Here is a 478718-nt window from a genome sequence, read left to right on the forward strand (position 1 = left end):
GGCTCTATATCAAAAACTTGTACTGCCAGTTAACTTCATCGATCACATGATTACTTCAGTTAGGTCCACTGGTATGTAATTTCAGTGTCTCATGATATTAGCATATATACATGTTGAGAAAAGGCCTCTGAATGAAAAGTAAGTGGCACCAGAATGAACACCAACGAGCTCTCCACACAAGTCGGGGACAAAGTTTTAGAAACATACAGATAGGAATATTATACAATAAAATCCAAGATCCACCAGAGCAATATTAAATCCAATATTTGATAATGGAATGAATGCGACTTCAAAACAAAACTGCCAAGAAAGTGCAGACCTTCAAAGGCAAGGGCATTCAAAGAGGTAACTAAGAGGTCGAAGGTAACAAAGCTTCAAAGCACCACACCATACATGAGTGTCTGTCCATATAACCACTTTCATTCATTCCACAAAGATCATCTTCATCAAAACGTCGATATTGTCGGAAGAGAACATAAAAGCATGTTTGGACTTCACAAAAAGGCATTTGAGGAATGATGGGTCTTGCTAAATGCAGGCAAATTCTTGAGGAAAAACCATTTCAGAGTTTCTGAGAACTGAAACTTGGACAGAGGTCCACCACTCAGTGATTCTAACCATAATGCTAACCAACATTTAGGTGGTTTAAGGGGAAAAACTTGAATGTTTTGGAAAGGCCTATGCAAAGCCAAGACCTCAATTTGACTGTGAATCTTTGGCATGACTTGAAGATTGCTGAGTTCTTCCAGCTTGAATGAGCTGGAAGAGTCATTAGGAATGATCAAAAATCTCATTGGCTGGATGTGCCAAACTTCTCTGCAAAATATTGACTTTGCAGGCATTCCTTTTCATGCACAGCATTATTTTTTTCCCTCATTTAATTCTATTTCACCAAGAAGACTAATTTGTTTAATACATAAATTCCCCAAATATATAAAGGATACAGTCAATACTGTCACAAGGTGCTTTATCTATGCTCATAGTTTTTCCTGCCATTTTTCTCACAAATCCTTCCATTTCTATAACTCCTGTTTTTGTCCATATGAAGCAGTAGGGATGCATTTCAGGGCCACTGCTTTTGCTTGAACTGCAGTTCAAGAGTTCAGAACAACTGCCAGGTTGTCAAAACAGCCCAGATTAAAGGTGAGAGCTACACTGCATGTGAGTATGTGTAATCATCCATGTGTCCTTAGGCTTTTGTGACTGAATATAACTCAAACCACATAGTTTGGCTTTTATTCACATGTTCCTAACCTTTGGAACTTTTGTATATTTACACAAGAAACTGCAGCCACCACGAAATTGCATTAGAGCAATAAAGGGGGTGCAAAACCAACTAGCCATCTTCCATAATCATATCAGGGCTTTCAGTGTCTCAGTCTGATACATCAAAAGCTGAGCTAGACAGAGCACACAGATCTGTGTCGCTCCCTCCACCCTCCAGATGTGCCCTGCAGTGACTTCACCACCTGTCATTCAAAAGGCTGAGGCCAGGTGTCTGCTCTAACATCACAGCCACCTGTTCTGAGATGCAATACACACACACACACACACACGCACACACACACACACACAGCTTTTCCACAGAGCATCAGCACTGGCTATAACTTAATCATACCCAGTGTTATTTGTTCTGTGCGCACCCAAAAATAATCCCCAACCCATTTGTTAGATAATACCTGTGGCATGAATCAATGATAAAGCATGTAATCTGCCTTAGAAATGAAGTCACACAACTGAGAAAAGCAGTATAAGTTCAGGGCCAAATGTCATAGAATCAGGGCTAACAGCAGTTGAAAGACATTATTTGTCCTGGTGTTTTGACTGTGTGTCATGACTGCTGCACTTTCATAATGCAGCACCAAGTAGGACAAAAGCAGCGCTCGTCATCTTGTTGTTGCAAATCATCATTCAAACGCTGAAGTCTAATCACATTGGAAATAAAAAAAAAAGTTTTTTGTGTGTGTATTTGTGCAAGCATGTGTGCATGTGTATTTAAATACGTGCATATAGGTGTCTGCTTATGCCGCATGTGCCTATTTGCAGCAGTCATAAGGTGTTATCAGTCTCAGGGGTGACAGTATGATTATGAGGGAGTGGGTGAAATCAGAACTGGGGACGAGGAGGGATATGCTGAATGTGTATCATCATCTGGCCAGGTTTCCTTTTCCACCCCCTCACTACAGCTGTCCTCCCTGTCTGATGAAAGCCTTGTGCTACTATATTTGTCCCTCAGTGATGAGGTGGAACTAATGGCTACTTTCACACCAGCTGATGTCATCATTGTGCAGCGGGGAGCATGATGGCAGGATACCTGCTGGGAGCTTCTGTTGTCCACCAGTACAAGCACGCGGATGAGCACATGCACATGTTTAAATGGTTTAAATTGAGTCAAGAACTCATTTGGCACACACCTGTTCTCACTGAAATCCATTCAAAGTTTCTGTCAAAAAATAAATCTAAGATATAGATGAGGAAGCTATGTGTTATCAAATAGTTAAATGAGGTTTCATTTTTTTTAACATAGAACTTCAAACTGCATTTCACCACATTGGATAGATGAAATAATTAAAAGATTTAGAAAATGTGAGGAAATCTCTGTACGCTGAGGACAAGGCTGAAAGTCATGCTAAATAGCTATTATGTTCATGTGGCACCTCGATAAAGATAAAAATTATTTGCTGGTTGAAATCGCTGTTGGCTAGAAAACAGAAAACTAAACGCAGTTTGTTGCCGCATCCACAAATGCAAGATGAAACTATCATGAAAACAAAACACATTTTATTGGCTTGAGTTCACTTAGGGAAAATTGTGAAATGACAAGTCTTTTTTTAAAATAATCTATACTACCTCCTCTATGCACATGAGGACACAGATAATCTGATTTGTCATCAGCACACAGTACAAAAGGCAACTATTGTGATGGTCTGGCGGTGCATCAGTTCACAAGGCATGGATTGCCTTGATTGCATTGCAAGGCATGGAAATATCTGTGAAGGCACCACAAATGAATGCTAACATATATGGGTTCTGAAACTGCATTTGCTGCCATTAAGACATTATTTTGAGGGGTAGCTTTCCTTGTTTTAGAAAGACAATGTCAAACCCCATTCTGTATGTATTACAAAAGCATGTCTCCAACATGTCAGAGTCTGAATGGCAAACTAGTCTGCAGTCCGGACTGTTGAACAGATGCAATCCTGTAACAGGCAAGATTAGGAGACATTTTGCTATCAAAACATCAGCAACTGGAATGCTACCTTCCCAAATGCTTACAGAGTGTTTTTAAAAGAAGAACTGATGCAACACAGGCGTAAACATGCTGGTGTTTTTTTTCAAAGTGCTTACAGTTTATTCATGTTAACCTTTACTTCTCTTTTCAACTGTTTCCATTTTCATTCCAATTTCTAGAAATAAAAATAATATCTCCTCCTCTTTCACCTCCTCTGCCTCACAAAGAGCTATCTAACAGTTAACACAGTGTGCTGTGGAAGCCAAACACAGCCACATATCTGTCACATTCACATTGTTAGGTCCTCATTTAGGGCCTGTGACTGCATGTGGTGGCTTGTCAGCATCTGTCAACTTTGTCAAGTGTGTATGTAGACTTTTACTTTTCCTAATGTGAAACAGTTGACAGGTTATTACTGCCACAGTGAAGTCATGAGCCTTGACCCATTCTATAACCCCATTTTAACTTGGAGATTTTTGGCTCAGCACTCAAGTGCTTTGACAAGGTGATAGAAAAGCAGTTTCTGTATTGTAGGTGTATCAGACACCTATGCTGGTTTAAGCTGTACATTTCTGCTCCTTGGCTATCGTGTTTCCATTAGAATACATCAATGATCAGATCATGAACTCTTTCAAAGCTTCAATCGTTTGGCTATAAATACCTCGGATGCCCCCTCAGTGAAATTATCCCTTCAGCAGCCCTATCTCCTGCCTTCCATCATTTTCATCCTCTAATGTACGTGAAGCTGGCAGTAATGGTGCTAGATTACAAAGAGTGCGCATACCTTGTGCGTTTTTTTAAAGCTTGGAAATATCCCTGCAGTTAAGTGTAATTCACGCAAAAAGCGCCACACATTTCACCCTTTCACACATGCACACACACACGTACACACTTTGCTGTGCTCTCTTTACACCACAGGGTGTAAGTGCGTGCGCTTATACGCGTGTGAATTTAGCTCTGTACACTGCTGCTTAATAGAGTCCTTCATTGTGAGTAATGACCCCAGTGTTTTTCTGTTATTTTATCCAGACCAGAGGGCTGGAATCTGCTGTGAGGATGAGGGTGTCTCTATTTCTCTAAAGCAGGAAAATTAAAGGAGTACGACTTAAATGAACGGCTGTTTACTTTTTGCGTTGTCCCCAAACACATTTAATTCATCTTTCTTTTACATTCCACTGTTTGACTTTTATATTTCACATAAATTATTGCTGATATTTGATTCCTTTTAGTTGTGATATTTAGGTGTAAAACACATTTTTCTTTACATCCACACATTTCACAATGTTCTATTCTACGACTCTGGGTTTGCTCACGAGGCTTGAATTTGCTGAACACACGACGCGCGCTCACACATTTTCCCTGGCAGGCACCACCATCACCTCTCCATCTAGGCCAGTGTTGCTATGAGGCAGCAGAGATGTGTGCCTCTCTGCTGCACATTATGAAGTAATTGCCCAGAATAACGTGAAAGCAGGAAAACCCTGAGTTTGTGTTGAGGTATAGATGACTTGACTGTGAAAGTGTTAGTTCTTCTGCTTATTTGTTGGTGTTTTTTCCTGAGACTGTCTCCTGTCCATCCTCTGTCTGTTGTTTTTCCTTTGTGTATTTGCATGTGTGTGTGTGTGTGTGTCTGCGTGAGCAGGTGCAGGACTTAACTTAACTTAATTTACAAAAACATGTCTGTTTGGATAACTCACTATTTACCAGGAAACACGTGTCTGAGTATCTGTCTCTTTGTCTGGTTGCAAGTGAAGCTTCTTGTTAAAACTAATGCTCAGATGGCTGATCAGTAGGTACTGAAGCGTAATCCCACAAAATGGTTTCAGCCACTGAGTAAAGTGTCTGGGTTTGAGTTTTTGCACCCATTTTCACAACTTCAAAAAAGGCAGAGTGGGTAAGGTCACTAACATCAGTGCAGGCAAATTAACTGAGAGGAGCTCATGTACAACATGCAGATGTCAATCTGGATCAAAACAAAAAAGTAAATCAAAATAGAATCCATTATGAATGTCAGAGCTTAAAGTGTAATTAATTTGCAAGAATTAATAAAGGAAGGAATTAACAAGATCTTACCCAGTTTTTTCTCTTGGAATAATAGTATTATTACTAAATCCAGCAGTATTCATATGAGTCATTTACCAAAAGGAGACTGGGGAGATGTTCCAACCACTTTTTAAAATGTCTGTCACTCTGTAAAAAGCATGATTGGTTCATACATTATAAGTTAAGTGGCAAAACTTGAAAATGCCTGTATAAGGCAAAAAAAAAAGACCTCTTTCAAAATGCTTTTAATTATGTATGACATCTAAACAAGCTTTATACAGTGTTATGACTGGTGGACATAATGTGTCCTTGGTTTAGGAGTCACATTAGCATCACATAGAGGTTGGGGACAGTGCCCCTGGATTGGTTGTTCCCCTTTTTAAAAAAGGAGTACCAGGGGCTGTGTTCCAACTAAAGCAAGGTCACACTTGTCAACCCGGCACAGATTTTCTTTGCCGGGTTGAGAAGTGTGACCTTGTTTTAGTGGAGAGAAGAGTCTGGCAGATCGTAAAATCCTGGATTCAAGAGGAGAAATGTGGTTTTCGTCCTGGTTGTGGAACATTTGATGGTGCATGGGAGTTTGCTCAGGCAGTCTTCATGTGTTTTATGGACTTTGAGAATGTCCCTCGTGGTGTACTGCAGAAGGTGCTTCAGAAGTAAGGGATATTCAAATCTTTGCTGCTGCCCATTCTGTCACTGTACAAACGCAGTGAAAGCTCAGCTGACATTGGCGGCAATAAGTCACACTTGTTTTCTGTCCATGTAAGACTCCAACTCTGTGACAATGGGTAGTCCCTTCTAACAAATTCTGTTCATAACCTTTATGGGCATAATTTTTTGGTGTAGCCCGGGAGCAGAAGGTTTCAGTCAGTTAGCTTTTTTTGTTTTCTACAAATTCTAGCATCGTGTTGACTTTATCATGAGGAGACTTCTTCTGAGGTGGTTTGCAGTGAAGTGTAAAGCAGCAGGGATGAAAATCAGCACCTCCAAGTCTGAAACTATGGTCTTCAGTCGTAAAAAGAGTGGATTGCCCACTATGTGTTAAGTGAGTTGCAGCCTCAGGTGGAGGAGTTTAAGATTATAGAAGCAGAGGTTCACAAGAGGATGTTCAACAGAACAGGAGATTGACAAATGGATTGGAGCAGCATCTGCAATGATGCAAATGATGGGCAGACTGTCATGGTGAAGAGAGAGCTAAAGCTGGATCTACATTCCAGTCTTCACCTATGGTCATGAGATATGGCTAATGACTAAAATAATGAGGTCATGAATATAAGTGACCAACATTTGCTTTCTCTGAAAGGGTGGCTGGACTTACCCTGGATAGAGGGAGTCGCTGTTCCTCCACATTGAAAAGAGCCACCTGAGGTAGATGACAGCCACACACATATTGTGAGTTTCACAACTAGTCAGTTACAAAGACACACAAAGTACTGCTCTGATTTACAGCATCATGGCAAATAAAGAAATACATTAAATGTATAAAAAATCCACGATGATTCCTGAGCATTGTTTGCTACATTAAACAGTAAAGTGGAAGAAGAAAAAATTACTTAAAGTTTTGCGAAACTTCACACTTAAATTGAAACAGACGATGGCTACGTTACATCGAAAAAATTGGCTAGTGGTACCAGAATGTGGTTGTATAGGTGTTTCAAAAAAACGTATAAATGCAATTCTTTGTCTTATGAGATTACAGTATGATCATTTCTCTCTTTTGATGGCACTGCTCTGCTGCTGAGCTGGCCCCTCGTTGTCATGACCACAGAGGGGGGGTTCTGATTAGTCTATTTTTGAGAATATAATCAAATTTTGGATGGTTCAGAAACATTTCTGTGCCTTCAAAATCCAATATAACTCCTTATTTCCAGGTGTTAAGAACCATCATTGGTGAGAAGATTTCAATCTTAATTTTAACCAGAATTTAAAATGAATTTTAATCTAAATTCCAGCAGGATGGAGCAGTAGCACTTCCATCACCCAGCAACAGGAAATAAACCTGTTGATTGGCTTTCTGTATCGAGTTTGCTTGCCTTAGGGTTGTTTGGGTGCACTGGCTTCATGGGACAGTTTAGAGATGTGCTTGTTAAGATAATGGGTAATGAGTGTTTACTGATAAACTGTAGGAGTATGTGAGGGCTTTAGATGAACTTAATGGACTAGAGACCTTCCAGAATGAGATCTTTCACCAAACATCAGCGAGAGTAAGCTCCAGTTGTCTGTAAACCTCTACAATATAAGGTGTGGTGTAGCTAAAGGATACATGGATGAACTTGACAATAGTGCTCCTAAAAAAATTGTCTCTAAACCATAAATATCTGTATCAAATTTCCCAAACATCCACTGAGTGGTCACTGAACCAAAGTGCCACAAGACCGATAGTTAGTACAGACTGGTTGGAACAGCTGTCATAGTTATACATGTAATTTTATGCAGATGCTATCCACATATTCTCTTTGTTGTCTTTTTCTCCTGATGAGTTTTTCTTGGCAGATGCTTTACCCTGCTAATAGAGTGACATGTTATATTCCTGAATGCTCTGTGGTATACTGTTATGAGTACCTACAATGAAAGCTGACCCACGAAGTGTCTGCTACAGCAATAAGCCACTAGCTGCAGGCTGTGCACAGAGCACAGCAGAGACAGTGAATGAAGGAGCGCCGGAGTTGAAACCAGAGAGCAAGCCTGGCCCTTCCCAGCTGGCGGCCCACCACCCCTGCAGCCTCCCTCAAGCCTTCATGTGATCCCATCTCCAGAAGCCAAGCAGTAGAGGAAATGTCAGTCTTCTAGCCAGCCAGGAAACCTCCATGCCCAAACAAGGCGTTTCCTGTCCTGACACAGCTCTTCCTGTGGGCTATGTAAGGACTTTCCTGCTCTCTCCTTCTGTCTGTGTTTCTGTCTCTCTCTCTCCCACTCTTTTGGCCGGCTGCCCTTCGGCAAGCTGCCTGAGTGCAAGCCTTTTTTTCCTTTGCCTTCTTGCTAGGTGTATTTTTGTGTGGGTGTGTGCTTACATTTTACATTGGTCCTCCGACTTGCAAAATAGTTCAACGTGTTCCATCATAATCACAATATTTAACCAGGCTACATAATATTGTATGTTATTGAGTTTAATTTATCTTATTTAGTGTTCTGTGTATCTTTGGATCATAACTGTTGTGCTTTTGTCCAGATGGAGCATCCTGCCCTCTCAAGTCTTTTTATCAGGGAATGTGTTAGGAGACAACAGGTGAGCGTAAAACATTCATGCAAACTGCCTATAACATGATTATTTAAGGGAATAGCTGTTTTGGCTGAGCTGAGGCACATCTGCAGATGTGTGGTAGGGCAACTCTGAAAAGTGCCTTGAACTTGAAGATAAAAAAAGAAATTCAAAATGTTTTTTTTGTTTTTTTTTTAAGGTGATTGGGTGCATTTCTTGGATTTGAACATAAACTTTCAAACTACTTTTCCATCCTCCAAATCATCAGTTTCTCATTCTTTAAACAAATTGCACAAGCTCTTGTTTGGATTATACCACACAATTGTTTAATGCTGAAGACATTATCAGTTACTTATGTCATAATGATCCCTCCCTACTCCCACCCCAGCCCCAAAAGGACCTATCCATAAACATGTTGAAAAATGACCAGTTCCTTACATTATCATTCCAATCAATTTATGGATTTTAGACAGATTAAGATTTCTGACAGTGGAAGAACAACTAAATTAGCATTTGTCAACAAGTAGAAAGGAAAGCAATAAAGCTGAAAGGTGGGTGGACAGGGAGAGAAAACAGACAATCTATTCCCAAGCTATTAAATACTGATGCATTTTTAAAAAACAGGAACATACCTTAGATAAAGGCATACTTTGGCTTTAGTGCAGACAAACCAGCTGTTGCAAAATTTGAAGCCAGGAGCAAACACTGCCTTTTGAATTGGTGATATAAACTACATTAGGATATAGGAGAGGTGGTAATGGAAAATCTCAGAGTCTAAAATACATACAGTCGTATTGGCAGATAGCCACATGCAAGCCGGGAAGATCTTAACAAGGCATTAGTTTAGCTATTTTAGATCTTCAGCTGAACAACAAGCAGTGTTCAAACTTTTCTAATCAAACGCTGAAGTGTTTTTTCACAGCAGTTGAACCCAATGAACAGAAAAACAAATGTTTAAAAATGTTTTAGTCTCATTTGGTTTCATTACAAAATTGGTTAGGTGTAATGATTAAGATTACTTGATTTAGTTGGAATCAAGGTTAGGAAAATATCATCATTTTACTTCAAATGTGCTCCTTCCTGCTCATTGAAAAAAAGACTTCTAAAGGTAGTCAGACAGCAAGGGGCCCTTAGTATATCAGACATGGAATAACCAGTTATGACACCCAGGTGTTCATATTATGAATATTTGGCCAGGTCTGCTGTCTTCTGTCTTCCCTCTTTATTCAGAGCTGATACCACTCCCAAAATGACATCAACAAGCTTTACTAATATGCTCATAAACGTCAAAGATTGTTGTAGGAAACAATCTTATTTACCATGCCAGTGATCTGACTGCATGAATGTTCATATCAGCATCTTGGTCTGGACAGAAATATTTGAATTCAAATGCATTAATGCTCTGCAGTGAATTGATCATACTGACGTCCACTGGCTTTTTTTTTTTAATTCAAACCCATAACAAGGCATACTTTTTGTAGTTCTTTGCGAGACGTGTTGCTGCCATATGGCTGTAAAATCATTGTCTTGCTTATTCTAATACATATACCTGATTTTCTGTCAAGGCATGAGGCTTTGTAAATAGTTTCTGATGCTACAAAGGAGAAAAATGGCATTTGGATATCATACGCTTACTACTCAGCTAACTGTTTAAGAAGACATTTGCATAAGCATGCCCGTTTATGTGTGCATTTTCACACATCAGAAAAAGACAAATCCACGTCTGCTCAGCAGCAATATGTGACACAGTATTTATCTTACAGTTGAAGTTAGCCCCGAGTGGCGCATTTAATCTGTACCACTTGCAATTGCATTCAGACGTGGGTGTGGGAGCACAGGGTTGCCTTGCTGTATCTGTATCTTTCTCAAAGCAAGGCGGCGTGCTGCTGGTACATTATCTGATTTATGGCAAGAGGGAACGTGTGAGAGGCTTTGCAGCTCAGAGCAGGTTGACAGTGTATTTCAACTGCTTCTGCTGTACAGAGAAGTACTTGACTGTATTACTGTATTTTGTATTTTGTTTGTATAATTGTACTGTAATGTGTGTATTTCTATTGTAGCAAAATAATCCATTCTTGGGGATTAATAAAGTACATCTGAAACTGAATCTGAGTTGGCTTTCTTTCAAAAATGTATATAGATAGATAGATAGATAGATAGATAGATAGATAGATAGATAGATAGATAGATAGATAGATAGATAGATAGATAGATAGATAGATAGATAGATAGATAGATAGATAGATAGATAGATAGATAGATAGATAGATAGATAGATAGATAGATAGATAGATAGATAGATAGATAGATAGTAAGTATATTATTTGGCCCACTGCAGGTAATTTATTTTTTGTCCCTCTCTCTGCCTGTGGCTGCCTTATCAGATGAGATATGGGCAGAGGGACAGTCGAGTAAACAGACAAGTGTTATAAAATCCAGAGTGCAGGAAACAGAAAGTCTGTGATGACAGAGGGAGGAATTTTATTTGGCCTTGATTTGATTGTGAACGAATGGAAGGCAATCCATCCACTTCTCATCTGTGCTCAAGCACTAAACTGTCTATAGTACCATCGTAATAATCAGCCTGTTTAAAGTTAAGTGCTTCTATGCCATTAGCAAGGTTGCTTTTCAGATTGAGATCTTGGTCACAGCTATTATGTAACGTTCTGAACTCCTTTCTTGCCTAAAAGAAAAGAAACAAACAAAACAACAACAACAACAACAAAACCACTTGTAGAGGCACTAGTGCATAAAGGCCCCCCGAGCCTAAACATTGCCTGGATAGCTTGTTGGAAGATGATGGCATTACAGAAGAAAACTGCAGCAACATGGTGTGTTTCAGACGACAAAGGCAAGGAATAACAAAGGGACTTTACATAGCCTTTCAGGGGACACAAGGAGTAACACAAAGCTCTACTGACCTCAAAACATATTAGAAGAAGTGGAGGATGTAAACAGGCCATAGACATCCTCTTAAAACCACAGTTATGACACTTAGTGGGGAAAAAAACAACAGACTAATTGAACTCCTAAGAGGGGAGAATTCTTTTTGATGGGTGCAAATTGATTTTAACAAAGTAGTGAGTAGTTATTTTGCAAAACGCTGCTGTCTGTAGCATCAAAGCTGTTAGGATTTTGTTCTGAAGGTGTTTTGGTTTGACAGGACGTCAGATATGCTGTTACAACACCTTGGACAGCATCACCATCATCTTTCTTTCACGCACACACATGCAGAGCACACACACTGCCAAGATGTACTCACACACCCTGACGCACCCATACAGTAACATGAATTCTCTCATATGGCTGCCTGTCTTGCAGCAATTACATGATGTGCGGTAATTGCCAGTCTCTGAAGCGGGCTCTTCAGACACACTTCAAAGGGAGCGGAGCGCGTCCACGGACGCAATTAACAAGATCAACGGAGCCCAGATGAGCTGGCGGGCCCCGCGCTCCTCTCCCCATTGTTCTCATTTTCACTCTCATTAGCGAGTACGCGGTGGGTGGGGGTGGAGGGGAGGTGGGATGGGTTGGACACCTGCGGAAACGCGGGGTGCGCGGTATGCGGCTCGGAGAGGGAGAACGACACGGAGGAGCCAACACCAGCACAGCACAGGGACACTGTGTGTTAATGATGGTTGTCTAAGTTACTGGAGGGAAGGGCACAAACAGCCAGCTGTGGGTGTCGAGGCATGTGAGGAAGCGGAGGTGTGTGTCCCTTTGCGTTTGAGAGAACGGGGGCGTGTGTGTGTGCATGTGTGCGTGATTGTGTATGTGAATGTGACTGATGCACCTGAGTGAGGATATCACCACGGCAACTGGATTGAGGCTGTCAGTGCACCAGAGAGGCTGCAGCTTATTTTTTCCCTATGCACGCGCAGACTCACAGGTGGACGCACACTTCTAACACACACTCACAATAAGTCAGGCTTGGCCCATGAACATCTCTAGTGACACCTAGAGGACAGCTGGCTGCAGCAGACAGACAGACATGCACCAAGAGAGAACGAGAGACAGACCTGGATGCCGTTGTTTTACTCACCAACACTTATATCACACAGAAAAGAATTTCATAGTTGTCCACATTTCCCTTGTGAAATTTGTCATTGCGCCTGTTTGTGATAACCGGAGGTGATCCTAACTATTGAAGACAGTTAATGTACGTGATGATGCATCACTGTTCATCAAAATCTCCACAAGATCTCCATCCCTCACTTATTTGTCTTTATGGTCGACCAGTCACTCCTTCAACCCCCCTAAGATCTGAATATTGCATCTCTGTGGCACCAATTCAATTTCTTCAAGCAATAAACCAAATGAGTATATATATGTGGTACACTGCAATACATTCACCACCACCAAAGGGGAAAGCATTTAACTTAAGTTGTATTCTTTCAAACTTGGATTTCCTGCTGTCTAGACCACTTTAGTCTTTGTTTTTATTCAAATGCAGCCAGTAGGCTTGTAAAAGCCTATTGGTTAGAGCTTTTAAGAGAGCCTTTCATTTGTTTCTCCTTAATGTTTAATGCTACGAGGCACAGCAGTGCATAAGACTTAGAAATGTGGGGGGATGAATACTCAAGCGTGGCACATGTAGCAGCAGCCGGTCAACTTTTATCATGTAGAGGTGCATTAAAATACATTACTGCCTTCCTGCTCCACGGTATCTCTGAGGAAAATGGACCAGAAAGATGAGAAGAAAGTAATCATACTAATCTAACAGTTCTCAGCTATTTCCATCCATCTTCTCCCAAACTTTCAGTGTGCAAGACTTTTAAAGTGAAGGCAACGGTGTGACTTGTAATGTGTGCCACTTTTACGCAGTAGCATACTGGGCTGAGTTTTTTATATGCGTTGTAGGGCAGGCAAACAAAATTAAAACTTCAAACTGTGACTGTGACTGTTCTATCCAGTCTGCTCAGTCTGCATGTTTCCAATGCCAAACCACAAGAGGACAAAGAGGGACCACTGGCTGGCTGCAACACCACTTTCAAGAAGACTTTAGTTTACACCAACAAGAGGCTGGTTTCCTTGTACATGCTATTGTTATTGTCATTTGGCTTTTATAAGCTGGAATGAAAAACTGCTTGTGTGAAAACAAGGTATTAAAATTGTTGGATGTATTTCTTTTTGGCAGTTGGCCTGTGGACAGTAATAGACTGATCTAGCTGTAGTTGGCTGCCTTGCTGTGATTTGTACAGCGAGGAAAGTGCTTTGGAACAAATTGTACCATGAGGCAGAGAGTATAGAATTTACACTGTTATTCTGGCTGCTGAAAGAAAATCTTGGCTGGTGTAAGTACACGGTTGTGCATTTAGATATATTCACACACATGCAGGTGCATGTTCACACACACACACCATCAAACCACTTTTGGCTGGTACGGATACGCGACATACAGCACAGTTTGGTAAATGTCTGTCTCTGCAGCTTAGCGAGAAAGAGAACACTGTGTGAATGTGTGTTTACATCTCAACTCCAATGCTGTGAACTTTATTTCACAGCGGCCAGATGGAGATTTAGCATGTGAACATGCACACCACAGAGATGAAAATACACATAGTGAAAAGTGACTAAAAACAGTCACTCTAATCAGGACTGACTGACAGCGGCTTTTGCAATAGGGCAAAAATGTCATTCAATTACAAGGTTTTGGAAACTCTGCAATCATTGAGCAGCAAGACCAACCTGTCCACCCAAGGCTTAAAAACTCAATTTCTCTAACCTGTAGATTACTGTTGAATGTTCTCTTATTCCACATTGACGAACATTATAGAAAACAAGTAAGACTATGACACATGTAAGTCAGAAGTGGCCCCATTTCGTTGTAAAACCTCTGCAAAGTAAAAACTATCAAAATGTTGTTTGTTCAAATGTTTAAATTATGTAATAGACTGTGAAAATCACAAACCCTTAAAAGTCCAGACAGATTTAAGAAAAACAAAACTTTTGACCCACATCCCATCTGAAAATGTTTGTGTATTGTGTGTGTGCCTGTGAATGTGTTTGTATGTCGATGGGAGTAGCCACGACTGCTAACGGGACCAGGAGACAGACAGACAGAGAGCGCGCCCCAGCTTTAACAAGGCCTGTGTAATTATGGTCAACCACACTCCCCAACGCCACCTTTATTTATAGGGCTGCAAACACACTGGGGCTCAGAGTGCTTTTCCCTGCGCATTCCAGCACATTGGGACTTTTTGGAGGGGGATGTAAACATATGCTATTTTAAGTTTGCTGTATAGGTGCCAATTTCATGTTTGTGTGTGTGTGTGCGTTGAAAGATGTAAAGACAGACTTAAATTGTGAAATCAAACCAAGAGCGTAAATTCCTTTGGCAGTTTCATGGTATGTCATGGAAATGTTTTCCAGCCGTGTCACCATAAGGTCCATTCAGTGGTTCTCATAAGAGTTTGTCTCCCTGTTCCCTGGCACTGAAAATAACACTGATTGAGATAGATTCTAACTCATGCTAACTTATTCAGACAGAGCTCATCAAAGAAACATGATGCTGAGGTTTGGTCAGAATCAATAGGGACAGATGCCCTCTGGTCACAAACCTCCAAGGACAGCAGGCCCATTCTCTCAGTAGCCGTTAGGCATGAGCCACGGTAGCAGAAGCCAGCCGTCACCTTGGGGATGCAGCAGAGTGGAAGTGAACAGACGTGAGCTAACATGAAGAGAAAAGAAGAAACACTGGAATGTGAACTGGTAGAAGGCTGTTTTTCATTGGCTCCCTGAGAGAAGTTCCAGCTCTGCCTCTGTTTTTCTTTTGAGCTTTGAGCCACTTGAGCACATCTGCTGCACAACTGAGGGTAACGTAAAATGTTCAGGATATCCTGTTGCAATGAAACTCCAGGTTGAATGAAAGAGTGTGGTGTGAGTTGTGGTGGGGTGGGGGGGACTCATGCCTGTCAGTGGACATATGACACAGAGTTGTGATGAGGCTGGGGGGCAGTCAGGAACACATGAGCAGGTACTATGTGCAATGTGTGAATGCATGTGTGTGATATGGTGGGGACAGGGGACTCATATTGAGTGCAGGTGTGCTGTGAGAGACTGAGATGGGGGCGAGGTTATTAGATGTGAACAAAGAAAATTAGGGTCTTTGATAAATACCAAAGACATCTGTGATTATGGTGTGTGTTCATGCATGCGTGACTATTGCTCCAGCAACCTCAAATGTTTTACCCGTTTATCTTCAAATCCCAAATCTGAGAAAAGGTTTGGGTGGTGTGGGAAATTACAAATTGAGAAATCCCAATGATTCTTGTTGTATTAGTATGTATACAACATTATACTTAGATTTCCATTCAACTGCAAATAAGATTTAATGTTTTACCATGTTGGTTGTTTGTCTCATTTGTCTTTAGGTTGGTCCTGCATTAGACTGGCGACCTGTCCATGGTGTACCCTGCCTTTTGTAGCTGATAGCAGGGATAGGCTTAGGCTACCACAGTGCAAATCACAGGAAAAGTAACAAAAGGTATGGAAATAACAACACTCCTTTTGTGTATCAAGACACATTTGCTGTTTAAAAATGCAAACAATCAAACAAGAATTTAGTTCCCTGCAGCTTTTGTCAGGGCTCCTTAGTTTCCGAAAATCAATGCACTGAAAAGCCTTTACCAAAAGCTTCCAACTCTATCAAAGTATGTTAATGCAGTGAAACTTTTCTTTTCATTATCCAGTGCACCTGATCAACATTGTAAAAACCAAACCGCAGTATTTTTTACAAACCTCAGAAGTACCTAAATCTAACCATGAAATTGTGTTGCTTAAACCTGACCAAACAGTGAGTGGAACCAAATGTAGAAAAGAAAAGAGTGAAGAGGAAATGGAAATCAAGGATGTGAAATATGATTATCAAGCTGGTCCTGAACTCAGGTTTCAGAATTCAGTCATGTGATCTATGAGGTAAACTCTGTAGAATGATGTAGAGTGTTTACTGCTGGTGAGATTGCCAAAGAGCGTATCTCATACATGCCACAGGATCTAGACAAAATGGCCCTATTTGATACTAAATTGTCATCTTTGGGAAAGTTATGATAATCCACATTTATAACTTCTTATCTTTTTCAGCTGAAGGGATTGCTAGACATTGTCAAATAAACAGACAGTGAAAAAATGACATAACAGTTCGATGCAGCATATTATTGTCGACAGTACACTTTTTTTGTCTGCAGTATGTGGCAGGCAGTTAGACCACACCCCATGTATTTATCTGTGATTCACTTGTCTGAAAGCAATACAATGCTTTATAATCAGGAAAACCAAGCAATCACTCTTTTCCCGCAGGAAGCTCATATTCTGAGGGGAATAAAAGTGTTGCTCATGGGGTTTCATGAATAAATCCCTTGTATCGGTTTCTCCTCTCATTTAGAAGGCACCTTTCTATGGTCAGCTGGATAACTGATGGAACTTGAAATTATTTCGTGTAGTATCAAACTCTCACAATCACACACTTACAGTCCACTGAAGACCAAAGCTTTAATTTGTGCTTGTATATAATTTTCTCAGTAATAACCCTGCAGAGTCACTGACCCCGCTGTAATGACAAGATTTCGACCTTCTGCATATCTGCAACATAACGCTGCTTCCAAGAGTTCACTCACCTTTGCGTGGCAAAAGCGTAAAGAGCATACGCACAGTCTCTATTGAAGCCAGATGTCTGACAAACAGGGAATCACACAAGTCACAGATAAACGGAGGAGAAAAAGGCAGAGAAGGAAGCTTCTCACAATAACAAGCTGGGTGTTGTAAGCCTTTACACAATGGCTGTGTTTACCCTCACGCAGTCCTCCAGAGGTAATTTGGGGAGAGGAAGAGAGACAGAAAGTTAGACAGAGCACAGAGAGACAAAACTAGCAAATAACTGTCAGGAGGCACTGTGTCTCCCTCAATGTTAGGTGTTTGTTGCTGACAAACACACAAAGGCAAGTGCACACCAGGACATTGGCACATCAGTGAAAGCATATACAATTCTTTTCTACTTTCTCTGTCTCTTTCCAGACACACAAACTCTCAAAACTGAAGCTTTCATGCTGTACAAGGGTGTGATGATTTACTTTGTTGTTGGCTTTTGGCAAAGCGTAGTTAACAATGCACCTTCAAATTTAAGCATGAGTGACAATATCTCACTTCCATCTATCACTTACTGCTGGCTTGCCGAGGTGGGAACAGATTCACACCCTCACCTGGCCTGTTCTTAACCAGCAGAAGGATGAGAAAATACCCAGACAGGGGTCAGCCAGTGGGCCAAGCCTCTGCCGGCAACTTGGTCCTTTCTGTGTGTGTGCGAGTCAAGGTGACGTTCCACGTTTCCACAGAGAGACACTGAGACCAGGGTCAATATTGACTGTCAACCATCCGTGAGCTTGGCTGGACCCCACTTGACTTTTTAGACTTCAGGTCATTTTGGTTTATCAGAGGGGGGAAAAGGGGGTTGCGACTTTACAGCCTCCACAGACACACACACACACACACACACACACACACACACACACACACACACACACACATACCAGTCTCAATTTGCCATCTGGAAAGGCCGGTATGAAGAGACTTTCTGGTGAACTGAGTGGTAGTTTCAGCACTTTGTGCAGAGTGACAAGTACAGTGACAGAGGGAGGTAGAAAAGGTGAGAAGGAAAAGAAGGAAACATTGGATGGGGCTGCAAAAAAATACTAAATGGGCTTAAAATAGCCTTACTGAGGCCTCTATATATTTGTTTTAACACGCTTTGACTATCTTTGCTGCCCATTTTGTCTTTTGGAGTGCCGTTCAACCCTGACCTGGCAAGCCCCTCATCTACCTTTGCTTTATACACACAGACACACACTCAAACAGTATTGTCATCCAAACCCCTCCCGAGCTGAATACTCACACCACAGTGATGACACTTCTGAGATATGGCTCATAACACTCTCCTCTCACTGGCAGAAAGACAGGAGGAGCAGCTCTGGGCCAATAACAATACTACATGAAAACACTTCAGACACTACCACAAACCAACACCACTCAAGGGGAACTATGCTATGACTGTACTGGTTCATAACAGCCCAGATTAAGGCTTCACTTTAAACAAGAAGACTGTCTGAGCAGTCACGCTCCTCGGACATCCACCACTCTGCTCTGTGGGCTTTTCATTAAACTGTTCAAATCTCGGCCAACGAGGGAAACTCAGACTAAACAAGTGGTTTGCTCACAGCCTCACAGGAAGCTGCTGACACTTGGTGACTGAATGCAGAAGAAGCACTAAAGCTGAATCAGGTGTTTCCAGATTTTGCCATTCTAGAGCAGTTTGGAGATGTCAGGAGGGCTGGAAATATCCCATATCAAGCTTTGTATGATTGCAAATGTTCTTGTGTCCTGTTTACTAAATGTCTTCTTTTTCATGAAAGTTGAGAGATGAAGAGAAAAATGTAGACAAATGAGAAGGGATGGAGGAGTAAGAGGAACATAGAGAAAGAGGAGCTGTGATTATCTCGGAGGGACTTTTCCTTTGTTCTGTTGCATTAATCTGCTTTTTTTCTGGTTCCCTTGCTTGTTCTTTTGATCCGCTGTTGGATCATCCTCTTGATGATTCACTAACAGCAAGAGAAATTAAATACATCGGATTGACGACCCGCTCCCCCATCCCCTCTTCCACGTCTCTCTTCTCTCTTTGCCACCACTACCTCCCTCCTCATCTCCTTCCTCCCCTCTTCTCCCTGAGGCCTCCATTTCTTCAATAGATAAGCAGCGGATCTGTTCTTTATCGCTTCACTCTCCATCTCTATCCTTTTTCCCTTCTTCCCTCTTTTCTGTTTTTTCTTCTGCTCTGTGTTTAATCCCAGCCTTGCGGTGGATGCATGTCAGAGATGTAATTCTATTGTTGAACATGCTCCTCTGAGCTTCCCACCCCACCCTAGATTCAGTCACTCCCAGGGCCACATGCATATTCATCAGCTATCAAAAACAAAAGGCATATCACACTGTTTGTCTTGTACCGCAACCAGTGCTGTTCAGTTCTCTCCCTTCTTTGCTGCTTCTAGCAGATTAGTGCCTGTTAAACATATCTCAGATGCACAAATCTCTCATACTAACTGACAGACATTCAATCAGAAAAAGAGAGTTCTCTTAACATGCAAAAGCTCCTTATGCTACTGCCTCTCACATGAAGATACTGGGTAGTCTGGCGAGAGTGTGTAAGAAAATGATTAGTTGAGGGCAGAAAAAAACAACAAAAGCAGTTATGCACTATGACATGTTAGGCCCTTTGACACTGTAGGCCATTCTTCAGGCAGTCCTGCACAGTCTGAGCCTGAGTGAGAGTCAGTACTCAGGTCCTTCCACAGACCTTTGGGTGATGTCCAGGATGCAACGGCGCATGGCTCCAGGTTCCAGGCTCCAGGACCAGACAGATGTAAACATGGCCTGACCGCACTCTGAGGCGCAGCGCCAGCCTGTCCTCACCTTGCACATAAACAGCCAAGGAGGCCACACTGTGGGGCAGGGGACAGACAGCACTAAACTTGGCTGGGAGGAAGAGCGAAGGGAATGGAGATGGGAAGGGTGGGGGTGGAGCAGGGAACAGGCAAGAAAAAGAGGGCAAAAGAGCATAAGGCAATGGTTTTATGCTTGTTAGAGAAGCACACATTTCTGAAAAATCTGCGGCATCAAGGTTCACTCGCCTTAACATTATATACTTTCTATTCTTCTCATTATTTGCAGTTCCTAATTGCAGTTCGTGCCACCAGTGGAGTATGCATTCGGGTGGATCTGCTTAGATATTTTCTTCCACACCCTGTTGTGACAGATGCGCTGGGCTCCTCAGAGCCTGTTTGATTTATGCGTCAGGACAAATATGGGTCAAAATGAAACATCCAACACGGTGGCTTCTTCATGCTTGTTCTTCTTTCTTCTTTTTCATTCTCTTTGCACTTTCTTCTTTTCAAAGCTTAGCTCAGTGGGACTGCGTGTCTCTGGCGCACCACAGCCAGGTTGTGTGTATGTGTGTGTGTGTGTGTGTGTAGCTTTGCGTGATGAGACGTGACAAGCGCCTTCATCCTTCCCTCAGACACAGCATTCCACAACGCTCCGCGTGGCGCGCTTTTCATCTTTCATCCACCCGTTCTTTCCCCCTTTTTTTCTTCTCCTTCTCCTCCTCTTCCCTCTCCCTTTTCCTCGCTCTCACAGGTGGAAAAAAGGCGAACAGGAGAATGAAAGGGACGGGATTCTAATTAGAGGAGGAGGCTGAGACAAAAGCAGGTGGATAACGAAGGGAAGCAACAATAACACATGTAAAACACAAATCCTTAATCTTAGAGAGCGTTTCGGGGGGGTTGGGGGTCTATCATTTTTCTCCAGGTACAGTGAAGCGAGGCAGGGGGTTGTGTGTCTGGGAACACAATTGGATAGGATGTGATTATGAGCACAGTTCTGACAGACAGATAGATTGGCATGTATGTGTCTGTGGATATGTAAGGGTATCCCCCCAGGACCTTCAGCTTCTTCATAGGGACCAACTTAAAAAGCGACAACCGTGTAGAAACAAGCAGGCAGTTGTACTTTTTGTATTGTTTACTTATTTGGAGGCAAGAACAACAAAGTACCAATTTATTCAAGAAAGTACATCTTAATTCAACACCTGTGAGGAAGTTTCACACACAAGTTAAGTTGCTCTGCTTCATTTATTGTAAGGCTGTCAAAGGAAAATAAAGACAAAACATCAAGTGGTGAGTGTATTTTTATTGCTCAATCTCTGCTTGGCCACAGGAAACGGCTGACTGCCTCTCTCCATCCATCCGTCCAGTTCCTCTTGCTTTACATGGGGATTCGGTCTATTTACTTATTTGTCTCGCCTCTGAGCTTTCCTGACATGCTGCTCCCCCTATGGGGTCCTTGGGTGATATGATGGAGCTCAGGGACTTTGGTTTTCTTGCCTCTGCTGTGAAACTCCATTGAGGTGATGAAACTGCGGTGCACTGTGTCTGCAGCTCACGGTGGGATACTGGTGTCTTTGTGGCTCTCTGCGAGGCTGAGGCAAAATCTCCCTGATGAAAGAGTCTGTAAATGTGCCTCTTTAGCCCAGGTCCCAACATATTCTCACTGAAAAGCCATTGTTACTGTCATCTCCATGTGTGTATGTTGATGTGTATTTGGCTTTTCATACAAATGAGTCACTACCATTCTCTAATGATCTACATGCTAATGTCAGAGTCGTCATGCTTTTAAATACATCCATTGTTAATTGATGTGTGCAGGAATTGGAGGAAAAAAGAAAATTTGTCAGCCAAAAGATGTCAGTATACATTGCTCTCTACTCCATTGTAGTACTGACACTGTCAGTTGTTGTCCATCACCCCCACCCCCATGGAGGCTTATCATCGTCTTAGTGTTATGCTTGAGAAAATTGTTGTGTGATGTGGAATTTGTTTTGGAATTCTATCACTTCCTGAAACTTCTTTCCCAAAACAATACAGATAAATATCGCTATCTCATCAATTAAGCCATTTCTAAGAGCCTCTGAGGGACCTGACTGTGTCTAATCATGGCACAGGCAGTCAGACGATGTTGAACGTTTGATTTAGGCTCGCTTATGTGTTGAACCTGTGCTGCCTCAACTGGGTTTGATGCAAGCAGATGAGTCTACAGATCTGGTTTTGTAGAATAAGACATCTGCTTTGTACAATGCTGGCAAACAGCCATATCTTTGTTCATTACTAAACCGAAATGCTTTCAAACACCACTTCTCAATAATCATTGTGACTGTTTTCTTAGGACAGCTTTGCTCGCTGGTTTCCTCTAAGTTTGAAGGAATGTAATAAACATAACAAAATCTTGTTTTGCTCCAGACTAATCAATGAACATGTGCCTGATGTCTTTATTCAGACATTCAAAAGTATTTCTTCAAATTCTCCCTACTATTTGGTGTAAACTTATTTAATGAGTGACAACAATACTAGGTCATTTGTACTAAAATGTTAGGGTTATCTGAGATGGAAGCAAAAAAAGAGGCAACATTTCAATCCGGGTAACTAGGTTAAAGAGAATTGCTCTTTTTCCAAATGCTTGTAACACAAATGACAGGTGTCAATTTAAAAATTATTTTTCCCACAAATCTCGTCATGAAGCTTGAATCCTGGAAATCAGAGGGAGACTGAAAATAACAGCGAGTGATAACCTGGCAAAGCACATTTCCAGAGTCTTCCCTGAGGTGATGCAAGACTTTAGACAAATGTCTTGTTTGTTCACCACTGAATGGCCATCCTTCAAGGGGGTGACATGCCAGCACAAACGCACACAAACACTCGCACACAAACACACAGATATGCACATGGGAGCAGATCATTTTTCTCCCTCATGAAGTAGGTAGCGAGAATATTACAAACCAAAATCATAATGCATTGCCGTCGGCCAGAGGTTGCATGAGGAGAAGAGAGGCAGTGTAATTCAATTTCCTGACAAATAGATAGATAGATAGATAGATAGATAGATAGATAGATAGATAGATAGATAGATAGATAGATAGATAGATAGATAGATAGATAGATAGATAGATAGATAGATAGATAGATAGATAGATAGATAGATAGATAGATAGATAGATAGATAGATAGATAGATAGATAGATAGATAGATAGATAGATAGATAGATAGATAGATAGATAGATAGATAGATAGATGGATGGATGGATGAGGATCATAAAAGTGAATTTATGTGAGCCTGTGTGTGCATGTGTGTGAGAGTGACAGCAAAAAGCCTTATCCTCCATTAATAACAGCTACTAATCCCCTGATGTGATTACCTCTCCCTCTCTACTCTATATTTCTCATCCCCATCCTTCTACACTCTTTGCTCCCATTCAACAGCGCCAGCCACTTGTCTTCCATGGCAGAGCTCAGCTGGTCCAAACCCCTGAACAGATCCAAGTGTTCAGTTGCCAGGATGACTGAGGTCTTCCAATTTGACACCTCTCCTTACTATAACTTGCCTCTGGGCAGGTGTCTAAAAAAAGCAAAAGTCAGTGGTGTTAGCAAAGAAGAAGGCAGCAAATTAAAGCAGATTAAGACTCATGCATCTGTTCAAAGCTCTGACACTTAATGCTGCCTGAATGAGAGGTGACGTGTGATATGAATCGTACAAGATAGGGTTTTGGATGTTCAAACATTTATGGAAATATCTGCAAGCATTGAGGATTATGGGTGTGCAAAGAGAAGCAACAAGCATGTCAGTATAGCTATTTCTGTCCTCAATGACTGGCTGCCAAATGCAATCTTTTTTTCATCCTTTGATGAACTCGCTACATCAACCTAAAGTCTAGTGTGTTTCTATGGAAACTTAGACCTCCGAGAAGGTTCAAATTTGCAACTTAGCCAGGATCTGCTCAATAGTAACATGCTATGATAATTCTTTAAATTGTGTTCAGTTTATATGTGCAGCCAGTTCAAAAGAAAATAAGCATGCAGTAGTATCACAACTAAATTATGTTTTATATCTTTGCAAGTCATTCATGGAAGGATTATGAAACTGTAGCCTACAAAGAAACTCAGACTGAAAGAGACACAAAACTTCAGCAGCGTATCATATATATGTTTTTGGTGATTGTCTTTATGTCCCTTTTTTCTCTATTTTATTTTGTACTTGGGTAATTCTAGGAGTTTCAATTTTGATGCAATGAGCACGACACTCACACAATTCACACTTCTCACATCACATCCATTTCCTCACAGACTGAAAAATCATGTTCACAACTGATGATGTAAAAGACAAGTTTGACACCGCACATACAGGCGGGATTAGAGCAGCACTGCGATGCAACAATATTTTCAGAACAATCAGAGTAATGTGTGAAATATCCACTGTAAATGTCCACTAGTGCATTAATTTACTGTCTGTCACCAGCTTTATCAGAGCTGCGAGCCTCACATATTGCATAGTTAACTTATCAGAACTGGTCTTTCTTTTAACAAAAACTTTCAAGTGTGTTATGTTAATACTTTTCAGGTATTTAAAGGTGGACTTACATTTTTTCATGTAATCTTTAAAGAATTTGCCTGACTAACATGAACCTGAAACATGAAAGTTAATAATTAAAAAAACAATCCTCTTGTTCACTCTGTATATATGCAGGTACATATTGATGTGCTCAAACACACACATTCATACACACATGGGTTGCTAGGTTCCTTAAAGCACAGTGCTGTACAACATTGTACTTAGTCTACCTGGTGATGTCTCCATGGCAACTGTTATGCCTGACCTTCAAACATTTACTCCACCTTCCATCTGGCCCAGGTTGGCTCATCAGATCACGTATATATATATATACACGCACACAAATGTGCTGTCAGATGAATTTATAAGTTAAGTTATTTTTAGATCAATAATGGGCTGTGCAGTCGTGTGGTAGTGAGCAGTCGACTCATAGCATGAAAGTTCTTGGTTCAAATCCTAGCTGGGGTCTTTGTGTGTGGAGTTTGCATGCAGGAGTAAGTAGTAAGTATGAACATGCATGGCTGTTCATCTCTGTGTTGGCCCTGCAATAGTCCCGCGACCTCTAAGTGTACCCTGCCTTTTTGACCAACGTTTGCTGGGATAGGCTCTATGACCGTGAACAGGATGAAGCAGGAATGGAAAATGTCAATAATTACTCATCATTCTAAATTCAAGTCTGCAAACAGTTATTGTATTTCTATCAAATTTCATCCTGCTCACAGAAACCTTTGGTCCTGATTTCAGGAATTCTACTTTGCCTTGTTTTCATTTCCACACTGACAGGCATGTTATAGCTCTAACAAGATGAAAAGTTCCCTTTGAGCTGCTGTAGTTTGCAGGGAAATCGGATAAAGACTTGAATCAATTAGTGGCTCTTTCATCAGCAAACAGGTCGCACTTGGGTTCTCTTTTTCTTTTTTCTTCCACCTCAACTCACTTCCTCTTTTATTTCAGTCCTGTTCAATACTCTCATCTGCTCTGTTCTTCTCAACTTCATAAGGCGCTTCAGAAGGGCCAACATCTGGCTGCTCCTTAAGCCCAGGGCCATGCATCCGTTCAGGGACAACTAGGCCTGCAGATCAGCCCCTCCTGCGGAGCTCAGTCTTTGGTGTATGTGGTACCATTCACAGTCTCCATTTCCTGAATGTTAATGCCTTGATGTGGCCATAACCACAGTGCATGATTTATTATAGTACTCTGTCCCCACTGCTGGTACTGCCGTTATTATTACCATACACTTCTTCCTCAGACCATATCCCACCTGCAGTTTCATGCTCAAGCCCTCAGCAGACACAGCTGACACAGTTCTGCACAGTTTATGTAATACGCATTGTGCTGTTACCTTAATGGATGTTTGGTCATAGATGTTTAAAGAGGGCTGGTAGCCATGCTAAGAATGAGGTGATAAACTGTTGGGGCAATGGCACACATTGTTAATTCACTGCAGGTGATCAAGATGACCTATTGCCATTTGTGTGTCAATGCAGAGTCATTTGTATTGACTTCTGGTTTAATGCTTTGTGTGGCAGCCATGGCCTAAGGACAGTCAATGAGTGTGGGGGTTGAGGTGGCAGGGGGGTTAATTGGTTTTTGGCTGTGTGGCCAATCAAAGAGACCTCATCAAAGTCATGCAACCGGTGCTTCCCACAACCTTCCTTCCTGCTTTTCCTCTGTTTATGCAACTGTCACACAGTGTAATCAGCAGGAGAGAGGATGGATGAAGGAGAAGAGGAAGGAGAGGTTTGATATGGAGAAAAGTACCAGGACAGGAGCAGACATTTGTGTATATGTGACCAAAACCAGAGTGAGGAGGCAGAGAAAAGCAGGAAGACGGCAGTGGACTGCAGAGGCAAGGGGTCCAAAGATGAGAGGAAGCCCAGATAGGAGGGATGTGGTGGAGTTGTGTTTATAAGCAATGGTCACCCAGTGTACAGTGATTCTATGTGTTGGTGGCTCTAAGTTTGTGATGGGTTACCACAGCAAACCAACAATCAAGCAATATTTACATCACTGTGGACAATTAGTCTTTTTCTCAGGAAATGTAACACTTCAGTTTGTGAAGTTAGAAACAACAGTTCAATCAGTGGCTTTGCTTGAGGGCATTTTTGGGGAGTCAAACAAGCTGTGAAGGAAATGGGAGTTTTTTGTTTTTTTAAAAAAAACATCTATACATATGTATAGATGTTTATACATACATTCATACACATATAAACATTCCTTCTGTGCCTTGTGGTACCCATTGAAACAAGTAACTTATCTTTACAACTTGTGATCCGCCATTAGTGAGAGACTCCCTTACAGGCAGCTGGCTCGAAACTCTACAGAGGTATCAGATCTCCTCCTCTTTCTCCTCTCCTTAATTGGGACAATTAAGAGATTTACAGGACAGATGGATGGAAATTCAGCTGGCTGCAGTGAGTGCCCAGAGGACTGGAGAAGTATCAATGAACTGAAGAGAATCACGTCACCTGACTGGTGGGACTCTGGTGCCCTCAAGTGGTTATCAGAGGGTACTGTTGGATCATTACGATCACGAAGATGATGAGTTTGGAATGTTTTTGACCAAATGGAAATGAGAAAATAAAAGATAAAATAAATTAAACCATGCTGAGACACCTGAGTATAAATTCCTCTTCTTTTTGACAATAGACATGAATTTCTCATACATATATGCTTGTATTTTAACACGTGGTAAAGGGTAAGCATGATTTTTTACATTTTAAACAAATGGTTTGCCGGTCAAAACTGTTGGGTTGATTCTCAGTTATTCTTTATTCTTTATGTTTAATGGCTGCCAGATTCATGGACACTATTTTGCGGCAAATGTCCTGTTTGATCAAGATGATTTTACAGCAAAGTTCAGTAAATGTAATGTGCTGCTAAGCAAGTGCATTTACTCTTACAAACTCTTGTGGCCCCTGGTGTTTCCCGCCTCTCTTTCTCTGGACCTGGATCTCTAAGGCTGTGTTGTATTTCTCCATGTTGCGCCCTATAAATAAATATATTAAGGAAACCAGTACACTGTTCTCTCTTCCATTCATCCGCAGTATTTTATACTAACAATGCACAAACAGTTAATTTAAATCTTCAAAGTTAAAAAGTATTTAAATGATAATCTTCTAAATGCAACACAACTTGTCACATTAGACACATTAAAAACACCTTTGTGTCAATAAAATGTATACATGAACTGGACACCACATACATGAATAAAACAGTAACTTCATACTTTCAAAGCAAACTGTGGGAAGACAGCAAGGGCCACATGGTCTCCAGCAGCTAGATTGAATACCAAGCTGGCAAGCCAAGCATGGCATGAGTGATACAAAAGTATGAATAAGACATCTTCTTCTTCCATAGAGTTACTGAAACATGGCAAGGAAAGATACAAAAATGTTCACAATTTTTCAGTGACTTTGTTGGAATAAGTGTCTTGATGAGGGAGTCAGTAAGAAAAGATGGACAAAGAAAACCAGCACGCTGTTCTCTTGTTCACTTATTTGTAATGAGTGAAGAAAAAGAACATAACTCCCCCTGCTGGATTCCTGAGGTAAAATCAGTGAATTAACTCGGACGGACAAGGCTGTGTACCAGCTATCTGTTGTCTCTGGCACATGCAAAATACAACTAAACAAGTGAGTCAACCATTTTTGGAGCTATATTCATGTTCTTAACTGAAACTTCTTATAATCATTCATTATAAATGCACCACAAACTGTACACTACTTTGGGAGAAATAGAACATAGTGCATTACAGCCCAGCAGGGGCGTAGCAACACATTCTGGGCCATATGCACAAGCAGTGCTCAAGCATCATGTCTCAAGTCCACAGTATCAGAGGATGATGTTGTTGCATCACCTTTTGTGACAGTTTTGTGAAACTGACGTTTCACAAGCTAGCTTTGCTCCTTGTTTCACAGCCTATACCTATGAACCTTTGACCCTGATTATGTTATAATAATAAATATATTTTTAATTTTTGAATTAGTATACAATTGTAATGGTATGGTAGGCTATGCAAAAAAAAAAAATAGACTTTACAGATGATGCATTTTGTGTTATGCAGTTTTTAATAGGCTACTGACATTTGCAGTCGTATTGAAGTTCCTTTATGTGCTATTTGCTTTCACCTTTGGGCTCACCTTTCTTGTGAAAGAAGTTGGTTGCTATTCCCTCGTTTCCTTTTTTTCCTCTTTCCTGGTTCTGTTTCCTTATTTGAAAACCTGGTTTTGCTTTCTTGGGCATAATCTTCAACATGTTGCGCACTACTGCTTCAGCAAAATGAACGCTGACTGAGTTGAATGTGAGCACTTAAAATAACTGGTGAAGCTAAACCTTTTCTTGTAAGGGGTGAGGGTGCCTGTACTCAGACACTATATGGAGGATTAGATACTAATCAAATCCATCAATCAACAAATATATATACATTAGCTGTGACATATAACATTTTGAATTCATTATAAATGCACCACAAACCGTACACTACATCGGGAGAAATGGAAATTCTGGGCCCTATGCACAAGCATTGCTCACAGAGTATGACTTTAGTGTTGCTAAACACATTACAGTATAAATAAATAACAGTAAATATAATATTCACTGTTTCACCCCACCACGACACCCCTGCAGCGCCCCTATTATTGTGCCAATATGGTGATCAAATATTCAATCCATTTTCTATACCCGCTTAATCTGTCGGGGCCTATCCCAGCAGTCATTGGGTGAGAGGCAGGGTACACCCTTGACAGGTCACCAGTCCATCACAGGGCCACACAGAGACAAACAACCATGTGCACTCACACTCACTCCTAATGACAATTTTAGAGTCACCAATCAACTTCTAGGAGGAAGCCAGAGTACCCGGAGAGAACATACACAGGGAGAACATGCCAACTCCACACTCCCCAATTGAGCTTGGAACCCTCTCGCTGTGAGGCGATGGTGCTAACCACCACACCACTGTGCAGTCCTTCCTCAGACTTATAACCATAAAGAGGTTAGCCTCTCTTTCCACCTGAAATACGTGCAGTAATTCTATCTGAAACTTAAGTTGTTCAGTCTTGGCAGTAGACATGTTAGAAGCAAGTTGTAATGCAACATAATGTTGAAATATTTGCATGCGAGCTATGACCTTAAAACCATCTGTTTGCTGATAGTTATAAGACATACTTAAGTTATCTTTATGGTTAATATCTATTCATCCTTTGTCTGTCGTAAATTGTATAATTACAACTGCAGTCAATGCATGGTGTACCCGTATATTGTATACACTACAATGGCGTGGATAGTGTATCGGTATGATTGTCACCTTCCATGTGGGAGACCTGGGTTCAAATCCCCTGCATGAATGGTACTACCTCCAGTAGGGGTCCTTAGGTAATGCCCCCTTACCCTACATGCCTACCTGTAAGTCGCTTTGGATAAAAGCGTCTGCTAAATCCATAAACATAAACAATACAAAGAAAAAAAGTTTTAGGTCAATATATAACCACAAACAGCTCAACTCAAGTTGCAGTTTCGCCTTTGTTGTTATACACATTAATTTTATTACTACGTAATAGATTCCTCTTTCTTAAACCATTAATTTCTCCTTTTCCCTGGCAGAGCAGCTCATAACACATACAATAGGTACTGAGGTGTACTAAAGTGTGAATGAGCTGTTAAAGGAAATAAATGGAAAAACCTAAAGTGACAACATTCAGAACAGCAAAAGGACAAAGCATTTAAGTTGTATTGCACAGGTTAATTTACTGGCACAATAATTAGGTTTGGATTTACATTTTAGACAGCGTTAAGACTGTTGAAAAAGATTAGTCAAAAGATTAGTCAAATAGGTTGACTGATCTGAAATGGATAAAATAATTACAAAAGTAAAAACATTACCGAAACCATGAAGCCATTTCAGGGCCATGATATTTGTTAGCTGAAACAAATATTTGAAATTGGAAAAACTGAGCCCGATTTAAAATTAAATCAATTGAATGTGTGTCTGATTTAGCAAATAAGATTTCTTCAATCACAATCACAAAACAAACAGTTTTAAAATTTTAAGACATTTTAAAATTCAATAGCATTGCTTTTAACCAACTAGATGCTCAGAGTAACTCAGAGTTTTACAGCTCTTGTAATGACTCAGCACCTCCATCAGTCAGCCACCTGCAGACATGAGAGAGAGCATTTGCTCAGCATAGTTGAGGCCACTGCTGTGTCTCACTCATCAAATGAATGGAGCAAACACTTACGTGCTCAGACTGCCTCTTTTCTGTTTCATTCCTGTTAAGAGAGAGCAAAAAGATCATATGAAGGACAGGCTTTGGTTGTGTTTTAGGAGGCAACGCTGCAGAGAACACTCACGTTGAAGTTGCCAAGCAGTTACTGCTGCACCAATCAACACCACCAGCACCACTGGCACGATGATGGCTGCTAAGTTAGAACCACGGCTGTCCTCAGCAGTGATCTAGCAGAGAGAAAATACATGTAGGTCCAAGCTCACCTCAAAACCAGTGCCCTGAGAAAGTCTGAGGGCTACATGAATTTATGAAGTGCACACGTCAGCAAACATTACAATAAGTAAAATCCAAACTGTTGATAAGGACTAGTCCTAGGTTGATACTTACCACAGCCTGAGTATCAGTTGGTAAGGTGGCAATGGCACTCTTCCCGTGATGACCTGACACCCGTATGAGAAATCAAGTAGGAGGAAGTTTTTAAAGTGTTGTTTTCCACAGAACTGCTGAATAAACTGATACAAAACATTTCATAGAACTGAGAAGTGATTGCTCAAGGAACTGTGACTATATTTTGACCAAACTGTAGCTGATTTATGTTTTTTAGCTAAACTGCAAGTGCACTATTCCTGTTGCAGAAACTTAGATTTGATAACTTGCTACCTGTTAATGAACTGAGCCCTTTAACTTTAAAGTCCTGCTCTGTCTGATGAACAACGGTAACATGAAACCAGGACAGAGGACAACAAAAGCAACACCTGCTTTGGTGGTGATTGTGAGGACATTGCTGGCTTTACTGATGCCCAGATTGTTCTTGGCAAACATACGAAGGTTGTAGGTCGAAGGATTTATCTCTATTATGGTGGCATCTGTCTGGTTGGGGCTATAGTCTACAATATTTGTTGTGCGATCCCATGGGGCTGTGAGAAAAAAAAAAACACATTTTATTGTTACCAAATGTTAAAAGGATTAACAATATAATCACTCCACTGGAGCTTTCTTTTACCAGTGGCTGCTTTATACTCCAAGATGTAGCTCGTGATGGGGCTGTCTCCTTCGAACCCGGGAGTCCAGGACAGAGAAATTGTATTGTCTTTCACCTCCTTCAACTCAAGGACTGGTGGATCCGGAAGCACTAGGAAGCAAATAGCCAAATATTCAACAAATTATGTTTTGCTTTCAGCTTTCATTAGTTCTTGTGATTCTGACAATATTTCCAGTGACAAAAGTTTAATCACGACACATGAAGCTTTTTAGTGACTAATTAGAGATGGAATTGACTGGATGGAAATTATTACCATCATTTTGTCAGGATGGGACTGTTTTTCCTGTAAAAGAGTTTTACAGATTCATAAAGTGCTAAACACTGCTTATAAAACTAAAAGAGGACCTGATGTAATCCCTGTGCTGGTTTTTTCCCGGACTGTGGATGCAGAGGTGGTCTCAGCTGTTGCAGTTGAGAGAACTTGGGGCAGAGCAGAAAAGTAATTCCGGTCAAAATGAACTCTTCATTTATTTTACAGTTTGAAAGAATTGTTCTGAAAAAATATCAAAAACACAAACCGGAAGGGAAACTCGTGTGTTCTCCTGAAGGGAAACTCGTGTGTTCTCCTGAAGGGAAACTCGTGTGTTGTATCCACATTGTAACCACAGTGGAGGTAGGTACTGTTGTTCCTTGAACTTGAAATACAGTAGAAGTGTATTAAACTGGGATACAGTCATACATTGAATTGTTTTTTTTTAAATATTCTCTTGTGTTTTCAAACCTACCCTCATCCAGAGTGGAGCAGAGAGGTGCAGCTGAGCCAGGTCCTGTTCCTGCATTTGTATTGGCCTGTATAAGCACACGATATTTGGTGGAAGGCTTCAAGTTGTTCAGGATGAAGCTCTCAAGTTCTTGTGTGGCTGTCACAGTGAGGCGCTTCCACCCGTGAACCGGAACACCCACGGATTCATACTCTCTGTAGTTAATTGCGTAACTCCGAACAACTCCGTTTCTTAGATCCGCCCTTGGAGGCTAAGCAAGAGGTGACAGTCAATATAAACAATATCCTGACACAAATATCTCATATTGCTGAATGTTGAATGTGTCAGCCACTAAAGTTTCAAAATTCTGATCTCACCTTCCAGGTAACTCTGATACTGCAAGAACTCAGGGCCTCAACCTTTATATCCAGGGGGGAACCATCGGGTGCTGCGGAGAATTCAAGCTTTAAATTGGTCTCTCTTAAAAATTGTGATTTTCTGCTGCCTGAATCTACCTGCTTCTTTTGTCGTGAGGGTCAGAACGTTGCTGCCTTCACTAATTCCCACACTGTTGACAGCAAACATGCGAATGTTGTAGGTCATGGCTGGACGCAAATCCACCAAAGTCACCTGAGTCAGTTGAGGTTGTGACATTTCAGTTCTTATGGCGGAATCCCAGGATTCTGTGCAAAAACAACGCATAAATTAGATCCAATCGGAATCCTCTATTACGAATATTTGAAAATATAGGAAGCTGGTTAGTGTCCAAATTCTGTTAGGATTACCAGATTTGTTGACTTGTGCTTACCTTGTTTGTTTTTCAGAAGAACTATGTAGTCAGTAATGGGCTTGCCACCATCAAATGCAGGAGTCCAGCCAACAGTGATAGTTCTGTCCGTCACTTCTTTTGTCTCTACCTTCAGCGGAAAGGGGCGCCCTGACAAGACAGAAAAACTGGGCTATGAGTCGTCTCTTTATCAGTTTCCAGAAAGAGAGCAAAAACTGGAAAGAATTAATTTACTTTTTGAGCTGTATCTACAGGTCAAACGTTCAGATTCTTGAATGTGAGATTTTTAAGACATGACTTTAATCGTTTCACTATCATGTGCCACAAATATCAATAAAAGTACCTGCTTTTACTGTGAGAGTCATCTCATGTTTCTGATCATTGAACCAGCCCGGTATGTCCACACGACATCCATACGTGCCGCTGTCACTTTCCTGAGCCTGCCTGATGGTCAGCGACACATCACCATTGCCAAGATTACCCAAAAGCATGTAACGTTCTGACAACCTGCTGATCACTGATGTCCCATCTGTCTTGAGCACCTCATTGGCACAGCCACTGCTGGGTATAGCCCCTCGGCCCCAGCACACAGACAGCCTGCCGTGGTATTGAGCGTGATAGCTGCATCTTAAAGTGACATCTGTTCCCACTGTGGTTATTTGGTGGTCCGCAGACACAAAAACTGAACAGACAATGAAAGGATTTAGGCAAAATCCGTTTGCTCATTATTATCAAATGAAAATAGAAATCATCCGCATGGCTGTCTTACCTGTGAGTAGACAAAAGATAAGCATGCAGCACAAAGCAATGTGTCTGCTCTTTAAAATGATCATCTTACAACTCTCGTCCGTGACTCAGTGGAAGTAGTTCACGTCCTGACGACAATAAACTGACCACAGTGTGGTTTCAGCTTTGAAATCTTTCAAAATCACATGATGCTGTCCTTGATGTGCTCACACAAAAAACTTCTACCAGCAGAAGAGGAATGCAGAAAAGGGGCTGTTTCCTTTTCTATGGTTTTGGTTCCTTCTTTCAGAAAACTGTTTCATTTTAATGATAACGTAGAATCAGCACAACACAACAACTTTTGTGGCTCGTTCTCAGCCTCTGTGCCTTTTTCTCCTACAGTTGGGATTAAGAGACTGACATAACAGCCTAGCTTTTTAAGAAACTGGTGACCAAATGAAATATGAACTGTTCTTGTCGAAAATGTTAGAAATCTAGATGTCTTAAAGCTAACTTTAATCCTAGCTATCTGCACATGAGCACAAGGAGATATTAGGCACATAACACACTCGAATAAAGTTCTCAAATGCAACACTGCTGAAAACAGAAAGTCTGGTTCACTCAAAGGCCTTGAACTTTTGTGTGTTTCTGAGACTGCTGATTAAACATTTGGGTGTCCTGGATATTTAGTAACCCTGCAAAGAACTTCCTCTGTAGTTACGAGGAAGGTTCAACGTAATATTGAAAATGTTAAAAAAAAATGCTCAATTTGTTTAGGAAACTTCTTTCTTCTTTTTTTGTAAAAATGTAAGACAAAAAAATCATGATGTAACTTTGGTTTTCTTTCACCATCATTACTGTGTATTTAACCCCCACATGTAATATAAATTCAGATGTATTAGCTACTTCTCGATACTGAGAAATATATTTAAAGGCAGCTGGGTTTGCAAACACAGTTTCTGCGTACAAGTATAAAAACAATTAGTCCACACATCTAATGAGGGCATTTTTCTCACTGGTACCGAAAAGTACTTTGATTTTCTTGTTTCATGCTCACATTGTTTAATTTAAAGACTAAAATGCACTGTGGAGAACTGAAATGGACAAAATCATAAATTATAAATGAAAATACATAAATGACTCCATGAATAATGTAATTATAGAGCAATTTCGTGTCGGTAAAACTAGAAGAGAAAGAGAAAAAAAAGAAACTTGCAATGGAATGAAGGGAAATTCTGTGAAGCCGTATGGTCGTGGCTTCCATACAAGGTTAAGTTAGTTAGGACTCTGTTAGTTAGGACAGATTCATTAGAAATATGACTGATATTTTCTGTGTTTAACCCTCGTGGTTTGATTTGGGGCTTCAGGGCATTTCTTTGACTGCTGAGTAATCATTTGAGTCTCCCACAAGTTGCTCAGCCCAGAACTTCCCCTTTTAACTTCTCTCACAAATTTGTGATTATTCTAAAAAAAAAATAATTCAGAAACTGTATTGTCCTTTTGAAGTTTGGTAAGCTTTAGAACTGAAGCAATAAAATACATTTTGTTTTTCAAATTCTCACCCTAACCTTCAGCGATGCCGTTTGTTTATTGTCATAACGTTAAAAAAACAGATCAACAAATGTGTCCAAAATGTTTATTCATCATTTTTATCATTTGTTTATTTGGAGCCCAGTTTTTCAGTATACATCTGGGGAGGGTATGCACTCCAAAAATATGCTGACGTTTCACATCCTTTAATCTTATTCCATCAAAACATCGACGGTTGTCGGTTGTCGGTCGTCAGTAGGTCCAGTAGGTGGCATTGTGTCCACAAGTATAAACCTCCTCTTAGCTTTAGGCACACACAGTAAGAGAGAAGCTAAAAGCAATTCAGTTCATCTGAAGAATATTTTTGCATTTCCTGATGCACACTGATACTGAGTCACACAGTAAATAAGCTGCTTTAGTGAGAAAATGGGTAATATTGTTCTCTTATTGATTGGAAATTAAATAGCGGATGAAAAGACAAACACAGAGAGATTCAACTCATGACATGCAACCACTTGTTCCTTAAAGAAACCTCTGAACGTCTTTGTTGTCATAGAAGGGAGCGTCATTTCATCACTGGAATGCTTTCATAAATGTTCTCTGCAGTGTGGGTGCTGAAGTTCTGAGGTGTTCGTCTCGACAGAACCTTCTTCCCTGCTTTGGAGAAACGCAAAGAAAATTAATCTGGATGGCACTGATATGAGTGAAGGATTATGATCCTACACACTTACAAATGATAAAGATGATGATCATGATCACAGTGAGGAAGAAAACTGCTGTAATTCTGCCAATATTCTCCCCTCCCAGGGATGCTGTGAATATGCCCTACAATAAAACAAAGTAATCTTATCGTAACAGACTACAATTTTCATTAGCACGTATTTCTGATATTTGTCATATATACAAAGGTTGATTTTATATTGTTCAAATATATTTTCAACATTGCAACAATCTCATTTTTCTGTTTTTGTTCTCAAGATTATTATTTGTGTATTTTTTCTGAAAAACAGGGAGTGAAAACCATCAACTATATCATTTTGAGTCATTTTGAATAGATGTTTCAAGGAATGATGCAATTTATCAAGTCACTCTAAGGGCTAGTTGTTCCATAAAGTGTAAGTTGTGCCTCAATGATAATAACAGACAACATCAGAGCTGTATTGTTATGGTTGCTTCTAGGAAGCAAAAAAAAATTCCACAGTTGTGGAGGCCATCCATTTAAGTTAATCATAGTTTACACATGATAGATAAATGCATAAAGTTGCTCTAGAGTCCTGTTATTGCTACAATTGATACGATGGATACTTTTTAATACAGTTCCTTACCTCTTCTCTTACGCTTTGAAATTGCTCCATTATCATGTCGCTAACTTCCATCGTTTTAGGCTCAAATGTTGTCGGTATTTCTGTGAGGAGTTTTTTTAAAAAGAAAATGTGTTAAAATGTAAACTTTTGTTTTTATTTGAATACCTTAGGTCCTGTAAAATTGAAAGAGGTCATGTTTTAATAACATAAACTGTCTTTAGTTTATTTTGCTCACCTTTTCTCTCAGCAACAGAAAGCAAACAGTTCTCTGTAACAGGCTGCTCAGCTGGAGCTGAAAACCAAAATAACTGAATTGGCTTACATTAAAAAAGAAAATAACAAACTTGATTTGAGGGTTTCTTTGAGAATTACCTTCTTCCATTGTCAGTTGTGCATCGACTTTGTGGTCGTTAAGCCACCCAGGAATCTCAACCCTGCAGCCATAAACGCCAGCATCACCCCTCTGAGCATTCAGGATGGTGAGAGAAACATCTCCATCCGTCACCCGACCCAACAGCTGGTACCTGGGGGACTTTCTGGAAAGCACAGCTCCATCAGGGGAGGAGAGGATGGTGTTGGAGCATTTGGACATGGGCACCTTCCCTTGTCCCCAACAGAAACTCAGCACACTGTGAGTTTGGACGTCGTACATGCAGGGCAAAGTGACATTGTGCCCAATGTGACCAATGACTTTGATGGTGGTAGAGGAGGCTGTGAAGGGAGAGCAATAATGATTCTGACCCAACTCGACGATACAAATTACTTGTGTAATTCATATATGAAGCCTGCAACCGCGCGTAGAAATATTCACTCTCACTCATACCCTGCAGCCAACAAGCACAGTACAAATAGCACAAACCAAAAAAAGCAGAAACAATATTGACTTACCTTGGATCAGGATCAAGAGAAAAAAATAACAAAGACCACACATGTGTGTAGGATATTGTATAACCATGTCCCGAGGAGAAGATACAATGAGGTTTTCCCTCTACACACTCCAGGACAAGATTGCACAGTATCACACCAAAATTTTAACTTCCTTTTTAAAAATAAGGAAGGAAATCAATACAAGTTCTGCCGACATTTATACCTCGGTCTAAAAGAGACAGAAGATGTTCACTGAGCTCACTGGGACTATAATCTGTCACATGTGCTGTTAGGTATTAATTGTAGCCCCTTTCAGGTTCAGCTTTTTCTCTGAACGAAGGGCAAACATTCTACTCTTCAAAATATAAATGCAACATGCATTCTGGATTGGCTCAGTATGGCAAGTTAAATAGCAGAAGAAGATGACACACACTTTTTGAGGAAACATGTAGGCGTGATGCTGTTTTCAAGAAATCTGATTTCCTCATTTTCATTTTCAATGTCTTGGTTGGCGACTAAAAATAAACAATGGCGTAATGGGTATCTGAATTGTTTTGTAGTTTTTCACAGACAGAATTTGCAAGGGATCATTAAATCATCTTCAGCAGCAATAGTGGTTACATACGCCATTAGTCTTTGACCACCTAAATGGAACTAAATGGGTTCTCATGCTGCCAAAAGAGCTCTGGCCAGACATGGTGTGGGCAAACAAAATCTGAACATGTTCTGGAGTTTCTGACACTGGGACATTCTGTGGGCTCTGTGGGTTGTTTAGTAGGGTCTTTGTGGATTTAGCTTTCATCATATTGCTTTCTTGGGAGTCTGAAAGCCAGTTGAACACCTCTGACAAAGATATTTAGGTACAAGTGTCAAAGTCTCATTCAAGTGAATCAGGTTTTCCCAGCAGAACAACAGCAAGATCATTAGGGTTATTGGCTGTACTCCTCAGTGGTTTTAATTCTATGGCTGATCCGGGCCTGTAGCAGTCATAATAGCGGAAGCACTTTGAAGATTCCTACAGTGACTTGGCAGCATTGAGTTGTTCTTTGCCAGCACTGTTGTGACATTGTCAAAATACTCAGCTTGGCCCAATTTCTCAATAAAGGATTTATATCACATTATTATGGCCTTGTGATGGACTGGTGTCCTGTCCAGGGTGTACACCGCCTCTCGCCCAATGACCGCTGGGATAGACTATGTGTGATAATACATAAGCAGAAATTGACACATATTTAGATGGATTTAAACTGTCTGGATCTCTTATGATTGATTACTTGCGCAGTCCAGTTTTACCAGAATATTATTTGTCCGCACCTTAAAAATTCTACAGTATCACAATCCATGTTTAGATATTGGAGATGGCAATGTATCTCGAGTGTGAGATGTGCAGAGCCGTGTCTGTGTGTCACCATGGTGAACAGTAAAATCTGTGACACCCAATAAAGTAGTCTTTACTGTCTAAAGTGAAAAATGGAAATGAGTTCTAAGCCACATCATGTATTACGTATTCGTAACCGTAATCATTCATGAGTGAGATCAAAGTGGAAAAGCGTAATGACTGAGGAAATGTTGTGTGGGATGGGTCTTGAGCTGGGATCTCTTGAAGCTGGCAGACATATGCCTCTGTCCTTCCCCTTCAACGTCCTTTGAAGTACAGACAAAAAAACTTTTTTTTTTAAAAGTCAATTGTCTACACAGTCGCTAGACGTCAAACATGGATGTTGTAGCCAATGTGGCGATATGCCAAGCATCACCATCATCACATTGCAAGATGTGAGCTCCATGATCAGAAAGGGAAACAAGTCAGGAAAACAGAGTCATTGTGCTTTTTTTTTTTTAATAATTCATCATGACTCATCAACATTGTGTTCTGTGGAACAAAGAAGTCGTTTACACTTTTTTGGTGTGAGATGGCTCCAACTGGCCTAAAATTCAAAATTACTTTTATAAAAGGAAATCACAAAACAAAATCTGTGGATTTGCATCACTTTTAATACGCAAAAAAGTCTGAATTCAGATGTAGGAGTTGGTGATTGATGGTATTATCTACATAAGATCAAGTCCTGGCTCAACTTCTCTTGAAATCAAGAAACCTTTTTTAAAATATTGTTTTTGTTCTTTCCATTGCTGTTTCGATAAGGTTAGGTGTTTAAAACGAGGTGTATTAGGTTGAAAAACATCACGGGTCATATTAACACTGACCGCCCAGTGACATACAACGTTGAAATGTAATTTTTTTAACATAATTGCAGACATCCTATTGAAATACTTTGCTTTGAATGTGGTAGATGCTGGATGGCACGAAAAAAAATACTAATTTTATTTTCATCACCACAAAGCTTTTAGTTTCAGGAATATTTAACTTTTTTTTGTGAGACCAGAATGTTAATTCGCTTACTCCCATAGGAGAAATTTGAATGAAATACTTAAGATTTCAACAATATGCTCTATTTTGAGCCCTTACTTTGAACACTGTTTTCAAGTGCTTTTTTGTTGAGTTCACCAACACCATGTGAGGTGCAGCAATAATGTTGATCTCTAAAAAAGTAACAACAATAGAAGTTGGTGTACATTATCTTCATTACCTAAGCTGTTAGCGTTAGCAAGAGCTAAATCAAAGAATAAATACAGAAATTAACAACTAGCATTTCCCTCATCTGAAATTCAGGCACTGAGAGTTGGAACTGATCCCCTTTTGTGGTCACTTTCTTCAGTCCAGCGTTGAACTGGATCAAGTTGTCAAAACAGTCTGATGAAAATACACAGCCTATAGCTAACTCTTGCTGGAACGTTAGTACTAAAAGCACTCACTGGGAAAATGGACATGACGAGAAGCTACATATTCTTTGCTGTAAGTGCAAGATCACAATCACGAGCTATTCCATATTTGGAGGCTTTAATATGTTTTTGGTCAAGGTTCCTTCAAGACAGCAACCAATACTGACAACTTCAGTCCAAGATCTGATGTCAGTACCGGTCACTCGACTTTTTATTGATCAGATTGGTTTGCCCACGATGAGACGCGTCACCTGGCAATTGTATTTTCAATATGCCTCCTGTTTTAAAAAAGCTTTCCACAGAGGAATTCTTTGATGTTTCTGTGTGAAACATTTATCCCATCAGGACAGAAAAGTGGCACCTGTGACTCATATATTATCGTAAATACATTGTTCAGTATATCATGTAATCATGTGGAATCAGTATTTGAATGTTGTGATAGATATGGGTGAAGTCCTATTAACTATTGCATTTCAACTCATTATCATTTATTGTTTTAATTTTCACTTAAACTTTTGATCATTCTTTAAACAGATTTAATGGTTTACAAAAAGCCACGGTGTCAGAATTTAATGTTGCCCAATCACAGCCCAATGCTCTAAATAATCAGAATGATCAAAAATAAAAGCTACAAAAATCACACATTTTTCAGAACGTAACTTAGAAAATGATGATAGGTTGATATGAAAAGTACTGAAAGATTATTCTGAACATTTGTTTTCAGTTTTTAGTGAATTAACCAATGTTATTTAATTCCTAATAGAGCATCTTGCATCTCATAATTCATATATTTTGTGCTTCAAAATATGTATTTGTAGAGGTAAGATAAGATAAATATTGTCAAGATGGTAGAAGATTGTATGAAGTGTGAGTATCAAAAATTAGACATACTCGGGTAACAAACTAGTACTTCCGTCTTGTTATTGTCTACCATCAGTCCACCTCTGGAATTTGTCAGTTGTTTCCCCAAAAATCAACAGAAGTCTGCATTTGAGGGCTTATATTTCACATTTTTCTTGTGTGTTCCCCCAGGTCTCCGGCTTTCTCAGGTTCATGGAATGCAGTTTAAACTCCCATCTGCCACTGGTGTGTATGTACACTGTACAGTACGCGTGCATGTTAAAAGCTCATTGTTATGTGCATTAGTAATGGAAAGAAAATGTCAGTGTGTCTATATATGAGGACAGCAGTGTGAGAAAAATATTTTGTCTTTGCCAGTCTTTCTCTGCCCTTTGCTCGCCTCTGTCAGGCTTGCCTCCACCTCTGCTCGTCAAGCCTGTCAGCCCCCGCTGAGTTGTGCTCCTGAGATCAGACTCCTCCCACTTCTTGCTGCTGTGGATCAGATCTCTGATTCTGAGTTTCTCTGAGTGGAAACAAACATGATGAAACTGAAACCCATATAGACAAAAATTGAGATCAACTGTAAGCACAAGTTTACTCAGAACTTATAAAAGAAACATTGTTAGAGCACCTCATGTCGAACCTGAGCAAAAAAGAAATTTGATCAGTGATTTGAGTAATTTCCTTCTGTTTTTTGTTTTCTGATCTTGTGCAGTATCTACTTATAATGACAACAGCAATTTCCAACTCTTATGGTCATGTGTAACCCTTGTAGCATCTGGTTAAGGGGAAGAGCTTTCTTTTCTTTTAACAGAGTAATTTTACAGTGACAGTCATGCCGTCTGTTTACATTTGATAAAAAAAAAAAAAATTCTAACCTTATTCGAAATACTTTTATTCCCCAAAGCTGCATAAAGAATGAACATGGAGGCAAAGTCAAATCAAGAGTTAAAGTTTTTCTGTGCCTGTTTTAACCCAATCACCTCTTCCTGTGGCACTTTAGAGAATATATGCTGTCATAACATTTTAAGATGTATTCTCGGTAAACAACTTCTTAAATCAAATTATTCTCTGTGGTTGTGTTAATATAATGAAATCTGTTGTTGCTTGTTCATACTTTGCTCTGCTGGTTTAACGAGACTTAATATTGGGGTTCAAATTAGAGCCGCCTCAATCTGCTCTGAAGACAAAAGTTTGAAACTTGATTTGAGAAAAGAAAAACAGGTCTGAGGCCAAGGTGCAGGAACTCACAAATCTATGGCTGGGTGACTCTGCTGATGTCTGATAAAACTGGGAACAAACAGAATAGGAGAAGTGAGATTACTGAGGTCTGTCTGTGGAATTTTTAGAAGTCTCAAAAGAGGCTGCTGCAGTCAGCTCTATTTCTTCAAACTAAAGCACACAAACAATGATCTCTGGTTTGAAGAATCATGGCTACACATATATACAGATATATACATTTTCTACAACCTTGTGAATGTGAGGTCTCCTGAAGTGATTGATCTCAGCAGGCATTTGGGGGGATATGTTGATTTGTAAATTTAGTGGCATAGGAGGAAACATGCTGATCTGTCAAACAGCTTCATGGTCCATCGAATGACCTCCACTTCCTTTGTGTGTTTGACAAAGGAGAAGTGAACCAGCTGCTGGAGGCAATATGGCATGTCTTTATGATGTCATTGAATAATGTGTAGACATCCCCAAAAGGAGGGTAATTTTTAAATGAACAATACCAATGAGTAAGAATATATTGCATTTAAGAAAGTTCACAAAGTTGAATATTCTAACTCAAACAGTGGAAAGTGACAAGCTGATTAACAAGTGAGTTTAGATTTCTCTGTTCATTTATTCATTCAACATTCTAATGCTCTGATGACAGACCAAATGATGGCCTACTCTATTTTTTTCCTCACCTCAAAAATGTGTTTTCTTTTTACAGAAGCCTCCTTGTTCTGCAGTGAACTCCACTGAAGCCAGTGTCGCAAGATTTTGTGACTAAAACTCTGTCTTTGTCCCAACTCTGCAGCCTAACGCATGCACTGTGACAGCAACAGCATGCGCCACAAGATGCTGTGGATGTTTCACACAAGTACATCTAGTAGGGACATGCAAAAAAGTGTTTTCATGACAGCAGAGAAAATGAAAAAAGGATTACATTAGTCTGACCAAAATCTGACTTTTAGAATGCGTTTAAACATGTTAGTCCAGCCAAAACAACACGAAATTAAACTTCTCACAACAAGAGTATCGCATCCAGATAATTCGATTGTGGAAGGAATCATTTCTGCATTTATACGTTACACACAAGTGGGCCTACTTCCATCTTTTTGTATCTTTAAAAAGTAAAGTGTAAGTTAATGCCAAATTCCCAATTAATCTGTTTTCATTCACATATCCTTATGATTTTTAATTTTTTTTTGTCAGACAACTTATGCGTTAGAAATTAAGGTTGAATTAGGTTAAATTAGGTTAGGTTAAATTAAGGTTGAGGTTGTAAGAATGTCTTGAACGTTTCCTCACTCAGTCACCCATCTGATCTGATTAATCTCCTGTGTATGTATAGTTCGATAAAGATAGTGGTCTGATTAAATGGCCTGTGGCAGATCTTAACAGTGTATGTAACTGTGTTGAGTGTCTTATTCAGAGTATGGTATTAATGTAGCTACTATCAGAATGTTGCTGTGCATGTAAACATACAGTAACCAACGAGTGTTGAGTGGAAATTTTGGCTTGACAGCTCTGAAGTGGCCACTGCTGTTCTCTAATGACAGCGTGTTGTTTCTTTCACTTGTCAACGCTATCGGTAGAAAAGACCACCACTTATCATTTTCACCTCTTTGTCCTTCTTTAAAGCCAGATTTACAGCATTGCGAGCATTAAAGTAACAAAGCTCTGACTGCAATAAATATGTCGAGAGCAACGGAGATTAAATTGTAACAAAGTCACAAAGTCTGCTTTGGGAGGAGGACAGGTTTGACAGATGAGTCGATAAAACTCTGGAATTTAACAATGGAGACCTTTGTGCTGGTTAAAAATATTACCACAGTCATGCCAAGAATCCGACTATGTGTTTATTAAAGAAAAGCATGACAAGAAAAGATACTCTAACAAACTAGAGTTAAATCCAAGACTTACTGTTTCCCTGAAAGCTGTTTTTATGGTTGCCAAACAATTACTCATGGTGCTTCATCAAGCTCCATTAGCAACACTTTTTGGGGTACAATGTACAGGGTACATGTTTAGCATAACATGCAGTTCAGCCCATTAGACTTTAATTAAAGACCTTCTGTGTCTGAAGTTGCAGGACAAAAAGAAAGAATAAGAAAAAAAGATGTTGATTGTAACAAATAGTGTGCTATAATTCAAAGCATGAGGTTTTTTTTATTGTTTTTGTGCTTAAAACGAAAAGAAATTATTGAAACCAAGTCCGCTGGTTCAAAGTCCTGTATTCACTGTGTTTTTAAACGTCTTCACTCAGCAAAGTGTTCCTGTAAATTATAGCTCTTCACTCTGAAAAATATTAAAAAGGTGTTCCTGCAGTGTTAAAATGAGACACAAAGCATACTCATTTCTGAAGCAGAGTTCATCATCTCCCAGGTACAATACACATTCCACTATAATGTTACTCTTGGCCTTTTCACTCATAAAATTCAACGTAACGCAGGAACTGCTGCGAAGTAAACTCTGTCCTTTCTGCCAGCTCACTAGCTTTGTGGTGTGCACTGATGTGCTGCAGAACAGATTGCCAGTTGAGCAGCAGAAGATGAAGAGGATGTGTAATGGCCCTTTTTTTTATTTCTTTTAATTTTTTGGACAGATGGTCATGTCGTAATGTTTTTCCTGTGCATGTGCAGAGGGTTGTTGACCTTGTAGTACTAGAGAGTAGTTTGAAAAGTCAACAGAAGTGTGAAGCAATATAAGTTTTTGACTGTGCAATATAGTGGATATGATGTCTTAATATGATTATAAGATCAAATCTGCAACAGATCGGGCTCAGATGTAACCTTCTGAAGTAGAAGTCCCCTGCTGTGGTGCGGAAATTACTCTTTGATAAGTCTTCATTGAAGATTTCCTCCTCATGTGTAAGTACATTAAGTCTTTACATGAAAGTCAAAGTGTGACAAGATTACAGTGCCTTGTCTAAGAATTAATATAAAACACAACTTCATCATATTCAGTACACACACACATTCATTCATTTTGAACTTTTGACTGGCACTTTGGCCGTCTGATGTTGCTGTCAAATTATCAATCCAGCAATAAATTTACAAACCTACAAGGTAAATCTGAGGGCTTCAGTTTTAAACTAATTTATCTCTTCAGCTATCAGAGTCATTAGATTATAAGAGGACATTGGATTTTACATGGGCATTCCTTATTCTGTGAACTTGACAACAAAAGTGTTTGTCTATACTATTTTCAGTGGGATTTTACCCTTTTCTCACCCATGAATTCAGAGTTCGCCTCAAAGACATTATGAAATTTTCAGTGATTTTATGGAAAATGGGAGCATAAACAGCACTCAGACAATATAGAGTGGATTGCATATTCTTGTCAGTCTTTTTCCCTGCATTGATTTATTTCTGATTTCCACAACAAGAACAAACTCTAATCTCTCACTCTCTCAGTATGTGTGTGTGTGCGCGTGTGTGTCCAACTCATGCATGATGGATTTACAACTGCTGGTGAATATAGAGATTGGCCCTTTCCCCACTTCTTACTTCCCACCCTTGTCCCTCCTGGGAGTGCATCTCAGTGCTCCACTCCTCTCTCCTATTAATATCCCGCTGGGGAGACCAGAGCTCATGGTGAGTTTGGGAGCGGAAACGCTTCAAAACAGCCCTGGAAAAAGAGGAACTGAAAAGATTAGGGCGGATGAGGAGACAATTTCAGTTTGACTGTGTGAAATAGGATTAGGAAATGTGAGGAAGGAGAGGAAACAGGGCGGAAGTGAGAGAAAGAAGAGCTAAAGTAAGAACTGCAAGGATGGAGAAGTTGGCAAAGAGCAGAATTTGGAGATCTGGCATCGACAGCATTGCATCTTGTACTCAGCAGCACATTTGCTTGTACAAAGTGTTGAAAAGTAAGTAGTATTAATGTTGTCATCTTTTAAAATAAACACACTAGAGTTGCTCTGAATATACCCAGTGTTCATTTTCTTCTCTTGTTTCTCCCACATCCAGCATGTTGGGACGTTGCCATGAATCCCATCACTCTTGCCCACTGCAAGCATCATTATGGGAGATCCAGTTGCAACACTTTTTCCCACAAACAATCTTTTCAAGGGTCAGTGACTTATCATTTGTTGATGTTCATAGTCATCTGTGCTGGGTACTTTTAAGACTGATTATGGCATTTAAAAAAATCATTAAAAGGTGGAATGCTGAGGCAGAGTCTTTATTCTAGCAGAAAATGAGGAGGATTTGAAGATACTCAACCACAAGCATTCACATGAGTTCACTCTCCTTAAGCACAATCGAAGGGGGAAAATGAGCAAACATAAACATTCCCTTAAAGAAAGGATGATTAGGGATGTACAGACGAGAAGAAGCTCCCCTGACCCAGGACTGATCTAGATCCAACTCTTTCTCTCCACTGGGAAAAAAAGTCCTCTTTTCATTTCTCACATGGCCTAGCCACCCCTGATATTAACACAGGACGGAGAGATGCTGAGAAAACTATGCAAGGACATGAGCATGGGACAAGTATGAGGGGGTTGTAAAAATAAAAAAAAAAGACATAATTTTGTGCTTCACAAGTGGAACTGTTCACTCAAAACAAGGCTTGAAATAGAAGGAAAATGATAAAGCAAATGCGTGTCAGATGCCCTCTTGCTGGCGTAACGTTGTGGAGTTTCTATCAGTGTTTTTTCCTGTCAGAGCACTTCAGCACGACTCAAAGACAATGCTCCACTCACAATTGTGACTGGGAATCAACACAAGGCCACATGTCGCCCACACTAAACACTGCAAGTGTCAAAGTGCACGAGAACATTTGTGTAGCATATATTCACATGAACACGCAGCTTTGCCGTTGCAATGTTCATCACACAAAAAGCATCTCAGCATGGAGCCACACGTTTCTCACCTGCTGTATATTAAAACATTCAGTGTCAGTTACACATAAACAAGAAAAGAAACAGACTGTTTAATTAAAACTATTGTGTATAAAGTGGGTACAAAGCCATTAAAAATGTAAGCTTCATACAGTGACCCTTAGCTTCTCTGAATCTGTATTAAAATGAGTTCTATTGATAATATTCAAATAAAAACAACTCTATTCAAACAAATTCTAATAACATGAATGCATTAATGTTAATCAGTTCCTCCATTCAATTCAGACAAAGAAGTCTGTTATTCAAACTCAATAAAATGTAAAAAATACAAAAACTAAACAGAGATATCATGACCTCGTAGCATGAATACAGTGACAATTATAGCTTCCATTTAATAACATATTTTGAAAGCCATATCTAAGGAGCTTTTGTGTTTGTCCTTTTTTTTCTGCTGTTTCTATTTTATCAGCTTTTTAAACTTGTTTTCCCACTTGTTTTGTTCCACTGTTCAATAACATAAGTAAAATATCTGGTGCAGCCAGTAGAGGTCAGCCAGCAGAAAACATGTGAGCAATAACAGTGGAACACTGTTGCTTGAAGCAGAAGCTAATGGAGAGCAAAACCCAAGACAAACACAAGATTTCAGAAGAAAAAAAAAGAGTAACAGAGATAATATAATATTTCATAAAAACTAGCTAAAATAAGAGCACAACAGTAAAAACAACAATACTGGATGAGATATATCAGCAAAAAAAAGACCAGAACTGAGAACAACATTTTTACCAATAACACTTTTATAAAACATGACACATCAACAAAAGAAAGCCCACAAATGCCCTCTGAGGTCCTCTCATGTTGTCTCTTTTATAGTTGTGAGTTACCCTGCGTCGTATTTGCACCCTGTGGCCATTGAACCTTTCAAAACCTGAAACTCTAAAGAATAAAAATCAATAATTTTTTTCAAGATATTGATTGAGAGACATGGGACATCTAATAACTGTGCTTGGAGTTATTGTGGAAAAGTTAAGGATATAAAGGTCTATTAAAGGCTTTGATGTCTGCATGTGGCCTTTGATTGACAGTTAATTTAGCCGCTGCTCTGTCTGAGTCTTGGACACTGCCTGTGTCTGACTGTTGGAGATTTGTACTGCGTATGTGATTAATAAGATCTCCAAGGGATCTTGTCACACAATATGTTGCCCACTTTGATATTCATTAGAACACGTGCTCTGTGCTAACAGAGCAGTAAGGAATAAGTATAGCTCATGCATAAGTTGGTTGGTGTTACGAGTAAACTAGTGTGAACTACAATTATGTGCTTCATATGAGCTCCAGTGTGCACCAGTGAGGGGGGGTATCAGGCCTCACCATGTCTGCATAATGTTTAGAGCCATCAAAATTTTAACACAGAGTATTCAAAGTTAAATGAATTGATGAAAACAATTTGAGCCAAAAGTGGTGCTGGTTCAGCTACACCCCGAAGGCAAATGACCCAACGTCAGAGCTGGAAGCAGGTCTCTTGAGAGCTTCCTGTGATCCATTTTCAGCCCAGGGAAATAGCTTTATCCATTGTGCAAAAAGAGTGTCACAGGCTTCAGAATTGTGACAATGTATTTCTAACATTTCTAATCCCAACTATATGTTTTAAATATATATATGATACCGTAATCATGTCTTTCTACTTTTTTGGGGGGTCTACTTAACTACTATAGTGAAAATAGTTCATACACAGACAACCTATCACATACACCAATACACCATCTATTCATTCACTTTTAGCAGTCAGTATATAGCATAATTTCACATAAAAACCCTTTTACAACAGAAAATGCCATTAACTGAAAAAGTTAAAGTCGGTTCAATTGTATTTATATAGCACACTATCAAGGCCCTTCAAAGATACAGTCCAATTCAAGCCAATTACAATCCAATACATTGTAATACAATCATAATCCGATCAGATTCAGTGAATCAAATTCCAAATTAGTCTAATTCATACAGAGACAATTTAAAAAAAGCTGTCAAGCCAAGGAAACCAACAGATTGGCTCAAAACTTCTCTTCGATTTAATCCCCCATCCTGAGCTAATCTTTTAATTTTCTAAGCCTTATATGTTTTTGTAGTGTAATATGAATAAGACAAAAATTCCACTCTTGTACTGTTTGAAATACAATTGTAAACTGTGCAAATGCTTTTTTTGAGTAAAATTTAAGTAAAATTTTAGTAAAATTCTTCAGTGTCTTACTTTATTAATATTTATACCATCTAACCATATTTATTTCTACTAGAAAAGAGCTCAGATAAAAAAATAAATGAGCAGAGTCTTTGTTAACATACCATTTCCAAAGAACTCCACTTAAGAAATAAAGCAATGTACCCTTTGTTTTAAACTGACACAGAAGCTTTCATGCATTCGTGTAGTTCTCGTGAAGTGTGGAAAACTTAAAAGAGGCAATCAGAGACTGTGCTCATCCCTAAAACGTCTCCATGGGGAAGTGAAGTTTTATCATAACGTGTTGTGTTCACATGTAACCCTGGCTCCCATATAGGTGAGGGTCACCTTGTAAAATGTTTTTTTTTAGCTCTTATCATTCTCATTTTCTAATTGCACCAAAGTTATGTTTTTTGTTTTAACCCAACCAGGAAATGGCAAAGAATGTTTCAGTCAAGTGTTGTTGTTTCTATGGTTGAAACCACAGCATTAAGCTGGACCATCCAACCACCCTTCGGTCCTCCATATGCTAAACCAGTGACTTGACAGTGATGTCAGCTCTGATGTAGAAATGCTTTGATGAGGCGTTAATCCCTCATGCTGATTATCGGAGCATTAGTTTACAGGACGTAACGTGTCAAAATTTCAAATTTGGTGGACTTGAGCAAACATCACTTTTGTGACAGTTTCTCATAATCCAAAACATTCCCATTTTCTAAGGCAAACATAGGCCCATAACAATTTTGAAGCCTTCAAGCTCGAGTTATTTTTCAATAAAACTGCATTTTAACAACATTTGCTGTGTTGAAGGATTCATTCTGGAGTGAGACTGAGCTGACATTTTTGTTTTTGAGTTGTCAAGTTCAGTCCTGTTTAATACTCACTGTTAATATCCACCCAGCAACTATCCAAAGTAGAATTAGAAACAACAGTCCGGTCAATTTATGCCAGACTCAGAAAAATAGCCTCTGTCACCTTTATTCAGTTAGGTCTCATTGATTCAGACCAGACCAAGAGGAGTTACAGCCTTTTTAGACTGAGTCATTGTTAAAGGCAGAGAGTGGGCTGATTCATTATATTGCTGCTCAAGTTGGACATTTAAATAAAATGCCACTGTGAATGTCTTACTGTAAATCAAGAGAATAAACTTGCAGGCTCACAACTGCTGAGATATTTCTCTGATTATTTTCCAAAGAGCCTGTTAGGATATGACATCCTGGCAGTGATTTAAAATGCCACTCAAACGTTGTCCCATTAACGTTATGCCAGTTCTCCCACAGCAGCTGGTGTTCCTGGTGAGTTGGAGTCAGGGTCAAAGAAGGAATCTGGGCTTGATAAATTAACCTTCCCAGGGAATCTCAGGAATTTTCTAAACACACACGCTCACACACAAACATGTACATTTTCTGTACTTCCAGCCGTCCTGTCTGCGGAGTCTATCATTCATCTTCAGTCAGTGATCCCTGTTTATTAGATTCATATGGAAACCTAAACAAAGACAGGAAGGAAACACCATCTGCACGGGCGAACACAATTAGGAGCTGAAGAGAGGACAACGAGTCAAGTAGGGAAAAAAACAATAAAGTCACCTGAGAGGGCAAATGGGACATTCCAGTAATTATTAGTTTTATGTAATATTCAGTCTGTATGTGATGACATTTATTCTATTTCTCTAAAGTGCTAAAAAAAATTAATTACAAACCATATAATTTTTTCCTATAACTTTTTACTAAATTAAATGTTTTACGGAACTTTTTTGGGACAATGTAGTAAAAAAAAAAAATCTACTTTCTGTCAGTCTGAGAAATGTCATTTAAAGTTTTTTTTAAAAAAGGCTGAACATTTACAATGAGTAACATAGCTTCTAAATGTAACATCAATCTGATAACTTTTGATGTTAATGATTGAGTGTTAACCTTTTCAACCAAAGTGACCGAAACAACTCTGTCTAGTGTCTGTTATCATAACACATGATAATCAGCTGACAGTATTTACCCAACTGTCATGTTAAGTAAGTCTTACAAAGTTAAAATGACTATGTTGGTATCATGAACATGAGACCGTCTCTTCACGCTTGCACTCTTTATCAGTATTTACTAACGGAGGAGAAAGCTAGCACCTAGAGCCATGGACCTGATGATCCTGGGGCCTGACCCTGTTTTACATGTTTATCTGAGAGTTTCGCTTCCACAACACAAAATTTGGACAGGTTATTCAAACTAGTCATGCAGATATATTCATTTTCAGATATAAACATTAAGTTTTGCACTTGATGTGGCTGTGATTACTACTGCAAGGAGGAGGTTATGTGCAAAGAGAAAGTATTATCAGAACATACTGATTGCCAACCCATGTTGTTCTTAATTTAGGAGAGTAAATCTAAGACAACCCTTAAATCTCTCAAAAGACGTCAGGTAATAGCTGCTGCACCGAAACTTGCTGCTTTTCATGCTTTTGTTTATGTTGTTTTTATTTACAAACCATTACTTGTGTCGGTGGGATGTCATTGTCCATATTTTCACCTGCAATATATGTGATTTCATTGGAATATACCATTACAAAATTGCCAGGAGCCTGTGACACACAGGCAGGTTTAATTTCACCTATTTCTGGAATAACATTTGTAACATCTCCAGGGTGGACAATAGGCTGTGGTAAAAGTGAGGCCAAAAGCTTTTCTTTATTTGGCTACGTGTTAAATTATTATTTTCATCAGTCTTGTGTTGTCTAATTTTTAACCATCAAAAAACAATAACACAGGAATGTAGTCCATCTGAAGAGTGACATCGTAAATCACACATGGACAAACATTATTCTAAGTAGACCCAATAAAAAATTGTTTTTGGACAATGACAGAGAACTCACTGGGAAACAGAACAACATGCAACGATTAGTCAAGGAACCATGGAACAGCAGGAGCAAATAAACTAAGGAGTAAATTACAAATGAACAGCAGGTGAGGCAATCTGCAAGGACACCAGGTGTGACACAGGAGGTAACCAAATCAGTATACATATGGGGGTAAATAGTACAAAATAAAACAGGAAGCAGGGCAATAATGTGCAAACGTAAACCAAATAACCAAAAACAAAGCCAACACATAAAACTCAGACCATGACAGTAATAGGCTTCATATCATCAACAGAACTGGCTGTTTGCGACTGTACACCAATTTGCGCTCCTTCTGGTAAAAGGTTTTGGTCATTACTGAAATGACCTAGTTGCCCCTGTGTTTGTAGAACAGCACAGTTTTTGGACAGATCTGCACATTCCCATCAGCGTTGTTTATGATTTGCTACCTCATACTAACTAGTCTTGTTTACTAAATCCGGGCCCACGTCTGTAAAGTGTTCAGAAAAATTTTCTCAGTGAGTGTTAAAAGTCCATCTGTTAATCAAAGTCATGACATATGATGATAGCAGGCAGATTTGAGGCAGTTTATCTTTTTGTCCCAAATTCTTTAGATAAAATAGGTAATGAGTAAATTTGAGACTGATCTCTTGCTCACAAACAGCACCTTGTTTTCATTTGCTGGAACATCTCAGTGTGTATTTTGCATTTTTTGTGTGTATGCACATTGCTTGTACACGAAAGAACCAATCAAACATTGAGCCACTCGATCAAACTTTGCTCCACAGAGTCACTAATGGTCACAAACTGCAGCAGCACGTACTGATTGTTTGCTCTGATGGACTTCACTTCTCCAGTTGCCTTATTTCTCAGCGCTGAAAAACAAAATAGACTATGATAGATGAATAAGACAATTTTAGAGAATTGCTTTATATGGTTATACTTTTTGTTTACATACCATACGGCAGACATGTTTGTATCTTTCTATCTTTGTACAGAACTTAAAATAGTACTGAAATATATTTTGTGATACAGAATGATTTAATGCTTTCCATCTGGCCAAGAACGGCTTTACTCTGATGGGACTTTGCACCAGACCAGCTGTACATCATAATTCCCCCACCATCACCTCTCCCCCACTACTTTAGGCTTCATAGGTTTATAGCAAAGTCTATCAGCCCAGACCGAGGTGGGGACGACCAATCAGTGAAACTACTCCCAGGTTACGTATTTAACCTCTCATCTCCGCTGCATTGTGCTGCACGCTGCAGATAGATTAAAAACATGAGGGTACTTCTTTATAATCACACTTCTATCTCCCTGGATACCTTTTAGCTGCAACTGTGCAGCTCACTTGGCTCTGACTCTGGTTGGAGTGTCAGAGTTTCACACAGATGCCTGTAGCATTTCAATTAGGCAAAGAGAACTACTTCCACTCAAGACATATTGGCTACTCAAACTAAGCTTCCTGTTTGAGGCAGGAAACTACAAGGTTTTCTTTTTAAGCAACAGAAATGAATATAAGTTTTTCCATTTCTGAACTAGAAGTAAAATCACCCAACAGTATAACTTGAATTATATATCCCTGTCAAGTGTAGCATGCATATTTACTCCTTACTCTTGGTTTCTAGTCTGAGATATTGAAAAGCTATTAGAATAGAGGAGTATTGGACGAATTGCTGGTTGTTCGCCTTTAAACAATTTCATAATCATACAAGAGTGCAGTCTCTGGAGATACATGTATGCTCATCTTCTGCTCGCTTTGCTATTTTTTCCCATCTCCTCACCCAACAGCAGTGTAAAAGCAGAGAGGGAGTGACCATGAAAGAGGGTCAGCTTTGTACAAGCTTCTATTGTATTGCTGTTTATTCTGGCTGTGGTCTGTGGATTTCAAAAGAACAGCATCTGTAAAGCTTGTGATATTCCTGTCTGTAATTTGAATCAAAAGGAATTATAGACCTGTATCTCGGGGTGTTTTTCCTCACAACATTTTGGATCAGAGAGCTAGCTATTGAAAGGAAGATCACATAATGTTGCTATGAATAAAATAGGATAAAATATCTTTTCAGATTGTGTGGTATTGTCAGCATTGTGATGGCAGAATTATTATTTTAAAGGTTAAGAGGTAATTACTTTTAAATCAGCCTTCTGTTATGTTTTCCTTTTATATATTTTCATGTTCTTTTTCTGTAACCCATTTCCCATTTGCTTACGTACTGTCCAGTGAGGCTGAACATTGACAAAATGACAATAATAATGATAATTGTAAACATTTTAATTGCCTTTTGAAAAAAAATGATAATCATGTCAAAAAGAAATTACTAGTTTGATGTAAATGAACCCACCTTCATCATCATCAGCATAACGTAGACTGTGACCGTGCAATTGAGTAAAATTTACATTCATGCGAGAAGACCTTTCCATTCTTTTCTTGTGTTATTGATGTAGTATCTTTCTTTTATTTAACCCTAACACATCTGAAGTTGTATTCAACTGATTTTAAGACCTGGTAAGGTGTTTATTTCCAGATACATAAAACCTTAGAACTGAAAAAGGGTGCTCCGTTTCCTTTTTTTTCCCACCAAACATGTAAGAGGCTATAAATATGTTGAATCTGTGAGTAATAAAGAATGCTTATGCTTCAGTCTGGCACATGACAAAATACTAAAATGTTCAACTAATTTTTCATGCTGACAAGCCTTCATTCATAAAAGCAGATACAGTCTGACTGTGATAAAGTAATGGAGCAAATCTGTAACACTCTTTCTGTCAAAGCCATACACAACCGAGCTGAATATGACTGATGAAGTGAGGCGCCTGGGCCTGGGAATGGCTCTGCCAAACGCTGTGTGAAAGTGACAATGAACCACAAATGTTTGTCTGCACCATTTCCTGTAATGACAGTAATTAAAACAGAGAGAAGGTAGTAGCTCTGCTCCATAATGGTATAACCCTAACCCTACATTTGAATGTCTTTTAATGTGCGAGGAAGAAGTTAACTGAAGCACCTAGTTGTAGTTATAGTAAGTTACTGCAACAGAGAAATCTCAAATAAAAATAGTTTCTTGGACAATCATTCTCTCTTTCCCACACACAAACACACACCAGCAACAAAAAAAGTCTAAATGTTCAGTTCTGGAAGATTATTTCCCTCTGTGATGATTTTTTTGTTGCTGAATAAACAACTAAAGCACACAGATAAAACTGGGCCAGTTGGCTGTCTGTGTAGCTTCCTTTGTGCTAAGAGGACACAAAAGTATAAAAGCACAGCACATGAGATCTAAGTGGCTCCTGGTGGAATTTAGATTTCTTGGCTTCTGACTTTATTTGGGGTTTCTACAAGTTTTCAATTAGTACAATGTTGTATGATCAGTTGTATGATTGCAACCTGTCCAAGGTGTACCTTATTTCTTGTCCAGTGGCAGCTGGCTCCAGCCCCCCAACATCATAACTTATCATTGGATTAACGTCTAAGAGCAACGTGGTTTCCCAGGTGATGAATATAGTATAAAATAATGTAACTTATAGAATGTGTACAGTTACAGAGGAAAAAGTAGGGACATCCCCGTTCAGTCCGTGATACAGAAAGTGCATAAAGAGGTTTATTGCTTATACTGCAGCCATTAGAAAACCAATTGGAACACTGACAGATCAATCAAAGGGGATGATACTATACGTTTCAAAAGTGACAGAAAATATAATGAAATTGAAGCATTTGGATTTGATAGAACTGGATCTGATAGCTGCTTCACAAAAATGTTTAAAACCTTTTTTTTTCCTTTTCTTTTTTTTTTCAAAAAACAAACTCGTGGACACTCACAACAACGACACGTGAGGACAAAGAACAACTCGATTTCATGACATGATGTGAGCAAATTCTTACGTATGATCTCTTCTTGCGTGTTGAGCAGAAGTGGTGAAAACCTGCTGATTCTTGTAGAAAGAGCTGCTAGTTCAAGACGCATCCTGCAAACTGTTTTCAACTGTTTTCAATGACTCCTCACTTTTCTACTTTCCCTTCCACTCACAATTCCTTCCTTCTTTCCCTCCATTCTCAACCACAAATTTTTAAGGACATAGTTTGAAAATTATAGGTTTATAATTTGACTTTATGCGCATGGTTAGTTTCTGATGTTAAAAATACACGGTTGGGATTAGAAAAGTACACATTATAGGTTACATATTTTTACATTCATACGATATGGTTACCATGAATAGTGGAACCTTCCATCCCGCAATTTTTGACCACATACTGCGACACCTCTTTATTTCTGGAGACGTGAACAAACAAACTTATTATGCACCTGTGGCACAATTTCCGGTGAGACTGTCAACCAACAAGGTTGAGTATATCTAACAGGATTTTACACAAAAACATACAGGATATAATAGAGGCAAAGATTGAATTTGAAGATTATAAATTGAACGCAGGTTTTCCATTGACGTGCATTTGAATATGAAGTTGATAAAGTTTTTAATATTATCTCATGTTGAAATGCTTCCACATCGAAATAAAGTCATTATTGACTAAAACTGTTAAAAACGGTACAATCGGTGTTGAATATCAACCATCACCTCGCACCTGGATTGATACCGTGGAGAACAATTTACCATTATATGTTGATAAATAAATATCTGATTGATCAGATTTTAACTCTATTGATTGTTTTTCCAGGAAAAATAAATATTAATTCACATAATCTAAAATAAATTTGTCTACCTGTTCACTGAAGACGTCTGAGAAATGGGACGATAATTTCTCCCCAAACCAGAACTTTGTGAAGTAAATCTGTGAGGCCTTAAAAAAAGAGATAAAAGATAGCAGTCAGGCCGACAGACATGGTGCTGGAAAAATTTACAATCAGTGATTTAGAAAAAAAAGAAGAAGAATCCGTATACTGATCTTTAAAAAATGTATGACACAGATGAATGAACACTCATTTCTCATGCTATGATCGGTCACTCTGATGAACCATTCCTGTCATAGTTTGCGGATCATGTCGGCGAAAGCCCTAAAATCTCAGAACTAGAAACCTTTAATAAAAGGAATCTGCTGAAAACCTCATGATTCTTAAATGCTACATAAAAGATGTTTACAAGCAAGTTATACTCATCGGTGTTATTCTTATTGCTGTGAGTGATGACCAGAAAGGCTGTCAAAACTTTTGCTTTTGAGCTTTTTGCCTTTTTATCTGGAAAGATGGAAGAGTGATCTTGCTTAGGGGATGGAAGTCATTTTAAAATGAAGGCCTTTTTGCAAATGAGGCCATATTTCACTTGCAAGTGATACAGTAACAGACATTTTGGCCAAACGTTTCCATCCATTTCATGTGTAAAAATCAAAGGTGTCACACCTCAGGACTCCAGCTGGATTGTTTTTCATGCAATAGGAGACATTCAAGTAGAGTTAATAATGAGTTTTACACTGAATAAAATGTGGCTTTCTCCACTATTGTATGCTTGAACATTTGTAGCTCCACAGAATTAAAATAGAGATCATGAGACCATGCTCCTTATTTACCTGTTGCAGTGGTGAGTTACAGTATCAATTCAATTCAATTCAATTCAATTTTATTTATATAGCGCCAGATTACAACAATTGTCATCTCAAGGCACTTAAGTAATATAGTCCAATTCAAGCCAATTGGAATTCAATTCATTGTAATCATAATCCAATTAATTCATATAGAGCTAATTCAAAAAATTAATATCCTAGCTAAGGAAACCAACAGATTGCACCGAAATGTGTCTTCAGTCCAATCTCCCGTCCTGAGCGTGCCTGTGGCAACTGTGGAAAGGAACGACTCCCTTTTAACAGGAAGAAACCTCTGGCAGAACCAGACTCAGGAAGGGTGGCCATCCGCCTCGACCAGCTGGGGTTTGAGAAGACAGAAAAGAGGGAAAAGAGGGGGGAAAAACACCATAACGCCATTCAAAGGATATCTGTTGGAACAGGGAAACACAAGTTAATAACCACAATAATGTCACATGTACATAAAATCAATTTTGAAATTAAACAGGGGAAAAAGAGAGCAAAGTGAGGAAAAGTGTGACAGATGAGGTCCCCCAGCAGTCTAAGCCTATAGCAGCTTAACTATGGGATGTTTCAGGATTACCTGAGCCATCCCTAACTATAAGCTTTATCGAAAAGAAAAGTTTTAAGCCTAATCTTAAAAGTGGAAAGGGTGTCTGCTTCCCGGACATTTACTGGCAGCTTATTCCACAAGAGAGGGGCCTGATAACTGAAGGCTCTACCTCCCATTCTACTTTTAGAAACTCTGGGAACAACAAGTAAACCTGCAGTTTGGGAGCGAAGTGCTCTGTTAGGAAAATATCTTACAATTAAATCTTTAAGATATGATGGAGCTCGGTCATTAAGAACTTTATATGTGAGAAGAAGAATCTTAAATTCTATTCTGAATTTAACAGGGAGCCAATGAAGAGAAGCTAAAACTGGAGAAACATGATCTCTCCTGTTAGTTCTCATCAGAACTCTGGCTGCAGCATTTTGGATCAGCTGGAGGCTTTTCAGAGAATATGTGGGACAGCCCAATAATAAGGAATTACAGTAGTCCAATCTTGAAGTAACAAATGCATGAACTAGTTTCTCTGCATCACCTTGAGACAGGATGTTCCTGATTTTGGCAATATTACGAAGGTGAAAGAAGGCAGTCCTAGAAACCAGTTTTATATGTGCGTCAAATGATAAATTCTGGTCAAAAATAACTCCAAGGTTCCTCACTGTAGAACTAGAAGCCAAGGAAATACCATCTAGAGTAACTATATAACTAGACAATTTCTCCCTGAAGCGCTCAGGTCCAAAGAGAACAACTTCAGTTTTGTCTGAATTTAAAAGCAGACAGTTCTGAGTCATCCAGGTCTTTATGTCTTTAAGACAGGCTTGTAGCCTGACCAACCTGTAGGTTTCATCTGGTTTCATAGATAAGTACAGCTGAGTATCATCAGCATAACAATGGAAATTTATGCCATGCTGTCTGATAATGTTACCTAATGGAAGCATGTATAAAGTAAAAAGAATCGGTCCAAGCACAGAACCCTGAGGAACTCCATGACTTACTCCAACGTGTGAGGAAGCTTCCTCATTTACAAGAACAAACTGGAATCTATCAGATAAATATGACTTAAACCAGCCTAATGCAGTTCCTTTAATCCCAATGACATGTTCAAGTCTCTGTAACAGAATGCTGTGATCGATCGTATCAAATGCAGCACTGAGATCCAACAGGACAAGCACAGAAACAAGTCCGCTATCAGAAGCTAACAGGAGATCATTGGTAACTTTCACCAGTGCCGTTTCTGTGCTATGATGCACTCTGAATCCTGACTGAAACTCTTCAAACAGATTATTTCTATGTAAATGATCACAAAGTTGAACTGCAACTATTTTTTCAAGAACTTTGGACAAAAAAGGGAGATTGGATATAGGTCGATAATTAGCCAACACTTCTGAATCAAGAGTAGGTTTTTTAAGTAAAGGTTTAATTACAGCAACCTTAAAAGTCTGAGGTACATATCCTATCAACAAAGACCGATTGATCAAATCCAATATGGAAGTGTCAATTAAGGGGAAAACCTCCTTGATGGTTTAGAAGAGACTATTGCTGTTGTTAGCTCAGAAAGATCAACTGGACAGAAGCTGTCTAAATACAATTCAGGTTCGAAAGATACTTCTAAAGCTCCTCTACTTGATGATACATCAGTGATAATAATGGGAAGGATTCCATTAATCTTCTCTCTGATAGAAACAATTTTATTGATGAAGAATCTCATGAAATCATCACTGCTGAGAGTTAAAGGAATACATGGCTCAACAGAGCTCGGACTCTTTGTCAGCCTGGCAACAGTGCTGAAAAGAAACCTGGGATTATTCTTATTCTCTTCTATCAATAATGAATAATATGCAGTTCTAGCTTTACGAAGTGCTTTCTTATACGTTATTAAACTATCTTTCACTAATGATATCTTAACTGAGATCAACTGTTATGCAGCTGAAGGCTCTGAGTTTATGTCCATTCATCCATTTTCTACTTTGGCCTCATCCTGTTCACTGGGGCGCCGTAACCTTTCCCAGCCGTCATCAAGCGGGAGACAGGATACACCCTGGACAGGGCGCTAGTCCATCACAAGTTTATGTTTCATAATGTCACACTCTGTTGAGTTTTAGTTTGCTGCTTTGATGTCCAGTCATTTCCCTCAGGCCCCTTGGAAGTCAGAAAAAGTCAAATCAAACACAGAAAACAGCAGATAACTCATTGTGTGATGCTTATTGGGTGGCCAGAAACAACGTAATGATTGTGTTGCAACTTGGTGACAGCCTGTTTGTCTGCCACATCAGCTGTAAAGGTGAAATGTCAGGGCTGTGCTCACAGTCTCTGCTCATCCAATGTGAGAAAACAAATCAGTTAATGCTAGTTTAAAGATTGTGAACACACTTACTCTTAGATGTGCAGAAACAGTTACATACCTCAAATCTCTGGAAAAAAGGCTGATAATCTTTTCAGACCTTTACAGGAAATAACAAGGATATATAATTAACAAACGGATGAATGGAGCTTTCACTGTACCATCATAAATATATAGTTTTTACAGCTTCCCCTCTAAAACAACTTAGTCAGCACAATAATCACTAATCACTGACACAAGCTGCTTGTGGTAGGGAGCAAAGTGCACATCAGCCCATTGTTTTCTTAACTACGTGCAAATAAATGTGGTAGCCGCACTCCAGCTGGACAAACCAAAGATTCTCACTATGATGACCATGATGAAGTCATGGCACCTTCCTCCTTTTCCCCAGCTGTTTTTTTGCTCTAGGTGATGTTTTGCGTGATCTTCTCCTGCTCCACAAATGATGGTTTTGCCTGGAAGACTACTTTAATCACAACAGGAGCAGAGTTGAAGCAGCTAATGAAACACTGTCAAAATAAATAAATGTAATCCAGATTCTGCACTAGCATGTCATTGTGACAGTAATCTAATAAAAGATGCGTCTTCATCACTTTTATGGCTTTATTTGATCGTAACAGGCTTTGTCATGATGTCATAGTGGAGGAAAACAAAACCTCCTGCATCCAGGGAACTTTCATCATTTCGACACTAGTCTTTTTAACATTTTATTGTATTTATTTTATTGTCTTTCAGTTACTTTCCACAGTGTGGTTTGCGCGTCCCCCTAATTTCCCTCAAATCCATTGAAGGACATAATGTTTTGTCTTTTTTTTTTCTTTGAAACAAAAATTCCCAGGCAGAGAAACAAGTTGGAAAAGGGAAGATCCAGTTTAAAAAAGTTGAATTGTTGCATCAGTAAACAAAAACATTTGCAAAAATATTAACAGGACCTGTTTACTATTATGTTCAAATGCTTCAAACCTTATAGCAAGTTAAGTAGATTAAGAAAAAAACATTTAAAATGTTGAAAATGAGAAATATCATTCTAAAGAAAAAAAGTCTTTATGTTGACTTTGATGCCCAAATAAAAAGTTGGGTCAGGGGCATGTTTTTCATTGGGTTTAGTCATCCCTCTTTTAATGACGCTCCATATTTGTTTGGAAAATAAGGGGAAATAAATTGCTTTAGTTTTAAGTGAAGCATTTTTTGGCATTGCTTGACATCAGATTTCAGTTGTTCAACAGTTCAGGACCTCGTTCATCATAGTTCTCATTTAAGAATGTGAGAAATGCTGTCGCAGCACTGCAGACAGGACAGTTTGTCATCTTTATTCTTTACTCGGAACTATGATGTAACATGAGCTGATTGTGGTTTGACATTGTCTCACCCAAATAAGCAACTTTCTCTGAAATGACGTTGCCTGAAATGGCAGCATATGTTGCTTCAAACCTTATGTTTAACCTTATGAGTTCACAGATATTTGACAGCTTTCTAACTCCTTCGCTTGAGTGGCAGTTGCAGTTGATTTGTTTACTGAAGTTTTTCATTTTAGTTCATTTTCTGTTGCTACTGGATCAATTTCAACAAAATGATGCTGTGGAGAAAGTGTATTTGGGTGTACTGTATAGAATGGCAGCCTCTCATGAGAGCAATAGATGACACTTTTGTCATTTGCAGAGAGCTAAGAGGAGTATTGTTGACAAGTAAAGTACAGCTGTAACCTCTCTCGAGCGAAAAAGAGACAAACAACAGTGTTTCTGTAAATGCCATAAATCTTTCTCAGCTACGTTAATGCATTTTTGTATTTAAAAGCAGCTGTGTTGACAGAGGAGCATTTGTCCATTAAAATTCAATCATGTGTAGCTTTCCATCATTGCATTAATGCAGCTCACTTCATTGTGTTTTGTGGAATTTCCTTTTTGGTTCAACATTACAGTCTATGAGGTATACATATTTTTGAAATGTTTCACTGCATGCCAAGTCAAACTTGGCCTCTGGTGGTCTTCAATGACCCCCTCACTGCAACAAAATCTAATAAAAGTGAAACATGAGTCCTCTTTTCTTGAGTGTACCCTTCAACCCTCTAAGTTGTTGTTTATGTTTTCAGCTACCGATAAAGTGGTTGGAGCAAGAGATAAAATGTGTAATTGTAACCTTTTCATGGCTTCTCATGTTAACTTCTCTGCAAAACAAAATCCAATATTGAAAAGTTTTATTTTTCCAAATACAAAAAGTGGCAGTTTAGTTCACAGCAAACTTGAAAGACAGCGAAATGTCTGTCTCACCAAATGGTCTTTATTCTAGCTTCAGCCTACTCATAAAACTGCACCAGTCTACAAGAGAAATGAACATGTAGCATTAGAGACTGACTCAAGGGAACAAATTTACCTCTTTAGGAATGGCACTTCAAGAAGTACATAAGATACATTGTGAGAATTTCTATCAATTCAGGCCAACAGCTCCAACCCAATGGTCTTTGTTCACCATCAAAGCACTAAGACTCATTTACTGAAGAGTGAATCAAAGTCAAAGTAACTTATTTAAACTACCAAGTCAAAGTAAACTGAAAGACTTATTAAGAGATAAAGACTTATGCTGGATTGAAAATTCAATTTGAAGATTAGATGAGGGTGCAAAAATAATTTTCTGACCTACTTTATCAATCAAAGTCTTTGTCAAAGCAATGTTTATTTAAAGCTATATTTCCTGTGAATTCTAAATAAGAAATCAGCACGCACATGATGCTTGTAAACAGAATGACAGGGTGCGTTAAGTCCTGTTTGAGAGTGTGGACAGTACATAGTGAGCAGTGGAATGAGCCACTCTCATCAAACAATAAAAGGAGTTCACTCGAAATGAACAGCCAACGCTAACCTAAAGTCTTGGTCGCATTAAGATAAATAAAAGCAAGACGACTCCACACAAGATTTGTGAGTTTAGCGGTGCCCCCAGCTGATTAAATCTACACCTGTGTAGACACTAACTGTACTGGCAGTGCTGTCCATTCTTCATTTATCAGTTGTTCTACCTGTAGTACAATTATCAAAGTCTGCACAAGGCTAAAATGAACCCCTAATGAAATAAAAGCAACACAATGTAGCATGAAACAGTCAACTTAAAGATCCATTGTGGCAGATGTTGTAACATCTAGTGAACTAATGACAAAAAAGATTTTTGTTCATTTGCATACGGAATACACGTTCTGAAAAGTTTGTTAGGAGCCCTCTCACCACCAGAACGTTACACAAAAGAAGAGTGAGTCAGTTGTTCGGCAGAAGACCAAATATAGACCCCTTCCACAGTCAGAAGAAAACAAAGCCAGCCATTGTTTCAGATTCAAAGACACATGTTGTGCCACCACGACTGATGGTAGAGGCACACACGAGGCATATATGCTGCATACGCTTTATATATATTGTTATATTGTTTTCCCCACAAAAATACCCATTTCTTGCAGTTACATCAATACTCCTTTGCAATGTAGCATTTAATGTATGAGGTAAAGGTTAAAGAAAAACTGTAGGCTGTTTTAGAGCAGAGAAAGTTCAGGATGACTTGACACACGACGTTTACATTTTTTTTCTTACCTTAGCCAACATGTACTTTATGAATCTTTTTTTTTTTTTTTTTAAATGCCTGTGAACATAATAGAGCAAGTGATTGCTTTGCACCTAAGCATAAACATAATTAAGAAAGCAATTTAGCTGTTGCAGTTGGAGATTCATTTCCAGATGAGAAGGCTGGCTTTTTTCCAAAGCTTTCAAACTCATGATACTGTCATCAGAGAAGGATGGAGCTCCACAGTAAAGTCCTGGGAGTGCTGTGGATGAAACAGCTCAGCATCTCCAGGACAACAAGCTATCTCCTTAGAGTCGTGATGATGGTGACATGGCATGGTTGAAAGCTCCAGAAAGCCCTGTAAGTGGGCCATTTGGGACTCGCTTAGGAAACTGCCTAATTATCATGTTCATATCCCTGAAAAAAACCCTCCTTTCTTCATGAAATCAAAGGCGTCTGCGATGCCAGTATAGTCTGTTTATATAAATGGTTATGACTAAAGATCGTGGCAGCTAAACAAGATGTTCGACACAAATTAACAGAGACAGCAGTGGAAAACATTCTGTTCTCTGATTGCCAAAATTTAGAGGCACATTCTTGTTCCGTATATTTGGGGAGATAAACTCTAAATATAAACCTCTCTTGGGGGGAGTGCATGTTACATATGCACGTGGAATCATCAATTTCCTCTTTCGTGTACAACACGACAACCACAACACATGATCCAGCTGAAGCAGTGTGACTACTACTTAGCTGTGGGGCATCACAAACTGCACACATAAAATAAAGCATTCCAGAGTTGTAAACGGAAAAATAAATAGACCAAGAACGTTGTTTGTCTGTAAAGAATGTACACTGTCTGGACACCACTTTCTAATCAGGGATATTTTGACTTTTTGATACATTACAATCTATTCTGGACCGCGAGTGAACATACCAGACTAGAGTCATTTTCTTTGAAAGTGTTACCATGTTACACACACACAAAAGACTGAGCAGGGCAAATTAAATGATCGGTTAGTCATGCTTCATTAGACATAATGTTGAAAATGAATACTGTATACCTCATGGTGCTTATAGATAATGGTTATAAAACACAAAAACAACTTATTCAAACACCCAGTGGTGTTGGGTGTTGTGATGCTATCTCATCTTGGCTTTTCTCTTGATATTTGTTCACTCGTGTGCGAACTCATTATTTTTGTCTGTCAAGCAAATTTTTCTGTTTGTTTTTCCATGATCTTCAAAGAAGAGCATGTGAGCACCCATTCTGTTCCTGAAATAAAAGCATCCCCCTCCTGACCACTAAGGTAAAATTGCATCACTATACTAGATATTACATACACTAAGGAACTAATTCTTCTCAAGTAAGTGTTAGAAATTAAGGGTCAAGCTCTAGCCGAGGATGATGTCTGCTGACTCAACATCTGACGCAACATTTAAGGGCTTTTCCCGCTTAAATCTACAAAGCCAACTTCACCCACTGCCAAACTTATGGTGTCCGTCTAACATTTTCTTAGATATCCAGCCATGAGCCTAATTTAATTCAGTTACTAAAAGTTTTTCGCAGCAATCTCTTGAATAAAAATGTTAATTGTTTATAAAAACAGAAAATCTTTCTTTTTAATAAGTCATAGAAGTGGTTCGTCTCCACTAAATCAGCAACCTTGCTGTGAGCATATTTACCTTCTTTCAAAGAGCTAGTTCTTTTTCCTGTCTTTTCCCATGTGCTGGTTTGGAACAAGAGGAACAATTAACTGAATATGAAAAATAAGAAAAGCATTTCCCTGAATCAAGGACGCATCTTGGTGAAATTCTGAGATTCTGGACTGGCCTTAAGTACTACCTTTGTTTGCTTGGGTGTGTGTGTTGTGCTTGTGCAGACATCACTATTGACTTAATTCATTGTGCACAATGCCCCATTCTGTGACCCCAAACTATTAAATTAGTCAAAATATCCTCATGATTTGCATCAACCGAATTTTAGTCATTTACTAAGGATGAGATATAAGATATAAGATATAAAATATATGAGAATAAGAGCTCCTAAATTGTGAATCACTCTGGATGACAGCTTCTGCCGGTTCAGATGTTAATGAAAAGTTTTATGTGTTTCTATGCATGTAGAATCATGTGATAATGGCATAGTTTGTGTTTTCATTACCTTGGAAGGATGAATTTATTACTCAACGGAAGTCACCCACCTCTGCCAAGTGTTACCACATTACTACAGTATCCCAAAAACTGAAGAAACTAAACACCGGCTGAAGCAGGCTTTTAAATGTTAGAAGGCTTTTTGTGACAGGGAGGGTAAGGTTGGAGGACGGACATTTGGTTGCAATCTGCCATTTGGCGTCAAAAGTTACTACATCGGACACGGTGAAGCTTTGACTGAACACAAAGATTTTACTACAAAGGTACTTGCGGCATGTGGTGTCTGCTCAGTTGCTGGGTGAAGTGGTAGTGATCGCTGAGGGAAAAGTTGAGGTGGATTAGCACAGTTGTGGGGAATTGTTAAATCAATCTCTCTCTTTACATGCAGTGGTGAGGTTGGACCTGCTCAGACACAAGCTACTCCAGAAAACACAGGCCGTCTCCATGTGAGCTCTTATTATTAATGTTTTTGTATATAATGTATTATATTCCATATCTACATATTTGTATTTGTTTTTTAATACTTCTGTTGTTTTCTTATGCTCTGATATTTATTTTTCAATGACTATTTTCCCAGTACTGTGTGCTATTCTTTACTTTTTTGCTGCTGCTTCTGCTGCTCTTTTGCCCTTGTGGTACAAATATAGGTCTTATCTAATCTTATTGTGTGTGTTGTAAAGAAGTTTCCCTTCACAAGCCAGACACTACAAGACGCAGACAGGGTTTTGCGTATTCAGTAATGTGGTTGGTGGCCACTGCAGTCAGACTCATCCTTGGTGTTAAGACTTAAAAGCCATGATGGCTAACAAGTGGACGGATAAAGAGCAGCAAAATCCCTAATGCTGGAGCATTATAAATAAGCCAACAACAATGCATTAGCCTCAGACTAGCAACTGGCAAGCTAAATATCCCACCTTCATCAAAGAAATGTGTGTTCCCTGGATGACAGAATTTACAGAACTTGGGCTGTCTAGTTAAATAGCTGTGGAAAAATGAGAACAAGAAAAACTGTATTTGTTTTGTGAAGAGTGCTCAAAGGTCTGTGGCACTAATGCAATTACAGCAACACGCCAGCTCAGAGAATCAGATTTATGCTCAGTAGATTAAAGGACCACGTTAGCAATCTCCTACCATGGTTGTTAGAGGACGGTACTGGTATGTACTCACAGGAGTTATATATTATATATTAATTTTGTGAAGAGCCAGCACTGTACTTGATGGTCTGCATGTGGGATTCTCAGCAGACATGCCCCCAGCATCTGAAAGGAGAGAGCACTGTTGATTTTTTAATTGGTGAATTTATTTTTTTCATTCAAGTTTGGCTACATCGTTGATAAAACATTTTCTGGTGATGTGACATGCTCAGATCACAGATTTATTTTTGCTTTACTCTGACTTCAACATTGCTCTGTATAGATCCAATGAAAGGTAAATGAAAAGTGTGTTGTCATCCCGGATTCCTGTTACTGCTGATAATTCACAGACCTCACTGTGAACAGAGGAACCTCTAATGAAAACCTTATCATTATCATTATTGATCATTAAAGCAACTGGGAGTAAAAGCCTGTCGATTAATTTGAATGTCATTTTGTGAATACTTTGAGCACCTCAATTGCAGTTTTACTCGCTACTGTAATGGAGTAAAATATTAGAAAATACTATAATACTTATACAGTCTGTGCAAATAAAACCAACCACAAAGCTTAAGATATCTGCATGGCAAGATAAATGTAAAATATTATGAAGGTCAAGCCTATGGCAGCATATGATTTATTATGCTCTCAAAAGAAGGTATGCAAATCATTTGGCTTAAATAGCTACATCATGTAATGATCTATGAACAGATATGTTAAGATAGATTGCACCAACAGTGGAGCCATACAGAGACACCTCTATAGCTGCATTCATAATGATGAGATTAGTTTGGTTAATATACAAAACCCAGTCCTGAGAAACACAGGGATAAAGTGGGCTATTGTTACACTACAGTCGATGAGTCTCATCAGAGAAATTGTTTATATGCAACAAATGTGAAACTCCGCCACTAACAAACCTGGCTCCACATTTCTAATGGCTGACTAAGTTCCACGAAATACAGGCCTATCTGCAAAAGATCAACAAAATCATAACAACAAAATCAACAAAATCATAACAAATTCTAACACAGCGAGGTTAGGAAACTCAACAAGTCAGATTTTGTATTAAATTTAATTCAATTCAGTTTTATTTATATAGCGCCAAATTACAACAAATGTCATCTCAAGGCACTTAAATAATATAGTCCAATTCAAGCCAATTGGAATTCAATTCATTATAATCATAATCCAATGAAATCCAATTAATTATTTTTTAAATAATCCAATTAATTCGTATAGAGCCAATTCAAAAACAATTTCCTAGCTAAGGAAACCAACAGATTGCACCAAAACTTGTCTTCGGTCCAATCTCCCGTCCTGAGCGTGCCTGGAAAGGAACGACTCCCTTTTAACAGGAAGAAACCTCTGGCAGAACCAGACTCAGGAAGGGTGGCCATCCGCCTCGACCAGCTGGGATTTGAGAAGACAGAAAAGAGGGGGAAAAAACACCATAACACCATGCAAAGGATACCTGTTGGAACAGGGAAACACCAGTTAATAACCACAATAATGTCACATGTACATAATATCATTTGAGAAATTAAACAGGGGGGGAAAAGAGAGCAAAGTGAGGAAAGGCGGTTGTAGCTTTAAACATAAAGCTGTCATCCCACAAGTTACAAATTAAGACTCTTTATGGGAGAGTACAGTCTGATGTAAATTCCATTTCAGCTTTATAAAGGTTCTAGTTGTCTCCTATGGGTAATAAACTGTGAGAAAATATTTTCTAGGGATATGAGAGGTTTAAAAAAGTTATTTAAAACTGTACTGCCCAACAAAAGCCATTCATACCTACCACAATGATATGAATCTGTGAAATTGTCATTATCGTGTGTCTAATATAACTGAATGATTCTAAGAAGCTCTGCTTTGTATCACAAAGCATTTGACTCTCTGCTCAATTTCAACTGTAATACTTTAATGCTGTGCACAGAAAGTTAGAGAAATGTGTGATGAATGGCACATTTTCTGTTCCAAAATAAAGTTTTCCTTCCTGACTGCTGCAACATGGATCTGATGGGTAAATAGTGCATTCTACATGCCCAGATTGTTGACACAGGCAGCATGTTACTGTGGCTTTAAGGCACACATTAATCACTTCATATGTCCGTTCTGGGCCTTGAGTGACCTTACATTGTGGGACAAAATGAGGAGAGCACAGGGAAAAAAACAAAGTCTCCTGGTGTACTTTGTCCTGATTTAGCATATTAGTGCCTAGGCTTAAAGGGTAAATCCTGATAGGAGTCAAAGATGGTCAACTCTGAATGTCCAAATTCCTGATGTTCAGCTATTTTTCTTTCCTGGTCCTCAGTGACATAGACTTTGATTACGTTTTCTACTAGGTGGTTATTACTAAATAATCATTTCTCATATCGAATGTATAATTTGCAACAATCTACATTTGTTGTTGAAATGCTCACTTAAGCTGTTTATTTAGGGTATATACTTTAAACACTTGCGTAAAATGCAGTCTTTGTGTTTTTTGCATCAGTAATTTCCTAAAAATCTATAAAGATTAATTATAATAAAATTACTAAACATGATCACAAGCAGAGGCAGAGACTGGCAGGCTTTTGTCAGCTTTATCCAAAGTAATTATCCAAAGACAACCTCTTACTTATCTAAACTCATTAGAAATAAGGACTGACTGATTTTTTTTATTGGACTTAATTAAATATTCATCAAGGAAAATAGCTGGCAGACAAATGCTGACTTTTAATCTTAATTATGTGGCATCCTCAGGCGGCAGTATGATTGGGGCCAAGCCACGGCCTTCTTGGCTGGCCTGGTCACTGTTCACGTGGGAAGCTGGTCACAGCAGCCTCTGGTTGGGACTCATGAGGAAGCCCGGGAGAGACAGGAAGCCACAAATGAGAACAGAAGCTGTTCATATGGCCTTGTGCATACCAGACTGTCCATGATCATGCTTGGATTACCCTCAGAGCAAGTGGTCTGATGCCCCTGGGTCATGGAGCATGGTTATAAATGTACAGAAATGTCCAAATTATGTGACATCTGTGCCTCTGCGAATACAAGCTTTCTGCAGGTGAAATCAAACATTAGAGCCTCACGGTACATTTATAACCGCTAACATTTGAGTTTAATGTGCCTTTGGAGTTGTGAAATACTCACGAGTGACTTTGCTGCTAAGATAAACATGTTTGTGGGCTGAGGCTTGAACAGACTTGTGCAGTAGTAAACCTGCTTCCTCCAGCATCAAGGACAGAGTTAGAGCCTTCCGCTCAAAAGCAGCATTCTTCTAGATCAGACTGATACTAGGAAATCACAAGAAGGATCTCGTACAGTCTGATGTATTATTCCTTTTCAATTTGAAGTTGTGTAGCAACAATTTTAAAGCGTGCATTGTTTGCTGGTTTGAACAAAAGGAAGATATTCTTGACGACGAGTCATCCCAATCTCCTTTAGCTGTTAAAAAATCAATTTCATGTCATGAACACAGATGCTTAACAAGCCTAAGAATTTCCGTAGTTTGGGGCCGGATGCTATTTCAGTATCTTTTGCTCCTAAGGGAAACTGAGCTCATATGTCCCTGGGGGTTGTAGTTTTTTTTTCAGCAGAAACCAGAGAGGTTTAAAGCATACAGTACAATAGGTAATAGGTTGTAAAATACACCTTCTGGTGTGGAGAGCACCAAAAATACATATTTCAGATCTTTCAAGATGACAGTTATGATTGCTGAAAAACTGTTGAAAGATGAGAGTGATAAGAGCTTCTTTTGAAGAATCAAGGCCAAATAGATAGCTGATTACAATCAAGCTGGCCAACATTTATCAAACGTCACAAAGAGAAGCAGGAGGAGGAAAAACCTAAACAACCAGCTGCAGTGTAGCAGCTGACATGAGTCTGGTGAGTTCAGTCCACCACAGGGGCTGTGAGCTGGGAGCAATTACTGCTGGCTCGCAAAGACTCTGAAATTACAACAATTACCATGCTTTGGTCTACAACAGAGGAAAGTTCCAGGTTAACCATGATTATGAATCAACTTATTTTATTCTTAATAAGTTTCAAATAAGTTTACAAGGCTTCATGTTTTAAAGATTATCCAAATTACACCTAACTGATCATCAGTAGAAAATAATCCACTGAAACCAGTTTTATATGCTCCAGCCTTTTACAGACAACAACAACACATTACATGGTGGTGGCACATAATATGCTGAATTGACATGCCGACATCATGAATCCCAAAAAAGGCATTTTTTTTAGGTTGTGGTGAGCACAAAGATTGATTTGTTAAGGCATCAAGACCCACAGCACAGTTTCCAGTCGCTGCTTAGTTAAGTTTAGGCAGAAGCTGCTCATGGATGAGAGGGTTCCCGAAGATTCTTTTGCTGTGTTTATGTTATATGATTCTCTCCCATCCATTTATATTAGCTCTCCCAGCTAATATAAACCATAACTAACAGCTAAAATGAAGAAAACAAGGTTACAGTGGGCCAAGGAGAAGCAGTCGTGATCTATGGATGATTGGGTGAAAATGATGAGTCACCAATCTGCATTTGACAAGGAGATAATGCCGAAACTCCAAAGACTCTTATAACTGCCTGAGGGCACCATTATCTTTACAGTAAATGCACCAATGGACTTTTTGGGATATCTTGGACATTTTTCTCATTCCATTAATCGAAAAGGAAGTTTGGTGATGCTGAGATAATTATTTAGGATGATAATGCATTTTGCAACAGAGGACAGAGTGTTCAAACTTCTCTTTAAAACAATAAAATTAAAAAAACATATTACCTCAGTGACATGGCCAGCAAACAGTCTGGATCTGAGTCAAATTGAACATTTATGTTGGAAACTGTAAAAATAAATGTTCCATTTTAAAGGCTGCATGCTGCAAAGCTGATCTGTCAACTGCAGTGCAAGAAAGTTGGAACCTGACTAACGAAGACTAAGTGAAGCCCTTAAAGAATTCAAGCTATCATGAGAGCCATGGGAGGTGAAACATAATACTGGCTGTGATACATTTTGTTCATCATTCCTTTTTATTTTTTGCCATTTTCCAATTTTTTTCCTTCATTTGAAAAACAGATAAACACACAATTACAACTTTGTAATCTAAACATTTATGGGCATGTTGTACAAAAGCAGAATTTTCAATTAATAAACACAATTATTTTGTATTATGTCTGTGTTTTGTTTATCATTTATTTTAAAAGATGTCGAATGTAGCAGCATATGCAAATTTTGCCCCATGCTACCTTTGGTCATAAGATCATGACAATGGGGGTCTTTTCCCCTGTCTCACTGTCTGAAGCTGGACTGTCATTGTTTGTCGCATTCAAAGATATATTCTCAAGTCTTTCAGTTTGGTCATCTTTCATCAAGCGTAGCCGAGAATCACACACAGTATATCATAGCATCAGGTCTTCTGTCTATTTATTTAAATGGGAGAAATAAATCTTAGCACAGATTTCAACAAATTCCTTCACCCCCACAGTTATCTCACAGGAAATACTATTCCCACAAGTCATCCTGACATTCTGACAGTAAAATAGTATTTATCAAATTAATAAATCGGGAAAAATGTATGATGTGATCATATTTACACCATGTTGTAGCAAGATCTTAAAACACACGTAAAAGCAAAACCTAAATATATAATAAAATATATAATAAATAGAACCTGTATACACAAACATTTCTATATAAATTCATGCTTACCACCACTAAAAAATAAAATTTTGTCCATCAACACTTCCAGAGACTGAAAGCTCATGCAGCTCAAGATTACACATAAAGTGACAATAAAAGTCAAATTCAGATTTTTTTTTCTGGTTTAACCAATCACTAAATCTTTCACAGAAGTTTTGTCACTGTCATTACCACCCAGGACGAGACTCGTTACTTTGGTGACCAGGTAGACCGGTCTGACACTCATGATTTCACATGTTCGAGCAATAAAGGGCACATCATATTAATACATGACATATCTCCGAGGTGTTACTAATCTGACTCGTTTCATGGATTTCAGTGATAGCCTCAGTTGTTTCAGTTGTCGAGAGACACAGTCACACAGGTATAAATGCTCACAGTGGTAGGTAATTTAACTAAAGTCCAAGCATATGATTCACATCAAGCTCATAACTGTTTAAATGTTTAGTTACGTCATGTGTATGGAGGGCTCCACTCTGTTTTTTCAAAAGAAAAAACTATTAATTCAATTTATTGCATATATACAGTAGGAGAGTAACTCGTGCTGTTGTATGATAGTCAATACCCTTGAAAACAAGTGGATTTTATTGTTAAGTGAAACATTTCAGTGGATCCAATGTGGAGTTGCTATAGGGGTAGTTCTTTTTCACAGCAGACACTTGACTGGTCACAGTAAGAAAAGAACAGGTGTTGCCAATAAAATGTTATTCGACTGTCAGAACCTTGTCCGACGGCATGACAGTGCCTAATACCAGGCTCCTGAAAGTGAAGCACTTACTATTTACATTTCTGCTATGACCTGTCAACATGTGTTACATTGAAAAGGGCTTAAAGTCTTTTAGACCGTGACCCCATTTTAAGAATGATAGTATAAGAGGCTGTGGACTAGAAAACAAAAAACTGGAATGTAGAATGGGGGGTTTTAGGAACAGAAAAGGAAAAAATAAGGGGCAAAGCAGGCAGGTAAAAAGCCCAAAATGTTGGAGACGGGAAAAAGAGAGGAAAAAACAAACTGATAACTCTGCGGTTTGTTCCTGCTCACATTTAAATATTTCGAACAAACATTTATTACTTATATTAACACTTCTATTAGTAAAAATCAAACTATGAAAAGATTTATGTATCTTTATAAAGGATGCCTTTTACTTCATACATAAAAGTGTAGTGTATCAAATTTGCTCAATTTAATCAACTGTGGTCTGTACATTCACATTCATATCAACATAAATCTTAAAGTGTTGATAGTGTGCTGTAAGTGTTAAAATCATGGACAACTAAAACTCTCTTGTTTAGCATTTTAGAGACTGGATTATAGAAAATAACAAGGACATTCTCAGCTAGAATTATAGATTGTGATTGATCACTTGATGCTAACTCCTCCTCTTTTACATAAGCATGCATTTCAAGAGTCAGAAAACCAGGGTTGAGTTAGTTGCCAGCGTCATAGTACCACTTAGGTCTCTGTTGTTGGGTTGGTAAAACTAAGGCTGAAACTTGTCAGATGGGATGGAATGGGGAATAATTGGGGAAATGAAGATTGTTGACCAACAACAGCAAAATGGAATTTTAAAATGCATCTTTATAAAAAAAAACTACCATGGGCACATAAAAATGCAATTTCTTTTAAACGCTCAGAATAACAGTTTTTTCATTCAGTAGCAACTGAGAGCTCAGAGATAAGGATCAGCTTTAAAACTGTAACATTACTGCTTGCAGATCAGTATGTTGCATTACATAATTCAATGGACTTGTTGAAACAAGGTCTGGTTTATTTCAGTGGGTATTAATCATTCACGCAGTCTTGCCAATATATATTTCAAGGGTTTTGTTTAGTTCAAGGAAAGGACCATTTGATGAATCCCTTTCCGCTCAAACAGTCATCAGTAAGGTGCTCCTAATGAAAATGAATTTTCAGCTATTCACATTCACACCTCCAACTCAATGTTCCTTGAAATGAGCTGTTTCTCATTCGCTATCATGCAAGGCATGGATCCATTACCTGAGCTCAAATTGAAGGCACCTTTTCACTGTCATTATGAAACAAGCTTTGTAAGCAACACATGGCGAAGGGTGGAAACAGAACAGTGGAGCAAGGTATACAATGAGCAGCTGAATAAAAAGGGTGGAAACAATTCAACTAAAAGTGTCTGAGTGTTCTCTTCATTAGATACCAGTCAAGCAGATCACTTCTTTTGGTTCTTTGCATAAATAGCCTAAAGGGACTTTTGAGCATATAAAGAATGTAATGTGAGAATTCTGCATGGCCTGAAGATAGAAGTCTAGATACATGAGTGTTTTTCTAATCAAAAAGGATTTTTTTTTGTTCCTCACACTGAAATAATTGAATCCCAATGTTGTAAGAATCAAACGTTTCATAAGAAATTAGCTAAATAAAACAGATTCTGGTTGCATGACAAACTGCTAACGGTCATTCATAAAGAGAAAGGTGTGAAAGCTTGGAAACTACTCTCGGAAAGTAGATATGATATTACAGCCAGAAAATCATCAGCTTATCTAAGTGGAAAGAGTGGAAACAGGAAAAGAGTGAGCTGTCCAAACTCAACAAAATCTCCCTATGAGCACCTCTGCAGCTCAGTAATTACCACTTGTCTCTGTTTTGTTTAATGCATACAAAATCAGAATGTGAAAACAGACTGTGTTTGCAGCGACTTGTGCTCTGGACTGTTTCTTGGCTGTATCCAGTAACTTTCAGTCTTTCAGTGTCCACTCATGCACACTGACACATACCACACACACATACAATGGATGCACTCAAACTCAAATAAATAAAACATACATATACAAACACATTTGTCTTTGTGCATGTTTAGTATCTGTCCCAGCATAACTGCAACCATGTGTTGCCAACATGGAACAATCTGTGCTTTTCCTAAATATTTACGAACTCCAAGCAGTTACATTCATGGTTTAACGACTTAAAAAAACAAGCCAAGACTTGTTTTCATTGGGTTACACTACTGATAATGTCCTCAAAGGGAAAACACATTGACTTGTGTGAGCACATAATGATGTCCGAGCAACTCCTGAATTGGTGATGAAGGGTAATTTCATGGGGCCCAAGTATTTTTCTTCTTCCCTCTTTCCTAAAATGAGGCTTAATTCACGAAGTGATGAATGACACTAAACAGAAGTGGATTTGATATCACTGTTTGATCACTGGCGAGGACAAGCACCTGAAATTAGTTTTCAGAATGAACTGAACTTGGAAGTGTCCCTGCACGTCTCGTTTGGATTTCAGCGAGTGGTGATAATCCATCTTCTTCAGTGGCTTTGAATGGGTCCAGGCCTATTTTTCGAACATCTACAGAAAGTCCCTGGTTCTCTTCACAGCCTGAGGATCTCATGGTGCTCAACAATTCTCAGGATGAAAATATCTCCCTCCTCACAGAGGTTTGGCCATGGTCAGTGTCAAGAGAGCTATCTGTTTGGCATTATTTTGGGAGTTATTTACAAACTTCCATGTGAAGTTTATTTAGACTCATGTTCTTTTTTCCTCTTGGCAAGTCCTCCTAAAAGACTCAGATTATCACAATGCCCCAAACAAACTGTTTCAAGGTTCATGTTGCATGTCCACATGTCTACATATTGTGTAAAAAACCAGAACATATGAGAAGGATTTATTACCAGGTTCCAGGAGCCGCTTCTAATTACTCTCCGTGGCAAATTCACTTTATCAGCTGACGTCTGACTTATAATTCTGTCTGGCAAGAAGAAACATTTCTCGTCTCAGACTTTACGTGATCGAGTCTTCCTCCTGACGCTTAGGGACCGCCAGAACAGCGCAGCTTCTTTTCTTTCCTCTAACTTTAATCAAGTTTTTTTTTTTTCTAAATCAATCCAGGAAGTGACAAAAGTGTTTGACGTCTTATTATCTGAATATAGCAAAAAAAAAAACACATCTTATCTTGAAAGCCTAACTACCCATCCACAGTGAGAACATGCAAACTCAACACAGAAGGGCTCCAGCTGGGATTCGAGCTAAGAACCCTCCAGCTATCAGGCGAGAATGCTAACCACAACACACACAGTAACTGAAACTGTTAGGCGTAACTGTACCATCCAACTCACCCTTCATCCCTCTAGGAATTTCATATCTTTTTAAGGGAATGGCTTAAGAATGACATTTGCTCTGATATAGAAAAGTTCATAGGGGTGGTATTACCCTCCTCCTTGAACAAATTGAACAAGAGTAATTAACCAACCATGAATGTTTTATTGAACGTGTTTTTTGAAAATGTTAATTGTAATGTCAAAATTCAAAGAAAACGTTGTTAGTACAGATTGAACAGCATGATGCTAATTGGCTCTCATGTAGTTAAAATACTCATGACGGGTCACAAGAACAAGCTTGTTTCTGCTTCAGAATAAACTGCTGACATGAAAGAATAAACATCTGTAGCTTTGCTCTAGCAACTGCTGCCAGCTAGCTGACCACACACATCCCGATAAACAAACATTATTTGTGGTTTACTATAATGAAATCCTGCCGGTTTGCACGCAGCACCCTGTAGCCCGGTTTCTCATTGTTTGACTGCTGCAAAATGTGCTTTGTAACTTGGTGGAAACCCAGAGAATTTAAGACAGCTATTTGAGCGATGAAGGATGGCATGTTAAAGAAAAAAAATTAGACCCAATGCTGCACTGTAGAGAGGAGAATAGCAATTAAACTATAGCATGATATACGGTAGTAGTGCAAGCCTGCTACAGCTTTACTCATGGCTCCAAGCTACCAGCTCAGTACCCAGTGACAGACAGGTACAGTCAGGAAAAAGGTGAACAAAGTAGAGCATTGTTGAGCTAAAGAGCCAATTATTACTTCAGGGTCTGGTGGAGAGTAAATCAGAGCTAGAGGGATTGAATCCTTGACTTATATTCAAAACACCACTCCAATTCACTGCTAATGTTGCTTGCACGACTTGTGTAATATACAGACGATGAAGATATGTCAGTGTTGTGCCCACATCTTATTTCTGCTGCCCTCAGGTGGCCAAAACAAACATTTCCAGTCAATTAATTCTTAATCTTGAGTACCTATAGATTATCTTTGCACACTTCGTAACTTCCAAATAATCTGTAATTACCTGAGAAGAAGGGAGAACGAGAGGATTGTCGTCCGATTTGTCCAGTTCTTTAGGTTTTGCTGATGGGACGGGGGAGGGCACACCACTCGTGTTGCCAGTCAGGAAGCTATCCGAAGTCATAAACAACAGAAAAACTTTGACAAATATACCAGGAATTCGAGCATGCCAACACCGCAAATCCATCTGTACATGTTGGAGCCAGAATCTGATCCAGCTGCGTGATGAACCCCAACAACAACAATTACAGCCAGACGTCTTCGTTTGGCAAATATGCTCATTACCTGCAACTGTGCAACATTACTGATTATGTTCTCTTTCTGTTTCTCATCATATATATATTTCAGTATACATCTGTGTTAATGAGTACGGATGTGGGAAATGTGGTAAAATGCCAGCTGTGACAGAAAATATCTGCTCCAAGAACTTAAGAAAGGTAGTGATGCCTAAAAACTTCCCCACTGTTCACTGAGGGCAAGTTGCTGTTTGCTTTTCCTTGTACATAATACATGAAGTGCCAGGAAGGTTGGTAAATGCAAACAATGGCTGCTTGTGTGAGTAACTCCATGTTTCTGAGAGGTTGTAGAGGCAACAAATGGATACTTTTAGTTGCTCCATGTACAAATGTATAAACATGAAATACTACTTAATGTAATTATGTTTGTACTAAAAGCCATTCATACGCCTAATGCCAACACAACATAGACATATAGAAGTAGCACTCACTGTTTGATGTTCAGACTGGCATCCTTTTAGTGTTGTGACAACCTCTACCTGTTGCTTCAGTCCAGCCTCAAAGCCAGCATTGTACTGAGCGTCATTATTAAAACCATATTCAGGGAACTGTTGTGAACAAATTCAGACATTTCCACAGCTGTGTTGCTGGCCAGGAAAAACTAACTACATCCATCGATCCAAGACTGCTAGGTCTTTAGGGAAGCTGAGAGGAGTAAACTTGCCCTTGCAACTAAAAACACATTTTATTGGAGATTAAAAAAAAAGAACAAGGAGCAGTAGTGGAGGATCACTTGTTTCTTGTGGCACAAAAACCTTTTTAAATGGTTTGGGTGGATAACATACACACTTTAGCTTGGGCACACTGCCTGGAGAATTGGACAATACAAGGAAATCTGGGAACTATGGCTTGATAGAGGTCAGACTGGTGAGAAAAAAAGAGACTCGCGAGCAAGAGTTTGAGCTGATTTATAAACAAGTTCCTCCTGCATGAAAATACTAAAACAAGCGTAAACCTCTTTTTTGAGCTTTGCGAGACATGTAAGATGATGATCATTTTAACATTACAGCTAAGCCAGAAAACATAGAAAAACATGCCATGAGCCCTTTAAAGATTTTGTACAAATACTTTCAAAAGATTGTCCAAACATAAAATTCTTTGTTTTGTTAGTAACAGGGGTCACATTTTTAGTTGCAAGGCTTAAAAGTCTGCTACTGAACTTATACAATATGATCCGAGCTCATGTTGTTCAGATGCGATGGAAAATTGCTGCAAAGGTAATGACCTTCAATTCAAGCATATACCAGCTAAACCCCAGCTGTGTTAGGCCTGGATATTTTTGAATACACTCAAGGCAGCAGGGAATATGAGGCACATCACGTTGTCATGAGAGGACACCAGTTTTATACACTGACAGCTTTCCTTTCCCTACAGGAGACCGGGTGAGACTACAGTGGGTCCACGGCCGAGGTCAGATCATCAGTAATGTCTTGCTGTTTTCAAAGACCCATTTCAGAGTCGCATGCTCCGATGAACCAAACACATCCAGAAAAAGTGTCTCTTCCCATATGAAAATATAATTCTTATCCTTGCGACTTCTTTTCAAAAAAAGGCATTCTGCAGATTTCAGAGTGTCTTGTTTTTGCTTCGAGATGCATGTGCATACACAGAGCAGGACGCCTATGATGGGATTTATGAGCTCAAACAGATTGTGGTGAGATGAGAAAAATGAGTGGGATGAGCAGACTGCGGTTGGACCTGAAGGAGGACAGCATGGCCCTTATCTTTATCCAAGGAAATCGATTTTATCAGACATCTCCTGTGGGTCATTCCTTATCTGTCTTAACCTTTTCACTTGCGTCCAGAGGACTACTTGTTACATTTGTCAGTTATGTTTGTTTAGCTGCGTATTACACCACACTCCAGGCAAAAGGATGTCTTCACTAAAGCTTTCAGGAGATATTCTGAGAAACTGGGGCCATTGATGCAGGCTGACTCATCGTCACTTGACACAAACTCAATAGCTTTTATTTAAGGCTTCAGAGCTGAGTTGATGTGACCCATCATGGTACTGTGTCCCTTTGGAACAAAAATGTGTCTGTTTTCTTGATTTGGCAAAACAAGCAAACTCTCCAGCTAATGTAATGTTGCTAATGTAAAGTGGTGTTTTTTTTCCTGACAATTTACATTTTTGTGTCCACTTTTGTGCATTCTATGTAAGAGAGGGTTAAGGGGAAAGTAGTGTCATTTCCATTTGATGAAACAAGATTATGTGTATTGTTAACATGGATAACACGCATTATCGTAAGCTCGGGTTCTACCTAGTTCCTGGAGCTAGCAGTCCCAGGAAGTTCAGGAACTGTTTAAATTGACTAAAATGTTCATAAAAGGCTGTTTCTTTTCCGTGATCTTAAGATCTGAGATTAGACCAAATTACTCAGTTTGAGTCCAGAGGTAAAGGTAATTCAGACTAATAGCAGCATTATCTAAAATGCTGGATGGGCAACAATGGTAAGCATGTGGGAGACTTAAGTCGTACTGCTGTTGACAGTATTTACTGTTTTGCAAATGAGGTTGCTGAGCCAATGCTGAAAAAGAGTAGAAAAGCAGTTTCAAAATGCCTGCCTTGAAATAAGCTGATTTGAAAGAGCTATTCTGGTGGTTACAGGTGATAGAACTGAGACAGACTTGCTGACAGACTATTCCACCACTGTGAAATACTTGGCACCGCAAGCCCCACCCCCAACATTCTCGAACATTAAATGATGAGAAGAGAGATGAACAGCAGCAAGACCATGGGTGACCTTTGGCTCATAACCTCTATGCAGTCTGCAGTGGGTCTTTGACTGGTAGTGTTCATCAATGATCTGTAATATGCAGTGTAAAGACAGGAGTGTTTATATCTATATGTCGCACAACTAACCACAACTTGAAGCTGTCCACGTCCTTATCTTTAATTGTGGCTTGACATTTTATCACCACAGTTTGGACACAGATGATGAAATTTCCAACTGCATATCATCTACTCTTCCCAAGGCAGTTCTCTGCTCTCACTCACATTTACACTGCTGTCTTCCTTCTGCAGCTTAAGTCCCATGAGATCTTAGAGTTAGATATCCATAAAGCTCTTGTCAGACATAACAATCTGAGGCCAGCAATTGCAAATAAAAGCACTTTTACTTTGTTGAAAGCCCCATGTTATTACATTAGTGCTATTCAGTGGCTGTCAGTTCTAGTTATTGTTCAACGTGATTTCCAACAGTTTTGTGCCTGACAATATCTCCACCCAAATTTAAGAGAAACATGTGACTTTGGTTTAAAAAAAATGGATTTGTTGTTAATAGGTCATTAACTAATCTTACCTGTGACTTAAGTCAACAAAGACTAATAAGTGCTTAACATACAGCAGTTTGGAAAATAAAAACATTCAAAGACATAGCAGAGAGATGTTTTTTCTTTCTTTAATCCAAATTTAGTTAGACTTCAGCCAAATTCTAACAATTTTCATGGCAGGCATTAGAGAAGATTGAAGATTTTGGCTCCAGTGGCTGTACATCTAGTACATGCTGAACGATAACAAATGTTCTTAAATAGAAAAGCAAATCGTTCTGGTAGCAGGAAATACAGTTTTTTACTGTATAAAATCCAAATATTTTACTACAAGTCAGTATTAGATTTGTAATAAAATTCTGTGAGTGTTTAAACACTTATAGAGCATCCGAACAAGTGCTTCGCTTGCTGAAGCACTTGAAGAAATCATGTTTGACATTCATAGACTTGGAAAATGTGCCTATGGAATATATCACTAAAACCTTGTGGAAGCAAAGGCAGCTGCAGTCGAGACAGGATGTGAGCGGCAGTTGTTCTCCTCCCAATACAACAAGTTGGAAACCATCTCTGTGAAGATGCAACTGTACCTGGAGTGACTTCACTGAAAGCATGGCTTGAGACGTTTTTGTCCTCTCAGAACTTCAGTTCCCTTATATTTCATGGTTATTTCTGCCATAGACAGTGTAATACATCTGATTTCTCTTTACTACAGCTTAGGTTCCATATACATGGGCACTGTCTACTGTCCTGCAACTGTAGAAGAGGTAATGCCCTTGAAGGTCATAGTTTCATTCTTCGGATTGACTTTATTTTCACCTTCCTGGCAATGTGATTTGACTTTATTCTGAAGGAAAATATAAAGAATACGCAGTCTTTCAGTGTTGCTTAAGGTCAAGTACACAGAAATATTCTATTTTTTTTCCTTCAAACTTTCATCTGTACAAGGGGCTACACGGTTGTGTAGTATTAACACTTTAGCCTCACAGCATGAAGGTCCCTGATTCCAAAGTTCCATACAAACTCCACACACACAAAGGCTGTGCTTTGTGCCTCGTGTCCTATGTGGGATTGCCACTTTTACTTTGTTGTGAGGCCCAATACCATGAGGATTTACTCCACTGTTTGACTGGCAGAAGTCAATCATGGTATTTGAAAAAGAAAAGTAGCACATATTTGAGTAGGCTCACTTTTGTTAAATCAACCTCATATTTGAAGCTTTGAGATATACAGATAAAAAAAATGTTAAAGCTAGATTACATGAGCTCATCGCTGATGGCGGGAATAAACATGGCTACAGGTTTCTGTGGTGGTAACTACTGATCAATCTTTCTGAGGGGGCAAATATTCTAATTCAAATATTCTTCAAGTTAAGTAATGTAAATATTTACTCTGTCTGAACACACCTTTAGAGCCATGATTATTCACTACTTGATATTTCATACACTGTACATTGATTTATTCATTTTAAGCAACAACTATAGAAGTTTGTGAACCTCTAAACTATCTGCTTCTGGCTTGTTTTTAGTACATCCCTGGGCCTGAAACTGCCCTAAAACACCAAGGGGCTGAAATACTGCAGTTCACAACTTTAGTTTCCAACTCCGTGTTATACAGTTTTGCTTTACAGTCATTTGACATTTATGTGGTCTTTTGATGGTGTCTTTGTGGTCTCTTCAGTGTGACTAGAAATTCATGTGTGTGGCTGTACATGTACAGGGCTCCCATGGAGTTTTGTTCTAATGATAGCTTTGTTACATCCCACAACTGCAGGGAGAGCCAAAGCATTTAAAAAAAAAGAAACCTAATTTTAAAACCAGGAGTGTTGATATGACTTTTTTTTCCCTTTGACAATCTTAGATGTATTCATGCTACTTCATTCAATAAGACGAGCAGGACAACATAAACATTTGCTGCATATATTGTGAGTGCATAATTTAAATGAGTGGTTTTTACAGACCATAATTTATATGAGTCAGATGGCTCAGTGCCAAGTTTATATTTAGTTTGCAGCACAACACTGATTAACATACTGAGTTGTGCTTATCATTCAACAGCTGATTAACAAAGGTCTGTGTTTCCTGCTTGTCCCTTTAATGTCCTTCTTTAAAGCTTGAATCACATGCTGTGAGTCCATATAAGTACAAAGACTGAATGTGACTCCTATTGAATATCTAAATCTGTTGTAACGTTGAATCCAATCTCATCAGCTGCACATTTGTCAAAAGAAGCACGAACAAAGAAAGATGGAACACTATAATTTATCTGATCTGCTCTTATTCTCATGTCAATATTAGTTTGTCAGCTGCATTTGTTCCTCTAAATACCTCTGACAAAAATGTGCAGCAGACACACTCACATTCATAGTTTGACACTGACAGTCTGAGCACTTTTAAGTTACAGCTTGTGCCAACTTGACAGTCAGTCATAAATCACAATGACATGCAGTTTCTTTTTGAAAATAAGTGAGATGTTTTTGCAAGCACAGATTGCTTATTACTCCCAGGTGGAATAAGAGGCATACAAATAGATGCTGACATTTGAATGGAATGAGGAGGTGCAACTTGAGGGCTTGTTGTCGAGCAAATTTCAACAATGCACATTTTTCCATGATTGGGACCTTGATGCTCCCGGTAAAAGGGCTATTTGATGCAGGTAAAATGACATGCATCTTGACTGGAAACTGTCAGGATGGGGAAATACATTTCTTTTGCATTGCTAAACAGTCACCTCAGACCATAGTATACAACACACTTTGGTTAGACAGTATGCAGATTCATAGAATTCTGTGATATAGACCGGGCTGGATCAAAGAACATACTATTGTGTTCCTGCAGAAAAAACTTTGAAGACATACCAAGTCTCACCATTCCTCACAAAACCTCAGAGGCAATCATGTAATGGTTGGGGCTCACCGCACTGCCAAAGTGTCCACTCAGCAAATGTCTATGTACGTACAGCCACTCAGCAACTGTCTGTGTACGTATAGCCTTGGATCCTGCCAAGCCATTTCCAGCCTTAAGCATCATCAGCCAAGAATCCCGTCTGATGAACGAACCTCCCGGTAGAACAGTATGGCCCATCACCCTTTAACACACGCCCCTTTGGCCTCCTCCTGTTTTTGTCTTTGTCAAGCATCGGGCGCTAACACACTGATTTTGCAGGCATAAGCACTTATGATAGGCCCAGCCAGGAAGTCTACCAGGCCTTAATCAAATTGAAGTGATTCATTTCTACCTTCATGAGTAGTGATGCTTTTTTTTTTTCTTTTTTTCCCAACTTTCATATATAAATAGTACTTAATAAAACGCTGGACTTGCAGTTTTTCCACTCAAGGAGGACTCCACTTTTGCCAGCTGTTCATTTCCAGCAGAGCATATACCATATCGATGTGCAGTAATAAATGTCCAGTTGCATCCAGTATATAACTGTATGGGCAGTCACTGTGACTGTGTGGGCAGATATGATAACTTATCCTGAATGACCATTAATGTCGACAGTGACGTAGAAAGAGGTGGGAGCAGATCAAGTGAATTTAGCAAGAGATGGTGTTTCAAGATATCCTCTACCAGATTAATTCATTGATGCCCTGGGCTCTTTGCAGACAGGAGAAAGGGCTCTGCTGCCAAAGGAGTTTGGTCTCCACTGGCTGTGGTGTATTCTCTTTACTCTTCACTGAGTGATTCCTGCTGCTGAGGCGTCTCAAAGCAGGAGATGCAACCACCAAGCTCTTGTTGTCCTTAAATTAGTGGTAAATGGTAAATGGATTTGTACTTGTATAGCGCTTTTCTAGTCTAACTGACCACTCAAAGCGCAGCACTACATGCCGCATTCACCCCACTCACACACATTCATACAGCACGTCTTAACTACTTAACTACGTGCTTTTTTTTCTAATCATTCATACACAGTGATACACTGGGAGGCAACATGGGGTTCAGTGTCTTGCCCAAGGACTTTTCGACATGTAGCCCAGGGAAGCCAGAGCCGATTGGTGGGCGACTGCTCTTCCTCCTGAGCTACAGCCACATAGTGTGTGATACTCAGATACACATTGCATAGAAGCAAGTAAACAAATCTGATCAGACAGATAAAAGTTACCATGTCAACAATTTTGTTAACAGAGACTGAAATTCAGATGTATTGAGGATAAACATTAAATAATTATGAAAAAAAAAAACAATTGAGGAAAACCAATTGGTTGGACCTTGTGTGATCATAGTTAGAAAGAGTGTTCAGTTTGGTCAGTATCTGTAATGTGAAGTATTCAAAGTACATGTTCTGTAAATATACTTCAAAGACACCCGAAATCTCTGATTGATCAGTGCCCAGATAAGTAACACATTAAATATGGTGAACTTTTATTTTTCAAATTATCTAGCATTATCTAAGAATTTATATGTCCAATTTATAGTAAATATAATGTAGCTTAAAATGGTTGAACATTGAAAGCTGTTAGGAACTCTCACCAAAAAACCTGTTATTTCAAAAACCTTTCAAATATTACATGTTGCATAAGACTGTAAGAAATAAACGTTGATTTTTCATGATGACATTTCAAGCTGTACACAATTATTGATTTATTTATATAAATGGCATAGGCTGAGCTAGCGATGTAATCAATTCTAGCCAATTAGTTAGTAACACCGTTGAGACTATCATTGAGGGATAAGTTTTATTACGCGAGTCATTTTGAGACATAAAGTGAGCGCTACAGAGACTTTTCTGCCTTTGGAAGATGCAGGAACTCAGTCTGCTCTTTTACTGACCTGGATCCACAATCCTCTTCTGCTCTTGACAAAGGACTGTGATCCTGTTGGGCTTTTGTGTTTATGTGTTTATGTCTATGTTTATGTATTTAGCAGACGCTTTTATCCAAAGCGACTTACAAATGAAGATATAACAAGCTATACAAAAAGCTAACAATAAACTACATAGAAGAGACCCGCTAGTCCGACTCTGTCAGAGGTGACAGAGTAGAGATAGGGTGCAGGCATAGAGGGAAGTGCAGAAAGATAAAGTGCAGAGATAGAGGGGGTAGGGAAGTACAAGGTAAGTGCTAGGATAGGAGATGCTCTCTGAAGAGCTGGGTTTTCAAGAGCTTCTTGAAGATAGACAGGGACGCCCCTGTCCTGGTAGCGCTCGGTAGGTCATTCCACCATCGTGGGACGACACATGAAAAGAGTTTGGATTGTCTTAGGCGTGGTGTAGGCACTGCTAGACGACAATCCTGGGACGAACGGAGGGACCGAGTTGTGACATAAGCTTTTGAACATTGCCAACTATTTCTTTTTAGGTGATCAGCAGAGTTAACTCCTTGTCAACTCTTTTTACAAGCTTGGCTCTGCCAAACAAACCTGATTGTGTGCTTCCTCCAGTTGCCCCATTCTTCACAAACCTGATAATGTTGAACAGAAACAGTCTTTCTATACATTTTTATCCACATTTCCTTAATATATTAGTGTCACAATACATGGCTAGAAATCATGTGATGGTAGCTTATCCCTATTCTTTTATGTGGGGCACCACAATGGGACATAACAGGAACCCAGAGCCATATATAATCCCTATCTATAATCTATATTGTAACCCTAACCATGTATTTAGCAACGCCTAAATCTATACATGTACACTGAATGGTCAAAAAAAAAGTTGCACATTAATATTTTGTTGGACTACCTCTTACTTTGTTTGCAGCACCTAGTCTTTGGACAGTCTTATGCAGTCTTGTAATGTTTATTTCCATCTAGAGTTGCAAAAGTTTTTTTACCCACGACTGCTGATGGTGGAAGAGTCGAACCACTGTTCAAAGATTCTCAATAGGGTTAAGTTCTGAACTCTGTGTGGCAAACGCATGTGTCTCACGCTCCCTGAACCTCTCTTTCACAGTTTGAGCCAGATAAATCGTGGCACTGTGCCATCAGGGAAGAAAAATGTGTTAATGGAAAATCCTGGTCAGTCAGTATATTCAGGTAATCAGTTGATCTCCTTTTTGTTGGTAAATATCAATGCTGAACCTAGAAACTAATTAAATGAAGCAACTCCTGACCATTTGCTAAGTTCAATCCATGTTGTGACTCCTCCTTTGGCACAACAGTGTATGCAAATTCTAACCTCTAACCATGTATTTTTAAGTCCTTACCTGACGTGAAAATGGGATCGATTTAGAAAAATGAAAGAACTGAAAGAAGAAAAGGGATGTGTGGGATGGGTCTCACACTCAGCTCTGTAGGTTGTGATCAAGTTGCCAGCTAGTCCACAGGCAAACAAGCACAAACAAAGATTATCATGAAACAAGACAACACCTAGTCATTTGGATAATAATAACAGTGTTCAAAAGGTTGTTAATCTCAGCAGTCAAACAACTGCAACAAAGTGACAACAATTTGGGTGAATGCAATGTAAAATTTCAGAGTGACACACTCACACAGAGCGTCCCTGCAACCATAGTAGCTCTCTCCCACTGCAGAAGAAGGAGATGTGGGGCTGCAGTGGACTGACTGACAACAGCAGATCACTGTGAGCACCATGCAGTGCAACAGATTCACAGAAATTTGGTCTAAAAAAAACTTGCCTCTGCCTCACTGTGCTGATGTCTTTTACTGTCGTTCTCCTCTTTTCCCTCAGAGATATCACAAGATTATTGAAAGTTTATAAAAAAAAATTAAACATGTTAGTTTTATTTTCAATATATGGGAGCTGGCTGCCTTGCTGCCAACTATTACTCAAGTATAGACTGAGTGAAATTACAGCAGGTCAGTGTTCATCCGGGAATGCACCAGGAGCCTAGCACATGTGTGAGGTGTGCTTTGCTGAACTGCTGCATTGTGGCTAGATGTTTTTATTCACACGGACAACCTTTCTGCTGCGCCTCAGCTGTTGCAGCGCAGCAGTTGCCTGGACAACTGTTTTTAAACACAGCAATACCTCTTGTAATGACCATAGATGCAGAGTTTATTTGTAATTCATGGTTAATATGACTCGAGAAGTGAAGGCATGGAAGTTGCTCTGCTGAAACGTGAGAGCAGTAACATGTAATTGCCGAAATTATCTGAAAATCATTCATTATCATCATAAAAGGCAAGCTGTATTTTCAAAGTCTCTGGCTTGTAGCGTACACATCGAAACCACGGAAATGGGTGTTAGTGTTCATATGAGATCAGAATGGTGACATAAAATGTCTTTGCTGCGTGTTGTGCTGTTAACCGCTTCCCTGATGCTTACCTCACGCGTGAAAAATTGGCACTATGCGTAAACTCTCAATGGCTCTCTGCTGCAACGTGGCAAGATGCTCGTCTCACACAGCTGGTGTGGATGCTCCAATCTATCAACATGGGAGCCAAGATTAAAATCATCCAGTTCTGCACACACTCACACACACAATGCTCCTGGTGAAAACTCAACGTTAGACTGCAGTAGTAGAGACAGACAATGCAGCGGTGGTTTAGAGAATGAAGGGGAAGCAAGATTGCTACCTTAAAGTGGTGGTCTACACAACCAAAGTTGAATTTTCAGATTGTTTCAAAATGAGTACATTTGAAAGTACAACTCCACCTGCGAGAAGGTGTTTCATGCCCAAATTTCTCTGAAATTTGGCGGAGAAGCAGCTACATCCTCTCCTCACAGCTTGTTTATGTAGTGTAGTTCAGTCTCACTGGTCGCTGACACAGTGAACTCAAAGTGAACAGATAATTATTGCTGTATTTCATACATTAGTGGACAAATTGACTAATCCTCATGTGTATCTAAACAGCTGTGGAAATGCAGACGATAACTGTCTGTACGAAATTTAGTTCCTTGGACAAAATGACTGCACGATTGGGTGGAAATGCAGCTGAACTGCACTTCACCTTCTCGGCTCAGACAGACCGAGCTGAATTATTCTGAAACAGCAGCTAATGTCAGCATTTTATCTATAAATCAGTCAGACACTAAGGCCTGTGCTGCTTGCACTGAAGCCAAAAAGAGGCTAAATCCAAACAGATGAAACTCAGGAGTGAGGGGAATGGATACACCTCTAATCCTGATCCTTGATAAGGGGAGTAGAAGTAAGAAAACTGTCTGGTTGCCAGTTTCATATAAATTCCAATATTACACAGATATGGAAGTATGGCTGGAAATATGTAAGCCATTCATTGTAAAGTGTATTGAATTATTTGTATCTGGTCATGGCTGTCTACATAATATCCATCATCTCTGCAAGTATGCAGCCTAAAGTGTTTGCAAAGCACAGTAAGAAGAGCTGCATTCATAACATTTTAGGAGCTAACAGCTAAAACAGCAGTTTGACTCGTTGGGAGAGGAAGGAAATCGATTTGTTTCATCTCCTCCTCATTTCAGTCGACAAGCATCAGAGTTCTTCCACTCCAACTTAGCACACCAATTACTGATCCAATGCTTTGGAGCCTGGCCACATGAACAGGCTGTTAAACCTTTGGTTTAAAAGCAAAAGACACAAGAAATAAAGCAGGCTTGGTAAAGTTTTTTTGGGTTGCATTATTCCCTGCCTGTCACATTTTTACCCAAACAAAATCCCTAAAGGCAGTTTAACTCTGTTTCCCATTTTAAGTGGCAATGGTTGGAGACTTGGACAGATATGTGAACCTCTTGTCCAAAATATTTTATGTTATCTTAAATAAGAAACATTCACGAACGGGCCAGATGTGTGTTGCCAGGGTAACAAAAGTATTAGCACAGCTTCTGCTGGACTGGGTCTGGCTACTACATTGCGGTTCCTGGGAAAGTATGCAACCAGGTGGTTATGGCCGTCTCACCAGTAAGCTGAGGTGTGAATCCTTTTGAGGAAAGCCAGATGGGAACTTCCTTGTTTTTCCAAGGAAAAGCAATTTGTTAAAAAATAACTTTTTCACTCAAAGGACGATACGTATGGAAATATTTATGCAGTGAATGGAAAGTACCAACTGTGGGACTAAAATAATGAGCTGACAGGCGATTAAAAAAATGCCACAGACTGAGGGGAACTCCAAAAACTGTATTCAGTTTTGGTTCATCAAAATGATCAACCCTTTTGGAATTACATTTTGTAATACACTGCCATTTGTAGCTTATACGAACCGCAACAAAGCCTTTTAATTAAATCCAACCCAGCTCCCAGGTTGCCACAAACATTCACACAATGTCACGTTTCAGACACATCACTCCTGGGCTGAGCAGGGCAGCTAAACTCAGCCAGATCACTAGTCAGTCTCCCCAGCCACCAGCCCAGCCTGACGGATGACTGTGGCCTCCATCAGTTAAGGATGGAGACATGAGTGCGATGCTGACAGGATGAGTGGGCTAATGGATCTATGTTGTCTTTTCTTTTCTCTGCTTTTCCCATTTTCTATCCCTCACGCTCTCTCCATTTAGATACAACATGTAATACAAAACTGTCAAATCTCAGCACATGTGAGTGGATCAAAAGTACTCATACACTTCATATAGTCAGGATCTTAAGCAGCATTGAATAGTCTTATGTAGCACTGAGCTTCTTAAACCCTTGCTCATTCTTGTATGCCCAGGTTGAATTGTCGCTTTGTGCTCTTGTATACTCAGACATTGGTATAGCTTTGTCTACAAGATTGTTTCTTTTAACCATCCTTAATGCCTATAAAGCTGCTTTATTTAAATGAACTCAATGAAGTCTTAAATAATTTGATGGCATGCAGAGTTTGCTGCAAATGTTATGGTTGACTGTAATTGTCCCCCCCTTTGACCTGATATGTTATTCTCTTTTATTTGATTTTTATTCTAGGTCCATCAGTTTATGATAGTATGTGTGTGTGTGTGTGTGTGTGTGTGTGTGTGTGTGTGTGTGTGTGTGTGTGTGTGTGTGTGTGTGTGTGTGTGTGTGTGTGTGTGTGTGTGTGTGAGTGTGTGTATTGTGCTCATGTTGCCGTGTAAATCGTGCAGACCAAGCTGCTGCGCGTCTTGGCCAGGACACTCGGAAAAAAGATTTTCAGTGTCAAGAGTTTCATTTTCTTATTTTCCTGGTTGGATAAAGGCTACAAGCGCTTATGTAACCACCAAGTACAAGTTATATTATTTTCAGTGTCCTCACTGACCAAATTCTTGGTAAAATGTAAAAAAAAATTTTAATTTTATGTACAGAATACAAAAGTAACGCTGATCTAGAAGATTCTACAATCACAGCAGATTAACTGGTGAGGGTGTCAAGATTGGGTATAAAAGGAGAATCCACAAAAGATTTACTCTTTCCAAGCAAGGATGGTTTGTGGTTCACCACTTCATCCCAAGCTCTTGTCTGATTTCCTCAGACTCAGATTCAGGGAGTCTGAGGAAATCTTATTGTGCAAAGGCCAAGAGCTGAGGACTGCCACTGTGATCACACAGGCTTGGAAAACTCTTTCTACTCAACACAATCCACTTCTGCATCCAGCAAATTCAACCTGTAACTGTATTACACAAAGATGAAGCCATTTATTAACAAGAGAACATGACATTGGAAATTTGTTTTATGGTCAGATGAGTCCATGTTTCAACTTTTGGGGGAAATGGTTATTGACTTCAACATGCCAAAGATGGAAGAGATCATTGAAGGTTTGATCAACAAAAGGTGTAAAAAGACACCATCTGTGATGGTGTATGACTGCATCAATGTCCATGTCATGAGTAACTTGAATGTGTGTTAGGGTACCATTGATGCAAATGTGTATATTGAAATTTTAGAAAGATACATGCCATCGTGTCTTTTCCCTGTAGGTCCATGGTTATTTCAGCAGTGTGGCTTCGTAGACACAGAGTGGGGGTACTTGGTTGGCCTGCAGTCCAGATCAGTCTCCTGTTGAAAATGAATGGAGCATTAAAAATGACAGGATCAGACAGCAACGACCATGGACTGTTGGGCAGCCAAAATCTACAACAACTAGTATCCTCTGGAAAAAGTATATTTTGTACTTGTGTGTTAAATAACGGATCAAACTAAGCAGAAAATTGCAGATTTAAATTTTTGTTGCAGTTTAGAAAACGTCTCAACTTTTCTGGAAGTGGTATTGTAACAAATCTTCAAGGGATTTCTAGAAAAAAAGAAAAAAAAACTATCGCTGACCTTACTGATGAAAACCAGAAGCAGTTATACAACAAAAAGTATTTTCTCTGGATATTACACAACATCACCCATATATGGTGTGGGAGAGACAACACAATCAAACCATAGAAGCCCACTCATAAAAGGTGGGCTGCTATAGATTAGATTTATGTGTGGGCTTCTTCTCTGTCTTTCATCCAGTCGGTGGGATAAAAATGTCCACAGCAACTATGAGGAGTGTTGGCCTAAAAAGCTTTATGGTATAATCTTACATAAATACTATGGGTATATATGTTACCACCTGGTTCATAGCTTCAACCTAAAGCGGAATGTATGTGTGAGTGTACATACAGTTTATGATAAGTGTGTCTGCAGGTTTATACAGGTCCAACTCCTCTGATCCTGAATCAGTCCTGTGTGTTGAGCGTGACTCAGTCTTTATTTGTTTCTCTTACTGAACCACATAATACTAAACACATGTTGTCAGTGGGTACAGCTTTGCTGTGACAACATCAGACTGAGGTCAGGTTCTGGGCAGGAGCAGTAAAAGGTATAAGAAAAAACCCAACCTCTCACCTTTTAACTTTTCACAGTGGTAAAAACATCAAGCCGAGACAGCTGAGCCCATTATATACCAGGAGGGAGATATTTTGCAGATTTAAATTTGATTAACAGTAGACTGAAACAAAACTTCCTCCTATTGCTTTAGTTTGAAATATTACTCACAGAAACTGCTCAAGGAAGAAATATATATAACATTACAAAACAAAACCCCCTAAGTCTGAAAATGTCCCACAGAAAAAATAAAGCGATTCAAGAATTCTAAATTTATTTGATAAGTGATATACCGATTAGATTAATGATGAATTACTGCTGAACACAAGGAGTCATGTCTGGAAAAAGAATTCAAATAGCTCTGAGCCACAAATAATTTAAGATTTATATGGTTTGCCTTCCAAGAAGAAAAGTTGATCCTTTTGAACACACAGAAGCACACAGAGAGATGGAGGATACTCCTGTTAAAGTTGTATTTCTAGTAAAAGATTTGAAGGTTTTCTCCCACCTGAAGCACTTTGCCGCATGCTGAGCTGCAAAAAGTTTTATGTTTTTTGAAAAGCTCAGTGTATTCAATCAAGTGCAATGGGCAATGAAATGCACTTTATCCCCCCTCTAAAATCCAGTCACAGGCATGAAATTAGGTAATTTCTGGTGATTTGCCTTTAAAGGTGCTTGTAATACTTCAGAACTCTGGTGCCTGTTAAAGGGTTGAGAAACTGTTTGGGTGCTTGATTTCTAATCCGCTCTGAAGGAATGTTGCATTTCAGAGTTGAAAACTTGGGATTTCTCCCTTATTGATACCTGAAGAAGGAAAAAAGTACCTGTATGACTCCTGGTTTTTAAATAATTCAGGCTAGCTAATTATTTCTGTCAGAATGACGACAATCAGACATGTTGGTTTGTAAAAAAGTGCCGAGTTCACACTGCAGTACAACCGAACACAGACATCTGCTGAGAGCTCATTTAGGTTGGCTGATTTATGTTGCAGTTAGTAAATAAAAAGATGCAGTCATCATAAGAACCTTTACCGTGTCATAACAAGAGGCAATGTTACCCATACAGATATTTGTAAGGATTCGGGTCATATACAGTCCTATATTGTTTAGAACTCTCACTCACAATATGTCTAGCTTCTTCTATGCTCATGGTTTATTTTTTTTGAAGATATGGATGTTGTCAAGTCTGCTGAATATTCAAAAGGTGGACGCTTTCATTTCCAGCTGTGGAAAACCTGTTAAGGTTCAATTTTATGCTAATGCAATTTTTATTAGGTACACTATCTGTCATCATCTAGTGCATCTTACATAACAGTGCATTTAATTTTCACATAATATGTAGAGAGAGTTTTCCCCCAATGCATCACCAGAGCTGCCTTTATATGCCGCTATAGTTGAAGTGTAGTAATGTGAACAATACAAGAGGAATACAGAATAAACCTACTAAAAAAAAACCCTACTAAGCCAAGATTAATTTAGCCACGACTCCCAAAAAGTTGGGATGATGTATAAAATGATACATCAAATGTGTAAATTAAAACAGGATGCAAAGATTTGGAATGTGTGTGGCCATGTGTACCATCTTTGCTTCTGAGAGACTCTGCCTCTCTTTTTACAACCAATCATATGACAGACCATTTTCTAATCAGCTTGATTAGCTACAACATGTTCATCTTGATGTTTCTTCTTCGTATTATTAATTATAATTAATACTTTTCTTAATTACTTTTCTTTGTTGCACCCGTCTCAACCTTTTTGAGCTATGTTACTGACATAAGAGTGATGAAGATGAACAAATATTTTGTTTAATAAGATAGCAAAAGGTCTTGCTTTCAACATTTGAAAAGTTTTCTATGTCCTACTTTGGATAAAATAATGTAGAATGAGATTTGCAATTGACAGCATTTGTTTACATTTTACACAGTGTCTCAACCTTTTTAGAACTGGAAATTAATAGTTCATGTCATTCAACATCTTTAGTATGCAGAGTTTTAGTTGATAACATGACACTCCAAACATTCCTTGGGAAAATCATCATCTTTTAGCATATTAGATGTAAACGATGAATTGTTTTCAACAAATAATAAAGATTAAAAAAAATAAATAAAATGTAGAACTCGCCACTGAACAGTTAAATCGCTGAAGTGCAACCTGATCAGCAACATAAAAGCCACATTTGAAGAGCCTTAAGACTAACTGTTATAACTTAGTTTTGTGAACATGCAGCTGATTAACTCTGTGTGTAGGTTTGTAGAAAGACGAAAGAGAAATTTCCTGATATTTACTGAGGTTGTAGAGTATTTGATGACTCTTGTCACAAGGAATTATTGTACATGAGAAGGTAACTGAGAGAGAAAAAAATGAGTGAAATTACCCAGTCCAAATTAAAATTGTATTAAATTATTCTTGATCTCAGAAAATTTAACATAATTCAAATTACTGTACCTTTGTCTTTCTTTTGAGTTAATTTGTTTGCTCATTTAAAACTGAACTAAATGTGTTTCAATATGCATTTGTTGCTTCAACACACAACCAACATCCAGGTTGGTTGGATCAAACCTGAATGTTACGGTTCTCACTTTGTGCACCCTAAAGTTTGAAAATGGCATCATTTGTCTTCTTACTACCCACTTCCATGCTGAAAATCCATACCCCCGGGGTGACCTCCTTCCTTCCGTTTCTTACTTGTGTTTACAGCAAACGCCCAAAAAAGTTTGTCCATGCAAATGTGTCTTTTACTGTAGATATCAATCTACACCCAAAACAGTAAGGGTTCATCAGGAGCTCATCCGCAGACTAACAAGCCAGTTGCCACATTAATTTGAATGAAAACCTGCTTACCATTTCACTTTGTAAAATCATCCATCCATTCATCTATTTTCCATACCGAGTCCAGGCTTTGAGGGCGTCTGCTCTCCTCTCTAACTCTCTAATACCTGTGACTGATCTTCTCATCAACAGGCAGTATATCTTCACTGTGCTCCAGTCTGTTCCCTGTCAGATTGTTGTTGTACTAAACACTCATGTTTAGCCGCCTCTGCACATTTCCATGCTCACTTTCCAACCTGTTACTTACCTTTTTCCTCATTTGTCCCATCTGCCCAAAACTCTGCCACCATGAGCCTGTCAGCCCTTCCCAGCAAAATCCTGTGAACTCACACTTACTCTGGTTGGCTATAAAACTCCTCCTGCCTTTTTGTCTTCTCTTGGTTCTGATTCTTTGTAACAGAGATTGTGTGTATGTGTGTGTGTGCCTGTGTATGTATATATTTATATATATATATATGAGAGAGAGAGAGAAATTGAGTCTTGCATTTTCTTATTCAGAAATAAAGATCATTTAAAAAATGTTTTCATAACCTAAGAACTAAGAATTATTAATGTGAGAAAAAAAGAAAGATTCAAGTAATTGGCTTTGCTTTTATGAATGAATGAAAATTGTTTGAGCCAAATGTCAGTCGCTCATGCAGAAGAAAAAGAACAGAAATGGGGGGAAAATAGCGACAAAATGAATGTAGGTATTGTACATAAAGTTAAGACACTCAGAACACAACTTTTGAAAGTCACCATATTTGGTCATGAGATTGACATTGAAAACAAAAAAAACATCGGCAAGATGGTATCATAACATTCTACTCTTTCAGTAACCCATACAATGTCTGACATTGAGTATAGGATCATATGAGATGGTTATATTTTTGAGACCAAACCAAAGTCTTTGGAACTCAGCCCAGTCGTTCCTCACTAACTGAGCGCACATCCAAAATGAGATTACTCAGAGGAACTACCGCTTTTGCCCAAAATAGGAATGTTTCATGAAAAATACCTGAGGTTTTTTTCAAATTGATCTCAGTTTTCAATTTTAATCTTTTAAGCTTTCTGTTTGAATCTCCGGAATAAAACTGATTTAATCTTATCTAAAGGTTTATGTACAGAGACATATTTCAGAGCATACCTAAACATGCACTTAAGCGCATGTTATCTTCATTTAACTTCCATTAAAGCACGGTGTCAACATGCAAACAATGCAATAAAACACAATGAAACTATACAATTAGAACTGCAACAATGTGGTTAAAGTCGCTTACGTCCAGCATTTGAAATTGTTCTGTTAAGCATCCTCCCTTAGTGGCGAAAAGGCTGGTCTCGCACGTGCCACCACGAAATGTGGTTTTGAAGAGGTTGTGCTGATTTCACGCATTTCTGTTTGTGAGATCAAGCTGGATTAACAGATACAACACACTAACCAAATTATTTTCCCAAAAATGTACAATTCTCCACTCCAACTCCCAAATCTGCAAAAAAAATTATGTGAAAACACAGTGTGCCATTTCTGTGGAGTCACGTCTCTTCGTGCAGTGCGTCATGCGCACTTCATCGGCTTGTCTTTGGGGATGTCTGGTCAGTTTCTTGCATAGCTGTGTGTAAGAGAGGAGGCAGGAGATGACTGCTACCCCTTCACTTCCCCTCTAAGCCCTCAAGAGAGAGGAGAAAGGGACTGCTTGTGAACTGCACAGGCGCACAATGAACTGATAGACAAATAGATCAGCATTGAAAAGCAATCAGGTTAATCATGCGGATATAGGCAAGTTTGGCGATTTTTGCTCAGTTAAGCTCTTTTTGAGTTGCGGTTAAAAGTGATCGTGAGTCTGCTATGGAGGATGTCGTAAGTCAAAATGAGTCTGAGCATTGACAATGTTACAAACTTGTGGAAAAATGGTTCTTCGGAACTCGAGTCTATCCAGGTCAACTTCACCAACAGTTCTGGTGGAAACCACACGGAGCCCGGCGAGGTGGACCTCCGCCGAGCCATCCCGCTCGGCTTGGTACTGGGTGCCTTCATCGTTTTTGCCATCGTGGGCAACATCCTCGTTATTCTCGCCGTAGTATGCAACAGGCACCTGCGGACCCCTACCAATTACTTTATCATCAACCTGGCTATGGCCGACCTGCTGCTGGGCACCACTGTGTTGCCGGTGTCCGCCACTCTGGAGATCTTAGACTACTGGGTGTTCGGCAGAATCTTCTGTGACATTTGGGCTGCAGTGGATGTCTTATGCTGCACCGCGTCCATCATGAGCCTGTGCGTAATATCCATCGATCGCTACATTGGAGTGAGCCATCCGCTGCAATACCCTGGTATCGTGACAGAGAAGCGGGCTCTACTAGCCATGCTCGGGGTCTGGGTGTTATCGGTGGTCATCTCCATCGGACCTCTGTTAGGGTGGAAGCAGCCGCCGTCGTCGGACGACACGGTTTGTGCCATTACCGAGGAGCCGTTTTACGCGCTCTTCTCTTCCCTTGGCTCCTTCTATATCCCTCTCGCCGTTATACTGGCAATGTACTGCCGTGTGTACATTGTTGCCAAAAGGACCACAAAGAACCTTGAGGCAGGTGTGATGCGAGAGAGGATGAACACCAGCGAGCTGACCCTCAGGATCCACAAGGGATCTCAGGTGCAGGAGGATCCTGGCACCTCAGGAACCGGCAAGGGTCGCGCGCATCAGGCGAGAAGTTCCCTCACTGTGAAACTTCTTAAATTCTCCCGGGAGAAGAAAGCAGCTAAAACTTTGGGAGTCGTTGTCGGCATGTTTGTCCTTTGCTGGCTGCCCTTCTTTCTGTCCTTACCCATAGGTAGGTGCAGTAGGTCCCGTTTCACACTGCCACAGTCACACTTAAGTTAGACCATTTGACAAAAATACACCCACATCCATTTGTCATTTGCACCTCTAATTTAAAAACTTCACAATATTCAGGTGGTTAATGAGACTTGTAGAAAAGGATTTACAGTGAAAATGTCTGTGAGAAGTTTGCTGCTGCAGTCCCTGTAAATCATCTGTTGTTGACACTGGGAAATTCTCCTGGGCAGCATCAATTACAGTGAATTGTTACAAAATCTATGTGTGGGCTTTGATGGAGTAGCAGCCATTATAAAGTGTTGGACTGAATATATAAGCACAGTCTTAAATGCGACACAGTGGATCTATATTATCTCTTTGACCCCAGACTCTGTTTATATTGTGACATTAGTTAGCTGCATCCTATTTCCATTCTGTTTATATGTTTGATACTGACTAACTCTAAGACTGTCAGTTGTGTTATTTACTCCTTACGAAAGCATTTCTATGATTGAGATCTCCAAATTCAAGGCTGATAATAAGGTGATGAAACACTTTTAAGAATTTGAGGAGGAATTCCTTGCAAGCTTATCCAAACCATTACTGTTATCTTTGCAGTATTCCCTCGGTCTCATTTAATCTGTAGGTGGCCTCCCTCTGATCCGGTCAGTCTTATCCAAGGCCTGTTGATCCTGCTGAGGCTTCCTGATGCCACAGACCCTGTCATGTCTGACACAAAAGCTGCAGAGGAAATTAAACATTTTATTGCAGTGAAACACTAATGCCAGGGGGCTGTGTTGCAGTGAAGAGGTTAGCAAAACATCAAGTCTGTATAATTGAGGAAGAACAGAAGGATTCAATTAATTAGTATTTTAGATGATCACTTGCACGATTTTCTGTGCTTTTGGTTAACTTTGGAGTAGCACTGCATATGTATGTGTTTGTGTAAGTGCTTGTGTGCACTCATTTATTGTGATCATACGGGGAATGTGTTTATGCCCCTGGCTTCAGACTGCAGCTCATCACAGTCTCACATGGATACACATAAATTATTACCCGGGGCAGTGTCAAGAGCAAGGATTATTTAGCTTCAAGGCATTCTCAACGAGAGACCAAATGTAATTTTACATTGTGTCCCATTTGCAGATCCGAGAGGCTTCAAAAAGAGAGCAGATTTAAAGGGGTTGGGTGTGTGGGGCTTCAGGAGGGGCCTCTTTATGTAACAGAACAGAACAAACTGCCAAGAAACCCCCCAATGGTACATTTGTCTCTGCGATCTCCAGTGTCGCATACTAATACACTGAGACAAAGCACTTTACTAGTTTATTTTATGCGCATTTTAAATGATGTCGGGGCAGCTTCTAAAAGCAGGATATTAAAACTCATCCCTTCTCAATACAATTTATAAAAGAGGATTTGTTTGTGCCTTTGGTGGAAGTTTGGTCTGAACTCAAATTCTTTAAGTGTAATATGGCCACAACACTGCTTATGTTGCTCCCTCAGTATTCATTTGCCTCCACTCTGAGAGTGGGATTTCCTGTTTCACACTTGTTATTAACCAAGCTTCTTCCACTACGTGCGGTCACTGAGATGTAGTGTGTGTGAGGAGGGGTTCTGGCTGGCAGTGTGTGTGCGCTGGTTGCAATGCATGGCATGTGGGGTTTACATGTGTGCACAGGTATGTTCATTTGTTTCTTGAGTGATTTTGTCAGAGAGGCAACAGATGCTTCTCTCTCGTCAATCACTGCAGATTTTCAAACTGCTACGAGCCTGGAAAGATGAAAGTGAGGCTGCATGCTGCCAGCCAGAGCCTCTGTGACCTCAGATCCATGAGGTCTCAACCTCTGCATGCAACCTGACGAAATATGCGAACCCTCCCCCTCACAGCTGATCTCACCTATCAGGGTCAAATTCTGTAAATACCTTGTTTTTGCACATAAATGGCAAGCAGGCAACCATTGCCATAGTTTGAGTCATTCTTCCCAAGTTTTGAAATATTATGTTTCCTTTTACGCCTTTAACTTGGAGCAGAGTAAGGTATACAGAATTCAAGATAATAAACATCACATGTTAGTGTAACTGCAGGCAAGCTTCTTTGGACAAAAAGCTATCTAAGATTTTAGACTGTTTGTCAGAAAAGATGAAATATCTAAACTAAAAGTTGTTTTAAGCCTCATTACTGTATCATCGTAGGAAAAATATCATGCCATAAAAACTTAACTGCATTTTAATAATTAAACCAGTACAGAAACTGAGCAAAAACAGCTATTTTTAGAGACAACTGAAGCAGATCAGATATTTTTATGTTATTTTACCTTACCTTCAACTGAAACTTATTACACAGAATTATAAAGATTTTCACTTGTGTAAAAATCCAATCAAGTTGAAAACGACTTGTGTAAAATGTACTTTTGAGTATGTGTTACTTAGTTACCTTTTTTCTTCACTGTTTGGTTGGTGACTTGAAGATTTGAGAGCCTATTACCTTTTAGAAAAAGCATGAGCTTGTACAAAACATCCTAGTTTGCATTCACAAGTTTATATAAAACATGAAATAAACATTGTACAAATTTCCTTTTAAAACTAATATAAATGTTACTAATAAAGTGTGAAACGTAGTCATCTAAACCGATGTTACCACAGACAAATTTCAAATCCAGAGGCTACATTTCATTGACTTGCCTGCTCAGGCTTTGCAGGTTTGATGTGGTTATCTCCACATATTTTGATAACCAACTCAAACACTGCTCAATAAGGCTGTCACCTTTCCTCTACTTGAAGGCGATTGAGCCCTAAAATCTTTCCAAGAATTTTATATTTTCCTCATGTTCCTCCTTTCATCCTAATAAAAAGATCATTAATTTAGGGGACAGTTTGTTCATTCTTTATTTTATTATATTCTTTTATTCGTTCTTTATTTTGGCAACAGTGCCCAATAAGTAACAAGAATAGCTGCAGTGCTCTGCAACACACGGTTTGAAGAAAAATCCAATTGAAGTGCCTCTTTAAGCATTGTTTTAGTTTTTACAATGAGCCTAAATCCAATTTGTGATCTAGTTTGACTTCAAATTTACACATGAGGATGTTTTATTCTTAAACTGGCTGCATAATAGAATGCAATTATTATAGAAACTTTAGACAAGACACTCATGTATTTCAATTTAATGTCCCTGCTGAAATTACGTCTCAGAAAGGAGATGTTTCAGAAAAAAATGTCCTTTAGCTGAGCAGTAAGATTAGATCAGCTGCCAAACATGTCAGTGAATAAATTGCAGCTGCATACCCCAGTTTCTGGTAACCCTGACAATTCATCCCTTTTTTTAACCCTTGTTTAAATTTTCTTTAACCAGCTAGTTGAGCAACAAATTTTCTTTTGTTAATTGCAGCATATTAATTGAAACAGTTTCCCAGTTTCTGCCCGAAACCTTCTTTTCTCTTGACTGAGCTGTAGTCTTTTTTTATTTTTTTTATATTATTTGGCTATTTTCCTCAAATGATTTGGCCAACATGTTTTTCTCTCAAGGGAAGATCAATTTAAGCTTCTCTGTTGAGCCAACTTGGAAAGCAAACTATGTGTCAACTATTTTACATTTAATTGGTTCTATACATATAGATAGATAGATAGATAGATAGATAGATAGATAGATAGATAGATAGATAGATAGATAGATAGATAGATAGATAGATAGATAGATAGATAGATAGATAGATAGATAGATAGATAGATAGATAGATAGATAGATAGATAGATAGATAGATAGATAGATAGATAGATAGATAGATAGATAGATAGATAGATAGTAGACTTCACAAGCGTCACAGTTTTGCTTATTTAGAACTGTTTGATTTTAGACTTAATTAATGCTGCCTTTACTGCATTCCTAGAAGACTGAAAATACCAGTGAACCCTCAAAATTGTTCGCAATTAACTTGCTGTCCTTCAGCTAATTGATTAATCATTGAATTAAGATTAACTCAGCTGATTAATTCTACTGATTAAGTAGTAGACAAGAACAAAATTAGCTTGAATTTAAGCATTCGAATTTTTCATAAAACATGGAAAAATGTCTCATTTGTTTAACTGACAAGTATTTCTATTTCTATTTACATGTCAGAAAAAGAGAAAGAATGTTACCATAACTCTAACTGAGTGTCGTGTCAATGATACACTATTAACACATTAAGAATACATCATGATGCATTCTTCTGTGTTCGTAAAAGTAGCTCTAAGTGTTTATAATTATGTATGTTTATAGGCTGAAAAATAAAGCCACAAAAGGAAACGCACCCCTCAAATGGCCACTTGATGCTGGCTCAAGGAAAAAATGAAAGAATGGCAAGCCTCCAAGATGCACATGTTATATGCTCTAACGTGACAAATACAATAGATAAATAAATGAATAACGAATAAACAAATGTTATTGTAACATTATTTAAATGTTCATCTTGCTAATCTCGCTGTGACTAATGTCCTCCATTACAACTGGTTTACATTGTCTTTAAACATAAAGTCATATTTCTAAGGGCATGAGCGCTTGGTGAGTGTGTCATATCCAGACTTTAAGCATCACCCATTGCTCCAACAAACAGTAGTTCACCATCCAGCAAGTGATGTCACGGTGGGCTTTGTCTTTTTAAAGCAAGCTAGCAACTTGTAGCAAGGTAGATAGACATGCATTTTGTATTACTTATATTATTGATGTTCCTATAAAGCTTGCAAGCTGTCGTGAGTTGTTAAAAACTATTAGTAAGTGTTTTATACATCACGATTAAAGCGCTGTAAATGCATCACAGGCATGACCTTCATAGAAAGTGGGGGACAGTTGCGAATCAGTCATGGAGGGACTCATCTACATGTCGCACATGTCTCAGTGAGCTGTTTTGTCTTGTTCTTGTCTCACAGCTCAGACAAAGCGAAATCATTAGTGGGCTGCGCGTGTGGTTTCATTGCACAGATTTTCCCGCAGCTCTTTCCCACCCAGAGCCGGCAGTAATATCCTGTGAAGACTCTGTGAGCCAAGTCATACAAGCAGTTTGTCCAAATGGGAGAGAAACCAACGTTTTTAAGCGTTAGTAGTTGTATCCTTCTATATGTACTTTCAGGAATATTTTGTCCGTGCATTCTGTGTGAATCATTAAGATTTTCATGTTCCATTGAGCTGATGAGCCCCTGTGCTCCAGGGGTAATTGAAATGGTTTTTGAAAATAATGAAAGTGCTACATGTCAAAGCAATGGAGGAGAAAGGAGATGGCAGAGCTGAGCAGAAGGGGCTACAGGGCAGAGAGGAGGCTGAGGCCGAGGGGTCTCTCGGATGTCAATCCAATTTTCCAAAAATAACTTCACACTGTGGTTTCATTGAAAGCGGTGTGTGGGGGCAATAACACTCCTGTTCTTTCAGATCAAAGCATATTAATCATATTTATTGGTGTTATGAAACAGGATGTGTGAGTTTTAGGAGAGCAGATTGGGCATGTGTGCGTAAGTGTGTGTGTGTGCTCTACGTGGCACAGAATAAGCATTGCTTCTTCCAATTAGTGAGAATAACAGGATGCCTTGTTTTGTTAAGATGTTCCTGTGTTTCATAGTGAGATGTGTGCGTGCCTGTCCTCAGGAAGGAGGTGCAAGCAGTCGTATTAACAGAGGGGGCGAGACCACCACTAACAAAAACCTTTACAGTGTTATCTCTATATACAATAATATTACAGCCAAGCCCTTTGCATCCTCTTATACTATAGCCAACAATATAAACACTTCAGACTAAAATGGACCACACACAAACATGTACCAAATCTGGCTATAAGAAGGTGTGCCGTCGGCCGGTGTTTCCTAAACTTTAATCCTGTGCTTGTGTGGAAAGGAGACACATGACTACAATAGCCTAAACTGGATGTTTATTGCCCCCTCCTGGGAGGGGCACAGGACCACACGCCTGTGTTTGTCTGTGCATGTGCCATCGTCTCAGCCCATTTGAGATACTTTTGAATGTCACATTGACTGAAATATCTCGGTTCCTGACTAAACCACAGGAATTTAAGTGTGCCAGAGCCAGGGAGTTCTGCTCCACACAAATTTTCCTCACCGCCCAAGAAAACCAGTGTTCAAGCTGATTCCAGCTTTTCCTGAAAGTTAGAAATGATTAAAGGATTTATAAATGGAAATTCACATTCAAAGGAATACTTGCTGCACCAGTACAAAGAACAGAAGAATGTGTTGATACTTTGAATGAAACAGATGAGAAAACACTATTTGGATATTTGGAACCTTTGGATGGTATACTCTGTGATCAAGAGCAGCACCACTAGAGTTAGTATTAACCACTTTTAATCTCTATCAATGTGGTACTGAAAAAAACATTGTTTAGTCTTTTCTTAAGTGAAAATACAAAAAAAAAGAAGTTGTTGTTGCTGTTGTAGTTGTTGTTGTTTTTCTTTACCTGCAGTCACTTTATGAGAAAGAAGTCCAAAAAAATTCCGACATTGCATCAGAATAATCCCAAGAGCTTATAGCATAAGAAATATCTGTATCTCATCATTATTTTAAAGTAAATAACTGAAATACCCCCCTTAAAAATGTATGCTGACGCTTAACTTCGGTCTTGGGAAAACCATTGACAGCCTTAAGTTCTCTTTGGAAGTTTGGCACAGCTTCTCTTTGGAAGACTCTCAAATTCTTAGTTTAAATGTTCAACGTGCGCCAAACTGGAACAGGAGTATTGGTGTACAGTCATTTTAGGTATTGCTACCAGATGCATAGATGCATATCTAGACTCTGACTGGGCAACTCCAGTACTTTCACTGAGATTTCTTGAAGACACTCTTGTGGGTTTTTTTGTTTTCCAAATACTTGAGATTTTTTTCTTATTGAAATCTCAACTTTCCCGCCATTCTGACATCGTGAGTACACTGGACAATCTTTTCACTCATTATTGCTCCGTGTATATCTTGCGCCATCTTTTCTTCTTTCCTAACCAGTCCCTGTTGCTGAAAAACACCCCCACAGCATGATACCACCTTCCCCATGTTTGACTATAGAAATGGTACAAAAGAGATTATTCTTAAAGCCTGGTTTCCTTCACACATGTCTTTGGTCAAATATGCTGATCCTTTTAACATCTGATAAGAAGATCTTGTTTCTCATGAAATGAGAATCGTCCAGGTGCTCTTTGGCATATTTATAGGGGGTTCTCATGTGCCTTTTTGAAAGATTCTGTCTGGGCACTCCTCTTTCAAGGCCTGATTGGTAAAGAGCTGCACCAGTGGTTGTACTTCTTCAAGGTTCTCCCATTTCTGCTAAGAAAATCTGGGTCTCATTCATAGTGACCCTTGGGTTGTTTGTTACCCTTTTCTGTCAGGCTCTTTGTCTTAGATTACTTAGTTTGGCAGGACAGCCATATTCATAAAGACTAATGGTGGTTCATTACTTTTTCCATGACAGAATGACTGCGCTTTTGGGTACTGACAATGATGCAAAAATATTCTTATATCTTTTCCCAGATCTGCACCTTATGCAGTCTCATCTCACGGGACAATTCTGTGGACCCCCACAGCTTGGCTAGTGCTTGTTTTTTACTGTGAAATCTTGTGTAAAAATCTGAGTGTCTCTACATTTTGTCCATTGAATTCAACTAGGCACAGTAAATATTATTCAAGTTGTGGTACCTTACTCCAGAGGTCAGTTCATAAGTAAAAGGTCTCAATTCTAATCTGTTTCAGAGATTTTACTCCTTTCTTTTTAATAGTTTGTATACATTAAATCACTCTATCATTGCAGGAAATATGTGTAGAAATATGAGAATGTATCTACTGAGAGATAAGAAAATGTGGAGAATCAGAGAGGGTCTTAAATCTAACACTGTAGGAGCAGAATAAGGCAACTGGAATTTGTAAGTCAAACAAGCACTACAGTAAGGGGTTAAACGTTTTTGAAGATGTTTCACTCCTCATTCGAGAGACTCCCTTCAGCTCGAAGTGACTAGCAGGAGGTCCCAGATATTTGACCTTTTAAAGGGTCATTAGCAGCTTAGAAGTTGTAAAGATCACTTGGGTCTTAGTCTTACCATCATATGGGTCATTCGTATGGTTAAGGTCACCCATGGGGTGCTTTCCCACCCAAGAAGGCAGACAGGAGGTTAAATGGCTGTGCCCCCCCATCAGTCAGTTAAAACTATGGAAGTCTTTTAGTTTAGACATGAAACGATTTTTTTAAAATTATTCACAGAAAAAGGTCCACTTGCTTTCTATACTTAAGCTTTCAAGACTTGTGATGAAAGCAGTTATTATAGTCACAGTCAGTCATTATTTTCAAACCACTAACAGAAACAAACTGACAGATGGAGATGGATAGAGAGAGTGACTGCAAGAGAAGTCAGCTGTCCAAAATTTTACTCTACCCAGTCCTGCTCTGTAGCCAAATCATACTCAGAAGTTACAGCTATGTGGCCACATTTAAGTGGTTTTCCAGAAGGGAAAATATCATGTGAAAATACCAGCCGCTTAGAAGAAACCTATTCACTGGCAGCTCAGGAAGCCAGGACATATTCAGACAGACTCTAGTTTAATCTCTTAGTCTGGCAGCCACACACGTACAGATGCACACACACTAAAACAGAATTGCTGATATTACTGAGAGCTGAAAATTATATTGTTTTTAAAATGTGGCCCAATCAGTTTCATCCAGATTAGGCAATTACAAGGAGAATCATTTGTATGTTTTATTGCTTTAGTCACTGAAAGGCTGCATCATTTTACCCTTTGTCTCTGTAATGTACACTTTGTAACACTTTGAGGAATTGTTCAACCTGATGATCTGATTTTCATAAAGAATTTAAACTGACTGCCTGTTCTAAATTACCAGAGCTAATTTCACACATGAAAGCCTGAGATAACAGTGCGTCTTCTGTCTCCAGGAGAGTGACAATAATGTAAGAACGTGGGTCTGTTTAATTCAAGAACTGTTCTCATTTGCCCGCACACAAACACACAGTGTCTTTCTTCGTTTCACACTAATCCTAATCTTGCTGTGTGTATTAATGGCCTGTTTTTGTTTGCATGTCTCCTCCTCACACCCACTTGGCATATAAAATATCCTTCCTCTATGAAAGCTCTGCCACATCTGGGCAAAATGCATCACAAGTGTAGACCAATGCAAATAGGCTGGTTCATTTTTATAAATGATGAGCCTGCTCTTTAGGGTTCTTGCGTTTCCATCTCAAGGATTGTCTTTCATTTTGATTTAAATTAGGTTGTAATCTCTTGTCTGCATGTGTGAAAAAGAGATACCCTGTTGTATTTGTGTAAATTTCACAATGTTTCACGAAAGAAAGGTGGCATTTAATGGAAAATTCCTGCCTTTTGTTACTTAAAGCAATGCAACTTTCCAACTGTCTTTCTATTAAAAAAAAACAGGGTCACACCACTCTATTATTGTAAAAGTGCTCTAAATTAACTTCAGATTGTCTGTACTGGCTTTTTAAGGAAATACATCTTCTGTTTATGAAAGCTTTCCTAAAGACCAAGAGTTTCTTAAAATACAACTAATGTGTGGAACTGCCTACCCTTACATTGTGTCTGTGAAAAGAGCCACTGTTGATCCGTGTTATTTTGAATCAATACTGCCACCTTCTGGGTATTATATAACCTGCAATCCCAGAGAAGATAACCATAAGTAAAAGCAGAGTGACAGCAAGTCTGAGATACTGATCCAAGTCACTGCTGAATATCAGACAGAATCTAACATTTAGTTGAGTCCAGCATTCAAACAAGTGAACTTGTGAAGACCATTTACCAGCTGTTCCCAGTCTTTATGCAACTAGCAGCTAGCTATTATCTATTAAGAGTTTATCAAACGAAAGACCTCTTAATCTGGTTGATCTGTTCTTTTTGGGTGTGGTTTGATTAGATTTGATTGACAGTGCTCACAGTCATCGACTCCACATAGCCTCCCATTTCGATTTGACAGCAAAAATGAGATTGGTGCACAAAAGCACATCAATTGAGTCTTGACCACTTAAAATGTGCAAAGAAAACATTACAGAAAGAAGTTTGCATGTGAAATAACTATAGTGCCATTACTTAGACATCGTTTGAAAAAATAAAAATAAAAAGGCCTTTCAGGCGTGAAAGAAACTGAAATTTCTGCACAGAGTCACTTGCTAATTTCCCACTTATCTGTCTCCTCCTATCTGCTATCCATAGGGTCTTTTAATGAGAACCTGCGCCCACCTGAGGTCCTCTTCAAAGTAATCTTCTGGCTTGGCTACTTCAACAGCTGCCTGAACCCTATCATCTACCCCTGCTACAGCCGCGAGTTCAAGCTGGCCTTCATTCGGATCCTGAGATGTCAGTGTCACCAGCGAAAACGTCCTGGCTGGAGAGCATACAACTACCGCTCCTCTAACTGCAGGTCCTCTGGAAACTCACGTAAAAGCTCTGCAGATCACACTTCCAACTGGTTGAATGGAAGCCAGCGTACTCTGCCATCCTCAGCCAGTCCAAGCCCCAGCTATCTGAGCAAGGGCCTGCCTCCTTGCCCTGAGGGGGAAACATTATACATCTGGGGAGCCACCACCCCAACTCCATCCACACCCAACCTCCTGCCTGGCAGTCCTGCAGACTGCATGCAAGGACCTATAGGAGGGCAGGTAACAGGCATGAAAGCAGCTGAGGAACCCACTGGAGGGGTTTTCTCCTTCTCATTTGGGAACAATAAAAACAAGGGAGGGCTCAACAAAGACGATGACAAGATGTGACTGCTGTATTTTACTATGATGTAACTAATTCCCTGTGGTGATTCCAGGCACAGCATGGATGTAGAGTTTCACAGGTTTCACTGTACATGATTCATGATCGTTCATCAGTGGATTGTCATCTGTGATCAATGTGAGGTGAAGATAACTGTATAATTTATGCTGCTGTATCACAGGTATTTTGCTCTACATTTCTGTATCTGTGATAGACATAGACACAAGATTTCTCTCAGTGGAAAGTAACAGATTAAAGACAGGTAACCAAAATGAAAGCGTGTTGCCCTCTGTGGACTGGAAAGAAACCTGCATGCAATTTGTTTTGAATGCAAAGAAACCTGAAGGGAAGAAGACGTCGCTTCAACACAACCTTTCCTTAACAGCTTTCAGTTGAGAGTCCACATTTTCTCTATAAAAAGAATGAACATGACAAAGAATCTAATTCCTGTACAAAGTGTGACAAGACAAAGCATCACCTTTATTTTACTGTCACTCAATATCTTCATGGTGTATTGTGGAAAAAAAAAAGTATAACCTGTTTTTTTGAGCTGTGCGCACAATCATCAGATTTCATCTTGTTGGTATGTTTGTAGAAATGTGATGGATAAATAAACTGAATCTGCTCCAGAGGGCAGACTCTTAACCCTTCTTTTTTCCTTTGATCTCTGCTTTGAATTATTGTGAATGTGGACATTCATTTGACGACTGATCTAACGATAGAAGTTATTTGTTCTAAAGTAAAACTCATCCAAACAGTTACTTTCGATCACATCTAATTCATAAGACATCTGGCTGGGCATACCGTTTTAGTTAAGGCATGGCACATAATAATTTCCTCCTTACTTTCCATTCACATCCGAAATCAAGTTGATCATCCATCCCACAGATTCATTGAAATAATTATACTGATGTAGGCGAGGTTGAGGAGCAATTAGTTCATATTTTGAGTAAAAATTAAAAGCTCTGCTGCAGTTTCAGGTTCGAGCCAAGAAAGCCATGATCGGATCACAAGGGTACAATTATGCAGTTCTGCCAAAGGCCAAACACGTAAATCCCTTTTATCCACCTCTCACGTCTGGAAGCAGTACCTGTACGTTTAAGTATTGCTAACAGTGCCTGAAATGACAGTGGATGTCATTCATGTGTCCTGACTGAAGATTATACAGATTACATCGGTTCCATATGTTTACATTCATCCATTAAATCATTTCACATTCCACGACAAAGTTGTTAAAGGGGCAAATTAGCGCTAGTAAGGAGTTAAAAGAAAAAAAATGATTATTTTGTTTCAAGCAGGTGATGTCATCAGGTGATTGGAATTATGAAAGGGGGAGTCTTGGAAGGGGAGTCTCCTGGCGATGGGAAGAAAATCTCCAGTTTGTCAAGAAATGGGAGATAAAAATGATCCAATAGTTTTAAAACAAAGTTTATCAAAGAAAGCTTTCAGGGGATTAGTATATTTCTCCTTCCGCTGTGAACAATTTCTTTGATCAATTCAAACAATCTAGAGGAATTTCAGTGAGTAAAGGCAAGGGTGTGAGTCTAAGTTGGACAACCAAGACAGCACTGCATCGCAAATCATCATTTATCAATAAATTATATCATGACAAGGGCAAGGAATTACAGTTGGAAACATTTGACATAAATTATAAGGGTCAAGAGAAATCAGTATTTTTAAATGTAGCCGTCTCTGCACAAGTCAGTGACCCCAAAGGCGGAATGCAACACAGTAATATGTGTGACAAATCCCGCACAGCATTTTCCACAGTCATTGCACTTTTCTACTTCCCTCTACTTTTTTACTTCCTCTCACATGTTGTCCCATTATGTCATGTGAACACTTGAAAAAATAACAGTCTGGGCATATATCGCCATCTCACTATTCATGCCTATGGATCGTGACACTGCTAAGTGTGGTTTGAGCATGTGAATAAACGTACCTGTTGCATATTTTATCCTGAACCTGCATTTTAAATACAAGGTTGCAAAATGATGCTGGGAAACAAGAAAGATGAACAGGCAAAAGCTTTCCAAAAATTAAATGAGAGCAAAAGAGGAAGAACTTTACAGGCAGTGGACAACAACTGGGAAGCAAAGACATAAACTGGACAGTCTGACCACTGTTGGGAGAGCTTGAGGCGCTGCTGGTTAGCAGCATCGCCTCACAGCAAGAGGGTTGCTGGTTCAAATTCCAGCTGGGGCCTTTCTTTGTGGAGTTTACATGTTCCCCCTCTGTATGTGTAGGTTCTCTCCAGGTACTCCAGCTTCCTCCCACCATCCAAAAAACATGCATGTCAGGTTAACTGGTGAGGAGTGAGTGTAATCGCACATGCTTGTCTCGTTTGTCTCTGTGTGGGCCCTGTGATGGACTGTCCAGTGTGTATCCCGCCTTCTGCCCAGTGGCAGCTGGGATAGGGCTTCAGGCTCCCCCGGCAGCCCTGAATTGGATTGAGCAGGTGTAGAAAATGTATGAATGGATGGATGGATGGATGGGAGTGATTGGGAAAGTGAAGGTCAGGTGATAACATCGCAGGACAGCAAGGTAAGTTTGAGTGACCAGGTCTGAAAGCTGAGACCAACGGAAAAGAAATGGATTGTTGGCACAGTGGAAACCATGATAATAGCTATAAGGTTATTTGCATGTAACAATATAATAGTCACAATAATGAAAATATTGAATGAATGAAAATACATGGACTGGAATGTGAAATGGACCGTTACTCTAAATCATAATTCCACACATCATATGATACATGACAACATTTTTTAACCTTATCATTGCATGTTGACTGAAGAGTTAACCAGCTTTTCTACAGAGATACCAATATCCACCTGCAGGCACCCAAACAGATCACAAAGTCAAACATGATACCGATGATGAATATGTGAAATCCATACAAAACCAAAGCATACTACAAACAGTTCACCACCTGTTCCAAGTTTCATCAAAACACGTCTGCAGCTTTTAGCCACAGCAGCCTACATACACTAAACACACATTTGACAACACACATAGTAGTGTTGTATTTGTGTTCGTAACAGAGATATGCTGTTATCTGGTTAGTTCTCATCCAGCTCTCAGAGAGACAGAGGAGTCATTCCACGCTTTGTGACAGAAAGTGGATGAAAGGAGCAAAAGAGCAGCTTCTCTACTAAAAAAAAAAAAACAACCTTCAGCAAGTTAATTTGTGTGTTGATCTTTTTATCCTACAGCCTCTTAAGTGCCCCATTTTACATAAAGGATTATTCATCCTCTGAGGTAAAGGGTCAGGAAAGATGTCAGCAAGCTGTCTGCTGTTTGAAAATACTCTAGATTAAAGAGGTGTAATACCATTAGTCATAGAATATGTAAAAACTAGACTGTTTTCTTAATGAAACTGTTCATTCCGTCACTATTTCCTTGACAGTGTATGGTGTTCTAAACAGTAAATAATGGTTGTGTTCACTGTTTGCAAAAGTATGTTGTTGGTTTGTTTTTGTTTTTAATTCTAGGATTGCCTTCTGGCAGTTCTCAACAAGAAACATCAAAAGTCTAAACCGCACCTAAATTATACGATGCTATTTTCTCTTGTGAAAACCACTGTCAACACTGAACCCCACAGAAGGAGAGGGGAAAAAATGAAAAGCTTCCTGTCCTCTGCTGAAAGATGCTTACAAACAGACATACGAAGACACGTGGATTCCATGTTATTCGTGCTTTACGATACCACACATGCTCTAACTGGCATATCACTAAGGTACTTGAAAAACCTGATCCTGATGTGAGTCTGGCCATGCTTTGAAAGCTAAAGCAATGAGACAGCTGTGTCTTGGAAAAACACCACAAACCGTTTTCACACACTGGTGGGGGTGTCACATGGTGAAGTATGTGAGGGAGGAGAGGAACAGACCGGTTTGAGAGTTTCTGTAAGACGCCACTCCTCTCTTGACTCATAAAGTTCCTTCCTTTTTTCATCTCTTCTTTTCACCATCATGGCGTTCGCTGGGAAGTACCAGCTTGAGAGTCAAGAGAACTATGTGGAGTTTCTGGAAGCAGTTGGTACTAGAATCTTTTATTGATTTATTGGTAACTTGTGGATAAATGTTCGTCAACCATTTGAATATTGTTGAGTTTATTCAGAATCGCCTTGCTTTTTCTGTCAAAGGGCTTCTTAAGGCCAAGACTGACCACAAAGTGGTGACAGAGGTGGTTCGGGATGGGAACAACTTCACCTGGACCCAAACCATCCCAAACTGGACCTGGTCCAATAAGTTTACTGTTGGTCAGGAGTGTGAGATGGAGACAATGACAGGCTCCAAATTCAAGGTGAGTTGACAAAATGCACTGAAAAAAATTCCCTCATTGCTTCCCTCTGACACTTTTTGCTCCTCTGACCTGTAGGCCCCCGTAACTATGGAAGGCGGGAAGATTTCCATCGAGTTTCCTCAATACCATTTCACAGCAGAGGTCATTGATGATAAGCTTGTAATGGTAAGTGAAGTAATATTTTATCCAAATCAGCGTTGGCGCTCAAACTGTGGCCCATTAAGACAAACCCTTGGGATATATCTTTAATATGCTGAATGTGAGTCATATCATGTCCCAGATAATTCTGTCTTCTTTTTTCTGCAATGTATCATGTAGACTTGTATAACTCCAGGAGAGAAGGGTGTGACTTTCAAGAGAGTTAACAAGAGGATCTGATGCTGCGAGACTCAACATGCCTCGGTGGAAATGAACAACGGCGCTCGCTCCAGTGCTCACTGAAACGAGAAGAGAAATGTGACCATCTGAGGTGCAAGTAAAACGTCTCTTAGCATCAATTTATTAGTTGGTTTATTTAGTTGGTTTCACCACTGTGCAGAAGTGGTGAGACCACACTAAGTACTGTACTTCTACATAGACACACTCAGACATATCACTGCTAATGTTTGTTATCTGGTTAAAAAACATGTTTACATGTAGGCTGTCTGTCAAATGATGACAGTCAGGCTTTTATTTTCTGTGTAACACAGTCCATTGTGGTTTATGGGCTTGTTTTTCCCTGTTTTAGTCTGGCCCTTTCATTTGTATTCCCATGTTTCACTTTACTTCCTGTTTTATTTCAGAAGTGATTTTCCTTGTGCAGCTCATTTAGTCCCCTTCCCGCCTTTGGTTTACTTCAGAATAAGTGGCCCTCAATGTCTTGCACCTGGTTTTCATTAGTTGATGATTCTTGTCAGTATTTAGATTCCACAGTTAACTCGCTCTTTTGCAAGTTTGTCTTTAGTGTTTGTGGAGGGTATAGTCTGTGTTTACTCTGCTCACCGTCTTGTTCAGTGTTGCTTCACTTTGGTTAAGAGAATAAGAATAAAGTTGCATTTCCTCCTCATCTTCCTGCCTCCTCTTCTGAGCTGCATTTAGGTGCTCCCCTTCCTCAGATACACTCAACTATGACAATTCCCAACTTGTTTCTGTTAACTACTACGAGAACGTTTGTGTCACCATTCAGACAGTGAGTAGAAATGTTTGTTATGCCCTTATATGGGGTTTGGATTGCAGAGTTGTTTTGATTCACTCTGAATAGATAACAAAGTTATTCATGCTCAAACTGGTGTTTTTCAGTGTCAGGCTTTTGAAGGTGGTGAAATACTGTGAAATACAAGCAAAACATTTTAATCAGAAAAATCACAGAAAAATGAAAGTCTTTCAACTTCAAATTCATTCAACATGAAAGATACATTAGCAAAAACAATGGTAACATTTATACAAAATTGTGAGTCCTCTTTAGTTCTTTTATTTCTATAGCAGGAATGAAGGTTGTAAAGGGGTTACTGTTGATCTGGTTTTGTTTTTTGTTTTTCTAGATATTGTGCCATAAAGTGTCTTTTGAATGAAACCTACAGTTAAATTATTAATCCCCTGTTTACACACAAGGGAGTCGACAGAAATGGAGGAGCTGAATCTTGACATTAACCTCATACAGAGTAGCAGTACAACTCAGAAATGTTGACATGGTGCATAAAATCTAAATAAGGGAATGCAATGATTTGTAGAACCTATAAAACACCGAAGACTGAATATGTCAAGCAAAATTTGAACGATCTTAATACACTTATTTTGAAATTAATGTCAAATAAACACTTAAAAGGGGGGCAGCAAAAAGCATGTTATGCTGGTGTGAGATTAGATTAGATCTTTAGTTATATTTCAACACAAGTCTAGCAGTCGTAGGAACGATGTTGTGTTGAGGCTGTATGAGCCTCTCAAATTCACTCTCACTGTGGTGCAGTGAAAAGACAGCTGACATGTGTTGTCCTGGAAGGCTGAGGATAAAGAGTCTGATACCCAAGCTGCCACTGAGCAAAATTAGGAATTTTCATTAACAAAGAGTCAAGAAAAAAAGAAATGATTAACTAAGGTCTGGAAAACTAAAATTGTTTGATACCAGGGCACAGATTAAATCATCCATGATTTTTTTTTTCAAAGGAATAAAGTAAACGCTGACAAGAGCTGCGTTTCTCTCTTGTTGCCACTAGGGGGCGCCCTCACCCTTAATAAGAACTCCATTGAGGACTCCTCACACCGTTAACCTGATTAAAAGGTTAACGGTGTGAACCCACATGGTGGGTTTAATTTTTTTTACATATTCAGAGACCTGAACCCTAACCCTACCCTATAATTTATATAAAGCCATGTTTTTCGTAGATATTTGATTTGGATAGTTTTAGGTCATGTGTATTGTAATAAATTTTTCCTCTATTGTATCACCAGCACTGTTCAGACTCATGCTGTTTTAATGACTTAGTTATGAGGGAACTGCTGTGCGCATGTTCTCGTCTGATGAATATGCAAACATCACAACTCTTTGCTCCATCTGTAACACATCAGACATTCAGGCAACCATCTTGGACGTTTGAGGGGTTGCAGTGCACAGTGAAATAGAGAGAATGTGGAGCTTGCTCATCAGAGAATCTGGTGGTTTTTCAGTTGCAGCACGGAAAAAAAAAATCCATATAGAGTCATATTACAAGGTTCCTGTCATGCAGTCAGGCTTTTGATGAGCATGATATAACATAACACAAGGATAGTTGTTTTTCTGTCACATGTTCTGAATGGAAATAAACAACTTACAGACTGACTTTGAGAGAGACTGCTATTTTTTCCAACTTCGAGGTCCCCATATGTTTAAATCACTTAATTCAGGATATCCTTGATGAAAAATGTAAGAAAAAAAGTCTTTTTTTTTTTTTTAAACAATGATGTATTGGATTTGTCACATTAATGGCACTGTGGGGTACTGTTTAATGTCAGGTTGAGTAGTATTTCCAAATATCACAGGTTTTTTTCTCTCTTTCTAAACGTATATAATTGCAAAAAGTACAACATGGACTGATTCATTCTGTAGTTCTTTTGTGTTGGTTGAACTACTGTTGAACTATTTAATTTAATTTAATTTTGTCCAAATTTTTACCAAGACAATCTCTCACAAATTTTGAACCCTCTTCATCTTTACCTCTGAAAGACTCCCCAGGTCCTCATGTTGCTGGTCTGAAGCAAAGGACAAAACTTTAGACAGATGAAAATAATCTGATGCAGGGGAACAGACGGGACCTGAATCAGACAACCTCCTTGCCAAGACTAAAGAACCTGAGCAGGTCACTCAAACAATGTAAAAGTCAAGCATGTGGCTCTATGAAATGGACCTATATAGAATAATCCATTTTAATTTGTAAAGTAGAATTTCCAGAAGAAAAAAAAAAAGGTTTTAAAATGTCACTATGTAAAACAATACACTGAAAAGTAATGTATATATATATATATATATACATATATATATATATATATATATATATATATATATTCATCCCCACAAATTCTGTCATATGTAAACCTACCATTTTAAGCAATAACAGCTCCAAAGGTCTATAAGTGTGGCACGTTTAGCCTGTGGAATATTTGCCCATTCCTCAAGGTAAAACCATTCAATTTAAGCTGGAAATGTTTTCTGGTGTTCCACCCATTTAAAGTCAAACCACAGATTCTGGATAAGATTGCGTTTTGATTTAGCGACTCCGAGACGTTAAAATGTTTCTCCTCAAACATCTGAAGCGTGACCTCTGCAGTGCGGTTGGCATCATTGTCATCCTGAACAGTGAGCGTCAGGCCCCGTCTCTATTCACTGAAAGGACGAAGGTTTTCTTCAAGAATTTTATTGTGCTCAGCACCATCCATCATTCCTTCTTTTCTGACAGCCTTCCTTGTCCCTGCCGATGAAAAGCGGCCCCACAGCATGATGCTGCCATCACCATGCTCCACTGCAGGGAGGGTCTTCTCAGGATGATGAGAGTTGTTGGGTGTGTGCCACATGTGGTGTGTGATGGATGAAAAGTCCATTCTTAGTGTCAGAGTTTCCTCATTCACATGTCCAGGGAGTCTCAAATGCCTTTCGGTAGAACGCTCCAAAATGCCTTTTTTATTTTATTTTCATTTTCGAAGCAATGGTCACTTTTTCAAGAAGATCATCTCTGTGTGGGGAATAAAGTGCTGCTTTGGAGCTTTGAATCTTCTTTAGAGTTACAATTGACTTCTTTGTAGATATCTGGTTATTGCTCTTCCTGTCGGCTCTGTTAGTTTTGGTGGTCTGTCCTGTCTTGACAGGTTTGTTGTGGTGCCACATTCATTCCTTTATAAAATACTGGATTTAATGGTGCTCGAGGGATATTCAGAGTTGTGTTGATGTGCTGCTCTGGTTAACGGTGTGCCTTTTGTGTGTATGCTGGGATCAAGTGGCACCGAGATTACACACAGGTGAACTCAGCTGAGCCATTTATCCGACTTCTGATGCTCATTTGCAGCATCAGATCATAAATTTGCATTTACGAGCAAATTAGGTGAATTTAAAACATTTATTTTACCTTTATTAATTTGGACTATTTTGTAGCTCCTTAAATTAAAAAAAATATCCAAATATGTCTATAAAATGACAGGTTGTAGTCCAACCTGGAACAAACTGGGGGAATACAAAGGAGTGTGAATACTTTAATACGAGGCACTGCATGCACAATATTAAACCGTCCCAACAAGGAGGTCTGATCCATTTCTACAGGGAAAGTTTAAAGAACATGTCGTGAACCATCCACAGCAGACATAAGGTAAGCAGCCCTCCCTGCACCCCCATCTTATTCTTTTCCAAATTCTTCCTCCAAGCACATTCAAAGGAAACCGGCAGCCAGCCCTTTACCTCTGAATACAAAAGGTTACAGCAGGATGGCCTGGGGCACTACTGTTTCCCTCTGTCTCCACCTCCTCCCTTTTATAGATAACCAAATGCCCCTTAATCTCTTTAATATTTTGTGCCTTCGCTAGCTGATTAAATGTTGGCAAGTCAAAACACCGGATACGCGTGCATGATTATGTTCCAGAGAGAAACGTTTGGGCGTCCCTGGTCAAAAATTTATGTTACTGAATGGAAGAGCAAAAGGCAAGAAGTTAAAGATGAAGCAGTCTTTGCATTACTCCAAGCAAGGCTATCGTGTTATTTTTGTTTGGTATCAGCTACATGGGACATGAAAAAAAGCAGGAGAGAGCTATAGAACGACAGCACAGTGCAGAACTTCCACAAAAGAACACCTCTCCAACTACTGGAAACTTTTTCTGCACGTCACTGTAGAAATTCTACTGTGATGCAGGAGACAAAGCGGAGGCTCAGCAGCTTCTATGGGTTCATTCTGTGCTCAACATGAGCAGGGTGGTCTGTTTGTCAGCATTATATTGGAGCATAATGTCTCGTGTGTTTGAGCGCTGAATGGACCAAAACACTTTACAACACACAGCGCTCTAATTGGGCAGTGGCGGCGGAATTAAGAAGCAGATGAGAAGCAGAACGTCTTTCATAACTGTTGAATAACAACCCTGTCAGCAGGCTGGTGAGTGGTACGGCTCATGGATTTATTATTCCACCCCTGGTTGCAAGTGGAGGAGGGGGGGGGGGGGGGGGATTAAATTAGTTGTTTCAGATTTAACCTCAAATATAAAAAGGGGCTTTGATCATGGGTGGGAAAAGTACAAACATCCCTCTGAGATGCAATAACACATGTAATAACACAATGCTCTCCAGAGCTGAAGAAAAACATGTCACAGGTGGATAGTTTGGCCTTGGTCAGGAAAACAGCTTCTAAGCACAGCTATAAGAAAAATGTACTCGCTGAAATTTAATCAAGATCATACAGAAAGGGGAAAAATAAGCACTCAATCAGATAGATATATATATATATATATATATTTATAAAATACTTGAATAAAAGCATTTAATTAAACTCCAAAGAGTAATCTTAGTACAATAGGTTTAATGAATAGCGTGTTACCTTCATGGCATTTTATCAGAAGTAAAAACCTGCTGGAGATACTCCATTTCCCTCCCTTTAAATCACCTGGAGCAACACATCGGGTCTCCAGGAGCTGCAGGACCGCCGCTCGACCCTCCTCCGAGGAAAGAAAACACCTCCCAGAGATTGAGCTCAATTGTGTTTATTTTGTCATCACACTTTATGATAAAACACTATCATTCAGTGTCATAAAAACAAAGACTACAGGTTGTTACAAAAGAATAAAAAAATAAAATTAGAAGTTTTTGCGGTGTCATTTTATCACTATCACGCGGGACAAGTGTCGGTCGGTGCGAGTGGCATCGGCACCTTTCATGGTCAAGAAACGAAGTTAAACTCTACCTAAAAGACAAAAGCATTCAGTAATATCCGTTACTCAAAGCGTGTGGCTGCAATATGCAACATAATCATTGTGTTCAGAGCACACTGCCCTCGAGATGAGATCAAGTCAACACATACAATAGTCAAAAATAAGTTACAAAAGTTGAAATCAGTGGTATACACGAGACAGTGATGGCTGTGGTCAGTATAAACAGAAAAAACACCTTATTGCACCTTTGACACCTTTAAATGAGAAGTTGCTCATGAGTTGTGAGGAAAGAGCAAACTCTTTAAAACAAAGAGGAACTAAATCTAGTTCCGACTAACAGCATCCATTATTGGAGGAGAGGAGGGAAAACGAAAGTCACAAAGGTTTCAAATATAATGTGAACAAAAGGAATGTAGAAAATGTAACAAAATGGTACACAAAGTTATAAAAAATTAAAATAATAAAAAAAAAAAAAAAAAAACTCTAGGCATAGTATTATAATTCGTTTCACTGGAAAGCAATAACGTGTCCTTTTCAGTAGTGGAAACACGTTTGTGGCTGTAACAGCAACAACCAACATGCATTTATCACGGACGTGAATCGAGGACGGCTTCGTGGAGCGCTATCTGACAAATGTCCGCTTCTCGGGTAAGTCCATGAACTTAGGGTTCACATGTAAAGCCTGACAACTGCTGTGGGCAAGGCACAAACATGACAGCGCATCCACAAATCCAACCCCGAAGCCAGAAAAGTTCAACGACGGGCAATTTGAACATTTAAGAAACAGGAACCAGTTTATCGCCGTGTCTGTTTTCCCCAGATCAAGACAACACCGCTCCATCTGCATCTGCTGGGGAGATTGATAGACAAGCATCAAACGAGAAGGGCATCTATATCAATTTGGATCCAGAGAAATGGTTAATGGAGTTATAAGCCAACAGATTAACCGATAATGGCACATTTCCACACATTTAGAAGTACCAGTGGGCAGCTCGGGGAATCTGGATGCGTTTAAACTTTAACAGGAAGTAAAAGATTGGGGACTGCAGCTTTAGAAATCTGAGAAGCAATTACGGATGACTGGCTGCAGATGTTTATTTGTAAGGCCAGTGAGCGTAGGTCTGTTCCACTATTTAGCAAACAAGTTTCATGCATTCAATTACTGAGAAGTACACAGAGTCGAGTCCAGTGATGAAGAGGGGGATTACTATAGCCCCCACAGACGCTGGATTAGCATCCAGTTTAAAGCACAATAGCACAAAATAATGAGGGAAAGGCAGCTAGCTTCAGCCTTAAAACCTGAGCCTGAATATACAGTTTCAATGAACAGGTACAAAGAAAACTACACTTAATCAATGGTGGGTTTCTATGTTGGTATAAAAAGCTACACTATATCAAACAAAAATGAATCAAAAAATAAGAAACCGGAACAAAAAGTCATAAATAAAAGCTATGGCATGTTTCAATGGCATCGTATTCAAGTAATCTTGATAAAAGTCCCTGATAGTGGTTCATGTAAACATTGGAGTCATTAACACAGACACAGAACCAACAGTTCTTAAGAAGGCAGCAGCAATTCATATGTACAACACCACCAATGTGGAAGTCTCCTTCACCATGCTGGTCCAGACACATCAGTTTGTGTTAAACTCTTTGAGTGGTGCGGGAGAAATTAAAACTTTAGTCTGAAAAAAGCCTGTAGCTGCGAGAGAGACACATTTTCACCTGCATGTGTGAAGCTTGGCCACAAGGCTCGGCTTTGGAGATGGAAGAGAAAGAGGATGAGGGAGGAGAAAAAGAAAAACTTCGTACTGCAGGCCTGTTTGAGCTGCGGACTTCACCTGCTGTGCACTCAATGAACTCTTGCTCTCTCCTCTAAGGTCTTCTGTGGAAAGAGTTCCCAGAGGAGCCCTTCAGCTCATTACACCAAACGTTTGCCAATTTTCAAGAGACGACAAGAAATTCCAAAGACATACACAGCGTTTTGTGCCCTGCCAAGTCAGCACCAAACCTCCCTTTTCTCTTCTGTCTTTCTCAAATGATGGCTAAAAATTATTAGTAGCCACATTTTCAATTACATGCGTTTTTCATTTTTGGGATTAGAAATTAAAAAAGAAAAAAAAAAAGAAAGAAAAAAGCAGCAACAAATGTTCATCGCGGATACTTTGTCTTCGGTGCACTTCTAAAATTGGCTCAGCTGTGACACACAACTGAGAGCAGGCACTGAATGAGGTGGGTGTTGGATTACACTGCTGCTTTCATCTCATTCACAGTGATGACAGTCTCATAATAATGCAGATTTAATAAACCCAGTTCAGAATATAGCAGTAACATTTCCGCAGTGCCTCGGTGTTTCATATGAGGCAGTGGAGCATTTGTCACGTCAGTGTGATGACTTCCACTGGGTCTGTCTTGCTTTTTGGCCTCTGCTTGCGTTTGAGGCGTCTCTGTGAGAAGGACGGGCGAGCTGGACAAGCCGAAGGTGTTGCGGTGCCGACGGAGAGAGAGAGGAGGTCTGCAAGTAGATGTTTCGGGGGAGGGAGTTGAGAAGGAAGTATTGCAGTGGACTCCCGTTGGGGTTTGTGCTCCCTCTCCGTCACCTGGCGTCACCTATCAAAGCAGCCAGCTGTGAATGTGTGATGTGCCCCCAGGTAGCTCCCACTGTAGGCCATACTCAGACAATGTCGCGGTTCTCCAGCGAGGGCCATCTGCACAGAGATGGGGCCCTGAAGTGGCAGCGCCCGAGCCCCTGGCTGGAGCCCTGAGGTTAGGCTCGAGTAAGAAGGGAACGGTCCTCCAGGAGTAATGGAGGGAGCCCCTGTTAACAGACCCATCCTGTGGCTCTGAAGAAAGTCCTGAGACATGTTCACCACAGGGCCCAAAGCTTGGGAGTCAGCCAGCACCTGCAGCTGGGACAGGGACGGGGAATGCTGGGAAAGGTGTGGGTAGCTGTCCGGCTGAAAGAGCAGCTGTGGTGTGGAGGAGGTGGAGGAGGAGGAGGCCGGTCTCTGGATGGCCGACACCGGAGAGAGGTGAGAAGTCTGTGGCTGGGACTGAAGAGAAGAGGGCCGGCTAGGAGGGGTGGATTTGGCTTTATTGGCCTCCTTCACGTCGTTGTCATGAGCCCTGGAATTTCACAACAAAAAAGAAAATACGTTGTGTAAGTAAGCAATACGTTTGTGAAATACAACTAAAACCAGACAGAAAGAGGAGCTTTTAGAATTATTGAGTAAAGAATTAATACAGAAAACAATGGCTGCTCAGATTAAAACGCCACCTTTGACTTCCCACTATTAATCTGAACAGTGCTAACAACTAAATTAACACACATCGTCACTCACGGAGTAAGACGATGGCAACTTAATTATAGTTGTAACAATAAAGAACTCGTCGACCATCAGGTACAATCACCAGACGAACAGGCCTCGTCAGATGATACACGGTTAGAACAAACGGCATCTTAAAATTTCCCTTACAGCAGCATGAGTTCAATGCATTGTGTCAGGTGGTCCCAGGTGTAGCCTGTTAGCAGGTGCAGAGCGGTTGTCCAGCTTGGAGAAATCTGAAGGCAAATACGAGATGCTGCCACGCATGCAGCAGCAACTTGGGATGGTCTGAAGCTCAGGAAGGCGTGATCTACAAGAGGAAAACCATTCAATTATTCTGTGATCAAACGCACACTTCATGCTAGTCACTTAATCCCCAGCAGCTGCGGGATGGCAAAGTAAAAGCAGTTTAGCATCCTTCTTTTACACTCACCCTGCAGGGAGACCTCCAAGAAGTAGTGAGTGTATTTGTCCATGAAAGCCTTGGTCTTGGACAGAGAGGACAGGGGCCAGCCATTGTAAAGGTCACCCTCCTGCACTGCGGCATGGAGGTAGTAGTCAATAAAGTGGGCGGGTGTAGGCATGCACAGATTCCAGCCGAAAGTCTCCAGCAGCAGAAGCTCCATTTTAATCAGATCCCTCTTGTTGAGAACAAGGTTGAGACTGCACATGAAGCCAAGGGAATTCAGCTGCTCCAGTTTGGGAACCCGGTCTTCCTTCTCCTCAAACTTACCTGGAAAGAAACGAGGAGGTTAAACTAATACACACCATTGCTTCCAAATGGTCTAGATGATTCATTTGGGATATTACAAACAGCTGTTAGAAGTCAAATACCAAAACAAAATCTTGTAGAGCTGATACCATTGGTTGAAGAAACAAACCTAGACAGCAAAATTAAACAACGGTGATGATTAATGTATTGGCAAGATTGGTACCTTCTCTTAGTTTTATGTCTAGAAATAATAATGAAGGAATTGACTTTTTTTTTTGGGGGGGGGGGGTAAAGTTAAAGATTATCCCAACATTTTCCACCATTTACACACATTAACAGATTTATAAATACTGATACATTGATGATTGAAACGCTTTTCATTTTACATTTAATTCTCATATGACCCGTGTATATTATCAATATTCTGAGATTTTGATATGAAGTATTACTGATATTTGCTAAAGAATCTTGTTTTTTTTCCCCCAAACCGTGATAATCATCATGTGCAACAGGTCTATGATCAGCTTTAAGGCAGCTTACTCCAGTTTCTACAAAACATAAGAAGTGCCTTCTAAGCATTAGCAATTAAGTTGACTACTTCTGAACATCTGGCTATAAAGCGAAGCCATTACACTAATAAGCTGAGGGAGACATCACAACAGGCTAAGTGTGGGCCTCTTTCAGTGGATTACAAAAGCCCGGCGCTTTCTCTGAAAAAAAATCTGCCAGCTCGATCCCCAATGTTTCAGTGTCTCTGCTTCACCCCAGATCCTCACAGAACACAGAGCAATGTCATTATGGTGAGCCCCCCTCCTCATCCAAAGAAGTACTCTTTCCATAGCAACAGCCCTGAGGCCCCGGGGGTCCATGTGACCAATGAAGAGGGGCGTTTCCGTCTTTAATCCACGGGTCCAAGAGGCCGCCTCTCAAACATTAAGAATGAGGGCGAGGAAGGTGTCGGGTTACTCTGATACAGACTCCCCTGTAAAGCCTGTGCCTTGAGCCACACACAGCTTTTAGTCTTTTCATGAAACTGACCGGCTCCTAAAAACCATGCCTCTGCCAGCACTGGATTTTTGAGACTTATATTAAATCGGCAACAATCTAAAAAAATTATTTAAGAATGATTTACAACCATATGACATCTGTCATTTTTGATTCGGTCAAACCTAAAATTACTTTGAATTAGTCAGCACGATATAAAGATTTCCTGAATGTTAAGTTAAAACATAATGTAATGATATTTGTTTAGATATGTGTATTAGCATTTGTCAGAAACTTTAAGTAAAATATAAAAAATAACTGAAATCATAGCAAATATCAGTCCAGTTACACAAAAAAATATATAAATCTAGTAATAAAAATAGACTTGAACATGCCACACACACACACACACACACACACACACTGCAGCTGAGATGACACTCCATAGATATAAATGAATTACTTGCCACTATATCCCCTTGCAAGGATTAAAAAGTTATGCATCAAGCTGAGAACAACAAAAAACCCTCTGTTGGGTTAATCTTCTTATCTATAACCATAGCAACCAAACACTCAAAATAGGGGCTTTATTGACATAACTGAGCTACAGTTAGAAGTGAACACTCCCAGCAACAATTGTCTGACATGCAATTGCTTTTTCTATTGTCACTGCCATTGATGGACCTCATTTATCCCTTTATGCCTGCGTCTAGTGGAGCGCCTTCCTACAAAGTGCAAGTTTTATCACTGATGTTGCGACCTATCATTAAGCAAGGCAGCAGAGAGGAGGCGGGGATCTGCAGCCCAACATGCCGGGAGGTGGGGGTGAAGGAGTAATTAGCAAACAGGCAGTAATGGCGTCTCTCCAGCAGAACAGGAAGCACAATGAGAAACAGCGCTGTTTATAGCCACCGGCGCTCATTCTGTGACCCAGTCCACACTTGCCCTATTCTCTCCCCCTCATATCCTCTGGATCAGTGCCGTCTGCAGCTAGACTGCTATGTCCACACAGACACCACCATAAAAAGCCGTCAATGCCCCAATCACCACAAAACACCAGCGTCTTTGATCCTGAAAGATAGGACGAGTCAATCTCCTTATTGTAGCGATTATTCCTCCGCTTTACAACTCAGGGTGACCAGACACATGAAAAACACGGAAGCTAAAATGTTTTAAAAACATTTTAAAAAGCCACTTCGGGAACCTACAGAAGGGCAGACTTTCAGAGAACATTTATTTCAGTGAGGCAGAGGCGCAAACTATGCAGCAAAAACAAAAGATGGTGAATAAGTGGGGTAAACACTGCTTGAATTTGTGTTTTCATACAATGCAAATTCTTTCGTGTCACAGACAAAGTCTGACATTTTTGACTGCGCCACCCGATAAAGGCTCATCAGATTTAATATTAATAAATAAATCAGCACTCGACAGAATAGTCAACCTTGACTAAAACGTCTCAGCTTCTCAACAGACCTAAAGAAAAAAAAAAAAAAAAACACTTGAGAGTTTAAAAACTCAATGGTTGCCTTTGCCCTCGTGCTCTTATAAAAGAAAACTGAAAACAATGACATAAAACACGCCAATGTTGCATCAGGAATGAAAGGGACAATGCAGAATGTTGAATCTCGTCTTAAGAGGCTCAAATCAAAAGAAAGTCGTGGAAAATACCAACCGTGAGCACAAGCTAATGTTTTCAGATTATATTGACATTATTCCTCACAATGATTCATCTCATTGTTTGATAAGCTATTAAACTGGATTTGTTAACGCGCATTTAACCTTCTCACTTCTCCGCTGCAGCAACGTTCCAAAACCACCGTAGCGCCTATCGATTTACTGTTGTCACTCTGAATGCAGCCCCGGCAAGATGGTGCATTCCTCTCTTGTGAGTTGAGCCGACCTGGAATGCAGGCAGCTAACCGATCCTATCTCATGTCAGCAAGCAGGGAAGGGACGCAGGTGAGGGGTAAAAACAAAACTTCCTTTCCACAAAGCACTTCTACATACACAGCAACCACACACACACTCACACACACACCCTATCCTCTCTCACAGCGCCCACAGGTGATGAGATGAGGTCGAGTAAACAGACAGAAGTTAGAGGTCAGGGGTTAGGAAGAGGTAAGACCAGGATGCAGGGCGTCCTCCCAGGTGTGCTCTTTTGGGAATAGGTGGTGGTGGAGGTGAAGATGGGTTTAAAGTGATAGCGGTTGTTAGGAAACTGGAGAACTCTACTAAAAAGCTTTAAATTTCCAGCAAAAAAATAAATAAATCACACACACACAGACAGACAAATATGAAAAAAAATAAGCCGCAGCACATGTCCAGGTTTAAAATAATGGCTGAGTTATTGACTGTCAAAAAAAATAAGAGGGCTAGAATGATAGCACCACATCTGGCCCCTCTTCCACCTTTACACAGCTGGCACATCACAGCGTTAACTACGAGTAAATGTCCGATGGTCTGTTTTGGAAAGTGTCCACATAAAGACTCCCAATCAGATGTCAGAAGGATCCTCACACCATTTGTTTGATGTCTTCTACATCACTGGCTGTAACACTGCTATTCCAAAACTAATCTGGGGGAATCGGGGTAAAGAAGAACTACCGACAAACGCGGGAACAATGGAAGGCTACTGCTCGAGAAAAACATCTCTAAAACACATCTTCAACTGGAGGAAGCGCATATGGCAGAAAATAGGAAACTGATTTTACACATGTTCCAAACATGGAACATAGGAACACAGCTCGCATTCATCCATCAACAAAGCTGCACAAACGAGAAAGTTTTTTTTCCCAAAACAGGATATGTGACTTGACATCACTGAACACTCGAGCTACAGTTACAGCACGAAATGGCCATTAAACTGGATCGCCATCCTTGTCCGACTAAACACGCACAGGAGCGGAATGCAGCTGCCAGATACAGCAACGCTGTGGTTTGTCTGTGAAAACATTCAGAACATTAAACAAACATCATCAAGCGCTCTCTGTGGGAGACATTTTTTTACTTTGTTTGAGCGGTGATTTTTGTCAGATGCTGCTCATAAAAAAAAAAATTTAATCAGGATTTTATTGGCGCAGAGCAACAGCAGCCGGTAGTCACAAATAACCTTAATTGGCTGATTTTTAGTCACAATTTCAGACGCACCAAGTCAACAACATAAACATGTGAAGGAGAGCAGCTTTTTTTGGGGAATTCAGCTGTAGTTATATCAGCTTAAATAAAGCTACAATTTCATTATCTGTACAGGTCCAGTTTGAGGAAGATTGGTTTTGTATTTCAGTTGTACTGCTGTGTTTGTGTAATTCATTTTAAAAGTCTGGTTTTAGTCACACTAATAATTGTGTGTGTGTGGGTGTGTGTGTGTCATGTAAGCGTGCCCAAGGATCGTATCTTGCACGTAAAGACTTAAGAGAAACTAAAACACTTCAGTGCTTTCATCATTTCCTGCTTTTTCTCTGACCCGAAAGCCATGAAGGAATTTCCTCCTCTGCTTGAGCGTCTCTTATTTGTTGGTTCATCTTTCATTGCGAGAAATTGGTCACAACTGTCACAAAATCTCTGTGTTGCCACCCTCTGGCCCTGGTAGCTCTCACAATGTAGGCCCAAGCTGACCCCTGACCCCTGACGCTGAATGCTTGGGTGACCAGGGAGAATTCTTGAAACCCTTGCTCTGTTCATACGTGTGTGTGTCAGTGTGTGTGCGTGGGGGGGGGTTCACTGACAGAGGGTGTATAGCGCCTCGTGCTATGGGTGGTGACATGAGAGCATGCGGACAAACATGTCCTCGAGCATTACGCTGGAAAATGTTTAATTTCACTAAATGGTAGCATTTGTTCTGCAGTTTTGTGACCCTTCGTTACAAAAATCGATCTAAAACAAGTTCTAGTCATAAGTGCAGGTATTCACTTTGAATACAGAGTGTACCTCCCTGCATAATTTATTCAGTTGTGAGAACCCCACATGACCACTGCTCCATCAGAATTACCATCAAACCTCTGGGATTGGAATAAAGGGGGAAGTTGTTTCCCTCTTAATCTACATTTCAGGGCACCCTGCTGGGTGGTTCTCTTCTAGCATGTCCCATTTTGAAGGCCACCACCTCTTTCTCCTTCTCTACTCTGTTTAACATCAGCCGCCAACCTGCCTTTGAAGTACCGCTCCTCTCATTTCCCAACCCCCCAGGGATGAGGGGCTGCTTTTACGGGCCCCCCCTGTCCTAGGACTGGTTCACTCTGGCTGACTCTGACAAGGTGAGAGAACAAGGAGGAAATGGAGCCAGCAGCAAAAGGTAAAAGGACACCACCAGGACGCAGCCGGCAGGAAAGATATGTGGTCATAGCGGTAGCACGCGCTCCACTGGGAATTCTCCGGTGGATTAGACTTCAAGGTGGATCTTAATGAGGTGAGTGCGAGAAAAGAATCCATAGGTTTATCACACGGTTGTCATGGCAACATTGTCTTCTTATAGCAACGTTGGCTCACGGCGAATCTCTACCATTCACACACATACAAACACACGCCTGCTCACACAACAGCCTCTCCGCCTTAGAGTGCGCTCCCCTCCCCCTCTCTGAGTCTGGCTGGCTGGCTGTCCTGCTTGCATTGACTGGCTTTTGTTTGAGGCCTGACTCGGAGAGCATATGGCAGGTGCCCCTCAGCGCGCTGTTCTTCCCCACCCCCGGGCCTATGCATGTGCACTCGGTAGTCAAAATGACTAAATTTCTGGTGCTCAGTCGTTTCAGCAGGATGCTCCATTTTTGTTGTTATTGCTAGAGATCCTTCGCTGAATCAAGTTCTCTAGAGAAAATATCAGCGATAACTTGCTACAGAGACGTCAAAAGTTGAATAAAGACAGGGGCTTTCGCGCCGGCATAATCAGAGAAGCACAAAAACAAGGTTTACAAAGCATAAAAGCATTGCGATAACAAGTAATCCATAACATTTTTGTTCTGGCTGGCAGCAGAAATGCATTAATGATGTGATTTATGCTAACAAATAGCTGCAGTATGCAGACGCTTTCCTTTGTGGACTCATACCTGCCACAAAGACTGATGTTATCACTGCAGGACTTCATGAAATGTCACAATAGAAACTTTGTATTTGTGGGCTGACTTTTAAATGCCCCTGTAATACACATTTAACTTCCCCGGACACCATTTCTGTATTCAGTTGGGCTCAATGGATCAAAGTAACCTCTCTAAATAAGTGGCCAACAGTGAATAGCAATCAATTCATATGGGTTTTAAAAAACTAACTATAATCTCACTTCTGTAAAGGAAGAGGAGCTCATCCGTGAGCAAACACATGCACACACAAATGCCTACAAAAACATACATACAATGGAGTAACAGGATTAAGCAGTGACTGCTGAGAGGCACAAAAGGGGTACAGATTAATTAACCGAGTGCGGAAGCCAGGAAAGTTTAAAGAAAGACAATTGTCTGCGTCAAAGGAAAGCGGTGAGAAACAGAGAGGCTGTTCAATAACTAGGCTGGGTTCCAAAGCACCTCAAGACAGATGAAAACCCAAGTCAACTTTGAATCAAACACCCTTTCATGCCTTCATCAATCATGAGAGAGACTCCCCCGAGTCCTGGAGGAGTCAGACGCTGAAGAACAGAGAGGAGAGAGCTCCACTAGCTTAGAGCTGCAATCAAAAGATTCAATAAAAGAAATGCGATCAATCTATGAAAGATTCAAAGAAAAAGAAAAAAAAAAACCTGTGTCCAGGTTGGGATGATAATACTTAATGTATTACAAAGAGGGAGCAAACTCTAAAGGCTATTTTTGGACTCTCATGAGCTTGCTTTTAAACAAAACCTCTTAAGTCTCATAGCTCACCACAGACACTTCTGACTGATTGAAGAAGGCTTGTACGTGACTACACACACACACACACACACACAGAGCTCTCCCAATTGAACAGGCTCTGTTCCAGACTACTACTTTGACAGCATCATTAGTCTAATTATCCATGATGCCAAGGGCTGCGTTAATGTACGGAAAACCTCACAGTCTGTTAATCACCAGACAGACGTGGAGACGTTAATAACGACCACACAACCTGCACCGTGCATCAGCAGGGGAAGAATGATTTACTCACCTGCTTTGCACAAAACACAAAGAAACACTGAGATTTCACAGCAGACAAGCATCCTGGTTACTCAAACTACAGAACTCGTGTTCAGAATCATTTTTTTTTCTTATAGAAACAAATAGAAATAATAGAACAAAAGAACAACACCTGCATCTGTGCACACTGATATAATACTGGGTTTTGTACCAAAAATAAATAAATAAAGAGCACTGTCAGAGAAATAATAAGACATATCAGCAATGAAAGCTGTTTGGTGGCAGCTTTCATTACTCTGACGGGATACTGTGGATATTCTGCCCCCTGAATTTAATCATGTGTTCTTCATATTCACAAAGAAATGAAAATGATAACACCTTTGATCTAAGGACAGTCTGACTTTGAAAGGTGCCACAAGTTTATCTCCCAACTGACTAAACAGCAGAGGCAGCCAAAGTGATCATATTACAGCCAGCATGAAAAGCAGAGATAAAGTTCTGCAGACATGAGCAGAACTCAAATGTTTTTACCCATGCAAAAAAAAAACTAAAAAAAAAAAAAACTAAAAAAAAACCCACAAACATTCAAATTAGCTTTGTTGCAGGAAATGTTTCACCCCATGCCACCTGTGCATGAACCACAGTCTATTTCAGGCCAACAGATCTCCACAAGGGGCTTGTGCATGGTAAAAGTTAAGCAAGAGGCAAAACACAAACATATATATATATATATATATATATATATATATATATATATATAAAAAATTTAAAATGTAAGTATTATCAGATCAAAAGAAAGACATATGGATCAAGTCTTTATGTGAACATTCCTGTCAAGTAAAACAAGCATGCAGCTGTCTGTACAGAAGTTGAATGGCAGTTTCTAGACTTACTAGCAAGCAGCAAACAGGAGAGGGCAATGACATAGAGCTGTTTGACGGCCACATCGTAGTGGTCCATGAACAGGTCCAGCAGGTAGACGGCCAGATGACGTGCTGTAGGACATAGCTGGTAGCGATTACTCAGGATGGCCAACAAGTCTGCAAAGTACCGCCGCATGCCAATCTGTGGAGAGTGGGCCCGGTAGACTGGCAGCTTCAGCTCCTGGAGGTGGAGAGGAGAAGAGAGGTGAGGGGGGGGGCATGTAAACAGCAGGGGGCGAGATGATCAGGGTGGGCAGGAAGTAGTGATGAAGCGTGGGGGTTGTAATGAATATGCATAATAATAGTGAGGCACGTATTTCTCAAATTGACTGTTGCGAGGTGAGATGATGATGTGAGCCTAAAATACTCAGAACAAGAGTGAAACTTCAGTGAAAATTCCTTAGAATAGTTCAGCCTCATTTTAGTTTTATTGAATTCACTATTACTTTAAAAAAAAAAAAAAAGGGAGCTAATTTGGGTCATCGCAGGGGTCTCTGAACAATGGAGTAAGGGTTTGTGTGTGCCATGTTTGGAGAGGGGAGGAGGGGGGTGTCTCCTTCCAGTCTAGTTCAGCAGCAGATAGGATTAAGTTTCACCCCTCACACATCTTCTGTTCACGTTCAATTAGCTGCATGTGTTTCAAAGTGGAGAGAAGACACTCCGGGGCATTATCATGGAATCAGGCTTGGATGTCCTCCCAGATCAACTACGAAAAAAACCACAAAGTTCCAAACCTGAAACCTGCCTCAGAAGCAAAAAAGACTTCTAGAGATGTGTGTAAAAACTCACAGAAGAGGCATTTTCCCTGCTTTTAAGCTGCTTACACTGAAAAGTTCTTTTTTTTTTTTAAATTGTTCTCTATAAATCTGAGTCAAAACAAGAGATCCCAGATTTAATGAGAGATAGAGGATCGGTAGATTAATCTCTTTGGGGTTTGCGAAAATAAAGACATGACAATAAAGACTGTTGAGGAACATCCCATAACTCTGACTCGAAGAGTCCAAATCGGGCTCTAAATGCTGTGTGGTTTTAAACGGCAAGGATTAGTCCGAAAAGCATAACAGTTGCAGATTAATTTATCGGCCGTTTTATGACAGGAATGTCTAACGTGTGCTGTGTCGAGATTCTCAAAGGGTTCCTTTTTCTTGAAATTTGGGAAATTAAAGTTTGAACTTTTGCTTGGGCTGAATAAAAAGATGAAAAAAAAAAGGCAGATTTTTCTATAACAACATTTGTTGAAGGATAAGCTCTCAGAGAAACAGCTTGCAGTCATAACAACTTGCTGTGATGGACAAAACTAACAAAATTGTCAAGGCTACACAAGCTATCAAGTATTTATTTTGAGCGGATCTATAACAGGTGAGATGCTCTGACACTTCAATGGAATCCAAAAATAAACAGTACCCCCCCCGCCACATCAACATAGAGCAACTACCCCCAGTGCAACAACCTAAACTATCAACCAATGCTCCCCAAACTCTCCTCTCCTCCCACTGCCTCTGGTCCATCTGTCTGTCTGGGGGTGCAAGGCCGGCAAGAGGAGGGGGGAGTGGAAGGGAGGAGGCTGCTGGGGTCTGGAGGGGCTCATGGGTGGGGGTGGAGGGGTAGAGACGTGCCTTTGTGGGGGATCCGCACCATAATTAAGAATTCCACAGCTGCCTACTGATTTGCATGTCTGATAATTTGCCACATGCTCCACACCACCGCTATCTCCCACATCAGGGCATTATCACTGCAGCAAGCGTCATTAAGGCTGGATGAGACGTGGGGGGGGGGGGGGGGGGGGGGGGGGTGCAGGCGCCATGCAGGAGATCTGAGCGCCGTGTGAGGCTCCATTACTGATTTCACAATTCTTTTCTGCTGCAAATTTACTGTGTTTAAGAGATTACACCATTCTGAAAACATCCAACAATCGCCACTCGTCCAGAGTTTTTTTTTTTGTTTTGTTTTAATGAAATTTTCATCAACAGTTACTTTTATAAATAACTACTGGAATGAATATGAAGGAAAATGTCACGTCAAGCCAGAGTCAAAAAGCTTTCATTGTTGTCCCATGGAATAATCAAAAGGTAAATCAATTCATCATAGCAAAAAAGCCCAAAATGTCCAAATATTCATAAAATCAGGAACATTTCTACTGGCAATAGCTTAAATATAATTTGATTATGAAATCATCTTGTTTTTGGAGCAAATTCCCCAAAAACTGTACGTCTGCTGCAACTCAAATCACTCTCAACCAAGACCCGTCGTCATGAGTATGAGATCGTGGCAATGAAAATCTATTTATGACAATGTATGAAAAGACTGTCTTCTCCGACTCAAAAAAAAAAAAAAAAAAACCTCTTTCAGTACCTTAATGCATCATGAGTTACATTATATCATAAAAGGTATTTAGAAGCTGGGAAAAACCCTGTTCAGAGCAGCCTGGCTGTTGACTGACTGTGCTAAAAGAGAGGCTAGTTTCAGTCAGCTGTAAAGTCTCACGCAGTGCTCAGTTTACAATCAGGACATTGTATACAGTCGGCTGTAATGTAGGGAGACTGATGCTTGAGCTGTCAACAAAAATGCAGATATGAAGCCATCAGCCCCTGACTTTAGACTGACAGTGACACTTTGTCTCATTATAGCATGAGAGGGAAAACGTGGGTGTGTTGCTAGTTTCCAGCTCTGTGTACAGATTTTCAGTGTAATTGACAGTTAACTTGGAATCGGGCACCATGCGGCAGGAGAAAAGTGAATCAAACAGTGTCTGAGAAAATGACTCACAAACATCCGATTCACAGTCGACTCATACAAACTGTGGCAAGTCGAGACACCCAACAGCCACGGCCTGATCAGTCTTCTTCACCGTCACTCTGGAAATGCCAGGGGAGTGATGGCTTGAAATTGCCAGTCAAGTGACAGATGCCGCCATTAAAGTGACACATGGTAAGAAATATGATCATGCTTAGAGATTAATTAAGACATTCTTAATTAATGAGCCTTAACTCCTCCATGTAATCCAATTCAAATCAGGTTTAAATAGACACAGGGCCGTGTAATTAAATTCTTTCCCCCATCGTTACATTGCGTTGTAAATAGTATGTTAGACCCTCCAGCCGAGTATCAAGGCAGCTCTTATTTCAATTATAATTCATGATATCATTAATCCCGTTAGGGTAAGAAAATAAAGAAAAAGGCACGTCAGAAACTCTCCAAAAATACAACTACTAACACTTATTTTCATTGGAATTCCATTTAAAGTTTTCATGGGGTCTCCAACCTGTGATTAGGATTACATTGTGACCAAGACTTTTTTTTTTATCCCAGCTAACAATCCAACAGCAAAGGGATGTTACACTGTGAAAATACTCATGGATTAACATACTTATTGGAGCTTCAGAAACTGGCTCGTTTTTTTGTGATAATACACAGTGTTTGTTTCAAGCCTACATTTAATATGCTCCCGTGTGAATTTAAAGTTTTCTTAAACACATGGAGTCAGAACAGAGTCGGCTGAGATAGTCCATAAAATCGTGGCCTCCTACAAAGATAAAGCAGTCTTTATTGGAGTCAAACTCACCTTAATGCGTAAGGACTGATGGATATCTGAAGCTAGCTGTCCTTTCCACCACTGCAACTCCCTCTCCATCTTTCCCATTCAGAGGAGGCTCCTACGTTCAAGATTTACCTGCTGAGACAGATGTATTCAACAAGACAAACTTCAGACACTTCAAACAGCAGCGACAGAAAGTGAAGAGGACTACATTAAGGGTGTTAAAGCATTACAGGTACGGACTAAATCACGATAAAGAGAGGGACGAGGCTTACGTGTGTTTCTGTAAATGTTCAGAAAACAGAGCATCCTGTTTATTCAATTAAACATCTGTACACAAGATAAAACATGACTAGCCCGGGAATACGTATTCTTTTGAAAAATATATCGTTTTGGCAAAAGTTTTGGGTGATTTAACAACAGCAGAGGTACGTCTGCCTGCGCAGGCCATTTCCTCTCCTCGGGAATTTAAATGGCCCAGTTAAATACCTACACGACCACGCCGTAGGTCAAATTATCCGAACTGCCGTTCAGATATCTCACTTTTGACACGGATGTTTAATTAAACAATAACTCTATCAAAAACCCCGCATTCAAGTTGTCACTGAGGACGTGCCGACACCACGAGACAGCGACTAAACAGTGGGGCGACACAAGTTGACTGCCCACACAGGTCAGAAAGACTAGCCTCGTTTAAAAACCGTATCAGCAGACTGCCATAAAAGCGGACACTTCATCACAAACACGGCTCATCCCTCCTGAAGAGCAACAACCAGCTGAACTTCTCATGTCGGTGGTTATAACATGTGCCACTCACCGCTCCGACGGGAATGCCCCCCAGACCCCTTTGTCTCAGTCCGACATCCTGAATGAGAGAACTCCGCTTCGGCTCAACTTTGAGGCAGACCTCTTTAGAAGCGGAAAACACAAACTTCGAGCCCGCTGGCAAGACCATCAAACAGCTGCCACCGCCAAATCCCGTCCGCAGGCCTTCGGTCGCGCCGTTTCCCCAAAACTGTTCACACTTTTTTCCGAGAGAGTCTGCTCTGCCGTTTTCTCTCCGGTTGCTTCGATGTAACAAAGTAGCCTCTCCGGCTGCACCAGCTGCTGCTGCTGAGCTGCGAGGCTCGTGCGCCAGACGTGAAGGTCCCTCCTCCTTACTGGGAGTTGTAGTTTTTAAGGGGTCAGCGTGAGAACTACACGCAGCATCGGCGTTGAAGAGCAAATGGCCTACTTTGTCACTTTAATTAGACCACTTGTGATTTTCTATCACATTGTGTTATATTATACCGTTTATTCATTCATTCGTTCGTTTTTCCTCCAGTTTTTTTGCACATTTCCGCATTCTAAGCAACTACATATTCCTTGTTTAATTAATTGTTTTAATTAAGTCGTTTTAATAAAAACATTAAAATTTAAAAAATTGCCTAGATATAATGCATTGCAAGTGCAAGACCAGACCAGTGTTTTACATGCTTCTTGGCATGTGGATCTCCTTTATATTTCCGAAATCTCTTGGGAGTTTACAGTTCCACCAAAGAGATTTTTCTCTTCAAACTTCATGATTGTTTTAAGCTCTAATGCACCATTTGGAGGAACAGTAAATATGTCAATTTCAGAAGCAGACATACTTTTTAATTCAATTTATTTTAGTGTCATAGTAACTTTTCAGTCCTCACATTCTAAAATAAATGACAGGTTTATAAAAACACAGGGTGTAAAACAGCTCAAATCTGCTCCACCTCCACCACAAATAATCTTAAAATGCCATTTCCATTTCAGTACATTTTTAATCGAAGACTTTTTCTCGCAGATTTTACTTATTCTATTTATGTTAATGATCCGAATCAACCTCTACCACGAGTTCCTTATGTGAATGACCACTTGACACGCTTTGCAGAAGAAAATCATCCAATTTCTTAGAACAAGCAGTGAGGTGGTGCAAAACAAGGGATAAAAGTGGACAATAAACCCAATCAACATGAATAAACAGAAGAATACTTATGATCCTCCACCACATGTTTGCCCCATCTCCTTTTACCCAGAACCACTGACCTCACTGTTACTTGATACAATGTAAGTGAACTTGTTAAATGTATGGGAACCATCATCCGTATTGGCACTATTGTGGTAATACTTGGCATGAACAGAATCCAAAACGCTATTCCTGTCAAGAAAAGCTCAAATGAATCATGATTTTTTTTATAAAAAAATTTAAAAAACAAAAACGTGAGAAATGTTTTTGTATCTTAAGTGTATAACAATTGCACTTAAGATACAAAATTGTAAGTTGATATTTGGTTACTTTTTCTGTATCAACAGCAAATCATTGGTTTTACAGCATCTTACACAAACACACAGTTGTGAAAGAATAAAATCTTATTGCTTTGATCTTTAGTTCAAATTTAGAATGTCTTCATCAATAAAAAGACTCGTTCATGGAAGATGGCATCGTGGTGTTTTCTATGCCAGAGTTAAAGGGAAACGCATAACTAACACAGCTACTTATAAGGACAATGCTTAAAACACCAGGAGAATAGAAACAAGCTGCAGCTACAACACTCTTTTTATACTTTTCAATAGAAAAACATCAGTGAGTGGTTCCCATTTTTTTCTTCTCTTGTGCACCCCCTGGTGTCAAGCTTTGGATAGCAACTGGAATTCACTGATTTACATATTTTTCTATGAGGAATCCCTGAACTGGATTGAGCGGATATAGAAAATGGATGGATCGACATCTTTGTGGAGCTCTCATTTTGACATATAATGAAGTAAATTAAAAAGACAAGCTCTTTCAGGGAACAGGTCTTTTAGAATGTATTAACTGTCAGCCCGAACATTTGCTTTTCTATCCTCCTCATTGAGAAACTCCTGGTCGGCATAAATAAGAAAGCCGGTAAAGGTGCTGTCTGTCCAGAAAGGAAAGTCCATTCTGCTCAGAGTAGAAGATCTGCAGCCAGACCTGATCAGACTGCTTCAGGTGGAGAACAGTAGAACCAGAGGCCACATCGTGGTTCCCTGTGTTGGCGTCAAATGTCTTGATCTTGTATTGCCCATTGTGCACCAGGCCAATGGCCAGGTGCTTATTGGCCAGCGTGATATCATAGGTGAAGTAGTAGACTCCAGGGATCGCACAGACAAACTTCCCACTGCTGGCGTTGTAGTGATTCCCCTCGTTCAGGAGGATCCGGCTGAAGCGGATGGGCATTCGCTCTTTTGGATAACTCTTTGTCACAGCCACAGAGAAGGCTGATCGGGCTGTGCTGCCACAGTTACAGCCCCCAGGAGCCCCTTGCTGGCCAATGTCACCCAAATCTCCTTTTTTTCCCGGTTTTCCTGCCCAGCCTGGTGGTCCACGTGGGCCCTTAAGTCCTCGAGGTCCGGCCTTCCCAAAAAGGCCTGTCCGGCCTTTCACACCTGGCTTGCCTAGGTTCGCAGGTCGCCCTGGATCACCTGGAAAAAAACACAAAATGATGACAGGATGACAATAAAATATTCAAATAGACTTGATATTCACATAGATGTCGCGTCTTCTTTTAAAAAAAAATAAAACCCAACTGTGTGGGCACCCTTTTCACTTGTAAGATTTATTTATCTTGGCTTATTTAACACGTATGAAGTCAACTGATAATACCTGTATACACTAGCAACTTTTCCTACCCTTCAAACTTGTGGTTACACCCAACAGTCAGAGGCTGATTTGCATAGTTCACTGAGGATGTGGGACTGAAGTTAACTAATGCCAAGAGTGGGGAAATTATTAAAGGATATCAAAGCCCAACCAGTGTGCAAATCCCACCATCAGCAATGTAATTAAGAAATGCCCATGAGGGTTAACTATGGCTGTCAAGACAAACTTAAAAGTGCACTTTGATGAAAAAAGGAGTGTGAGATGAAAAATTAAAAATAATCAGCATACTAACTGGTAAGCACACAGGGAAGACCGGTCTCCTCTACATACTAGCAAAGTCTGCATATAGACAACTTGCAGTCAGTCAGGAAACTGAAACTGAAAATAGGCGGTTTTCAACAACAGCACAACTGTGACCCAAATCGTGAAATACTGCGACTTCACCAGACTTAAAGAAATGCGAGCTGCGGCCTTCAGAACGGGGGCTCACAGGCTGCACATTTCAACATTAAACATTTGAGCTAAAACTCTGTAGGGAAATCTTTTACTTGCAAAAAAGTATGCAAGAAAGTTTAAAAAGGTCTCTGAACTTGAAGTCATGTGAAGAGATGAATGGGTTAAAGTTCCAAACGCTCTGGCAGCAGACGGCCCTAGAAATCTGTGATTCTGCGGAACAATAAAGGGAAAACATTTTCACTTTGATTTGCGGGCAAATGAAATGTTCTGCTGGGAAATCTTTTGCCCCGGCATGTCACAAAAACTGCTCGGGAAAAGCTACTCATGACAGAGCCCGAAGCATCGATCCTGCCTCCAAAACCTCCAGATTTCAGCCTCGTCAAGCATCCATCGCGCACAAAACATAGAGAATCAAAAAGGATCAAATGCGTGTCCTGGTGGTACGCACAAGACACCCCAGAGATCCTTTGGGGCGGGAGTCAACGTATCTAAAAACCACAAAAAGCCATGAAATCTTCAAGCTTCTAAACTAGAATATTTTTGAGTTAGTCAGAAAGAAAAAAAACCCAACCCCAAACAGATCAATAAGACTAGAATAGAAAAGACCGACAGTAACAACCTCTTTCTCCCTTTTCCCCTTTTTCTCCATCTGTTCCATCTGGACCATCCAACCCCGGTGGCCCCATGGGTCCCTTGGCCCCTGGTGATCCAGGAGCTCCTGGGTTCCCAGCAGGTCCTGCTGGGCCTGGCAGACTGCAGACCAGCTGGGAGGAGTTGACAGTGAAGTCACGAGCTCTCTTGGATGAAGAATTTGTTGACCCGGAGACGACAGCTGAGAGCAAGCATACCACGACACACATCTGCAGCATGGTGGCCACTGCAGTGGCACGACAAAAAAAAAGAAAAAAGAAAGAATGCATCTGTTCATAACAGTAAATATGATTTGGGTTTTATTTGCTATTCATAATCAAATGTTGAATAAAAAGACGACACACCTAGAGTCTGCCAGAGGATGTTTCAGAAACAGAAAGCGGTGGCAGAGTACAGGCACGCATGCATCTAAGTAAGATGAGAAAGAAGTTACCTCGAAGGTCTGGTCAATAGTCATGTTTTAACTCGATGCTCCAAAGCAAGAGAGGTATTGTGCATCCATCATGTAAAGGTTGAATCAAAGTTTAAGAGATGTTTTACAAATGGAGTGAATCATCTACGTTTAAAACACAAAGGAGCAACTCACCAGTTGAGAAATATTGGCCCCCCGGGTGTTTTTCTGCACGAAGGTGCATAAACTTCCCTACATGTTTTTTCCAGTGAATGGGCGAGATAACATTCTTCAAGAGAAGCTCTGCTGAGAACTGCTCAGCTCAGAGGATTATTGTCTGAAACATCCGCCCCGTTTATGCAACTGCTGGGCCAAAAAAAATACTTTCACCATGATGTCATTAAACTCCAGTCAGCGCAACAGTACTGCACAGCGGAAGCAGTGACGCCACACATCACAAACCCTTACCGGGATCGTTTAGGATATTATATAAGAGATGTGTGAAAAAGGGCAATTGTCCCATTCTGAAGTTACATGTATGAAATCAACAAGTGTTCTGCAGCAGTTCTTAAAAAGCACCGTGAATATTTCCATACATGTTTGTTTATCACCGTCATGTAGAAACAAGAGGCCAACAAACATATTCCAGCTGTTGGGTGATGTGCTGTAATCGCCTTTAACTGGAACAGAAATGACGTCACTTGTCGATGTGTTGTTCACATTTGACCTCAAAGTACTGTTCATTCAAATTTACTACGACAGTTCAAACTTAAATCTGAGTCAAATATGTATTCAGTTCAATTCTGTAGAATAATACTTTGTAAAGTGTATCCCTGCAGCATCAATTATTATTATAGATAGATGGATAGCAAAATCAAAGTCCATCAGAGGGCCAACACACAGACAAACAATCAATTCAGACAAAGTTTATTAAAAAAAAGAAACATAATCACAAAAGTAGCAAGAGGAAGAGAGTTGGAAATTGAGTCTGCAAGCAACAAAAGGTCTGCAAATGAATGTGAAAAATACTGTACAGAGTTTCTCTAGCATTTGGAACCCCACAGCAGCACTGCTGGAACTTCACAAGCTCAAAACTGAGTTTTACGAGTCTGAAAATCCTTGCAGAGAGTTTAAAGGAATCAGCAGAGATTAAGACCAGTTCACTGTCCCAGGAAGGAAGCCATGGGATCATCTGCCCGCGCGCGTTTCATGCGGAAGGCCTCCATCTCCTCCTCGGTGGGGGCCTTCACTTCCTGCAAGCTGGCGTAGGGTCTCTTCCTCTCATCCAGCTGCATTATTGCCTCTATATGCTTCACCCGCTTGTCCTCTGCTTCAAGAGCCTGAGTGGAAACACGAGGTAGGAGGTCAGTCTCAGAGAAAGTGAACCTTCTTTTATCATTTAAGGAAAACAAGCAAACAAAATGTAGTTTTACCTTCCTCAGCTTCTCCTTCTTCTTCTCTTCATCCTCGGAGTCACTGCTATCTGATCCGTGCTTCTTGTTCTTTTTGCTCTTCTTTTTCTTCTTCTTCTCCTTTATCTTATCTCTATGCATCTGGAGATTAAAAACACAGATACCCTGAACTTCTACTCAACATCTGATAAACTTCTTTGCGTTAACCATCAATATTTGGGGCATTCTGTAATCTATCTGGTGCAACTTACTTCCAGCAGAGACTTTGGCTGTTCTTCTTCCTGCGGCTCCATTAGTCCCTCTTCAAATGGAGCACAGTCCGAGTTGTTCTGCAGGATGTTACGAGTTACAAAAACCAGATTAAGTAAAAATAACAATACAGATTCTGTCTACCAAAAAGGGGGCTTTCAGATAATCTCAGTACATGTACTTACTATTCCGATTCCAGCCTCTCCCGTGCAGTAACTCTGTTTGACCATGGAGTAGCAGCACTTGTATCCCCAGCAGCCGTCTTTCCAGTAGGAGCCCCATATACACTACAGAGCAGAAAGTGGAACCAAATGTGTACAAGATCCCACAGTAAATAAGTGAACATTCACAGAGGCCACTTCTCTGCTGTCCTCACAGTGTGGTTGTTGATGAGCACGTCCTCCTCATACTTGGAGCGGGCGACAGCCTTCTCAAGTCCTTTCAGCACGGCGCCATGACGAGAGTACTCCACGTAATCCTCCGTCTGGGCCAACAGCAACTCCCGTGGGGGTGCATCCAAGTGCTCCTGACCTCCATACTGATTGCCACACACGAGAACAAAATAAAAATAAAACCAGTAAATCATTCGGTCCGTATGACTATTTCAGGTCCTCAACTTGGGTTGTTTTCGGTCTGAAAAAAGACGGTGAAGTCTAATGCAGTTCTGTCAAATCAGTTCTGTGTGAATCACCACTGTGTGACTAACACAAACCACTTATCGAAAGCTCGTAACTAAAGATAGCTCACATTAAATGTCTACAAACTAGCCAACTGGAATGAGACGGAAAAAGCCATTTTAACAAAAAAAACAAAGACATGCAAAGTGTCTCATCCTCATATGCCAGCGGTGTACCTTCTCCAGGATGCTCTCCCTCTGCATTTCTTTAAAGTCCTCCTTCTTGACTTTGAAGGAGCAGTGAAGCAACTCCAGCTTGGTGGGGTCGGCCTGAAGATGGACCTCAGAGCCTCTCTCATAAGCCTCCCAGGCAAACACTGTCACAAGAAGATGGCAATCATTACAGGGAACAGTGCACATAAACCGCATTGAAAGTCAGGCTTAATGATCCCTGCTTCATGGGAGAAAACTGAGTGAAAAACTAAGTTTCTGCTCTTATATCCACATAAAAACTAATTTTCCACATTTTTCTAATTAAAAATGTTTAAGTTCAAATTAAACCATAATCGATTCATTTAAATTTCTCATATGTTTTTGTAATTATTGTTGGCCGGGGCTCTCCACCTGTTCATGTCAAACACATCCCCACATACTCAGTTAATGTCACACTGTCAGAGCTCATAAACACAAATCCCCTGTGGTTATGTGCTCTTATAGCATTAATTTGATACTTTTCAAGCAAAAAAATGCATCACTGCAGCAGAATAAGGATTACCCGTGGCCTAATTTTCAATAACTGCGAATTGACGTGCCTAAAACTCTGCTGAGGCGACAACATTCTGAACCGTCTTTGTGACTTACGCTGTGTTTGAGCCATGGTGATTGTGTCCCCACTATAGCGGACAAAGTTGTCTCCTGCGTATCCCACCCTGTCACACAAAGCAGTTCATTTCAGTGTAAGGCAACGAAAGAGGAGTTATTGTAGAAAATAAATAAACAATAAGAAACAGTTGCTCACTCATCAGGGTTCATGCCAGTGTTGGAGTACGGGTTCTCTCGCATGGCTCGGGTTTTTGGATCGTAGTACGCCGAATTTGGATCCAGATTTCTCAAGTACTGTAAAAACGGACACGTGAATTTCAGGCTGTTTAACATTTGAGCTTGTATCGATCCCCAACATCTCACTTCAGCGCTCAACTGCTTCAACGGTGGACATTAGAGACGAATAAACATCTCCTCCGCATTTGTTTTACTCATCAAACACAGACAACCACTATCAGCAGAGTTCAAAAACAAAGAATTATCAGTTCAAATTCTTACTTTAGCCGTGTCTTCTCTGATACGCAGATTCCTAACGGTGATTCGTCTCTTTGAGTCAAAGTTCTGACCGGGCATGTCAATGTCATCTGCATATTTGTCTTCATCCTCGTCCTCGCTGGCGTGTTCCCGCTCCTGCAAGGAAAAGATTCAGTGAATTCAATTTTGGTCATTCATTTGCAACAACAACTACACAACAGGACAACTCCATATTCACCGTGTAACCGAACACTCACAGTTTGGTCTAGTTTTCCTGAGGCCAACTCATCTTGAAGTTTCTGCGCTTTCAGTGTCCTTTTGGCCTAGAAAAATAAATAAATAATATAAGAATAATTATAAATCAGTCACAAAGTGCCTTGTTTTTACCAGGTATCTTTAAGCTAAGAGGAAAACAACATCAAAATCTGTTGAGTTTGTTACGCTTGACTTTTTAAGTCTCAGGAATTTTGCATTTCAACATTTGAAGTTTATTTCTGGAACTAAAGCAGATGTACAAGGCAGCCAAAGTGTATTTATTCTTCATCTCTAAAACAAATCTAAAAAATAAAAAAAAAACATTCCAGAGTCCAAACAAACTCAATTTGTCAAAGAACTTCTTACCAGATCTACTTTGGCATACTCCTCAACAATACGCTGGTGCTCCTCGGGGTCATACCCATTCCAGCGATCACGCTTTCCATCATAATCCAAAGAGAGCTGGATCTGAGAGTGTTCATCTGGAGCGATGCCTGTTCCGGTGAATTTCGCCCCAACTTTTCTGGGCCGCTGATGGAACAGATGGGAATGTGAAAGTTTAGAAATGCATCCCTTCAATGCAAGTCAGGAGAACAGTGAAAACTACTTCAAGCATTTTACCTCCAAACAGTCTTTCTTCTTGTGTGTCATGGCTCCACAGTTTTCACAGGCGCCCTTACGGAATTTAGTGGTAACTGAATTCTGCGTGGAGATAAAAGTTAAGCTTTTAACTTCTATATGCATTTGTTATGGCTGCATGAATTTAAGTATTGTATAAAAAAAGTATCCTTACCTCCTGCACTCCTCTCTTGTACCACTCTCCAATGGTTGAGAATGGCTCCTCTGTTTCCGCCTGTGGTCTCTGATGCTTAAGTGTTGGTCTTTTAGATGGATCTATGTACCATGGCACTGATGAAATGTACTGTGGGATGTGAGGGTTTATGTCTCTGAAGAAGAAGAGGAGAAGAAGCAGCTGCTGTAAACAGCATAGCAGCTGGTAACATTAATCTCAGAGAATATGTGTCAACTGGAGACACCTTTTTTAACCCGTACTTACTTTCCCTCCTCGTCCACTTCAGCTGGAGCGTTTCCCAGTTTCCTTTGCTCCTCGAGCTCCTTTTTCTTTCTCCAGTCCTCCCTGGTCATCTTCTTGGGCTCATCCAGGCCCACGATCCCCTCCGAGTTAACGTTGGGCTGCTCGGCTACGACTGAGTCGGTCATCTGGAAAACACAGCAATTAAACATCCATGCTACCACGGCACGTATTGACATGTTCATCAGGAGAATATCCCGAAGAGACGTTAACGAACCTGATCGCCATTTGAGACTTAAACGTGTAAGAAACATTTTCATTACTTATTATAGATGGAATTTACTGAATAATTACCTTGATAAGATAACAAAACCACCACGGCGACTGATGTTTTCTTCTTAAAACTGTAGTCTCCTTTTTAACTTGCTCGTTTTGAAGCTCTTCAGTCGTGTTTTGGTTAAAACGCAATCGTCTCCATTTTACTTCAACTGCAGCTACGTCATATCCTTTTCTTCCTTGGTGGTGTTTAATTCACCGCTGCGGAGTCACTGCCGGAAACAGCGACACCTTGTATGGTGCTTGTATGGTGCTCATTTCAACCGCGACGGCCAGGTCGTTCAGAATTTTTTTAATTTTTTTAACAGTATATCTGTGTTACTGTTACACAGATATACTGTTACTATCTGTGTTACTAACCAAGTATTATCTTTGTCATCTTTTTACTGGAACTGAAGAGAGAAGTTGTTTATTTAACATTGGCTTTTACCCACATTACTTTGGGCAACCAAGTTGAGAAGAAAAATAAAATCTCTGAAACACAAAAGTTCTATTCCTCCACTTACCATTTTCCCTCATTTGTCTTATTTTGCAATGGGAGAGATATCATCACTGGACTGACTGACACGTCCTGGTTTTTTATGATGTTCTTGTCATTTTTGGGGGTTAATAAACCGTGCAGCCTAAATAACCCTGACCATTGCTATTTGTGTCTGTATTTCTCAATCTTATCCAGGAGCCGATGTAGTGCAAGTTTGTGCCATGGGGTTTGTTCTGTGTACAGTCTGAAGTGACGGAAAGTTAAACTTTCGGCCACAATCTCTGAGGGATAACTCTCTGGAGGTGCAAGTTTCCCCGAGTTTAAATTAGATTTAAGGTGAAGGAATATCCACCACCAAATGTTCAATTCTATGCTTAAACTGTACATTGGAAATATGAGTTTCACGGGTTTTCCATAGTAAACCTGGAGTCTGTTGGCCTTCAACATCTGAGAACACTACATGGACCTTGTGAAAAAAATAAGAAACCAGCAGCTCATCTTTACTTATCAAACTTAGTTTGTCCCTCACCGATTGCTTACCGATGTCACCATAGAAACATAGAACAACCCTCCACACAGCTCATACAAATGTGAATCATACTTTACCCATCATATGCAAAAAAAAAAAACAGTGGACACTAACTGAATAATTTACAATTTTGTTGTAAATAAGCTGGTTGAACAGTAGCGATGGTCGTTAAATCAACTTTTAGAAAAACTAGGGATGTTCTTTTTAGGTTGTGGAATGACATGAGATTTATTGTGTTTCTATCTCAGATTTATCAATTCAGAGGGGGAAAAAAAACCAAAACAATTTCACAAAGTCAATAATGGAAATCCAGACTGTCTCTGTTGTGAGAAGAATCATCTATAGTCTCGATGACTCCAGTAGGTTTATTTTTACACTCCATTAAACCCCAAGTTGGTACTGTTGTGCCTAACTGTAACATGGACCAGTGAGGACACTATTTCAATGATTCTTGTAAATAGGAAGACAACATTAAGACGGGAACAACAACAAAAGATGCTGACGGTTTGGTTAGGCGAACCTTCTCACCCTTTTCTTATATTCCAAACATTAAAAAAAGGCCAAAAATGTAAACAGTGATAAGAGAAACAACAACAGAACAAAACAGCACCAGACACAAATAAACATGTTGACAGAAGTATAAAGAGACTGAGTGAAACAAGTGTTCAGCCTTAGCACCAGCACACATCCCCACTGTCAGTCTGGAGATGAGAAGGCATTGTTGCACCATAGTGAACGCAGTGCTGCATTCAAGTGGGTACCAAAATATTTAACTCCTTTAGTTCTGTCAGTGTCCACTGAGAGTTCCTGCTGACTATTAATGATGGCGTCACTTGCCATCATCCTCAACCCTCCCCCACTCCTCCAAATCCTCACCGTCCACCTCTCCATTGTCGACATCATCGTCCAAGCAATCACCCCAAGTGTCATACACATCCCCTCCCTCCTCCTCCTCCTCATCATCATCATCGTCATCATCTTCTTTCAGCAGGTCGTCTCCATACAGCGGTTCCTCCTCCTCCTCATCTTCCACTATCTCCATTTCCTCCATTTCATTCTCCTCCTCTGCTTCTTCCTCCTCATCGTCGTCGTCGTCCTCATCCTCATCTTCCACCTCGTCTACGTCTAACCCACACACCTCCCCGTCCTCCACCTCTCCGTCCTCCCTCTCGTCCTTGGAGAAGGTGGGAGTGGAGGCAGGTTTCCCTTCCCTTCTGCCAGAGGAGGAAGACCTGCTGGAGGGAATGAAGCTGGAGGTAGCAGTCTTTGTGTTGATGTAGAGACGAGGAGGAGGCTCTTGCCTTGGTGCTGCCTGGCTGCCAGGGGAAGAGATGGAAGCAGAAGAAGAAGAAGAAAAAGTGGCTCCTGTGGCGTCTGGAATGAGGGAGGGGCTGATGGGCACAGGCCTCATGGAGGCCATGTTGGGGACGTATTCACGTATCTCCCCTGGCTCCAGCGGGTTGGGCCCACAGGGGTCGTGTTCACTGCAGGACAACTTGCCGTCCAACTTGGAGATGAAGAGCATTCCTTCTCGATGCTCCTTACAGTATGAACTGGGACACATCTCGCAGAACGAAGCTGCCTCTTTACCGCAAACATCACACTGGTGCCACGGACACTCCCATCGCCCTGGAGACAAGATTAAGGTGATTACTCTGGACAGAGAATACCACTTTCAGAGGACTTTACAGAGACTTTTGACCAACAACAGCTTGATAGAAAATAGTTTCCTGGCAAACTTAAAACTGTCCACTAAAAACGTTTACATCTCTGCCATCTTCTGAAGAAACTGGTAAATAAAGAGAATGTTGTATCAGGCGGTGCTGATGTCACTCTACTTGCCTGCAGGCCTCTTGGCCAGGTTGAGGCAGTCAGCATGATAGACCTTTGGGCAGCCCGGCTTCTTACAGGACACTATCTGACCTCCGTCACCACAGCTGAAGCACTCATCTTCCCTCTCCTTCGTTACTTGTTGTTTGGTCTTCTTCTTCATGGGTACCTTCCTCTTTCCTTCCTTCAGTTTCATTTTCTCAGCTGGTGGTTGGTTCTAAACAATAAGTAAGAAGGTGGTAACAAGTTATTAAGTTATTAAGTTATTATTCAAGACTTGTCAGATGAACATGCGACTTTGCTCAGAGCTAAGACAGATGGAATATAAACCTTTACCTTTGGTCGAACTCCCAGGAAGCTGCTACAGTTGGGTGCTCCACATTTGCAGGCAGTCTTCCCATTACCACGGCACTCCAGGTTGTAGTTGAAAGTCAGCTCCACACCTAAATCGCAGATCGTATTAGATCAGACGTGAAAACTGTAAATCAATGCGAGCCAAATGTGATGCACCGCATCAGTCCAACCTTTCGGGATGTCTTGCAGAGCAAACAGGCCCACCCTGGTGTCCCCGTTCACAGTCCACTTCTGAGTCTCACAGTTTGGCTGACAACTGTGGTTCATGAAGCGAGCCTGGTTCCCTTTGGGCCCAGCGTCGATGATCCGGTCCTTGAGTCAGAAGAAGAACAAGTTAGGCTTGCCGAATTCATCTAATCTCCATTATTGATTGTGTGTAATGATAATCTGATAATTGTGTCATCTCTGGACTGCGTTTGTGAATATTAAGACTTGGAATCACCTTATCTAGCGTGAGCATGTAGAAGTTACAGATGTCATTCTCCTGCGCGTGTCTAATCCTGGCTCGGCACTCCTCCTCGTCTATCACCTCTCCCACGTATTCACTCACAAAAGCTCCCTGATGGTGACAGAGAATGATGAAAACAAAGGAATAAATTAAAGTGCCGTTCCGACTCAAGAATCTTTGGTCTTGGATTTGTGCCAACCTACCTTCTTTATGTCCGCCACGCCGCGTAAACCCCAGCCGCAAGACAGCGTCCTGAAAATCTCCACAGTTGTGTACTGGCGCTTCGTGAAAGCCTGGTTCTGACATCGCTCTCCTGCCGCACACACCTGAGGGTTGCACTCGTACAGCAGCATCCGATTAATGCACTCCGAGTCGATGCCGCATGGGTGTTCATCAGATGCCTTACAGTTGCAACGTGGGATCTCTGACAAGTCAGCGGTGATAATCTGTACCTTCCCAATGGGTCGGTTAACCTTAGAAACAGAAGCAGGGCAGGATTTTTACAAAACATCTCAGCCAGCTGGTATTACATCAAACTAGATAAGTACCGTTCTATATTTGGTGATGCGCGCGCACACACACACACACACCCACACCATACCTTAATGTGCTTGTATGGAGGTGGTTTCTTGTCATTCTTTCGGTCCTCCTGAAGCTGCTTCATTTCCTTCTCTGCCTGCAGTTCCCTGAACCGCTCCGCTGCTTCAGTGAGAGCTATAAAAAGACATAAATCAGCTTTACTGAAACCACTAAGCAAACATCTTGCATCAGGATTCAAATCAAATTGCACAAACCTTTCTTGTACACTGCATCTGCGCCTTTGCCCATTTTTTCTATGCTGTGAGTATCACCCTCCATGTAGGGGAAGACTCTGGCCTGGTACGTCCACACAAAATCTTTAGAGCCAAAAAACTGCACTGGGAACTCTCCCACCTCATGTTTCATTCTCAAGATGTTATTTGGGACATCTTTGGTCAGACAGACTTCAGCAGGCCACCACCTAAAGCGTTGAATCAGGAGACAGACATGGGTAGGTAATGTTAGCTGTTGGGTAGAAGCTGCGTCTGCAGAAAAGGAAATGTTGCGAACTCACCTGTAGCGACCCCATTTGACCCACAGTATGTCTTTGATACGAGGCTTCTTTCCAGCCTTGCAGTCGTTGCAGAACCAGCTGCCCTGAGGCATCTCCATATTCAAACATTCCCGGTGGAAAGCAGCAGGACAGGCTTCACAGCACAGCAGACTGCCGCCTAAAACAAAATCCCAGCACACAAGTTTATTCGTTGGTAATCTTCATTATGGCTACACGTCATTATTTCAAGGGGAAAAAAACAATCACATACATTTTTAAACAGGATTCAGCAGCACTGCCTCTCATATTGGTGTCGGGAGGACATTTGACTTGGAAACAAAAGGCAAACTTGGAAGAACATGAAGCAAACCTCCCAGAGCTTTTTTCCCCATTTTATTTCCCCCCAAGGAGGTAAAAGATTACTTCAACCCTGCAGTCAACTGTACTTCCACTGAGGTCACAGGGACAGAGGAGTTACGGCAAACGTAATCTGTTTAAGCGTGTAAGGTCCCATCTCATTGGTTTGTTTGGGCTGCTCAAACAGCAGCCTGCAGTGCCCTGGAATGTAACGTTTTGCCTCGATTCGCTTCTTTCTTATCATGATAGGTGCTCCCCCTTATTTTATTCCTTCTCAAGTTCGGATGATCAAAGCAGCTGTGGTGCAAATAATGGTCAGAGGTTTTTGGTTTCCTTTGGTTTTGGATTTTGAGAGATGAAAAAAATACCCATCATGTGCAGCCCAAAGTGACATCTTAAAATTGCTGCTTTAGTTCAACCTGGGCAAGGGTTTTGTTTGATTTACGACAATATGAAGCACAGATATGCATCAATTTTCAAGGTATGACAAACTAATGAATGCTGAACTATGAATTCAATTTCAAAATTGTCATAACTGGTTGGCTGCTCCACAGATTTAAAAAAAAAAAAAAAAAAAAAAAACATCATTACAACTGATACAAAGCAGTGAAAATGAAGACACCATGTGATGCATCAGTATATTCTATAGAGAACAAACGTGCGAGGCATAAACATGCCAAATGGGAGCGCCAACATGGAAAACATCATGCAGCATAAGAATTTTTAGAGTCTGATGTCTTATAGATAAAAAACGGGTCTTTAATCAAAGAAGCCACTTTTGTCATTTTAACAGCTTTTCAAACACTGAGCGAAAGGTGCAGTGTTCAATCACCTGTTTTTTAAAAAAGTGAAAGACCCAAACCTATTCTAAATTTTGCCCACACACAAGACCAGACTCACCTTCAGAGCAGACAAAGCACCAGCTAACGTTTATGTGTTCGTGGTTCTTGCATCCTTTGCGGGGAGTGAAGTGGTTTGGACAGAGGAAGCTATTGTTGGCCAGCACCAGGCTGCCTGCTGCCATGCAGTTGTCATTGGCATGATAGGCCACAGGACAGCGAACGCATCGAGCCAACCGACCTGAAAAACAAACACAGCAACAGAAGGCTTAATCCACGCCCAGCAAACAAAGACAATGTTCTCACATCCTTTATGGAGTACTTAAAATGCTTTTTTTTTTTAATTATTATTTCAAATGTTGTCCCCTTCACCCTAGACTGTCACAAAATACACCAAAATTGTACAGGATTAAATAAATCAATCATCCAAATGTGCCAGATTTCATTTAAAATTGCACCTAGCCAGTCCTTTACAGAGATGCATCAAAGAACAAGTGCAGATATAAAGATGGATGGATCTCAGATTAAAGACTTTTATGTTTCACCATACATGATGGAAGATTCCTGCGTTTTTACTTCTGGTTACTATATTAAGTACCCCTGTATGCTTACACAATGACAAAACAAAAACAGTTTTATCATCAAAACAAATCCTGATAGCTCCAAACATGTGACTGAAAGCCTTTTGCGAGTTCCAAATCGGCAGATTTAAACTAAACTTCACCATTCCAGAAGCTGAATCTTTGAAATTTCCATAAACACAAATCCTTGTTGTGGTGAATGACGGCCACACAGAGAAAGAGACCGTGACACAGTCCCGGTTTACACCTGGCATTCACGTTAATCCTGAGTGAGCAAGTCATAAGAGAACATCTCTTCCCAACAGTGTGAACGCACTCAGAATGCACCGAGGTTGCATTTCTCTGACCACATGCAGAGGGTGGTCTGGCATCATATGGCCACCTTCCTTTAAGCAGTGTTAACATAAAGCTACCCTGAGCCACACCCACTCAACTGAGCTCCCCTAGTGAAGCATTTGGTCTCTGGGGATTGTTCCAGCCGATAGGATTTGGTCCTGATCTTCAGAGTCCAAATGGAACTGCATGCATCATGTACAGAAAACCTGCTGCGCCTCAGTTGTCTACAGTTCTGCAGCGATTCTACAAACATCCGAGAGTGCAGTGCCAAAGCTGTGAATCCATGCTGCAGGTCCTACGCGACACCCTAAAATGCGTGGAGCCTAGTTGTGCTAATTTATGGTCCTTTAAGCTGTGGCGCTTTAATGCAAACCCAGTGAGAGGGAGAATTTGTTGTTCCAAAATGACACAAACAGCCCATACATGTACACATCCAGTGAGGTTACTTCATAATTGGTGGAGCAGGTTCCAACATTTCAATAAATTGACAGAAGAGTTTAAAAGCCTCTCTTTAAGTGTCTCTGGTCAGCAGATGTGTGCTTCCACACTGACCTCTCAAACTTTTCAAATCAACTTTCATGTAATGTGTTTATTTTACTTCTCTCTCTCCAACTACTATTGCGCCGCAGAGAATGATACAATCACTGACGCAACTCCAGCAGATGTGAAATCTGTTGATGTCTCAATCTATAATGTCGTTGTTCAGGACGCTACATGTATTCTAGGATTTTTCAACTGCATTGGTAGACCTACTGAGGTCCTGTTTGTTGCGTGTGTGTTGTGTACACTTTGTTTTTACTTCCATTAAAAGCTAGAAAGTGAGAAACAATCACAAGTTGTCAGTGGAAACAAAGATGGAGACACATCTTAAGGCCAGCTGTGAACTGAAATATGAGGAAATGACCACATGTGATTGGATCAACGAAGACACAATCAAAGCTAAGTGGGAAAAGGCTGTAAGCGCATTAAAAAAAAGAAAAAAGTTATGGCACAGTCTTTGCTGAGTGGATTCAGAAGTATACAGCTTAGTCACACATCATTTTAGTATGCAACAGTCCTGCAACAGTGGGTACTGCATGGCTGAAATCAACACAAAACAATGGAACCCACCTTTAGAGCTGCAGATGTTGAGGGGGTTGCTGATCTGGCATGACAGACACACATGCAGGGGGCAGCGGAAACCTTTGTTATGGGGCTGGGTGGCTGAATATGCCAGTATACAGTCAGTGTGGTAGAACTTCCCACAGAGTGGTATAATGCAGCGCTTCACCCCGTTACCAGACTTCTTACACACGAAGCATGTGTGAACACCTGAAAGGAAAATAAGAAATAACTTTCCCTCTGTATGTCAGGACATGCACTTCACAGACAGAAACAGCCACGTCGGACAAAAAGGACCCACCAGTGTCGCATTCCCGACAGACAAATTTTCCCTTGGGAGCTACTGACAGGCCAATGCACTGCAGGTGGAAGGCTCCATAACAGTGGCCATCGCACACCAGCAGGTCTCCTGTCCTCTCACACACCTGCAAAAAACATAAAAACGCTAGGGAATTTTCTGTCACAAATGCAGAATGTTTCACAAACAAAACCAAAAAAAAAAATCTCACCTGACAGACATTCTCCTTCAAGGACGTAGCCCCTATTTTGCCCTTTACATCCATTTGGAAGGAAAGACCGTCGCTTAAACCAACCGGCACCACCTAGAGGGGTGAACGTCATCTGTTGTTACTCGAGGAAAGCAGACACGGACGCAAAGGTGCACATTATTTTCTTCTCTGATGCAAACCTCAGATTTGGGAGTTAGTGTTCCAGTGTGAGCATTTTGTTTCTCTTCAGTGCTGCAGGGCTCAATCTCGGCCTCCTGCTTGGGTGTTTTACATCGCCGGGGGCTTGGAGATCTGCTCCCTGAGTGCCTGGAGGCAGCAGCGGGGACTGTGCTGGGTGCAGGCTTGTCTTTCTTCACAGATGCAAACTATCGAACATGAAATTATATTTAGTATGGTTAAAAAGAACCTTTGCATCTTACTATTTGATGGGCTATACATTTTACAGACAGGAATACTTTCATACCTGAGTTTTTTTGACCAACACCTTCACCTCTGACGTAATGCTAATGTGACGCTTTTGCTCCTAAACAAGAAATGATTAAAAAATACATTCAATGATTGATAATCCCAAAACAGAATGCCAACAGGTATATTTCTAGCTTTCCAGCTTTTGCCCATCACAATATAAATGCTATAGCTGTAGAAAATTCTACAAAACACCCTGCAATGTCGCTGGCACAGACAACGCTCTCTCCATGCATTACAGTGGCGTCCCAATCACCTGAGATATCCATTACTGTAGTAATTTTAGCATTGGAAGCTAACATTAACAGTTCTAAAGCTAAGCAAGCAAACCAATGTTAGTTTAGCTTGTGCAGTCCTTTACAGGAAGCTAGTGGGCAATCAGCACACACCAAAGACTTGTTACACTCCCTCATGGCCTTGTCAGCCTTTACTTACCCTCCTCTTTGCAGGAGCAGCGGATACTTCTTCTATCGTACATTCCAGCACCTTGTGTGACAGTTTCCTTGGCTTTTTTCTGTCTTGAGTTTTTAATCCTGCGTCTGATATTGGAAAAAATAAATAAATAAATTCAAAAAGACCAAAAAAAAAACCCACAAAAACTTTGTCATGCCAAAAAGAAAGTCATGACCAGGATTTAACTGGCAAATAAGTAAGAGTTTCCCACTGGACAAGCACTGCAGTGATTTACATGTTTCAGCTGGTTATTTGTCCCAAACCAGTGTAGCGAGTGGCTTCTCATTCATTAAATAACCATGTCAGAGGGCACGAAACGTGGTCATGAAACGTGTGTGAAGCTGTTTAAGAGGGTTCAAGTCATTGGTCTGCATCCAGCAAACAAAAAAACAAGGATACAGTCGAAAGTAGTACTAAAACTGGGCTCAGATCTGTCCAACTCATGATTAAAACCTGAAAGGTTAGCCACGAGTCACCGCCGAGGAAGAAATATGATCATGATCAGAGACCACTTGAATATTTAGTGAAATCAGTAGAGCTCAAAGCAATGTCTAATAGTGAAAGTAAGAGCAACACCACATGTACAATGCAAAGTAGGTAATAGAACTGAACACATGCAGCCTGAAGGAGATCACTTCTCAGTGAGGCTATTCGGAAAGAATAAGAAGTCTAGGGGAACAAAAGGGCTAAAGTCAAAAGTAATGTGGTCTGATTAGTCCAGATTGATCCCGTTTCACAGCGATGAGTGCATCGGGGTTAGAAGACTGGCAGATGAAGGGCTGCACCCATCATGCCTAGCGTTCACTGCACCAGCCTGTTGGGGCAGAGTTATGATCTGGGACTGCTTCAGTTGCTTAAGTCTTGGTTCGGCAACATTATCAGTCCAAAAACACGAGGTGAACATACTGAATGACTGGGATTGTCAATCACAAGATTTTTTTTCTTTCCTGATGGCACGGGCATATGTCAAGAGAAAAATGTCAGAAAATAGTGGGCTCAAATAGAGATTAAAGAAAAAAGAGACATCATTTACACACCATGAAGTCCAGACCTTAGCTCCAATGAAAATTTTTTGGGATGTGCTGGGGAAGACTTTTATGAAGCAGTCTGACTCTAGCATCATCAATACAAGATCTTAGTGAAACCTTAAAGCACCTCTGGATGGAAATAAAGGCTGTGACTCTGCATTAGCTTATTGAAACAAAACCACAGTGAACGTGTGCCATAATCTAAGCTAAAAGGTACGCCAACAAAATACTGACATTAGGTTTTTCCTTGGTCGGGCAGTGTATTCCTCAGGAAAAAAACACACCCTTAGACTTACTTACCAGGTTCAAGAGGTAGATCAGTTTCCTCTGCCGTTTCTGTGTCAAATGAGGGTTGCTTTGTGACAGGAGATACGGATGGAGCTTTAGGTGAAAGTTCACCCTGAGACGGACTCTGTTCCAGCTCTACCTGAGCCTCGGCGGGCTCCACTGATGATGAGGTTGAGGTATCAATCCCTGCTGAGGTGCTGAGTTCATGGAGTGCCGTTATCCCTGAAGTCTCCTGAACATCAACACAGCAATGACGTACATGAAAAAAATGTAACACTGCATGTACTCCACTCAGTTTTAAAAGCAGACTAAGCAGAAGATTCCTGAAAACAACATTCCACTCAATCATGACCCACTGGAAGTGTGTGGTGGTGTATTTATCTGCAGACACCACAAACCTATGCCTGCATTTCCTTTATTCGTCTGTATTGGGCTGTGTTCAGGGGGTTTTCGGGCTGTAAAGGGTAGGTAAAGCGCAGCCACGCACAGATTGCGGGCCGAGGACTAACGTTCAACTCGCCCTCTCCTAACTGTTCTCTACGCAGACGGAAGTTCAGACAACACGCCTTTCAGTGTGGTCAGGTCATTGTATTGGGTGACAGTGGGTCACACACAACATTTTTTTCCCCAACCATACAACTGGCCTGACTGATCTTTAAGCAGCAGTAGAGATGCGACCTTGAGACTTACGAATACCATCTTTGAACAGCACCTACCGATGACCACTGATCAAACACAGATTTGCCGATCTGTTTAAACATCCGTTTGTGTCACGAAAATCTGGCTTAGAATCATGAAGAGAGAACTTGGCCTTCGCCACCATTTGGTGCATTTGCAAAAGAAACACTCTTAATCTGCCTTTAATATCTTCATGTGACTAAAAGGTGATTTCTATCCGCGAGTCATTCCAAACCAACTCACTCGAAGGTCCTTGAATAAAACATATTGGGCTACGAAGAAAGAATTTATGCAGACTTGTGTTTACTGACAAATGTTCCTAATAACAGAGTAAAAACATAAAGTAGAATCTATTTCTTTTATGCTGGACCATATCACTGAGTCGGACGCATGTCATTACAACTCAAATCAGAGTTTAGTTGCTCAAAATCCAGTCGAGATGCTTCATCCAGGTAGAAAATGATCTCATGTTGCTGTTACACAGTCACAAATCATTTGAAAGGTTTTGTGGATGTTCAGGACAAGTTCTAACATTCATTGCTCTGTTCTTTTATTTGTACTGTACAGAAACTAAATCGTGAAACGTCTCACCGTTGAGGGAGATTCTGAGGCGTGTTTCTTTGATCTCTTTTTTGGGGAAAATATTTGTCCATACTCCCCAGTCGACTCCAGGAACCTTTTAGTTGGTTTCCGGAGACGTTTTCTCTCCGAGTTTCCTATATGAAAAGAAATAACAGAAATATTTTCTCTTTTTGTCCCCCCCTTTTCCTTTATTAACTTAGCAAAACACCTGCTTGAACCTTACCTGCTGTGCTGCTCGTGTCTGAGGAATGCGAGTCATTCTCTGTGTGCTTCTCAACATCCAGATCAAGATCCGGTGATGCTCTCGCACTGCGAGATGCCTTCATCTCAACAGATGCCTCCCTCACAACTTCACCCTTAATCTCAGCAGCCTCCTCGACCACCTGCCAGCGCTTCTTTGGAGCCACTGCAGATTCTGAGCTCTTATCGAGGTAGCTGGCAGAGGGATCGGCAGCGGCCAGAGAATCAGATCCAAGGTCAGCCAAGTCTGAGTGGCCACTGACAAACTCCCTGCCGTAAGCCATGTCAGCCAGGTCCAAAGATAGACCGGGTATTCTAACTTTCAGTTTGGCAGGAAGTCTTTGTTTTCTACGCGGTTTGTCTGAGCTCCCAGTCTGAGAGCGAACGGGAAGGTCTTCACAATGATAGGTGTCAGATGCAGTATTAGCTTTAGTTCTGATCTTGGTTGTCACCGGAGCGTTTGGGAGCATTTCCGATTTCCCCGACTGACCATTTTCTAATTTGATCCCAAGAGATGAATCATCACCAGAACCTTTCAGAGGGCCGCTCTGTGCTGTGGTGGGGATAACCTGGGGTTCCTCCTTTATTAGGACAGGCGATGGCGGGACTATCAGAGGTTTGCCTTCTTTTTCTCTGGTATCATGCATGTCTTTCAAGAGCATCAGGAAAGTACTGAACTTGTAATTGCAATCAGATCTGAATACAGTGGGCTCAGAGTCACTGCTGTCCTCCTTAACAAGAGATTTGAACATTAGTTCCTTACCACCCTGAAATGTATCACTCGGAGACAAAGATGGGGAGGAAGCTGATGGATCTGGGACAATGTTTTCTGATTTAATCTTAACTGGTGACAAAATGGATTCACTTAAGCCCTCACTCTTCAATTTAGTCAACGAGCCATTGCGAAGAAGTTTCTTGTCGAGCTTCCTTGCTCGCCTTTTTGGAGAGCAGTGATTTGCAGAGGACGACGAATCGCTAGGGAATTCCAAATTAGGTGGCAATTTAGATTTGATGGCAGCATTCATAAGTGTATTAACAGAACAGTCAGCGGAAGGAGCTTCTTTTGAGATTTGGCTTGTGGCCAGTGCGTCTTTGAGATCAGTCTCTTCCTCTGCTTTTAGAGCTCTCGTCATCAGACCGCTGCTGGCAAGAAGAGCCACAGAGTGCTTTTCACTAGAACTGAACGACAGTTCAAGACAGCTGCCCAAACTCTGTCCAGGGTTTTTATCCTTAGATGTCAACTTATTTATCAAAATGCTGGAGGAATCAGTGGAACGAGTATACTTGTTCACTTTTACTGTAGACTTTTTAGCTTTTACTGAACTATATTCCTTGGTAACTGATTTGTCTATATCCTGCACTGGAGAAACTGCTGTGCGTTTAGGACGATGCAGCATTGGAACTGAATCCAGATCAGCATACGGCGAGTCCTTCGGCTCTTCTTTCAGTGCACGTGTTGTTCTATGAAACTGCTCAGCCATGCTTGTGCCAGTAGAAGATTCCTTTGATCCACCAACTATATGTCCAAATATGTCTGACAAACATTTCTTTTTTTTCTTTAAAGCTTTGCTCTTATTGGCTTGACTTCTAGAGTGTTTGATGAGATGGTGCTCAGTTCCATTGTGGGCAAGACCAGGCGATAAGGGTTGAACTGGGTCAACCGAGACAGAGGGGGCCTCCGCTGCCTTTTCAGTGGGATCGGGGCTGGGTACACGTTCCTCTCCATTGATGGATACTGAAAGTGCTCTTTCACTATTCCTTTGTCGACTTGGGAGCAGATACTCAGCCTCTGCCACACTGACTTTCCATGCAGTCAGCAAACTTTTTGGAATCTGCCAAGAATGGAATCAAAATTCAAATAACTGCTGACAGCAGGAAAAAAAAAAAAAAAAAAAAAAAAGAGAGATTTTACCATTAATTTCCTACATTTACCGTGTACTTGTAGTCCTTCTCTTTCTGCTTCCCTCTCCGTCTAAGCACAGGAAGATCTTGAAACTGATGGCCTCCTTCAAAAGGAAGAATGACACTCCCCGGGACCCAGGCGAGTTCCACAACCTCCCCAATTGTCTCCAGGAAATACATCCGACAAGGACGGGGACTTGGAACTACAACAAATAAAAATTATACGTTACATGCATACACACACACACACACATATTATACATATACTATGGCTGGTAATTTTTGTCAGGTAAAGGGCCAAGTTGACAAAGATAATTTGATAACAAAATCAGAGACAATTTTGGGATGGGATGACATCGTCACAGCATCAACACATTCATGCTTCAACACATGAGTTCTCAGTTATTACTACGTCATTACATACGCCGTCATGGGTTAGAGCACAATGTCATTCAAACTCTTCCTTCATTTTGATCCCGACCACACGTCTGTAAAGTTTTTTGACCGAATGCGATGCTATAGTGCTGACACCTAGCAAAGCATCATGAGAACGCTTTGCCATCACGTCACACAATGAAAACAACGACAGCCGTGCTATCCCAGCTATGAAAAAGTATTCATATCATACTTCACCTTTCATCTTAGTATGAGTAGCCAGGTCTGGGTCACAGGTGACTTGGCAGGGCCACCAGGGCCGTCTGTTGAACTTCGCCCACACCAAGTCCCCTTCCAAATACTTCACTGCAGCCGGAAGCTTTTTCTTAGGACTGTTGGACTAAATCAGCACAATGAACCCACTTTAATATCTGATGTAGAAAACAATGCAACTGTGTGCTGCTGCTACTCACCTGAATACAGTAAATCTCAACTAAAAGCGTATGCAATTCTGAACTGACAACATATCGTGAAGTAATGCTGTTAAAATCTGCTGTGTCTGCTCTGCTGGGAGTCTGATTTGAGCGATTACCTGCATGTTCATGTATCCATTTAAAAACCTCCACACCCCAACATCTGAAGTGCCTTTGTCTTTGAAGAATCATTACAACTATGCTCAAGATGGCACACATTCATGTAACACAATTAATCACCAGATTATCAGGTGATGCATTAGACATTACCATAGAAATACATAACCAGGGCAAACGCGTGTGGCTTTGCTTATACAGAAGGCGCAAAGTAAACATTCCAGGTTTTTTTAAACTCACGTTAGAGTTGGTACCAGCTGGTGAGATAAGTCCAGGGTCAACAGGAGAGGTAAGTTCAACATCACTGTCTGATTCCTCACCCAAACTCCATCCGTCTCTCATGGTGATTTCGGGCAGTGCACTGGGGCTTAGTGTAGGGTTAAGTTCAGAAATAGTTTTGGACATTAGATTAAAGACTGTAGGTTTGTATGTTCTTTTGTCCACCGCTGACCTGCGTGCGGTTTTACTCTCTGTAAGAGTTCGGTCCTGGCTCGAGTTTGTGGGGTGGTGAATAGGCGCAAGGACCTCACTGCCGTCATGCTCGCCCTCTTCGTCCTCCTCCTTGATGTCACTGCTGTCAAACAGCGTGGATTCAAAATGCAGGTACCCATTCGGGATGGGAGAGCAGCGCTCAAAGCTGTCAGGACTGTGAGGGGAGAAGCCATTTCTGCTCCCATCCTGCGGTGTCTGGAAAGGCTCCATGTCCTCATTGCCTGGAGATGGAGGCAGCTGGACTGACGGAGCCTCAAACTCATCATCATCGTCACTGATTGGGCTCGCACAGCGCACGGTTTTCTGAGGATGGAGGTCCCTATCTAGGTCAGATCTGTTGAGGGCAGCGTTCGGGTGCCGTGGCCTCCTTTGCGGACTGTAGCAGTGGGGTCGCTCTGGCTGATTGTACCCCAGGAAAGATTGTTGTTTGAGGCTGGGGGGTGGCAATAACACAGTTGAAGACTGGCCTGCTCCTCGCTTCCCAATGCCACACTGGTTTCCATAGGAAGTGCTCACAGGGCCGTTGCGGTGCCTCAGCTCTGGCTGAGCTGAGCCAAACACTGAGCCTACCCTATGACCCGGTCTGTACGACTGATTCATGTTGTCATGCCTATATCCTGTCAAATAAATTAAAAAAGGCAGGGTGAGACACGGGATTTATGCCATTTAAAATTCATTACATATACTCTGCATGAGGTATAGAGACTTGCACACAGCACTAGGGACCATGCAGACAGATGAAACGATGCATTTCAATGGGAGGAAAAAGAGAGCGGCCGTCATATCCTGTCCGAAAGAAAGTTATGAAGAGGTATATAAGCTTTGGACTGAGCTCACACACATACCCACACACCATTAAGCCGACATTGCACGGCCTCCATTCTAAAGGCCAGCCGGAAGGTACAATACAAAACACTGAACAGAACCGCTGCTGCGCTCCGTTCACACGTTTCATTCACAAATTATTAGTAAATAGCGGCGCTTTGTCTGTCGATTGTGGGTCATGGCGATCGCTGACTCGTCTGGAGGAGCTCTGGAGCTGGTGAGGTGACACTGAGGTATCACAGAAGCAGTGAGCGGCTCACACAAACAGGCTACAGCCGCACACCGACATAGGAAGCTACTACTGACTCACAAAAAAAAAAAAAGGCTGATCGCCTCTAAGTTCACCACACTGTCAACACGTGGAAAAACGCGAACAAAACTCACCATTTGGAGGTCGGTTAGAGTAAAACCAACAGCGGATCTTTGATAGTTTGACACAGAGCGAGGGCTTTTCTCGATTTGTGAAGGCAGACCTGCACAATCCCAGCTGCAGCAGCACTAGTAGTAGGCCAAGGCACAGCTCTCATTCTCGTCACTTCATCGCCTCATCAGCGGCGGCCCTCTGTAAAACTGTCACCTCAAATACTAAATAACAAGTAAATCTCCATTACGCTGCAACATCTCGCAGCGGCGAAACTCAAAGTGCCACAACCGGTCCCCGAACAGCCACAGCGGCTTATTTACTACATGATTTGTGCCTGCTGTCGAAGTGCCCCCGGTTGTGTTAAAACAAGCCCAGACTGACTGTGTTGGTGAGCAGCAACCAATCGGCACTGCTACCCAACCCCCCGTCTGCAGAGGGCCGTGACACTCACCCTTCACATGCACGCACACTTGCGAGCACGCACGCAAACACGCGTTAAAGTGCACGCGCGCGGACATCCAGGTGAAGTTTCAAGCAGTCTTTTATATATATACATATATAACAGTAATAATAAGAAATGAGTGTCACGGCGTTTTATAGATGAGCCCAGGTTCCGCGCGTCTGCGCCATTGTTTAATATGAGTCGGAGGCCTGTGGCTTTGTGATAAGCAGAGGGGAGATCGACTGAACAAAACGCTTGTAGTGCGCTTGTAAGCACACGGCCTCTCCGGTCAAACCTAACTCGGTGCGCCATGTTGCTTTGCCACAGAGAGCTCTGACATGAGGAAACAGGCCGCTAGGCGCGTAGGAAAATAAGATAAAGACAGGGTGAGTCGGTGAGGAGATAAGTATATAGAAATCTGGGTTTTTTTTTACCACGATTATAAAACATCAGCGGCCGCTTTGCAGCGTGCGCACAATCTTATCTTGCAAATCGAAATGAAACCGATCCACAGACGCGCAAATGTGAAGGTTCGCACAATGGAAGTGGGCCAGTCCCCCGTGGATCAGACAAAGACCGTTCAGTCCAACACGCCGACTCGGCAGCACTTTCATTGTCTTGTTGGCTTAGATCTCTCTGCGGTTCATTTTTCAAACATTACTAATGTCTCTCCGGTCACACGGAGACACCAGATGGATTTGAGAAGTCATCCATGTTTACCTCCAAACATGGCCTTGTTTTTTTTTGTTAAAAAATCTTTTTAACCTGGTCTTCCGTCACATATCTTTGAAAGAGCACACCAAAAGAGTGCGTCCACAGCAGTCATAATTCAGTTCGAGGCGTAAATGAAGGCATTTTTACACGGTGATTACTATTGTGTGGAGATACGGGCCCTCTTGTGTCTACAGTGAGAACTACTTATTTCTGACCTGACAGGAAAACTGTGAAAAGGACGACTTCTTTCTTTTATTGAGGTTTCACATACAGCACAATTAGCATTCATTACAGTCCACAATGCATCTTTCTGTTTCATGAAGACATTTTTTTAAATCTAATAATCAGAATAACAACACAGAAATCTGAAAGTGCTCATCCACTGGGTTTTAAGGGCAAAAGAAAGACAATACATGATCAAGGCTATATTTACAATGTGTGAGATATACTGCTCGCAAAAGAATACTGAGTTGATCGGTTCAGGGTATTAAAAAACGGCTTGTTAAAAAAATAACAAAAAAAAACACTTAAGTATGGAGTTGGATTATATCACAAAGTAAAGCATATACTGGACCACACAAAAAGGACAGCTACACGTTTAGGTTATGCTCAGGAAAAAGTTGATTTGATTGATCTTTTCTTTTGAAATGTTTACGAGAGTGAAAAAATATATATAACAAGAGAAAAAACATGTAACAGTTCAGAGGAACTAAATGCTTCCAAGGAATGACGGGTAGCGCAAAGTAACATTTTAAAAACAAATATTGCTGATACTGATGATGGTGGTGGTCATACATATGCATGCATACGTGCCAAAATGGAGTAACATACGTTTAATTCAGTTCTCTGTTATGAGTGAATGGCGGGAATGTCAAACACTGTCAAATTAAAAGTCAGACAGTCATTCAAAAAAAAAAAAAAGAGAAGTTATTTCTCCCAGCATTTCAGAAATGTTTTCCGAGGCGTCCTCATGCTCATGCAGCCAAAGGTTGAAGACAGCTGCTGAACTATTTGCTTGTTTCGTCTACTTTGCTGCTGGGCTCACAAAGGTCTCCTTTCTCTATCATGGAGTATGGAAAAGGCGGAACGTCACAGCTAGTGAAGTCCAGTTTCTTGGGGACACTGCAGGTGCTAAAGTCAAGTTTTTTGGTGCCATCACAACCAAACTCTAGCTTCTTGAGACGAGTCAGACTCTTGATACTGCCGGGGGGCCTGCCAGGGCTGACCTTATATCCCGCTGCCTTGGTGGTGCCGAGGGGCCTCCCTGGGCTGGTTTTGAATCCAGCTGCTCTGGTCGTCCCAAGTGGTCGTCCTGTACTTGTACGGTACCCAGCCGACTTTGTGGTCCCAGACGGCCTCCCTCTCCGCCCTGATTTCACGATTCCCTTCTTTTTCTTTGAGCCATCGGGCACCAGAGCCTCACTGGCCCTGAATCTCATTGTCTGTGGCGTGAAGTCATTCTGGGTGTCTTGCAATTGGCACGTCACGACTTTGTGCATTCCCTGTGGCAAGGGGGTGAGACTGGCAAGGGACAGCTGCAAACCAGGGTTTGGAGTAGAGTAGAATTTGTTGGATTGTGTGCTACATAAATCAAAGTGGCTGGTTGGGTGACAGTCCTCTGCCAGTCCACTCATACAGAAGTCACTGCTGCTGCTGGTGTTCACTTGGTGCATCATTTTCTGTTGGGATGCAGAGAAACATAAATATTGGCTAGAAAAGCCAAGTGTGCAGTGACAAACACAATTCAACAAGAGGCATTTGTAGTAGCTTACTTCTCGTGGAGCAAACAGGCCTTTTAGTATTGCAACATAAAGCATAAGTAGCGTGAAAAGTAACGAGGTTGAAATTAAGTTTCAGTTTGCTTAATCATTAATGCAAACGGTTACTGTCGCAAATATTTCAAGAACGTAACATGATGAGTTCGTACCTCATTTGTTGTCGGTTGTTGGACCAGAAAGGGTTCATTTCGACTCGTGCACGTTTCCCCTCTTTGACAGGCTCAACATCTCCATGAAGGCGCAGTACGAACTGCGTCCTGCCGCCTGGATGCCGTCTGGAAGCAACTCCGTGATTTCTGCAGTTAATCCTTTACGAGGAGGTTTAGATGAGAATGGCAGCCATTTTCGCCCCCCCCCCAAAAAAAAAAAAAAAATTTAATAAAAAAAAAGAAAGAAAACATTGGCTCAAACACGCATGCGCAAAAGGGCTTCCGGGAAATGGAGCGGCAGTGTGGCGTAATATGGACCAAAGCGTGAAATAAAGCTTTTTTTTAAAGATTATATTTAATTGTGAAGACCTCAGAATAAAATTACACAAAATGATTGAACTGGTGATACTGTAGCAAAATGTACAGCTTTCACAGTCAGAACTCTACAATTAATGACTACTGTCACTGGTCTTAGAAAATATGTGCAAATGGGACAAAAAAGAATGATCAGTCTCAATTTTTCTGTAGTTTTTATTAACATTAATATGAATGTAAGCACAGACACTGGATTTATGGAGAAACCGCAGCGCCAGGACAAGCAATATACATTTATCAGCATCTTCCCCCGATGGTCATCTTTGCAAAAATTAAGTCCACAGGACTTAAGTCTCCTTGATGAGCTGGGTCAGCTTCTGGATCTTTGTTTTGGTGGACATGTCCACATACTTGTCTCCAATACTGACGATCATGCCACCCAGGATTGAAGGATCCGACTGTGAGGAGAGAATTTATTGAGATTTCAGAAGACTCCCAAAAACACAGCATTTGTGATGATTCTCCAAACTGGTTTTACTCATTTTGGCATAAATAAATGGAAAATGAAAATCCACAAAATGGTTACTTCTATGTTTCTGGGTTCAACTGTACCTTTGTTTCCAGCTTGATAGTTTCGCCCTTCTGAAGAAAACCCTTTAGAGCTACCTTCAGCTCAGCAAGATTGGCCTCGTCCAAAGGCTGAAATGGATAAACGGAGTCACTGAGAGATTGAAAATTCTATCTACTGTAAAGTATATATATATATATATATATATATATACACTGCAATTAATGACATCGCATATGGGCGTTTTATATGACCAAATCCCTTTAAAAAAATTTTTTTTTAAAAAACAGAGCAACATATTTTGCAAGTCCATCCATTTCATACCTGAGCAGTAGTGACTGAACAGATGACCTCCCCACGGTGTGCACTCATCATCTTGCCAAAAGCACCGATCACATCACCAGTTAGGGTAAGACGACCATTATCAGCCAAAACATCTAACAAAAGAAACAATTATGTAGTTGAGCTTCCGCCTGTTTCTTTGTACTAAGCACAGAGTTTTAGGTGAAGACAAGAGCATATTGCTTTATTTCAAAGTAGGCAGATTAATCTAAATGGTCAAAGAATACATCTATTAAGTCAATACAAAATCCTGACAATGAGCCAACAGGTTATGTATCACAGGGATGGACAGCTTTTATAAGGTGACTAAATCATGCTGCTCAGGAAATCTTTTGCGGAGCTTACAGCTGGTTTGTAGTAAAGTCATGGCCATACATTTAATTAGCATTTGAGGGCACAAAAATATGCACAACCACAACATGGTTTTCTGTATATATTTTTATCAACATAAGGCTCAGAGTCTGTCCAACTCTATTTGGTACCAACCATTTAAATAAATCTGTAGCAACTTAACCAAACGTTTACATGTATGAATCATTTCAATGTTGGTTCCCTGAAAACGTGTAAAATGTTTATATTCACTTGATCTTAGTGTGTGCATCTTATGTGGTGTGTACTTGGAAGTCTTTTTCTAATTCAAAATGATAATAAACGTACAGTGTTGATAAAGTGTGGAACAACCAAGAAAAGTAGGCTCTGAGGCCTAATGCATAGCAGCAATCGGGGCACTGAACCCTCGTCAGGGAGCACTCACTGATGAGGTTGACAGTGATGGGTGAAACTTTAGCCTTTACAAGGGCATCAGTGAAGGTCTTCTGCTTGAGACTGCGCTTTACATGGGGGTTCATTACAATGCTGGACAACTTGGGGTCCTTGATCAGGGCCTGAAAAACATGATGGCGCACCAACTGAATTTAGATTCTGGAGAAAAGTTAGGTTAGATGAAACAGCTTCAAAGAACCCAGACAGTACTTTAAACACCGTGCAGAGCTATCGCTTCATGATCAAGTAGTGAGGAATAGACTATTTTCATCATTTGGTTGCAATTGGACACCTTTTGCTTTTTTTCTCCAAATTTATTCATTTCTTTTTTTTTAAACTCACAGAGACTTTCCCCAACTCCTGCTCCACTTGGTCCAGTTTGTTCTGCTTACTGGCTGCTGAGAACAGAGCAGTGGCATAACGGCCCTCCACTCCATACACCTGGATGGGAGGCTAGAGAGATGTTTCAAAAAGATTTCATCAAAATCAAATCACGTAATCACCTTCCAAGAGCTACAAAGTGTTGAGGATTGGTTCTGCTCGGCGCAGGTTGACGCTCCTTACCTTCATCAGCTTTGCTGCAGGTCTGAGCACAGACGTGCTGAACTGACGGGCCTAGAAAATTAAGTTAATGCATATTAATGTATCACAATAATGTAAAATCGATAAGAACACAGAGAAAGCTAAACAGATGCAACTGTTGACGCACTTGGCACCTTAAACGTCCAAGGCAGCTTGCTAGCAGGCTAACATGTTAGCAGTCATTCAAGTACAATGCCTAGTGTGCATTTGTTAAGATATTTAGCGTTAGCTTCTGGTCACCCGCATAAAAACAACGATTACAGCATCATCTCAAGCCAGATAAATTCAAACTTTAAACGTAATAAAAAGGTGTAAAGGCCCAAAAACATTTGAATGTCTTACCTGCTGTCCTAGCATGTATGCTGCCATTTTCTCCTACAGCGGTCCAGAGTAGAACGACCGACAGCGCATGTGCAGTTGAAAGGAAATCGCTTTACTTTGGGTAATGTAGTTTTTCATGTGCAGTGACTTCGGGCAAGTGGGGAAAGGTCAGCTGAAGTCGTGTCTTTTAAAATGCTTCCTTTTTTATGTACAAACTGAGTAAATTTATAAATGTAATCGAAAACTTAAAAAAAAAATCAACTAAGTTTATATTATCATAAAATGTGTTACTTGGTTGAATGAGTGTCGAGTCATCTCAGCAGATGCTTTTAGTACAGTGGGTACAGCACAGGGGAAATGGATAACATTAACAATGGCTCAGTTTCTTGTAGTCTCGCAGTGAACAATGACAATACTGAGTGGGATGTAGCCATCAGTAACACGTGTGATGTGTCAAAAATAACTTCTGTGAAACTGGTCTATTTACCATACATCAACCCTGCATTCATAATCATTAGGATTTTATATTGATGAACTTGAGCTCCATGGTTAACTTGTTCATTTTGTCCAGAAATTTCTCTCTTAAGGAAATGGGTGTGAGGGAGTGAAGAAGACAACAAATCAATTTGGAAAAAAAGAGAAAAGACAGAAAGAAAGAAAATAGAGAAGAAAGAAAGTACACTAGCATTATTGTTTATTGTTTTGGAATTCATTCATTTTTAAACTATTTTGACTTTAACCTGCGGTTATGCAAGGATGGGTTTAAAGCGCTGACTCTCAGCTTTAATGTAAAGGATCCAATTGTATTGTGAAGGTGCAATGTTATTTGTAAAGCAGCTGTAAGAGGCGTGATGCCAAAGGAAGGCATAGCTGTCAATGGTGGGTCATTAGTGTTTATTTATTATGTCAGAGAATACAGACTGGATACATTATTCTGTGCAAAGGGATATATTGACTGTTCAGAGTCATCTTAATGAATCCTAGTTGACTGGACAGCACTTCTAAGTAAAGGTGAACAATGACCCAAAGCTTTCTAAATAAGCGCTTTTTTACGTGCTTGAACGTCCATCCAAATATTTCCAGACCGACAGTGACTTGCAAAAGCATTCAACCCCTTTGGAATCTTCCTCGGGCAAGTTCACGAGGTAAGAGCACCACGCATGCTCTCCTTAATGGCAAAAAAGCTTTTTTTATTTATTTTCAACTGACCACAATACCTTCTTCCACATGTGTAAAGAGTCTTTAAGATGCCTGTTGGCAAAGTTGGAATGTGCTCTTTTCCATTTTCAAAGAAAAGCTTTTTTGTTGTTTTTTTTCCAGGCCACTCTTCCATAGAGTTCAATTTTTTCTGGAGTGTGTGGTTTAAAGTGTTCCTGGCCACTGATACTTCAGTCTCTGCTGTGGAGCTTCACAGCTCCTTCTGGGTTATCTTTAATCTCTCTCCCTTCTTTTTTTGTGGCACCCCTTGTATATATATATATATATGCTGAGATAATGGGACACTTAGATTACACATAGATGGACTTCATTTAAATTATTATAGGACTTTTGTAGGTAAGGTTTGCAGGTAGGTATTCCTGGTCCATAAAATCCATAAAATGCTCGATTGTGAGGCAGCAGAACATCAAAATTGCCAAAAGAGGTGAATATCTTGGGAACATACTAAATACATGGCTGTATACAGCATATACACCGAACCAGCAGTTTAGAAATGAGTTTCTTGCCTTACTCTTATAGTGAGAAAATACCCCCTGACTGTTCCACAGACTGTATCTAAAAGATAGACACAGTCACTCGCTGTCAAAAATCAAGCCAGTGCCAAAGATCCTCTGAGCGCAATAGCACTGATGGCTTCTAGTAATGGCGCCAAAACATCTCAGTCTCAAATACACGAGACAACCCAAAAAAATGATCATTAGTCAGTCTAATCTGGAACAGTCCTCCAGAGGATGTGAGACAGGCCTCAACTCTGACAACGTTTAAATCTAGGCTGAAAACAGTTCCATTTAGCTGTGCATATGACAACTGAAAGTTTTTTTTATCTGCTCTCTTCGCTTTTAATTTAATTCATTAAGGAATATTTGTTATGTTTTATGGAATGATTTTATTTGCCTTCTTGTGATTTTATGTAGCTGTAAAGCACTTTGAATTGCCTCGTGTACGAATTGTGCTCTACAAATAAACTCGCCTTGCCTAATTAGTCCGTGGTGACATGGACATTGCCAGCAGCTCTGAGACATGAAGTGAACAAGACAGCTGTCTTAAAATGCCACTATTGGCTGCTGGTGGCACGCCCCGTAACAATGTGTGGCATGAGAAAAGCATCAACTTCTCTCTTGAAATAGGAATAATTGTGTCTGTAGACAGATTCACTTCTTCGGTGTGATGGTGGTCGTTTTGAAAAATATTTCCACAGTTTGTGATCATTTAGATTTATTGTTTCTTACCAAAAAATACCAAGATGGTGACCGCCAACTGTCTTCAAAATGGCAGGTCATAAACTTTGTGTCACTATGGTTATTACCACCAGGAATTTAAAAGAACAAAAACAAAACAAAACAAACAAACAAACAGTTATTGAACATACTCTTGGTTCAACATATATGCCTAACAAACATATTTACAATCCCGATTTGGCTGCTCAGTATAGATGATGACGGTAAAATGTATACAAACCCTCGGTGATGTGCATGAACATGCTAAATATAACCTATATAAATAAATATATACATGCACACACACTCATTTGAATGCCCTCAGTTTGCAGTGACGTAGCGTCAGATATGAAGCGTTGATCATCCGATCAGTCTGCCTGATCAAGGTTGAGATACTTTGGCATCATAGGGGATGCTAACGGGTACAGTGTATGACCATCGTGTAAAATAAGCGCGTTATCTCCGTCTCGTGTGAGCAGGGAAGCGGTCCGGTATTTGCGGACCGCATACACTCGGACACGAGCAACAACCTGCCTTTGCGTCGCTCGGGACACCAAAGGAAACGGCAGGAGGTCTTCCTGAGGAATCTGATAGCTGGTCGGCTTGATAGCTGACTGTGAACTAGGCAATGGACGACAAGTCGTTCACCAAGGAGTTGGATGGATGGATTGAGCAACTGAATGAGTGTAAGCAGCTAACGGAGAACCAGGTCAAAGTCCTCTGTGAGAAGGTAAGATGTGCGCGTGCTTACAGGCTAACGCAACAGTGCTCTGCATTAGCTTTCCTCGGTGTCCGTTAGCTGTCACATCCCCTGACTGCGGGCTTTGCAGAAACACGGTCTGTAGCAGTAATTATCATGCGTGGCCCTGCTGAGAACAACGTCTTTGGCCGCAGCTGCATGCGGTACATTTCTAAGCGCAACCACCCACCATGAAGATGGAGGAGCATGACTGCGATATCTTTTCGCTAGCTACGCCCACCGATGGCACCTCTCGAGCAGCGAATTGCTCTGCGGAGCCACAACAAACTCTGAAATAGTCTGTTTCACGCTGTGCGATGTGAAAATGACGAACCGTCGGTGACGGACTTGTTTCCGCTGCATGCCCACTTTGCACCGCGGTCTCACCTGCATCTCCCTCTGTCTCCCTGTTCAAGGCCAAGGAGATTTTGACTAAAGAGTCAAACGTACAGGAGGTGAGATGTCCAGTAACTGTCTGTGGGGATGTCCACGGACAGTTTCATGACCTGATGGAGCTCTTCAAGATTGGAGGGAAGTCTCCTGACACCAACTACCTCTTCATGGGAGACTATGTTGACAGAGGTTACTACTCTGTGGAGACAGTCACGCTCCTAGTTTCTCTTAAGGTAAAAGGGAGAAAAAAAAACCCAACTAAAAGCACATTTCCACTGGAATTAACCAGCTAAAACCTTTGATGTCTTTTCCAGTGTGTTTTTGTTTATTAATGCATCATTTTCTTCTAGGTAAGGTACCGTGAACGAATCACAATCCTCCGAGGGAACCACGAGAGCAGACAGATCACACAGGTGTACGGCTTTTATGACGAGTGCCTGAGGAAGTACGGAAATGCCAGTGTTTGGAAGCACTTCACAGACCTGTTTGACTATCTGCCTCTCACTGCCCTTGTAGATAACCAGGTAAGGTTGTGTTTGCAGGTGCGGTGACACCGAGCACAGACACGGACACGCTGTCATTTATCCCCTTCTCTCCTTTCGAAGATTTTCTGCCTCCACGGAGGATTGTCCCCCTCAATAGACACGCTGGAGCACATCAGAGCGCTGGATCGCTTGCAAGAGGTTCCTCATGAGGTACCCACGGTCCATTTGAACTACACTTAGAAGATTTGAGAAAAAAATCTTACTATAACAACCCCCAAAGCTGCGGGGTTACATCAACATCTGTATGTTATTGCATTTATCCTGCCAGATGTGCCATGTCTTTCAGGAGTGTCTGTCATGAAGTCTATAGATCATTCTCAGTCAGCTGTGACTCCTTCTTCTTCATTTTCAATCCAGCTTTGGTTGGCTCGCACAATGGACTGACAGCAGCTATGTTCCCTTCGTGTTTCAGGGTCCAATGTGTGACTTGTTGTGGTCAGACCCAGATGACCGGGGGGGCTGGGGGATCTCACCCCGTGGTGCTGGCTACACATTCGGCCAAGACATATCTGAGACTTTCAATCATGCAAATGGATTGACTTTGGTTTCAAGAGCCCACCAGCTGGTGATGGAGGTACTTTGACTTTGTTTATTCATTGAAAGTGATTTTTCTTTTGGGAAATTCCTAATGAGAATGCCCTCGAGCATTAATTGAAAACAGAAATGTAACTGTTAATTGAGATTTAGTTTTGCATTTCACGTCAGAGCCATTTAGAAATGTATTAGTCGCAAAATGATCCCATGCTGAGTATTGAAGACCCTCCCGGAGAGTCCCAGCTTCGCAGAGATCAAAACGAGGGGAGATTTCGACGCTCTGTGGAATATATGAAGGAGATGCAGAGATTCTGCCACCCTCTGTGGTCACGAGCTATTTTAGAATAGAAGGAGAAATAAAGGAAATGCAGCACATCGAGCAAGAATGGGGGGGAAAAGATTTCCCTCCCAAAGCTAGAGCAAGTTGACCTCCTCGTGTCTGAAATGCTGATAGTGTTGGAAAAAGGGGATGTAACTTTTTTTTTCTGGAAACAGTGTTGTAAGCTGTGACACTTTGTGTTGTGCATTTGATGAGTAACGCGCCGCGATGTCTCGATCTAGGGTTACAACTGGTGTCACGACCGCAACGTTGTGACAATCTTCAGTGCGCCAAACTACTGCTATCGCTGTGGAAACCAGGCCGCCATCATGGAGCTGGATGACACGCTGAAGTACTCCTTGTAAGTAGAGGTTCAAATGTACGCCATCAAAGCATGCGTGTCAGTTTTATCTCCAGGTGTTTTCTCATCTTAATGCGATCCCGACCTTGACAAAAAGAGTGGTTTGATTTTTGTCGATGAATAAACATTAAGAGGAGGGCTGCTGTTTGTTTGTTTTCAGCCTACAATTTGACCCGGCGCCACGCAGAGGAGAGCCCCACGTGACGCGGCGCACGCCAGACTACTTCCTGTAATAAAACTAAAAATCACCGGTGAGAGGGGTCACAGGCCACACAGAGGCTGGGGAAAAGAAGCATTCAATCCCGGTCAAATGATGCGCCATAACCAACAATAAAGTGGAAACCTTCACATCTCGCTCAACACCATCATCTTTTCAATTTTTAACTATCTGTGCATGATGTTTTAACTGCTACAAACAATTGTCACCCTGCACAGTGCTGTTGTATAATACCTGCTGGTTTGTCAGGAAAAAGGAATTATTATATCGGATAAGGGTTAGTGATGTTTGTGTCGCAGTGCTTATGATGACCGGAGTGTTGTGCAAAACAAACTTTCTTAGCTGCATCTTTACTTTGGCCTCAGACCAAAGGGTGCGGAGCATCTTTTCTCTTTGTGACTGAAGCTCAACAGATTACTAAGTGATGTTCACACTGTTCACTTTTCACTTTTTTTGTATTTGAGTTTTTAATACCGTGGCGCTGACACACGGCGTTCTTTCTGTATCCTGTTACTGTGCAAGTAGTTTACTCTCTGCTGTCTCTCATGGGAGTTCGTGTGAATTGGTTTAAATCTGCAACACTCGTGCGAGTCACTTAAAATGTGTACAATGACGTCAACGTCTTTTTAGGCAGCACTATCCCGAATGAAAACTGTTTCTTTGTCAATTCTTTCTCAAAAGCGCAGTTTTAAGCCTTACTGGCTACAGTTCTCCGCAGTCACCACTAAGTGGAGACAAATACTAAAAATAAATGGCGAAAAGATTCATCAGCAGTGATGATCAGCATGTGCAGTAAACTTTTTGTTTATTTTTGCTTTGATTGTTGGGTATATCATGTTTCTTTTGAGATGGGATGTTCCGTTAGCTTGCAGGATGCCAATTAGTGTTTTATTCTGTTTTTATGTCATTTTTTCTTCTTTTTAAAATCATTAGGATTTGATCTCGTGAATTAAAAGATCTTTTTTTTTTTTTTGCATTTTCATTTTCACAAAACGTTTGTTTAACCCTATGAGTGACAGCTCGATGCACGCAGAGTCGTGTGTGTGTGTGTGTGTGTGTGGAAATTCTCTAAAGTTTTAACCCGACATCAATGATTTACTGCCCGTGAATCAATTTCACGGTCGCACGTGGGACAGACGGATGTCGCGTCCTGTTCGCCTGAGAAAATAAAGCATGGTTTAAAAAACACATGGTGATTCCTGGTCGCTTTAAATGTTTTTTTCTTCCTCACGTAACAGCAGGACACCGGCCAGGTTTAAAAAAAATCAGAATAGTCTTTTATGGCTCATTTGTCGCCAGTGCGTCTTTATGTGTGAATACAGAGACTGGACTTTTACTTTCTCTGGGAGGTTCCTGGCACTGGGGGATGTGGCACAGTGTGCACTTGTGCTGACGCTGCTGCATGAAAAATTAGCTGGCCGTAGCCTGACAGAGACACCTTTAGCGGACTCCCGGAGCCCACAGTGCAGTAAGTAATCTGTGTATTTATCTGTTGTAGATCTTGAGAGCGGAAATCAATATCTGCGGCGCGATGATTTGACAGTTTGGCTTCTCAAGAATCCAGCTGTTACTAGTTGAATTTGGGAAGGGAGGCACAGCTGGAAAATGATCGGGAACGAAAACGATGCCGTTTCTTATTAGCCGGCAAAAATGATGACATCTGGATTTGAATTGCTTGGGGAAGCTTTCGGTGCTCTCTTATTTCCCAGATGTGGAAACCTCTCCAGTTGCAGTCTAGATTTGACTGGTCTGCGTTGGGTTGGACAATAACGCGTATCCAGTCACAGAGCATGTTTACCCGCAACCACAGACAGAAAGCATCGTTTTCCAGCCCTGATGGGAATCCTGTGCGCGAGAACAGACAGTCAAAATACATGCCATCGTGTTGCATGTGTATAAGATTTGAATGATGTGTTAGGAGTTGTCCTAAAATGCAGGTTAATGTGCGGCCACGCAGGCTGCTGATGATTGGCTGAGAGTGAGGGCAGAAGCGGCTCAAGGTTTATGGATACAAGGACGAGGCTGTCCAAAGTTCAGTCCTCTCATATCACATTAATTTGTGATATAACATCATATTAATGCTATTAACTTGGGCTTTGACGACAAGAAGTGCTTTGCAACCTCTGTGCAGACCAGTAATTTTGTGTTCTGTTGCCCAGAGACATGGATGTTTTGTGCCCATCTCGTGAGAACCCCATTGAGTTTAATTCAATTTAAAGAGACAGCACGCTTTCTGTGCTACACAAAATCCAGCCAAAGAAAAAAAAAAAATAATAAAAAAAGACAGATTTTCTTATTTGCTGTCAGACCAGCAGCCATCTTTGGTGCAGTTTCAGACATTCTTGGAGCTGTATGTCCTTGCATAGACCTGCTGCTGCACTGTGGTGTCTATACCCTCACTGGTAACTATCTGGGTCAAGGAACAAATGGTTAAAAACCAGATCAGACTGGGTTACATGGACCCTCACCCAGGGAAGAATGAGCATGCTGCGTGCACATTTACAGTGGTGATGTCTCTGATTTGCTCTGCTCTGTGCAAGCCAGTCTGATCAAGGTTCAAAGTGGGAAGGAAAAGTTTCAATGAAATGCGCTCTTGTGCTATCAAAAGTGCACGTTGTGTAGTAAAAAGAATGTCATTTGCTGATAGAAAGAATACAGAGGAAAGACTTGCAGAGGGCTTTGTCACTTTGACACACACTGCTTTACAGACAGTCTCAGGGTTGGTGTGCACTACTAGCGCTTTGTAATTTAGCGATTGAAAACTCTTGTGTCTGGTCACACTATTGCCATAGCAACATTGTGCTGAATTAGCAGCATGGCAGTGGAGAAAGGAGCATTGTATTCCACGAGTCCTCCCTCTCTGACTTGTGCCTTTAAAAGAAATTAGGCACTGAAGGGATGTAAGGGGTGCTGGAGGAGGGCACTGGATTCCTTGAAGAGTATCAGACAATTCATCGAATGCAATGCACACATGAATGCAACCGTTATTCTCACTTTTATCACTATGTTTGCTTCACTGGCAAAAACCTGATATGGTTGTCGTAACGTTTTCTTTCCTTAGATAAATATGGCAGCAGAGCTATCAACCTCCATAAACATCAAGGAGCCTCGTTGGGACCAGAGCACGTTCGTAGGTCGAGCCAAGCATTTCTTCACTGTCACAGATCCCAGGAACATCCTCCTAACCAATGAACAACTAGAACATGCACACAGAATAGTCACCGACTACAGGTAAATCAGCTTTACAGTTCACCCCTGACTGAATGCAAAACCTGAATTCCAGAAGTAGTTGGGATGTGCAAAATGTAAATAAAAAACAGAATGCAGTGCTTTGGAAATCCTGTACACTAATATTACATTCACAACAGAAAGTGAGACATTTTACTATTTCTTGAAAGATATCAGCTCATCTTGAATTTGATGGCAGCAAGACGTTTAATAAAAACGTGGGAAGGGGGCATGTTTGCCACACTATAGCATCCACTTGTAGACCAGTTGCTGTTTCCTCATGAGATTTGCAAATCATTGGACTGTCCAGTGTTGAAATTCAGTGTTTTTACTTGGTTTTGATTGGTTGACATAACGTGTCACCTCTGTGGTCTTGCAGGAAAGGCGTAGTATCTCCAGATCTGACGGAGGATGAGCTGTGGAGGGCCAAATATGTCTTTGACTCAGCTTTCCACCCAGACACTGGAGAGAAGATGATCCTGATCGGCCGCATGTCGGCGCAGGTTCCGATGAACATGACCATCACCGGATGCATGATGACGTTTTATAAGTAAGATCTGTGCATGAACCTAGCGATGGCTGGTGTGAGCTTGGCTGCTCAATGCTCAGGGTACAGGCACACTTTCAGGCTTTCGTAACTTAGAGTGACCACTGTTGGACCTGTGCTTTGTCTTTTTTTTATTACTAAAAGTAAAGAGTGTCTGGGCTGACTGATTTCTATGTGCATTATCCCATGTGTATCATTCTGTGTGAAAAACTGATTCATATCTACAAAGTAAATATTTGTTTGAACTCAGTGATGCTGGGGGTTTTTGGAGGGGTTATTTTTATGCTCAAACTCCTTTTTAATGGCTTCTGTCAACATTGCAGAACGACTCCAGCTGTGTTGTTCTGGCAGTGGATCAATCAGTCTTTCAATGCAATTGTCAACTACACCAACAGGAGCGGCGATGCTCCGATCACAGTGAGGTAAGAGACAGCCACTGTGGCTCTGGCTCTGAATCCATCTGACTCTTAACCCTTTAATTGAACAGCTCTTGTGTAGACAGTGTTTGCTTGATGTGACCCGTGATTCTCTCGTTCGCAGTCAGCTTGGCACAGCTTATGTGTCTGCCACCACAGGGGCGGTCGTCACCGCTCTAGGACTAAATGCACTAACAAAGGTATCGGTTCATCTAACCCCATTCCTCATCTCATTTTTAATATATTGACCTCACACTTATGGGTGTGCTGACGAGGAGCTGGCCACACATAAAAAGCCTGTTTGTCATTGATGAGCCATGTTATTTGCTGGGTCATGCTTAAAAATCAGCATGTCGTGGAGTGTCTTTTTGCATTTGATGATCCTCATGTGTGGTAGAGAAGCCTTCATAGCCGACATTTAAAGCGGTAGTCTTCAGCTGGTCTGAAGAGTTCAACCTGTTCAGCTATTTTACAGTAGAGCATACTGATAGATTATTTTTCTTTTGTTTTCCCTCTTGTTTATCCGTCTCTTATCCTCTTATAGCATGTTTCACCTCTGTTTGGACGGTTTGTTCCATTTGCTGCTGTCGCTGCTGCTAACTGTATCAACATCCCACTGATGAGGCAAAGGTAAGAATCGGCAGGTTCCAGAAAAGTACATTTATTGTTGTTCTTGTTGACAGTCTCACACACGATGGCACCGACTTTGAGAATACGCGGCAGCCTTGATGAAATGGAAACAAAGGTTTTTTTCAGATCAGCTGGATCCTGCATTGGATCTGTTTTCAGCCACAGACAGAAGAAAAGAAAACTTTGATCTAATAAATCTGCATCGTTTGTTCTGTTCTTTGTACAGTTAGAACGTTTGCAAACCACAAATATGTTTGTATTGCTACATTGTTAAAATAAAGAAAACCCAAAGGAATAGATAATAAAGAAACATTATAAATGTTTCTGATCCAATGACGTGTGCTCACATACGTTTGCCCCTTTAAGGTAGAAACACAGCATCTTTGTATGCCTGAAGTCTTATTTTATTACAGAAATAAGTTTGATTCAGAGAAATCCAGATTTATTATTTTGCTCTCGTGCAGTACTTCCACCATATATGTAAAACGACTTTAAACTATCTGGAGTTCGGTTATATAATCATGTAATACTTTATCTTCTTTATTGCTATTTCCTCTTATCATCTTACCTTGTCTCCATTTTTATCAGCTAGTTCATTAATTAGTTATTTAACTATTTCTATTCGTATTCAACCATCTTACACTTACGCCTCAATGACCTACATGCAATGCTTTCTCTTCCCTTCATACTTTTTATACCTCTCGGGATTTACATATTTAAACTGACAGCTTCTTTCTCAAATGTACTTTCTGGCTGTGTTGAGCTTCCGGGGTTTTTTAGGGACATGCATTTTTTGCAATTTGCTTAACTTTAAACTACTTTCTTTTTAACCTTTTCTTTTTTCAGAGAGCTTCAACATGGTATTCCCATAACAGATGAAAATGACAACAGGTTAGGGGAGTCGACTAAAGCTGCACAGCAGGCGATCTCTCAGGTTGTTGTCTCCAGGATCCTCATGGCTTCTCCAGGAATGGGTATGAAAAACTCTGACAACTAGATTTTTTTTAGTGTTAATTCAAAACCAACAACTTTTTTTGATTTAGAAATTTCAGTTGCACATATTGTGAAATCATATATCATTGGTTTATTTTCAGCGATTCCCCCATTTTTGATGAATCATCTGGAAAAGAAGGCCTTTCTGAAGGTGGGCATATTTCTGAATCGGTTGCACCCTTAAAGAGATAAAGTGAGGAGTGGAGTAAATAATGATTTGTAACAACCAGGAAGCTGAACGTTGGGGACTAGTTGGCTCCTTTTTCTCCAACACATCAGAGGAATGAAAACTGCTGAGGCCACCGTAGTATGGGAGTTCGCTGCTTTTGTGTCCCTCATTCATTTTTCTGCCTGGTCTTTTCAGAGGTTCCCATGGATGAGTGCACCTATTCAAGTGAGCCTGGTGGGATTTTGGTGAGTTGTTACCTGATAAGCTCTTGTGTGCAGTTCCTTTTAAATTTCGGCCTGTTTTCTTACAACTGCAGCAATGCATAAAGGAAAATTGAGATTTTGTCTCTGTAAACTCGTCCATTCGAGTTACTGTGTGGTGCGTTTGAGATGTGCTGACTAACATTGCATGAGACCAAAGATCTAATCTCTTGCTTGCACAGATCCTGTTATTTCTTTTCTTATAAAAGGCTATTCACGCACACATTGTCCCAGTGTTTCATTCATGTCTTCTCCCCTCTGAGCGGCCTCATGGTGACCATTTAAAATCATGTGCAACATTCCTTTGCTTCAGATGACATGACAGTGATTAGCAGCACAGCCTTCTTAACAGCACACACACAAGCAAAGACCTGGTGTGGTATATGCAATGACCGACCTGGATGCCCTGATTTCAAAGATTTCCTTGGATAAATCAACCACATTTATCCTCATTCTAGTCCAACTGAAGTCCTCTTAGACAAATAATTGATGCCAGAGATGGACTGCATGTCTGTATCTTTCATATGTTTCATATGTTTTTTCTTCAGCCTGGTGTTTGCCACTCCTTTGTGCTGCGCATTGTTCCCCCAGAAGAGGTGAGTGAACTTGACCCACAGACACTAGTCAGTCATAGCCACAGAGCCTCATCTTTGTCCAGCTGAATAAATGCAGAGTACACAGGATTCTTTTCTGCCTGAGAGGTTGCATCACATTTCTTCTCCGAATGTGTTTGACCCGCTTACCCCTGCTATCTCTCCCCCCCTCGCCCCATCCAGCTCTATGTCAGTCAGTCGCCTGGAGCCAGAGCTGCAGGAGAAGATCCGGGCCAGCCACCCAGGAGTGGAGAGGGTCTACTTCAACAAAGGGCTATGAGTGTGCAGCCCCTCATCCAAACTCTGCCATGAAACAGCACAGCTCAGTCCTCACCTCTCTGCCAGCTCTCCTCATTCAGTGTGCCAAAGTTAAGTTGTTGTCTCATTTCCGCCATTCAGATGGATATCCGAGGACTCCCACTCTCAGCCGGTCTCTTTGTAATGAGATGTTCACTTTTGTCTGTGATTGTTGATTTTACTCAAACAGCTAGAGAATATTTTCTTCATCTGGACTGAATGAAAATGTTGATGTTCTTCATGACGGATGTATCGTGGCCCGTGTCAGATTGTTTGAAGTGGACTTCTTTTTTTCTTTTCTTCTGTGCTGTATTTTTTCAAATATTAGTTTTAATTTGGTGACTCGTTGCTCGTTTGCTGCCACAAAACCTCTGTCATACTCTGCTACCGTAGGCTGGCGGCCAGTTTATTAGTTACCTGCTTCAAACCTGGTTACAACCTTTTCTGCAGGGTTTTTTTGTGTTTTGCCAAATCTGCTCTCACCCTTTGTAGACATCTATAAAGGTTGAAGCAGTTGCTCCAACCCCCTACACTGATTTCAAAGAGTAATTCAGCTTACTTGAACTGAGTTCGTTTTGCCAAATGAGTGACATTAAACGTCTAATCACATATCTTTAAAACAATACTCAAGGGATCCGCTCTATAAAACGTGATGTAATGATGGTGGCAGCCACTGATGGGCCAACATGGTGCTATTCGATGTGTTAATAATCAATCTTTATCATATTATTTATTCTGCTTGCCAGACACGCTATGAACAAACCACTCCTCATACGAGCATTAATGGAATTAACCATGGGCTCTCTGACAGGGAACTGAGTTACACACAGGCTGCCTTTAAGAAGGCTAAAAGTGTTGACATTTCAACAAGGCACACTGGTTCTCTCTGCTGTAAAGCCTAATTTTCAAAAGTTGATTCAGGACTTTGTGATCACTGTAAATCTATCACCTTACCCAGGTAAGGTTCTTACGGCACAGCGGGACATATTTTAAAATGATGTGGAAGTTTAATCATATTGATTTTAAGGTATTCAAGCACATCTCTAGTTATATTTGTAGTAGTGGAACAACAACAACAAAAAAAAAAAACAGTATTTGCCATGGAAAAGAGGGAAAGCAGAAAAATCCATCTCACGGTATAAAAACCTTACCCCCCCCCCCCAACACAAATTCAACCTGCTTTGTTGGCTCCGTGACACATTTCAGTTTGGTGAGTTTGAGGAATGTAGGAACTCCCGACGAACTATCTGCAGCAACAGTCTCCAGCTCTGTGTTTTGTAATATTTCAGAGCAAAAGTGAAGAACGTGATCGTTACATGAACCCGCACTATCGCAGAGTTCAAACCCGGTTCACTGATTAACCAGCTGCAGTCGGATGTTGTAAAAAGACCCCCCCCCCCCCCCCCCCCCCCCGCCCCCCTCGTTCCTTTGGCTGCAGCAGTGAGTATTCAGATAAGAGCGAGCTGTGTTTTTACACAGTGCGAAATCGAGCATATCGCTTTCATCCAGACGTGTGTCCTCTCCTTCTGCTGGTGCATAAAACTGTAACTTCACAACAACAACAAAAAAAGAAAAAAAAAAAAAGAGACTCGACACAGTTATCATTGTTAAATCAGGGATAAGTCAAAAAGATGGACTTGAAGCCACAAAACTTAAAAAGCAACCAATCCACATTTTGTGTCTTAAAATGATTTTAAATGTACTTTTAAAGGACCAACGATGTATTAAAACCATACGCTCCATTTAAAGCGGGTGTTAATATTTTTTTTTAAACTGAAATCCATAAAAAAGCTTGTGAACATTAATTCAGTGATACTGCAGCCTTTTCCTCATCGTGGTGTCATTTTTGTAAAGTGTTAAATGTTCAACTTGTTGTAAATCTCCTCACATAATTGGTTGTGAATTAGTAAATTCCCTTTAGATGAGCTGGAGCTGTTTGTTATTCACGTGTTCAAGGCAACTGTAGCATCTTCCAGCTCCAGGTGTTTTGCTGACCACAATGACTTTCAGTGCATCCTTGATCAGCGAGGGAGGAAAACTTCGAAACATTTCACATTTCCTCACGAAACAAATTTTTGTGTGTGCTCGTTAAATTCAACTCAGTTTAATGAGAGATAATTCCTTTTTTTGTGTGCTTAAAATCAACCTAAAAACTCATTCTGCAAGCTTCAAACCGACCAAATGAAATGAAATATCACTGCAGCCAAAGTGATACAAGCGAACTCAAAAGAGAGAGATCATTTACATCTTGTAACGAACATATCTCAAATCGTGTGACAGAAACTGTATTTGATTGTTTTTGCGGTACTCTGGGGTGATGTAATGTTTAGACTAACTGGTTAAAATAAAGTTGATCAATCTTGCAACTGGTTTTCTGGTGATCGTGAACATGCAGCTCCACGCTGCCACCTTCTGGTCAAACAGCTGACACGACACGGCTGCGTTATCAAAAGCTTTTTATTCCAAGGCACACAATGTTCAAAAGAACTAGACAGACAGCAAAAATGGACTGCACGCATATCTGAGGCGCTATAGATGTCTTCACAAAAGAATTGCACAAAAAACATTAGATTGACGTAACTGCACCCAGCAAAATGTGGCTGCCACGGAGCACAGTGCATCGTGTGAGAGTGTAAGGACAAACCGGTGGATCCTTTCATCTTTTCAAAGAAACGGCACAGATTCTAACAAGAACATTAAAAAAAAAATCTATTGATTTTACAGGGTAAAACAAGGCATGTCAGTTATCTGCGATTTTCTAAAAGTGACGAGTGTGTACTCAATTTATTCCAATTTCAAAACGTGATTTGGTGAGAATCTTGTGAGTCATCTGTGTTTGCAGCTCAGTAACTTGTTGCACTGAAGGGTGTTTCTTTCATCAAGTGCGATGGCACGAATAGTTGAGGAACAGACTGATTCGCAACAGTAAAAGAAAGTCTTAGGAGCAGTAACACCGTCTTACTTATCACTATAAGCAGGACATGAATGCATGTAGAGTCCGGCCTTTTCGAAGCCAAACCCGTTTGCAGCAGGTAGATAAAGTCATTCAAGCACAGCGTCGTCCGTGTAACAACCACCGCTGAAACACAACAGTGAATAATGTTCACATTGATTGACAGACATATTGTGTCACTCCTCAAAGGTGCAGAAATCAAACCTTCTACTGACCTTTGCTCAAACTTAATGCACATTAAATCCAAGATAACTTGCGTACGGTGCTATCTTTGGAAGGTTGGACTTTGCAAAGGTGGCATTTCACTTGGCACTTGGGTAAAAATGCTTTTTACAACTCACCCAATTGTATTTTGCACAACAATCGACTTTGTCACCTGTTACAAGGCCGCTTAGATTGAGTTTTTATCTCAGAGTGTTCTCAGACATTATGGGAAACTGAAACTGAAAATTGGCATTTGGATTCAACAACAAATGTCCTTTTTTTTTTCCTTTTACACACCGCATTGGCAACTTTCAGTTTAACACATGGGATACAAAGTAAAATATAGATAAATAATGTCAATATAAATAGTTTGCAGTATAATTGTACAACAGGAAATCATTTTCCTTTTAAGAAAAACTGGTTAAAATAAAAATCTGTAGTGTCCACTCGACACTACCATTGTTTAAAAGTCTTTGGATTGATGAGGAAGATTGTAAAGGCAGCTGTTCGCAGTGGCACAGAGGACGAAAAGTCTGCTTCCTCGATGCGGACGCCTGCATCTTTTCATCTGAAAAGACTTCAGCGTGACGATAGGTTTGTCAAAGAGTGTTCCCAGAGGCGGTCGCCTCAACAAAGGACAGTCTGCAGCTGAAGTGCATGTGATCTGCTGCTTAAGCTAAAAGAAAGCAACAGACATAAGAATTCTTCAAGTAAAAAGTGCTGCCCAGAGGCACCTACAGTGAAAGAGTGGGCCGTTATTCAGCGTCACCCTTTCATTTCAGCCTGGTCCAGCCTTGAATAAAATGCAGTTACAGTTTCTGTCAGAATACAGAAGTCTTTGCTGGCTCCACAGATTCAGCAGAACTCCTCCTCGCACAGCGCCTCCCCCACCAGCAGTGAGTGTTTGTCGGGCTCACTGAGCACTAAGCTGTTGAGCGAGTGCTTGTCGGAGCGCAGGGAGTTGATCGACGCTCGGCTGTAGTTGACGATGCGATCGAGCAAGCTGAGTTTGGGGGAGGGACGACGCGTTTCACCCATGCCAATGTGAACGCTGACGTCAGACAGGCTGCCCTGTCGCCTGCTGTTACCAAGTCTGGCTTCTAGCTTCTCAGCGCTGGGCTTAGTGTAACTACTCAAGAGAAACAAGGAGAAAGTAGGGAAAGACAGAAAGGGATTAATACACTTGAGAGGAAAATGTGCACAGAAAGGGAACCCCAAAGCTTTAAATGTCTAATTACCATTTGAGGAGGAGAGAGGACAAAACCACAGACACGGACGACAGTGCCATCGCAGCAGAGCCCATCCAGGGCTGTAACACCAGGCCGATTGGCAAGAATACGCCTATAAAAACACCCAGTTCTTATTACTCCTGACTATTGTCAATGTGATCGTACAATATCAAAATAAACCTAAAGATATTTTGTGCAGCACTCACCAGCAGCAATAGGAATTCCCACCAGATTGTAGATGAGAGCAAAGATAAAGTTGACCCTGATCCTCTTGACGGTCTTTTTAGAGAGGTCAATGCTGCCGACTACATCCAGCAGGTCATTCTGCAAACAGACATTCAAGGTTATCTATAAGACTGCCACAAATAATACACTTGTATCCTTTCTCAATCCTAATGCATTGTGGGAACTGATCTTTCAAGAGGGCAATCTCAGCTCGTTTCCAGGTAACAGGCAGGAGGAGAAGATGAGGTGGCACAGCAGTGAGAAAAGCCTGAGTTTATGATGTAAAGTCCCTGCAGTAAGCCATTTTGGATGCTTTCCTGTTATGAAACAGAAAACTGAATCCACAAGAGGACAGCAAAATCAATATGTTACCCTGATTAACACCACATCAGCTGCCTCTATGGCCACATCTGTCCCAGTTCCTATGGCGATGCCCACGTCAGCCATGGCCAGAGCAGGCGAGTCGTTTACACCGTCGCCCACCATGGCAACTCTCTTTCCAGCCTGCTGCAGCTGTTCCACTTTGGCCACCTTATGGGATGGCAGCACCTCAGCGAACACCTTTCTGATGCCCACCTGGTGGCACACAACCAGAGACAGGAAGTCTCAGAAATACACAAAATATACTTGTAAAAGGATTTCCAAATATAGTCGGACAGTATTACACGTTTTGGTTTTCAAAAACTGTGAAAGTCAACAACAGTAAGGTGTCCTTACTGCACCGTGCTTTCATAGCAACATGAGTTATATCTTCTCAGCGGCCTCCTCTTATCACATTGTTCTTACCTGGGCAGCAATGGCCCGAGCTGTCTTGCTGTTGTCACCGGTCATCAGTACAACCTCCAGACCCATGCTGGTCAGTGTGTGGACCGCCAGCTCGGCTTCAGGTTTCACTGTGTCAGCGATGGCTATCATCGCACACAGCATGTCTGTGCACAAGAAGACATTTCTCATAGCAAGTGCATTACCTCAACATCGTTTTTCAAGAAGGACGTAGCTTAAGAGAGTAAATTGCACGCTGAACATTACTACTCACTGTCCACAGCTACTAAAACAGCGGTGCGTCCTCGGCGCTCGTGCTCTGTCATGGCCTCATCAACGTCTGGTTGGACCTGCAGGCAGTTCCTCCTCATCCATTCCCTATTGCCAATCAGGACGACATAGGTAGCTGTCTGCACCAAGTCTGCATCAAACAGACAAAAACAGAAGAAAAAAAAACAAAAACAAAGACTGAAACACAATGTCACTTGAACTGCATCAATGCGTTAGGGTTGCACTTTCCAACATACGTAGTGGCTGTGGGTCCATGATGAGTGGATGGGAGCTGGTGGACATCCGGGTGTCGCTGATCTGGACAAGGACGCTGTTGCGCTGGTTGTTGTCCTCACTGTCACTGTCCACCTGCTTTAGCAAAGTCTCCGTGTTGCTGACCTGACATCGGACGCCACAGCCCGGCACTGCCTGGAAGTCTGTGCACGTGCCAACAGACTCTGTGCCAAGCTCCTGCTCACAAATAAGACTTAGTATCAATGTGAAGAAGGAAAAAATAACAAATAAATTGAACCTGATGGAGACACCAACCTGTTTACAGTATTTGGTGATAGCTGCTCCCAGAGGGTGTTCACTGTTGTTTTCAGCTGTACCCACGATGGCCAACAGGCGGGAACGAGGCATCCTATTCCCCTCCACAACTATCTTAACTTGGACAACCTTCGGGGCACCATACGTGATGGTCCCGGTCTTGTCGAACACCACAGACTGGACCTGCGCATAATGGATAATACCGATTAAAAACAAAATACGGTTTTTAAAGGTTTAGCGGTCTCTAACGACAGTAGTATCTACTGTAATCTGTTTTGCAACATGCGACACCAGCATGATTGACAATGTGTTTCTAATGAGATCATTTTTGTCACATAATGGGTGTTAGAGTATCGTTACTACACACCTTATGTGCCATCTCAAGTGGCTCCCCGCCCTTTATCAAGATGCCATTTTGGGCTCCGACACCTGTGCCCACCATCACAGCTGTTGGGGTTGCTAAGCCAAGGGAACAGGGACAGGCGATGCATAACACTGTTATGGAGGCCTGGAAGGCGAAGCGAATCACTGCCTCGGCTCTGGAAATGCTTTTGTCATAACCCTGCAGGGAGGAAACGGAGATGTTAGCTGTTTTTTTCCAGCTGTCAACAGAAGAAAGAATGGTGGTTACAAAGCTGTGACATTGAGTTGTATGTACAGTAATATTAAAAGAACATTTTTGTCAGTCATCTCCTGCCATATTGAGGAACTTGAGCAAAAATAAGGTACCAACACTGAAAAGAACTCACAGGAAAGTACATTTCCACAAGAGAGAAGTCCAGAAACCCGATGACAATCCAGGCGATCAGCGTGAGGACGGATATGGCAACAATGAAGGGTACAAAGTAGCCACTGATCTTATCTGCATACTGCTGGATGGGAGCCTTTAAAGATAATATACAAATATTTAAACACTTAAAAGAGTTCTACTCTCAGAGCTGCAAATGCCGTGCAAATCTCAAACCACGCGAATCACCTTTGAAGTCTGAGCCTCCTCCACGAGTTTAACGATCTGAGACAGAGTGGTGTCCATGCCGACATGAGTGGCGCTGACGAGCAGAGAGCCGTTCTGGTTGATGGAGCCGGCGATCACCGAGCTCCCGGGCTTTTTCGTCACAGGCATGGCCTCACCTGGACTCACAAAGCAACAGCTGATCAGAAAAAGTGTTGAACAGCAGCTCAAATTACATCTACAGGCTACAGACAGCTTTGTCGATGTGGCTGCTGTGGAACCATGGTTTTTATGTCAAATCTACCTAACCACGCTTATGTTTAAGCTCAAAACTGTTTTATCAAATACTGGCCTCTGGTGCTTTTTATGTAATCATATTGTCGCCACTTGTACTGATATGAAGCAACAAATCAATACTTGGGGGATATCAATTCAACTAACCTGTGATAAGAGACTCATCAGCCATGGAATGTCCTTCGATTACTCTCCCATCGACGGGAAACTTCCCTCCAGGGACGACTTTCACCACGTCACCTCTCTGCACCAGCTCAACATCCACCTGCTCCTCACTGGAAAACAGACGGACAGTTACTCACCAACACTGTAGTACATTTTAAGAAAAGCCAGTTGGGATGAACATGAGACAAGAGACATGTTTCTACATCTTTCAATTTCATTGTTTTAAACGGTTTCAATAAACAAAGAGTACCTGAGAATAGAATTATCACTGCTGAGAGTGACCACTGTGGCCTCGGTAGCTTGTAATGACATCAGTTTGGACAAAGCCTCAGATGTTTTGCTCTGAAAAGAAGCCCACAGAACACGCTTTATACACACCGCTGAGGCGAAATGTGCGAGAAATCAGTCAGCTAATCAGTGAGCTAAACCTTGGCAATCTGTTCCAGCCAGCGTCCCAGCGAGATGAAGACAAAGAGCATCGGAGGCGTGTCAAAGAAAGTGATGGGGTTGACTTTAGCTTTCTCCACCATGGCCACCATCAGGACGACACACGAGTAGCTGAAGGCTATGGTGGTGGCTAACACTATCAGCACGTCCATGTTGGCAGACTTGTGTTTCAGTGCTTTGTAGGCTTGAACGTAAAAGTAGCGACCTCCGATAAACTGAGAAGAGGACAAACGACAAAAAAACAACAACATTTCAGGCGTATTACTTCTGTCTGAGCGAGTCCATTTTCCCCACTCTAAAATGTCCTACTTAAATATCTTGTTTCCTGGGAATGCAGTTAATCCGTTTATAATTTACCTGTACGGGCACACAGAAAACGAAGGAGAGGAGGTTCATGATGGAAAGGCCTGGAAGCAGCTGTCTCTCCAGGAACATGGTGGAGTGATAATGGTTGCGGTCCTCTAATGTGGAGTTGTGATGATGCGAAACACTCATCTGGTGGTCCATAATAATCATGTACATCATCATGCCCATCACAGGCACGCAGAAAAACAAGCTCACAAGGAAGGATTTCCTCCACCTTAGAGAGTAGAGACATGTGTGGGTTAGGGAGTGGAACGATTCATTTTGTGATCAAGTTTTAAGGTGCTTTAAGGAGTATGTAGCTGTTAATGCTGACTACAAAGCATTTAAAGCACTGCTTGCATATGACAGAACAAACCAGTCTATATTATATTGTTACCAGCATACCTTTATAGAGAGGATTATTGCTACCAGAGATTCTCTCCACTTGTGTCTTTCAGCCCCCACATTGTCAAATATAACTAAAATAGTCCATGCAGTGCTGAAGTCAAGAATAGGCAGCAGCTGCTGCCATAACAGGACTCATGCAGTAACGTATGCATGCATTACTACCATCCTACAAGGATTTTTAGCCTGTGCTGAAACACAAGAGGGTTTGTTTTTTTGCGTAGCTGAGTCATCATTTACATAAAAAGACATAAAAAGAAAAAGCTGCTCACTGTTTTATCTCCTTGCTGTGGTCCAGGTGACTGGCAGTGCGGTCTCGCTTCACTAAAGACGCTTCAAATCCCATGTTCTACAAAACACAAACTGCTGATCAATCCTCAGGCCCAGAACATTTAAAACTTAAACCGAATGCTTTCTCTGAAACCGAGTGTCACATGGTGTAAACAAGCAAAGAACAAATACAAAGTAAGTAAGCAAAGAAAAAAAAAAAAAAGATTACCTCAATCAGCTTGATGATGTCCCGCGGGCCTATAATTTCAGAATCATACTTAACGTGCGCTTTGTTAGTCGCCAAGGCAACAGAGGCATATATAATCCCCTTTTCTCTCATGAGGCTGGACTCGATTTTGTGAACACAAGAGGCACACGTCATCCCTCTGACCTGAAAGAAGGTGAAGAGGAGCAGTCAAGTAGCTAAAGAGACAAAAATACATACATGAGGGTATAAAGTGAAGAACAAGCAGGGTTTATTCCATCTGTGGAAAACGTTAAAGTAGGAATAAAGTTTAATTGTGGCTATCGGATCCACGAATAAAGTTTCCCAACTTGTATTAGAGCTTTTATTCGTGGCTTTTATTTTAGGCTTTAGTTGGGTGTCAAATTGCTGGCTTAAACTCTTTCTGCTAATCCAAAAGGCTGCAGGTACAGTTCTGACTGGTGGCTTCAGGAGAGATCCCGTTTGCCCCGTTTTGGCGTCTTTACAACGGCTACCTGTGAAATTTGGAATACAATTTAAAATCCTCCTTACCACAAGTAAAGCTCTTAATGGCTTTGCTCCATCTTACATTAAAGATATTTCAGCTCCCTACAACAGAACAAGGACTCTGGGCTCCGGTACTAAAGGCTTGCTTGTGGCAGGGTTGAAACGTGAGGTGGAGCTTTCGCTTTCAGGCTCCTCTCCTGTGGAACCAGCTGCGTTCTAAACGCCAACAGCCGCTCTCTTTTAAGCTTCAGACCAAGCTGAGCTTTTGTTTAATTCACTTATCTTTTGTGAACTGCTCCATAGGATCTTTTGGGGCACTCTATATTTGTATTGGACATTTTTTAGGATATTGCTTTATTGGCGTTTCGAATGGAAAAATTAAATGGCTTTTTCAGAGCGGTCCTTGATATTTTGGTTTTATTCCTTGCTTTTGCTCGTTTTTGCTCTGTAAAACATTCAGAGTTGCCTTTTCGTTGTGTGCAACATAAATAATGATTGACTGATTGTGTTGGCTGATAATACAATGAATTTTACTGTTTTGCAGGCAACTTGTTAACCTCAAACTGACTCACCACAAGTTCTAGATTTCCATCTGAGCCTTCATAGTTCTCCATGACCGAGGCGGTAAAACCCAGCTCTCTCACACATTCAGCTATCTTCAAAGGGTCGATGACTTCAGGGTTGTAACGGACCTCAGCTTTACTAGCCATTAGTGCCACCAGGACAGAGTAGATACCTGCAAAACGTTTGAGATTTTCTCTTTAGGATCCAGGGACACCAAACGGAAACAACCGAGTGAATATTAATAAATACAATTGTCATATAAACAGACCAGATTCATTCTTGAGGTTTCGCTCGATGTTTGACACACAGGAAGCACACGTCATCCCTCCGATCTGGATGTAACATTTAGAGTGTGTGTCTCCCGTGCGTCTCTCAGGTGTTTCGTTACGAGGGTTGCTGTCCAACTCCTTTCCTTGGACAAGTCCTGTACTTGAAGATCTCGACAGAATGGGATCTGGCACAGGCAGCAGAGAATTTGTCTCTGTTTATAAGAAAAAAAAAAGCCGTTATCTGCAAGTTGCTGCAATAATTCCAATTTACAGTCCAAGTAGGGGAGGCAACAAAGCTTTAAAATACCTGACAGGTTTCATTCTCTATCACAACACAATTTATCCACTTACCAGGTAGGAATGCATCAAAGCCCATATCCTCTATGGCCCCCCTCAGCTCCTCTGGTGTGGTCAGGAGGGGGTCATAATCAAACACCCCCTGGTGTTCAGACAGAGAAACCTTTGCTGACGTCACCCCCTTCCTTTGTGAGATCATGCCTTCAATGGACTGCACACAGGAGTCACATGTCATGCCTTCAATGTGAATATTAGCTACAGATGCCAGAGGCTGGGTAAAACAAAGCTGGGAAGCAGCAGGTTTGGCTTGGGTTGCTCGTGCACGGTGTGAGGGTGACACAGAAGGGGCGGGTAATGTGGATACAGGGCAGAGAGGGCTAGAGGAGCCCCACGGTTCGGTCTTAAAGTTTCCCGGAGGCAGCGCTTCAATGGCCTGCTGCAGTTGTGTTACTGTGATCTTTAGAGGATCATAGCAGATGGACGCCTTTTCCTTCTCCAGCAAGACCTCCACAGAGGAGACACCAGGCAGCAGAGAGATGTTGTCCTGAATATTAACCACACAGGAACGGCAGTGCATGCCTTTTACCCGAAGCATGACAGGCGTGGTGTCTATAAAGATTTCAGTCTCCTCGGACATCTCTGATGGCGAAGCAACTGTTGGTTTTTGAGAATCAACAAAGCGCTCGATGTCTCTGGGGGAAAGCTGCAGGGGGCGGGGCTTGGATTTGACAGAGGCGTTGAACCCTGCCACAGCAATCTGGTCAATGATGGTTTGGATAGTGATGAGGTAAGGCAGATAGACGATTGTCGCTTCTTGAGACTCTAAAACAACTGTGGAGGGGAAAAAAATACGGTTAAAACAGCAAAAAAAAAAAAAAAGCACACATTTAACAACAATAAGAAGAGTTACTGCAAAGATAGAGATGTTTGGAATCAATAAGGCAAAAAAAAAAAACACCTTAAAATCAAACAAGATTCTACAAATAATTAGCTTTTTCCTGTAAAAGAGGACAGAGTGAATCAGGGCAGCAACTCGCTGGCACATCTTCTCAGAGAAATGCAGGCTGCTCATGTCAGTAACATTTCTTTCAAATTAAATGTCCAGTTAACAAACATGAGCCTCTTTTATAGCTGTGATCAACCCAAGCATAAAGGGCTGTTCAAAGTGGCCAAAACCTGCATTCAAATATTACTAAAAATCCCACTGGTTTCAACTATTCAAACACATGTTGTTGCACATTACGTTCACAAGGGGGCACATGAATACAATAAGACATTAACCACCTGCTTCACTCTATTTATATCGAGAGAAACATGTGTTTTAAAACATCTACACACTGTAATTTGGACACCAGGCTGGGTGCATATTTTCAACATGTGGCGTTTCTGGTCCTACATTCATCTGACCGTAGCTTTTACCGTTTGCATTTGATTTAGCCTCAAGGCTCCACAATTTTGACATCAAATGACCAGAATCAAGTATCGCTAAGGGCTTGGAAAACAAATTTGCTTTAGCCATCCAAGATGGGTTATAAACTCCCTTTCATCATTATTATTTGTCTGTTATTGAATCATTTGCTCATTTCTGGCTCAGCTTTCAACCCAAGAGGTCGACAGCCACAATCAAACTTATCAATCTTATTCGCTGCTTTCGACCATCTGATCAAATTAAGAATATTTGTTGAGGAAGCTGTACACGCAAAAGCTTTTCTTCAAATTATTTTTAAACTAAGGAACTTATTAATAGACTGCGTCATGATGATTTGTGCGAGTCAATCTGAGTGAGTGTATCTAGAATACGCCACACTGGGCTTGTCACGCATACTGCTTCTTCAAACACAATGACACGTCTGCACTCAGCAAACATAATCCTATCTGTCTACATGTCACTCCCTCCAACAATACCAGTGAAAGGATTTCATGAGTCACAGCTAAATCCCACTTTTTAGTCTCTCAGGGGTGAACCTGCAGAGCCTGGGTGATGCACAAGGACACGGCAGTGAACAGTAAGACGTGTAGTGCAGCAGGTGTGTCACAGCATCTCTTGTTGCTGAGACACTGCAGATATATTCGACTGCAAACTTGCAAACAGGTCAAGCACATCACCTTTGATCTTTTCGACTCCTTTCAGTTTTCCGATCTTTCCTTCAATGGTGGTTGTGCAAGAGTGACAGGTCATTCCTTCAATGCATAACTTCAGAAGTGCTACTCCGCCTCCCGCTGTGTCAGGTGGAGACAGATTTAGGCCTTTTTGCGTTGGGCTGCTGGGTGTCTGGATCTCCAAAGGCGCAGCACTTGCTACTACCTCGCTTAACTGCTGTGTAGAAGTCAGGGAGGGAACAAAAGTGACGGTGAGGCCCATATGTGGCAGGTTCTCTCGGACGTCCAGCACTCCCTGAATTTGTGACAGCTTCTTCAAAGCTTCCTGTTGGGCTGCAGGTGTCAGGCCTGAGGTGAGGATCAGCTGGGTTTCTGTAGCTACTGGTGTGGCCGTGCTGCCCTCTGGCACACTCGATTCAAAGCCCATGTCCTCGATGGCCTCCGACAACGACTCTGGGCTCTGTTGGCTGTGGTCAAATATGACAGTGGCACTACTCAGCTCCAAGGACACCTGCAAAATAAAAGTCAAGGGTAAAAGGTTAGAAAAGACCATGCGAATATCTATCGAAAATAAATCAGTTAAAGACAAAAATATTTACATTTACGACTGAGCCTTTGATTATTCCAATAATTGGGCAAACGGATCCATTTAACAAGGATGCCACAGGTAGCTTTCCAGTTTCATTGACAACATTAAGCCCTAAATGCTGGGTTGTGCGACTTTGGTGAGGATTCATATGGTTTATACATAAACATAGTTATTAAAGTGACTTATACTGACGTTAGCTCAAAGATTCCTTTAACCGTACGTGATCATCATACTCTAATCTATAAGCATTTTACGGCCCAATTCTGAACAATGTACCTTAAAGACATAAAACGGGTAAACGGAGTTCATGGCCTTGTTAAGCTTACAGCGTGTTCTGTCAGCATGCTGACCCTCAGCTCTCCTTCTTGAGCAAGAAAGAAACATGTGACATGCTCAAAGGATCACCTGACTTTGCCACGAGTAAAATAAAAAAAAACACAATGGAGAAGTGGAGCAGTGAGAAAGTTTGAAGCTGCATGTAGGACTAACCTTTTTTTTCTTCTTCTACAAGCAAGAGGGAAACGAACGAGACATTGAGGGTTATACCAAGAGAAAAGGAAGGAATCAATTCACTCTTCTCAGATCATTTCTGGACAGATTGACAAAATGATCCAGGCACTAAATTCTCTTAAGACATAACAATTTCCTATGGACGGAGGGTACATATCGACCTGCTGTGGCAGTCTTGCAAAGGGCAGAGCACTATCTGGAGCAAACTATTAGATTATCTTCCCATTTAACCTCAGCCTGAGGGGTAAACACACAATAACCAAAACAGCAGGCCACCACTGTTGCAATTACGCCGTTTCTCATGGATACGTTGATGTAACTAAGTAGTAAATTCGAAGAGCTGGACCTGGGGGAGTAAGACAACAGGATCAATCAAACTCTACAATAGACTAGAAGGTTTCGTTAATAAAAAAAAGTGTGTCTATAAAGTGTGTACAGAGTGTGTGTGTTTTTTTTTTTGTTACAACATAAATGATAGTCAATTCAGATCCTCTTCTTAAAGTGGAAGTGCGACAGAAAAAATGTCAAAAATGCCACGTCATCAAATTAAGAGCCTTAAAATGGACCAAACTAACAGGATGACACAAGGCGTACAAAGTACATGTTAGACAGCGTTTACCTTTATATGCATCACTCCTTGAAGAGAGCCAATCCGCTGTTCTATGGACTGGACACAAGAGCCACAAGTCATACCCTCCACTGTGAGGGAGACTGAACACGGGCTGACTTTCTGTGTCATGACTGCTTAGCCTAAAAGCACAAAAGGACAACATTTATGTAGCTTTAAAACTGGAACAGGGAGAGGATGAGAAAAGAATACACACAGCACTATGCATTTTAACGGAAAGAAGAACAGATGGTCAAATATCATCCGATCATGGGTCCACTTTGCTGTCAAATTTAGTAATAAAGCATGCATTAGTCTGGGACCCGCGACTGCTCAACTTTGTAGCGAAAAAACTACTGAAAACAGCACATCTTAGTGTTTTCAAAAAGATTAACCAAGTCTCTACTGACATTTCGATAGTAAGGCTTAAATATCAAGAATCACATACTAACCCTATATAAGCAATAAAAGAATAAATCTTAGCTTTAACTGCTATGTCCACTTAACGCACATTCTCTGGACAGGAAACTGTAAAGGAAACAACTCTTCTTTGTCCAACATGTACAGTAAAATATGCAAAAACCACCACAGGAGGTTGTCATTTCTCTATTTCCTTGGTTTTATGGATTAATTGTGGCTATCGGATCCACAAATTTAAGATAAAACCTCAAAAACAGTCTCTCTCTCCCTCCATTGTAGCAATGCACCGGCATATGATGAACCAAAAAGGAGTTACTTAAGGAGACATGGCTGGGTGCCACTCAGCTGTCACTTTGCTATGAAGATCATTGTTATCTGAAACATGGTGACTGAGTCTCTCTTTTGTTTTCAAACTTACACAGGGCCCTCTGAAATTCACACACTGATCACTCTATGGTCAAATAAACCTTCAATCTGAGACGAGTTTACATCGAAAGAGACTGACATGAAAGAAGGGTGTCAACATTGGAAACATCGAATAACATAGAACATGACAGAAGGCTGAGGAAGAGCAAGTTAACATAGTTTCCAGAGTAAGTCAGTCACCCAACAACATCTATGTTCAGCCAAAGTTCCTCAAAGTCTTGACAACAGCTTGGCGAATTTTGCTTAACTGGGTGAATACGTGCCTCCCACTTCACACTTATTCAATACATCCGATGTCAGTGTAACGATGAATAAATTAATCTGGCTGCAGTGTTTTCTGTGTATGTTAGCTGCCACCTGTCTGTTAAAAAACTAAATAAAAAATAAATTAAAAAAATCCTCCCCCCGCAGAATTCAGGTTAAGTAAAAAGGGCTTTCTGTGACATCTTTCGTTATTTTCACAGTTTAAAATCCAGTCTGTTAAACACATCTGGCGTTCACGTTTACATTTAAAAAACGGATAAACTCTTACCTCCACTGGTGAAACTGAAGCAACTTGTTAGCTACAGGCTATCGACGTTGACTGTCAGGCTGCGTGGCTGAATTAGGCTAGCATGCTAGATTGCATCTTCTTTTCATCCCACATTACGGTTCATCAAGTGGACGAGCAGTGGCATTGTGCTGGGAGGGTGGAACAGCTGGGAGCGATGAATTACGAAATTTCTACCAAGAGCGTTTTAAAAAACTGATGTTTTCATTTCTTTTTCAGAAACCGACGTGACTGGCGACAGCAAACTGGTGCGTCAGCGACGAGGGGCGGAGCTCTGCGAGAGAACTCAATTGGCACTATGGGTAAAATTCTTGTCCTACAGAGTCTTTAAGGTTGTATTACGTTCATGTGATGTACAGTTACAACAGTAACCAAAGCGTACACGGACGATTTTAGACATAATTAAATTAGTCTAGAGAAGATATGTAGATTTTGCAGAGTTGTAGATTTGGAAAATCGTTTGTCAAATGCACAACTTGAGAAATTGGGACAGCCTGTAAGACTAAGCTCAGGATTTAAAACACAAATTCAATTATTCGTTTCTTAAGCGCCCCTCGTCTCTTTTGACTTTGTCTCATTGTTTTGCCCCTTAGCCTGAGGTCTCTCTCGCCATCCTTACCCCTGTAGAAAAAAGCTAGGTGTAATAGTTTGTCCTTGAAATGTAATACATAATCACCACGACGCAAAATAGTTCTTCCGAACCTCACACTATGTCCATCTTTAAAGTATTCTCAAAGTATCCTTTTCACATTTCAAATCAAAATAGCGCAGAGATATTGCTACCTGTCCTGGTTTAGTGCGTAGCCTATAGCTTTAAATTTGAAGACAACTGTTCACGATCACGCCACTTTTAGGAAAAGTTAAGTGACCGACAGAGGAGATATACCACTACAATCTGCAAACTCAGTTTTTTTTTTTATTGTTTTAGGGCTACACTTATAGTGTTTTCATATTTACACTTGTCCCCTGACAGCTCTTTGCCATTCTCAGTATAGTCAAGGGTTCCTTTTGCAATGTAGGTCCGTTATTCACCACAGAATATCACTTTCATCCCATCATTCACAGTCCATGACTGCTTCTCTTAAACCCACTGTAACATTGTTGTGATGGTTTACGTTTGGTTTTTCTGTATGTAAATCCTTCTGCTGGTTTAGTTTATTCATCAATTACCACAATTACATTAATTTTTTAAAGTATGTTTCAATGATTTGTTCAGCAGCTGGACAAAATCACTTTGTGTCATACCTGTGATTTCCTTTTCTTCTAAATTAAGCCGCTGAAAGAAAAATTGCTGAGTCTGTATTTATTAGCCACGGGTTGTAGAATGGTTGACTGGTTCACTGGTCTGAGAGACGCAGATGTACCTGAGTTTTTTCTCCTCCTCATGTGCTTCAGCTGATTGTCTACATAAACACACGTATCGAAACACGAAAAATACACGATGACAGATTCACGAAATAAAATAATAATTATTATCATTATTATAACAACAATAAAAAGAGAATAAAGAAAACGGACAAAGTGTCAAACCAGGAGGGCAAGATGAGGTGTTTGTTGTAAAAAGTACTATTAACATGTCGAAGTCAAACACAAAACCTGAACACAGAGGTGAGAAAGAAGGAAGGCTTCCATGATGGATTGGGATTAATGATGAGAGAGTTGAAGCAACACATCCAGTCTGTTTTGAACATCAAAACCATTCAGCTGAGTTGTTTATCAGGGGTCTTCCAGTACGGTGTGCAGCATTCACCAGACATCTATCCACAAAACCACTGGTACTCATGATTAAATGGAGAGTGGAGAGTAATCCTTTATAGCTAAAAAAATCTTTCACAGGAGTATTAGACCTACCGGTTCCATCTACTTTCATTATAACTCTTAGTTGTGTAAACTCATTGTACTCAGGATATCAAATGGAGCCAGTTTCTCAGAGCCGTCTGTAATCTGACAGCACAATGATTATTTGCATGCTATGCCAGGCTTTTAATTAAAGAATGTAACATGAATTATGTTCATGCGCGCATAAAGAGTCATAATTAATGCGAATGGTGAATTTGTTGATCAAGCTCACTCTTTCACACCCGTGCACACACACGTTGACACACTGACCTACTTTCTCAGTGGGCTACGTGCGCACAAAACCATCTTGTGCTCACTGTCCAGAGCTCAGGACAGTAATCGTAGAACATATTGACCACACACTGCTGTCGAAGAGGGCGTAATGCTCCTTTATACGAGCAAGTGTCCCCCCTAATGACGTAGATCGTATAATCTGCTCCTCTACAGGTATGATGGTGGTGCGACATGCAGCTGAGCAGATCCATGCTTTTCTGCGCTCACGTGTACTGGCTGCGCCCGTCAAGCTGTTGCTTACGCGAAGAGAGCTTATTATGGGAGCTGCTCCTGCTGTCAGCAGCAACCAGCATTTCTCTAGTCTTCTCCGGCCATGGCTCCAAGGGAACGCTGTCTGTTCACCCCGCGGGGCACACGCACCGTAGGGACGTTTCGTTTTTAATCCAGTTTCTTGTAAGTAATGCCGATTTCAATGGCTTTTTTGGGGCTTTGCTTCAGTTTGTGTTCGGATTTCAGTATGTGTAGGTGAGAGAAATAAGATGTGGGGTTTTGCTGTGGCGTGGCCAGCTGTGGAAGCAACCACAAGTGGTGTTCGTCTTTTTTAGATCAACGCAGTTTGTCCTTTATAATATGCTATTTACACTAATATGATAACAATTGCAGTTTTACTAAATGTAATCAGAGCAATCAAGTGCCAGAACTGCTGGTAGAACAAGAACAAGATTTCAATATAAGCTGTCTGTTTAATATTTCTACACATGCTCTAAAAGGGATGCAAAAAGTTATTTCCAGGCTCAACCCTCATGTCAACATGTGAGCAGACTTTACATGCTCACTGTTCACTGTTTGATGGTGTAATTGGAGGAGCCTCAGAGCAGATTTTATCTGTGAGAAGTAAGTGAAGACCATAAAATGATACTCGCAGATGGTTCTTAGATATCAGCTCACATGCAGCACTCACATGCTGTGGAAAAATAAGAGCTCTTATTAACCGGTTGAGTTGATGTAGAGTAATGTCTAGACTTTTTAGACCACACCTGTAGATTATAGTGCATGCAGGAACTGAGTGAATGTTTGATTATGCACAAGGTTTTAGTGTATTTACAACACCATCAAGTGTTTTGCCAGGTTTACCATCACTGTATTCTGTTGTACAGCATTTATGAGATCCTTGAGTATGAGATAATCGGCTCATATTTAGAATCTTTGAATTGTGCTGTTCTGCTCACTGTCATGTTGTACCAGGACACATAATTTAACTCATACATGAACTTTATTTGCCATTACTGCTGTGACTGTTTAAAACATCTGCTGTCAGATAATGCAGACATTATTCAGGTGTAAAGTCAACTAACACACTACTTGAATTAATGAAATCTCTTCAAAAATTAGTTTTTTTTGTGCAGTACAGATTTTAAATTAGTTTAACTGAATTGGATTGAATTGATTTATCTAATTGCATTGAATAATACTTGAATAATTTCCAATGGGAAATTATTCAAGTATTATTTGCAGCATGATGAAATGATTTGGGAAAAAGTGGGGGAAAAAAAGCCCAAAGTAAACTCTGAGGGGATTTAAATAGATGGATTTAGATGTATATGTATAGATGTGTAATGTATGTGTCTGCATGGCTGCTATTATTTGGGCTGCTTGCAGTCAGCTGCAGAATGACCCGGTGGACACGGGTGTCACCACACCTTTTTTTTTTACCGGGGCAAGTCGTCCAATAAAATCTCACATAGGAATCCTGGCAAGCTTGCATAATTTGAAATGTAGCAAAGGGGAAGATTAGTTTTTCCTGATCCCTCGAAAACCCACTTGCGAATTGTAGTGATCTTTCCTGATCTGCTGAACGATGCAGTGTGCATGCTACTTTTAGATAAAACGCCCTCGAAAGTTCTTTTCATATTTTTCCTTATGTACAGGCAAAGCAGCTCACTCAAAGACAACAACAATGTTCTCCCACAAACAAATGTTGTCCCACAACCCTCAGATCCGAGTAGGTCTGCACACGGTCTCTGTCATGGGAGTATTTAAATAATGAAGCAACGATGACTGCAGCATATTCTGATGCCTCAGGTCCTCAGCGTAGTGAGATAGTATCTGCACACGTGCAAACATATAAAATGTCTTATTATCAGGTTTAGTACTGGCACTATCTTGCACGCATCTGTCATTTCCTTGTAAACAATTGATATGACAGGTCATATTGTGATATCACAAGATCAAAACTCAGCTTCCCCTTCCATCTGCATATCAGTACAGTAGAGGTTCAAAACATCTTCACCCTCGAATGAACAGTTTGTTTACAGCCACCACCTCAAAGTGAGTTTCTGTTCTGCTGAAATGCAGAGATTGAAGCATGCTATAATAAAGTGTTGCAGTGTTCTTCTTCTTTTTTTTTTTTTTAAACAATTTCTTATTCTCATTTCCCCACAGTGGCTGCCTGCAGAATGAAACGAGAAAGGCCGAGTATCAGATCAAAGTGCCACACCTTCCCCTCCCACGAAGAACCACTTAAGAGGCAGAAGTGGATGACGACCAGTTCCGCTTCGTTTCCAGCACAGGACTGGGGGAACCTCCCCCACTACGTCGTCCTGCAGATCTTCCAACATCTGTCACTGGTTGACCGGGCCAGAGCGTCGTCTGTGTGCCGGAGCTGGAACGACGTGTTTCACACTCCCGACCTGTGGAGGAGGTTTGAGTTTGAACTCAATCAGCCGGCCACTTCTTACCTGCGCTCCACTCACCCTGACCTCATTCAGCAGATTATCAAGAAGCACGCCCAACACCTGCAGTATGTTAGCTTCAAAGTAAGAGTCTTCCTGCCCATTTCTTTCCTTCTTTTACCTCCTCTGGCCCCCTCCTCTTTTGCAATCATTCCCATAACATAACTTGCCCAAAAACAAAATGTGCCCTCTTTAATCCAAACCATCTGCTCGAGCATGACACATCAGCTATCTTGGCACAAGCAGGTTTAATAGGCTGAGATGATTTTTGCACCTCAGTCGTTCCATTCCTTAATTTTATGCATGTTTATCTTTTACCTAAATGGTGAATCACTGCTGGTGAAACAGGTGGACAGCTGCACAGAATCTGCAGAAGCGGCCTGTGACATTCTCTCCCAGCTGGTGAACTGTACCATTAAAACCCTGGGGCTGATTTCTACAGCACGACCCAGCTTCATGGATGTCTCTCAGGTAAGCCTGTGTTTCATACATAATGCATGCTGTTTAAATATCAAGCTAAAGATTGCAGCTTATGTCTTATGTAAACTGATTTTTGCTCAACTCCTTGAATAAAATAGCAGCTAGAAGAAAAGAATTCCTGGTTTAACTACCGTTTTCTCCTCCTCAGGCACACTTTGTGTCTGCACTGACAGTGGTGTTTGTGAACTCCAAGTCCCTGTCCTCTATCAAGATTGATGACACCCCAGTGGATGATCCATCCCTGAAGGTGCTGGTGGCCAACAATAGTGACACTCTTAAGTTGCTGAAGATGAGCAGCTGTCCTCATGTCTCCCCAGCAGGTCAGAGCTTATGAAAAAACATTTAATTTTGTTGTTATTTACAAACTGTTTGAGGGTGATTGGGAATGAAAGGAGAGGGGAAATAAAGAGGGAAGTCCATCCCAGAGTGGTATAGATTGTTATTTGTAAAATTTAGACGTTCTTCTCTTTCTTTCTTCAGGTATCTTGTGTGTTGCAGACCAGTGCCATGGCCTCAGAGAGCTGGCATTGAACTACCATATCCTCAGCGATGAGCTCCTACTTGCCCTTTCCTCTGAAAAACATGTCCACTTGGAACACCTGCGCATCGATGTGGTGAGCAAAACCCCCGGCCAGACTCACTTTCACACCATCAAGAGGAGCAGCTGGGATGCTTTGGTCCGACACTCCCCCAAGGTGAACATCGTCATGTACTTCTTCCTCTACGAGGAGGAGTTTGAGCCCTTCTTTTGGGAGGAGACCCCGGTCACTCACTTGTACTTTGGTCGGGCAGTTAGTAAAGAGATAATGGGGCGCATCGGACTGAACTGCCCTCGGTTGGTGGAGCTGGTGGTGTGCGCCAATGGCCTCGAGCCCCTGGACGAAGAGCTGATCCTCATCGCAGAGCGCTGCAAAAGCCTGACGGCCATCGGGCTGGGCGAGTGCGAAGTGACCTGCAGTGGGTTTTTGGAGTTTGTGAAAATGTGCGGGGGCAGGTTGACGCAGCTGTCAGTCATGGAGGAGGTGTTGATCCCAGACAGCAGCTACAACATGGAGCAGATTCACAGCGAGGTGTCAAAGCACCTGGGACGCATGTGGTTCCCTGATATGATGCCCACCTGGTAGACTGACACGAACTCAGAGTGGAGAGCACTTAATAAGAATGAGCACTATATAAGAGTAAGACCTGTTTTTAACAGTTATACATTTTGTTGTTTAACTGAGACTTTGGTCAGTAACTGTTCTTGGTCAGCTTAGTGGAAAGTGGCTGATTTCTGAAGCTGTGGTATGTACTTCTACTTTGAGTGAATTTGTTGTTATTTGAAAATGCTTTGCCTCATTTAAAGTAGACAGATTGTTTTCTGTCAGTCGCGTTCTGTCTACGCACTGATATTGTAAGGTAAAATTTAGCATTTAAAGGGTTCTTTCAGTCTGCGATTGATGGTCCAGATTTATAATCATTGCAAGCTTTCAGCCACTAGCCATGGAGAATGGGGGTCTGCCATCTCCTGGCTGTTGATGTTAAATGCATCTCACTTCATCAAATATTGCTCTTGATTTTAGTTTTAGATTTCCTCTGTTTGAGTCTCTGGTTAAGTTAGTGATTTCCCCAGCATAGGTAGCACCTGCACTCCAGCTGAGAGAGCTAACCCTGGATTTATCAATAGAGATCATGTGTTTGTGGCTGAGCTGGAACAGGAGGCACGCCTTCAAGTGAAACACAATGGATCCTTTGTGTTCTTTGTGTCTGTTTGTTTTTGTTTCTGCGGGGACTTTCATGTTTCATCCTGAACTGCAGCATATTTTCATTATGCATTCGGTTGCTGAAACATCAGTTAAAGTCAGGGACTTTGTTTAAAGGCTTTAAATGAAATGATAATGTTTTGGAGTCAGCCTAAAACATCTACAAATGTTTTTGCCGTGACTTGCTCCACTTCTTTTTAAGTTCCAAACCGGACTCACTGGTTTTGTTTTCTCACACCAGATGTCACTTTCTTTTTTCCATTTTTCCATTTGATTTAGCTGTTAACGTTGTGATCTGTGCTTGAAGCTGGTGTGAATCTCACATTGCTGTACTGAAATATCTCAGTGTGAAATTCTTCTTGCGATATGATTGCCATCACCTACACAAAGTCATATCGAAGCCCTGTTGGAAGAGTTTTGTTTTTCATGAGACTTTAGATTAAGTTTTTTTCTTAATATAGCTTTTTACATCTCTGCTGTATTAGAGCTGTCAAAGCGGCTGTTTGTGTAAGGGAGCTTTGTGCTGCACAGCAGATATTGTGATGTTTTCTTTGTTTACCATGTGGTAAAATTACCCTTACAGGCCTACAGCATCCAGTGCCACACTTTATCATATGAGACATTTATACGGCTGTGAAGATTTGTTTTAATTTGTTAATTCAAAGTAAATTGTGACAAGTTCATGTTTTTTCCATGTAAGTTCAGCAGTAATGGGCGAGCTCAGATGTGCTTCTTTGAAACTATTGTTTCCATTACTTATGCTGAATTTAATGATCAATAAAAACGTTTTTACGTGTCTTTAATGTCTATAATGCAATCAAGCCAGACCCAAAGTGTCTGAATGTCTGTTTTCCTGACTTTGTCCTTGTGACCTTTCTGCAGCTCTTTATTTTCAGCTCTAGAGGGCAGCAATGATCCAGATGCAGGGAGTGGGTCCTTATATAAGCCGAGCTGCTACTGTATAATGAAGTATGCCCGTGATAACTCAGCCCTTTTCACATGTGGATTCACTTGTGCACACCCCATTTCCATAAAAAATCATCAGACTTTGCGGCTTAGAAACCTTTTCTTATGATTTTCTTTTGAGTTGAGCTTTTTTGCTTGTTTGATGTTGATGCTCCATCAACACACACAAACTTGTGAAATGAAAAAAATGGATTTCCATATTTTTCAATGGACATTTTTTAACAGCTTTACATTGTACACGCAAAACTACTCGCAGACGAGCAAACTGAATTGGAAATCTGTAAACCACACAGGATTTGTCTTTATGACTGGGGTATATAGGTGAGAAGAACACAATAAACAAGCTCAGCATTTTTTGCTGGAGAAGTGCTGCTTTTTGGAGGGGTGGGTGGCATGACTAATTGGGTTACCACTGTGTGCAGAAAACCCATCAGGAATGTAACAAGCTTATGTGTTAGTTTGTTATGAGGAGGGTAAGAGGAAGAGGGCCTACATGCTTTTTTCAAGTAGTTTATTGCTAAATTAACTCCAGTCAGAGAGGAGTATTTCTCCCTGATTACATTTGAAAAACGAAAACATTACTCATGTATCCACACATGAACCAGTTAATATATGTACAATTTCCTGAATAAATAATTACTATGGTGCTCTTCTTTTTCTGTCAAGCTGTTTCAGTTTCTCATGTGTGCACAGGCTTCTTATAGTTATCAGTGATAACATTCAGTGGGAAATCATTCCTCGTGATATCTGCAGCAGTTAGAGGCTCAGGATAAAAGTCTGCCGAGGTCTCCAGGGTGAGAGAGGCTTGGGTATCCAGCTTGGAGCGTTTGACTTGCCCTCCACCTCTGAAGCTCCTCCATTCCTGGATCCACTGGTCTCTTGTAGAGGGGTCCATCCGGTCCAGATGCTTGGCTTGTATGAGCGGAGAGGGGGCGATAGAGTTCCTCAGCACGTGAAACGTGTACCTGGGGGAGAGAGTGTTGCGGTGAAAAAGTAGGCCAGTGAAAAAAATGCGGCCCTTTGATGTAAATCAGCGCATTCCCTCTAAAAATCAGCACTTTCAGAAGCATCAGAAACCAAGAGGAAGACAAGTAATGCTGCAGACGATCCCCACAATTAACACTTAGTTAACTGGAATGTATTTGCACGATAACAACATCCTGATTGATAGTTAATGATCCGTACAAGCTAAACATAATCCAAGATGTAGATGAATAACATAGTGTGAAAACAGACTAGAATAATGGCTTCTGACCAATTTTGTGAAGTATCTACTTATGACCCCTTATCACAAATGAGTTTTACTTTTTAAGGCCATCAACAGAAAAGGAAAAATTGTGATAGATAGATTGTGATCTATACACAAGCATATATAGACAGACGATTGTTCATTAAAACTCAACAAACACTTGTGTTTCTTTTCTTCTATTAGTTTCATCGTCATTTGCAGTGGGTTTAGATTTAGGATATTTTTTGACGATATGTTGACGATATTTTGACGATTTTATATTTCTCACATTTTGACTCAAATAAACAGATTACGAAATTAATAATTATGATTTTCTGACACCTTCTGTTCTGATAGTATGTCTTGTCTTTGGACCAATAATACATACAGTACATTTACTGTAACAGAAGATCGAAGGCGATAGAACATGAGAGAAATGGTGTGAGGGAGGGAGGTGGGGCGCAACAATATGCTGCTATCATCCTCTGAAAAAAGTCTGTTGCAGTGATGACAAGACCACATTAAAACACTGTTTCCTGCTGGGCTGAAAGAGTGGCAGATATGGGGAGGATGAGGCAGCTGATACCTGGGTAGCAGAGCCACCACAGTGGAGATGATGCAGATAAGGTAGAACATGGGGTCGGCCATCTGGCTCTGGAGAATCCAGTACGGATTGGATGGAGGATTACAGGTAACGCAGATGGCACTGTAGGCAAGTGTCACAATGAAATACAAAGCCACACTGCCCAGCATGATGACCCAGTGGACCACCGTCTACAAGACAATCACAAAAACAGCAATTATACACACTGGTGATAATCCAGTACTTCAAGGAATTGCCTTTTGAGTCCAACTATGAAGTCTTGTATTTCATAATGAAACTGGGTGAAGTTACTCAGCTGCAAAAAACATTGACTTACCAGAGATGTATTGTGATTTTAAAAAAAAATAGACATCAATCAGTTCAGTACTCACCCAGGATTTGATCTCTATTGACAGATGCAAAAGGATGGTAAATAAAGAAATTGTGTTCAGTGGAGTTCCAAAGGTGAAAATGTCAACATCTGAATCCTGGTAAGCCTGAAAATAATAAAATAGGTTGTCAAGTTTCAGGCAGAAAGACATTAAAGAGTAACCAGAGCAACAAATGTTAAAACCTGTTGACTTGGAGAGGAACACTGTGAAAGAGAAGACTAAATTCTATCTACATTTGAATGAAAAATGGTGTCTGGAGAGTCAAAATTGTGGGTATTGCAGCAGGTTGAAAAAAAACCAACTAATTTCAGTTATGCTCTATCTCAGATTATTCTGTCCATTTATTTAAATGGGATTTTTTTCTTTTTCTCTGATTAGGCATTGATTACTTCAGAAACAGTATTAGGTATGAATCAAAGAAGTCACAGCAACTGTCACTAAAATTAAGCGGTCGCTTTGGTATTTGCACCACATTTTTACATCAAGACTAGTTAGCCGAAACCTTTTTTTTTCCATAGACAACATGTATTGGGATTGGGATCACAGCAATGTAACCAGTTAATCAGTGAATGATGCATAATCAAGGAAGCATTCCTGCTGAACCTGTAATTACTGATGCACTATTGAAAGTGTCTCTCACCAAATATGGAATAAAGAAGCAGACCAGACTCTGATAGAAAGCATCCAGTATGGAAATCCAGAATATTAGAAAATTGTATTCCTAAAGAAAAAACATAAGTTTAGACAAAGAAAAAAATTGTTATTTAATCTTTAAGGATTAATTTTTATTTTATTATCATTATTTATTATTATTATTTTATCTCACTGACCCCTTTACCCTGACCAGTTCTGTACAGTTCAGGAACCCCTAGCAGCACCTCTGCAGAAACGTCTTTGTCCATGATCCCAAACATGATGGGCGGTAAAGAAGTGAAGAAAAGGTTGAAGAAAATCAGCAGCCAATAATCGATCATCGTAGTGCCAGAGAATCCGCAGAAGAACTGATACCAGAACAGCAGGTTCACATAGGCCTGAGAAGCACATCAAACTCCAGATGATTAGATGGCAGCATTAACACAGCAAAGCACTTTGATTAAGATAGAGCACTCACCACATTCTTATAGAAGAAATAAATGATCATGTTGGCCAGTCGAGTGTAGCACCAGTGTCCATGGACCAGGAGGAGTTTTTTCAGGTGTTTGAAGCGAGATATGGCAAAATCACTCGCCATGACCGCCTGCGGATGACAGAGAGGAGTCACGATATGTCCAAGACTGTGATACGAGGGGTTAAAAACACATCGTCGGCCCTAAAGAAATTAGTTCCAACCTGCATCCCCTCCTGACCGGATATTCCAATGCCAACATCAGCCGCTTGGATCATGTTGACATCATTTGCACCATCACCTGAAACCAGAGTGTGAGCTTAATCACACATGCACGACCTTGAAGGAGACTTGCATAATTTATGTTACTACTAAACACTTGACATTGGTTTTTGTATTAGATTTCCAAAATTGGCAAAATTGTTAAATTCTTGAAAATTGTGTGTCTTTATCATTTTGTTTATAGAGGCAGATAAATGCCAATCTTACAAGCTTCTGGCTTCTGTGGCACTTAGAGCCAGTCAAAACTTTGAAAAACATATTGTTTGATGTTTTTAATTATTTTCCTCCCAAGCTTTAATCATCCTCTGCTCAAGAAGCATTAAAAATACCCAAGTAACATTTATTCCTGTTGAACATTCTGCTCTTTGTTTCTGAGCACTACAGCCTTGCTCAACAACCTGCAGCACAGAAAGGTAATATATTCATTATTGATGTTCTGTTGAAACAAAACCCAACAACATGCAATTCTGTGAGGTTTCTCAGGTAAACGGTACCCTCTTCTGGGTAAGTCATAAAAAAGTAAGTCATAACGATTTATTTGTATGACGTTTCTACATTGGATTTTTGCCATGCACTGATCCTAAAGGCTTTCTTGAATTTTTTTTCCAGAACCTAAAATAAAAATTTCAGACAAATTAGGTGGATGAGGCAAGTAATTCTGAGCTGATATTTATTGGACTATCTTACCAACAGCAAGTGTCATGACTTTAAGTTTCTCCCTGATCAGTTTCACCACTCTGCTCTTCTGTAAGGGTGTGACTCTACAGCAGAGCACAGAGCGGCAGCGTTTTGCCAGGTCCACGAACCGGTCCTGCAGGTCAGGCGACAGAGCAATGGCCAGAGTGTTTCCGTCAATCACCAGAGAAATGTTTGGGGTGGTGTCCACATTACGAGGGTCCTCACAGTACCGCCTCACTTCCTCCAGGGTGCAGTCGAGAATGGATGTGCATGTGAGCTGGAAAACAAGAGACGCTTGTTTGAGGATGATGTCGTGGCTTTTCAGGATTTACTTAGCTGAAACCACAAGTGTAAGAAGACATTTTTAGTTATTTTGTCGCCCCTCAGCAGTAAAGACATCTGTTTTTTCTTTCCATGACAGTACAGAAAATGTCTTTGGGTTTTACATCGTCTATGAAAAAATAAACTATTTAAAGATATTCTTTTTTTTGTAATTACTAGGCAAAGCAATTAACTTATTGGAACATGCTTCATAAAATTAAGATAAAAGATACTGTTGGGCTATTGCATTTTAACTTCGTACATTTTTCAAATAAAAGAACACTGCTCTGCTGCTGAATCAGGCTCTAGTTCCATTAGAGGCATCGTTACTGTCGTGTCTAAATAGCTCCAGACTTAGCCTAAAAGAAAAGTGTCAATATGAAAAAAAAGCAGCTCACTATACTAGATTACATTCCTTCAGTCCAACAGAGGCTTTGTACTGGATAAATTTCATTTGGCTTTTTTGGACAGTGGTTGTGGGAGTGCATCTCTCAAGTGGTCATCAAGTTACAGCGGTTGAAAAAAAATAGTTCATTAAAGGATATTTCCTCTGAGAGTTGAATATTAGACTGGTAATTAGATATGAAAGCATTAGTTATTGTGTTAGGGGTATCCATTCATCATCAGTCACTAGTGTCTCCAAGGGGAGCATGGCTGCCCCGTTGTTTTAGAAATGTTCATGTGTATCGCTCAGAGCTGAAAGGCAATTTCCTTCTATTTGACTCCAGAATGAGTAGACACGGTCAAGTTGATATGAGGGGTTTGTTGCTGTGCTACTAGATCTTTAATGACCTCATAGAGGCAGGCCCCTCACAGGACACCTTGTTTTTCTCGGATGGAAATGTGAGGGTTTGACCTTTAGTTGAAATGTAAAACTAGTCAAAAGGGTTCAGTCATTTTAAATTGGAAGGAAGATAAGCTCATAGTTGAAATCTCCTGAGCACACGCAGAAAAAAAGAAACACTGCTTGTTCTGGATGACCATTAAAAGACTTAGTGCCTCCTTTTGAAACAAACGGTGCAAAATATTAGAAATATGAATGACTTTAATCTGTTTGAAGAGGGCAAATTCAACGAAAAATAAATGCAAAAAATGAACAAATATGATATAAAAATATATAAAAAGATATATGACAAAAAATCTAAACATATATTAATTTACAAATTAATTGCTTGTTTATTTCTGTATATATTCATGCATCTATATAATTTAGTCATATATTATAATTCTTTAAATTTTTCTTATCTCAAATTTCTTTTACCTTTTTTGCTTTTTCTAATTTTCCCTTTTCCCTTTTCCCTCAAGTGTTTGCTCGGAGCCCAAAGTAGAAAATTGAACCGAATACATATCAAGACAAGTAAATCTATAATTGATCACTTGATCTAATCTGTGTTCCATTAACGCTATCATCAACCTTTTTCTTTCTCATAGCAGGTATGCCTGGCCTTAAGATTTTGTGTTTGTTTCTGTCACTATCCTCTCTCCCAACTCCACGAAACAGATGGTGACCCTCCCTGAGTCTGTTTCTGCTGGGGTCACTTCCTGTTAAAAGGGAACTTTTCCTTTCCACTGTCACTGACTGCCCTGTGAGTGCTCCAGACAAATTAGTATTTCATAAATACGATTACACTTGGATTGAACTGAATACAACTTGGATTGAATTTGACTATATTTAATTGGATTTAATTGAGCTGTACATATTTCTCACTAAAGTTCCCTGAAGTGATTATTATTGTTAATTGAGGCTATATAAATAAACCTAATTGAATTGCACTGAATTTAATTTAATCATTCGTAAGATGATGAGTGGAGCTGAATGACTCTCCTGCTCCTACAGAACCACAATATTATGAATATATTTTTAAGTTTGTAAATCGTACATCGTCGTGCAGCAAAAAATATGTGAAACCTTTTCTTGTGTTTCTGCTTGTGAACGCGGCACATTGACACGAACCTAACAAACATAACGAAAAGGGGGAAACTCGAAAGGGTCTGAAACCTTTTTAAGTCTTAAACACGTCGCATTTCATGTCTTTGAAGATTATTTCTTTGATCAATTTTTAAGAATCATTGCAAATCTATGCTTGCTTTGTTAGAACAATCTGGTTTGGCAATATTTCTGTGTAACATTATCTGCTTCATGACTTAATGTAATGTTAAAAACATGCGGTTTATCACGAGCACCAAAATATATAAGATTTAATAGACGCGTTGTTACTGAAACATTATGGAAAATATTGTAATGTAATTTATTTTCAATTAAACAGTTAAATGCCATCATTGACACAACTCTCAAACGTGTTCTTGAAATACGAAGACAGTGCTTGCAGTGATTCTGTGGTAATGTTAACCCAAGCTAAAGCTATGTTAGCTCCAGCTAAATAAATATGAAGACATAAGAATGAAAATGAAGAGGTGAAAATTCAGCATAGTCACCTTAATGTTTGTTATTTCTTGAACAAAACAACAAATCTTTAATCAAACAACCAATGCCAAGTGAGGCAGTCAGCAGCCTCACCTTGTTTTTGCAGCTCATGTTAATCACCAGGTCTTCCTCTTCCAGTAGCCTGCAGGCATAGCCAATGTTGACAGCTGTCTCTGGCTTGTCACCTGTCAGCACCCACACCTGGATCCCTGCCTCCCGCAGTGCCACGATGGTGTCTGGGACGCTTTCCTGCAGACGATCCTCAATGCCTGTTGACCCTGCAGGAGCACATACATCCTCAGACAGGCATCATTGACACAGATATGTCTTTCAAGGGTTGTGAATGATCGGGCTGATGTGCTACCGAGCAGAGTGAGATTTGTCTCCAGCTGCACAGCAGTGTTCATGATAAGCTCCTCTCTGTTATCGATAGCAGCCAGAGCTTTCTTTCTGTCCACTAACCAGCTTTCATACACTTTGTCAGTCACAACCTGCAAGACAAGGAGAAAAATGAGGCTGTGCTCTTATCCAGCATGAAAACAATGCTCGTAGGTATTATTTGATGATTTTGTACCTTCTTTGTGATGCAAAGTGTTCGGAGGCCGTCTTTAGCATAGCAGTCAAGATGATACTGAGTATCAGCGGCTATGCTTTTCTGACTGCCACTGAGGTGTTCTGGAGATAATAAATGATAAAATGCACATACATTCATACTGTGTAACGCTGAATCATGACATTACCCACATGATCACATATCATAGACTAATCAGTGTAAATAATTAATTAAATGCATTGCAAATCCTTTCTACCTGCATAAGGTGTTCCAAGTAGCTCCATGATGGCGTAATCTGCGCCCTTAGTGTACAACACAAAGTCTTTGGTGACTGGATGACGCACTAAAACAGACATTCTCTTCCTGTTGGAGTCAAAGGTCAAGGTGTCCAGCACCTCAAACACCAAGTCATCCCCAGACGGGAGTCTCACTGTCACACTGTCAGGGGTGCGAGCCAGCAGGGTGAAGCCATATGCTCTGGCTGCGTACACCAAGGCGGCCTCGTCTGGACTCTCTGCCTCATAGCACAGATCATCTGAGGCTGCTGAATCCCCGTCGCACTGGGACAAAGTGTGGAGCGAACAAATTTGATGTCCATCGGTGTCAACAGTTTTTTCCATATTTACAGACTGTATAACTGGGTCCTCTGAGAGTGAGCGGTTCCTCTTGGACTTGCGCTGGCAGGAAGCAAGAATGTTGCCAGCTTTTTTCACCAGATTGGACAAACTTTCCAAAGGGTTATTCGTCTGGCAGGAGCGTGGAGACAAACTCGCCTGAAAAGATGTAATCCTTAATGAAGAAATTTTGCCATATTTAATCATGTGCCAAACCCCTCAGTTATGATTTTGTCATTCATTTGCACCCTGTCTCTTATTGTGCATTTACCTTCAATCACAAACTCAAGGGGGAAAAATAGATTTCTGCCATCTGCCAGACTTCAGGACAGCCCAGTTGGGAACAGCAAAAGCTTGAATTAACGAAGCTTACCCTGATTGCCCCTGCAAATCTTCCACTACTATGTGGCAAATTTAGTAAAGTGATAACAACTAAGTTAAATTGATAGGATAAATGCTAACTTTTAGAGCTACAGAAATCATAAGAATTAGTCTTAAAACAACTAATCCTTTATATTACTAAAAAAGTACAGTTTTAAATGTCTGAGATTTATGTTTAAGTTTAAAGAGGACAGATCTTTCATTGATTTGTTCTCCTCCATATCTGTTTTTCATTCACAGTTGTAGCAAACTTACCCTCCCTCTCTGAGCTGTTGCCATGGAAACCACCACTGTGTTGCAAATTGCAAGAGCCAGAAAGAAGTCCAGGTGAGGATCCATCTTTCGGCCGCTGCTGCCGCTGCTCTCTACCCTGCTAATCTGCTGAAGCAGCTTCTTGTCTGGAATCACCTCAGTTTCCTGGTGGAGTAAAAGTTAATCAGTTTGTTAATTAAAAACAGAATGTGTGTTGATAAACTGAGTCTCGCTTACATTCAGTTTTCATTAATTTGGCTTGAGGGGATCAGAGCAAGTTTTTGGCTTTCAAACTTTCCGTCCTGTTTTATTTGCCCATGTATCAGGAAGGATTACATGAAGGACAGGATGAGGGGAGGAAGTATACAGTCATACAGCCATTCTGCTCTGCTAGAGACCCAGCGTGAGGAGGAGTAAAAATGGACTCTGTGCTGTTTTTTTCTGTCTCAGCCTGTATCTCCAGGCTCCTGCTCTTTGCCCTATGGACAAAAATAGGCATAAAGATACTGTACTCTATAAACAGTGATGTGAAATCTATATTGCACGTTTACAGTTGATGTAACATCAGTGGTCAGTGCCAAATAGTACTCAGTGTGACCATATGTCCCATCACAGACACAGGAGCAACGCTGAGCCAAAATGAATGTGCTCATCATTGAAACCTGGCAGCTCAGCCATCTGCAGCAGGGAATGGGGCCACAAGGCCTTTTTAAACCCAGGGATGGGTCACATTTAAGTAAATAAAATGGCAGTTTTGGGTGTGTATAGGTTTCTTTGTGTGGTATCAGATCTAAAATAGGTTTGAGGAGGGACATCCTTGTTTAAAACTCAAACAAGGATGACACACATTTGAATTTGAAATCCTAAAAACTACTGAACATTCAAATGAAGAAAGATTGGCTTATATAAGCTTGTAGCTGCTCCAACCAAAATCAGCCTGTGATGCGTTTTGTCAAATGTAGTTAGCTTTTGGCTACACTGGCAGTCCTTGGAATAGGATCTAATTGTAAAGGAAGGAAATTATGATTAATCGAGACTAATAAAACAAGAAACTGGAGCAGCCATCCCATCCCCCCATGTTGGGTTTGTTCATGGCACTATTCGAGTTAACTATATGAAAGCACTGTGATATTTTATTTAAAGTTATTTGTGCTCCTTTCCAGTTAGGATATCAAGACGATCCCATTATAAATTCAGTATCTTTATAACTAACCGAGTAATCATCTTACCAGTGGACTGCTAAAGGCCATATTACTCTGAACATTTCCTGCCACACTGCTCCTTCGCCGGCTGATACGGCGTTGTGTGTCTACAGGGTCGGTGTCCTCAGCATCGAGGGACCAACTGGTCCGTTGGGGGCGTGGATGCTGGTTGAAGATAACCTCCTCCTCTGACTCTGGCTCATCAAGGACAGCTAGGCGGATGGCTGCAAACCCAATAAACCACACTGACATATAAATCTCTGCAATGGAGGCAACAAAATAGGCGCATATTTCCACATGACGATGCTACACCACATACTGCATTTATTACAACAGCATGGTTTTGTAGTAGAGTCCAAGTGCTGGACTGACCTGCCTGAAATGATGACCTTTCACCACAGAATAGCATTATGAAAAGCAAAACATGTCAACGAAAAGCCAGGAACATTGAGCTACTAGAATCCTATATCAGACAAAAATGGGATAACATTCCTGTCCAAAAGGTCCAACCTCTGGTCTTCTAGGCTTCATGTGCTTTAAAGACACTAAAACTTTCATCAACAATGGGATTTTTCATCACACTGATGATTAAAGTAAGGACTCATTATGAGGTGATTTCTATATATTGGGCTAAACCCCAAGAGTGAAACAGATAATATAACAACAAAAGGAAAAAAAAACACATTTCATTAAACAGAAAGACAAAAAGACAAAAAAAAGAGAAAACACAACATTTGATAAAGCACAGCAAACAGATGAAAAACAAAGCAAATTCTTTCAAAACAAAATTATTTAACAAAAAAATCTAAAGCACTTTTCAGAATAAATTAAACAAAACAAAATAAAGATAACAATTTAATGTGTTTTTAATAATGTTTTTGGTAAATGATTTTTTTCTTGTGAAATCTTTCCTGGTTTTGGGGGGTTTTTGCACCTCAAGTGCGATTGAGACACCATGAGTGTCAAATTTTATGTGCAGCAAATTGACACTGAAGTGATAAACTGGCAGATGGACTCACATTCTGATTATGGAAGCAACACTGGTGATCAAGCTGCCAGTAAACTGTGGAATGAACATATTACTTCTATTATACTATTATATAACTATTCATGTAACGTTTTAAATGGAGGGTGCAGTTCAGGTGAGGTGTAAAGAAGCGTGTCAAATTATCAAGTGATAATTTAATAATGAGTTAATAGTTAGAAGAGTTAATAATGAGTCATCACTAGTTTAGTGCTGCTCAGTGACTGGTTCAGTGTTAATCAAGAATTCAAGAGGGTGGTCAGTGTGTCAACTGAAAAAAATGTTTCGATTAATAATTTCCCTCCCTGTAACTCATCATAATTTGAACATGAATTACTCAAAAATACTCATTAACTTTAAATATAAATTCCTTCATATGTAAGGGCCTGGCATAAAAAAAACCTTTTAAGGTGTATAAATAATGTCTCATTATAGAGACTTACCGTTCTCTTTGTGTGGATACTCAGTACCCATGATGGAGCATCGGCGAAACACCATCTTATTCTCAGTGAGAGTGCCTGTCTTGTCTGAGAAGATATATTCAATCTGTCCCAGGTCTTCGGTGATGTTCAGAGCCTTACACTGCATGCGGCTGTCTGTCTCCTCATCGTACAGGTCACTGTCATTGGTGAGGAAGAAGATCTGACCAATCTTGACCAGTTCAATGGACACGTAGAGTGAGATAGGAATAAGGACCTGGAGAGACGGGGAGAAGAGAGGACAGTTGAGTTTCGCAGAGATTGTGGGACGAAAAACCACAGGATGAGTAGACAGAGAAAAGAAGGGAAACGGTAAAAAGGTAACAAAGAGGGAAACAAAAGGAAAGAAGATGAGACAGGAGTTGAAACAGTCATAATACTCTCTGTTAGGCACCTGCAGCAGGATGATCATGGTGAAGAACATGTAGAAACTAGCCAGACTGGGACTGTCCAGGTGACCGTTGCTGTCGGGGACCAGGTAAGGAGGCACCCCAGGCAGCGCCTGCAGCCAGAAGAAGTGACCTGGGAGGATCAAGACAGCGGGATTAATCACATTGAATGTCAAGCAAACAGGACAGCTATTTTTGGCACCACACTTTACTGACTGTCTGTTTCCTCGTTCTTCTTTTAGCATGTCTTTGGGCCTGTGGCCAAACGAAGTCTTTTTTACATTGGAATTCTAACGTTCCATCATGAATGGAAATGAGTCAGTCTGTGTAGTGACTCTGTTTGAGTGATGTAATTCGTTACTGACCTAGTGCTCCGATGAGGCACATGGTGAAGAGGAGAATGACGCAGAAGAAGACGTCAATGTTTAGCTTCCGCTCTAGTTTGCTGCGTTTGTATCTCGACCCATTGTTGTTGAGCATGGACTTGGTTTCATGGCCTCAAATGTTGAAGAAAAAGTGGTTGATTTAGTTACTCCAAATTGTCAGTTAAGTAAATCCAGATCATATCTTATAATATCTGTGCTGATTCTGGGTCAGTTAATACAAGGATAAATATAGCTGTTACAACTTAGGAGACTTTGATCATATCCTGTGTAATTAGTCTGAGAATTTGGAGTTTCTTATAGCTTTAACAGGAGTTAGTATGTGTAATAATACACATACAAGTGTTAAGGACAGATTTTTTTCTTTATAACTTTACTGATCTTCAACAGAAATAAAAAAACATATAGGTCATTGAAATTAAGGTAAAAAGAAAGAAATAAAATGCATCACGTGCACTCTTTAATAGCTCAAGGTTAAACCAGTGAACCAGCTAGGAAAATACCTGCATACACCACAAAGCCAACAGCATGGTCTGTGTTTCTCACTGTGCAGCCTCTCAGCAGCAGACTCTCAATCCCAGCGCCCAGCTTCTCCTTATCGGGTTTCTCTCTGCAGCAGGAGAAAGTGAGAAACCTTTACTGTCAGATCTTGTTAGATGTTTATTATTACTTACACATTCCCATTAGCATTTCTCGTGCTTTATGGCCAAAGCTGGACAGCAAGGGCAGACCGCCCGTTAGAGCTGTGGTGCCTGAGGAAATCGATTATAGTCTATTACAGCGCCAATAATGCGTCTGCAAGCATCAGAAAGTCCAGCGAGTGGGTTGCAATTAGTTTTGCTCGGCTGCTCTGAAAACCACTGGGGAATTGTTTTGGGGAATTCATGTGAGCTGTGTGTTTGATACTTACACATAACACTTGAAATGATTCAGATTGTTGTTCGGCTTTTCACACACCACAATGCTATTGAAGCTCTCAGGTTCAAATTCCGGTGTCTTGCAAATGAGAGGAGACATGATGACCACATTAGTGTATGAATGGAACATTTTTACATGCAACTTAACCTGTATCGCAAGAATGAAAACGGCTGTCATCCAGACCAACAGGTATGTTTTACTTCCTGTCATCATTCACTCTGACACATAATAATAACCTGGAGTTACTGTTAATAATGTCGCGACACGTCAGTTGTGTTCTGTTAAAGAGAATTAAATGTCAAATGTGAGGAAGTGGAGGAGAGAGAGAGAGAGGTGAGGCAGGAAAAGAGGGAAAGATGAGAGAAACCTCGGAGTAGATAAAAAAAATAAAACAAAACAGAGGATTTCCCTCCATCCCTCACCTCACAGAGTCCAGAGACAACCTTTCTCTGCTTCAGGTTGGTCTCTCCATCCAGGTTGGCTGTCTCTATGAGGCACATACATTTGAGGTCTGATGTATGGAGGAGAAGGAGGTCTGCTGGGACTATCTCATTGCAAACAACCTTCACAAAATCTCCCACTCGCACATCCTTCCACCTTCTCTCCATAAACTCCTTCTCCTTCCTACAGACAGAGATGACAGACATCAACAACTTCTCCACAGGGTGGTTTTTAAATGCAGTTTGTGTGGTAATATGTTCATATTTAGTAACTGTAAAATTTGCATCATGGTTGGCTTCAGGTTTGTTCAGTGCAGCAAATTCACTTTATTTTTGTGAGGTAAAGCAAATCATTGGACCTGCTTAGGTTCAGATATAAACAGCAGAAGCTAACAAAAAAAATCAATGCTGCCCCATTTGGATAGTTGCCAAGATTACTTTGTTCTCTTTTAGAATAAGGACTGACTTCATGAACTAAGTCTGTTCCCAGACCTCCCGTGGAGCTTAGTACATCACAGTTAGAACCTGCACGTCAAGCTGGCTAACCATCAGTGACACTGAGCTGCAGGTATGCTGCCCTACATGTGGGACCTGATCGGGTAGCTGCTGCTTAACACCACACCACACCTCACTCCAAACAAAGCCCGGAGGGGAGGTTGATGTATTTTTAGTACGTTGTATTCAAAAACAAAAAATCATTGACATAGATATTCTCAAAGGGTTGATGTACGTTCTCACATCACATAGAATGTTTTACATCCCTGATAATATCTGGAACATTTTCGAAATCAATCAAAACCGTTTTAAAAGTTCAACTTAATGCTTATTTGCTTTCTTCCTCTTCATGCTCTGAAAACCAAATATGAAGCTGGTGCCAGAAACCTGGAAAAGGAGAAAAACATCTAGCTCGGCTCTGTTTGAATGTGACTAATAGCTTTTTTTTTTTTTTTTTTAAAAAGCTTCTAAATGATATATATGTTTCTATTGGAGAAAAATATCTAGTTTCACTGGACTGTGCTGTTAGGTAGCAATTTGAGTCATGTTACCTGTTCCCCGGTTTCTAGTCAATTGAAGCAACAAATAAAAAGTACCGGAAACAGTATCTACATGAATGTACAATTCCGTTTCATGAAATTTTTGTCTGCAATTGATTAAGGTTTTTTCATTAATTTTACTACCTGTTGTCTGAGTGATAAAAACAATGAGTAGTATTTACCAGAAAGTACTCAGAGAGAAAGTGACACTTTACATCAGTATTATGATTAATAGATGCCAGGGATGACATTTGTGCAATTAGTAGATGATATTACGCGTTTCAGACAACACAAACAAGAAAGAGGAAAGGCCTTGAGGTGCGGTGACAGGTTTTTCAGTTTCCACTAAAGCAGACAATAAAACTTGGCATGCTCAACAATACATGAACAGGACTTTGCATTCAAACAACATGATTAACAGCCGATGTGTTTGAGCGTAAGTGGATTGACAAGTGTTTGATGTAGAGATGAGATAACAAGAATGTCCCAAAAGATAAGGCATGCCATGCTCCAATACAGACGTACTGGAGCGTACAGACCTCTGTGAAAACAAAAGGGTTGATGGGAAATACAAACGTGCACCTGAGAAGGTCTGATGAATTAATGCCAAATCCCTCTCATCCGACTGAATTCCGTGTGGGCCTTTACATGTAAAGCAGAGCTTTTTTCTCGAGCTTCTACAGGAGCTATTTGGATACTTCAGAGAAATGACAGTCACCTAATTCTCTTTGAATCTTTATAGGCCCAAAAGAAAGGTTTACCATCCCTGCCCCGTGAGAAATGAGAAACACAGAGCAACCTGGTTGACGTGACTTAACAGCTGTTTATGTGATAGCGTGAGGCAGAGGCGACTAGTGTCCGCCAACAGGCCCAGAGGGGCCGTCAAGTTCTCTGAAGTGTTCAGAATGCTGCGCTGAGAGAGCCCACATTTCAGGCCACCTGGACCCTATTGCCACATACAGCAACATAAGCACACAGTCATTTATAAACACACCTAAGTTGTCTGAGGCGTCCGAGACTATTGGTTACCAACAGAAAAGGGGTGAAAAATGATGATGATGTATTTATCCTCCTTTGTGAGTTATACATTTTTAAACCAGTAATTCAAAAATAGATAACTGCTAACCTCAGAGAGTAACCAGAGTAGGATTTAATAAAGTGTGAACAACGTGATGTTGAGAGATACTGTTGTAAGGTTCTTCATAGGAGGAATGATCTCCCACTCATCCTTTTTTTTAAAGTAGAAAATTCGTATAGTGTACTGAAAGGCAGAGGAGGTAAAAGACATGCACACACACTTAGTACACAATCTCACAGATCTACATACTCATACAGTGGGAAGATAAGAATCACAAACAGGCATGGAGGTACAGTTAACTATTATAGTTTACACCCGCCACATCATATATGAAAAACACAGCACACTGTGTCTGTATTCAGGACAGAGAAATCTCCTGGTGAAGTACCTGCTGTAGATGTAACATGGTGTATTGTTGAGCTTCCTGTCCGACTGGTACCTCCTGAAGTCCTCCCATGCGTCCTTCAGAGCCGTCAGAAACAAGATGATACAGATTGGGATCAGAGCCACCTCGGGCTGGAAGGCATTCACCACAGGGATGAAGTTCAGAATAGCCAGGCCCACAAAGTAGATGTTGGCCAAACGGTGAAACTGTTCAAAAAGATTCATGGGGATGAACAACAGAGGTGTGTATTTGGTGGTTTTGATGGCATTTGAAGGGAAGAAACGATTGGGTTGCTTCCACTTCTCCAGTCCCTCATAAGGCAGATTGGACACCAAATTACGGAGGTCCCTCTCCCGTGCCCTCTGACCTCGCAGCGCATCCCTCACCAGGGCCAGAGGGCTCCTCCACGTCATGGCTCTCTCGTCTGGTTGCCTTTCTCTTTTTGTCACCAACTTCTCATCTTTGCTAAAGTTAAAGAGACTCTCCACTGGATCATTCTCTCCCGCAGTGACTCCCTGTGAGTGTGTGAGGCCTGTGTTAAAGTAAGTGACAGCACACCTTCTTTAAATCCGCCCCTTGCAATGACAGGTGTGTTTGCATTCCTTGCGCTGAAGCTGTTAGGGGAAATAAGCCATCTAATTGTGCTCAGAAATGTAACAGCAAGTCTTGAGGTGACTCAGCACTTGAGATTATTTCAATGAAACTCCTTTATATTGCAGCATGGCGAGTCAGTAGTTCAGTAGTCTGTACTGTTTGATATAAAACAGAAACACTCATCCATATTTGAAAAACACAGCTGTGACAGCACGTATAGGACAAAGCCCCAAAATGAGATGTCAGTCTAACATTTGCAGAGGAGAAAAATTGGTGCAGTGGATCATTAAGAGATTTGAACTGACAGCCGAACACTGAGCAGACTGCTCAGGGCAAACATACATGGGGAGTCAGTGTGAAAACAGGTGGGGAATACAGACCACAGTGTTCAGAGGTGATTTGTTGTTAGTAAGACTAAAAAGATCAATAATAAAACCCTTTATTGATGTATTTTTCCAGGATGTTCAAGACTTTGCGTAATTTGTGTGTTGAGACTTGAGATTTGATCACACTGATTTAAAAACTGGGTGAATGGATATGTTTACAGGTATGTTTGATGGACAACAACAAAGCCGCTTCTTGCACAGATGGCATTCATGTAGGATGCTTTCCACTTCCTCATGTTGACATTGTTGTGTTTTCCAAAGCATGAACTGGCAGCTGATTTATTATAATCAATCAAAAACTGTAATATTTCTTGTTTTTTTCCGTGGACAGATGACGCAGAAGGGCTCTCTAACAGCTTAACGTGTTTTTCCGTCACATACGTGTATAACAGGGGAGTGGCGTGATGCAAGTGTGTCAGACTCACCCTCTCACCCATCCCAGTCAGCTCTGGTGGAGTTTGGCTTGGTTGGCTTGCCAACTTCACAGTGGCGCAGCTGTGACTCCACACATACACTAACAAAACACACTCTTGGAACTTAAACACACTCATACACATGGCTTCACAGAGCTGAGGTCTGTGCATTGCTAATTACGCCAGTGACACGGAAACACTACAAAGCAGGAAGCATCTGCCTCCCCTCCCCTTTTTAGATGTCAACACTAATGCCCCTTTTGAGAAGAGGAAAAGAGAAAGAAAAAAAGGCCAATTTAGCCCAAACCATCTGTCTACTGTAGTGAGGTAATACATCTGTTATGTTGTGGTGCGGAGCTGATTTTTACCATTGCATGAAAAAACAAGGTTGCACGTCACATTACATCAGTTTTCACACCAATTTGCCTTTTTAGGTAGTTTTGGAAGCATCGCATAAACACACATACACACACACACACACACACACACACACACACACACACAACAATCTGCAGCTTTAGAATGCTCAAACATGAGCAGTCAATCGGGGCTCCATGTTCTCCCGGCCCTCCTGTATTTCTAAGGTTTTTCTATACGAGCCTTACAACATTCATACAGTTTCAGATGTTATGGCAGTTAATATCTCATTGTGCACTTCTGGTCCCCTACGTTAAAAATCAAACATTAGATACACATTAGCTCCTGCTAGAGAAAAATCACATTTTAAATATTGAATATTCTGTGTTTTGCACCATCAAATATTCACAAGCATCCATTTACGTGGCCAGGTCAGGAAGCGAGTGCAGCGCAGAGTGTAGTCAGTTTGCAGAGTGAGGGGAGGATGCAGTTAAAGGCTGAGGCATGGATGGATGCACGGATGGATCCCTCTTTGTAATTTTCTTTCACTCCCTACTCTTTTTTTTTTTGTTGAAACAGGCGCTCTGGCCCCTGCAGCCCAAAGTCAGGTCCAAAGAGTGCCTCTGTATCTATGGCTCTCTGCGTTAATGTCCCCTGAGGCTGAGGGTCGAGCTCAGCCCTGCTCAAAGCCCAGCCAATTCCTCAGCCCAGACCACCACTGTCGCCTCTCGCTCCAGCTCCTCTGCCTCTCCATCCATTACGCAGCCAATAGTCCCCAGCTGCAGCGCTTACATCTCTGTTCACCCCTGCATTTGCCTCTTTCGCTTGCCTACTCATTCCTCGTGTCAGGCTTAGTTGTTCACTCGCTCATTCAGACACTCAATCAGCCATCTACCTCACGTTCACACAGGGAACATAAAACTGCCACCCATGTACTCTATTGTTAATGTGATAGACTGAATTGATTTTTAATTGAATTTAGATACATCTTCATAATAGCTGACAATCATTACACAAGATATTTACAGTCATTATGAAATATTACAATTGGAATTTACAGAAACTTTGTACAAAATATGCCTGACTTCGATGCCTGGATAGTGGGGTCCTTGTTAAGTCGTTTCTTGAGAGCAAAACGTTGACCCAAAAGTCACTGGTGTCTGGAAGTGCTTTAGTTTCAGCAAGTAGATGCTTTTAGAGTCCATTAAAAAGAAAAAAAAGAGAGAGAAAAGTCCCAAAGGTACAGTCAGCAAAGTTGTGAATTATGTTTTATTCTTCCTAAGTCAAATCGCTCTTTTCTTTTTTTTTTTTGACTGAATGAAACATTTGAGCTGTATTTAAACTGCAAAAACAACAACAAAGACCCATTTAAATAGAATAAATCCATAGTATTTACACGATAATGTGACTATTGACTTATAAAAATGATTCATCTCTTTTTCTTTAAATATGATTTATGTTTATCTACAGTTTTCCAAAACAGAAACCTAATCACAATGGAACGCATCATACTTCTATCATTCAATTCTATTGATAATGATGATTGTGGATTGCCATATTTATGCAGCAACTCTGGTTGCAATGAAACTCAGCTCGTCAGGAAAGTTCTTACACCAGCATCCGTTGCGTTAAAGCCGTTCTCAGCCTCCGAAGCTCCTTACATGATGGCAAAAAGTACAGAGTCAAAAGTACTCTTTAAACAAAGAAAAAGCACACACGGTTAAATGGACTCAATTCTGTCAGCACGGCAAAAGCAAATCATAAACTCGGCCAAAGCATTGGTGTCCACAGTTCTGCTCTTCCACCAGATAATATGGGACCTTTAATAAGTGTGGATTGGGTTTTCTGTTCAGCAATGGCATCATTAAAACCCCACACTGATGTGCAGAGAAGATAGCGCCCCCTGCTGTCCACCTGTTGCCATCCAGTGACGATCAAACAGTCCACCCAGGTGGGCTGTTCTAAGCCAAAGCTACAAACTTTAACTGACAGAAAAATCTCAACTCGTAAAAGTAAAATGCGTTGTGGTTCATCATCATCATGACTGAAATGCAAATGAAATAAAACAGAAGCATGCTTTTAAAGGATGTTTTGATATACAGTAATTATAGGAAAATAGACTATCAAGGATGACTCCTTTAAAATCATTTATAAAGCTTTCCTGGATGCAGACAGCTCGGCTACGAAGTAAATAGATACTAAACAAAAGAAATCCTTAAAATATATGCAAACACAAGCATAAATATTTGATCCACAGAGAGTAAGCTACGAATGACAAATATTAGTGATATATTGAAAATCTGGAACAGGCACCATTACTGTCTTTTTAAAACTCACTCTTCTTTTTTGAGTGCTTGTCAGTCGTTTTAAGGTGTTTCCCAAATCCGAAAAGAGTCACTGCTGACTGAAATGGGTGCTGCTGCAGTCCATCTAAAAGTCTTTGCATTCTCCTCACGTTGTCTAAAACGGACCAGCTAAAAAAAGTCAGCGCACTGTTTTCAACTCACATTCTCTCTCTCGCGTCACCTCTCTTTCGTGATTTCTCCCCCTAAATCCCCTCTCTCCCTCCCCACCCCCCTTGCTTCTTCGCATGCATGCCGGAAACCGGCAATCGGACTCCGCCATGTTTAATGGACGTAGTAGAGCCAGTAGACCACGTTGAAGAAGGAGAAGACAGTGGGGAAGATCATCCTGGACCACTTATCGATAGAGTTCACGTCGGACAGGTCTGGGATGTTCACCTTGAGCTGGGAAGCCCGTCTCCTTAGGCGCGACTTCTTCTGGGCGTGGCGCTCCAAGGCGCCGTGGCCATAGTTCTGGCGGGCCATGGCTGCCCTGCGGTACTGCAGTGTTGAGCTGTCGTAGGCGAGCATGGTGTTGCGGGGGTCTCCGGGTGCTCCCAGGCCCCGAGACAAATCCCCAGCACCACCCATCTCATTCTTCATCTCCATGGCGCTGAACAGGATGTTGTCATCGGGGGTCATCTGTGTGAATGTGCAAAAAACACGCAGAGCCATGAGAAGTTACTGCCAAAAGGAGAGTGTTTTAAACTGATTCTGAGAAAATTATGAATCAAAGCAAATATTGCTGTAATGATATTTAAGCAATTCAGTGTGTAAAAATACAGATGAGGTGCTAAAATGGGTAATGCAAATGAGTCAAAAACTGTGCAACTTACAGTGAAGACCAGTTCTAAGCACTGTCAAAGCTCTGAACAAATTATTGATAATCTGTCAGTCAATATCTAAGTGATAATACAAGCACAACACTATGAGAAAACACTCCTGAAGGAGCACAATGCGCTCCAGAAACTAATTCTCATGGAGAAACCTTAACTGTCATCTCAGAATTTCAACCAGAGTGTGGTTAAAATTCTGCCGATACACAAGACAAACTCAATAGAAAAATCATAAAAATAGAAATAAAAAAAGAGAAAAAAGCAAAGGTATAAAAAAAAAAAATATGACAGGAGAAGGTTGAGAGAAATTGTAAGAACTCTGTAAAGATGGAGGAGTGGCTAAAAGGTTCGGGGCAGGTCGGGAGAGACATTGTGGAAAGTGAATTCAGATCAACATTTCTTCATCCATAGCCTGACTTCTGAGTAAGAACATCCCTAAAACTCAATCCCTTCCTGCTGCATAAGTCAGCTTGATGTATTCTGTTGTTGTTGTTTTTTTTTTCTCTAACTCACTTTGAAGCAAAGCCACTCAGTTGGTGCTATTCATCAAACTCCAAATGAGTTCTTTCTCTTTTCTGACGAGTCCCTTTTTTCTTCTTCAGTTGCTTCACATAGTTTTAAGAGATTTATCAATTGCCTCAGAGATCGTACAGTATTTGTATCTTAATGATATTATCTTAAGAGAAGCTACGGGTGTTTGTCATTTCCCATCAATTCAGATGTACATCTAGAGTTAAGATTAAATCAGTGCCTGCAGAAATGAAACTGCGAAGCCATGTTTGTCAGGAAAATGCATGAAGAGCAAACCAAGAGAGGGAAAAAACACAATGGTGGGAGTGATGATCAAGGTTGCTTTAAAATTCTATAAAAATCAAAGAAATGCACAAAGACTACAGCATTTTCCTCTGATCTGGATTGATTCAGATTGATGACATTGTCAGTTTTGACTTTCAAAACCTCCAGTACCTTATTTCTTTGATCGCCTAGTCCTAATGCGGCATCGTCCACAAAGATGGGATCCCACATCGAGTCATATGCGTCAATTTCCCTCTGTTTCATTCTGGCATACAGAGCATCATCTCTCTGAACTACATTTCCCACCAGCCACTGCAAGCATACAAAATCAGCACTGTTACTTAGGGGAAATCGTAGCTTGCCACACTCAGAAGGAAAGGGTGTTTTATTTGTCTTTTTTGTTTTAACGTTGCTGTTGTCGTTGCTAACTTTAGCATCTGAGTAAAATTTAAAGAGAGGGCTTTGGCGCCACAGCCAGTGATTTTCCAAGGTGCCTTGACCTTTGAGAGACAGAGAAATGTGAAGATAAAGTATTTAAAAACCAGTCATTGCTTCTGCATTCATTCTTTCAGATCTTAGTCTGTGTAATAACGTTGATACACAAAGCTAAACCAGTGAAAAATGGAGAGCTAGAGCAGGAGCAAAGAGTGCTGGTACAGGACATCAAGCATTGATCACAGCATCACATAGGCCTCGAGAGGAGAAGAAGTCAACTGTGACCACAGAAAAACAGACATATCAACAGACAGCACAGATACTCCGAGAGGACGTTTCCTGGCATACGTACCTTGTTGGGGTCGGGCCTCAGTTTCTCATTATTGGCCGTGGCTGCTTTCTCAGCCGCCTTCTTCTGTCGCTGAGGGCCTTGGCCGAAGAAGATGTAGTTGACGAAGGCGTACTCCAGTAGGGCCAGGAAGACAAACACAAAGCAGCCCATCAGGTACATGTCAATAGCCTTCACGTAGGGGATCTTAGGGAGGGTCTCTCGCAAATGTGTGTTGATGGTGGTCATGGTCAGCACCGTGGTGATCCCTAGAGGTCAATGGGGTCACAAGTTTAGAGAGAATCTTTAGATGAGTCATTTGAAATATCGTTTGTTCTTTTGTAAAAAAAACAGCAGAGCAGCTGTAGAGATCAAATTGTCAGTCTGTCATGCCATCAGTTTGATCCTCCAGACTAAAAATTCTCAAACAACTCTCAGATGGGTTAAAAAGCATTTCAGCACAGACACTCATGGTCTCCAGTATTGGACTTTGCTCTTTTCTGTGTTGCCTTCACATCTGACCAATGATATAATTTCTAAAACTCTTTGTGAACAAATTCCTGTAAAACCCACAAAACTCTCACATGCAGTTGTACTTTGTGCATATTTCTAACTCGCTCAAGGTAGAAGATTATAATGCAAATCATAGAAAATAAAAACATTCAAATGATCCAGTTGGCATCATGGTAACTGTAAACAGATGCTAGCATTAGCAGTCTGAAACTGTGGGTCTCACCTAAGAGAAAGCCCTGAAACAGACACCTCCTCACTCCCCCTTGGTTTTCTTGCTCAACTCTGCTTTATTCCTTCCTGCCTATGGGTTAATAATTATTTTATTTGATCCCACTGATACTCAGCAAGTTAATAGCCCAATGTAGCTGTTTCCATTTCAGATGGCATCAAATAAAATAAAAGGCTCTGTTCAAAGAAATATACGAGTCTCTGGCTCAGAGAAAAATGGTAGACCTACATTTTCCAAAACCAGTGTTTCTCTAACTACTTTTTAACCATATCCCCTCGAGTAAATGAGGCTCCTCTATGATATAACATACCATCACTGAAAATATCACTCACTACCAAGCTAAAGCATTCAGTTTGTTGCATGGGAGTTAGTAAATGACTGAACACAGTGGTCTTGCTTCACTGGAATTTGTACTATATAACTGATATCAGGTGCAATGCTTCAAAGGACTCGAGTATGTGCTTGTGAACATGAGCATTCATGTCTATCAAATACATTATAGGGGACTTAAATATAGCAAATAGACCAGCCTGGAAGAATGGGACCCCATATGGATAAAAACATCCATATAAAAGCTCCTGAGACGGCAGCTGTGATAGTTATGTCAGACAGGTTATAACCAACCATGTATCCATATGAACAAAGAACATACAATACAAAGAGCTTCACATCGCCACTGTAAACATCTGCCTTTAGTCACAGCACGATTCACCTGTTCTGTTTTTTTTTTAACCACACACACATTGTGTTTGATACATTACTCATCTGCCTGCACAATCTCCATTTGGTCAGATTCACACGTATTATAAATAACCCAGCAGCAGCTCTGTAGCATGGAGCCTCGGCTTTCATTGGCTGCACTCGCTTGCTGCACATTCTCAGGACGGTGAGAGCATGCAGGCACATCTTTAAAATCAGCAGCGAACCTCCCAGCAGCATTGTCTCAGGCTCCAACCTGCTGGTGCTGGTATGGCTGTGGTATAAAAACATCAAGCTACATTTAAGCAGTTGATGCAACCTTTTGTTCGGCTGTAATTTGGCTGTGATGTGGCTGATAAGCGGGAATTTTTGACCACTGAGAGGCTCCGTCAGACAGACGGGAAAAGAGAAAGACAGCGTGCTTCAAGGTCAGGCTGCAGCTCTTCTCGCTCTGCATGAGTCATGCATATAGTCATCTCTGAAAAACAGACATTTAGCCAGGCAGCCTATCACACATTGCTATCACTCACATGCTTAGAGCTAATAATAAAAAAATCTAAATGCTCGGGAAAATTAAGAGTCAACAAGTCAGCCTCATTATAGACATATTAATGCATGGATTTACAATGTTTAAGTGTAAAAGGCTTAATCTATGTCAAATGGCTTCTTTCATGGTCTGTTATCTTTTGGCTTTGGGTCACTGCTGAGCAGAGGCGAAGCGATCCTACCCAGGGCCACTCTGGCAGCCGATGCATCGTAGTTGATCCAGAAGGAGACCCAGGAGAGAATGGTAATCAGGATGGAAGGCATGTACGTCTGCAGGATGAAGTAACCGATGTTCCTCTTCAGTTTGAAGCTGAGGGACAGGCGGGGGTAGGAGCCTGAAGAAGGCACAGGCAGAGAAATTACATTTTCCGAATTGTGGTAACACAGATGGTTATTTTCTAATTCATTTATTTTTTTATTTAAATGTCAGAATAGCATAACGATCTATGCAGATAAAATCCTGAAACTACAAAGTCAAAAGACCAAAGACGAAGTTGACTGCTGCGTTGTGTACCTGTCGAGAAGACAACGTTCTTGGAGATGAGCTTGTAGTCGACGATAGAGAACTGTGGCAGCTCTATTCTGTCAACCCCAGACACAGCACCATCTCCACCTCGCCAGTAAAACTCAATATCATCTGTGGTGTAACCATCTACAGAGAAGAGAGGCAGGACACTCATTATCATGATCCAGTAATGGGTGTAATACATCATAGCACAGCACAGTAATGCTAAATGTCAGCGTCTGTGGTTTCGTCTCTGTTGGCCCGCTACCTACAAGTTCGCTCATCATTTTCTAGAGTAGTCAGATTAGATCTGAGGAGACACAAGATGAGCAAGAAGTATGGAAAAAAGAGAAATAAAAAAATAGCAAAGCCATGACTTCTTGGGAAATTGTGGTGTTTGAGGCGTGGTGTTTCAATTATCTGAAAACTAATCAGACACTCGCTTTTCACTAAAAGTGCTTAAAGTAAATATAATTTAAAAAAATCTAAACTTTAAAGAGAAGTTAAATGTATTATAAAATGCTCCATACATTCATTTAAAATGAATATTCCAAAATGATAAATGCACAATGATGCCGTGCCGGGAGTCTATTCTGAAAATTCCCACATCTTTACACTGCTTCACAATCTTTCACGTCTTGCATTTTTTTAGGAGGCCTTGAACAAACCAAGACAAACAGACTCACGGTCAAAGATTTACTAAAAACTAAATGTGGCTGCATGTTCACTGTGATGGATCTCTGCCTCCTTAGTTGTCCTCATAACCAATTAAAACAATGACTCTAACGGCATTAGGGAAACGTGTTTACAATATGACATCAATAATTTACATCGTGCTCTTCTACAAAAGCAATACAGCTTGCGTTTAAAACAGAAAGCTGAGTTTAATCATGAAACAAAACGTTGATGCACTTCTAGTGTTCTGATGTCTGTTTCAGACATGAACAGCCACACAGAGAGCAGCCATCTCCCCGCTCCAAAGTTCTCCTTTGCCTGCCTTGCACTCAAATTAGAGGCGGTGACCTATTCAGATGTGATGAATAATTAAACTCCAAGGTATTGATTTTTAAAAAATTAACACAAAATTCTTTGTTGCTAAGGCGCTGACATTCAAGGTGAAGTTAGTCATGGTGCTCATGTTGGGTTGTTATTGGTTAGACAGGCAGCCAGTTTCACCCACAGGCCTTTTTCACAGCAGACATTTTGATTTGTCATAGCAGGAGAAGCACAGGTGTTACTAATAATATCAGCAATGGCTTTTGTCTGCAGGAACTTGTATGCACAGTACCAGAGACATTCATTTCATTATTTATACCTGCCCTTTATCTGCAATGATGTTTCTGAGTGCCATGAAAAAAAACTGGTTTCTGTCTCTCACATTGGTCTGATTTTACACCACACATATTCAAAGTAATGGGCCACAAATATGAAGTTTTTGTTCTAAAAAGACTAAATTATTCTCCCAAACAGCTGGGTCCTGTGGCTCATGGCCAGCATGACTCAAGCAGGAGTAAATTATGCATTTGTTGAGCTTTGCAGCTGAGCAGCACATTTGGCGCTCTAGTGAGTATTCACAGCAACAGGACAGTGTATTTGGGATATACTCAAAATGAGCGTGCGCTCATGATAATAGAATAATACGTCAACCGGTGCAGCAGTGTGGCTTACTGGTGTGTTTTAAACCATTTTTGGACGGCAGAAGAGCGCTACGGTGCAAAGGAGTTTAGGCAAAGGCACCCTTTCTGACAGAATCAACTCTTGGTTGTTTTTTGTCACCAATACTATCGCTGCATTTTTGACCAGGTTAAAAGGATAAAAGACACAAATTGAACACACTGGAACTGAATGTAGCTGAAGCAGAAAATGCTCACTAGTCAATGCAGTAAGCTCTCCTTCCAGCCTTATGAAAGCCTGCATTACCCCCAATTAGAGCACCATGCTGCTATTCTGATGTCAGCCATGACAGAGCAGGATCAGAGGAGTGTCAAAGCACTTGAGGAGGGACAGTTTTAGCATGGCTACTGTAATGGACCATTTCATAGCTTGTAAATAAAAGGCGGACCAGTTTTAAGGTCCATTAGTGTGATACATCTGTTGGAAGGGTATCAGATATCTTGTGCTGTCATGAGGGTCCGCAAAATGAAGAGAGACAGTGAAGTGTGAGCGAAGACATGCATATACGTTAGTGTGTATTTGCATGGGTGAAATTAATGTTTAGTAATGTAGAGGTGGAAATGAATCATCTCTCATTACAGCCCAGCATAAGAGACCAGTGGCCTGAGATGCAGTAGTGAGCCGCTGATATACTGAGGGATCTTGGGTTTTAAGACTCGTGTCTGTTAAAAATGCATCAAGTTTATCAAGGGAAGTGAGAGTTCTCTGGGCTCATTAGTGTGAATAAAATAGCATGCTCTGGCATGAAGAGATTCCAATGTTAAAACCGTTGCCAGTTAATCCATATGAGAGCAGATACTGCCTAGTGATCAAAACTGGAGCTGTGTGTGTGTGTGTGAGAGAGAGAGACTGAGAGTGTGGGAGTGTGTGTGCGCTCATTTTGTAGGGCTGCTGAGAGAGGAGGAGAAAAAAAAGAGCAGATGAGTGATGGGGAGAGAGATAAAAAGGATGGGAGGAAAAAAAAGAAGAGAATGAGATTGTGCAAAGAAAGGAGATGAGAAACGGAAAGAGGGAGCGCTGAGGAGAGAGATGGCGAGCATAGTGAAAGAGGAGCAGTGAAGGGCAGTTCTGACCCGTGTTGTTTTTGTGCTGCTTAGCGCTACAGGCAATAGTGTGATCAAACCCGCAAAGACTGAGCCCTACACCACATCCCAGCCCCATAATCCTTCTCTCCGGGGACCCAGATAAAACACGCAGAGGACCCCGTCTTTCTCTCTCATGTTCTCTCCCACTCCCTCCACTCGAGAGCACTGGATCACGTACAATTACAAACTCCATGTGAAATGAGCTCTTTGTACTGTACAAACACAGTTTCAGGAGAAAGCTGCACATAACATTCACGATCAGCACACCCCTGAAACACTGGACCTAATCAGGCTCCTCTACGTCTTAGGAAGCCACTGCAGCTGGAGTTGAATTAATTAGGCTGGATGTTATCAGTCACTTAGCCATTAGTGATGTTCCTCTTCTTGATGCATATCTCTGGATATCACATCAGCCTTTCTCAGCATTTAACATCCAATCTTATCAACCTTCTACTTTGATGCCAATGTTCTACCTTGGTGCCACTGGGAAGGCAGAGCTGCATTTGTATGTGGGATTTGCTTAATTCTAAATCTGCAGGTGGGTGTGAGAGCTGGTTGTCAGGGACAACAGTACTTACAGCTTTCGATCTCCAGGGTGCAATTTTGCTCATCTAGAGGGTAGCGGCGCAGGTCCATCATACAGGCTGCAGTTGTGGTGATCCTATGCAGAGAGGGATAAGAAATACAGGATTTATCAAAGAGCTGGTGAGGCAGCCATGAGCAGGTGGGTTAGTTTCATTTGACCTTGACCACAGAGTATGGTGTACAGATTGCAGCAGAATGATGACAAACCTGTGTAACATTAGAAGCACCTGACATGGAGCCTCCCAAAACAAAAGAGCCAACTGTAAAAAGTCATCAAGCGTCAGAAATAAAAATATTTTTTAAAAGAAACACGAGGGAAGTTTTCCACAAATGAGATATCACAGAAAAATAACAAAAGGCATGTACAATGTACAATGTTCTTTTTTTTATAGTCTCAACTTCTGATAATGTACCACAAAAGTTTAAAAAAGGGTTGTTGGGATTTAACCACTTAACAGATACAAACTGCATCACAAATGAGACATAAATTGCATATCTGTTTAAATCAAACAGAATTTCCAAAGGCCCTTGAAAAGGTTAAATCGTATTATTACCAACGGATGAATATGAGAGTTTCTGATAGGATTTTTTCCCCTTGTTTCCACCTCCTGTACATATAGGCATGTTATGTTGAAGTTCCTTTTAGATGAATCAAAAGTGGAAGCTCACCAGAGCAAAAGACAATCCAGGCGCTTGAGACGTAAATGCTTTGCCTTCTGTGATTCTAACATTATGATACTGGATATTTATTATTCAGTGCTATGACAGGCCCAGTCAGCTGACCATGGCCAGCTAATTCACCACAGGAATTTTCTTCTTTAGGTGTTCTGTAAACATTTTGTACTTTGTACAAATAACGTTATCTTCAACAAAAAGAGAAACCAGCTTCTTCACAACACAAAATATAAATAATCTCTTCCCTCACAACCCAGTAGAAAGAGTGATTTCAACTGAAAAATTGCTAGCTTGCTGGTGTCTCCACACTGACAGCCAATGAGCTGGCGTTAACTATCTACTTTGGCTTGTGTCAGTGATGGGAAAGCAGCCAGGCTTGTGAAAGTGTAAATATTAGGGATGGAGTGATTTTCGATCGGATCGTCTATCGGCAATTGAAGGGAGGATCGTGATCTTTTTTTCAAATGGCGATTTTTAAGGCGATCTTGAATTAATTTAATGCCATAAGATGTTAAAGAAAAAATCTCTAGAACCTGCGCTTTACTGTATACTTGTAACTGTGTAAATGTTTCTCATGGAGCAACATGTCTGCATACAGAGCCCTTTGAGAAATATTTCCTGCATCCATCTCTCAACTGTCTGAAATGGGACTGACTCCTTCGCCAGATATCTTTCAACAGCTGTTGTACACTGGGCCCATCTTTCGCTGCCTTTCTTGTATTTGGTTGACTTTGAAAAAGCTGCCGATATTGTGGGCTGCTGAGATGCATTTGTGCTTAATCCGGCCGCAGCACCTGATCTCGCAGCGGTGGTCGGGGGTATTTTTGCGGCCTCGGAGGAGCCAAATATGTGCCAATAAATTTGTCGTCTGCTTATCCTTCACAGGCACACATTTTTTTGCATAATGTGCAAATTGGTTGCGTTAGGTCTTTAGGCTCACCGCTGACATCCGGGAAAACCTGAAATATGCCCAAATAGTCGATTTAGCATTCTTTCTTGGCACTAACTGGCTGTCGGCCATGTCAGCGCCAGGCGAGTTTTTTTTTCTTAGCTGACGTAACTGCGCTCGAACATCTGAAGACAGCGTCGATTTCACATCCCTAGTAAATATGTATTTATTATTTTATGGGCAGGAAACAGTAGCAGCTGAATGGAGAAGAAACAGGTGCATCTTCAGGGTTTTAGGTCAGGTCAATATAGATTATAGTTGTAGGACAGAAAATAAATCCTTTGAAAGTCAACATTTTGGCTTATGGATTTGAATTGAAAAAAAAAAGAACAACAGCAGAATCTGTGTCTTCACAACCTCTTGTTCACTCTGTAATAATAAAAAGAAAGGGCCCTTAAAAATGAACGGGACTGTTAAACATCATGCACTATATTTAACAATGTATACAGTAATATAATATGGAACAAGACACACACTATTTGTCATGATGCCCTTGCCTGCAGCCCAGTTTATCACAACTTTAACGCCTTTTTACCCTTTCAGCAATTTTCTTGCACTTGGGTAAGTTGTAATGTTTGTATGAATGCTAAGTTGTTGCTTTCAATTTACTCTCTAATGCATATAGGACACATCATTTACCACTATGTATAGATTAAAGTAAGAGTAGAGAATTAGTATGTAGCATCTTGTTCACCAAGAAAAAGACAACTCAGAGACAACTCAACAGCAAGTGTAGCTTTTTAGCACTTGTGCTTTGTCTCAAGTTCATACTACAAGCTACACAGCACTTAAGGTGGCCATTGAAAACTGAAATGTACATACAGTAAAGTATAGCATGTATACTTTCCTTTTAGTGTACTGTTGATTGGATTGTCCAAAAATGCAAAATAGAACATACTAAACATACTAAACATACTAAATGGACGTCTGCCTCTGTGAAAGCATAGTTTGAATTGTGAAATTTTGCATTGTCTGTCTTGTATAATTTACTGAAAGATTAATTAATTTCACAACTTAGACGCTTATCTCAAGGACAGCATTGTGATAGTGTGAAATAGTTTGGATACTGTACTGGTTTTATTTTATCCCAAAAAAAGAGAGAAAATGAAAGCAAGGTTCAACCTCTGGTCACACAATCCTGTAACAAAGAGGCACCACGTCCGACAGGTTTGCTTAGAGCAACGCACTTCCTGTTACACTTGACAAGTTGGCCAGAGCTGAGATGGGCTGGCATCCGGCCATGCCAAGCCCCCCCGAGGTCGTCTGAGAGACCAGGCACACACATTAACTACAGAGACTAAATCAAGCTTACGAAGACTTGCTAGTCAAACCCACACACACCGTCAAACACACAGATGGATATAAAACACGATAGCATCACGCAACCATTAATGATAATAGCAGCCTGTGGGATCATTCCCAGTATAGGTTGAGGCTTTGGTCATAACCGCAGGTTTTCCCCTGTCAAAGATGGTTACTGTCACTTTAGCAGTTTATCACTTTAATTTTTTATTCATTCACACATGATGGTGGAAATGACTCATGAGTTACCAGAACTGGACCAACCAGTAAAAATGTCAACATACTAAGGGATTTTCAAATAATTGTATATATGTAAATTCAAAAAATGGAGGCATTATTTTCTTCATTCATGTGACAGAACTGTGCCATTATTATTTAATTATTTTATGTATTTCAAATACTCGTTTTTTTTTTATTTCCATAAAGACGCTGACATTAACATCCAGAAAATTCAACAAAACAACTAAGACAAGAGTGTCTTTTTAGCTTAATCGAGTTAATTAAATACTAAATAAATTTAAAAAATCATATCAATATGTCCAGATATATCAAAATGATCATTCCCATGCTCTAAAAGTTCAGAATGAATATCAAACAGTAGAGAAAGGATAAAACAAGTATTTGAGTTCACAGACATTGTATGGTATTATGGTGTAAAGATGGTGAGTAAATCTTAATATCACTCCTCTGTTGACCTTATCATGATTATTAATGTATGTTCATCCAGCTCAGTCTCACGATGAAGGCTGAAATAAGATTGAAAATCAAAATGATTCTATTTGAAAATCTAAAAAGAACCGGTCAGGTCTGCTGGATGGCGGTGGTGTGCATCACTCTATCACCACAGACTCCAGATGTTTTATTCCTCAAGTTGAAACTGGTAAGTTTTCTTTTAGGGTGGCCATTCAACAGCTGATAGAGTAGTAGTTCACCATTTGGGGAATACAACTGTTACGATAGAGAATCAAAATTACACTTAGACTCCTGACTAGGGCCAAGCAAATTCTACATTAAAGTTTTAGCTGTTTCTTTTCAAGGAAGTTATCCAGCATTGGACTTGACAGCATTTCCTCTCCCTTCATAATGTGTTAGATAATGTCGAGGGAGCCTATAATTCAGGTCAGTTAAAGGTATTTGGACCAATGAATAAGAAAAGGAAAGCTGACATAGATAGTGCTCGCTGGGACAAAGCTGTCAACTAAATGATTGGCCTACGTCATAGATTAGGATATGATACCGTTTAGAATTGTAGGGAGAGCACAGCTGAACAACCTGATGTGAATGGTTGCTCTGAAATACGCTGTACACAAAATATTTTTTTTCAGATAATGTTATATTTTGATGATTGAGCCTTCGGATTTCTTGATTAGCAGTTCACTTTTTTGTCTTCCAGTCTACATGAGGTATGAGTTTCTACCCTATAGTAATAGTCAAGGTACAATTAATTTGCCACACTAACGGATAAAGTGTGCTTTAAAGGTTAAAGATTAATTTGACTGAAAGCATCATTTTAAAAATGTTTCCATAGCTTTCGCAATAATATCAATATCGTGATATTATTGTTTGGCTGCTATAATCATGTGGAGAAAATCTGATGTTGTGACAGCTCTTCTGTGGACCATGTCCTTTCCTGACAGTTTCATGAAATGAGATAACAGTCTACTCTTATAGTTTCTGATTAAGTGGATTAAATATTTTAACTTTTAGACTTCAAACACATTTGCTACATCTGAAAGACCATATGCAACAAGAGCAACATTATTAGATATTACAGGAGTCCTGTTATCACTTTAAGGTGTAACTTTTAAGATTGAATGGCTTTATATGACTTGTTTTTCAGCGTTTCTTTTTCTTTTCTTTTCAGTGTCCATGAACATGAAACAAAAGGAGTAAATCTGTGTCCGTGAACACAAATCAAATTGATTTTTTATTCCTGACAGCTTAGTCAACTGGGACTGCGTTGCTTGGAGAGTGCTTTGTCTTTAATAATTAAGAGAAAAAGTTCATTTTGAAATCCTTCTACATAAGATGTACAGCTCCACTGGGCCATGCCTGGGAAGTTTGGGATTTTATTTTCAAGACGAGTCTTTCTCTCATGCTCTCAGGCTCTCTGTCATTCCTGCTTTTTCTTGCTCTCTGGGCTCTTACGTAAGAGCCAGTTAGCAGGGCCATGGTTTGCTGGGGGATTAACACAGGAGTCTCATTTCTGTCCTAGTTTACCATTTTGATGGACACAAGTTACTGGAATGCTATGCTCGCCAGACAGGAACTCATCACTCACCATCATCACCATCACTACTACATCATCATGGTGGCACAGACGAAACACAAGGGAGAAGAAGAAATGAGGCCAAAATGGCAGGGGTAAAAATAATATCCTATTTATAGGTCTCCTACATCATCGACAGAGGTTTCAAAGCTTTTTTATCTGTGGCTTCTTCTGCATTCCCAGGCATGTCCGAAACACATGCTAATAATTAATAAGATGCCAATAATGAGCGAGGAGGAGAAGTGGATGAGGGTTTCTCTGCAGGATTCCCTCCCCATCTTTGCCTCTCCTCCTCCTCTTCGTCATCTCCACTGCAGCGAGCGTCTGCAGTGATCATGAAGCAAAGGCTTGTTTGCTCTTCGTCAACATCAGGGCCGGTGTCTCTCCCTCTCATCCCAACCTGCCGGCAGAGAGGCTGTGCGCTCGCAGATCATGCAATTCAAACACGCTACATTTGCTCTGCGTCGGCGCTAACAGGACATGGAGTTCTAAAAAAGGCTGTTTTCCTTTTTTCTGCATGTCCTCTTATAGTTCAGCCCAGGCTCTGTCTGTGTGTGTGTGTGTGTGTGTGTGGACCTCCCTACGGCAGCTTGTGCACCTTTATTCCAAATGACCTTGTTTACGGACACAACACAACCACCACCAATTCCCAGACAGAATCTCATTTCAAGGGAGCATCACAGCAGAGAGATAGCAGAGGGGTATTTTTGCAGTTTGCAAACCTGTGCAGATTTAACTAGACTGACCTTTTATTACATGTCCAGTAAAATAAAATGATACTTTTAGAAGTTAAATTAGGATGGAAAAAGCCTCCTCCATTTTGGATAGAGAGCTCCTGTTGAGCTGAAGAAACGCACGCTGGGCCGTCTCTCTCTGCTCAGGCTTTGTTACCAGAATTGAAAATAAAATGTCTGCAGTCACAACAATAAGGCTCCAATGTGTGTCTCTGTGTGCACAACCAAAGGGGAGGTTTCTTCAGTTCAGAAAAAAGGAAGATTCAAACACACATGACATACAAACCACCCTTCTTGATTGGTAATGTAAGAGAGAGATGGATAACTTTGAAGGTGATCCTATTGACAATATAGACAGAAAAGAGGGCAGCTCTCTCCTCCTGGCCATGGGATATGATCTATTGAGCTTCAGAGTGGAACACTCTTCGCCTGACAAAAGACAACGTCAGTCTCCATAGCACAAGGATATGTCCTCTCACAAAAGGAGTTACAATATTCACTGTGAGAGGAAGGGAGGAGGGAGAATCCTAATAATTTCTCCATTTTAAATGAAGTCTGACCTTCAGGTCTCTGTCTTTCTCTTCAGCTCCATCTCTTCATCAGTCTCTCTCTTTCTCTCTCTGTGAATTTGCAGCGACATGCATCGGGATTCATACACTGAATGTCTTTAGTTTTAGCTCCCTTCCTGCATGAAATAAAAAGCTAAAAGGAATTTGTGTTTTCCTGTTATGAGTGCATATGTGAGAGTATCTCGCTCAGCCTGCGCGGTATCTGTGTTATTGGCTGAGCCTTTTCAGGGGCTGGGTAATTAGATCAGACTGCCTCTCCCTCAGTGTCAAACTGAGCTCTAAAGTGACAGTTGGGAGCACTGTTGTAATTTTCTGCTCCTCCCGGTAATTGAAGACCAGGATTTGGCAGGATTGGGATGCACTATATACCCAGAGAATAAGGAGTAAACAGCACCCTCACCCTTCCTCCTCCGCATGCACCCCAAAAATAACATTCACCCACTCACAAACACCCACCCGTAGACATGCTTAGGTACCTCACACACACATGCAGATATCCAGTTTCCAGTGCCTGCTGCAAACTAACCACAATGTAATCTACTGGTGAACCCCACGCTCGGTGTTACAGTTAGTTTGGCACAAATCGACAATCACTTTTGCGACAGATAATATGCTGACTATTGTGAAGAAATTTATGAGACAAAACTATTCTGTTGATTTAACATTGAAATTCCATAAAGTTTAAAAACTCAAAAGATATGGACTAAACGATGAAAGAATCCTCACAGTTTCAGAGGAGGAAACGATTGAAGAACTGTTAAACGCCATAATCGAGGTATCCTACATTTCCCACAATGCAACTAAGTAGGGTTTTTTTCCCCCTGTAAAAAGTAATATTTTTTTCAGAAGATGCCCATTTACAGGAGAATCACTATATATGTGGTGGCTTTTTTTTTTTTTGCTTTTCTGAACAACAATTTAACCAATCTACACAAAGGTTTGCGGGTGTGTTGCTGGGATTACAAAACATTGTTTGTTCTTTAAGAGTTTAAGTTCTTTTGATGAGCAGCTCTTATATTTCTACAAAAATATGTTTATTTTTCATGCTTTAAAGACTGGTGGCCTGTTTGGTAAGCATTTAAGAAACTTAACGTACAAATTTATGAGAAAATGAACAAACTGAACTAAAAAAAATGTCTTTACTTGAAGACACAAGAGACAATCAGATGTGGGAAAGTCCTCTTTAAGAAAACTAACTGAATGTCAAATTACATTTGAAAGGTTTGTTATAAAGTGTTGAAGTATAGCTGCTCAAAAAAATCACCATGTGCAAATGTGTTTTTGTGTTTAAAAACATTTTTTTCACTTCCCCCAAAAAAGTAGGCAACTGTAACTTTCTATGTATCATTCATTTATCATTTAATTTAATTTATCATTTATCATTTAATTTAGTCTCTAACTTCTCAATAATTTTTTTAAGTGTAATGCATTGTAGCTAAAGAAAATCTGTAGGGTTACATGCATTGCAAGTACAGCTAAAGGTGAGACTGAATGAACACGTCACTGACTTTGCTTGAGTGTGTGCACTCAAACTTAAGTCTCAATAGGGTGCAACTTGTTGTCGAAACTACAGTACTGTACGTAAGGTACTTAAATTTAGCCTCAGCTTACATGATAAAATACAGCTTATATGTAAATAAAATGGCAATATCATCTCTAATTGACAAAATAACTCCACAGAGGTCATTCTGTATCTCATCTGTCTTTGCTGCTTAATTTTTGCCTAGTTTTTTAATCTAAATGCCTCCTCTAGCACTGTTGATCTTTACACAGATGAAACTAGCCTCAGTAGATTTCTGTCCAGCAGATGACCCTTTGCCAGAGCATGCGTTCACATACTGTCTCTTTCCTGAAGTCACTGTGTCTCCCCTCAGTTAGCCATCTCCTCCACATCCACTAAAACCCTGCTGTTGCAACCAGCCGGCCCGTCTCTACAGGTACATGTCAGTGTGCTCAGGGCGCACAGGCATCTGGCCGCGCTGACTCTGACAGCAGCTTGTGTCTGGACTTGCTAGCATCAAATAAAACCTACACTAAACCCACAGACCAAAAAACTGACGACCCAGGAGGCAACACCACGACAAGGACAACGAATCTGAGGTAACAACCTCGTCTCTCTGCTACATGCATGCTCCCGAATTTTACAACACTTTTGCAACTTTCCATTCCTTTGCCACTTTTTGGCTATTATGCAAATGTATGTGTTAGGGTTATGTAATTGACTGAGAGTGGTATACATTACAGTGCACTACTGTTGAAACAAATGTTGCAATGAATAATGTGGTGCAGTGCAGATACTTAAATTTTTTAAGCAGTCTTTGCGCAAGAAGGGCATCTGAGTCTAGAGAGAGAATGACTGAACACTGCAACATCTTGAATTAGCAACAATAACCTCAGCTGTAACACAAACGCACGCTAATCTCACATTCACACACACTTACACGCACGTAACAAAAAGCTGGTGGCAGATCAGAGGAGGCAGCAGCACAGTGACGGACGGGTTGCGTTAGGCTGTGCAGGCAAATTTGCAGCATCAGTGCAAATACACATTCAGTGTTTGTATTGAACTGCTACATTATTGATTATGAGTTATCAATTATGGATGACAGCCTCCTCAGAGGCATCACAGTCCAGCACCACAAAGACTACATCTTGTAGATGGGCTGAACCACTGTACACAATAAGACACCGTTTGCACCACCCTGTTTCATTATTGATTGAAGCTATTCAAATATTGATATTGATGATCATCAGAAGACATGAAAGTCTACAATACAAAGGCGTGTTGCTCCTGTTATACGCAGCTGTTTCAGGATAGTTCTGCTTCATGCCAGCTTGAGCCTTATTTTCGTCACTTTGGTGAAGGCACTTGAAGTAAGAGAGCAGTCAGATGAGCAGAAGGGTTGTAACTGAGTCAGACTGTTGAAATCATGACACCCAACAACCTTTACCTGCCAAATCTCCTTTATGACCCCACACGAGTCTCAGGTCTCGTGTCTCCTCAAGAAGAACATTTTCTTCAAAGGTGAAATTATCTTCCACTATATAAGTCTTAAATAGTGTTTCATTAGGGAAAGTCAGCAGTTGGTCGGCTATTTGTTAACAGATACCAACTGACTCACATGAAGATGAAGTGTTAATAAAGGAGATCCATCTGGTCATTTTCCTGACTAATTTGCAAAACACCGAGCTCTCCCAGCCACTGTACTCTCCAAATTGCCTTGTAAAAATAATCTACTTAATGTTAAGGGAGCAAACTAATTTCACTCTGTTACTCCATATTGATTACTGATTTGTCTCGATGCATCTCTGGTGGAATAACTTTATTGTTAAGATTTGCAAAACAATAAACCTGCCTCGCCTGATGGCCTTCGTGTGTCGTCTCCTTTTCAGTCTGGTTAATCAACTCAGCAAGCAATCCTGTGGGCGGCCCCATAATAATTCCTCGTGCACTTGGGAGGTATTTGCTCACACAGCTTTAATATTGCAAATGGAGTAGGTCAAGGTTGGATTCAGATGTCATATCATTCACTGTGGGCACGTTTCTTACCATTCACTATCATTTTCTCCTGAACAAAAAAAATTCACATGTCGTTGTGCTTCGTGCTCTAAACAGTTCATTTGTTTAGGACAGTATAACCGTTATTATTAAAGCACCACGAGCAATAAAGAGCCATAAGAGCTTTGACTTGAAATCAGAGAGTGCCTGACACAATAACATTCAACATTATGATCAATTCACTAATCAGGAAGGGCAGGTATTAATGGCTTACCGGAGTCCATAAAGAACGGTCCCATCAGGATGGAGACGGATCATCCTGTTCTTGACCGTGACGCCATGAACGAAGGACTTCTTGTCGTTGAGGAAGTAGGTGTCAGGGACCCACAGCTGGTCAGCCACTCGGTTATCCAGAGTCAGGTTATATGCAATCTCAGAGTAGGAGAGACGCTTGTCCCGCCATGCTTGTTGGAAGTACATGGTCAAGGTGTAGTCCTGGAGGGCAGAGGGAGGATTCAGTGAAAGTTAGTACAGCATTTTAAAGCCAAACTTGAACTGAGAATGAATAATTGATGCTACAAAACACATCTACATCTTTTCTGTGTGAAGAAATCCACCTGAGCTACAAGTACCAGCAGCATGATCGCTTACACTACTCAGTAGATGTGTCACAGCACATTATATGGACTCCACAGAGTTAGAAGATCAGCCAAAAGGTTGATGGTAATCTGAAAGGCCACGGCTTGTACTATAGGCCATGGTAACAGGGGGTTGTGGGGTTAATATTTAACAATCCTCATTTAATTCAGTCCATAACCAGAGGGAAAATATATCAGCTTGCTGACTGTCTTCTAATGTTAAAAAAAATAGAAAATAAATAATTGCTTCTACTTGGATAAAATAAGTGACTTTATGTTTTACAGATACACCCACAAATGCAAGTGCAGCTGGGGCTTCCTCCCTTTGCTCTCTGGTTTTGCATAATAAACAACCCAAGCTACAGAGATTCCGGAAAGTTTCCTGGATTTACCCTTATCTGGGGGGGGTATTCATTTTGTTCAGTTTGTTTTTACACATGCTCAGAGATGTGGCAGTAAATTGTACCTCCTCCTCTCTTTCTCTGTCTCCTTTCACTGCTTCTCAGTCTTAAAAAAGACTTACACCCACACAGCCACAGTAAAACACAGCACTGCAGTCGGATCTGCTTGGCTACAGTGTATTGCAGTGCCATCACTGTGTGGGAAAACGAATTTTAAAAGCAGAAGTCCGTTAAACAAAGCCCTTGAGCCTTTACTCCATCATTACTTATCCTAGTGTTTCTGTTTCCGAGCCTTTTATTTCTAACCCCACACATTTGTGTGACACTGAAGAGCAATTGCCACTTTCACTTCTCAACTCTTACCATTCTTAGCATGACGCGTACATGACCAAAACCTTGTGTAAAAAGGGCATCTAAAAATACATGAGCGGCTGCCATGTTGATTTTTTTTCAGGAATGAAAAGTCAAGCAAGGACAGATGCATCCTGTTTTCACAAGAGTTCCCACTGAACCCTCTCCTCACACTAGCTCCCCCCTTTGTCTCATTATCAGCTTGTCGATCGGATATTTCTATCACACTTTGGGATCGTTAGCTGCTGCCTGCAGACTCGGTGTACATCACCTACTGAGGCTGCATCTCCTGCACTACACCCATGTCTTTAGCACCATATTTTGCAATCTCTGACAAAAGTGCAGCAAATATTCACAAAAGTTCCCTGGCAACAGTTTGTTTTGATGCCGAAATGATCCATTAATGTGGTACCATAGATTTTCAAATTAAAACAAGGTTTTCTGAAACCTAAACAGCTATTGCTATACTTATGAGTGGTGCAAACGAGGCCAGCTGAAAAACATTTTTTAGCCTCCAAAGCAAATTTGTATCACATAATAGCAACCAGTGTTAGGGATATTTACACCTTGGACTTTAAAGGTACAGTGTACAACCTCAGCAAAGCAAGAGGTGCAGCACCAAAACAAATGGCACTGAAACCAATCTTATCCCTTCATTTGTGGGAGTCTTCTGAAATGAAGACGGCGGTTTACTCAGACTAAGAAAACATAGGACATAGGGGAAGACACATGTAGAAAGTGCATGAGATGCAGCCTGGGCCGCATCACATTAAAGGGATTTTTGAGGCACACAGGTAAAGTTGTGTGCTTCGGTAAGTTCAACATTACGTATGTCTTCTCGCAGTAAACAGTTCTCCGCTGCTGTAATGGGGTGTCCTATCTGCAGTAGACAAAAGCCTGTGTGCTTTCAGTTCGGACAAGCAGGGAGGAATTCTTTCGAAGGAAGCTAAATTAACAGCTACAGTACTCGTGCACAGTGGCTCCAGCAGAAAGTTACTGAACAAATTTGACACAACTCCTGATGGACTCAGCTGATCAGTGGCGGCATACATTTGGCAGCCACCTTGCAAGCAACAGGTGGTAGCAACACTGATGTGCTTTGGTTGAGAAAATAGTAACAATGATGCAAAATCACTTTCCTCAAATATAATCTTTTCATGTAGCTGAACATGGGAGTTACTGGTTACTGGTCTACCGCTGCTTCGATCAGTTAGTCTTTTTTGCGTTAACTGTGTGTTGTGTTAATGGTGTTTTAACATCATTTCCGATTACAATCCAAAAACACCTATCAGTGCAGTTGTATAGCAAACAACTGTAGTCAACTGTGAGGCAAAGTTACAGCTTTTGTTAAAGGGATCCGGTGACTTTAAAGAAGACGGTGTTAACGGCGTCTTTCCTTGATCACAATTAATTCATAATGCTGCTTTTGTCTTTTGCGGGGGCTTTCTTAAGCTCAGTGCTTTTACTCCTGCCTGCTTCTCCACAGTGTAGGCATGCTGACAGTGATCTCGTATAACATGAACTTTATATCAACTGCTCTAACTTATCTCAGCCAACTTTATTAATCATGTCCTAGCCTTGTGATTGATTGGATAAATCAGCTATAGTTATATCATAACATTTATCAACCCTGAACACCAAAGTTTTTTTTCTGGTTTTAAACACTATTTCAAACTAGCCCTTTAATGCTTCATACAATTCTTTAGACACATAACACAAACTCACACTACGTTGCTCAGTGTGACTTTACATAGCTTATGTCTGACCAGTCATTCAGAGCTCCACTCATCTTTTTGAATGATGTAACAGAAATTCTCACTTCTCAGTTGGTAGAAACAGCAATTTGTCACATTTCTGCTCAATATCTGGCTCACAACACTGAATAATCATCAAATAGTTTGGTGATTAATTTTCCTTCAGTTGACTACTTGATTAAGTGACTGATGATTTCAACTCCACTAGAATGATTCACAGCAGAAGGAGAGGCACAGGTGTTATTAATAACATTACAGAAGCTTATTCAGGAGTCCCGCCAAGCCGTGACAGCATGACAATGAGCCAGGACCCCGAAAGTGAAGCAGTCACATGAAACTCAGCCCTTTCATTAATTTGATCATCCTGTTTCTCAATCTCCACTGTGATGTCTCAAAATGCGCCTGCCCTGTTAAGTTTACTGAGCTTGGACTCAAGATGTCTGCCCTCATTTCAATGATTGGCCCCGCATGTGTGCATTGCCTCATTGTGTAGGTTTGAGGCTTTAACCATATAGATATGCACAGGGAACACCTGGGCTTGCACGTTGCCTCCTGGCTGCGTTGTAAAATGGCAGCATAATTACAGCCTCACAGATGGTGCTGCTTATTTTCAATTGGACATCACTTGAACTTAGAAGGGGACACAAAATGCAGCTGCCTCCCCTCTCGTTCAGTATAATCAGAGTAGTTATTATCAGAAAGCTAAATCTGCAGTAAGGACAACTCCACTGCAATGGAATACATTTTCTGTTGTAAATGGGAAAGTTGTTAGCTAATTTCATGCTGTGAAGAAAAGCATGCAGAACAACCTTGTTATTTTTGTGTGCAGATATAATTAAATTTTCCTCTGGACTGATACTCAACAAGAATGTCTAATCAGCAGCATTAAGTCACTGTAAAAGGCAGGACACTGTAAGTAGAGGAGGAAATCTACCTTGATCAATCTGTCATGAACTGAAAATAAGTCCAGAGTAATAAAGAAGGCATTCAATCTGTAAAGTGCTAATAGCTCACACTCCTCCTTCAGATATAGGAAGAGAGCAAAAACACCTATAGCCAGCTGAAGAAAATTTTGTTGCATCCCAAAAAAACATTACAGCCGCAGATAAAAGCAAGTCAGGCAATCCAGTGGAGGAGCATTGGTCTCCACGGCGACCTCCGGTCTCCTTGTCACAAGTGCTCCTCACAAACTTCATTCACATCACACAAACGGTCCATTGAGCATTGGTGAGGAAAAGGCGCCAACATTTTAAAAATAAATGACAAAACTGCTCCGAATGTATAAATGAATATGCAAACAAGTCTCTGCTAATGTGAAAAACTGTCAGTATCTCATTGCAGATATGTTTATCCTCTAACAAACTCCCATTAAGAACCTGACAGAGTGACAGGGAGTGCGTTTGTGTTTACCTGTGCAATCTGTCAGACTACAGTTGTTACAAGTCCTCTACATCGACTACATCAGCTGTCACAAATGACATGGGAGGGAGCCGCACATGGACAAGCTTAACTCAGTATGGTGCTGCTTGGTGTGTAAATTTACATCTTTGCGCTTTCTATTTCCAACTGAAATACTTAAAAAAGACTAGTACTCATAGTTACTTAAAAGCAAGGTCTCAACTGCTAAACACGATCAAATAAAAGGGATTTGGACAGCATTTCCAAACACATATTTGTTCTTTAGCAATTTGTCAGCCGTGAGGTCTACAAGCGCTGTTAAATGTGATGATATTAGCGAGTTTTCTCTAAGTTTTATGATCAGTTTGCCTGTGAACAAAAACTACAAACCTGAATTTCAAGAAAGTTGGTGAAGAGTTGGTCAAAAAGTTTGATATGCAGCCTTTATAATGGCTGAGATGGCTTGTTATTGTTTGTTAATACATATATACTTATTTGAGAATTTCATAACAGTAACAGTAACAGGCGGCTGTAGCTCAGGAAGAAGAGCAGCAGTCGCCCACCAATCGGAAGGTCGGTGGTTCGACTCTGGCTTCCCCAGGATACATGTCAAAGCGTCCTTGGGCAAGACACTGAACCCCACGTTGCTCCCCCAGTGTATCATTGGGGGTATGAATGTGTGTGAATGCTTAGAAAGCACGTAGTTATATCTTAAGACTGTATGAATGTGTGTGAGTGGGGTGAATGCGGCATGTAGTGAAGCACTTTGAGTGGTCAGCTAGAAAAGCGCTATACAAATACAAGTCCATTTACCATTTAAATAAGAATGAGCTATTTCAAAAACACTGATTTTTGGTTAGTTCTGTATCTATCAATCTTTTATCAATCTCACATAGACAAAATGATTATGTGGCAGGGAAAACAAAAACATTCAGAAAAGGTTAAAAAAAAAAAAGAGGGAAAAAAGATCTGCTGTTCGGAGCATTTTTCCCCTCGTCGCCCTGCAGCTTCCCATGAGTGCACAGACATCCACCATATTGCCCACATGTGCATGTGTCCAGGCAGAGAATCTGCTGATAATGACAAATCCTGTGTTCACGCGCATACAGATATCCTGGTTTTGATTGTATTTTTTGCTTATCCTGGTTATAGATTCCAAAAGGAAACATCTTAATTTAATCTGAACTAGAAAGCTGTTCAGAAACACTATCAATGCTTCTCAATATACTCTGCTTGTAAATGTCATTCTGGATGAAATGATAAGAAAATCTGACACAAATATACACATAGACCATGTATACGGAGACACGAAGGACTAGCTTTCTCATGTACCATGTGAACGCCATCATTACTAAAAACCAGGACACAAATAAGCAGTTAAATTAACTCAGTGTCTGCTGTGTTGCAGGGAGACAAGTTCAGCAAGCTTGTCTGCAGACATCTCAGTCTCTTGTGTGTTAGAGCACCTGCTGCGCACACAGCACATCAATTGATGAAGCTGAGTTCATTTATTTTTCGTGTGCTCCGAGTTTCCGGTTAAGTACGGGTTTCATTTTTAACATTAGGGGTCAGGAGGGGTGTTAGACTATTCTGAACGAGTTGTTAGCCATACTCTGCCTGAGGGACGCCTATGGAATGCTCTTTCCAATGAGTCTTTTTTCAGCTACTTAGCTTCAGTGAACAAAGTGCCTGACAGCATCATTAAGGGAGTTGTTCTTAGCTATAACCCATTTCATCTTAGTGTAACTTTATTCTTTCAGTGGGATGCTAGGAATACATACTAATAATCAAATAAATATATAATAAAAGTACAAATTCTGCTTCACTATTTTAAGTCTCTCATAGTATGCATCTTCATACCACAGATCAAACCACAACCGTTGAAAAACAGTTTTAGAGTCTTTTCTTTACCAGATTTGAATTTTTAAGTGGGGTATAAATATGTTTTTTAAGCCTTATTTTTTTATTAAACACAGTGTCCATGGACAAAACATTATGCAGAGATCCCAGCGTGCATGCAAGAAAACATCAGGATTAACTGCTGATCTTGTGCTGTAATTATACTGCTGAACATATTAATCTTTTTCTCTGTGCGTCCAGTCAGCATAACTAATGACACTGTTCTGGACAACCTGCATTCTTTGCTTAAGCTTTTCAGAAAGCTCAGCAGAGCAAACAGCAGCGCAGAGTCAAAGCTGCAATGGATGAAAAGAACTACAAAAATGTCTTAATATATCTGAAAAAAAACAACATGCATCTTTGTAGTTTTTGGTAATAGTTTTGATTAATGTAAATGCATAATTATAATTATGCCGAACGTTGCGCCTTCTCAAATGTGAGGATTTCCTGCATCTCTCATATGTTAATATGCCTGTAAGCAATACTAATAATTTGTAGGGGTGTTAATAATGATAAGTGGACAAAGTCATTAGCATGCAGTTCTTGGAGACCCTCAGACTGAAAATGAATTCAATCAAAAGCAATGAAGGTAAAAGCTGGCAGTTGTATCCCTGTTTTAAGCATAACTATTGACCTTCTGGGATTATGATTTAAATCTCAACAAAACACGAAAAAGGAAACCTGGCTAACTGAAAAACGGATCAATGTTCACTTGGATTACCAGCGTAAAAAATCTTGAAAACAGTCCCTCAAAAAAAGGGTCTTATTTGCTTCTCCTTGACTTCCCCAGATCCACCAAAAAAAAAAGAAAAAAAGAAAAGGGGCTGTGTTGTCATGGCAACACTGAGTAAAAATAACACAAGCTTATTTTCCACAAGCTGAAAATAAAATGGAACAGGATCAGTTTGGACAAACAAGATCAAAATGGTTGCTAATTCGCAGAAGCTGCATCCTTCACACCGACGTGCTGAAACGTCGAGGCCTGCGTTTCCTTCCCTCTGGCCATCGGCTGCCGTTATCTGACGGCCAGATCCCCTTACTCATGGAGAGAAACCAGTGCTTGTCAGGATAATGATCTTAATAAAAGAAACACTCACGCCCCACTAATTCCTCCATCCCAGAAGCCACCACAGCTGGTTTGTTTAAATCTTATAATTCACAGCCAGCTAATTAACATTCAGAGAACAGTATTATAGTACAGGCAGTGCCTCTTAACAACCACCAACCTCAGGTATTTTACATGTAATTAACGAGCGGGAGGAAAAAAAGACGAGGAGTGAAAATACTCATTTAGCTCCCTCCGTATTCCTGCCTTGCAGTGCATTTAGCAGCTATACTCAACATATGGATTACATGCAGAAGACATTATTATGCAGCACTGATGCATTGCTGAGACAACAGACTTGACTTGTATTTAATCAGCTGCAGTGGCTGTGTGCAGAACACTTTTTAATGCACCGTAACCGGGGTCTGGTTCCTGGATGTGTGATTTCAGCAAAAACAAACAGTATTATGCAAATGAAACTTCAGCTGCTGAGTGAAGGAGATGAGTGATGGAGGGAGACGCCGGCGCTGAGCAGACAGACCGACAGACAGAGATAAACAGCCAAATGAGGGTCTCTGCCATGATCTCATATCTGTGATGTGTTTTGCACTAACCCCAGTGAGTCAGCAAAGCCCACCCAGCGAGGATGTGCAGTCACACCTCGGACTCGGAGGACACTTCCCTCTCAGAATAGCACATTTGTAATGTCGTGAAGGCGAGGCTCCGGCCATGGTGCTGACTGACCTGCACATTTTCATTGCCCAACAACATGGCTGACCTTTGAGCCTCAGTGGGCCAATGTTGTGGATCACACAAGAATTCACCAGAAATGCCCGTTACATGAGCATTACGCAGAAAGAGAGGTAACACAGATCTTGGACAATCAGGATGCCCTTCATGTCAACACAGAACAAAAATGCCACAATGGCTTCACTCAGCTTCAACCGAAACATAGAGTTCATTCCCCACCAGGGGCGCTTTTGTTTTTAATTAGAGAAGCGAGCAGCTGTCTACAATACAGTTCTGCTCACCACCACAATGTGAGATCTGCACACACACAGAAATAAAATCCAGTCATATTCTTTCGGGTTCATCCAGCAGAGTTCACCATTTTCCTTCAGGTTCTTACATTGTGTTCATTTTGAATCAGACATAACTGGAATATGATACTTTGGAAACCATTCTCATCAGGAAAAAAAAAACCTATGAGATACACACCAATATATTATAAGTAAAATACCGTATGTGCTTTTTCAATAGAACTTCTCTATGTTCAAGCTAAGAGTGATTCAAGAACATTTTCCTTTCTGGGAACACCTCTGAGGGCAACGGCCAACATTTTCTGGCTTCTGAACAATCCAGCAGAGATCCAGATGATGGATTGCTGATTTCCTGGCCAAGACTTCTTGTTTTGTGCACAAGCATTCATATTAATGCACACAGATCTTAAAAAGCAAAAAAAGAACAACATTTTCTTTATTTTGCCCCATGTGCTTAAAGTCTGATTGGTCCATACAACTACTGCAAACTGGAACTAGAAAGCTCCCTGTACCAAAAAGCTTCTTCTTCCTGAGGGTTGTACATATTCATATTCATATATCTCTTTTTAGGGATTATGTCATCACAGACTAAAAGACTTTTCTCATTTTGCTGACATTTCAAATTACAGTCATAAAATTTGCTGCTTATAGAGTCTCCCTCACACCAGAACTAAGTTACATTTCTTTGCAAAATATAGTTCAGAGGTGCAGATAACTTTGAATGATTGCATCACAAAGTTTTCTACGAAATCATAGAATATTGAACAAATACGCACGAAATGACACACACGGCATCTGAAATATTACTGTTTCACTGGATGATCTAGTCACAAAAAAATTAACTGACGGCTTTTGATGTTTCCCCAAGTGTGAAGTTGCATAATTTCGACGAAGCGCTGAAAGCAGCTGATAAGGAAAAGAGCATCTGACAGTGTTGTGCAATTTGATTTATATCCAATTTTAAAGGAGCAGCCTGGAGGATGTTGTGACACCTAGTGGAAAATGTGCAGATTGCAACCAACTGAATACCTCCTCCCTCACATTCTCCTTCTATCCTTCCACCTGTCAGAAAAATGTTGGCAGCCAATAAAAATGCAAAAGACCTGCCATAAAGCTGATTCAAAGACTGTCTCCTGAAAAACAAGGCAATGCAATATGACAGAGGGCTAAGAGGTTCCTGTTTGTAGATTGAAAAAAAAAAAGTTTGTTTAAAGGCAACAAAAACGCTATTTTCATTTTCACATGGTTTTACTAGGATGAAAACTTAATTGTATTAATGAAATACTGTGTATATCCCAACAGAGTCCCCTACATTCAACAGACTGGGATCATGTTGCCACTGACTACGAAAGTTTTAAGTTATGAAGGGTTAAAGTAAAACAGACTTTCAGATCTTAACACGAAGGTCTGCTGCAACTTCTCCTCAGCTCAAATCCGGTGTGTAGATAACATTAGAGGCGACGGTGAAAAGCGATCACAGTAACCTTCACCTCTCTGCTCCTCGGTGCCTTCACCAGTTTAATCCTCGCCTCTTCTGGTTGTTTTCCCCCTCAGCACTTTAATCTTAAAAGCAGCTGCTTCTGATGAAGAAGATCAAAGCAGTTCTGCACCGAGCACAGGTCACCGGCTCCATCCTTGTGATCACAGTGCACGGTGATATTATTGATTTCTCCGGGATCAATCTCGTCAACTGCTGTTATCCTCTATTGCGCCATGAGGGAGTTGGACATGAAGAAAGGAGGAGGTGCAGGAGGAGATTCCAACCTGTTATGTAAGTCACAGGGAGGATTTCTCAAGGTAACAACATGTGGAACACAGGTCCAAGGCGCTGGAGGTTTGTTGTTTCATTGTTTTTTTCTTTTACTTTATGTCTAAATTTGTCGCATCAGAGTGACGCCTGTGCAGATCTGGCAGGAAGTGCTTTTCTGAGAAATGAGAGCGATGAATGCTTTCTCATAGCCACAGGGAGCTGCATGACGTCAGTCGCCATTCACTGTTTGTGCACAGTTTTGTTTTTTTGTTGCAGACACAAATGGATGTATGAAGCAGTATTTTTTTTTCCAGATGAATGCTTGCCTAGATGCCTAGTTCTTCAGTGAGATAACCCTTTGGAGCAAGGCAGGGGTGGATTACATGGCTGCTGAGCCCAGAGTCACAGCCAGGGATCCAGTCAAAGTGGTGGGAGGAAAGGAGACGGGAGAAAAAAGGAAAACGAGAGGGGTTCCATTTCAACTCTCCGTGGACCCCCATTCTGGCAGCATCTCCTGCCAAAATATATCATTTCTATCAAAGGAGAAGTCTGACCACTTTATGGTATCCTCACCAAAAGTAAAGAAACGGCTGAATCTGTCTGCTAAAAGTTGCTGTTAAAAATGACCACCAGGCACACCAGTCTGAGAAGCCACAAGATTAAAAAACAAAAGCTAAGACAACTTGAAAATCATTTGGCTAGCAACAGAAAACATACCCTTCAACTCCTGGATGCTCTTATCTCTGTTATGTTGCTCCTTGAAGAGTCAACATTGTAAATTGTTTTTTGACACACTCTAAATTCTTTGCCTTTTCTAAACCGAGTGCATCAAAAATCCATAATGTCATACTTGAAACTGAGTGTGTTTCAATGACTCAAGGTAACTTAAATTCTTGAAAATGCGGTCAGTTTCATGTGGGTTGCGGTCGACCGGTCTGTCTGCAACGGATCAATAGGTGGTGCTCTTGCATGGGCTGCTGAACTTTTCCCCCTGTCCTCTCCAAGACGCGCATTAAGTTGATCTTTATGCACCCCTCGTTTTTCTTTTTTTTCCTTCCTTATAAAGTGCTTTGTGATCACTCATTTATACGGCTACTAACAAATTGCTTACGTCATCTGACTAGTAGGAGGACGATCATTTACGTAGACTGCGATGATGTGATTGGTTGCTGAGTTAAAGGGGCAAAGTGATGCCAGTTTGGAGAAGATAAAGGTGTTTTGCTTTTTTTAAAAATTCTAGGCATCCGTGCGGAGGTTTGGGATGCTGTACGTGTGAGTGTATGTGTCAACACAATTACACCACCGATGCTAGAGGCAGTCCCACACACACACATTTACATACTCACATACACATGCAGCTCCTCGTGCGCGCAGCCGGCGCTGTGAGTCCGAGTGCGCCAGTGAGTGTGCGTTTTGAATTCAAATGCAGCAACACACCAGGGCTGCAAATGCGGAGACTGAGAAGGGGATGGCGTTGATGTGTTTTTGGAAAATGGTAAAAAATGTGCTCACAGGAAGCCTCACATGCAGTCACACACTCTGAGCCGTGGTAAGTAGCCCTCTTCAGAGGCAGGCCGTGCCAGGTAAAATTGGCACCATTAAACGGGGGTAATGATTACAAAGATTCACCTACCATATTGACTTCAGAGACCATGTCTATGCTGGCAATGTCTATATTCATTCCCACTGCCACCGGTGCACCTGCGAAAGAAAAGAAGGCATTAATACGAGAGATATGAATAATTCTCACATCATGTAAATTTAACAAACCCGTGACGCGAGCACAGGTTCCTCTCTGATCCCCGCACCTACGGGAGACGTGTGCATCATCTGCATGAGCAGAAATCTTCATGTTTGGCTCGCACATCAGCTTAAACGCTGTTAATTTCATTTATTTAGCGGAGTAATCAAACATTGATGAGCGGTATCGATCACGTTAAAAGCCTCTCATCAAATGGAATATGCACATCATCTCTCTTAGCCTAATTGGTAAGGCCTATTTGACTGTGAAGGGGTGATTATGTAAATTAAAGCAGATTTTGCGATTCATTAAACATGTATCGCACGTCAGGAGGGCGTGAAAACATGACATTCCGTTTTCAATTTGCTCGTTACCTCCGAAATCTGGCCTCAACCGAATGTCGTATCCTTTCATCAATCTGTCCACCGTCTCCTTTACCAGAGGCATATTGCTTGGATCTTTGAGATCCTTGACGCTGTGGAGGAAAAACGGCAGAGTGTGAGGCTAAATAGCTGATTAATATCACACTCCAGGTACGCTTTAAGACAAGCTAGATGGCATGCAGGAAGACACAGACAATACAAACAGGATTACCTTTGAGCCCAGACAAAAGTGACCAATAAAGAAAAAGTCAAAATCCCAAAGTGGTTTTTCCTGATCCTCCCCATCGCAACAGTTTTTGAGGTGGCTTCTGGATGCGAGTGAGGAGAGCGCGCATCCAACTTACTCCAAACAGTGCAGAGGAGCCAATGAGGGGCGCATGCGTGCAGCCTGCCCAAGATCAAAGAGTGGAGACTGATGATGGAGGATGAGCAGTTTCCATTGCAGAGAAAAATATTAAAGGGACAAGTGATTGTGCGTAATGAAGAAACACACATTTATGCAATGAGTGGGGGAAAAAAGCAACCACAACGTTAATTTTAGGCTTGTTTTATTCTGTGTGGTTTTTTTACATGGCAGGTAGTTTTTACTATATCCTGACAAGGTCAAACAATGGGATGCACTACAGGCTTGAAGTGATCAGATTAAGTTAAATGCAAGCTTGTTTCTCCTGCTTTTGTTTTACTGAATTTGAAGCAGCTACACAGGACCTTTTAGGAGAAAAGTCTTTGTACATAAACATTCTATTCCAACCGTTATGCACGATCCATACAAAAATAGAAAATGAATGCCTTCAACACCCATGGGTATCAGATCCCACTCTTCCCTGCACTGTTTCCAGAGAACCTGCAGAACATCAGAAACTGCAAAGGGAGCACCAGAGCACCAGCGCAGAGAGGTGGGATGGAAAACGTAGTCCCACAATTCATTTTCTCAGGTTTGAGCACATTTTTGAAGCTGCGAGGAGGGATGCAAGCCTCCTCTAAACTGTCTTTGATCTCGTTGTAGTGGGAGCTGTGCTTCTGTAGAGGGCAGGCTTCTGAGAGCATTGGTTCACTGTTGCATCACCAGCAGTTACAGCCATCATAGATTAGATCATCCCCATCTTTTTGATGTGTTTCCTGGTTTGTGTGTATAAGTGTGTGTCTGAGCATCCCGCATCCTGCTCGTGTGTGGCGTCTGTCTTGGCGTGAGAAGTTTTCCTTGTGCATGGTGGGGTTTAAAGTGGCCGAGGCCCCGTGAAGGGCAACTCATCAGTCACTGATCAGAGCACAAATGGGCAGTGGTCACAGCCTGTGAAATGAATAGATGTGCAGCAGGAGTATAAATGAGTTTCTGATTCATTTCCTCTGTCAGATGAGAGCAGAGTGAATGCTGAGACCTTGCTCGAAGAGAGGGGAGGGTGAAGTCAAACTGGCTGGATGGACGCTGAAGGTCTCTCAGGCTGCACGTGCCTCTCTCCAACTCTTCTTAGTTTTCAAAATCCATGTCCCTGCAAGATCAGAATACAGCAGAGCAAATAAATGTGAGCGGAGCACAAAGAAACACTCAGAGATGCTCTCTCTGCAGTGCAGCCAACACTGCTCCAGAGCTCCTCATCCTCTCAGCCCTTAAAAGTAGCAACAGAGAGACTGACTATAAAGGGGATGTGATGCAGCTACTCTCCATGTTATCTCTCATTATCCTGCACGTTATAAACAAAACAACCATAAAAATTCTCTGACAGGAACTTGAGAAGCATGATGAGCAGATTTGCACTTCTCTGTGTTACATAACAGGCCTCTCCCTCTCACAGTCTTTTTTCACATCTCTCATTTTCCTTCTTGGACATGGAGCTGTATGCTCTATAAGTGGCTCACTCATAAGCTGGAAAGTGAACTGTCGGTTCTTGATGCAGTTAATGTATAAAGTGAGCTCTGCTTGGTCTTATTCCCTATGGAAAAGAGTGTTGTTATTAAAAAGAAGGAGGTTTGCCAGCCTGCAGGTAAACCTTATATGAAATATGAGAGAGCTTGATGCATTCCTTCCTCCTCAAATTAACTTAGCACCCAGCCCCCTTTTAGTATTGTAATTCTATGATGATGATAAAAGCCACAGCGCTGGCATCAACGCAGCAACAATGCCACCTAACATCATTCTCTTCTTTTTCTTTTTTTTTTTGCCTACAGCTCCTGGGGCTGTTTCAGCATTAGAAATTATTGATGTCTTTACTGCCTAGATGAAAGTCTTTGACAAAATCTGTGGGTTGTTATTTTTCCACTGAATCTATCATAAGAGGGAGAATTGTGACTCTTTGAGATACAAATACACCCTTCGTCCATTTTTGAATCAATTCTTTCTGTACTATTTGCACTATTATACATGAGGTTTTCTACATCGGTTGCATTGACTCACAGTATCTTAAAGGTTAAATGCTGTGATTGCAAAGGGGAGAAGGCTTGCAAGAAAAATAACCTACAGTGTTTGTAGGTTGTTTTTCATTTAGGTTTTTGTTAATAATGTTACCCAGTAAAAGTAAAACAGTCTGAGAAGGAAAGAAAAACATAGATTGAGCTGATGAACATTTTCAGACTGATACATTCAGCCTTTGACTGACTCTGTTTCTTTTTCCTTTTTTTTAAACAAGTTACATGTCAGAACTGAGGAGACTAACTTGCAACTATGTCCAGCACCTACAGAGGAAGAGCAATTACATGCAACACATTTAATTTGGGATCAAAGTCAACTACCCACTCATCTCCATAGATTTTCCAGTTGCTTCTTTCCTGTTTGTTGAATAGAAAAGTGTCAGTGATCTCCTAAAACAGCTCGACATTGTTGTCTGCAGTAATCATGATGAAATGTCGCTCAAATATGTGTTTGACCATAATTTAGAAGATAATTTAAGAGATTTATTAATGGTTAAGGAAATGGTTAAGGAAAAAAAAAAGAAAGACAAATTATCATCAATTATCTATGTGTAGCCCACCAGATTTCCCATCGAGATACAGTGGTGTGCAAAGGTTTGGGCACCTCTGTTGTTTTGTTACTGATAATAGTTAAATCAGTAGAAGAAGAACTAATAATCTTTAAATTATTCTTAAATGAGATTAAGGCATTATTTTGGTTTTGTACAATTTTTAGGTGGAAAAAAATTCTCTCATTTTGGCCACCAGACGTGAGCTCTCAGCTAAGTTCTAACCAAGTTCTCTAACCTTAATTGGCTGTTTAGGCCTCTGGCATGTTCACAATAAATGTCATAAAATGGCTGGTTACGCAAAAATAAAGCTTTATAAACATTCAGCTGCCATGAGTTCATCTAAGCAGATGTCTAGAAATCAAAAGCACCGCAAGCCAGGAAACTGGTGTTTCAATGTCAGCTCAAATTTACAATGCATGTCAAGTTCAGTCTGGAACATAAAAACGTTTGGAGAGAAATGCTCATAGGATCCCCAGAAAGGCAAATCAAAATCCCAGTTTGACTTCGAAAGGCACTTGAAAGCACTGCGGAGTGTTGGTGCACTTTTCTACTGCCCAGCCACACCTACAAAAAAAAAAACATGGCCTTAAAGAAAGAGCCATCAGAAGAAAACCCTTCCTGCATCTTCACCACAAAATTCAGAATCAGAGGTTTGTAAATGAACATCTAAACAAACCAGCGCTCATGCATTTTTTAATAAAGTCAAGCAGAGTGATTTTTGACAGAGATATGTTTGGCGAAAACAAAAGGGCGATGGGAGAAGTCAATAGCAGAGTAATGACCTTAAACCCAACTAAAATCAAAACAGACCACCTCAACCTAAACGTTTTGCTCACAGTCCCCCAAATATAACAAAACTTTGTAGATATATCTCAAAAAAGCAATGCAGGACATCACTGAACCTTTTCTACAGAAAAAAAGAACAAATACAGATTAACTTGCTGGTTAAAAAAGTTGTTACAGTGTACGAACCAAACTTTTGCCTCAGGGCCTTTTTTTAGTTTTTTATTACTTTTAAACAATCGTTTTGCTTAAAATATAAAAGAGAAGCTTAATTTCCTACTTGAGGTTTTGCTAATCCGGTCAAATTTACTCATTTTGCTATTCAAAGTAACATACATTTTGATCAAGGGTTCATGCCACTGTCTATATAAATGTATCAACATAATTAAAAGTGAGATGTTTACCTGGGCTTCTCCATGGTGTCTTTGGCCAGGTAGATGTACCAATAAACTAGGTTGAAGAGGGCGAAGGTCAGGGGGAAGAGAACACGGGCGTACATGTCAATGCGGCTGGTCCCGGCCAGCTTTGGAATTTGAGGAAAAGCTGAACCCTGCTGGAGGAAAATCTGCGTGGGCGGGTTGTCACCTGGCTCACTGCAGCTCACTGAGTGGTTTCTCCTTTTCAGGCCTTCCCTAGGGTTGCTGTCCGTCTGGTGGGAAGCCGGGGGAGGGATCATTTGGAGGAAAATCAGTAAGAGATGGGGTTAGATAAAAAGAAAAGTAAAAATAAAAAAAAGTCAGATACTCCACAAAGTGTATGTCATATATGTTCAGTTACGGTAATGGTGTTCCAACCACTCTATAAAGTGCAGCAGGTAGTTTTCTGGGAGCACATAGGATGGTTAAGAGATAATGTAGGGAGCAATGCTGGAGTTGTTCTCTGTTCTCACACTGAAGCTATTTTTAAAACATCTAACCATGAGCTCTACACGTGAGACAGATCCCGGGAGGACACTGTGGTGGCTTATTGTATTAGCATAAAGCCTATAGCTTGAGACAAGAGCACTACAACAGAACATATTACTATTTAATGTGTGGTGTGCCCTTAATGTGAGGAATGAAGGAGGCAGGGTGTCTACTTGGAAATGCATTTTTTTTAAAAACACCAATGTGTTGCATGATTTCTTTAGTCTGCAGATAACAGAAGAGTGTTTCTCTTGTTCCAATGTGCCACCCGGCATGACCTGTATTTCAGATAAATAGGGGTATCCCTTTAATTATTATATGCATTTCAAGAGAGCATCTCAGATTTTGCATTGCTCCCTTCATATATTGTCAGAATGATAACAGACAGGTTAAAAAATCAGTGCCACAGACTCAGAGATATTTTACACATTCCTCCCCCTTATCAGCCTTTTGACTATATTATTATTATATATTAGGGAAGCTCAGCCTCTACATCTCAGTCAAAGATGTGGGTGTGTTATGCTATTTGAAGCTGATCTTCTTGCCATCCGCCAGTGGTAGTGTACAAAGCAGAACTCTGCAGAGTCCTGACTCACCAAAATCAGTTTATCAATAAAATATGTTCAAAACATTAATCAACAGAATCATCCAGCGTTTGACCTGAGTTCTGATCATGGAGTCAAACTCAGTGGACTTAAACACAGATGAATGCTGTCGGTACGTCATGACTCTCGTTCTGCAAGCCTTAAGTGCTGGCAATTTGACAAAATCACCATACTTAAATTAGAAATGTTGATATTTTACATGTGATGGGTAGCAGAGAGGAAAACTGGTTGTGTCAAACCATTCATGGGATGACATTGCTGAGAAAGTTTCTATATAAAAGTCCAGTGAGAAAGATGTAGAATAACCTCATCTCACCTTTTGCTTCCAAGAATGTCGGAAATATTATGCTGGCAGTGACAAGGTCAAAAGGCCTGCTCTAAAGTCAGTGTTTTGTTTGTCTGCTCTGGGATACTGTAGGGTCATAGTGGTGCAATGTGGTGAACAGCTAGGAGGAGGCTCCACCCCATCTAAATAGCTCCCTCTGAGGAAACAGTGAGAACACTGAAAACAGAAAGACCAGTGTTTTCACACAGTTCTAATGAAAACTGTGGTAGTTGTGGTTACCCCATGTCAGTCCTGCCAATGATGAAAGTCAAGTGTGATATTCCACCACCAATAATTGACTGACCTTATATTATTTACTATTTTATCAACTTAAAATGGGAAACACTGCTGCACGTTGTGATTCTTTGCATATCTTTCCCCAAAGACATTAAATAATAATTTATCAGGCTCTCTGGTACCACAAAAGACTTCTCTTTTCTACAATTTCTTTATGTATGCAGTAGACCGTTAACACGTTCTTACCTTTAAAAATCTGGGGGGTTTCCCTTTAAAAAATGTAATGCATTACTTTTTCAATTTTCGGTCAAATGTATTTGAATAATATATGAATTGAGACACAAATGAAAATGCAAATTTGTGTGTTTTCAGATGTAACCAGAAGAAGTATCTTTACTTAATTCTGGATCTACAAAAATCCACAATTAATTAGCACAGAGTGATGTTCAGAGATCAGCTGCACTGACGTCTCAGTGATAACAGTGACATTTTTTACGATTCTTTACTGTTACCAATAATTCAACTGCTCACCGAAATTGTATCGTCATCTTCAGTAACGGTGGCCAACGCCTCCAGTTTGTCTTGTCTGGCCTTTTGCTTCTTCAGACGGTTGGCGTCCAAGGTGGCAAAGTAGTTCACTGCTGCAAATTCAATGAGAGCCGAAGCAACAAAGGCAAAACACACAGCAATGAACCAATCCATGGCTGTGGCATAGGCGACTTTGGGCAAAGACTGCCGGGCGCTGATGCTCAAGGTGGTCATGGTGAGCACTGTGGTGATGCCTGAAGGACAGTCAAATATTTGTCAGTCACACGTATATAAGTATTATAATGTTACATGGATTAACATGCATATTTATATAATGATGCTGGGAATAGTGGCATACCAGCAACTGTGCGCGCAGGAACAGACTCTTTGTTGATCCAAAATGAGACTTGTGACAGTACAACAACCATTATAAGTGGAATATAGGTCTGTATTAGGTAGTAGCCAAGCTTCCTCTGGAGAAGGAAATGGACCACCTGCACAGAGTAGTGACCTACAAGATAAACAGCACATGTGAAGAAAGCTACCCCTACGGGCGGAGTAGGGTAACATAGACTGGATGCACTCGTCTGCCCTTGGAATAAAGTAGCTGCTAACAAAAAACCTATAGACATACCAATGCTGTCAGAAGTGGAGTGGCCTAATAACTGTAAGGTAACATGAGGGAGTCTAGAAGAGAGGAGGGAGAATAGCAGGGAAAAAAGGAGGAGAGAGGGAATAGGAAGCAAAGTAGGGATTTGAAATTGAGATCAAATCAAGAAAAGGAAAGAGGGAAGGAGTAGGACAGCAGGACAGCATGCAGTGCCACAGTGTATGATACTAGCCTGCTCTGTCTAAACACATTGATGCAGACAGGCTCCGACTGAAAACGTGCCGAATCATACGCGTGCACACACATAAATTAAGAGTTTATTTCTTATGCTATGTGTTTCTTAAATGTGTGTCATCACTATGTTTTGGAGCCTGTCTCATATTGTTCCAGGAATGTGCTGGATTCACAGCAGGATGGCACTTCTCAACTCAGACCCTCCTCCTCTCTGTCTGTGCATGTTCTGTAAATCCTGTAGTTCTTTGTTAAGGCACACTGGACACACAAGGCCTGTCCACCACAGCACCTTCGATGCCAGTTCAAATAAGCATTTGCTTGAGTTCAAAATATCGTTCATCAATCAAAGATTAATCAACGTGTGAGAATGTTTTTCATGAACGTTCTCTTTTGACTACCGAATTGTTATAATTTCATCCTTAAAAGATAAGTAATGTAAAAGCTGATAGAGAGCATTACCTGTGTTTAACCTGAATATTTTACTGGACAAATTTTGTCCCACTAGGTCATACTGCAGAAGACTCATTGACTCTTTGGGACAGTCAACGGAAGCTGTTAGCCCCTTCCTCCAGGTGAATATAATTTCACTGCTGGTGTATGCATCTAGAAAGACAATGCATTCAAGGAAAGGTTGAAACAGCAGAACGTTTGGTCATGGTAATCACTACATCATGATGTCAATATTTGTTTTTGTTTCTTTTGAACAACTGAGCAATACTTACAGCTTCCAAATCTTAGAGGACAAGCATGGCCATCCATGGGGAAATCCATCAGATTCATTGGACATTCGGCACTGATCGTCAGTCTAAAAGGAAGAAAAAACACAGAAATCAGTCCCAGAAACCTGTTTCAGTAAACCTGATCTCTACAAATCTTATCAACAAAATATCACCCCCCATCACCTCATGGTGTAGAGGACAGTCCCGTTCTGCATAATACGGAAGAGCTTGTTGGGTGTAGTCATGTTATGAGAAATAGACTTCCTTGAGTTTCTAAAAAAAGTGTCTGGCGTCCAGATCTTTTCCACCATTCGATTGTTCAGGCGCAGGATTTCAATGGGCCCCTCAAATTTGAGCCGCTCATCGACCCACATCTGACGGAAGAACATGTCCATGGTGTACTCCTGATGCATGAACACAAAATATTGGATGCAAAATTGATATACTATGAACTTGCAATCCCAAATGTGCATGTGTAATACTCAAAAGACATTTCAATGTGCAGTGAAAGGTGAGGAGAGATAATGAGCTAAGATGAATGCCATTCGTTGCATATAATCATGAATCAATCCATTCAGCCATTTCCAGCGTCTGACATGTCGTCATATTGATTTAGAGGCCATCAATAATGGAGTTATGGGGATGGTCAGAAGGATTAAAGCTCATTATATATTCTCATGGCAGACTACCCAGAAGGCTGATCACTGAAACACTGTCATCTTTCACAGTCAGCACATACAGCTCTTATGGAAGGGATATCTTACCATCTTAACATCTGAAACTGGTCCAAAGCTGGTGACAAATATATCCGTTTTCACCTCTGTAATACCACCTGCAATAGTAGAAAAGAATTCTAACATGTAGTATTTCTCAAATACATAAGACTTTAGGGAGCAAAGCATTCATAAATTTTAGTTGAAGTAAATATTTGTAGCAGGTTGAATTACCTCCAGAACCTGGTCGCAGTCGGTTGTCATAACCATCCAAAAGTCTATCCAAGATTCGAGTAATGTTGTCTGAGTAAACCTTTTCACTTCCCCATACGTTACCTAGACTGCAAAGAGAGGACAATTAAACTACCAGACTGATTGTATACTTAAATGTGTTTAGGGGTACAGAGCAAAGACTTACCCAATCCAGGCGATAAAAACAACGAAAGTTAAGGCGACAGCCATCCTTGACAGCAGTTGTTTTCAAAGTCTTTATCACCTTGTCAGTAATTCATACATAAATAGCAAGTGAAACGTAAAGAACAAAAAGAGTAAGTTTCCTTTTTATGTACGCTACAGTGACTGCTTAAGGACACAGAGGCACTAAGACAGGGACAGTAATCTAATTAACAGATTAGTAAATCCACTCCATTTTTAGACAAACAGTTGGTTTCTGTTGTGGTTATATTAAGCTACTTAAATGAATAAAAAAAACGTCAAATTTTGTCAACGCATCTTATCACAGAAACTGTAAAAAGTCACTGACACAATCGTCTGTTTTGTGCACTGTAAAAGAAGGTTTACTTGGTGCAATTCGTGTTATCAGACACGAGATGGCGCTGCAGCCACAATGCTGTTTGTAACCGGAAATGAAACAAACAGAGAATGAAAGAAGAAGTTTGGAGAGGGTTGGGGGGGGAAATATCACGGTGAGGGATATTAGAACCATTAAACACTGAAACACTCTTTTAAACATTATTATCATTATTCCCTTTACCTTATCGGCACTTAAAAACAGTCGTTGGCATTAGTTACATTTTTTTTTATTGTCGGCGTAACTTCTCTGCTGCAAAGAGGTTAGTTGACTTTAGCCGACCTGTCAGCCGGTGGGAAACTGCACTATGTCGGTACATTTCGAGGAGAGGAGCGGCGTCGTTCCCTGCAAGACGCCGTGGGGCTCCTGGTCCCAGACCATGGAGGAGGTCTTTATTGAAGTAAATGTGCCTCATGGGACGTCTGCGAAAGAGGTCAAGTGCCATTTAGGAACCAGAGACATCGAGCTACATGTCAAAGGGAAGGAAATATTCAAGGTAAGCCTTTTCACTCCACTACTTGGTGTTGGTGCTGGAGCCGGAGCCTGTCCTCACCAGGATCATTTAAATCAAACTGAAACAAAATGCGGGATCCAGTCAGTTCTCCTCTCAAAACGATCTACAAACAGTCCAATTCCAGCTGGCATTCTGCAACAGGTTGTGTACAACCCAGACAGGTTTCAGTTAAAAGTGTGAAAAAGGAGTGAAAAGCCAATAAATTGTCATTTATAATGTCACCTGTTGGAAGTGTTGCATACAAACTAAAACGATAAAAAATGATTGATAACAAGAAACTTTATTAGTGAGGAAACCAGCAGGAGGGAGGAGAAGTAGTGGCTCACAGTGTGCTTGGTTATGAGGCCAGGAAACATGGGACCAATCTACTTCTGTGTGCACAGCCCCAGAGGAGAGCGTGCCGTGCCGCTGCTGACTGTGATCATAACTCCGTGTTCTTGCATGCACGTGTGATGGGAACTATTCTTCTCGCCTAAAATAAAAAGTTTCAGTGGTCACAGAAGTCTTCTAACTCGTATCCTGTGAGTAAATAAAAACCCAGTTCAGAGTGGAATCATTGCATCTGTGAGTAAAGGCTAAGTCCTCAGCCGCTTGGGTTTCATTTAAGTTCTGTACCAGGCAAGTAATAACTCCTGTACTGCTTCGAAGGCGAAAGTGACAGACTGAATGGTCTGGTTAAAATAAATGCTTCCTTTAAGTTTTAATATAAATGATGATCAGAGTAGGACCTCAGCCCACCTCACAGCAGTCCCTCTTATATTGTACTGAAACCATGATGTCATAACAAATTTGACTGCAACATTTACACACAAGTCCACTAACTTTTCTTTTTACTTCCTGCCAGGGAAAGTTGTTTGACACAACTGTGTCCGACGAGTCTACGTGGACGCTGGGTAAGTCGGACGCCACTAAGAAACCACTTCGAACCTCTTCATTAATCGTATCGACTTAAACTCCCAAAAAAGAAACTCATATAACCTCCCCTTTTTCTTTCTTTTCGCCCTCAGAGGATAAATGTCTTATCAGGATCATTTTGATGAAGACCAACAGAGAAGCAGGAAACTGCTGGTCCTCACTGTTGGAGGGGGAGTACTGTGCCAACGCTTGGGTCCAGGACCAGATGCAGAGAAAGCTCACTCTGGAGAGGTTCCAGCGAGAGGTCAGTTTGAGTCTGCCACCTCAGACCCGTCCTGCTCATTGCCGAGACGCTATTATAGGTTGTAGCTGTAGATCTGATATATTTCCACCAAACATGGCTACATCAATACAATTTTGTGAGAGGTGTTGATTTCATATAAGTATGTAACAAATGCTGTAATTCAGTCCTTGGGCAAGATCTTTCTTTATTTGATGTTTTGTTCACTAAAGGTTGAACAAACTATCATCAGAATCTAGTAAAGTATGTGAGTCTTTAAGGAACAGTCTTGTCTAGCGCTTGATTTAATTTCTCTGTTTTGTTTTTGTAAAGAACCCTGGATTCGACTTCAGTGGTGCGGAGATATCTGGGAATTTTGCTGGCGGTGGTCCAGATTTCTCCAGCTTACAGAAGTGACCGTTGCCATGACGTCAGATCCTGGTGCATGCTGGAAGTAATAATTCAATCTCCTGTGGCATGCAAAGGAGCAGTGGATTAATCAGGGCTTTTGTTCCGAGACGGGATGTTGATTTGTTGTTTTAAAAAAAAAAAAAAAGTATTTGCCATAAGACTTTTAACAAGACTCTTTCACTGCCAGTCTGTTCTCTGGAGGATTGTCTCGGCCACGAAGGACTTGTTCTCTTCAAGCCTGGTTTGGCAAGTTACAAGGCTCATTATCACACATGAAGAAGGTTGGAAACTGCTCCTGCTTGGAAGAAGCCCACCAGATCTTTTATAAATGGCCATGCACACAACTTTGGCTTTTCAATAAAGTTTTATTGAAAGGTACTAGTACATAGATTTACCAGACGGTGTATTCCATTGACCAATTTTTTAAGCTTGACAACACATTTTATTTTGTTGCTAACAAAACATACTACAGGGAAACAGGCAAAGAAAATGCAAAACAAATTCTAACCCACTTTTCCACTGCAACGGCCACTTTCAAGTGTTCTCTGCATATCAACTGAAATCCATTCAATCTTTCGGTGGCTCTGTGTGTCTGCAGAGTAAATCGGTGAAAAACAACTAATCTGTAACTGCTGATACTTCAGCTCAAACCGTGCGGTTACCCACACGTGACATGATCGTCACTGGCCGAAACCAGACGTCACCACTTTTCAAAAGGGAAAAAAAAAAGTCATCACCTTGGGTAGGAGTGTGCATTCAGGACAGTTTAGCAACCTAGGGTGGGAGTTAAGGATCTTGGGCCCGATTTCTTGGTTCCGTTTTTTGCTGTTCACAAAATCCTTCTCCCTCCTCTTCCACATGGTGGACTGAGGACCTAGGTGGTTTATACTTATTAGCTTAAAACCAGCAACCCATACCAGGAAACACCAAAAATCTTGGTACCGATTTAAATAAGAACATACTGTACACCTGTGCAAGCAACTCAACCAGGAGCAGTAAAACTTAGCAGTGCGGCAGTGGAGCCTGTCTGATGAAGCATTACTCCTTCTCATTGGGACAGAACTGATTTACAGTGTGCTTGATGAAACAAAACAAATTATTAGCTTTTCCTTAAAGAAATCCATCATCGATGATGAAGCTCTGTAAGGAAAATGAGCGGAGCTGTACATGGGTGATCATACTGCTAGAAAATAACAAAGTTAAATCCAGTCAAACATGATGTAACACTGGGGACATTAGTAGTCGGTCCCATGGCATGTAAGGTCACCCATCCATCAGCCCCGGCTTTAACAAGCTGACTCGGGTATGGTGGGAAGGTGGGCAAACTTGTAGTAGCTGTGCTTCAGCTGACGTGCAGTTCTACCCGAGATGATCCAGCGCAGTCTCTGGCCGTTAGGCCTGGAGCACTTGGTGGTGGCATATTCAGCCAGGCATTTCCCAACCACCTCCCTCACACTCACCAGGTCCCCCTCTTTAACCTGCAGAGCGCAGAAAAGATGACACATGTGGCAACAAGCAGACATGAGTGATTTCATACGTAACGTCTAATGAATTCTTGTGTACAGCGCATATTTCAAAGTGGGACTTACATTCAGCAGCTGCTGCAGACTTTTGAGGGCCTCAGATATTTTGTCGATGTGCTCTGGGTCATGTTGATCCTGGGCCTCAAAACTCACCAGAGCTATGGCAAGCAGAGATGGCTGCAGAAACGGAAGAAAGCAGGGGTTCTTGTCAACCACAGCATGCACCAAATGAGCTTGTCTAAGAAAAGTGGCTACATGTGAGAACACCAGCGTCTGCAGCATTTGCCCCCCAACTTCTCTCAGAGCTTATGAAGACCAGGGAGGGAATACAACTGCAAACTTTCCGTAGTGTTTACAGCAACCGAATGTCTGGCCTGGTAAGAGTCGCTGCTTCATATTCTATTAGCGACCTCAAACTTGTTTCTTCTCACTTGCTATTGTGGTTACATCCAAATATCTAATTGTTTAATGAGGTCACACACCCTCTACACACTTATTTCAGACAGCGTTCATCTATTCCCAGAGGTGAGAATGCATCTCTAGTGAAGAGTTTCCTGCTGCCGAGAGTCTGTGTGAAAGGAAACTGGACAAAGTTTCGGCACATTCGGCTTCGGGATGTTTCTCGGTGCAACCCATCACAACATGATCAAAATCAACTTTACCCGCATGGGGAAAACTTACTCCACTTCTATGGAATACTCACATATAAAGACACGCTTTTTTAAAAAGTCATTTAAGCACGACAGAAATGTGAGAAATTGTAGAGAAAATTTAAACTGATCCCCCCTCCCTTCCTCCCAAATGTCAAGTATTTATATGTAAACTTCAATGAGTAGGTTAGGTTCACGGTTGTCACGGTAACCGACTCAAAAACAGTCAAAAGCAGTTAAAAACACAGTTGACGCAAAACCTGCTCTCTGGAACAGACACTGGGACTCAACTGAAAGTGATGATTATGTAACATGAAAGTAGATTTTTATAAAAAAAATTAAACTGTTGTAAAAGTGGAACTACTGGATGTCGCAGAGATTAGGAATTTAGTTTGACAAGGACAAATTCAGATAAGAAAATGAGCCTACCTTTATTTTGGAGAAGACAAATGAGCAGTGACAGGCTTTAAGCTGCGCCTCCAGTCTCTCAATGCTCAGTATCTTCCTGCTGGAGAAAGAAAAAGATTTTAATAGCAACACTTTGGCTATATTTATGAGATCAAGGTTAGCCTCGGATAACTCAAGTCAAAATGGGACCCCCCCCCCCCCAAAATGGACATAACCCCATACAAAAGTACAACAACCAGTGAATGTAAAGAACGATTTTCTAACACTGCTACATGTCATACACAAAAATTATGACTTCAAATACACACGGTCCCCATTGGTCCAAAAATATTTTAGCTTGTTATTCTTTTTTCTTCTTCAGTCAAATATGAGCGTCACGGTGCAGCTCTGCAGCGTCTTGTAATCATTCTTACCTCTCAGTGTCAAGTTGCTCCTGTATGTGGCTGTGAAACAGGCGGAGGAAGTGGAGAGCTGTGGGGGCCTTCACCTTCCAGTAGAGCTTCTCCATGATGATCCTCTCCATCCTTATCATGTCAGACACGGTGAAGCAATTCTGACTAATGCGGATCAGGTCACTGGCCAGGGGCACATTCTTCTCCTCCTCTGAGGACTTCACAGCCATATAGAAGCAGCACAAGCCAACACAGGACAGATGTTTGGGCTGAATCTGTAGGAGAAATGAAAGGGAAGTTATGAGTATAGAATAAGTTTAGAACTTTTTGGGGTAGTCATAAAGAATCGCACCAGTGTATTAACGAACCTTCATTACAGAGAGGAATCGATCCAGCAGGCTGATGGCCAGTGAGAAAGTCTCGGAGCTGAAACCAAAGAACCTGGAGAGAGAAAGCAGGTCCTTCACCTCCAGCTCTCTCATTTTGGTGGTCATCCTGAGGCCATTGTCCTGGGCAGACTCAATGAGCCTTAAGCCGCTAAGCTTTGGTTGGTATCGGCCCTCCTGATCCATCAGGGCTTTCAGCTGAACCGCAAAGGGCTGTGCTCCAGGTCCCGTCACTGTGTCAATCATCTGAGCAGATTGGAAAAAAGATCTGAATGAATGATGATGACTACATCGCTGAAAACACAACATTTTGACCCATCTAAGTCTGTCTTCAAGAATGAATATAATAATTTCTAGCCATAGGCATATCTACATACAAAGATAAACTTATCACCATAAATCCCCAACCTACTCACAACTGAACAGGCATCACACAGGCTGATAAAGATGAGATGAGGGAGACGTTTTACTTTGCATCAGCGGTCAAGTGACGGCTACTTTCTTTCAAAACACTTGAGCGAGGAAATTAAATGCTATTTGATCAATCTAGAATACAACCGAATGTACTTTAGATGTGAACAGAACAGGATTAAAGACGTGTACAGATCAGAAGAGTCCTAAATCAGAGTGCTTCCATATTTCTGTTCCACGGTTATCTACTAACAAGTCTTCCCATATTGGATGTCAATGAACATTACTTAACCTGACAGGAGTTGATAAAATATACCGGTGACACACATCATTTCTATTTATGTTTTAAACGTTGTATTGTGCCTCGATTCTCGAAATTTAATAATTTACATAATTTCCATCGTTTTAATCTCATTTTGCTAGTTTGGACAGCGCCTTCAGCCCCGGGCCTTGTTGGGGCATGTCCTGCGCCATGTCGGGACATGTCCCTACCATACACAACAACGAGGGCTAAAGCTGAGTCTCATGACAACACACTTAAGCGAGGCAACACAGTTAGAGAAAAAACAAACTGTAGCTTACACCGTTACATACTGTACTGTGAGCCTGTTTGTAATTGAAACTATACATTTCATGGAGGTTAACAGAAAATCCCGACCTAATCGAGTGTTAGCCATAGCCGCTAATGCTAACTTAACATTAATTTGAAAGTTTGGTGACATTATCTACTGTTCTGTTGACTGACAGTCACACAATAAAATGCTTAGCATGTAAAATCTCAACATACCTTTAATCAATCGTGTTTCTTTAATGTTGTAAAGAGAGAAGCTTACTTACCTCGAATAGTTGCGTGATTAAATTTTACAAAAGTTGTAGAAAAAAATCTTCGCTTTTAACAAGCGAATGATAAGAGGTATTTAAAAACAAAAAGTGTAAGTATGAACTTTCTCAGATGAAAGTTTTAAGCATAGGATTATTTCTGCCTATGCACACCCCCTACCCTTGAAGGCGACGGGGAAAAGGACAGTAAAGGTAAATAAAAAGGCATAAAACGGAGCCCATGTCCTACCACACTGGGCTATCATTGGTCAGCAACCAATGACGGTTCTACTTCTACATTTTCATTGGATGTATTTTCAGGCAGTCACGAATAAGTCCCGCCCTTTTTGAGCTAATGAACCAATCGCAGATGAGCAGTGAATCAATCTATTCTTTACACTCAGTTTACTTTTCTTTGACTTTGAGGATTTAATAGATTAAAATAACTTTCGTCTACGGGAATAGCAAATAAATTGTACAATGGACCCATTTGCTATTCAGACAGTGGCGTTTTATGTATTATTCTAACGTTCAGTTAAGTAGAAGTATCCCAAAAAGTATGAGTAAGTTAAATTACATGGCAAATCCACGAATTTAACTGAAACCTGAACAAGATTTTATAAAGAACAAACATATATATAGATAACATATCTTAAAAGCTCAAGCTCTAGTACACAATACTGCCTCTTTTAACTAAGCCCTACAGAAAAGTTTCTGGAACAATCCAGAAGGCACCACAGCCTGAAGAGGCCACAGGTTACCATAGTTAGTTTTCTGTCAGTCTTTTCTGTAAATGATTGCATTTAGTCAGAGAACAACACACATTTTGAGTAAAGAGACTTTTTATTACATTAGCATTTACAAATCTGCATGTGGACCCACACAAACCCACCATGTAGATGTACTGACATTAAACAATTTAAGCCTGAATTTATACACATCCAGACGATTTCATGTAACAACAGAATATATAGTTTTGCAGTTTAAACTATTAAATATTTCTATCTACATCTTTAAGAAATAAGGTAATGGCTCAAACATTAAGATGATAGGGAATCGTTTATTCCAAATATGATTAGTATTTGTACTAGAACTGATTTAAAGTGCTTCTAAATCATAAGATTATGAACTACGAATACAATCTTGGACAGCAATAGCACATTAGTTTATAATATATATTTCACAGTGTAAATTTCCACCAGTCAAAAACTACAAGCATGACATGGCAAATGCAGAAAAGTAGCACATTTGGTACTGACACAGATTTTGGCAAAGGAGATGTTTTAATACTTGCAGGGATGAGGTTTAGGCATCATGCAGAGACCATGCTACAGAGCGCTGCTTAATAGATTTAGAGGAAAGCTTAGCTGGCATGGAAGACTTCAGGTCGACTCACCTCCAGGGATGTTTAATCTCTATAAAATCTTTATTAAACATTGTAAAAATAAAACACTTGTTAGTCTGTCACATTTGATGTGGTAGAAAGTCCTCTAATTGAAATTCCTTCCAGAGGTTAGGGAACACGCAGATGGAAGACTAAAGAAGCTATGAAAGAAAGAAAAAAACAAGTTACTCATCTGAACCGGCTGCAGTTAGTGGGACTAACCTTTAAACACACAAAAGCGCAAACAGTTAGTGCAAATGTTAACTAAAAGCTTTTTGTTGTTTATCCTGTTCACTGCCGAGGCTGAGGACAGAAACTAAAGTGAAGCTTTAAGTCTTTTATAGAAACACTGTTGAAGCTGTGAAGAAACCTGTGTCAGGTGTGTTTGGCAAGATCGGTCACAAAGACAACAGATGCAATCTGAAATGTTTAAAATCTCTTCAAATGGCTGATGGGATGAAAAGGTTCAGAGCACTGAGAGAGTTGAAGAGTGACAGATGAACTGATGCTCTATTCTTTTGTTTCCAAAATCATTCTTTATTTCAATTTCAAAATAAAAACAAAAATTAAGGCAAATATTCTCATTTGCAGAATTGTTCAATATGTTCAGTTCTAGTTTTGCATAGAATGGTGTTTTGACAATCATAAAACACAGATAACCTATATCTAAATTCTTTACTTTTATAACACAGTGCTGTGTGAATACCTGTATTAATAAGCTCAAAAAAGCTTATTAATACTAAGTCCTGTTAGTGTCTCACTGAGAAGCAGAGACTTATATTTATAACTGAAGATGAGCACACATATTCACGGTAACAATCTAAAATAACTCGAGCCACATGTTATTTATGCGTTCAATGGATTTGTTATTGTGTGTCCAGCACAGTCAGCATTAGGGACAAATTAAATACACTGAGCAAAGCTACCTTTGATCCATATGTATACAATGGCTCGTAGCCATGATAATATTCCGGCTCACATATAGTCAGTCCACACATACTGTGTCATTAAGTAACATCAGACACGACAGGCTGTTATTCCAATGCTGGGGGCAGATACATTCCTGGTTTCCTGGGATGTTTTGATCCATAAATCAACTGAGAGGGGAAAAGAAAAAAGAAAAAATATGGCAAAAGAAAAACATGAAGAGTCTGAGGTATGGTAGAAATCAAAAGAATAGAGTGAATGAAATTGTAATGCAACAATGGTTAGGTAATTACTTCTTTCAGTATACATATATATATATATATATGTACATATACACATATATATACATACATATATATATATATATATATATATATATAAACATATGTATATAAATATACATATATATATATAAAAAATATATACATACACACACAAACACACACATAAATATATAGTCCAGCTGGTCGCTATGCTCTAGTTAGTTTTTGACACAGTAATATTTAAATTAAATGTGTTAACATAAAAAAAACCCTAACTGGATCAAATTTCTCTTCATCATGATTAGGTAACACAACTGTAAGTACAAAGGGCTTTTAAGGTTGCATCCAGCAAGACACAGCACTGACATCATGTCTGGAGCACAGCTGCCCTACCATAACTCTATATCTACCACCATGAGTGGATGCCTACAAAATTCCATGCCTACAAAACTTTTGGTTTATTGCCTCAGATACTCTAAACATATTCACCGAACTGAAAGGATGTTCAAGCCTGTACAAATTGACGCCATTAATCATTCTGGTGTTGGAGTGAATTTGGCTTTTTTTTTTAAAAGCCAAGAGCCTGTTTTAAAGCTAATCCTGCTTTGAACTGTGCACTGGAGTTTTCAGCGTACACAATTCATCCTGACATGTAATGTTTCCACCTGCAAAAATGATTACAGCTCGATGTGGGATGCCTGAGTATCATCTACGCTGCACATGGCGTGAGCATCAGTGAGACGAGTCAAGTGTAAACAGAAGTGCCCCCGCCGGAGATACAGTCTGGCAGGTCAGCCTGCAGAGACATAAGCATCAGGCCGTGCCATGCAAGCTGTGACCCTTCCTACGGTGTCTGGGAACACGATGTCAGTCTGAATTTGTCCCTGTATCAGTTTCTGAGCCAAAATAGCCTCTGGGAGGATAATACTATCCCATTAATCACCTCCCCATCCAATCAAGTCCACATAGACAAGCTGAGATGTTACATGTCCATGCCTTATCAATATAATGTGTATGTGACATATATGTGTTATTACAACCATGATGCAAAATCAAACCACCCGGACAGCAATACAAAATAAATGCAAACAGAAAATCAGACTTACTTCTTCTTGTCCTTGTCCTTCTTGAAGGGCTGCTGTGAGCATCCTTGGAGGGCCTGTCCCATCAGCGTCTCAGCTGCCACCTTTCTTCTATTAAAGGCATTCATCTCCTCTTCCAGTTCTCTTCTTTTCTCCTCCAGATTTTTCTTTTCTTCTTGGTGCATGCGCTTCAGCTGTTCAAACCTCTCGTGAAGCTAGAGATGATGAGGACGATGACACAGGGCACGGTATGAGATACATCAATTATGTTTATCAGTGAGAAGTCATATTATGTGTTCAACTGTCACCTCCTTTTCTTTTTCTTTCAGCTCAGCTTCTGTCTCCTTGACTTTGTTGACAAACATCTGTCTCATGGATTCTTCTTTGTGCTGCAGCTCTATGAAGAACTCCTTCCTCTTGGTTTCATATGTCTCCTGAAGGCTGAAGATCAGAGCAAAGGCAACGTCAATCCAACTGTACTGCTGTATATACAGGGGTTAGATTTTTACTTGCTCTGTGGTTCAAGGGCTGCAATGTTTGTGCCAATGAGAGCATTGTCTACAAAAATCTGACATCCTTTGACAAAACTATGAATTAAACAAAGTGATACATCCCTCTGGTCTTCACACCAATCAGAGTCATTCTAGACAGAGTCGGCAGCGTGCAAACACTAAAATCTGTCTGTAAGTGCAGTCCCTGTTGTATCTGTGTCAGCTATGCCAAAGATGTTGTCGCTAGCAAAGGAGGATTGTATAAAAACCTAAGAACACATAAGTTATAACAGCTGTATAAAACTCAAACATTGCTGTTAATAGTAAAGCCAAAAAAAAAACAGCAAACCTGGAGGCAGATGTGTTTCTTTTTCTCACTTCATAAACAAAAAGCACATAGAGGTCAGAAATGGCACGGCTCTGAGTTCTGTCTTTTCACTTTGTACAGTGAATGCAACACAAAGTCAAGCTGCGAGCAGAGATGACAACAGTGAGGCTGGTGAGTTCTATTCTGAGCTGCAGCTGTGACATCAGATGATGCTGCAAATCTGAGGGGTCACTGAAAAACACATTTTCAGATGTAGACAGCCCCGACCAAATGGACAAGGTTCATGGCCTTACATGTGAAGGAGTATTTGTTCGTAGTTGTTTTAGTGCTTTTGCTTCAGTAAAACCTCCGTATATTTCTTTAAACCCAAGCAAATGAAGACGTAAAATCATGAGACTGAACTGACTGATGCTGCAGAGAACTGTCACAGTCTAATGGCAGATTATCGTGGACTTTTTGTAGTCTATGAAAAAAAAGGTATATTCCTTAAAGTTCAAAGAATCTGATGATGTAAAGAGCCTGTTGATCATATCAATGTTTGCTGAGAGCAAGGACAGTTTGAAACCTTGCTTTTTGGCACCGTTATCTCTTTTCTATGACTATAAGAAATGAGCTGAGTGAAAATGGCAGAGGAGAAAATTTTGAGCAGCGTGATTGGCCAAAAAAACCAACAACCTACCAGTCAATTTTACATGAACACACAAAAACTTGTACATTTGTCAGACGCAGGCCCAGATGAATCATGAATGTCCCTAATTTCACCTGAACGGCTGGCTGTCAGGGCCTTTGTCCTTGAAGCCCATCTCCTCCAGCTTGCAGCGACGGTACAGCTCATAGTGATGAGCGTGCGTTTGCTCCCGGAGATCCTCCATATTAACACGCAGCAGCATCTCCCTCAGCTTCACAAAATCACAATGACTTTCATTTTCCACTGGAAACAAAAATAAAAAAGCAGCACTGTTACTTAACATCTTGCAGGTTCACACAAACCTTGAGTGACAATTTCAAACTAACTATGCACATAAAACCAGAGAATCGTGACATTGTTTTCATATCTCAACTCTTCTCGTCTCAGGACTAATAACGGTTTGACAGCAATCATCTGACTAAAGAGTTACGCTGTTTGATGGACCCTTTTGATGTTTCTTTTATAAGTTCAGCAAAAATCACCCTGAACTGATCCCCAGGGGTACAGCCTTGCTTTCACCATCTTATTCCCAACTTTGATGTCCTCCGTGCTTCCGACCACAGCAAAGGGAAGAAGAGTCTGTAACACAGATTCCAGATATTGTTGAAATGTGCAAACAGAATACTGCTGTTGTCATTTCCTGGATCTAAATTTAACAATATTTATATAATCAGGAATATTTCTAGAATATACATCATCCATGAACTTTTGCAGATTATAATCATAGATAAAACATTACTTTTAATCATTGGATGTAAATTCTTAGCAAAGTGCCAGAATACTGGAACCAGTGAACACCATAGAATACTTTATTTCTATTTTGAGATGTTTCATGAGGTCTTTACAGCAGCTGCCTTCAGTGCTGCTTTCCCTTAAATTCATAACTGTATTTGTATCTGAGCTTGTGGAAATGAGGGTACTGTATGTAAAAAAAAGAAAAAACAACACTGATTGATAATCAACCTGAACTAATTAAGCCAAAATCACCATTCCTGTTATGCCAAGTGTTGGCTACAAAACATTATAAGTCAAAAGTATTTTATTAGAATGTCTCTGTTTCTAGGACTCACGTTCATGGAGGAGTTGATCTCTGCAATCGCCTCATCCTCTGTAGGAAACTGATATATCTGCACTCCGTTGCTGACCAGCTCACTCATAATCTTGATCTTCAGTTTATCCAGATCAGTCCTGGATATGGAGTCAGCCTTAGCAATGACGGGGATGATGTTCACCTGAATGGAGTAACATACCGTGAGCGGCAGACTTAAGGAGCAAGCCACATGATCTGATGAAATACACAGAGGCCCAATCCGTCATCACCTTGCTGTCCAGTTTCTTCATTGTGACGAGATCAAGGGACTTCAGGGAATGTCCATTGGGAGCGATAAAGTACAGGCAGACGTGGATTCTGCTGTCATGGTAGTTCCACAGGGACCGTTTTATTTTCAGCTCCTCTTCAAGGAAATTCTCAAACTGTTCATCAATATAATCAGTGATGGGTTTGAAGCTGCACACAAAATAATTTAAAAAAAAAGGAAACATAAGAACAAGTGATTTATCAGTACATTTATGAATATGAAAGATTGTTTTCGCTGTTGCTCGAGAGACTTGTTAGTATCCTGGTTACAAACTCTGTACTCAGCCAAAAACGCACCATCATTATACTCCCCGCTGTTGGACCTCTCAAACAGCTATTGATCCTGCTTTTGTTCTAACAGTCATTCCCTTATTCCTATTCTTCCCTCCCAGTTCACACGTCAACAAAAGGCCATTTTTCAGTCCCAGTCCAACCATTTGAAAGTTTCTTTGACTTTAGATCAACAGCAAAAGGGGCAAATAACAAACTGGCACTAACCTCTCAGAGAGAAATGTCTGGTGTTATCTACCATGTATTCATGTTTATGTTTATGTAAATAAAAATATTTACATAAACACTTTGCCAACATTTTTATGTTTCTGCATTTGTGCCACGTGGCTCCTCCCCCTCTTATCTGTTAGTCTGTGTGACTATCTGCAAATTACACAATAAAACCACCGTTGTTTTATATCTAATCTGGATAGCACTGAATCTCCCATGAAGTCAGGTGATCCATCAACATCATGTACCTTTCTTCTTTGTTGATTTGATCTCCAAACCCTACTGTGTGCACAATGGTCAGCTTCAGGTTGACATTGCTCTCTTGCAGCTCATATGTTTGTGAGCGCAGCTTCACCTCTTGCTCATAGTGGCTGGCTTCCTCATTTTCAAATGTTGTATTGAAAAGAGTGTTCATCAGTGTTGACTTGCCTATCCCCGTCTCACCTGGAAAAGAACAGAGGAGCGAATGAAGAGCAAAGACTGCTCCAAAGTAATGTGGGTGATGGGCAATGTACTCCTGCCGCATTCAGACGTACCTACGCAGAGGATGTTGAAGCAGAATCCCTGTGCAACTGATTTGCTGACCAGCTGGTCTGGAAGACTGTCAAAGCCGACATGGCCGCCGAGCTCCAGAGTTCGCTTTTCTTCATTCTGACGGGCAGTATTAGGAAACAGGCAGGACAAAGAACACTACTTGAATCTTAATGATACATACTTGTAGTCGCCTCATGCCCAAAAGAGAAAATATCTGATGAAAAACAAAATAAGTCAACAAAGTGGTGAGGTCAAAAGCATCCTTCTGAGAATATTATAAGCTTGGGGGAATTTCCCTCCTCCACTGATCACACTGAATGGTCTGGTCTATAAAAAGTTTTGTCTCACTATCTGAATTCATCAACTGAGGACACGCAAGAGAATCATTCAATTAGTCAGCCCCATTGTCACATTAAATTTCTTACGAGTGTATTTCAGGAGCGAGGCTCAGTGTAACCATAATTGTCAGTTATTCTAACACTGCCTAATGTAAAGAGCCATGATTATAATTCAACTTTCAACAAATGACATTCTCTGTATCAATTACATTGTTGACTTCTTTCCCATAGGAGAGCAAATGTAAACCATCACAGTTAAGTTCCCAGTTACATTAATGTCTGCTTTCCCGGTTTACTGCTATCGTGTTAGCAATAAATCAGGGCATTTGTGTCTGGATAGAACAGTGTTGACTACCCAGAAATGAAATGCAGCTTTGGCTTGATAAGCTTGTATGCTGAGAGGTTGCTCCCTAAACCAGATTCACCCAGGGATCCTGGCATCTTCTAAAAGGCTCAACATGAGGACCAAGATGTGTTCAATTCAACAATCATCCGCTTCTGCCTCCCTTTCTCACACACAAACACACTCAGACACACAAAGAGCTCTTTATCTGGATGTTATTTCACAGGGTGGGAGGATATCCAAGCTGCTGGCTGCCCTGGTACCCATAACCCCCCCATCACAATTAGACAACTCACTAAGTTGCATTGCAATGCAACTTTTCATGAAACTACATACCAGACGTGTGCTCTTAGTAATTTAGCCACAAATGACACGTTTGGCTGAAGCACACTTTCTTTTTGCTGAGCAATGCCTTGAGTCATGACAAGCTAGTGGCTGTCACTTACCACTACCAGGATGCTGCTACCTATCTTTATCTTCACAACCGAGTCTCTTACCGCCTGCTGTACAGTGTTTCACTGAAAGTATCACTCCACCCCGCCTCTACACACCTGTCAGAGGAGCTGACATGGTAAACAGCAAAGTACAGATGCTCAGGCTCTGTGCTGTTTCATGCCGAGCTGCGTGTCTGGATGCTGAAGTGAGCTTTTTCTCCATACCCCCTGAGACTCATCAAAACGGTGCGACGAGGCATTCCCCCCCTCCTCCTTCTGAACCAACTGCAGATACACGTTTCATCCCGATTCATTAGACATAACGAGCCTTCTCAGCACCGTAGCCATCCCTTGTGCTGCATTCCCGACACACACCTCATTACCATCACCTCATCATCGCTCTCTTACACCTGAATTACACGCGTTAGCCAATTTAATTTCTATTTCTACTGTCATGACACCAAAACATTTGTCAACGCAGACAGTAAATCACCATACTTACTGCGTACACATCTACCTCATTGGCCGCCATCGTCACAAGTGGCTGTGTGCAGGAATTATGTGTCCTCAGCCAGCACCGCTATCCTCGCACTGCTTTCAGTATGGCCACTTCAAGGCAACACCCCCTCGGTGCTGGAGGGCGACATTACAACAGCTAGTTGTAACGTTTCACTTGTTCCTTGGGCATTTTGTTGCTTTAACGTTAACCAGGAACTACCCTGTAAGCTGTCTTCACAAAAAAACACCAGCTGTCGCCATGGAAAACAGCGAGCCAAGTAGCGTATGCTTTTCAACCGTTCTGTGGTTTCTATTTATTTTTTATCTATTTATTCGTTTTATTTTCACACTTATTTTTCTTATGCCACTCGGAGGTGTGAAAGGCCACAATGAAGGTCTTTCACATCTCTGGACCCTCACAACACAACTAAAAATGTATTCTACCCTTCTTCTGGGTCCAGACAAAGTCGCTAAATCGTCAGCCATTATACAGTTGAAAACCAACGGTCACCTAGCAACAGAGAAACACACCTGGATGCAATTTATTTTTTGAGATACATTTAATTTGGCGTTTAAACATATAAAATATCATGCGTCATTACACTGTAACCACTCACATATATCAAACCTATTTGTTAAAACTGGCCTCACTGTATTATCATTGTTATTATTATTAGCAGCAACCCTCTGAAATAATTCCAGTGCCCGGGTATGGGAGACCATGGGAAATGTTAACACAATCAATTCCAAATACAAGCTAGAGTAAACACTTACTGAAGAGGTGCAGGGCTCTCTGACCCCAGTAGAATTTCTTCCACTACAAAGATTTTGAGGTTGGCAGGTAACTTTTTGAAAAAGATACTTTTCGTGAAAATAAGTCACTTCTGCTAATATATTCATTGATGGTTGGCATATAAGATTTTACCATGGATGCATAAGATCAGGGGCAGTTGTGTTGCTCTGTTACAACTGACTGTTTCCATGGCGTGGTCATTCTAACATGTAATGTTGGTATTTAATGTTGGTTCTTTAATGGTGTCTCACCAGTAGCAGCTTGCTGCTGTAGCTCTGGACATATTTCATCTTTCTTTGTATCTTCTTCAAGATTTTCTAGTGATTTTTCAACCATTTTTCCATGCCTGTTTGGCCTGCTGTGCTGCTGAAAGGATTTCTGCTGTTCATTTTTGCACCTTTTCTTTTACATCTGTTATGATGCGTAACCGTGGCAACAAACTGGAGAAAAAGTGGGAAGAAATTTTGAACCATTTCGCCTCTTGATCATCATGGGAAGTGTGAGCAGTAGATAAAATGGAAAAGCTGGACCTCTTACCAGGAACATCAGGAAGGCGCTATTATTTTTCTCTCTTAGACGTGGTGGTAGGAACAATTCTAACACCTCTCTACTCAGCTTTTGACAATATAAAACTTATCTATGTAGTTCATATAACTTATCTATATAGATAGGTTGGTAGCAAGCTCCAAAAACACTCCAACCCATGGCAATCTCTGAGGATTTCAACCACACCTGTGTCTGCTGCGCTTTCACATTCTAAATATTTGTCAACTGATTTTGATTTAATTCCTTTGACCAGTTATCCATAACAATAGCATATCTTTAATGATAACTCATACCGCAGCAATATCATTTCCTTTGGGAGATTAATAAAGTATAATTGAATTAAACTGAGTTGAGTTGAATTGAGGTGGACTGACGTGACCTGAATTAAATTAATCAACTCGTACAACTTTTTTCCATAGAAATGGGCCGGGTTAACACAGGTGTTACAAATTAAATCACTGTGCTGTTTAAGGTGGCCTGTTGAGCTTTGATTGATGTGATTAGTTCCTGGTTTTAGATACCACTCCATGTAGCTGCCAACATAAGTCACTGATGTTTTTGTAGCCCGTTAACCAGTTGACATAGAACTGCATTTTTCTTCGATAATAAACATGTTCCCTGTTAGACCAGTTAATTCCTGCTTCGATCACTTCAGTTCATTTTCAGGTTGTGTGTATTGTGGACCAGAATAGACACATAATGTGATTAGACACATATGTTGCATGATATCTTGGAAGAAAAACAAACATTTTGTAATACAAAACAAACTTAAGCACCATTAATTGATATGACAGCAGTAATGGGCATTTGTTTAACAGTGAACTGTATGTGTCTTATATCAAAGCATGCATACTTTCATTTAAAGTAGTCTGAGATATGAAGGGAAAATGTAAAGAATGTAACAGCTGCTCTCATTTCACCTTACAATTATTCCTTTTACTCTTCAATGTAGTAGACAGTTATTCATTTGTTTCTACATGTAAGATAATGGCATGTTCACCTAAACAGAATATTTTCAGGATTGCTTCACCACAGCAGCATGGGCAGCATACCATTAGCTACAACACTTTTAATGGTTCGGTTTGCCTCCATAATTGTTTTAGTTCATGTTAAAAAAAAAACTCACAATGGTTGCAAAATAATAAATATCTTTATCTGCATGACTATGGACTATAAACAATCTAGATCATAACATATATGCTATGTGTGTAAAAATGAATAAGACTAACTTTTTGGTGAATTTTACACATTAACATGGCAGACACAGGGACTTTAATTTCCATTTTCACATTTAAATGGATCCTCTTATCACAGGACGGTCTGCGCTGCCCCCTCTACAGCCCTATAACGGGGAGTGCCCTGATAAAAAAAAAAACACAAAAAAAAGGGTGAATTCATTTTGGAGACGCGCCGGAAGCAGCAGGTTGGTGCAGGACAACAGCACGCACAGCGGAGTTATCCCGAGAGCTTTCTGCTACATCTTTTCACCGTTATCTCCGGAGAGACACGATGGCTTTGACCCAAGAATCCGTTTTGTCTTTTTTACTGGAGCACGGTGGCAAAGTGAAGAACTCTGAGCTGCTGAACAATTTCAGGAGTCTCATCAACTGCAGTGATCCCGCGGAAAAGCAGCACAATAGGGACCTTTTCAAGAAGCTGGTGAACAGCGTCGCTGTGGTCAAACAGATCGACGATGCAAAGTTTGTGGTGGTGAGGAAGAGATACCTGGACTTTGTGAAAGAGGTGGCACAAGAGGTCCCCCTGAAATGGCAGATGGACAGCAGTCTCTCAAGCCAAAACTCGAGCTTTTCTTGCACACCTCCCCGCCGAGCACAGTCAGCCAGGGTGATTTACTCTGATAATGACAACAATGCTGCGTGCTGCCCCTCAAGCTCGGCCAATCATCATCACAGCGATGTGGAACGTGCGCGCGAGGAGAGCGTGCAGAAAAGGAGGCCGTTTTCGAGTGCAGATACAACCACTGTCAAAGTCCTAAATATCTCGGGAGATCAGACGTGCAGAGCGGGCAAATCCGGGGCTGTGTTTGCTCTCATAGCGGTAAAATCCCCACCGAGAGACTCTGCACCAGCAACACGGGGCGGATTGCACTCCCAAGTGCATCAACATGAAAGTACAGACAACCCGGTCACCAAAGTTTCTCTACTGCCTCTTTTAGCTTCTAACTTTTCAGCGTGCAAGAGGGACTTATTAAAAGAATCCAAGAGTTGGACAACTAGGCACACAGAGGATATTCAACCCCCAGGCTCTCCCCTGGTGAGGCCCCAAAACAAGACCACAAGACAAGCAGATGATGCCAAGTATGCAGAGTCTGTGCCTTTGGAGCCTTTAGCTCATGAGTGGCTGGTGAAGTGTGCTGCTGGACTGTGGGGACAAATATATGCTCTGCTGCTGCGAGACACACGTTTAGCCCAGAGGAAAGACTTCATGTCAGGTTTCACAGCTCTGCACTGGGCCGCCAAGGACGGCAACAGTGACATGATACACAAACTCATGAATGTTTCCCGGCAAAGAGGCACTTCTGTGAATGTCAACAGCAAAGCGAACGGAGGATACACGCCTTTGCACATCGCGGCCATACATGGCCACACTGAAGTGATGGTTTTGCTCGTGCAGAGTTATGGGGCAAATGTAAACGAAAGAGATAATGACGGCAAGAAGGCCTTCCACTACCTGGGGAATGGTGTGCCGGCTGAGGTCAGGGCACTTCTGGGAGGACTGCTGCAGAGCAGGGAGAAGACGGAGGATGAGGAACACAAAGAGCACACAAAAGGATTCAACACTATTAGTAAACTGTTCCATCCTCACATAGGGAAGAAACAAAAGACAACTGCTAGGTTTGCCCAGGAGTGGTGAAAGAAAAGGTGTAGGAGACAAAATGATGTTGCATCATTTATAACCAGAATACATATGTGTACTATTGTAGCTGCCTCGCAAAGCTTTGTGCAGTGTATCACTGTTTGATGGACTATCTATGAATAACATTTATAATCTTCCTTTTGTTCCCCTTTCTATTAATTAGAATGAATTATTTTGCACATTTATACCTTACTTTTTGTACTTATACACCAACAATCTGCATTCGTCAGAGATATTTGGAGACATAAAATATGAGGGAATACACGGCCCCACCCGCTGATCCGCCACTGTCGTGTCCTGACTGAAACATCATTCCACAAAGTAGCTAAAGTAGTGTACTAATCGGTTTTGTACACTTCAGATTGTGTATTTAATCCTGATTGAATCCCTTTGTTTTGTTAGAGCAAACCTTGCAGAGAGAAAACATTTAGTTCTACTGTAAAAAAAAAAAGAAAGAAAAGAGGATTTGGCCCTACTTTGGGCCAGTTGTGCAAAGCAGTTGGTGGAATGTTTTCTAGGGGTCGTGACTGATGACAAAGATCCCCTTTTGTGAGACAACGTGGGGCCCATTTCTGGACTGCTATCAGGCGCAGCCCCAAGCCCACACAGTAATCAATCATTTTGATAATGCTCTCAAAGACTTTCAGAGTTCAAATTCTTTCCTCTGTTAAAAACAAAGACAAAAAAATTGCAAGGATGTGTTGTTTTGTTTCAATGTTACTCTTTGGACTTCTGATCATGTTCAACACTTAACACTAAATAAGGCTACGGGATGTTTGTTGATGGTTAATGAAGAACTAAACTTAAACTTCCAAGTTATTAAACTACATTTTTAATTGTTCTGCTTTTTGTGACTGAGGGAACTTCTATTGCCAGACCAGACGTGTTTGAAAGCAGCCCTTTTCTTTCTTTTAGAATAATGCCACTTTATGTCTTTTACTGACCCAGAGCATAAACAATCTCTGTTGACAGGAAAAGAGGGTCAGACAATGCAGCCATGACCAAAAATTCCAGAACAACATCTTTTGTCTTTGTGAGAAAGATGATGCTGCAGAATGACAAAGGGCAGCCAAACTCAAAGCAGCTCTTCAACATATCCGACCACATGATGTGTTCAACCACAACTCATTCTTTTCTTAACTGGCGCAGAACTTGACGATTACAAAAGGAAATTACCCATAAAAAGGCTTCCTATGTCCTGCAATTCAGGCAAAATGTCCAAACATCAAAGTATTTCCAGCGTTAGTGAGGTGTGGCCCCAGTCCTGTGTCAGTTCCTGTTAGTGAAAAGCTGAACTACATCAGCTTCCTCTGAACTAACTGTAACCTTCTAGTTGCAAGGCAACATAATAATTAATGACATCAGTTTTTCAATAAATGCTTGGATGACACCGACAACATTGTTTGTCATTTTCAGAGTCCTTGAAATCATTTGAATAGATCAACATAAAAAAAAACTGCTTAAAACCAACAAAAATATACAATAAAGTAACCAATCAACATCAAATCAGCAGGTTTGTATAACAGTATTGATGAGACACACGCACACACATGTGGTACAAATAAGCTGTATCCACATAGCACGATAACATAGAGACTTTGATCTTTACTTTTGTTATCCTAATTAACTAGAAAACCCTTAATCTGCACTAAAACGGTCTAATCTGTGATCTCAACATGCAGACTGACGGCACACATCTCCAAACATAATGAAAAGAACACGAGGAAGGCCTTGGCTGTCGAAATTTGTGCTTATCTTGAATGAAGCTGGATGGAGGGCAGAGACGTGTCCTTCATTCTCAGCTGTGGTTTACATTTTAGACTAGAAAAAGTCGGCTTATGATAACATTCTCATTACCTTTTCAAATAGTATCATTCCACCAGGTGACAAGCACTGTAATGGCAGGTCTGTATCAATATTTGTGTTAAAAGATTAAGTATTACTTTTTTACAGTCACAGCACAGTGTGTGTGTATTCTGGACTCAGGAAAGCATCAGAAGGACTTGCAAAATTACCAGCTTACAAGTAGAATTTGGCTAAACCTTTATTTTTTTTTTTAAATGGATGATGCAAAATGATCTATTTGTGCAACAGACCTGTGCAAAATGATTAACAGTGGACTGCTATTTTCTGTGCTGAACAAATTGCAACAACATGTATTCTGCTGCACGTCGTGGTACCCACTGCACAGCACAGACAGCCTAAGATAAGAGATACTGACACACTCACAGTGTTTGGCCAAAAACAATATATTGTTGTTTGTTTGTTAGAGTAGTTTCTGCCCTCTAGTGGCCATCCACACTTATACATACTATTAAGTGTTTCTTTTAAATCAGTAGCTGGTACCTGTTTCACAAAAAGCTGTTTTAAGTATTAGTATGCGAGTTCATACCGTGGAACTAAGTTATGTATACTAATGAAAAATCAATATTCATATTCAGACAGCGACAATGCTGGCACTCCAGTGATCCTACTGGGCCTGCATAATATTTGAAAGCTACTATGGTGCATCCAGATGAGCAAGAATGAACAACTGCGAGCAACGGTAGCACAGTCGAGACATTGATATCTGTATGAAAAGGGTTTTAGTTTGTTGACAGATTAATTGACAGGGCTAACTGTAGTAGGCCCAGAGGTGCAGTGATTCAGAGGACCACAGACCTATTGCAACATAAGGCTAACATAAGTCCCTGATAAGAGACCAAGCTGCAACTGAGAGATGTAAAATACCAAAATGAGATGCAAAACTACCATTGAAAACATACTATAAATATATATTCTTTCTCTTTGGCTCTTTGTGATATTACATTTGCAGCCGAGCTCGTTTCTGGCCGAGGTTTCTGCGTACATCTCTTCGCTTGAAAAAGGAATAAGCCATAACTGATGCAGTTGATTGGCAGCACCTGCGCTCGTTGATCCGCGGTGATACGTGCGTGGTCCTGTTGACCTCGAGCTCTCAGCCGAGAGTCTCTCTCCAACTTTTGAATGTTTTCCTTGTTTACAATGGAAGAACAAAAGCTGCTATCAGTTGCCGTTCGTTGTTTTCGCACTGTTTCGGTTCTGCTGCTGGTTATCTGGAGCTTCCCGCAGGTTAGGTCCTCTCAGGCCGCCTCCAATGCGCTGCACAACCTGGGAGAGCTCACCCATCCGTACAGCAGCATCTTCTCTCCGCTCCTCAGAGCCCTGTCAGAGCATGGAGGGTCGAGGTGGAACTCGGGACTGAAGAAGAAGATGAAACCCGAGCACAAATACATCAGGTACCTGACGGACGTTTTCAAGAAGCCCCCCAGAGTGCAGAGGAGTGTTGACGGAGACAAAGTCTACAACACCATCCGACTGATCAAGCCACAAGATGAATGTCTTGCGCAAAGCAATAAAGGTGAGCAAGCAGACATCACGACAGAGCAGGGAACTGGACATTGACAGTGAACTACAAAAAGCACAGCATTCCCAATCGTATATAGTAATATTGGCTTTTAAAACCAGCTGTCATCCAGAGATTGGCTACATACATAAGATCATGGAGTCTAATAAAAGGGCGTAGAAAGTTTTGGCCTCCTGCTTCAAGCACGATACACTGTAAACAAAGCTTGACAAGTCACTTTTCAAACCTGTAGAGGAGTGGAGCTGAAGATCCTAATGCCTGGATACTGTTTTGAGAATATAAGTCTTTGCATGTTTAGTGGGGGAGAATGCACTATATGATAAAACACAGATGCCAACAAAGGAATCTAAACCAAACCATAATCTTAAACCACTCTAAACCTTGTCTCAACCACAAAGGAGGATCCTACTGGAAACGCTGTTTGAAGGTAGAACAGATTTGTACACAAGAGGGACATCAGAGCTGTTGGGGAGGAAGTTGCCATGTGTAGTCTTTTTTTTCTTTTTACAGGCCAAAGACTAACATATACCTTAGGATGCTGTATTTAAAATGGTCTACCTTTAGAATGAATACGTCTTTCTGTTATTCGTACTGCTTTAAGGTTTAGAACACACATCAGGGTACTGTTAATGCATCGCACCATCTTCAGAGGTTTTTTTTATTTTGTACCTTTTTCTCCTCTCCGGTAAGCTGATTTATTTGTAATCTTTGCCAATTTAGCGTTTTATTCTATTGCATCAAAAATGTTTCCCCTTAGGAAGGGGTAGCTGATCAACTCAAGCCCTTTAGGATTTTGTACTTGTACTACTTTGTTTGCAAACACATTCAGTCCCTCTCATCAGAGGGTTAAATGTGGTGTGTCAGATTCTGCATATAATGTAACAAATATTTAACAAAAGAAAGAATAGAATGAGTTCATAAAGTAAGATCCGCAGCCCTTCTATTTTTTATGAAAAAAAAACGAGCAAATCTGCTGGTTAAATGTGTGATGACGTCAAAGTAACTCATCTGTGTCATTTTGTTGCTTTTTAATGAATCTTAAAAATTAGGACCTCATGATCTAAGAGACACAAACGTGTTGAACCATTTGGCAAGACATTTGCTTTCTGTTTAGGAATCTTCTGTATAATTCCATTAAATGATCGTTGTTAGAGCATGTACATACAATTTAAGCTGCCGTATATCCTTTAGCTGTAAAGACCGAGAGACACTGCAATTAAATGGGAATGTTATCAAGATGAATGCAGTGTAATCCCTACCATATGTGCACTTATAGCATTATTGTATGTGACGTGGCTTGCCAGGACTTTTATTAAATGCAATCTTTATTAGTCCCCAAAGGGAAATTGTATTGCTGCAGTATTAATTATTTTTAAAGATGTACTGTTGTTATATATACTGTATATAACAAAAATAGAAATCGGCTGACAAACGCAGAGAAATTTGAAGTGTAGCAGTGAGGAAGGTGTGGTACAAATATTCAGCTGTCGCCATCTATGGGTTGGGATGTCTTTTTCTTTTTTTTTTTTCTTTTTTTTTTGCAGCTTGGCAACATCTTAGCTGATGAGTGCACATGCAGCATTGCAGGTAACACAGGTGATCTCTGTCAGTAGACAACATGGGCAGAATTGTCCGGGCTGCACTGACATTCGTTCTCAGTGACATGTCCAGGATTACATCATCTGTTGTTAACGAGCTCTGTAATCCTCCTCCTTCACTGTTACCTCTATCTCTGTCCGTATAGTCTTAAAGCTGAGTAGAGAGGTGTTCGAGTTATTCCTGCAGCCATGTCTTGATGGGGGGGGGGGGGGGAATATCGCCTTCCTTGTATGCCTGTTGTTTCCGCATCAGGGATCGAAGCTTGTCTATTTTATCTTCCAGTGATCTCACACTTCCCATGATGATCGAAGGGAGAAATGGTTTAAACCACTTTCACCTTTTTCTCCATTTTGTTCCTGCTCTGCATCCTAGACGTCTCCTCTTCAACTCATCTTGATTTGAGGTCTTATTCTAAACATTACTTGGGCTTTGGGAAGCTCAGTTAGCTGCTCCAACAGGTTGACAACTTTTCCTGCTGCCGTGGTGATGCATCGTAAAAGTTGTAAAATATTTTCCAGTTACCAGCAGAAGTCCTTCCAGCAGTACTGTAGCCAAACCAGCATAGAAAAATATTTCAGAAATCTAAAGATCTGTTCACAGAAAAAAATGTCAAGATGCAAAGAAAGACACAGTATGTCCAAAACTACTGCAGCAGGCTGCCTGCCTTTAGGGTGACGCCAATCTCATATTATTGTCCTCTCTTTCAGAAAGTTTTACACAGGATTTGTCCTACAGTCTTGAGCAAGTAAGAAGGAAAGAGCAGCTTCTTAAGTCGGCCCTACTGTACAAGTTTGACCGTGACCACGCAACACCTGTCAACTCTGTGTGTTACTTGAGCATCAAGGAGCGGGAGCAGTCAGATCAGTGTCAGCCGTGTCCTGGGATCTACCGCACTGTGAACTTCACAGCCAGAGCAGACAGGAACCTCAGGAACTGGGTGGAGGTTGACATCACCTCATTTCTTGAGCCTCTTGTGAAGTTTCAAAAGAAGAATATACATCTGCTCGTCAATTCCTCCTGCCCGGAGGAGCAAGATTCAAGGAGCAATGGCTGCAGAGAGTTCCCCCTGAGGTCTCCCCCACTGATTCTTTATCTCAACGACGCAAGCAAAATTGCCCAGCGGAGGTCGCTGGTCAGTCACAGTGCAGGTCAAAGGCCATCTACTGCGTCACAGAGATTTCAGAGGCACGGTCATAAAAGGAGATGCAGGAGGGAATCTCCAAAGAGCAAAGGAGGTGAAAAAAGCCTGAACATCCACCTGCCCGAGCTTCTACCGAGCTCTGAATTCCCAACAAGTGACTGTTCCTTGTATGATTTCAGGGTGCGATTCAGTCAGCTAAAACTGGATCACTGGATTGTTTTTCCACCAAAGTACAATCCCAGATACTGTAGTGGCATCTGCCCGAGAACCATGGGCTTCATCTATGGATCTCCCGTCCACACCATGGTGCAAAACATCATCAATGAGAAGGTTGACTCCTCTGTGCCAAGACCCTCTTGTGTGCCATCCCACTACACCCCCCTCAGTGTCATAATCTCTGAAGAGGATGGCTCCCTGGTCTTCAAGGAGTATAAGGACATGGTTGCCACCAGGTGCACATGTCGGTAAGCCTTCACCAAAAGAAACCCTAAAAGGTCGTCACTGGTGAACTATTTCCACATATCAAATGTTCTGACCAGGCTCAGTGATTTCATGAATTTACAAAATTGATGCACATAGAAGAAATTAGATCTGGAGCAGGAGTGTTTAATCAAACCAAAAGTATTTTATCATAACATGGAAGCATGATATTTATTTCCCTTTTTTTTGTTTTTGTTTTTGTAAAGGCAAGGAAGGGTGCAAATGCATCCAATTCAAGTTACTGTTCGCAATATGGTTGAGTCGCACTCAAAGAAAAAAAGAAGTGTGATACGTTTGTTTTTTGTTGTTTTTTAAGTTTGTTTCTTTGTTAATTAATTTTGTGTGGGTGGTCTGTCGTTACACTTTAATTTAACCTAATTGCATCTTTTTAAGCAGCCCTGTTCTGGACAAGAAAACGAAAAAGCAGTCACAATCTCTTAAACCTTTTATATATATATATCGTTTTATTCCTGGGGATTTTAGACAGCTGCCTGAGCGGCAGTTGTCTTCAAGACCTCCAGAATGAAAGTTGTCAAGGTTTCAGTGTGTATTTATTACTTCTGGTCACTAAGTGACCACATACATGTGAACTGACTACATGCTTGTATTTGTATCAGTTAAATGTGACTAAATGCATATCATGTCATTTATGCAATTTGGATGAATTCACTGTGTGTCTGTGCTCAGCTTAAGAATGTGCAAAATAATGAAATATGTAAGCCTTCTCTGAAAAGTTTGAAAATTAAAAAAGAAAAAAAAATTGTGCATAGATGCTGTCATTTTGAGTATTTGTTGTCCATAGCCCAGCCTGAATCTTATTCACTCCTGGTCCTGATTTGCCTACTCTGCCTGAGCTAATAAAGCTGCATAATAATTGCACTCCTCCTATCAAGTGTTATTCTCTTTAAGACACACTGTCTCTCATAAGCAATATAGATTTTACCCGAAAATTCATCTGAGCTTATGTGGTTTTGGGTTGAAAATGTGCATAGAAATTATTAGGTCACAATTCTCAGTTGCCTAATGATTGAACTTGCATGCATGAAGAGTGGTTAAGCTATGCAATGCAAAAGTAAAACAATTACACAATGTAGAAATTCTGCTTTACAAGTACAAACATTGAAGCCAAGTTGTGATGCATCTCACATGCCTCAGTCCCTGTAATTCTTAGTGGCAGCTTCAATATCTCCAATGTTCAGCACGGATTTTGGTGCTGAACCCCATCAAAGCTCCGGTCCGCCAGATGGCGCTAATGTTTCCCGGTCTTCACAAACGACCGACGCCAGCATAAAACTGAAGGACACCGACCGGAACTTTCTATAGAAACACGACTGTGAGGAAACCAGGACGGTAAGTGTCAATGTCACGATTTATATGCGTAATCTTTTATTGTATCAGGTTTTAATGTCGACGTATTTGTGAATTTAGCACTTATTACAGTACAACTGAGCTATCCTGGGTAACATTTGATCAAACAGCCACGTTTGCTCGTTAGTTACGGAAATGTTTTAAGGTCTGTTTGTACCTTAGCTGTTAGCTTCATGATGCTAGTCTGTTATGCTAACTTTCAACGCGGCTAGCGTTGTTTCGTAATAAAAGACACATTTTCGACTCCTAGCCTATTGGTCACAAGTAACTTATATTGTAAAATAAACTTATTTATTATATTATTACTAACGTTCTACATGCATTTTGCATTTTAAAAAGCTTCAGATATATATAATATGTTACAAGAGTTAGCCTATCTGTTAAACAGACAAACTGAGCATAGTCAGAACCGCCAGATACAGAAACAATTGTAGTTAATTTAACACACAAACGTGATAATGTAACGTTTAACCAATCATGCTAAATAATGATAATTGTGTGAACATTGTCACTCTAAATTCTAATAATTGAGTTTGTGTGTGATGGCCTCTGTTTATAATGATCCTGTTCTTCATATCTTCAGATCAGCTCTCCGGTGATCATGGGCCGCCACTTTGGAGACTTGGCCAAGGTCAGGCACATCATAACCTACAGCATATCCCCCTTTGAGCAGAGGGCTTTCCCCAACTACTTCTCAAAGGGAATTCCCAATGTTTGGCGAAGGTTCACAGCTTCCTTCTTCAAGGTTGCCCCTCGTAAGTTGTCACATTTTCATACAGCATTTTGATATTTGATCAAATCTCAAGCTGATACACGAGAAATAAATTGACACCAGCTCATTATGTGAATGAAAAAGGATTATCATTGAATATAAAGGTCAGCTGGGATGTTCTATGAGCTGTGTGTATTGAATGAGTCTGTGTTTTCCACTGAATAAATGTAATATATTAATATACTTGACCTTATTGTACTTTTTAAATTTCAGGGGTTTTTTTTGCACACTAAAGCTCAGTTGCATAGATCCAATAAAGCGCCAAGCTCCTGTTAATTTGCTTTGTGATGATTTTTTTGCAGCTATGACCCTCATGTATCTGACCTACACCTGGGGCAACAGTGTCCATCAGCAGGGCAAGAGAAAGAATCCCGCTGACTTTGAAAGCGAGGAATGAACTTCTGCCTCCGTGCATCTGCAACTCAACATGTAACCAATAAAGATGAACAATATTTAAATATCCTCATTTATTTGATCATTTGGTGTCAGACTACCGCTGTTCTTCTACAGTTTATTAATACTGAGGTAATACAGGCTTGATTTGATATTTAACTACCTATATTTTTTAATATGATTACTACATTCTGTTAAACTACAATGCTTCTACTCAAGTACTAAGGAGTATATGTGCTAAATGACAGTCATTTCAGTTTTTTCGGAGGTGAATTGCACAAACACTCGGCTAGAAGAAACCACTCAGTAGTCTGGTTGTATGAAAACAGATATTTGTCTCTCACCAAATGGCAGTGGGAGAACAGGTCGCAGCAAGAGTGTGAATATTTTTTTTTTTCACTAACTTGAGGTGTAGCAATGATAATCCAGGTGGTCTACATTATGCCACTGAGCCTCCCTTTCTGAGGCTTTTTCAGTTAATACTTGATCTTATCAACATTTTTGGAAACAGTCCTTTTTAGGTTAAGAACATCAAATAAATACATTGATTATAAACAAGCGGATTATAAAAGTGAAGAAGGCAGATTGTTTTAACAAATGCACCACTCCTATCTCCTGTCGGGTGTTTTGGGGGATACATTTGTTTTAATGGAGCACAACGATGGTGATATGACAGTATCCTCATTCACGGTTTCTGTCATTGCAAAGATTGCTTTGAATTCATAATTGATAGAAATGCTTTGTTTATGAATCAGTTACTGGATAAAATTTACAGTGTAATGGGTTTTTTTTTATTGTGAATGTAAGCCTTTGGGCTGTGGAAAACTTCTGTGAATGTGTTAAAATATTTTCAGTACCAGCAAACTACATGTTGATTATTCAATCTTGACACTTGGTTCGATCAAACTGTCTAAACCAAAACTGCCACGAAGCGCATTACAACTTTATAGTGTCGGTACTCTGTAAGACTGGATGTTTCCTGAGCAAAACAAAAAATAGGTGGGTTAGGGGGGGCTCTGGCAACTTTCGAGTATACGTATAAGGGGTTAGGACTATGGACCACTTAAGTTCAGCCGTAAAAAAGACAAAACCCTGCGCATTCGTTATGTAGTGTAACGTGAGAGGTTTTCTCATTTAAAATGATTAACAATGATTAATCTGTGACGCAGAAACAAACAAGAATTTACCTAAAACATCAGGACACTTGGAACAAATCAGTGGAGAATTAATGTAATTTCTAACAATCATATATTTGATGTAACTTTTTAAAAAAATGAATCGTTTTACTTCTCCATCCGTTTTCATAAAGCATTCAAATTTCAGGTGGGAAGATACCTGCCTTCTGGTAATGTTGTTTCTGACCAGTAGGTGGCGCATGGTAGCGAGGTCTGGCGCGTCTCTGCGGCGGCACGCTATTGGTTGAACGACTGTCAGAAAATTCCTGAATGCTCTCACGCATCTCACCGGCGCACCGCATGCTGCTGCTGCCCAGTTTCATGGAACAAGAACAAGGGTGGATCACCGTCCATTGACTGGAAGCCACCGTAGTTGCTGCTGTCGCCTTTCGCACTTGACTATATTTTTGTTTTTCCTTAGTATTCAACAACGATTAGTTAGCTAGTGACGATGTCAGTTGTAGGGTTTGACGTCGGGTTTATGAACTGCTATGTAGCAGTAGCCAGAGCCGGAGGGATTGAAACTGTCGCTAATGAATACAGCGATCGATGTACACCGTAAGTATGACTAGTCACGTCCTCGTTTATGATTTATGTCATATTGTCCGCGCTGATAGCAGGCACTGAGTGTGAATAAGTCTTCTTTTCACGTTTATCATGATATTCGGGGAAGCTAACATTGCTACCTAGCTTGTTAGCACGCTAACAAATTTCACAACAGGAAAGTGCATGTGAGTGCTAAAGCTAACGCTACCTAGCTGGAAATTATTCGATTATAAAGAAGCCTTTCACAATTTCACATTGCTGTTAGCCTTTTTGTGGATACTAACTATGATAGATAATCTAGAGAGTGATGATTGAGCCGCCCAGTCAGGTGACTGATGCAGTGCAGGCGTGAATGGGCACATGATGAGAGGAGGCCGGTTGCTTCCTGGCTCTCAAAGCGGCTTATCAGTCCATTGTGCTTTATTGTCAGACCAATAATAGTCTATAGAGGGAGTCGATAAACAAGTGCATCGTTACTGTGTCTCAAAGGTGGACACATCAAAATGTATTACTCAGCAAAATATCACAAATCTCGTCAGCAACGACAATAATTAAAAAAAAAAAAAGAAACTGAAAGGAAGCATGACGGCCTTTCAATCTTTTGACACAATCTTGCTTTCCTTCGCTGTTGTGCTTTTTTTGTTTTGTTGCTTTATGAATTAGCTTCTTCATTGCCGTTTTAGATTTTGGTTGTGCTTTGTGAGATGATTTTTTTTAATTTTCTTTTATTTAATTAATTTTTTTGGGTTTATTTGTTGTTTTGCTCCTCAGGGCCACTGGAACCCAAACTCGTATTAACAGTAAACATTGCTAATATGTGTAAATGTCTATCAGGAAAGATACAGAGCTGTGCTATTGGGGAAATAAAAACAAGATGAAAATGAGGTTCACCTGAGAGAACTAAACTAATTGCGTTTTTTGTCTGCAGAGCATGTGTTTCATTTGGTCCCCGGAATCGATCTATTGGTGCAGCTGCAAAAAGCCAGGTATGTTAACCCCGACAAGCTGCCAGGCTACAGGGTATGTGATAAATAACCTGACAAAAGAACTATTGATGTTTTCATAGTTCATTGAGTGGGAATAATGCCAAACATGGGTACACTCAGTCAATCACCGACACAGAATAAGCATTCGAGATATAAACTCACAGCTCAGTTTGGCTGTACGAGTCCTTATTTGGAGAGGTTTTGTGTTTGTCTGAACAGGTCGTCACAAACTGCAAGAACACAGTCCAAGGGTTCAAGAGATTTCATGGCAGAGCATTTTTGGATCCGTATGTGCAGTCCCTCAAAAATGGCCTGGTCTACGATATTGCACAAATGCCCACAGGAACAACAGGCATCAAGGTAAAAACAGAGGGAGGTTCCATCCACAGCAGACTTGAAAGCTACGGTTTCATCTTTTTTGTTGCTCAAATACCCTGAGCGTTCTGCAAAAGGCATCATTATTCCTGCAATACCAGTAACTCCCAAATATTGCTCAGATATGGTTGACGTTGGTGGTCTTGAGCCTGTTATCACTCTGCAATGCTTTACGCTTGTATATTTGTTACCAAAGGTGATGTACATGGAGGAGGAGAAGGTGTTCAGCATTGAGCAGGTCACTGCCATGCTGCTGACCAAGCTGAAGGAGACGGCGGAGCATGCACTGAAGAAGCCTGTGGCGGACTGTGTTGTGTCTGTAAGTACGCAGTCTTTGTAAAACTTTCAGGCCCGACACACCCATCCCCTTCCAGGTGTATTCGCTTGATTAGACTTGCCCTGAATTGGACTTTATGTGCCAAGTTAGCAGAATTGCAAATGTCGTCTGAGAGGATGGAGTCTGTTCAGCATAGCTTGTGTATTTTACAAAGTTTAGCGACCTTTTTTTTTGTTTTTTGTACCATTGTAAATGTTTTTCTGTTGTAACCAGGTTCCATGCTACTACACCGATGCTGAGAGGAGATCAGTGGTAGATGCCGCTCAGATTGCTGGACTCAACTGCCTGAGGCTCATGAATGAGACAACTGCAGGTCTGTACTGGGATTTTTAGGCAAGAATGTTACCGATTGTTGGACTCCACGCACACTAAAATGAAGGAGTCATAATAATAAACATGGGCTCCAGTTCTTAGGTACTGGATTAATTATTTCACAACTTTCCTTACAGTTGCCTTGGCATATGGAATTTATAAACAGGATCTCCCTGCTCCTGAAGAGAAGGCCAGGAATGTGGTTTTTGTGGACCTTGGTCACTCTGGATACCAGACATCAGTGTGTGCGTTTAATAAGGGCAAACTCAAGGTGCGTAGCAAAAATCAACACACCGTGCTTGCTTTAGCAGTCTATAATTAGCTTTGTTTCATCCTCCTGACCACCTCCTACCCCTCAGGTCCTCGCTACAGCCTGTGACCCACAGTTGGGAGGGAAAGATTTTGATGAGGTAATTGTCAAGTATTTCTGCGAGGAATTTGGCAAGAAGTACAAGCTCGATGTCAAGACTAAGCCCAGGGCTCTGGTTAGGCTCTATCAGGAGTCTGAAAAACTGAAGAAACTGATGAGTGCCAACTCCTCTGACTTGCCTCTAAACATCGAGTGCTTCATGAATGACATCGATGTCACTGGGAAGATGAACAGGTAGACGAACCACAAACCATCTGTTGCTGCTTGAATGCACTGTTCATCATCTGCTGAGTGATGATATCAGTTTTCCTTTAAAAAGCTCAAGTCGTGCTTCTGCTTTCTTTTGCACAAGGGGTCAGTTTGAAGAGATGTGTGCAGATATTTTGACCCGAGTAGAGCCTCCCCTCCACAGCTTGTTGGAACATGCCAGTAAGTATAATTGTGCTGAAGGTTTTTTTTTTTAAATTCTTACTTAAATCCTTTGCTGTCCTGTTGACTTGATTCAGAAAGATAAGCTTTTAATGTGGGTAATATTTAATCAGATTTAAAAAAAATGAAAAATTTCTCCCATCAGAACTGAAGAAGGACGACATCTATGCAGTTGAAATAGTCGGTGGAGCTTCCAGGATCCCCGCTGTCAAAGAGAGAATCAGCAAATTCTTTGGGAAAGAATTGAGCACCACACTGAATGCAGATGAAGCTGTGGCTAGAGGATGTGCCCTGCAGGTACATCACACTCTGGCCTTGCATCTAAACCACGCCCCACGTGTAGCCTTCCAGAAAACCATCGCTTGTTAGCATCTGTTGATGTGTTTAATGAGACCGTGTTTACTCCCACAGTGCGCCATACTGTCTCCTGCCTTCAAAGTCCGTGAATTCTCCATCACAGAGGTTGTTCCATATCCAATCTCTTTGAAGTGGCATTCCGCTGCAGAGGAAGGTGTAAGGTATAAGAAAACCAACCAACTTTTAGTTCATTGAATAGTTGAAATAGTTCCAGGCTAGTTAATGTAACCGTGATGTTTTGTTTTCTCAGTGATTGTGAGGTATTCCCAAAGAACCATGCCGCACCCTTCTCCAAAGTGCTGACCTTCTACCGCAAAGAGCCTTTCTCTTTGGAGGCCTACTACTGTTGTCCTAATGAGCTGCCTTATCCTGATCCCAGCATCGGTAAGAAACTAAAACTTTTATCTGCAGTGATTTTTTTTTTTTTTAAAAGAAGGAAAAAAAACAGTTCTATCCATCCAGCAGACGCAGAGCAAAATTAGCATCCTGCCATGTTTTTGAAAACCAGTTTGTTCCACAGACTCCTTGACAAATAACTGGTTTCATAACCATGAGCAAAGTCCTATAACATTCCTTCACCAACATTAAGAGAGGACTTTGAGTTAGTTTTCCCTACTTACCGTTTCCCTTTCCAACAGGTAAGTTCCTGATCCAGAAAGTTGTCCCACAAGCCTCTGGAGAGAGCTCAAAGGTGAAAGTCAAGGTGCGGGTGAACATTCACGGTATCTTCAGTGTGTCCAGTGCCTCTCTGGTTGAAGTGCAGAAGTCTGATGAGACGGAGGAACCGATGGAAACTGATCAGGCCGCTGACAAAGATGGAGAGGTACCTCGGCCAAACAAGTGCCCTTCTCTGATCGTTTTTCCCTTTTTAAAGAAGCCCTAAGTACCAGTGAACAGGAGATATTTGTGAGCTGTCTATAGAGATGGGCGATGCAGACCAAAATTCTCATACTTGTATTTGTAGACGGAGTAGTGACTCGTGTTATGCATCTCACCCTTTTCGCTGACTCTTTAGTGTTTGTTATCTTGTTATAACTTCATCGCCTCATGCGAGACAAATGTTTTTGGCCCTCAACAGAGCAAGATGCAGACCGATCAGGAGCAGCAGCAGCCGCCTCAGGTTGATGCTCAGAAAGAAACCGAAGAGAAGACGCCACCAGAGAACGAAGAGATGGAGGTGAGATGCTCTGTTTTTTGTTCATCTTTGTATGTTCTTGGACTAGACATTTGGATGGCAGTTTACCACAGAGCAACTAATTATTGTCTCAAAAACAGTTTTTTTTTCATGTCAGACCACTTTTCAGAGAAAGTAAACAAGTTCTAATACAGTATTGATGCAGCAAACCGGCACCTGTAGCACATCCTGGGGTGACTTATCTTATCTGTTTATGTTGAATAAAATTTTAAATCCGTTTTCTTTTTAGACTAGCACAGAAGAGGGCAAAGGTGAGAAGAAGTCTGACCAGCCCCCACAAGCCAAAAAGGCCAAAGTTAAAACAAAAGTGCTGGATCTTCCAATTGAAAACAGTCCACAGTGGCAGCTTGCAAACGACATGCTCAATCTTTTCGTAGAAAATGAGGTAACTACATTTTCAGTTTTACACAAATCCCACCTTCAGACCGCCACCTTGTTCTGCAGCCACACTTTCTTTTTTTGGATTCTCTTCAGGGGAAGATGATCATGCAGGACAAGCTGGAGAAGGAGAGGAACGATGCCAAGAATTATGTGGAGGAGTACGTGTACGACATGAGGGACAAACTGCACGGGATGCTGGAGAAGTTTGTCGGTGAATCTGTGAGTTGATGTCAGCCACCGTGTCGTTATCGAGACGGCAGATGGGATCCGTGTTTGGAAAACTCTGCAGAAATGATTTCTCTGACAAACCGTGCAATTGTTTTTGTTCTTTAGGATCGAGACGCTTTGTCATTAAAGCTGGAGGACACTGAAAACTGGCTTTATGAAGATGGAGAGGACCAACCCAAGCAGGTGTACATTGACAAGCTGGCAGAGTTGAAGGTAATATTGCTCGGATAACTCTCTCCTCCCTCCCCCAGTCCACAGATTTGTCAGATTTGTTTTTTAACTGCTGTATGTGCTGTGTAGAAACTCGGCCAGCCGATCCAGGAGAGGTATATGGAGGCTGAAGAGAGACCCAAAGCTTTTGATGAGCTGGGGAAGCAAATTCAACAGTACATGAAATTTGTTGAGGCCTACAAAATGAAGGTAAGACTAAAAGCTTTTAGTGACATAGTTTTACCACTCGCATCATTGAGTTTTTACTCAACATTTCATCAAATAATTTTTTAAAATGACACAAGTCTACAAAAAACTTAAACCGCTTGTCGTCATACTACCTTTGCTGCTTGCCTTTGTTTTCCAGGATGAGCAGTACGACCATTTAGATGAAGCGGATGTCAGCAAAGTGGACAAACAGACCAGCGATACCATGATCTGGATGAACAGTGCCATGAACCAGCAAAGCAAGCAGAGCCTCACACTGGATCCATCTTTCAAAGTCAAAGACATTCGAGCAAAAACAAGGGTGAGCGAATGATTGTGATTCAAATGTGGGAAATCGAGAATAAAAGAATCTTGTACACGTGAAATAAATCTGGACCTCTCGTATCTCAGCTGGACTGTGCAGTTAATGCATTGTTAAATTAATTTACTCTACACCAGCTGGTGGGAAGTCTGCTTCAAATAGCACATCATAAACAGTAACGCATGCAAGATTGTTATAATGCCACTTATTTAACTGCAAATTAACATATTTTGTGTAAATTTCCAGGAGCTGTTCTCTGCTTGTAACCCAATTGTGACCAAGCCCAAACCCAAGGTGGAGCCTCCCAAGGAGGAGGCTCCTGCAGAGCAGAACGGTCCCGTCAACGGGCAGGAGAAAGCCCAGGAAGAAACTGCAGACAAGGGAGCAACCGACAACACAGGCAATCCAACTTCGGACACTACGGAGAGCAAGCCTGACATGGACCTTGATTAAAGCAACCTGATGCCTCCTGAAGCAAAGCTGAACAGGAGCTAAAAGAGTCAGAGTGAGATGCAGCCTGGCTGCATATCAGAGCTGGTGAAGTGTTTCAGGAAGTGCACTCCACAGTCAAAAGCAGGCAGGGTGTTGAGCACTCTGAGCTCAACTTATGGCGGTACCTCTGTCTGATGACATAGCATGCCCTATCTCTTTCTGGATGATTTAAATCAAAAGCCAGCTGCAATAACTCTGTTTGACAATGAGCGCTGTACACATGATGGTATTTATTTCTGTTGTGTGCTCTGTAAGTGTTCTGGTCTGTGTCACAATATGGTTTTAATAAAGTGATTGAAACTCTTTTGCACTATTGTTATGGTGTCCAGCAGTTCAGTAGCCACTGAAACCTGAAGTTTAGCACTCTCATCTCGACTTTTTCTGGGAATTTGGGCGCGTTTGATATGCAGAGTTGACTTCCATCGTACTCATTTTTAGTTGTTTGGATTATTAAATTAAAGACTATTTTTTTTACTTCTTTTACAAAAGCAAGAATAAGATAAATACTTTATGGCACATTTCAACTCAGTAATACTTTATCAACCCCACAAGGTAATTTATTTTGCAGCAGTATTAATTATTATAGAAGATATATCATCGTTTTAGATAAAAATAAATATGAATTGGCGGACCAACGTAGAAAGTTGAAGAGTAGCAGAGAGAAAACGGTGGTAGAAATCTCAGAGGTCACCATCATTGGGAGTAGGTGTTTTTGTTGCTTGGCAACATCTTAGCTGATTGCATTGCAGGTAACACAGGTGATCTCTGTCAGTAGACAACATGGGCAGAATTGTCCGGGCTGCACTGACATTCGTTCTCAGTGACATGTCCAGATTACATCATCTGTTGTTAACGAGCTCTGTAATCCTCCTCCTTCACTGTTACCTCTATCTCTGCCCGTATAGTCTTAAAGCTGAGTAGAGAGGTGTTCGAGTTATTCCTGCAGCCATGTCTTTTTGGACAAAAAATAATATCGCCTTCCTTGTTTGCCTGTTGTTTCCACATCAGGGATCGAAGCTTGTCCTTTTTTTTTTTATCTTCCAGTGATCTCACACTTCCCATGATGATCGCAGAGAGAAATGGTTTGAACCACTTTCACCTTTTTCTCCATTTTGTTCCTGCTCTGCATCCTAGACGTCTCCTCTTCAACTCATCTTGATTTGAGGTCTTATTCTAAACATTACTTGGGCTTTGGGAAGCTCAGTTAGCTGCTCCAACAGGTTGACAACTTTCCTGCTGCCGTGGTTATGCATCGTAAAAGTTGTAAAATATTTTCCAAAGTTACCATCAGAAGTCCTTCCAGCAGTACAGCATCCAAGCCAGCATAGGTACTTAAGAAATCTGCTCACATAAAAAGAAAATTCATGAAGATGCAAAGGACACATTACATCCAGAGGTACTGCAGCAGGCTGCCTGCCTTTAGGCTGATGCCTTTCTGGAATCACTCTAAATAATATTGATAATTGAAATATGAATGTTCTGACTTTGGGGCTTGGAAAACTTAGGCTCTCCTCTCGTCTTCTCTAATCCTTACAGTGGCACATAATTATTCATTCTTTGTTTTTCTCAGGCGCTGTACAATCACATGGTATATGTACTTGAAATCTCATGGCACCCTCTGCAAATCAGCTGTTTCAGAGATAAATACTGTTCATTTAACTTCATATTTATCTTACAGTTACACTACAGCAGATTTAGTTATCCGAAAAAACAAAAATATAAATGCACCTGACACTGTACAAATGGAGTAAAAGCCTAACTTCTGTTGTAGTGAATAGCAATATGTGCTTTGCATCATTTTATACTATTGAATCATTTCCTGGCCCTTTTTGATGTTAAAATGGATACTTTTGTATTGTTTAAGGGCATTGTGCTTACATAAATGTGTGACTATTTGGTATAAGCAATTATATTTTAATGCCATGTAACCACTTTTACTTTGGTATGCTTCCTTAACTGCTTCCCAAATTGTGGACATTTAAAAAGAAGGTCAATGGGGACTGTAAATTCCGACGGATGTAATTCACTGAAAAATTACCACCTTTAACGTTGCCTAGCAACTTGAACTTCAGAAGAACCTATGTACATCTATACACCCCCTCCCAAATTACTCCAAGTTCCTCTCATTGTTCTCGTACATAACGGAGCATTCGGTTGAAATAATTTACACCAAACCTGTTAACCGCTACACTACCATGTATAGTCGGTTAAGGGTGCTGAAAGAGCGCCCCGGTCATTTAAATTTTGCTAGCTTGTTAGCTCCATCGATTAGCCTCATGCCTGCTACTTCACTTAACGTCACCTCCGCTCTGAGCGCCGTTCGCGTCCACAAAGAGGACAGGTCACATGATCAACTCAGATCTTTTCCTTTTCAACTGAAAGCTGCAGATAGAGTCACTGTCAGAGGTAAAACTGAGAACTTTCATTATTGTTTTTTTTGTTTTCTCAAGACATAATTCCAAATGTTGCATTCGAGGGTGCGCTGAAAGCTGTTCCAGTCTTTTGACGCCGGGTTCCACAGTCTTATAAAGTGATTAAACTGTGACACTGTTGTTCTGTAGCTGAAGGATGTAATTATATTGGTGGGTCTAAAGTCTGATTAAGGTGTGTTTTTTACCCGAATTGCTTCGAAGCGATTCATGCTCGTAAACCGTTTCTCGTCTTTGTGTGTGCGCGTTTTTTTTTCTTCCTCCAGGACGATGAAGCTGATCATCCTGAATGACTACGACCAGACAAGCGAATGGGCTGCAAAGTACATTAGAAACAAAATTTTACACTTCAAACCTGGCCCTGACAGATATTTCACTCTGGGACTCCCCACCGGTAAGGCGAAGCTTCGTTTCTGTGCAGTTTTTATGTTTTTCTCTTCCTTTTCAACTTCTCAGTGCTGAGATTGACTTATTTCCGCCCACATCTGTCAACCCATTGTCAGAAAAGGCCTTAACTAGCATAATAGTTGAAAAGGAAAGAAAAAAATTTCCACTGAAATTATAAAAAGCAACACATTAATTGTAACTAAAACTAGATCTGCTTGGTTTGTCTAATATTAGCTTTTTAGATTTTATGACATCGTACTTTGTGTCATTTTTGGCCAGTCTTGGTCACAGTGACACTTGGGCAACATCCACAGTAATGCCCTTTTCCCACTGAGCAGAAAGAGCCCACTTAACACCCACTAACATTGGGGAAAGGTCGCAACCAGCATTTTACTAGTTTTCCAACTTGTATTTTGATTAAAAAGGCATTCAGAAGTGAGAAACTGATATTTACAATAAGATATGAATGCAGCAGTATTGAATGGATGGGAAAGTAGCATAGTGGTGCATTTAATTTGAACTCAGAAGTCGGGATTTCCGAGATCAATGTTGGAAAGATCTACTGTGAACGCCATTCCCATTTCCAAAATCGTTACCTCTGGAGTTCTTGGAGAGGACTACCTCATTAGTTAAAGAAAGAAAGTTGTATTTGAACTGATGCATGTAGGTTATATTATTTAAATGTATGTCCACTCCACAAGGTGCAGCTCAAAAGGAATTATACAAATTAATTTAGCATTCAATAAAACAGTTATGGGTGAAGTGTCGACATGTTTGCTCCATTTGTTGTCGCAAACCTATTTCTTAAGTAATTCCACACCAGTGTCCACACAGTTTCTTTTATCTGTCTTCAGGAAGCACTCCATTAGGCTGTTACAAGAAGCTGATCGAGTACTTCAAAAATGGAGAAATCTCGTTCCAGTACGTGAAAACTTTCAACATGGACGAATACGTAGGTATGTACTCATCTTTCCCTCTTTTATTAAATGTTGAGCAAATCTTAAAAGACCCGATCTCCTGTAAGAAACTGTCACAAACACAATATTTTTAGGACTTCCCAGAGATCACCCTGAGAGCTACCACTCCTTCATGTGGAATAACTTCTTCAAGCACATAGACATAAAATCAGAGAACACCCACATCCTTGATGGCAATGCTCCTGACCTGCAAGCTGAGTGTGAAGCCTTTGAGGAGAAGATAACAGCTGCCGGGGGGATTGAGCTGTTCGTTGGAGGTCAGGAGGGCACAGTGATGACAGTGAATATACTTTAATCAGCAAGATACTGAAGAAAGGCATAATTAAAACCAATGTTTGTGTCATGTGTCAGGTATTGGACCGGATGGCCACATTGCTTTTAATGAGCCGGGCTCAAGCCTTGTCTCTAGGACCAGGGTGAAGACCCTTGCCAGGGACACTATCATGGCTAATGCTAGATTCTTCGATGGGGATCTCTCAAAAGTGCCCACCATGGCTCTGACTGTGGGAGTGGGCACTGTCATGGATGCAAAAGAGGTTAGGAGCCTAAATTATGTCAGTCATGTTGTTTTTGAGTTGCTTATCTGTATTTGTACGAATGATGAAACACTCCATTTGTGAGGAATGATTAGTTTCTGTCAACACTTTGCTGTGTTGCACAGCCGTGCATTGATTACTGACTGCTTTCCCGGAGCAGTCACACGGCTCACATTTGACTTTTTTTCCCCCAGGTCATGATTCTCATCACAGGCGCTCACAAGGCGTTTGCTCTATACAAAGCTATAGAGGACGGTGTGAATCACATGTGGACAGTGTCTGCATTCCAGCAGCACCCACAGACTGTTTTTGTATGTGACGAAGATGCCACCCTGGAGCTGCGGGTCAAGACTGTGAAGTACTTCAAAGGTGGGACTAAGTCACAGAGCATGCGTAGCTTGCTGTGTATAAACTGTGTCCGTTTAAGTCATCACAAATTGCAACCATGGCTGAATGGGGGAGGGAACATGAATCACAGAAAATGTGCTGAATGTTGCTCTTTCTGCAGGGATGATGCATGTGCACAACAAGCTGGTGGAACTGCCTCCCTCAGAGTTAAAGAAGAACTGAGGAGATACCTGTCCTACTCCACTGATCTTGAGGCATTATTTTCTGAAATTTACACTCCAGTGATTCCTTCACTCTTTAGAGGTGATACTGACTAATCCATAGAGATCATTTGATGCTGGTGTATGACACAGTTTTTCAGGTAGCTGTCTATACAGCTTCTCTTCTTTTTTGTCCTTTGTAATAAAGCCATTTTGATTTTTTTATATCCTGTGTGTGCTGTGGTTTTTGGTCTGTGCTTCACATCACATGACAACACGGAACAACGGATGTTGCCTTTAGGTACTCCTTGTAAGCTTTCAGATTCGTGTTTGGGAAAAGTAGTTACACTTACTCAGGTATTTACATGCTGAGTTTTATTGCTATTCTTAAATTACTGCACGATATTTCAAATGAAAATGTAATTTATTATTCCTCTTTGGTATTGCATTCAAACTTACCTACAACATTGAAACGCAGCCTATTAATCAAGCCATCAGTAATAGTTCTGAAATAGCACTGGAGGGATACATTTAACTCATGTACATAAAGGGCGTAGTTGTTCAATTCCACTGTTTCATCTCAGTCTAGCTTTTGTTGCATTTTTTTCCACTGGTACGTCTGAATTTTAAGTATTTTAAAACGTTGATCTTTCGTGTACTTGAAAGCCAAAGGGACCGACGGCACCTGAATGCAGCGTCAAAGCTGCTGCTGTGCTAGAGTCGAGCTAGAAGAAGAGGAAGGAGATGGCCGACTAGAAAGCGACCTTACTTCTGATACTTCGTCGGCAAGATTCCTTTTGATCTAAACATTTTGACAGCTGAAGTTGGAAGAGGACGTTTTGAATATCTCGTTCCTCTTCTACAATGGCAGAACAAAACAGCAACGTGAGATATCAAGAGGTAAGTAACAGGTTGTTGGCTCTCTTAAACGTTGCTAACAGCTAGCTGCTACCCAGTGAGCTAACGGCAGTCAACATTAGCCTGTCAGTGGAGAACAACGAGAGCTCGTCTGACATTTGTTTACTGGGTGGGCCCAGTGCGGCGACAGTTGCTGTAAACTTGTAATAAACAAAACAAAAAATACTATGAGACGTTTGATATACGGCTTAGCAATATATTCGTCTCTTATTTGAAACTGGTGTTAGCTGTTTTTATTTCGGAGCTTGTTGGTTACTCGTAACGTCTCGTGGCCTGGCCGTGAGTGACGAAAACTAAACTGAAACACATCAGCCCGAAAACACTGAGGGAAAGATCTATTATGATGAAATATTTGATCGCTGTGGCATTACTGAGATGTTTTTTGTTGTCTAATTTGCATAGAAAATATAATTGTTTTTAAAACAGAAAAGTACCTAATCCACTTTAGATGTACTTGAATTCTTTGAACACAGTTGACAGAGTGACTCTCCTTTGAGTTCATATAATACTTTATTACTCCAAGCTAAAGCCAGCAATAAAGAATAAAAAAAAAAAACACGTGATCTTTTAAAACATTTTTGCTATGCATGCTATTCAGGTCTGGGTTTGCCACTGTTCTGCTGAGCCATGTGATGCGATTTAAAATACGAAATAATGAAATGGTGTCTACAGAAGCACCAACAGATGGCCTCACCTGCGCTCAGTTGGACAAAGTGCTTTGGGAAATGGAAAAAAGACATTTGAACACCTTTATAAACCCCTCATTGCTTAAAAAACTGACACGTTTGTCCGTAATGGCCTAAAACAACCAGAAATCTTCCCTGAACAGGAACGAAAAGAGCTACAAAAGAGCTACAGTCGATATGGCAACAGCAGACAAATGTCTGTCTTCCAGTTAGTGTTACATCGTCTGTTTGTGGTAGCACACGTTTGTTTTCTTTTCTGAGTTCCACATGCTATCATTCCTCCTCATAGCTTTCAAGTTTTCACTTAGGCTCTGACTCGGCTCCGTTTTCATTTGTTAACATTTCTGCAGCTGGTGAATGAAGAGGAACCAGCCCAGCCTTCCCAGGAGAGTCCTGCCCAGGATGCACCACCACCCTACAGCAGCATTGCTGCCGCAAATGCAGGTGAATAAGCCCTCCACTTTTTCTTGCGCCGTGGGATATAATCTGACTATATCCATCAAGTGTCAGTGCCACTGCATGGCACTTCCTCATCTGTATGCGTGTGAATATATTGCAGTAAGAAAAATAAATGGTGAAACCAAAAGTAATCCTCGTGAACAGCAGCCCCTTTCACATTGTCATCGTTTTTGCAGAACACACGATCTCGACCTGTAAAGGGTATTTTTCTGTTGGCCCTGTTCTGACAGCAGCGCACGTTGCCTAGGACTTTAAACTTTAACAGTGCCCCACACTTCATTAGATCATCCTGAGGTTTGGAGCTAAGATTATGTTCTGCAAAGTAAGAAAAGAAGACTTTTACTAGTCATCAGGTGATAATGTGAAACTTTGGAGAGGAGGATATGTCTTAGTGAAATCTTGCCACATGAGTTGAAGCACAAATGTCTCTTATCCAAGCTAGATGTTTGTGCAGAGTTGGGAAATCTTTTTGTCTTGTTGTTCCTAAACCGTTAAAGCTGACGCAGAGTATCCTGAGCATAAGTCAGGTCTCATGTTTCTAATCTGGCTTCTTAAGAGGGCATAGGCCGACTTGTTGTATAAGTGGGTGCAGCCTGCAGCTCTACCTGGGTGAGTTCATTGGTCTGACTCAGTGCTGTTAGTGTTTGAACAACAAAGGAGGATTCCTGGAGGACTGCCAAATGACCCAGATAAAGGTCTTTGCTTTTACGGGGAGAACATAAACAGTAATGGACGCGTATACTACTAATGCGTCTTTTCCTGTTGTAAATCACATCTCTCGGGTCTGCTTTTCAAATTCTCAGCTGCTGCTTTCTTCTTCCGCTTCTTCTTCCTTTTTTATTTATTTTTTTTTGTCCTCTTGAAGGAAGTGAAAATATGTTTTTGTCTGTCAGCAGTTGGCCCCTCACACATCACATCTGGTTAATCACTCAACACTCGCTGCTTCTCACTTCTGCAGTTTGTCATTAAATCTGCAATTAGCCCAAAAGTAAATGTGTTGGACCGAATTTTAAAATTCAGCCCAATCTTAAAGTCTTTAGTCTTAAACCTAAGACTAAAGTATTTTATTAAATTAGTACAGTCATGAGTACAAGTTACAACCTAAATGAATGTGACAATAGACCATTTGAGCAGAGAAAACGCACAAATAAAGTGTTACTAGGCGTAATTATTTATTAGCAGCAAAAACAGGAGGTATGTTTTGTGGTCTTGATTTCTTTTCATTGCAGGACTTAATTTCGTTGTCTTGTCACATCCGCAGCTTTCTTTGAATACAAGGAGGAGGGAGGAAGATTTCCAAACCCCCCATCGTACAGCGTTGCCACCACTCTACCCTCCTACGATGAAGCCGAGAGAAGCAAATCAGAGGCTGCCGTCCCCCTGGTCGCTGGAAGAGTCTCGGTACCTCTCTTGTTCTCAGACACAATTTCTTGTTCTCGTTCTTTACATGATATTAGGAGGAAACGTGCGTCACTGCTTTTCTTGCTGCCGTTGCAGGAGGAAGACTTTGTGGCCAGAGATGATTTTGATGACGCTGACCAGCTGCGAATAGGAAACGACGGCATCTTCATGCTCACTTTCTTCAGTAAGAAGTTTGTGTCATATGCTGTAAACTGACTGTAGTATATGTACGAATTTGGTCACAGAACATACAAACCTCAGCTAATCTAAGATGTATAATTTAGTTTCCTTTAATTACATGCCCTGATATTCTGTTGTAACTGCACATCCAGCTCTTGAGTGCAGATGAAGCGAGATGGGTGGCGTGGGAATGGATATGTGAGGCAGGATTTACTCAGTGACAGGATCCCCAGAAGGCCAAAAAAATCGAGAGTGATGGCAGCGAGACGCCTGCTGTTATCAGACAGCCGACTGTTCTGCTGTATGTGGGATTAGAAACGTCGCGGTCACGTTTCTGTGATCTGCAGATCGATCGGAGACCCGTTCCATCCCAGCAGCGCTCTGTTTTTGACAGCAGTGTGACGAGGCTCGGAAGATTTCTGTTTGGAGCAAAACCGCCGGTGTGATCGGACGGGTCCAATGCGCTCGCAAATTTAGAGCTGGGAATGAGCATTACTATTGATCGCTGACGCTTATCGATCACGTTCTTCATAAATTCCCTTATCGATTGTTGAGAATTACACGCCACAGATGTCCTCAGAGCCAAGACAGGATCAGACTAAAACATGGAACATAAACATGTCAATATTTACACCAGCGTCGATGTGTTTCCTCACATCATCATTACGGTTGTGCGGTTTGGCTTACAGCTTCAAAACAATATACACCGAGTCCACAATGGGCTGTCGGGCCTGTCTGGAGCGTCAGTAAATATTCTCTGAGTAATTCACTGTCAGAATATTCAACATGTTGAGCTGTCATCAGACCTGCCGGTGAGAGCGCTCACTCTGATTGGCTGTAGTAAAAAAGTGCACGAGTCGGGATCCGGCAGAGACGACAGAAGGCAAACGGCTAACGTAGCTTGTCTCATATAATCTCGTCTCCTTTTGTCATCTTAATTTCAACAAAAGAAGCAACACTTTCCTGTGAACGTGTAGCGTGACGAAACTGAAGACCAACTGGCGTGTTTCACCTCACCGAACAACACAAAGCGTGTTCTGTGACATGTTTCTTTTTCTTTTTCATCTACGTGGTCATACACTTATCAGCTATGTTTTCTTGCACAAGATCTGTGTGTGTGTGTGTGTGTGTGTGTGTGTGTGTGTTTGTTCACTGCAACACCGTTTGTTTTTTTAATGATTGTCCTTGTGTCTCCAGTGGCATTCCTCTTCAACTGGATTGGCTTCTTTTTGTCGTTCTGCTTGACCACATCAGCTGCCGGGCGATATGGCGCCATCTCAGGCTTTGGCCTGTCTCTCATCAAATGGGTTCTTATTGTCAGGGTAAGAGCCATTTACCAACTCTTGGGGACAACCAGTTGAGCATCTGTGTTACTGTACTGTAAAAGCCTTGAATATGTTTTTCAGGATCACGTCTTACGGTTTGATTAAACGCTTTTATTTTTATCGGCGGGCAGCTCCTAACAGCCTGTGCCTTTGTTTCTGCAGTTTTCTACCTATTTCCCAGGTTACTTTGATGGGCAGTACTGGTTGTGGTGGGTGTTCCTGGCCCTGGGTGAGTGAGAGACTTTATTTTATATAAAGTGTAGCACTGTTCTGCTAAGCTAATTAACCGCTGAAATGAACTTTTATTTCTTATCGTAAATCCACTGGTTTGATATTAGATTAATCTAACAATACTAAGAAGTAGTTGCTCTCGCAGTGGACATTCGGTCCAAACTTGTCTCTCTGATAATTTCTTTAATAGTTTCTACTTTCTTTGTGCTCCAGGCTTCATGCTGTTCGTCAGAGGCTTTGTCAACTACTCCAGAGTGCGCAAATTGGTTGATCCCACTTACGCCACTCTTCCCAGAACAAGGGTACTTTTTATCTATTAGAGGTAAGTTGTACTAGTGTGGTTCTGATGAGAGAAGTGTCACACTGGAGACATCTGCATGCACATTGAAAATGATGGAACTGAACTGTTTTGGTGGCTATGCTACAAACCATTTGGCAAATGTTCTTTAGCAAGTAAGTCAGTGCCTGCAGTGGATCGCTTTCTCTGTGTAAATTAGCAGGGTTTCCATTCGCTAGTGAAACAAATCTGAATCAAATGAACTTGGCTGTGTGGTGTCGCTAGAGGCTGGCAGAATAGGCCACATTGCTGTGGATTGTAATTGGTTAGAATAAGTTGTCCAAACTGTAAGCCTGAAGATGAAAACCTTTTAATTTATTGGGAATATCTGGGACATCGCATCATATCCTGGAAGACGCCAGTCAGTCACCAGAGTCTATTGTTTGTTGGCTCAGTGCAGAAAAGCATTCTCTGCAGACATTTAAACAAAAATAATGAAGTTAGGCAGAAATCAGTCCTCTATGAGAAAACCACGATGTAATCAAGGACCGTGTAAGACTCCATGAGCTGATATTGTTCACTCAAATGTTCCATGTTCATCTCTCTGTGACACACATTCAGGACGTGGGAGGAACCGGACCCAAAGAAGAAGGGTTTCAGAATCACGTGAAGAGACTTAACCAGAAATCAGCCTGAAGAGTTCTAGATGAAGACGACTCAAGACAGCAAAATATTCAGGAATTATATCACTTGTTTTCTTTTGTTTTGAAACTTTATTAATGGAACATGGTTAACGGTAATAGTCCCTTAATGTACTCAATAGTGGCAAATGTTAAGTGCTATTTACATCTGTCTGTATTGTATGAGTAATGCCTTTTATCATTTGATGGTAGCATATGAGCATGCATCTGCCCCAGAGGTTAATTACTAGGGAGAGTCTCATGTTGGCAGCACTTTAAGCCAACAGGTATTGATTAGTGCAACGCTGTAGATTTGCCATAGCATGCAACACTTTGTAATCTGCTCTAATATCACTAAATGGTTCTATTAGCTTGTTTTTAGATGCATACCTCACCTAAAAAGCAAGCTGTAAGTGTGATAGATCTTAACCACAAACATATTCCACTCACCTGTTGGCTTTAAGCAGTGCTGCCTGCTCTTTGGCCACAAGGGGGCAGTGTTGCCTACAGTTTCGCTGTCATTCAAACCTGCTCATAAAACACATTTCATAACAAAGAAAAAAAGAAACAACTTTCGATTTGAACAGATGTCAGTGGAGTACAGACAAAATGATTATCTTTCAGAATTTCTTGTAAATTAAATCAGATAAAATGATCTTTACCTGGAATCAGAATTAAAGTTACAGAGATGCTGCAGCCTGCATTTTTTTTTTTTCATCTCACGGCCCACTCTTATGACCCAAAGACAAGTCCCAGAGCGACTCTGCTGACAGCAAAGGGATGCAAACTTTGTTGAGACAGAAGCCGTGTTGAATCGAAGCGGCGTATGGGCTCATTTTCTGGTCCCCGTTCTCTCAAAAGCTCATTTAAATGTGACAGTGTGACCTGCGGGTGACTCAGAGAGAGACGCGTGAACATCTCAGTGTCTGTCAGGGGAGAAGTTGTGTGGATTTAAACTGTTGATGATCTTCTTTGTTCGTGACAGCTGGATCAAATTATTTGGGCTTCAAAATAACTTAAATTCCACTTCCAGATGGGGCTTTGCATTAAGATTTAATTGACATGTGGGGAAATTAGTTTTCTTCTTGGCTTTTCTTAGAACTTTCCTCTTACTGCTTATTAAGTTGGTGGGTGTGTAGGTAACAGTTCTATCAAAGAATGCTGTTTGCAGGTTGACCTTAAAGAACACGACCAATAAAACCCAGATGATGTTCCCATCGTCATTAAGTCGCATATTAAAGAAGACGGCTGCACACCGAACTGCTTGAATCATTGGTTAACTTCATATTTTTCTGCCATGGCTTTGATTACAGGTCAGTTATGCTTGTTTCTATGTGATGTAGAACTACAACTTTGGGGTTTTGTTGTTATGAAACTGTACAGAAAATGTCTAGTGTGAAATAAATGTCACTTTCAACGCGTTCTCCGAGTCGTCTGGGTTATGGACTGTCGTGTTAGCTGGGATGATACGTGGTGCCACGTTCATTTTTAAACCCTAGAGATGGGACATGTGAACGAGTATGATTAGGGCTGTAAAAACCAATGTGCTGCTGAGGATTGCGACAGAAAAATAGACGTGGACATGTAGGCTATGCTGCTTTCAAGGTGCTTTGACACAATGGTTCCTCCTAGTGGCAGAAAAGTGAAATAGTTTAGCATCTGGCATCCTGACACGTTTTAAAGATGTTTATTGGGATATTTTGTTTTTTCTTAAATCAGCAAAGTGGTTACATGTTACAGGGAAGTTAAACTCTTCCACCAGGACAGCAACATTGTCTGGTTAAATGCGGCATTTACATATTTTCTACGTCACAATCAAGCAAACAAACAAACCTGGATTCACATCCACTTAAAGGACACGTGACGGCTGACTCACGCCTATCTCCACCAAATGGTTTTCAGGCTTGTATCTTGTACATCATCCCTAAAGTGTGCAGAGGCCACATTTAAAGAAATGTCAGATCCTGATGGGAGTGTTCCTTTGCACATCCTCCATGTCTGCACCAAGTCTCACGTAAGTGGAGCTGGAAGTTTTTTTTTTTTTTTAAATCTCGCTGACAAAGACGAATGGCACAGAAAACATTACTCAGCCTTGGTGGAGGGATAAATTTAAACTGTTGTGAAACTGAAGGTTGCTCAGCTGTGTCTGGTGACTTGTTCCTTTTCTTTTTCTGCACAAAACAAAAACAGATGTGTTAACGTACAAAAGAAACGCATAAGGGCACGGTGTTTCATGATCTTTATGATGACGACCGGTGTTTTAACTAAACAGAGGAGGGACACAAAGTATCGAAGCCCTCTCGTCTTTGTCATGTCTCGTTACCGTTCTGCTCTCGTCGCAGCTCTCCCCACGCTGCAGGTCTCACTGGGTTTCATTGAGTCTTCAGTCACGGGAGTCATCCAGCTTTCTGGGAAGAAAGAAGACTGCTTTCTGTCCAATGTGTGTTCTTGGACCAAGTTTAGGTTTTCCGTTCTTTTTCAGGCCTACGAACCAGTTGCTGTCCCGGTGTTTCTGCGGTTGATACGTGTTGTAGTGGTTTTCTTCCAGCTTCTCCAGGAAGTAACATTCATCAGTTACTGTGGGCTGAGAGGGAAACACAAAACGAGAGCCAGCAGCTGACTGTGGTTTGGCTGACTTCAGTTAATCGAAAATAAAGGTTTGAAAATGCAGTCGTGAAGTTTAAAAAAGGGGAATCTGCACAACGGGTACCACAGACCTAATAAAATGCAACTTATCCAGCTGTTATCCTATTAATCATCAGCTTCAGATACTCACTGAGCCGTACAAACGCCCATCATCACTCATGGCCAAATATCGCTTGGCCTCTGTTCCTTGGATGACGACGACTCCTCTGTCCACAGAGTTGAGCTTTAAAACAGCTGAAAAGAGAGAAATAATTACAACAGAAACCTACAAGCACGCCTCTACTCAGTCTAAACTGAGATTCACAACTAGTCAGTACAGGGAGGCAAAGAAGGTGCAAAAAAGCTACAAAAGTATTTCATTAAGACGCAAACTGTCATTTAAAGATGGAAATTCAGGACTGTTTAGATCTCTTGCATGGGAATCCGGTAGAGATGACACAGGAAGCACAGCGTGTGATCCTGAAAGAGGTGAAAAAGATCCAAGTTGCACATCAGTTCATTTTTTTTTTCACTATTGGGAAAATCTCATTCTTAGGAAGGTGCAGCAGAAAAGCAATGCTGCCAACAGTTCTTCAACAGTGTTCTGAGGAAGGATAAGACGAGACTTGAGCTTTACATAAAAAAATACACATTTAGAGGGCAATGGCACGACACACCAAGACCAAAGATCTGTATATATCCACTGTTTAGCACGGTGGAGGGAGCATCGTGGTTTGAAGCTGCTCTTAGATCAGAGAGGGAACAATTAACTGCAGTGTGTGTGTGTGTGTGTGTGTGTCCCATAAACAGTGACAGGAAACTAGTGATGAAGGTTGTTGCTGCTAAAGGCGTTACTGTGTTTACAAAGTTACTTCCTTTTCCCAGCATGCAGCGTGTTCAACAAAGACTGGAAATCTGCAGCCGTTTGCGTGTGCAACTTGGAGGAAATTGGCAAGGATTCATAGATTTGTGATGCAGCTGCAACATAAAAGCAAAGGAGGAGGCCAAACACCATCCTAATCTGAAAATGTGAAAGGCCTATTCTGTCATCTTGATCATTTTCAGCACCAGTAGCAGAACTCGGAGTGATCCCAGCTCCCTTTTATTAATCTATCCTGCTTTTTTTTTACTTTAAAAGATAAGTTAAACAAACCTCAGCTACTTTATTCCAGGTTCTCGCTCACGCAGGCCCATTCATTTCAAATGAAAACATTAAAAAAAAGAAGTTGCGTGACGATTTCCTGGATTTTTCCACCTCCAGCACATCAACAAGCTCCCAAACCTAAGTATCTAACAGAGGAGTTTTTTCAGACGCATGGCGTTGGGAACCTGGCGCACCTGCAGCAAAAGGAAGTGAACTCGTCGTGCTGCAGGCCCGACCTGGACGTAAAGTGCTCCGTGTGCGGCTGCAGCCTTACTGTGGACATCCCGCTCATCCCTCTGGCCATGCACCGTCCCGTCGGGAAGGATCTGGAGGTGATATCCGCCATTCATGCAGTAGAGCCGAGTCAGCCGCCGGTAGTCCTGCAGCTGCGGGCCGGCGTCCACAGTCTGATCCTCCGCTGCCGACACCTCTCCATCCGCCATCCTGCTCAGCCGTGACACAGCAGGTAGGTTTGCAGGGGGGTGGTTTCCAGTAGAGACAGCACGCGCGGGTCAGTCCCCTGCAGTGGGTTTCTTTATATATATATATATATATATATGTATAAGATTGTGAACGAGCGCAGAGACCACACACAGGCAGCATGCGCGTCCCCGACTCCTGCTCAAACCTGTACCTAATGTGACGTGAAGGACTGAGCTCATAATAAATCTGTAGGCTTCCGTTTAACTTAACATATTCAAGATGTGAGTAAAAATTCAGATGTTCAGGCCATTTCTTTAGCGGTAAACATCAAGGTGCGGTTCTAACCTGTCTGTAGTGTTTTTTTTCTCCTAATTATAATGTTCCGGTTCACAGTGGGGTGAGGTCAGGATAGAAATATGCTAAAATAATTCAAAAGTGAGCACCAACTTTACTCAAGCAGTGATGGACAGATTGGATGCAACATAACTGTGCTGACGGCAGATGTTTTCACCAGATGTTTGCAGGAGTTCAATTAAATTGTTTTCATCTGTCATTTAAAAAAAAAAAAAGAAGGATTTGCAAGGAGACTTGTAAACTTTATTCACTTTAATGAGAGCAAACTTTGAAAGCTGCAGTTTATTTTCCATGAATATCCACAAGAAGAGAAGCTACGATCTTCGACTTTTTTTTTTTTTTAAGAGAGGTATAAGGTACAAAACCCCGCCCACTTTAAAAGAGACTATAGATTGCAGGATAAATAAATAAAACAAAAAGATGGGACTCTTTTAGGTGTGATCGCCAACGACCCAACCGTGGATTTCTTGAAGCTGGCTGAGAGTGAACGAAGTTTGTTTAGGGCCTTCTGGTGTGAAACTAAAACCCATCTGACTGTCTTCAAATCGGCTGAGGACTCAAAACTCTTTCACTTTTAGACGGATGTGCCCTTTAAGCAGCTTCTTCACCAATACAGAAAACAAGGAGGATTTCAGGAAACACTAAACTGTCTGTCCGGTCATTTTTAACATTCACTTCTGCACATTTTAGACTGTTATAGAGGAGTACCTCACATTCCTCTTATCTTACCAAAAGCTGCTTTACAGAAGCGTCACAATGAGGTTTATATCTAACGCGTTTGTTCTTTCATTTGAACAGTTGGACTTAAACTGGTCCTTACTGCCACTTTTTTTTATTCAGGCAGATCCTCTTCACCTTATCGGAGGCACAAAAAAAAAAAAGCTGCTTGTTTCAGCCTTCAGGACAGCAAGTGCACCGAAACCTCAGTAATCAGTCAATGGGGTTACATGGCACTGTAAAAATCGGACTAATGGCTAAATTACAATAAGACTGAGCTATTAAGTTCAAGTATGCACCTTAGTCTGACTAAAAATTGGACCGGATCGGGTTACTCCCTGTCGGATTAAGACCCCGAGATAACTCGGTTGCTCTTCGTTCGCCATCTTTTTCGAATACCTGTGTTTTGTTGTTGGTGGTGAAGACGCCAACCGGAAGTGGCTCTATTAGCGATGGATGAAATGGGTACAACGCCACCTATCGTACCGGGGTATGACATGCTTTGTGCCAGTGATTCTATTCATTCACCCCCATATATCCAAGGATAATTACCCTCAGATAAGGAGCATAACCCAACTATAGCTATAATCCAGTTAATGTCTTCATGTAGACCCACTGAGTAAACCAGATGTCTGAATGGGGAAACGTGTTTATTTTGACGAACAAGTGCCGTGATCATGAAAAGAAGCTTACAACAGGCTTGCCGTGGCCGCTGCTCAGAATCACCGAGTTAGTATCGGGGCAAACATCAGCATACAGAGTTCCTTGCATCAGAGGTACCACACAAAACACGTAAGGTTCGACTTTTAATCAATGGAGGAAGAGAACAACGAGAGTCACGCTACAGAGAAGAAATAATACAGGGGGGTAGATACTGAAAAACTATTATATGGAGGACAAAATACACCACATTTTCTTTACAATGGATTATATGTACATATTAAAAACAAGAAGCTTTGTAGAGAAAGCATACACCAGTGAAACATGATCCGCCCTTTGTAGTTCTCAAAGTTAACATCTGCATAACTTTCATACAAAATAGATTCTCAAACAATATTTGGGTAGTGCAAATTGTTTTAGATTCAAGCTGGCTGATTACTTTCACAAACAGTATGGGTATGAGAAAAGACCGAGTCCCATCCTATTCACAGTATCACACAATCTGACCAAAGCCGTCGTGTTCGAGAGTTCGAAAGAGAGGGAAAAGTGTTTGGGGTAAAAAAAAAAAAAAAACAACAAACAAAGACCTGTACATTTTTTTTTTTTTTTTTTTTTGCCATCTTGGAGCGAGGCGGATTAAACTGACTCTATGTTCGGTTTGTGTTTGCTTTGGTCACCTTGTAGTCGAACATCAAATAGGCTGTCTGTGTGCGGTCCCCGCTGGAGCGAGCAGGGTTTCCTGAAAAATCTGTCCTGCAGAGGTAAATGTTACGAATTAATCTCCTGTTTACATGTAGCTTATATTGTTAAAAAAAAAAAAAAAAAATGAAAAGAAAAACAAACAATCAAAACATTACAATAACTGATAGAGGAACGTAATGTTATGTGATGGCGATAGATTACCTATCAGTTCTATTGCATATTCAGTTGTCCTCCTCAAAAATGCACAAGAAAGTAAACAGGATACATTTTTGAGCAAGAAGAGGCAAGTACGCGATTTCATACATATATATATTTATATATATATATATATATTTATCTCTCTCTCTATATATATATATACCTGTATAAATGAGCAGCAGCAGAGATTTGGATACACTGAATGTGAAAGTAACCCTCCACAGGTAATGAGGATGGTTTTCAACGTATTTTTTTTCAAATAAACCTCAAAGAGAGAAAAGAAAATCATCCGCTGATTGAGCTCACAGATGGTGTGAACGGCGGCGGCGGCGGCGGCAGATGACTCCTCAAACTTTGCGCATCTGTCGACTAAAAGTTCTTCTTTCCTGCCAAGTAAAACAGCACGAAACACAGAAGCAAACACGCGATAAACCCAAACTGTTTTCTTGTTTTTGGTTCGTCACGTCAGAGGGACAGCATCGCACTGTGTGATGCAGACCATTTTTAAGAACCTGAGGTTGTGTGTGTGTGTGTTGGGTTGGGTTGGGGGGGTGGGCATTAGAAACAGTACAATTAGCCATGTTTCGTGTTGAAACGCTCAAATGACCTTTCGTCTGCCAATAACATTTATTTGCAGCTCACTGAACACCTCTTTAAGCATCACATTCATGTTCAGAAAGACATTTGGGGGGTTATGAGACACACTCGAGACGAGCTACGCAGACCTGATGAAAACGTCGCAGAGATACCGCACAGACACGCAGAAACGAGCGGGACTGAAGACAAAAATGGAAACGCCATCAATGCTTTCGTCCCTCTTTTGATACAAATACTGACCAACTTCCAGCAAAACACGAGACAAAACAAGAGTTTGGCACTGAAATAGTTCCCAGAGATTCAAAGATGCACTTTTGCCCGCCTCCCCGGCCGCAAACGGTGCACGTTTACCATGACGACACTACTTGAGGGGATCGATGTGAAGCGCTTTGAAACGCCGGGGCAGGCCTACGCAGCAGACAATCAGAACATGCAGAGACATTTGGAGAAGTTGCATACACGGTGCTGAAGAAGCAGAGGTGTTATACGGGGGGGGGGGCTCATGCTTATCAGCAGCTGTGGGGTTTACAGGATAATCAATCTGTCAATGCCCAATCCAAAGTGTTGTATTCACAAGCCGCCCATCATAAAAGCTGTTCATTTTTAAAGGAATACGTGCACGTGTGGGAAAGTACCCGCCGTCCAGCTGAGAGTCAGAGGAGACTTAACGCCATCCGAGCCTCTTCGATAGATATGAAGCTGCTGCCAGCTCGCTCACTGTCCTGTCCGCACAAAGACTGGAGACGAGGAAGCAGATGGCTCCGGCTGCCATCACCTCTACATCCGAGTAATGCATTCCTACATCTCTGATCCCAATCAGAAACCAAGCGGAAAAACAACAACACTCGAGCCTCTCGATCTTCCCAACTCTCGGCAAAAACACCGGCTGATCGTGTATCCCCCCCCCAACGCTCGGCCGTTCCTTAAAAAACAGCGAGATAACACATCGGCTGTCGATACAACATAATGATCCAAAGCTCCCGGAGAGCAAAGACACACAGCTGAGCTGAGGAAGGGTCATTGGTGGAATCTGGACTTATTTTTCGTTTGTTTGTTATTTGTGTTATGTTAAAAAAATCATAGTGGACGGTTATTGTTTCTTTTTAACCACTTTGAGACATGTTCAAACCACAGAAATCAGTTCTGCCAAAAAACAACAACAACTAAAACGACACAATCTTGCAAACATGCCCTCTCACTCGTGATTGGCAGTCGCATGTATCCATCACATTCTACTCGTGGACTACTGGGGCAGGAGTGTGGGCTGTTCCAACTTCCATCTCACTAAGAGACCCCTACAGAATAATAGCAATTTTTTTTAAATGATTTTTTCACAGTCTTTTCAAGCCTTTCACAGAGTACAGAGTGCTCCGATCGCACTTGTGCAGCAGTGGAGACCGCATGAAGGGAAGCAGGCGTTTCGTAGCAATTAGGATCGTTTCTGCGCACGGAGGATAGGCCGAGCTGCCACTTCTACAAGATAAACAGCCACTGGGAGAAGAAAAACACCCCAAAAAAAAACAGGACAGCTGCATCAGCACGTTGTGTATAAAAAGTACAATCAACTTATGACGAAGGTGGACCACGACAGGCTGAAGTACAGGAGGAAGAAAATGGCTACGGTGATATTCCAAGCAAAAAAAGGCACATCTTATTCCCTTTTTTTTTCTTTTTTTTTTTCTTTAAATGACGTGTGTAAACCTGGAAGAGGTCAGCTCGTGGGAGAAATCATTCTTTGAAGGGTGGACCGCCGGTTGACGGACCCACGCCGCGGTTTTGTGTCCAAAGTTACTTAATCAAAGCAAAGAAAGATGCTTTTTTAAATCACTACAAAACAGTTTTTTTTTCTCTCCTTTTTTTTTCTTTTTTTTTTCCACGTGACACAAAAACATTTTGTTACAACCTCCTATAAAAACTAAAAGTGGAACATAAGAGCTTGCTCAAGAGCATGTTATTAAGCTTCGTTACCCCTCGCAGGTAACGGCGACCTGGAAAATCGTAGAAACTGCTGTAATTGGAAAATGTAGAAAAAACTCTTTCAGAACCTGTACATAGATATTTGTTCTATCTATTTTAGATATCATTCTGACTCTGAAGGTAAGACACCTGAGATGATGTTGATGTTAGCCTATTTTTTTTTTTTACTGTAAAAACATTTCCTACTCTTTGTTAGACACTACATCTTGGACTGTTCTGACAAACAAAAACAAAAAAACTCGCGGTTTGGTTTCGCCCTCTCACCAAACCTGTGAGCACGCCTCACAAAGCACACTCCGGTCCTGAAAAATGTCGCTCTCTCTCTCTCCTGGCGTTAGATGGTTAGTCCTTTCATCGTTGGGGGAGGGGGAGTTTGGGTGCGTTGCATTGGGCTGGTGAGGTGATGTGGTGGGAGTTTAAGGCATCGTGTCTGTAACGGGAAACAGTCATCTCTGGTGGAAGAGGAGCGGCTTGACGCTTCCGGCCTTGAATTTTGGTAACTGGTTGCTGATGATCTCCGCCAGCATCTCGGGGAACTCCACGCTCAGGGATTTATTCACGAAAGTGTAGAAGCAGAAGCTCAGCAATCCGCCGCCCATCTGCGGATGCATTACAGGAAAGCGCATTAGATGTTGAGAGAAAAAAAACTGTGGAAAACGGTAAATCTCAGGGGCACCGTGCGGGATCTCCGTACCTCATGCATGGAGTCCAACAACTTAGTGAGCTGGTAGAATCGCTGCCAGTTCTGGCTGGAGTTCTCCTGACGCTTCACTATGGCTTTCCCCAGCTCCTTGATGTACAACATCCGGATCTCGTCGAACACCGACTGGCTCTTCAGGCCGTCCTTTGGCACTGTGGGAAGAGCAGACAAGCACCGGTGACACCTGAGAGATGAGCATAGCTCAACAAAGTCTTAGCTTTAAACTGCGGGGGGGGGGGGGGGGGGGGGGGGTGGTATTCAAAAGCTGTGAATGATAGAAAACGCACATGCTGAACAAACAGAAACAGCAACATGTCAAGTTTACATCTATGTAAATTTGAGGTTGGAACCTTTAACCATCCTGCACCGGATTACATTAAGGAGAAGCGTTTTGGTGGCTTTTGGCCAGTAAGGCAGAAGTCTGACCTGTGCTGAGCAGCAGCAGCACCTTCATGCACAGGTACTCATCGTGGGAAACCTGCAGCCGGACAAACTCGCTGGAGATCTTCAGCATTTGCTCAAACTGGTCGGCCATGTCGGGCAGCTTCATCCGCTTCCTGGGGGGGGGGGTTCAAACAGAAGTTGTTCAGAAGACATGAGCTCGTTTCTTTCTACATTATGACTGATGTGAAGGGAGCTCTGTTTTCATTTTCTCGAGTACAAATGAAGAAAAAAAAGAAGTGGAAAATAAAGTGGAATAAAAAAAAGAAAATTCCTGACCCTTTTTTATGAGACGAGCAATAACATTTCGCTTAACTATCCGCTGCTCTCCACTGCACATAATTATCTGATTTAAGAAAAGCGACTGTGGCTGGATTTCGCTTCGAGGCTGACTGACACAGAGCGAACCTCATCAGATATTAATTAGGAGCGAGTTGACTTTCAGCTGTGATAACGAAAAAGAAAGGAACAAAAACGCATATGATGAGCCTCTCATAGCCCGGAGCGCGTTAGCTCCCTGCACTCAGAGTGATAACGTTTAAAAATGGATGAAACCCCGATCGCAGCTGACAGACGCACTTTGATGGGGGGGACGGCACTGACAGAGCGCTCCGTAAACGTTGGCTAACTGTGAGGACGAAAAAGCATTCACTGGACTGATTTTTTATTCCTTAACAAAGTAGCTTTGTTCTTCTTTTGGCGTCAAATGAAATGGCAATGGCACAACGGAAAAGCTGAACTCTGAACGGTGCATACTCATTGATGACGAGGTCCGGTGCGAAGCAGAGCATGCTGCCGTTACACTGTTGGTAAGACCTCCAGCCCAAACCGAAAGACATGAGGAAAAGCCAGGAGCACTGCAGCAGAGTCATCTGGTCGTCCAGGTGCAGGTTCCTGAAGCCTGAGGGGGGAGGGGCAAGAGTTGTGAGAAGTTCAGAAGAATTCATGAGGTCCGCAGCGTGAGCTTTTAACCAACCTTGGGTCTCACCACTCACCTGGCAGACTCTTGGCCCACTTCACGGCAGAGATGACCTGTCGCCCACCCAGCCTGTTGAGGGTGGTCATGAGGCGGGTGGAGGTGTCGGGCAGGGTGCTGTCGTAGCCGGCGTACATAGCTTCCGGCTCTATGGCTTTTAGCAGAGAGAGCATCGTGGGGACGAGTTGCGGCATGCACTTGGGTACAAGGGAGTGAGTCTCCATTGGCGGCGAAGGTGGGAGCTCTGGCGGGTTGCTGGTCTGGACGCCCTTTAAACGATTCAACTTTTTGGTTTTGCGAGCTTCGAGGCAGAAAGCGGGGAGAAACAGAGTTCAGTCGCAGGGCGGGAGAGAGACAACGGGAGACCGATTAAAACAATGCTGTTTACATTTACCTTCCAGGTTCATGCCTGCCATCAGACACTTGCGGAAGCGGCAGGCTGGGCAGTTCTTCCGCCTGATCTTGTCAATGATGCAGTCATTCCTCCCAGCACACAGGTAATTATGCTGGCCTGAGGCACACATGAGAGGATCCATCCGTTATTTATCTTTAAATCATATTTACCATCAACCTTTAAGACAAAAGGCATGGAAATTACAAGACAATACTGTCTTTTGCACCTTCCACTGCTCTCTTGAAGAAGACCTTGCAGCTGCCGCATGTGAGGACTCCATAGTGGCAGCCTGAAGCCTCATCAGAGCACACCAGGCAGATTTTATGAGTCCCACTCTTTCCCTGTGCTGTGGCTGTAGCCCCTTCCTGTCTGGAGGTAGAGCTGGCAGAAGAAGATGGAAACACAGAGGACGTTTAAGTGTCTGAAAACACAATTCATATCAACAGATACAGTAAATCACACGAGTACACATGACAAAGCGTATCTCCATCCCAGTGTGATGAGTGCAGAAACGAGAGTATCATTCTGTTTGGGCCTCCATTATATCAAAGCCTGTGGTCACATTCGCAATCCAGTGGTTGCCACAAAACAGTTCTCCTTCCTTTGATTGAACCACAAGCGTTTCCAGATCCGGTCCGCACTGGTTAGAGATGCACCGTTTCTCAACCACCACTAGAGGTTGTCAGGCTTTACTGCATCCATGCGCCAAATGTCCACACCCCCTTTGTAACCCAGTGGCCACAGCAAAAACAACGCCCACTCTGAGTGGATACCGAGCCCAAGACATGCAATAACTGTGTCTGTGTGTCCGTGTGTGTGTGTGTGTACACACACACACGCCACCGCAATGAAAACAGTTTTATTTGATAAGTGCTGCTCTGAACAGGTCCTACACACTTATGCAGTTTTTAGCCAGGGAGCCAAGTTCATTTTTAGTTCTACAAGATTGTAGTTAGCAAGAAAGCAGGGAGGCCCCAGGAGTTAGTCTGAGTCGCAGGATGGGTAAAACAGAGCAGTCCAGAAGCATTCAGCACCCCATTATATCAATAAAAAAGGGGAGGGGGCCTCCTGAGCTCTACTGACAGCGCACTGTGGGAAATAAACATGCTCATAACGCTAATGTGCAACAACTGTTTGAACAGCTTGGAGAGTGTGCTTATAAAACATGTCACCGCTGTAAAAGTTGTAAAAAGTCAAAGCTGTGGTGGAAGTAATTCAGAGCACGCGACGAAATGAATTTCACTCATACTGTGGAAGTCCGAGAGACGGAGCCAAAGCACAACAACAAAAGAGGGAGTAATTTATGACTGAGACGGACAACTTGAGCACCGGCAACATGATCACAAATAGTTCTAGCTGCAGTGGAAGTCATGGAGCTGTTATTTCAGACTTGGCAATCGGATTCGTCATTAAGACAAAAGGATGACAACTTACACGGGTGGCTTACTTGCAGAAGCAGAAACTGCATTAATCATTCGTTTCTAAGAATAGAGATGAGGAAACATGACATTCATGTTCGCATGCTCGGATCGAACCAACACGGCAGCCTCTGGTACAAAGACTGGCTTTGGGACCAGGTCGCTAAAGCCATCGCCCAGCTGGCGGTCACCATCGAACCCGCCGTTCCCTTCAGATTGAAGAAAACATCTCTCAGTCGCGCATTGCCTTTGCAACGCCACTCAAACCAGAAGAGGCTGGAGGCTTGTATCAGAACACAACGGAGAGAAATCAGCTCCTTGCCCTACACCAAATAACAAATTTAATTTCTCTGGATTTGGAAACGACCAAATGTCTGTCAACCTGTTTGCTTTAACAACAATAAGAGCATGTCTATATTATACAGCTCGCCGTTTGTACCTTGACAAAAAAAAATAGCCTCACAGGTTTAGTGTGAGATCAAGTTTTAGATACTGAAAGTAAACGCAAAGATGATTTTCGCACAGGAAGCTGAAGAGATACTTTCACAGCTTTTCAAAGGCACTCAGAAGGCATTTTGTGGCAAGAATACAGAGACGCCCGTTTCTTCTGTGTCTTAAGATGTAACAGGTCACATTTGAGAGGAGGCTGTGGTTTTCATTAAAAGAGTCCTTGCTCCTCATGCCACTGAAGATAGTTCTTAAGCCACTTTGATCCACTCATTCAGGACATGACGGTTGATTCTTCACCGTTCCTCAAGGTTTTTTTCGTAATAAGGTATGGAGACAGGCTCGAGGGGGCCGCAGTCGCAGAGACAAACTGACATCTGTGTGTAAGGCAGAGGCGATGCCGTGAAACGCACAGCACAAGACATTGATGGCATGTCCTCCGCACACACCGACACGGCTCTGCCTCTGTTAGGGCTGCATAAACATGTCATGGCGCCACATTGAAGAGGCAGCACCATAGTGCCTCCTCTGTGTGGAAAGGGCTTGAAGACTCTGGTTGTGCGCTCGTGCTTTCCCTCATAGTAATTTAAGATCAAACAGAAGTCTGATCATATCTCAAGATGGGTGAGAAGCACATAACCTCAGAGGGAGGAGAAGCAGTTTAAGCTAATGAATCCAGAGTGATGATGATGTCAGAGTAACTGAAGGGGTAACCAGTCTGTCCTTCTCTGGCTTGCTGAGATGGCGTAAGCAGGACAGCTTTACCAGGGGGCTTTAGGCAGCTGGTTCAAATCCTATTACTGTAACCGCCACAGACTTCCAGCAACAAGTAGTGGGCCTTACATCAAGTCACTGCTGTCCAGTGCAAAATCCTCAAAAGTCTAATTAAACTCAGCTGATTGCATCCAACTTCACCATCAGACACAGCACAAATCTGTCTTTGTTGACTCAAACCACTCAAAACTGCACGCCAGTGTGGGGAGCAAATTTCCTCTTTCTGAAACCCATCTGTGCAAGTGAGTGCTCGCTGTCAACAGGAAGTTCTCGCATTCCCCCAGAGTTTACTATTGGTCAAAGCTCAGCAGCGGCACAAAGGCAAAGACGCCCCGAGATGGGCCTCGACTCAAACAAGAGCAGTGCTGAGAAACTTGACAGCTTAGGCTTTTAAATGAGGGAAGTAACGTCACGCGCTAACAATAATGCCCGTGTCCCAGTGCCTCACTTAACAATTCATAATCCCTTTTAGCTGTCAGTGTCAGTAATAACCCCCCTCCCCACTCCTGTGTTTACCACAGAGTCAGTGTCGTTTCGGACCCTCTACCAATGCCCAGCTTTTTCCTTTTTAAAAAAACAAATGAGTAGTTTTATTGCATGCATCTAATTTTACTTCCATTTCAGACCCAATTATTATATTATTATAGGAAAGCGGCAGGAAGGGTATCAGGTACGTGGTAAATGGCACACACTTATAGACTGCTCCTTTAACCTTGTTTAGATGCTGCAAAGCACTGAGCACATGTGTTTCTCATTCAGTCGAACCGCTGATATTCCGGCTGGAAGACGACCACTCTACCAGCTCGTTCTCTGGCCGCCCCGTGGCAAGAGGAAGGAGGAAGTGCTCCTTCCCTGAGGTGAAAGCAACCAAAATAGAAAGGGGAACTGGTCTGCATGCTAGACTTATTCTCAAATGCACAATAACAACGCAGCTTCGACCAAGGAGCGGAGAGACGGCGTTTTCAGGGCTGGACTCTGAAAACATCTGCCTTGTGCGCTCTCAAACAATAACAGAGTGTGGCTGCAGATACTTTGTATTCACGCAAGACGCTCTCTCGAAAGTCCGTAGAAGAGACAGCAGATTTATACAAAAGACACAAAGCCCCCTTTGTTGCGTTGGAGTGTTTTTGTTTTTACTGCCATTGCTCGTTAATTATACAGGCCATTAAGCGAGATACACATGACGCTCTGGACAGTCCCTAAGCGTCAGCGTCTGCAGAAGGCCATTGTCTTTTCCTTTATGCTACATTGACAAACCTGTTTCAGCAGCGAGGATATTTTGCAGCCTAAAGCAGCAGCCACAGCTCAGCTTTAAAACCATTAGAGGAAACAACCCAGCTCACGACGGAGCAGAACAAAAACAACTCCAAAGGATCCGAGTTTCCATATCAGTTTCCATAATGGGAGCTGTTAGTGACTGTGGAGGCGGGAGGTTGCTTCCTGGCCTGTAAAATGAATAGGAGGCCGGCTGCTGCTACTGTGTGCATAACCGTAATACTTTCAGCTGAATCTGGGAGCCCCCCCTACCCCAACTCCCAAAGTTTGACTCTGCTGATTCGACAAGTATGCAAAAAAAGTTAGGAAAGCATAAACAATGCACAGGCTTAGCTATATCCTCTTAACCTCAATACAGGGAATTTCCATAAGCCTGTTCTGTGTTAAAACATAACAAAAAGTAAATACATAAAAAAGCAAAACTGCGGTTGCAGGGGAATGCAGCAATAATGCGAGAGCGACTGGAATGGCTGGCATTTGATCTGGTGCATTCATTCGGCGCCAGATGTGGGGAGGCGGGAGAGAAAGTAGGTCAGACGAGCGAGAGCTTCACGCCAGGGCTCTGTGGTCCGCCTTCCGGCCTGCAACAGCACTCACGGCACACCCACCAACGCACGCACATGCGCACACCGACATCCTACATGCCAGTGTGTGCAAAATGAACAAAGTCAACAGACACGTGTCCGATGCACACACAAGCAGAAGCACGAAGGTGGTTTACAGCAGCTCAGAGCTTCTGCTGACAGCCAAGCTTTCTGCCCTTGGTTGCAGGTAGTAAAAACAGAGGACAGACGGACGGACGGACGGGGGGGGGGGGACAGAGACAGACAGCATGTGAAAGAAAGTGGAGAGGCGAGCGAGGTGAGGGGTGTGCCCGGGTAATGTTGACACGATGACCTAAGATTACTCTCTGAACAGATGGCTAAGACTGAGGGCTAAACAACTCAACTAAAAAAAGCCTGTGAATACATACATACATACATGTACACATGTACCATCAATAACAGTTCAAACCAGGTCCCAAAACACAGCCGATTCATCTGACAGCTGTGAAATATCTTACTTCACCAGCACTATCTGAACCTGTGCTCAGCCTTTAGTGGGAGGCTTTCAGTCGAGCTCTGCCGCTCACTGCAATGGTTCAATGTGTCGACCTTCATGGTTTGCATGTGAAAAATGGCCGTTGCCATCTTCTGCTAAATCTGAGGAAACCGTACTGAGATAATGACAGACGAGCTAAAGGAGATATGCCCTCTTTAAACGAGCCGACTGAATTTCCTGAGGTTTTTCACGAGGTATGTGACAAATGTTGGCCAAAATACCCCACGGTGACATACAACAGCTCCAGTTTCAAACATGTCTTTACACCTCTGTCCATAACTGCCAGTTTTAGGGCGTGACGCTCGACTCCAACTTCAACCCTCTCTTCGAGAAGCACTTCTTGCATAACAAAAACAAATGCACGTTTCGAGACTAATTACACTTAATAACCTTGAAGCGTGTACTGAATAGGGATGCATTTAGCATCTAGCCTGAGAGATCACGCAGCAAACCGAGCCCAGAAAACCACACACACATACCAAACCGATTAGTTATCTTGCAATATCATTCTCAAATGCTCACATTTCTCTCGTCTGAAACTCAGCCACCGGAGGCTGGTTTGGTCCGATACTCTCCGTTTAAGTTTTTTTAAGAGGGAAATGTAACTATTGATTAAATGGGCAAAGTTTCAGCCACGTTTTTTTTCATATTGCCGGAACAACAACAACAACAAAAACGGGAACTCAAAATGTCCATTTTACGATTTGAAGTTGAAGTTGGATGGAAATAAAGGTTGCGGGGCGAAATAAATCTTCCCTCAGCTGGGAGTGTGACATAAGAGTGCTGTGCAAATGTGAATGGCTCAGTGAAAGAGACGTTTGCAGACCTGTTGGCCCCAAATAAAGAGACAGCCTTGAGCTTTTTTTTAGGATTTTTAAGTTGGTGGTCACTTCGGACACCCAAATATATACTCTCAAGCACATAATATATCCCCTTTAAGACTGCTGCCTTCGGGTAGGGTTGGAGACTATTTTCAAGCTGTCTCTCCTCTAAGATTTATTCAGTAGTGAGTCAGTTTCCAAAGCACACTCAGTATTCCCACATGTGAAATTCCCTTAAGTTTTCCCACCACAGTGAGATCACCGACTTGTCCGGGCGCTGCTTCATTCAGCCCAGCCCAGACCGCATCACAGGCTCTGAGTCAACAGGTCGGGCTTGCTGCTGAACTCGCTGTCTGTCAGTCAGTCAGTGAATGTCAGCGCTAAAAGCTAACGCCCTGGATCCAAAATAAGATCATAACAAAAGGAAGAATAGATGCAAACAATGCTGGAAAATTCAGTTTATTCAGAAATAGTATCAACGTTTAGGAGCCACTCTGTGGCAAAGGACAGATCTGTGTTAATGTTTAACCTAATTTTTGTGCAGTCATTTCATTTCCATGCAGTGGGAGTCTCTACTCTGCTGCGTTGGCATTCAGTTCAAAAGTGACGGGTGTTTGAAACTATCGCATCAGTCCATCTCCCGCGCTCCGCTGCAATGCTGTTGCCTCGTGGAGCGAGTCATGTCGCTGGAATGAAAAACAATGACACAAACACAACGGAAGCACGGCAACAAGTCTTGATTCAAGTGGCAAAACTCGAAGATCTGAAAGTCCGGCCCCTAAATCAGGGAGGCCAGTCCTGGCCAGAGCGCCAGCAGCTCGGCTGCTGATAACGCTCCAGCTGAAGCCAACAGAACAGGAACTTAAGATAGTCTGAGGCTGCGCACCAACACAAAGCAGTGCGAGCATCATAGACCCACCCCTGTCATGGTATTAGCGCTGGTACGTCATCTTTCAAGGCTAATACCAACTTTAAGTTGGACAAAAGTCTGAAAATAACTTAAGATGATCTACGCCCGCAAGCCCTAAACCATTAAATCCTCCCTGCACTGAAACGTCTTCCTGAATAACAGTTGAGATGATGCTCTGACCATTACGACCAGAATTTATGAACGCACCCAGAGGTAAACAAACAGCCGACTAATGTTTACTTTTAATCATTATTCCATGTTTTTACAATATAACCCTATATGTGGGCTCTAGGCTGTTATAATACTCGAGACAGCTGGCGATGAACTAGAAGTTCGGCCGAGGGAAAACTAGGTCTTTGCTGGTATGTGATGTGCTGCGATCGGAGGAATCCGCGGAGCTGCAGAAGGCTTGAGACAACAACCATAAACTCAAGTGAAACGTCCAAACTAGTAACAGTGAAAACGCTTAAACACTTGAAAGAGATACAGGGTATCGTGATTTATGTGGCAATAATACAGAGGAAGTGCATTTTCTCTATTTTTCCAGTACTGGAAGCAGAACGAGTTACAGGCTTAATGATACTTAAGGTTTTTTTTTTTCATTTTTTCCCCAAGGTCTAATTAAGACGGAGGATTTGAATCCATCTCTTGCTGCCATAGCACATGTTGTGCATCATTAAGTGCAAATCCCAAATCAGAAAAAAACGAAAAAAACACAAACAAACAAAAAAAAAAACTTGGGCCTGTATGGAAAATGCTAACGAAGAGAAAACAGAGCGATTCTTACACTTTGATTTTTATTTCGTTGCAGACAGCAGGAACCAAAAACATTTCGTGCTGCTTCAAGTTTCCATTTGTTGATAGAACCTCCAGTTTTGCATTTCAGACCTATGACACATCTAATATGCGATTGTTATCGTGGTTTGACATAAAAGCAGCATTCACAAAGGGCAGGGATCTTTGTCAACAAACACGAGAGAGAAAAATCACCGAATCCGTCCCAGCTTGTTCTGTTCTGGGACTGCCGATGCATCAACTTCCACAATAAAAACTCAAATCTGCCCCGAAAAGCCGGACTATAGCTAAGGAGTCCATCTTGGTTTAAAATGACTTGAATGGCTGAATGAAAGATCCTTTATTTGTGTAAAAACATTACTCACAAATATGCATATAACAGAGAGAACTGGATGCTGAAGCAACACAATACTGCGTTTGTCTGCGTGTGAGAATGTCTCCTTTCAGTGAAGAAGTTTCATTACTCCTCCAAACAACAATGCTCTGATAAACTCCTTCATTAATAAGCCACCAAGGAATCCCGATCACCTACAGAGTGGATCAGAAATAACACATTTATAGATCAAATGGTTTCGTTTAGCTCTTTTTTTTCAAACCAAACGCTGCTTTTTGGTCTCAGTACTTAATGATATTACCCTCTACTAATTCCAAGTGAAACATAAAGCTATGACATGTAAATAAGTGAGAGCAGAACGGTTATGAAACATAATCAGACCGGCACATCCACTGCCAGTTTCTGACTCCTGACAATGCATCGTCTCGCAACTTCAAAACATGAATCGGAGGCGTTTAAAAACTACTGCTGACTCTGATAACTGCAGACCTTTTTGTGTACCAGCTGCTTTACTAAAGCAGTCTCTAATGTTATGCAACGTTGTGTTTGTAAGCGTTTCTTCAATTAAGGCTCTCCGACGCACCTTCTGTGCATTTCACAGCATAAGTCCACAGTTTGAAGGGTTGGGCCATGAAAAGAGAGACAAATGATGATCGCCCGACGCTGGCAGCTTCGTCGGCGAACTCTTACAATGGATTCATGTTGTATAAATACTCGTAGCGGCAGCGTTCGCCCTGGAACTTATATGTACGGTATGGTACGGATTAGGCTGCATCTGGTGCCAGTTTAGCACTGGTGTTATCAGCCGAAGGAGTTATGTTTCTGCGTGTTTCCTTGACCCAATGCAGGTTCAGCTCGGTGTCAATCGGGTCATCTCACACGGTCAAACCAGTTATCACATGATGAGGGCGTGTATTCCCTCAAAATAAAAACGAAGTTGACTTTTCTCAAGGTGAAGCATTATTCATTATGAGTCAACAAGCCGTGAGTCAGGTCTGATTGTAAAACTGTGATGCATGAGATATGCTGCCGGGGGTGTGAACATTTAGATCTCGCAAATTGGACGAATGTTAAAGGTCCCGGCACGAAGAACAGAAAAAAAAAAAGAAAGAGAAAAAAGGTGCAATGTCCCCGGAGCAAAAGTTTGAGCAGGAAGCTGCAGTGCCACGATTGCGTGAGAAATCAGAGATGACCTGATGCAAACTGCCTGACACCCACAGAACCAATACAGATCAGCGTGAGCCAATTCAAGCCACTAAATGTCACAGAGGGTGAGCTAAACCAACACCACACGGAAAAAAAACAAAAAAAAAAAAACTAACTCCCTCTCATAGCACACATACACACAGAGAAATGCTAAGCTTACACCCCGATAATTGGACCAAACAGACTCCCAACCACACGAAATTATTTGGCCCTACACCACATGCAAAGACATAATCCTGAGCTCAAACACACACACCTCTTCAGAACACAAAGACAGGGCGATTAGTGTCTCATGTGAAATGAAGACGAGGTGTATCTCGTGTCTCTACCCATCTGTTCCTGGTTCCGCAGCAAAGGGACAAATGTCAGACATTTGTGAAGGTGCAACCGAGCACTACTTGCACTCGCAATACAAACACAACCACAAACGTTGACCCTGTTGACACGACGCACCTCTGCGTGCCAACTTTTCTGGCTGATCACTCCCTGTTAAATTCGAAATCGGACAGGCGTGAACGCGAAAGAGACACAAACAAGGAAGTCTCTAAGAAGGTTGATTCTCTCACACCACTGTTTATGACTGGGCCCCCTAAGCAACATTCACACTTGAGTCCAAATCACTTCGCAAAGGCAGCAAGCGATAACAACTCAAAAGACACGTTGAGGGGCATGTGTGAGGATAACGCTGAGAAACTGGAAGGACGTCAAGGCAGAAATGACAGATTCAAGGTTACTGAAACAAGAATAAAACAATCGAAAGAGACGATTTCACTACTTTCTCCCCCGACATACAATAAGAAAACGCTTTTTGACCAACTTGTTACATCCACAGTTCACCAATCCTTATTGTTGAATGAAGTGCATCCACTGCTTCCTGGAGAAACAGCTGCTTCAAGTGCAAACAATGCAGGTCTGAGGTTTATTTTTGGCATGACGCAGCTGGATGATATGCCCACGACAACCTCAAGAACCCCGATTGGGAAGCTGAGCAGAGCCAAAAAAAGCCAGTCGTTTGATAAGTAAAAGAGATGCTATAACGCGACAGTAACGGGAAAGTTGACTGACGGACACGGACTCAAGTGGAATCTCCTTCTTAATAGCCCGTCTTGTTTTTCTGGCTTCATTTTGCATCGAGCTGGAACACCACAAACCAAACCTTCGAGGAGCAGGTCTTATCAAAAAATACAAAAAACTTGAAAGTCCACCTCCTCATCTGTTAACTGCAAAGTCTCCATTCCTGCTCATACCTCAGGCTTGGACTTTTTATCCTTTTCTTTTTAAAGTGATTGTGTTGAGAGATGTTTGAATATTAGTAAATGGGTGGGTAAGACTGGAATAGATAGTGATGTAGGGAAGTAGATCTTTTCCCGTAACATCCATTTATTGATCTGCAGTCATAACGTTGCATTGATCTGTTTTCATTTACTTACTTATTTTTTTTTGCCAAAGGCTATTTCGCGTATATAAAATGCAAAGCTGTGTAAATAAGCTCATGTAAATTCAGAAATGACTCCTTTTGCTACCTGATCACCAACCACTACACCATTTTGCTAGTATTTCTCACATTTTTGCTCTTTTCCTGTCATTGTCGAGTACAGCGGTGACTTTTTCATTTTTTTTAACCTCTTTTGATCCATTACTTTTTCCTTTTCTTACCCCAACAGTATGTCTCTTTAACATACACAAGGTTCCAACGACATCACGGGATTTATCTGATGACAGCAGAAGAGACTGGCTAATCGAGTCTGAACTCATAAACTGGAAACTCAGCCACCAGCCGATAATCACCTCTGTGAGATCAGTTCTTCAGAATCAGAAGCCTCCCTGCACTTAGTTACAAACGACACAAAAACTGAAACTGACAATCGTTTTTCTTTTTTTTTTTTTTTAGGAGTGACTGATACTTTTGTGAATTAAACAGCACTGAGGATGACCAAATGCTGGCCACAACTTTCTGTTGGGATAGGTCTCCGACTGCAAACAGGCCACGCGAGCATGCATACACCCCGGGTTCAACACCGAAACGTTTCCCTGCATGAGAGGTTATGAGAAGCTGAGCAATAAAGCCGAACAAACAAACGATTGGCACCTGACGGTTTTAAGACATGGCATGGGTTGACATTTCAAAGTGATACTTCTCGGTCTCTAAAATGTGGGTGGATAAGAAACCGCATTTAAAAGTCTGCACCGAACGTGCCACTGACAGGCTGTTCAAATCATGCCTAAACTTCTGACAGGGACAACAAACGAGACCAAAACAGCTATGTTTCCTGGCCACAGTGACAACATAACAGTTAACTGTTAACTAGAAAGATTCTGCTTGACGCTTAAATGACAACATGAGAAAAACAAACAACTTCTTTCTGAGTATACATGGGCTTCAAGTGCATAAAAAGCCTTAATTCAAATACTCTAAATGAGAACAAACAGTACAACACAACAGACGCCTGATAGTGCAGAAGAAAAGAAAAGAAGTCGGGGGGGGAAACAAGTAAGTTTACTAATGCATTTCACTTAAGTTATAGTCAGAAAAGTAGCATTTTACGACAGACTAATTGTAAAATTATTTTTTTCAGCTTAGATTTCTATGAGGTGTCCAGAACAACAAACTAAAAGTCCTAAGAAATCCTAGTTGAGGAACTATGTTAAATTCTCATTAATCCAAAATGTGTGCCAGTAAGGCAAAACAACAAAACACCCCAATGGGGCTATTTTTTTTTTCTTTACTTCTATCAAAATGAAACTTTATACAATGAAAGTACCCATGAAAAGTAAAATTTTTTTGTATTACAAGTTTCTTTGAAAATGAATTTGAATATGCAAATGAGCTATACACTAATCAAAAATGCCCAAAATACACCCAAATAGGCTTCATTTTTTCCTTTACTCCTACCACAATAAAACTTTACAAAGTAAAAGTATACATGAAAAGTAACTTTTTTTGTATTACAAGTTTCTTTTGAAATTAATTTGAATATGCACATGAGCTCCACACTAATTTGTATAGGCAGAAACACCATTCACGACAAATACATCGGCCCAATCTTCATCCAATCATCCTACTGCCAATAGGTGATGGCAATGCTGCTTTTAGATTGGCCTCTAACCTGAAAACTGCCTGGCTTTGTAGCACCTGCCAGGGGTATAACCCCCGCCGGTATAGTCTTCAGGGTCACAGAGGCACACAAGCCTCCCTGCCACAACAAGGTAGCAACAATAGGTGAGGGTTTGTTTTGGTGTTTTTTTTTTATATTTCTTTAGTTTTTCTTTTTAAAGTTTTTTTTTAAATCCAGCCTGGATCCTCGACCCTTTTTCTGTGGCTTTTCGTTCTGGCACCCCCTATATCAGTTCCTGATATATCAGTTCCTCTTTGCTTAGCTCTTCTCCTCTGGGTCATATTCATCAGATAAATCAGGCAACTGTGAATGTGTGCAGCTCGCACCACGACATTCTTGCATGTGCATTTTTTTGTGCTGCAGTCTTTCTTGCAACTACAGCAGACTACATCTAGTAGTTCTGGTGGCGCCGCAGGCTGATCTGTCACTATTGGCATAAATCTCCCATCCAAAACATGCCACCCCCCAGTTGTTCGGGTCCATATGTTCACTTCCCCCTGTCCACTCCATCATTTAGTAAAAGACCCGAAGACTATGGAACTTTGCAGCTGTTGACGTTGGAGGGAGAGTTTGAGGTTCCACTGGAGATAAGTTCTGAGTTATTTTATCACAGAATCGCCTGTATCTCAACATATCCAGTAAATATAGTTTTATTTGCTGATGTATGTTATGGTTCTAAAGTCAATAATTACATTTATAGGGGTTATATCTCTGGCAGGTACTACAAAGCCAGGCAGTTTTCAGGTTAGAGGCCAATCTAAAAGCAGCATTGCCATCACCTATTGGCATTCGGATGATTGGATGAAGAAGAAAAAGAAACAACCTTGTAATACAAAAAAAAGTTACTTTTCAATTATACTTTTACTTTGTAAAGTTTTATTGTGGTAGGAGTAAAGGAGTAAAAAATTAAGCCTATTTGGGTGTATTTTGGGCATTTTAGAATAGTGTATAGCTCATTCCTGTATTCAAATTCATTTTCAAAGAAACTTGTAATACAAAAAAATGTTACTTTTCATGGGTAATTTCATTGTATAAAGGTTAATTTTGATAGAGGTAAAGAAAAAAAATAGCCCCATTAGGGTGTATTGTTGTTTGGCCTTACTAGCACACATCTCGGATTAATGAGAATTTAACATATTTCCTCAACTAGGATTTCTTAGGACTTTTAATATGTTGTTCGTGACACCTCATAGAAATGATCTAAGCTGAAAAAAAAATTAATTTAACAATTAGTTCTATTTTTGGCTCTAAAATGAGTTATTTTGCCTGGACTATTAGTCAGACTTAAAAGAGACGTCAGACCACACAGCAGATGACTCTCTCCGTTACCTACCTGGCAAAGTTGATGGAGAATGAAGAAGGGCTTGAGAACAGGTCACTGGCCCTGTGGATGGCAGAGTTGTCCCCAACACCTTGGCTTCTGTTCCAGGCTCCACCAATGGCCGTTACTGGGAGGTACAGGCTGGACACTGGCTTCTGATCCTTCTGCTGCGGAGCCTCGTTGTTTCTGGAGTTGACTCCAAAGTGGTAGCTCTGTCCTCCCGAAGTGCTGACTCCACAGATGGAGATAGGGTTTGTGCCTGGCACGTCTGCGGAGGACATGCCACTCATTTGGCAATAACTGCGGCCCGAAGAAGTCTTCTCCTGCTTGATCACACCTGGGGTGCAGAGCTGAATGAAGTCTGCATCTTTTTCCTTTTTCACCAAGGCAGACAAAGTGGTTGTAGATGTTAAGGAAGCAGTCGTGGATGAGCTTGAGCTGCACAGATCTGGACTCGCCGCTGTGCTGCCATTGGGGGCAACAGACGCTGCCCCTGCAGCGTTACTGCTGTCAACCACAGCAGGTTTCATGTCTCTCTCTGATGTCCCCTTCATGTCCCCATCCACAATAAAGGAGTCATCTGTCAGAGTGTACAGAAAGGCATCATCCCCAACATTGAAATCTGCAGGGGAGCCAGTGATGTCAAAGTCATGAAGCAGGTCCAGAGTGGTGTCATTGAACAACTTCTGGTTCATGTCCCCCTCTTTACCCATATGATCAAAAGCATGATCAAGATCAATGGGGTCCTGCTCCCCTTTATCCATGGAAAAATCCTCTGTTTTCATGGCGAAGAAGTTGGGATCTGATCCTCCAATAAGGGAATCCATGGAGGACTGGGAAATGTCTGCAATACTGGCCTCTAACTGGGGAAAATTCTGATGTCCAAAAGTACTGGATAACTGCTGCTGCTGATCTTTGGTCAGGCCCAAAGAGCCTACGGTGGCAGGAGCTGAAGCCAAGATGAGCTCCTCTGGAAGCAGGCTGTTGCTGAGGCCATTAGTCACCTGTCCAGGCTGCATTAATGGGCTGGATGGAAGAACGACAGAGGTGCCAGATGTGATAGACACTGCACTGTGAGGAGCCACTTTCAACAGACCTCCCTCTTCGGGGCTTTCAGTGTAGACCAGTTTGCTTAGATGGTCATCTCTTCTGTATGTTATCTTCTTCACTCCACCTTGATCCATCTTTTTTGTTTAGGGAAGAAAAAAAACAAAACAGAATGTCAACCAAAAGACTGCAAACAAATCTAATTAAAGCATACCAAAAGGGCATTTTCAGACATACAGGAAAAGCTTCCTTTCACCACAGTGTGACCCAGTTTACAAGGGTTTAGGTTTAAAATAAAGCAGAGGGGAGGTAACTATGATATAGTGGACAGAGACTTTTAAACAACCCACACTTTTCACTTATTTCATGTGTTTCGGTTCACTGTAGTCAATTAATAGTCGACCCGCTTTAATTTACAGTGATTCTATGTCGATGTTCTTTTTAAAAATCCTGCTGGTTATTTTGCATTTTAGAGTGATATCTTTATTTATTTTTTTTAACAACATTGGGCGCCACAGAAGGCATTTTATCTTTTTGATAATGCATCTATTTCCCCGTCAATTCTACATCTCGTTTTGTTACTTTGATACGCTTATCTTCTGATTACCTGAAGTATTTTCAAAGTTAGCTCTGAGTCGTATCGCATCTAGTTTCTGTTTTTTTTTTTTTCTCCGATCAACTTTTACAACAAGAAATGAAAACAATCCAGTCAAAGAGACGGACAGAGCCTGGGGCCTCTGGATCCCTTTGGACTCCGGGCCTCTGCCCACAGAGCACGGTCAACGATCTTTCCACAGCTATGGTCCAACATTGAGTTAAAGATACCTCCCCACCCCCCCAACCAACACACACGCGCGCGCACACACACACACACCCACACACACCCAGTGCGCTTGACAGCCTAATGTGGCTAGCTTGCGTTAGCTATGACTGCAAGAAAAATCACCACTCTGATGCTTAGACATTCGTAACCAAACGTCAGACCCCGATTAAAGCCAAAATAAACAACATGGATTCGACCACGTATTTCGCGCAAAGATGAATAAAGGTCGACCTAACCTAAGATAAGCTACTGTTAGCTTTTTGCTAAATGTTAGCATGCTCGACAGCAATGTAGCAGAGAGTAACATTTCGTTCGAATATCGTTGACACAGGCGTTAGCCTACTGGCTAACACAGCCGTTCTAACTACATAAAAATCAATCGATGTGCCATGTTTATGCATTTGAGCTCAGTTATTAATAAACAAAAATTGTCATATTTACCCTTGAAACGGCTGGTTGCTGATATGTGTCCACGGGTCATTAGTCAACATTGTTTTGGTTGAAAGTGGCAGTTCACAACACGCTGACTGATTCTGTTAACGTTACTCCTCTCTTGCCGTATCGTTGCTATATGGCTAGATTAAAAAAAAAAAAAAAACATCAACAAAAAAAAGGAACAGCTCAGTCTGGATATGCTCTGTCTGTTTCCAGTCTTCCAGTTCGACTTTGCTGTAAGTACACATGCAAAATGTCACACTGGTTAAGCCAAGTGGCAAGCCATTAGGAAAGTAGGCGCTAACCTCAAGGAAAAACACACAAAATGGAGATCAAGGCAAGGCAGCCCCCAGTGCTGAGCTGTTTACAGCGAGCAGGCCTGACACCTGCCGGCCGCGACCGGGAACTACAGGTTAACGTGTGCTGAAGTTGACTTTCAAGATGTTTTTTTGGAGATTTCTAATGAGAGCAGGGGATAAATAATTAATCAAACACAATGGTATTACATAAAACCCAACAAGGGCCGAGGTGCCCTTGAGCAAGGCACCGTACCCCCATGCTCCCCGGGTGTTGTGAATGGCCCACTGCTGCCCACCGCTCCAGCGTATGGCATCTGTCTCTATAAGTGTGTGACCCTGTGCATGTGCATGTGTGTGTCAACAGGTGCCAACCTGGATGGGTTAAAAATTTCATGTGTATGCATGTATGCATGACAATAAATCTAATAATAATCTAATAAATCTTAATCTTTATCTTAATTTTAAACTAAAGCATCACAACAGAAAACACAATGACATATTACAAAAGAAAACCACATTGCATTTAAAAACCGCACAGAATTCAGAAAACAACAGCAAAAAGGAAAACTCAGCAATGTTTCACCAAACATAACATAAATTTATATATTTTTTTTATTTACGCTGGTGAAGAATAGCACCTATCTTTAGTGGTCCTACAGACAAGGCTTCATTTTGACGTTGACTCATTCATTCAGTGCATTTTATGAAATATACATTTTCTTACTAGATATGCCTATCAAAATAATTGACTTAGCGTGTTGAGATACAGTTTCCTTGACCATCTTCTTAAAACACCACCTTCAAGGGGCTCAAGACAATATTCACTGTCATACAAAGTGATGCACTGATGGAAATGTATTGTTATTAGATCATTTAAACGATCATTTAAGAAGGCGAATTGTAATAAACTAAACCTAGTTATACAACAAAAAACTGCAGCCTGGTGGGCGGAAATCCGTAAAATACTTTGAGTTTCCCAAAACATGTCATTTCACACCTCTGCCTCATTTTTCTGCAAATATGAGTGGATAAGCAGTGAGTGGGAGAAGCGGAAACTGGGCAAGACAGGCTGCATGTGCACTGGGAATGATAATGATTATTTGTTGTATTCAAGGCTGCACAGTTATGCAGTTTTCCATGAGACGGACATTTCAGTTACTTGACTGTACATTTCTGTACTTCAAGAGAAATGCTTGGAGCCCAGACGTGTGGATTTATCACTGAGCACTTTACCAGAAAGTATACTAAATTAGTTCTAAACTTCCTCTCTTTTGAAAGATATACTGAATGCATGCAGTCTGAAAGGGTTAGTTTCTACATGTCTTTTGCTCAGGCCAGAGTGCAGATTATAAGGTGAGAGCTTGTAAAAAACCACAGCTGACGATCTAATGTTCCAGCACATACAGATTTCTTCATTCACGCTCAGCTGGGAGCCATATTGTCTTACATTATTCATGCTGAAGTTGCATGAAATTCAACTCCTTCCAAACGCTAGAAACTAACCTGGGAGTTGTGCATGAGCAGGAAGTAAAGTGAAGGCAGGAGGCAGGGAAATTGTCTCTGATAGGAGTACGAGTGAGATGAATAAGAAACAGGCTTTATAGCACACCTGGGAGGAAAATAGTTTCCACGCAAATTGTATACAGTTATACAAGCCCAACATTAGGCATTCATCTGTTTGTGAAATTGTGTTCGATGGAGTGGTTTAATGGAGGTAACCTTTATCTACAGTGGTGTCTTCTTCAATGTTACTGTCACACTATCTACAAAACACAGAACCATTCATAATGTAAGCAGCAAAATCTCACATCGCAAAAAAAGGGAGACCAGTCCGCTTGCAATAGCTCTAAATCCCCACTGTTTGAATCCCACTCAGTCCCCTGCGGCTGCTTAGCAACCCCTCTCCAGCACAATACAGTCTGAATTAACAGGGTAAAGCGTGACCGCTGCCTCCTCAAAACCACGAGTCAAGGGTGCTCTCCCATCATCTATGTATTCTCTCAGCACCACAGCAATAAAAGGACCCTGATTTATTATAACGTGGCTTCAAAACACACACACACACAGAAATCAAACAAGCTGCAGAGCAAACAAGAAACAGTCTGAAACATGGTGGCTCTATGTGAAGTGAGCCACAAACTTTAGGGACCTGAGACTTGCCATGTAGAACAAACAGCTCCACGGGTGTAAAAGGGGCCTCAGTGATTGAAATGTTCAGGAATATTAGGATGCCCACTTTCATTTTGCTGCCACGTATACTCACATTATACACAAGTTTGTCACCCACATGAAACTGCGTATAGGAATGATGACAGAAATTGTCAGTCCTTGACTTCAGCTTTGCATCTCACTTCATCCAAAGTGGATTTTACACTCTGCGGCAGCTGGCCTCCCACATGTGTATACTGCTGACTCTATGACAAATTCACTGAGCTGGCCCTGAGCACTAAGTCCCAAACCCCTGCCTCCCCTCCTATATAATTTAGAATATGATATTTCGGTAATGATGGTTCTTCTTAGTGAGTTTGTACTGCAGGAAAACCTGCATGCATTTGATGTCGAATGAGTAAACGCAATGGGTTACATACAGAGGCATTCACCAGAGAGTGAATGTGATGTGATAATAAGTGTCTGCAATTCCGAAATAAAAATCCACTAGTTTAAGTCAAAATCGATGTTTAAGGGATCAGTTTTCATATCCAGTCTCTGTGCTCTGGGTGAAAGAAGTGACATTGTTGCCCGAAGGTTCAGGAGCGCAACTGCCTGTCTTATTCTTGTTTCCTTCATTGATTTTTCTGAAGTGACACAGGATGGAATCAGAGTTAAGGCTGTCACCAGCTGTGATCGTGTGTAGTTATCACAGCGGATCAGTTTTTGAGCAAGACACTGTCGCCTAACCTTTCACCCGTCTCTCGGGATAAGCGCGTCAGCTAAAAGCGTTAAATATGGACGCACAAAGCCTCTGTGAAGAATCGGAGGGAGGGATTAAAATCTGCTGCGCTGGGATGTTAAAACTGCATCTGCCCTGAATCCTCATCGCCAGCTGCCCGCCGCCCATGGCCAGCGCAGAATATCATGGAACAACTGCACAGATGCACCCCGACCAGTCTGCTAAAAATAACATTTTCCTTTAAGATGATGTAAGACATTACTTCACGGGAAGATATTTTTTTTCTCTCTCTCTGTGACACAGCTCGGAGCAGCATTATCTTAAACCCTTCTGCCGTTTGGAGAGATGGGAGCGCACAGGAGTCCCGCTTTCATCCTCTTCTCTGTGAGCAACCTTGGAGCTTGTTTCAGCATCCCAGCAGTCAAGAGCGACGCTCAGTAGTAGAATTTCACACGCGTTCACATTGGTTTTTTAAATTTTATTTAATTTTTTTTCAAAGATCTTAGACTTATGTGGTTGAATTAAAAGCCAGGCGCAAAAAGCTTCCCACAGAAAACTTGAGCAGAAATGTTTTCACTCTTCTTTTTATGGTAGGAAGTGTCAGAGTCAAGCGAGGATTACAGCCCACTTCTTTGAAGTCAAACTAACGACCCATCTCAGTGGATGTGTGTAACATGATGCTGGTGATCATCGATTCGGTTAAAAAGGGATGCGCAATGGACAGGCACATTTACGCATGAGGTTAAAGACGATATTGTAGACACACCTTCGGATTGTTCTGTCATGAGACAGTGGATGCGAGCACTGCAGCTCGAACGCTTCTGCTCTGAGCGCGCCGGCACCATGCAGCTGCACCGCACATGCTGAACTTCTGGGACGTTTGCGCTTCGTGATCGCGACTCGGATTTTGAGCAGAAGCTGGAAAGAAGATGGCATTGAGCGAAAACTGCAAAACGCAACCTGCTAAAGAGCAGGGATCGGTGCAAAACCCTCCAACGGACGTTATTGAGCTAAACGTGGGTGGGCAGGTATATTACACTCGTTATGCCACATTGACAAGCTTTCCAAATTCCTTACTTGGGAAGCTATTCTCAAACAAGAAGGGATCTTCAAATGACTTGTCCCGGGATCTCAGGGGACGCTATTTTATTGACAGAGATGGGTTTTTGTTTCGATATGTGCTGGATTACCTCAGAGACAAGCAGGTTGTCCTCCCGGACCACTTCCCAGAGAGAGGAAGGTTGAAAAGAGAAGCAGAATACTTCCAGCTGCCAGAATTTTCGAAACTTTTGTCTGCAGAGGAGTCAAAACTCTTTCCAGATGACTCGTATTACAGTGATTTCGACGATGTGTCTCAAGGGAGTGACCAGAGGTTTTACCCCTCTTATTCTTTGGACAGGAGGTATGGCTACATCACGGTTACGTTTAGGGGCGCTTGCGCCGCGGGAGGCAGAGAAAGTCACAGTGATCCCAAGGCCAAAAAGTTACCAAGAATCTTCATCAGCAGCAGGATTGGTTTAGCGAAAGAGGTGTTTGGAGACGCCCTGAACGAGAACAGGGACACTGACAGACCCCCGGACCGATACACCTGCAGGTTTTACCTCAAGTTCAGACACCTGGAGAGGGCTTTCGACATGCTGTCAGAGTGCGGCTTTCACATTGTGGCCTGCAATACATCCATGACTGCGTCCTCCTTGGGTCATTACACGGATGACAGGATCTGGTCCAATTACGCGCAGTACGTCTTCTACCGTGAGTGAAGATTTTTTCCCACTTATTTTTTTTTTTTTACAAATGGTGTAGGAGGCTTTTAGACTTTCAGGAGTAACAATAATTCACACAACAACCAAGTCAAACACAAAGAACAGCAAATGTAAACTAGTGAAAGGAAAAATAAGAAAACACAAGTACCCCTCCCTCTTTCCATCCCATCTAAACCATGCCTTTCAGACAGGGCTGACTTCAGACTTATGTTGAGGGTCCGAGCTGAGAGGCATACTTGCCCACAGGCCCCCGAGGAGTTGAGTAACAATGCTGGAACACTTCAACCATACATGCGTCATGTGTAAACATGGTTTACTGCTCAGATTATGCCAGCCGTCGGGTTATGAATAATATAGCACAAGTGGGCAGCAAGACTGAAAAAAAGGAAGAAAAAAAAAACATGAACGCTCCCGCATGCTCTTGAATCAGCTGTACTTGGAAACAAGGGTCGTTCGCTTAATTAGCTGCAAATATGGCTCATTCCTTTGCAGAGGGGAGATTTGGGCCATATGGCCAATTATAAAGCACTTTGTTCATTATTCTGAAGAGCTCCCTTTAGAAAAGCTGAGGAGAGCCATAGGTTTGGGAGAAGTGGAGGTGCTGAGAAGAACATGACATATGGTTAGCTAATGATTGTCTAATATTGTCATTAATACAGGGTAATTATTGCGAGAGGTTTGCCTTGACCCCCAAATGCCCCTAGCCTCGTTGGATCTTCGGGAGCCACTCAACGGTCTTGAACACAGCATATGGTGTAGGTGTTCACCTCCTTCCTCATTAACAGACACCACCCTAGGACACAGTCATGGGGCAGTGGGAGGAGAACGAGAAGGTGGTACAGTACACTATCCATTATAAGAGGAAAGAAGCTGCATTAGTGTGAGGAGCGCAGAGGGGGGAGGCAAAAGAGAGAGGGAATGTAAGGAAGCAAGCTGAAAAGAAGTGAAGGCAAGCAGATGGAGGAGAGAGCGCCGAGGAGGAGGGATGGGAGAGTAAAAGTTGCATGAGACCTGGCCATGGGGAGAAAGAACTGAGGCAGAAAGAAGCAAGAGGGAGTGGGAGCAAAAATAGATTAAAGTAAGGATCAGACAGGAAAGTTCATCTAGAGTGAGGAAGCGGAAGAGGAGGGGGGTGGAATTAGAGGGTGACAAGACATGGAAGAAGTGGGAAAGACTGGCTTTTCATTAGCAGATAGCAGATGAGGTGAGGATGAAAAGAAACCAGTATATATTGCAAGCATGAGCAGACAGAGGTCTTGTCAGGATGATGGATAGATACATCAAAAGCAGACAGGCATGAGAGTTGCTGCTTCACAGAAGCACAGCCGCCCGAATCCACTTTCAAAACTAATACTGTAACCTGGTTCTGAATGTGGGACACTGGCTGGCCTAGAGCAGGTAAACCTGAACAAAGAATGCAAGTAGACAAATACACATCTTTCACAAGACAGCTGGCCTTAGTTGCTGTTTGTTGTCTCAAGCTTAATATTCCACTGCTTTCTTTTAAATCCCTTTATGCATTCAAGCACTGGCTTATATGGAGATGAAATTGTAGGGTTAGATGAGAGTGTAAAAAGAGTATTCGAGAGCAGTAAGCAAACTGTGAGACTTTCTTCCAGCCTGTCATGTCCTTACAACATCATCCATGTTTCTCTTCTTCCTAAATGCATCACTTTATTGTTCAGCTCTACTCACTCTTATCGTTGATATGTACAGCACTGAAAATGCTCACAGCAGATATTCACAATACTTTCCTTCGTGTTGTAATCCTGACTATCAAGGGGCTCATTCCCTCAGTTAAACTCCCAACTCTGAGTTACTGTCGCCCTCACTTGCCCTGTTAAAATCTTAATCTCTCTGCAGACTGGGGACAAACAATACTTGCAGCAAAAGGACACTCATCCAGCGGCCACGGCAGGAGCGTTTATCGTGATTAAAAGTTTGTGTATCTCGGCCAAAACAAAATATTCAAATAAAAGCAACAGGGGCTTGGTCACCCTATAAATGAACACTGAAAGAGTGAAACAAGTCAAAACAGACACCAAGATCATACGCGTTAACTGATCAGCGGCTGCTTTGGTCAGGAATCACGTTGTTTCAGTATCATGCACGTTAGGTCTGCCATTATGATGATATAGTCTATAATTAAGATAATATAAGAAGTCAAAATCTTGAGATGAAAAAATTCAAGACTTTGAGTCAGAAATCTATATGGGATATATCATACGAATGTCATGGCAATATTAAGCTTTAGTCAGGAAGACCGAGGGGAAAATTTGTTTGGTTGGTTTTTAACAACCCAGCAACTGTAAAAGGCCCATTTCTCCCATAAAGTGAACACTGCTGAAACACCAGTGACATTATCTGTTGTTCAGGCCGTTTTACGTCCCTATGGACTGGTAGGCTGTTGTCAAAGAAAGAAGCTCCTTTTCAAAAATCCATTTTACACCTCATGGATCACATGGACAAATTGAGAAAGACTTCTGGAGGAGAGCTTTATGGTCAGTTGAGACAAAGATTTAGTTGCTTGTCGACAATGATCTGAGGTCTGTTTGAATTAATAAATGTGAGACATTCAATCCCAAAATCACTGTTCTCACTGCTGGGCACAGTGGTGGTCACAACATCCTCTGGGCGTGTTTTGCTGCCAGTCTGTTAGATTGCCCAGTGGCTGAAATAAAGCAGAAGATAGACTAGTTCAGAAGTTCTTCATCATTAGCTCAAATGACCTGTTAGATAGCTGAAATTTGGGTACAACTGGGTGTTACATCAGCAGAAAAACCTCAACGGGACAAAACCCCCATAACCTAAAAGCCGGGTGTGGAATGGATTTAGCAGTTTGACATAAAGCTTTTTCTAAGGTCCTGACTTCAACCTTATCAGAAATATGTACCTTACGTTGATTTGCAGACACCCAAGGTGACTTACAAGTGAGGAACACAAAAGAGGGGAAATGTGTGGTTTCTGATCTTACCCAAGGATCTTTAAAAATGCTGAGAGTGGAAGTCGGGTATCAAAACAACAACCTCCGAATTGAAAGACAGCTACTTTACCTCCCACTGCTGCATATGTCTACTTAAAAGTTGAGTTCATGGCAGGGAACCAAATATTGAAATGGAACTCAATCAACTCTGCCAAGAAGAGTGCTCAAATATTCAACTTGTATCTATTAACCATTTTCGTTGAGCATCCAATCTCCCCTAGAAGAACAGCAACTGAAACAGCTGAAAAACCGATATTGCTATGACATTAACACACCAGTATACACCTGTCACGAACCAGTATGTATGTGAATTCAGTTTGTGAAAATTCAAGAGTCAGGAGTAAGAATTAAAAGGCAAAAAAAAAAAAAATTCAAAGATTTTAAAGGCAAATTTACACAATTACATAGTTAGAATTATTTTATAGTTCAAACTGTAAAAAAAGATTTTTAATAGTGAGACAGTAAAATGATCAATGAGAGCATATTATAAATATTGACTTAAAGAACACTAAAAACATCCCCAACAATTACATTCTTATTCATTTCATGCTTTATCTGACAGAAGTGCTTTTGTCTAAGATATCCTGTTGAGTTGTCTGTCAAGCAGGAATCCAAAATGTATAACATGATGTTTAAAACTTTATCAGCAGGCAGTGAAAATGTTATAGCTGTAGAGATGAACAATTGCAACCTTCCAGCTGCTGCTTAGGTCTGGTCTCCCTATTGTTCATTATCTCTGGGGATAGACTTAGCTCAATTAAATGCAGTCTGAGAACTCGTCATTTTCCCTGCCTCAATACAAGAGACAAGACTGTGACTGTAACCTATTTTCAAGACCGTTTGAAACTGTAACTCATATTGTACAGCTGGAGAACTTCAACTCGGTTCATTGGTTTACAGCTAGCTGTCATCTTAGATAAAATAACATCATGATATGCTTTGAACTTACAGCTTTCACATCACAGCAGCATAGGAAATCAACATTGAGCACTGGGACTTGAAACACCGGAGGCAACGTCATTTCTCCCACTCCCACACAGAGCCAGTGCCCTGTGAAAATGGGAGACATGTACAGTAAAGACAGAGAATGATTGCACATTTCAGGTGTGTCTGTTAATATCACTGTGCAGCCTTCATTTTGGCTGGAAATGATTTGATCTGTGGCCATAATAGCTACTGAACAATGGCCACAAAGCAGAATGGAGAGACAAGGAAAGTAATCAATTGCTCGGGTGTAATGGAGGCCGAGATTGAGCCGTCGCCGAGCACCCCCAGAGCCTAGTTGGAGTCTGAATTGGCAGTACCTACAAGAAATGGATGGGTTTTTCATGAATAACTCATTCATGTCTATAAGAGCACCTGGGCAGAAAAATGGTTGGAAGTGAGGAAAGGTGCATGTGCATGTGCCAATTTCTTCCTCGTACTGGTCGCAGGACTTTTGTGCGCGACTTCAGTCTGAGTAGACAATCTGGTCCTACTTGGGAGAAACTCTTATAAGAAAAATAGTTTTTAGAATTGACATATTTTTGAAGCAGCACTTTCTGGATCTTTGTTGTATAGCAAAGCTTTCAAGGTAACAATTTATATGACTTAGTTTTACTATGGAAACATATGCATACATGGATTAAAATGCATGATCTCCTCTTTGTCAAAATTGCTTCTTATAGTGCAATAACATATTAAAAGTTACTGCATAAGATTAAATAAATCCCATTTCCTTCAAGAGATATCTGACACTAAACATCTCACACTTTCTTTGCATGCTTATTGGTTGTCCTCCAATACAAAATGTTCAACAATTCACTCTTTAACTGCTGACTCATTAATAAGATTGTATTTTGAAACTTAATATAGATTTTTTTATTGTGGAATTTTTTAAATTTCACATCAAGATTATGAAAACTTATTGTAGGATAAGAATGTGAACATAAAACTCCTGACTATTCTTTTGAAACACACACATTTAGATAATGGGGAGTGTATGGCCACTAATTAAACTCCGCAAGTTATTTGTGCCCCTGGTTCAGCTATTTCTGCACCGTGAAGCCGCTGGAGAACAGGTATTACAGTTCTTCCTGGGGTCTAACATCTAACACCTTAATGATCCCTTCAAACACTTAATGGCTACTTGGATGTGAATTTCGTCACACTGCCGGCAGCTGAGTGTTCTCTGTAGGCAGGGGGATTCCCTGTGTTGGTATGCAGGATGTGACCTTTGTAGATGATGACTTTTTCTTTTCTTTTTTTTTCAATAGTTCATGAAATTATGTGAATACGTTGTAGAGTTTATAGTTTGTCCCTAAGAATAAATAGACTATTTGGTGCTTGCACTTACTAAGACGTTTCTCTTTCACAACGTAACAAGGGATCAGATTGGCTGCTCCTCTTTACCTCTTCTCTCCATCATTTAGATGATGACAATACCTATTTAGATATCTCAGACACTTTTCCTTCTCTCAGCTCCAATTTGCCTAATCAGGACTTGTGTAGAGGAAATGTGTGGCTCTGGGTCAAGGGAGAGGCTGATATGGACATTTCAATCTGCCTGCATTGCTTGTTCATCTCTCTGCCAGGGTGACACTCAGCGGACAGCCACCCTCTGACTCGGGAGAGGACAGCACCCGCATGTCATTAAAAATCAGCCAGTGAAGCTGTCACTCTTGTCATGTAGAGCAGCTAATGTGAGCCAGGCCTGTCTATGAGAGTCTATATGCTTTGTAACCTTGAATTTGGGTCGTGTAATGCTTATTGAGAATCCACATGTTACTGTAACATATTTTTCTCTGGGTATTTCTCATCAATTCTCCCAATGAGAGGTGTTTCAGGAGAGCAGGTCTGGGTGAAGTAAATCACTATTGACAAATTCAAATACATGCAGATGTTATAGGCATTATTCTACACAAGAGAATGGCCATCAGATAGGCCAGAAAGAAACTGCTGAAGTGATAATTTTGCAGCAAATAAGGCTATCTTGGATTCCCCTCTTTCCATAAGGACAGTCACTGCCTTTGCAAGACAAGCCCTTTTTCTGCTGCAAGGACAAACTGGCCTAATTTGCGAGCTAACAAGCATGCAAACTATGCTGCTCTTCAGGCATCGGAAGACTAAAAAATATTTGCGTAACTGGATATGAGACCTTGACAATATGATTGTCAATGATAAGAACATCTCCACTTTCTTCATATACGTATGTGCACAATTAACCTGCTTTTACCTTTGATACACATAGATTTTCTTTTGCTAAAAATAAAGGCTAAAGGATTCAGGTGATTCTCCCTGTTTTGTTTGTTTCACAACCGAAGTCTTTCCCCCGAAAATGTTATTGCACCTGAGCCATGCAGCACCTGAATAGCTTCAAGATGCCGAGTCTCGCAGGGTTTGTCTGTGTTTGGGCAAATAACAGACAGTAATGAAAGTGAATAAAGCCACGTCAGAAATTCAAGTCTCTTTATTTATCAGATTGAGACAACTTGAATGTAAAATGTTGATTTGATTTCAAATGTGGTTTTTTCATTTTGATTGAGGACACTGTATACAATGCTGCTGAAGTTAAAATTTGAAAAGAAGTCTGCTTTGGGTCATGGGAGTCTGAATTCAAAATCAAACGCTTGCTTTTTGCTGCTCAACATCCAGCGCATGATTGTGCAGAACCTTTCTGACATTACATGACTGAAGCTCAACCTCAGATGCCTTTGATGAGATCATTTATGAGCAAAGGAATAACATTTTTTAAATTGAAATAAAAACAATCATATTGGGCAAAAAAAACTCCTGACATTTCACGTCTGGTTTTATAAGAGAACTCTGCCTTCAGTCCCCATCGTGTCCTACTTTTCTGCCTTCTAAAGCCTTTCAAATCTACACGCAATAGACTCTCCACGAAACTTATCATTTTCAGGCACGAGAACAAACCTCTGTCGTTGGAGGGAGTTTGTGGATGCTTGCATGCCTCCATGCAGAACTCAACTCCATCTCTCTGTTACTCATGAGTAGTGCAGACATAGCCTAAGTCTGGTCTGAAGATTTTTAATGTGGTTGGAATATGATCTCTCCGGCAGGCTGTATAGAGCAGAGAAAAACACATTACAATCAATAGCTTCCCTGAAAAGATACTAAAGTGTATTATACACACCCACTTGTTTAAATGTAGCAGAGAATGACTGTGCATCCTGGCTGGGCTCTCAGAGTTTTCTCCAGTCTTGGACTTGAAGGCGACATCAAATCAGACACATCCCTATAGATTTTATTTAACATTTATCATATAAATTACATTTTACATGTAAAGGAACACGTTTTGGCATCTTGCCTGGTTACTCTAAGTACAGTAACACTTTCTTTGTGAGTGATCCCATCCTGTAACCTCTTTGAGTCCTTGTTTGGTGGATTTTCCTTCGGCAAAGCGCTCCCAGTTCACTGCCCTTCAGAGGCCTGTCCACAGATTTTTGATGGTGTTTATGTCAGAGCACTGTGAGGGACTGTGTCAGCTTGTCCCTCTTGAGTCCATTGTATATTTTGAGTGTGTGTGTTTAGCATCATTATCCTTTTGTAGCTGCAGAAGCAATCCTCTTTTCATCCTCAGCTCTTTTATAGTGTGGTTTTGATAAAAAAAACAAGGTTTGCTTTCTAACAGCGTTGAATCGAGTCCATTCTTCTCTACTAGTTAAATATTCAGAAATCAACATTTTTTTTGTCTATATTTGCCAATGAATCATTACATTATAAACCAAGGAACCTGAAAATGCTTTTATATATTCTTGTAACCTTCTCCTGCTCTGTGGGAATCAACATTTCCAGAATACTAGGCAGCTGCTTAGACAATCTGGTTGCAGCTGATTGTTGTAAAATAGTTAGAGAAGTCAGAGCATTTTTTAAAAGTTTGATATATGCATCACCTGGTTTTTCCTACAACCAAATAGCTAACAGCCCTAATAAGCAGATGAAGGCATGAGATTTTGGTGAAAATGACTGATCTTGAGGAACCGAAACTTAAACTAATATGTTGCTCACTTCCTCTATTTTTCATCTGAACTTGCACAAAACAAAATAACACGCATACTCACACTCTTTCATGATGAAGTGTTGTATAAAACAAATTGAAAACTCAGGTACTTCTCAGGCAGTCAGTTGCTTTAAGATAATTCATTCTCCTGAGTGGCCTGAATTTTGTGTTGCTATTACTGGGTGTTGGCTAGCTTCCTAATCGTGTCAACCCTCTGGACTACAGCATCCATCCACTTAGAAACAATGTTCAGCCTCCTCCTCTTGATCCTGCCCACTAAAGCGCATACATCCATTTTCCTGGTGCAGCCCCGTCTGCTGGATGCAGCGAGATTCATTTTCTGCGGAGGGAAATTGGTGTGCTGATTGGCCTCTTTACTCATGGATTAGCCATTAAAAAGCTGTTAGCCACTCTCACAGTATCAGCTCAATGCAATCATTGCACCAGAGATAAGGTCATTATTACAGTCTGTGCAAAGAGGTTAAAATCCCTGTTGAACTCTGTTCAGTTTAAATTGGCGCATGTGCTGGAGGGAGGCAATGGGCAAATCATCGGTTCCCATGAGATATCCCTGCTATTGAGTCTGTAATATCACATTAGAGAAAACCATTTGGAGGTTTTTAGAGTCTGTGTCCATCATTTTATTTCTCCTATGCTGCTGTTTACATACAGCGAGCTCAGCCATCTTCAACAACGCACATCCCTACCTGTTAGCAGCTCTAAATGAGATCAGAGATCATAGTTATTTTTGGACCCGATAGAGAGCATCTGTGTCTTTACTTGAACACTTCACAAGCCAGCAGGCAGTACTGTACAGTAATTCTCCTCCATAATTAGCTGTGTAGGAGGAAGTGAGATGAGACATGAAGAAGGTGCATGGTGAGAGAAAAAGATTGCTAAAATCTGCTGCTAGTAGGTGCTTGTCCAAACTTCAGTACAACAAATCGGGATACATCTGAAGCATGAACATACATGCATCCACTCAACTATTCTCTCACCAGCCAAGGTAAATAAAGCTTTTCTCTTCCAGCCTTTTCTTCCTAGTTGCCTCCCTGAACGGTACAAAAACATACAAACACATTTTCTGGCTAACTGACAGAGTGATACAAAACACAAAAGCAATACACTGCTGTCTTGGGAATCAGGTTACAGGTCTAATTAGAAACTGCAACAGCAAAGCAGATTGCTTTGAGTCTGAGACAAGCTTAGTCTTGGGAAATGGGAAAGGTCTTTCAGCAAGCTGCACTGAGCAGCACTGAGCTCTGGGGTTCTCCTTATCAAAAGAAGCAATATGCACAGCCCACCAATTCTTTTGGATTGGTAATTAAATGTCAAAAAAATTCACATGTTCTACAGATCAGACCCTTAAATACCTATACAAGGAGTCCATCAGATGTTGGATACATTTTTCTTACATGACATTGAACCCACCGTGGATGCATTTGTCAGCATTTTCCTGAGCACTAGAGCTGTTTCTTTGGATTAATGCAGAAATCTATCACTATAAAGACGGCTGGGACATAATATGTTAAAGATTTTCTGCATGAAAGTGCTGTAATTGAAAACTTGTCACATGTGGTCAAAACAACTGACAAATTTGTTTGTATGTGTTTTTTCAAGGTGGGCCCTCTCGCTGGTCATCCTCTCACTGTGACTGCTGCTGCAAGAGCCACAAAAGTGAGCGCGAGGGAGAGAGCGGCACATCCTTCAATGACCTCTCCACTTCCTGCTCTGAGACCCAGTCAGAGGCTAGCTCCCCTCAAGGAACCGTGATCTGTGGCCCTGTGAGCCGACAGTCCAACATCCAGTCTTTGGACCGTCCTGTGCCTAAAGGGTCAGGCCACATGCTGCAGCAGGCAGAGATGCGCCGCAAGACAGACATGCTCCGCGTGAGAACCTTCGGCATGCGGGAACGAGAGGCCGCAAAGAGGAAAGCAAACAAGGAGAAGATGACTCCAGAACAGGAGCTGGAGAAATGTATCCAGGAATTCCGGCGTATTAGGATTCCTGATCGCTTTCCGGAGAGGAAGTACATGTGGCAATCAGAGCTCCTACGAAAGTACCGTCTCTGAACATTAGCGTGAGGAAGACAAAGGAAAAAGGAAAGAATGAGAGATGCTACTGTTGTATCATGTCACCCTCAGTAAAGATAATTAAACTGCACAGGCAATACACTGCACCCTCTATGACACATACTGTACCGGAGAAAAATACTGTCCTGCCAGAATGAATAACGAAACGCACTAAGTACAAAGCAGTGTGAGTTATTGATTTGTAAAGCTTGCGCAGAGTTGTGTACAATATGCACATGTGTAAATCAGGCTGAGGCTTACATCAAACTTGCTGTTCTCCCTTTTGAGAGCATGCATACTACAGGTTCTAACTTTACTGACAACAAAGCAACCTCAGGGGAAACATCATTGAAGTTCACCAACCTATCACATACTGTATGTGCAGTCGCCCACAATAGCTGTTTTTAAAATGGATGTACCCAGATGGAGCTGTGTGTTAGCAACAGAATATCACTATTCTTCACCGATAACACGTATACGTTAAGTACGCTTTGGTAACACCACTGCATGTCATTTCACCCTTAGCATAATTATGCAATATCGGACAAAATTTCAATTCACTGCTGTCAGTTGGGTAAATATGGTGTTATGAGGGGGACTACTGTTTTGAGGGGAGCACTGCCTAGATCTGTTTGCCATGGTAGAATTTTTTTGTCATTATGTGTTGGTTAGACAATTTTGTGTAGGTAGAGTATATAATGCGAATGAATATCGATCTAATCCATGACTGTATGTGTGCAAAAAAAGTAAATAAATGGGTTAGAATTCTATTAATAAAGTGGACCTTCTTGTGACATTTAAAACTAACCTCGTAAGCATCTCTGTAACGCAGGAACTTGGGGCATGAGTCACGTGAACCGAGAATCTGGTAAAGCTCTCTCTTTCAGTCTTTCCAACATTATTATTTTGTGGTAACCTCTTAACCGCTCAAGTCACATCGATAACAATACAATTAATAACGCTGACAAAACATGGAAGCTGTTTAGCGAGCGCTCTTTTCTTTTTAGATTGGAACTCAAACAAGCTGCACTGACAGAACAATAATCTTGCTATTCAGCTTAATGTGAGGTGATGAACAGTTATTCTCTTTTTCCCTACACAGTTCACAGTTCCCTTTGAACAAAAAACTTCTTTTTCCTACAGTGTGATGTATTACTTAACATGACGGAATGATCTGTGTTTTGGTATAACAGTAGTATTTGACATCCTGTAAAGAGAACAGGTTTTGATCTCTACATGGCACTGTTCTGTGTTCTGCCAAATGAGCCAGTAATCTCCAATTTGTTTCCCAGAAGCTTCAGCCGGTTTCATCATATATTCAGAAGCAAGTTGAACATTTGAGTTCCGGGTTGTTTGGACTGCTGCATTAAACTAGGTGATGTGTGCGTAGTGCTGTAGAAAAAGCAGTTCTCTGAAAGGTTGGGTCTTATTTTCCCAAGTCTTAAAAACAATCAAAAGTATGCGTGTCATGCTAACTAGCTTTCTGCTGTAACCTAATGACACTTCAAAAACCAGTATGTCGGTAGCTCTCTATGTTTTGTGGGGTTACATGTTTTTTGTAGGTTGTTCTCCTCCCCAAAACATAGCCATGTGATGTATGTGCATGTCGGCAGATACAGCCAGTAATTAAGTTGCTTGTGGGAGCAACTGTATGTGCAGGATAAAAAGGGCCCCCATGTTGTCCATTTCACTTTGTGAAATATATTTTAGCTCTTATCTTGATCCAAGAGTTGATACAGGCCAACCAGGAAATGACAAACGTTTCTTTGTAATTTGTTGTGTTTACATGAAATCATGGCAACTTGTAAAATGGCATCTATGACGGCGACAGTCACTTTGTAAAAAGAATGTATTTTAGCTCAAACCATGATTGTTTTCTAAATGTAAATTGTTAAAAGCGCAGCATTTAACTGCACCGTCTACCGATCCATCCTTGCTCCTTTTGACATTGTGGCTTGTTAAACAATATACTTGACAGTAATGTCAGCTTTGATGTGGAAATAATTATATGAGGAGCATTTCCCTTGTGCCGCTTGTAGGGACATTAGTTGAAGGAACAGAATTAAGAGCAGTATTAATAGGCAACTGTAAACATTGCCTTGTAAAACTCAAGAGAGGCAAGAAATCTTGACCAATAGAACAAAAACAATCTATAAAAGAACAAGTAAAGAAAAGCTGGAAGAAAAACTCAACACTCAAAGACAAACAAAAAAATTCTATATCAGTTTCCTTGGTGTCTTGGTTTTGTCTCAGATTGACTCGATGGTCAGAGCCCGATCGAGACCAAAAATATCATAACTTGCACTTCTGTCAGGAGATGGCTTTCTAGGAATCCTGTTGTATTTTTGGGGTTGTTGTCATGCTGCATAATGACTTTGAGACCAATCGGGTACAATGTGATGTGCAAGAATCTGCTGGTGCTTCTCAGCTTTGGGAGGACAACTAGTTCTCCTCTGTTCTAAGAAAAGAACATCTACATTTGCACATCTGCAAGGCCCACTTTATTCACTTTTACCTTTATTCTTTTACTATTCTCCTGCCCTTCTGCTGTGAAATGTCCTCTATGAGATTCAAATATCGTAATTTTCAGCTCATTAGTCCAAAGCACCTGCTGACACTTTTCAGAACTGTAGTTTAGCGGACGGCACTACTGAACATTTGTGTATTTTGTCTGCTGTATGTAGTTTGCTTGACTGTCCCCTGTGTTTTCAGTCAGTCTTGTTTCTTTGTGCTTCTGCAGAAGCACATCTGGAAGAACCTGCCTGCTATGAAATCTCAGTGAGGGAACTTAATGTAGGCTGATGATTATGTTGTCATGCTTTCTCTTGTCATGGATAAAATCTAATCTTCACTTTCTGCATGTGTAACTCAATTCCATTTATCCTATTCAGCTATTTAAGATTCCATTAATTTTCTATACCCGCCTAATCCAGCTGTCGGGTCGCAGGGGTGCTGGAGCCTATCCCAGCAGTCATTAGGTGAGAGGCAGGGTACACCCTGGACAGGTCGCCAGTCCATCAGAGGGCTCTTTATGATTCACTGAGGGATTTTGTATGAGCCAACATCCTTTTTTTTAGTCCTGCACAGGGCTACAAGCTTTCACTATCCTCATTCCACATCTGTAAATATGTTTAAAAATATGAAAACAACATCTGAGGATGCTGACTTTGAGAAACATAATGTCATGTCTGCGGCTGATTACATGTCATCCTCATTTTGGTCAATTGCTAAAAAGTTAATATTCTCAGTAGAGCCATGAACGTGGAATGTCCTTTTGACAGTTCAATATTACCATATTTCTCAAGTTAGAAATGTGTCATATTCCATATACAGATGCTTGACTGAGCAGTAATTTAAACCAGGTTGCCTGCACCCATAGCCAGCCCACCCCTCACTTCATTGAAGAAGTGAAATGGATGTGCTTCATCCTCTTGAGAGAATCTCAAGGAAAGGAGAAGAGAACCATAGCACAGGGAGCACTATATTTAGCTTACAGATATCTGCAGTGCTCCCACATTACATCTGTAAGGAGCCCGGATCAGGCACTGTATTACTGCAACCCCAAAAACAGCTCGTGTGATGATAGATGAAGACCTGCTTCTCTCCTGGGGGCAACGAGTGTCCTCTAGCACAAGTTCCAAGGAAAAAGCTGTGTCAGGGCTCGGTCATTTTGTTCCATATACAGAAATGCATGTAACAATAACCCAATTATAAGAGTGAGACATTTAGTTTCTTCCCCCTGGTCCTCCACCTTTGTCAGCTGTTGCATATTGGCAAACTGAAAACAATGTCTGTCATGCATTAAAAAAAAAAAATTAAACAAAAAAAATCTCAGGGCAGACTGTTAATAGGCTTTCCAGAAACTCATAAAAATTGCATTTTACCTGACTAGCAAAGAATAAGATAGCAAAAAGCTGGAAGGACAGCGTAACGTGATGGATTTGTCAGGGATATTCAGGTCCTATTTCCTCCTCTACTCTCTGCACCTGGATGCGTATCTCTTCCTCTCAGCCACCATCCAACAGGAAAACAGCATGAAACCTCTCAGTTTGAAATCCAATCCTCCTTTCCCTCGTCTTTGAAAAATAGATCCGCTTTGAATGACATCTTGCCTCACACTCTCTGTATCCTAATACCTCAGCTGAAAATCAATTAATTTGTTTTTGCAAATCAAATATACACAACATCCTCGCACAGCCCGGCCTGGCATGGCCTTGTCCAGATGACTTTGCTGACCCATCCCACAGAAGCACCTGGACACATCGGTTTTACCACTCCACTTTCTTTTCAGATCAATAGCCTCAGATCCTGGCTTGGGCCCTGTAGTCTTTATAAGCAGTCGATAACTGACATCCTCTTCAAGGATGGAGAGTGACATTAAATCTTCAATCCAAAAGCATTGCTGCCACCTCTCACTGCCCTCAATTATTTGGCAGGGTTGCCTGCAGGTCTTGCATTGCACACAGAAGCTTTCTTTAGCGTGAGACACGTCTGACAGCATGGTTACAGCCCTTGTATTAGGAAATTACTGTAAAGCCTGCAAGTGGGGATTCAAGAGAGGGAAAATTGCCCCGATTATCTGATATTAAGCTACTAGAAAAGACTGTTATTCAGACGTGAAATAATAGAAGCGTGATGTAAAACCAGGCAAACAGGATTTCATTTTTCATGCCATGACTATAAGGATTAGGCTGCGCATTTCACGAGGTTTGGAAGAGATTGTAAATCACTTTTCTGTTGCGTTGCAAATCCAAGGTAATGAATGATGGAATTAGTGCAACACGGAGAATGTCTTGAACTATTCATGAAAGCAGGTAGAGGATCATTTCTGACAAACTTGACATCTGGAATAGTGAGATGAATTATGCACTTTATCTCCTTTTGAAAGATTCACTGAGAGAGGTCTTGTTCTGTGCAGCACATTTCCATAAATATCAAGGACTAACGTGTCTTTCTGCTCACTCATCTGATTTTAGATGACTGACATCTCAGAAGTTTTAGAAGTTCTCGGGAAGTGGGATGAAATGTTTCCTTACAACTGGTATTGTTTTTACAGAGGTTCATTTCTCCATCTTTTGCATATTTCTCCATCGCAATGCCCGGAAAAGGGAATTCCCAAGCTTATGCCATAGAGTAGTGTGAACTTTCATGATAACAAGGCAGATGATGATCAGATGCTTCTGTTCTCTCTGGAAATCTTGCAGCTGTTCAAACTGATGTGCCCAGCAGAAATATTATCAATTATTTTCTTGAAAGAGATAGCTCAGTCCCTGCAAACTGTTTATTTTCTTTTATCGCCACTCTGGGGTTCTGTTTTCCTACCCATGACATTCCATTTATTATTGTACAGAAAAATAAATGTACTTGATTTTTTTTTTAATGCTAACATGGTCCATTGTCCTTTTCAAGCTCCAATGCTCTGTGAGATGTGATGGTAAACCTACACACAGTGTGGACATTCACAGGTAACCAACAGGGACATAATTAAAGAAATGGGAGCCAATTTACAGCTTTGGAGAACATTTGGAGTCTCAGTCTGGCCTGATTCTGCCAAATCAAATTTATGGAAACACCAATTGAGTTTCATATGGATCCAGGCAAGGGAGGGACTAAAATAAGGTGGGTGCTATCATTATAGCCTGGTCTCGCAAGAAAATGTGTTATAGAAACGTTAGCCGCATGTCCAAGATCACATGTGCCACAATAAAGATCCAGAAAAAATGAGATGGTAAATTTGGTAAAATTTTTCCCTTGCCTGTTTCCTGAAAAAGCAGACATATAACACTTAATGTATTCGCATGTTCTACAGATAACTGAAATTATTACAAAGCAAAATGTGGGCATGTTAGAATTTTTGACATTCAGACACAGGCATATAACAATGTTGTAGCACAGAAAGAGTCATAATTCAACAACTTTTGAACCTTTTGTTTTTTATTCTATAGGTCAATGTAGTCATTAAACACTCAAATGTGAGACTGCATTTCTATAAATCCCAGTAGAACACTGTACTGTTACTATTTTTCAAGTGCAAAATAGAACGTCCCTGCTGGAATGCAAAGGTGGAAAGGTGAAGGCACAAACGCACCACCTTTGCTCTTTGAGTGTGTGAATGAAAGACCAGAACTACAAACCACTTTGAGGTTTAAAAGGTCCATTTACAGGAAGTGCAGTCTATGCATGCCTCACTCTGCTTTAGACTAATTCCCCCTTCACCATTATAGATTATTTCTGCAAGTAAAACACACATCCACATATTCATTTGCTACATGTTTTGCTTCTTGTTTTCTGACTTGAAACATTTCATTTTCAAAATCTTTGCAAGAAGAAACCAAAACTGATGGGTCACAACATGACACAAAAACACGCTTAATTTGATTTGTTATAAAAAAAAGAAATCTTCAATTGAAGTTTCTTTTTGTCCAGGTTTTGATGTGTGTCGTTAAGATCGCTGGTGCCACCACAGTACGGCGGGAATAGACTCTTTGCCCTAAAAAATTATATCCAAAAAAATGTCTTCGAGATGTCAATGTCTCTTTCTAAAAACAGCGTCGGTTTCCTTGGCAAAATAAACAGATCAGCAAAATCGTTTCTTTGGAACAACATTTTAGTGAAGAGATTATTCAAGTTAAGTGGGACTGACTCTGAGGAAAGGCTATTGATTTTTAATCCAGTTTCCTCTATACAATTGCAATGATGGCCAAATCATCCCTGAGTGAAATCGCAGAACTAAAGCACGTGAGGGAAGATGTTGTTTGAAGATACTTTAAAGACACAACATCTTTTTAAGTGTGGGTTGCATAAGTGCTCTCAGTTTGAAGAATCGGGATAGAATTCTGAGGGGAGAGTTAAAGGGGAAGGCCGGTACTTTTAAACCTAGACCTTATTTCTGGCATAAAATACATTTATTTACTCACAAGAAGAGTTTGGCGAAAGTCGCCGTCCTTAAGAAGCTATATAGATGAAGTCGTCCCAGTAGAGGTGTGTGTAGAAATCCCTCCGTTAGCTCTCCTATAGCCGCAAGTAGCCACATAACAGCACCTATGACCTAACAGAGCTATAGTACACGTTCGTTCATTCATTCATCTTAAAGTATTGGTGAAATAAAGACAGATAATGCCTTATTTAGAGGCTGCATCATCCCTGCCCTGTTCACTCCGTTATATGGATATACACCAATCATGAGTTTTCTAAATAGCTTCTGATGGACGCTGACTTTCGCCAAACTGTTCTCGGTGAGTAGATAAATGTATTTCATGCCAGAAATAAGGTCGAGGTTTAAAAATACCGGAGTTCCCCTTTAAAGTGAACAGACACTCAGAAGAGAGTCACATATGAGCACATTTTTGCGATAGATACTGTTTTCTCAATCAAATGCATCATTGCATGAAAAGTGACTGATCAGATGTGAATGACAACTACGAAAATCACAAACACTTCACAACTGGTCAATTTAGAGACACCAATAAACGTAACATGCATGTTTTTTTGGATAGTGGGAGGAAGCCAGAGAACTCAGAGAGCACCCATGCATACAGAGGAACCCTGTACCAGGAACTCTCCTGCTGTGAGGCAACGGTGCTAACCGCCACACCTCCGTGCAGCACTAAAATCAATATAATAATATCCTGGATGGTAAGATTTATTGCAAGAGTGGGAACTTTGAGTTTTCCGTTATTTATGAATTCACATTTCAAGGGAAGACGAGTGTCTTCTGACAGATTAGGCCTTTAAGCCTGCATGTGCACATGCACAAATGCATGGACACAGATATACTGCAGTGACAGGTGTCAGTCAATAGTGCTGACTTCAGCAGCCACTGAGTCCATGGTGAGTCTACTTTTGCTCTTCCTCGGCGTCCTGTCTCCTCCCTTAGCTCTTTGTTCTGGCGCCAGGATGGAGGTCCAACAATCTACACGTGATCATTCCCTTCTTCAGACATCCGCTGTCAGCATTACAGCTGTTATCTGTATTATCTGTGTGGCTCTACACAGGCTCGATTGTTTCATTCATCCCCTGTGGGATTGAGTCAGCCTCCTGCACTGCACAAAACATGGTTCCTGAGTCCAGCTGCAAAGCTCTTAATGAGGTAAAATATCCAGTGGTCCTTGGCGAAGGCCAACAGAGCAAAGAGCGATCAAAGTGGCTGCCTACTGAAGCTTACCTGGTCTCTCCCTGTATCGAATAATTCACTGGTGTGTGACGAATGAAAGAAAAAAACAAATGAAGAGGTACCACCTCACTGCTTTATGTTGAGGTCAGTCGAGTGATCTTGAAGCTCTGCAGCATTAGGGAAGGTGTACTGTTTTTTAAAGCCTCCCTTTTGGCAGATGTAAGAAGAAGGCTGATTTACAACTCAAGTGTCTTCCCCTTGTCATTTTCCCCCTCATTACCTTATCCCCTTCTCAAGGACTGCTCTGGTGAATATACAGGCTCAATTAAGGCATTCTGACCGGAAACACCATTGCTCATAAATCAACTTCAAGGGCTACTGATCAGCGTTGCTACTATACCACAGCGTGGAGCAGCAAACCGTGGTGTGTGCTGCAGGGCAGGGACTATTATAAATCAAAAGAGGACTGCAAGAGTGTATTGCACGGGATAAAGTACCATAGGACACTGAGTCATAAATCTTGAAAATAACCCCTGATTGTCTGCAAGGCGTGATATCAGACAACGAACACAGCAGGACGGGTAAACGATTACGATGTTACGGGAGAATAGACAAGGAATTACTTGTCTAAAATAAAGCCAGTATGTTAGGAATCATTAAATAATGATGAGAAGTTTTCATACTCTGAGTTGTATGATTGATTTTGCAGGATGTTACGAAACACTTATCGTTTTAACCAGATTTTGTGCTGTCAAAATGTGCTGTACTCAGCTCATGTGTCGGCTGATTAAATAATCAGTGGGGGTACATTGTCTTAATTCCTTCCAACATTTTCTCAGTGCAGCACAATTAAAATTGCATGCCCTAACTGTATCTTGAGGTGTTGTTGCTTTATAAAACATCCTCAAATAGCTTCAGAGCACTTTTTCTTATGTCTCTCCCTTTTTAGTATATAACAAGATAAAGACTTACTTGGCTGTTAATTTCTCTCATGCCGTTTAATGAGGGCCTGGGGAGAAGCCCCTCTCTGAATTAATTACAAAGCTACTGCAGTTTAAGGAAAATAATCTCACTATTTAAGTTGACTTTGGGGTGATGGAGAGGGTTCAGTTTTAATCAAAACAAATTCATGCCTTGTGTGAGCGCCGAACTGATAAAGCAAACAAAAAAAGAAATGAAAAGTTGGGGAATTGGTCTTTACGCAGAAAGTGCTAGATTCTCTGTAATTAAACATTTGGGCTTCATTTTTGAGCAAATTAATCATCAAGGCTGGGAGGTGACACTTATGTGGCATGCCAACCCTCAGCGAGGAAGATTCTCTCCCACTATTTCACTTTTTTTTGAGAAGGATCCAAACTATATTCACACGTAGTCTGTTGTTTTAAGGGATGAGACTTTCAGCCCTTTACAACAGAAGCCATTTATGCCAGATACATCCATTTTTAAGCAACACTCAAAAAATAACCACTTAAGTCACTCTCTTCTATCTCGTGCGTTCTCATTGTAACCTTCCATTGCAGGGCTGCAGGATGTGGTATTATGTGCTATTTCTACAAATTGGAGTCTATTATGCATGTAATGTCCCCCACTCATGTTGCCCATATAGCACCAGATTAATCTTTCCATGGATTAAACTTCGCACACAGATGGTGGACATGTTGCGTCCACATCAGCTGACCTGCTACAACTGCTCCATAGTTATCAACAGTGCACGACATAGATCCACTCAGATTACTTAAAGCACATCAGGCTTGACAGTGCACGTATACACTGTGCTCATGATTTTTTCGAGAGCTTCTTATTGTAGAAACTAGTCTGTCTCTGATGTCAGATAATAATTCTGAGGTCAAAATAACTATGGAAATTTTTAGTTCACATTGGATAAAAGGAAGTTAAGCTTGGAGAATAAAATTTTCAATCTGAGGTCACAAGCGTATCCTCGTTAGTTTATTGACTTATCTTCAAGCTTTATTTGGCATCTGGTCATTGGTTGCTGATCTAGTTGAAGCATTCATGTCCTCTAAAATTCATGATATTTCCATAAGCTGTGCTTTTATTGTGTATTTTATACACAAGCTTGTCCTCCACCCAAATACGACCCGATACAGCATTAGTTCATGCAGGCTGAAACGGCCTAAAATGACATCTGAAGAATATGCGACCTCTAGTGGTCATGATGGCAGCTGCATGTGAAGGTTAAAATGGAGTCCACGAAGGTGATGGTCACATTGTAAAAAGAATGCGTCTCAGACCTCACCATGATTGTTGTCAGACCAAGTGATGTTATCACCTAAACCAAAAAGAGACAAAAGTTGAGTTGAGACTCGTAGAACTGGCTGCAGGATCACACTCACAAGCATTTAGTTTGAAGGCCAGAGCAATGAAGGGGTAAACAGATTTTATGAAAAAAAGAAATACATAGTAACTGAAAAAATAATAAATAAATGAAGTAATAAACTAATCAAATAATTGAAAAGGAAGTTTTTTTCATGGGAAGCATTTACATAACTTTTGATGTGTGTTGTTAGTCTGTTTTTTTTTTGTTTTTATCCTCTCTGATTGTTAAGATTCTGTGTTATTCTGATGAATGATATTCTGTAGGACTGGATTTCCATTGAGTTTTATCTTTTCTTTTTTTTACATGTTTTGCATGTCTTTGTTACTTCCATTTAATTGAGAACCGTCAAAGATATAGTTTAGATTGGAAATGTAATGCAGGGTGCTCATATATTTAGTTCAGTTTGAATGCTCAGTACGGGATGGTTGAGTCTTACAGAAAAGATTTTCAATGATTTGAAAGATCTACCAGTTAAATTCAGCTCAAATCAGATTGCCTTCTGCAGCACCAGATCATCACATTATCCATGTTAAGGCACAAAGAGAAACTCAACCATTCTCTTTGAGCACATCTGGTGAGAATACAATGTGTTTTAAACCATTTCTCTTGACAGTATTACCTACATGGTATTGTTACCTATATTTCTTATGGCCTCTAAAATAGATAATAATGATAAACTATCTTTTCTTGGTGTATGGAACATTTCCAAATATGAAACACACATAGTGGGTATTATAGGATGACAGTACTGCAGATAAAATGCATTTAAATTTAGGGTCAAGGAATCCCAAACAAGAGAAAAATGGTACTGCGTTTTCAACTTTAACAATGAAATATGTTTTAAACCTCAAAATGTGCATTTATGATTCTCCTCTGTCACAAGGAGCTGGTAGTCTGTAATCTCAGCAGACAGTGTAAAACAATAAGTTGGTTAATTAAAACATTTACTTTTCTGATGAGGTGTTAAACTGATAGGAAGGCTTAGACTCATGGTTTAAACGTTTTTATAATCCTGATTAAAGGACCCTCTCTAATCTGCAATCAAACGGGGCCATAAATTGGCCTCTGGTGGCTGTAAAAGTGTAAACATCACAAAGTCGAGCAGATGATTTTTCTGTTAAAGCAGTGAAAGTGTTAAGACTTTTGCACTCTCATTAATCTCCATTGGCCTGTGTCACAGTTTTGAAAGAAAGGCGAGATTACTCCCATCGGGCCTCAGACTCTAATTTAGCCACATTCTTCAGGTCATTATTCAGCCATCATAGGAAAGCCACGAAACAAATGGTATTTACCTCAAAGGGCTTATTACTTCAGGCAAGGGCACCGTGAGATGGGGAAAAGGAGGAGGTTTAACATAAACTTGAAGCTCATCATGGGTCTGCAGAGCATTGACTTCTTCTACGAGTCCCGGGCTGTCATCTGTCATCCAAGTACATGACAAACGGATGAAATGAGCTGGAGAAGGATTTGACACAGATGTCTGACATCACCATCTAATCTTTCACCGCACTCTGGAAACACCACTGTGGGATGAACTCGATTGCCATGGCAACAAACTGAAAAATAATCCTGCAGAATCTGAAGCCTGGGTAATTAGGTCTGAATTTGACTGTGATGTTAAATCGCAGCCACGCTTCTACCCCAAAGAATGACTGATTTCCAAATACGGGTGCAGTTAATTAGTCACCCACACAGAGTCGGCCTGCCTGCGGACGATCAAAGTCCACAATCAGAGAGATTACTGCTGTTTTCAACCTGCAAGCTTCTTACACAGCTGAACCAAGGCTTAGCCTCAAAAGTAACACTGATTAAATCTATACAACAGTGCTGTCTATCATTTGCCTTTGTTTTTCTGCCTGAAAATCAACATCTAGGCAGTCAGCATTTAAGTTACAAAAGGTCCAGTTTGAGAAGCTGAAATTAAGGTGAAAGCGGACACTTTGATTTGTGAAGGAAAGGTGAAGGACACTGAGCTGCCCTGTTTGTGTGTCCACACTTTGAATGCTGAACAGGTCAACTGATTAATCTACATTTACTATTTCTAACAGTCACTAATAATCACATTTCATATGAACTGTAAAATGCAGTTGGGAAACAATCTAGTAAAGAATAAAGCGATGAAGTAACAAACCTCTTGACAGAGAGGGGAACAATGGCAGCCAACTTCCGAAGAAGAGCTTTAGGATGTCCTTCAAGAAGCCTGGAGAATTATTCCTGAAGACTACTTAAAGAAATGACATGAAAGCCTGTCTAAGAGGGTTCCGGCTGTGTTGAAGAATAAAGGTGGACATGCCAAATAATGACTTTCAAGCTTGTTAAATGTGTTCAAACTCTGTTTTTACTGTTTATCCATTTTATTTATGTATGCATGTTTCAGTAAGACCCTGCTCCTATTTCCAGTTTTCCTAAAAATATATAAAGAAAAGAGCGGTGGCTTGAGACCACACAATCCCAAATGTGTTCACTGATCCACAGCAAAAGACACATCAACAACTGTCAATATTCTTGTGCTAAAATTGTCCAATAACTACATTCTCTATCCTCTGTTCTCTGTTGCAAAATCACGACAGATGACCTTTTTTGTCTTCCGTCACAAAGTTATGATGTTAACACTCGCCGTGTCATTATGTAAACAGTTTGCACTTTTCTTTTCTTCTTCTCCACATGCAGCAGATCATTACCCTTCGTAGTTAGGAAATACATGGTTAGGCTCCCACGTACATGGTTAGATTTAGAGATCTAAAATTCACACCGATTTTAGGTTCTGGGTTTTTGGTGTTCTAGTTTCTGACTTCCCTTTTATTCTCTCAGGTTACACTTAGGTTATCTGATTATCATCACTGCTTTGGTACTTCTTGGTTCAGTCTCTGTTTGGCATTTTGGTTCAGTTATGTTTGATTTCAGGTATTCTGTTTAAGCTTTATTCTTAGTGTATTCTGTCTTGGTTTTCAGCCCCCCGTGTTAGAATCATTTGTTGTTTACTGTCATCATGTGTCTAATTCAATAAGTACTTTTGTTCATGTTTCGTGTTTCTCCACATGTTCAGTTTGGTTTCTCATTACTTTCAGCTCTTGGTTTAGTTTAGGTTACTCTACTCTCATCACTACCCCTAGATGTCCTCAGTTGTCTTGATCAAGTCCATTGGACTCTGTTCACACCTGTTTTCAATTTATCACTCAATATGGTCAGTTTACTCATCAACCGTTCCAGTAATCATATGTCTTTGGTTTCCTGAGTCATTTGCCACTTCGTCTGTCTTTTCCTCCAAGGTTTTTTTTGTTCATTTTGGATAACCTGTTTAACAACTCCCTCGGTTTGACTTAATAAGGAGTTTTTGGTTCATAATTAGTTTGCCTTGGGCTAGTCTGACCGCTATTGTCTTTGACCATAGGCCACAACACTGTACAGTGTATATGACACAATGCAAACTTAAAACTGCCCACAGGTTATCTTCAAGCATGGATTGATAAACTGCTACTCACTACAGTGATGAAAGGTGACGTTTGTACATAGTGAAAAACTCTTTTCACATGTCTTGTCTTGTTTTCTTGTCTTTGAAAATACAAATTTGGTTAGATTACTATGTATCACAAAACCAAAAGTAGTTTTACAGTTATGTGTCACTCCCATTAATTACATTAATGAACATACTTTACTCACTATGTTATTGCAGTATGAAGTATTGGTGAATATAAGCAAATGAATAAGTAACAAAATAGAACTAAAAGAAAAATCAGTTGACAAACTATTGAAAACTGTAGGTGTGAAAAAGATGTGTTTGAAATCTCCACCAGTCAGCATCAGCCGGTAAGCCAGGTGAACTCTATATTTATGGCAAACAGTTCAATATCCTGGGTGGAGAGACACTCCTTCGAAGTAAGATCTCAAGGATTAGCCATCTGTTGTTAACCAGCACTGCAGTCCCTCCTCTTTGTCTGCACTCTTTGTAATCAGGTGTTGCATGAGAACATTGTAGAAAGTGTGTAATATGCCTCTGCAGCCATTTCTTGTTAAGAGATATGGTACTGCATTGACAATGTCCTTGTCAGCGCTCCAAGCTCATTCACCTTACTTGTCACTGATGTCACATTCCCCATGACAATAGAGCGAAGTAATGGCTTAAATTTCCTTCTCCTTTCCTTCCATTACACTCAATCCCAGATGTGTCCTCTTTAACTTGTCTGGATTTGCGGTCTTTTTCATTTCATTAATGGGATTCATGCGAGTGCCAAAGTTGCAGGAATGTATCCTGTTTTGGAAATAAAAGGTAGCGTGATGGCAGGAAAAAAAGAATGTAAAACTGCGCAAAACCAGTAATCCTACTGTTGCATTCTGTCATCCAACATACAGTAGAAAAAAATGAATTCACAGTAAAATGTTGCTGGTATTCTTTAAAAATAACACACATGGGGTATCTATAAATCTGTGATTCAGCCTTGTGCTATACTCTGTTTCAAGACTATGGCTAAAACATGGTGACAAACACCCTAACAGTGATAAAAAAAAAAATGAGTATGACATAACAGCATTCAGCTGGTGCGACGTGTGTGTGTGTGTGTGTGTGTGTGAGAGAGAGAGAGAGAGAGAGAAGGAGACAGAGCCTTCAGCAAACTCTCAAACCCCTCTCGGGGACTAGTGACATTTCTCGGTTTTGTGCGCCACGCAAATTATATTCATGGTTTAACAGGAGTCGTGATCTGGCCTCTAGATGGGATTCAGTGTCACCTTAATCACTTCTGACACACTTTTCATCACTGAAGTGAGAGCGCCAGAATTTTTCCAAGACTGTCACAGGACAGCCTTTCTGATGTATACTTTATTATTTTAAACCGGAATTTTAAACATTTTCAAACATTGTTCGACAATCTTCAACCGTCAGATTGCCTGTAATGTGCTGCTGGTTGGCCCAACTGGTAATTTCCTGAACAATTACTTCATCTGAGAGCTGCACACAGATGTATGTTTGGAATGAATGTTCATGAATAATGATGAGCCGCTGAAAGAGAAAAGACGAGGTTACGTAACCTATTTTGAATGCTCTGAGTTTTTCTCCAAAATTGATACCAAGCAAACTGTGTGACATGTGTATCTGCCTACTGAATGGGAATTAGACACACACAGAAGCACATCAAAGGGTGTGATTGAGGGGGTTTGTTCCACAGGAGATGACTGAAAGAAACCCAGCCAGTCATTTCACATGTGAATTACTTTCATCATCCGCAAGCAGACGGCAGGCCATTATAATCATGTTACTGGGTTTACTTTGCGAAAGAGAATTTTCCTGTTTTCAGAGTCTCGAGGGACGATAAACAGTGGCCACTGGTTTTCTTATTCATAGGCAGTGGAACGTACATGCACACAGGCTGGCTTGATTTTTGTCCTTAATGGAGAAGAGCAAAATCTTTGTCTGTCATGCTGCTTCAAATCCGAACTAATGCTCTGCAGAATACAAGTACAAAGGCCTTTGGGCAGTTCCCTTTGCTCAGAGGATAAGGCTGCCGTTATCTTTTTCTATTTCATTCACAACAAACACCACGAAAAGGCAAAAAACAGCCTCTGTACTTTCCATCTTCTCTACCTTGGCTCAGCCTGAAGCCGTTTGTTAAGGTGAATGATGTAAAACAAGAGTGTCCAAAATCAGCTGGGGACTGAAACACTTCTTAGTCAGGATAAATATACAGCTGAATGCACATCAAAGCAAGCTGTAGATAGTACTGCTGCAAGTTAGAGCTACATTCAGTAGCATAGCAGTTTGGCCTTTTTATAGGGAGGGTTTGGAAGGATGAAGACAGCAGTTTGCAATGTACAAAGAGTTGTTAATCCTAACCATATATATAAGTATTTGTTATTAGAATGACATATTCTACTAATATTAACCAAAAGGCTGCTACACTGTTGATTTCATCCATATGTAGTGTAGCCTACACCACTGCCCTCTGACAACCCCACACAGCCGCTCCAATTATTCGCTCCAATTCAGGTAATGGAAACAAGCATGGAGCAAGATTTCAAAAGCTTGCTTCAGAATCCCTTTCCCACTTGATGGAAGCACAGCCAAGAATGGCCTCCAGAATTTTGTGATATTTTAATTTATTCTTCTCTCTGCCAGTAAAATATTCCCAGTGCCTCTGATTGCAACAGAAAAGCAAACTTTCTTTTGCTGAAATTCTGCACAGATTTTTTTTCTCCAAATATAGCTTTGCTCATTGCAAACAGAAACAGGGCTCTCAGAAAGTCCTCCAGACCTGATCTTGATTCTTCATTACATTGAAAACTGGTGGCTGCTTAGAAAAGTCAGTAGCTGCTGACTGTTTGAAAAAGGTTTAAGGAGTCAGAGTCAGAGTCACCTCACCTTTTCAAACATTGATAACGAACACGTCAGTGCCCAAACAACCTATCTATAAATTGAGATCTTGATCAAAATTACATGAGAGCTCACATTTCCTAGGGAGCTCAAACCTTTGGTTACTGAAAGTATTTCACATATGATGACATATTCGAATTAGTAAATCAATTGCCTATTTTAGAGATCAGCTAATCTTCTACTCTCTTAACTGGTCACACAAACGTAATCATTGGTCAAGGGTGCCCAAACCTTTGCATGCCCCAGCTGCAACCATTCTGATGGAGAAAAAAACTACATATATAAAAATGACCACTGGTGGATGTGAGATTACATGTTTTTTTTAGACAGACGGTTATTCGTCAATAAACAGGAGAAGTATAAAGAAGCAGGCCCATCTGCATGGAGGTCTGCTTGACTCCACACCAGATTCAGAACACAAAAATGTCTGAAAGTTTTCAGAATCCTCTTCAGAAACACATTATTGATAAAATAATATTGATAAAAGTTTCACCGACAGATATATGTATAAACTGCTTTGCGATTCTCAAAAAGTTGGATCCAGAATTCACGAGACAGAGACTTCACATTTTAAGCCGTGAGCCAGTGTTCTAGTTTCTTTTATCAGGCTGAATAATGAACTACAGTGAGGGGAAGCAGTGTCCCATTTCAGGTCTTTCGTGTCAGTGCAGGACCGGTCAACCACAAAAGGTCTGATTCAGGGATTTAAAAAAAAAAAGTAGGAAAATAGAGCGAAATGTGGTAAAAGAAGAAGGAAAGCAAGAGGGTAGAAAACAGAGAGAGGGTAGATGCAAGAGCAGTCCCAAAGCAGAGGAGAGGCTGCTGGTTCAGAGGTGTGTGCGCCCTATTTTTGGTTTTGCTCATGTATATCTTCAGTTCAAACAGCTGCTGGAGCGTTGTATCAACAATAATAACAACAACAACAAAAAATTCGGCATACTGTCTCTGCACAACAGAAAAGCTTACACTTCAGTTCAGCCCAGGTGCTTCAGCCGTCAATGGCTTAAAGCTCGAGTCCCACCCATCTGCCCTGCTTCCCCCAGGCAGAGTTTCCTTTTTCACATGAACACAAACACAAGTCACATGACGCAGAGTGCTGCTGATGCACACAGCCTTGAGCCCAACAAAGACAGCTTTAAATAGCCCGAGTCTGCTCTATGTGAGTAATGTATAGGACAGGGGGTGGGGGGCAGAGAGCGAAGTTAAAGTAGGTCATTAATGACATGTCGGGCTCAGATGTCACTCTGGCATCCACTGGAAAGAAAGAAATGTCATGCGTCTTTCCATCATATAATACATTCTCTGTTTTCCGACAAAACACTGATTTTCTCACAATTCCATGGCATGAAATTATCTAATTGATGAAATGCTACAGGAACTCTTAAAAATCCAACAAAAAAAGTGGCTCCAGAGTGAACAGCAGCACCATTTTAAAAAAAAAAACATCTATTTCTGTTGCTTCCAGGAGAATGGATGCATTTGATGCGTTTTTTAAAAATAAATGAAAATGTCCCCGAGCAGAACCTCATTTGGGCTCTGACAGAAACAATGTCAAAGCTGCGATAATAAGCTCCGGCATACATAGATGGGAGAAGATCCTAGTGTGCTACCCAGAAGTAACTAAAGAGGTTCTTTTATTTATTTATCAAATATGAAATATTTACAGGATTCAATCTGCTGGCAGAAGAGGACCAGGCAGAACAAACTGTGGGTGGAAGAACGGTGAAGTTGCTTTATATGGATGTTTAAAAAAAAACATCTGATGGAAGACTGCCTGCTGCTCCGCATATATTTTAGGCCTAAATTAAACTCTCAGGCTTTGAGACAGCATGACTGAGTCAGTGTGACAACACACTGCGGTCTATTAGCATATCCCTATGTTGTCTGCTGGACTTTGTCAGACGGTAAATATGGATAAATCACCTGAATACATGGCAAGGTGTCAACATTACACATAAGCATACACGGCTCGTCAAAAAAAAAACCGGCAGGTGTTCCAGTTGAGCCAGTTTGACCGGAGTACCGTGTTTCTCCCCCGAACACAAGTCTCATTCTCCTCTTACGCAACCAGCCTCTATTTAAACTGCTTAATATATCTTTAGGAAAAAGAAAGAAAAACAATAGAAATGAGTCACCTGGGAATTGCTGAAACCGACTGCTACTAACTTTTTAGTGGAGGATTAGTAAGGGAGAAGTTAATTATGTGGCTTTGACACACCTAATGTGTCTTTCCATTTGTGCGTAATCCCCGCCGAACTGCTGCAGGAGGATTATACATTTTGACTGACATCGTGTTCAAATTAAACTGCTGAAACGCAGCCTCATAAACGCTGAGACACATCTGCAAATATAACACAGTCAAATGATCAAACAAGGTGGCAGAAAGAAAAAAAGGACGACGAGGCAGTGCTGAGACGGATCACATTCAGTGAGTTCGCTGCACTCTCGTTAAGACGGCGCTTTAAATAAAACATGAAAGCTGGAGAAGAAGGCACTCCTCTATATACAGAAACTTGTGGCAAGCCATGATATTCTGAGAGACTGCACAGCCAGCTCAGAGGCATCCAAGGGAGACCCTTCCCTTTGTATGGGATAGTCAGCATATCGGAACCATCAAACATGGTCCCACACCCTACAACACAGAGGGCTCTGCAGCGGAGGCCAGACTGACTGGCAGTCTGCGAGGAGCTGATAAGCACACAGGAGCCGACTTCCTCTGAATGGCAAAACAACCACTTTCTCTCCTCTTTATCTCTGAAAGGATGACAGAGGATCAGTCAGCCACACATGAAAGCATTACACTCATCAGGAGGTTAAGTTTTAGTCTGGGAAAACATTTTCAAAGCTCCAATGCGATCTTGTTCAGGACTCCCCTCTGCTGCCGGAGTCACTGTGACAGGCTCGATAGGAGGGTCCTGTATCTGTGTTGATGTGAACATCTGAATAAGTCATGGCCTTTTTCTGTTGCTCTCAGTCGCTCCATAAAAGCCATATGTACATTTTTAGAAATCCCCGAGTTCTGCTGACGTGAAGAGAGACTTGAAAGATTCATGCTGGTTTAAAAAATTCAGACTGATGTCCTGAACTTACAGTGCATGGCTGGTATGGATCAATTATTTAACCTTGGGATGCAAGACTGGGAATTGAGGGGGTGACTGAAATCCGGACAACAAATTTAAAAAAAAGATTGATTGTGCAGACACCATTTCTGCTTTCATGTCGAGGAATTAGGGGCTAGTACTCTCAGAAATGTGCAACGCAGTGATGGATTATAGGGCGGGTGCTTGTGAGGCCCAGCTTTGATTTCCAGTTGTGTGGATGTTCGCTGTGCAGGTGATAGGAAAATGCAAGACAGCAGGTCAATGAATGCACCAGCAGGGGGAGACCGTGTCACATATGTCTGTGTTATAAGCCGTGAATCTATCATATTTCCTTCCCCCCTGCATGCCTAAAGCTGTTAATGTGGATACACAAGCATGACCCTTTAGATGAATAATTACAATTAAATATATTACCATACTGTACAGAGGAGTTACATTTTCAGATAATATTAAATGCAAATAATAAAACATCTGACACTTTTTTCATCAAGGCACACCAACGACATTCCTAAGGAATGACGGAAACGTTGTCCTTTTTTTTCACTTTTTATTGCCGTAAAGATGTTGCAACCCGCCCGGGGAGCTGTTAAGGGTTAAACTTGAGTTCGTCATGACTCTGAAATCCGATACTGTTCCTGATGAATGAGTGTGTCTGTAGCCAACACCTTTCTGTCAGTCTGTATCAAACACTAACTCAACAAGTGGGTTTTTGCGTCTTCGTAAATTTTGGCACGACTGATGTTGGTCGCGCTAATGTAAGGCTCGCTCGCTTCTCGAGCTCCAACTGCCGCGTTCTCGGGTCACGCACTTCGTCATGGAGACCGAGACGAAGCACTTACGCATTTCCTAAAATCGGGACTTTCTGGGAAACCACTCAGGCGCAGCAGGCAAACATGTAAGTAATGATAGAATCGCCTGACTTTGTTTTTCGAACAAATATCTGCTGATTATCCTGTTGCTGTATTACCTGTGCAGCCAGGTGTGCAGCCAGGACACCTGTGCGCGAGCAGCCCAAAGTTACTGCAAAGTTTTCTTACAGTAATTCCAGCTTCTCAATTTCAACTCTTTCAAGTTTTATTGTCGAACACTGAAGTCTGTTTTGGACAAAGGAATTTGTTAACAATGTAGTAACGTAATTCTTCCATTGTAATAAGTGCCGTCACTGCTTTTTCTCTCAGCATGGTGGATTACAGTACTTCAGATGTACCAGAAGTCCTCCTCTCAAAGACCGGTGGCCCTTTTAAAATGGAGGAGCTGGCACTGATGGCCTTGCTGGAATGTCCCCTGTGTTCGGAGCAGCTGGACGCCTCTTCTAAGGTCCTGCCCTGCCAGCACACTTTCTGTATATCCTGCCTGCAGAGGCAGGAGGCAACCCATTCCCAGCTGCTCTGCCCGGAGTGCGGTGCTCCTATCCCAGCTAGGACAGTGGAGGAGCTTCCTGAAAACCACCTGCTTGTGCGGCTTCTGGGGGGGCTCAATGGCCTCGAGGGGCAAAACAGGACAGCCCAGAGAGCCCGCTATTCAGTGCCCTTGGCCAGGGGCAGCGTCAGAGTCGAGGGAGACCAGCAGCAAGGGAGCCATCACAGAGAGAAACAAGGGCACAGTGAGGTCAGTGCATGGACCGGCCCTGTTCTCTGCTTTTCTGGGAATCCAAGTTTAGTTATCAATTGTTTGTTTGTTTGTTCTTCTATCTTTTAAAGTCACTTGATCTCTTCAAAATTGAAGCATTGAGTTCATCAAACGTTCAAAGTCGTAAACCTTTCACTCTGCATCGTAAAGGTGTGGCTCCCTGGGAAAATATCACTTTTCAAGTTGTCAACTGTTTGGGATGCAAAACACGAGTTGGCAGAGTACCAGGATAAAGATATATAGATGTAGATTTTCTTAATTAGTGTTTTCAACAAGGAATGTTTACAGACCTAATGAGCTAAATTGATCAGTAATAAAGCTTGTAACATATCCCACAGGGTCTTGTTCCAACCACATTTGTTACAGGAAGAGCTATGTCATTACAAACGAGGAGCAATATTATGGTGTTTCCTGCCCTTCTACCCAACCACAGTGTTTATTTACTGGCTGACAAAGTATTAATGTATCTCTTTCGCACCTTTTATAGCGTGACAGGCTAGAACTACTAACTGTTGTACGATGGTTTTAGAACTATTCACCTGATACCCAGTGTGAATAATTATGTGGCTTGTGCTGGAGGTTTGATCTGAATTATCAACTGTAAGTCAGTGCTCCTGTCGGCTTAATGCGATGAGATCCCCTCAGATGGTGTCATTGTTCTACAAGTAAATGTTAAGTCAGAGCTGCACTCGTGATAAGGAACTTAGCAAAGCCCCAATCCTCCTGAGCCCTGCCCTCAGACATAAGATCTCACTGAGAACTCTTTTAAAACAGTTAATACCTGGAATTTAAGGTAAAGGGAGCTTTTCACAGTTATTCCTTTTATCCATCCCCAGTGGCTGTACTGAGTTTGGGGGGGGGGTGGGCTCTCTGTGCTCGGACTCAGTAAAAACGCCTGATTCTGAAGGAGCTGGTCTCACTAAATTAATTCAAGCTAATTTTAAACATAAATATATCTGGTTGTAAATCTTATTAGTCAGCATTCTTCTTCTGATTGGACTGCAGCGACTGTTATCTTTAACCATGATGAGCTGTTGATGTTTATTATTCAGATGTTTCAGAGTTCCCTTCATATAATATTTACACATTTATATTATTTTTTGTACGATATGTGCATGTATTGACGCTGACCTGAGCTGCTGCCCATCTTGTCTAATGACATATATAAAGAGAGAAATCTTGTCATACAATACCAAAGGACATGACAAAGTAGAGAGGATTGTGTATTTAAGAAAGTAAAACATGCCTTGCATTGTCACTTAATTTTAAGCGATCGCGCCCAGAGGAATGTGAGGCCTCCATAAAGATTATGCATTGTGACACAGAGGAATTACAGCGCTGATGTTTCAGCCTGCGAGGTCAAACGCGGACCTCCCTTCTCCAAAGTGCTGTGTACAATAAAAAAAATGTTTGTAAGAGGTCAAGAGTTTAATCCAAATCTGCGCCTTGAGTTCATTCAGAGTTAAAAAAAAAAAGCTCAGCAAGATCCACGAGGGTCAGTTTGTATATGCTGCAAAGAATGTAAAACAATTTACATGGATGAGCCTGATTAAATGTGAACTGAGTGTGGGAAAGACTGAGTCAAATTATATTTCCCATTTGTAGCATTCTGACTATCACTTATCCATGTCCATCACATGTATCTGGTCCTGGGCTTTTTATAGATGTTTCCTCTTGTTATGCAATGTCATCCAACAAAGTGCATGCAGTTTGTCACAGATATTTGGAATTTGTATTGATAGAACATGCATCGTTTCACCAGCTTCAGAAACCGAAGCTTCATGTTAAATGTCAATTTTACATTATATAACTGATATTTGACTCTCGTCTGCTCCTCAGGCGGCTCTCAGAGCCTCAATGTACAGCCAACGAAGGGATATGTCTGGGGAACCGGTTTTCACACCTGCTAATAGTATGAGTCTGAGCCCCAAAGTGGATGACGACTGGCTCCACGAAGACACCGGTGACAGTAACAGAGCATCTGCCAGTGGGCTGCAGGCAGCGAGCCAGACGCCTCAGCTGCAGCCCCTCGAGCAGCTCCAGCCGCAGCCCCGCTGCAGGGCGCTGTATGACTTCAACCCAGAAGGGATGAATGCGGAAGACAGTAAATATTGCCTCAGCTTCCTCAAGGTCTGCCGCTCAAAGTGCCAACTTCACACTATAGGAACAGCTTGTTTTCACTGGCCTCAGTGTGTGTACATTTAGTCTTTACTGTGTTTACTAGGCTAGATCAAACACCACCACTGCCGCCATACAAATGAGCAATTGCATTTTAATTAATACTCGCACACTAACCCTAACCCAAGCTACCAAAGCTGTTAAGTCAGATTTGAATTCATTTTTACACACTAATATGCAACACTTTGGTCACCCCCGGTCCAAATTAGGAGCAGAAACTCACCTACAGGTGTTAAAGGTGAAAAAATGACTTTTTCATTTTGCCGAAGCCAAAGCTTGTGCACCCGACATGGTCAAAACTTAGCAACATCTCTTTTGCATGTAACACTTTTTATGTCCAGTCTTTCACTTTCTGTGTGGGATTTTGGTTTTTCACCCAATATATGGGATTCTTTGGGCACCCTTCTCTACCGGAGCTGGTGTTACGAGCTCTTGTGGCAGAAACAAGCAGCTCGAACCATGAAAACCTTACGGTTAAAGGACCTGGCACATGTGGAGATGAAAGGCATTCAAGCAGCTGAGTGTGTCGCCAAATGCTGCGAATACTTGTGTCAGTTAAGGTGTACACATGTCTACATAATACGAGTAATAATGGCACACTCCACACAGCAGCTTAACTCAATTATTGCTCACTCTGAATACGACTTTATTTGGATTACAGTAATAAGAAAATGTGTCTTATTCAGAGAGAGGTGTGCATGTAAATCTTGCCCCTGTCGCCAACAACTTAGACGTCATCACTCCATAGTATATTCCCTCTAACTGCTGTACTTTGATTACATTACAAGCTGAGGAAATGGACATGTAGCTCTCAGGAACCTTTGGAGTGCTTGGCAGCAGCTTAGAGAAGCTCAGAGCTGCTGACTGCTGGGACTACCTTTGAGGAGTTTTTCTTGACCTTTCCTAGTGATGACTCCAAGAAGCTGTGTTGATTAAGGTCTGAGTCTTTCACAAACATTGTCTAAAAGGTCAAATCCCCTGGGAGATCCAAACAGTCGCACAGTTGCTTTTTAGCTTTTGGAACTCTAAAATAATTCTAAAACAGTTTCTCTTTTCATTCTAAGTATTTAGTCTTTTGGGGTCCAATTCACATTCATACACATCAACTGTAATTTTAGCAGAGGTGCGTTAATTCTCATATTGCACTTTACACGGAGCTTAGATCGGACTTTAATTCTAAATAATAGTTTGTGTATCTGCTAAATTGCTTATTTAAAAAAGGAGATAAGGATGTTATATAAAGATAGTTAACTGACTCCTGTGTTGTTTCAAATAGCCACAGTCTTTGTGAGATCAACATAGCTTCTCTGTGTCCATAATAGTGAAATGACACACTTTAATGGATGCTTAACCCACTATCCACCATCACTCTCCTTTGGCTTTTTCAGACAGGAATTTGCAGTAGTTTGTGGTGATGTATAGCACAGGAAATTCCCAATAAAGCTGATGCAAAGTGGTCGTTGCTTTTTGTTTTCAGAGAGTGATAACTGAGACTTGTGGAGCTGAGGTCTCAGACCTCTGCTGCAGTGATTTTTTTACTTACCCTGAAGGATCTCCGAGGTTGTTATATAAGGGCCTCAGTTCTCGTGTGCTCTCCATTAAAGCGCACTTGAGCTCGCCTTTCTTTTTAATGCAGGTGGTCAAATGGTTCTTAGAGGCTGGCCGCAGAAAGCACGGGGCCCGTAGACACAAAGGGAGCTGATGTCACATGCTTCAGCAGAAACGCGGGGCTCAGAGAGTTTCTGAGCGCTGAGTGCTCAGACTCCAGGGCAAGCTCGCTCTCTTATAAGCATCTGATGTCCATTTTTGTCGGTGCTCTCTGAGTATTTGTGACTTTTTTTCTGGTTTGCAGGGAGACATTCTGACCGTCATCAGACGAGTGAATGAGAGCTGGATTGAAGCCAGGCTCGGCGAAAAAGTTGGAATTTGTCCTCAACACTTAATAGAGGTGAGTTCTTCACTTATTTCTTCCTCTCAACGTTGTTGGATTATGACTTATGCACTTTGGCCCTCTCCGTTGTAGCACTTTGGTCTAATAGTGTAGCCAATCGAACCAGAGATGTAGTGACTGGATGTCATTGATTCCAGGTCACCGCCTGAACATTAAATTTACTTTCATTCAAATTTTTGATTCATCAGTAAAAGTCGCCCCTGTGCTGCAAAGCGCTGAGGCAGAAAGCTCCTCTGCGAAGCTCTGCTGTGTCTGCAGCTGCTCATTAGTGTGTGACTATGTGGCTTACTCAGGTTTTCAAAGCTTGCTTAGCTAGTTGGCTGTCATTCGCTTTCCTCTCCACTTTCTGCCTCAAGGAATTAACTTCAGGCATGCTGGGTAGAATTGCATTTGTTCTTACGCTGAGGTCATTGTGGTGCCGTGCTCACTTCTTGTTTCCCTTTCTAACTTGCCATCAGTTTGATACAGCTTTTTCTATTAATACCTTGAATCCTCTCTACTCATTAGCCTTCTCCTCCTCTTGCACCTGCTTTTTTTCCCCCCATGTCTTTATCTAACGCCTCGCCTCGGTGATGCTCTTTATCTGTCTCTACCTCTGCAGTGTTTTCTCTGTCCTTCCACTTTCCTTCTCTCCTCTCTGAGCCTGTCTCTCCTTGTGTCGTGCAGCCAGGCGTGAAGAGACAGTAATGCTTTCTCTGCTTGGGTGGCATAACAGCACATCACTTTGCAGAGTGAAAGCATTAACCCTGCCATGCCTGTCTGTCTGCCTGCCGGTCTGTGCAACTCCTTTCCCAGCTCCAGTCAAACCTTCCTGGCTTATTTGCTTAAACTGCCTGCCTCTGAGCCTGCCTGTCCAACAGGTTGTTGCCGAGTAGTGATATGTGGGTGTGTTTCGGCAGCAGAGGTTGACAGGCGCCGGTAGCAGGTAGGAGCGAGTTGAAGAGGATTTTCTTGACTCGGGATTGTGCGTCCTGTGTTTGGATTATTCCTGATTTTTACAGTTGCTTCTTCTTTTTTTTATTTATCTGTTTCAGCCAATCTCCACCGCTGCCAAACTGCTAAAGGGAAAGAGTCGTAAGGTGGGTGACTCAGCGGAATCTCACCATCAAGCTGGGAGTAGGGGCCCAGACAGGGCCACTGACGCATCCAACAGGACTGCCCATTACGGAGTCCCTCAAGTCCCAGCAAAGACACCCATCATCAATGCTTTGCCTCTGTCCAACCAGCGGAAACAGCCCTCAGTCGGCAGCAGCAACTTTTATCAGACATTCACCGACGTCAGCACCTTCAACCGGCAGGGTCAGTCGCAGCGTTTCTCAGTACCCTCTGCAACGCACGGCCACTCTCATCCTTCCAAAGTGAATTCTCGGCGGCTTAGCCAGCACTCTGACGCTAACAGACACCTGTTACAGGTGAGTCACCCTCTTCTTATGCATGCATGCTGTTCTCTTCTCATCACCTTTGAGTTAAACCATGTTTGGCTTCATTCTCATGGCAATGAAATTCTTTAGCAGATCATTTGTGGGCGGCACAAGGCACGCTGGTTTTCAGCGAGATAATAGAAGTGTTTATTTGAACCACTAAGAAATCAAGTTGACCTCAAGACTGGAGAACGGGAACCATGACACAATGCCGAAGGAATGAGTAAGAAAGGGGAGTCATGCTTTTGTTGGCAGCAGTGTGATTAAGGGGCTCTTATGAAGAGAACACAGATGTGGAAAAGAGTTAGATAAGAAAAATGTGAGGACTGGAGGTGAGTGGAACATAACAATCTTTAATCATGAAACTTGGGATAGAAGCCAAGGTCTCCTCTCTGAGATGATTTACAGTCCAGGAAGCTGTGAGTATGAGGAGAGCGAGGAGGAAAGCTCATTTAACTTAAACATTTGATGGGATTGTGTTAGACACTTCTAGGCCTTTTTAGTCCTAATATCAACTTGAAAACTGTGCTCAACTTTGCTGCTATCTAAATTCATTACTTACCTTAATGTTACAAGTCAACCATGAGGTTATTTCAACAAAACCTCTGATTCTAACGAGGAGCTTTTCGGCCTCAACATTTTAGGATAATTGCTATTTAACTCTTTTTATGTGACCAACACTATATGTGCTGCGTGTTTTGTAATAAATGTTGAAACGAGGGACTGTTTTCATCCTCCTAAATCCAGCAAGGGCATTGTGAAGCTACAGCGCTTGATTTTTGTTGATCTTGTGATTCATTTTGCTCTCATAACCAGCCGAGAGGTTTGGTGGATATATATTTCAAATTAATATTTAATGTAAATTGAAGTTGCCATTCATTCTCTGGAAAAACAATGAAGGAGAATACTGTAAGCATGGCATCGAGTCTTAGCCAGCCATTCCCTTTGGAAAGTTTTATAATGTAACCCACTGCTCTGCCTCCTGCGTAAACAACCCTCGAGTTACACACGTAGGAGCATGAAAATTCAAAACCTGTTGGCGAAAATCAGGAGAGGAAGGGAGGTGGAGGGGATCTAGGAGTTTAGATAAGAAAGGAGGAAATGGGAGAGATTAGGCGGGAAGAGGAAGAAATGTGCAAGGAAATACTGATGAGAAATGGCATTAAGCTGGTAAGAGAAACACAATACTAAAGTTGTAAGCAGAAAAAAGGCAAAACATGAGGGACAAAGAAGGAGGAGGACAAATGAGAGATAGATGTAGAGAGTGGGAGGCTTTGAGAGTCCCTCAGTGTGTCTGCTTATCTCTCTTATGCTTATGATGATGAGTCACTTGTGAAGTTGGTTGCATAACAGACTCCGCCATCCCCAGCCTTCAAACTCCTTCCTCTTCACTAAGCAGGTAACACTTTCATATCAGTGTGCCGGGAATGGCTGGAGAGCCACGCACTTCCCTTTTTAAAGGAGCAGGGGGCCACGTCCCTCTACTTGAGGCCGAACCTCCCCGGTGACCAGGCCAGCATGTGTGCTATTCTTAGCATTGCGTCCCATCAGCTCTCACCTCTGGCTTTGCTTGCTGTTACAGAGAGCTGCAGTTTCCCTCCCACTGTGGATGAAATAATGCGTATTAGTATGAATATTGGCATAGTTATGTAAGAGTAAAATTTAGGATAGAAATGTGCCACAAGCTAAAACAAGTCAACCCCCAATCAGACTTCAGTGATACAGAAGAATATCTGACGCTTTTGTTTACTTATCAGGAACGACTGAGCCTGAGAACTGACCACATTTAACAGCATGTAGTTAAACTCTGATCAGAGGATGTAGCATTGTAACAGATTTAGAATTGAGTTACATCATTGTGTGTCTTGTGCTCTGACACTGTATATAAGAACCTGAAGCTGAACACATATACTGATGTAGAGCCAGTTTAAAAGACTCACCAGGAGGCGTTTCATAGGAAGGGGTCAAAAGGTTGTTAAACAGAGGCAACAAAGAGACCATTGCAGCACAATAGTTGATCTGAATGAAAGTTTTCACACTCTTGACATTAGATGGTTTATTTCAGGAAAAAAAAAAAAGTATTTGAAATTTCTATTCATCTCAAAGCCATTCTCAAACGAGGTACGAAAACTAAGAGTAGGCGTTAATAGACCAAATACTGTCATCCTGGATGCACGGAGAGAGGACACCGCAGCCACATAAGGTGATAAGGGTCGCCCACATCTAGAAAACTGAATAACAATGTGAAATTAAAAGATGAATGTTGATATCGTTGTAATTCTAGAGGATCGTGGAGCCCACACCACAACTAAAACAACAACAGCATTGGTCAACAGTATCTTTCTGATCACTGTCAGAGCAATTTGATGAAGATAAAACAAAACTACAATGAAATGAAAATACAGCTGGGATCACTGTGGTTGTACTGTGCTGTACTTCACTCTGTTCTTCCATTATCATTCATTTTCTTTGTACTAAGAACAGAGAAATGCTAAATGACCCACTTTATTCATGTCCTGACGAGTTCTTGTATGTCGCTAATTGATGGCGAAGGAAACACTTTTCCTCTGAAATCCCCACGTCTATGCTTCATCACTTTAAGTTGATATGATTACACTTCCAAGCAGTCTTTGACTCTCTGAAATTTGCTCCTTACTGGTGTCGTATCTGATGATTTACAGGATGTCATCATACTGATTTTGACCCATAAGAAAGAATGCTTCCAATAAAAAGTGCATCCTAATGAATATACAGAAAGCGAAGACTCTCGTTTTAACCAACGAGCACTTATCTCGTGGGGCAGCCGCGCATTTTCCCATCACGCCCTGAGGTAATACAATGCAGAAAACTGCAGTCGCTGTGATCTTGTGAGCTTATTGTTGATGATGTCGGCTTGATGTCATTGTGAGTCAAGATCAAGCTGGACAGAAGTCAAAATGTCACACACACGTTACTCTGCGCAGGTCCGGCTCTTCTTAAACAGGCCTAACAGTCGCAGTTAGCAGAGATGAGAAACGCTTTGAAATCTCAAGCACAGCAACACTCGACTTCAGCCTGAGCTGACGTCTTATTAGCCAGGTAATTAAAAAGACCTGTAGCTGTGAAGGGATTTAACATCAGTGGTGAATCGTTTAAACATATTCATCCTGCTAGTGCTTCAGAGTTTTGCACAATCACTGAGTTTGTAGCATTTAAAAAAGTAAAAATGTATCAAGGGACTCTTCTCCCGCGACAAGATGAGTTATAAAAATTGGGCTGATTTAACAGCTGATTTTTAAAGGTTTTTTTTTTTCTCAATTAGACCAAACAGCCAATATATGCAATTAGGTTTGCGCTGTTATGAAAAGACTGAGAAAAAAAATCCAACCATCCATTTTGTCTGCCATCTTCACTCTGTTCATGGTGGTCAGGAGTTAGAAAAAATTGTTGATGTGAAGAAAGAACAGGCTCTGAATCAGCGACATTTCCAAACAACAACAGTTGAAAAGGAATATTCATGACCTTTTCATTGTGAAATAGAATTTAAACATATTGAGTCTTTTTTTTTCAATCTTTTACATATATATAATCAAGACTTATTAATCTGATTTTGTTTTAATACCCTAAGAACATACTTAGTTTTGAAGACTGTGGGTTTCTCAATGAAAATCTGTCTTTGATAATGTAAGTGAGATGCTGCTGGTTGGCTGCTTTCTGTGGCAGCAGGATGCCAAAACCTTGATGTTAACATTCGGTTTATTGGTTTGTTTATGCTTGTGTTTATGTGTGGCTGCAGGACCATGCCATTCAAATGACTATGTACTTTCTCCCCGACTTATAGCAGAGTTACTTCCTGCTGGCCGCTGCTGAGTCAAAGCACCTGGCCATCGTGTGACTAAAGTTGAGTTTTGAAAAGAACTAAATAATTGAACATGTCAAAAAAAAAATAATACATTTTCCCTGAGATAGAAGAAATTTGCTGATGAAAGATGATTGATTGGATGTAAACATTTTTTTTAAAGCCTACCCCTTTTTCTCTCCCTTATCTGTAAACTTAAAGGGATTTTGTAAACATCAGATGGGGCAGGGAGCTCTTATCATTCAGGTCATGGCTGATTTGAAAAAAAATTTTTTAAAAGAAAAACGAATGTGTAAGCCATAACAGATGTGGACAAAAACATGGCAGTGAGGCTCATCCGCCCCCTTCTCTCCTACATAATGGATTACTGATCTGTCTGCAGGACATAGCTTTCTTCATGAATCTTCACCGTGCAGACAAGTGAGGCCACAGTGATATTCCTGGCAACATCGTAGTTATTGCTATCTTTGTGCTTTTGAACAACAGTGTTGTGTAACAGCGGGAGAGCTTAAGGATACAGGAACATTCTGCATATAGGAAACCCCCATGCCCACAGGCCAGCGTTAATGCTTGAAGTAGTCATTCAGTGGTGGTGCTAGGAATAGCAGCACATGTCTATGATTGGCATGACAAAGTAATGGGCAGTAGAAAGTTATTCCTGCATCTCTTTATGATAAGGGATAGAAATAAGGATATGTGAGGGGCCTGTTTGAACCGAGAAGAAAATAAAAGCAATGCACCAAAATCTTATTCGGCCCCTCCCAAGTAAGGCAATTAGAGGTATTAAGCTCTAAAATGTATAATCACCGGTTGGAAGATTCACCTATGTGTCACTCCCTGACAGTTTCGGGGCTGACTCACATTCTGCTGCTTTCAAGCCTTTCAAAGTCTCTCAGCTCTCAGATTCACATAGAGAACCTTTGATCGCGAAGATAAGATACTGATGAATTCTGTGCTTATCTATATTTTATTCTGTTTCCCCACATGTAATGTGTACATCATCGTTGCATCAGCGAGCTGAAAATAAGACATTTCAGCATTTCAAAGAATGAGCCAGTAAGTCATAGTTACTACACAGACAGGTGACAAATGAAAGAAACAGCGAAATGTAAGGTCTCTTGATGCTTCCCTGAAAGAGAAAAGGTTTTAGTAAATTAATGGTTTGATGAGATGGGAATTATGTAATGATAGCTATCCTCTGCTGTGAACAATCACAGTTCACAGCAGGCTCATACAAATGGGATTTGGACTGTGCAGACTGCACAGCCATCATTAAAACACCTAATAAGAGAAGATTTTGTTTTAGTTGTCTGAGAAAATGAGAAGCCTAATGTCATCAAATGTTTGTCCTGCAATTATACACATTTTCTCCAAAAATGCTTTTTATTTCTGTATTTTCTTTTTCATACCAGCCATTAAATCACTTCAATCTCAAACATATGAACATCGTACTTGCAGCCATGTTTCGAGACGACTGCAGGGGCGTCATCGCTTAAATCAGAGTAATTATCATGTCCAGCAAAGCCCGGTTTTTAAATGATGCCAAGCATTAAAAATCTTGCTTAAGCAACTTAAAAAAATTCCATTTATATACACTTAAAATTAATTTAGACTGGCAGCAGGTGCGGTCGGATTTATCCTAATGCCAGCACATGTGAGGGATAGCCATGGACAAGGAGAGACAGTTTAATGACAAAGTCTGAAACCAGGTTAGATATATCTGTGGAATCTATATCTGTGACACCTTCCGGCCGACATTATTATGTACCCCTGAGGAGAACCAATCAATACCTCAAATCCAATATTCCCTCTGCTCTTGTGTTATTAAACTGAGATGGTAGCCAATTGAAATTAAATGATGGCATCTTACATGATAACATATTTAACAATGAGCATTTATGATCTACTTTCATTGCTGTCGATTTTTACTTATCTTGTAAGCTGTCCACTGACCTGATTCATTTGTGTTTCCGACGCAATTGAGTTGTCTGAATCTGAATCTGAATAAAGCCTTTACACAGTGCAATACAGGCACTGGAAACATGTGCCCCAAACCAAAATGCCGCCACATGACCAACAGAAAAACTGTTTGCGTCGAGTGTAGCCTTCACACCGAGAGAAAAGAACATTTCCATGACAAAGTACAATTTTAGCAAAGAACTACTGAGACCTGGTTTTCTGATAACCAAAGTAAGATTTATCCTTTAGGGCAGAATTCTTTCACTTTGATCTAGACTAAGCAGATACATGGATTAACATTAAACTCCGTGTGGAACATCTAATGACATCATCTGGACCCACCTTCCTATCAAAGTCTCACCATGGCCTTTTATGGCCATAAAAACTAATGAGAACCTTCCACAGAAAGCCAACGCAGCTGTACATTATTGCTTTTATAAATGCGTCACGCATCATGCTTAGCATTCCACATGATAGTTTTTGAATGATAATACGCTGCATTTTAGAGTGAGAAGAAGATGACCAGCGAGACCCCGCCCACCATCTCTATGGCTCTGGTGAACCCCCAGATGCCCTCTGCCTCAGCTGACAGCAAGAACTCCTCCACGCAGCAGCTCTCCATCAGCGTGTGAGTCACAGTTTTAGACATTATATTAATGGTATGACAACGTACAATTGAATGTGAGCAATATGAAATAAATAAGTAACTTGGATACCCTTTAAAAATGCAGCACAGTCAAGAGATGTAGCCTAAAAAGTGTTGTTATAACAAAGTTAAACCTGCTGTTTCACTCCTCAGTTGTGCCGTTCTGTACTCCTACAAACCTCGACGTCCGGAGGAGTTGGAACTAAGGAAAGGAGAGATGGTGGGAGTGTATGGAAAGTTCAAAGAGGGCTGGCTGCGTGGGCTGTCGCTCAGAACGGGCAAAGTGGGAATTCTTCCTGGCAACTATATCACACCTGTGCTCAGGTGAGAGGCCGTGATCTCTGAGTGCAGAAAGTGGGAGTTAAAAGACATTTGGACTCAGACAGTCATTTAATGTGGATTGGATGAAAAGCTATCATGCACACATTTCAAACATGCATAAATGAAAAACTTTTCAAATTTTCTTTCTATAGAGCATGACATATCGAAAGTGTATGTTCACACCTATACAACTATTTGCTCTACAGAACCTCAGCCAGACTCCTGGAGACCAAAGCAGCTAATTTGTCCTCACAGTACAACACGGTCACTGGAAAGAAACCCACGGCTCCAAAGAATCCTGCTGTGGTCCTTGCACTTGATAGGGTGAACGGTGATGGAACGACATACTCAACAGGACAGGTCCCGTCTGTGCCAAATGGAGCACAGCATGCAATGTCAACCAGCTCTGCGAAGCCATCCTTCTATGGGAGTTCTCAAGGTTGGGACACTGTGAGGCGTATTTTTAACCCACACAGAGGTGAGTTTGAAACATCTGTCTCCTCTTTGCTTCATTCAGTTAAGGGATTTTGTCAGAATGCCTCTTAATATTTGCATATTTTTTAGGATCAAACCGTTCCTCACATATGCCCACCTTCAATATGCCGTCCAACTCGCAACACTTTGCACAAGTTCAGGCATCAGGCTACTCACCTGCCCTGCAGAGGAAGAAAAACAGCAACATTCTATCCAGTTCAAGCAAACCACTGGGCTGGATGACTGAGCCAGCAGCGCCCTCTGCTGCTGCAGCCCTGAAGGACAAGGACTTCATCGCCCATTATGAAGCAACATTTCAGCACCACAGACAGCCAGCAAGTGCACCTCAGTCAATTCTGGTCAGACCTGACCCATACAAGAGCAATACAGACAAGGTAATTTTAGGCTTGGTTTTGTTTTGGAGTTATTTTTACTATTCAGTGTTCCTAAACTGATTCAGTGTAAATGTTGCACTTCCGTAGCCTCCAAAGTCAGTGCGGTTCCTCACGGATGAAGATTCCCCGCCTCCAAGATATCGGACCTCCTCTTGGTCATCAGGAACTCAGGTTACCCCCAACTACCAGCCTGGGCCCCCTCCTTTGGAAGTGTGGGCCCCTTCGCTCACCCTAGGGAGAGATGGGCCAGGGATCATTCTCAGCGAAGGAAAGGGTCCTATCTTCAGGAAAGGCCTTGAAACAGCCATCTCAGATCTAAATTCTTACCCACAGAAACCAAGATCCTCACAGCCATCGCAATCAGCCGCGTCAGCTCAGTTCAGCCCGAGCAGGTATAATGGGTGTGTTTGCCCTGGCATATATAGCGAGTAGCACGCATGTTTGTAAATCATGTCTGAAATCATACAACACCAAGCTTCTCAAAACCAGACTAACACACATAGACAATCCATATAGGGATCAAATCACTCTATTGTCCATGTGCTCAAGTCAACGCATATGGACCATGGCGCTTTACACAAGCTCCATGTTTACATATTTTTGTAAAAACTGTAAAGTACAAGTGTATATTCATACATTCCATACTGCCATGGTGCTGGAAATACTTTAGTAAATAACTCCATTCCGTTCCCATGCATGTATACCAGGACAAGGATGGTGGTCCAGGTTTCTGAACTGACTTAACTGTGCGTGTAACTATGCTGAGTGATTGACTATTAGACATGAAAAAACTAAATTGGCATCTTTTCCTTTGTTTTGTTTTTTCAGACACAGAGTGATTACAACGCATTTGGCCCAAACAGACTCGGAGCTCAGCCTGCTTCAAGGAGAACTGGTCCTCGTCCACAGACCTCGACCTGACGGGCGGGTTCTTGTCACTCAAGAGAGCAGTGGGCGGACAGGCTTATACCACAGCAGTGTTCTTCAAGACCTCGAGAGGCTCAGCTGACTGTGTATTTCTACCGTAGTTGTGTATATTTCTATATTCTATATGTTCAAACTGCCAAATTACTTGAGTGACCAAGTGAAAAGTGCGTGTTGAGATAAAAAAGTTTTATTCTGGCAGGTGACAATCTAATGAAAGCTGTTGAGAGTGTGATTACTAGAGATTTATTTTGTGTCCTTCAGTGTGTGCGCATGTTTGTGGCAAGTACTATTATCATATTTTTGCACTAAAACCCACTTCATGACTGTTCCTTGTTTCATACCCATGTAACATGCAATGGTTAGTGCCTTTGTCAGAACCCACAGAAAAAAAATCTATCTATATGTATGTGTATATATATATATATATATTTGAGTCTATTTAGATAAAACACAAGGTATTATATCTGTACCGCCTATGTATTAAAATATACCTACAGATTATTGGTAGTTTGGTGTCTTCCTTCAGGTGTAAACTATACAAGAATAATTTAACATGTAAGCCTCTATTTATAATCTGTGGTAGTGTGATATATGCCACCTGTGCAACAAGTCCAGTCGTGAAATTTCCTTGCTACTAAATATTCCACAGTCAAAGTGGAAGCAATTGGAAACGACAGCAACTGAGGTGCATATTGCGCAGAGGTCGCCAATTTTCTGCAGAGTCAATCCCTACAGACCTCCAAACTTCATGTGGCCTTCAGATTAGCTCAAGAACAGTGCGTAGAGAGCATCATGGAATGGGTTTCCATGGCCGAGCAGCAGCATCCAAGCCATACATCACCAAGTACAATGCAAAGCGTCGGATGCAGTGGTGTAAAGCGCGCCGCCACTGGACTCTAGACCAGTGGAGACGCGTTCTCTGGAGTAACGAATCACGCTTCTTCATCCGGTAATCTGATGGACAAATTTGGGTTTGGCGGTTGCCATGAGAACGGTGCTTGTCTGACTGCATTGTGCCAAGTGTAAATTTTGGTGGAGGGGAGATGACGTGGGATTGTTTTTCAGGAACTGGGTTTGGCCGCTTAGTTCCAGTGAAAGGAACTCTAAATGCATCCACGTACCGGGAGATTTTGGACAATTTCATGCTCCCAACTTTGTGGAAACAGTTTGGGGGTGGCCCCTTCTTGTTCCAACATGACTAAGCACCAGTGTACAAATCAAGGTCCATGAATACATGGACGAGCGAGTTTGGTATGGAAGAACTTGACTGGCCTGCACAGAGTCCTGATCTCAATCCGATATAACACCTTTGGGATGAATTAGAGCGGAGACTGCGAGCCAGGCCTTCTCGTAAAAACACCAGTGTCATTCTTAATCCATATGGATTAGGCGTTTTAATGTAATTCAAATTCATATGCGTGTAAAGGCAGCTATATACTGCTTTATATACTTTTGGCAATACAGTGTTTTTCTCTGTGGCCTTTCGGCAGCCAGAGCTCTCACGTAATTAACTTTATATCTTCCATTTTATTCATGGTCACAAGTGCTCGATCGTTATGTTCTTTCATCACACCATAATGCAGGTGGTCGGCGACAATAAACGCATGGTCATAGATATTTCTTGTTATAATCGATGATAAACGTGTGAGCGCAATGGTTCTGTTTGCTGTATCCAATCACACCTTCCCCGGGAAACAACGCATGCGCACACTGACACAGCCCTGACAACAAGCTATCATATGTGAACCGAGGATGAAATGAGCCCGACGCTGGTGTGTTGTTTCTTCGTCTAACCATAGTCAAATGAACAAGGCTTCGCAAGCATTTCATCTGCATCATACGTAGTCTACAATCGCCTTTCTGCGCTCTCACTATGCCGGTAAGCCGCCACGCCTGTTTGCTTTTTTGTTGCGTTTGCAGGGTTCCTCCCTTCCTCCCCGGCTGATGTGATGCTAACCGGTTAGCACTGTTAGCTTATCGGTTTCGCTCTTGTAGAATACGTTGGAATTGTAACGCTTACCATAATTGGGGTTTTATCCGTCATCATAGATAAGCTTTCCGCTTGCGGTTTCCTGTCAGTCAACGTAATCGTCTATGTCGCTGTACGCTCTGCGAGCAACCCAGCAAACGGCTGTGGCCGAGCAGAAGACGTTGGCTAGCCTCTACCCTGATGTTATTGATTACACTTTCTTGAAACAAACTGGTTAGATGTAGTGACTCAAGACGAGGAATGTTATGCATACTTTATCATCTAGCTGTCTTCAGATGACCTCATCTCTCCTCTATACATTTATGGCCACTGATGAATGAAATAAGCGACGAGTAAACCCGACGCTTTAATGATAGGCTGTCATGGTAAATATGTGTTGAATCGCATTTGTTACAGAGCAACAAGTTTGAGAAACCGGAAGTCAGCGATAACGTCAAGGTTGTGGTGAGATGTCGTCCCTTCAACCAGAAAGAGAAGATGATGGGCCACAAGCAGGCCGTCGTGGTGGACGAAATCCGTGGGACCATCACGGTCAACAAGCTGGAGACACTTCATGAGCCTCCTAAAACCTTCACTTTTGACACTGTGTTTGGACCTGACAGCAAGCAGCTGGACGTTTACAATCTCACCGCCCGCCCCATTATTGACTCAGTATTAGAGGGATACAATGGTATCGTCTATGTGACCAGTTTTTAACCAGTATTCTAACACACCATCACTCTGAAATATTCTTATTCTGTCTGTTGTAGCAGAGATTACTGTAAAGCACTTTCAAATACACTTAATTGCCTCTTAAACGTAACTAGGTTCTGTCCATTTTCCATTTCAGGTACAATTTTTGCATATGGACAGACTGGCACGGGTAAAACATTCACTATGGAGGGCGTGAGAGCAGTGCCGGAGCTTAGAGGGATAATCCCAAATTCTTTTGCTCATGTTTTTGGTCACATTGCCAAGGCAGAGGGTGACACCAGGTAAGAGATCGATCAGTCAGCAAGCACCCTGCAGATACACCAACACAAGAAATGATTGAATTTAATTCTGATGAGTTAATTTACAACTCTAAGTAGTCTTTTGGCTTTTTTTTTTTTTGTATTACACACAGATGCATTTCACATCCCATTCCCTGTTCAACTTACTACATCAGGCAGCTGACAGCCCAACATTTGTTAATGAAAAGTTTATATTTGCTTATTTGCCAACTGAACACAAAGTTATTGGCTTGTATCCTACTAGCACAACACTCATAAGCCAAAAAAATTCATGTGCTAGAGCTGACTAGAGAACCTTTCCACCATTAACTCATTTCACTTAATTCAATAATCCAGTCCAAGTCATGATAGTCTAATGAAATCAGAAAGTCCTGATGATTGTTTTCATGTTATGCCAAATCATCAAAAGTTGACAGGCTAAGGAAATCTGCAGATTGCACTGAATGACTAGTGACACACTCTGATGTTGCCAGGGAAACAAAGTGATTTTGATCTGCCTCGGCAGCGTTAAATTGCTTAAAAGTGATGCATTTGCCACCATTAAATTTTGTATGTCAGCATTTATTTGATTTGGTCTACATATTCACTTTCAACAGATTTTTAGTCCGTGTTTCGTACCTGGAGATTTACAATGAGGAGGTGCGGGACTTGTTGGGCAAGGACCAGATGCAAAGGCTAGAGGTAACAGGATGTTGAAATTCCATGACTGATAACAAAACTGTCTTTGATGAGTTGCCTTAAAGGTCAATCAAGTCATTTTTGTTAATCGGGTAGCTTTCAAAAGACAAGATTAAATAATCTATGATGGGAGTTTTCCACGAAATGGTCTCTTTTCTATTTCTGTTTTTTTCTTTCCCCCAGGTGAAAGAAAGGCCAGATGTAGGTGTGTATATCAAGGACCTATCTGGTTACGTCGTGAACAATGCTGACGACATGGACAGAATTATGACAATGGGTCACAAAAACCGTAAGCAAACCGCCTGGCAGAATATGGAAAAATATCCCCACAACATCAAACAGTGATCTTTAGTCTTTTCAAAGGAGATACTCTTGCAAGAGATATGTGAATTTCTTTTTCTTTTTTTTATGGGGGGGGGGGTATTTATCAGACAATAATGGACATTTTGCCTAAAATAAATTTGTCCTCAAGCTTCAGCACAGCAGATGGCAAATTAGGCAAAATCTAAAGAAAAGATTGTTTTAAATTTCAGAAGTATGACCTGATCAGATGTTATTTTCCTACATTTAGGCTCCGTTGGTGCTACGAACATGAATGAGCACAGCTCCCGTTCTCATGCTATCTTCACTATCACCATCGAGTGCAGTGAAAAGGGCGTGGATGGAAACCAGCATGTGCGCATGGGGAAGCTGCATCTTGTTGATCTGGCAGTATGTATAACTACAAAATAAACGAGCAGAATATATTGGAAAAAGCAGCTCATATAACCTCCAAATGCTCGACATAAATGAGCATTAACTGGGGGGGAAAAAATGTAATATTTATTAAATAGGTCATTTGAGAAATGTTTCAGAAAGCATTTATGCTGTCGTGTATAAAAGTACTTCAGTGAAAATGAGATGACACTGATGTATCAAGTATTCATATCTTATCCTCCTTCTGGCCTTCAGTAATTAATCAACCACTACTCTCTCCCCCCCCACCCCCCACACAGGGTTCAGAGAGACAGGGCAAGACTGGAGCCACGGGTCAGCGTTTGAAGGAAGCCACAAAGATCAATCTGTCTCTCTCCACGCTGGGTAACGTCATATCTGCCTTGGTGGACGGCAAGAGCACGCACGTTCCCTACAGGAATTCAAAACTAACCCGCCTGCTGCAGGATTCGCTTGGAGGAAACTCCAAAACCATGATGGTACTGCTGAAGATTGCAAGCAGTGCTGCAAGCCTTTTTGCTCGGGCAGTACCGTACCTTAAGTAGATTGATTCGATTCATTAGTAGCTCAGTTATTTAATTGCTGCTAAAATCTCAGATCTCCCATCACAAAGTGTTGCAGTCGGTCAGTTTGGTTTGGTTTGTTTAAGCTGTTTTAATAGTTTTAATTGAAACTTGCATTTCGCCCTACTCAAGATTCCCACCCTGATTTTTTTCCTTGTATTTCAAATGGTGTTTTTCCCCTCGCCAGTGTGCAAATATTGGCCCTGCTGACTACAACTATGACGAGACTATCAGCACCCTGCGCTACGCTAACAGGGCTAAAAACATCAAAAACAAAGCCCGAATCAACGAGGACCCCAAGGACGCTCTGCTGCGCCAGTTTCAGAAAGAGATTGAAGAGCTCAAGAAGAAACTGGAAGAGGGTGAGCTGTCTCAAACATTTATTGAAAATAACCCGTGGATTGCACTTCTTTTTTTAATGAAGATTCGAATGCATCTTTATAAAATGTTTGCGCCATTCCAGGTGAAGAGATCTCCGGCTCGGAGGGCAGCGGATCAGAGGAGATGGATGAAGGTGATGATGAAGGAGCAGAGGCGGGAGAAGGTCGCAGGAGAAGAAGGGGTAAGCCTTACAGTTTAATGAGTGTGAAGCAGGCAATATCATTTGAATGCTGGTGCAGTTTATTGTGCGGTTTTGTATGGCTGGATAACCATCTGCATGTTTCTCTCTCGCTTCTAGTTTGCTTCCTTATCAATGTGTCACTTGTAATATGAGTCAATATTCGGTCCCTCAGAATTTTGTCAAGCTGAAGATGTTTTGAAGTCTCCATTTTTGGCATAACTTAAAAGCCTTTATGGAAATAACTAGGAGTTCCCCTGGTTTTCTCAGCCCTTCTTCTTAACTGCAATTAAAAAATGTTAAAAACTGAACAGGCACTTTTGTGCAGTCACATTTGGTTGCAGTCTTCCTGCAGCGCTTTCCTCAAAGCTCTAAACTGAACTCCCATTTAATTTTTCCACTCGTCATTTACATTCTTTTGCTACTTTAATGTCGGGGTATGCTGACTAAAGAAAGAAAGAAAAAAAAAAAACCCAACAAATCAGTCAGCTTCTGTGAATGTGGAGATCTACTATATCTTCCATCAGCACGGCTGCACCCACAGATGTTTCATTTGTCGGTGAGTGTGGCTAAGCAGGTAGGATGGTTGTCATCCACACGGAAGGTTCGGTGGTCTGTTCATGCGTCGTATGAGATCAGAAGAGCTGTACGAGTGTTTGTGTAAATGGGTCAAAGTTAGACGCATGCAAAGCGCCTGGTGCGGTCTGGTTATACGCCACATTTAGCACCTAAATTCTCCAACTTGTGCCTTTTCATTTCTCGTTCCTTTCTGTGGGCTTTGTTGGTTTGGGGACTTCTTTTGCTTCTTTTACAGACGGTAGCAGTAACGCCAGCACTCATAGTTCAGAATTTGCCTGCACCTCCTCAGTGCCACCGCCCACTGAGGACAAACCTCAGGATAGTGAGTTGGAGCAGCACCCTGCCCACCTGCCCACCAGTATTAGCCCTTTTCACACATGAAACCCATAAAATGAAACAAATCCGGTGTTCTCTGCTGAAGATGAGCAGGGTTTCAGTGGTGGAATATAGTGTTTTATTTTTATTACTATTTTTCCCTCTTCTCATCCTGTTGCATACCCTGTGGAGGTATATACAAGTACACAATCTTACATTAACCTGTAACCTGTGCTGCTATCTGAATAGTTTTTCTGCTTATAGGAGGTCAGGAGAATATGTTGATATGAAACTATTCTAGGTGGTTTTAGTGAGGGGGGTTTCCTACTGACTTCATGTCTGGTTTACAGTTTGAGTCATTCAAGGCATTTCCTTTTTTAATTTTGGTTTAATTTAATTTTTCCTTTTTCACTGATGTGGTTTGATAGTGCATGAATTGCCTGAATAAACCTGCCCATACTTTGCAGTATGATAAGGCAAGTCCACTTGGATATTTTCAGTGAGCTTAACAGAAGGCTCGACTTAAGTTAGATTTAGTAAGAGGTTCCTTTGGACATCGCATCCTGACTGGGGGAAATTTGGCTGTTGGGAAACTTTCCAAAGCATTCAGGGATTTCAGTCATGTGTGAAAGGGGCTTTGTGCTCTCCTTGTGTCTTTGTCACTCCTGTGGGTTCACAGCACAACTCCTCCCACCGCTATTGATCACCCTCCTGTTTTTATCATGAGCCAAATATTAAGATTCCTGGTGTTAAAGCTTTACAGGGTCCATTAAGTCCCATCAGTATATCCAGCCCATAAGTTCAATGTGTCTGCCTATTGAACTAATCCTTCTTTGTGAGGTCCGTTCTGTTTTCACTTATTATTTATACTGTTACACTTTTGCCGCCATGGTCTGTTTCATATCATCACTTCCAGCCTGCACCTCTGACATGCCAAAGCATGTGTTATTTGTAATCACTGAACCTGAAAAAAGTCCTTCCCCCACATTATGGTTCATCATATAAACTGATATTCTTTGTTTTTTTCTTGGTCTCCGGACTGTTGACTGACATTTAGTGAGTTTTACTGAAAGTTGTCTTTACCTCTTTTTGAATTCTCCCACTTCTTCCCCTCTACTACTTGGTTTTCCACTCTGTAGAGTCATTAAGACTTTCGAGATCACTCTGTAATGTGCTGCTCTGTCTCTCTCTCTCTCTTTGCCCTGGTGCAAATGACGTCATCTGACTTGCTATGCACCTTTTAATTCAAGAGGAAAGAGGTTGGTCTAAGAATCTACATGATCCTTGTGTCATGTAGCGACGGTGTCTCTGCTCACAAAAATGATCAAGATGGCTGCCATCTGCTTCTGTAGCTATTTCACTAATGCTATTATAGTTACTGGCTTACAGTGTATTGCTATTAGCTTTTCTGCATCTATCCTTGTCTGACTGCCACATATTCACAATCACCATTGTCATTTATTAGGTTTGAATCTTGTATTTGATATAGTTTCCCTTACACTAACAATAAGTATTTAGCGCTGTGCATTGACTAATAAGGACTTTGTGCAGTTGGATGTCAGTGACACTCAGTTGTTAAGGTTGCTGCAAAAAACTCACAAAGTTGCCATTTAAACTGCAAATTTATAAGCTAAAGCTGCATAGATATGAGTCGTAATGCTATGTAATCTTGGTAAAACATGAATTCGTCTCTATTTGAAGTATTAGTATAGCTTTATTTCACACTGTATGGTATCCTGTGTCTGTCTAGGAAGGAAGAAGGTTTCTCCAGACAAAATGGTGGAGATGCAGGCAAAGATTGAGGAGGAAAGAAAGGCTTTGGAGGCCAAGCTGGACATGGAGGAGGAGGAGAGGAACAAGGCAAGAGCAGAGCTAGAGAAGAGGGAGAAGGACCTGCTTAAAGCCCAGTGAGTCTGTGAGAAGAAACCAAAAATACTCCTCTGCTAACGCTATCATGTGGTAACTGAGGCTCATTTGACCTCTTAGGCAGGAGCATCATCTTCTGCTGGAGAAATTGTCAGCCTTGGAGAAGAAGGTGATAGTGGGTGGAGTGGATCTTCTGGCCAAGGCTGAGGAGCAGGAGAAGCTCTTAGAGGAGTCTAACAATGAACTCGAAGAGCGTCGCAGGAGAGCAGAGCAGCTGCGCAAGGAGCTCGAGGAAAAAGAGGTATAAAAGCGCACAGCGACCAGCGTTCCAGCCACCTGCTGCTTGGTCGAGCTCGCTCACTGATTAGTTCCTGACCACATTGCTCCATTGAAAACTGAATCATTGTAACCCTTTTTCCTCTTGAAACAGCAAGAACGTCTCGACATAGAGGAGAAGTACACGAGCCTGCAGGAGGAGGCTCAAGGAAAGACCAAGAAGCTGAAGAAAGTATGGACCATGCTAATGGCTGCCAAATCAGAAGTAAGCATCTAAAAGCTTCTAAAAGAGAGCACATTTGAGAGCCCTTGTTAGTAAGTAGAAACCTCATTTTAAGTTAGGCGCCTTTCTATAATGCAAAAGAAACTTAAATCGGCGATTTGTAAAATTTTAAAGTCCAAATAAATAATTTTCTCTATCTTCAAAGACTAAATATTGTCAAATCTTGAAAAGTTGGGATAGAGGCATGTTTACCGTGTTGTCAGCCTTCCTTTTAACTGCGCTCTTTAACCTGAGGATGGGAGCTGAGGATACTGATTGTTGCAGTGTTTTTAGGAGGAATCGTGTCCATTCTTGCTGAGTACAAACTTTAATCTGCTCAGCAGTCTGTGGTTGTTGTCGTCTGATCTTCCTCACGTACGTTTTTCATTAAAAGATGGATTGTCAACCACACACATTCTGCCGCTACGACGCCACCGTCGCAAGTCCTGTAAAGTGCGGTCTGTCATTGTCCTGCTGAAGTAACCAAGGCCCTCTCGAGAAAAAAAAAACGTCACCTCGGTGGTAGCATAAAACCAATTTATGCCTCTGCATCAATGATAACTTCAGTCTACTTCAGGTCCACCGTCTGTGCAGTTTAAGCTCACAGTCCAGCATGCAGCAATTTACTGTACTGAGTGAAATGGTTGATTATGTTGGCTTGATGGTTTCTCGTGCCTGAGGGCTTGAAGATCACACATCCAACAGTGGGTTCTGGCCTTTATGCACAGACATTTCCCCAGACTCTGAATCTTTTCACAATCCTATGCACTGTAGGTATTCTTCTGATGGTTCCCTTACCAAGTTTAACACAACAGGGTTTTTTTTTTGTCTGTTAGGTGGCAGATCTGCAGCAAGAGCACAACAGAGAGATCGAGGGTCTCCTGGAAAACATTCGCCAGCTGAGCCGAGAACTCCGGCTCCAGATGCTGATCATAGATAACTTTATTCCCCAGGAATACCAGGTCTGTGCGTGTTTTTAAAAAAATTTTTTAGATCTAAGTTTGAGTCCCTTTAAATCGGACTGTCTGAATTCTGTTTGAATGATTGTACACATACAGAGTCTGAAGTATGACACTTCAGGTGAACTTGACTGCCTGTTCTTGCCCCCAATTCATAATTTATTCATGTTTTTCACGTAGGAGATGATTGAGAATTACGTGCACTGGAACGAAGACATCGGAGAATGGCAGCTGGTGAGCTCACTTTGCATCGCTGATCAAGTCGACCAAATCTGTAAAAGAATAAGAAAATGCATGCGGGGAGCACCAAAGAGAATTGAATGAAAAGTTTGATGTGGATATAAGACCATGTGGGGAAATATCGAGGGGAAAAAAATGAATGTGATAAATATTTAAACTTTTAATTTTCATGTAATGTTAATTGAATTATATAATTGAATTTCTCCTTTTTTCCTCATTCCTCATTTTCAGTTGCTCTGGCTTTTTCCTCCATTAGTTTATTCATTACACATTGGATTTGTCGTCGCTTTTTACGATTATGTTGATGTTCTAAATAGGTCGGAGGACTTGCAACCTCAAGCCTAAAAGGCTGTGAAACCCACTACAACACCTTCGCCCGTATAAATCCTTCCTTTTCTTGCAAGGACCTGCTAACATGAACAAACAGATGCAATATAATCTTATATGGTGCATGCATTGTGTGACAGTGGTAGCAGTCCGGGATTTGCTTCTACTACGCGTCTGTGTGCAGCCAGACGTTAGCAGAAGCTTTCAGCGTAAATCCTCCACCTTACAGATGAAAGCAGTGACAGAATTTGCATGTTTGAACATTAAATTGTCAGCTTAACCTAGTTAGTTTCACTGACTAGTCACAAGAGGTTGCAAGATTAGGACCAGCGAATATTATCTGCATTTACATCTTTTTTTCTCTCAGAGTAGGGGACCGAGTGGGTAAATGGTAAAAGAAATTCAGGGGAAGGGAAGAGCAAAGTCAATTTAGAAATAACAAAGACAAAAATCCAATTTGACACTGAAAACACAATTGAGAAAAGGTCAAATCAATGTAGAAATTTATATGAAAATTGAGTGCAAAAATCTTTCCACATTCATTCGTATTTCTTCATCCGTCTTCTTAATCTTTCACAGATTTATCCTTTTTTGTGGCACTGATCTGGTCCCATTGTGTGCTTTGCATTCATTGAAAAAGGTTGCTTATTTGTGTCTGACTGCGGTCTGTGATGCTTTCAGAAATGCGTGGCTTACACTGGCAACAATATGAGGAAACAGACCCCTGCTCCAGATAAAAAAGAGAAAGACGTGAGTTGTAGAAGATTGTTTTTTGTTCAAAATAGTTTTTTTGTCCTTCCCTGACAATGTAATATTGACCTGTTTTGTTCTATCGTCCCTGCTGCCTGCAGCCATTCGAGGTGGATCTGTCCCATGTGTATCTGGCATATACAGAGGAGAGCATGCGGCAGTCCCTGCTGAAACTGGAGAGGCCCAGAACCTCTAAAAGCAGCAAGAGTGGCCGACCCAAGACCGGACGAAGGTAAAATACTTTCCAGGCAGGCGGCCTGAAGCTGTCCTGTTGGGCATTTCTGATAAAATACTACAAACCACTGTGCAGTTGCTAAAGTTTCATCCACAAAAATCATGAATCCTCGCGTGGCTGAATGCATTTTGCTTACACTTAGTTCTATAATGCTTGCATCTGTGCGCTCCTGTTGTCTAATTCACTTGAAACCATCGTGATGGATGGATGACAAAATTTGCGGGTTCAACACAACGTTCCACAGTAACCAAATAACTGTAGCGTTTCAGCTAATAACTATCAACTAATTAAAAAATGAAAAAAATACATGGTTAACACTTCGGTTACTTGTGACCGATGAGGGATCGGCTTGATGTTGCAACATAATATCAACATCCTGTGTTAGACTGTAAATGCTGATACAGAAAATGATTTTCTTGCTGATTCTTATCATGATTGTCGGGTAGCTAATTTCAGTGAAATGTCAGTGTCAGCTGCCCTTACCGAAGGGAACCGTGTTGCAAAATGTCTATTTTCAGAGTACGGATTGCTTATTTTTCCTGAAGGGTGGGATCTACTTATTTGCACCGTGTCAACAACTGGCAAAACTCCTTCTTAATCAACAGCTGCGAAGGGTTCTAAAAAGACACGATCCGTTTTTAACGTTTCTTAGTTCCTTTTCTTCGTGTCTACATTTTTCATATCAGATTTTTGTCCGATTCGCCCCAAAGACACAAAAAAAACGCCTTTCTTAACACTCAAGGACACTTTTCATGGGCCTCTTTAAATCTAGGCTAAAAACATATTTATTTCAGATGGCTTTTAATACCCAGTAGTATGGTGACTCTTTTATATTATCTTATTCAATTTTGCTGTATTTCATTTTATTGCGTTTACTGTTATTTTATTGTTTTGTACTTATTCTTTTCTTTATTTATTATCTGATGTAAAGCACTTTGGTACACCGAAATGGATTGTTGTAAAGGGCTGTATAAATAAATTACATTTACATTTACAACACATTAAAAACACAATGAATAAGATAACACAAGTTAAAAAGATCAATGAGGCTAGAGGGAGAATGCAGCTTGGAACAGATGGGTTTTGAGTTGGGAGCAGAGCGACTGAAAGCTCTGCTCCCTATGGTGCTGAGACGGGCAGAGGGCACAGAGAGGAGGAGGAGGAGGGAGGAGGAAGACCTCAGGGAGCGAGAGGGGATGACAATGGAGAGGAGAACAGACGGATATTAAAGAGGATTATTCGGAAAAGTTGAGAACATGATTCTTGAGGCATGAATGAAGCTTTCCGCACTTGATGGTTTCAACTTGTCTGCAGCGTTTAAGCTCATCGGCTTTCTTATTGCTGTTCCTCTGCTAACCTCAGCGATTAAAAACTAACCTTTGATTTGAGCGCATTGATATGAAGCATTAGCATGATGCGTTTTGCTATTATCGTCGACATCGGCCCTTCTGAGAAGTGAGGATGCTATGTTCTCGCAGAATTTGATAACTGTAATCTCACACCCATCTCTCCACAGGAAAAGGTCTGCGAAGCCAGATGCTGTGATCGAATCCCTTCTGCAGTGACGATGGCGCAGAGGAGGTCGACATTTCACTGCAACTTTCACGTTAACCTAAAATACCTTGTTAGTCCTGTTTATGGTAGAACAATATAAAAGGTTCTGCGCACCACTATGTAGCGGGTAAAGTTTTAGATGCTGCATCTGTGATGGAGAAAAATTGGAAAAATCCGATCCGTTGCTTGTGCTGTAGAGTAAAATCACTCTGAGGAAGACTCCTTTAGTCTGTTCTAAATGTTTCTTTGAAACCCATTTCAGATTGCAACATCTTCCCACCAACAATCTGTCAGGATGTTGCAAGTTCAAATGTGGTCATGGCCCACAAACTTCAAAGCATTTGCATTGTCTGAAATTTAGTGTGTATCAAGACTTACTCACATTCTTACAAGTTAAGTGTTGAATTGCGTTTTGCTGATTGCTTGCCGTGTAACGGGTTCTTGTGTCAAACGAAGGCGGAATGCGTTGCGATTAAACTCTTAATTGAAACCAGATTATTCGCCCCTTAAAACAAGCTAAACGCCTTACTGTTTTTAGCTCAGTTCGATACAAGAAATCAAGAGGGAGCAAGAGGAGTGCATATAAGTGTGCAAATGAACTCTGTAAATGAAGCTTGTGTGTGTGTGTGTGTGTGTATTAGGTCAGAAGCATAGGGGCATGCATGCCAGCCAGCTTTCATGTTTGTGCCATTTGCTTCTTTAAACATGTCACCTTTTTATTTTCAGGCGTCAGGACACTTTACGCCACGCATACTGTATTCCTTACTATGAAACGCTACTGTTGGGTGTTTGTTTTTGTTTTTTAGTGGAGATGATCTGCTTTTAAGATGTTCTGTAGTGGACACACACCGACTTTTATTTTACATCATAATGTATGTCAAATGTTTACACCGATAAACCCTTGGATTTTATTTATTAAATTATTTTACATGTCTTATCTCACTTTGCTGCGTAGCGTTTCTTTCTGTCTTTTCGGTTATTTGGACTGTTTGTAATGACGAAGGCACGTTCCTAGTGTTCGATTAGAAGCTCGCTGTAATAAAAAAAAATAAGGAAAGACTTTAAAAGCGGACCACTTTCACATTTTGATTTATTGATATATAAATACAAAAGCTGCAGACATGACAAAATAAATATTACATTACAATAAATAACTTTTATATATTAGATGTGTTATATAATTCTTGGCGACATCACTTCTATGGGCCGGTTTTGTTTGAGGAGTTTCCCAGGACGGTTTTGTTTAAGGCATGTTCCACACAGTCCTTCACATCCTTCAGAAACTGTCGTCGCCTATAGGTGCTGTTGTGAACCAGGGAACAAGTGACGCTGCCAGTCTGAAAAAAAAAAAAAAGACATGTACAAAATACATGTGTTAAGAGTAAAAATAAATATTCAGCTGCACACAGAACTGATATGAATTAAAAACTAAAACACATATATGAAAAAAAACTCATTACTTCATTACATCATCACAGTAATTCATTACTTCCTCAAAAGTATTTTGAAGATGTTGCGAACCCAGGATGACTGATTGACTGGGGATGACTAATTAATTGTGGAAATGTTGTTACCATGTTGTTGTAACTGTGCAACAACCGGGTGAGTTTGGAAAGGCTACTCATCTCATGGCCATGCATAGTAGTCAGAGTCTTCTCGGCCAAACAGAAGAACTCGGGCTGTGAGGAGAAAAGCACAATTAAAAGTGGTACCCAATATGAAGGAGTCGGGACTGAATTAGCCTACAAAAAAATAAGAAGCATTTACCCCTCGCAGCCCATTAAAAAAACAGACGAACAAGAAACTACAACCACCAGTACCATACATTTCTCAGCCTCATAAGAAACTATCAATATCAAATGAAAACCATGAGAAAGGTCAAACCCTTGGCTTTCTATTGTAAATTACTGACTCATGCCCAGTCTTAATGGGTTACAATGACAGCTGTCAATAACCACAAGAAAGTAACATCAGAAAGTAAACAAGGTTTCCAACAATACCTGACACTTTCGCGCATGTTTATATCCCTTCGTCACCATTATATCTGGCAGCTGAAATGACAAAATATGTCATGTTATACATCATCAAGCAAACAAACCATACACAATGCACAATGCAGCTGGTAGTTTTCTTACCACTGTCTTGTTGAGTGTCAATAAATATTCAGCTATTTGATGAATATCCTTCAACAGCGATTTTGTTTCATTTCTCGTATGAGTAACACGTACTGATGCTGTATACACCAACATAACCATCATCATCATCAGACAGAAACGGTAAAGTCTGGACGTCTTCATGTCTTTGAAAGAGACCTAAGGTGAGTGCTGTCAGGTTGAGCAGAAAAGTTGAGTTCTCTGCATACTGTCACTGCTGCTGCCACTTATATAGGTCTCACTTTGACACTCTGTGGCCACAAAAACAGACACGTCAGGGGGGAAACACCAAATTAGGACAGGATGGAGTGTAAACTATCTTTGCCACTATCAAGTGTTCCACTAGAGGCATAAACTTCTAGTTATTTGTGACTAATGAGTTGCTTTTAGTTCCTCTACGCAAAGCCCTAAAGTTAATGTTATTATTAGATTAATTGGTGTTTTCTTGTTAACACATTCGCCTTTCCTGTGTGACACGTCAAAAGGACTGTGATGCGTAGGCACATGGGAAATATTTGCAGTCGGGCTTTTAACTTTATCCCACGCATCAAAATGATAAAAAGAATTCCTGGAAGTTCACTTTAGACCCCTGAACAGCTGATAAGGCTCATGGCCTGCTCTTGTTCTGGAGGAAAAGTGTGAAACGATGTTTAACGAATTGAGTAATGAGCGTGAAATCACAAATACACAATTATTAAAAATGATGCCTCAAACATTGTGCATTTCTTTGTGGTGTGAATAGTTGATTGGTTGATGAGATTTTGCAAATCATTGAGCTCCATGTTAAGGTAACGCGTGCTTTAAAAATATTGAGCACCAATATCAAAAACTAACTGTTTACAATGTAAATATATATATATATATGTATGTATGTACAAATGACTCAATGACTTCCCCCAAGAACCTAGACCTCAACATTACTATTGCAGTGTGGGATCAACATAAAACAAAACAAAAGGCAGAAATTATCCAAAGAAGAGCTTTGGGATGTCCCTCAAGAAGCCAGGAGAACTATTCCTGAAGTCTTCTTAAATATAATATGAGCAAAGCTTGTTTAAGAGGGTTCAGACTGTGTTGTAGAATAAAGGCAGTTATACCAAATTTTAACTTTCATTTTCACTGGAGTGGTGCAAGCTCTATTTTTTCCACGTGTTTCCATTTATGTTTGCATAATCAAATAAAAAAAAATCTGCCCTCAGTGACTAAATACCAGTTGCTTTAACACCTCACAGTGTGAACTTCTGTTATTGGCTCACCTCAGTAAGTAAGTGAATAGCTTTCAGACCCACAACAGTTTGCTCTATTATCCTGATGTTGAAGATGCCATCATGCACTCACTTCAGCGAGCCCCCTCTCATCAGTACAAAACAGGCAGCACTGCAAGGATCGAGTTCCTCGATTTCTTTTGTGCCTTTAGTACAATGTAGCCTGCACTGTTATGTGAGAAGCTCCAGAAACTGCCTGGATAACTGACTATCTGAAAAACATACCACAGTTTGGGAGACTTTAGGGCTGTGTGCTCTAAGGTGGTCAGCAGCACAGGAGCACCACAGTGGACTAGACTCTCATCCTTTCTCCTCACTTTGAGAGACTTTCTCAGATTTATATTTAAATTCAAGAGTCCTGTCATCTCCAAAAATACACAAAAGCTGTGGGGTGCCTCAGAGATGGAGAAGAGGGTGCAACAGGGAAGTGGTTGAAAACTTTGTGGCATGGTGTGGAAACGTGAACAAGACAAGGGAGATGATTGTGGATGTTAGGAGGATGAGGAATAAGCCAAGCACAATTTCCATCCCTGGAGAAGAGGTGGAGGTGGTTGAGGAATCAAGAATCAAGAATACTTTATTGTCATTATCCATACATATAAGGTACAGTATCCATCAAAAACATCAAAAAGTCACAATATTAAAGATACCAGAAATAAACACACTATAAATATGTACAAATAATAATGTAGAAGCAGGGAATTGTGAACTCGGAAAAGAACAGGCAGTACAAGTGTAATAAAGTGCAGTACAGTGCAAAGTCCCACTCTTACAGGCTGTGACGTGGAGACCCAGGAATTTGATGTTGTCCACATGCTCCATCGCCTCCATACAGACACCTGGGAGTTTACCTGGACAGCAGGCTGGACAGAAAACGCAACATTACAAGAAGGTTGGAAGAGCGCAATCTGCAGCCAGCTGGTGGGGTAGCAGCATCTGAGCCAGTGACTCGAAGAAATGAAAAAAAAAAGTGATAAGAAAAGAGTGTGTTAACCGCACAAGCTGGTTAACATAAAGAACAACACCGCCCACTTTCTGCATAACATAGTGTTGCAAAAAACAGAGCGTTCAGTCTGAGGCTTCTTCAGCTACGCTGCAACACAGAACGATACAGGAGGTATCTCTACACCATCAGTTGTTTTTTTTTACAATGACTAATAACTGTTACTGATTCTTTATGCTTTATGGAAAATGTATTATCATTCAATTCAGTTCAATTGAATTCATCCTTCCATTTTCAATTGGGCGAGGTGAACGCTGGATGGGTCGCCAGTCCATCACAGGTCTCAATTCAATTCAATCTAATTCGATTCAAGGTGATAATAAACTGCTGGCAATACATTAAAGGATGAGGGGTGGATCGAGGCTTTGCACAGTGCTGTATAATTGAAACAGGGCACATTGTTTGATGGCATTATTTCCCAGCTTTAAGGAAAGTTTTCCCTATTGTACTGCACAAATTCAAAGGCCTGAGTATAAAAATCTTAGAAGCTATATGTTGTGAAGTAAAAAGTCTAGTTTCAAGATTTTACTTAGTGCATCTAAAATTTATCTGAACAGTTTACATTTTATTTTACTTTTTACAATTCTTAGGACACCTGGTGTTAAGGGGAAAAAGTAGTAGAGGATTGGGAAGCAGTTGTGGGAATTGGTACACGTTTTCCTCCAAATTCTGCAGTCAAAGTGAAAAAGTGCCACAGCTACAGCAATTGTTCACAGTACTTTACATGATGTGAAAACAGCAGTTGGTAGATTTTCTGACATAAAATTGAACAAAGTTGGGTTTTTTTTAATCCCACAATAACAAGACAATAAAAATTGCATTTAACTACAAAAACTATATAGATAAAAACAAGGTACAAGGAACGAGGTACATTGTAAATATTACGGTACCATGTATTGCAAAATAGCAGAGAACATTTGTGAAAGGCAGCAAACTTCTAAGATCGAGGTGTGAAATGTGCTAAAATTGAACAAATATCCTTGAGGATCTTATTTTCCTGTTAGTCGAAAACAGAACTAAGGTGCTAAGATTTCCTAGCCAGACATAAGCCATTAATCAAAGTACTGATAGAGCATTGTTAGCCAATCTCCTTGTCCGGTTGAATTAACTATACAACTGCTGATGAATATCTGTTAATAGCAAAGCAAAAAGCAAGAACAAAAAGTTTGAACTCCCCACTTCTGTTTTAAGTTAAGTCGAGACAAACATAAGGAGACTGGGTAAATCTACTCTGAGCCGGGAGTGCGATGAGAAATCTGACTTCAGACACCCAAATATGCTCTAAAAATTCATAAAAGGTGATTAATTTCATATTCCATTTAACGCAAGTACTGTTCACGTATCTCTTAATTAAAGCCTAATTAACAAAAACTTTAAATGTTCACCTATTTAAGTAGACATGTGTAATTTTTTTTTTTTTTTGCTTTTTAGAGTTTGGGTAAAAATAACGCGTCTTTGACGGTATCAAAAATGAGTGAAAAGGATATAACTTCGTCTGCAGCAGCACCAACAACAGCCGACGGTCTGTTCCACTTTCTAATCTAGAGGAAATGTTTTGTTCCTTCAACCGGGGAGAATCTATAACATTTGGAGCACCTCGACCAATCCGAGCAGCAGATCCTCTGAGGCAGCCAACCAATGGAAACACGCACAAGATTGAGGCTGGATGCGCCATTTTACTGCGTCCACAGTCATCCGGCAAGATGGTCCCCTTGCTTTGTCTCTCCTGACTGGAGTTGTTTCGGCTCTCAGCTCAAATTTTTTGCTTCCACGCCGTCGAAAATTTGCATCTTGGAGTGAACCGAGCAGCTTGTAGCCACAGCTAAACTCGCGCGTGTCTGTCAGGAAATGACGACGCTGGGAAGCAGGTAGGGACATTGTTTATGCTGATTGTTTAGACAAGTCAGTTTTGCATTGATTACTGTGCTACCTCCGCTAGCGGCAAGCCGGGCCATCGTACTTAGCGCTACTTAGCCAGCTAGGCTACATGAATGGTAGCTATTAGCTACGCAGCCGGCAATGTTACATTTCGCACGCAGGGACATTGGAACGTTTCCTTGACAATCTCGAAACGTCTGCCTACATAGAGAAACCCCCGAAAAGTGGTTGGTGATGGAAATGCATGTAATTGTGTTCTGTTGTTGCTAGCTAGATGCTACATTGCTACTTTAGATGCTACAAGGCAGTGCCAGGCTTCTGGTGCGCGCGCGGGTTTGTGCCATGTTGTATTCAAAGGGAGGGGAGGCCTGTGCATGCATCGGTGCATGCCCATGCACTGGACCTTTATACGCACTGGCAGGATTGCGATGTTGTCAGGGCAACGTTGGGGCAATGGAGCTGTGCATTAAATGCCACCCAACTGAGAAACCTGCTAAATATTCGCAAGCTTTTTCTTGACATAACTGCACGTCACGAGTTTCTGGGTTGTCAAAACCCCGGGAAGGCTTTGTCAAGGATAACTAAACCGCATACAGCTGAAAATACAGAGACACGAGCCGGATTGACATTTCTTTCTTTCTTTTTTTTTCTTCTTTTTTTTTAAATATATGTTACTAATGACGGGGCCAAATAGTAAACAAAGCTCAGGGCCATCAACACATTATGATGACGCCGAAATAAACACTAGTAGCCATGTTTTGAGAGTGCTGTGCTCCAAACAAATGCACGTAAAGGCAGCTTATTAGCCCAAAGATTTGACACGAGACACAAGTTGACATTGTGTGAACTGATACTGTGAACATGCTGTTCGTATTAATGTGGCTATTCACGTGTGAGTGAAGCTCTGTGGGAGTTTGTTGCCATTCACCACAATAACACTGTTGCATTCTCACCATAATGAAAAAGTGGAAGATGATGTCGTTTTCCTGACATTTCAGTTCTTAATCATACTTTTAACGTGTAGTGTACCAGACGTTCACATATCCGTGTCCCCGACGCACTTGTTGTTACCTCTTGGAGATAAAGATATTGTGTAGTCAATTTAAGAAAGGTTTTAATGTTTTTTTTTTTTCAAGGTGATCTCGTCTATTCTTTGTTATTCAGTTCTTTGTTTACTAAGAGTCCATATAGCTGTTTCTAAGTCTCGTTTGAGGAATTCAGCATTAAGGTGGTTGTTGAAACATAGCACCATATTAGAAGAAAAAGACAAAATAAGAGAAATACAATGGGACGCATTGCAGAAAACCCACCAGTGTGTAATGCGCAACAACATCCAATGGCAGCCTTTAGCCAAAAAACAAGGAAGTGTTACGTAATGTTGGATAATGTTACAGTATGTGTTTGTTTGTTTAAATGTGTTTCGTTAAACGTCAGGATTTTTGTTTTGTTTTTCTAAAAAGGTTCTCATTTCTATGCATCCTATTAACAATAATGTATTCGAGAGTCTCCTAATTGTTTTGGGGACTTGGGAATGTACATTATGAATGTAAAGAAATAGTAGAGTTATTGCATGAAGTACTCCTCAGTTCACGACTTGTGCCTGGATAATGGTACTGATGCTAAGAACAGCTGCAGTCAGGGTCCAGTATTAAACTCAGCTGCCAGTGTCAAATAAACGTACAGAAAATTTCTACTGAGAATTAAATATATATATATTTTACAAGCAAAAGGTTTGTATTTACCTCAGCCTGTAGATCAACAACTTTAATCTGAACTCATTAGTAAATTACTTTTACTTTATTGATTGATTCTGGCTGGTGGCCCTGTTTTTGTTTTATCTGCCAAACCTGCATGTCTGCCGGCATGTTCATGTAAGAGAAAAAAATCATTTCAAATGTCTCTACAGGTAAAAATGAGTCTGGCTGCTTCTGAATCCCAACTAGACCAAATGGCAGAGAAAGAAGAGGAGGTAAGTGTGCCACTTTGTTGACAGTAGATGCGTTCGCGCTCCATTTTGGGAATTTGGTCTTAATTGATAAGCTGTTGTAATAAATTGTGGTTCGTCTCCAGCCTGGGAGCTCTGTGGACTGCATGAATTCTTCCTCTTCTCGCAGCAAGAGGTGAGGAGCTCGTTTGTTGAATGTACATCTTACTGGTTTTACTTTGCAGTCACATGTTGTTCGCACAGATGCAGCTTGAAGTGTTAAAGTTACCTGTTCAAATGTTTTAGGAAGCCCGCCACTGTGGCTAAGAGCACCGTGCGAAATGAATCCGATGCCTCGGCCGACAGTGAAAATGAAGGCGCCACGTCTGACAATCCATCTGAGGGCAATACAGGCAGCGGATCTAAAGGTATGAACTATTAGACACTCGTTGGGTTTAACGTAGACTTTGTGAGTGCTAAAATGAATGCCGTTTTATTTGGGGGGGGAAAAATGCTTTATTTGTGCTTAATCTTTTAGGCACTTTAGTGATGAGACCAACTGGGAATGAGAATAAAGGTGCCATGAAGCTTCGAGTGGATTTCAAACAGAAAAAAATAGGTGATCTTATCTCTTTTTTTTTCAGAAACTAAACATGTTTGATATTTCAGTGTTCGTGACTGCACATCTACAGGGAATAAGGGGGGAAAAACTGAATGCAGGGAAGTGACTTTTGTCCCCTTCCTTCATCCCAGATGATACTCTGCAGAAGAAGGTCAGCTGCACAGCCTGCGGAAAACAAGTAAACCAGTTCCAGCGCAACTCGGTGTACGAACACCCTGTGCTCAAAGTACTTATTTGCAAGGTAGGAAAGGCCAGATATACATCCCACTTATTTTTTGTAACCGTTACATTGAGGTTTCGTTATTACCTTTTTTAAATGTATTTATTTTTTATGTATTGATGATCACATTCTTTCCTCTTCTCCAGTCATGCTACAAGTACTACACAAGTGACGACATCAGCAGGGATTCTGACGGGATGGACGAGCAATGCAGGTAAAACATCTTTTAAACAAGACCAACAAAACACTGGAATTCCCAGTTCGTTGCGAAAAGTTTTGGGTTGCTGGCGAGCGTCAAAGTAACCACGTGAATGCCAAGATGCACATTTTCCCACCAGACCAATGGGATTGGAACAAAATGAGCGGTGCTAATCACTTTGCCCGTCAGTGGTCATGGTGTTGTGACTGATCATCGTATGCGTTACACTAGAGCGGCAAAAATTTGACACAACAGAATTAGCGAGATATGACTTTTAACATGGTAAGTCTGGCTGGGCATTTTAAGAGTGCAGCATTTCCACTCACCTTTTCTGATGTTTGATTCACATGAAAATGTGTCATATAGTGCTGATAATTTGAGTGACTGTGTGTGTTTGTTAAATTTCTGTAATTAGTGCGAGTCATTTTCAAAATCTGTGTGCGAATAGTCGCAAGATCTTGGCGTCATTTGCCATTTTCCCCTCAAGCATTGTTCAACTCTTTCTCCACAGGTGGTGTGCTGAAGGTGGAAAGCTTATCTGCTGTGACTACTGCAGCAACGCCTTTTGTAAGAAGTGCATTCTGCGGAACCTGGGCAGGAAAGAGCTGTCAGGCATTACAGATGAGAACTCGAAGTGGGATTGCTATGTGTGCCGCCCCGAGCCCCTCCAGGATCTGGTCTCCAAATGCCGCAGCATCATGGAGAAACAAGAATGCATGGAACTCAAACAGCGGAAAACAGAGAAAACAGAGATGCGGGAGAGCAAGACAGACAAGAGCAAAGCAGCCAAAGAGCACAAAGCAGTTGCAAATGGAAAAGAACACTCTGAAGGCTCGGGAACCATGACGTTCTCCTACAAAAAGCTTCAGGTACCCAAAGAACTGATAAAGAAAGCTAAAAAGCTTGTCGAGACAACAACCGGCTTGAATAATACGTTCATCCAGTTCATCCAGCAGGCAGACGGAGACCAGGGAGATAAGTCTATCAGGTATAGGCATTTGAAAGCCTTCAAGGCGGTGCTTTCTGATCTGAAAAAAGCCCACAATGCTTTGGAAGGGGCTTTGGAGCCTGAGTTCAAAAACATGGAGTTGCAGAATGGCAACGAAGGGAAACGTGTTGAGAAAAAGAGCGCTAATGTTGTGGAACCTGCAGAAAACGATCACGTGGATAGTGCTGCAGATGTAGTGCATGAGGCTAAAACGGCTCAAGAGTTGGACGAAGAGCTGCACAAGGAAGCACATTCAGTTTGTGAAGCCGAGGCTGCTGAGGAGGAGATGGAGCAGCATAATGAAGCCGACTCAGTTTGTCAAGCTGAGACAACTGAGAAGCTGGACAAGAAGCAGCGTAATGAAACCGATTCAGTTTGCAAAGCTGAGACCACTGAGAAGCTGGACAAGAAGCAGCGTAATGAAACCGATTCAGTTTGCAAAGATGAGACAACTGAAAAGGTGGACAAGAAGCAGCGTAATGAAACCGGTTCAGTTTGCAAAGATGAGACAACTGAAAAGGTGGAAAAGAAGCAGCGTAATGAAACCGGTTCAGTTTGCAAAGATGAGACAACTGAAAAGGTGGAAAAGAAGCAGCGTAATGAAACCGATTCAGTTTGCCAAGCTGAGACAACTGAGAAGCTGGACAAGAAGCAGCGTAATGAAACCGATTCAGTTTGGGAAGCTGAGACAACTGAAAAGGTGGACAAGAAGCAGCATAATGAAGCAGATTCAGTTTGCGAAGCTGAGACAACTGAAAAGGTGGACAAGAAGCAGAATGGTAAAGCAGATTCAGTTGGGGAAGCGGAACCGACTCAAGAGGTGGACGGGAAGCAGCATAAAGAGCAAGATGTGGACAGCACTGCGGTGTCCAATGAGGCTGAAATGATAGACCACCAAACAGGAACTGACGTAACCAAAAAGATCATCAAAACTGAACCCTGCGATGATGGGCCAGTGTCAGCTAATGAGTTGTCCTTAGATCGTGACATTATGTCTGTGCCTCCTTCAGTTCCCGAGGAGCTTTTTCAGATGGTAGAGAGCCTTGCGGATTCCTCCATGCTCTCACAGACTGACACCAACTCGGTTCCAGAAACTGACTCAAAGTCAAACGAACCTCCTGCAGAAACTCTGCGCCCCCAGCCTAAAGTGAAGAACCTGATAGTCAAGCTGACTCCTGTGCCCGTCGTGACAACTTGTGGGTCAAGGTCGTTCAGGTCCCAGAACAGGGAAAAAGATGCCGAGCAGCAAAAAAAGTGTAAGGAAGAAGGCGATGACAAGGACAAGTCTGTAGATGAGACTGACAGCCCACCACCCAGCCGCCGCTCTAGTAGAGTGAAGACCACTCCTTTGAGGAAGCAGGCAGAGAATAAGAACAAGAATGAGTCCTCTGAGTCAGAGTCAGAGGGAGACCGTAAGGACAAGGCCAAATCCTCCAAGAAATCCAGTAATCCCAAAAAAGAGGGTAGGAAGAAGAGCAAGGCTGCAGAGAAAACGGTGGAAGATTCTGACTCGGATGAAGTTCCCCACATATTGCTGGAGAAAGCTGCAGCAGGCAACAGCACAGATGAGGAACCGGAAAGCACAAAAACCAAAAAGCGTTTATTCAAATCAAAGGCATCCGCACGGGATACAGAGAAGTCGTCCAAACGCAAAAGGAAGTCCGAAAGCTCAGATTCAGACGTGGAGAATAAATGCCAGAAGACGTCCAAGAAGAAGAAGAAGAAGCAAAGCAAGTCGGACTCCTCTGACTCTGACTCTGACAAAGAGAAGGAAACAAAGAGTGAAGTGGGCACAACAAAGAGGAGATCTACCCGTGTCAAGAAGCAAGATGCTGCAAAAGAGGAAGAGAAAAGCTCACCTGAAAGGAAGTCGACCAGCCGGAGGCGGTCTTATGAAAAGAAGCGGAGGGGAAGGAGCTCGAAAGCAGCCTCCAAGCTGCAGTCGTCCTCCAGTGAGGAGGAAGAGGAGGAGGAGGAGGATGAGGAGGAGGAGCAGGCTGAAGGTGACTCAGGAGAGGACAGTGACGAGCAAAAGATCAAACCCATTGTGGAGGATAATCTAGTGGGAGGCAGTGGAGCCTTCCGTCAGTCCTCAGGTAAGGCGGTCCAACTCGGAAATCCATGCATCTAAAAATAGCTTAAAGTGCAGTCAGTTTCCTGCTCATCAAAGGTTTCATCAGGTGATTGAATGACTAAACACACACACACACACACACACACACCCTGAGTCAGCAGCTGGTCAGCTTGAGGACTGCTGGAAGTAGCACTTAAATTTTTGTGTGACATCACATTAGTTTGCAGATGCGTGTGCTCAAGATCAAATCTCTTGCTTAAATCGCATGACAGCATTAAATGAACACATGCTTTGATAATCCCGAAGGAAATTTAAGATGACTAATGATTTTCAGGGATGGAGGGAAGTGTTTCCTCCATCTTTCCCCCTCCATTACACTGCATTGATATTGTTTCGTTGCACAGGAGATGAAGTGGACACTAAAGAAGGTGCAACTCAGGATTGTGAAGATGATGACGACGACGATGATCCAGAAAACAGGTACTTAGAAAGATGCCTCGGAGAGGGGGATGGGTATTTGGGAGCCAGTGCTAAGCTGGACCCGGTTCTGGACTAATCGCTAAATGATCTGTCGGGGTCAGACAACTGAGTTTGATTGATACTTTCTGTGCTCTTCATTGCCATTTGAGATGTTTAACCTAACAGATGCTCTGGTCTGTTGCTACATATCGCCATTAGCTCAGAATAAAGTGGCTGCTCACAGTCTTCCTTCGACTGGAGTTACTAGAAAAAAAGCTCTAAAAATGAATAAAACAATAATTTATTCTGAAAATAATTTAAGTGTATGAAATAAATAAATTTTTCTGCTTTAATTTTAGACTGAATTGGTTTAAGCTTGTGTTAATCTAGCTACTTATTTACTTCACTCAGTTCAAAATTGTATTAATTTTACTTGGATTTAATTTGATGTCTTTCTTTGTTAATTTGCTATTTCTGTATTTATTTCTGAATTATTTCCCCTGCATTGTATTGATCTAATTATGTCCTTTGAAGATGATTTATTCCTTTAATTTATTTTGACTTTGCCATACATTTAGTTCTTTTTTTTTAAATGATATTTAAATATTTTTTTCAAATGATAGAAATAACTACCGCATTTTCCGGAGTTTAAGTCGCGTCAGTCAAAAAATAAAAAGCCTCGTGAAGAGAGAAAAAAAACATATATAAGTCGCACCGGACTATAAATTGCATTTATTTAGAAATTTATTTCACAAAATCCTAGAACAAACATTTAATCTGGAAAGGCAAGTTATTCAACTACACAACAGCACACGGCTGAATAGGTGTTATTATGTTAATATGATCCGGTGACACGTTGTGTTCAGCTAGTCTGCTGGCAGTTTCTGACACACCGCTGCTCTGATAGAGAGGCGGTTGCTATGCATGAAGCGGTAACACCAAGAAGGCCCGCCGGCAAAGTCATTTACATTCATCTCCTTGACAAATACCAGGGCGGGGAGACGCAACTCCACCGCTGACGGGCCGCTCCCGTCAGCACGCTGTTCAAGCACCCACCTGTGGACTCGCTCCTCCAGCTCTGGCCATCTCAACCTCTGCTTTTCTCACTCGCTCCAAACTTTCTTTCTGCGGCTCGATTACCGGTTTTCGGCTGCTTATTTTACTACCTGCAGTTTGTAATCTGCAGAATGGGATTTTCTTTTTGGCGTCTTTCTCAGCTGTCTTTATATATTATGTTTACTCCTTGATTCATGTCAGTCGGTATGAATTAACATTTAAAAACATGTTAGATTATATATATTTTGATATACAAGTCGCAGGACCACCCAAAACTATGGAAAAAAAGTGACTGTTTTTATTGTGGGGTTGAAGTAAAACCATCTTCTTTTGTCTGTTTGCGTTCTTTTTCCGTAGGATTGCTAAGAAAATGCTTCTTGCCCAAATAAAATCCAACTATTCGTCAGCAGCAGATAGCTCCTCCGATGACGAAGAAGCAGTGACGGAAAAGAAGTCTTCCAAAAAGACTAAAGCTGGAAAACAAGAGGAGGAGCAAGGTAGCTTCTTAGTTAGATGTGCATGTGCACGCTCGCCTACAGATAGGCCTGTTTTTATCTTTTACGTCGTCTCAAATGATTTGCGTCTCTCCTCCAAGAGCAAGACGATTCCGAGGACTCCGGATCAGACGTGGAAGTGAAGAAGAGCGGCAGACGCCACAAGCTGCTTCGTCATAAGCTCTCTCTCAGTGAGGGTGAATCAGGGGAGGAGAAAGCTGTCGGTAAAGAAAAGAAGAACAAGGGGGGCAAGAAGAAGTCGCAGAAAGGCAAATTCAAAATTTTCTTCTTTTTTTATTTTTTATTCTGTATTTTGTCAATTGGGAGCCTGTCGATTGACTTTTTATGTTATTTTTATCGTTGCTGTTTGTCTGTCAGTAGGCAGCGATGACTCTGCAGACTCAGACTTTGAGAACTCAGAGTCCAGCTCAGAGTCGGGGATGAGCGAGGAGGTCAGCGAATCCGAAAACGACGACAAGCGCCGAAAGACCAGGTGAGGGGAAAGAGCTCCATTCGGTTATTTATTTCACCGCAGGTGGACCAGGAGGGATCTTGCGCTGCTCTTGGATAATTCAGTCGTGCGTTTGTCCCTGTAGATCTGCGAAGAGGAGGGATGATGAGAAACGGAGAAGTTACAAGCAGCAGAAGAAGAAGCGACGCAGGATCAAAGTTCAGGATTCTTCCTCCAGCAACGAGAAGGTGTTTTAAATGCTGTGCGCTTGGTAGAACTTTGGAAATGTCCCAAAGCTTCTTTTTTTAATCTCTTGGCAGGATTATTTGGTGTAGGCGATGGACCCTCCAAAAGTTTACTATTCAAGTCATGCATGACACCTAAAATTAGATCTGAATTTCCCCCTGGAGTGTGTTTTGAAGATTATTACGGGGACAAAAGGATCATGGGGTTACTTGGTACTTTTACCTCAGGGCTGAAGATCAGACGGCTGAAACCAATGTTCATTTCCACAGAGCGGAGAGGAAGATGACGACGACCCAGATGGAGAAGGCCGCAAGGGCCGTAAAAAGATTCGCAAGATCCTGAAGGATGACAAACTGCGGACAGAGACGAGAGATGCTCTGAAAGAGGAGGAGGAGAGGAGGAAACGTATCGCCGAGAGAGAGGCACTCAGAGAGAAACTCCGAGAGGTAAGTCCGTCTTATCGGAAAATGGAATGAGCCGTTACATTAGCAACTCAAACAGCATTTCTGCTTACCAGGCTGAATGTCCAGGATCTCATTCAGTTCTCTGATAACATTAATTTAATCATTTCCCCCAGGATATTGGTTGTTAGGAGAGCTAATGAGTAGCGGTGTGGCATTGTACGAGTTACACTATTGACAAAATCAAATCAAACAGCGCTAAGTTATAGCAGTTTCACAAATGTCCGCCGGCCTGAGTCCATGTACTGAAAACTATGGTGAACAATGCGTGGCAGGCTTTTACTGTCATTTAGTTTGCTGTAGTTTTAATAATAATAATTTTGTCTTGGGGCACATTGTTTCTAAGTTAAGCCGAGCTGGATATTTCACAGCTAGGATCTACACAGTCGGCTGCCAGTAGCGCGCCCCGCTCCCGGGGCCTCCCGAGGCCTCCCGAGGCCTGTGGGTGTCTGCTGCAGGCGGGGCCTTTCATCGCTCCCCCAGGCCTGCCACAGAAGGCCGTTGCCTGTGACTGGGCGGGTTGTGATGGTTTCCATTGCGAGCGAGACGGGCTCCCTAAAATAAAAGCGCTCTCCTAGGATTCGCTATCCTTCAGATAACCACACGCCCAGCAGCCTGTTTGGAGGCGTAACAGACTCGATGGAGGCTGGATGCAGGGTCCCTGTACTGTGTCCTGGTCGCAGTCCATCGCCTCAAAACCTTAACCCCACAGCGGTGTCACTTTCTATCCCACTCCTCCAGTTACCCAACCAGTGATCCAGTTGATCCTCCTGTAATCGGGCAGCTGTGGGCTCATCGCAGTGAATTGAGCCTTCATTTAACCTTTTACAATTTGTGGTGTAAGCAAACAAAGCTATGGAACATGAACTAGATAAACTAGCACTGGTGCCTTCTGCCCTACCGCCTGTGCTGCAGGACTTTAATAGGCGCTGGACTCCGTGGGAGCTTTTGTCTTTCATCTGCTCTGCTCATCATCTCCCTGATATTTCTTTTTTTTGGATGCGACTTTGTGGGCATGTTTGTTCGGTGAACTTGGCCTCATCCTGCTCTAACATAATTCTGCATCTCCAGAATATGAAGATCGATGCATTTTTGGATCCTATGCGCTTGTTTTATTGTAATTTTTTCTTCTTCTTTTTTTTTTTTTTTTCAAGACATGTTTTTACCCGCCTTTAATCCTCTCTCAGGTGATCGTTGTGGAGGAGGCTTCCAAGATGGTCTGCCCCATCACGACCAAGCTTGTACTCGATGAGGATGAAGAGACCAAGGAGCCGCTGGTGCAGGTGCACAGGAACCTTGTTACGAAGCTCAAACCTCACCAGGTGGATGGTATGTGAAGGCAGTTTCTTTATTTGCAGAAGTTTTTTGGCCGGACAGGCATGAGATCCTCCTGACCGAGGCATGTCCCTGCTGTCGTCCTGTTTCGTTTCAGGGGTGCAGTTTATGTGGGACTGCTGCTGTGAAGCTGTGAAAAAGATTGAGAAGTCTGTTGGTTCCGGCTGCATCCTGGCCCATTGTATGGGTCTTGGGAAAACTCTGCAGGTACAAAACCAAAAAAAAGAAAGAGGAAACGGAAACACTTTGTTGTATTTTTCTGTATCTTTCTGCTGTTGTTCCAAATATCATGTTAATTTGACATGAATTATATATGATTTATGCATGTAGGGGCCAGTAGAATTTGGAATATTATTTGTCAATGCTAGACTTATTTCCCTCAGATGAACTTTGTTTCCTTGAGTCTTGCCCAATACAATGTTTTTAACTGTTCTAAACCAGCTGTGAGGCCATAACACACAGAAAACTGCAGGATGAATCATGTCAAGTGCCAGTGAGCCAATTATGGTCTCCACAACTTTGTGGTGTTATTGTGTTTAACTGTAGTTCCCATTTTGCCCTGTAGGTGGTGACATTGCTTCATACATTGCTGCTTTGTGAGAAGCTTAATTTTGCCACCGCGCTGGTGGTTTGTCCCTTGAACACCGTCCTTAACTGGCTTAATGAGTTTGAGAAGTGGCAACAAGGTTTGGAAGACGATGAGAGTTTAGAGGTAAGAAGTGGCCCTTGTGATCTTTCATGCCCTTTCTTTTTATTTGCGGTATGGAGCTCAGCACATTTATATATTTGGGTTGCTTAACAGGTGACTGAACTAGCTACAGTGAAGAGGCCTCAGGAGAGAGCCTATGCCCTCCAGAGATGGCAAGAGTCGGGCGGCGTGATGATCATGGGCTACGAGATGTACCGAAACCTGACACAGGGCAGGAACATCAAGAGCAAGAAGCTCAAAGAGACCTTTCAGAAGACACTTGTAGATCCAGGTACAGTGTTTTGTAATGTTATTTCAAAGAGTGAATAGCTGGGTTCTTAATGGTGCCGGAAATTCTCGAAAATGCCTCTATTTGAAAGGTTTGAAGAGGATTCAATGTTGGATACAGGGCTCGATATAGCATGAAATGGTATCCGCACCAATTAGGTGCCGTTTTGGTTTAATAGTCTGTTATTTAGATGAAGAAACAATATAGAACTTGACTGTTTTCCCTTGAAGCAGTTGAGCTGCTGTATTAACTGCGGTGATTACAAGAAGCAGTGAAGGGAGCTGGCATCAGTTCAAGTTGATTTGCTGTGTTTTTCTTTATCCTAATAAAAAAAAAAGTCCCAGGGAGTCGATGAGAGTCGACCTTCCTCTGAGATGAATATTCTCCTCTATCTGATATTTTCAGAAAATAATTTATTGAAATTGATTTGTCTGGCTGGTATACAGGTTAGGTGAGTAATATATGTCCGTAATACTAAATGTACTTAACAAATAAAGGGGTGACTTTTTCTCAGCCTACAGCATCTGGGATTAAATTATTGTATAACATTGTCCTTGTTGGTTTTCACTAGGTCCAGACTTGGTGATCTGTGATGAAGGTCATATCCTGAAGAATGAAGCTTCAGCTGTGTCCAAGGCGATGAACTCTATCAGGACAAAGAGGAGGATTGTGCTGACAGGAACTCCTCTACAAAACAACCTTATTGAATGTGAGACATCGTGGTTCCTCTGGGCGCTGTGCACAAACGCAGATGATTGACAACGGTTCTAAATAACCCAGTTTTATGTAGATGTTTGAATTAAGGTCACAATTAAAATGTCTGATTCTTACAGACCACTGCATGGTGAACTTCATTAAGGAGAACCTGCTCGGGTCAGTGAAGGAGTTCAGGAACCGCTTCATTAATCCCATTCAGAACGGCCAGTGTGCCGACTCCACTCTACACGATGTCCGGATTATGAAGAAGAGGGCTCACATTCTCTATGAGATGCTGGCTGGCTGCGTGCAGGTAAAAGATCTCGACTCCACTCTTCTTTGACTTCCTCTTTTTTTTTGCCTCAAGTAACTATTTTTTTTATTTTTCATGTCTGCTCCCTCACAGAGGAAAGATTACACAGCGCTCACAAAGTTTTTGCCTCCCAAACATGAGTATGTGCTGTCGATCCGAGTGACTCCGCTCCAGTGTAAACTCTACAGACACTACCTGGAGCATTTCACAGGTGAGAAGCGTTTTGGAGCTTTTGATTGCACAGGTGTCTGTTGTAAATCTTTGTGTGTTCGGAGCTGAAGGAATTACGGTGGCTGTTGGTAGGGTAGGTCAAGCCTTATTGTCCAGGCACAGATTTGAGTCTTTGAATAAAACATATTTAAAGTGAAAAATGTAAGTAGTCTAGGACTAGGCTAAATCCTTTTTCGGGAGTCCTGCTTCTCTTAAAAGTGCTTTCTTTACTGGATGTCATTCACTCAGGCAGGGTTTTTACATAAATGGAAGGCCTTTCTGGTATCTCACTTTGTCAAGGTGCTTTGTTAAGTCGTTTAGTGGACTTTCCTCTATGAATGTGGCCCAGGACCTGTGTGTTTGTGCGTGTGTGTGTGTGTGTCAGAGTGGCAGCTGGCACTGTGCCGCAGGCAGGTTTTAAGCCCAGTTTCCCACGTTTCTCCCTAATGAAGAGCTCTGGGAGAGAGGGAACAGAGGGTGTGGGGTAAATGGGAGGGAGATGTGGGGGCATAAAGGAACGGGAAAGAAATCTGGGGGGAGAAGGGGCCAGAGGTTTTACACCAAAACCAAAAACAAAGAACAGGAGACCTGGAATGTGGGGTGGGGTGGGGGGGTGGGGAAAGAGATTGGTGGTATGCGCTGTGGGCTCATTAGGCCGGGTTGTCCACAGTGCTGATGTTGAGCCGCTGGCTGACGACCTCAGAGGTGGCTTCTTTGGACCGTAGAGCACCAGTCACTCAGTCAGCACGGTGGGAATGGCTGTAAATGTTGACTTCTTTTGTTGCTGCTTGCGTAAAATGCACAGTAAGTTCTGACCTCCCGGGGTCAGTGCAGGCCAACTTGTAGAGCATGTACATGACACCCAGCGATCACCACTCGCTTTGGAAAGCAGCTGACTGAACCCACTTTAAGCCCAGATATTCATCTTTTGCTTTTTAATTGGTTTCCACATTGCTATCAGACCAATGGCCATCGTATGCTTCTGGGTTTGATTAACATTAAATTGACCGGAATAAGGAGCTGAGAGCTTCACGTCAAGATTGAACTTTTGTTACTCTGTTCTGTAAAATCATCTGTATGTATAAGAGATTAGGGGCATGCTGTACATAGTGGGAACACACATCCATCTCCCTGCTTCTGCTTTGTCCCTTGCGTGCAGGTGTTGGGAATGCTTCGGAAGGGGGCCGGGGCCGCACAGGAACCAAACTCTTCCAGGATTTCCAGATACTCAGCAGAATCTGGACCCATCCCTGGTGCCTTCAGCTGGACTACATCAGTAAAGAAAACAGGGTACGGCTGAGGAAGAAGAGACTAAACCGCACTGAAGTCTTAACTCAAACACTGTGAATATGATATGTGGGAAAATGATACAAATGTATCACTGGCTGATGAAGCCGAAGGGGAGAACCGCAAACATACTGCCACAGAAAGTTTCTGCCACTCATAATACAGAACCGTGTTTGGCTGTTGTACGTCACCACACAGATTAGTCTCACACAAGTGCGTTGTCTTGCAGGGTTTCTTTGATGAGGACAGTATGGACGAATTCATCGCTTCAGAAACAGAGGAATCGTCCATGAGTCTGACATCCGAGGATGAGAAGATAAAGAAGTAAAACCTTTTTTTTTTTGCTTTCTGCATTCGACTGCACTGTCTCTTGGTTTATCTGACCATGTGCCCTCCTACGTTCCTCATATCCGATAGGAAAAAGAAGCAAGGGAAAGGTAAAAAGAGGGGATCCGATGACTCGGACAGCGATGATGTAGAGGTCATCAAGGAGTGGAACACCAGCTCCCGTGGAAAGAATGGAGAAGGTCGAAACAGACCAGAGCCTGTTGAAGAACGTAAGCTTGTCATACATATGCAGTAGGTGGCTTGACATAATAGTGGGACTAAAAGCAGGGCCCCCACACGATATGAAAAATGATTTGGGCTTCTAAAATATTGCCCCCATGTCGTTTTCTGAAATGTAGATTATACATGTTGTCCATCATGGCGCGTGGGCCACATTTACCACCATGTAAGAACCTAATCTGTCGCCAACTACTGCTTTGCATCAGCTCTGCTGAAATGTATTATTCAAGAAAATGGCTTTTGGGGTGTGAAATTGGTATTCTGTAAGTGTGAGGAGTGTCAGAGACAAACTCCTCAGTGCACGCAACATTAAAAGACAGAATTAAATTTATCTTCAAAAAAAATCTGTGGAGAGTTATGCAGTTGAAAAGGAAGCTTATCTTTTATGCATTAGGAAGTCTGCATTCATTAGCCACATTTATATTAATGTGCCAAAAGTGGGCAACTTAAGTGCCTGCCGGGGTCAGTAGTGCTTCCAGTGTCACTTCTGAGGCTTGATTCAGTCTTCCTCTAAGCTGTGGGGCAGGGCTTTAGACCCTGACAGCTACCCATGGGCTAACTATAGCTTAAGGCGGTGTCAAGGTGAAGGGGTTTACTGTACCTGCGGGTTCAATCAAAGCTTATAAACGCTGCTGTGCGGTTCGCTTAAATTGCACCAGGTCTCATTCATTTAAGAACAGCTGGTGCTCTGCTTATTCAGCACAAGGACGTTTTCCGAATGCAGTTAATGGACAACTCTGTGCATTAAGGGACAATCTAAAAACGTGTCCCTTACACTGGAGTCGCTCTCTGACGCTGTGCAACCCAAACAGCTTTTTGGCATGAAAGAAAGATAACGGCAAATATACGGCCGCTGTGGCCTCATTACAGTCAGTCCACGCTCCTGCTCTGCTGTTTCCTACCTGGAATTCAAGCTTTCTCGCAAGTCAACTTTATTCATTGATTTATTTTTTATTTTTTTTATTTTTTTTTTTTCATAACCGCTTCATTTTGATCGGTGTTAATGTTTACTTCAAAACAGCATAATGTGCTCGCGCAATGCTCCAAGGCCAGCAGCCATCTTAATATGTTTTTTGGAAAGGAAATTGTAGTCGTGTTACATAGCGGTGTACAGGTGAATATCTTGGGTGTTTATACTCGACTCGCAGCGAGTTCTCGTCAGCGCTCTCCTCGCTCATCTTCAGGAAAGACACTTCCACTTCTTACCCCTTTCCATGTTTGATCCCAGATGATTGTAGGCCTCTAAAAGCTTCGAGCACAGTTGGGTTTACTCCATTGAAATCGACACAGCTAGCAGCCAGCCGACTCCACTTTACCAACTTCACAAAGACTGATCTCTTACTCTGTGTATCACAACCAGCTCGGCCATCTGGCTCCTCACCAGGAAGTCCCTGTTCTGCTGACTGGCACAAAGAGTTTGTCACCGAGGCTGACGCTGAGATCCTGGAACACTCCGGGAAGATAACGCTCCTCTTCGAAATACTGCGCATGGCTGAGGAAGTGGATGAGAAAGTGTAAGTCAATCTGAACGATGCACCAGTAACTCCTTTTTCAGCCTTTCACTTTTCTTTTTTTTGCAAAGGTTTAACATGTCGCTTCAGTTCCGTGACGTTGTGTTTTTGTCCGTCCTCAGGTTGGTGTTCAGTCAGTCTCTCATTTCCTTGGACCTGATTGAGGATTTTCTCGAGCTGTCTTGCAGAGCGAAAGATGAGGAAAAGATCTCTCCATACAAAGGTGGGTGTTCGGTGTATTGACTCTTGAACTCGAGATGCTCTCGCTGCACTGTGTTGTCTGTGTGTGGTCAGCCCACCTTTTAGAAGATGGGATTTTAAAATAGGATGCTGGTTTTATTACGTGCTGAAAATAACAAGCAATATTTCTCATAACCCCAGTTCCAGAAAAGTTTGGGCTGCTGAGTGAAATGGAAATAAAAGCGCAATGTAGTGATCTGTGAATTTCATGAACCAATATTGTATTCACAGTAAAACAGCAAAACGTAACAGATGTTGAAAGTGAGACATTATGGCACCAACACTAACCAACAGCTCATTTGGAAACTGTTCTGCGGTCGTATTGCTCAAAATCTGAAATTCCTTTTGGGAATTATGAGTGCTGCATCCATCAGATTTAAAGAGGAGAAGAACCATAGGGTTTGTTGTTAGAGCTTGCTTTAAAAGCCTGCATCGCTGATGTTCTGGGGTGCATTAGAACCTATGAAGCATCTGGGAAAATGCCATTGATGCTTAAAGGTATATACAGGCTGCAACACATGCTCCCATCCACGTCACACCTCAGATCTTTCACCCGATGCAAACACATGCCGCATCATGGAAAGCAAAATGCAACAGAGAAGACCCAGAACCGTTAAGCACCTCGAATCCTGTATCCGAACTGGGGTTGTACCGTGAGCTCACCACTGTTTCTGTGGGAGATGCTAATGAAATGATAATGCTAACCTTGGAGAAAGCTAAAGGTTGTTCTCAGCGTTGCAGGTTTCAAACCTTTCAAGACAGCCCACATGCAACATGTATTTTGCTGCACGCTGGCGTGCTTATTACCCTTAAACACACACAGACGCACAAACACATTGCCGCTGGTGTAAGGTCATGTTCCTAATTAAACTTCGGCAGCTGTTTTTGCTTTCATTTTGAAAATGATTAGACCTTGACTTTTTATTCTACAAAAAAAATGTTTGCTCAAGGGTTTGTAATTTGTAATGAAAAGATCACAGTGAAGTAATTGGAAACATACTGAAATGTTGGTTGTGAAGGCTGGTGGGGGGAGTTGGCCATCTTGAAGGCTAAACACGGCTGGCCTCTAACCAACACAGCCATCTATCTGCTGTCTGCTAATACCCAAACTAAGTCCTTTTGACAAGGAAAAGACCGAGTTGATGGCGACTCTTGTGCTTTAAAAGATTTCGTGGAGCTTAGTTTGTGATGAGTTGTCAAAGCAGATTTCTATCTCTTGTGTCTTTTGAAGGTGAAGGCAAATGGTTCAGGAACATTGACTATTATCGCTTGGATGGCTCCACCGGCGCAACCACCAGGAAGAAGTGGGCGGAGGAGTTCAATGACACCAGTAACACAAGGTGGGATGCTTTAGCTGTTTTCCCAAAAATTGTGAATGAGAGTCGGACCAGTTTTGACAAGCATGTCAGAATTCAGATGGTTTCATAAAACGTGTAAAAGCAAAAAAAAACTCCTGGTTCTGCACAGAACAAAACAAAACAACAAGACATATGATGCCTTTAACTCTGTCTTAATGTTAGGATGGTAAAATCCACGGTGATAGATTAAGAAAATGAACACATCCAAGGAAGTTTGTGCGTAACAGGAAGAGGCAAAGGGATCCACTTTGATTTGGCATCATCGATCTGACCTGCACACAACCTGATTTATGCAGTCGTTTGCTGTCAAATCTGTCATTCAGCCACGTCAGAGCTAATGAGAACGCTTTTAACGGCGTTACACTGCAGGACTGCAGGTCTTTGGTGAGTGATTTCATGTCCGCGAGTCAGCAGCAGTGTGCCGTATCCTTCAGAATCTGCGGAGCACCGTGGCAACATTTCTGTCTTAACAAGGGGAGGATGAGGTGTAACTGCTCCCTCCCACAGCGTACGGAGTGACGGCACAGGCGTCGGTGTTCAAGCGCTCTTAATTCGGCAACATTAATGAATTAATCAGCATTCAGTCGACATCCAGTTTTTTTTTTTTTAGGCTTTAAAATGAACTAAACAATTTGGTTTTCTTTGCTTCTGTCATTTCTTCAACGCGTCGCTCGTGCAACACAACAGGAAAAGCAATGACGACTACACCGAGCGTGAAGGTGTTCTTAGGTTTGATTCTTAAGTGCCAGCCAACGGTTTTGCATATGTTTTGATTGAGAATGTAATGTTGGAATTGCACAAGATGGCTAAGGAAGAAATCTGACCGGCAACCTCTGCATACAGAGTGAGAATATGGAAGCATTTTCATGCTCCTGATGCTAAACTTCATTATTTTAGGAACACAACAAGCCTGAGAGGAACCATGTTATCATTGAGCGAGTGATATCAGAGTTTCCGGCCGGCCCATGGGTCTCCTCAGTTATGGAACCGGGGCTTTTTGCACTGTGTTGCGCCCTTTCAGAGCCATGATCCACTATCCCATCTCAAAGATTTGTTTCTGACTCCCCTGATTCCCCACATCTCTTTAATTTGTTTTATTAATATAAGATATTGAAAGTAAATAACTTTAGCATAGTTGCAAATACTTTGCTTATGGAAGTGCCAAATTGTCTCATGGGGAGTAAAAATCAAGATGCGTTGGCAATCTTTTTGTAATCGCATCGCATCTCTCTGAATCAGAATCTAATTGTGAGGTGCCTGGAGTCCCTCCCCTACTAAGCATGAGTGTAAGGAAATAAATAGCCTCCCTGGAAACTGGAATTTATCACCATAAAAATTCTTACAAAGCAGTAAATGCCTTAACAATTATCCTCAACAAAAGAACCCTTTTAAGAGATTCTTTGCCACGCTCTTAAGTGAGACCCTCAGGTCAGGAGAGATTAAGCCTCGAGTGTACTTGATGCAGCAGGGCCCTGACTTGCATGATACTCAATGATACATCTGTCACTGTCACACACACAGAGGCCGTTTGTTTCTCATATCGACACGAGCCGGTTCTCTTGGCATCAACTTGGTAGCGGCCAACAGGGTCATCATCTTCGACGCCTCCTGGAACCCTTCGTACGACGTCCAGAGCATCTTCAGGGTGTACCGCTTCGGCCAGATCAAACCCGTCTATGTCTACAGGTTCCTCGCCCAGGTACGTTCCATTTGAGTGGCCACTCATCAATGGTCGTTTTAAGTATGTGAATGCAAAGACTTTAATATCTAGAAGTACTTGTGTGCTCGACACAAGTCTAAATCCTGAGTCTGACTGCTGTTTCTGAGCCTCACCGGTGACACTCGTCCACAACGTTGGGGAAAACGTCCGTGGCCGTTCTTTTCTTTCCTCTCATCTCTGCTCGTCTCTTTCAGGGCACAATGGAGGAGAAGATTTATGAGCGACAGGTCACCAAGCAGTCTTTGTCATTCCGTGTTGTGGACCAGCAGCAGATAGAGAGGCACTTCACCATGAACGAACTGGCCGAACTCTACACCTTTGAGCCGGACATGCTGGATGATCCCTCGGAGAAGAAGAGCAAGAAGGCCACACCCATGCTTCCCAAGGTAAACATGCATATGCTTTGTGACTATGATAAGCAAAGCTTTTTCTTGATTAAAACATGGTTTTTTTAAGAAATTTGATTTAATATAAATCAGACATGTAATTGGACTTTGATGACCCTTGAACTTGGACTGTTCCCTGCAGGAATTGCAGATAATTGGGGCGAAACATTGAAAGTAGTCAAGTAGCTTTTTTCCCCCATTTCATATCGGTAAACATGACACAAAATGCCAAGCTTATTTATCCCAATCTTGCAGCGAGTGCTATGTTCCTTCTTTTGAAGTTTAATACTTGAGTTATAAACTGTTTTTAAGACTCGCTGCCAGCTTGTATCCTGCTCGGCCTTTCTGGGATCTTTCTATTTGTTCCTTTTCAGAATCCCGTAATCGGCTCATCTCGTCTTAATGCAGGTGCTGTGTCACTAGTTTGGTCCCCTGGGGTTTTATAAGAACACACGGCCCTTACATGGGCCATCCAACCCAGCGCAGCTGCATAGATCTGTGTGTTTACTGCTATTTACTAAATAGTGTTCTCATTGCAACCCGCTATAAACCTGCAGTCCTCTTTTTTTTCATTCATTCCTCGCAGCCTTCTTCCTCTCTGTTGATCTTTGAATGACTCAGTCCTGTCCCACTCCTTTCCTTCCCTTCTGGGTTTACTCCATTTGATTTCTTAAGTGGTTTTACTTTGGTTTTGTTTTGGTTTAACCTGGGTTACTTTGCAGAAATCTGTAAACGGAATAGATAACAGAAACACTACCTCCAACTTGCAAAAGGCCTCCGTCAGTCCACCTTTTCTAGAAACTATTTCTAAAATTGACACGGATTTCGAACGGCTGTATTTATTGCACGTTTGTGTGTGTGTTGTGTTCTTTTTGGTGCTTGGCAACCGTTCATCTGATCTGCTTCAGACTTTGCGTTGGTATTGCCGGTGACCGCAGCGATTCCACATGCATATGGATAAGCAGTTTACATATTTTGGGTAAATGTAGCTTTAAGCTTCCACCTCATCTGTTTGCATATTGGATCTGCCAGAGCGACTCTCTACTCTTACGTAATGTTGTTTTGCCAAGTGGCTGTGATTGGCTATTTCGCCGCTTGTCGGTCAACATGCGTCGATGTCGAGCTACAGTTTCCAGGGAGCTTCTGAGAAAGTTTAGCCAAACAGCTGTGCTTTTCGGCCTTTTTAGATTGACTGTGGCCGCTTTCTGTTACCATAGCGTTGTGCAGGCTCGCAGCATCACACTGCTAACTGCTTGTTCCCGTTTGTCAAGCGTGAAGACATTCTGGTTCGTGAGAGTCGTCATGGCCGAACCTGCTCCACTGGAAGCAGATGCTGTTGCATTTCTACATCATAGCTCAAACTCTGGTGTGTTATTTGAGAGCACATCATTTGACTTCAATGTCAAATGGACTTGGAGCAGCTTGGAGCAATAATATTTACAGCTGCAACATTAGTGCGAGAATGAGCTTTTCAAGTCCCTGACGTAAGTAAAACGAGGCAACAGCCAAACTAGCAGCGCAACACTCAGTCTTTATGTTCTTAGATCCATACGTTGGATCAATGCAGATGTTTCTGTTGTTTGTTTTTTATTTAATTTCTATAGATCCGTGTTAGATCTGCGAGGCCCACTTAAGTGGCCTTTCCTTTTGTGATCATTTATAGCTGTGGGAAGGAGCCTGCTTTGGTCTCCAGATATATCCCAAAGTCCCTTATGTTATCAACATTAGAATAGTAAATATTTAACAGCAAATGTAAAACTGCAGCAAATATTGTTTTTGTTGAGTCTTATGCCTGCAGTGTAGTTTAGTCTGTGACTCTGACCTCACTGGATGAGGGATCCCACTCCTTTAACCGGCACTACATTACTGGGTATGAACAGGAAGGAGCACTTTGTGAATCCACTCAGTGTCAAAGTGATATAATTTCTTTCCTTCTCCACTCCTCTAAACTTAGAGTAGCTTACTTTGAGAGGATGAAACGCGGTCGGAGATTTGAAGAGTTCAGATGTTTTCATGGAGCCGCGGCCTGTTAGAAGTGTAGGATCTTTAATGAACCCTGTGACATTTATGCGACATGGTATTAAAGACGGAGAAGCTGACAAGCCCTTTAACAGGCCGACCTGTCGTGGCCAGCGGGTTAACTATGATGTGGCAGCAGGACTGCAGTACAACGGAAGGAATTTGCCATCTGGAATGATGTGAAGATGAGTCAGACACCCTCCATCACCTTTAGCCAGCAAAGCTCGGCACAGATGAAGGCAAGGAGTTGAGCCACAATAGTTCTGTGCCTCTTTTCCCAGCTCTTCACACTGGGGAAGGTCTGTTTTCTCTGATAGAAAGGGCAGATTTCTTTAAAGCTCCGTCCACACAGACCACGGAGGCACACATCTGAGCGTTTTCACGTGTCCGCATCTTCTCTGCTTCCTGCCCTCTTTGTGTTTTTCACTTTGCGGTTAATTCAGCGCCTGATATCCGACCTTTGATACCACTCTCCTCCTCCACCTCCTCCTTCCTCGTGCCATTACATATGAAATCCTTTTCCCGCCATCTACAACAGCATCTGTTGTTGTGACTCGGCACTTTGCCTCCAAATGTTCAAAGTGAGCTTTGTGAAGTTTTTTTTTTTTTTTCTTCCTCTTTCTCCCTCTGGCCTCCCCTGCATGATGAAAGGTCATTATTTTAAACCCTCTCTTAAACATGTCTCTCTGGTCTTCAGAAAATCTAATTGGAGACAAAGGAAGCAGACGCACTTCCCCCTAATGACAAAGAAGCTCCTTGTAGGCCAGACATGAGATTTTGGCAATCCCTACCCACCATGAGACACTTTTACCTGCTCCCTGTTCATCGTACGCGACTTTTCCATCTGACAAGCTACCACACGCACAGTGAGAAGCTACAGCGGTAGACTTGGGACAACTTTTCTGCAGCTTTGTCATGCTCTGTGCAAACTTTTCTGCACTGTACGCTGTCAGTCAGCTCTGTGTGCTGGGAGCAGGATTCTGTGTACTTGCTCTCAGCAGGTGATGGCTGCAGTGGTCATTAGGCTCTGACAGGAACGCTTAAATGCTTTGGGCAGGCTGCACTCAGAACAGCAGCACAGACCGGAGCAATAAACCACACCATGCTTGTCTCATTATGGGTAGGAAGTCACTTTGACCTTAAAGAAAAATCCTCCCTTAAATACTCTTTAAGCAATATATCAGTGATCAGTGGATTACAGGAGTTATTTTGTGATGGCAGTATTGTAAATTAGTTCTTTGGTGTACCCACCCCCCACTAGCCCAGTCAATTTCTACTTGGGTAAGTGCTTTCTTATACTTCCCACAATGCTTTTTTGCCAGCTCCCAGAAAACGTGCCTGATCTTGTTGCATCGCAGGTGGAGAGAGCACTAATCATAGTAACTGCGAGAAGCAGAGTTGTTGCAGGTGAGGAAAAAGCAAGAGGTGTCATCGACCCTCATTTGCTGCATTCAGGTCCACTGAGACCATATCTGGAGATGCTGGTGTAGCCTCCACTTTAATGGTAAATCTTGCTCTCGCCGATTGACGTCTTTAGAGGGAAGCTTCGGCTAATTGCCGCTGAGTGACTGGTGCAGAAATCTTACGCACAGTTGATAATGTGCTCTTATTTCTTCTGTGTGTTATTTAGCAGACATAAATTCCACAACAGAATGAAAAAAAAAAATAAAATGCATAAAAGTAAAGCAGTTGTGGGCTTGAAAACTAGTTTTTCTTCTGAAGTGGTCCCAGTACTAGTCCTGAGCACTAGAACTTAGAACCAGTTTATTTGTTTTAAAAACTGCCAAAGCTCTGGTACCAAGGCTCTTTAGTATAGTACCAACTTAGAACTGACACTAGCACTGTACCTGAACCAGCAACAGAGCAAAGTGTCAAAAACAGGATCAGTACCATTCATTCCTCTGAGTCCATCCCAACCTACCAGCAGCTCCAGCTGGTCGCTTCTTGCAGTGAGCTCTGACAGAAATAGACCCCCTGCTACTGCTAGCTGAGGCTTGTTTGTATAGGAATGTGGTATGTTTATTGTCCTTTTTTAGCCCTTTGTGACATGCATGATTTTGTTTCTTTGTTAATTGACTGACAGCTAGATAAACCCTTTGACTTGTACGCAGGCCCCGGAGGGTGTAAAGACGTTGCGGTTCTGAATGCAGGGGCGTCCGTCTGATGCTGCTCACAGCTCTCATATTTCAGTGCATTTCTGGAGAGAAACTCTTAATAGCAGACCAGTAGAGTTATGTGTATCACTGGTGTGCAGCTGGTGGACAGGGAGTTTTGACTGGCTATGTTTAGGTTTTACAAATATCTCAGACACTCACATTCCTGCTGTCGGGATCCTGTCTCGGCCCCCTTGGTTGCTATGGTTAATGCACCTGTGCGTCAAAAGCAGTTTCTGGCAGACACAGCCGTTTGAATACATTCAAACACGCCGGGGCAACTTGAGAAAATTGTTGCTCTAATCGAACAGCTGAGAGTTGCTCAAGGTTTGTTTTCCTCTTCAATTTGTCTCTTTTTCTTTGTACTTTGTGGCGTTTTCCTTCAGCGTCGGAATCCGATACATGTCGGTTTTCCCTTTCCTCCACCACTCTCCTGCACATTTAAAGGCTCTTGTGCGGTGCTTTTCTCTGTTAAGTGGGGGTTTACTGTTGTGGCAATGATAGAAATATTAGGAAAATAAAACTTCCCCGCACAAGCGTGGTTAACGCATTCTCTACACATTAAATGGCCATTTAGGGCGCAGGAAATTGGATTAACATGGTTGAGAATGTTCTGTTTGAGAAAGTATCTGATAACGCGGACAAAGAATCCTGCCAGGCGGCGGGTTTTTTTCTCTCTCTCTCTCTTTTTTTTTACATTTCTTTTTATTGCATCGTACCTTTTAAAGTCAAGCGGCACCTAAAATCTATTGGTGAAGTACAAGTGGGTGCTTGTGCCAAGTTGTAAAGTCTACATGAGGCCCACTTATGTTGACTCCCAAGTTTTCCTCTTTGCGATGGGAGAGCTGTTGAGTTTGAAAACTGCTTTACATCATTTGTGAGGTGCTGGCACGATGGACTTTTTCATCATTTTTACATGTTCAAGCATTTGGTTTACAGGGGGCAGAAATTGCTCCCAAGATGGAAGAAACAGTGTAAATTGTATAAATGTAATGCATGTTGTTACATGCCCTGTTTGACACCACATTTACAGAGCATATGTGAAGTCATGGCCCTTTGTGGCCGGTGTAATCTTTCCATTTTGCTGAAGAGTCTTGTCTGCAGACACAGCCCGCCGCCTCCGTCGCTACATCTAAACAAACGCACATTCTGTGACGCCAAATGTCATCTTTTAAAAATGCACACCCTCCTTTTCCTCAAAGGGAAACGGTCCTGCGAGTTGGATTTGATGATTTCGAGTCTTCTCTCTGAGCATCTGCCCACCCAGCATCTTTTCCCCTGCAGAAAATTGATAGGCTTCACCATGCACGTCCATAAGGATGACAATAGCATAGGTCAGGTTTCCTACAATCATTAGTGCTGCCTCAGGACACACACTCACACACACACACACACTCACACACAGCGCTCTAGGGAAGGAGATGGACCGGACCACCCCAGAGCTATTGCTGGAGGGGATTACTTGGGTATCCCAGAAAGTGCTGCTTTCCGGTGGGAGCGTCCGTACTGTCATTTGACCTGCAGCTCCACTGACCCGTTACCCAGCCGATTGTCAGAAATGCTCCTCTTTCATGCCTTTTGGATGAAAAAAAACCCCCCAAAACAAACCAGTTTCTCCTGGCTGAACAGACTCGATGTCGAAACTAGTGAACGTGAATGAACCAGTAACCTAAAAATGCAAAACTAACATTCGCAGCTGATGTTAGAGGGGAGCTCTCTTATCATTATAAAACATTTAACGCATTAAATAGCTGGAAGAACCCGCCACCTCTTTTCTTTAGACGGGGCCTGACACGAGCAAATGGTGGACCATGAAGCGTCAGATTTAGTTTTCAAATCTGCAAAATGTCAGAACCCATTGTTGTATCTTCCCCAGTCCCCGTGGCTTTTATTTGACCTGCTGCTCACCTATTTTGTTAGAACAAACCACGATGCGTGCTTTTTATCAAAGTCGGGCCAACAGACTCCACTGTGCTTTTATGTCCTAATTAGAGGGTAAAGCAGCAGTCAAATCGCTGGCTGTGCCGCTGCTTTGTAATGTTTGGTTGTTCAGGGGTGGCCTGGTTTTGTCCTGATTGAGAGTGATGGCCAGGAAACATAAACACATGTCAATGAGGAGCACAAGTTGGGTCCAGGATCCAAAGCCTTGGAGGCTGTGGTGCGTAGGGTGGAGAAGCTCTACGTCCCAGTGTGCTGACACCCGCTCCAGATCCTTTTCTTTATCACGCTCTGCAGTCGCAGAGCCCCGAAAGATGGCTCACATGTAGTTTCCACGCAGATTGCTTCCTCCCTCCCTTTGATGGATCCAGTTTCACTCCGTCTAGTCTGATGTTTATTTTATGTTTATTCAGTACACGTTTTGCAATCACTGCTTAATTTCATGGTTTGATGTTTCAGGCTTTCTTTTCTTTTCTCTCTCTCTCTCTCCTTTATGCCAGTGATATTTATGAAGTTTTTTTTTGTTTTTTTTTTCCACATGAACACACGTTGTCAGCGGTCAGTGAGACGGAGAAGGCAGGGGGAGGAGAGCGGAGCCTCCCCCGTGAACTGGCCCGTGTGGAAGTAAATGAGGCAACTTCTGCATGACGTGCTTTCCAGATTGCAGAGGTCCAGTTTAATGTAAAGCTAAGTCGAGACAAAGAAAAGCAAACGTGCTGCGGAGAGAAGTAATTTGAACCATGTTTGCGAGCGAAGCTTGGCCCGGCTCTTAATTTTATTCGGGTATTGTTTTCAACAACAACGTAGGCATGGAAACCAGAATTTCGGCAAAGTGTCATTTATTTATCCGTTTATTCATCTTTCGGTTGTTGGAACAGCCTGTGCAGATTTTTAGTCTTATTAACCTGTTTGGACTGTTTAACGTTTAAATTGGTGCGGTTTTTCCCAGGTTTAGTGTCCTGTTGTGTAGCGTTCTCGCACAAAGCAAACCCAGGAGTTTAACTAACTTAAAATGTCTAAAAGACAGTTTGGTGACCGATTGGACATGTCATCTCTGCTCATGGCCGTTTTATAAGGGCAGCTGTGGGCAAGGAGCTGTAGAAAGTATTGATAGGCGAGTAAATTTGATTTAAGTTGACTTTATCTGAAATGAGTTTTGTCTGGAAGTTGAACTCTTTGGGAGTCAGTTGAACTGCCAATGAAATGAGGTCACTGAAAAGAGGTCAACGGGTCCTCCTTCAGCTCCTCCACTGCCATTCTTTTCCCTTTTTTCTTTTTGTGGTGACTTGGAACCCACCGTGACCTTTTCTGTTCATTTTGTCCTCTTCTGTAGGATCCTTTCCTCGCTGAGATGCTGCAAAACAATAAGGACCAGATCGTGTGCTACCATGAACACGACTCCCTGCTGGACCACAAAGAGGAGGAGGAACTGAGCGAGGAGGATCGCAAGGCCGCATGGGCCGAGTACGAAGCCGAGAAAAAGGTAGGAAAGGAGAAGAACACACACTGAGGACCTGAATGCCAAGCAGTGGCGTATCCACGAGATCCAAAGCCAAAGGCGTATATAGAGTTCTTAGCCCTTTGCGTCCATCATTCTCCAAAACATTGACATCAAAGTGCAAGGTGAGCCGAGCGAGGCCTCATTTTTGTTTGTCAAGATGTGTGAGTTAGTGTTGGGTCTGTATAATGCTTTCATCACCTAGAATAAGCAGATGACAGGTCCTCCCTCTGCTCCACTGATGGTCATTTTGGCCCACCACTGGGCAACTGATCTGCTATATAAATCACTTTGGCTGTCTAAGCAGTGTCAATGCTACTTACTGTTAGTATGTGGGTTCACAGAGGGTTGGACACTCCTTCTGCACACACACACACACACACACACTTTCCCCATCTCTTCCCTCTCCTTTGTTGTGGGGGAATTAGTGTGGTTTATTTGGAGAAGTGTTTGGAGGGGTGGGTTGATGTTGTAAAGGAGCAGGAGCAGGTCTCCTCTCCCAGTGTAATCCTAGATTCTAATGCAACCTAATGATTATTTTTCCAACACACTCCCTCCTCTGTCCTGTGCGGAAGCCACTTTCCCCTCCGATCTCCTCTGCATTTAATCGGAACAGAGGGTTTGAGTCGCAGGCTTAACTGCGACTCTGAGTTCGGTCGTGAGGATTTCAATTTCATACACAATGTGTTTTGCAGTGAAGATGCAGAACCGGTCTTTTCTTTTCCGAGAGACTGTTCAGTATCATGTTGTAAACTCTGGGCTTTGTGGGAGTAACAACTGGAGCGTAACTCTACCTCTGCTAATGTCTTCACAACCACCGAGTTTGGCCGGTGGTCACCAGAAAAGCCTATATGTATGAATATCAGATTTGTAACTCGAAGGAATGAGGAAAAACTGAAAATGCGATCATACTACCAAACCCATGAGCCCCTTAGTCTCACTGGTAAAACTTCAGCTTGGGATAAAGCTTAGCGAGTCGCTGCCATCAACTTGAACTTCAGAAAACGGGAATCAGGAATGATGTCAAGTCTGGATTTTGTCTGCTTTTTCTGGATTCACGTGGGAGACACGGAGCATTTGAGGATGCAGCAGAAGAGCGACTGCGTGTTAAAAGTGAAGAGTGTATATGTGCAGATTCATGTGTGTTGTGATCTTGTGGTTGTTTTGAGGTTTTGTACTGTTTAGGTTTGCACACCTGTCACTGACCAGGTCCAAAGACCCCTATTGGCCCTCAACACACACACACACACACACACATGCAAACACACACTCACCCACCCCTGCATACCGGATGGCCAGATTACAGGGCATGGGGAAACCATCTGCAGCTGAGACTCAATTACATACAAACATCGGCATTCTGCTGGCCTTTACTGGGAGAAGACTGTTTACTTCAGGTCACCACACTCTCACACACACTTTAAACATGGGGAGCTGACTGCTACAGGAAACCTTGTTGCTTTGCTGAATGAAACAATCTAAATGTGGAACGAAGTGAAAGCTTCACTGTTCAGACTGTCAGCCCGTACTTGTTTTTTTTGTATCCACGTGGATATTTAGGAAAATCTGAATGGTAATGATTTACTGAAAGCTCACGAGCACATTTCGAGGTGGTTTGAAATGAGATTCAGTTCCGATTCCTGCGGACGGTATCAGTGAGGTCACTGGCAGCTCAATAAAGATTTCATAAAGTGAGACGCCCGCTAACTTAAAGTCAAGAGAAGTAGCAGTGCTGAGGATAGTCTTGCTGCTACTAGCAGAGGGCTGTGGTAGAGAGAAAGTCACGGGACAAATTTTGAAAGCAAGTCTGTTCTGTCAAAGCTAAAGGGGTAAAACGGTACCAGAAGCGTAGCTGAGGCCTTTGTATATACAAACACAAGTATTTTGACAAACAGCAGGAGATAATTGTCAGATATAGAACCAGTTAGTCAGTCCTGCGTTATCTGCCGATCTGTGTGAAGTTTAATTGCAAAATAAAGTCGTCTCTGGTCAACCACAGGAGTTTCAAACCGTTTGTCCCATCACGCCCCTGGTTGTTTTTAACACCTGTCTAATTGGCTCCTGCCTCTTTCCTCCTTCCTCTGTCTCTTTCTCGGTCTTTCATCTCTCAGGGTCTGACCATGAAGACCAACTACCAGTTGCCATACGCTCACCCAGACATGGGCACCTCCAGCTACTTCTCATACAACATGGCAGCTCTGGCCTCCATGAGCAACCAGCAGCTGGAGGTAAGTAATGAGCTCCACATGCCCCTCTCCTGCCTCACACGCCTCCCTCTCCTTCCCCCCACGGCATGGCGCCCCACATTCCTCAGACCCCACTTCTAATTGTGACAACAGTCTAGCAGCGAATCTGCCCTCTCCTCCACCTAACATTTCATAATTCTCCCTGTCTGGGGCAGCAGCTATTAATACACAGCGGCGGAGGGGCAGGACAGGCTTTTCAAGAGCCTGTTTGTGCGTTTTGACAAGAGAGATTTAAGAGTTTAAGAGCATGCCTTCTTGTGAACTTTACATTTTAGAGCTGATGTTGGAAGGCCAAAGTTTTCAGAAAGGTTCCTTGCATCCTCATGTCCAGCTCACTCACAGCAGGATTAGCACTGATGTGGATTTATGTTTCTCGACTCCTGATTAATGGAAATGTAGTATTTAGACTGCTTTTGATTTATTTATTTATTCTGCGTGTGTTCATCCCCTCCATCATCAGCTCATCTCTAACATGTGGTGCTGGTTAGTCAGTTGCTGCTCTTTTCGTTGGTAGTTGCTGGAGATGGTGAGACCGAACAAAAACAGTTAATATGCAGGTTGTAAAAACTTAATTGTGAGCTTACCATGTGGGAATGATTTACTTTCGGTTTGACACTGACTGATGCCTGTTTACTTCTTTCGCGCCATGTTGATTTAAGGCTAAGTGAATGCGGGTTTAGAATCGTCCATTTGCAGCATAAAGGAATACTTAAAGTACTGTCTCCATCACTTTATGTCCAGAGTCATGGACTCACTGCTGATGGAGAATATGAGGACAAACTCAACTTTGTCATGTTGAAAGTTTCACGTCTTTCTTTTTCTTTTTTTTTCTTTTTTTGTGCAGGACCTCATAAACCAGGGACGGCAGAAGGTAATTGAAGCAACAAATGCTTTGAAAGCTTTATCTCGGGAGACACTGGAGGATACGATTGCCAGAGTGGTGAGTGTCCAAAGATTAAGCAGCTAAATCTTTATGGAATGACTGTAGTTGATTAATCCTCTCGCAGCACAAAGTGTTTACCAAAAAGCAGTGGCCTGCCATGATGGTTGATGTGTGAGCTGCCGCCTTTCCCCACAGTGGAAGGAGAACCCCTCCCTCACAGAGAGCCAGGTCCAGTCTTTGGCTTTGGCGCACCAAGCCAACGTGGAGATGGAGCTGAAGCGGCGAGAAACCATTTACAGGGATGTTCTGACCAGGCAGCAAACGGTGAGATCTGCTCCGCGAACACGTTGTCCTGCATGACATTTTCATCTGCTCGAGCCGTACAAGCAAAGCGGGTGAACTGGAGGACGGAAGCAGCAGTGTGTACAGAAAGTTCATAACATGAAACTGCTGAAGAAATAATGGAGAAAGGGCTTTTCTTAACCTGACTGTTGTAGTGTGCACAAACCGTAAACCTTTTCTCAGCATTAATGGCTGGTCAGAATACAGTTTAGATTTTTTGGGGGGCATGTTCTTTGGGAGTAAAAAGTGTCTCTGTGTGCGTTTCTCTGCCCAGCTGATGATGTTCGTGCAGAAGCTGATCACAAACAGGAAGGTTCAGGAGCAGCAGATGGCCTTGGCCAACCAGGCCACTTACCTGAACCAGTTGGCCCTGCAGAACGGCATGATGGGAGGCGGCGGGCTCAGCCAGATGGACCTGCTTGGTATTTACCAGCAGCTCCACGGTATGAGCACACATCAAAACATGGGAAAGAATCCAGGCCCTTCAAAGGGCCTGTAGGTCAGGTGGACTCTTGTCTCGTCCCCAACTCTACTTTCTGGCTCCCAGCGGCCCCAGTTCTCTGTAACAAACGCACTGTGAGACCTCTCAGAGCTCCAAACCTACCTGTGCACCAAGGTGATGGGGTGGTAGTTTTGAGACGAGGATGCTGTCCACTGGGTCCTCAGTTTGGATAGACTGTCAGGGTTGTTCTCTGTGATCACTAAGAGACAGTGGACTATAATGTATAAATGACTGTGTGAAGGCTCTGTTCAGAATTCTCAGCAGAAAAAAATGTAAATACCGCCTTAATGTTATTCAAGTTCTATATCTTCAATTTTTTTTTTCCTGTATTTAAAGATAAACAAGTTATACCCTCAATGCTTTTAAGCATTGTATTATTTTCCCCTTCAAAAAGGGTTTCCTCATTATTTAAACTCAGTTTTTATACTCTTTTAAATGCCTAACAACATCCGAGTGGGACCAGAATCATTGGTGACAGGACTCAATGACATATAGCTCTCTATCATCGTTATTATTAGCCTCACAAGATTCCCTGATAATTAATCTGGCAAGCAGACAGCTGTTGGTGCTGCAAAGTCCTGTCTGGTGTCAAGAGGTAGAGAAAACTGCTGAATTCGACAAAAAAAATAGATGAAAAAAAAAAAGTGTTTTATTGCCTTACATTGATTTCCTTGGAGAAAAAAAAAAAGAAAAAAAAATAAGATCTGTAAAGATTTGAGATTTGTTGAGAATCTTTTCTAATATGCTTTTAAGTGTTTACATTAGTTGTTGCTGAACATGATATTGGAATGCTTGTGTTGTTCAAAAACTGCCTGCCGGTTCCTAGACCCTTTTTTTTTTGTTGTTTTTGTTTTGTAACATCATTGTCATTGTTACGTGTTGTCTAGCATAGCAACTGTGCATTCCTGTTCATTGTTTATGTTCCACTTGTGTTGATCCCCATTCTGGGTGAGTGGCCTGGGTCTCGCAAAGCACAGCCGGTTCAGCTGGGTGTCACAGGGCTCAAAACCCGACTCTGTACCTGTCTCTGAAAGTCTAAAATATCAGTTTCAAGATGGAGCTGACAGGGGGAGTTAAAAGACTGGATTTCTTATTATCCACGGCTGATTTTTTGCCTGGTGCTTTGTGAGTAATGCTCTCCTGGACGCTGTAGTCTCACCAGGCAGGCCCCCAGACTACTTGTATTCTACTTTGGCACATTCTTGCTTCTAAACGCTTAAACTGGTGTAGCTGTTAAACGAGAGGAATACGGACATTTCTCACAAAGAGACGCCTGTTGACTCCTGTGTTTGCACAAGGTGTATTTCATAAATGTAGAGACAGTTTTTTTTTTGCCCTCCTCTAAGAATGTTCTTACTTTAGCAAATACACCACCATGTTTTGCCATGACTGATCTGCTACTATCTTGATAAGTATTTAATATAACATTTAATAAAGTGACCAAAAGAATCAGCAGCCTGTGTGTCTGAGTTGTTTTTCATGCTTGCCGATGAGTTCTCGTGTTCTAATATGAGATATTTGTCGCTTGGTGAGCATTTGTTCCCCCTCGTTGGCTCCTACGATGTTTTTAGATCCTGCGTTTGAAATTACTTGGATTTTATTCCACTTTATAACCCGTGCCTCTTCTTTTTGGTTAACTTGCTTAACAAAGCAACATAATGTCTGCCCGTTAGCTGGTGTGGTGAAGAATGAGCAGCTGGCCTGCTCTCTGCCATTTCCCATAAATTAGCTGAAGGGGAGCGGAAATTTATTTTAAGACAAACGGTGACGGGAAAACCAAGTTTTTTGAAGATCGAAGCATGTCGACTTGTGCTGGTGCGTATTATCGAACTATAAATAAGCATTTCTGTAGAACAGCTGATGCGTCCTGATGCAGTGTCCCTGTATTTGGCGCTCGCAGCACTAAGTGCCTTTTGTCCCACTCCTTTCCATCTTTCATCTATTTTTCCCTCTCCCGGTATTGTTTTCATTTCTGAGACTGCCAGGATTTTCCCCTGCATGTCTTTGACTTTTCCATTCCCTCCCCCCCAGGGGAGCTTGCTCTCGCAGCGTACAGATATCTGCCAGTGGAGAAACATTACAACTATTGCAGATGTTGAAATGTTGATCCCATCCCCTCCTAGCCCCAGATTACCAGCACCCCAGGTCTGTGGCACATCCCCACTGGTTCCCGATGCAGCAGGCAGCTGTTTCTGTCCATTGAAAAGACCCGCTGTAGCCTGCACCGTAGAGTCTGTGAGGCCCCTGCAGTGGACAACCAATCACTGCCCTTAATCCATACTAATGTGTAAAGCCAATTATAAGTTGGGATCCAGTTGCATAAGGAATCTGATTTTGTACGGTGGATGTAGGCCTTGACTAAGACCTTATGGAGACAGAGAGAGACTGTGCACGCTACTTTATAATATGACCCTTACTTGCTAAGGGGTTTATGAGGGCAAATTGGAAGGAGATTGTGCGAGTTATCTTCTCTGGGAAAGAATCTGCGGCGTGTTTCTACCTCGTTTTCTTCCTTCTGAACAACCTGACAAAATGCAACATGGTTAAAGCTTTTAAAAGCATTTACTTTGACATACTAAATCAATGTTCAACATGTTTTAGACCAACCAGCTGGCACACATTGGCAGAAAACAAAGAGAAACACATGCGACTGTTCACATATATCTGGCTTTAATTGGTACATCACACTTTAATCCAAGCAAAAATGGTCTCTCACAATGAATTCTGGGTAGCGGGACAATTTTATTGTCATGTTCGTTGCAGTTCTTCATTTTTCTTTTTTTGTTTGTTTGGGGGTTTTTTTTGGCCTCATTTCAGTAGAATCTGCGGTCCATATAACTTCAAGTTCATTACAAAATAAAGTCTTTGCAATAAATAAATATATAGATTTACATTTATACTTTATATGTAGAAAATAAATATATCGTACATCTCATAAATAGGAACACCCATATGTACACCTCAGATGCTTGCTCTGTTTTTCTTTTTTTTTTTTTTTTAATAATGTTCCCGACACTCTGAACATTACAAGTCACCTTCCTTTAACACATCTTATCAGTCATTCTTTGCGACCACAGTCAGAGAAGTGCTTTCGTCCCGAGCTTGCTCGTACGTTTTTAATAGAACTCCTGACATTTCGTTTCTCGATAATTCATTTAAATGTCGTGAGTGTGACGTTTAGGGTCAGACCAGCTTGCAGCTGGAACTCCGGATATGCAGTAAGTGCTTCATCAAACCTACGGTCATCACAAAGATGTCCCCCCCCTTCTCTCGTCTTTGACTTTGAAGGAAAGTTGAAGCGACTCCAGTTCGACTTGTTCCGGCCTGGCTCTGCTGTCTCTGACAATCTCAACCTCCCAGCTAACATGTAGCACACGGATTGTGCATTTTTGACCCTGACCTTCTATCACTGCGAGGAATGTGCTCTCTGTTACATTTAATGTTACCAGAAACGATCTTTTTTTTTTTTAAATTTGTTTTTTTTTTCTAGTTCTACCAGCTTAGAGCTGCTCAGAAAACATCACAAAGAGCCACCACTCCACGTGCCGTTGCATGTCGCTTCAGAATCTACATGGAAATAAACATGGCATCTGATCTGATTCTCCTGATCGACCCACAGCTGGGCAGTCGTGAGGACTTCCTTCGTCCACAGTGGTTTCGCAAGAAAGCTCCCCCCCCCCCCCCCCCCCCCCACCCCTGGCTGAGGCCACAAACCCGCTGCCGAAGCAAATGAGACCCATCCAGGAACAAGCATAATGTTTATGTCACTGTCACATGCGCGCACACAGTGACCTCAGGGGGAGCTGAGGGTAAACTGTTCTGCGCCGGGTCCAGAATATCCGCAACACCCCCCTGCTCCTCCTGCTCCTCTTTGTTTATGTCTGTTCCTCCGAATGTAGCCAGCTCTCCCAGCGTAAGCACCGGTCACCTGTACTGGAATACGTCCCTGTATGCCTGCGGGATCTTTTCGATCTCCACCGGCCTGGGTAAGAAGTGGGTGAGTTTCTGGTGCTTTTTAGTCCTGCCACCCTCCCTGGGCGAGCCGTCCTTGTTTAAAGCCACGTAGTAGAAGCGCTCTGTGTCCGTGTGCTTGTACAGAGTTGAAGCGTAGGTGTTGTACCAGTTCTCCTCAAACTGCTCCCTGAACACGCATTCTTGTGTCAGCTTCTTCTGCAAGAAACAAAAGAAGAGTCAACAACGGAGACGAGAGAAAAGCGGCAGCAAAACGAGCCGCAAAACGCAGCCAGGTTTGAAGGCAGTGCGGTTTCCACTCCTCCTGATGAGTTTAGGGCTGTCATTAACTATTCTCCACCGTAATGAAAAGCTGAAATGAAGCAGCAGAAACTCACTTAGGCAGGTGCTCATTATGAAAAAAGAAGGGGGAAGTCATTACGTGCGGCTTTTCACTTTACGCTCCACACTCACTCCTCAGACCTGCTGACCTCTCGTTGTACATGGAGAATTATTTTCCCGCCGTGTGATGCAACAAGGCCTACAGTTGTCTCACTGTTTCACACACACACACACACGCACACAGCAGCTCTCAAAGCCTCAGCATGAGCGATGGCTGCGAGTTTAGCAGGTGAGAGCGCACGTATAAGAACAACGAGACACATCAGCATTGGTGCTGAGCCCGGTCAAGTGTAAGGGCCTCACTAAGAGCCAAAATGTGAAGCGCTGTCTCCTGTTCTACCTCTTGGTCACTGTTTCTCTTGTGTTTTTGTGTCAGGAGACAACCACACAACAAGATAAATGTTTGCATGTGTCAGTCTTCACCTTCAAGACACTTTACACCTCTGTTAAGTGTGTGTGCAAGAGCGCTTTGTTTGATTCCAGCAACAATTTTGATGATTGGCTGTCAGGCTCCGCTTGGCTGCGGCTTTGTGGGGAAGCTGTTGTCTGTAAATACAGCCCAGGGGGCACATGACTGGGCCAGATCCATCCTAAAACACACACACACACACACAAGAACCTCATCGGATCAAAAGCCTGTCAAGGTCTGGTGGTTGTGGGACGGAAGCAACCTCTCTACCTGTTTTCCATCCCCCTTCTCCACCTCCTGGCCTCTCAGATTCAGACAGACATGTCTACATCGCTCCCTCTGTCAGTCAGGTGACTCAGTCAGGTGTGCAATTACCCCTCCCCAACAACCCCAAATCACTGCCTCCCACCATCACCCACCCCCTCATCTCAGGGTCAGAGCTCCAGGATGCCAGACTCTGATAGCGTGCAGTAACAATATCTGCACTTTCAACATAATGGCCTGCCTAAAAGTCGCCTCTGTTCAAAATGTTCCCAGCCTGAGCCCCTGAGAGGCCCCCAGGTAATGCCCTGGGACACCTGATACAGGCTTGCCCTCACATACTTCCCCTTCATTGTCTTTATCGCTTCCCTTTCCTATCGCTCCGTCTCCAGGTACCTAACACATGTGTGAGAAAAGTCGGTCAAGACGTTTTAAAGAAAAAAAAAAACTTTTTTGGGGTCCAAACTTGAGGGCAGAGAGAGACGGAACCTTAACCGAATTCAGCCACGGCTCAACTCCAACCCCTTTTTGTGAAAATATGTAAATATCCCTGCATATCTCAAAACTAAATGACATCAGCTTTCTGTCTGAAAGCTGCTTTTCCTTGAATCCCCGCAGATAAAAAAATATGAGCATGAAGAATAAGAAACACACACTTGTTTAGTCTTGCTGTGGTTTTCCCACCTGCCACATATGAGAACCAAGATAACAAACTTTTCCAATAGCCCGGCTCTGCCTTAATTTTGCAAAAAAAACCAACAAATGTAAGAAAGAAAGTTACACTTGTGCAAACGACGACAAGATTCTGTATGCTTTAAAGGAAGCCGTGAGTGTCAGACGTGATGCGAAAAAGACCCTGACCTGCATCGTGGGGGTGGGGCTGAAAACGAAAGGAGGGTTTGTTTGGTTTTGTTGTTTGACTCACCGACCCATAGAGCTCTCCTTTTTCATTCATGCCGAGGTAAAGTCCAGCATCCACCCCTCTGATGCTGACCAGTCCCACTGCCACGCTGATGAACTCCAGGATACCTGAGGTCAAACACACACACACACTGATCAGGAAAGCCCACAAACACACTGTGAACACCCCTGAGGAAACAGCCTGCACTTCAGCCACAGGTGACCTCCACTTGGACATAAGTTGACCTCAGTTATTATCACTTAAGCGTTGATTCTGCTCTGAAATTGGTTCGTTATCCAGTGTCAACGAAATCCTCAGAAACAACCCACCATCTTTATGGTACTCCATACTGAAAATGGCTTTTTAAACGCCACCATAGATGACTCATGCTGTCACAGACTTGCCCCGCTGTAGCTTTCCTTTTACTCCCACCTATGAGCAACATTAATCACTCTGGTCTATCATAATGGCTTGAGGTTGTCCATAAAGTCTGGGAGTTCCCCTCTGGCTACTTGCACAGCTTGAGAAGACACTTTAATGAAGTCGAGATGTGGGTAACTTGTTTTCTGACTTACAGGAAGCTACAGCAAAGCGAGCATCTACTTCAAAGGCAGGGAAACAACTGGTAAAATTAAAAGCCACTGGCTGTTGTGATGCAGAGGTTAGTCAGAGACGATCCAGCTGGCTGCGCTGACACACGGAGGCCAGCTTGCAGCCACCTGGTCTCCATCTCCCCGACTTCATCGAATGGCAGAGAAGATCCCTCTAATTTATTTGTGGGGTGAAGAGTGTGTATCGTATCCCTCTAATCAAAGCCACGTCTTGCTTGCCGCTCTGACAAAGACCTTGCATTTTTTCAGACTAAGTGAAGCCAGAGACAATCACGCGGACCACCCATCTCTGTAAACTGACTTGGTTTGGGTTGGAGTATGAGAACTAAATCATCTCTGCATACCGCAGTGGTCACGCTTTACCATTATAATTATCATCATTAGTATTATTATTATTATTTTACTTATTCTATATTTCCCGCTGGGCGCGAACCAGCCGGCCTGCACCTGTGACGTGACTAGGTGGCGCGAGACGTGAGCTCATCTGCCCTCTGACCTCGCTTGTTTAGCTTTTCGTTCTCCCACGACTCGGGGCTTTTTCACCGGTGACATTTTTACGCGTCGTCCCAGGGGAAGCACAACTGTGGCTCCGTGATAACCTAATAAACGACTACTTTCGAATAAACTTTGAACAGTTTTCAGACGTGCGCGAGCGGTAGTGCGAGCTTATTGCCCTGGCCACCAAACGCGCACGCGCCGCTTGTTTGCGGTCGGAGAGACACCTGTGCCCCGAGCGCACAGGGGATTGCGAGAAAAAGGTGCGCGAGGTGACAGTGACGCACGAATTAGTTCACTGGGGATGCGCGGGAGGAAAAAGCCTTTTACAAAAATGTACTTTTCCCAAAACTTTTTGTGTATTGCCGCAAAAATTAGCTTTTTTGATACACGTTTTGTTAAACCAACATCATAAATTCTTGATCAATTGATTAGCTACTGCCAATTCCTCGTGATAACGACAGCTCAGCCACTTTCATTTACACTTTACCATAAAAAAACGTGTACAATCATCACAAAAGTTCCCATGCAAACAAACGAAAGAATAAAGCTCACCAAATCTGCTGTGGTCCTGTCTTGTTCCGTGCACAGTGCCGTTGGGGAATATTTCAAGTTGAAAGCCGGTCCTGCAGTAGAGCTGCCGCCGCCTCAGGATGCCTTTGAGGTGCCCAAAATCCGTCGGCGACCCCCGCTGCAGCCTGCCTTCAATCTGCCCCAGCCGCTCGTTCAGCCCCACTGGAGACTCTGGCAAGGGCATATTCCCCAGTGCAGGTAAGCTTTGTAAATCCAAGTCGAGCGTCCCCAGAAAGCTCCCGACCTCTGCCATTGTGTGCACAGCTGTCAAATTAAGCGAAGGCATTTAAGATGTATATAAAGTGAGTTAAGGAGGGAGAAAAGTTTACACAAGTCCGGTCCATGCACGCAAAAAACTTGCGTCCCCAGCCCACCGAGCTCCTCCAAAAGTCAGTGGAGTCCTCTCAGTTTATTGATAGTCCTTTGCTGTAATCATGAGTTTGATATCTGTGTTTATCAAATGGAAAGACTCTATTATATACATACTCCCCACGCATTCTCACATTGGATATTCAGACACAAGCCACGCCTGGCTGGCATCCCTTCTTACGCGCATCAGTTTGCTTTAGTTAATGTGCGCTTTCAGTCCAACTTCTACAGCTGACTTTGACGCTTTGTAGGAATCTAAGTCTCTGCTCTCTCGGAAAAGGGGATATAGCCTATCATCCGATCACATAAATCCGAATCCAGAAGTATCTTCGCAAAACTGCTGCGCTCCTGTTTGCGGTTTGAGGCTGTCTGTTAAAGGCGCACCGCCTATCCAAAGGCAGGAAACTCTGGCAACAGGTTGCGGTGCAGATGCAAAAGTGAAGACCATCATTGTTAAAACGCGTATGGCAGCTGACACAAAGCCGAGAAACTACAGCTAACTAACCCTAATTGTAGCTACTTTTACCACAAAGACAATCCACTCTGTACACTGGCTGTTTTTTGGGTCACACCACAGAGTCCGGGAAAGAAGTAGAGAGGAAAACCGCAAAGCAGCATTTACCCCAACAAGAATATCAAAATAACCTGTGCACTCTCTCAGAGTAATCCAACCTCCTGCACAAGATTCAGGGCCAACCACTGCAGTTGGACCTTGTCATGAGAGCATTTTCTCCACCTCCTTGTTGGAAGCAGGTGCTTCCTTACCCCTCTGCTCAGCATTTGCAGTTAGCTCCAGCAGACCAGCAGCTTAACATCTTTTGGGGGGGTTGGGGGTGGGGGGGGGGGGGGGGGGGGGTAGTAGGACATCTAAATGATGATGATCTGTAACATCCAATCCCACTGGTGCATAGATACATGGGTATTTGGACTCATCACAGATAGCTGCAAGTGTTTTTTAACTTTCCCAACATAAAGCTTTTACTCACATTAGCATTTCATTTCACATGAGCTAAATGAGAAGGCAGCCGCGTGAAGTATGAGTATAGGCACCTTGTGCTGAGAGAAATGGAGGATAGAAATGAAGCCGGTACATTAACTTTAATAAAAAAAGAAAAAAGAAAACTAATAGCAAATGCGCTCACTGAGTTGGGGCTGCTGAAAAACATTCAGGTATGTTTTTCAGCTGAGGGTCGTGTGGCAGTTAAAGGCCCTGCCTTCAAAGTAGTAGAAAAATATGTGACATGTAAAAAAAGTGGTACATTTCTAGATTAATGGTGCAAAATTTGGCTTCCTTTCTGTAGTTTACAAATACATTTTTTCCAATAAAAAAACCCAAACAAATCAGAAATGTATCAAATAACAGCAGCCATCAAATAAAACCTGTGGAGTGAAAGTATATTATGTGATCTGTGCCATCATGCACATGAAAGACAACTCAGAGAAAAAAAAAAACCCACAATGAGAGTATTGACTAATAATTTATGACTGAATGGGGATTTTTGCACTTCTTCTGTTCACAATGGGACAACAGGTCCCAACTTGTGGCTGTGAGGGGAAAAAAAAGGAAAGAAAAGAAAAGAAAAACACAGCTGTTTTAGTGAGGACTTTATTTCTGTGTGAAGATGGAAATGAAAACAAACTCCAGGAGTGTTTTAATTAGTTCACTGTTCCTGAGATATCAGTGACAGCAGGTTGGGTGGAAGGGGGAGGAGGGCGTGATTACATCAATAACACCATTTAACTATTAGGCGTGTTATTTTAGACCTCCTTCAAGTTGTTTTCAGAAACCCCCGGCCTGCGGGGGGGGGGGGGGTTCTCACCTCAGAGCTGCTCATCGCCGCTGCTTCCCTGTAGAGAATTGGGATTTATGACAGTGTCTTGCTCCCAGTGAATGGTGATAAATAGTGTGTTTAAGTGTGTGTGTGATTGTTTTGATGTCACTGTCAGGCTTTAGATGAATTTCTTGACTTCTTGTTTAGGGCTAATTTATCAACTTTTGTGGTAGCGGCGCTATCCATTTTGAAGCAGATGTTGGTGGCTTTGAGAGTCCCTCAGAGTGGAATACACCATGATGGACCTTCCAAAGCATGCAGGCCTTTTTCACTGCTACTAATTATGCCACTATAAATCTTATGGGTGTGTCACGGCTGCATTGAAGTCAGAGGAGGGACGGTGGCTTTCAGCTGGTGCTGGATATGAAAGGTGGTGGGGGTGATGAATACCCATGGGCCTCCGCTTGATGAATTGGGCAAGGGGTTGACGAGGAGTCACTGATGGTCAGGCTTTGTGCGAAAAGACACCGGGGCCCTCGCTGCTGTGGAGGATGAAAGGAGGATTCGTCTCAGCTGAAGACTGGAAGGATTAAAGAAAAGAGAGAAGCGGGGGAAGAAAGAGATTGAGCAAGAGAAACAGAGTATCAGAAAATGTAAAGGAAACACCCTGTCCTCCTTTCTTCCTTCTGACTGTTGCTCACTGTCCATCCACTCCACACAAAACTGAAATCCATCTTGCACTAGAATAAAGATCTCATGGTGCTAAAGTTTGATTTCTTTGTTATCTTGGTAGCTATTAGAGCTACATCTGTTGCTGGTCAGTCATATTTTATAGTTGACATGGCAGATTTATGGCTGCAGATTCAAAAAAAAAAAAGAAAAGAAATGCAGAGTTAAAATGTTCCCATATGCTGAGAACCTGCAGAGGATATAGAAATGAAGATAATGACCTCAAGTGTATGACCAAAGCTTTGAAGTCGCTCTCCTGTGAGTCACTGCGAGCAAGCTGAAATTGAAAATGAAGTTACACTTTTGCACTGGGATCTGGGGGCTAATAAGTGCCTCTCCTGTTTATTTGGATTAGACAAACTTCACATGTCCACCTCAGAGGGGTGAACAAAGTCCCGATTGGACAAAATACAGCCGGTACAGACTGATTTTAATTCAATTATGAAGCTTGCAGGAGGTGCTCAACTGTATTTTGCAGAGTCACGGTTGAGTTAAAAAACTGCCACAACAAATTGGGAAATACGCTCTCCTGCCAATATTTGGGGATGGATGCAGCCTTCATTTCTGCCCTGCAACTGTGAAGCAGCAGCTGGAGAGCAGCTTCAATCATAACATTCAATCGTTTCTTTAAAACAAAAATCCTCGTTCGGTTATTCCCACGTCTTCTGTTTCTACATCTCTGAAGGAACAGACCCAAAATACTGCATGTATCAAAAGGTGCATTTTCTGTAGTACCTGAGGTAGATCCAGCGCCAATAAAATCTTGGCAGCTCCTTTTTGATTTGGCTTGTGAAGCCATACTCAACTCCAAACAGGAAATGATAAGAAAATGTTCTGTAAATGAAAAAAAATGAAGTGTTTAAATGCTTATCACTTCCTGAGCCCACAGATAGACAAGTCTTGGAAGAGAGCTACAAATGTCATAGACTCCTCCACTTGATAGACTTCTATTTAGTAAGTAAAGCGTACCTCTCTGTCAGGACCTGTTTATCTGTTTATAGTGATGATTTATATTAGAGGGCTTCCTATTAACACCAAAACTAAGTCTCAAAACTTTGAGTTTGAATGTTCAAGCAAATATTTTTCTTGTCTTCAAGATATTTTAGTTTTTTGTCATTATCATGGAATCAAAATTAGGACTTGGTTCCAATCAGAATCAATAACAAGAATTGGAACCTAAATAGGAATCGAGAATATTCAGATGATTTCTAACACTGTTTTTTTTTTATGTTTTTTGGTAAACTTGAATAAAGAATAAAGTCTAACAAAGATCTTGACTTCAGTTATTATCACTGGGTCGAACAAAAAGTCTTAAATACCTCAATGACTGGCTGAATTTTCCAATTTTGTACATGTAGCTTGGGCTTTATTTATTCTAACTTATTTTGTATTCCATCTTCATTTTTAGGTGCAGTGACCCAGGATGCCTGTGGCGGGATGCTGTGGATTTGTCAGTAGGCTGTGCCGCTTGCCTCTCTTTATGATCTTTTCTAAAAAGTTCCAGAATTCCCACAGAGCCTGATCTCCTTACTGGCTATAGCAGAATCATTTAAAGCCCCCTCTTTCTTGTGTTGAATGCCCAGTTTAGAAGAAGACCTCCTGCATCTCCTGTTGGCTCACACACGATCATCGGATCTGGGATCAGGTTCCTCGAACCCCTCTTAACCTAAGCTGAAAGATGGCATGAAAAAAAGAAAGAAAAAGAACCCCCCGACTGACTCAGTGTCAGCGGCTACCACCCGGTTAATAAGTCCACTAAAGGGGTCAGACACCCCCCCCCCCCACCCCCCCAAGGTCTGCCTGCTAGCAGAGCCGCACGACAACGCGTAAAGACTGTTTGCTGCAGAGCAGAGCTGCAAACTCCCAGAGAGAGGGAGGATATCATCTGTTCTTATTTTACCTTTTGTCAAGCAGCATGTGGAAAATGATCTTCACTGTGAGTTATTTGCAGAGCTGGATTCCATGTTATTTCATTCCCTAGCAGAGACATAACAGAGAGGGTCTCCTCTTTCACGCAGGTGGTCCTTCGGCCTTGTTCAAGGGCGCTGTGTGCGCTGGGGCAGGGTTGGGAGGGAGGGTGCGTGGGGAGACACAGACAGATGCATGCGAATTTAGGTAATGGTGTAACATTTCAGCGCCTGCTTTCCTTGGCCACTCCATGTAAAGATAGTGTTAATTAATTTGTTTGCTTTGCTTTCAAGCACTAACGAATGGAGCCCTCCAGGTTTTGAGAAGCCACTAGTGTGCAAGGAACAGGGTCTAAAACCAACATTTGTTGTACAAATTGCTTACATATGTTCATTGGAGAGGGAAAAAAAAGGATTCTTGTCATGACACCAACAGAGATGTCCTGTTATGTTTTCTTTTTCTACTTGAAGGGAAAACCATGGTAGGAATATTTCAACTTTGTCTCCAACATTTTGGTTTAGCAGTTAATTATCCGTACTCCAAACTTGCGGTTTTGCTCTTCTCATCAGACAGCTGACTGGAACACTAAAAGCTGTATTTCATGGTTTAAACTTTCTACTTTCATGGTTTTTGAGCTTTTTTCCGTCACGGTCCTTCGATGCTCTTTGACTTCATCACTGTAAAAGCCGCGGTTTGAGGAGAGAATGGACATCTATAAGGGCATAGAGGCAGTGATTGTGGCTAATGACTCTCACCAGTTTGTCTGCTCTTTATCCCTCACTGATGTGTCTTGTGAGTGATGCTCCACCTGTCCATCCACGCTGCCGAGCTGACTGACTGGTGTAGCAACAGTAAAGACAGCTTGACTTTTTCTCAGCTCTGCAGGGCTGCAGTCTGATGTTTGAGAGCGTATATGCGTGATCATGATCCGTCTGATGAGGGAACAGGCCCTCAGAGCTGGACTATTATTCTTACTACAACACAGAGCAGGAATCTACCCTCAAACAGATGTTTGAAGCCCTTTGTAGAGCTTTTTGGCACAGAGCCCAAACCTACCTATCTGCACAGCTATTTACATGGCAATCCAGCTGCTCAGTCTTTTTCTTCTTCTCCCTCTTTCCTTCACCCCTCCCTTGCTTCTGCCCTCTCACTCTGCCCGTGTCTATACATTTTCTCCCCTCGCTGTTTGAAATCAAAACCCTGCTCTCATATAAACCTTGATCAATCAAACCTACTAATTTTGTTTAGCCGGGGAGACACTGATATACTGATGCAGGTTCAATTACACAGAGATGAAAAAGGCCAGGCGTTACGAATCTCTGAATATCTCAAGAGTGACGCAAACTTTTACCACACTCTTTATATTTAGTCAGCCTCTTTTTTCAGAAAATCCAAATATATCCCAAAAAAATTCTACCTGCTACACTGAATTATTGTCCCCTCAAGTCCAAGCAGATGTGGGAGAGAAGGATTTATGATGATAACTATTCCTGGAATCAGGGTTTAGATTTGCTTTCTCACTAATCTTGTGAGGTGATAGAAAATGCCTTCCATCTCTAGCCAGTACAGGCTTTGGCGTGTGTAAAGCAAGAATGAAGTTATTTGTAAAATGAGTTATTTGGTTTAATTTAACTCATCTATTAAGCTGAAAGCCTCAAAGTGACAGAGCAATATACCAGTTTGTCCTCTTGCAGCAAAAAAGGTATTGATAGAATAATATCAAGACAAACTGCAACAAACTCAAGATCTAAAAGCACTGATAGGGTTATTTTCAAGCTGGTAAGAGAATAGTATTTCAATATGGCCAACAGCCAGAAGACAGTTCTTAGTCCAAGTATGATATGAGCGACACCCCAGAATCAGCTAAGGAACATTGGACTGATTCTGAATCTGTGTGGTGTAGCTAAAACAGGTCTCTATCTCTCCCAAATTCAGGAAAGCACTTTAGATTTTCAGGCTGAACAAAATTGAGCTCCCTGACATTCAGTCTCAATCAGTCTCGATTTAGCTGCCTTCTGTGGTTGCTAGCAGTTCCAAATCTGTTGGCAGTTTTGTCAGATACAAGAGTGCATCTTTAAGACCTCAGAAAAAAAAAAATTTTATTGGATCAATCTAATAAGGGAAGAATAGAAGGTAATGAATTAAATAAATGGGGAAAGATTTCATGAATTAGACCACCCTCCATTGTGTATCCCTTATCTGACATATATTTGTATCAGTGTCATTTTCAGAATAATTAAGGCAACAACCACAGTGAGTCAAATGGTGCAAAAGCGCACAGAGTTTGCTCGCTCTGGGATGGATCTGGTCCTCATTAGCAGGCAGCTCAGTGGCAGCATTATCATAAGATTATAATTAGACAAGCAACCTTCATGCAAATAAAAGGAAATTAAATCAAAGCCCGCCGGGGGCTGAAGCTGGCCGGCTCGTCAGTAGAGGGTGCTGATGTTTTCCCCTTTCGGAGCACAGGCAGCATCTCAGATCGTCTCACAATCATGCAATGTCACGCCATGGCAAATGGAGATACATTAGTTAATTAAAGTGGAGAGTTCAGAGCGGGGTGACGCAGGTTGTCATTTTTTCTTTTTTTAACTCTAATTCTCAAACATTCCTCCGTGTCACGATGCAAAAGCACAGCTGAGTCCAACTCTGACTCGCCTGGCGTGATTGGTTGAGTTCTTTCTCAGTTTCTGTAATCAAGGCTGCTTCAGCCTTTGACGTAGTTTTACTGTTTTTCTCCCCTCCGTTGTTGGGTTGGTTGTTGACTCAAGTGAGCACTCAAATCTGGTTTATTAGCGGAGGTAATTTAGTGTCTAAACTGACTTAGAGTTTAGGGTCAATTGTGTGAGCCTGCGTCTGAATAAGCACAGTAGGATTCACTTGCTGACATTAAAGAGCTCCTATAGCAGAGAGTTTTTAATTGACCTAAACTGATTTTTGGCAAATGAGCATACACCGAATGAACTAATAGGGGCAGTGGGTTCAGTGTTGATGATTTGTGCTGAGCAGCTTAAATGGAAACAAAAGCACAGAGTATTCTTCCAAGGTCTTCAACATCTCCGTCTTTGATGTTTCTGGGGTGAATAGTTGTTAGGTTGAGACAGTCTTTCCGCTGCCAGAAACAAGGCTGGAGGCTGAGACAGGTGCACAACAATCATCACATCCTGATGGAAGAGACTGAGGGCCAAGATGTTGTTCTCAACATATTGGAAGCGTTTGTTAACAGATGGAGACATGCGCTGGCAAACGTTGCCTCACTTTGTCCAGAAACGAGGGAGAGGTGGAAAGCAACCTTTAACTTGGAATGGCACGAAGATAGAAGGGAGGAGATGGATAAGAGAGAAATCAATCAAACTTAATTTAAGGTTTGCATGTCCAGGCACTGCGGCAGAGGATGATATGAAGTGGAGTTAGCAAGAATTGTCTCTCCAGCCTGAGAAAAAATGGACAAGACTTTGTTTATTTCCAAATTTTGGCTCTGATAGCCAACTGCAAATTGTGCAAAACCACAAGCAGGTTAAAGATTTTTCCCCAGGAAATCTTTTCTGATCCCGTGTCTGTCATAGTTTTCAAGCATGTCTCAGCCACATATGTTCCTCCCCATTCCACTCCTCTATCTGTGTTTGTATCACAGCTTTATTCCTCTTGTAAGGTCATGCAGCTACAGCTGGCATCAATATGGCAGGGCCTTTTCTGTCTGAGCCCCAGCGCTGGAAAGTTATATTCATCTGGCTAATCAGTTTAAAAGATAATGAAAACAGAGATTGTTTACAGAGATTAGGCCCTTGGAAATGGAGTAATCAGCGCTTTGAAAGGGCACTGACAGCGGTGGGCTGTAGAAACTGAGCAACGTCGATGTAACTCTCCATCTCTAACAAGCTCTCAGAGCCCTGATGTCATCACAGATAGAAGATAGAGTACCTTATCCTCCACTGCTCTCCATTTGGTCGTCTTTGCTGGAATGAAATTACTCAACGTTTAACAGACGGGGCACCTGTCAGCCAGATGTGTTTGAGTAATGTGTAAAATACAAGATGAAGTAAGCGTTTTGACAAAAATGTCCAGAGAAAAATTAATCACGGGCTTAATTTCTTCTCAGCCCCATTGTTTAATATGCTGTTATGATGTATGTGGCAATAGATTGATTTATATCAGGGGAGGATGCTGGATTACTCCAGGACAGACACTAATTCAAAACTCGAGTCAACATTTCACGCTTTTATAAGCATATGGATTAAATGCTTATGTTGACATGAACCGCATTAAGCAGAGGCCAACTGCCATTTTTTTTTTCCTTGAGGGTACGTTTGAATTTGTGTGGCTCACATAGTGTTGTTTGTTGGCTGAACTATTCAATCCAGTCATTGGAGAGACACATGGGGCCCCAGTTTAATTGGGGAAGGGTTCCCTCATAAGAGCTCACCCCAGAAACAGCCATGAAAGTAATTATCAGTATCTCAGATCAAATCCACTGAGGGGGGAACATATGTTTAGGATTTGAACTCGCTGGGTTGCCCACCTCACCAGCCAAACACGACTTGTATCCTTTCGCTGACTGGGTGCTTAGTGTGACTGTGTATTTATCAACATGTCTTCTGGCAGAAGAAAAGATCTGGGAGGATGGTGGAGTTGCCTCCATGTTGGTTCTGATGCGCCAGGACAAGCTTGGCTGCTCTCAGGCCTGTCAGTAGGGGACAGAAGAAATAGATTTGTACCTCCATCTCCAAATTTCTTTGCTTTGTGACATTTTGCTGCAAAAAAATACAAATGTAAGACACCAAACAGAGAGAATAAATGCTTGTTGGCTTTGTTCTCCCTGTGACTGATCAGCTTTTTAAGGCAAGGGATCTTTCTGGAGAGAGGAAGGATGGGTGTGAATCTTTAGTCTCAGTCTGAGTCCACTTTTGGCCACAGCTTGCTGTCAGTTGAGCAGCCCAGGGAGGCTAAGCCCTGACCAATGGCTCTGGCATCCTCTTCTCTGGCACGGTGATGTCCTAAGGGAATCTTTATTGTGATCAGAATACGGGGCAGAAACCTCCTATAAAGTCCCACAATAAAGAGAAACCGTGTGCTGTACTGGAGAGGCGAAAGGGGACACATCACCATGAAAATGTCATTTATCTTTGGGGAGTTGACTTGATCACACTGTCCTATTTTCTCTACAAGATACCTTTCTGTGCTTTAACAAAGAGCAGGAATGAACTTTTTTTCTCTGTTAGTGCTGCTGCTGTCACATTTTGAGAGACTAATGTAAAGGGGTTTGTAAAGCAATGAATGTATTCCAGTGGTATCCATTTGAGTAATGCTGGGCGTTTGATTTTTGAAGGAGACCCTGACATCCATTTCCCTCCCAAAGGAGGATGACAGGGGACTGCCTTTGCTGCGAGTGGCCCCACTGTGTGCCTGTAAGAGCTGAGAGTTGGGTGGTCTGTCCATCAACGGCAGATCTGGGGTTAGGCCTGAGAAAAGCAGCTCACCCATATCACTTTCAAAGAATGAAACCCAAATCGTCGACCGCTCTCTGCTCACTGCAGCCTTATATGCACAAAGACACCTGTTGTTCGACTCTCACACGAAGGCTTCATCAATCGAGGTGTTTGTAGCCAAACAGACTCTAATGCCATCTTACCTTCAGTTCCTTAAATTAACTTGATTAAACCCCTGTAAGCCAAAACACTGATTACACACAATTCCTCACAACATGCCTCGTGCCCTGAAGTGTTGCGAAGCTATTAGAGACAGATATGATTTTTCATTCCCCGTCAGGTTGTGACATGAACGAGACACGGCACTAGATTGCCTCTGGTAAGATGATAAATAAAGAAGTACCTGCAGGACACCAGGGTGTGCTTTTTGAAAAAACCCTCAGGCTGCTCTGTCCTTGTAGTGCATGATGAATGAGCTGGGGACGAGTCAGAACTGAACATGCCCATTTATTCACACTGAACACAACCATGTATGTTGGAAACCATGTTGTAACAAAGAGAGACATTTATTTCTGTGTCAGAGAGTTGGACGAGAGGATGTTTGCTGGCTGCTTTAGCAAAGACACTTCTTGCTGTCATGAGAAATGGTCATTTCATTGATTATCTTCGGAAACACTAACTGATTATGTTTCTGTTTTGGGGTACAGTCACTAAGCTTCATTGGCATGAGATGGTCGATGATTAAATATTTATTCCTGGGCTGAATAAATTGAACCCATGTTTGATAGTGTTAGGTTCAAATAAAACACGTTAATTACATAGACATTGCCAATGCAACAGTGGGTTTCAGGTATCTTGTAAAAATAAAAAAAGAGGCTGTAATCCACAATTAAACTTTGTGTGTTGGAGTAAAAATATATTTCCCTTCGCTAATGGCTGGTGTAAACAAGCTTCTTGGAACAACAGCAATGAGAAGCAGGCAGCAACGCGGAGCGATGAAAACAGCAACAACAGTTTAAAAATATGAGGCATAGATTACTTCTAATAACTTTGTCGAGTTAGTTTACATTAAGAGAACCTCACCTCACTCTCACTGTGAGATAAATATCTGATGATTTCTAATCCAGTCGTTAAACAGTGGACAATTAAGAGAGGCTCAAGATTGCCGAGGAAAGATGGGATTGGTTTCTACCTAAGTCTTTCCAGTAGAGCGGAGGCCGATATGAATAGCTGTGGTAATTTGATGAGGTGCTGCCTCTCCTTGGGACCACACTCTGTGAGGAGGCTTTGTTTACGTGCCAAATGGATTTATGGAATCAAATAGAAGTTTTCATTTCCTTGTTTGAGTCGACATGCAGGGGATTAGAAGGGGGAAAAATGTGGGCAAAGATAAAAGTAGCTATCAGACACATGGTGGAGGAACAAAGCCTCTTTGGTTTAGTCTGATTTTCCATTTAATTTTGAGCAGCGTCTTTATGTTGCACTTCCAGTTTGGTTGACAGTTTCAGAGGTAGATTTGTCCGTGAAATTCAGGATCAAAGTGTGAAAAGTTAGAAAGCTTACGGATGCTTTGTTTCCTATCTGAGAGTTTAATTTAGTACTTTCAGTCGCACAAAGTATTAGTAAAGATTGTCCGGATGAGATAAAACACAAACAAAATGGTATTTTCAACTACAACAACAACAAAAAAACAGTGATGAGCAAAATAAAAAAGTAATGAGAAAAATCTTAAGATTACTGTGGAAATGCATTTTAAGATTTTTTAAATTAGCTGAGAATGAAAAATTAAAGTAAAAAACAGTTACAAGCAAATTCGGACACAATGGGAAGATCATGCTCAGAGTATGCAGCCTCATTGTTCCACCAAATAACATTTCAGTATTCCTAAATGTTATTTTCTTTCTAAGACAAGAAGACTTTGGATATCTGCAGTTTGATATATTTTGTGATTTGTACAATTTAACAATGTTGCTTCATATGTTGTTCATATGCTGTTCCATGGTAATGTTCTACAGTAGCCCAGAGGGGACAAAATAAACACTGATTCTTGTAGTTTTGTTGTGGCGCTAAATGTCACTAAATCATACACACTGCTCCTTCGAAAGTCAATACCGCTTTGATCCATTAATACCAGCATGTTGAATTTGAAGAGCCAGGTGAGGAGTAGTTACTGATGTTTTAAACCGATTATACAGTTGAGATATACATTACTTTTAATTGTTTTTTCAATTACTTATCAACTAATCAACTAACCAACCAACCAACCAGTTAATTCTTAATGATATGGCATGTTATTTCCAGAAAAAATTAATTTGAAATAGTTTGAAAGAACACAAAAAAGGAATAAAAACAAAACAATAACTAAATCAAATGAATTTCAAAACTGATAAAAGCGGTTAACAGTAAATACCAGTGAATTGTAGAAAAAAACTACAAGTACACAAGATAAAAAGAGCATAAAAAGGCTAAGAAAAAAGCATAACAAAACAAGTTGCACACAAAAGTTAAACATGACCTCTTTCAATAAGATTAGTTTTAAGCTTAGTCTTAGAAACTGAGGGGATGTCGGCACAGCCGGTTCTACAAGAGACAAGCCTGAAAACTGAACCTGGAATATCTGGGAAACACAAGTAAGCTTGCCGTTATGGAGCTAAGAGTTCTTGTAGAACTGTAGGTAACTTAATATATACCATAAGATCTTTAATATAAAAGGAAGGAACGTTTTTTTTGTAAGGAATGTTTTAAATTGTTTTCTAAACTTCATCTAGAGAGTAGAAAATAAGGAATATGGTATCTCTTCTGAAGGTGCCAGTCATTCGAATGCTGAAATGTTTTCATGGAATTATTTCCCAGCTAAAGTGGCAATCCAGTAGGCCAGCCAAGATGAGATCAATGCATGGACCAGTTTCTCAGTATCACTTTGAAGAAGGATGCTCCTGATTTTGGTAATATCCCATAGATGAAAGAAAACCACTTAAATAGCATGTGAATTAAATGATAATTTCCTGGTCAAAATTTACTCTGAGGTTCCTCACAGTAACACACAGATTTTCTGCATCTCATTACTTGTCTGGGTTGAAAGTGGATCTCTGAGGTTTTTAGGACCAAGAACAACCCCTTCAGTTTTTCCCGGGTTCAGTTATACAGATAGATAGAGCAGAGGGTCATCAGCATATCAGTGGAAGTTTATCCCATGTTTCCTGATGATTTTACCCAAAGGAAGGACATGTAGGGTTAACAGAATTGGTCCCAATCCAGAACCCAGTGGAACACCATAATCAAAATGGCAAGTGAAGAGGACACATCGTTTACATGTAAAAACTCGAATCCATCAGATAATAACATACATTTTGAAAAGTATCTTTATTAAGGAGCTTGAGATGCTTATAGGTCAAGCTGTTCTTACTCACCAGATCATTTGGTAAGGACTTTTTGGTGTAAGTTTTCAATACAGAGTAGTCCCCTTGAGTCAAAAATAGGAGTTACTCAACATAACATTCACAGCACACTTATGGCAGAAGGAGGAAGAGGGTTGTCCAATATACATCATACTACAACTGAAAAAACTTCTAAACCAAGAGTATCACAGTTACAAATGCTTCTATTACAGGGATGGCCTGGGGCCCTCCATTATCACTCAATTCCCCAAACACAGACTTTAGCAGTCAGCAAAATGCAGGTGATTAGCACTCTAAGGAATGAAAAATGGGATGAAGGTCATAAAGCCAATACTCAATGTGCTGAAACACTCCTGACCAGGTGTATGTGATGAGTTGGGAGTGTGGATGTGTGGTAGGTGGTTCTCTTTAATTCTGGACAGACTCAGGCTGTTTCCCCCTGGTTCTTCTAGTTTAGGCAAAGCTCAAACCGGTTCGATATATTCATATTTACTTAAATGTCCAACAACTAACCTGTGACCTGAATGATTCTAAAAGCAAAATATAATAGAGTGTGAGGCACTGCCGACTTGTTTTAGACAAGGCTGCTCTCTTTACACCCTTCATGTACATGTTCATATGTTAAAGCATTCCCAGAGCATCAAAGTATCACTTTGACTGTCCCACAAACCTGTTGAAATGTGCTGCCAGATCAACACATCAGCCAGACCTTGGTCACACAGTAAATTGGGAGAAAAAAAAGAAGAAGAAATACACGTGCTTGTTCTTTAGTTTTTGTGTAATTCCTTCAGAGAGAGTTTATTTTTCCAAAAACAGCTGCTGATTAAAGACTAGTTTGGTAGCTCTCTGATTTTAATGTTATTTTTCTCACTCTAACTTTCCCCTTAAATCTTTGAAATCTATGACTCCAATTTTTGAAGAAAAAAAAAAAAATCAATACAACTTAGACAACATCAACTAAGTTCCAGCCACAGCAGACACGGGCATAAAACTTTGCTGGCCCTTGCAAAACAAAACGGCAACTGTCACGGCATTGTGTGTGTTTTGACTTTAAACTTGCTCATATCAGCATTTGCGTGTGAGGCTCAAATGGGGTTATTAATTATCATGGTCTCTCAGCTCTTGTTTAGGCAACAGCTGCATTTCATAAAGGACTTGGAGGCAGCTTTGTGTCTAAACAAATGAACAGAGATAGATATTTGTGCCTCAGAGTTATGTACACATAAACTGCCTTTTCATCAGAGAGAAAACAGCAAAATGAGTTTAGATGTGTTCCTTTAACATATTTATTTATATGTAAAATTAAGTAGACAAAAAACACTTCCCAAATAACTCCCAACAGGTTCTGTGCCGGGTTCAGATCAGGACATTCAGAATTTTTTGTTTGTGCATGTTTCAGGCCATTGTCTTGTTGAAATATAAACATTCCTCCCAACCTAAGAAACTGAGTACTATAGATATAGTTTCCACAATTTGCTCCATGTTTTTCAGCACATATCTGTTTTTCTGCATAGATTAGTCTCACAGAATTGTCACAGAAAAACATCTGCACAGCATGATGCCACCTTCACCATATTTGACCAGAGGGATGATGTTAATGAGCTGATGCAGAGTGCCTGGTCCCCCCCCCACACTGTGTTGGAATTGTCACCATTTGATAATTCTCATAATTCATAATCTTTCTCATCATATTAGAGGATTAGAAGAGTTATTCAGTTGCCTTTTTGAAGATTCCTTGTTTGTTGTCAGGTGCCGTTTAGTCAGGAGTGGCTTCTGTCTGGCTCTGCCTTGAAGGCATGGTTGGTGCTGTGCTGCACTAATAGTTTCCCTTTTGTAGGGTTTGGCCATTTCCACAAATCAGCTTTCGGTCTCATTCATATACACAGAGAAATAAGTACTCAGTTTCCCTTACCCAAAGATTTGGTTCTCAAAAAACGACCCTACAAGGAGCAGACATAGAACTTGAGGTAGTTCAGTATGGAGACTGAATTTATTGATGTACGTGAGTTGAATTTTACACACTTTTGTTTGGCAATTTGTAGAGGTGTGTTGCGTTAAAGTCAGCCTGGAGGGGTACTGAGTAGTGGAGAGTTTTAAAGTACAGCGATCAGACTGATTGGCTTGAAAAAGCAGCAGGCAAGAAGACCGTAGTGATGACAGATTGAGTAGTAGTTGAGTTTGACAGAGTGGGAAAATGGAAATGACAAAGCGTAGCATGATGGAAAGACCAAACACCAGAGAATATGGGCAAATGAAAGGCTTCATTTATCTTCATGGATCTTTCTTTAGTTAGGTGGGTACAATATCATTCATGATGACTAACTTCACAATTGTACTTGAAGGTATAGACTAAATAATAGGCAAAACCTTTCATAGATAGATAACAGTTCCACAGTGTTGTGGTAGTTTTATTTAATTAATGTCCTTTAATTGGCCAGGAAAGTTCAGTGAAATGCAAAATCCTGTCTTCCAGGGAGTCCTGGTCATATGGCAGCATAACTCAGAATTCCAAACAAAAGTTTCACATAACAGGCAATTTCAAATATTAGTACAGTTAGAAAGTAAAAAAGTCAGGGTCATACCAACTGTATCCAGAAAATGTGTAATTTATTTTCCAGTTATATAGCTTAAAACTGGAAATTCCAGAAAAACATTCCAGGTTCAAGTTTTGGCTGCGACCTTTCCGTTTGGAGTTTGCATGTTCTCCCTGTCTCTTTAGATTGGCTTTGGGTACTTCGACTTCCTCCCTCTGATGAGTCTAAGTTTACTGTCGATGTGACTCCTGCTTCCAATGGAGACATTTCTGTGTCAGAGCACAAAGATAGAAATATTTTTGATGCAGACTTGCTTTTTCAAAGGCACAGATAAGAAGGTACAAAAATAGAGTTTGAGCGACAATCATTTTTTGTCTTTTTGGAACCATAACTGCATCTTAATTTCTCAGTGTGTGACCATTGGTTTCATAGATACTTGTCTGACAAAGGCTCATTATCACTAAACACTTTGGATGGGCAGACGGACTCACAAAATCTGTTCTAGAGGAAAATAACAAAGGAATATTTAGTGCCCAGAGCATTAGATCTGTGCCTTGACACCTTCTGTGTATAACAGGTCCACAGCAGTTTTCTCATTTTCATATCTCATATATTGTCAGCTGTGTGCCTTCAAAATGACATTCAGTGAATTCAGTTAGGCAGAGATGGACACCACCGTGAAAGTTGTAATAAGACCTCAAGCATCATAGATGGAAGTAGAATGCAGCAGAGCTCAGTTGTAAATATCATAGCAAAGGAAGTTTTTGTTTTGTCATGCTGTAAAACTGGATGTGGACCACTGATGGGTGGTTATGTAGCGGTTATTCCATTTTAAGTGTTTGAACTGTATGTCTGCACTGTACGTTAGTTACAGTGATGGCATCAAAGGCTACTGTTCATCCTCTTATTAACCCTTTATAATGTGCTGACACTTATCAGCATGTCTCTCTTACACACACGTTTGTCTTGTCTTGAGTCTGAATCACTTTTTACTGGTGACCATACTCAATTAAAAAGTCCCTTCAACTCCAAAATGCTCACTTGGGTCACTTGGGACCAGAAAGTCCACAACTGTAACAGAGACCTCGGTGAAATTGTTGCCAGGACATCTCCAACGTTAAACAGTGTTGCATTTCACTCTTTATATCATGCATTTCTAAACCGCATTGGTTTCTGATTTGTAAAGCTACCATGGCGCCTAGTAAAGAGACATTTATTTTCATGACATCATCCCAGTTTGAGGTATTGGGGCCAATCGGGAACCCCCTAGAGGAACCTGGGGATCTCATGTGCCATGAAAACTATTTCAAATTAAATGAGCAGGCACCAATTTTCATCGTATCCAATCCTCATGAGTTGACCAATGGCTTAAACAGAGAGACTTACGCTGCCTGCTCCACCAAATAGTCCGCGATAGCAAAGACGCGGACTATTTGGTGGATTGTGGCCTTTGTGATTGTGAAGTGCACCAATGGGAGGATTACATTACTGTAACTTGGTTTGTTCAAACGAGTAGGGATTGTGGGCGACTTTACCCTGTTTTGCGAAACAAAGGAAACAGGCCCGGTGGTTGTTATTTATGGTAATAAGTACATTTCTGTCTGTTGAAGTCAATATCAGGATGATGGAGACAGAACACACACAGCGGCAGCTTCTTTAGAAGATATAAGCATAACCTTTAAAGCGGATTGTGACAGTAGTTCATATATCTGCCGATGGTTTTGTCAGGTGGACAGCCGTCCATAAACACATACCAGAGGCCCAGACATGAGCCATTTTCCAGTGAAGGTGGAAAGCAGTGATGTTAAAATTGCGGGCTTGTTTAGGTTTTGCAGAGTGATCGCCGCTTTATGAAACTTTACATCCCTGACCCTGGGATCCACAACTACCTTCAGACACATGGGTTTTTCATTGTCCTCACAATGCCCGTCTTTTGTCTGCCTCCTCTCTCTGTGCCTCAGTCAGAGTCTGACCGCTCTGCGGATGCACCTGGCCCATAAGGTTTCACTCATATGTCCTCCGCCTTGCAATATTAAAACACTGACACGAAGTTAAACTGAGCAGTGCTGTCGTCTTTCAGCAGACTGCTCTGTGGAGCAGTATTAGGTGCTATTGTCCAGACAATGAGATTCAAATACAGCATGTTCTTTATTGAGGGGTATCATGTTTTTTGGAATACGTGCAGGTTTATTTGAACTAGATGTGCTGGGATGAGGGGGCGAAGTGTGGAAGAAGTCTGAAGGTGGCTGTGACTTCTGCTTTTTTGCTCCAGCGTAGGGCCTCAGACTTGGTGCGGATGGGTCCAGTTATGAGCCTAACAGATGTGATCCTGTCTGTTCCCTGTCCAGGCTGCCATGGCAAGTTGTTCACTTATTCTGTCAGAGGTTCAGCCTGGGGTATACAGATTGGGGCCTTGCGTGCGCCTTCTTTGGTGTTTACCATTCATTCTGTCAGCATGTCTGGATTCCGACTGAAAACAGCCAGCAGCTGATGATGTCCAGCACCGTTGGAGCTATCTGCTTTCATTAAAGAAGACCCTATTCACCAGTGGTGTGAATTTAACATTTGTTCTTCGAGGCCAAGCCTCAGATAAATGAAGGTTTATCTATAGCTCACTTATTGGAACCACATTGACTCTTGACTCTCTCCCTCGCTCTCTCCCTGCCTGCCTCGCTGTAGCGAGTGATTTCATGACTTTTGTCCGGCGACATCACAAGAAACAGATGTGAGCAAGATTCCTTCTGGTTTCTGTTTTTGATCGAAAACCTGGTAGTTGGTTGGACTGATGACATTTTGTTTGCCCGTGAACATGTTCTTCATTGGATTTATGGCATGTGTCTCAGCTTTCAAAACACCTGCTGCGACGGGATGGATGTCAAATCAAAGTTGATACTCTCATGTCTCTGAAATCACTGAGCAGAAGACAGCCAAACTGAAGAAATGAGCAAGAGGAAAGCAAACCTAATGAATGGCTTTTGTTTGACAAATAATTTATGGATATTTTTCAATGTTTATCAAGCAGATAAATTTGTGCCATAAAGGCTATGGCATCCAGCATTATTTTATGCTCCTTAAAAAGTATTATCTTGACAAATTATACCCTTAAATGCACGAGAGCTGAAGTATTGGTAATACATCTTGTTGCTTTATTATGGCAGCATTATCAAAGAATGTTGAACTTTTGTCTTTGTATGATTTACAACAGCATTGAGTGTTAAAATGTGGGTTTAGGCAGAAAATACTATAACATTTAATCAACTGTGGTTGAACTTGTCAAATAGAAAAACAATTAATGATGGATTCAAGGAGTTTTTCTCAGATTTGTGTTTAACCTTTAGTTAACCTGATAACTCTAAGAGCAGCTCTGGAAAGTGGAATGATCTTCTGTTCTTTCCCGGCTTCAGAGGCCCTGTCACTTCCCATTAACACGAACAGTCAGCTGCACACCAGCATGCTCTGTCTGGCAGTCAGCTGGAGAGCCCAAAACACCTGCTCTTGTTGAGCAGTTTCCATGGAACAATGCTGTAATTCCAAGAGGAATTGATTGAGCTGAGGGGTGGGGAGGACAAATATGTGCCTGATCATACCGTAGAAGTAGACTTGATTGGAAAGAATGCCACTGTTTGTTTTTTCAAACAAAGGAAAAAGAATTCCACTTTTACCAAGGAGGATCAAAGAGGTTGTTTGATATGAGATGGTATGTGCACAGCACTTTGAAATAAAATATACCCTGGTTCCCATCCACTGCAATCTGTCGCCTAATTTGAAATACAACTGTTCTACCTTCTTTTCATGGGAAATAAGCCAAAGTTCAAGTGCAAAATTAAGCCCTACATCACCCAATTTTCATTGATTTCGTTAGTTAAACTAAATCAACAACAGTTAAACAATAATTAACAATAATTAATTAAGCATAAGAAAAATGGTCACCCTCTTTTACTTGAGGAACGTGATTGTTCAAAGTCAGATCTTCAAAACACATGTCTCTGGAAATACATTATGGCAAGAACAAAGGATATTGCTGAAGACCTCAGAAAACTGTTGATGCTCATCAGGCTGGAAAAGGTTACGAGACCATATTTGAATAGTTTGGACTCCACCAATCCACAACAGATTATAAACAAATGGAGGGACCATTTTTAATCTTTGCAGGACAAGTCAACCAACAAAGATCCATCCAACACCAAGATGTGTAATAGATCAATGTGACAAATGATCACACCATAACTTCAAAGCAGCTAAAAGCCTATATCACATCTTCTAATGTTATGTCACATGTCCATGATCACAAGAACAGTGAAAACAACGTCAGCATGACAGGGCTACAAAAATGCAGCATAAGATTCAGAATGACTTATTGGTGACAAACAGTTAACTGTACCAGCAAATTCATTAGCATAATTGATAGACAGATGTTATGATATCTGCCCAAGAAATAGATCTCAAGAGTCTCATATCAGTCAGTGACACAGATATTTAATACTGGATCTTAACTGATAAAGTATAGAATTATTGTCCATTTTTTTTCATCTATGTGAAAACGTTATGTTTTTTGTAGGTTATAGCAATGGATAATCTACAAGCAAAGTTTATCTGGATGATACTGTTGCCTGCTTTTGAGGAAAATGTATTTCTTGCAATGTATTAAAAAAACTGAAAAACTCTAAAAGTAACGTGAATTTCTTTGTTCTTTAGCTGCTGCATCTTTATTGACACACCATACATTTTTCCACAACTTTGACAAATACAAATGTTCTCACTCCTTCCAGAGTTGAGGGTAAGTGTTAGTGTTTCTGCCAGGGTCGAATACGCTGCAGGGAAGTGATGATTTGAAAGAGCTGCAGAGGATCTGGAGAGTACTTCTTGCACACTTCTTGGGCTTTGAAGGCACGTCTTCGCACATTCATCATCCCACAAGAGCACCGTTAGCATTATCATTTCTCATCCAGATGCATCAGAGCGATGCATGCTCTCTGTTTGAAAGCATGAAATGCAAATTCCCTTATTCCACTAAGAGATTCCTGCTCAGAACCTCATCCATGGGTGCTTGTTGTTCACCGAGACAAATTGTACATCAATTGTACATCTTACAATTTGTTTTGTAGATAGTTTTCTCATGCTATACATCTTTCTTCCATTCATCCATCCATTTTCTAAAGTTTATCTAAGACGGTGGGGTGGGGAAACAGTCTGAGCAGAGTTCTCCATACCTACGTCTACCCAGTTTTTCTTCCCGTTCTTCTGGAGGTTCACTAAGACATTCCCATGCCATGATCTCTCCGGCAAATTCCAAGACTACTCCGAAGCCATGGAGATGCTATTTGTCACATAGACTGTTTCACACTTAGCTGCAAAGCACCCTGTTGCCTGCTGGTGGTTTCTGTTCAATGAAGCCAACAGGACCACATCATCTGCAAAAAGCAAAGATGAAATCGTAGGCCGACCATGCTGGAAACCCTCTACTCCTGGGCTGCACCAAGAAATTTGATCTGATCAAAGTTATGATCAGATTTGGTGACAATGGGCAGCCATGACACACACTGGAAAAGGCAGTGCAAACTAAGATCTCACTCTGGTCATACGAGGACTGAATAGCCCATAATAAAAGGGCTGATATTTCACACCGAAGTACCCCCCCCCCCCCCCCCCCCCCCCCCAAAAAAAAAATGGATCCATTCTCCTGAAGAAATTTGAATTAATTTATGGATAACAACATGTGTGCCGTTGAACTTTCCACCTGATCTCGGAATGGGTTGTCTTGTTCTAGCAGTGTGCTTGCTGTTTACTTTGTCTCCTCTCCCTGCTAAGACCTGACATATTGTTTTACCTCTCACAGGTATTCTACTGACTATCTTTATTGAGCCTGCACACATGCACATGCACAAACAATTTCCCCCTTATGTTGATGGCTGAGCGAGAAAAACATTCCTCAATCAGGAGGCAGAGGTGCCCTGAAGGTCTGTGTGCGTGTGTGTGTGTGTGTGTGTGTTTTATGTCTGTTTGCATGAGAGACAGGAAGACAAAGGAGTCATTTCACGGCAGTCGCTCCAGACAAGACAGTGGACACAATTAGCTGTAATCCCTCCGGTTGTAGGGCAGGAGACACTGTCACACACAGTGTCAGACACAGTGCAAGAAATGACACACACACACACACAACACACACATGCACACGCTCACTTGTACTGCAGAGTGAGGCCAGGTGGATTACATCAGGAGTTGGGTATTGCTTCAGGTGAAGCCTTGTCATGTGCAGGGTGTTGGCGTTGTACGTGGACTTATGCAGTGAACTCTGGGGAGAGGCAATTTGTCGTGGCAAAGGATAACACAGCAAATAAATAAACATGTTGCCAAGGCAATATAAAGCATGTTCTCTCACGCCTGCAACGGCGAGTGCAGCGGCAGTATTTCCGAGGTTTTGCTGCTGTTTCTCTACTCAAACACCTGTAACACACACCACCAGCACAGCCTGGTAAAAGCGCGGTTGTGGTTCCCTTGGGGAAGCTGGGGGTCGAGGGTGGGGATGTGTGAGAGATTTAAAGAAGCGGGGTGTCAGCCTTGCGGCATAGTGTGGGGAGCTGAGGGCTGCTGGGGGCTGCTTTGTATTTTCAGTTGGGCCTGCAGGATGTTTTTATAAGAGAGGCAATCCCCTGCACAATGCACACAGGCACAGGTGTTTACAGCCTTTTGCTCTGACGATGCACGGTCATGTGGTCAGTGCACCGTGCGTCACCTCGCAACATGTTCGGTATGCAGAGAGTGGGCCGGTTTCAGGGAAGCGATGAGGCCTTTCTGGCCTGTCTGATGTCTTCCTCATGTGACCACGCTCACACACCTTTTTCCCTCTTCTGTCAGCTGGCTTAAGCAAAAATCTGGAGGTTTGGTCTGTCCTGCCAGGTCTCTGAGGGACCAACACTCACAGTTTTCCCACATTCAGCTGGAGAAGGAGGAAAAGACTCGACACCCGCAGCCAGTTTTGTGGAGTTACAGTAACTGTGTGGCTGTTCCCTGCCAGGAGGAATAAATAAATAAATAAAGCGCACTCCACTTCATAACATTTTAATTGACTTTGGAGGCTTAGCTGTGGCTCGCCTGTGGTTGCCGCGGTCAGGCAACTATGGAGTGCAGCAGCCACTGGATGTTTTAGGTTCTCAAAGAAACACACACACACACACACAGAGCTTGGATCTGCGCTCTCTCTGTCTGCTGCTCCCTAAAAGCAGCACCACAGAGGATGGCATTTCCTTTGACAAAACCGCTTGTCGAAATTCAACTCCCTCATTACACTGTGTAAGAATGACTGCACAGTGCAGTGAAACATGGCTGTGAACCCACCAACAACCCATGCTCATGTTCCAAACAAGTCACATCAGACTGTAAACATACTGAACTTGTTTCTGTCCGACCTCCCGTTCTGCTGCTCTCCTGTGTGTTTGAGCAGTTTGATGTGTTTTGACTTGAGGTTTTTGCGGTGTGCGTAGATTCCATTTGGAGCTGCAGTGGATGGGGTCGTGTCAAGCATGGAATCTTGCCACAAGTGAAGCCTGCAAGTGATATCTGTAGACGTCATTACCTGTAGGGGCGCTTGTGGTGTGTGTTTCCTTGTTTTTTACTTATGACAGGGATTGAGTAGTGATTCAGAGCGGCCTCTTGGTTTAAATGAGATAATACAGTGGGCGTCGTATTATCGTTTCTTTTTTCTGCGCAAATGTTCTCCTGGTACATCAAAGTGATAGAAAAGTCTCCAATTAGAGCCTGAGCTCATGTCACACATCTGCTGATCCCATCCGCCCGGCTCCTGGAGTTTCCTACCTATTTATGAGAAAGCCATCCATCCGCCTTCACGCCTCCTAATCCCCCAGCCTCCATTATTCCTGGGAAGTGCACTGTCACCATAGAAATCAACACTGAAAAACAGAAAAACAACACAAAAGACAGGGAGGAGAAAAAAAAAAAACTATAATAGGGCGAAATGTAGAAGCAGAAAAAAGGGAGTGAGGCAGGAAACAATTGTGAAAATTCTCTAAAGGTCAAAGAACACGTATGAATATATATGAGAGAGAAAAATGAACAAAGAGAAAAAAGAATCAGCCATGAAAGTGTCAGTGTGGAGTTTGTGACGCATTGTCGGTGCAGGGTTTGCCTGTTCAGGCGAATGGGTCTCAAGGGCTCTTTATTTTTGAAGCTTGACTGCAATTTGGATAAGAGCGCCAGTGGTCCCAGGGAAGGAGCAGCCAACCCTGTCAAGCTGCTGGAGGAGCCCTACACAGGGTCACTGAGTGAACCCCATCCCTTACCACTCTAATGCACATACACGCACCCATACATGCGCTGTGGTGCCAACTGTACAAGATGGTTCAGGAACACTACATCAGAGCACTCAGAGGCTCACCAGACAGTTTACTCTGTCTCCTCTGCCTTAAAACACAGCATGATAGCGGTGTGCCTCTTAAAAGATATGCCTCAAATAATTTGTGACCATGGAAACATGAAAATAATAAAAGCAGCTGAATCAAAAGAACATGCAAGGTATTTACCAACTAGTATCCTTTTCAAGTGTTACCAGAGCATATTGGTCTATGCATGGGCACATTTGTCATGTACCATGATGGGGAAAGTGTGAGCCGGAGAGAGGACTCTGACATGATCTTGGTTTGATCGGGAGACTCCATTATAACTGCAAAGTTTTAACGTCCAGAAGGCTGGCTGCTGGCTGGTTGATGGGATTAGAGAATGCATAATTGTTCGCCAGTCACATGTGTCATAAAAAGAGTCGCCAAACCCTTTGTAATGAGGGTTATGTGTCTTTTCCATGGATTCATTGTTCCACTCTGTGACATTATTGTGTGCGCTACGAGGGCCTGTATCTCTCCCATCCTGACAATCTTTATCTGATTGCACACACAGGCCAACTACCTTGTCTTTCCACTGTGCACTCTCAGGTTTTTACTGGTCAGTGTGGATACAGAGCGGCACTGGCCAAAACCTGTAAAACTAGCGCAAGCATGTTTCATTGTGCTACAAGGTGTGAACTAATAGAGTCTTAGCGTTTTGGCAGCAGAGAAAGCAAGGGGGTGAATCCCTGGACCTTAACCTCAACTCATAATTACCTGTTATTGTGCTTTTAAAGAGGAGAAATTTGGTTGGTTTGTGAAAACTGTTCTTTAGTTAATATAGTGCCGAATGGACGGTGGATATTGGTAGAGCCTTTTAAATACATGTGTGAAGCTGTTTATTGTTGAGAACATTAATTGACTTTAAGTGCTCCCACAGCTTTTGTAAAATCCCATTAAATAACCACATTTGCATCAGTCCTCCACCAGAAGGTAAATGCAAAGACAGTCCCATACGTACGGCTGCTTTTCTTTTTGAGTTTGTGTGAGCTTATATGTGGGTGTTTTAGAGACCGAGAAATTATTCACAAATGATTTAAAGATGGTTTATATACAGATTCCAATAAAAAACAACAACAACTTTGAGTTGTCAGGTTGTGGACTACTTCATCTGTCCATTCAAACAACAATTAAATCCACCAGCCATCACCAAGAAATGGTCTGGAGGGCCATTAAAAGCCATTTCTAACTAAATACAACTCATTTAGTTGAGTCATTTTAAATACTGACTGACGAGTTTGTCTATCAGTTGTTACTGAATTGCATCTTTAAGATTTAAGAACTGTGGCCACGGTGGTCTAGTGGAGGCACTGGGCTTTGGGATGTGGAGGTATTCAGTTATGAGTCATAACTATGTGAGAAAACAGAGCACATACTTTGGAGGTCTCTTCCTGTTAAACAGGAGTTCTCCCCCTCCACTGTTCAGGACGGGCGATTGAATCGAACGAAAGTTTGGATGTGATCTGTTGATCTAGGCTACTTTCATGAATTTTATGAATGCGCTTTGATTGAACTGGACTATGATTATTTCAACTGGATTTTAATTGGACTGAACTGGACTCTATTCAACTGGACTTGTATTGAACTCTGTAACGTGCTCTGAGATTATTTTCTTTGTGAACTGACAGTTTATAAACACACTGATACTTATCTAACTGATTTAAGTTTGCTTGCGATAAATTATGGGAAACAGATGGTTCATCCAATGACCGGCTGCGTATTCATGGAAGTACTCGCCTATTTTCTGACTTCTCAAATGGTTATGTGCATCAAATCATTTGGCACGTTTTGTTATTACTTTTGATGTGAAATTCTAAGGTGAAAATTAGAGTAGCTGGAAAAAAAGAGGAAAGTGACCTTTCAGAAAAAGAAAGAACAGGGACACTGAAAGAGACACATGCAAAGTGTTTAATCTCATTGAGTGTTCAGCAGTGTCAGCTGCCAAATGTGTACCAGTAGAGGTTGACTGGGACCCTGAGGGGCAGTCAGCAGCTTTGTGCCTCTTTCAGCTGAACCGTTTTTATGTTGTTGTGGGCTTAGCTCTCCTTTTCTATTCTTTCCTCTCTTTTTACTTTTTATACAAATTTACATTGTCTCGTTTCCATCTGCTCATAATCACTTGCATCACAGATGATCCTTACTGTGTCTGTATTTGGACTAAGGGGCTGCTGAGTGAAAATGCAAAGTGATTAGTGGAGCATGCACAGAAATAATGCTTGGCTGTGGGGAAAGGAAACATTAAGTCTTGTGCTGCACAGCGAACATCAGAAACCGCATTAAACATTACAGTCACACTGTAATTTTACAGCCTGTTTTAGTATTGCTCTTGACTCTAATGTAGGAGTGAGGCAATCAGTGCATGTGAAGCTCACAAATCCAAATGAACTTTGAAGTGCACAGTTGTGGAATGAGTTTCCTTACATGCCAGGCAGTTAAATTGTGGGAACTGGTTGACAGAGAGAGTTTGAGGTGTTTGGAGTCTGAGCTGTTTGAGGCCTGTCGCTGCTCAGACCTGACTACTGCTGTATGGACTGTATAGACTGGAGCTCCTGCAGTAATGGAAAAGTAAAGCGTCACCTTGATCTCTGACCAAAGTTGACAGTCAGGACAGCTGGATCTCTGAAGAGCTATTTTCATTAATCACTGACGTAAATATGATTAATTTTTGTAATTGTTTCATTTTTGGCTATTTGCTAAGCTGAATTAGTTCCAGAAATGTTGCGGGTTCTCATCAACTCCCAGCCACATTACTACTGCTGAACGGGGGAGAGAAACCCAATAGTGGCTCTAGAAAGGACCTGTTATGTTTACTGCGGGCGCTGTGGTTTAGAGGGAGGTGGGAGAAATTCTGTTTGTTGCATTTTGCAGTTTGATCCACAAGATGTCACTGCATTTTATACACTGAGATTTTAATTAAATTATCATTATTATAATTGTTATTATTATTCATTTTTAGCATTTATTCGTGTTTCATGGACTCTGCTGAGCTCATACAACCAAGTCTCACTAAAAAATGTGTGATAGGTACATTTATCCACATGTCCAAAATGAAGTACTGTCACAATGTATGAGATGGCAACGTGTTGCTTCAAGTTAGCATCAGGCTAAAGCTGCAACCCTGACTATGTACATTAAGTCTGACCTCAAACCTGTACATTTAACTCCCAACCCTCACCATTTTGTGGGCAAAATCAAAGTAAAAAAGTAAAGAATTACAAGCAGGAGAAGTGAAAAGATTATGGAAATTATTATGCACAATGAGCCTCAAACTAGTAATCTCTTGCATTAAAGTCG

The 478718-nt window shown here is 41.4% G+C and overlaps 32 protein-coding genes and 1 pseudogene across 45 annotated transcripts; 16 read left to right on the forward strand and 17 right to left on the reverse strand.

Annotated features, from left to right (window-relative positions):
- Window positions 1–29964: 29964 nt before the first annotated feature.
- On the reverse strand, window positions 29965–34174 carry LOC140318167 (uncharacterized). The gene is made up of 14 exons (XM_072395869.1): window positions 33986–34174; window positions 33560–33898; window positions 33238–33366; window positions 32945–33112; window positions 32807–32877; window positions 32454–32700; window positions 32247–32363; window positions 32074–32148; window positions 31690–31818; window positions 31442–31603; window positions 31074–31126; window positions 30811–30913; window positions 30699–30729; window positions 29965–30612 (listed from the first exon to the last, which is right to left on the reverse strand). The coding sequence occupies exons 1-14, from the start codon at window positions 34047–34049 to the stop codon at window positions 30570–30572; spliced, it is 1731 nt and encodes a 576-aa protein (XP_072251970.1). The 5' UTR covers window positions 34050–34174; the 3' UTR covers window positions 29965–30569.
- A 1547-nt stretch (window positions 34175–35721) lies between these two features.
- Window positions 35722–37957, reverse strand: LOC140318632 (T-cell immunoglobulin and mucin domain-containing protein 4-like). Of its 2 annotated transcripts, none has more exons than XM_072396444.1 (6): window positions 37665–37957; window positions 37149–37487; window positions 37012–37068; window positions 36798–36877; window positions 36204–36297; window positions 35722–36126 (listed from the first exon to the last, which is right to left on the reverse strand). In XM_072396444.1, exons 1-6 carry the CDS (start codon window positions 37729–37731, stop codon window positions 36038–36040), a joined length of 726 nt encoding a protein of 241 aa, XP_072252545.1. In that variant the 5' UTR covers window positions 37732–37957; the 3' UTR covers window positions 35722–36037. The 2 variants fall into 2 exon arrangements, with proteins under 2 accessions (XP_072252545.1, XP_072252544.1); XM_072396443.1 differs by having other exon boundaries at window positions 35722–36129; window positions 37665–37956.
- A 60021-nt stretch (window positions 37958–97978) lies between these two features.
- Window positions 97979–110558, forward strand: LOC140318168 (alpha-1A adrenergic receptor-like). The gene is made up of 2 exons (XM_072395870.1): window positions 97979–99207; window positions 109386–110558. The coding sequence occupies exons 1-2, from the start codon at window positions 98250–98252 to the stop codon at window positions 109937–109939; spliced, it is 1512 nt and encodes a 503-aa protein (XP_072251971.1). The 5' UTR covers window positions 97979–98249; the 3' UTR covers window positions 109940–110558.
- A 3311-nt stretch (window positions 110559–113869) lies between these two features.
- On the forward strand, window positions 113870–115284 carry LOC140318170 (gastrotropin-like). The gene is made up of 4 exons (XM_072395873.1): window positions 113870–113972; window positions 114079–114239; window positions 114315–114404; window positions 114558–115284. Exons 1-4 carry the CDS (start codon window positions 113906–113908, stop codon window positions 114615–114617), a joined length of 378 nt encoding a protein of 125 aa, XP_072251974.1. The 5' UTR covers window positions 113870–113905; the 3' UTR covers window positions 114618–115284.
- A 5122-nt stretch (window positions 115285–120406) lies between these two features.
- ccnjl (cyclin J-like) lies at window positions 120407–137354 on the reverse strand. Of its 2 annotated transcripts, none has more exons than XM_072395872.1 (6): window positions 136965–137354; window positions 136175–136282; window positions 132583–132793; window positions 124350–124649; window positions 124067–124226; window positions 120407–123716 (listed from the first exon to the last, which is right to left on the reverse strand). In XM_072395872.1, the coding sequence occupies exons 2-6, from the start codon at window positions 136250–136252 to the stop codon at window positions 123197–123199; spliced, it is 1269 nt and encodes a 422-aa protein (XP_072251973.1). In that variant the 5' UTR covers window positions 136253–136282; window positions 136965–137354; the 3' UTR covers window positions 120407–123196. The 2 variants fall into 2 exon arrangements, with proteins under 2 accessions (XP_072251973.1, XP_072251972.1); XM_072395871.1 differs by having other exon boundaries at window positions 136175–136285.
- A 1139-nt stretch (window positions 137355–138493) lies between these two features.
- LOC140318633 (uncharacterized) lies at window positions 138494–141321 on the reverse strand (annotated as a pseudogene).
- A 911-nt stretch (window positions 141322–142232) lies between these two features.
- Window positions 142233–146659, reverse strand: slu7 (SLU7 homolog, splicing factor). Its single transcript, XM_072395874.1, has 15 exons — window positions 146492–146659; window positions 146162–146325; window positions 145898–146051; window positions 145726–145806; window positions 145471–145635; window positions 145107–145172; window positions 144874–145005; window positions 144572–144669; window positions 144415–144482; window positions 143791–143930; window positions 143314–143475; window positions 143123–143224; window positions 142940–143017; window positions 142710–142829; window positions 142233–142616 (listed from the first exon to the last, which is right to left on the reverse strand). The coding sequence occupies exons 2-15, from the start codon at window positions 146323–146325 to the stop codon at window positions 142437–142439; spliced, it is 1710 nt and encodes a 569-aa protein (XP_072251975.1). The 5' UTR covers window positions 146492–146659; the 3' UTR covers window positions 142233–142436.
- Window positions 146660–147802: 1143 nt separating this feature from the next.
- Window positions 147803–163588, reverse strand: nsd1a (nuclear receptor binding SET domain protein 1a). 2 transcript variants are annotated; one of them, XM_072395875.1, is made up of 23 exons: window positions 163213–163588; window positions 161752–162620; window positions 161180–161321; window positions 160577–160749; window positions 158628–160476; window positions 158414–158538; window positions 157157–157376; window positions 155811–155914; window positions 155374–155433; window positions 155090–155275; window positions 154911–155003; window positions 154703–154826; window positions 154411–154611; window positions 152445–152624; window positions 151209–151365; window positions 150910–151115; window positions 150717–150829; window positions 150319–150588; window positions 150110–150226; window positions 149838–149979; window positions 149650–149756; window positions 149326–149530; window positions 147803–149112 (listed from the first exon to the last, which is right to left on the reverse strand). In XM_072395875.1, the coding sequence occupies exons 2-23, from the start codon at window positions 162601–162603 to the stop codon at window positions 148313–148315; spliced, it is 6426 nt and encodes a 2141-aa protein (XP_072251976.1). In that variant the 5' UTR covers window positions 162604–162620; window positions 163213–163588; the 3' UTR covers window positions 147803–148312. The 2 variants fall into 2 exon arrangements, with proteins under 2 accessions (XP_072251976.1, XP_072251977.1); XM_072395876.1 differs by lacking the exon at window positions 155374–155433.
- A 990-nt stretch (window positions 163589–164578) lies between these two features.
- Window positions 164579–166478, reverse strand: LOC140318174 (UPF0461 protein C5orf24 homolog). Its single transcript, XM_072395877.1, has 2 exons — window positions 166276–166478; window positions 164579–166027 (listed from the first exon to the last, which is right to left on the reverse strand). The coding sequence occupies exon 2, from the start codon at window positions 166022–166024 to the stop codon at window positions 165356–165358; it is 669 nt and encodes a 222-aa protein (XP_072251978.1). The 5' UTR covers window positions 166025–166027; window positions 166276–166478; the 3' UTR covers window positions 164579–165355.
- A 310-nt stretch (window positions 166479–166788) lies between these two features.
- On the reverse strand, window positions 166789–169269 carry atp5po (ATP synthase peripheral stalk subunit OSCP). Its single transcript, XM_072395878.1, has 7 exons — window positions 169187–169269; window positions 168827–168877; window positions 168605–168715; window positions 168255–168384; window positions 167483–167595; window positions 167203–167289; window positions 166789–167048 (listed from the first exon to the last, which is right to left on the reverse strand). The coding sequence occupies exons 1-7, from the start codon at window positions 169211–169213 to the stop codon at window positions 166938–166940; spliced, it is 630 nt and encodes a 209-aa protein (XP_072251979.1). The 5' UTR covers window positions 169214–169269; the 3' UTR covers window positions 166789–166937.
- Window positions 169270–171920: 2651 nt separating this feature from the next.
- LOC140318176 (serine/threonine-protein phosphatase 2A catalytic subunit alpha isoform-like) lies at window positions 171921–175890 on the forward strand. The gene is made up of 7 exons (XM_072395879.1): window positions 171921–172330; window positions 172756–172965; window positions 173083–173256; window positions 173338–173427; window positions 173690–173851; window positions 174373–174491; window positions 174652–175890. Exons 1-7 carry the CDS (start codon window positions 172229–172231, stop codon window positions 174722–174724), a joined length of 930 nt encoding a protein of 309 aa, XP_072251980.1. The 5' UTR covers window positions 171921–172228; the 3' UTR covers window positions 174725–175890.
- A 182-nt stretch (window positions 175891–176072) lies between these two features.
- sfxn1 (sideroflexin 1) lies at window positions 176073–184207 on the forward strand. Its single transcript, XM_072395881.1, has 11 exons — window positions 176073–176176; window positions 177770–177939; window positions 178316–178486; window positions 178807–178905; window positions 179024–179099; window positions 179444–179529; window positions 180376–180503; window positions 180624–180673; window positions 180887–180936; window positions 181500–181547; window positions 181728–184207. The coding sequence occupies exons 2-11, from the start codon at window positions 177776–177778 to the stop codon at window positions 181822–181824; spliced, it is 969 nt and encodes a 322-aa protein (XP_072251982.1). The 5' UTR covers window positions 176073–176176; window positions 177770–177775; the 3' UTR covers window positions 181825–184207.
- A 73-nt stretch (window positions 184208–184280) lies between these two features.
- Window positions 184281–198225, reverse strand: atp7a (ATPase copper transporting alpha). The gene is made up of 23 exons (XM_072395880.1): window positions 197938–198225; window positions 196572–196702; window positions 194860–195364; window positions 192808–193584; window positions 192456–192668; window positions 192196–192359; window positions 191141–191302; window positions 190914–190990; window positions 190249–190471; window positions 189873–190106; window positions 189695–189786; window positions 189427–189554; window positions 189010–189164; window positions 188783–188917; window positions 188401–188595; window positions 188034–188216; window positions 187742–187955; window positions 187489–187635; window positions 187239–187381; window positions 186825–187028; window positions 186434–186551; window positions 186237–186339; window positions 184281–186127 (listed from the first exon to the last, which is right to left on the reverse strand). The coding sequence occupies exons 2-23, from the start codon at window positions 196689–196691 to the stop codon at window positions 185854–185856; spliced, it is 4566 nt and encodes a 1521-aa protein (XP_072251981.1). The 5' UTR covers window positions 196692–196702; window positions 197938–198225; the 3' UTR covers window positions 184281–185853.
- Window positions 198226–200249: 2024 nt separating this feature from the next.
- Window positions 200250–206165, forward strand: fbxl3l (F-box and leucine-rich repeat protein 3, like). Its single transcript, XM_072395883.1, has 5 exons — window positions 200250–200481; window positions 202471–202844; window positions 203109–203231; window positions 203389–203560; window positions 203721–206165. Exons 2-5 carry the CDS (start codon window positions 202485–202487, stop codon window positions 204362–204364), a joined length of 1299 nt encoding a protein of 432 aa, XP_072251984.1. The 5' UTR covers window positions 200250–200481; window positions 202471–202484; the 3' UTR covers window positions 204365–206165.
- A 277-nt stretch (window positions 206166–206442) lies between these two features.
- Window positions 206443–222642, reverse strand: atp10b (ATPase phospholipid transporting 10B). The gene is made up of 21 exons (XM_072395882.1): window positions 222098–222642; window positions 219580–219781; window positions 219150–219235; window positions 218743–218849; window positions 218222–218353; window positions 217862–217989; window positions 217432–217684; window positions 215992–216188; window positions 214766–214927; window positions 213772–214288; window positions 213537–213637; window positions 213327–213453; window positions 213056–213240; window positions 210226–210493; window positions 209481–209557; window positions 209263–209388; window positions 208982–209182; window positions 208792–208872; window positions 208152–208256; window positions 207763–207950; window positions 206443–206913 (listed from the first exon to the last, which is right to left on the reverse strand). The coding sequence occupies exons 1-21, from the start codon at window positions 222505–222507 to the stop codon at window positions 206628–206630; spliced, it is 3939 nt and encodes a 1312-aa protein (XP_072251983.1). The 5' UTR covers window positions 222508–222642; the 3' UTR covers window positions 206443–206627.
- A 2132-nt stretch (window positions 222643–224774) lies between these two features.
- Window positions 224775–257190, reverse strand: gabrb2a (gamma-aminobutyric acid type A receptor subunit beta2a). 2 transcript variants are annotated; one of them, XM_072395884.1, is made up of 10 exons: window positions 257025–257189; window positions 256805–256905; window positions 256323–256390; window positions 244688–244908; window positions 234410–234492; window positions 231082–231219; window positions 230750–230902; window positions 228605–228849; window positions 227989–228129; window positions 224775–226828 (listed from the first exon to the last, which is right to left on the reverse strand). In XM_072395884.1, exons 1-10 carry the CDS (start codon window positions 257096–257098, stop codon window positions 226472–226474), a joined length of 1581 nt encoding a protein of 526 aa, XP_072251985.1. In that variant the 5' UTR covers window positions 257099–257189; the 3' UTR covers window positions 224775–226471. The 2 variants fall into 2 exon arrangements, with proteins under 2 accessions (XP_072251985.1, XP_072251986.1); XM_072395885.1 differs by lacking the exon at window positions 227989–228129 and having other exon boundaries at window positions 257025–257190.
- A 201-nt stretch (window positions 257191–257391) lies between these two features.
- Window positions 257392–265891, reverse strand: gabra6a (gamma-aminobutyric acid type A receptor subunit alpha6a). Its single transcript, XM_072395295.1, has 10 exons — window positions 265848–265891; window positions 265664–265770; window positions 265481–265548; window positions 264900–265120; window positions 264720–264802; window positions 264457–264600; window positions 263512–263664; window positions 263157–263407; window positions 260958–261202; window positions 257392–258303 (listed from the first exon to the last, which is right to left on the reverse strand). Exons 1-10 carry the CDS (start codon window positions 265889–265891, stop codon window positions 258282–258284), a joined length of 1338 nt encoding a protein of 445 aa, XP_072251396.1. The 3' UTR covers window positions 257392–258281.
- A 433-nt stretch (window positions 265892–266324) lies between these two features.
- Window positions 266325–269010, forward strand: nudcd2 (NudC domain containing 2). 2 transcript variants are annotated; one of them, XM_072395888.1, is made up of 4 exons: window positions 266325–266736; window positions 267599–267647; window positions 267762–267971; window positions 268223–269010. In XM_072395888.1, exons 1-4 carry the CDS (start codon window positions 266548–266550, stop codon window positions 268345–268347), a joined length of 573 nt encoding a protein of 190 aa, XP_072251989.1. In that variant the 5' UTR covers window positions 266325–266547; the 3' UTR covers window positions 268348–269010. The 2 variants fall into 2 exon arrangements, with proteins under 2 accessions (XP_072251989.1, XP_072251990.1); XM_072395889.1 differs by having other exon boundaries at window positions 267762–267913.
- Window positions 268646–273103, reverse strand: ccng1 (cyclin G1). 2 transcript variants are annotated; one of them, XM_072395887.1, is made up of 6 exons: window positions 272908–273103; window positions 271642–271905; window positions 271295–271548; window positions 270903–270978; window positions 269890–270000; window positions 268646–269778 (listed from the first exon to the last, which is right to left on the reverse strand). In XM_072395887.1, exons 2-6 carry the CDS (start codon window positions 271903–271905, stop codon window positions 269587–269589), a joined length of 897 nt encoding a protein of 298 aa, XP_072251988.1. In that variant the 5' UTR covers window positions 272908–273103; the 3' UTR covers window positions 268646–269586. The 2 variants fall into 2 exon arrangements, with proteins under 2 accessions (XP_072251988.1, XP_072251987.1); XM_072395886.1 differs by having other exon boundaries at window positions 270903–270981; window positions 272908–273102.
- A 625-nt stretch (window positions 273104–273728) lies between these two features.
- On the reverse strand, window positions 273729–282235 carry LOC140318194 (septin-8-A-like). 4 transcript variants are annotated; one of them, XM_072395901.1, is made up of 10 exons: window positions 282077–282235; window positions 280447–280561; window positions 280159–280354; window positions 279373–279559; window positions 279123–279284; window positions 278535–278631; window positions 278127–278295; window positions 276854–276986; window positions 276570–276760; window positions 273729–275424 (listed from the first exon to the last, which is right to left on the reverse strand). In XM_072395901.1, exons 1-10 carry the CDS (start codon window positions 282089–282091, stop codon window positions 275367–275369), a joined length of 1323 nt encoding a protein of 440 aa, XP_072252002.1. In that variant the 5' UTR covers window positions 282092–282235; the 3' UTR covers window positions 273729–275366. The 4 variants fall into 4 exon arrangements, with proteins under 4 accessions (XP_072252002.1, XP_072252000.1, XP_072252003.1 ...); XM_072395899.1 differs by having other exon boundaries at window positions 282062–282235; XM_072395902.1 differs by having other exon boundaries at window positions 273729–275370; window positions 282062–282233.
- A 2586-nt stretch (window positions 282236–284821) lies between these two features.
- sowahab (sosondowah ankyrin repeat domain family member Ab) lies at window positions 284822–287526 on the forward strand. Its single transcript, XM_072395898.1, has one exon. The coding sequence runs from the start codon at window positions 284906–284908 to the stop codon at window positions 286268–286270; it is 1365 nt and encodes a 454-aa protein (XP_072251999.1). The 5' UTR covers window positions 284822–284905; the 3' UTR covers window positions 286271–287526.
- A 1750-nt stretch (window positions 287527–289276) lies between these two features.
- On the forward strand, window positions 289277–292866 carry gdf9 (growth differentiation factor 9). Its single transcript, XM_072395903.1, has 2 exons — window positions 289277–289652; window positions 291965–292866. The coding sequence occupies exons 1-2, from the start codon at window positions 289277–289279 to the stop codon at window positions 292864–292866; spliced, it is 1278 nt and encodes a 425-aa protein (XP_072252004.1).
- A 1292-nt stretch (window positions 292867–294158) lies between these two features.
- uqcrq (ubiquinol-cytochrome c reductase, complex III subunit VII) lies at window positions 294159–295476 on the forward strand. The gene is made up of 3 exons (XM_072396445.1): window positions 294159–294228; window positions 294830–295001; window positions 295321–295476. The coding sequence occupies exons 2-3, from the start codon at window positions 294848–294850 to the stop codon at window positions 295413–295415; spliced, it is 249 nt and encodes an 82-aa protein (XP_072252546.1). The 5' UTR covers window positions 294159–294228; window positions 294830–294847; the 3' UTR covers window positions 295416–295476.
- Window positions 295477–296850: 1374 nt separating this feature from the next.
- hspa4b (heat shock protein 4b) lies at window positions 296851–303636 on the forward strand. The gene is made up of 19 exons (XM_072395890.1): window positions 296851–297144; window positions 298061–298118; window positions 298338–298478; window positions 298690–298812; window positions 299044–299143; window positions 299280–299413; window positions 299502–299746; window positions 299865–299941; window positions 300087–300238; window positions 300353–300459; window positions 300549–300682; window positions 300937–301121; window positions 301377–301475; window positions 301723–301878; window positions 301968–302093; window positions 302208–302315; window positions 302403–302522; window positions 302680–302841; window positions 303088–303636. The coding sequence occupies exons 1-19, from the start codon at window positions 297038–297040 to the stop codon at window positions 303292–303294; spliced, it is 2541 nt and encodes an 846-aa protein (XP_072251991.1). The 5' UTR covers window positions 296851–297037; the 3' UTR covers window positions 303295–303636.
- A 1996-nt stretch (window positions 303637–305632) lies between these two features.
- Window positions 305633–308435, forward strand: gnpda1 (glucosamine-6-phosphate deaminase 1). Its single transcript, XM_072395891.1, has 7 exons — window positions 305633–305739; window positions 306029–306156; window positions 307004–307105; window positions 307201–307383; window positions 307478–307662; window positions 307857–308031; window positions 308171–308435. Exons 2-7 carry the CDS (start codon window positions 306033–306035, stop codon window positions 308230–308232), a joined length of 831 nt encoding a protein of 276 aa, XP_072251992.1. The 5' UTR covers window positions 305633–305739; window positions 306029–306032; the 3' UTR covers window positions 308233–308435.
- A 479-nt stretch (window positions 308436–308914) lies between these two features.
- On the forward strand, window positions 308915–420093 carry LOC140318196 (NEDD4 family-interacting protein 1-like). Of its 3 annotated transcripts, XM_072395906.1 has the most exons (8): window positions 308915–309110; window positions 310165–310258; window positions 311535–311674; window positions 311771–311858; window positions 313052–313176; window positions 313342–313408; window positions 313624–313732; window positions 314309–315787. In XM_072395906.1, the coding sequence occupies exons 1-7, from the start codon at window positions 309075–309077 to the stop codon at window positions 313728–313730; spliced, it is 657 nt and encodes a 218-aa protein (XP_072252007.1). In that variant the 5' UTR covers window positions 308915–309074; the 3' UTR covers window positions 313731–313732; window positions 314309–315787. The 3 variants fall into 3 exon arrangements, with proteins under 3 accessions (XP_072252007.1, XP_072252006.1, XP_072252005.1); XM_072395905.1 differs by lacking the exon at window positions 314309–315787 and adding an exon at window positions 420084–420093 and having other exon boundaries at window positions 311535–311858; XM_072395904.1 differs by having other exon boundaries at window positions 311535–311858.
- On the reverse strand, window positions 316067–318774 carry fgf1a (fibroblast growth factor 1a). The gene is made up of 4 exons (XM_072396446.1): window positions 318411–318774; window positions 317144–317247; window positions 316691–316951; window positions 316067–316538 (listed from the first exon to the last, which is right to left on the reverse strand). Exons 1-3 carry the CDS (start codon window positions 318577–318579, stop codon window positions 316751–316753), a joined length of 474 nt encoding a protein of 157 aa, XP_072252547.1. The 5' UTR covers window positions 318580–318774; the 3' UTR covers window positions 316067–316538; window positions 316691–316750.
- nr3c1 (nuclear receptor subfamily 3, group C, member 1 (glucocorticoid receptor)) lies at window positions 320264–342410 on the reverse strand. Its single transcript, XM_072395897.1, has 9 exons — window positions 342105–342410; window positions 339806–340977; window positions 326502–326656; window positions 326276–326392; window positions 325901–326182; window positions 325662–325806; window positions 324891–325021; window positions 324459–324616; window positions 320264–324363 (listed from the first exon to the last, which is right to left on the reverse strand). Exons 2-9 carry the CDS (start codon window positions 340975–340977, stop codon window positions 324211–324213), a joined length of 2313 nt encoding a protein of 770 aa, XP_072251998.1. The 5' UTR covers window positions 342105–342410; the 3' UTR covers window positions 320264–324210.
- LOC140318637 (BTB/POZ domain-containing protein KCTD16-like) lies at window positions 345463–357855 on the forward strand. Its single transcript, XM_072396447.1, has 2 exons — window positions 345463–347039; window positions 356653–357855. Exons 1-2 carry the CDS (start codon window positions 346217–346219, stop codon window positions 357102–357104), a joined length of 1275 nt encoding a protein of 424 aa, XP_072252548.1. The 5' UTR covers window positions 345463–346216; the 3' UTR covers window positions 357105–357855.
- Window positions 377600–393074, forward strand: sh3rf2 (SH3 domain containing ring finger 2). Its single transcript, XM_072395892.1, has 11 exons — window positions 377600–377915; window positions 378199–378628; window positions 380489–380779; window positions 382680–382775; window positions 383813–384190; window positions 390503–390624; window positions 390796–390966; window positions 391170–391441; window positions 391528–391832; window positions 391920–392224; window positions 392661–393074. The coding sequence occupies exons 1-11, from the start codon at window positions 377659–377661 to the stop codon at window positions 392839–392841; spliced, it is 2808 nt and encodes a 935-aa protein (XP_072251993.1). The 5' UTR covers window positions 377600–377658; the 3' UTR covers window positions 392842–393074.
- Window positions 394474–406560, forward strand: kif3a (kinesin family member 3A). 2 transcript variants are annotated; one of them, XM_072395894.1, is made up of 19 exons: window positions 394474–394638; window positions 395146–395419; window positions 395579–395723; window positions 396338–396422; window positions 396603–396708; window positions 396991–397130; window positions 397415–397612; window positions 397884–398058; window positions 398160–398258; window positions 399070–399156; window positions 400400–400408; window positions 400900–401056; window positions 401136–401316; window positions 401446–401556; window positions 402390–402515; window positions 402693–402746; window positions 403761–403829; window positions 403931–404061; window positions 405581–406560. In XM_072395894.1, the coding sequence occupies exons 1-19, from the start codon at window positions 394633–394635 to the stop codon at window positions 405627–405629; spliced, it is 2202 nt and encodes a 733-aa protein (XP_072251995.1). In that variant the 5' UTR covers window positions 394474–394632; the 3' UTR covers window positions 405630–406560. The 2 variants fall into 2 exon arrangements, with proteins under 2 accessions (XP_072251995.1, XP_072251994.1); XM_072395893.1 differs by lacking the exons at window positions 399070–399156; window positions 400400–400408.
- atrx (ATRX chromatin remodeler) lies at window positions 411707–444747 on the forward strand. 2 transcript variants are annotated; one of them, XM_072395895.1, is made up of 34 exons: window positions 411707–411907; window positions 413824–413886; window positions 413988–414037; window positions 414148–414269; window positions 414380–414460; window positions 414595–414704; window positions 414830–414897; window positions 415394–417966; window positions 418349–418424; window positions 419817–419956; window positions 420055–420222; window positions 420332–420446; window positions 420550–420652; window positions 420920–421096; window positions 422299–422440; window positions 422544–422653; window positions 423012–423158; window positions 423249–423426; window positions 423995–424132; window positions 424257–424432; window positions 424526–424643; window positions 425802–425932; window positions 426159–426253; window positions 426347–426486; window positions 427857–428010; window positions 428130–428230; window positions 429479–429587; window positions 431127–431304; window positions 431520–431711; window positions 439155–439304; window positions 441431–441547; window positions 442410–442505; window positions 442644–442772; window positions 443065–444747. In XM_072395895.1, the coding sequence occupies exons 2-34, from the start codon at window positions 413830–413832 to the stop codon at window positions 443287–443289; spliced, it is 6666 nt and encodes a 2221-aa protein (XP_072251996.1). In that variant the 5' UTR covers window positions 411707–411907; window positions 413824–413829; the 3' UTR covers window positions 443290–444747. The 2 variants fall into 2 exon arrangements, with proteins under 2 accessions (XP_072251996.1, XP_072251997.1); XM_072395896.1 differs by having other exon boundaries at window positions 420335–420446.
- Window positions 444748–446993: 2246 nt separating this feature from the next.
- Window positions 446994–451984, reverse strand: fgf16 (fibroblast growth factor 16). Its single transcript, XM_072396448.1, has 3 exons — window positions 450878–451984; window positions 449241–449344; window positions 446994–447462 (listed from the first exon to the last, which is right to left on the reverse strand). The coding sequence occupies exons 1-3, from the start codon at window positions 451179–451181 to the stop codon at window positions 447217–447219; spliced, it is 654 nt and encodes a 217-aa protein (XP_072252549.1). The 5' UTR covers window positions 451182–451984; the 3' UTR covers window positions 446994–447216.
- Window positions 451985–478718: the final 26734 nt, after the last annotated feature.

The sequence above is a fragment of the Leuresthes tenuis genome, unplaced genomic scaffold (genome assembly GCF_036924035.1).
Source record: "Leuresthes tenuis unplaced genomic scaffold, fLeuTen1.0.hap1 SCAF_11, whole genome shotgun sequence".
In the NCBI taxonomy this organism is placed as follows: Eukaryota; Metazoa; Chordata; class Actinopteri; order Atheriniformes; family Atherinopsidae; genus Leuresthes; species Leuresthes tenuis.

What these genes read in the sequence shown, in the direction of transcription:
- gnpda1 (XM_072395891.1), top strand. Translation starts at nt 306,033, where the DNA reads ATGAAGCTGATCATCCTGAATGACTACGACCAGACAAGCGAATGGGCT. An exon ending in CTGTCATGGATGCAAAAGAG is followed by an intron (nt 307,663 to 307,856) that starts GTTAGGAGCCTA and finishes TTTTTCCCCCAG; the next exon opens with GTCATGATTCTCATCACAGG. An exon ending in GACTGTGAAGTACTTCAAAG is followed by an intron (nt 308,032 to 308,170) that starts GTGGGACTAAGT and finishes CTCTTTCTGCAG; the next exon opens with GGATGATGCATGTGCACAAC.
- nudcd2 (XM_072395888.1), top strand. Translation starts at nt 266,548, where the DNA reads ATGTCGGTACATTTCGAGGAGAGGAGCGGCGTCGTTCCCTGCAAGACG. An exon ending in CGAGTCTACGTGGACGCTGG is followed by an intron (nt 267,648 to 267,761) that starts GTAAGTCGGACG and finishes TTTCGCCCTCAG; the next exon opens with AGGATAAATGTCTTATCAGG. An exon ending in TTGCCGAGACGCTATTATAG is followed by an intron (nt 267,972 to 268,222) that starts GTTGTAGCTGTA and finishes GTTTTTGTAAAG; the next exon opens with AACCCTGGATTCGACTTCAG.
- LOC140318170 (XM_072395873.1), top strand. Translation starts at nt 113,906, where the DNA reads ATGGCGTTCGCTGGGAAGTACCAGCTTGAGAGTCAAGAGAACTATGTG. An exon ending in GGAGTTTCTGGAAGCAGTTG is followed by an intron (nt 113,973 to 114,078) that starts GTACTAGAATCT and finishes TTTCTGTCAAAG; the next exon opens with GGCTTCTTAAGGCCAAGACT. An exon ending in TGACAGGCTCCAAATTCAAG is followed by an intron (nt 114,240 to 114,314) that starts GTGAGTTGACAA and finishes TCTGACCTGTAG; the next exon opens with GCCCCCGTAACTATGGAAGG.
- atp10b (XM_072395882.1), bottom strand. Translation starts at nt 222,507, where the DNA reads ATGACGTGGAGGAGCCCTCTGGCCCTGGTGAGGGATGCGCTGCGAGGT. An exon ending in ACTTGGAACACCTTATGCAG is followed by an intron (nt 213,638 to 213,771) that starts GTAGAAAGGATT and finishes TATTATCTCCAG; the next exon opens with AACACCTCAGTGGCAGTCAG. An exon ending in AGTCATGACACTTGCTGTTG is followed by an intron (nt 209,558 to 210,225) that starts GTAAGATAGTCC and finishes CTCTGGTTTCAG; the next exon opens with GTGATGGTGCAAATGATGTC.
- LOC140318637 (XM_072396447.1), top strand. Translation starts at nt 346,217, where the DNA reads ATGGCATTGAGCGAAAACTGCAAAACGCAACCTGCTAAAGAGCAGGGA. An exon ending in CGCGCAGTACGTCTTCTACC is followed by an intron (nt 347,040 to 356,652) that starts GTGAGTGAAGAT and finishes TGTTTTTTCAAG; the next exon opens with GTGGGCCCTCTCGCTGGTCA.
- ccnjl (XM_072395872.1), bottom strand. Translation starts at nt 136,252, where the DNA reads ATGGGAAAGATGGAGAGGGAGTTGCAGTGGTGGAAAGGACAGCTAGCT. An exon ending in CTCCTGTTTGCTGCTTGCTA is followed by an intron (nt 124,650 to 132,582) that starts GTAAGTCTAGAA and finishes GTTTCTTTCCAG; the next exon opens with GTAAGTTTGAGGAGAAGGAA. An exon ending in TGCATTGAACTCATGCTGCT is followed by an intron (nt 123,717 to 124,066) that starts GTAAGGGAAATT and finishes GTGAAATTCCAG; the next exon opens with GGCTCATGACAACGACGTGA.
- atp7a (XM_072395880.1), bottom strand. Translation starts at nt 196,691, where the DNA reads ATGACACAGAAAGTCAGCCCGTGTTCAGTCTCCCTCACAGTGGAGGGT. An exon ending in AGGAGTCGAAAAGATCAAAG is followed by an intron (nt 193,585 to 194,859) that starts GTGATGTGCTTG and finishes TCCCCTCCACAG; the next exon opens with TTGTTTTAGAGTCTCAAGAA. An exon ending in AGTGATAATTCTATTCTCAG is followed by an intron (nt 189,555 to 189,694) that starts GTACTCTTTGTT and finishes TCTGTTTTCCAG; the next exon opens with TGAGGAGCAGGTGGATGTTG.
- LOC140318176 (XM_072395879.1), top strand. Translation starts at nt 172,229, where the DNA reads ATGGACGACAAGTCGTTCACCAAGGAGTTGGATGGATGGATTGAGCAA. An exon ending in CCCACCAGCTGGTGATGGAG is followed by an intron (nt 173,852 to 174,372) that starts GTACTTTGACTT and finishes GTCTCGATCTAG; the next exon opens with GGTTACAACTGGTGTCACGA. An exon ending in GACACGCTGAAGTACTCCTT is followed by an intron (nt 174,492 to 174,651) that starts GTAAGTAGAGGT and finishes GTTTGTTTTCAG; the next exon opens with CCTACAATTTGACCCGGCGC.
- gdf9 (XM_072395903.1), top strand. Translation starts at nt 289,277, where the DNA reads ATGGAAGAACAAAAGCTGCTATCAGTTGCCGTTCGTTGTTTTCGCACT. An exon ending in TCTTGCGCAAAGCAATAAAG is followed by an intron (nt 289,653 to 291,964) that starts GTGAGCAAGCAG and finishes CCTCTCTTTCAG; the next exon opens with AAAGTTTTACACAGGATTTG.
- nsd1a (XM_072395875.1), bottom strand. Translation starts at nt 162,603, where the DNA reads ATGAATCAGTCGTACAGACCGGGTCATAGGGTAGGCTCAGTGTTTGGC. An exon ending in TACTCATACTAAGATGAAAG is followed by an intron (nt 160,750 to 161,179) that starts GTGAAGTATGAT and finishes TATTTGTTGTAG; the next exon opens with TTCCAAGTCCCCGTCCTTGT. An exon ending in TGAAGGAGAATGTCTGTCAG is followed by an intron (nt 154,827 to 154,910) that starts GTGAGATTTTTT and finishes TGTTTTTTGCAG; the next exon opens with GTGTGTGAGAGGACAGGAGA.
- fgf1a (XM_072396446.1), bottom strand. Translation starts at nt 318,579, where the DNA reads ATGGCGGATGGAGAGGTGTCGGCAGCGGAGGATCAGACTGTGGACGCC. An exon ending in GGATGAGCGGGATGTCCACA is followed by an intron (nt 317,248 to 318,410) that starts GTAAGGCTGCAG and finishes CTCTCTTTTCAG; the next exon opens with CTGTTTTAAAGCTCAACTCT. An exon ending in ATGGGCGTTTGTACGGCTCA is followed by an intron (nt 316,952 to 317,143) that starts GTGAGTATCTGA and finishes TTTCCCTCTCAG; the next exon opens with CCCACAGTAACTGATGAATG.
- LOC140318632 (XM_072396443.1), bottom strand. Translation starts at nt 37,731, where the DNA reads ATGGTTATACAATATCCTACACACATGTGTGGTCTTTGTTATTTTTTT. An exon ending in TCTCTTGATCCTGATCCAAG is followed by an intron (nt 37,488 to 37,664) that starts GTAAGTCAATAT and finishes CTCCCTTCACAG; the next exon opens with CCTCCTCTACCACCATCAAA. An exon ending in TTCTGTTGCTGAGAGAAAAG is followed by an intron (nt 36,878 to 37,011) that starts GTGAGCAAAATA and finishes AACTCCTCACAG; the next exon opens with AAATACCGACAACATTTGAG.
- sfxn1 (XM_072395881.1), top strand. Translation starts at nt 177,776, where the DNA reads ATGGCAGCAGAGCTATCAACCTCCATAAACATCAAGGAGCCTCGTTGG. An exon ending in AGAATAGTCACCGACTACAG is followed by an intron (nt 177,940 to 178,315) that starts GTAAATCAGCTT and finishes GTGGTCTTGCAG; the next exon opens with GAAAGGCGTAGTATCTCCAG. An exon ending in CATGGCTTCTCCAGGAATGG is followed by an intron (nt 180,504 to 180,623) that starts GTATGAAAAACT and finishes GTTTATTTTCAG; the next exon opens with CGATTCCCCCATTTTTGATG.
- LOC140318174 (XM_072395877.1), bottom strand. Translation starts at nt 166,024, where the DNA reads ATGATGCACCAAGTGAACACCAGCAGCAGCAGTGACTTCTGTATGAGT.
- nr3c1 (XM_072395897.1), bottom strand. Translation starts at nt 340,977, where the DNA reads ATGGATCAAGGTGGAGTGAAGAAGATAACATACAGAAGAGATGACCAT. An exon ending in GGCAGGCATGAACCTGGAAG is followed by an intron (nt 326,183 to 326,275) that starts GTAAATGTAAAC and finishes TCTGCCTCGAAG; the next exon opens with CTCGCAAAACCAAAAAGTTG. An exon ending in GTGGGCCAAGAGTCTGCCAG is followed by an intron (nt 325,807 to 325,900) that starts GTGAGTGGTGAG and finishes CTCCCCCCTCAG; the next exon opens with GCTTCAGGAACCTGCACCTG.
- slu7 (XM_072395874.1), bottom strand. Translation starts at nt 146,325, where the DNA reads ATGACCGACTCAGTCGTAGCCGAGCAGCCCAACGTTAACTCGGAGGGG. An exon ending in ACAAGAGAGGAGTGCAGGAG is followed by an intron (nt 145,807 to 145,897) that starts GTAAGGATACTT and finishes ATCTCCACGCAG; the next exon opens with AATTCAGTTACCACTAAATT. An exon ending in TGCTCATCAACAACCACACT is followed by an intron (nt 143,225 to 143,313) that starts GTGAGGACAGCA and finishes TCTGCTCTGTAG; the next exon opens with TGTATATGGGGCTCCTACTG.
- sh3rf2 (XM_072395892.1), top strand. Translation starts at nt 377,659, where the DNA reads ATGAATGAGTGTGTCTGTAGCCAACACCTTTCTGTCAGTCTGTATCAA. An exon ending in CTAACAGACACCTGTTACAG is followed by an intron (nt 384,191 to 390,502) that starts GTGAGTCACCCT and finishes GCTGCATTTTAG; the next exon opens with AGTGAGAAGAAGATGACCAG. An exon ending in TATATCACACCTGTGCTCAG is followed by an intron (nt 390,967 to 391,169) that starts GTGAGAGGCCGT and finishes TTTGCTCTACAG; the next exon opens with AACCTCAGCCAGACTCCTGG.
- gabra6a (XM_072395295.1), bottom strand. Translation starts at nt 265,891, where the DNA reads ATGGCTGTCGCCTTAACTTTCGTTGTTTTTATCGCCTGGATTGG. An exon ending in TCCTGCGCGCACAGTTGCTG is followed by an intron (nt 263,408 to 263,511) that starts GTATGCCACTAT and finishes ACTGTCCTTCAG; the next exon opens with GCATCACCACAGTGCTCACC. An exon ending in GACACCATGGAGAAGCCCAG is followed by an intron (nt 258,304 to 260,957) that starts GTAAACATCTCA and finishes CTGATCTTGCAG; the next exon opens with GGACATGGATTTTGAAAACT.
- ccng1 (XM_072395886.1), bottom strand. Translation starts at nt 271,905, where the DNA reads ATGATTGACACAGTGACGGGACCTGGAGCACAGCCCTTTGCGGTTCAG. An exon ending in GATTCCTCTCTGTAATGAAG is followed by an intron (nt 271,549 to 271,641) that starts GTTCGTTAATAC and finishes TTTCTCCTACAG; the next exon opens with ATTCAGCCCAAACATCTGTC. An exon ending in GAGCAACTTGACACTGAGAG is followed by an intron (nt 270,982 to 271,294) that starts GTAAGAATGATT and finishes TTCTTTCTCCAG; the next exon opens with CAGGAAGATACTGAGCATTG.
- atp5po (XM_072395878.1), bottom strand. Translation starts at nt 169,213, where the DNA reads ATGGCAGCATACATGCTAGGACAGCAG. An exon ending in AGGAGTTGGGGAAAGTCTCT is followed by an intron (nt 168,385 to 168,604) that starts GTGAGTTTAAAA and finishes CATGTTTTTCAG; the next exon opens with GCCCTGATCAAGGACCCCAA. An exon ending in CTATCAAGCTGGAAACAAAG is followed by an intron (nt 167,049 to 167,202) that starts GTACAGTTGAAC and finishes CTCTCCTCACAG; the next exon opens with TCGGATCCTTCAATCCTGGG.
- LOC140318167 (XM_072395869.1), bottom strand. Translation starts at nt 34,049, where the DNA reads ATGATCATTTTAAAGAGCAGACACATTGCTTTGTGCTGCATGCTTATC. An exon ending in GGAGTATAAAGCAGCCACTG is followed by an intron (nt 31,604 to 31,689) that starts GTAAAAGAAAGC and finishes TTTTTCTCACAG; the next exon opens with CCCCATGGGATCGCACAACA. An exon ending in CACAATCACCACCAAAGCAG is followed by an intron (nt 31,127 to 31,441) that starts GTGTTGCTTTTG and finishes TACGGGTGTCAG; the next exon opens with GTCATCACGGGAAGAGTGCC.
- gabrb2a (XM_072395884.1), bottom strand. Translation starts at nt 257,098, where the DNA reads ATGGGGAGGATCAGGAAAAACCACTTTGGGATTTTGACTTTTTCTTTA. An exon ending in ACTTTTGTCTGGGCTCAAAG is followed by an intron (nt 256,906 to 257,024) that starts GTAATCCTGTTT and finishes TTTCCTCCACAG; the next exon opens with CGTCAAGGATCTCAAAGATC. An exon ending in GGCTGCCAGAGTGGCCCTGG is followed by an intron (nt 228,850 to 230,749) that starts GTAGGATCGCTT and finishes ATTGACCTCTAG; the next exon opens with GGATCACCACGGTGCTGACC.
- LOC140318168 (XM_072395870.1), top strand. Translation starts at nt 98,250, where the DNA reads ATGAGTCTGAGCATTGACAATGTTACAAACTTGTGGAAAAATGGTTCT. An exon ending in CTTTCTGTCCTTACCCATAG is followed by an intron (nt 99,208 to 109,385) that starts GTAGGTGCAGTA and finishes TGCTATCCATAG; the next exon opens with GGTCTTTTAATGAGAACCTG.
- sowahab (XM_072395898.1), top strand. Translation starts at nt 284,906, where the DNA reads ATGGCTTTGACCCAAGAATCCGTTTTGTCTTTTTTACTGGAGCACGGT.
- fbxl3l (XM_072395883.1), top strand. Translation starts at nt 202,485, where the DNA reads ATGAAACGAGAAAGGCCGAGTATCAGATCAAAGTGCCACACCTTCCCC. An exon ending in TGCAGTATGTTAGCTTCAAA is followed by an intron (nt 202,845 to 203,108) that starts GTAAGAGTCTTC and finishes CTGGTGAAACAG; the next exon opens with GTGGACAGCTGCACAGAATC. An exon ending in GCTTCATGGATGTCTCTCAG is followed by an intron (nt 203,232 to 203,388) that starts GTAAGCCTGTGT and finishes TCTCCTCCTCAG; the next exon opens with GCACACTTTGTGTCTGCACT.
- uqcrq (XM_072396445.1), top strand. Translation starts at nt 294,848, where the DNA reads ATGGGCCGCCACTTTGGAGACTTGGCCAAGGTCAGGCACATCATAACC. An exon ending in CTTCTTCAAGGTTGCCCCTC is followed by an intron (nt 295,002 to 295,320) that starts GTAAGTTGTCAC and finishes ATTTTTTTGCAG; the next exon opens with CTATGACCCTCATGTATCTG.
- fgf16 (XM_072396448.1), bottom strand. Translation starts at nt 451,181, where the DNA reads ATGCCTTCGCTTAATTTGACAGCTGTGCACACAATGGCAGAGGTCGGG. An exon ending in ACAGGACCACAGCAGATTTG is followed by an intron (nt 449,345 to 450,877) that starts GTGAGCTTTATT and finishes GTTTGACCTCAG; the next exon opens with GTATCCTGGAGTTCATCAGC. An exon ending in AAGGAGAGCTCTATGGGTCG is followed by an intron (nt 447,463 to 449,240) that starts GTGAGTCAAACA and finishes TGTTTCTTGCAG; the next exon opens with AAGAAGCTGACACAAGAATG.
- LOC140318194 (XM_072395899.1), bottom strand. Translation starts at nt 282,091, where the DNA reads ATGGCGGCCAATGAGGTAGATGTGTACGCA. An exon ending in ATGAGGTAGATGTGTACGCA is followed by an intron (nt 280,562 to 282,061) that starts GTAAGTATGGTG and finishes ACTGCCCGTCAG; the next exon opens with AATGAAGAAAAGCGAACTCT. An exon ending in CAAATCAACAAAGAAGAAAG is followed by an intron (nt 279,560 to 280,158) that starts GTACATGATGTT and finishes TTTTGTGTGCAG; the next exon opens with CTTCAAACCCATCACTGATT.
- kif3a (XM_072395894.1), top strand. An exon ending in ACCAGATGCAAAGGCTAGAG is followed by an intron (nt 396,423 to 396,602) that starts GTAACAGGATGT and finishes TCTTTCCCCCAG; the next exon opens with GTGAAAGAAAGGCCAGATGT. An exon ending in TGCATCTTGTTGATCTGGCA is followed by an intron (nt 397,131 to 397,414) that starts GTATGTATAACT and finishes CCCCCCACACAG; the next exon opens with GGTTCAGAGAGACAGGGCAA.
- atrx (XM_072395895.1), top strand. Translation starts at nt 413,830, where the DNA reads ATGAGTCTGGCTGCTTCTGAATCCCAACTAGACCAAATGGCAGAGAAA. An exon ending in CTTCCTCCAGCAACGAGAAG is followed by an intron (nt 420,653 to 420,919) that starts GTGTTTTAAATG and finishes TCATTTCCACAG; the next exon opens with AGCGGAGAGGAAGATGACGA. An exon ending in TCAGAGAGAAACTCCGAGAG is followed by an intron (nt 421,097 to 422,298) that starts GTAAGTCCGTCT and finishes ATCCTCTCTCAG; the next exon opens with GTGATCGTTGTGGAGGAGGC.
- hspa4b (XM_072395890.1), top strand. Translation starts at nt 297,038, where the DNA reads ATGTCAGTTGTAGGGTTTGACGTCGGGTTTATGAACTGCTATGTAGCA. An exon ending in TTAATAAGGGCAAACTCAAG is followed by an intron (nt 299,414 to 299,501) that starts GTGCGTAGCAAA and finishes CCTACCCCTCAG; the next exon opens with GTCCTCGCTACAGCCTGTGA. An exon ending in ACAAGCTGGCAGAGTTGAAG is followed by an intron (nt 302,316 to 302,402) that starts GTAATATTGCTC and finishes TGTGCTGTGTAG; the next exon opens with AAACTCGGCCAGCCGATCCA.
- LOC140318196 (XM_072395905.1), top strand. Translation starts at nt 309,075, where the DNA reads ATGGCAGAACAAAACAGCAACGTGAGATATCAAGAG. An exon ending in CTTCATGCTCACTTTCTTCA is followed by an intron (nt 311,859 to 313,051) that starts GTAAGAAGTTTG and finishes TTGTGTCTCCAG; the next exon opens with TGGCATTCCTCTTCAACTGG. An exon ending in GTGGGTGTTCCTGGCCCTGG is followed by an intron (nt 313,409 to 313,623) that starts GTGAGTGAGAGA and finishes TTTGTGCTCCAG; the next exon opens with GCTTCATGCTGTTCGTCAGA.